The sequence below is a fragment of the Falco cherrug genome, chromosome 16 (genome assembly GCF_023634085.1).
Source record: "Falco cherrug isolate bFalChe1 chromosome 16, bFalChe1.pri, whole genome shotgun sequence".
In the NCBI taxonomy this organism is placed as follows: domain Eukaryota; kingdom Metazoa; phylum Chordata; class Aves; order Falconiformes; family Falconidae; genus Falco; species Falco cherrug.
The window spans coordinates 9,022,941-9,446,372 of NC_073712.1; the positions used below are offsets into that span (position 1 = coordinate 9,022,941).

General features: G+C 43.2%; 15 protein-coding genes and 2 long non-coding RNA genes across 64 annotated transcripts; 4 read left to right on the plus strand and 13 right to left on the minus strand.

Annotated features, from left to right (window-relative positions):
- Window positions 1-14,838: 14,838 nt before the first annotated feature.
- SYT6 (synaptotagmin 6) lies at window positions 14,839-54,333 on the minus strand. Its single transcript, XM_005447114.4, has 7 exons — window positions 53,931-54,333; window positions 32,957-33,293; window positions 30,482-31,040; window positions 24,746-24,866; window positions 23,053-23,224; window positions 22,245-22,395; window positions 14,839-16,452 (listed from the first exon to the last, which is right to left on the minus strand). The coding sequence occupies exons 1-7, from the start codon at window positions 54,082-54,084 to the stop codon at window positions 16,381-16,383; spliced, it is 1,566 nt and encodes a 521-aa protein (XP_005447171.2). The 5' UTR covers window positions 54,085-54,333; the 3' UTR covers window positions 14,839-16,380.
- Window positions 54,334-70,508: 16,175 nt separating this feature from the next.
- On the minus strand, window positions 70,509-110,775 carry TRIM33 (tripartite motif containing 33). Its single transcript, XM_055727887.1, is given in 21 exon segments — window positions 70,509-75,712; window positions 75,795-75,845; window positions 77,631-77,783; window positions 78,342-78,416; window positions 79,432-79,555; window positions 80,004-80,350; window positions 81,418-81,577; window positions 81,890-81,953; window positions 82,883-83,015; window positions 84,976-85,176; window positions 86,003-86,131; window positions 86,133-86,168; window positions 86,415-86,659; window positions 88,447-88,564; window positions 89,090-89,236; window positions 91,096-91,210; window positions 93,861-93,977; window positions 96,998-97,130; window positions 99,421-99,568; window positions 99,673-99,791; window positions 110,305-110,775. Coding segments are annotated over 21 exon segments (3,258 nt in total). The 5' UTR covers window positions 110,735-110,775; the 3' UTR covers window positions 70,509-75,499.
- A 3,519-nt stretch (window positions 110,776-114,294) lies between these two features.
- On the minus strand, window positions 114,295-119,132 carry BCAS2 (BCAS2 pre-mRNA processing factor). Its single transcript, XM_055727907.1, has 7 exons — window positions 119,006-119,132; window positions 118,826-118,918; window positions 118,555-118,625; window positions 118,296-118,457; window positions 117,223-117,273; window positions 116,050-116,130; window positions 114,295-114,756 (listed from the first exon to the last, which is right to left on the minus strand). The coding sequence occupies exons 1-7, from the start codon at window positions 119,096-119,098 to the stop codon at window positions 114,627-114,629; spliced, it is 681 nt and encodes a 226-aa protein (XP_055583882.1). The 5' UTR covers window positions 119,099-119,132; the 3' UTR covers window positions 114,295-114,626.
- Window positions 118,875-137,191, minus strand: DENND2C (DENN domain containing 2C). The gene is made up of 19 exons (XM_055727890.1): window positions 136,383-137,191; window positions 134,538-134,686; window positions 133,877-133,989; window positions 133,343-133,510; window positions 130,470-130,566; window positions 129,672-129,716; window positions 127,979-128,160; window positions 125,638-125,747; window positions 125,113-125,182; window positions 124,656-124,733; window positions 123,698-123,838; window positions 123,252-123,400; window positions 122,685-122,862; window positions 122,254-122,295; window positions 121,200-121,305; window positions 120,139-120,378; window positions 119,715-119,801; window positions 119,006-119,390; window positions 118,875-118,918 (listed from the first exon to the last, which is right to left on the minus strand). Exons 1-18 carry the CDS (start codon window positions 137,189-137,191, stop codon window positions 119,359-119,361), a joined length of 2,796 nt encoding a protein of 931 aa, XP_055583865.1. The 3' UTR covers window positions 118,875-118,918; window positions 119,006-119,358.
- An 8,254-nt stretch (window positions 137,192-145,445) lies between these two features.
- On the minus strand, window positions 145,446-152,313 carry AMPD1 (adenosine monophosphate deaminase 1). The gene is made up of 14 exons (XM_027816546.2): window positions 152,141-152,313; window positions 151,482-151,647; window positions 150,217-150,379; window positions 149,768-149,987; window positions 149,213-149,342; window positions 148,734-148,928; window positions 148,339-148,470; window positions 148,082-148,245; window positions 147,822-147,948; window positions 147,206-147,369; window positions 146,703-146,823; window positions 146,078-146,251; window positions 145,803-145,913; window positions 145,446-145,615 (listed from the first exon to the last, which is right to left on the minus strand). Exons 1-14 carry the CDS (start codon window positions 152,311-152,313, stop codon window positions 145,460-145,462), a joined length of 2,196 nt encoding a protein of 731 aa, XP_027672347.2. The 3' UTR covers window positions 145,446-145,459.
- A 6,617-nt stretch (window positions 152,314-158,930) lies between these two features.
- NRAS (NRAS proto-oncogene, GTPase) lies at window positions 158,931-165,416 on the minus strand. Its single transcript, XM_055727922.1, has 5 exons — window positions 165,228-165,416; window positions 164,663-164,841; window positions 164,043-164,202; window positions 163,093-163,216; window positions 158,931-162,542 (listed from the first exon to the last, which is right to left on the minus strand). The coding sequence occupies exons 1-4, from the start codon at window positions 165,336-165,338 to the stop codon at window positions 163,097-163,099; spliced, it is 570 nt and encodes a 189-aa protein (XP_055583897.1). The 5' UTR covers window positions 165,339-165,416; the 3' UTR covers window positions 158,931-162,542; window positions 163,093-163,096.
- Window positions 165,417-166,644: 1,228 nt separating this feature from the next.
- CSDE1 (cold shock domain containing E1) lies at window positions 166,645-188,638 on the minus strand. Its single transcript, XM_055727891.1, has 20 exons — window positions 188,494-188,638; window positions 184,294-184,724; window positions 179,277-179,475; window positions 178,435-178,544; window positions 177,994-178,086; window positions 177,374-177,471; window positions 177,133-177,214; window positions 176,654-176,782; window positions 176,362-176,487; window positions 175,310-175,522; window positions 173,323-173,463; window positions 173,076-173,234; window positions 172,407-172,514; window positions 171,394-171,569; window positions 170,890-171,002; window positions 170,065-170,184; window positions 169,670-169,848; window positions 168,539-168,702; window positions 167,440-167,572; window positions 166,645-166,856 (listed from the first exon to the last, which is right to left on the minus strand). Exons 3-20 carry the CDS (start codon window positions 179,473-179,475, stop codon window positions 166,809-166,811), a joined length of 2,391 nt encoding a protein of 796 aa, XP_055583866.1. The 5' UTR covers window positions 184,294-184,724; window positions 188,494-188,638; the 3' UTR covers window positions 166,645-166,808.
- A 683-nt stretch (window positions 188,639-189,321) lies between these two features.
- SIKE1 (suppressor of IKBKE 1) lies at window positions 189,322-194,123 on the minus strand. 4 transcript variants are annotated; one of them, XM_055727902.1, is made up of 5 exons: window positions 193,887-194,122; window positions 193,686-193,791; window positions 193,236-193,378; window positions 191,112-191,225; window positions 189,322-190,936 (listed from the first exon to the last, which is right to left on the minus strand). In XM_055727902.1, the coding sequence occupies exons 1-5, from the start codon at window positions 194,043-194,045 to the stop codon at window positions 190,826-190,828; spliced, it is 633 nt and encodes a 210-aa protein (XP_055583877.1). In that variant the 5' UTR covers window positions 194,046-194,122; the 3' UTR covers window positions 189,322-190,825. The 4 variants fall into 4 exon arrangements, with proteins under 4 accessions (XP_055583877.1, XP_055583879.1, XP_055583878.1 ...); XM_055727904.1 differs by having other exon boundaries at window positions 189,322-190,761; window positions 193,887-194,120; XM_055727903.1 differs by having other exon boundaries at window positions 189,322-190,741; window positions 193,887-194,119.
- A 250-nt stretch (window positions 194,124-194,373) lies between these two features.
- On the minus strand, window positions 194,374-213,776 carry LOC129737464 (uncharacterized). 3 transcript variants are annotated; one of them, XR_008735357.1, is made up of 4 exons: window positions 213,721-213,776; window positions 197,703-197,805; window positions 196,689-196,780; window positions 194,374-195,759 (listed from the first exon to the last, which is right to left on the minus strand). It is a non-coding gene; the product is annotated as an uncharacterized LOC129737464 (long non-coding RNA). The 3 variants fall into 3 exon arrangements; XR_008735358.1 differs by having other exon boundaries at window positions 194,374-195,762; XR_008735356.1 differs by lacking the exon at window positions 194,374-195,759 and having other exon boundaries at window positions 196,217-196,780.
- LOC102057434 (bile acid receptor-like) lies at window positions 202,724-213,652 on the plus strand. The gene is made up of 11 exons (XM_055727893.1): window positions 202,724-202,988; window positions 207,459-207,584; window positions 208,775-209,140; window positions 209,750-209,890; window positions 210,510-210,649; window positions 210,739-210,843; window positions 210,941-211,040; window positions 212,181-212,309; window positions 212,773-212,889; window positions 213,326-213,396; window positions 213,516-213,652. The coding sequence occupies exons 2-10, from the start codon at window positions 207,494-207,496 to the stop codon at window positions 213,340-213,342; spliced, it is 1,206 nt and encodes a 401-aa protein (XP_055583868.1). The 5' UTR covers window positions 202,724-202,988; window positions 207,459-207,493; the 3' UTR covers window positions 213,343-213,396; window positions 213,516-213,652.
- On the plus strand, window positions 213,764-238,880 carry SYCP1 (synaptonemal complex protein 1). The gene is made up of 31 exons (XM_005447118.3): window positions 213,764-214,052; window positions 215,064-215,148; window positions 215,313-215,359; window positions 216,605-216,769; window positions 217,606-217,673; window positions 217,862-217,935; window positions 219,213-219,271; window positions 220,420-220,489; window positions 221,097-221,170; window positions 222,128-222,236; window positions 223,430-223,524; window positions 223,662-223,846; window positions 224,746-224,813; window positions 225,953-226,014; window positions 227,158-227,262; window positions 228,225-228,328; window positions 228,814-228,931; window positions 229,176-229,246; window positions 229,916-229,997; window positions 230,455-230,517; window positions 230,862-230,924; window positions 231,613-231,675; window positions 232,809-232,925; window positions 233,549-233,659; window positions 234,335-234,427; window positions 235,342-235,416; window positions 236,019-236,075; window positions 236,218-236,394; window positions 237,406-237,549; window positions 237,910-237,996; window positions 238,082-238,880. Exons 1-31 carry the CDS (start codon window positions 213,945-213,947, stop codon window positions 238,223-238,225), a joined length of 2,943 nt encoding a protein of 980 aa, XP_005447175.1. The 5' UTR covers window positions 213,764-213,944; the 3' UTR covers window positions 238,226-238,880.
- A 146-nt stretch (window positions 238,881-239,026) lies between these two features.
- TSHB (thyroid stimulating hormone subunit beta) lies at window positions 239,027-247,319 on the plus strand. 2 transcript variants are annotated; one of them, XM_027816634.2, is made up of 3 exons: window positions 239,027-244,555; window positions 246,101-246,263; window positions 246,993-247,319. In XM_027816634.2, the coding sequence occupies exons 2-3, from the start codon at window positions 246,102-246,104 to the stop codon at window positions 247,233-247,235; spliced, it is 405 nt and encodes a 134-aa protein (XP_027672435.1). In that variant the 5' UTR covers window positions 239,027-244,555; window position 246,101; the 3' UTR covers window positions 247,236-247,319. The 2 variants fall into 2 exon arrangements, with proteins under 2 accessions (XP_027672435.1, XP_027672434.1); XM_027816633.2 differs by having other exon boundaries at window positions 239,027-246,263.
- A 5,929-nt stretch (window positions 247,320-253,248) lies between these two features.
- TSPAN2 (tetraspanin 2) lies at window positions 253,249-278,128 on the minus strand. 6 transcript variants are annotated; one of them, XM_055727900.1, is made up of 9 exons: window positions 277,911-277,947; window positions 275,322-275,424; window positions 265,583-265,798; window positions 262,985-263,082; window positions 262,460-262,534; window positions 261,812-261,913; window positions 260,537-260,611; window positions 259,731-259,814; window positions 257,942-259,095 (listed from the first exon to the last, which is right to left on the minus strand). In XM_055727900.1, the coding sequence occupies exons 4-9, from the start codon at window positions 263,048-263,050 to the stop codon at window positions 258,898-258,900; spliced, it is 600 nt and encodes a 199-aa protein (XP_055583875.1). In that variant the 5' UTR covers window positions 263,051-263,082; window positions 265,583-265,798; window positions 275,322-275,424; window positions 277,911-277,947; the 3' UTR covers window positions 257,942-258,897. The 6 variants fall into 6 exon arrangements, with proteins under 6 accessions (XP_055583871.1, XP_055583874.1, XP_055583872.1 ...); XM_055727896.1 differs by lacking the exons at window positions 257,942-259,095; window positions 265,583-265,798 and adding an exon at window positions 253,249-256,997 and having other exon boundaries at window positions 277,911-278,121; XM_055727899.1 differs by lacking the exons at window positions 257,942-259,095; window positions 265,583-265,798 and adding an exon at window positions 253,249-253,477 and having other exon boundaries at window positions 277,911-278,119.
- Window positions 278,129-278,237: 109 nt separating this feature from the next.
- Window positions 278,238-420,699, plus strand: LOC129737458 (uncharacterized). Of its 34 annotated transcripts, none has more exons than XR_008735350.1 (10): window positions 278,252-278,804; window positions 286,415-286,633; window positions 288,012-288,117; window positions 300,167-300,380; window positions 330,769-331,049; window positions 335,689-335,731; window positions 339,239-339,306; window positions 383,405-383,488; window positions 403,005-403,142; window positions 403,277-409,062. XR_008735350.1 is itself a non-coding variant. In XM_055727908.1 (7 exons), the coding sequence occupies exons 1-7, from the start codon at window positions 278,497-278,499 to the stop codon at window positions 388,423-388,425; spliced, it is 594 nt and encodes a 197-aa protein (XP_055583883.1). In that variant the 5' UTR covers window positions 278,246-278,496; the 3' UTR covers window positions 388,426-388,762. The 34 variants fall into 34 exon arrangements, 13 of the variants coding, with proteins under 13 accessions (XP_055583889.1, XP_055583883.1, XP_055583893.1 ...); XR_008735344.1 differs by having other exon boundaries at window positions 278,350-278,804; window positions 383,405-383,492; window positions 394,713-403,142; XR_008735343.1 differs by having other exon boundaries at window positions 278,350-278,804; window positions 394,713-403,142.
- Window positions 317,551-351,983, minus strand: NGF (nerve growth factor). 3 transcript variants are annotated; one of them, XM_055727905.1, is made up of 4 exons: window positions 350,861-351,981; window positions 345,364-345,483; window positions 321,704-321,844; window positions 317,551-318,430 (listed from the first exon to the last, which is right to left on the minus strand). In XM_055727905.1, exon 4 carries the CDS (start codon window positions 318,416-318,418, stop codon window positions 317,699-317,701), a length of 720 nt encoding a protein of 239 aa, XP_055583880.1. In that variant the 5' UTR covers window positions 318,419-318,430; window positions 321,704-321,844; window positions 345,364-345,483; window positions 350,861-351,981; the 3' UTR covers window positions 317,551-317,698. The 3 variants fall into 3 exon arrangements, with proteins under 3 accessions (XP_055583880.1, XP_027672201.2, XP_055583881.1); XM_027816400.2 differs by lacking the exon at window positions 345,364-345,483; XM_055727906.1 differs by lacking the exons at window positions 321,704-321,844; window positions 345,364-345,483 and having other exon boundaries at window positions 350,861-351,983.
- On the minus strand, window positions 400,948-409,820 carry LOC129737463 (uncharacterized). Its single transcript, XR_008735355.1, has 2 exons — window positions 409,069-409,820; window positions 400,948-403,089 (listed from the first exon to the last, which is right to left on the minus strand). It is a non-coding gene; the product is annotated as an uncharacterized LOC129737463 (long non-coding RNA).
- On the minus strand, window positions 412,565-418,572 carry LOC106631667 (uncharacterized). Of its 2 annotated transcripts, XM_027816396.2 has the most exons (7): window positions 418,061-418,572; window positions 415,923-416,000; window positions 415,492-415,788; window positions 413,736-414,035; window positions 413,297-413,398; window positions 412,796-412,890; window positions 412,565-412,765 (listed from the first exon to the last, which is right to left on the minus strand). In XM_027816396.2, the coding sequence occupies exons 1-6, from the start codon at window positions 418,089-418,091 to the stop codon at window positions 412,877-412,879; spliced, it is 822 nt and encodes a 273-aa protein (XP_027672197.1). In that variant the 5' UTR covers window positions 418,092-418,572; the 3' UTR covers window positions 412,565-412,765; window positions 412,796-412,876. The 2 variants fall into 2 exon arrangements, with proteins under 2 accessions (XP_027672197.1, XP_027672200.1); XM_027816399.2 differs by lacking the exon at window positions 415,492-415,788.
- Window positions 420,700-423,432: the final 2,733 nt, after the last annotated feature.

The window sequence follows — 423,432 nt, forward strand, 5'->3', positions numbered from 1 at the left end:
AAACTGCGAGCAAAATCCCTTAATCTGAGAGAACAACTGGAGATTTTCCTCGCATGCCAGGGAGGCATCCCAGCCAGCAGGCACCAGATGTTGCTGATTTGCCCAGTTAATTTCTAATGAAGCACAGTTCTTGTCCCCCTGCAGCCGCAGGATTGCCACAAACACTTTATGTAAGGCCCTGGGTCCCCCCAAGACTCTTCCCATCCCTGTTTCACCAGTGCTGAGTCCCTGCAGGGACCCATGGCAGCGGCGCCACAGAGGGGATGGGGCAGTGCAGGGCCAGTGCTGGGAGCCCCTCGGGATGGCACTGCCAAGGCTCAAGACCCCCGTCCCCGAGGCAGAGGCTGGTACTGTGACAGGCACCTGCTGGGCACAGACACAGCCCCACCTGGCCACCACACCATGTCCTTCCTGTCCCTGCCATGTGACCCAGCAGCAACTGTTCCACATGCTGCCACTTGCACCACAGCCCTGGGAGGTGCAGGATGTGGCCCATTGCTGGGCAGAGATGCAGTGGGCCCCCTGAGAAACCTGGATTTGCTGTGATTTGTCCCTGTCACAGTGACCTGAGAGCGCAGAGGATGATTTATGAGGTGTTTATGTGTGGTTAAACATCCCTTTTTCCTATCAGAGACTAATTCTGGGGACAAACGTTGAAGACATGAGGCTGTGAGGGGTTCTGGCCAGGCAAGGATTGCACCCTGCCGGTGCCAGCTCAGGGCCCCCATCCCAGGCGAGAGGCCACAGAGCTACTCAGACACCCAGGGGAGGCGCTGGCCCTGGGGGTGCACTGCTGCCAAGCACCTGGGGGGCTCCCGGGGTCACCAGCCCTCCCAGAGCCACAGCATGGCCGTGCCACCCTGGTGTTGCCCTAAAGCCAGGCACTCGGCATCCCCCTGTGCCCATCTCGAGGGAAGCTGTCCTGCGATGTGGAGGTATCTTAGTATTTGCTTCAAGTTCTCCTGTATTACAATTAAAATATCTTTTGGTTGCATAAGAAAAACGTTTAAATATGGACTTTGACTGTAATTGGATGGTGCTGAAAGTTCAACACAGTGCAAGTCAAGCAGAGACTCCCTTCAAGTGGGAAGGACTATGTGAACTGTCAAGTTAATTTATAGCTCTTTTCAAGATCAATAACTGCAGTAACAGAAATATAATTTTCAGAAATTGCACAGTTGTAAATAATTACGCCAATGATTTCTCTAGCTTGAATTAAAATTGATGGGGCAGTAATGATTCGGCACCATAAACCATCTCCTAACCTGAAACAAGTCCTGCAAAGTCTGACACTCGCTCCCTGGGACAGCGGTGCTCACCCTGGCAGGACAGGCGGGGGACAGGGTCCAGCTGCTGGCAGCAGTTGCCAGAGTCCTGCTTGTGCTGATCATCGCGTGCTCATCAAGTATTTTAGTCTCTTTAGAAAATTTGCCTCCTGAGGCTTCGTCTTGGCACGGCAGGAGGGGCAGGCGGGCGGCGTGGCAGGGCGGGTGGCCAGGGCCGCGGCTGAGGGGACAGCCAGGAGCGGCCGCGCAGGTCACCCTGTCCGAGCGGCACCCGCGCCCCTGCGGGGGGCCGAGACGCCGCTGCCACCCGCTGCCAGGGATCTGCTCGTGGAGCAGAAGGAAAACGGATCTCCCTGCACGGGCTGCCCGAGCGGTGCGGTCCCCCGCTCGCACCCCCGTGAGGGTCCCTCGCTGGACCCCCGAACGGTGCCGCCTGTGCCGGCGGGGATGTCCCGTGGGGGCGCGTGGCCGCGGCCGGCCGGCCCCTCTCCTCCGGGACGCGGTCAGGAGCACGGGAAGGCGCAGCCCTGCGGGGGGCAGAGCCCCGACGTGACCAGCGCCTGCAGTGACCACATGCTGGTGGGATTTGTTTTGTACAAACGCTTTGGGAATGAGAAGCAAAACGGAAAACGAACTGCACTGCCTGATGGGGCTGTGAGGCGCAGCACTTACCGCGCACTCCGCATCTTCAAAGCGCTTCGAGAAACATCAACTAATTAATGCCTGGAATAGCCCCCGTAAAGCAGAACGGCATTATCCTCGTTTGCCGACAAACACTTTGACAAAAATCACGAGTTTGATCATTAGAAGTGGTTCAGCCGAGATGGCTGGCGGCAGCGGGGGCCAAGAGCGGCGGCTGCCCCGCCGTGGCCCCGCAGGGCCACGCGAACCGCGGCGAGCCCCCGGCCCCCCGGCCGCTGCCCTCCCCGGGAGGGTGACTGCAGCCCGGGTGCGGGCGGCGGGACCGGCCCTGCGCTGCCCCCAGGATGAGGTCGGCCCCGCCCGGCACCCCCTCGTCCCGCTGGCGACGACCCCCCGCCACCACCCGGCTGGGCAGACGGCACGGGCTGCCTGAGCCGCTCTCAGCCCACGGAAGAGAAGGTTGTTCACCAGAGAGAACAGCAGCAGAGATTCAGGTTTTATTTACAGTTTTTCAGTTTAGGTTTAGGGTTTTATTTACCATTTGTATTTACTGTGGAGTGGAAACACTCCCCCACCTGCTGGGGGCTCCTGCCCCGATCCCCTGCGGCCACCTCACCATGCACCGCGCGGGTGTTGCTGCTGGCAAAGGTGGGAGTTCGTCTCCTGCTAGGGCTTATTGATTCCTTTTTTTCTTGTTTAAGTATTTATCAACCCCATTAGGAGAAAGCAAAGGTTGTGCCACAGCTGGTAGGATTGTCGGGATCCCAAGTGCCCTAATTAGTGCTAATTGCTCCCACCAGCCCCACCTGCTGTGCTGCCCAGCCAGCCCCTCCGCCGTGGGAGCGGCGGGATGCAGGGACCCCTGGCGGGGCTGCCCCAAGCCCCTCTGCCCCTGTGGAAATGTGGTTTTTTGTCAGTTTTGATGCTGTTCCCGGTTGCTCTGCGCAGCTCCGGCGCCGGAGCTGCCCCGGTCTCTGCCCTCCCAGCCGCTCCCGCTGAGCTGTCAGATTTTCAGGACAGTTCAGCCTTGACTTCAAGGTGGCTGAGACCCCCACCGCGTCCCCAGCTCAGCCCTGGGCAGGTTCCCTGCAGCCGCTGCGGACCCCCAGGCCCTCTCCCCACAGCAGGCTGATAAAAATCCTCATTGCCAAGCCCTTGGCTCTGTTCAGCCAGGTGACAGAGGTGGCTCTGGGACAAGGGCTGGCCCTTCCCCATGTCCCCCCGCTGCCTGTGGGCTCGTGGCCCTGTGCCCTGACCCGCGCTGGGCAGCGGGCGGGGGAGTCCCGCAGCAGCAGCAGCAGCGCTTTGCAGCAGCATTATCGCTTTCCGTAGCAAGGGGTTAGTGGAAAATATGCTAATATGACTGCTCCAGCGGAGTGGCTGCTTTCCTTGTGAGTCCACGGCTTCTTGTGCTTTAATTGCCAAATATTTTATCTCCTTAAAGAAGAGTCTCTGTAAGTAATAACCCCTTTCATCTCCGCTCCTCTTGAAAAATACTTCTCTTTAGAAGGCAATCTGGTAAAGTAAATTGAGAAGTTATGTTAGCAGCAAGAAAAAGAAAGCAAGATCTTCTGGCTAATATCCCCCCCTTTGTCTAATTCTCAAGGATATTGGTTTTTTTTCCCTCCCTGACTCTTTTCCAGCTCACAGGAGCTATTGATAAAGTGAAATGTACTATTAGGAGCAAGGGAGCTAAAAAGCAGACAACTTAAGTGTATTATAAAGATGCTATTGTATTAAAACAAGGGATGGAGGGATAATTTCTCCATTTAACACCTTCCTAATGGCTGGTTGGCAAGAATAATCACAGGCTTTTAACTTCAAATAGGTATTCCTGCCCACGTAACATCTGCTTGAGGTCTAACTCATCACACATGAATTGGGAGGCAACAAAGCGCTCTACCCAGGACTTGGCAGCAGAAGTGGGAGGACACTGGAGCCTGGGATGGTCTCGGATGTGCTCAGAGGGACGCAGAATGGCAGCAGCTTGCTTGTGGTCCTTTGCACAATGAAAATGTAGAAGCAGCAAAACCAAATTCACCAGAAATATTCGCTTGGAGCTTTGTTGCAGAGAGGGAGAGCTCAGGCCTGTGGCTTGGTGTTGGTGTGGGCTGGAGCTAAATCCAGCTCTGCCGAGCATGGCCAGCAGCTGGCCAGATGTGCTGACAGCGAGGACAACCGGCTGTTGCTTTCTGAAATCGATAGTCTCCTTCCACTGAAAGTGGGATCTTCTGATTAATACCAGGGATTTAGAAGTGTGTGCTTAATCAGAGCTCTGTGCTACTTCTGATTTTCACATCGTCAGTGATCTCAGGGACCTACAAGGCAGTTTTGTGGCATCAGGGACAGGCGAGCCCCAGGAGTGGGGGTGCAGTGGGGGGTCTGCAGAGGGTGCTGGGCGAGGCTTTCCTGGGATGCTTGTCCAGCCGGAGGGATGTCCCTCGCCTGCAGTGTGGCTGAGCCCTGGATGGTCCAACCAGGGGTGCTCAGCCTGGCTGGGGAGTGTCCCTGGGGGTCCCCTCACCCACAGCTGTTTCTGCCTGGGGGAGATGCTGATGCTGAGATTTGAGGATGAGTACATCAGGCCATAGCTGCGTTTGGCTGCGTTCAGTCTGCCCCCACTTCCCCCAGTGCTGCTTCTCCTCCTCAAACACCAAACGTGGCTCCTGCTGTACCCTCGGCAGCATGGAGCTGCACCTTGTCCCTTGTGCTGCCCACTGCCAGCCCCCCAGAACCACCACAGCACTCGCACCTCCTCTGCTCTCTCACTGCTGCATGTGCTGTGCTGGAGGAGGCGTGCTGCAGCTCTAAGGGACAGAAACAAAAATTTCTTTTAGAAAGGTGGATGTTGCAGAATGGTAGGGTCCCTGCAGAGCTGGTTACCCACCTGGCCCAGCCCACCTGAATGCTGGAGGTGCTGGGGTGCCCGCTCCTTCCTTTCCTCTTGACAGGAAGATTAAAAATACAGCGTCTGAATTTGGAGCTCATGACCCTCTCAGAGGAGCTGTTGTTTGTGACACACACAGAGTGTCGTCATTTTCTGGACAGTTTCATTTGTGATCAGAATTTGCAGTTATTTCAGTACTTTGGTCAAGATGGGTTCCTCCGTGGGCACCGCTCCCTTTTGTGATAACGTATCCGTCTCCAGCCACAAGGACAGCACTGACATGAGGAAGACCCATGCAGGCAGCTCACACCATCCCAGGGATTTCACGCATCCTGTAGTCTACATGATTTCACTCAGATTTTCTTTGGGGTGTTATTACTACTAATGCTATTATCATGAAAGTTGTTTCCTGAGGACCGAAAAAAATACTAGCTCAGCTATTCAGCTAAGCAGTTCTTTAATTTCTTTCCTCTCTGAAAAATCAGCTCCCCAGAGCCTTTCTGGAACAGATCCGAGTTTTCTACTTAATACATCCTCCTGAGGCAAAAATGCTGAAGGATGCAGCGATTCCATCTGTGCAAAGGAGGGCTTGGGTTTCCCTCCCCAGTGCTTTGCCCCAGCACTGGCTGCAGGTTGGGGATTGTGGGCCAGCTCCAAGAAACATGAGATAAAGTTGTGTTTGTCTTTGCCTCCAGCTCCCTCACCCCTAGCTGAGGCTCAGTGAATCAGAGAACCATTTAGGCTGGAAAAGACCTTTAAGATCCGACTGTTAACCCAGCGCTGCCAGCTCCACCATCAATGGCAAAAAAAATTTCTTATCAATGATAAGAAAACAATAACAAGTAAAGAATAACCGATGTTTTTATACCTGCCTGTGGAGAGGTTGTAAATCTGTCCAGTTCTTCCACAAAGCAGAACATCTTTAAACTGATTTCTGACATTACGGTTAAAAGGCTGGCAGTAAACACCACCAAACCCCCAGGTTTTTTCTTGGTCCAAATATCTTATACACCAAATCCTCCATAGCAGGAGAGTCTTTATAAGCCAAACTACTCTAAGAAACTGAAAATATGTACACCAAGAGGGATAAAGGTCTGGAGAAATACAGAGTGGTTCTGACTACAAGCAGCAACTCACACTTGTGAAGAGATGAGCTGACGTATCCCATGAAACCCAAACACCAGATTGTCAGGAGAGCTTCCAAATCATACAGAACTGTGAAAGCAACTTCAACTAGGAAAAATTCATCATATTAACTCTTGAAATTTTCTCCTTTGTAGTAGTTACTAGCAGCAGCACTCACACCTACAGCCACCATGTTTAGTATGGACATCTGGAAACCAATGACCTGACCATTCGCCACAGACATGCAGGAGCTGTGCCCTGAGAGTTAGTCACATCAACAGGCACAAGCTGCCAACCTCCAGCAGCACCTTCCTGAAACACCTGGCTGGTGGCAGTTGAAGCAGCACTGCTCCGGGACCCCCACCGTTTGGGGTGTCCAGCCCCCCCTCTTCCCATCAGCCGTCTGGGGCAGGATGCACGGTGCTGGCAGAGGCACGTGCCTTGTTCTGCCCAAGGTCTCTGGCAGAGCCAGCACCCACAGCTGCACCCGCGACATGAGGATGTGGGACCCCGTGGGGGGCTGGAGCAGCTGCCCTCACAGCGCAGCACCCCTGGCAGTGCTCATGCAGAGACAGTGTCCTGCTGTGGCAGGTGGTTGACAACCTGGAGGGAGATATAACCATGGTAACTGTGATTATTATGGAAAATTGCTGCCATTACTACAGAGGTAGGGTCAAAACAAACAGAAATTACCAATTTTTTTGTTTCTAATAAAATAGAGAAGTGTATTATTGACTCAGTAATTGCTCAGTTAAATGGATTTCTTCAAAATTACCTACTAACCCTTGTAAATTAAACCCATGCAAAGATTAGCATTCCATGGAATTGCTCAGGCAAAGAAAAATGAAAGCACTGATTAAATCCACCAGGCAAAGCCACTGGAGGAGCGTCTGTCCGAGGAGACCAGATGTCTGGCACAGAGGTGCAGCGTGCAGAGGGGCAGTCAGCCCGTCGTGCTACAGGGACTGGTGTGCTGAGGGACTGACTGCACTAGAGCATCTGCAGCAGTGCAGGTGGGTGCTTGGTGCAGCCATTCCCAGTGGTGCCCGTAGTGCCGGTGCTGCTGCGGGGTCCTTCTCCAGACCCGCCTGTGAGAGGCCACAGACATGCATGTCCCTGGTGTGTCCCCATTTCTGATCCCAGAGGGCACTTGGTGGTCCCCCAAAGCAACATGCCTCACTCTTCGTCCCTTGCCAAGAAGCAAGCTTAATAGCTCTTAATTCAAGCTATAAACGTTCTGTGGCTGTAGAGACATTTTAGTGTTGATTTAGAGCAACGGTGTTTTTCAGATTACCCAGCCCCGGGATGGCAGAGGATGACCAGGGCTCTGAGTGAACAGAGATGAAGTGCTGCGGCAGGGAGGGCAAGGTGGCAGCAGGACAGAGCCCCCCACCAGGCAGCGGTGGTGGCCACGGGCAGCAGGAGCCCACCAGCCAGTCATGCACTGGGCAGGGGTCCCGCAGGAATGGGGTAGTAGCAGCAGCGATGACAGGCAAACTCTGAATGGGAAAGCAAGGTTTTTAACACATGCCACTAAGGGGATAATGAGAACAAAGGAATAAATGTTAATCCATCGACTAATTTGCAATGGAAATCCAGTCCCTGACCTCCAGGTAACTGCTCCTCGCCAAATGTTGGAGTCCAGTCCATGACTTTTACGGTCCTTCCCGTCTTTTAGTTTTCATTCCCTTTTAACCCAAAATCCGCTTCAAGCCTTGCAGCCTGGAGGACACCTAAGAGCCAAACACGAAGGCCACAGACCAGTGCTGTGCTTTGTAACTGGCTCCTGCGGAAGATTACTCCTCACGGCTTTGCTCTAAATTGTCAGTTTTTCCTTGACTGCAGTTTTTCAGGAAAGCAGGGGTTTAAATGGAAACCAGTTTTCCCCGACTGCGCCACCTCTGATGTCAGCATCATCTGCCATCTCCTGCTTCCTTCCATTCCCAATCCTCAGAAACTGAAACTGTTCAGCTTGTTACAGAAAAAAATGAAGAAAGAGATATAATTTAATCAAGAGACATCAGTACCAATAAACCCCATGAAATGTTGCGCAGCTGGGGCGCAGTGTCGCCGCCCCATGTATTGACTGTGCGGTACCCCTCGTGCTGTGCAGCTGTAAGGAGGCAAGCCAGGCAACTACATGCCACTGATTTGCATTGCTGGCTCTTCCATTTTCCCCGTCATTGCAACAGCCCCTTTCATAGGTTTAGAGGAACATGAAATTTTAGAAAAGAATTGTTTTCATGGCATCATCAACTCTGTTCCTGCTGCTGTGAGCTCTCACTTTGGGAATGACGTTAGGTGCTCTTAGCGCTGCAGCAGCGTCCCCAGGAACCCCAGGGGCAGCACAGCCCTCGCCAGCGGCATTGCCTTGGGGGGATGAGCTTGGGGGGACCCTCTCCCACACCAGCACGAGCCCATTTATCTGGAAAACAAACACAACATCAGTTCCTGTTTGCACGGTGCTGTGCGGGGCCTTCGCGATACTCTTCCTGTTGAGACTGCAGGCGGGAGCAGCGCCGCCGTCCCACCGGGTGAGCCGGGCCCCGCGCGGCCCCGCACGCCCGTCGCAGACGCGGGTTGCAGCGGGGCTCGCACCCAGGCGCGGGGCGGGCGGGCGCCGTGCGGGGAAGCGGCGGCGCGTGCGCACGGTGTCGTACGCAGCCGGGTCCGCGCGCAGGGCCGGTCCCCGCCGCCGCGCGTGCTCCCGGCCGGCGGCCCCGCACCGAGCAGCCGGGTCCCCGCATCCACGCCGGCCCGGGGACACACGCTGCCTCCGCGCTGCGGGCGCCGGGGCTGCCGCGTCGGAGGGAGGGGGCAGGGGGCTCCGCAGCCCTGCAGAACTCTCGCAGCACGCAGCGATTAGAGGCTCATTAGACAAAGCTGAGGTCCTGCAGCAGGCGGAGAGCCCCTGCTGGTCTCTTTAACTGTTCTGCCCTGGAAAAACGGCATCGATGCGCGTCCGGTGGGTGGGGGCCGCAGACCTGCTCGAGGGGGTTTGCGCTGTGGCTACCGGGGGGGTGGGGGGGTCCTGCGGCGCCGGAGCAGCCCTGTGGGGTCAAAGCCCCCGGCGGGCTGAGGCAGAGAGCGGGGCTGCCGGAGCAGGGAGGGGGAGACTTGGTGGAGCATCCACGGCTGGGGACTGAGGGGCTGGAGGGGTCGGTAGGGTGGTCTTGGGTGTCAGGAGGAAATCAGTGGAGCAATGAGCAAAATCCTCCTTCGTTTATGTAAGCTATCCAAGAGTAACGCCAGAAAATGGACTTCATTTTTAAATTAATTACTGCTCATCCACTCTGCCCCTCATGGCAGCAAACAAGCCTTCATCTCCTAAAGCAATCTGGGGTGGAGAGGAGTGTGCAGTTGTAATGGGAGATTAGAAGAAAGTCTTCTACTTTGGAAGCAACTAACAATGCAGAAAGTATTTACAGCTGTGAATTTGATGACTGGGTCGCATTTCCCAGTCACAGCTCTGCTATGGGATGTCTCTCTGCCTGCCAGGGGCCCAGCAGTGCCTCTGACACTGCTGCCCCTGCGACAGCCGATGTCCCACAACCCCCAGGCTGCTACACTCCCCACCACCACAGGACCCCTCCTTGGGGGTGCAGCACTGTGCCCCGCACCCGGCCCAAGCCCACGGTGGGGCCGTGGGGCCGGCAGGTCCCGACGGTTCCACCAGTGCCGGGAAGGACTGTGAGGATCTCAGCAGGCTGGCACCACGGACAGGAAAATGCTGCTCTGGGGTTGGGGCAGCTTTCGCTCCTAATCATATTTTTGCCGGTTATTTCTGATGCTGCAGGTTACCGTGTCTGCACTTGGCTTTGGGCCCGGCTGTTGCCATGGCAACAGAAAGTGCGCTGGATTTGCCTTGACCCATTCTAAGGTACTTTATTAGTTTTAATGAACTGCATTTTTAATAGAAGCCTACACTGGATTTTTGAAATATGTGCTTTAAATTCCATGTTTTTAATTACAAATGACATGGGAACATAAGATACATAATTATATTTGCGTGACTAATGCACTGTCTTAAAAAAACCCATATATATATACAAAGCTGTAAAATATAATTACAAATTATCTTCGAGAAAAATCCAGGGAAAAAACCCCCAACATTTCTTGAACATTCAAGTAACTTTGCTGCTGAAGGCTGACTGCAGAGGCTTGTGCAGGTAAGCCTCTGGCATTTGGACAAAAAGATTCAAATTTTCTAAGCCTGGCCATCTGCAAAGAGGAGCAAAACTGCACTTCTCCCAGGCTCATCTGAGCACTGGCCTCTTGGCAGCCTTGATTTTGGGGTGATGCTCACCCCGCCAAAAAAGCAGGCTATGTTACCTTTTATTGCAAAATGAAGACTAGTTTTTTTTGGTGTTTTGTTGTTGTTTTTTTTTTTTCTGTGGGGGCATTAAAAAAAACAAACAACAAACCATCAGCGCAAAATTAAAAAAACCCAACACCTCTTCCCTGTCTGTTTGGAGTGACCAAGCGCTGAGTGTATTCGCATGCACCATGAGATCTTTGGTCCAAGACAAGTATCTCGGGACTGCGTCCTCCCTGAGGGCATGAGCAGCTCCACTGTGACTGGTGCCGCTCCTCAGACATCGGCCAAAAGCCTGCCCTGTGTGGGATGCCCACCATGCTGAAGCAGGCATGACCCAGGTTTCCTGGACCACTGGGACCGGTGGCAGCTGGAGCTGGTGCAGGACGACCACCGCTCGGGGCTGGGGGTATGCCCTGGCAGCAGCTGTGTAAGCAGAGATCAAAGACAGTAAAGCAATTGGGTTTATGCATCTAGGAGCTGTGACTCCGTATAAATGACAGAGCTTCCAGTCCCAGGGAGTTCATCCTTGCATGATGCATTATAACCAGTAATTAGATTCCTGACCCAGCATTTAAATAAGTGCACAACTATACCGACATATATAATCTTACTGGCAGGAAGAATGGTCAGGGCCCTGGGGGGAGAAAACCTCCAGCAAAATGAGATGGAGAAGTCTGGCATTGCTAGATTAGAGACACAATTAAGAGGGCAAATACTGAAAGTAGAAAAAATAAAGAACAAACAGAGAACTGAGATAAGGATCTCAAGGAATGGGGCTGCACTTTTCTCAAATGAACTATAATTTTCTTTTTAATTTATTACTGCATAAATGAAGACAAAAGTATCCAGACTGAAGATACTTGGACTAAAGACTAAAGCAGGATTGGTACATGTATGGGACTGAGTATATGTTATTACATACTCTTCATAGGCTACTCAAGAATTACGTGTAAATAAAAGGTTTTGAAAGAAATACAATAGAATTTAAAACAAAACACACAAAGCTGCTCCTGCTAGAGAGTTTCTGCTGAGCCCCTGGCAGGCACAGGTCAGCTCGAGCTGCCCACTTGCCCAGGAGCCCACGTCTGCTGCTGCCGAGTCACCCTTGGAGTGGCCAGTGCTGTCACCGTGGGAGGCAACCACTGGGTGAGCAGGAACAGTGAGTATCCCAAGTACCCCCCGTGCCTGTCCTGTGTGCCTGTCCTGTTCACCACTGCCAGCGTCCCAGTGGCTCCAGTGAGGCTGCACGGTGGTAAGGGATTTGTGATCCAGAGTCCAAACACCCCAGGCTGTCAGTCCTTCCCTCTGGCTCCTGGCATCCATGGGGAGTCTGTGAGTCTTGCCCAAATTTGTACAAAAACTTCCTATATAATAAGCGATCCCCAGCTGTAAAAGGTGGGGACACAGGGCCATCCTTAATATGGCAGTTGTGACACACGCATTCAGCATCAGTACTGAGTTTAAATTTATTTGTGAGGGTTTTTTTTTCCTAAGATAATTACAGAGCATTTATTTATTTATTTCTTAAAACCCTATGAATCCCCGGTTGTTTTCTTCATCACTGTTTATTTTATTTGCCTACCTGTGAGTAGCATTCCATAGTTGGAAATTAAAGGTTGCTTTTGGAGAATAACTCTAGATTGTTATCACAGATTCTTCTCTTTGCCAAACCATGCATCACTGATGTATGAAAAAAAAATAATCACACAACAATGTAATCAGCCTGGAAACCCATATCAGAGAAGAGCCTGTGTATGCTCCTCAACTGAAAAGGCAAATATATTTAAAGGTTCCCCTCCTGCAGCGACACAGGGCTCCCAGCTGGCGGGGAGGGTGGGGGGGACACGGCTGGTGCGAGCTGCAGGCAGTGCTTCCCTGGTGCCAGCAGCGATGCCAAGTAAGCCGTCTGAGGCACGCCAGGGAAGGCTTGGGGTGCAGCTTCGGACTGAACCCTGCTCAGGGCAGTGCAGCTGTCCTGCCGCCTCTCAGCACCTGCTGACCTGGGCCGTTTGCTTGGCAGAGCAGAACAGCCCATTCCATCCTGGCAACACCTCTGCCAGGGACAGTGCTTGGGATTTGCTTGAAAAGGCAGCTCTGTGCCAGGAGCAGGAGAGGTGAAGGCTTTTCGGAGATGCCGGAGGAGATGAAGGCTTTTTGGAGACGCCGGAGGAGGTGAAGGCTTTTCGGAGACGCCGGTAGCTGCTGCTGATGTCCCCAGCGGCACAGCTTAGGGGCAGTTTGCTGAGCACCTGCCTGATACAGTGGATGTTCGGAGGCTGTGGGACTGTTCAAGGGGGGATGCTGGAGAGATGATTCATTCCAGCCTTTGCTGCTGGTGAGCACCAGTCCCAGCACTGGGATGCGGTGCTCAGTGCTTGGGTTCAACAGCAGAAGCCCTGCAACCCTCGGGGCGCCGCAGGGCAGCCGCGGGCACTGTGCGCTGCTGTGTGGGCTTCTCGGGCGCACAGGGCAACAGCTGCCTCCCCAAGCAAGGGGTCTGTTCAGAGCCCCCCGCTGGTGCTGGGACTAGGGGATTCCTGCTGCTGTGGGAGCTGTGACATGGCCATGGCCACCACCCGGGGGGGAACAATCCCTCCTTTCCCATCCCAGCTTCCTTCACAGCATGAAGAACAAAGTTTCACCATGGCTGAAGTCACTTTCCTTAGGCATTTTTAACTTCTTAGTTAAAACTCACTTAGGCATTTTTTTCCTCATCTACCAAGTTATTTTGTTCTCCAGTCGGTGGGAGAGCACTTGGCTGGGACAGTTGCTACAAGTTGACCCCTTGTAACGAGCAGTGCAGTGGACCCCTGCAACGCCCCTCCTCCCTGTGTCCCCATCATTAAACCAGCAGTCGCTGTGGCAGCCCTGACCTCAGTGTCTCTTTTCCTGCAGTCAGCCATTGTTCTACAAAATTGGAAACTGAGACGAAAACTAAAAAGGGGTGGGGAAAAAAACCCAAGGTCTGGGAATGCTCATGTGTTTTTATTTTGCTTGCAGTACTCAAAATAAAATAGACTACTCATTTGTGGCTGCTTGCAGGCTTTGCAAAGTGCCCAGCAGGCACTAAGGGGTCTGCGAGCGTCTCCTTCCCTGGCTGGCCACGTGGCCAGCAGCCGTGCACCAGGAGGTGCCTCCGGCCACCCAGCATGGCTCCCACGCACGCTGCCACCGGCTTGGCACGGCACAGCGGGCCCTGCACAGCTGCCTGGTTCCACGCCAGAGGGAGGGCAGCAGGCAGCCTCCCCGGCCAGGGAAATTCACCTCTGCAGAAGTTCCAAAGGGGTGCGAGTCCCACGATGGCATCTCCCATGGGATGTGGGCCTCTGGTGGTCTGCCTTATTTTGCTTGGTAATAATTTAAACCTCTCTGGGGGTTACGATTATTACAGTTAAGAGCAGCATGGAAAGTGAGGAGCAAGAAAGCAATTTAGCTAATCCTGGGATGGCACTTGTGCTAAACTCGGCTCCTTTTCAGAGTTATAATCCCTCTCTAGATGAAAGGGAAATATTTGCACTTGTATGGCATATCTTGTTTCCATTAGTGTGACCAATCTTCTCGAGTGGCTGTGCCGAGGCAACGATCAACACACAATGGTTTGATCATCCTGTCACCGAGGGATGTGGCAAAATCTCAGCATTTAAAATATAAGTGTAGGGGGTTTGAGCCATCGAGGCATGGGTGTTAGTCACTAGCGTGAGATCCAGTTTTCAAGCAATGCGAGTGACAGCCAGTATTGAGTGGAAATTGATTATCTGTGTGAAGCAAGGATTAAAAATAGAAGCTTTGTGTCAAATCCCACGTATGTTTTGACTAAATCCAACATAACGAGAAGAATGGATAAAAGACAGAGATTATACAGAGAACACCAAAAACCAAGAAGCCAAGATTAAAGAAGAAAAGGATTTGAGTGGGTTAGTGCAATCTATGATTGTCAAGTGCCATCCTTGCATCCAGCTGGGTCTGCGGCAGCTTCTCCTGGGTAAGCCTTGCCTTACGGGTACTCTGATTTGCAGACCTGCAAGGGGCCCTTCCAGCTTCTGGCATTGAAGACCTGCGGCTCAGTGCAGCCCAGGTCAAGGTTCAGGGGGCTTGCAGTCAGTTTTTGAACCATCCACCCCTGTAAGTCAATGATTTTGAACAGTTAGAACTCTTTCCTATAGTAAGACCTGGAACATTCCCAGAAAGGATGGGTGTCCCAAAAAGGGGTGCCCTCAACCATGTCCCTTAGTAAAAGTCTACAGTGCTCTTTATCATGCAAAGCTAATGCAGTTTTACTACCTTTTTATTTCAGTGAAGTGTACGTGCTTGATATATATATTTTTCTGCTGTGACTAGTGCTCAGCAGTTCCCGGGGGTGGGTGGGATGGGGTGTGTGCGTTGCTGTCCCAGGGCAACCAAGACCTGCAGAGTCTATGGCTGAAGGAGCCTCTGCTCCGTGTCTTGCAGCCGGCCCCTGCAGTGCCTCACACCACGTGGGGGGCTGGTGTGGCCACGTTTTATAGCATCTGCTGTGGTTACTGTAACTGTCCAAAATCACATAACTACAAGAGGAAATATTTCACCACGCGAGGCAAGTCTTACAAATAAAATAATTTTATTGAGTTTCTGCTTCTACAGCATGTGGCACATAAAGAGAATTAAGACATAAGGTGTGATGAGAAAACATGTATTTATCCTTCACTGAACAAAGGATTCGTCTTACCCAGAAAAACAACGCAAACAAATACCCTTCTCTGCTAGTCATGATGTTCAGTGAAGGCTGATGCTGTGACATTTAGGAACGTGGAAACTGAAGTTGACCTGAAGATCATGGCCTATGCGTGCAGTTCCACTAACCTGATGTGAGGAGAAATGGCTGCCTTGCTAGCAAGTCTCGTTTTAACTCAAAACCAAAATATTTGCATTTACTTAATTTAATTACAGTGGAACAAACAACACTAATGTACTTATTAACTCAGAGAAAAATCCACAATGAGAAAGTGTCCAAAATCTGCAGCTGTCTGATAAAGATCAGCTGATTTAGCTGCATTTGCAAAGCTAGTACTTGGGATGTTATAACTTCATTTTTGGCCTCTGCAGCCAAGAGACCAGCAAAGTTTCTTTTTTTTTTTTTTTTTTTTTTTTTTCCAAAACTTGATCCTCCTCCAGGGTTTGGGCCTTAGAAACTTTTTTCAGTAAGGATGTGCTGATAGTTCAAGGAAAAACTTTTGAAGTTTTTTTTAGTATTGGTTGTGTTTCTATATTCCCCTTTACCCTTTTGTTCCATCTTTATTACTAAGGTGATATAAGAAATAAAGATCTAGTGTTCATGCAAGGAGGTCACCTGTTTCTGTAACGTCTTTCCCTCTGTACATCTGGGCCCCATTCGTGGCAGCGCAGTTCTCTCCACTGCACTCCAGGCGACGTGGTGATGTACAGGGGGGTAAGCAGCAGGTACAAAGGGGTCTTCAAGAAACTGTTCATGCAAGTAGCTCTAGGGAGACTTCAAATACAGGGAAAAAAACCCAGTTCCCCCCCCCTGAGGAATCAACGGCATTTTTTATATATGACAAAAGGAATTTGGGATACACACTGCACAAACTGCTAACAGCTCATGAACACCTCTACAAGAACAGGAATCCCGTGAACACGCTGCTGGGTTTGGGCTGACCACAAGAGTAAAGAGCTGCTGGCAGATCAGAAGTCTCTCATGCCTGTTGCTGCTGCTTTTCCAAGCAGGCACAGCCCGGGCAGCAGGGCCGGTCCGCATGTCCCCTCTCCTGGCCACCTAGGCTGTCTGTAGACATTCAGAGCATCTTTGCACTTTTCCAGCCTCTGTACACACTAAAAACTATTTTACATGTTAGTTTACAGACCTAACTTCCAGCTCATGTCTCAGGCCACCTTCTTCCTCTGGAAACAGATCCATACGGTAAAAGCCACAAAAAAAATCACCTTGGGAGACGTATTAGACAAAGACATATTTGACCACAAAACGGGTTTCTGCCTTTACTTACGCGGGAACAACTAGACTGGAAAGTCTCTCTGCTGCCACTGCCACTCAGCAACAAATTACTGAGACTGTAGGCCAAGTGCAAAAATAACTTGGTTTAGTCCCACCTCGCTGGCCGCGCTTGGGATCACGGTGTGGGTGGTGGTTTAGGTGAGGGACAGGAGCCCTGGCTGTCAAAGCTCGCTGCCCGGCCTTGCCACTGGTGGGAGAAAAAAGAAAGAACGTCTCAGCAAATGGGAGAGATTATTTGAAATTCATGTCCCCTTACGGCATTGCCTGTCTCCTGTTCCACAGTTTTCTCATCTGCCTTACAGCTTGTTTCAACTTATTGAACGCCTGCGTTTAACCACTCAGGAAGAATTACTGAACAATTTACTTTATTGCTTTGTAAATCAATTCACAATCATGAAGAGTGCTCACAAAAAAGGAAAAATAATCGGTGTCTGGGTGTGCTATGAAGACAAAGTTTGCTCTCAGTTCAGCTTTCTGCTGTTTCCTGGTTTCATGCTGTTGCCTTTTTGTTTTAGAAATACTGCCTAATTGCAAATTACTCAAGTCTTTCCAGTCTGGTAATTTTACTCCACAGAAACTATGTCCACAGTGCCAGAGATATTTCTCAAAGTGAAAACCAGATCAGAGAGTCAGTGGATGTAGCAAACATTTTTTTTGCTATACTTATGGGATCATAAATTACTAGCCATCTGCCTTGGGGTCTGTTATTATAATTCAAACCCATTATTCCTTAAGCTTTTGAACCCTTGCCCATCTCACTATGTTATTTTATTAAATTCAAATGACAAATGATATACATCTCCTAGAGACAACAGGAGGCAGAGTATTTCCACTGCTCCATCCTCCCTCGGGAACAATTCCTTCCTCTCCTACGTAAGCTGAAACTCTTTGCTGGCTAATATTAATGCTCTAGCGTGCATGAATTTCACTTCTGTGGGTGAAAACTCATTCAGCAAATTGAACTTCACCCTTGCTCGGCAAAGGCATTCCAGATGAAATGCAACTGAAGATGACAGAACAGGCAGGCAGCATGGTGCTTGCGGGAAGGCTGAGCAAGCCAAGTAGCCGTCTGCAGATGTTCTCGGTGTCAGCAATAACAAAGGGCCTGGGGCTGGGGTGGCCATGCCCCCTCCCTGCTCCAGGGGTGCATCCTCCTGCATCCCAGGGCCCCCTCCGTGCTCCAGGGATGCATCCCACTGCATCCAAGGGCCCTCTTCTTGCTTTGGGGGTGCACCCCACTGCATCCCAGTGCTTCCCTGGCTGCTGTGTGCCACAGGCTGCAACCCTGCAGGCAGCCCTTGATGATGGTGGGTGACGTGCTATGGAGTCTGCTGTCCACGGCATGGCTGCTCATGGGCGCCAGCCCTTTCTGGGTCTGCCCTGCCTGTGCAGTGCACAAAGCACCTTCATGTTCGTTCAAGGCCAGCTACAAAGCAGGGGCAGAGATAGGGTCAAGAATTCGGCCAATTTCCCAAAAAGACCAGTCTGTAAAGTACTGCACAGGTTTGCATTATATGGGCCATACTTCATCAGAGCTGAGCAGAAATTAATGAATGAAGAAGCTGGAAAATTTGTCCATCCAAACAAGCTACCTTAAGGTAAGAAAACAGTTTATTCTGTTTCTCATGTCAAACATATTTGCTGAAATCCCTGAGGAACTGATAATATGGATACAGCCTTCCCATGCGAACTACCAATAAATGAGCAGATAAGCAGCAGTTGCAATAGATACGGGATTTTGGCAGAGTCCGCCGCATGCTCCTCGCATTGATCTGCCTGCAGTTACAGTGACAATGTTTGCTACTCCAAAAATAATGATGAAAACTCTTCTGAGAGTAGGTTCAAGACACCAGTGTGCCATGAGGATGATATTTTCCCTTATTTAATTAGAAAAGGTAAACCAACTAGTAACTAGTAATTAGAAGTCAGAAGCTACAAACAGTTCAATGAAAGTCAAACATGCCCACAAATCTGGAAGAGGCTGGTTTTGCATGTCTTTAAAGATAAATGATTGCTCTTCATTATGGGCATGACTTAGCTCTCAGCCAAGTTACCAGTTTTTATCTGGAGAAACGTTTAAAACAAATAAATGCTCCTATGCTGAATATCAGACATACTCGGCAACATCAAAGACCCATTCTGCACTGCACTGACGATGCTACTCTGTGATATCAGACAAGAGTTTGTCTTTCATAGATAACAGAGAAATTTCCAGTTTCCAGAAGTCCCCTTCAAAGTCTTTCCAGAAAGAAATTTTGTATTTCTTTTTAGAGACACATCACTTAACCTGGCTGATGGGTGTTCTGAGCAATGTAGAAGAATGGGCGATGGGGGGTGGCCAAGGCACACCTGGGCGGCCGAGGCCACAGCAGCGGGTGCAAGCGGAACCTCGGGGCTGAAAAACGGGGACAGCTTTGTGCTGAGGACAAGAGTTCATTGCCAGAGTAACTTCAAAATGCAACACTAAGTGAGATTCTTGTCTTTGCTTACAAGCTCTTCTTCTAAACAACTGTGTGAGGAGGATAGTACTTAGAAGTCTGTAATTAATGATTCATTTGCACGTGCTCTCTTTCTAATGGCGATGGTCATTAAAGAAGTGCAGTCATTACTGTTTGCTACTCACTGTTGATAAAAGTGGAGCAACCAAAGACATCAAATGTAACAGAAGCAAGTTCCCCTCAAGGCTCTGGCAATGGAAGAGACAAAAGCGCAACAGGGGTGCAGGCTGGCAGGACACGGGTCAAGCTGCCCCCCCAGGGACGAGGGTCTGGGGGCGCATCAGCGCACTGTGGCCAGGGGAACCGGCTCGGCTCGGCCCAGGCCCCCGCATGGGACAGCTCGGGAGCTGTGCTGCGGTGGTCCAGCACCCATCTGCCTGTCCTGGCGCCAGGGCCGCGGCTGGTCCTCCTGGTGCAACACATGATGGTTTTCCTGGGGACTCCACCAGAACCTGCAACTCTGAGCTTCCCTCAGCCACAATGTGGTGGAAGCCCCCTTTTTTGGCCAGGGTTTTTCCAAGGCATAGCAGGCAGGGCAGTAGGCGTATAGGCTAGCACAGAAATTCCAGGTTGCCTCTTTTCTTCACCCTCCTGTGGCCCTGAGCTGCATGGCCAGCCAGGAGCAGCGTGGGCAGGCGGCAGCAGGCACAGAGCAGCTCCTAGGTTAACAGCTCCAGTCATCCACTGCTCAATTTATACGTTCAGAAAGACAATTCAATCCCAGTTCTCTTGCTTTCAGCTTAAGATCAAGCCCTCCATCAGGAAAGACACTGATGTACAGCAGAGGCCATCACTAACCACTGGAGCAAATGGAGGACAATCACAAGGATCAGCCAGAAAGCAAACACTCCATTTGCTGGCACCCAGCAGCAAATGCTTTTGAAGGTGAAGATGAAGATGACCGCTCAGGTTGCCAGCACAACCTGAGCTCACCTCCAAGAATACTCGAGGGTGAAAAAGGGATGGAGGGTGAGCAGCTTAACCCCAGCACTTGCAGTCAAGGGCAGATGGAGCAGGGGGCTGGCAGCCCCGGGGCTGGACCGCGGAGCTGGCAGGCAACTCCGCCACAGCCATCGGCCCCTGCTGCCCGGCCTCCGTCTGTGCGGGGACCTGGAGCTGATGACACAGGATACAAAGCCCAGATTGCTTTTAAAAAATGCACAAACACATATGGAAAAGATGATGCAATTGCTTGTAACCAACAAACACCATTTCCCATGGATTTCTCTCCAGGAGCCTGTGCCTTTTCTGTTTGTTCTTTTTTTTTAAGCTTCACTAGGGATTTGCAGACAGCAGTGCTAAAACTTAAAAGGGCAAATAAATACAGGGACCATTTGCTCGCTGGCTCTGTGCACCAGCTTGTGGCAGAAATACCAGAACAGATGATCAGAGGCGCTTTTTTTTGCCTTTTTTTTTTTCTTCTTTTCTTTTAAGCAGAGCTCCTGACCTGTACACTGGGGGGTGAAATGATTCATTCAGTTTTTTTTCCAAAGTCTTGCGTGCTCAGCAGTAGTTTTCAAAGTATATTTTAGAAGGTGAGTCATCTTACATGCCTTCCTTTGTTTCTCTGAGTTTCACCACAATAATTATGGCTTTTTTTTTTCCTATTGATTATCAAAAACTTTACAGGAGTCTTTCTTTCAAACTCCTACCTGCATCTGAAAAATAGTGTAATGAAGTCATAAATTACAGACTGGAGAAGGAACTCCTGCCCCTGGGTCAGGTGTGGCAGCTGGTATCATGCTGTGAGGTGCTTCGGATGATACAGACACTGAGCTAACCCATGAAATGGTAGATCACTAAGCATTTATGCTGAAGCTCAGCGGCCGCTGATCCCCAGCTCTCAGTGGTGGTGTGAGATGGCATGTGTTGCCTGCCCAAACAGCTACGGCTCATGTGTACGATGCCAGTGTTTTAGCATGCAAAGGCTAATGAAAACCTGGTACTGCTCACCACCCAAAGGCAGTATTTACCATTTTATATATATATAAATATACACACATACACAATTTGCACGTCGGTTTAATTCTGTTTTGATCTATACCTGTTCTGCATAGCTGACCTAGGTGGTTACTCCCAATTTACATTGGTGCAATATGAGATCATGATATGTAACATACATGCCTCATACAACACAAGCCTCATACAAGTAACTGTGAATTTTCAGATTTCCATTGTCTGATCTATGCACCTCTGTTGTGTCTTAAACTAAAATATTAATTGCCAGGTTTTCCCACTGAGTGTAATCGGCCTGGGTCTGGGAAGTGAGTATATCTCTCTGATAAACCCTGGCTCTGCACAGGGCCCCACAGCCGCGCTTCATCTGCGATAGAGAAATGCCCACCGAGGGATGCAGCAGTAATGAAAACTGCTGCAGAGCTGTGCCCGGGTGGCTGGTATCACCTCACACAGCTGCTGCTTACAAATGCTTGGAGAAAGAAAGAAACCCACAGAAGCAGCAGACCTGCCTCTGGGATGGGCACGTCTGAATTTCAGAAACCAGCCTGATGAATATGAGATGGGACAGAGCACGCTGAGCACAAACTGCATTCTTGTTAAAGAGCAGATTTCAAAGAAACATAGGGCTTGATGCATACTAATTCAGAGTGCTGTGGAAGATCACCAAGCTCTGTATCTGCCTTCCAGTAGAGCTTAGTATCTGAGCTTGAAGGGGAAAATAAGATGCGTTTTCTGCACTTAGTCTGCGGCTTTGAGGGAAAATGCTTCCTTAGCCCCAGATAGAGTGGAAGGTTTTATTGCCTTTATGATGCTATCACTGGCTGCAAATGCTGGCTTTCCTTTCATACCTGAAGTGTCAACAGCATGCATTCCATTTCCCACATCTCTCTCCTGCAGAATTTACGACCTAAATCAGCAAAAACCAAAGAGTTCTACAGAAGGGTGACAAAATGGAGTGCCAAGACAAAGAAAATGCTAGAGACGGTCAAAATGGTACCCAGGCATTCAAGCCCCATTTTATCATCTGGGGCTGCATCAAGTGAATCTCTTTCTCTGGAGATGCTTAGAGCAATTACATTTGTTCTATTTATTCTTCCATCAAAAGCTTGAAGATGAGTCAACAGAAAAATCTTTTAGGAAGAAAAAATTTAAACTTGAAATAGGTGATATCCCTGGACAATTTGTTCTGCCATCAGAACAGCATTCTCTTTCCTTACTGCTCTTGGTCTCTAATTTAAAAAGCAAAAGCAAAAGCAAAAACAAAAGAAAAAAAGAAAAAGAGAAAAACCAATACGGTAGCAGTCACATCTGTAAATACAGTCCCTTTCATTCTTGCTTGCAAGCTCAAGGAGCTATTTCAAGACAATACAGAGATGCTTGTTTTCTGGAGTTTATTTCTAGTGAGAAAATTCCTTCAGCTCTTGTCAGAAAATCCCAAGTTGAAGTAGAAGCTCTCTGAAAGCCTTGAACCAGCTCACTCATACTCAACACATGCATTAAAAGGAAAAATAACTCCACGCACCTCTTTGAAAGACTTCTTTACTTCCACTAACGGATGCCAGTGTGCGATGGGCTTGCGTGGGTACGCCAGCATCTCATTCCAGTGGTCTCTGCCCAGTCCTTCAGCACTGACTCCCACGCGGCAAACCCCAATAATCTCATTGTGACCCACCCTGAAGAACAACAGGAAAGAAACATGATTATCCCTCGCTCAGACTGTCCGTGTGCTGGCTAACCGAGGCTTCTGACCCCATGTTGTCGGAGTGCCCCAAGGCATGGTGCTGGTGAACACGGGCTGTCGCAGCTGCGCGACGACACCCAGATCTTGTCTGCCACTGCCAGTGCATGCAGCCTTCAGCGCCGTGAGGGGCTGCTATTGCCAGAGATAATTATAACAGCCTTAAAATTATTTGAACTGCAGATCAGTCCAGATATAGAATCTGGAGGTTGTGTGGTGTAGTGGTGTACAGCAAGAATAAGTACAAGTTCAGTAATGGATAATTCCTACACCAATTGCTGCTTAGCATGAGACTATTTGCTTTCTAAAATAGGACGATGGTTTGCAGGACAAGCAAATAGCAAAGGGGAACACAGTACTCATTCAAGAAAATGTCATAAAGCAAAGGATCAGCTTTACCATACTATTCCAGCAGGTAACTTTCCATAACCATAAATACCAATGACACTTCAACAATAAATCGCTAGAGACAGATTGATGCCACAGAGTTGTGCAATCGAGTCCCTGATACTAAGGAAAACGGCTGTTGAGCTGGAAAACCTGCAACCAGTGGGATGTTTTCCCCTCCTGCTCTCCAGAGCCTCCCACCTACCGATCGTAATCCATGACGGAGATAAGCAGACTGACTTGATCCATGTTCTCTGGGGGAATGTCAAAGATTATTGCTTCATTGTAAGTAGGATTAAGTGTGTTTTTCTTTATGGTGGTTTTCTTCTTTTTCAGTCTTCGCCCATCACAGAGCAATGACACTTTGACATATGGATCTGGAGAGGAAGAGATAGGAAAAGGCCTTCTGCTTATGGAAGGTTATTTTGGTACCATCACAATACAGAAACAGCACTATCGAAATAGTAGCTCACAGACTGTGAGCTACCATGAGCCAAAGGCACTCCTCAAATGTACTTTTAGAAAAAAGTACATGTCTGTGTACCAGTTGAATCCACCATTTCTTGAACTGGTGTGAGTGCTACATGAGGTTCCAGCACTGAGGAACCAGTACTGCAGACTTCTTGCAAGGAAAAATCAGCCGCTTCCATCAGTTTTGCTGTGGTAAGGGTTTTGCAAGTGTAAGAAGAACCAACATCGAACCATAAGCCAATATTCCTCCAAAGATGGTAATGGGGACTCAGGCACCCTAGCTTGTGCTAATTGCATGGCCACAGGCAGCAACTTGTGCTCGCAGAGCGAGCAACTGCAACTTTTTCAAAATGTGCCTAAGAGAGCAAAATGCAATGCTGCATTTTGGCAGTCCAAACAGGCAGAGGTGGTTATTTTACAGGGATCCTTTCCTGCACTGCTACCAAAACTATCCAGTTGCTAACAGGACATAGCAGAGTGACAGCAAGCAGAGGAATTTTAAACCCCATTTCCCCAATGTCAGAGAGCAGCAGAAAGAAAAGGTATTAGGGCAGCTCTGCTTCACATGCTTTCCACTGGCTGGTCATGGCAGAATGCCCTGAAGTTACAAACGGCTGCCCAGGCAAGTTCAATGCATTTTCAAGTAACAGTAAACGTGCAATGTATTATTACAGAAACACTGAGCTGGCTTAATCTGAAGTCTCAGTTCTGAGACATTCCATATGGCATCAAGCTCCAGCTGAGCAGAAATTTTTTCTGCAAAGATCTTTTACTGTATTGCTACTGCCTTTTACACAAGTCGCTGATGAAATTCAAATACTACGATGTTGATTTCTGGAAAAGAAACTGCTTTTTATGTTGAAATCCAGAATTTGTGCATGCTGAATTTGCAAGCCAACCCTCTGAGACTGTGAATGCATACAGTCTTCAGGTGACTTTGATTCTAAAGTTTTAAGTACTGGCCACTGTACATTCACATGGGATTTGCCCAGGTGGACCATGATCCTTTCCTAATCTTGGGGTGAAATGATGGATTCTGGCTATAGGGGGTTATCTGATGGAAAACTCCCTACTAACGTAAAACTACTGGGGTCAGAACCTGCAACAGGTCTGAAGCTTCCAAACCAAGAGATGGAGCAGAGCTTTGGCCCTGCAAACCCTTCAATAGGGATGGGAAGCCACTGGCCATCTCCTTGAATAGCGTATTCATGTATAATCCCCTTCCCTGGATTCATGCCCTTGGGAATGGTTTTAAAATATAATTTTACTTTTAACACTTTTTTCATACTTGACAAAAGCTTGTCAGGTGTTTCCATGATGATACATCCTTGGCATCAAGAGTCATATGCCTGCTGTTCATTGAGACTACCTTGAGGGAGGAGGAAGAAGTGTGGATGCAGTGGGGTCCTCAGCCATCCAGCACCTACCTGAGTAACCAGTGATATCCATAGCTTTGAGATTCCTGCATTTAATGACTGTTAAGGTAAGGCGACCTGCAGTTGGCAAATAACAAAGGGAAAACATGATCTCTCCCAGGTCCACGCTTTCCTTCAATAAAACAGAGAACACATTATATTGGAAAGATGCAAGAACCAGCAAGGCTGCCTCCACGCTCCACCATGATATTTCAGGCAGGATTCAGGCAGCACTCACACTATTTCTCCTTCCTGACATTTTCAAGCGAATGACACGTTGCTATATGGCAGCGCTTCTAGTGTATCCCAGCCATTGTTTGGCTAAAAATGAATACAGAGAACAGGAAAAAAAAACATGTGTCCACATGTTACAGCTTCAAATCATAGTGAAGGACCACCTTGCACTGCCACAGCACAGTCCTACTGCAACATCACAGCTAATGCATGCCTCTTTTTCAGCTCCATTTCTTACGCAGAAGTGAAGTGATATCTAACATCAAATGAAGGCCATTAAGGAAATTATATTAGTATCAAGTTTTGCTTGAATGTACAATACGTATGTGCCAAGGGTGTGACACAAACATCTATCTCCTCAAATGAAGGAATGTAGTACGAACCCAGCACAAGACCACGGCAGAACGCAGCCATGCCGTGTTCTCTGCCCGGACACGGCGACAAGCCCACTCATGGCTTTCTAGTGCGCTCGGCGCCACTGGTTCAGTAATAGAGGTTCAGGGACTTTGTCGGTGCCTAGCATTTTGCAGAGAGTGCAGATGGCTCAGAGTAACATGGTGATTTTCTTTGAAGCTGAGCACGAATTACAAGATAAGTTACAGACCCGGGGGTCATAGCTTTAAAACAGAAGAGAACCATGAAGGGACCCATTTAGTGGCAACTGAGTGACAGGCTTGCTGTTGTTTTGACAACCGACCCCTCCGAGATGCCTTCAGAGAGCTAACACAGCGTGAGGCACATATATGTATGTATATAAATAGTGAATTAACCAGCAGATGGCACTCAGCAACATTTGGTAGTTTCTGGATTACACAGAGGCCAATACAGTTTACTCTCCTAGTGTCCCATGAAACAACTTCCACACGTCACTCAGCCCTCTTGTACATGCAGCCTTATCTCCTGATAAGCATCATTGCCTTGCTCACGGGAATTCATGAAAAAAAAATTAAAGAATCCAAAAGTACTATTTAAACTAGAAAACATTATCATCTGAAGTCAGCAGAAATTTTCCAAGCAACTTCCAAAAGTGGAATAAAAAGAAATAAAATTTATTTTGTACATACAGATCCCACATCTGTAGAGCAAACAACCCATTCATTTTTGGAAACATAGTGTTTGCTTCATTTCAGTATGATACACTGATCTGCTGAAAAGAAATTGTAGCTGCTAGTAGTAGAGCGATGGAACTATAAAGACAAGTAAATGCACTTAAAGCTTTGCTAAGTGTTAGAAGAATAGATCTTGTTGATAGATGAGATTTTTGCCAAATTATTTCCTTCTTGTTCTCTGGTAAGGCAAAGGATAGATATTCCACCTAGACATGCCGAATACTAATGAACGTTATATGAAAGTCTTGATTCTTGACAAGAGTTCACTTGCCTAGCAAATAAATTGAAAATCTCAAGCACAGAGTGTATGAAAGAAACAGTGGCAGCCAAATGTTTCCTGGACACAGCAATGTATGACTGGACTTGTAAGTACCTAAATAAACGTTGCCTCAGAAGCTGCTATTTGCTGGTAGATAACAGTTTCATACCCTCACCCACTCAGAGCTCCTGCTCCGATCTCTGGCTCACCTTAATAAGCCAACAGCATCCCAAACAGCTTCCTTTCCAGTGTGACAAAATGATGTCGAGTCACAGCCTCATCATCACTAAGCAATAATGGAAGATGTGGAAACATTTACTGAGTTGTTATTCCGCTACCTTTAGTGCCTCTCGATGTCTCTACTGGGAGCTAAATCTCTTGCCTCACAAAATATTGTACTAAAGGTACCATATTAAGGTACCAGGATCAGTTTCATCACACATGAAAGCGCCTTTAGAGCCCCCGTCAGCTTCCAACCCTTGACTGCGTTTCAGCTGTGGCACCTTGAACATCACGTGTGCCCCCGTGCCGGGCTGCTGTTCCAGGGGCACAGCAGCGATGAGCAAGACCTCTGAGCGCTCCAAAACGTTTGGCACTTTTACCGCTGGTGTTACCAGCACCCTGAGAACTGAGCTGACTTGGGCCTGCCCCAGCACAGCCAGTTTTCGGAGGCCAGGGGGCTCAGCCTTTTATGGAGCCTCATTCATTTACAGTGTCTTTAAATGACTGCTCAAAACCCATGTACCTGAAATTATAATTTCCTTTTTAAAACATGGCACTTGTTACCTCTAGACTTATTCTTCCTCTTTTAAGATGAATTGTTTTACATAACGAAGAGCCTGAATAAAGAACTCTGCACTGAGGAGGCAGTGCTTTGTAAGGAGAGTCTGGAACCTGCCACAAACACTGCCCTGCATTAGAGCTAAGCCTGAGGACTGCGAGTGTAACTTTCACTTTGGTGCCTCCAGCTCCAATCAGACACTGCATCTACCAGTGTCACCTATAGACCTTACTGACAATAGAAAATAATTTTAAATAAATATTCTGAAATTATGATTAGAAATGGTTGTTCTATTCCCAAAGAAATGAGCACCCAAATCTGACCGGCTATACTGGAGGCTGTGTCCGCTGCATGGTGCAAGGGTGCCTGGCATCCAGACAGCACACTGGGCTGGGTCTGTCCTCCCAGGGGCTTTGGTTCATGTTGGTTTGGGAGGGACGAGAGCAAGAAACCTTGGACACAAGTGTCAGAAGAGAGCAGCCCTATATGAGATCGTGGGGCCACCCTCTGGGCATCATCTCATCTTCTATTCCTCTCCTTGCACTGACAGGATCTGTTCAGGGTATAAAACTAACACAAATTGTTCTTTGACCTCATTGTATTGGGTCAAGAGATTTTTCTTTGCAACCATAAATACAAGAGAGTAAAACGTGTCCTGTGGGTACATTATTTTCTTGCAGATTATAGACGTTGGGACATTTCCAAAATTCCTATCAGTACCTCTTAGGAAATAATGGAAGCTCTGAATCCATAACCTTTGCAGAGTTGAAACCAAAAATGTTTCACTGATTCACAAGCTGTACAATCATTAATTGAATAATTGAGTGCTAGCTATTTTAATAGCTTATATCATTGCTTAAGTGTGTTCCGATCTTCTTATCCACACGATTGATCTAATGTATTATTAGTCACCAGGAGCTTTCTGGGGGTATTATGAAAACTGTATTTACCCTTCTCATTTTTGATTAAACAGAAATGTCCTTGGGTGTGTTACAACCAGCTGAGATGTACCACTATTGGCCCATTCCCAAAGAATGGCACAGAGAGAAGGAGGGGATGGAGCCAAATGCAGCACTCAATGTTTCTGCAGGAGCTCTACGGGACTGCTACACAAAGTGTCTTGGGGATGATGTTGGCTCTGCTCCTCTCACACCTTCTTTGTAGGCTTTTCCCTCAACAACCCTTCTGTTGGTGTCTCTTCACCTGTTTTGGGTTTGGGGTATTTTTTTGGGGGGGGGGGGGGAAGTCCCATTAAATTAGTTTACTTAGCTAGGAAAACATTCACTGTTTCTTGCAGAACCATCCCAGCAAAACACAGAACGTACACAGATTAAAAACTCCACAACGTTCTCCTACAGCTTCATGTTTTATGTGCTTTTCCTCTAGTGAGACCAAGTGCTACCCTTCCCGGGTCCACTTCCACCCACAGGTCTTTTCCCTCTGAACTCTTGAGGTTCACCACACTGTGTGCTGACATTATAGCAAGGAAAATGGTAACTCCCTGCCACCGCACAAGTGGCTCCACAGCAGGATTCAGCACCACGGCACATCACAGCCCACCTGGCAGAGCTGACAGCAAGCTGAGTCTCAGAGCCAGAGCAGATACAAACAGGTAGATGCCTCCAAGAGGCATCTGCATGTGTGATGCACCTTGTTTTTCTCCTAGTAAAACCTTTGCCAGGCAAATGGATGTGCCTGATGCCTGCTTGCCTCTTCGCCAGCATTTTTCCTTTCATTACTATCCATTAATCATAACAGATGTGGCTATTTGTGGACGGAAAGCCAAGAGCTGTAAACACCCTGCTAACTAATACCATTGACTTTCCTTGTGATTGATCCTGTGCCTCCCTCCCACCTCACTTGCAGGCAAGATGCTCAAAAGGCAACACAGGTGCAGCTCGCAGCGTGCTCCCAGCAGTGCCCTGGGGCACTTGGCAGGCACCACACACACCTCGGTGTCCTTAGACCAGCACAGTAAAACCTGCACAGCCGCAGAAGCATGACGGCCACTCTCTGCACCCTGCCAGGGCAGCTGCTAGACTGAGAGCTGCCTACCAGGGCCAAACGCTGCGCGCGCACCATGTTCCCCACCGTGCCCAGGCGCTGAGCTCCCGCACCCAGTCCCAGCTGTGGCACGTGTATCAGACCTCACAGTTCTTTTAGACTGTTACAAACACGCTACAATGAAAGAACAAGCACTAATAGTAATGACCAAAGTATATAACTGCTAAGGAACGTGGTACTGAGAAGAAAGCTGCGGAGAGTTACAAAGCGAATGTCTTCTGATACTGCTGACCACAATGCAATAAATATTTATGTTTGACAGTTCATTCCCCCATACAGAAAGCAGGAGAGCAAAAGGATGAGATGAGCTACACTGCAGAACAGATTTTTGCAAGTCATGGGCTTATGCCAATCACTAGGAAGGATTTGACAGGGCCTGTGCTTTCAGCCACAGAGGTGAAGGACACTTCACATCCCAGTTTCAGAAATAACAATATGAAATGACAAAGAAAACAACTAAGTTTGGGTTCAACTGCAAAGCAGTTCAATCATTTATTTGCCCTTAGAACCAGCCAGGCCCTCCTGGGAGGACAGTGGAAGAGCGGAGAGCTATTATGTACAGGTTAATGTCATTGCTTCTCAGCGATCAATGTGAGGAGGTGGCTTCTCCTGCCAACTCCCTGCCACTCTGAAGGTGGCTGGGACTTTTCCTTCTCTGACACTTGGCTTCGCTTTCAGAGGGATTTCAACAGAACTACTAAAAGACCCACATCAAGCTCTGGAAGAGTTGCCAGCCACGAACCGGACAACACTCTCAAGTACATCAAAGCCCAGTACCACCGAGGGGTTGGTAGTGGCCCCCTGAGCTATTTCTTACTGTTATCATGTGCACGTGGCAGGGAGCCAGAACCTGAGACCCTTCATGTGCCAGTGGGAGGCCAGCCAGGGAACATACTGGACCCCTCAGTTGTTTTTTAGCAAACCTGTTACCAGTGAGACTCGCTGTGGGTGAGATAACAGCAAGGGGATGAAATTCCCTCACTGAGTAAGGAGAAGAAATTCCAGTAAATGGGGATTCAGGTGAAGCTGACAGGCTTCTGAGTACAGCAGCCTTCACGATGGCCATAGGTCCCCAGGGCTAATGGTACCATCTGCCCAGAGGCAATAAACCTGTCGGATGCCTGTTGTGCGGGACTTACCCCTTTAGGCAGTCCAGCCAAAAAAAGAATACCAACCTGTCCTGGCACCGCTCACCACACTCTCAGTACCCGTCCTCTGCACGCACGGTACTATGGCCACGCCACGGCACCACGCTGCCGGCACTCCCAGGGCAGGGATGGCCCTCCGAAGCAGATACTCACCGTCGTTGCATACTGAATGTCCTTCCAGATGGAAGTCTCCCGGGAAAGGTCTGAGGCCTCAAACAGGTTCTCCAAGATAACTTCTCCTATCATGTCGTGTCTGGAGAACCTGTCAAAGTCAAAGACGCTCAGGTGGAGCTTCCTGCTTGCCAGCTCCTCATGGGGCACAGGGAAGTGGAAGGACTCATCGAAGGTGGGATTCAGAGTCTTCCTGTGGACTCGTGTCTGGAACTTGCGCTTTCTGTCAGGCAGGAGGTAGATCTTCACATAGGGATCTGAGCTGCCGCAGAAGTCTTTGGCTGGCAAGTCAAAAGCCCTGAGAATTCGGACAGTCAGCGTCTCGTTCTCATAGTCATACTTGAGAGTGAAGTTAATTTTCCCACAAGTTTTTGCTACTTCTTTTTTGGGGTCCTCAGAGTCAAAAGATTTTTGCTTATAGAGTTCGGGCTTAATGCGACCGATGCTGGTCGGCTGCTCAGCCACAGCCGGCGGGTCCATGCCGTAGTCCATGCTGGATACGTGCATTTGCCGAGGAAGGTGCCTTTTGAAGGAGATGTGCCTGCAGGAGGAAAAACAGCAGCTGTATGGTTTTCCAAGGACATTTCTATCCTTTTTCTCCCCTGGACTACTAATGCTAGGAAAGCAGGGAGAGCACAAGAATGAGTGCAATAGGCGCTCCTGATCTCTGTATAGAAACTGGGTATGTGATGGAAATGAACACTCAAGGGAACACCTCCAGTGGTCAAAAGGAACCGATCCAGCAAATTTCCTAACTTCTGGAGTGTTTGCAGCAAGCTGCATTTTTTCACCTGTTGCACAAGTAACAGTCCACACCTAAATATACAAGACCAAACAACTCCTTAGCCAAGCCACAGACAACCCAGTGCGGAGACTCTTCTCCACCCTCAGTCCTTACACTTCCAAGATACTGGGACTAAGTTTCCCTCAAAAAAAAAAAAAAAAAAAGGGGGGGGGGGGAAACCCTTTTAAAGTGAGAGAACCACAACCAGATCACAGAGTTAGGTTTTATTCTGGGTATTGCTGCCTCCAAATGTCTCCAGCAGACTCTCTTCAGAAACTGATAAATAATTCTTGGCAGGGGGACCACACAGCCTCATCAGGAAGCCGCCTCCTGCCTTGGGCTCCCCTTTGGCACAAGGGAAACTGTAAGCAAAGCTTTACCTCAGCAAAGCATAAAACCCTTCTGCAGGCTCGGGGCATTATTTCAGATTATCTGGCGTTTCCAAGAGCAGTATATGGAGTTATTTAACCGTACTATGAACTTGTACAGCCAGAGCATTAGCTTTAGGTGACGTGTGGTGCTCAGAGACCTCACTCCTCAAAGGCATTTTGGCCTGGGCTATGAGTCAGAGGTCCCAAACCGCTGAGGCTGTTCCCTCGTGTCCCTGGACCTGGCTGCCTGAACGTGGTTCATGCTGGGCTCTTTTGCTTGAGAAAGTGAGTTTGAAACTTTCCCACATGCAACCAAATCCCCCTTTATTTCTCCTAATTCAGACAGGCTGAGCTTTTGTTCTCTCCTCCATCAGAAAGGTGTAATAAAAGCAGAATGAGCTTGTGCGTGGCCAAGAGGCAATCAGCTCTCCACAAAGCACTGCAGTTAAATCAGAGTATATGGCACAATTGTGGGTGGCACCATGCTGCTTTTAACTCTGGCTTCTTCCAACAGAAGGCTGTGATCGGTGCCTTATTAATTCTGGAATGCTGCAGCCAGTTTTCCTACCAATGTCTGTTTTCACAGTTGCACTCTCGTGCACATCATGGGCAGGGCCAGCAAAGCAAGCAGAAGTGCTGGGGTGCAGCCAGGCCCCTGCCATCACCCTTTCCCGTCCCAGTTTCACGGCATTCTGTGTCAAGGAAGAGGTACCATATTTCTCAGTATTCTTGCAGAGAAGGTGTCCCGGGGTTCGTACAGCCTTTCCCCAATTTACTGAGTATGATGTTGACATCTCTGTCCCTGGCTGAGACAGAGACACGCACGAAGCACCAGTGCGGAGCGCAGCTGGTTCTAAGCTTGTGCAGTGAGCGAGACGTCAATTCTGCTTATCTAATTGTTTCTGCTAGGAGCCACAACAACAAGAGAGGGCAGAAAGGTCTAATTCTGGCTGACAGCATACCATCATTGATACTTCAGCCTGCCTTTCATGTTGGTACAAAAATAAAGTGGCCAAAGCATACTGATGCCTTGACACAATGAGGTCAAGTCACAGTAATAGGCCTTGAATCCTTAATTTTTTTAAAAGCGCCCACAGTAAGCCAGTCTTAACACATTAATTGGTTAATGACCAGTCTCTGGAAAGTAACCCAGCACGGAGGTGGGAGTGCTTTCTTTAGCAAAGACACCGAATACAGACAGCAAGGGTATCTGAACCTGAGGCTGCGTTAAGCGCTGCTCCCACCCTGCCAGCCGGTGCAGGGCACAGCATCCTGGCGGAGCATGGCCTCGCTCCTGCTCACCTGGTAGAAGATGCAGGCTCCGTTGTCTGCCTCTGGATCCGCGTGCGGCGCATGATGTGATCTTTCATGGACATCTGGACCTCCGCCGGGATGTCTGGTGATGTGTGGCTGATCTTCACTGCTGCCTCCAGGAAACTTAGGGCACCCGTGTCCTTGAGCTTGTCTGCCATGTTCTCCTTATTGCAGCCTGCCTCGCTCTGCAAGACGGCCAGGTTAGAAGGAATGGCCTTGTTCCTCCAGGGAACCCAGCACAGCTTCCAAAAGAGAAACAGAAAAAGTGCCACCAGGGCCAGTCCACACACAATAACTATCACTGCAAGGAGGCTGACGGAGAGCTCTACAGGGGCAGAGAAGGTGACAGCGATAGGGAGGGGGTGGGAACAGAAAAGGAGAAAAGAAAAGAAAGATAGAGAAAACCATAAGTAAAGGGAAGAAATGGTCCAAACTGACTTAAATCATGACTAAAGGAGAACTCCTAGCAAGTTCTGCAAGCAAGACTCAAACTTGAGTGAGCATCCCCTGACAGATTCAGGACCACTTCCTGCCCCAGACACATCTGGGTAGAAATGCATGTCTCCAGACGGCCAGAGCTATGAAGTTTTACACTGTGATGCTTAGACTGGCTATAAAATATCATCCTTGATTTGTTTTGTGGCATTGGCAAGCTGCTGAGTCTGAAATTGAGAAGAATTGCAGAACTGTATGATAGAAACAAGCTCCAGTACTGACAGAAACTACTTTTTTGCTTCATACCACAGGTGTTCAGACACTGCATATTAAAAAATAAATAATCTATCTACCATGATCCTGGAAGCAGATTGTTGTTGTGCTACCCAAGCTCACATCTTGTCCAGATGTGCCCATAGGGAACAAAAAGTAAACACCAATACAAAAAAAAAAAAAATATCACAAGCTGATGATGCAGTGAAACTAAATATAGAAAAAGGCTGTACAGAAAGTACTACACATTATTCGTTATTCTGAATAGCACAGAAGCTGTGTATGTTCTCTGATTCTCTGAGTCACTTTTGCCTCATAAGCTATGTTTTTCAGCATATTTCAATCTTTTTCTGGAGAGGAAAGAGCTCCCATACCTACGGCTGAAGGATCAGGAAAAAAGGAAGAGAGATATATATAGATATAGAGACATATATATAGATGCGTGTATATTTATATATATACACACACACGATCTAGACTGTGAAATGATTCACAGCACTTCAAAAAGAAAAAACATTAGCTCTTTTTAGTTCCTTTCTTACAGTGTATTAATTCCCAGATTCCCACCCAAACTAAAATACCAAGAGTTCAGAATCACAAAGAAATCCTGTCCCAGAAGATGAAGGCAGGTTTTGCTCTGGAGTTAAGCCTGCCATCACAGATTGCTAAGTTCACAGGCAATTCTTTGATTGCCTGCTGTTTTCCTTGCAGTGCCCTGTAAAGCCATACTCCTTAAATTACCTAAGTGCAAGCCAGGACAGAATGACAGGCAAAAAACTATCCAACACTCCAAAAGTTTATGCAGGATAACCATCGCCGCTCACTTGCCTGCGTTTACGTGTATGCTTGGACCATAAACATGTTGTGTTGTCACATGAAACAGGCAGCAGCTCCTTAATCCCCTACCCGAGAGCAGAGGATCAGGGCTCGTGCCTTGCGTATTTCAGACTTGTGTAAGGAGTCACAGCTAAAGTGACTCCCAGTGAGTAAGCCTCTTGTAAAATTAACCAAAGGGAGGCAGGACCAGGTGTAGCTGCTGGAAAGCAAGTGCTTCATGTGTGGCTGGGGACTCGCAGGACACCTGCAGCACAGGGCTGGCTCCTAAACGGGGCTGAGCCCCGCTCCTCAGCACGCAGCCCATGCCGGCTGGGAGGCGTGGGATAGCATCCCCGCAGCCAGGTCTGCTCCTGCTCCTGGGGCCTGCACGGCCTCCCTCCGCACGGCCACGCCAGCCCGCCCTTTGGCAAAGCTGCTTCAAAGTGAAGTTCATGGCTGCGGGTATGGATTTTGTCCACATGAGCTGACAGCACCTCTCTAGATTGTGTGTAAATGTACTTACAGAAAACACCTCCTCGCCTCCATGAGTGCTAAGAAATGCTAGACTCACTCAAAAACTGCATTTAAAACAACCATCTCCCACAAAATCCACCTTTACCAGGAAGTTTAGCTCTTAGGAGATAAACTGGGAAACTCGCACCTGTGCGTCCTCATAGCTGCTGTCAGTGTGATCCCCCACATATGCTTTACCTTAAACAGAAGCCAGAATACCTTCTGTTTCCTTTGGTTGATATAGTTTACTTTCGTACAGCTGTAATAAGACATTTAATATTTGAGGCTGAGAAAAATCTGTGTGAGGAAATGTGAGAGGAAAGATTAAATTTTTACCTTGACAAAACAGCTGAATTAAAAAATTCTTGAGAAACTTAACAAAACCCCAACCACCATTGATGAATCGTAACAGCAAAGTATTCAGGAACCCATTTATACCGTCAAACTTTGCTAACATGCTAGCTGGGAATACAACAGTAACTATATATTTAGGATTTTCACATCAGTTCTTATAAGTGAAATCTCAAGGAAGCACCAGATGCAAATTGCCACATCTACACCAGAACAGTTCTGCTGAACACCTGGGAAACCATATGTTGTTTTGGATATCCCAGAGGAAAAGCAGTGTTTTTCCACAAAATTACCTAGCTTAGCAAATTCACTAAGAGCTTGAGGTAAAAGCTTCCTGACTGCCCTCAGTTTCTCCAACTCGAAAGGAAGGGCTGGAGGCTGCCCACAGGTACAGAAGGGAAGAAGAGAAGCCATCCACAGGTTTTTGCAGCTTTTCCTCTCCCTCTCCAGCCCCCTGTACAGGTCAGACTGCACCATTTATTTTCTGCTGCAGCTCCAAGGTGGAACTACAAATCACTACTGGGGTGAATAAATAGGCCCCATCTTACTCAATAATAAATGGGATTGCTTTGTACAAGTCAGTGGTGGAGCTTCCTCAGAGATTTGGCTAAATGTATCCTCACTGCAGTGGAGCGCACAGAGGTACCACTTTCCCATACCTTCAGTTAAGTGTTGGAATTGTGCCCAGGAAACTCCGTCAAACGGTTTCACAAGGAAACAAGAACCCGGACTTTTGGCAAATATGTCTGTGTTGTTGCAAAGGAAACAGTGGCAATGCAGAACCCATCGCTGCTGGGAGCTGTTCTGTGGCAGAAGTTTCTGTTAAGCTACTTCTGCCTGTTCTGAGAAGTGATGTAGCATGCATGACTGCCAGCACACCAGACTCATTAACAGAAAAGATCAGAAATAATCGGTTATCCCCCCGAAAACCTATTGCCAGGTTGAGAAAGATCTTAGTTCATGTCACTTCTTGCTGAGCTGGCATTCGTAATGTATTTGACAGGATTCACAGATACTTTTATGCATGACCTCCTACTCTTTCCTCTGACAGCTCACATAAAGTACAAGTAGAAAGGATCAGGATTTTACAGACATTTTTTAAGCATCTGCCTGAGAAGGATATTGGTTTCTCTGAAGATGACATTGAATTCCCCAAGAATTTTCGTGACTTATTAAATTTAAATATCAGTTGGACAGAGCTGACCTTAATTGATTTAATGAGTTTTCTCTTATGAATTTGAAAATACCAGTTACTTTTTAAAAACATTCCTAGCATTCGAAATGTTACGCTTTAAATGTCCTTCAACTTAAAAGAAACTGTAAAACCAAGGTAACTCCTCGTCTAACAGAAGATACCCCAGGGCCAAGGTTGCTTGGATATTGCTGGCACGGACGGAGGTAAGGCCCCGTCCCCAAAGGCTTCGCCAGAGGCAGAACAAACCCAAAGGGCACCTCAACTTGTGGGTTTATATTGTCCCACCACACGCAACGCCTGGAGCCGAGGCTGCCCGGGTGGAGAGTGAGGAGGGCAGCGCAGGCGGCAGTACCGCAGGGCCGCAGCTGACTCTGGCTTCACCAGCACTCGTGCCCAGCCAGCCCGCCGGCCGCCCCCCCTGCGCACGGTGCCACCGGCCCCGGCAGGCTGGGAAACAGCCCGTCTGAGGAAAAGTACAAGGACTCTCTTTCTGTTCCGTTCTCTAAGAAAATAACAGCGAGTTGTTTGTTGCCCTGTCACCAGGGGAGCGAGGCCATAGGAGTGCAGAGCAGCTTCAGCCATTCCCCACCCTGCTCCTCTCTGACTCGGTGCTGGGACCTCATCCTAGCCCAGGTCCCACGAGAGACTCGGGAGAAACTGCCATGCTGGAAAACGGATTTTATTGCAACTTGTAATTTGGAAGGATAAAGCTTAAAAGGAGGAGGTGGAATACAAATTAATATGGCTATTTTCCAGTCTTGCACCCCCCTGGGAGCACTGAGCTGTTTCCCGAAGGAACCCTCAGCTGGAAACTGCTACAGAGCAGCAATGACAAAGCTCTCGCATGACTAACAAGGAGGGAGGGGAGAACAAGCAACAGCAAAGACATGGACCGGACATCAACATTTACCTGCACAAGCTGATACACTTAGCATAAGTCATTTACCGAGTGGAATGCAGACAGCTCCTTCAGGGATGGTCTGCCTCACTTCAGAAGGTCTTTCTGAGGAAGAGGTTTAGCACGGTATGTAAAACAAAAGAGAAATTGTGAATTTGTGACCTCCTATGTTTCCATCTGCACCTGAACTGAGGCAGACACAGAGCACCATCACATCCCCCAGCAGCGCCCCAACAATGACCACTGACAGCCACCACTAGCAGCCCTGGCCCTTCGCTGCAAAGCAGAGACCTTCACCAAAAGCTTTTCCCTGCCAGGAGAACCAGCAATAGGCTCCTCTCAGCCAGGAATGAACTTTTGATGAGTTGTGCCACAGATTCCCCATCACAGCAGCCGATGGAGAGAGAAACAGAGCTTTCTAAACCAGAAAGCCACTTGCCACCAGGAGAGACACAAACATACGCACAGGAAGGCCCACAGACCATGGTTTTTGCTGTGCTTTCCTTTGGCAAACAGGAGAAAGCAAGCCATACCTGAAATGCTCATGATAAATGATCATTTATCATCACTTATGCAATAGGAGGTACCATTAAATGTCAAAACTGAGTCAACGGAGACACTGATCTCCCACACCTGCAGTCTGGCATAAGGGAAAAAAATGAATCGGAGACTTCAGAGACTGCATCAACAGCTTTGGCCGAGTTGTTACAAAACCAACACGGTGCTTTGGTTTTCTTGCAGCAGGAGCAGTTAGGTATGGACGAAGGAATTGGGGCTGAGGGCGGCGAGAAGCTGGCTGGGTGATGCTTAGGAGCTGTGGGGCCCAGGGTTGCCCCTTTGCCATGGCAAAGGGCAGCACCGGTCTCCCGGAGCCATCAGGAGCAGTGGCAAGCCCAGCAAGACAACGTGGACATGCAGGGACACCCCAAGTCAGTGGCAATCTGAGACACCAGATCATATTCAAGAATTTAAACAGAAACACATTTCAGGACTGTGAATGTTTGGTGGAGGACCCAAGGAGCAAAATGCTCTTTGACAGAACAATCTCACTGCAGAAAAGACCTGAAGTCGACAGCAAGCAATGGTGACGCCAAGAGCACAAAGGAGATGATCTGAAACCCATCAACTTTACCAGCAAATTATCTTGTTTCTCTTTTGATTTGACTTCTTGGTTTGTGTTTTTAGTGTTTTTGTAACTTCTAGAAACCTTGCTATTGAGTCTTACAAAAAACTCACAGAATGGCTCAAAGCAATACAAATTCTGAGAAGGTCACTACTTTCTACTGCCTTTCAAATAAAAGATGAGATGGCCCAGGGCAGGACAAGGGGACAGTGGAGTGATTTAAAACTGCAAAGCTGAAAGCAAATTTGGGAAAGGGGGGTCATTTCTTGGTTTATCCAGCCCCTCCCCTGCTCTGGTGCCCAGCCCTCAGAAAGCAGCTCATCAGCACAACTACCCATTTTGTTTCATCTTGGATGGGAAGTAATTAAGAGAATACGGTGGAACTACCTTTCAGCTTTATGTCCCTGATGACTTCATAATACCCAAACTGAGTTACCAAAGGGGATAATTAGCAAAGTCCAAACAGAAAAGGATTAATGATATGACAAAGCCATGATTACAACAGTCTGTTAACTGCAAGACAATACTGGTCTAATTATGGCAACATTGACTTTTATTACTGTTAAGTAGCTCACACTATCATTAAAAAGATTCATGGATAACTCTGAGTTTAATGTGAAGAGTTATATTTAATATCTTGAAGACATAATTTAGCTTTCCTTCCACCCACTGCCCATAGAGAAAACAAAATATGTTTCATTGCTCTCTCAGTGCTTCCAGCACCTATTAGTCATTCCTGCTACCTGTTGGATTTAAACCTTGAATACCAGAAGTGGAAGTTCAAGGGGGTTGAAAAAATTAAATACTATAGGCTGCGGCCCAGTGTGGGCCAGGCTTATGCTGGGGGGCCTGGGCTGCAGTGGACACCAGCCACCAGGACCACCTGGTGGTCCCCTTCCTAAGCCCCTCGGCTCCTGCAAGAGGGCAGATGCGTTTCTGCAGACCCTAGAGCACCCGAAGCACCAAAGCAGTGCGGGCACCTTGCCCTGACTTGGTGCTGAGGTGGGGTGCTGGCAGCACCACCACCACGGCACGTTGGGTCCCACAGCTCCGCCATCACACGCAGAGCCGGACAAAGCCTTGAACCTGATCCTGCCAAGAGCAGATGGACATCTTCCCTGCGAGGGGCTTTTACTGGGAAGCTTCCCGGTGGTCACTGGAAAAACTTAGCTCCAGGGAGAGCTCTGGCTGGTTTGTTCCCCACTAGGCTTCCTTCAGCCCCCAGCTATTCTGAGCCATGACTCAGAGCATGTAACGTCTTGCCAGAGCTAATGTTCCTGGAAGAGCAGTTAGAGGAGATGGCAGAGCCCAGAGGCACGGGGTGATGGTGACATACCTTAACCTTGCTGATACTGGCTGCGGGACTGGTTTTCCAGTGTAATGTATCAACCATTGCTCATACCACGCCAGGAGATATTTCCAGGCTTCTCTGTCCATTTTTGCTATGTTTTTCTGTTGCAACAGTGCCTGTGAGAATATATTGTTCTGTTTCTGTAGGGCTTTGTAGAGATCACACATTCAAATGATGGATTACTACGAGAGTTATTGCTGGAGGAGAAGACAGGCAGCTCTGGGGCTACAAAGAGCCACATGAGGCACCCACCAACTACTGATTTAATTTTCTGTCAGTTAAGAAGCATCAGCAACATAAGTCTGATTAGCTGAGAGCTGGAAATTGGGCATGAGAAACTGGTGAATCTCAGATGCCCAAGGTGGGGGCAGGGGAGAGCACAGGACAACATCAGGGGAAGAGGAAGAGGTTTCCATTAAATCCTAGCTGTAGTCACCTTTATTTAGCCGTGCTATTCAGCTCTGAAGCTTCACAGAGGAAGGAGCAGGGACTGGATGGAACAGAAACCGAATGCTAAACCAACACAGCAGCACAGCATCCAGCAGCACCACAACCCAAACCCAAACCTGGCAGATCGCGGGAACTGCCCCTATGGGAATATAGCTCCGAGCAAACTCTGCGAGATGCCAGGGCTGCAGCAGCAGGCAGAGCACTTTGCAACAGGAATTTTGAAAAGGAAACTGGATGTCTTCTAAATTGTGAAATGCTGTGTTGGATGAGAGGTGAGCTGCAGTGCAGCAGCGTGTGGTTCTCAGCCAGCTCCTCATCCCCTCCTCACACATGCCACAGCTGGGAATGGGAACAGAGCAAATGATAAAGATCAGATTGTCCGTGTCACCCAGTGCAGCTTCAGCAAGCAGCAATATCTCACCAAGCCTGCAGCTAAGGGCTGCAGAGAACATGGCTGCAAGAGGGAAGCATTGCAAGCCTGCTTACTAATTGCCTCTGTTTGCTGGGATTATGCCCAGCGTGCCAGTCCTCTGCTGGTGTCTCCAGTGTCACACCTCCAGGCCAACTCGCTGCCATTTGGTTGTCATTTGAAACTTCAGCAACACCTCTCTTCTTGATTTGCTGGTGGTGCTCTCTGTGCAGCTAGGAGGAGTATATCGTGAAATATTCTTGAGCTAGACAAGTCATTAGCAGCTGTCACTTCGAAGTCTAACTGCAGTCAAATTGCTTTTCACAAGCAGCAGCACAGGAGCTGGATGCGTTGTGAAGCACTGCAGCAGGGACTGCTGCTCAAACAAGATCAGGGAGGTGTGGGTCGTTAGTGAGGTGGAAGTATTTCATCAAGTTCTCAGCAGATGTTAAAGGACCAGGTCAGAAAACAATTACGGATTGAGCAGAGCTTCCATTGTCCCTCAGACGTTATTTCATGCTGCAGGTGGCGATATGGATTGCAGAGCAGCCCTCGCACAGCAGCGAGTCAGGCAGCAAGACCAGGGAGCACCAGGGTATCTGTCACCCGCAGGTCCACGGGTTAGAAGCCCATGTTCTTAGAGCCTCCAAATCGCTCCTATCCAGGGAGTGACCCAAGCAACAGAAGCAAGTCTTAGCTGTCACTTCTGGCTCTGCCTGCTCCTACTGACTCCCTGCCCAGACCCTGGCTGCTTGTCAGGTTTCCTTGCAGGGGGACAGCAGTGTTTCCCAGTCAAGGAGAGTGCCACATCCTTAGAGGATGGGAGAGGAAAACGAAGTCACAGAAATATTTGATACCACGACCTATCCAGAAAGAAAGATAGCGGGGTGGTTTTGCCTCTTCGTAATGTAAGTAAAAATTCACTGATGATTCCTCTCAACTGCCCAGTGCACCACAATGGTACAAAACATCTGCAGAGACCATGAGAGATCCCTGCACTGTGCACACTCCCTTGACCCTGGCATGCTTTACAGTTTCTCTAGGTGAAGGCAAGCACTGGCTCCAGCTGGTTTTTGCTGTGAAGCATGCCCGTATCTTGTTTTGTTACGCTATGTCAGCCACAAGCAATCCCACAGAAGACAGTGCAATGAAAGCAAACTGAAAACGCTGTGAAAGCAGGAAGAGTTTTCATAGACGAACAGCGCTTTCACACACTGTTCGTCATACGTAGCTCAATGGCAAACTCCTCTCACAACTCAGCAGAGGGGTGGAAATCCTCATGAGACGAACGCTGCAGATGTTCTGAGACAGTCACAGAGTCTCTGAACTGCCCTCTTGGAAGCTCTGCAAACTCAGCCTTCCTCCCGCATGAAGCTCAAAGGAGGTTTACCCTGCTCACATGCTTCCTCAGCCCTTGGACACTGCATCTTGTGCTGTCAGCTCCCACCAGCCTCCTGCAAGCACGGGCTCCACAGGAACCCAGACAGAGGCTCCTCGTCTGCTGTGCGCACCCAGCTATGTAGCGGATTACAAGAAGACAGAGACATGAATGCCCAAAGTGGCATTTCTATCAGCTAGATAGAAAGAAAACTTCTTAAAAATTAATTTGCCACTACCACAGGGTTCCTGCCATGGAAGAGCTTATTGGAATGCAAACTATAAGCTTCAAAGGGAAGGATGAATCAGAAGCTATTTTGAGAGTAATTATATAAGAGTATAAAATTCAAACCATCTCATTATTGCATGTTAAGTATGAAGAAACTTGCTTCATAAGGAGACCTTGCAGGGATCCAGTGTTTAAAGCAACTATGATCTATGGTCCAAGTGCCAACAGCAACCTCATAACTCCTGTCCAGACAAAACTTCCTCGGTTAAGCAAAGCCAGGGATTTTTCACCGTTTACTGTAATTTTTCAGGGGACGCGGCTCTGTAGCTGGGAGGATAACTAGAACATGAGACACGGACAACTTCAGGCAAAGTTTTGTTCCTTTAACAGTTGAGTAATTTGTTGTCCTGGAAACCAGCTATCAGCTTGTTAGTGACAGTACCTGCAAATTCACAAATTTTATAAACTCCGGTTCAAATTATAATTAAGGAGAAAACATTTAAACAATAAATTTGCACATGGAATAAAGAACTATTCCAGCAACTCCAGCCACAGGAGCAAGGAGCAGCCCGGCCGTGGGTGCAGCAGGCAAACGTGACCCACCCTTCCCATGCCGTGATGGAGACTGTGGCAGCCCATCGCTGCAAGAAGACAGGGTCCTGAGACACCCCCTGAGCAGTTAACTGCCTTGTGCACTGCCTGCAAGAAGAAAAGAGAGTTGTTCTTATTTTTGCTTACATATCCAGGCTTCAGCTGAAGCTCCAGCGATGGCTTGGAGGAAGGTGGTGCGCCGGTGGGAGGGCTGCGAGCTGCTCGCTCCCTCAGGGAGGGCAATGCTTGCTGTCCTTATCTTTGCTGCACCTGGGCACCCCATCCCTTGCCAGGGTCCTTCACACTTGATGGTCTGGGAGAGCTGATCACACAAGTGCATTAAACAGGGGAAAGGTGGGGGAAATAGAGGCTATCATACCCTTTACTACCTGGCATTTTTCAGTTTATGGGTTGGAACATTTATCAGCAAGGGAGCAGGCGGTAAATGCACTCAGATGCAGGAGAGGGAGGTGCACCAGTCCCCCAGGCAGAGCTTAAAAGAGCAGAAGAAAATCTGAACAGTAATTCAGAGGGAAACACCCAAAGGTGATTTTCAAGTGCAGAGTCAACAATGAGGTACTTTACACACATGTATGTATATATTAAAAAAAAGAAAAAACCCATATACATATGAAAATATGTAATACACCAGGCAAAAGAATGCTACGTAGGAGAAGACCTTGGTAGCCTGGAGCTTCTGCTTTGCTCACTGAAACAGAACGAAGAAAGATTTAATTGCCCCCCAAAAAAGGCGAAAGATCATGAACAGCTGACAAGCAAAAGATGTCTGCATGCCTGCTACATACAGGAGAAGGCTCCACCGTATCAGGCTCTGGACAGCCAAAACACAGCTATGAAACACCGTGCCCCCACAACAAGAGCTCAGCGAAATCTCTGCTGAGCAGCAATGCCAACTATGGGTGAGAGGGATTGCCACGGGAATTGCTGAATTGCCGTGGCACGATATACCTGGTTCTTTGTTCATTTAGACTGTGGCAACCACAATACCAAGCAGGTTGAAGGAGTCTCAGGTGCCTGCAATCCGGTGTTCATCGCCAGGAACAGCTGGGCGTGCCGGGAACACCAGGAATGCCACACCACTGTGGCCAGGGGCTTTGCCTACTACCCACCACAGGTCAGGCACTCCTCCTGCCTACAGCCTTTTCCTGGCTTACATATTCGAGGCAACAGGCCAAAACAAAAAGTTATTTCCAGCCACAGGACTTGTGGATCCAGTGCCACCTTCTACAGGGGAAAGAAAATCAGAGTTTCGAGCTTAGAAAAAGCCCATTCCTTTCCCTTACTCACCATCCTTCAGATCGAAGGTGACGGGTCGCTCAGTGAAAGCCCACATAAGCTGAACGTCTTTAAAACCCCAGATCAGATCGTGGAAATGGATTAGAAACGGGAAAATCTCAAATCCATGTGGGAAGATCCAGCCAAAACGTATTAAACCACCAAGGTCAGTATTGGAGCCAGGACTAACGTGCTGCCTATCACCTTGGCTGCAGGGCTTTTAGAAAAGTGACAGGCAGAGCAGTGACACTGCCCATGTGGCACAAGCCCCTGCAACATCTGGAGCAGCTCTTTGCGAAAGGGTCCCGGCACAGCTGGGGAGCCCCCCTCCCTCCTCTTTATGCTCCCCCATGTGGGAAGGGAGCCAAGCCCGGGGCAGCTGCAGAGGATGCCCAGGGACAGACAGCTTTGGCAGAGGAGGTCTCTGATGGCGGGTGGTCCCCAGGGCCGGGAGCTGCTGCAGCTCTCTCCTCCCTGGCCAGCCATGCAGAGGCAGGCGCAGCTCCGGCACGCTGCAGGGGACACCGTGCAGAAGCAATCAGGGGCCCTGAGCAAGGGTCGGTCACACTGCAGAGCCGACGTGGCAGCAGAGCTCATGCTGGGCAGAGCGGAGCAGGTGGCCAGATCAGCACAGGGACATCCCCGGCAGTGTCGCCCCCCTCGGAATTAGCTCTGCCAACGACAATCCCTAACCTGTCCTCAGCCTGGGCTCCCAGCTGGGACCTGGCCATGAAAGTCCCTCCTTCCACCATTGCCTGGCCCATTAGTGACAACGGGCTTCATACACAGTGCAGAGAAGCCCATACCAATACCCAGAGAATATAACTAATGCACATTAAAATGGCCATGCCCCAGCAGAACAGCTGGACCGGAGAAGACTGATCAAAGGCTTCAAGACCAGGTATGTTGGTGTCCAATGGTTACTGACCCGCCTGCCAATTTGCACTTTCCCTCCAGGCTGCATCAGAGGCACATTTGGTACTCAAATTTTTGCTGGCGTGTGCAACCAGAAGGGGAACGCAGCATTTCTGTTCTCAAAAGTGATAAAAAATAACAAAAAACCCCAATTGTTCCAAACTGAAGGAAACATTCCCCAGTGATTTAGGTTGCTTTGCATCTTAAACAGCTGTTCTCTAGAGTATTATAAATGAGACAGCAAGAGTTGTCATTGCTCTATGCCTAACTGATGACAATCTAACGAACTGTTGTAAGCCATACTGCATATAATTATAGTGCATAGCTGTGTGCTAATCCCACGATACTTTACCACAATATGCTGTAGCAACATCTGTAAACAACTCGGCAGCGCTGAACACACGCGGTGTCCCTGGGCTGAGGTTAGATAACTGACACTGAGCATCACCTTCCTCCCATGATGTGACCCCGTACACGCAGGTCCTGGGCCAAGCCCTGAAGACGCACCAGGGCTTGGCCTTTCTGAGGCTGTTCCACACAGGACGGGAGGTCTTCATCCAGACCTGCTGAAGCTGAGCAGAGCTGGGTGGAGTGCAAAACCCTATAATATGGACACTTCTGGGACGGACGCAGAAATACAATTGTGTTTCAAGATGCAATGCAAATGAAACAAGCAAAAGCTTTTCACTGTCACGCTATCTCCCTTAGGTGACCAAAGACCTGGATCTTAAAATTTTGCTGCAAAAATGTGGTTAAAGCCGCAACTGTTGTGAGACATCAGAGGCCAGGGTCAGCAGCACGTCGGTGTCCAGGCTTGCCACACTGCTGCCATCCCCCTGCCCTTCACTTTCGAAAGTGAGATTCAGTTTTGGGGAAATGCTTCCCTGTGGCTCGCTCTGACTCCATTTTTGTTGAAAAAGACCTAGATTCAGGCCACCTTGAAAAGACCTGAAGCTAAAGCATGGCTAGAAGCAGAAGCAGGGTCTCTCCCCATCCCAGCACGCACCCCTGCAGGGATGGGCGCTGCCGCCAGTGCTGGTCCTCACCCCCACATGGGTGCAGGCAGCCTCCAGCTCACCATCCAGGGGCATGCGGGGGGACAGCCTGTGAGCCCGAAAAAGCAGAGCTCAGCCAAGACAGGGCAGAAGGCCCCATGTGGGGGACAAAGGCTTCCCTTTGGCAGAGTGCCCTCCGTCCCAGGGGCAGAAGGCCCCCCAGTGCAAGGGACCCCCTTGATTACATGAAAGCATGCTGGGAGAGCCTTATTGCCCGGACCTGCCCCACAGGAAAGGCAACACAAGAGATGCGGGATTCATCCAGAGCTCCCCCAGCTCCAGCTGCTGCAAAGACTGGGTGGTGTACAGGTCCATGTCCTCGGGAGGTCAGGTCACCCATTAAAGACATCTAGACCCAGTATGACCATATAAACCCATGACATGCCCTCTTTCTCTCTCTCTCTCAACTTGTCACGCTGATAACCCCTGGCACACAAAAACCAGTCTGACCTGCCTGGCAAAACGGCAGTGGTTGTTTGAAGCGGGCTCTGTGCGGGATGCAGAGCAGCTAGGGGGGATCCACCAGCCGCCCACCTGCATGGGACCGGCTGCTCAGTACGGTGGAGACCCTGCACTAAAATGCAGTGGTTATGAAAAGAGCATTTCTTTGTTCAAGCTTTGCTGAATGATCAGGAAATTTCCTCCCTGAATGGCTCTCTGCTCTTGTCATTAGCTGCTGCTGCTGTTTCCATTAGCTTGTAACAGACAGAGATCTTTAACCCCTAAAATGTACTGCACAGCACCCCCCTGGGTAGGCTGGAATGCCTGATCCTACAGATTTATTAAATGGATTCTGGGATTCCTTTTCCCCCGTGTCAATGACTTGTATCACTCCAAACCATGCAGCTCAGAACCCTTTTAGCATGAACATTTTGACCAGAGACCGGATTTGGAACTGAGCAAATAACTCTGAGCCAATGCTCGCAGCTATCCGAATGATGAAGTATTGCGTATGGAAAGCATGCATTTACGGGGGTGCTCACCCTACTCATCTCACACTGTGCTGTTACATGAGCACATGTGTTTCTGTGCAGCAGTTACAAACGTGCATAGAAAATCAGAGTAATGCATTAACAGAAACACTGGTGTGCTAGAATTTCTGGGCAATTATTATTCCATGGAACCAAATACTCTGGGACTGTATGTCTTAATGATGGTTTTGAAAGGGCTTGTGAGCTTCTGGCATCCTGCCTTTAGCCTTCGCTGCACAGTTTCTGTGATGTTGTCAAACACTAACCTGCTACAGCATAACAAACTGAACTAAATATAAAGGCAGCCTCAATTAGCATCTGCAGTTTCACTATATACATGACACCCTGCAGGATAACTTTCTTTTTTCCACAGACATGGAAAATATACAGTTAACATACAGTCACACCTAATATCCCTTCTCTGTCCCTCTAGGATGCCATTTTGCAATGTACAAGTATAATTAAAGACAATACATAGCAGAGAGACAAATCACATCTCCCAAACAACTGTCAGCCTAAGTGACTGTTACATTAGTGAGCCCACTGGATTGAAACAATAAGGGCTGTTACAGACAAGCTTCCTGATTTTACAATATAAGGATAAGAAGAAAAAAAACACATTTTCATCTCTGAAAAAGAAATAACAAATCTTAAAGCTAGAAAAAGCTGCCTGACCAACGTGGCATGGAAACCTGGGGTCCTAAGGAAGAATATGCAATTGTATCTGGGAAATGAACAGTAAGAAGAAGAAACCGTTAAGAAAAACAAGGGTAGTTGAAACGATAATGAAATGGAAAATTGTATCAGACGTGAGATCCAGTTATGGTTCTGTTTTCCTCTCTGAACAATGGATGCACACATGGGAGCTATATGACTATCAGTGAATTCATGGTATGTGCAGCAGTCTGTGCACATCACACTAGTATGACTTCAGCAAAGCAAAGATGTCAAGCAACAAACACCTGCAAACACAAATCCACCAGCTTCTCTGAGGGATCCCACAAAACAATGGAGAAGATAAGAGTCAGGCTATGCCCTGATTTGAACCAGCTAAAAGCACATGCTTGGTTTCAGTGAAAGGTAGGGACAATCCTGAAAGCAGAAGAAAATGTTTCAACAGCAAACAACAAACGGCTGAAGCAAAACGTTAGTTAAGGAAAAGAGGCTTCGTATTACAAAAAAAAAAGGCAAAAACCCGAACAAAGTAACTTCAGAAATGTGGACTTACCCAAGAGGTGACTGCTCGTCAGCTCAGCCCCTGGTCACTGTCCTCAGCCTGCTCACACACTCAATTAACACCAGCAGCAATCTGGCTGCCTGTTTCTATGGAGTTTCAGATGCTGATCCCTGACTATGCATGAGGCTACTGCAGCTGCAATGGAATAGGCTCCGAGGTCCACAAAAAAACCTAAAACATGATCAGCCTCCCTGTACTGCTTCAGGAATGAATCAACCAACAGCAATTAGGCAGATGCAAACCTGCATCTATGCAGAGAGGTACTTGCAAAGCTCCTGAACACACCCCACACACACAGCTCCATAGGTGCATTTTATTTACTGGGACCATCACAGGGCATAGCCAGAGACAGCTGTAGAGTCATAGATCCACGCGCAATACATGAGCAGAGACACATATCCCTAGACATGGCTATATAATCCATTTTTCCTGGATGTACATTGCTGGTTTTAACCTTATTTTAATTCAGTTTTGCAAACCTTCCTCTGGTAGCAAGGTTTGAACCCGACACCTACAGCATCAGAGCACAAACCTGTTTTACTTGAGCTAAAGAGCAGATCTGCTGCATGCAGCTCTAGCTGGCTCTTTTCCTGCTGGTGGACCAGAGACTCACAGAGGAAGGCAAGATCCATTTTGCAAGTGCATTACTCCGTGATAAGAAAGATCTTTGCCCCAAGGCGCTGCTCCTCACATGCCTGGCCTCAGGAAGCATAAGCTTCAGTGATTAATATTAGCTTTGCCTGGGTGGTTTTAAACATATTTACTGTTGTATTGACTTAAAATGCACTTGACCAGTGATTCAGAAAAGTGTCTTATTACAGCTGGTAAGTAAATTCAAGACTTGCCCATATTTCATAGGCAGTGGCTGTAGGCATGCCATATCAGTGAATGGGCATGTCACTAATTTTCCCATTAGTCAAATGATCCTATCGAGGAATAATTGTTTTCCAAGAAAAATACTCCAGGTGCAATTTCTCCATATAAAAGTGATCTTTCCGCATCAACATTCCTGCAATGAAAAGAACTTCTATTGCACAAAAATTCACTCCTTTTTCTGCCTGCAGCAAGAACACTTGGGGGTTTAACATTTTAACAGTATTTGCGAAGTGCCAGGAGAGTGTTCAGTGCTGTACAGGATGTACTGCCTGTATCATGAAGTTTAAAAAGAACAGTTCATACAAAGGGCAAAACTCTACATGTGCTCTGAATTATTGTGGGATTAGAGCACAGAAGGACAGCTGACAGTGTGCTAGGGAACAGAAAATACCGTGAAGTCTCTCCTGGTTTTGCATCTTCCCCAGCTATCCTTTCTCTGTCTCTTACTTCAGCTTTCACACCCTGCACTAGGAAAGCACTAGAGCATTTTCCTGGGATGAATCAGTGCATAAGGAAGGGTTTGAGGAGGGGACACAAACTGTGCCGGGACCAACAGGGACTGCTGTGCATGCAATCCTATAGCAACTCTCTGGGTAAAGCCTGCAACACCTCTGCACATCATCCATTCTATCCTGTACATACTCTGCAGGGCAGTGAAGCTTTTTACAAAAAATACACTGAGGCAAACCCCTCCCCCCCACTTATGTTATCTAAAGAAAGTTCCGACAGAGTAGTGCTGGAGCTAGGAATCAAACCTGGGGGTTTGCTCCTGGATGTGCTCTGATCCTAGTGAAAATTTCTCCTGTATCCATGTACTGTCCTTTAAGGTCAGCAAGCATCACAAGCCACAGGTTCCAGTCACACCCCAGCAGTTCTGCACACTCATTTCAGAATGATCATTTTGTTTTTAAATCTCTCTGTGGAGTCAGGCTCCCACCATCTGTACCATCCCCTGCTTGGCACAACCTCCCAGGATGGGCTGGCAGCCTCTGTCCAGGGCCAGACCTGGCACCGCAGCCCCATGGGATGGGACCTCGTTCAGGCAAATGCTGGGAGTGAGTCAGTAACACAATTCAGCCCAAACTGAGCAACAACCTGCCCATGCAGACAAGCGTGCAGCACACTTCATGGTGGCAAGAGCTGCCCAGGGCATGGCACAATGCCTGGTACCCAGGGATGCTGGCAGGCTGGAGCTGAGCTGCCTGCAGCAAGGACCACAGGCTTCATGCCCCTGGGAGCACCCTGGGCAGGAGCAGTCAGGCAAGAGCTCACTGCACCGCAGTAGCTTGTAGCGAGCCCTGGGGAGCAGGATTTGGCACCCTGTTTCCCAAAGACCCTGACGCCTGTTACTTTCCAGCAAGCGGCTCTGCTCCCAGGGGCAGAGGGACCGGGTGACGTGGGGTGGCTTGCAGCCATCCTGTGGGGTCTGGCACCCCCTGCATCGCCAGCCGAGTACTTAGCACTTCAGTAAGGCTTGTCCACAAATTCTCTCAGCTATATCCTAGAGCACTCACTGCACCTCCAGAGCAGAGGAAAGATTTATCCATTTATTTAAGGCACATCACCGCAGTGGTAAATGTCCCTGTATCACAGGCATTTCCACTGTCTAGAGCTTATGCCCACATACACAGTCACACTCACAGCATTGCTGCACAATGGCTGAGGACTGGCAGGGAAGAGAGCTATCAGATGGAGGGAGCTACGGGGGAGGATTTTAGAGAGGCACAACAAAAAGATGCTGCATCTTGCTCGATCTCAGGGCCCACAGCCAAGAGATCAGTTCTGTTCCTGGCACCACCACAGGCCAAACTGCAGGCAAAGCTCATGCTCGCATATCCACTGACGCATCGATACCAAAACCTTCTTCATCCAAATACCTTATTTTTCTGACATACTTAGCTGCTGGATTACTAGCCAGCAGCCATCCAGCAGCAGCAGCCTGCGACGCTCCTTTGTTGGATGTACAGTAATGTACAGCATCCTGGGGAAATGCTGCAGCTCCATTTCTCTCACTGCTTTAAGCAGGAGAATCAGCTGTTACATAACCCGGGCTACAGAGAGTAGGGGAGCATCCGCTTCACACATAGTAGCACCTTCCACATTCAGTCCAAAATGTTAAAACTCCATCATCACTGCATAAAATCATACTCTGGCATGTTCTTACATAAACTATCCATTAATATTTCCATAGTCACAGTTTTTTTCCACTGTCAGATGCAGGTCAAGAGGGCTACTAATACCTGGCTAATTCCTTTGCAACCCCACAGCTCCTCAGAAGATACTGCTCTCCATTAATATATGGAACATCAGTAAAAAACAAACCACCCCTGAGGGTTTAACGGCAAGCAGAGCTGTGCAGAAGCAGGCCTGGGAGTGCTTTCATCTGCCTGCTCATGGACGACACAGACTTCATCGCGATACTTGACAAACCAAGCTGATCCAGCCATTTGCTAATGGGTTTACCCAGGAGGTGACAAACCAGCAGAGAAGCCATTGCTTTCACATGATGGTGCCAAATAGACCCCATCTTAGTCCAGCAAACTTGGTAGCCCAGTGGCCAGGGCTGTGCTGCCCAGCACAGGTCCACCTCAGCAGGACCCAGTCCTGGTGCTGCATGGCTCCGCTGACCCTCCTGCCCGCACTGGCACAGCAGCCTGTCTCGAGGCTGTATCACTGCTCCTCTGTGCACAGCCTCACATTTTATTTGTGTATCCTTATGAGGAAGGACTTGCCAGCTCATAGGACCCCAGGTAGCCGACAGCAAATATGCTTAACGTAAGTCTTCAGTGTGAAACAGACAAAGCACAAGTGCAGATAACTAAATAAACATCCAGACACTAACAGGAAAGGTATCTCACCACTGTAGCTGTTAGATTCGTTAACACTTAATGCAAATAGATTTCTCTCCTTTGCTGGAGCAATTTTACAGCCAGGCATTTGAGAAATACTACTATCCATTGGGCTCAGCCGTGTCGTCTGTGCTGTCTAGACATAAAAATGGGCCCAGCCGTGCAGAGCAGAGACAGCGGCGATAGCTGCTAACGCAGCCGGTGCAGCCAGCCAGCCCAGCGTGACTTGCTCGGGGCACTGGGGTAGAGGCTGACACTTAGAGCAGCGATCAGAGCAGACAAACACTTGAGATGCTAAAGGCATATGGTGACCTGAAAATGAGGTCCTGAACAGGCTGCACAAGCAAATGGGAATCAGTCATATCAGGGTGGAGAGAACAAGGCCAGTACAGATACTTCTGCTGCACAGTCAGGAAAACATTGATTTTGGTACCAAGGTAAAAAATTACGAAGCAATGCAGCAAGTTATTTGCTATAGAGGAAAGAGCTGCACTGGATGCACCACATAGGGACAGTACCAGCAGCGGTGGTAAGAGGCCTTCAGAACAAGCAGGTATAAGGATAAGTCATTTTAAGATGACAACTAAGTTACAAGTAGAGTGGGATGTGAAAGGAAGGTGTCAGGCTGGACGTACTGGCAAAACAGTGGTGGAAGCAGACAGATGGCAGAAGACCAGCGAAACCAGAGAGCTGCCAGCATGCCCCGGGTGCCAGTCGCATCCCGGTGCAAGATGCTAGCAGAGAGAGGCAGAAGAAACTGAAGGATGATGGCACAGAAAGACTTGGACAGGGATTGACAGGCTACTGCCTCTACCTGGGCTATGCACAGGCGTCCTTGGAAGAAGAGGAGGAAAGTTTCTGAAAATGTATGCTGCAAAATCAGGCTGGGCTGGTAGATCATTATCTACAGAAACCTTAAAAGAAGCACTCTGTGCAAATGTTCTAATATGCAAACAACTTACAGCACGTTATCAATAATGCTAAAAAGCTCAGGATTTTGGTTTTTGCTCCTTGGTGTATGAGCCCGGGATGTAAGCTCCCCCTGCCAATGTCTTCTGAAGTTACAGCAGAAGAGAACCTCTCTGGAACATGAAGCCGTGAGCAGAAGTGCACAGAAAACCAACCTCTTTGCAACAAAGAAATGCTCCTTCGCTCCAAGAGCAGTATGCTCGCTCTTGATTCATCACTGCCATGCCAGCGTGTCTCCCTAGCTCTGTAAGCTGGCAAGGAACAGCTTCAGGCAGGTCTTAGGGAAAGTAAAACCAATACATGAAAGTACATTTAGATCCCTGACTGATGGACAAAAATCCATGCGAGTCCCTCCTTTTCTCAAACTGGGATAATGGTGATCAGTTCCTGTCATCTCAGTTACTTAAACAGGCATTTTACTGCTTTTTTTCTACAGGACAAAGGGTCCATTTTTTTTTTTTAAATAAGGAACTTTCACAGAGACTTTATCTCATTAACCACGTCCTCACCATCACGTAACAGTCTCCCTGTCCCCTCCGTGCAGCGACCCCCATCAGGCTACACCGTTTCGCCTCAACAGGTGAGGCAGTACTTGCACCCAAAACTTGACAGTGGAACGTGTAATGGAAAACAGCCACGCAGCGATGCGTGCTGAGACCAGTCTCCCCAAGTCTAGCACGGGGGTTGCAAACATCGCCCTCCCCTTGTGAGAGTCCTCCTGCCTTCCTCTGGCTGCTGGCACTCACAAGCACCACTCGAGCAGGCAGGACCAGAGTACTGTACCTGGCTCGGAGATAATCAGGCTCTGGTCGGAAGGCAGCAGGAGGAATTCCCTGCAAGTGTCCAGGTCCAAGCTAGGCAGGCTTTTCTTCTGGCACAGCTCGGTGACAATGCGGACTGCCTTCTGACAACGGCTGTCATCCTTGGTACCACTCATCTCCCACACTGCATTCTCCGCTATCCCCCTCTGCTGTCTAAGAAAGTCAAACTAGGAAAAGAGGGTTTGGGTTTTTTCAGTCACACTAACAGATCCACACCGGTTCCACCCTCTGGCATGGCAGCACCCTAAGGGACACCCTGTGCCAGGCAGTGGTCCAGCTCTACAAACCCTCCTCGGCATCCAGAGCAGGGAGTCTCCGGTCAGCCTCCAGAAACCAGCCTCCTGCAGTCCTGCCAGTGCTCCTGATGCCTTATTGCCTCTGAGATCAGAGAGCTGTTTACTGCCAAGGCGGGTTCCAGGCGAAGAACCTCCTACCCAATTCAGTTTCGTGCTGCAGCCTAGATAATTTTTTAACCATTTCATTGCTGCCCCTTCACCATTCTCCAGGTGCAGAGTTTCAAATCCCAGCCCCAGCACAATTTTGCAAATAAAGTGAATGCTGAAATCTTCTGGCTGAGGACGGCACATCATCAGACAGGAGAAACAGGACTGCTGCCATGAACACTGCACAAACTACTTACAATGGCTAAAGGCAACGTAAGAAAAGCAGCAGGTTCTGTTGATTTGTTTGCACTGGTCCTAACACAACAGGCTGCAAATAGCAATAGAGATTGAGAATACCACTGTATTTTATAATAAGATATTTTTTATTATTATTTTCTGCAGTGTTTTTTTATTCTTATTTTAATTCAGCAGACAGGTCGTGCCTCATGGTAGCGCTACACTTTTGAACAGAGTATATAGTTGACAGTCATGGGAAAAGAAGCAATTGTGTAACAGGCAATTAAAATTACATACAGCAGAATGGTTTCTTGCAGCTTCTGGAGCAGAGAAGTACAGATATAATGAGCATACCAGAGAGCCAGGGCTGAAGCTACACAGGTCCCTCAGCCCCACATTGCCATAGAGGATGCTTAGATTCATGCCACTGTATTTATTTTCTTTGTTAATTAGTTGCTGAAGCACTTTGAGCCATCACGCCACGTGAGTCCCAGGAGTTACCCAAGCACCCGACGCAGCACCAGGCTCCCCTGGAACGTGGGTCCTCTAGCACGCCCCGCCGCCCAGCCCCCTGGCTGTGTAGGGCAGCGACCCTCCCCAAAGCTCTGTGTCTGAGACCTGGGAGCTGCAGCGCCTACCCGGGTGCCCGTCGCGCTGCCTGCTCCTGCCTGCTCCTGCCTGCTCCTGCTGCCTGGGAGCAGCCTGAGCGCCACCAGGACGGGGCACGCAGCGCTGCCCACACCTCTCCCGGTGCTCCGCGGGACCGAGCTGCCCTTCCACCACGCCACAGCCCCCTGGGCACTGGCCGCTCCCTCGCTGCCCGCAGCAAACGTGCTGCGTCTCCTCCAGCTGCTGGGTCAGCGACTCGCTGCTAGCGCGGCGGGGCGGCCGGCAGCGGCGGCGTGTGGCCGCCACACAACGGCACCGCTCCAGCACCGGGCCGCGCCCGGCGCCCTCTGGGTCACGCCGCTCCTTGCTGCCTCCTTGCCCCGCGCCAGGCGCTTGGGACGCCTCACCGTGGCTTGCTGGGCTTCTGCCACCGTGCTTTAGCCAGCATGGCAACCCCCCTCTGGGCAGGAGCAACTTCCTACTAAGCACTTCTCCTCCCAAAAACTTCTGTTGCCAGGACAACATGAGCGAAATCTTTATTAACACAGCAATATCCTACAGCTGGTCGCAAAGAGACACTTTTAAATAGATACTACCACCTTCCGGTCAGTGCCACACAACCTTCTGCTGCAAACAGTCTGAGGCACACCTGCAGATGAGGAAGTATTACTGGAAGTGTTTACCACATGCAAGCAAACATCAACACCACCAGCTGCCTGCTGGCAGCACCATGGCTTGCAAAGCTCTGTGTTTACTGAGCAGAGATTCCAGACTGTGCAAGGCTGGAAGCCAAACCAGTAATTTGCCAGGAGCTCAAGCTCAGGTATGGTTTGCATCACATTTCTACAGCAAACTCATGAAAACTACCCACCTATTTATCTTTTTAAGAAAACTGAAACTGAAATTATGCCCAAATTGTTCTCATCACTGACACACACGCCCAGCCTTCATCTTTCCTTATTAATTTCACGGTATTTTTCCGGAGGTTGTAGAGCCCTTCCTTGCCTGATTTGGGTCCATGTAACACCTGCCAGGGGCTGTGCCTTCCCCTGCTGCAGCCTTTTAGCTGCACTGCAGTATAAAGGAGTTAACAATGGTTTTGCTTCAACAGGCATTCAGCCTTTTCCAAAGCTGAACATTTGGTTTATTTCTGCCTCCTGCTCCAGAGCAAAAACTTGTACATGCACAATTCAGGTATGCAAAGAACCTTAGGGCCACTGCAGAAGGTCCTGCAGAATATTTTTTCCACCTGTGACTGAGAAGATGCACGAGAAAGAGAACACGGGCTGAGCTGAGTCCACCCTGCAGATACAGTTTTGCTGAGCATGGGGGTTTGCAGTCCCCAGAGCATGCTGCCAGAGCCCACGCAGGGCAAAGCCGTAGCTGGGGCCCCAAGACCTCTGTGGTGAGGCTGGAAGGATCAGAGATGATGTTACTCGGCAACTGTGACAAAACTTAACTGGTTTACTGCAATGAGTGTGCTGCTCACCTGAGCAAATTAATAACACATCAGTCAGCATACAAAGGAAAAAAACCAAACAAGACACTACATAGGTTAGGTTACATCACCTTGTGCCAGTGCTGCTGCTTCCCTGTTAGTCTTCCCCTGGGTGACTGGACCCACAGAGCTGCTCTGCCTCTGTCAGTGGCCTGCTGCCCACTGCCTGAAAGCTCTGCTGATGGCAGCAGGCCCGGAACCCCATTGGGGTATGCAGAAGTCATTAGAGACAGGTTAGCAAAACAACCCCCACCTTTCAGGATGATGTTACCCTCCTCGGGGAAACTCAGGTGCATGCAGTGTCCGGGAGGCCACGGCAGGGCAGGGAACAAACACCAGCACCTGATTCCCCAGTGCTGGGGAAGGCTGTTCTGTGGGTCAGGATGGAAGCCATGCTAAATTTGAGAGCACTGCAAATCCAGCCTTCTTATAGCTTCTGTGGCCTCATGAAACACCATATATCCTAGAAGCCATTGGTACTCTAATAAACAGGGGTGGGAAATGCATACAGAGCATCATACCATCCCGAACCAGGCTCACATAGCTTCTAGTAGGGGACTGAAGTAGGCTCAAGTTTACATTTGTCACTGTGATACACACACCACCACCCCCCCAAAAAAAAAGAGATTTCACCCAATTTACTTTGACAAAACAGTGGAACAAGTAGCTATGGTTTGCGCAATCCATGTCCTGGTAATCAGTGGAAGTCATGTACATGGGGATTTAGAGACGAACTCCTGTGCCGAGTGACCACCTACAGCTCACAAGCAACGAAGAGTGCCAGGCTTGTGAGCCAGCTTCAGAATACAAGATAATACCAGCAAGAAGCAAGGAGTAAGTACACCAACGCTCATCTCAGCCTCCTAAGGTTTTTCTAAATGGAGCAGTTTCTCCCCCTGCACCACTGAAATCCATGTGTTAGACACATGGCTGGCCTTGCCGCCTGCACCGGCATCTCAGATGATGCTTCGCAAGAGCTGCTGGCAATCAGCTCGTGCCTGCCAGCAGTGCTGCAGCGGTGGGTGCTCATGCTCACAGCCAGGCAAGAGAGGAGCTGACCAGGACCTGGTGAGGGCACAGCACCGCTGCTCTGCTCCTCCCTTCATCACCTTCTCCAGGCACCTGTGGCCCAGAGTCCCCAACCCAAAGGGGATGCAAGTGTGCCCCTGGCTAATGGTCCCATCACCATGTCTCCCCAGCACAGCAACAGTTCTTGCCTGAGCCACCAAAACTGGCACCAAGAGAAGAATTCCTTGGTCCTGGTTTGGCTGGGATGGTTCGTGTTCTTCCTGGTAGCTGGTGCAGTGCTAAGGTTAGGCTTGAGGCTGAGAGGAATGTTGGTGACGCACCGGCATTTCAGTTGCTGCCAAGCCGAGCTTACACTAAGTCAAGGACTTTGCAGGTTCTCATACCACCCTAGGCAGCAAGCAGGCAGGGGGCACAAGGAGCTGGGAGGGGGCACGGCCAGGACAGCTGACCCCAACCTGCCAAAGCGATGTTCCGTGCCATATGATGTCATGCTCGGTATACAAACTGGGAGGGGGGCTGGCCAGGGGCCGCTGCTTGGGACCCGGCTGGGCATGCGTCAGCAGGTGCTGAGCAACTGCATTGTGCGCTACTTGTTTTGTATAGTAGTAGCGTTGTTGTTATTATTATTATTTCCCTTCCTCTTCTGCCCTATTAAACTGCCTTTATCACAACCCACAAATTTTACTTTTTTCCCCCAATTCTCTCCCCCATGTCACTGGCAGGGGTGAGTGAGTGAGAGGCTGTGTGGTGTTTAACTGCCTGCCAGGTTAAACCACAACATTCTGGAACACATCAGTCAAGTATTGCATTTGAAACTGTAATTTACCTTAAAGAGATTTCAACAGACAAAAACTCCATGAACCAAACCCTTAGAAAAAGGTTAATGTCCAATTGAGAGCTTATAACACAGAAATCAATAATAAAATTCAATTATTTGGAAAAAAGGCTAATTTTATTTCAAATGTAATACCAAGAACTTTTTACTTTTAAACCTAAAGTCACCTTGGGTCAATTATTCACCTTCATTTCCATATCAGAGGACTCCAGGCTTGCTGGGTAACACTAACAGGAGACCCTGGTATTAGTGTCCATACTCCCAACAAATATTTCTTTGGAATGGAAAGCCAGATTTTTTTTTGCACCTTGTAACTTTGAATTTATGTCATATGCACCGTCTGCTGTCCTACATTTCCTAGCTGGAAAACAGCCAGGTAGCAGCTGCCACACCTGATGATCCCACCGCTGCTTTTCCCAGGCAAGGACTCTCGCACCTCCTTCTCTCCTCCCGTACCCCTACACACGGCCACCCAGATGGGAGATGATGCCACCCGCATCCTACTGGGAAGCTCCAGTTTTGTCCCTGGAGCTGCCCAGAGAAAGCCCCAGAGGGGCCGGACCCCTGTCCCCAGGCACTGCCATGTCCGGGCTGCTGGTGCCCCCGGCCCCACTGCAGCTGCGCTGCACACAGGGTGGGCACCAGTGCCAGACGCAGCTCCTGCGCTGCTGCAGCGCGTCCTGCACAGCCTGCCTCGGCACTGACCTGTACTCGGAGGGCACATCACTCCCTCAGTCCTGTTTCCACCTTCCAGCACGAACAGCAGAGGCAAGCCCACCCCCACCCCCCGGGCAGAGCTGATGGTCTCTGAGGGGTTCAGCGGCTTTGTCTCACCCACACCCACGCTGGCATTTCAGACTCCCGTGCCTGGCAAGCTTTTCCCTGCAGCTGCGTTCACATGGCATTTAGGCAAGCACGGCATGCCTTCCTCTCCCATGGCAGCATTTATCTTCTTCCTGTCCAGTGGCCTGATGTCACATCGAGAGGCAGAACAAACTGTTAGGCAGAAAAGGCTGCATCTGTAGATAGCCCAGAAGGACCGAGAGTTGAATAAATGTTAGGGGGAAATGGCTCAATGGACTTGGATCACACACAGAAATGCATTACATGCAACACCCCAGCCCTGGCGTTACCTTTGAAATCATCACTTCAACCAAGACCACAAAGCGAGTGGAAGCGCTGCGGTCACTTGCATCAGTTAGGGGCTGCCTACTGCCTGGTGACCGGGACCGAAAGCAGTAAAACACGCCATAATCCGAGAATGAGCAGCTTGAGAAAGGATGGCAATTTTCCCTTCGCTAAAGCAGAAGACAATCACCAAAGACAATTCACCATAAACATTTGAGGAACTGGGCATACTGCAATTGGATTAACGAGAGTGTGTTCAATACGTATCTAATTGTAGGCTGTTCACGTCTGGAGTCCTAACATGGCTAACTATATGTACAATTTTTTTTCTATGCAATGTATCTGATCACACCTATGGGAATGTGTGCCACTAAGGTAGAATCACAAACACACTTGTCCAGCTGAGACAGAATATGCTATTCATTTAATTTGGATTAGGATGTGTTTGAAGGTGATTTTTATTTTTTTAATAATAATCAAGTCTATAGACAGAGCAGCAGCATTTATTTGTGTCAGTCCTAACTATTAGTGTGACTAACAGTGTTATATTATTTACTCTTCCAGTTAATATAATTGGAAATAACTCAAAAATTGTTCAGAGCTGCTTGCCAGGAAAAAAGACGCTGATCTGGGTCCTTTGGCAACGGCAATGTGCCATCTGTGTATAAATGTAATATGTGTTGCTGTGCACCTTCACGCACGGCTTTGATCTGCAGATCTTCTGTGGTGGCTGATGGGGTGCAAGCGGCAAATGAAACCAGCATCCTGTTCCCACCGGCACGTGCAGAGGGAGGAGGTGACCCTGCCTGTCCTAACGGAGACAGAGCTTTAAGAATGAGCTTAAATCCAACGCTAGTCGCAAGAATTGAGCTCAAACTAACTTCAGGAAAAAATATTTAAACAAGCTCTGTGCCACCTATTAGATCTGTACTGGTGCCTGTGTGCAGGGCAGAGCTGCCAGGCAGCAGCAGCCTCCTGCCCCTGCCCTGGGGAGCAGCCAGGGCTCTGCATCGCTGCTGGCAGCTGCTGCAAAAAAAGCGCCTCCCATGGTGGAGAGGGCAGGCAGGCAGGGCCGTGTTTTCCCCAAAGATTTACACTTTTTTCACACAAACGGCACCTCTGTTTGCTCCTCTCTTCACCTCCAGCAGAAACATTCACTGACACCAAGGTCTCCAGGACCCTGGTCCCTCATACTGCTTAGCAACAGAACTTGTCCAGGCTCCATTTATTGCACAAAGTAAGACTAGAAACGTGAAGGAAATGCTGGGTCCCCACTTGTGTGCACCGAGGCTCTCCCAGCTGCACGGTGGCTGCTCATTCCCCAGCTGAGCTTTCCTGAGAGCTGTTAGTCTTAGACACACCTCTCCTTGAATATCCTGGTGACACAAGGAAGAGGGAAAGAAAATTAACCCTGAATTTGTAGCCTAGAGTGACAGCCCCTGGACTGCACTGCAAGCAAACTCTGAGATGGAAGTTTAAGGATGAACTCGCTCACTCCACAGCACATGATGCCCCTGCGCAGCAAAAGGGCGGCAAGGGGCGAGCAGTCCCTGCCGCAGGCTCCTGCCCTCAAGTGTCAGCGGGGTGTTGCTGGGTAGCACTGGCTTTGTCAGTTTCATGGCAAGAAAAGGTGCCTTGGTGTCCTGAAAATCCTGATTCCAAGACGCATTGCAGCTTATTGCACAACAAAATGGACACTGAAGACAGACCTCCTTGAAGCCAAGTGCATCCAGACAAGAAGCTTTCTAGGGGGGCAGGACTGTCATCAAAAATTGTTTTCTGGTGATGGGACTTCTGAAATATATTTTCTTGATCTGGAATCTTTGTATGTCCTCAAGGTGAACAGTCACAGAGTGATTTCGCAGGGCTGGAAGCTCTAAAAAGCCATTCCTGCTCCAATAGCATCACGTGGCTGAGAGACATCAGATGAGATTGTATCAGAGAGATGTGGTTGCGAGTGAGTACTGCAGCCATCAGCCACGCTCAAAAGCCATTAGCTAAATAGCTGGGGGACCTCCGACCTTCCATGCACCAAACATCTGCATTTAACACAAGGCACAATCTCAATAAACTTACTGAAGTGAGAGCCTGGGCCCCACACGGGGGTCCCTGCCGGTGGGCTTGGCACCCTGGCTGTGCCCAGCCTTGTGTGCAGGGTCCCGCTGACACACGGTGCCACAACGACCCGTCAGCCCCCCCAGCCGTTTGACAGGCAAGAGTTACTTAGGACCTAAATTTCAGGAAGATTATGGCAGCAAATCCTGTTACCCGAACATGGTATGGCCTCACAGGAGTGAGGTTAGGCTGGGATTAGACCCATTTCAGTTCCTCAACCTGATTTATGAAGTTAGTTACTGTGTCCCCCCAGGCCACAAGCGTGTTTCTGCAATGCTGCGGGAACCTCAGGTGTGGCTGTTGTCTGATACATAGCTACTGGAAGGATTGAGCTAGCATAAATGTTAACAACAGATGTTAACACACTCTTTTTCTAAGAGATACAAACTTGCTTTTAGGGTCTCATTTCAGCCCTCTGTGCTGTGGACACTATTACCGGTATCACTGCATCATTTCCTTTAAAAAGACTGCACTTTCCTTGAAGGCCAATGAAATGCTGGTGTCAGAACTCAGAAGGCAGATTAAAATTTGTCTTTAGTAATAAAGCGCTAAAGATTCCTGAAAAGCCTTTGCTCTCGCACAGTCCTAAGCCACCGCAAGTCCAGGAAGCAGGTGGAGCCCCTTTGCAGCGTAACTACGATAGCATCCAGGACTTCCCTGATGGCATGAAGTGTTTCCAGAGCAGAACAAGGGCTTGGTTGGTGATTTCCACTGACAGTTCACCTGGCACTTTGAAGCCCACCTAGGCACACCGCTCTAGCAGCCATCAGGTGGGTAGTGTTTAGATTTGAAACAGCCCCAGACTGCACCACATGTGGCTTCTTCTCAGGAAAGAAGAGTTAGACACTGAGAGAGCTGGATAAAAAAATCTGGAAAAAATCCCACATCTGTACAGCACAGTAAGAGATGGAACACATCCATCTGCAGTCACCTTTCTGCTGCGCTTTAGGCCGTAACACCTGGCAGAGTGCAGGTTGCCAGCCCAGCTCTCCACGGAACTAACACAGGCTTTAACAACCATTTTTTTCATGGAAATAGAAAAGCAAAGTAGAATATATTTAACCTCAACCTTCTGGAAGAAACAAACTAAGTTGATATCTGTAATGGAAAATAAGGAGGTATAAGCTGGTTTTTTACCCCTCAGTGTGCTTACAAAGTATTTGCCATATTCTAGTTATTTTTATCCCTCTCGGTGGAAATACAAGTAATAAAAATAGCAGTATTTCTAAAACAGAGAAAACAAAAACAATGGTGCACAATTGTGCCTCTGAGAGAAAATGCTGTAGTGATTTTATTTCAGGAGAAAATTAACATGTGAAAAGAAACCTGAGAGCTCTTTGATTAACCTGCTCTATCAGCCTCCAGCAGCACCACAGATCTGCAGGATCTGCTCCCCCACCCCGATGCTTTCCATCCAACACTCCGAAGGATGTGAGTGTTCTCCTCTCAAACGGTGCTTTCCAGACAGGCGCAGCCCCCGCTCCCGAGTGCTGCTGCCCTGCATCACCCCGTACCACCCCACATCACCCCAATCATCCTGCATCACCCTGCATCTCCCCGCACCACCCTCATTACTTGCATCACCCCGCATTGCCCCGCATCACCCCCATCGCCCCCATTGCCCTGCATGGCCCCACACCACATGGCATCACCCCCGTCACTCTGCACCACTCAGCCCCGCAGGGACTGACGGCTCTTCGCCTGCTGAGCTCTGCAGTACCCAGCCCATCTGAACTGAGCCTGGCACCGCATCTTTGGCCACTGAGTCTGTGCCTCTCTCCTACTCCCCCAGGCACTTCCCTGCCCTCATGGACACCAGGCGGGGGGGAGGTCCTGCTGCCAGGCCTGCCTGCTGCTGCCTGGACAGTCCCAGCGCATCCTGGATGATGGTGGCAAACCTCTTTCACAAGATCCAGAGCCAGCAACCCAAGCGATTTTATGGCTAGAAACACACAACTCTGCATGGAAGATCTGTGTTACATGCACAGCTTACCCTCAGAGCATCCTCTGCAAGGATCTCTCCTGGGAGCCCAAAGCAGCATTTGCAATACTCCTATCAGTAATAACAGAACAAAGAAAACCCTTGCTGATCACTTCACAACTTAATAAACTCCTTCCACAGGTGACAATGGACAGAAGAGTTAATCCTAAATGACACATGTGTTGGCAATCATCTCCGTTCCCAAGGATCCTCATACAGAAACGTAACCAGCTTCCTCTATTAGCTGTGCTCCTCTTTCTGGGGGATATGAAGCTGTGGGAAAGGAGGCGCATCAGGTCCTGCAGTTTGGAATAAGGCCTGTCCTTGCCAGCTGCTCATGGAAAGAGCAGGAGAGCAGTGCAGCAGAAGGAAAGCAACAGGCTGTTCTCATCAGGCAGGAGGGTTCAGAGCGCACCACTGGCACCCGAGGGCTTGCCTGGGGGCAGCGGGGATAAGAGGATCACGTCTGCCTCATCGCAGGGTGTTTGCTGCTCCTGCCAGCACCAAATATCAGGGCCAAGAGATTTCACTGGGTTGTGGGGGGTTTTTTGGGGGTTTTTTTGTTTTGTTTTTTTTTTTTTTAAATCTGTTTACTTACTGATAACATTATTTCCCAAAGCTCTAAATGACAAGAGGCAAGGACACAGAGCCATTAGCGCTGTCAAAAAGTTGTTTACTTAGTTGGTCTGCTTTGATAATAGTCAAACATCCTCCCCACCACTTCTCTCAGCCGGTGAAGCGCCCTCCATCACTGTAGCAGAGTGCTGCCAAAGGCAATAACCCCAGTCACGGGCAGCCCAGAAGTGCAGAGGGGGTGACGGACCCACCGCCTGCAGCACCCTGTCCCTGGGAGGTATGGGCCCCCAGGCTGCCCCCAGTCCCAGCCCCAGACATTGTCCAGTCCCTCACGACTGCTTGGCCAGAGCCCTGGCGAGGGTCATGCTGCAAAAATCATCTCTACACATGAGCACTAGAGCTCTGAAACAAACAGGAAAGAACATTGTTTAGTTTAACCCACCATGTGAACAAGGGTATAGGTTTTCTGCTGACTTTGATGAAGCTCTGTCAACTTATATCACCTACAACTGTGGCCCCATATATCATGCCTCAGACACACATGTCCAGAAAGCCTTCTCTGTGAAGCCAGTCACCACGCTCATCATACAGTAAAGGTAAGAAAGAGAGAGGGCTCCTTGCTTGTACAGAGCAGGAAAGAGTCTCCAGGCCCAACAACAGCATTATTGAATCACTTTCTACAGAATTTAGTTTTCAACAGCGAGCAGCAAATAAGATGGCCTGACACATTTATGTTCTGCTCAGACACTAAAAGGGTACTGCGTCTGTGTCTATCTGGAGGAGAATTAGATTGATTATAATTGGGCAGCAGATTAAATTTCTTTGACATGTCAGCAGTCACCCCATGAGCCAGCAGCAAGCTGCCAGATCACTTGCTGCGAAAGGCAACTGAGAAACTGTAGAGTTAAAAAAGATCATGCTGTAGTGCTGGACACCAAACTAGGGAAAGAAAACTTCCAAATAATCAAGCGGAGCACTGAATGCTGACAACACATTATAATTAATCATGTTTTCCACAGGGAAGGAGGGCATTGCACAAGGGTGGTAAAACCCAAGAACATACTGCAGCTTCAGCAGGAGACAGACCACACACAGTTTTTCCACAGCCCCACTCAGCTCTCCCGGTTGCCTACCAAATGCCTTGGTATTACCCACTTCAGCACTGCCCGTCTTTCCAGCAGTAAATACTGTTCCTTAACTCATTCTGGGCAGTTATAACCCTTCCTTTTCATTTGATGCAGGGCAGCAGGAGAAGAGATGACAACGGTGAAAATCCAGCCCACGTCATGGACATTATTAACACTTGGCATTCCCATACAGCTGTGCCCAAGCCCCAGGCAGGCTGAACATACCCAGCACGTGCTACAGGGCCTGATTTGGCACAAAAATCCAGGGCTAGGATCAGTGGCAGGCTCGGATCTCACCTAGTCTCAACTCTTTGCTCGGCGTCAAGGGATGGCATCAGATGTAGGACCAGAGCACAGGGCTCCTGTCTACAGGTGATGCTCAGCCCTCGCTCCTCTCAGTACCTCCCAGGAAGCTGTGGCTGCAGCTGTGGTTACCAGCTTGGTTACTTGCTCTGCTCATGAAAAGCACCCTGAGGCACAACTTCTAGCAACAAAAATGACTGAGGAGCACCTCCTTCCTAGATAGGTTTCAGCAGGGCAGAGCCTATGCTACACACCTGGTTAAACACCAAGCCCCACTGCTCTTTGTGGTTGGCACCAACAGTGCTCGAAGCAATGACCAGAGACAGGGGAACAAACCTGATCACCATCGTAGTAGCTCCTAATTGCTGAAAGCTTCCCTGACCCCTGCGTGCCTTGCAGTCACAGAGACGAAGAGGGGGCAGATGAGGCAGGTCACCAGCTGAGGCTGCTCCTACATGCCCCCTTCCCAGCAGGCAGGTTCACAGTGTCCCCCCAGCAGGAGCGGTGCCCAGTGCAGTCATTTCCAGCTTTCCCTGCGCGACGTGACCGCGTCACCTTCAGCTCTCTGCGCGCACGTCCAGGCAGTAAGCACAGCGCTCTGTTAAGGCTAAGGTGGAGAGAGAAATGAATGAGACTGAAGTCCACAGGTGACCACATTAAACGCCAGCGCTGACCCTAGGGTACAAGGCTCGGCACCCTGCCCGTGCCTCGCCCACAGCAGCTGGGTACCTCGGCCTGCAGGAGCCGAAGCCCCTTGCCCGAGGATCGCTACCCGAGGCAAAACTACTTGCTGAGACCAGCACGTAGACTGGCCGTGTTGAGAGCACCACCTGGTGACATGTTCTGTACTAGAAATTTTAAAGAATGAACAGTTAATTCACAAATTCGTAGCAGAATGATGCAAGAACGTACAGGCCGTGACCTCTGCCTTGACGCAGGGTGCGTGTCCGGCGACCGACGGCCGATTATTCCCAGCCCGCCCCGTGCTTCCAAACACAGTTGCTGCAGTTCTCTGAGTTACATGCAACTTCCCTGATGTGTTGAGCTGATTAAACCTCAGATCAGCAGATAATCTGCCTTCATTTAGAAAGCAGGATTCACCTTTGAGCATGGTCCCTATCATGTGCTGTCAGAAGGACTTGTCGCTGCAACATCTCCTTCCTTTGAAAACAGGCTAGGGCCAATAGAGCAGATAAACTACTTACATTTGGGATTGCCTGGAGACACAGATGACTTCCAAGAGGAAAACAGACCTCAGTTTGGCATTTTGCATCTTGTCCGCAGTCAGCTGCAAAACCACCGTTCAGATCCATGGCACAGACCCCGTAGCTGCGCCTGGTTGCAGTCGCAGGACGGCACCGAGCATGTCTCCAAACACAATTTCAAAGGAATGGTGTTTTCGGCCACTTTCACAGCCAACTCTTTCCTCATAGGAAAGTGGTCTGAAACAGATACACACTGCCACGTGGATCTCAGCACCAAATTCACAGCTTCAGCAGCCTGCATGCTGTATTCCAGCACCACACTCCCTGCAGTGGTGGAAAGCTTCAAAAGATGTGATTTCCAAACACTTCCAGCTGCCAGAGTTATGACACACCAGATCACTTGTGACCCACCAGCTACATAACATTTGCTGAGGAACTCCACTACCATGAAAGGCTTTTATGTTTCTCTCCGACATGACGTACAAAATGAAAAAACAAAGATACTCCAAACAAGCCAGTTGCCCCACAGGTCTAGCTAAGGAAGTAAGTGCACCCAAACAAGCCTCCATGCGCTCTGTAGCTGGCCGGCCTCTGACCCTGCAGAGACCCGCTTCCCCCCAGGGAGGGCAGGCGCCGAGCTGCTTCTGACAGCAGCAAGCTCATCCTGTGAGCCATGCTGTGGGTCTTGTTGAAGCCACACGCCATGCAAAAAGGGCTGTCAGCAGGTGAAGAACATCACTCTCAGGGTGAAGCAATAGATACACCACGGACCACCAGGTACACCGCTACACACCATAAAACACCTTGCTTGTTTCCTGGGGGGGAGCCTTCACCACCAGCCTCAGCGGATGGGACCCAGCACCATGTTTTGTGAGTCCTGTGTCATCTGTTAAGTAAAGTTATGTGCCTAGCACGCGTTAATGAAAGTAGCAGGAATTTATATCCCCAGTTTTAATCCCCACTAATTTAGCAAACATTATCCTAGTTCCTAAGTGCTAAATCACATGAAGATCACCAAGCACTTGGCTGCAATGGCTGCCCCTGGAACGCAGTGGAAGGTAATTTCACAAAGAGCAGTTCTGCTCTGCGTGAAGCACTCTGTTCGGCATGCCTTGCCCCGCTAACACAGAGCAAAGGACACAGAATGGTGCAAAATATCATATGAAATGCCGTTCGGCCCTGGTATGCATGTTCAGGTGAAGTGATCCAAATTGCTCACACAGTGGATTAACAAAAAGGGGAAAGGCTAGTGCTCTGCAGATACAGGCTTATAATCTCAAGAGGAAGGTGGCAAAAATGTCAAAATCACATACTCGTCTATAGATATAGGTGCAAATTCTACAATGGCAGCAAATGGCGAAATACTAGCAGCACAGTTTCTGACTCTTGCTGGAGTTTCAGGACGGAGAGAGGAGATTCAGATATGCCCCTGGGGTGGGGAATAAAAAATTGGCAACTGAACTGTGGCACTTTGTGATGTGGTGAATATCCTGGTGTCACTGGAGCAAGCCAGAAGTTTAGCTAGGAAACAAAGGGAGAGAAACCAAGCATGCCTAGTGAGGAAACCCAGGGGATCGAGCAAATTTAAATAGAGGTGCTGAAAATGACAGATGGCAGTCCAGCCACTCCAGTAGCCAGCACCAGTGTCTCAGAAAGGGATAGAGCAGATGGGCTGTCAGAAGCTGGAGCAGATGGACAAGGCAGGACTGGGATTGCTCTGGACACAGTACGGCTGTGTTACAGTGCCTGGCAAAGAGAGATGAAACCTCCACCCAGAGAACTCCTCATCGTTCCTCTGCCAGCAATGCACCGAACTCCAGCTCTAGAGGAATCAGAAGGGTCAGCAGGGCACCTAGCCAGCCGTTTGTGCTAAGCATACGCAGAGCAAGCATCGCCTCAGACCGGCAGTAAAATCCATCTGAAGTGCAATGGTTTAGGTTCAAACCATCTATTCCTTTGCTGCAGATTGCAAAAGACAAGCAAGTGCGTTCAAGTGCTCGTAAATACAAGTGCTCTCAATTTAGCAAGAACAAACGTGTACTTTGGTGAAGTTAACTAAACCTTTTCATAGAAGACAGCTCTCTTACCAGGAAGCTTCTGTGATACTAAGCCAAGGCAAGCACTTAAAGAATAAGCGAACGAGAAAAATCCAGTTTACAAACTACAGCCTGAAGTTAGTTCTCTCATCACAACAGACACGCTTGCATCAGAGCCTTCACCAGCTGCAAGGGTTACATCTTCGAGATGGTTGGCATTCAAGGTTACTAGACCTGTCTCCCATTGCTTGCAGAAGAATTACTCAGAGGTGATTCTAGTTTATGTGCATGCTCACTTTACTTTCTTCTTGCAGGTCTACAAGGTCAGCTGGAGTACAATTGATACTGGGGCCTGGAAGGACCCACAAGCACTTAATCTGACTCCTGTTAAAACAAACCAGACTAGTTAGTTCCTGCTGCAAATCTGTAGTTGAACTGGGCCATATCCCAAGACATTTAAACTCGGTTCTGCCTTTACTTCTGATATGGCAAGTCATGAGACCGCTCCAATAGCAACATCAGCACAAAGAATGGATTTATTGGTCGGAGGGAGCAGCTCAAAGCATATACACTAACCTGCAGCTGAAAGGTGAGTGAACACAACAGCACTACATGTGCACAGCTTTTTCACTGCAAGCAGAAAATGCTGATGATGCGGGAGCCTCCTCCTCCTCCTCTCCCCTCACAGATGAGCAACCTCACTTCCCGCACCGCAGCATCACGTCCACTGCCGTCGCTCCCCGGGGCTTCAAACCATGCCTGGCACCCGAGCACAGGGCCACACACCACGTTCCTATGTGGATCTGGTTGCCGATACAGTGAAATACACACCGAGCAAAGGCATACGCCGGTGGGAGCTCTGCATTCACTACAGACTCACTTCCAACAGGCAGAACGCAGGGACCACCGTGCAGAGCAGAGCGTGACAGACAGACGGCAGATGAGGAGCATCATACAGCTGTGGCTGGAGCGGTAACGAGTTACAGAGCAACAGAGTTCAGCTTCCTTTTCATTTTTCCAGCGCTTGCTGGGGCAGGGCCCACCGGGCACCGCGCCTCAGAGCCATCCCCATCCTGCCTGCACCGGGGCACCCTGGCCCCACCACAGCCCGTGCCCCCGCTCACACCTCCCACTGCCGAGCTTCGGCCGACAGTGGCACAAAGGGCCCCAGAGCAAACCTCAGCACAGCTGTGGTTCACCTACCGGGTGTGGGTAAGCATGTAAGGTCATCCCGTGGGGAAGCGCAGGGTGCTGCCACCCCAGCACCTCCCTCCCAGCCTGAGTCGGGTTCAGGCTTTGGCACGTGCTGCCCTGAGCGTGGCGGCTGCAGGTGCTGCAGCCTCGGGTGGTCACGCTCTGGCTGCTGCAGTAACCTGTCACCGCGGGACTTCCACACTACCAGAAAAATCTTTTGCCAGATGTGAACCAGCATCTTATGCCCTAATGCAGATGTGCAAAGAAGAAACTCGAATTGAGTAATTTTTCTAATTTAATAGAAATAACCAAAACAAAATGGCTTTCAAACAATTATTTAAACCGATCCAATACAACTTCTACAGCACATTCCAGAGCACTTAACAAGAAATATTTACAGGCAGCTAATGTATTAAATAACCATGTAAAGAAAAACTTTTTTTTTTTTTATTACACACCAGCAAAAAACACAGGAACAGAACAATCAGAAATTGTGACCTTGTTTAAAAAAAGTTAAATATGATTATTCAGATAATACAATACCACAGAAACAGCACTTTTTTGAAGAATCATATTAAAAGATGAGCAAAGTTCACTATGTGCAAAAAAGAACCAATTCCATTACTGGAAGCAAGAAATAATCGAAGAATCAAAGAATGCCATGAACTGAACCCTTCCATGAGTACGTTTACATGTAAAACAGGCTTTCAACCACACAAATCTTTATAGGCTTATATACATGTTTCATGGTGTTCTGAACCTAAGAAATACCTCCATTTGCAGGGCATTAGCAGACACGCACTTTTTTTTTTTAAATGTAGCTCACTCTAGAGCGAATACTGCAACAAGTCAAACTTATAAAATATTTTAGTACCTCTCCTTGTAGAAATTCAATGAATTCTAAAGAAAGCAGCCTTGAGCTGTAAGATCACTCAATAGAAAAGGCCAAAACTGCATTTCATACATTTAATAGTTCACTTATAATAAAGATACCCAATGAACTGCGATTTGGAAAATTAATTCAATTCAGTTACATTAGAAAGCATATAAAGTAGGGATCCCCATAAGCAACACAGGAACTAGATGGAAGAGTTACTGTACACGCACTTTGAGAAAATAAAAGGAATTGCCATATCCGAAGATACAATGCATATGTTCTATCTGAAATATGTCTATGTAAACTGTGGCATATAAATTTTTTTTTAAAAAAGTACCTTCATTATTTACTCAAACACCTACTTTTTAAAAAAATATGTAACTTTCCCCAATTTTTAAAATAAAATGCCACACTATATTGTCAATAACTCCTGCACACTTTGTTTTTAAAAGCTAGACTTGGTGATATGCATACAAACTTTCCTATAAAATCACTATCCAAAGGAAAGGATTCCTGTCATGCTGATAGGCAACAGACAAAGCAGTTTTATTGCTTTTTCCAAGGAAGAGAATAAGAAAAACAAGAAAAAGCCAACTTCCAGTACATCATACACATAGCTTTAAAATACTGTTGCCATTGCCTAACCTTTTAGAGGTCAGCCAATAAACTAGGTTATACAACAGTGATAAATTTGGGCAAATTTCAAGGACTTCTGTTCCAGTGGCTTGCAGAAATGTTTATAAAACATTTCAACGATCCAGTGTTCAGCATGCCAACACAGCCAAATGTCACAAGTAATAGCAATGGTGACATTCCACATTAAAAAAAAAAAAAACCAAAACAAAAAACCAACCACAAACAACCCACCAACCAACCAACCTCTCTACACTTTGACAGAGTATTTTATCTTTTCAAAAGTTTGGGGAACATCCTTTTTGGATAGTAACTCTGCCTTATTATGCTATAGGCCACTTAATTCCAGGGCACAGTTAAATAAAAGACCTGAACCTATTCAGCTGACTAAATTATCACTAATCACTAGTAATTACATGGCAGGATACCTGCTGAGGTAATTGAGAAGTCCACAAGTAGCATACTGTACACTTTTCACTCATTTCAAAAGCAAGTTGCCTTTTACTTCTTTGGATTAACTTAAACTTCAGGGTCATTTAGAACAAAAATCAGGACATGAATGGTCTTTTTAACAAGAGTCTTAAATGAGAGCACAGCTACATCAAGCACCAGACTGTCTTCTCACTATCACATTGGAACGCTGCAATCACACAGCCAGAGGAGCTGGCGGACTGAGCACACCCATCACATTTTACCTGCTGCAGGTTTTACTGATATAAGCTACGCATTAATTGCCAGGGTAAAACACACCACCACTTGCACATAGCGCACACACATCGTCTGGCACAGAGCAGATGCTCGGAGTAACACAAAGGCCTCTTAATACAAACCCCATGAATTTGCTCTTGAACAAGTTACATAGTGTGGCACCAAAAAATTGCCTTGAGTGAGCAAACCTTTACCTGCCCTATGCCAACCAAATACAGACTACAGGATCAGGAAACGTATTAGCAGAGCTTATCTAATCCCTTCAAATAGTTTTGAATAGAACTTCGCTGATTTCCAATCATTGAACTGTACCGGTAGTTCCAAAATGAAGGGGCGGGGGTGGGGAGGATAATGTTGTTTTGTTTCTTTTATATAAAAACCACTTAATATTTCTTGCACGCAAGTCAAAACTCCACATAATACTACTGAGCACTGATGAGCTGAACAGAAGGACCAGTTCCAGAAGTTCAGTGGGTTGTGTGCAAGAGTAAAGCTTGAGCTCTTATGAGGGTCAAAGCTTAGCATCGTTTGTAGTTTGCAGGTGAAACGGTGAATACAGGCCAAGTCACTAGCCTACAACATCTGACAATTCTTCTACCTTGCCACAGAAGCAAACTCACCAGAAAGACTCTTCTAAAGCGCGCAGAGACCCGCTCTGGGGCTGGGTGCAAACAGCCGGTACAGCCCTTGCAGCAGTGCCCCGAACCGCAGCTCTGCAGCAGGGTGCAGCAGGGTCCTTCCCCATGCTGGGACCCAGTCTAGGGTGCCGTCATGCTCGTCCTGTGCTCCAGTTGGGGCAGGGGGTATCTGCAGTACTCGAATCCATGACTGGTGCCTTACAAAGCAAACGGTTACAAAGCTGCAGCCCGAAGGGACAGAACCTGGAGTGCTTAAGCGCCATAAAAAGAGTAACCCCAATTGAAGAGAATTCACAAAAATCTTATTTTCATGATAATTTTAATAATGTTCCTTTGCAAAATGAAGCTGAGAAACTAGAAATGCATAAATAGGCAATACACAGAGCCATTAAACGATCCTTTGTTACTATGAGTGTCCTATTCACACACATCATCCTTTCTAGGGGCAAAGTTTTGCTATTTGTCAATTTAATGTTTAAGTATAATTACTTTTCCTTTCACATACAACCTGGTAAAAAATAAATTTAAACTGGCACTATGTTAATATCTGAGAAATGGGGTAAAAAACCAGCTTGAGTTTTAAGTGTAATGTTTGCATAATCTAAAGAAGTGAGCTTGAAGTTACTAATACCTTCAGTCCCCTCATTTATTGTGAGAGGTATAGTCACAATGTACATATACTTTGTTCTTATAAAAAGAAATCAAATCTTAAGTGATTTGCATAAAAATTGTTAAGAGCATATCTCAATTTGATACATTGTGCTAAAATATTTATCTTTACCATTATGGTAAAGTGTATACAATGTCACAGGAATTGCTCATGCCGAGTATACCAAAAATCCAGTGATCTACCACAGAATTGCTGTATTCACACAAGGTCTTATGGCAAATTTCTAGTCTATCAACTTGACCACATCCAATTGAGTGATTTCTTCATCTTGTTAAAATAAGATCTACATGAAGGCCAGAAATTAAATTTATCATTTCTAGTACTGATTTCTGTCAATAAAGGAAAAGTATAACTACTTTGTGATGACCTTATTTCTAGCCAGAAATGCTGGAACGAAGGCAGCATGCAACAGGAAAGCACTGCAGAGATGCCTGCCAGAGGGTTTAGGGGAACAGGGAAATTGTTCTGTTTTCAGTATTTGACCAGAAACCACTCAAAGCCAAATCCTGGTCTGTGCAAGTGCTTTGTTCAATGGATGGACAAGTAATCCAATATCAACAGATTTATTCCAATCTTTCTAGACATTTCGCTCATAAGCTGCTTCTGAAGGAAGTTCTGAGTAGTACTCAAAAATAAGACAGAACCTCAAAATGAATGCAATGTTAGAAATAGCATATATTACAAATCTTTTCTTGATACGAACAATCAATAAGAATACATATTAGCTTAAAAACAGTTCAGCAAATATTGCTGATCTGCAAGAAATCTCAATTCAGTATTTACAAATAAGACAAAGTGAATACAGGAAATTTTACACATTTGGTAGTTACTAGGTTATTGTTTGCCAAGTGGTCTATTAGAAACTGATATTTAGGAAGACTGGAAAAACACCTCAACCAGTTATTACCTCTTCAGTCTATGTATTGAGTACAGAAAATTAGACAATGAATACTAGAGATTAACATTCTACCTCATTAGGGGGATCAGGGACAGATGACACAATGCTGACTTCTGCCATGAATGCCATTAAAATGTTCTGTGTACAGGATTCATGATAGAAATACACCTAGCTCTACCGAAGAGAGATCGTTGCCACCAGTTTACTCTTTTCATCTGCCAAGAACTCACACTCCTGCACTTGCCAATTCAGAACAGTTTAATGATTTTTGTTTTTCCTTTTGCTATACATAAAATGTAGTAAAGAAAGTCAAATTTTGATAATTCAATCAACACTGAAAATCAGTTATTCACGATACCGCTTAAATGAGATGATAAAAGCAATGACAAACACGCACTGAAGTTCACACAAAGAGGGGATTTCAGGAACATTGCTTACAGTTTGCACTGCAGTCCAGCATGAATGCGAGATACAGTAACTGTACTGGTCCAGTCCTGCAGAACTTTTTACTAAGCAGTCTCATCTGTACATGGAACATCTCTTACCAAAGCTGCTGCTCTCCAACATTCATCCACCTCTATCTGTGAGACCAGGATGAGTGTGTCCCCTCCATCAGGAAAAGAAAGAATATAGCAAAGAATCAAGGAAAAAACCCAAACAAACACTAAAAATTTACAATACAGTTTTTTTCCCCTTTTGATGAGAATGCTTTTCTGTACAAGTGTTTTTTGTAATCTAATACTGTTTAAAAAGCTATCAGCTTCTTCAAGATGGCCACTGTAGGCATGATAATATTCCAGGAACACTTAAATAACAGTTTTTACAATAAATTTTAGGTCCATATCGTTAGATTACTTTATATGCACTGGTCTCTCATCTGATTTTAGGCGTTTTCTACGTGGTTGTATAAAATCTTCATCGGAGTCCTCAGTTATTTCACCATCATCCTCTTCCTGCTCAAATTCAGGCAAAGGCTGGAAGGTCCTGTCTGGGTAGATCTCTGTAAGTTTATCTTCAAAGTATAATGCAACTGCCTTCCCTGCCTGCGCTACTTCTGAATCAGCCTGTAAATAAAAGAAGACAGGAATATTCACCTGTTGGAAATGCACATCCCTTCACCAAGTGTGCATGGTCTGAAACGCTTACCTTCAAATTAATCTCTTGTGTTTCTGCATAAACTTGAACAACTTTCATCATCTAAAAAGGATACCAGAGTCAAAAAAAATGAAATTATAATCCTTTCTAAAGTTATGAGATTGCACAGGATTGGATGACTAAAGTCAGCCATAACAACAAAACAGTTTGTTATGGACTACACCTCTTTAGTTCTCAAACTTAGTGGAAGCAAATTTAAAACAGTCTTAGGAGGGTGACATGAGGTAAATAAACCTTCAACAAAGCACACAACTTTTGTACAAATAAGCGTGTCTCAGTCATTTTCAAAACTGTACTCTACTCATGACTGCTTTCTTCATAAATTTTAGTTGCCCTGACATTATTGTGGAAAAGTCTCACTTTAGAAACAAGCACTCCATGAGACTACAGTCTTGGGGGTCTTACTCCACTTTGATGTCTATTTTTTAAAAGCATGTGGCTTAGAGGCTAAAGGCATGATGCTATTACGAGAGGTCAGGGTGACTCATCTTTTGTCATGAGCCAGCATTTCAAACAGTGAGGCAAGTCTGAAACACCTTTTTAAAAAAAAGACCAAAACCCAGCAAAAAGCCGCCACATCCATCAGTCCTTGCTCCCTTGTTTTACTCGTCCCTAAGAGCTGCAGCATGTTTTCCTCTATAGTAGATGCTTCATTAATTCCCTTGATTGAGAAGTTCACATAATTGCACCTTCTTCCACAGTGCTCATTAACCTCCACCTAATACAGAGACATAAGGGAGTCGGGGGTGTCAAAGTCCCAAATGCTTGTAGGCATTTACAGCATTACATCATTAACCTTGATTTTTACTAGTGTACTTGTGAAACAGTTGAGATTTTAATTGTAGGTTTGTGTACTTCCTTCAATTTACCTCTTCACAGAGCCAGAAATGCAGCCCAAACACTGCAAAACTCAGATTACATTTTACAGAAAAATACCGGCTGTTTTATGCATTTCTAAGGTCAGAAGAAAGCCACTCCCTGCAATGCCTTCTCCCCAGGGCTTTCCGCCATCCTTGCTTTAAAAGGCATCTCAGAAATGACGATACCCTCGTATCTCAGCTCCTACTCTGTTTCAGCACAATACCACACTGGGGTTTTTTTTTACATTCAGAATATTTTTTTCATGGCTCCACCTAGTAATAACACTTAAGTAATTTATCTCCCCAAGTCACATTTCACATGTAAGCTTGCAAATATTTCATTATCAGATGGGTTCATTGCTAAACAAGTCAACTTTCCACATTCATCAAAAGTATGACTCGATAAAAAATTACCTACTGAAAACTGATTTTTGAGAGCGCCCAACTACCTAGGAGCTAAAGCACTAAGCTTAGTTTTAGCCACAATGAACACAGTGCTTTTCTGGATTCAGCCTGCATGAGGTACTAAACCAGCATTCTTCAGAAAGGCACTTTTCCTCAGTAGAAGATTCCTCAAATAGAGGTCTACCACGTTTCGTGAGTGTAAGAACCTGTATAGCTTGAGACAGTTTTGAGGACTGCTTGATTGTCTTTATTACCACGCTTCCTGAGCACTTCCACAATCTATGCAATGTACAGTAACAAGGTCACCCTGTTCCTCAGTCATATATCCATACCAGTGGATGCACTTTAAGTTCCCTCTGTCAAAGGCCAGCCTCCTCCCCTTTCACTAAAACAGAGGTAGTTCTGTAATTGCATTCATTTTGGTTTCAAGTGTCTGATTCAGCATCTGCTCCATAAGCAGAAGTTACAACTGGAAGCAGAGCCTTTAATTGCAGAAGCTGCACAAACATGTTGAAATAAATCTTCATCTAAAAAAATGTATACAGATTGGAAGTTAACATACTTCATTAAATCTTTCACAGTTCTTGAAGATCAACCGGACATCCGCCACAAAATCCTCAGGAGTCTGGTAGTGTTGGGAATGCTTCTTTTGCAGTTTCTTTTTCACTGTAGATAAATCCATTGGTTTTTTTATAATTTTATAGTAGTTTGGTATCTGTAAAAACAAGCAGTGATCGATCACTACAATGACTACATAGTTCACAGAAGCAGTTTAATTTCCTCACTTATCGAAACACCAATCAGCTAATCTCATCAAGCAGTGTATGCATGTTCATCAAGTGAGAACAACTTCCTCTCCTCAAACTATTTTAGAAATTTTTTCTAACCTTCAGTGGCCATCAAGCACCACAGTGCTTTTCATTATAGTTATGTCTTTTACAGCGGGGGGAAAAAGCCAAAACAGTTTCTCTCATTTAAGAAGTTGTCCAAAGGAAAAATAAAAGCTCTCCTAAAGCACTTGGAACGTCACAGGTATCCTGAGACATCCTCTTCCAATTCAACAACTGTTAATTGAAATTATTTTTTAAAATCTGGGTTTGAGACTGGGAGCAGACCCTCTGCAGGGAGAAGCTACAGAATCAGCTTCTGTCTCTCTCTGACCGAGGGGAACATGCTTCAAGTAAAAGCAGTCAGTTCCTTCCCAAATTCAACTCTAGACTTTCAGAGATGTTATACAAAAAATAAATCACAAACTATTTTTCAGGAGACTCACCGAGGCTGGGACTGGCTCTTGAAATTCAATGCTCAGCTCATGACAATACAGGTAAAGCAGGAGACGTTCACATTTCTTACAAAGAAATAAACAGCTGCATGTCAATATCCTTAATTTATACTCAGCCCAAAAGTTCATATCTCCCTATTTTAAACAGGTTTGTACTTTAGCAGCTTAGTACTAAAAAATTTAAATGTAATCCCCACAAGATTAATTATAAAATCGAAAATTCTTAGGAGGACATTGTTGAGAGGGTAGACCACCACCTTACTATTCACTTAGCAGAAATATACTCCCTTTTTGCTTTCTTCTTTCTAAACAAAAGTCTGGGGCTACAGTCACACATGAAGAAGGAACCCAATATACAGTCACATCACAAAAAAAACCCAAAAACAAAACCACAAGCTACAACCACTTTTGTCCAACCGTAACTACATGTAACAGGAAAGGACCAAGTTGCAGACTTTTATTCTCTTCCCCACAAGACAAAACTAAACAATCTGAAACCGAAACCAGTGTTTCTATGAATTCCCTGTAGAAATATTTTTCTTTCCTTTCCTTGTAATTCCTTTGGAGGAATTTGATTTGATAGTGCTCTAACACTTTATGCACAGGCTGATCGATAAAGCTAAAAAATAATTCTGACTGTCAAGGTCATTACACCTTCCACAAGAGTGCACCTAAATACTTCTAGCACCTCTCACAGCATGAACTTAACACACCAAACTTACATAACTATTTTATGAAGGTTATATCAATGTTAAATGCAAAGAACTTTTAATTAAGAACACTGAAGTGATTAATGCATGATAAAGGATGCATTTAAATATAGAATATGTGTTTACATGAAGTTTTAGCTACTAGGTGACACAGTCCCAATGTAATGAAGTACTCACTCCCACAGAGTCACCAACACCTGGATATGTGGTCACAGCAAGAAAAGTCTCATTTCTGATTTTTTTGCAAAAGCCACAGCTATATTTAATTTGCTACAGCCACAGCAAAGCCATCTTCAATAAACAGTGGGGGCCAGCTAATGTCAGAAAGCAGTTTTTTCTAGGAAACTGATTCCTACAGATCTGACACGTACCCTTTGGTCCACAGGACTCAAGCCTTGTGCTGTTTTCCCTTTCTTGCTGTGTTGTGAATTGTCGCAATCATATTCTACTTCTGGTTTGCTCAGATCTCTGCAGAACGTACATATCCACTCTCCACTAAACAGAAATAAACAGAATTATTCAGATATCCAGGGACAAAGTCTCATCAGTGATGACTATAAAGATTTTTCTATTTGCTCTTACAGACTTACACTGTACCACAGTAAAGACCTGGATATCCAAAAATAACGAATAACCCTTAATGCTCAAGGTAATTCTGCCGATCACAACCGTTTTTCCCGCTCTCATATTCTTCTTCCAACTATGTTTTAATATTTTACAACAGCTTTATCACCATGACTTTTGAAAGACCACGTTTATCAGATAAACATTGACCAATTACATCAGGCAGGCCTTTGAAATGTCAGATTTTTTTACTGACAGGAAATCATCCAGAACTAGCTGATGTTAAGGACGAAACACCAGTTTCGGTACTGTGTTGAAATCTGCCATATGAATGAGGCCACAGAGCTGTTCTCAGGAACCATTACACTGTTTCAGGTACCTTGGAAAGCTGAGGAGTGTTGGTACATGACAAGTCAGGTGAAACACCTTTGGGCACTTTTCACAACATAGCAGATCCCCTCCATTTTGGCATACGGCACACCAGTCTTCATTCGGATCATCATCTTTGTTATTGCCTTCTCCTCCAATTCTAGCCGATCGGTGCATCAGACTCCGCACTGGGGATTTGCCATTGACAAGGCTATGTCCAGACTGTTTGCAACTTTCACTTAAATCTGCTGGTTCTGTTTTTACGTGATTTTCAAGGCTTCCTAATGCTTCTAATTCACTTTCCAGATGCAAGTTAGTGGACAGTGGTGGTGTCAGGCTGCTCTCAGGACTGCTAAGCTGAAATGAAAGTAGAACATGAAAATCAGAGTCAGTTTTACACTGGCAACTTTCTTCATATGTTGGAAGTCAAAAGCCATCTACCATTTAAAGGTACTCTACTCATTTCCCAAAATATGTGGCAAATCATTACAATTACCTGAGTTGCAAACAGTACTGAAAACTACTTTTTCACAAGACCATCCTTTCAAGAACAGTCTCACTTCTACTGACGTACAATACAATAAACAAACTTTCAAGCCAAACACACTGATAGACTGTTACAAATATACCTTCACTGTCATTAGGAAAAATCCTCAAATTCATCACCCTGCTCCCAGTACACAATCCTATTAAATCAAGCATAACTGGGAAACACTGAAAAATATTTACTTGCATAAATATTTTATTTATGCTCTGGCATAAGGATTTTTGACTGATTGGAAGATTTCTCAACATACGTATGAATGTTCAGGAGCTACTAATGGGTGACTTTACAGCTTTTGTTAGGGATTAAAAGCAGCAAACACTACACTGCTGGAGATTATTTCATTTAAATAGCTAAAGATCAAATCTACATGACAGACTCTCCTGTCTGAGCACAGTATTAAAGGATATATATAAGTCCTCAACATGGACCAAACGGATTAAGTTCTGTTTTCGATCCGACTACTTTCAGTGTGCAACTACGTGTAATAACATAAAACTGACAAGGACTGTCTGTGCTTTGCATCCACATCAGTAGGTCAACTCCTGTCCAAACCAGGAAGGGAAGCATCTGCCACCATTTAATGTTTAATTGTTCAACATAAGCCAGTGAGCTAATGTCTAAGTCACACTGCCAGCTTATTAGTACCTATGTCACAACTCCCAGTAATTAGCAATCTTAGCAGTACTACAGACAGCTCAACACTCGAGCTGGCCCACACTTAAAAGTTCGGATGTACTGCAAGGGAGCGAAATACTTCTCAATCTTCAGGGCTGTTAACAGAATATAAGGCTTAAGAGTAAAATTGTTTTATTATTTCCAAATTCTTAAACATGCTGCTAGGAAAACCATAACATACTGTTGCACAAACTAACTTTACCATGCAAGCACTCCTTCTGCCATCCTCTGTTTTTTCCTGTTTTACTGTTCCTGAGAAACTGCATATCTCTTCCTCTGTCCCTGGCTCTTGCTTGACTTTCACTTGGTCAGACTTGAAGTTAATGCCAGTTTTCTCAGCAGTTCTGCCCGAGGAGCCACAGCTAGAAAAACACCAGCATATAAATAAGAGGACAACTCATCAGAGCAAAGAAATTTAAGTGACCGTTTCATGAACGATTTCAAAGGCAAAGCATGTCAGAATGTTTACAAGAAGCTCAAGTTTACAAGAGAGCAGAGAATCATAGTGAAGGGAGGGGGGCAGGAATCTTCTTCATGTAAGCATTCTTCCACTATTGGGTCACAGTTTTATCAAAGCCCTATTGACCCACTGCAAATTTTTATTTTTTTTTTTTTTTTTTTTAGTTTTTCATGTCTGACTTTTCAGCCTGGCAGTGTTAACGTAACGTACTCACCTTCCTCTGCTACCTGTGCTGGAGGTACTAGGTGGCCTCACAGGAGTGTGGGAGTTGGATAAACCTGTGAAGAAGTGTAGAAGTTGACTTGGTACAAATTTACATTCTGTAGTAAAATATATGACTAGTGTTGAGTAACACCAGAAGTGCTGCTAGAATATCCTAATTTGATAATTCACATAAGTCAGCTGCCCTCTCAGTCATTTGATCAGAACAAAGGTCAAGCACACCACATTAAAAAAACATGGACAACACACTGTTAGTGACCCAATAATTATTTCATCTAACCCAAACAGTGCTATAATCCTCAGCCTATTAAATCCTCAAAAATCTATCCACTGACATCCACCAATACAGAAAAGCAGACCCTGTATGTTTCACATGCAGGTGTTGAGAAACATAGTCAGTTCCACTGCTGCAACAATTCGTTCACAGAATCCTACAATAATCTTAGAGAGAAGAGAAAGAGAAACACTATTAAATGACTGAAATCAGCTTCTTACTAACTGAAATGGGACATTTTCAGTGTTTAAATAACTTAACATTAGGGTTTAGGAACTCTAGTTGTTCATATGCGTATAAAAAGCTTTATCATCAACTGGCTATACTTAGTGTGGCTTTGCTCAAATGACTGTTGGGTATAACTTTTTCTGTAACTAAGCTAGTCTATAAACCTATTTCCCAAACCTCAGGATGGTCTAGCCAGTCATCATTTGTGGGCAATAACTGAACTACCTCCGCTGATGCACAAAAACCAGAAAAAACGACTGTGGTAACGCAGGACAAAAATATAGTCTATACACGTACCTGGAGTACTGCATTCATGTGCCAGCCATTTGTTACTATAAAGGTATTTCTGAAGGAGGGTAAAATTTAAATTTCCAGAAGAATTTATTTCTGAGCAAAATAAGTTTTAAACTAATAAAATATCACTTCCCTTTTGGCAGGAAATGGTAGGTAATTATTTTCAACTTAAATACCCATCACATTTACCTGATGAGCCTGGAGACAGAGCTGAAGGTCCCGGGGAGGGATTCATGGTGCTTGTAGGTTGTGGGGGTAGGTGGCTGCCTGTAATGTATCTACTCAGAAGGTTATCTAAATTACTTGAACCAGCATCTTCAAGCTAAGAAGCAAAAAAAAAGTCTGAATCAGAGAGGTCTAATTAAAGTTTCTTAATAGTTCCACATCTTTAAACTGCGATCAGTATGTTTACTGGATTTGTTCACTACCCCTTGAAGGATTCAGGGCATGAGCAAACATTTTTATCAGTTTCATACAGAGATCAGTCTTTCAAAACAGAAACCCACAGTCAGAAACTTAAAGTAAGATTTTTCAAGAGTTCCTAAATAGTATGGTCATAGGCTGCACTTACTCTAGGTCATTCCAAACTTTCTGGTTCCCGCATGTTCAGTGTGTAAGTCACACAAACTGTGTTAGTCACATTATTCCACAATTAAGATATTAAGGGAAACCATGAACTTGTTTTTGCTTAGCACATGAAATCTCCCTCCCTCCTATTCACTTTTTAAACAGATTTTAGTACCTACTAAAAATAAGGAAACAGGTACCCTATTACTTTAATTGCTTAAAGCTATTAACTGCAAGACACTCTAACTGCAAATAACATGTTTGAAATGCACTGTATTCAAAGCGCGGTTTTATGGCTGTGCAAGCAATTTGAAAGACTGATAGCTTCCCATCTAACTTTCATCAGCTAAAACCCCTAACAGCTGTTGGATGAACAGGTATAAAAAAGAGCATCTTAACAGAATTCTGCATTTTCAGTGCACCTAGAAGTTGCATGTTTACGTTTCAGGCTGTACCACTAACAACTATTATCAACCCAGTCTATCATGAACCTCAGACATGTACAGCTGAATCAGTCATAACTAATTATACTTGTGTTTTAACGACTCAAAAAGCTTCAGCACTGCAGGTTGATCACATTCAGAGATGTGGTCCTTCACCCCCCCCCCCCCCCATTCTTATGTTAGCAAATTACCTGCAGCCTCATGAAAAAACAACCCTTGAACATGACTCTATAGATGAGTTTAAAAGGTGCTGCTGGTCTTACAGCAGACCATCTGCTTGGATGAAATTTAGGTTTTGTTTTTAAAGGCAATTGTTTCCTGCATCATGACCAAATCTCCCATGCTTTATACAGGCATTTCAATGTACACATCCTCCCGTCCCTGGCCTCCCAGGCACTCCTGCAGAAAACATCCTGCTTTTACTTTCTTTGCCTCGACTCATACATTAAATTATGCTTCCGACCTCTCCAAATGAGCTTGACTTCACCAAAATCTACCTCCGCCTGTGTGCAGTACTATCCACTGCAAAGAATACAAGGCACACCGCACACCAAGCTGGTGAGTACCAGCAGTGTGCAGATGAAGTGAAAAAAATGGAAGCAGCAACAGTCACACTCACGCAAGCAAGAATCTCCAGGCAGACACCACCACAGCTCAAGATTAATCACAGAGGTCAGCTGAGGTGTTCTGCAGCACCTTACAGGCTCCGGCTCTGATGTATGCGACAGGAGCTTGCAATTACATGGGAATGATGACAGCCACACTGCTGGGGCGCAGGGGAAACGTGAGGACAGAGAGAAGTAGGGCAGTGGGACACCTTTTCCTGTACTCCCTGCATCTGACTGTTAACATTTAGGAACATCACAGAGAAGTCCCAGGCAACCTTAACTCTGAATGGATCACCATTCAGGGCATTCTACATACACAACTATTAAACTATTCTAGTGATATCTTCCCATATGATAGTCTTATGGAAGAAAGGAAGTGAACACAGTACTTGCAATTAACTGATCTAAGTGTCAGGTTTATTATAGGATAGCTATTAAATACTGATTAATGTGAAGGTTAACACAGGTTGAGCAGGTCAGCCCTACACAATAAAAATAGTTGCACGTCCAAGTCAAGGGCTGAAGATTATAATTCTTCAGCTTTAAACAATAACTAACTATACCATTCCAGAGACAAGTACTGGCATCTTAAGTAAAAAGATACAGAAAGGAAAGCAGGTCATTACTTCACCCACAGCCTAAGTACCTGATCTTCTCCACTGACCTGGATGGGTGGGATATCCGGCAGGGAAGGCAAATTCTCTGGATTTGTTACAGAAGGAATGAGTTCGATCGCTGTAACGGATGGACTCGTTGGACCACGGTTTGCACTCGCCATCGTCGCTGTAGTAGGACTAGTTGGATTAATAGTGGTGTTGTGCACAGAAACAACTGGAAAAGGCCCCGCGTGCCCTGGGTTAGAATGCTGTAAGCAAAAGAGAAGAGACCATGACTGCATTACAGACAAATCAGACTGCAGGTAAGATTGCAATGTGTGCCTTATGTGACAGTCCTCAACAAAAAATTGGGGGGGCAAAGAACATACAAACTCACATTTCTATCAACATAACCTGATAGCACTGAATGCAAAGCAACTGCTATTTTTATTTACTTGAAAGGAAAAAACACTTTATGTGGCTAGATATTTAAATATGCAGCACATCTTCCACCAAATTATTTTCATACATAGTTATATTTTCTTAAAGCAATTACTTCCGCCAAAGACAGCTTTAGAGTCCACATGTCTGTCTACAATCTTTTTTTTTTGTCTTAAAGAGTAACTGTTTCAAGTATTACAAAGTCATTTTTGGTTTTCCAGTCACATTAACAATCATTGTCAAGAATTTTTATTCTTAATACTATGCAGGGCTCTGCATCACGCTTCAGGTTTGAAATCAAAAACACTTTAGAATTTGGTTTCATTAAAAACCCTCACAACTTCACTCTGAACTTGACTATTCCTGACTATTCTCTAAGAAACCCAAAAGCTGAATGTCAGTGAAAAGGGAAATGTTTTGTTTCCCAGTACTAAAATGCAATACAAACATCAGAATTAATTTTCATTGTTAAGGTTTGAGTTCTCTTATGTTCAGCAAAAATGTCACAGTACAGTACGCAACATGAAAAAGCATATAAATGTGTGTAGCTGCTGTTACAAGTGTTACAGAATAACACATTTACAGCTGGAGGTATATCTATTGTAATGAAAGTTTGGCACAATGGCACAAATGAAGCGTGTACACAGGATATACTTGTCTTTGAAGGTGAGGTTGCATCATGGAGTACTGTGGTCCATTGTGGCGTGGTATTCCTGGTATACGAGCAGCATTCTGAGCCATTCTCATCTGATGTGCTTGGAAAGCCCCACAGTTCATGTTACCCCCTCTGCATGGTCTGCATGCTGATCAACCTGGGAGGCTGCAAGGGTTTTTGTTTTTTAAAATTTTTGCTTTTAACATGGAAAAAAGAAGCCAATCTGTTTCCACAGTAGTAGGTTTACTAGTTACATAACATCAAGAAAAGCCAATACCTGTCACATATAAAGTATGTCAAATTTCAAAAGATTTTCGCATTTAACTGCTTCGTAAGTTCATTATTTGATAGGGCAATTTTAAGTCTTGGTCTTATGGTAAAAGGTGAAATCATCACATACGAGAGACTTACCTGCTGCTGTAAGACTTGTGGACTTGTCTGCCTGGGAACTGACCCAGCTGGCTGTCCCATCCTCATCTGCTGCAGCTGCTGATGCTTTTGGGCATACACTTGCTGCTGCATGTGCTGAAGTCGAAGCTGCGCTAGATTAATTTGTCCTGGAGCTTTGTTGATGTGGTTTGTTCCTGGAGGAGCTTGTCCAACCACTACGTTAGGAGTGTAACTAGGAGTTGGTTTATTTTCAATGACGAGGTTACCTAAACAAGACAAAAAAACCCCCTAGTGAACAGTTAAGTCTCCATCATCATCCAAAGGTTGATAAATACAGTATACTCAGATGTTTCTAATTCAGTTTCCTCAGGGGTAGTAACAGAGCAATTTAAGTTTGAAATTTTCTTTTGTAAGTCTCCATAACCACACATGAGAGAAGCAAAAAGAATACTCAGACTACAAGAAGAAGAAATTGCAAAACTAAAAACATGACCTGTGAGGAAAGACTGAAAGAACTGGAACAGCACAGCATAAAAGACAAGACAGACACAGGTGACTTCTCTGTGTTCACAACAAATTGACAACAGCAAAAAGACACACTGAGCAGAAAGTTTCTATTCCTGGGCTTTGCTTCCTTAGGTAAAGACAGAAAGTACTTTGCACATGTACTCATTTGAATCTGCATCTCACTTTCTGTTGAGGTTGACCTCTGTTTCTGTTCTGTTTCCTATATATGCCTCCCCCAGCTGCCCTGGGTTCCTAGCCAAACAACATTTGAAGCTCCGTTCTGGAAAGCCTCGCTTTTTTCCTTCTTGAATAATCTCCAAAAGTAACAGTACTCAAAAATTGCTTGAAGAACTGCTGATGAAGGAATAGCGTCAATTTTAAACCATTATTTGAAACCAACATGGAAAGTTTATTTACTGTGCACATAAACCACCTTGACTAAAGACAAGAACACCAAAACCTGGCTAGTGGACTTAACAGCAAGAAGTGACTACACACAATAGCATCAGGAAAAGCTAGTACTTTTATGAGATTTTCTATTAGGCTTTTATCCAATAGAAAAAGTTCACAAGCAGGTGCTAACAGACATTCTGTGTGTACAGTCCCACTGTGCTCTCCCCACTCTAGCTCACCTCCTCTTCTCTCATTCAAAACCTGTTCTTTGGAAAGTGTGATTAGGGGATTAATATGGAAGAAAAACTGTCACACTACACTGCTGTAGGATAAGACAAGAGTAAAGAGGCAAAGAAATTAAATACCTCATGTCCTTAAAAGAGCACATTATTACCACATCTGATAACAGCCAACAACATGTAGTATTTGTAAATTAAAAGAGGAATAAAGAGCTGCACTGAAAAAACTACTTCAGATATAAAAGGTTACAGCTACAGTGCCATAACCCACCCTGTGGCAGTTGCTAGCATCGCACACAGAGGAAGGGCAGTGTATCTCCCATTATGAGGCTTTGGTTTTCTTCACCTTTATAAACACATCAGACATACTCAGAATACAAAACTAGTTAAACATTGCTTCTTAATTCACTTAACTTCCCAGCAATCACATGGACTAGCTTGGTACTTAGTCATGAACTTAGCTCGTATCAACCGTCCTAATTGTGCTTATTCATGCAACTTCCAACACATTAAGACATCTAGTATTAACTCATATACAGCTAAATAAGCTCAGATAGACAAAACTGATTCTATTTACTTGCCCAAAAAGCTTGTTCCAGAAACTGATGCTCCCATTTAGCACTAGCGTGTTATACTATAACCATCAGAACCACATTAAGAGGAAGGGAAAAAAAAAAAAAAAAGGGCCATTGCTAGAACCATTCCCATTGGAAACCAAAACCTGTAGAGAAAGCTTCACTAATAGAAAAGACAGAGCAGATAAGGAAGGTAATCGGGACTACATGGTTTAAGTCAAGAGAGTTTTGATCTTCTGCATTAACAGATTTATTGTGCTGCAACTCACTCATGTTGGATGAGCACACTTAATTCAATGCAGTTTTTCAAGTGAACACACACACACACAATTGTCTCACCTAAATTAACGACGTTCTTTGCCCAGAACGTAGGGTCACAATGGAAGCGTATTGCTCCATTGGCAGCTGGGACAGGATCACAACGTGCCTTTAAAATATGACGTAACTGGAATGTTATCTAACGGAAAGCAAAAACAAGACTGTTGATGACAATGAAATAAAAAATAAGAACATCAAGTAGTGTGCATTTGCCCAGCAAGTTTAGACTGCTGGGTCACCAACAAGGACTGTCAATAGCAAGTTTGGTTAGTAGCCTGGAAAGTACTCAAATCACCAGGAAAATCATCCATTGTACAACTAATATTTTACTCAACAAAAAGGACTACAGAGTAGTACTGTAACACAATAATACTACTTCTGCAATAACTCAAGTAAGACACTGAGGTGCCTGTACAGAGCTTGACCCCATTCCTTCTACAATAATGCTGTTAAGTCCTTAATTTAGGAATGAAAAATGGTGTACAGTTGGGAAATTTATCCCATTATTACAGAAAGTGTATTTTGGTTTGTTTTTTAAACGGAGCATGAAAAACTCATTGTCTCTTCCTTGGATATAATCTAGTGAAGCCACACAAAACTTAGAGAATTATTTTGACTAAACATTCTCTGCACTGTACAGACAAGTTAGAGGATGCTTCCTTACCAGCCGTTTACTGTACAGCAAAGCAGTACTGCTGCCACTTGCAATAGCCCAATTAGTAAAGTTCATCACATGCTTCACTTGTCGCGAAAGACCAGTGATGTCATTTTGTTGTTGTATTAACTTCATCTGTCTCTCCTTTGTTACGTTCTACAAAAAACCAAAAACTTTATTACAAAGGGGGCTTCAGATTTATGGGAAAATGTAAACAGCTAATCACAGTTCTTAGAGCAAAAGAAAAACGTCATAGGCAAAGCAGCTTATCCTAATGCTCACATTCAATGTGGCTAGAACCATCAAGGAGTAATTCTCTATTATTCCACTCTACCATTCTCCCCAAATGTATCAAAGTGCAGGGAAAATAGCGAGCTCAGCAAAGAGCCTCTGCTTTATCCCAGGAAAATATTAACTATTAAAACAAGACCAATTCTCCTTCTCACACTGCCAAAGGCCTAGCAGCATGACAACTGGGGAGCAACCCAGACTGGGGCGCAATGGAACTGCCAGGTCCATCCTTGTGCTCTGGCATTCCCGCAACTGCCACCACCGGAGCTGCAGAGCAGCAACAGCAGTGGCCTAGGTACTCAGAATACCGTGTCAACCAGAAACTGCCTCAAAACACCTCCCAGGTACGGCAGGTAAACTCAGCAGCCCAATCTCTGAGAAGTCTTCAGCCCCTGACACCCTGCCAGCTGCAAACCTTGTGCTAAAAATCTGGGTTGTGGTACTGAATCTTCAGGATTCAAATTTAACAATACATGACTGGGCAACTGTTACAACCTCACAAAAAAGGGAAGTTTGCAATGGAATACTTCTAGCTTGTAAGAAATGCTAGGTGAACAAAAAAAGCCAGAGTTCAGTTACTCATGTAATTTTAAATTTAAAAACTTATTTCACTCCTGATCAAATACTCTTTTCTTCCAGGGATACTCCATTTCATTGCCAAATAACTGTTCCTTAACCAGAAGAAATCTAATGTAATTAACTTGATCTTAAATTTTTCAGTTACATTATGGCAGACTGACAATATGCTATGAACTTCATATGATGGAATTCCTTTCTTCAGATTAGAAAAGTAAATGTAAATTAAATTTTCACACATCTGATAAAGGTCAGAATATAATTACTATTCAGAATGCACTAGCTGGAAAGTATGTTTAAAGTCATTGCCTCCTTTAGGATGCCAATCCATACAACTTAAAATACCAGCTTTACACCTTCATGTTCAAATATGTAAGACAACCATGTCTTTGAAAACCTAGGTGTACTTAAAGGGTCAGGATTTATTAGACAGCAACACCAGCTGTGAAAATTACCAAGGAAATAAATACAAACAACTGCCATTAGGACCACCGCTGTCTTAGAGGCAAAGCAGTCAGCATTACACTGGAGGTGAAAATTAATACCAGCCTGTCTGCTTCCCTGCTGCCACCACCTTACACAAGCAAAATAAGGGAAACCGATTTGAATGACCTGGCACAACCAAGAGAGCAAAGCATAACAAAGTTGCATCAAACACATTGCATCATTTCGTTATGGGCTCAAGACAAAGTGCAGACCTGGCTCTAGGAGTTTACACTCTGAAGAAAAAACTTCTAGATGAGTTATCAGGAGAAGACAAAAAGAAGCAACTCAATTCTAACAGTGCTAACACAGTTACATGAGCCTTAAAAAGCTATTTGAGGAAAAGACTAGATTATACACACCTTTGAATTATGTCATAATAAAGAAATATGGCAAACAGAACACAGAAATTAGATTTTCAGACACTCCTTTATGATAAGCCTGATTCTGAATGAATCCGAGGCATACACATAAAACCAAAGGAGCCACAGGCTCTAGTTACTGAAAGGAGAAACGAGATTTAACTCCAACACACTATTCATAGGCAAGAGCAGTATTGCAACACCTGTAGTCACACCAAACAAATCGTCTTCAGACATGGAACGTGAGCTCTCAATAGGAGACCAGAAACAGCGAACAACACTACTGTATCTCTATAACTGTACCTCAAGGTGCTGTAAGAGAGATTTTCCCTTTTTATTGATTTCATTGATGAGGGTGAATATAGCCACTTTGATTTCCTGTTCTACTCGTTTGTTAGTTTCATTTACTTCTTTTATCCTAAAAAACAAACAAAAGACATGTATTGTCAGGCAATCACTTTATACTATGCTGCCAAACACCAAACACCACAGGCATCTGCCCAGCCTTGAACAGCAAAGGAGCAATTTCTGTACTGAAGAAGTTCCGAGACAAGCAAAATTTATAGCTTGTTTCATTTCTAACAAAGAAATCTTCATTAATTAACTTTTTTGAAAAAGTAATCTAAAATTTCATTTTGGAAATTAAAATCTTACAGTCTCATATCAAGATGGTATCTCATTTAACAACTTGTGTTTTATTTAAAATAGTATGAAACAGTCCTTGTGGTTTATACACTTTAAATAGATGTTTACACACACAGAGACATACCCAGCCAAGACCACAGGTGTGTGTATGTACACATATACATTTATCTCCATATCACGTCTCTTTCGCTATGAAGAATTTATATACAATGCCTTAAATTTTTATGCTACTGTATATTAACCAGAAAGGAAGTCAATCCTGAATTTCAGATGGACCCCTCCAACTCCTCCCCGCAATCCTGTAACAAAAGGGTTATTACATACCTGTAATCAATACACAATAAGGATATAAAAGTTTCACTTATGTTTTGCCAGACATTAGTTTCCTTTATTCTCTTGTGCTTCACTACTACTGCCATTTGGTTGGGCTTTTTAATACCTCACACTTTGTCTCCATCACTGTCATCCTTCCTCAGTTTTACTGTCTTCACCATTCTTACCTTCTTCAGACTCAAGCAAATCATCCTGAGCTTTGTCCACAGAATGTGAAATACAGCGTTTCTTAAACTCTGTTACAAATTCTGGATGTATTTGATCCTGTGCTGCCTTAATCTAATGGCAACATCGCATTGCAGCAGGATTCTTTCCTTCGCTCATAGGAGCCAGAGCACAATACCTTGCCATGGGCTAGTCAGTGTAAAGACTTAAACTGTCCTTTTCTAAAGGGCTTCTTCACTACTAGATCAGGCATCTGAACTCGTGATGTCCTCCATCCTGACATGATCACAAGACCAATACTCATTTGTCTGACTGCCTTCAGTGTTGGTGTCAAATGCCCTTTAAGGCACCTTGGACACATGTGGGACACGTGCTTTTTTTGTGACAGCACAACCTGGCCTTCTACTCCAACACACATTCAACCAACCCTTCATTAAGTCAGCAGGCATCCATCCTTGGCTTTGGCACCTGACAATTATTCCAGTAGGCAGCTACTCCTTCAATGCTGTTTTACGCTTCACGATCACATACGATAGCAATTTCATACCATCTGCTAACACTGACAACATTATTGTAATACACTTTTTTCATTTCCTGAAGTTTTTATGATAATGAATTTTGCACCTTACACTTCAACAAAGGAACTGAATGGCATGTCAAAGTAAACTATCGTCTCACTTGCACTACCCATTTGGCTCAGCAAATAATCACGATCTCCACACTACCCAGAAACATGCTGCAGAAATTCCTTAGATTTTCAGTGAAGCCAGACAGTCTTAGGCAAAAAAAAACATTACAATGTGTTACTTCTGTATGCACCACCCATTATTGGTCATGAACTCTTATCAGAGAATGCTTTGTGACAATTCTTGAGCTTTCCATTTAATTATTTCCCATGTAACTGGGCTTCTGTCTCTTCTTCAAACATCTAACATCTAACATCTACAGCTTGTCCTGCTCCACGATGGTATTGTCTTTTGGGTCCCTTCAAAGAATTCCATGCCAAATCAGCACACAAAAATTTCCATTGCTTCCATCTTTGCACATCTGCCTCTGTCACATCACATGTTCTCCCTCCCCTACAATTTTTTTTTTAATGTACATGGTACCACTAGGAGTTAAAAATTTGCATCAGAACTTCTTCTTTTATCTTTAGTACACTTCCTTGTACCCTTGTAGTTCTCATCTCCAGATGATCTGTCATTTTGCAAGTGACTTGAAGTTGCAGAAGGCTCACAAAACCACCAAGAATCATAGTAGATTTCCCTGACCTCCAGCACACCACACCACCACAAGTGGGTGAAAAGCCAGCAGCAGTCAGGTCCTCTCTCTGCATCTACGTTCGATATTCTACATGATGTTGAATTTAAGCTAACCCTGGAATTCTTAAACTATCTAAGGAGAAGCTTCCTTTCAGGTAATTACACTAAGTTTTGCTTGCCTAATTAAAAACAAAACAAAACCAAAGAAAAAAACAATATCCTATTCAATTTCAAAACAAGCTTTTGTTATACAATTATCAAAGCAGCGTTCATATGAAACAAAAACATTTCAGGAAAAAAATTGTTCCTGTACAGCCAATACTTCTGTCATCTAGAGCTGAACTTATCAGAAACCGTAAGATGGGTTTGCCTTGCTTTTTTTTTTTTTTTTACTCTCCCCTCCCTCAAATGTAATAGAAGTGTCACATCTTTGGTTCTACTCAAAGTTGCCATAAAAAAACATCATCTTTGGCATTTCTCTTCCAGAAAAGGCACAATATCGTAGGGAAGAAAACATTTCAAAAAATAGAGTCCAATACAACTAAAGTTACAAAATCAACTAGAACTTAAGTATTATTCTAGTCCCATCCCATCATTCATCTTATTGTCATTCATTAAAAAGGCAATGTAATAGTAACAGTTAATCATTTGGGGGTAACTTACCTATTCTGAACTTGGGTAGCTGCAAAATTTACATAGTTCTTCTTCTCAAGAAGTTTGGCCAATAGGTTCTCAATTGCACCCTTCTGGTTCTGAAAAGCTTCTTCCAGAAACTGATACCTTTTCAACATGCAAAATAGATACCAATTACCAAGGGGCAATGGGCCAAAACTAAGGGTTCCCAATTTAGATGTAAAGTTATAAAAAAAAAAATATGACAAAGCACACAGAAAATTTGAACTATACATATGCCAATCAGTGTGCAAAATGTTTCATTACTGATAAAATTTTTGTAAGCGTCCAGAAGACTGAACCTCTATGGGTCACTTATGAATTCTAACTACACAGGGAGACAATGCAGTGCATCATTTCACAAAGCAGCAAGCTACAGAACACCAGCTAAAGGAGATACCAGAAACTTCAGTTTGACAAATCATTTTGTTAACGTTAGATGAGGGAAATGCACTAATAGCTTAAACACACATTAAATGACACAAAAAAGAAACTATTCCAGAAAAAGTTTTTTCAGCTGAGAATATACAGCTCATATTTGACTGAATTATTTCAATTCAAAAGAAAATACTGCTGTTAAAAAAGCTCCCCCCCAGTACTTCCAAGTGAAGAGCGTATAATTCCCTTCCAAGTCCTTTGACCAAACAGCTACCTGCCATTATTTCATCTGTAAAGAGTGCAAGTAGCTACAACTGAAGGAAAATAATGAAATCAGTTGCATTTTCCTAACATACTATGCATCACAAGAGGAATTAACAATCAACTGAAGCAAAATGCCTAAGTTGAAAATGGCAAGAGGAATTAAGCAGCTCCAAGAGTTTTCATCTTTTCTGATCAACTATCAAAATATTACCCGAAATCCCAAGATTCCTGTCAGTCACTTGCCACCCCTTGGCTCTGCAGTAAGTAAACTCCATGCTTCTGAAACACGATTTGTTAACAACAGACAAAACGTCAGTTCCCAGAATGCCTTCCCTTCTTCACTACACTAAATCTCAACATTCAAATTGGCAGAAAACTCCTACAATTAAAGTGAAGCATCTTATAAGCTGCATTAGAAGTAACCTATACTACCTCCCAACCACAACTGAAAAATAAAGTAGCATCATCTTTTGTAAAACCTAAGAGAACATTACAATCTAACAGGAGAAGATTGTTTGGATACATGATGAAATTTACAGTAACACTGTTTATTGATTCAAAGTACTTTCAGTTACAGCAACAGAGACTTCGGCAAGGAGGACACCACTCTCAACAGAAACTGCTCTGCTCCTGTTCATTCTGTTTGTATGAGCAATAGACAAGTTTCAACTACAAGAGTTTAGACTCCTCAGTCTCAATGTTAAAAGTTGCTTTTTCAAGAACAGTCTAAAGTTCTTGGAGACAGCCAACATCACAAGGTTTTAAGTACTATAACTCAAAGCTTAGCATTACTAAAGCCCGAAGGCCACAAAACGTGAAATGTTTAGAGATCTGCAGATCTTCTAAAACTATTTTAAGTTAAAAATCAGATTTCCACTTTAAGGAGGAAAAGAAAAAAAATCTACACTTACCTAAATACTGCTAAAATTTTGCTGTAGCTCCTGCTACAGCCAATTATTTTTTTTTTTTAATATTGTATTGTACCTCTGGTTTCCAAAGTGCATGGACTGAAAACTTAGAGGGATTGCACAATGCTAGGCTGCTAAAAGAATGTCAGCTTTCTACAGAATCTCCTGCAATTCTTTCCCTTGGAATTCTAAACTGAAGACTGGACCCTGTTGCTACTGAAATGGTGATTCATCCTCCTTTGATGCAAACTATTAGGACTTCAGGTAGAAGTAAAGAGGAGATTAAACTCAATTGTTGTTTCCACTTGGCATGATCTCCCTTCAATGACTTAGTGACCTTCATAAAACTCTCAGTTGTACTTCATGGCAGATGAAGCAGTTGCCCTACTGCTTTTCTGTACTACTGTAATTCACATCTGCACACAGAACAATTTTAAAACAATACTCTGCAATAAAGCATGTTAATAGCAAAGTCTTCTCTTACTGGAAGAGAACAGGTAAGTAGAACAAGATATATCTGTTAATCAGTTCACATCATGCACAAAACAGATGCAAAGAAACCAACTAGAAAAAATTAGTTAACATATCCTAGGAGACCACGCTTTCTGGACAAGTGTGTCTTTCAGGATACTTATGATCAAGCCTATGAAAGAACAGAGCAGGAATATTCAAGGCTGTTAATATTTTAATAGCACTAATTTCAAAAGTAAATGTTCTCCATTAGGCTGCCGTAGCAGTCAATGAAAGTAATCACTACTCTGGGGAAAAAATAAAACCAAAACCCACTAAAATCAATATTGCAATGTACTGTCAAGCACCTTTACAAGGCAAGTGCTACTTGTAGACTGACTAGGAAAAGCAGTGCTGCAGTGGCCGATTAATACATATTTATTCCCAGATTTTCTATTATAACACTGCAAAATACTTTGTCAAACAATGGTCTGACAGAGCTGCTAAAGCAGGAAGTTTTAATGTATCTTAACAGGTTCCAATTTTTTCCCAGCAGCTAAAAGAAAAGCAAGCTCCAGAGACAAAACCCATCATCTCTTTTTACTTGGCATGAGGCAACTTTCAATCAACTAAACCCAAACAACTTTTCCCTCTGTGCTAGGAAAATATACTAATCTACAAGGCAAAATTTATACCTTCCTTTACAAAATCACCCTCATTTAAGAGACTGTTGCATAATAAAATATGTCCTTTCAAAAAATTACCTCATCCATGACTCACTATCACTTTTGCTTCTTTACAGTACCAGGTGTTCAGGGCTGTAGCAATTTCTATTCAAGTCCTGAACAGAGTGACAGCACTGGTAAATGCTAGGCAAGTTAGCACCTTAATCACACCAAATCGCCTCAGACCACGTTGTTTTGAATCTGCTCTTAAGATACTCGACAAGGCTCAACTAACTGATCCCTTAAAGTTTTCAGCACTCCACACAGGTTCTCCTTTGCAAAGGATCATTTCAGTCCAACAGAGTAAATGCAACAGTATTGGTGACATAACTGTTTTAAATCAATGTCATTTCATTCTCTAAGAAAGTGCACCACAGGAATTAAGACATGGTAATATTTGTACCTGTGTTCTTTGTGTTCCAGTAACTGACAGTCTCTGCATGTCAGCCTGTCACATGTTTCACAGAAAAGTTTTAACTGCTCTTGTTTGTGGACAGGACAGAAAACAGGACGTTGACCAGATGCTCCCACGGCCTCTGTTTTTAAAAATAAACCATTTTTGCATTTTAAAATAAAATTTAGACAATCTGAAGAGCAAAACGACTAACTTCCAAGCTAAGTAATAACCAAGAATTTGGACAAACTACAGGCCTGTTCTCACCCTAAAGTTACCACGAATATGGTCTCATTGCAATATTTACAGTGCCAGTGGTTTATAGCTGTTTCCACTTTACTGTATTCAAGGAGGAGGAGGAACTCCTCTCCTGTCACAAACCCTCAAAAGGCACTGGCACCTGTCGAAACATTGAAACTGTTCACGAACATCAGGACAGTGTGCACAAGTTTAAAAACTGAATGATATGCAATTTCATCTCTGACACACTGAAGGATAGATCAAACCTTGCAAACCTTTATACTGTCAGACACCCAGAGGTTTTCTAAATTATCACTTCAAGGTCTTTATAAACCTCATTAAGTCATATGCAACTGAAGTGGTAAACGCAAAGCAAACATTGCCTGCATTAAGAGTTCCTTAAACCCCAGCTAAAGTGCTTAACTTTTCCACTTAAGCAAATAACAGACAATGTCAAAAAATAGTTCCAAGTTTACTAAGAAGTGCTGCACAGTCTTCTAAAGATATTTCGAGCTTAGCACAGAGGAAAGCAGCCTTTGGAAGATACAGCAGGTAAGGTTTAAAACATGAATGTCTTCCTCAGTCTCCAACGTTTCTGAAGTTTGTTATACCATGCAAGTTATTGTAAAGAAAGAGAGCTCATGAATCTACAGCTGATCTACACTCCTTAATAGAACTTTAAAGTCTCCAGGACATATCTTAAAGTCTAACAAGAAAGAAGGGCACAAGCTCCTCTAAGAAAATAATTAATAGCCATTCCCCACAGTCAAGAGAGTTACTAAGGATCACTGTACAGCAGGTCGAAGGCAGGTGACATTCTCACCATACGCTAGCATACTGACTACACATGGGCTTCCATCTTCATGAACACCATCCTAAACCTGACAGAAAGCTTACTTTATTGGAAGAGCCATTTTTCAGCACCTCCCCACTCAGGTTATTGAGGAGGAAGCGGAGCTATAGTGTCACCTTGACAAACACAATACAGCACTCCTAAGGCAGATATTAGTAACTCTTTGTAGCGCCCTGTAATTTGATTTCACCTTAAGGGTTTCTCATCTACTGGGATTAATACATTTTAACTTACATTGGTAATATTTCTTATTAAAAAACACCCATTAAGACATACAGAGAAACCTCTCCAAAAACAAAGTTAATTTCATAGAGCAAGTGAATTAAGGTTGTTGTCTAAACGAACTAAACTCAATAGCAAACTTTTCAACTATTAATACGATTCTGACAACAGCTGGCAGAAAGCAAAGCATTACTCCTTTGAAACAGCATGATGACACAATCACGAAGATCTTAATTTATTTAAAATGTAAAGAGAGCAACACGTCAAAATCTTCCCTCCTCGATATGATCAGTCTTCATATACATCCAGACTGTCTAGAACCTATGGGACTTTAAATCAGAACTTTTACCCCATTTACAAATAAAACCTCCTAAGCTAAAATCCAGTTACTTTCTACCTGTTTTGTTTTCCACATTACCTCAGTAGGTTACAAACAATATATAGTCAAATGATAGTTTAAGAATTAAGTTCTAATAAAGCTAAACAAACTGTACGCACACTTCACACATTAAATTTTGCTAACTGACAGATGTTAAACCTAAAATAAATAAATTCAAATTCCACATTTAATCAGCAATGTCAATGCAACAGCAGCATCATACTGAGTATGACTATAAGCGTATCTGTACGTACTTCTCTCCTGGGAGAACTTAATTGCTCCTTATAATCAAGTACTGCAAAATGCACTATTTAATTTCCGTGGCCAGTAGAGATGATTACCAATATGTCAGTGCTTTCCAGATTTGAACCCCTCCATTTAATTAGTTACTCTACTAAATAAAAGGATTACCAAGAATGGATCTAAATCCTTCCCAAAGACTGCAGCCTCATTCTCTTTCTTCTGTACTTAAGGGTTTTGTTTGTTTGTTTGTTTTACACTGGACATCAAACTGTACAAAATATTAGCAAATAACCCATTTTAGTTTTAAAATTATTTTTGTCTCTATTTTTAGAGCTACTGATTTTGCACTGGTAACTTTTTACTAAACTTTCCCCACATCTTTGGGGAAAGCCATACAGCTAGTTGTTACCTAAATAATCCTCCCTCTCTTCTTACATGTCTCAAAGAGAAAATATTTTTACTACAGGTAGGAATAAGTGATATCCAAACACTCACCTGAAGATACATCCTCTTTTTTTCTGATCATATGATCTTTAGTAAATTTTACTCGCTGATGAGCTTCTATGCAAGTCTTGCACAACCATTCCCCACACTCTACACAAAATCCAACAGCACTAGCATTATCTTCACAGCTTGTACACACCTTGCAAAGGGAAACAGTCAGTTACCATTATTTTCCTGGAAAGCACTAACATGTACAAAACCAAAAACAGCACATGAATCCCAGCAAGCAGGAAAGCGCCATACTTGTTCTGACTTCTCATCGGAGCTGCTTGGTGTTTCTGATGTGTCTTTTACAAAGTAGTTATCCACCAGATCTATCTGTCTGCATTCTTGGCGGCATATTGGACATCTGATTACACCAACTGCAAAACAGAAAAAGTTTCCCAGTTTTAAGAAAAAGAGGGTGAAAATCAACATACCCAGAATCAAAAGATGACAAGAATGAACACAAAATCCTCAGCCTGCTCATTTCACTTGGGTAAACGAACAGATTCCACAGCTGACATCACCCTTAAAAACCAGCCATTACCCATGTAAAACAGGTTTCCCAAAAAACCCACCCCAGCAATACCACCACAAACAAAAACACCCCAAAACCACACACACACCTCTTCAGGAAAAGATCCTTTGCCTAGAACGAAGTCATGGTAATTTCTACATCATACTCAGTTTTTCCTACTGATTTCTTCCCAAAATAACATATGTTTTTAGCCAAGCCATTTTCTCTCCCCAAGCAAATATAGTAATTTTTTTCTTCTAATTTTAGTTTGTTAAACTCAAGGAGTCTGCTAATTACTTCTTATAACCACCTGTTATCCAGTCTGTCTCAAGACAAGCATTAAGAGAGGTGCGCGAGAACCAGGTGTGACTTTAGTGATGTTCCTTAGAATACCAAAGCAGTAGTGTGTCACAATATTCTCCCAGATACAACAGAGGATATTTTCTAACATAACCTTCTTCCAGGAGGTCAGGGAGGCAGATGCAGTAATGTGAATGATCTGAAGGTTTCAGGGTTTTTTTAAATAGTGTTCTGCAGGGAAGGCTAATACCAAAAACCCAAGAGTCAGTAGCAGAAAATGGTCTTGTGCCAACTACAACTGCTTTTCCTGCAGCACACACAGCACTTGGCATATGTAGATGTAAATGTACACGCATAGCTTTAACACTGGATATCAATTAGACTTCCCTTCCAGTATCCTGCTTTGTTACTCTCTGTAATTGCTAAACTAGAGTTTCACATCCTCAGTGGAGCTGCAAAGTTGCTGCTACATGAACCAAACTGACATTCAAAGATGTTCCATGAACAACCTACATTAAAGGTTTGAAAAGGTATTCACCACTAAGGCAGTGGTTAACACTTTTTTTCCCCCGAAGTGTCATCTAGTCCTAAAGCAAGTTCCTATACAGTTTTATTGTGAATGTCATTTTCAAGAAGCTTTCAAAGAAATTGAGGGGTTTTTATACACTGGGACACCTGAAACTACTTTGAAAAGTAAGTATAATTAAATGATGCTCAACTCCTTTGTGGATATTCAGTTAGAACAGTAGGACTTGTATCAGGGAGATTAATTACATTAGTAGTAAATTAGCATTAATTTTTTCAAGTGCTAAAATTAACAGTGGCTTCAGAACACAGAAGACTCACTGCAGAGCAGCAATAATCCAACTAAAAGTTTCCTGTCTCAACAAAGCAGACACACTTCAAAGGCAGGATGTGAAAAAATACCAATATTTCAGTACCTACACGTACAACAGCTTTCATACAAAGAATGAAGCCTCCCCCATAGGCTGAACCTCGAGATTTTCTTCCTACTGACACAAAATTATTTAGGGGATACTATACAAAAGCCACCTAGCAGCTGACATCTATATTCTCACAGAACAAAAATTTCAAATGTTTACCATTAAAACTATTGCATTTAAACCAGCCACAGCCAAGCCCAAATTTTAGGGCTCTCTTGGGTTAATCACACAAAATAACATGCACCAAAAAAAAGAAAACAAGCAGCCCAAGATCTATAATCTTTACACAGCACAAAGTCAAATTCCACAGATGCAAACTGCTTCCTGTAAGGCAGGTTTTGTTCTGGTTTTAAATTAGACAAATCACCGAAGGCTTGAATAAAATTAAGCCTTTTGATGTCAAAAGAGCAATACAACTGGCAGCCCATGGGCTGGATTCTGACCGCAGGTAATTCCATCTTGTCTGCTGCTTCTGTCTGACAGGACACAGGGAATGAGGAGTCCACAAACGCTGCTCTGACAGTCAAACATCCACTTCTGCCACCTCCATATTCAAATACATTTTGCACACAAGGAACCACCAGTGTTCTGCACACATCTCAACAGATCACAATCCCAAGTCTTGCAATTCTCATTCAGCACGTTACACTTGGCTGTGTGTATATCCACTATTTCCAACAGTAGCTTTTCAATATTAGATGGCGTATATATACGATACATATCATACTCACTCGTGTCCCAGTCTTTCAATCTAATATAAAACAACTTAATGCAGCATCACTTGTACTAGAAACCTGACTGCATTACTGAAAAGATACGGATGTGGCTGATTTTGTGAAGAGAGAGGGAAAAGTAAAGTCACACTGAAATAGCATTTACTCAGAAGAAAACCAAGGATATCCTTATTTGTCAAAACTTGAGATAATTTGCAAGCTAATGAAGTTTATGGTAAAAGTTTAATGAAATATATTTTAGGACAAACTAAGGCTCAGGTGTTTATATAATTTACTAGAACAAGGTTGCACTGCCAGTTTCAGTCCAAAAAAATTATTTTAAAAAATTAAAAGTAAAAATATCATCCTACTTATACTCCAGCAGAACTTACCTACATTGTTTTCCTGCAATTAAAATTAGAAGCTTAATACTGTTTAAAAAAAAAAAAAGCAACCCCTCCTCCAAAAAAAAAACCTCCAACAAAACAAACATGTTAGCCCTAGTACACAGAGTACACACATTGCCACTGTAACTGCTTTTAGAAAAGGCACATAACTACTTCCAAGGAACAGCACACAGCAAAAAATATCGTTAAAAGATCAAATTATTTTCTAAACCACAGCTGAATTAGAATTAGATACATTTATAGAAATGATGAATGTCAGACTAGTTTATGATCTCCCCCCAGTCCTAATTATTACCATAAAGACTTCCTACATTCTCAAAGATGGCTTCAGTTTATTTTGAAGCCACAACTCAGTACTCCAGAAGTTAACAGCAGCACCGAAGCAAAGAGTTGAGAATCAAGAAGCTTCTTTCAGACTTCACATTTCAAATCCCATATAGCTTGGTTTCACCTAACCATAAAACGCAAATGCCTCTTTCCTGGCAAAAATATTAGAAGAAATAGTAATACTGACTGCGTCACAACAGACTCTGCACTGAGGGTCTAAAACGTTTTGAATGGCCATTCCTTTCTGACTTACAGTACAGTATCATCAAAACACTGCCAACAGCACTGACTGCAGGAACACAGGCATACCTTAGGTGCCAAGAAAAAAAAAAACAACCAACCACACGCCCCCCCAAACTTCACTAGCCATCCACAGATGCTCCTGCAAATACTTCCATAAAGAAATCCAAGAACAATTAGCCCGTGGACCTAAAAGGCCATGGAAAACAATGAACTGTTTTACAAGAGCACCAGATAACAGGAGCAAGCTTGCAAGCTTCTCACGTTGCGTTTAGGAGCACCGACATCACCAGTTTTGATACTTGCATCACAAACCCCACAGTGTATAAGACCTGTAACAACCACGAGCACAAATACTTACTACCTCTCTTCTACTCGATATACACAGCTATATGTATGTGCCTAATTTTCCCTTCCCTGTCGTTTCCATCAGCACTGTGCCAAAATAAATTACAATCCATTTCCAATTTATTGTGCAGTTCAGATCAGATTCTACTTTTTGACACACACTTCTCCCCATGTTATCCAGAGCAGCAAAAACATTTTCACTCATCCATGTTTACTGTCCCCCATCCACCACTACACACAGCACATAGCCTAAACTGAGGTTTCTCTCTCTCCTTCTACCCTACCTAAGGCTGATTTAAGTGAGAAGCAGGAATAATTTCTTACCTGGAAATTTGGTTTGAGAGTCACCAATCCAGCAGGTAGGAAAAGCCTGCCTTGCATTGCCAACCCCACTCAAAGGGAGGTAGGTTTCACTTGCCATCTTCTCACACCATGAGCCATTCCTCCCTACCAGAGTTTCCACAGCCTGCAACAGAGGGAGAAAAGAGACTCCCAGATTCCTTGTGACAGACTCCTAAGGAGTCTCGTGACACAGCCAAAAGAGCCATTTGCCCGAGACACTGCTCTGAGCTGAGGACCATAAGGGAGAGCCGCATCCCCGCAAGGGACCGAGCCCGGGACACGGGGCTCCAGGCACGGCCCACGGTGTGCGCACGGGACGGGAGCCCCGGCCACAGCCCGAGGGCGGTCGCTGCTCCTGCCCCGAACATCGCACCGCAAAGCCACGGATGTGCCGTGCGGCTCCAGCTCCCCCGGCAGCTCCTGCGGGGGCTGTCCCCGCTCTCCTAAGGGCACACGCGACTCCTCAGGTGAGGAGTTTTGTCAGAGGCACGCAGCACAAGTTTAACTAGGCAACACATGTTGAACCATTAGTTATACAACTGCTAGGAGTCACACCTTCCTTAGTTGCACGCTCGATGTTCTTATTTGTCAGACAAAGCCTTTATTAGGAACACTAATGAGAGTGGCATCTATGTAATCCTTTTAACTCCTTATGATTTGGATAAAGCGCACTAAACTAGACCACAGATACATCACAGAATGTCGAAAAACACAACACTGAGGTAAACTGAGGAGAAAAAGTAATTTAGTTTTCATAAGAACAGAACGGCTGCTAAAAAACCTGCAATATAATACAGCAGCAAACCACAATGCAACATTTTGAAGTTAAGATTTCAAATAGAAGGTGATTTTAATCTAGCGTTGCCAGCTAACATCTAAAGCTGCAACACTACCACTCTTCTTCATTGTAACTCTGAACTATGAGAATACTTTGTATATATTTATGTTTAGAGTTTCCCAAGGGTAACATTTCTCTGACTGCTATTTTGCATGCATCTCAAAACAGGCAATTTTTTCAACAGGTTAATATAACTATGAAAACCTTCATCTTGAACTAGTTTCAACAGCAAATTTATTCAAAAATCTGCTCAGAATTCACTTCCCCAGTCTGACATCTTAATCCTGACAACACTAAAATACTATTCCAAACTTTAAAAATGCTTGAGAGCTACAGAGATTGAGGCGCAAAGGCTTGATTCTCTCTACTTCCAGTCCTGTGGGATCAAACCAGAAAAATCGCCTCCAGGGAAAGTTTATGTCAAGCCTACATCATCCCCACTCCAGCTTGATATTAAGGAATTCAGACTCTTGGCACTTTTAACACAAGATGAAGTAGACTTATCTGCCTCTGGTACATCTTTGCTAGGCAAGACACAAGGGCACGTGTTCAACTCATACCTACTTTTGCAAAAGAAGAAAAAAAACTGGAATTTTCTGAATCTTTTTCTCTGCTCCCTACCCCACACTTCTAGAAATTCCCTTCTGGAATTTCATCAGATGTTTCAGAGGCCACCCCTGTAAGAGCAAGGCTTCCTGAGCCAGTGAGAATTAGCCTACTTCCTGGCCAAACGCACACACTACCATCCTCTCAATCTGGTTTTTTTTTGTTTACCGACACTGGAGGAGCTGGCTGGGAGCCGCCAGCACCGTGGCCGTGGCCCTGGCCTTAGAGAGGGGCAAGTGGGGAGGGAGGGAAGGGGAGCAGAGTCACAGCCAGCCAGGCAAAATGGCTACGCAAAACCTAGTACAGGGTGAGGGGTAATCGATCTGAATGGGGGAGGGCATGGCACGCACACAATTTACGTGATCAAGGGACAAGATGCTACACATTCACTTCAGCAGCATTCAACATTCAACACTGGTGCCCCTCCAGCACTGCACTGGCACAGGGGGTCCTGCCTGCAGTTCAAAATTAGAAATTCAAAGTATCTCTCAAAGTCTATTCAAATACTGAACCAAAACACTTGCACTTCTAATTATCCCTACTTACATCCTAAAATTCATATTTCCATAAGATTCAACTCCTTTAACATAAGCTCTGGTCTGTAATATGAAAATCTTTATCAATTCTTTAGTTGCTTCATGACATTCAAGAGTAATAAAACCCTAAGAACACACAAAAAAAGTAACTTTGACCTCACTTGAAACATTGATTTTAGGGTATTAAAGTACCTTACAGACAAGAAGTTGAACAGAAGCCAAGAGTAGCCCCTCCAGCAAACAGCAGCTGTGCCAGCAGGCACAACCAGCAGGTCCCGGGCAGGATCCTCACCCTGTCCAGCGCTGCAGAATACTGGGCCCGGACCGGGCCTCCCCAGGACAGGACAAAGCCTGGGGTGGTGACCCAGGTGTCCAGGGCCAGACACTCAGCGCAAGGAGAGGCTGCAGCCCCTGCCAGGGCACAGGGCCGAGCAGACTCCTCCCGGAGACGCACAGTAAGAGGACAGGAATCACCACACCCAAGCAGGAACAAGGCAAAACTTGCTGCGAGGCTGCATGTATTTCATGTCTATGGCCAGGATGGTCCAACGCTGCAACGGAGGCTCTGAGAAGCTGTGAAGTTGCTATCCCAGCATACAGTCACTGGGCAAAACCAAGAAGCTCCTCTGAGAGCGAGAGAGTAAGCCAGACACCTGCCAGTCCCCGCCAACCTGTGTCACGCACGCTGCTTCCAGAATGTCAGTTTTAAAGAAGCGGCTTAGATTTTCTGTTGATACTTATGTGGCATCAATTAGCACCAGCCTAAAACTCTGCATCATCCACTGACAATCAAGTCATCAACCCTGTACAATCGTAATTACTGTTGCGCGAACAGCATACTTTTAGACATCTGGTTTTAAACACGTATGTTCGATTTGGGTTAAAATGCGCCAGGATGATTCCCAACACAAAAGTACTAAGTGAATATAAGAAAATTCAAAATCGTCTCAGATGTTTACATTGTTATAATAATGATAAAGCTGCACAGTCCAGGAAATATTTGCAAGTACTCATGCAATCTTGTAATTCAAACTTCCGTTTTAAGCTCAAACTTGGCATGTGTGCAGCCCTCTAAGGAATGAATCTCTGCCAGGTTTCATTTATCAGTTGAGAATACCAATAGTAGTTACTGCATGTGCATAATATTTACTTCTCTCGGAAGTGTAAAGGTCCAAGTATATTTCAGCATGGCCATACCATCAAACCCCCTGTTCCTGTTTCAGTGATTAGACCGCAAAATAAACCCTCACAGATCAAGTGAGTGACACAATCAGACTGAAATTTGTAAGAATATAAATAGGTTGGGTTTTTTTAATTAACTGCTTTCAAGGTCCATTCCTAACTCAGTTGTTTGCTTTTGTTTGTGGGAGGTTTTTTTTGACAAACCATCCTTGCTTATATCACAACTGTCATGCACTGAATGGACAACAGATCATATTTAACAAGGAAAACCCATTTCTAACAGTCACAAACATAAATTTCACATCATTTGATGTGAGACAACAATTCTTATAAAAATAACACACGCCTAGAACGTTCTCAGACTTTAAAAACATTATTTTAAAATACTCTACTAATTTAGACTGAAGTTTCAGACCAAGATTTTCAGTGATACGAGTATGAACTGAACACCTTCCAGAACCCAGCCTCTGCTGGGCTCCAGCATATATTATTCATGACCCTCATTCATCAACACAGGAGAAAGCTAAAGAATCAAGAGAATTCAGATGACATGTACTAACATTCACTGAAATTCACACCGCCTGCATTTACATAGCTTAAGCAACCTAGTTGATGCAAGAATTTTCAGCTTTCTAGATTGAAAATACAGTAACTACTACTGAACTCAATGTAAGTGATATGTCACATTCTCCCAGGCATCCTACCATTTTTATGTCCCCCTTCCAAAGTAAATTAAAAATAGTTACTGCACAATTTAAGGTATGATTAATACACGGTTTCTAAATACACAAACACTGGGTACGGGAGTTGAATTCAGTGTATCAATATAATTTATGGTACTATATAGTATAGCACTCACTAGTAAACTTATTGCCTCTCAAGTTATACATACATGCACATTAACCAATTGTATGTGTTTCCCTTGAGCTCTCTGAAAGTATCTTGCAGCTTTTTTTTTTTTTTTTTTTTTTTAGTTTTTCAGCCTAATGAAGACTGAGACATTCACAAGGAGCTGGGAAAGCCACACATTCTCTCCATTGAGATAATCTTCTTAAGAGGGATTGTAAGTATCTCTGTGAGGCAGTGAAACCTCAAAACAACCTACCTTCCCAGGAGCAGAAGCTGCAGTTGGCACATAAAAAGTATCTGTAACCATCTGAAATGTCTAACTCTGAAATAAACAGTTTCCAGAATACTGTCATACAAATACAAGAAGGTGTTTTCTCACAACCTGTTCAAATCTGCAAGGAAGGGTCCAGTTGGACAGCTGGAACACCAGGTCTTAAGAAGTCATCTATCCACCAAATAAAACGCACATTCCAATGACCTAATAAGTCATTAAACTGAACGATGCTATTAAACTGATACTATTTCTTTACATTAAATCAATGACATAAAAATATGTATGTTTTAAATACATATAACAAAAACCTTCTCCAACAGAAATGCAAACAACAAAAAAATCTTTCACCAGTGCTACTTCACAATACAGCAAACCAAAACTTTAGATAATTGTTTTAAACTTTATGAATTGAGACCATTCTGCTGTCTTCATTAGCTGTGTTTCTCTAGGGAGTGGCAACAGGGCAGAAGAGATGCTGACACACACCCCAAGCATCCTTGCTATTTTCCCCACCAGAGCAGCAGCGTGCTTTCATCAGGAAAGGAAGGGTACTGTCACTCAGAGAACTGCCCTGTAGGTACCAACCTCGCACTCAACTCCTGGTAAGTAGCTTCCACAGGTATTACCCAATAAATACACATATTTACTATTTTAAATACAAACAACACTTAGAGAGCAAAATCTGAAACTTATTAAGAAAGCAACCAGGAAAATATCAAAAGAAAAACTCAGCTCTTTTCCACAGCACTTGTAATTATCTTCTCTAGGCGCAGAGACACTGAAAAATAGCAGGCAAATTTAAATGCTTATAAAATAGTAGAGCATATAATCCAACAGTGAGAGCCTGCAGTTAAGTGCAACCTGTTTCCAGGCAAAGCTATGGGTACCACTTCCCATTAATTCTTCCTTCACGAAAAAACACCTGCTCATTGTTAAAGAGACTAGAGAAGCAGCAGAAGTGGAAGTAACACTTCACAACTATCAAAACCCATGCCAACGGGGAAGGAACCTGCATGACTAAGCAACGTGGTACTTCTCCGTGCGTTGAGAATGTCCATTTTGTACCCGATTTACTGGTATTTCATATGCCATTCAACCTATCCCATTTACAACATGCAGAGCACGCCATCCACAGAACTGCACCTTCTGGTTGGTCAGGGTCTCATTCTTAACTGACCTGATGGGTAACGCCTTTGGTCAGGCAGAATTACCTGCCACTACAGATAGATCACACACACCTTTACCAGTTTACTCCCCTGGACCCCACATGCACACCTTGCTCACATCACCCAGAAGTTTTTGATGCAGCAATCCAAAGACTAATTCTTATTTCACCAAAGCACACCATCAAGCACTCTTCAAAACACGCAGAACAAGAATTGATATTCCGGTTTTCATATGCTTCAGAAGCTACACTCCATGTTGTTGCCATACTTGTATCTTAACAGACATAGCAAGATTCAAGATAATCCTGCTAATTGCTAGTAGAAGAAACCCGGCTTTCCAAGTTCTGTATACATAATGCAAAGTGTAGAATCTGAAATTTAACAAAAAGGATTACAAGACCAACTGAGTGCTTCAGTTAGGGCGTTTATGGACTATACTTAACGCATCATCTTTTTAAAACTGATGGGCTTTCTAAGATCACATCCTAGATGAACCGCTCCTGAACAGTCTGGATGAAAGGACCACTGCTGAGCTAGGTTAATTCCTTCGCTATGCAACACAGGAAAGGCTCTGGTCCTTGCTAAAACCAGAAAGGTGCCACCAAACAAGGTCTCTGACCACAAGGCCTGATTAAGACCTGCAAAACCACTTGCCAGGGCTCTGGTTTGGTCCACGGACCACAACGTGTGAGACACCCCATTAAAAGCTCCAGAAGCTTTTCAATTCCACCCCGGACACTGAACATGAAAAAATGAAACCCAAGCTGTGATCTCAATAAAAACACCGGGAAGGAGCCGCCTGCGCCCACCTCGTGCCACGAAAGCGAAGTGCGGGCGCGGCAAGCCGAGGACCGGCAGCACGGCGATGCCCAGCCCGGCCCGCGGAAACCGGCCGCGGGGACAGGCGGGAGGCGCGCACCGGCCCCGGGCGGACGCCGCGGCCCTGCACTCCGCGCTGCAGCCGTGCCTGCGAGCGCGGCAGAAGGAGCACCGCTCCGCGGGCACGTCTCTGCCGCAGCACCCCCGAAGGCCGAGGCGAAACACCAAGCGCAGGGCGCTGCGGCTCCACTCCGCGTCCAACACCTCCCGAGCCTCGGCCGTCGCTTGAAAATACGACGCGAGCTGGGGCCGGGCCCAGGCAGCACCGGCGGCCCGCGGGCGCGCTCAGCCCGGTGCCGCGCTCAGGCGAGGCCGAGGAGGGGCCGGGTCCAAACGCGGGCAGCGGGGCCGCTACTCGCTGCGGGGGTTTGGCCCGCGGGGAGGCGGCAGGGGCAGCACCAGGCAGCCGCGGCCTCCGCGCTCACCTTGCTGGATGTCGCCGTTGGCGCCGCCGGGCACGGGCACGCTGAGCTGCCGCTCAGGCTCGGGCAGGCAGCGCCGGCAGAAGGAGTGCAGGCAAGGCAGCAGCTTGGGCTCGGCCTCCCGCCGGCTCTGCAGGCTCTGCGCACACACGGCGCAGGTGTCCAGGAGCGAGAAGGGCCCCGGCGCCGCCGGTGTCAGCGGGGGCACCGGGCTGGGGCCGGGCCCCAGAACGACACCGGGCCCCGCCGCCGCCGCCTCGGCCTCGGCCTCCCCGAGGCCGCGCTCCGCCGCCACCGGCCCTGGACTCTCCCGCTCCTCGGGCGGCGCGGCGGCGGAGGGGGACGCGGCCGCGGGCTCCAGGCCGCCGCCGCCGCCCGGTCCAGCCTCGGCAGCCCCCTCCCCGCCACCACCGCCTCCTTTGTTTTCCGCCATGTTTCCTCCTTTGAACCCAGCTCCCCGCTCCGCGCACGCAGCGCGTCACCACGCGCCGTGCGCGCGCCCGGCAGAGAGGCAGGCCCAAGGCCGGCGCAGGCGCGCTCCCGCCAGCCCACGCGGCCTGGCGCAGAGGCGCGTGCTCCCCCCTGACGGGGCGGCCGGAGAGGCGAGTCGTGACGTCACGCAGCGGCGGCCGGGGCGGGGCGTGGCGCAACACCGTCACGGCCCCCCGCGGTGACTGTCCATTGGCCGGCATCGGCGCCTTCTCAACCAATCGCCGCAGGGCGGAGCGAGCGATGGGGCGGGCCACGCCCCCGGGGCAGCGCAGCGGCCACGACCCGGCTCTGGCAGCAGCACCGCACCGGGCCCCGGCCCCGCCGGGGCGGAGAACCCTGCCCGTGCCCGCGAACGTCCCACCCCGCCCCGCCAGCGCCGCGCCGACGCGGGAGACCGCTGATGGCCACGGAGCCGGCTCCGCGGCGCTGTCCACCGTGGAGACACCACGAGCGAGGGGAGCCGCCAGCTCCCTCACGACCCAGGGCCCGTCCCCCGCTCCTCCCGCAGAACAAGCCACCGGCCGTGGCAAGAAGCCCCGAAATCCCGGGAGGACTGCGGGAGCCTCGGCCGGGCACTGCACCAGGCCCGCAGCAGAAGCTGGCGACAGGGATGGCAGGGTCAGCAGGGGCACTGCGAGGGTACTGGGGTCTTACCGGGCTGCACAGCCCAAGTCACCGCGCTGACAGCCCGTCATTTGCAATACGCCACAGAAGGTGATCAGACAGCTCGTGTCACCGCCACACAAAGTGCCCCTGGCACGGTGGGAGGCTCAGGCTGTTTGGAGAAAACAGAGTGCTGGAGGAGGGAAACTGCTGTTGAAGCCATAAGAGAGGAGCAGGACCGGGCGTAGCCCGGGTAGTTCCTCCTTTCTGAGGCTCTCATCCCTACCATGCATATACGATAACACTGCCTCGCTCACACCCGCCACCTCAAAGGGAACAAAGCCCAAAAGATAAAAACTCTGCCTGCTCAGGGGGAGCACATATCCAGTGCTGTCACACCTCATGTTGTGTCAAAACTGATAGAAAAGGCTTGCTTATCAAAATGATCCATACAAAAAGCCTATGCAAGGGTATAAAATATAAACTCAAGAGTGCTCGATGGAGCTCCCTCTCAGCCAGCCTGAGATTCCCGACCATCATCACGCCATGCTTTCCCCCCCAGCAGGTCCTATGTCTGTTTACTTTCTTTCCCTGGTAGCTTACTACACTGTTTTAATCAACTCTGTGGTCTATTTTTCCTACCTTTCTGCGTGTTGCTTATTATAACGCTATTGAGGGTGATCAACATATGATCACGGCTTCCATCACATTAATAGGAAAAGCGGTTTACTTGTGGGCATTGATTTATGGCGCTTATTAAAGCGATCATTGTTTGCACTGCTCGGGCCTATAACCAGTGAGGAGGATTCCCCGCTCGGTGCAGCAGGTGGGAAGTCTGTCAGGTCACGACACCCATAAGCAAGTATTTCCCTTTGCAAGGCTGCACACTGTGCCCTAGCCTCCCTCCTGGGCTGGCACGGGCGTGTTACAAACCCCATGACGCTGAGGCAGCCTCTTCCTCAGACACAGCCTCCCACACTGGATTCAAGCTTACACACAACAACCATACAGCACACTTAGGTGGGCTCCCACAGCAAAGCCTCCCTCCCTGACAGCACACCGGCCGGTTTCTGAATGTGAAGATGAAGCCATACAGGTAGCAAAACAATATTTATTAAAGGCATAGGGGAAAACACAAAAGCATGAAACTTTTTTTTTTTTTAGGAGCTCCTACCTTAGGTATATAAAAAGTGAAACAATTAACAGTACATTTAACCACACCCATTAATACATTCAAATTGGACATTTTGAGTCCACCCTACCTACTCCTAGAATTTAAAACAAGGAAAAGGAACAATGAAAACACCCTTTTATGGCCTTACTCAACTGCAACTAGAGGTCTCCACAAACACAGAGCATCTCCAGATTTTTACTTTTGATTTTTTAACATATGCTGTGGTAAGACAGTAAAGATTAAGTCACTGGAAGTCTTGCTGGATATTCTCCTTGTTTGCTTCCCCATGCTGCTGTTTGATTTGTGAAATTTCATTTTCTAGCTGCACAATAGTTCGTTCAATCTCATAGTTTTTACTGACAAGAGAAACCCATCTGGAAGGGAAAAGAAAAATAAAGCTTTCAAGTGTTATTTAACAGTCTCTGTTTTAAAATCAGAGATGGTTATTGCTACCAATAAAGCTTGAAGACACTAAATAAAGCACTATTTTTCTAAGTACGTGATAAACCTCAGTTGATATCAATGGTAATTTGAACAACCAAAGTGACAAAGAGTAGTTTTTAACCCTGTTAAACCTTAACATACGAAACTTAATTTACTAGACTGAAACCCACTTACTGCCAGCATTTAGATAAAGAGTTTAAGAAACAATTTAGGCAATTTTAAGCCGATAATATGCCCTCCTTTTCACATCCTTCCACAAAGTTTGCTCATTGATTCCCTCAACCATAGTAACTGTTATGTAGACCTGAATTACAAATCCTTTAAAACAATTTGCGCAAAGTGTGAGGTTCAGGCAGTTTGGGAAAAACAAAGAAGTGCTGTGCTGAAGAAGGGAAACTGCCGTTGAAGCCATAAGAGAGGAGCAGGACCGGGCGTAGCCCGGGTAGTTCCTCCTTTCTGAGGCTCTCATCCCTACCATGCATATACGATAACACTGCCTCGCTCACACCCGCCACCTCAAAGGGAACAAAGCCCAAAAGATAAAAACTCTGCCTGCTCAGGGGGAGCACATATCCAGTGCTGTCACACCTCATGTTGTGTCAAAACTGATAGAAAAGGCTTGCTTATCAAAATGATCCATACAAAAAGCCTATGCAAGGGTATAAAATATAAACTCAAGAGTGCTCGATGGAGCTCCCTCTCAGCCAGCCTGAGATTCCCGACCATCATCACGCCATGCTTTCCCCCCCAGCAGGTCCTATGTCTGTTTACTTTCTTTCCCTGGTAGCTTACTACACTGTTTTAATCAACTCTGTGGTCTATTTTTCCTACCTTTCTGCGTGTTGCTTATTATAACGCTATTGAGGGTGATCAACATATGATCACGGCTTCCATCACATTAATAGGAAAAGCGGTTTACTTGTGGGCATTGATTTATGGCGCTTATTAAAGCGATCATTGTTTGCACTGCTCGGGCCTATAACCAGTGAGGAGGATTCCCCGCTCGGTGCAGCAGGTGGGAAGTCTGTCAGGTCACGACACCCATAAGCAAGTATTTCCCTTTGCAAGGCTGCACACTGTGCCCTAGCCTCCCTCCTGGGCTGGCACGGGCGTGTTACAAACCCCATGACGCTGAGGCAGCCTCTTCCTCAGACACAGCCTCCCACACTGGATTCAAGCTTACACACAACAACCATACAGCACACTTAGGTGGGCTCCCACAGCAAAGCCTCCCTCCCTGACAGCACACCGGCCGGTTTCTGAATGTGAAGATGAAGCCATACAGGTAGCAAAACAATATTTATTAAAGGCATAGGGGAAAACACAAAAGCATGAAACTTTTTTTTTTTTTTTTTTAGGAGCTCCTACCTTAGGTGTATAAAAAGTGAAACAATTAACAGTACATTTAACCACACCCATTAATACATTCAAATTGGACATTTTGAGTCCACCCTACCTACTCCTAGAATTTAAAACAAGGAAAAGGAACAATGAAAACACCCTTTTATGGCCTTACTCAACTGCAACTAGAGGTCTCCACAAACACAGAGCATCTCCAGATTTTTACTTTTGATTTTTTAACATATGCTGTGGTAAGACAGTAAAGATTAAGTCACTGGAAGTCTTGCTGGATATTCTCCTTGTTTGCTTCCCCATGCTGCTGTTTGATTTGTGAAATTTCATTTTCTAGCTGCACAATAGTTCGTTCAATCTCATAGTTTTTACTGACAAGAGAAACCCATCTGGAAGGGAAAAGAAAAATAAAGCTTTCAAGTGTTATTTAACAGTCTCTGTTTTAAAATCAGAGATGGTTATTGCTACCAATAAAGCTTGAAGACACTAAATAAAGCACTATTTTTCTAAGTACGTGATAAACCTCAGTTGATATCAATGGTAATTTGAACAACCAAAGTGACAAAGAGTAGTTTTTAACCCTGTTAAACCTTAACATACGAAACTTAATTTACTAGACTGAAACCCACTTACTGCCAGCATTTAGATAAAGAGTTTAAGAAACAATTTAGGCAATTTTAAGCCGATAATATGCCCTCCTTTTCACATCCTTCCACAAAGTTTGCTCATTGATTCCCTCAACCATAGTAACTGTTATGTAGACCTGAATTACAAATCCTTTAAAACAATTTGCGCAAAGTGTGAGGTTCAGGCAGTTTGGGAAAAACAAAGAAGTGCTGTGCTGAAGAAGGGAAACTGCCCTTGGAGCCATAAGAGAGGAGCAGGACCGGGCGTAGCCCGGGTAGTTCCTCCTTTCTGAGGCTCTCATCCCTACCATGCATATACGATAACACTGCCTCGCTCACACCCGCCACCTCAAAGGGAACAAAGCCCAAAAGATAAAAACTCTGCCTGCTCAGGGGGAGCACATATCCAGTGCTGTCACACCTCATGTTGTGTCAAAACTGATAGAAAAGGCTTGCTTATCAAAATGATCCATACAAAAAGCCTATGCAAGGGTATAAAATATAAACTCAAGAGTGCTCGATGGAGCTCCCTCTCAGCCAGCCTGAGATTCCCGACCATCATCACGCCATGCTTTCCCCCCCAGCAGGTCCTATGTCTGTTTACTTTCTTTCCCTGGTAGCTTACTACACTGTTGTAATCAACTCTGTGGTCTATTTTTCCTACCTTTCTGCGTGTTGCTTATTATAACGCTATTGAGGGTGATCAACATATGATCACGGCTTCCATCACATTAATAGGAAAAGTGGTTTACTTGTGGGCATTGATTTATGGCGCTTATTAAAGCCATCATATTAATCACACTGTGAGTCCCAGTGTTTGTACGTACTGGCCTGGGCCCATAACCAGTGAAGCAGATTCCCTGCTCTGCGCAGCAGGCGTGAAGTCTGCTGGGTCATGACAGGAGTGAGAAGGCTGTTGGCTCATGACACAAAGCAACAGTATTCAGGCAATAGCATTTTACAACAGTACTGAAAGATCACTTGTGCTTTGCATGGAAGAATTTCAAGCAAAAGATATACTTGGGAAGATTTAGCAGAGGAATTCTAGATACTCACGTAGATTCCATTTCTCGTAGTTTAGCCCCAGCTGTGAGTTGCATGTTCTTTCGTTGCCAGTTCAGATCTTGAATGTTTTTTCTAGGAAGAAAAAAGATCTATGTAATTTTGTCTCCTTTCTTTAAAATTTTAGTATCTGCTGATAATTTCGAAATACACCTAATCCCTAGAAGTACTACCAGAAAACACTTATGTAGCCAGGACTGTTATCTATGACATACAGATGGACAAATCCCAGTACAGGGCTGCAAACAGAACTCTGAGATAAATAAAATAAAAAAAAAAAATATTAAAACCAGCACCAACAAAAAAACCCCCCACTCTACTACAAGCAAAATTTCAAACATTCAAGCCTACTGCTCCTGGATGAGTGCAGCACATAGGAAGTGTTTTGTTCTCTCTGCAAAAATAAACTACTGATCTTTCACAAAATTCAGTAATTCCATGAAGCACCCAAGAAATGCAGAATATTTAAAATACTTTGGTCTCTTAAGTAGTTCTTGTTTCACACTGCTAATGCCTGCATGCCATACGTCATAGTGCTCCTTCAGCCTTCCGGACTTCAGTTCTGCAATTCCAGCTAATCTAAACATGCAACTTGCCTTCTACCCAAATCCCAGTACACAGTCCCATCTGCAGGCTGAAAATGACAGTAGTTCACCTAAATCTGAAAGCTGAAAAGCTTTACTTGCTAAGTCCACAGCATGCCATCTAAATGGAGTGAATTAAGAAGGCACTTCACTTCAATATACTTTAACCTCCATCCCTGAGTTATCCACCCATGATTAAAGCATCCACCTTAAAATGACAGGCCAAACCTAACATCAGGGAACACGTCTCTGTGGAGACAACTGCACATCAAATAGAAGCCTATGGTCAGTGAAAGAAAATATGACTGCATTTCAGAGCGGATTCCACAACAATCCACTCTGTTCAAAGCAGAGGTTCAGACAAAACCAAACCAAACATAGAATTTGAGTGGAATAGGCATTATGAATGTAACTGCCGGGGGGAGGGGGGGGGCAGGGCAGGGTCAGCTTTCTTCATTATTATTACTGAGTCTTTTCTCCTATGACCATGGCAGCAACATATATGCAAGCCTTTATATAGCAGGGTGGAGGTGTTCACTTTCCTTCTAATTTCAGTACGAAAATATCAAAAAGAACGACTCACCTCAATTTCTGAAGCTCTTTCTGGGCTTGTTCTATCATATGAACCAGATGTCTAATAGCAGAACAGAAGCAAAACATTAGGAAAACATTGAATTGCTTGTTCAGACGCGTTTAATCTGATGTTTAACTCTTCAGAGTTAGAAACACAACAAGCCACTTCAATGCAAACACCAGACAGCTTGTTCTCAGTGCAGTCTGTGCCCTTCACTCCAAAACACTCCAATTGTAACATATACTGTTTTAAGACACAATGATCAGCCATCCGACAGTATCATAAAAACACATCCATTAGCTGATGTTCTATCTTCAAGTTTGTTACTGTACGCTTGTGCTTTTCTGACTAGAATGCCACTGTAACATCACCCTACCTTATCACCCATCTTCTAGTTTTAACTCTAAAATTACCTGTAACGTATTTTTATTGTTTCCATGATATAACCTTGTCAGAGCACAGTTCTCTTTGATTCCTGACATATGTGCGAGCTAAAAGTTCCTCTATATGCTTCCCTTCTTGTAAGCTAAGCAACCCTTCACCTTTGCTCAAAAATAAGTATCACATTCCCTTTGCCTACACTTTTACCTAAGGCTAAACTAACCCTTCTCGAAAGTAATTAATATTCTCCGACTGAAATAGCCCTGGTGCTTCCTGCAACCATACTGTCTGCAAATTTTTTTGGCTTTTGCAACAACTTTATTAATAATGGCTCCAGGTTGAGCAAGATTAGTAGTAAGTCATCTTTATTTCCACTACTGAATTATCATTTTGCAGGCTGTCGATAGCCCCTTTATTATTCTCAATTAAAGCACCTTATCACCAACTGCTACCCAAAAAATAACACAAAATTCATGGCTGAGACGTATTGAAACATAGGCTATTTCTTGGCCACTGAGACAAGTCCTTATTGTTCAGATCGGTTTCCTTTTCTTCCACATATAACTCTCTCAAAGGGGCTCAGTTATTTCTCAGTAAGTTCTAAAGATCCCCATCGGACTCACACAGGAAAACACGAGAAATACGCAGAAACTTAAGTCAGAACTTCAACCAGGTTGAGCAAAGCAGACGAAGGGCCTTACTCGTTGTACACCTTCCAAGCGTTACAACCGTGCTGCGACATTAACTCCAGGTTCTCGATGCGGACGGCCTGGTGCTCCAGCTGCGCCATGGAGTTGTTCACGCACTCCTGCCACGCCGTGATATCGTTCTTCTGGCCAGAGGAGGGGGCCGGCAGCTCGTACCTGCAACAGGCCGCTCGCCCAGCTCAGAAGGTGCGGCGGGCACCGGTCCCCGAAGCCCAGCCACGGGGGCGGGCAGCTCTCGGCCGCCGCGCCTCACCTCTTCATGCTAAGCAGCTCCAAGGGCTGCCGGGCCGCCAGGCGTTCGAACTCGTTGCGCATGATCTCGGTCTGCGGGGAAGGCAGCGGTGAGGCGGCGCGGGAAGCCGGGCCTGGAGCCGGCCGGAGTGGGGGCAGGGGCCGGGCCTAGAGCCGGCTGGGGTGGGGGCAAGGGCCGGGCCTGGAGCCGGCTGGGGTGGGGGCCGGGCCGGGCCTGGAGCCGACTGGGGTGGGGGCCGGGCCGGGAGCCAGGCCGGGCCGGGCCGCCTCACCTCGAAGGCGCTGTAGTCGTGCGCCGGCAGGTAGCTGAGGTAGTTCTTCGTCGGCCGGTACCGCCGCGTCTCCTCCTCCACCAGCGCCGCGGCCTAGCGCACACGGGGCGTCAGGCGGGAACGCCGCCCTGGCCCGGCCTCACCACCCGGCCCGCCCTCACCGCCCGGCCGCGCCCTCACCGCCTCACGGACGCCCGGCGCCTCGTAGCCCTGGTCGAAGTAGGGCAGCGCGTCCACCACCACGTCCCCGGCCACCAGCCCCGGGCCCGCCATGGTGCGCTCGCCCCGCCCTCCTGCACAGCGCCTGCGCGCCCCGCCCGCCGGCGGGACCCCACAGGCCACGCGGTGACGTGCGCCCGCCCCGCCCCCCCCCCCGACGCCCTCAGGAACGCAGACACGGGAGCGGGCTGAGCCGAGCGGTCGGTATTGGCGGCGGCGGCAGCGACAGCGGCGGGGCCCCGCGGCCACAGCCTGGCCCCTGGCAGAGCGCAGCCCGGCTCCGGGGAGGCGGAGCCTGCGCCCGCCGCGCTCCTTCATCTCTTCTGAAGAAATTTCATTTTGCTTCCTGCGGAGAAAAAAACCTCATCAGGGGCTGCGGTGCGGCGGGATTCACTGTGGCCACCGCTGCCCCTCAGCCCGGCCAAAGCCAGGAAACCAGCTCAGACAGCCCTCCGAGGGGCAGCTCCCTCTATCTAAACATGCAAAAGCTTAAAAAACAGAAAAATCGTACAAAGCGTTCAGCGTCCCTTGAAGGGACAGATGTTAAGCAAAAGGAACGCAAGTGCACAAGGCATGAACGGGCCCTGCTCTCCTTTTGCATGCAATTAGCTGTTCAACAGCCAAACTTGTTAAAAAAAATAATCAACTGAAAGGAACAGTGTCATTTTACCAAGGTTGCGAAGGATTTTGTTCATTCCAGTTGGTTCTGTCTCTGAAATACTCTCCAAATACTCCAAGGCACGGACCTCAAAGAGGCCTAAAAAGAAAAATAAAAATTAAAAAATCCCCTCACCTAGATGAGCTATTCCATCTTTTAGCAGGCGGCATCTTACATCATTAACAAGGACATTACGAAAAGGAAATCAGGCATGTAATGGAAGCTGCAGGATCAAGCCCACAAAGGAGAGATACAGAAATTCTCTGCTTCGTAACATGAATTCTGTTGAGTAATTAGAAAGGCATGGAACTATGACATATGCCAAAATGCCAACAGGATAACTCATCAGGACAAAAGGCTTCTTAAGAGTCAAAGTCACACGACAGTTACTTTGAAAAGTGACTTTGTAAAACAAGACAATAATATCAGACCTCACCTTTGACCACATTCTTACTCAGCTCTCGATCCTGTATAAATCCTGCAAACATCTGTGTTTCCATGAAGAAGTGCAAGAAGTGACGCACATTGCGTGACACATGGGATTTACGGAATCGCTCCCGCTGAAACACCCGCTCTCCTTTTTCTGTGACATTCATGTGCAGGGAGTAGTGTCCAACAATCTCCACAAAGAACTGCACAAAAGCTTCAGAAACCAGGGAGTTAAGAGGTATGTCACCTGTGAAGAGGACGACAGAGGAGAAGTTTCCACCTACATTCATCACTTTGGTCACTCTTCTTCTAAAAAAGGAGCAGCAGTTACTTTTTCAGCTGGGTGTCTCAGACTAGGATGACATTTCAGAGGAGTGTTTGATATCAAAGAAGCCATAGCCCAACTATTAAGATTTCTCTCCCATGTCAACTTCCTGCTGCAGCTGAGACAAGTTCCATTCTAAAGCTCTTCCAGTAGTTAAAAGCATTCATAATTTCTTTTCACTGTCAAAACATCCAATGTCTAATAAGCTGTAAGCTCATAGCACTCTTAAGTTTAATTCTCTTAAAGAATTAGGCAAACTACAGAACAGAAACGCACTGGAAAACTAACTGTTGCTTCTGATGTGTGTGGAATTATGTAATTTGCCAACACCATTCTCTCAAGCTGCTCAATGCTTTTTAAAATTCTCACATTTATCTGATGGATTATGCATAAATCAGCTCAATTGAAAATGATCTGTCAGACTACTCTCTAAAGCACAGAAACGTGCTGCATTCTCTGTTTAAGAAAAAATATTCTCTCTGCCACTTGAAAAAACTCAAAGCATGGGAACTGACGCACTTGGTCAAGGAAAACTAGAGTTCTCCATGTACTGCTTGTGAAAAAAGGAACAATTGTTGGGACACCAAAGTTCTTTCTTAACACATTCACAAGAAAGATGATCACAGGAAAATAGCTTTCTAAAATGTCACTTCCTAGTGTTTATTTCCATTTGCTCATTTTCATACCAACTAATGGAAGCTGTAGAAACTTGCTAATGTGAAAACACTTTTCCATAGAAGTACCTTGTGTATCACTCTGCACATGTGACAGGATTTCACTTCGTTCTTCCAAGATTTGCACAAGTGCAGCCTGGAGTTTATCAGGCAGGATTGCATCTTCATCTGATGCCTAAAGAGAAAAATGGCCATGAAAGCATTTCTGTGTTATTTCTATCATCAGTTGAACCTTCTCATTGTGAACACATGAGAAATACTCATAACATGCCTAAACAGGGAAGTTACTCCGTGATATGGCATATCTTGGTGGAGACAATACATATGCCTTGTAGACACAGAAAACACATGCACAGCACCCTCTGACTACGTACTATTAAGAGTCACACATGCAACTGGCCAACACAGAACAACGTACACTATATCCATGACACAAACTCAGGCTTATTACACCAGTGACGAAACACACAAGAACAAATGCCTGTTGAGAAAATATGAGAAGCCTCAACATTATGGTTAAAAACCCCCATCCTTTAATACCTTTCTCCAATTGCAGACTGCAATGCAAAATAGAACAGTAAGGCAAGGAAAAAGAGATGCAAATATCCTCCTGAGCTAGTAATACTACAGTATGTTTACAGCTACTTCTCTGGTGATGTAGAAGCACATTAGGTGAAGTTCAGCAGCAAACCACAAGTAAACCATGATAATTTGTCTGCTAGAATATCACTCCTGGAAAAAAACCAGCCAAACTAAAACCAACACCCCAGCTAGACAAGAGAGGAGAACACCCTGCAGAGAACAAGTACACAGAAAGCAGCAAAGAATCTTGGTGGTCCACTTCACGTAATGAACCAACTAAGCACCTGGTTTAAAATTCAGCTCAGATGAGCAGCATCTTTGGTTTTGCAGAGCTCTGTACCTCATGCAACCTCAGTCTTGCAACAAGGATTTGTAAGGCTGTTCCCTTTTCCACTGGTCAAAAAGGAATCAAAACACTTCTTCAGCCACTGGAGTCTACATACAAACACTAGCTTTTGCCAATTTCTTATGTTCATTTTCTTTCATTGATGTCTTTTCTGGGCATATAACTATGAGTGACTGGTACTGTTATTTCACTCACCTCTTGCAAGAACTTGTCAGCGCAAAGATCAACAATCAGAACCTGGGGAAAGATGTACAAAACACACTCACTTATAACCAGGTATGCTGCTGTACAGAAAAAAAAACCAACTTCCCCCCCCCACACACACACAGACACAGACACCCCCCCACCCCACCCCCTGCCCAAATATCCTCAGTGGCAGGGGATGTCACACACAAAACATAAGTTTTGCATAGCTGCAGCCCGTCTATAAGAACAGTGAATATTATTTATCTTTGATTACAATGGAACACCCATGACATATATCTGGCAAGTTTACCAACTGTCCCAGAATAGTTTAAGAGTCTGTATTAAGACAGAATGAAGGCAGAATCCACAGAGATTATTCCAGAGAGGTCAGCCTCATACCACTGACATTGTCCCTCCACTAAGCTTCACCCAGTTCTCACCTCTTCTATGGGCAGGTCCTGGAGCTGTGGTAACGAGCAGGAGAGAATGCCAATTAAGAATGGGGTCGGAGAGCACACAATATCAATCATAGAAGCTGGCAGGACTGGTATGTAGGTGTGTTGCCAAGTGAAGGGATAAAGCATTGCAACTGCAGCGTGGCCACATTTAGATAGAGTGCTAGAAAGGTAAGAAGCACAGAGTGGATTGTCAATGTCTCGTTCAGTGTTCGGCTACAGAGACAGGTTAGAAATGCTCAGGGAAAATGTAATTCATGTATGTTGTTTGTGCATCACCAGAAGCCCCATGTGTCCACTTTTAAAGTCAGTTATGGGGAGCTAGGAGCAGCATCAACCCAGGCTAAAGAGGTAAAGGAAGCATTCCTTTATGTCCTCCTGGGAAAAGAGCATACTCAAAATTCTAAGCATGCACATGTGTGGAATGTCTGCAGAAAGCTTTCAAATGTAACTATTTACAAGTTAGAGAAGCTTGCACATGAAACAAGCCCAAATGCAGAAGAAAAAACAGGATCCCTCACAAAGGACTAGTCACTCAGACTCATTTTTTACCTTAAGTTGTCAGCAACAAAGATCACCCTCCTTTCCAGCAGGAGAGAGGCAAAGACCCGAATCGTGTGAGAGACACTCAGACACTTAAACAGGCATTCAAAGTCAACATGTTCAAGTCGAGAATCCAGCGGACGGCAGAGTTCCATCACCTGAGAGGCAAGCAGAGACGCAGGGTGCTGCAGGAGAACGCCACAGCATGGGACCGGGCCGAGGAGAGCAGTGCTGGCGGCTCCTCACAAGCGGAGCCCTGTGGCCTGGGCAGCTGGTGCAGGGCATCGCAGAGGACCCCCAAGCAGCGTTTCCTTAAAAAGTAGGGAATCACTTCCACAGTGGGCGATTCAACAGGAAGCCAGTTTCTGCAACAGCCTTCCTTCAGACATTATCTTCAGACTAATTATTTACAGGCGGCATCACTCCACCGCGCAGCCATTCCCAGTTCCCATTACCTCATTTCCCGCTCCTGGCAGGAAACTCCGCACAGCGATGGTGCGCCCAGGAGCCGGGAAGGGTGCCTCCATCACACTGCGCATGAATGGGTGCACTAGGGCTGGGGACATTTCTCTCCTCTTCTCCACTTCATCCAAGATCTGCAAGAAAATACACAGGGCATCGGTTCAATGCCTGCTGGCGAACGAGAGGAGGTACGAGCCTCAGAGTATCCTGTGCCATAGCTACATCTGAAGGCTCTAGCACACTTACAGCCCACTTCCCCCTCACTTGGAACCCCTGAAGCTCCTCTCAAATGTCTGAACAATCAAATGGGAACAGATACATGAGAGTACAACCCTCCATTCTCAAATCCAGTCTCCTGCTACTGCAAAGAAATTTCTTGTATAGTGTAATCAAATTCTCACAACTAGTTAAGAGAAGAAAAGTAACATCCCATCTTCTTCCCCAGGAAATCTGAAACACTGTTCTAGAACCTCTGTGCTCAATGATTAGGAATCAGCTTTCATCATAAGCTTGTCCCTGTATTCTTCTGCAATAGCTGCCCTTTACCTGCAGTAGTTTTTCCTAGTCTTTACCTCTTTATCTACTTTCCTCATGGTGCTAAGAGAAACACGCCGAGATCTGCCCCCCAGCTCCAAACTAATTTTCGATTTCCAAGTCACGGAAGAAGAGGGTGAAGGGGCACCATCAGTAATACCAGGTTATTAGAAGCCACTTCCCAACAATAATTTCCTGAAAGAATAGTTGTCTATGTATCGGCTGAGAAGTCTCAGCAATAGTATCATTTTATTTGCCCTGTCAAAGCAAAGGCAGCAAGGAAGCACCACTCTCCTGGGATGAGTTACAAATGCTAAGCAATTCTAGACTGGACAGAAGCATCCAGTTACTTTCTGGAGCTGGCAGGTTGTCAGAGACTCAAGTCTGGTAAGAAGTAACAGGCTTTCCCCACTTCACCTTGGAGAAGAGGTTGAAGCAGCCCAGGCGGCTAACGATGCAGTATACCTCAGGAAGGCGCTTCCCTTTCCCCTCTGGCTGAAAGGCAACAGGAACAGTTATGCTGAGAGCAGGGATGCAACAAACAACCTTGCACCTATGCTATAGCTAATACACAGAATTCCTCCTGCTGTAGCTCCCTCTACTCTTCTGACTTAGAAGACTCCTGAGGAATGGCCAGTTCCAGCAGCTGTCTTTCATGCCCAGAGCCCATTTCAATGTCTCTCTGGTCATCACCGTGCTCCCTCCCTTATGCATACAAAGGGCTGGTAACCTTGGCAGCAGCACAGGCACTACGTAACCCACATGGGAAATTGCTGCTGATTCACATCCTGCACTTGACTGTGCATTTATCAATACATACTTTACACTCCACCCAATACACACTTTACACTCCATCCAATACACAGATGCTTACCAGGAGCTTCTTGCAGTACCCAAACCAGCGGCTGCCATCCTCACCCGTCAACACAAAAGAAAACGTTTCACTGGGGAGCCAAAGAACAGTCAGGGTTAAATTAACCACACAGTTCAGAGAAGAGACTGACAAACAAAGCTACAGACTACAAGCCATTCTCTTTCTGGTCATGCTGAAGACCCCCTGCTGTGATTAGCAAGCTACTTTAGGCTCTACCCAGTGTAAAAACCTGCAGCCCGTTGAGCTACTGCAGCTCTTCCTTCCCAGTTGCTTCTCCACTCTGCCAAGGAGCAACAGAAGCACTTGCAGCCCTGCGATCTGGCCTTGAACAGATGTTACAAACTTCCTTCTTATAGGAAAGACGGTGCTCGAGCAGAAGCAACACTTCTGAGTCCACCTCCATGTCTCATCTTTCTGTATCACAGGGTTTAAGGATTCAGCCTTTCCCATTTTCCCTTGCTCTGGCTGCAGTTCCCCTGGTCCAGGAAACAGGCACATACCTAAGCTTTCAGCACAAGTCTTTACCTTTTAAGGTCTGATGTAGGAAACCAGTCTTTGGGATCTGGAAAGCAGAATTTGGGAATGACCTTTAGCCTCTCTTCAGTATCCTTGGACTGTCTGAAGGGATGTTCAGGCTGGAGGGGTAACACAATTTGCATCTGAAGTCACTGAAGTGTGGTGCACAGCTGCCAGCTGCAGCATTTAAAACAATGGGAGACAGTATCTTCCCGCTGAACCATCAGATAGCTAATGCACAAGTATAGAATAACATAGATTCTGACTGTAACAGATTGCCAGTTCCCTCTTGTACCCTTCTGGCTGATTTGACCTTTGTAAAATTACCCAGCTCATCTTGGTAAGAACTGAGTAAGAATTTACAAGCATGGCCAAGTTTATTGGGGAATGAAGCTAGAATTGACCCCCCAAACAATGGTTGCATCAGCTCACCTCAGTTCTATTCCTAGGAAATTTGAAGGCCCTAAGAGAAATGGGAATTGGGAACACAAGAGTGTTCAGCTTGTGATGTGCAGATCACTCATAATTCAATTGCGAAAACAGTGTATCTGAATCACATGTCCCAGTTCCCATGTGTGGGCTCAAGTCAAATCCCTCAAAGGCTACAGGACAATGTCCCATGCTCAGAACTGCCCAGAAGGGGCAAAAGGAAGGTTTTCAAATAAGAGAGTTCATATTTAAGTAGGATATGCCTCTGAGAAGAGGAGAGTTTATTGCATAAAGCTGATTTTAGACACTGTACTCTCAATCAGCACATCTAGGCTAGTCCAGTGTCCCAAGCTGCAAAAGCATGGAAGGAGCGGTTAGGAAAACAGTACAGCATTTTCACAGAGTAACAGTTGCACAAAAGCTTTGATGTCCTTGGGCATGCAGCCCAAAAAAGAGGATGACAAGCAGATTACTTGGAAACAAGGCTATCTTTAGAAGGGAGACAAATCTGTAATCAGAACACCTCCATAATTACTGGGCAATGTTTCTTGCAAAATCCCAACATGATAGACGTTCCCATATAAAGTCACTCACCAAAACACTTTGATTTGAGCAGAGGATAAATAAACACTAAGAAAACAATTTGTTTTCTTAATGCATTTATAAAAGCCAGTAAAGAGACACATGGTACAGTTGGGTCTGATTGCCTGCTAGGGCAGCAGGAAAAGAACAATGTGCTGCCCTTCCCAAAGGCAATGAGCAGACTGAGAGGGTGCACCAGGGAAAAACTAAATCTGGTTACATTCTTTTCTTCCTCCTAACACCATGAAGTTTGCGCTTTTAGTAGATATTATGTACATATGTTCAGCTTTACCCGCTAAATTAAGACTCTGCACTCTTTCCGGCTGTAGTCCCTTATTCATTTTGTGAATCTCAAACATTTACATATTTAAGACATTAGTTATTTGCACACAAAAGCCTTATGCAGCTGGACACTATGGGTCCTGCTGGAGTCCCACGTAACCTCCCTTTATTGAGTCTGACAACTCCTTCTCCATTTGGATGACATGCATATTCCTCAATCATCTCTGGCTTACTCCTGATTGCACGGCTAGAATTACTAGGTTTGTTCTGTTTTTTTAGAAGAAGGCAACAGGTACAAGCCTCGATGGTGACAACTGAATATTCATTTCAATCTGGAACCACAGAAGCAAGCATTAAGGCTCCATCCTCTCAGCTTCACAGTAACTACTGTGACTGAATTATGACATGGTGTACACTTATGTGAGGCCAAGAAACCTCAGGCTGGGACATCTCATCATCCATTTGGGCTGAACAGACAGAAAGAAATCTTATCCCAAATGGTTTGTTCTACAAGTAAAATTAAACAGTACTTTAATTTCCACAGTTCTCAGCTTTTTGGGGGCTAGTACACATGGCACTGCCATTTTAGGGTGGTTTTTTTCCCAGGACAGCATAGATAAGCATAAAAGCCCTGGGATTTGCGTTCCTGTGCACCATCATTTACACTGCTTCACCCCTTGTTTATAAATCACAGACTACCAGGATGAGGTCATGACAGCTTTGGGAACAGAGCACTGCACTCCCTTTCCCCTCCTGCAGGCTGTCTCAGCAGTGGTGCTCAGTACAGTATGGCTTTATGATATATCCAGGCAATTAGAGTAGAAGCCTTCCTAGTTCCAGAAAAAAGACGCTAAGCTCATTATCAGGAAAGATATTCCACAACTGCCCAACACTATACATTAGGTCTGTACAAAGCAAGGTGCTTTATATTCCAAGCCTGTACCCTAACCAGCGGGGCAGCTTTACCAGAACAGAGTTTAGGAAGGATACACACTGCGAGGGGAAATAAAACAGCTGCTGAGTGTGTTTTGTGGGCAGGTTTCCATGCAGCTCCTACCTTGCTGGGAAACTGCTGTATGATCTGCGGTGTGTAGGTCATCTCAGGTGACTTCTTGTGCAGGGACACCACCACAAACAGCTCAAATAGCCGCTGCTCCTGAAGCTCTATCAAATCCCTCTCCAAAGTCTGGTAGCGTGGGTTCCTCTTGGAGGCCGACTGCAGCAGGCACCTGTGTTGACCTGAGGAAAGGAAAAAACCCCAAACCAGCCTGTGGCTATACTGTCACACACCTACAGGTCACAAAATAGGACTCGTCACCAACTTCAGAAGGAGGAAAAGAGATGGGTGCATGTGCCTAACATCAGTGCTGCACTCCACAGGACTTGGGACTCCTGCATCAGCCCCTCAAGCACAGGGCTGTTCCAGATAGGTGAGCGATGGCCTTGCAGCAGCTCTGCAAATCCCTCTTAACCAAGAGCTAGCGTTTTCCTGCTGTCCTGACATTCTTTCCACACATCTCAGAGCAACACGCCGCGGTAACAATGAGGGAAGCTCGGCTGTGAGAAGAAGCCCAGCTCCAGCAGTTCAGCAATTGCCTGGCCTCAGGCAGCTACCCAGTAAAGCAGCATGGGCATTCACGAGAGGCAGAGCCAGTCTCCTGGCCAAGAAACCTCAGGCTGGGACATCTTGACAGGCAGCATAGACTCACAAGGACAAGCACAGCACTCTGATGTAAGAAATTCCTGTGGCCCAGTCACCATGACACAGTCTGGACACTTTGGAAAAAACCCTTAAATCAGGCAGTGACTCTATCACTGTATTTCTGCAAAGACTCTTCACTCTCTATTACTCTCCTTAACATCAAAAGGTGGCACTTGACTATTTGCTCCAGGCTAAGGCCTTCTGTATGCTTCCCTCCAACCTCCAAGGTCTAAAACAATTCCATTGGTCCTTTTCACTAAATGCTGGCTTAGAGACATGACAGTCATCAGGGCTGCTGGCCAACCATTACCATTCCACATTCAAACCTTATCAGCACAGAAACTAAGACCCCTTTGGTCCCTCCCACACCAGCTAAAACCAAGTATTTCAAGTCTGTAGTCTGGGCCTATGATCAAACTCGGGACTGTGGAACCAGACAAATAGCCAAGTGATTTCTCCCCAGAGGAAAGGGCATTTCACAGCATCATACATGTAAAACAGAAGGAAAGGAAGTGGGGGAAAATAACCTCAAGTGTTAGAAGCAAAGGTGATCCAGGGACAATCTCCTGCAAGACATATTTAAGTGTGAATCTACCAACCCAAAAATGAATCTACTTCTTACAACTGGCAGATTAACAGCGTTAAACCTCAATGGCTCAGGAGAAGCGGCAGAAGTACAGGTTGATTTGTCACAGCAACAGCTCCCAGCCTTGGCCATGCTGCCTCTTAGATGTTCCCTTTCTCTGTCTCAGCAGAAGCTGCAGCTAGTCGGTATGCTTATCCCATTAGAGCCTTAGTCATATGTGTAGTCCAGGGGTCCTCAAACTTTTTAAACAGGGGGCCGGCGTGCGGATGAAGTGGCAGGCAGCCATCTGCGGCTGCTTGGTTTCCCCCCCACAACCCCTGGCGGGGGTGGGGGCGGGGGGGTCTGTAAATACCAGGGGCCGGATTGAGGACCCTGGGGGGCCGTATCCAGCCCACGGGCCGTAGTTTGAGGACCCCTGGTGTAGTGCTATGAGGACAGTACCAGCCCCTGTGATTCACTCACTTTTTGGCTGACCTTCTGTATCACTTTCATTCCCACTGGTTTCACCTGAAACACACATAGTTTTCACTTATTAGCCATGCAGAAGGAAGATGGGCAACGCCCAAAGTTGGGCGAGAGAGAGAGAAGGTTAGACTCATCAGACCAGCATCACTCAGGGCTGCCCACCTATCCTGCTCAAAGAATCAGCAAAGAACAGCTGGTACTGGCAAATGTGCTACAACAGTAAATTTCAAAAAGTAGAGTTGATATCAAGTCACTGTTTCCAGTAAACCACCTGAAGGTTAGCTAACACAGGCAAAGAACAGAAACCCGGTGGCTACTTGATACTGCTGTAAAAATTAACAAAGTTGCTGAACAGAATATACTATAAATAAAAGCCATACCATGGCTACAAAAATCAGAAGAACACAAGAACATCATGCCCTTCAGAGGCACAAAAGCAATGAGTGGAGTAGTCAGAGGAAGTTTGCATGCCAAGTGGTTTTGCGGGAAATTTTTGGGTTTGTTCTGCTTTTTTGGAAAAGCACTTTTAATGAGTAGCCCAGCTCTTCAGGCTCAGATCGCAGCAGCATCTTCCATTTGTGACAGTGTTAAACTTGGCAAGTGTTCCCAGTCCTAGCAGTGCTGAAAGCTCAACAGTTCCAGCTGCAAGACACAGGGTTTAGAACTGTCAAGTCAGCACAGCACAAGCTGCAGGGGCCGATGGTGCAGGACTCAATAACAGTGCCTAAGGACATATGGGAACTGTGCGGCTCAAGAGGTTTATAGCGAAGCAAACAGTACTGGAGAGCTCTGTACCTTTCACTGGAGGCGCTTCTCTCCCCGCAGGACTGAGCAACTTCAGCCTCTTCTTCCCACGCTTAGAATCAAAGATCTTCTGTATTTTTAGTACCAGCTGAAATCCAAAGCAGAAGCTGAGGTTAATGTAGGAGTCCAGAAAAGGATCCAGGTGCCAGGAGGGCTGCAGCCCAACAGCTATCTTCTAGCACCACAAGACTTGTGAAAGGCTGCTCGAGTCCTGCCAGGGGCACTGGCACAGACACTGCTTGCTAGAGTACTTCCAGCACAGCTCACTGGATCATGAATAAGCACAGAATTCCAACTACAAGAGAGACACTACTGTTAGCGCAGTTCAGAGCTGACACCAAGCTGTACAAGCATGTTAGGAGTTACCATACTTTGCTTAACAGAGAGCAGAAGTGGCAAACTCTCTGGTATCAGATCTCCATTTTCTGTTAGAGAGGCTAACTGCAAAGGCACTTGCAAGAATATCTTACAAACCCTCCATCACAAAGGACTCTGAACTCCACATGCTCTCAAGCATCCCAATTCTTTCCAAGCCCAGATTAAGCAGAGCTCTCTCAGTGTAGCTTGGGGTTTGGTTTTTGTTTGTTTTTGAAGTTTGCTGCTGTAGTTGGATGTCAGACAGCTACAGTAAGTTCTCCAAAGCACCAAGTCAGGCACAGAACAAGGCTGCTCTAAGCACAGTCCTTGTCCCAGGGTAGTTCACTAAAAAGAAAGGATTATGTATTTCATTTTGCATAGGTGCAGAAAGACAGCAGGACAGAATAATGGGTCTGTGCTGCAGGGACACCACAGACTGGTCCACTGGAAGAAAAAAATTGGAAAAAAAAACATAGTGCGATGCAGACTAAGCTACAGACATGAAAGAAGGGTCACCATTTAGACATTCAGTGCTGTTAACCTTCCTTCCACTGGTCACAACGGCCTTAAAACCGAAGTCCTACTGCCTTCTGCTACTCCTGCCACAGGTGTCTCTGGACTGCTTCCCCCCACCCAGCTGCCAGGTACAGGATGCTGCCCATGGCTCCTTGATTCTGCACATCAAAGACGGCTATCACTTCATTGTGAAGAAGGATTTACGCCAAGTGCAGCGAGCAGGTCAAGTTCATTCTTGTCTCAAGAATTCATTAAATGCTCCTACTGGATATAGGAGGGTGGGGCCCAGCCATTTCTCACCACAAATACTGCATAAAAAGAAAGATATTCAGCAAGAGAACCTGTTTTTCAGCTCAAGGCTTTATCCCCAGCTCAGCAAACTAGGCTTACACTCTTCTCCTTTTCGGATCTATTTTTCCCCATTTCCTACATTAGCCAGCCCTCCCAGTACACAAGGTGACGCGAGGTAGAAAACAGCCCACAGCAGAAAGTAGTGCTTCTCTTGCAAAACCTGCCTTCATTCCCCTCTACCATCCAGCTTTACCTAGAGGATTTCCATTTCTGTTCTGATTTTTGTGCGGTTTAGTCACCAAAGAGTGAGAGATACTGGCTGTGTTTAAGGCAGCTATGTGTTTCTTAAGCAATGAGTTAAGTTCCTTCTTTCTAGACTCCGATCCTTTTCTCAGTCTCTCAAGCAATCTTGGCTCAATTCCTTGTGAGCAAAAAAGAATAGTGTGCTTCCTGCACATAAATTGTTACCAGATTTTTTGAATAGGTTTGCTTTTGCAGAATGTTTTATTTTCCCCTTCCAAATGAAAGATACTCTCCATCACAGCATTTTTATAAACTTGCCACCTCCCTCCTGCTTTTTGAGGCCTACAGTTTGTTTAAAAACACACACAGAAGTTGCTTGCTATCCTAACATACTTAACATTCCTAGAAGTGTTCTGCAGCTGTCCAACTCTACCTCACAGTCTCGTGCAGCTTGAGCAAATACACCCAATTTTCACCATAAATAAAAAAGTTAAATGATTTTACCAAAGCAAAAGTAAGTTGTTGCCGCTACCATAACTGGAATTTGAGTCCTACACACAAAGGACCACTATAGCGGTAGCTGCTGCTGTCCTTCCAGAGCACGTGCTGCATTTTATTAGAGGGACATGAGCTGGTAACCAATACTAGTATCTAGAAAGATTCCCCAACATACCAAATAAGAATTACAACAGAGTCCTCTACCATGACGGTGGATTAAAAGCCTTTCTTGCTACTCTGGCCTCAGACATATATCTGCCTTTGCACACAGGCAGGACGGGGCAGCCAGAGGCAGCAGAGGGAACTGTATGAAGGCTTTGTGAAACGTGCTTATCACTGCAAGCTGCACTTCGCCTTTACACTACGGAACAGCTGCAAGGGTATGTTCCTGGTGGCATCAAGAACTCCAAGCCAACATGTCAAGTAACCACAGGCCCAGCCAGCTCCCCACAGCAGCCCCACACTGTTGGTTGTCTAACAACACAGCGTCTGCAGCAAGAATATTGGGGTCAGTCTAAGAAGTCATCAGGAGCAAGGGACACGTACACACAATTGTAGAGAGCTGGCCCTTTAGCTCACAGAGAGCTTCCTTGCATTCCTGCACAAACCCAGCATCATCATACTTCATGGAAGCATTGGGAACAAGGCTTAAACGACAAAGCACGAGTATTCACACACAGGACTGGTACCCACGTCAACACCTAATAATCCATTTGCGGATTCTTGGCCAACAAAACCACTGCCGCCCCAGCTAGAACTAGCACTCTGGTTTTTGATCCCTGAATACCTGCCCTGCTACTTGGAGGGGAAACGGGTCAAGCACATACAGCAGTGCTAACCAGCATTCACCTGCCAGGCACACAGCTCCATGACCACTTACAAAGCACTTAGAAGGTGCTAGACAAAGCAGCAAGAGTTTGAAACACCATGCAAGAAGTAGTTTTATGCTTAAATCTCACCCAGGGCAAGTTCTTTCTCTTGCTAGCAGCCTCTACTGCTCGGAACAGATTCCACTCAGTCGGTGTGACAGGCAGGGTTATGTCCTTCACCATTTTCCCTTGGAAACTTGTCTGGGAGGTCTTCAGCTCAAGAGCCTTGCCACTGAGGAAGGGAGGTTTTGGGAGAGGCTAGAAAACAGAATCAAAAGAGATGGTTAAGCCTGGGATTCAGCTTTGGTCCAGGCTCAGAGTCAAAGGAGTCAGGTTATAAAAGATAAACTTGCTGCAGCCTCCTGCTCTGCCAAGCTCTCCATCCCACCCCCACCCCACATGCTCAAACATCTCATCAACACTCTCTTGTTCCTATTCTTTTGCTCCTTAGCTGCTTAATCAACTGCCACTGCTGTGGCTGTTCATTATCATTTACATTAATAAAAAACAATAAAAATTAAGGAAAGCCAATGATGTAGCAGTGGAGAATATGGGGAGCACAAGTAGGGCCCTTGTGAGGATGACTCCGTGTAAACACAAGATAATTTAATCCCCTCACCCTACCTTGGGAGCCTTACTGGTGCTCCAGGGGGGTGGTAGCTTCCAGACAGATGGGACCTTCCACAGGGGTAAGGGCAGTGCTCTGATACCTTCATATGGGTTCTCTTTTGCAGGACCTGGAAAAAGCATTGAACGGGGCATTTATGAAAGGAGAGAAAGTCCTGCATTCTTGCAAGTGATGTAAGCAGGGAGAGCATGCAGTTGTCTGTCAAGCCTTAATGGGGTCTGAGAGAGAACTGTTTTAAGATGGATTAGGTTCCCACCACCCAAAGATCCTTCTAACCCACTACCATCCACTTGGCAAACTGTAATGGACTCATCAAAACAAAACACTTCTACCACTGCAGAGGAAAGTAGCTCTCCTGCAAAGCAGTGGATTTTGTCAGTGTTCACGCTGATCTCTGTGCAGCACTTGAGCAAAGCACTTGAAAAGCTAGTAAAGAAATCAGCTTAGTGCACACCAGTTCTAGCAACCTTCCATGACATCTGAAAGCAGGCTGTTCACATGCAGATAGTTACTGACATCAAAGAACCCCAGATGGCAAAGACCTTAAAAGTCAGAGCTGGAAAGAGCCTCAATGCATTCTCATCTTCATTCCTCCCTCCCCAGAAAACCTGCTACCCTTAAATGGAGTGCACCCCCCCCAGAAGCACAGGCACATACAGATAATGTCCTCGTAGATGTTGTCTTCTGACTGTGTGTAGACAAGCCTGGATCTTGTAGTGCCATTTGTCTCTTCTCGAAGCTTGTGGGAGTTGGTGGTTGCTCTCTGGTTGCAGAAGCCCTGGATGTCCTCAAACTCAAAAGATTTCCTAGAGGAAAACCAGTGTAACTTCTTCTAAAGGCACCTGCATGTACCAGTGAGTTGCTGTCTCCAGTCCACAGAGAGTATGGTCCTCCTTGGGGCCATCAAGCATGTGGATGCTCCACTCTGGACTCTCTGATTTCCAAGTGTTGGGGTTTAACCCCAGCTGGCAGTGCAGCCCCATGCAGCCACTCGCTTGCTCCCACCCAGTGGGATGGGGACAGAATCAGAAAGGTAAAAGTGAGAAAATGTGTGCATCAAGATAAAGACAGTTTAATAGGTAAAGCAAAAGCTGCACATGCAAGCAAGGCAAAATAAAGGATTGATTCACTACTTCCCATGGGCAGGCAGGTGGTCAGCCATCTCCAGGACAGCAGGGCTCCATCACACGTAATGGTGACATGGCAAGACAAATGCCATCACACCAAATGTCCCCCACCTTCCTCCTTCTTCCCCCAATTTTTACTGCTGAGCACATTGTATGGTCTGGGACATCCCTTTGGTCAGTTGGAGTCAGCTGTGCTGGCCGTATCCTCCCCAGCTCCTTGCCCACCCCAGCCGGCTCACTGGTGGGGTGGGGTGAGGAGCAGAAAAGCCCTTGCCTCTGTGTAAGCGCTGCTCAGCAATAACTAAAACACTGGTGTGTTATCAATACTGTTTTCATCACAAATCCAAAACATAGCACCACACAAGTTACCATCAAGAAAATTAACTCTATCCCAGCCAAAACCAGCACACCAAGTGAGTCCTACTCACTCTTGGAGATTTTTAAATTAAAAATCAAGTTGGAGGCTCCACAGCCAAGCACACTTCAAGCAGGTATGGCAAGTCCCATCCTGTCACTGAGGCAGAACCCAAAACACGTTTTGCAGACTAAGCACTGGCAGCAGTACTCAGAATTCGAGCACTGCTTTCTATCGCACCTTTCCCACTGCTCACATTAAGGGTGTTACCACATTTGCAAGTTTGCATTTTCATACACTTGGCCTCATTTCAAAATTATGGCACAGAGGCCACAAAGGAGCTGGAAGGGATTTAGCCTGTCACGATAAAATTTGGTTTGTTGCTGCACATTTTGCCACAGTGAAAGGTTTCAGGAGTCCTAGCCACATCACCTATGACATACACAGCACTCTGGCATGGCTGCCCTAGGCAGCTCATCTGTAAGCAGAACTAGCAGCAAGCTAGCTCAGAGGTTTTTTACTCTGTAACAGGGACCTACGTACAGGAAAGAGGTAATAACAGCCAAACCCAAACCTACTGCAACAGTGGTAGCCACAGACAACTTTAAGCAACAAGAGAATCTTTCACTCACAGGAAAGCTGGAACATTTAGCAGTCATACTGCCCCAAGAGAAAGCTGTTCTGTAATCCACCCATTGCAGCTGAGGACAAGCTCAGGGCAAGAAGCAGGCAGCACTCTCCCTGGGGCCAGCATATTGTCACTCAACTCTGTTTTATGGTATGGGACTGACACCTGTTCGGAGCTTTTAACCTTCTTCGTGAGATTATCAGCAGCAAAAGCAGTGCATATGCAATGCTGGAAAGAGGATACTTTCATCCAGAAATATCCTCTCCACATCAGCAGAGGCATCATCAGTACTAGCACCTCCACAAGGGTATCATGGCAAGCAAGCTGTTCAAACTCATCTAGAAACTGATTTAAGGAAACGTGTTTCAGACACAAGAGACGAAGCAATGTACCTCTGCGTTCTCCCTCTGATCCTCCTGCTGGCTGTTTTCTTCTCAGGACTGCTGGAGGATGACACCAAGTCTCCTCCACGCTGCTTTTGCAGGAAAACTTCCCTGGTAGCATTGGCATCACTACAGCTACTAGCACCCTTTTCTGCAAAATAGCGGAAAGTCCTACGGGGCTTGGGTGGTGGGACAGCAGCTAGCTCCTTCTCTTGCTCCTCTGCCTCAGAGTAAATGTTTTTTAAGCTCCTCTCTGCCCTGCAGAGAGAGTCCATTCCCTTGATTTCAAGTTCTCTTTCTGTGGAGCCACAGATCCCTTGCCTCCTCTGAAAGTCTAAGGGAAATGATGGGGCTTTGCTAGGCAGAAGGGGATCTACTCTCCTCCACAGAGCTTGTGAGGTATAGAAGTTCCCTGGGGGCAGTGTTGCCCCTCGGTCCAGGAAGCCTCCTTGCCATTCTCCTTTCTGGTTGGCTTGGGAAGCTAGGCTGCACGCACAGGGCTTGAGGTCACCAGAGACCCCAGTCTGCAAGCAGCCCTGTGCATATTCCCTGAAGTCCAAACCCAGGCTCTTTGGATCTTTGGACCCAGTCTTCCTGCCCTTCTCTGCGTGTTCTGGCTTCACTTTGGGTAGAGCATTGTAGCTGGGATCATACTTTACTCCAAAGTCCTTCAGCTGCTGTTTCTCCTTGTTGGAGCACCCTCGTGTCCTCCCCTCCCACTGGGAGATCTTCTGTTTGATGTTGCGGCAGTGGCTTCGGGAGAGGGTCTGCACAGCAGAGCGGGAGAAGCTACTGTCCACTGACCCTGTTGGGTGCATGGTACGTGCCAATGTGCTTACAAACACCCCATCTCCACCCTTGTCCAGGTCCACGCGTGTCCTGCACGCATCAAGCTAGCATGAGGCTCCAAAGCAGCCAGTGGTGTCCAAGAGCCCCTGGGCGTCAGTTCTGCAAGGACTGCCTGCTAGCACAACCTGCGGACGAAAACAAGAAAAGAATCATCAGCTGCACTCCAGTCATACACACCACCAGGAACTGCCAGCTGCTCTCTGGCAACTGCTGAAGAACATTCCTCCCCAAATCACATGTTCAAGACTGGCTTCCAGAGCACGCTCTCCACAAAGCCTGTTTCTATAGCACACATCTGGGAGGGCTAACAAAAGGAAGTAAAGTTCACACTGGCCTCAAAACCAAACAAAACACTACAACAGGAACAAAACACAGCCAGGGATCCCAAGGGTCCAGACTCAAGGAAACTGTTTAATGGCACAGGAACACAGCAGCATGGCCTGTCTGCCAGCAGCGCTCTCAGCCAGCCCCTCTGCTGCTTGCCTGTACCAGTGTGGGCCAGGCAGGGGTAACGACTTCCTCCTGATGCTCTATGCACTGCTCAGAGCACCTCAGGCAGCACACAGCCAAACCACCGCAGCACCATACCTCTACCAGAGCTCTCAGCAAAGCAGAGACACAGCAAGATACAAGATACTGCACCAGGTATAGAAAGGGAATCACATCTAATTCTCCCAGCAGTCAGCAACAGCAGGACAGCTGCTGCTTCACACAGGAGGACTAGGACAGTTGTGATGACTAGAGAAGAGCCCAGCTGCACTCCTCCTCCCAGAAGTGGTCTCCTGCTGCACAATACAAGTAAAAACCTCTCTGATGTTCTGCTTGTCAATACCTGACTTAAATTTGTCATCAGAGAAACTGGAGGGCAGTGGTGCCCAGCCTGTGGCTTGCAGCCCAGAAAAGTTTTAAAAGGCATACAACAGAGGCCAAAAGGCAGAGGAAACTGGTGAGCTCTCATTCTCAAGAAGAAAATAGCCCAGTGTTTAGACCAGCGGAGGAGAAATAATGCTAAAGAAACACTATGACTTCTACCCTAGCAGAGCCTGCACAAACAGGAGCCATGCTAGCTGAGACTACTCCCAACACATAATCCTGAGGATACAGCAAACAATCCTCCAGACAGTGCTGCAGCAAGACAGGCAGGTGAAGCTGCCAGGGAGAACATGGGTGGCTGTAAGACCCAGCACCTACAGGTCTGGTGTGACCTCAGTACAGACATTTTGTATGTGCAGTCTCCGAGCCCTTCGGCTTTACCTGTAGCTCACAAGGCATACCCAATATTCTCAGATATGCCAGCGTGGTTGAAAACTCATTTTGGACAGAAGACAACAGCCCATAAGCTCTAACATGCACTGCTCCTCCCTTTCTCCAGGCAGTTACCCCCTTTCAGAAGTTCCAGCCCTCTGAGTCTGCTTAATGTTCTTCATTTGCATTAGAAGACAATCACTCAGGATAGCTTGGACTCTGGCCTGGTTGCCAAGAAGCAAGCCACACTGGCTTCAGTAACATCCCCCCGGCACTAAGAAGTCTCCCTGCAAAAGGCAGAACAAGAGCAGCAAGCAGTCCCCATCCCACACATGTGACAAAATCAGAGGACCCTGCAGAAAGCAAGCCAGACTTGCTTCAGGTGGGAACACAGGCCATAGTCAAACAAAGCCCGTACTCAGGCTCCACCCGACCGATCCAGCCTGCTCTCACGGCAAAAATGTGGGTACATACCCTCCAAAGCTGCTATGGCAAAGCCCAGGCTTCATTGACTCGCCAGCAATTTGCAGAACCAAGGAGAGGAAGCAAACCACATTGGAAGACAGAGGAGCTTAAGCCTGCCCGGCACAGGTTCATGCCCCGCACACCAGGCTGGGCATGCAGAGCCCCCACCGCAGCAGAGCCTCTCATCCTTCCCACCTGGCACTGCAAATGCCAGGGCTGCAGCGCTACTGGCTCTATTCTTGGCATTGCTGATCTGCTCAGCAGAGACATTTGCGGTGCAATTAAAAAAAAAGCAGCAGCCTTGGCAGACCTCCCTGATACGTTAGTGACAAAGTGCATTGTCGTTGGACAGCCCAGGGATCCCCAAGCAATTTGGTGATGGCTTGGGCACACGTGGCACCAAGCCTTGGTTCTCTGCTGCACTTTCACACTCTACCAAAGCAGCACTGCTCGCTGTGGCAAGAAGCTCACTGCTGCCTGTCTCCAGGGGGAGCAGCGTCGGTTCTTGCAGTCTGGCATTGCTCAGTGCATTGCCCCAGACAGCTGCCAGCAACTCTCCCACTCCGCAGTAAATGGGCTAAACTTGGATTATCTGAGTTAGCAACTGAACTGGGGATATATGCTCCATCATCAGCATTCCACCCTGTCCTCAGCGCTTTCATAGCCCCACCTGACCACCACCCAGCACAGTCTCCAAAGTTGTGAGGTGAAGCTACTACCATGCAGGTGGCACTACAGCTCCAGCACCAGCTCCAGCACAGCACAGCACCCCCTCCCCACTCCTGCCAGTGGCAAGGTGCAGGCAGGGGACAAGCAAACAGAAGAGGGTGCTGACCCCCTCACAGAGGGGCAGAGAGAGAGCAGAACAAGCCTGAGAGTGACAGAGCACACACACAAACGGGCAACCCCACTCTGCTGGACTCCCTTGACCAGGGCACTGCAGTGCCACCACACCCCACCGCAAGACCTTCTTCCCACCATGAGGCCCTCTTCCCGCATGGCCAGCCTGCTCCAGGCAGCAAGGGGCCCTACCCTCTCCTATAAATAGGCATTGTTTCCAAAACATCCTGAGCCAGAGCAGAGCCATCCTTCCTCAATCCTTGTCTGCACAGCCCTGATTAGCAAACAGGAAAGCAATTTTCCTCTTTTCTATGCCACTGCAACTACTCTACAGCAACAGCACCCAGGGATGCTCCTGAGGACCTGAAGGACAAGCTAGCAAAGCAGCAAAGGCTCTTATGGGGAAAGCCAAGCCAGGCCAGGAGAGGGGTGAAAGAACCTCCTCTCAGCCAGTACAGCCGGCACCTTTACTCCCTGCCAGGTCTTCAAGTGTGGGACCACTGGATGTAGAACTCGTACAGGGACGGGCCCCCAGAGGACCCTGTGGTGCAGCACTGTGGGCTTATTCACAGGACTAAGCACTTCAAGGCCAGCAGCATATGCATTCACAGAGCACATGCAGCTCCACGCTGACAGCAAGCCCACGCGTGACGCTAAAGGCTCCCTTGCTTCCCAACAGCACTGGCAGCTTCCTTCCCTGAATACACCAGCTGCCAGCGGCCCCTAGGCTCAGACCAGCAGTCTGGCAAAACATCTGCATGCAGCATCCGTGAGGGCAAATTACTGCATGCAGCAGACTGAGGAGCCCTGCTCAGCTTTCTAGTTGGGTTCATCCTCAAAGCGTGCAGAGCTGCCTGCGCTCAAGGTCAGGTCTGCTGGCTGCCAGCCTGCCCCATATCCTTCCTCCTATGACTCACGCTGGTAAGGGTGCAACAAAGAGTGCTTTGCTGGATCTTCCCCAGCCAGCCTGCCATACTTCTGCTTCCTGATATACAGCCATGGCCCAAGTCAGCCCCATGCCCCTGACCTCTCCTACTGTCCACAGTTGTGCTTCCATGATGAAGCACAACCAGCAACTGAGAAACATGGTGGACAAGCACAGTCCCAGCCAGCATACAGATACTGGTGATACGGTCTCTGCAGTGCTGCCTCTGGTCCCGCTCACCAATGAATGCCCAGATTCAAGCAGTTCACTCAGCGCTCAAGCAACTACCTGACTCTGGCATCCAGAGCTACACAGACCCATATGCAGAAACTGGATCCACACCGAGTCTTATTTCCTTTCCTTCAGCATAAACCTAACAAATAGTATTACTTCTCCAGCCAGTGAAGCTCCATGCACTGGCTGAGAAGCAGTATTACTTTGAAGGTTAAGCAATAAGCTTCACTCACCTAAGAAGTCATACAGGTTTGAGTGCAATAGCAATGGTCTTCCCAAGGCATGTCACTGATCTTTGAACTATCAGATACAACTAGAAACACATGGCTCCTGGCTCACCTTAAACATAGATAGCAGAGAAAGCACCCAACAATCTCTCCTGCTCAGTGCTGCTCTGCCAGCCACAGCCCTGAACTGTGTCTTCCAAAATAATCATCTGAGGAGGAGAAGAATGCAGCTCTTCACCTGTCCAGGCTTGCAAGGCAGGTGGCTGCTACCAAGAACCAGGTATTTAATCCAAGCTCATCATGTGAGCCAGGGCGAGAGTAGAGACTGATCTTCGATGAAGAAAGAGCAGACTGGGGTGGCCTGATCCAAGCTAAGTAACCGTCAGACAAGTCTGAGATAGGCCAAAGCACAGCTTAGAGACACAGAACTGCTAGAGACCACCTGAGCCAGGCAGCCAGCACTGCCGTCTCAGGGACCACATGCACCATACCTTTCACAAACTAACCAGACTTAACATGACTGTTTCTCTCTTGACCCCTCCTTCCAAACTCCCCCAGCGACTCTGATATGCTTCCCAGTATTTCCACAGAAGCCAAAGTTGTCATCCCTACCGCATTAGTAGTGTAGTGTGCTCAAGTTTGGTGTAGTCAAGAATACTGAATTAGTTCATTGAAAGCAGTAGTTTTGGGAGAAGAGAAATTAAATAATTTCTAGACAAAGTATCACATATTTCTCCCAAAAGAGACAGCCTCTCCAACCCACACTGTTGGAAGACAGCTTCCGTATCTTTATCCCAAACACAAGAATTAGGCACATTCACCACACATGACAGGTAGCCCTGACTCTTTTTCCAATTCTGAAAGCCAGAGAGCATGCTAAGCATTTTCTATGCAAAGTCTCAAGAAAATTCCGCTTTCCAAACGGCTCAAGGAGAGAATGCTGCCAGTGCTGTTCAAGAATAAGATACTCTTCAATGCTGAGGTCAAGCCCACCCACTGCAGGCATGGCTGGTACCCCACAACCCCCATACCACACCCATGCCAACAGGTGCTAAAGAAAGGCACTAACACACGACCTTACCTTATTCTGCTGCACAACAGGCATGACAACACACATATCACAGACTTGGCAAGCCCTTGCAGTTCTGAAGCAATCTTTCACTCCTTTTATGAGAGTTGTGCAGTTCTAAACCACCCAAGAGACCTCCTTGTCACCCATTCTCCTGTGTTGGTAGCCAAGTGAAAGACAGTTACTGGTCTTCTGAAGTCTAGGGATGCTGGCAGCTCAGTCCTGGGGGGATGAGGAGACAGCACAGCAGCAAGCACCCCTTCCAGAGTTCTCAGCTATTGCCATTCTGTTTGGCTCTAGAGCAAACCTGCAGCTTTTCTAAGCAAAACTCTGCCATGTGACGCCTGAAAGACATGGGCAGTACCACACAAGCAGATTTTATAGCAAAATAAGTAACACTTCAGGAATGCGGTATGCTTACTCATTTCCATCTCGATACAAAGCAATGGTAGTCATTAACTCATTCGAAGCTTCTGCATATCACGCTGAGGAATGGAGTTCCACCTCATCAGATACATGGCCATGTAGTGTGCAGCCCCTGGATACAGTAAATGTGATGCTAATCTTAATTACATGGCAAAAGGAAGTTAAGTCTGACCACTGCCACGGTTGCTAAGACTTTTATACTGATGAGAAAGATGAATCTGGGTCTTTCAACTTTCAGTCAGAAGTGATGGAATTCAACTTCTTAAAAGTAAGTTTTTCCTCGTGCTAAACCCCCCCACCACTTTAAACACATAAGCCCTGAAGGCTTTTATAGCAGAGGACACAGACAGAACCCACAATATACTGTTTTTAAAGTTGTGGGGTTTTAACCTGACTCACAGTATGTGATGTTCAGGTTACCAATACTGAAAGCAGCAGCTGAAACAGGCGCTACACCAAAGGCTGGCTGCATGCCCCAGGAATGCTGCAGGCTTCGCACAAGAAATCAAACCCAAGGTGGAGATGGAAAAAAAAGTTAAACTCAAACAGCCGTTATCTTGGAGCCAATTCCTGGTGCAACTGTCTGAGATGAGATTCCAGGCTTCCCCCAGGGCTGACATCACCATAAAGCTAGGACCACCTTTATGTGACGGTGGCCACCGCAGGCAGGTTGTGTAGGCCACAACCACCAGCCACACTTTCCTTTGGAAGTCTCAGCAGCATGGAGGCAGCTGCCCCAAGAGGTTCAGAGGGCGCAGACCAAGGTAGCACCAGAAAACAACATACATCCAGATCAAAAGTTCCAAGAGCCACAGGGAATGAGCCATATCCGTCCTGGAAGACTGATGTAAGAATTCTGCCAAGCAGCAATGCACAGTACTAGGACTTGGCACTCCAGGACAGATACTTCCAGCCAGCTGTTTCAAGCGGGAATGTTTCACAAGACCACCACCAACATTTTTTCCCCCCATACCTGACACCCTCAGACATTCTCTGCACATACCTTCCTGTCAAGGGCAAACTGGAGCACACTGCCCAAGAGACATGCTTTTTGGGACAGGGTGCCCAAAGTCTTTCAGGGTCCATTTTGTCACTCACCTATCTCTGCAGCAGTTTAACTTCTGAATGCTCAGATAGTAAGCAGTTCACCCAGTCCTGCCTGCAAGCCCCTGAAGGGACAACCCAGTCTGAGGAGGGACTGAGACACATCACCCCCCCGGGGAGCCACCCGGCTCCTGACCCTGCTCTGGACACTAGCAAACACCTGCTTAGGGCCCTGCCTGCCTGCGACGGAGCGGGTCGCTGGACCAAACGCTCACACATCCCCTCCAGCCAACAGAGCCCCGGCAGGGCAGCACACAGGCTCCTTCAGCAGCTTCGCTGCTCCCAGCTCCGCTCTCCTTCTCATGCAGCAAGGTCACCACGCACTCATCCCCCCCTTCCATGACCCCAGCAGCCAGGGACAGAAGAGACCACATCCCCCACTGCACAAACACATTTCCAGGGGCTGTTTTTCCTGTGACTCCTACTCTTCTTCTGTCATTAGGGTCGATGCACATCGCAGCTGTCAAACAGAGCTCCCAAAACTACTAGGGCTCTATGAGGGTCGTGGTAGCCAGGTGCCCAGTCGGACAGGCTGCGTTTGGCCACGGTCACTGGAACGGAGGGGTCCGCGCCACGAACCAGAAAAGGCAAGGGGTGAGTGGCGCAGCGTAATGCTGGCTTGCAGCTCATGCCCTCTGACAGCATCGCCATCGCAGACCTCTGTAACTCCTCAGTGCAAGTCAACACAAGTAACTAGCGCTACCGAAAACATCGCAGCCTGCCAGGAGACAAGCTGTTCCATAGAAAGCCTGTACGAACTCCTGAGGGGCTGAGGTGGGAAGGGAGCTGCCCAGGACCGCGGGCGGCTGCCGGGTGTCTCGGCACCCCCGGGACTGCCCGAGCTGGTGCTCGGGCGCCCTCAGGGTGGAAAAGAGTCTCCTGATGTTCGGGGGACTCTCCCGTGCGCCCGCCTAGACCGTCTCCGGGCGCCCCGGGGAGCGGCGCGGCAGGGCCCGCCCCGCAGCCCCCCTTCAGGCGTGCGTACGCGTTAAGGTGCGTCCCCCCGCCCGCTCCCCGCGGCTGCGCGGGGCGAGGAACCGCGACGAAACACGGGGCTGGTGACCCGCGGGGCTGCCGCCGGGCTCGGGCAGCCGCCTACTCCCCGCGTGGGGCCCGCGCCCGGCCCTGCCCGCCCGGGGCGGCTCACCAGGACCCCCGGGGCAGAACGCAGCCGGCCCGGTCACCGGCTCTCCCCGGAGGCTGGCGGGTACCGGCGACCCCGCAGGCACCGGCAGGGTCGCCGCCCGGCTGCAGCACCTCCCGCCTCCCCGCTGCGCCGGGCTCCCGCCGGGGCCGGCAGCGATGGACCGCGCCGCCACCAGCACCGCTGGCGGCCCCAAGCTCGGCCGCCGCTCCGCGTGCAGCCCCCGCCCTCCCCGGGCCGAGCTGCCCCTCCGGAGCCGCTGGTGACGGGGCGCGGGTGAGGAGCCCCGCCGCGCCGCGCGGCCCCGCCCCCCGGTCCCGCTCTGCCCCCGCGGCGGGAACCGACCCCGCACCCTCTCACCCGCTGAGCCCCGGCTCGGTCCCGGCCCCGCGCTCGCCGGACGCTCCCGCCGCGCCCCGCCCTGCCGCCCACTGGCTCGCGCGGCCGTCACTCAGGCGGCAGCCCCGCCCCCGGCGCAGGGTGCAACGCAGCTGCTGACAGAGCGGCCTTTACTGCGCGGCCCCGCCGCCCGCCCCAGCCCCGCAGCGCCGCCCGCTCCTAGTCGGCCTTCACGCCCTCGGCGATGAGGTTGAGCTCGTAGCACCAGGTCTCATAGCGGTAGGCCACACGGATCTGGGCCACGTTTGTCTTCCGGATATCGTTGCCCTGGAGTCCTTCTTCCTGGTAGTTTTCACCCAGGAACTTGGCCTTCTCCTGCCGGAGACAAGGGCGGCGGTGCCGGCCTCAGAAGCCCCGGCTGGCGGCACCCGGGGGAGGCGCTGGCTTCGGCCGAGCTCCCTCAGGCCCTGGGAGGCAGCCCCGAGTGCGGGGAGGGGGCTGCTGGCCTGGCCTGGCCCCTTTCAGGCGCAGGCCAGCTCCGCCTGCCCAGAGGGGCACCTACCTCATGGGACAGGCCGCACTGCAAAACGCTGTTCCTGGCAATTTCACACATGTCACAGGTGTTGAGCTTGAAAACCTGGGCAGCAATGGCATACTCCTCCATCAGGGGCTCCTGCAGCCACAGGCTGTGTTAGAGGCCACTGGCTTCTGCCAGCACAGCCCATGATGGCCCAGCATGCTGGATCGGCTGCAAATGCTGCTGGCTTCCCTGAGCAATGAGGCCCACACCATCCCAGCCCCATGTTCAGAGCGGGAGGTGATCAGCTTCCACTGTACCTTGGTGAAATGGAACTGCATGGGGTCATCTGTAGAAAGGGACACCATGAGGCCCTTCTGGTGGAAGTCAGGCAATGGATTCTTTGCATACTCCAGGAAGAGGCTGTTGTTGCTGAGTGGGGACATAGCAATGGGAATTTGGGCAAGGAAGTACAGATACTGCAGCACCGGGCTCTGCAAAGGTGAGCAGAGTTGCCAGGTTAGGGAAAAAGTTGCTGCACCCTCTACCTCTCCAGGGTCACTCCTCAGAGATCTCAGTGCCTCAGAGCACGTGTGTGCAAGAAAAAGAGACAGCCAAGGCAGCAATCCTCCAGGGCCCACTGGAGAGTGAGAGGCCAAGTGAGTTCAGACCTGTCTGATTTCAGAACTTAGCTGGCTCGTGATAACAGACTTATCCAATGATAGGCCTGTGAGGCTGAACCCCTGAAGTCTGAATAGGTTTCTCAGCTACATTCCCAAACATGCCTGGAGAAACTCAAGAGAGTTTGTAACATCTGCTTGAAGCCAGGCTGTGTCAGCCTGCAGCAGAGGCACAATTAACTGTCAGCTCAGTGAAGGCCAGCTGTGAACACGCTTTTTTCCTCTTCCATGCCTGGGCTGCTCTGTGGCAGACTACTCCACTTACCTTCTTGAGGTTGAGACCATGGGAGATATTATCTGCTGTCATGAAGGCTGTGAGCAGATGTGTGATGGCCCCAGCTTCCCCACAGTGTGGGCGGAAGAGGAATGTGTTCATACCACGCTGCCTAGGCACATGGAAGAAGGACTCAGAGCAGGCAAGCAGCAGGGTTATGTGGCATATGATGCAAGATTCCCTGACTTCAGTTCCAGCTCTGCCCCTGCCAGTGGGTCCCCAAGAATCCAGCTTGACCTAGGAACGCGTTACTTGTTCTCTTTTCTCCTCTGTGCACACAATAGATGCATCTCTGCAGTTTTCACCCCAGTCCATCACACTTCCTACCAAGGAGCGTTTGGATTGCTGTGGGACATGAAGCTCCAAACTATGCTGGTGGCAGAGCAAGGAGGGCCCCATTTCTGCCACTAACAATCAAACTGCTGAGACAACTCACGAGTCAGCCCCGCTTCTGCCAGCCCATTGCAGGTCCCTTAGCAGATCCTGGGCCTTACCTGCGTAGGTTGTTAAGCACCAAGATGTTGGCATACATATAGTATATATAGTAGGTGTAGGATGGGTTCTTCTCAGAAGTCCACTGCTCTGGCTTTGGGCTTTTAGTGCAGAACATGTGTCCACTATGCTTGGATTCATCATCCACACTGTCAAAGCCAGTGATCTGCTTGGCAAGGTAAAAAAAAGCTGCATCTCAAAGCTCCCCAACCTTGTCATGCCCAGGTAGGCTGGCTCACCCTGCCCCACTGCAGCTTGCCACAGTCCAGCTGTAGCCTGTACCCCTGACCCACCCCAGAGCAGAGACAGGGGCAAGGCTGCAGATCTTGCTCCTCACAACCCCCCAAGCTTTATCAAGGGCTAGAAATAAAGCTCACCCCAAACCACTTCTCCAGGAGGTGAGTGGGCAGCATTTCTCACAGCCCCACAGCAGCCAGCTCAGGGAGTCTGACCCCTCCCAGCAGTTCTGGACACATACCCCCTCTCCCAGAATGCGGCAGTAGGGCCACAAGCCCACTGATGACATTTTCCATATCAGGGCAAATATGCCATTTCTTGTGCACAAACAGGGATGTCAGTGCTCACCACATCCTGACAACATCATCAGGTGACACTCACATGGCGTAGAAAGACACTCAGCTCTTTGTGGGCTCGAGGATTGATGGTTGCCTCAAACACAGGAACAAAGATATTTTCCAGCATCTTCCCAAAGTGTGGGAGGAAATTCTTAGACCTGAAGACATCACTGTGGACAGAGACAAGGATTAGCTGCTAGCAGAGGAACAACATGACCCACTGTCCCCACAATCCCTTCAGGATAAAAGATGAGGTATAGTGCACTGTAAGGCACAGTGCCTTCTCAGACCCACAGCACGTACTAAATCCTGGGTACTTGGATCATCCACTTCATGTTGGGGGAATAGACCCGATGTTTGTTGAACCAGCTGGCTAGCTTGTGCCACTCCTCAGCTGATCGCCCATAGATTGAGAGGCGAGGCTCTGCGTGCTGGTACTTGGCATCCTCCAGATCAGAGCCAACCTCCTGCAAACCAGAACAGATGGTGGCATGGGGACCCTGCAGCCACTGGGCACAGCAGCACCACAGCTTAACAGCTCTCCTCCCCTATATTCTCACCTTGATGATGGTAGCAAAGTACTCGCCATTGATAGGGTTCTCCGTCTTCAGATAGAGGTCACGTAGCTCACTGGCACCCACAGGATTGTACTTGTCATTGAACTTGTCAAAGCGCTGAAATGTCTGCCGCCCCTGGAGAAGGGAGGATCAGAGAGGGTCAGGGGCAAATACTACACACACACACAGACAGACACACACACAGACACTGGGCCCAAGCGTACCAGCTGAGCAGGGACTGATCCAGACAACCCACAATGGGAAAGCTAGGAGCTGCTGCACCCTGCCAGAAACACTAACATGCACATCAGGGGTACACAGGGAGGAGAAAAGCCATGCCTACAGGGGTGGGTGAGAGTACCCAAGGGTGGTCTTACCCTAAATTCCCTACCACTTACAGCATGGACATCCAGGGAATCCACTGTCAGGTCATAGGGGTGCAGATTGAGCTGCTGGAAAAGCTGTTTCAGGGTGAGCTGTTTGCCCTTGGCATCATAAACTACACGGTCAGCATCCACACAGTACGATTTCTTGATGAAACGCAGAAGATGCTTCTGGTTCATGCAGGCTGCAGCATGGATGTGTGTGTCCACCTGAGAAACCAGAGGGACAGCTATCTAGCTTCAAGTTGGGGTGCTCAGGTACCTTCACAGGGAGGCTAACTAACACCTTAGGCAAGCCCAAGTTGTGTGGGGAGCATGGCTCAGCCCAGCAGATGAGCACAACAGGCCTGGGCCAAGAGCAGCCCAGTCAGCACCACCCCATTAGCAGGAACAATGGAGGAGCCACAGACCTTGACTGTAATATCTAGTTCTTTGGGAAGGGAAGGCATCAAGATGTCCTCAGAGTCACAGTGGCTGTAAGCCTTGCCATTTACCTTGCGGCAGTTGTAGAAGTCCCGGTGGGGGTTGTTCTTCAGCTCTTTCATCTCCTCCATCTCATTTAGCATTTGGTGTACTTGGAACTTTGATGAGAGGAACTTCAGGCGCCGATGAGCGTAGGTCTTACTAGTGAAAGCAAAGGACAGAACAGTGACTGGGCTCCTTATCCTTCAACACAGGGGCATGGCCCTTCAAACAGGGATGCAGCTTTCACCTGAGGTGGAGGAGCTCATGCTGGCCTGGGCTGCTTCCCTAAGGTGCTTCTCCTGGCTCTATTACAGAGCTTCAAAGGAAGGCCTGGCCAGGTGTGAGCATACCTTCAGGGTTTGTCTCCAATCCCTGAATGGTTACTTCACTTAAGACCCCAATCAAGGTGGCTGACAAGGGCTAAGGACATTTTGGTAGCCAGCAGGCTGCAGGTATGTCATCAGTAGGTTCCTCCCTCTTCCCAGGAAAAGGAGGGGGCAACTCTGGCTCTGCTCTGACCTCCCTCTGCCTGCTGCGGCAGAATCTGTTCAGCTGCACCCAGCAGTGCTGGGTTGTGCACTTACACAGGCCCCTGTGCAATCAGGGCCAAGAGGAAGTTCATGTCATCAACAAAGTCCTCAAGGCTGGGGTAGGGCAGGTCCTTTGGCTCATTTCTGCCAGCCGCTGCCTTGTCTCCATAGATGTAGGCTACCCCATCCTTCATCTGGACATGGTATCCCAGGTCCTCGGCAAGATTCCCAGTTTCAAAGGGATCCTCTCCATCCTTCACTGGTGGGGTGAACACTGGACCAAAATGAGAACACCATGAGGCACAGGCTGCCAACCAAAACTCCGCAAGCCTGCCATGCTCCTCCACCCCAGGCAGAGGGCAGGGACAGCACTGCCACTGTGACACTAGAGAGGAGGCCTGAGCAAGCGACTCCCCTGTGGGGCACTTCCACAACCCTTTTCTCACCCCTGCTCACCCCATGCTGAAGCCAGAGAGGAAAACCCTCCAGGTGCCTCAGTGTACCTGGGCCAGTGCTGCTCGCCCTCCAGACCTCGCCTTCGATAGCACGCAGGTACTGAGATGGGGTCCTGGGGAACCTCTGTAGAGACTGCTGCATGTATTTCTCCCGGATGCACAGGGCACGGTACAGGCCTTTGCAGACAATTTCAAAATCTTCAACTGTCACCTGCAAGAGGGCTGTTGCTGAACACAGCCACACAACTGGAACCTAGCTGCCCGAGAGACACCCCCGTGCACGAAGATGTAAAAAGGACAATTTTGTTCATGGCAAGGTATGTATCTTGTCGTTCCCTCCCTCCTGCTGCTCTGCCTGAGCAGGGCAAATAAGGGATGATAGGCAAAGTCCTAGACATGGCAAAGGGAAGTTCCTCACACCAGAACCAATGAATTCCAGCTGTCATCCCCTCTTACATTCCTCACTGTAGACTGTAGTTGCCACTGAAATGGAAGCCAGGTTTGCGCAAAACACTAAAAGCTATTTTTGGAGCCCAGACTGAAACTGAAGCAGGATCAACAACATACAGTGACCCAATGTGTCAAGAATTTTTGATTTACTGCACAGACAAGTGTTTTGGGCAGTGAAGAGAGGTCACATTGGAGCAGCATGGGAGAATACCATGAAGTACTTGCAGCTCATTACAGTCATGGCAGAAGGAATGTGCCTGTGCATGGAGGGATTTTCAGCTTCCCCTAACTGCTCCTCCGCTATGCAACTCCAAGCTGAGCAACCGCCTCCAGCCCAGGAGGGTGCAACCTGCCAACAGTATCTCAGAAGCAGCACAGATGTAAAAGGAGGAATTAGCACAGGATGTGATAGCAGTCCTGGTCAACTGGCTTTAGGTGACCCTGCCCGAGCAGGGGGGGCTGGACCAGATGACCTCTGCAGGTCTCTGCCAACCTCAACTATTCTGGGATTCTGTGACTTGCACAAACCTCAGACAGATATAGCTGTGCGCAAGCAGGAGCAGGCTGTGACAGAATAAGCATAGGCTACCCCACCCTGCCCTCCCTTCTGCCCTGTCCGGAGAATCCCATGGGAAGCATGCAGCACCACACAGACTCTTCTAAGGCATTCAGCTCTGGATCCTCCAGGGATGCAGCAGGGCACCATCAGATGCTCATGAGACATGGACTGAGCTGGAAGACACCGTCTATCCCCACTGCAGCTGGTACAGGCTCCTGTGACACTGGTCACTACTGAGGGACAGGCAGGGACTAGATGAAGTGGTATTCAGCAAGGGGAAGGGTACAGCCATGCAAGTACGTACACCGGAGGCATAATCCCCTGTGATCTGTACCCGCTGGAAGTCAGGCACAGTCTGGTACACAGGGGAGGTAGAGATGACTTCATCAAGAGCAGACAGGCTGGTTATAGACTTCTGAGCCACCGGGACTGCCAATGCAATTGTCTTCAGGCGGAGTAGGCGCTTCCTCCTGCCAGGAAGGAAAGCCTCAGGCAAACAGCCCCAACTCCATGGCCACATGTAGGTGCACGGTCAGGGGCACTTACCACAGCTGTGTTCCAACTGTGCACAACATGAGTCATCTCACTGGTGCTTTCTGATACTACCAAGAGTAGCGGCCACAGCACACAAAGTACATGGACTTTCAAGTACAGTCTTTGCCAGTCGCACCTTTCTAGAGAAAGGTCTCCAGGCCTCCATCTCCAACAGCTCTGTGGCCATTGCCATGCTGACACCCAGGGAACAGGCCATGGGTGCCTTTCTGTCCAACAGTGGGAACCGTTGGAGAGGAAACCCTGAAGTACCTGGCAGATGCCCTGGGATTACCAAGGGTCTATCCCGTGGGTGTGGTAAACTGTTTTCACAGGCCTTAACTTATGTTCCCCCTGCTTTCCTCCAGCTCTGGCTGGGGCTGTGCAGGCAATGCTCCTCTCCTTTCCCCAACTGCTCTGGTTGTTGCTCACCGCTTTTCTGTTGTGGCAGAGCTCTCCTGAAGCATCATGTGCACTCTCATTTCCTCGCGTGAGATGGGGCATACCTCTTCCACATCAAAAGGAGAGATCTCTTGCCTGATCTCCTCATCTTTCACCTCAGAGGCAAACACCTTCTCTGCAAAGGAGCGCATTGCCTCATTCATCTCTGCAAGGAGAAGAAGCAGAATGCAGGGTCACACAGGCATCTGGTTCCCAGCCACCCTAACAGGCAGGTGCCCCTTGTGGTCAGCTTCACGCTCAGCTGTCATTTCCTTATGACACCTCCACCTCCATACTGCCTGGAAGTTTTTAAGCAAACTCTGAAATCTGCAACGAGTTCACAGAGCCTGGGCCACACATAGTGGGTGGAGACATACCTAAACACCCCCAGTACACCAGAAAAGGTAACTGAAACCCACAGTCCAAGACAAAAAGGCCCAGAAAGAAGCAAGTCTTTGGGAAGGGCACTTATGAGAACATGCAGTGGGGGGAAGAGGGGAAGATGACCAGCTCTAGGAAGTCTAAGACACCCTTACTCCACAAAGCATCCAGTCAGGATGAACACAGAGGCATAGATGGAGGTGAACAGAGCTAGCAGCCCAAGCACTTAGTTCCTGCCACCACAGTGCAGCTGAGGAGCTCCTAGCTAGGCATCCATTGTGTGCAGCATGCTGCAGATGTGCCAGCTAATATGGCCCTGTGGAAGTCACCATTGACACAAGTTGGCTGGAGCTTTATGAACTAGGAGAAAGAATGTTAAAAGCTCTTCCACTGCCAACAAAATACCGCAGAACAAGAACTCAAGGGCTTTTCTGGTGACATCTCCCAGAAGCACACATTTGCACAGCAGTATATGGACACTAATCGAGCAGGTTTCACCAGCAGTTGGCAGCTCAGCATGAAGCATAGTGAGGATCAGTGCTGAAAGTTGGACCACACCACTGACATGTCAGACAGGAGGAGGATGCAGTCAGCAGATGAGGGGCAAAGTGGAAAGGACTGACATGCATGGCAGAAGTGTGCCAGACCTAAAAGAGATTTTCAGTAATGACCCTAGCCATTTTTTTCCCCACACAGTGTTGGTGGGGTCAAACCAGTTTATCCCTGTAGCCCTGAATTTGCAGTTCCAAGGTCCTAGCTGTGGGTTAGTGGGAGTGCGTAACATGGGCTTCCTTTCCCTGCTGTTACGTGGTAATGCAAAAGGGCTTGTGCTGAGTTACAAATATATGGGAAAATTCTGGCCCTAGGTCTATTTCTTAGCAGTGCAATGTCACAACAAGAGGATTTCAGTAACAAAAGTTGTTTGCTGTTGTAAAGCTGCTGTATCATCAACAGGCCCCAACCTGCTTCTTAGAACACAAAATGCAGGTTTTTTTGCACTATCCCATTATTTCCCAGTGTTAGGGACTCTGGGATGACAGGTGTCTCAGCAAGAAAAGTTTTCTGCTGACATGTAAGGCCTCAGCAAACATGAAGTAGGAAGACGAGGGCAGGGGGCACCGTTACTGTGGACTTCAACATGAATAAAGGAGATGAAGTATTGGATCTGTCCCCTCATGGATCAAATCCATTGGGAGCAGGATGCATTCAAAAGCCGTTACTTTAGGCTGGATCTCTGGTTAAAAAAAAAAAAAAAAAAAAAAAAAAAAGGGAAAAAATCTAAACCCTAAAAACCAATAAAGGTGTGAATAAGTGCAAGGGAAACTGCGAAATGTTTCATTTCCTGCCACAGAGAAAAGAACGCCACTAAGAAAAGTTTATCCGCTAAGCAGGAGCTTAGGGGTGCTAGGACAAGAGTTTACAAATGGCAGGTTCACGTATCAAAGGACCAAAAAGCTGGAACCATTCCATGAAACAGCGAGGGGCACAGCTAGCACCGCTGAGAAATAGCATCTTCTCAAACTGCTGAAAGATCGCTGTGACCATGTAACTGCTGTTTGTTTCCAGTGATCATGTCTGGCCAGTATCACAGCATACAAAAAGCCTACCAATATTCCCCTTTGTCTTCTGCTGTTTGAAATAAAACAGAAACAAAATAAACCCAACAGATCAGCCCTTCAAAATCTAAGCCTTTTTGCCTAATCATCACACCAGTGATTAAAAAGGGATTAGTAAGGTACAAGTTTAGCCAAAGCCTTCTACTTACCAAAGAACAGTACTTATCACAGTGTACAATACAAAGATATAAGTTCAGTGTTGATTGTGCACGAGTGGCCTGCACATAAATGAGCCACACTGCAGATACCATTCACCCTGAGGCCCTTTGGCAGAGCTCCTGCTTTACAACAGTCTCTGGGTTTCTCTGCAGCTGCCCAAAGGGAACAGCATTTTCTAGCCTAGATGACCTCAGCCAACACTGGATTGCTTTGCTATTTTTTATCTGTGACTCGCCACCCTTTGTGAAGATCAGGATGGGTTGTTGTTTCAAAGATTCTAAGTTTCATCCTCCCGCTGCCTTTGGTCACATCTCCACTTATTCACCAACAGGATCAGACAGCTGAGACGCTGCAGTTCCACAGACTTTCACTCCTGGTCATACGATGTGGCATCAGCATTTCGGGGGTGCAACTCATGCCCTTTCCATCTGACCCAGAAAATTCAGACTGGAGCTCTGGCATCACAAGTCACCAGCTGCTGACTTCCCAAAATCCGGCCGCAATACTCTCCTGGCATTTGAACTCCACATATTCATTTGCAAACTAAGCATCCCAGAAATGCCTAGTTTGACCTTTCATCTCTTTAGTGGATGAAAATTACACTCATGAAGGTCAACAGACTCCCACTGATGTTGCAGGGCTGGGCTTTAATACTAGCCTCATGTACTAGGACAGTGTCTATCACACCACACAGCACTGCAATTGTGAACACGCTCTTTCCAGAACTGTTTGGTGCCGATATTCTTCAGGGCTCTGTAATGGCCGTCATAAGCCCCTCTGTACTGTTCTGCAAGGCCTGGCTGGCCCTACTCCTGCTGCCTAGCTTGTGTTCCCCATCCCCTCAGACCTGCAGCACCCACATCTTCTGAGCTTAGCCAGGTCGACCAGAAACTCCTGAAATCTCTCTGACCCCTTTCACAGTGATTTCATGGTATCACTACAGGATACATTTACAGGACACATTACACTGCCCGAGGTACAATATTTTTCTTCAGTACAAGTAGAACAAGATTTAAATAACAATGCTATTTCTTTGCTGCACTACCCAAAAATGTCTCCAAGCAGGAATAAAAATACTCAAAGCCCCCAGTGAGGTCCCCTGGACTGCAAAGGTACCACACTATCAAAATCTCAGAGGCTACAGGCTAACGAGCCTTGTCTTTCAGACCTACCTGGAATTTTCACCCGTGACATCTTTGCAGCAAGTTTGGAGACCCTCAAGTAACACCCTACTGTAACAGAGCACAAGTAGCTGACTGACTGCACAACAGCCTAACACTACTTTTGCTGCTTTCCCTTCCCTGTAATTAGACTCTCCTACTCTAAAAGGAGAATAGAGGTCATCTGTAAGACTATTTAAAGTGCAACCACAAGCACTTGCACTGAAACCAATGAAAGCAGGGCTCAAATTTAACTTTCTTCTTTTTTTTTTTTTTTTTTTTTTTTCCCTTTTCAGTTAGGCTTTCATTTTACATTTAGTAGAGTTTCATTTGTTGTCTGGTCAGATTGCTACTTCCCAGGACAGTTGCACCTTTCTAAAGTGGACTGTGGAAATCAGTCTTTTAAGAGAGACTAAAACTGATGTCTTCTGTGTTGAACCAGTGGTATAAAGGAAATCCCTAAGGCACAAGGCTGATGTTTTCGTCAGAACAGGAGCTGTGGATAGGTAACAATTACGTGCTCTCACCAATCGGTGTGCTATTCAGAGAAGATTTTTCCTGAGAGAGGGGTCTGCTTAACAGACTGGATTTTAGCAACAGGAGTTGCACAGATGTCCTCACATCTTCCCAGCTGAATCAAACAAACAAACAGAAGGAAAATGCAAGGAGCTATATTTAATTCCTGAGCTTTTCAGGAACTGCCTTTATAAAACTTAGTATCATAATGTAAAGTGATGTTCAGTTCTGCGTGTGGTGAGCCATAACCAAAGCACATACTACAGAGACCAGCCCTTAGTCCAATCCCAGGTGTGGCAAGAAACTCCTCCCTTAAGCTCCACACCCTGGCCTGGATCTGGTAGAGCAGGGTATCAGTTTGGGAAGTACCTTTTAAGTAGATTCTTTCTAGCATACAGGCATTGAGGGCTGTACCCAGTCCTTTAGGGTTTCCTCAAACCTACTTCAGATCTCTCACATGAAGCTAGAAAAGAGCTCCTGCCTGAAGAAAATGCCCAGAACCTGTAGGCCCTTTGTGTTGCCAGGGTAACCCTGAGCTTCTGACTCAGCTTCCTGGTGGGAAGTGGGAAGCCTAAATGGGTCAGCAGGATACAATAGTTTTGATTTGAAGCAGAGTCTTTTCCTGTTTATTTATATTTCACTTATTGATGGAGATGAAAAATTGCACTGCCATCAGCACAAGTCAAGCTAAGCATTCAGGCTATCGTCAGCAGCCTTGCTGCTAGTTTAAAAGGTGACTTTGGTGAGAAGATTGAAGGGAACAGAAAAACTAGCACCCCAGGAAAGACAACATTGTTTGGCACGACATGTGCACCTAAGGGCTTCCTGTGCTATCTTTTGTAGGAACAGTTATGAAAAGGCCTTGTCCCAAAAGAAGGCTAGAGTAAGTGAAAGAGTTGCTTGGACAAGATAGAGAGTTAGAAATAACAAGTCATAGAATTTGTCCATAGGTACATGGGAGGCTTGTGGCACTACCAGTCAGAGAAGTCAGGTGAGCTGAGACCTGGTGCAGCATGTCCAGCTCAGATAACTTCCAGAGCATCCAGAAACTCTCTCTGAAACATCACTGCTTGATGTGCACAACTTCAAAACACATTGGGTAACAGTTAAGAAATTTTCCAGAACTCAGGGAGTTTTAGCCCCACTTCCCAGATATTCCCCAAGAATATAAATTGGTCCACCCCCCCCACCCCTGCAAATTGCAAAGGTGCGGACAACAGGGCAAAGCTGGGATGCCGTTACAGTCTTGATCTCTAAAACCTGGTCCCCTCTCTCATGTTGATAGCAGTCTTCAGTTTCTGAATTGTTCTTACTCATTCCCCAGTTTGTGAGTCCCCAACACCATGTTACTGTTACTGTTTAATTTAAGGTCAATGAAACCGGGCTCCTGCTTGTTTGCACTCCCACAAGGACTATATCTGCCCCTAACCTTTCTGGATATATCAATATCTTAGGATTCACATCTGAAACCAAAATTAACCTTTAGGGTGCAGAGGTCATCTTCCTCTAGAGGTCTCTTGATCCCCTAGCTTTTTAAATCACAGGATCAATTCATGTGGGTTCACGATAGAAATATGAGTAAAGCTTGGGTATGCTGTGCTAAAGTTAGATCTACAGCCTCTACAAACTGAAGTGCCGACTACAAACAAGTCATCTTCCCACACTTTTTCAGCCAGAAAGTGAGTGATTCACACCCAGAGGCTTCAAAGTGGCTCTAAAACCCCACCACACTTTTATCTCTAGGCTGCCTTCATTCCACCTGGGTCTAGTCAAAGCAAAATACCCAAACATGCCAGAAAGTTGACAGTTTCAGGTATTTAGCAGGATCTTCCTCTCAGTCACCTAGCAGAGCAGTCATGCCACAGGGGTAGCTGTCCAAATATAAGCCTAGGGGCAAGTTTTGCTAGAAAATGGTTTCAATTCCTGAAGAAGAAAAGTATTAATAGAGAGAAGGTAATGGGTAAGCTCAGAAGGGCACTCCTTGTGTTGTGCCTTTTGAACAAAAGCACCTTGCATTAAGAGCCTCGGCAAGCTCTTCTCTCCCACATTGCTCTTAGTAATTCCCTACACAGATTCCTCTGGGGCTGTTTAGATCAGTCTCTGTTCCAGTATGCAACAAAAGCCAGTAAGTCCCTCAGGTGTGAAGTAGTTTCTAGGAACAGATGGTTACAGGTAACAATCAGGCTGGTGGAAAGCTTTCCTAATAAGCCAAGAAAACACTTGCTTTTAAGCACCCATCTGTACTCACATTCTGGATCTCTCCTTTTGGAACAGGCAGCAACTGCTGCAGCTGCACAGTGCAAGGAGCTTCAGAGCCCTGTTGCTAGGTGTCTGTCCTTAAAGTTACTTGCACAGTTAACAGGTTGGACTCTGGGTTCCACAGGCCTGACACAATGTCTTAGGAGAAAGGCACTTAGAGCACACTTACTGCACTGCTCAACACAGTGCCTTATTGCAACAGAGAAGTATTTTAGAAGACCAAATTAAGCAACTTAAAAGTCTAACAGAGAGCATGATTTGGACGCAGTAATAACTTCATAGCTGATTCCACTCTTGGAATATCAAGTAAAGAAATTTCCTCTCCCCCTTTTTTTTTGACTTAGCAAGCATCCTTTCCAAGGGCAAAGTCAGCACAAATATGATGAGGGACCCCACTGCAAATACAGGGACTGAACACAAAGGCAAGATGCACGACATGGCACAGATTGGTGGAGTATTAAAAATGGACTCTGGAACAAACCTGTAGTATGTCTCAAAGCCACTCTCACTGCTTATTCATGCTATAGTGGACACATATGATACAGCTGTTCATGCCATGTTACATGTGACAATCTGAGTGAACCTAGATCCCACAGAGAAAGCACGTAGCATTGACAAGCTTTCTGTAAGCCAGTTGTGGATCCCCTGCCCAGATCACTACCACAAAAGGAATGACCAAAGAATTCAGAGTTTATTCCTTAAAAAAATTTATTAAGAAGCAAAATAATTTACTTCAAATGAAAAGAGATGCATTATTGAAAGCAAATAATTATACAAAGTAACAACAAAAATTAGCCCTTGGATAAAAAGTCCAGATCCCAACAGTTCCCTACCATCCTGGAAGTTACACAAAAAGGCCTGGGGAGTAAAGGACCACATACAGGATCAGTGTGCAGTTCAAACTCCCACTACTTTCCTTCCCCCCATAGGCCTGAAGTTGCTTGAAATGCAGTTCTAAGTCATTGAACTGTACTAAAAATTACCATGGTTACTATCCAAAGTCCTACTGATGACAATAAGAACAAAATTTGAGCATTGCTGTTTGAACAAGACCATGGAGGAGGGACATCAACAGTAACAAGCCATAGAGTTACACTATCTCGTTACACAGCTGTTCGCAGTCTGCGACAACATAAATATTTCAGTTATTGGCACTGGTAATTTTTGAACAAGAGCTTTACTCTTTTTTTTATATTTTACATCTAAGTTGTTTATGCCTGTTCTTCGCAGTCACGATAGTAAAGTTAGCTTGGCACTAACATGGTGTTGTGCTGTTAGTTCTAAATAACATTTGGAGTAAATCTACAAAACCACCCTTCCTAGGGATCTGTCTTGTGCAAAAACTTATGTGCTTATCTTCTAGGTAATTCTGCCAAACGTTCTTGGGGTTTTGTCCTTCCACAGTTCTCTCTCAGTTGCCACCAAGATCAGGGTTCTCTTACATAGACAGCTGGAAACAAAGTATGACCCTTTACTTCATACTCATGATCGGCACAATACCGATTCTGTATCACTTGCTAGATGTGAAACTATAATAATGCAGATGGGAGTGCCACCTGTGCAGGTCAGCTCTGAGCACCCTGAAAGCCGATGCAGTCCCCTCTAAGGTTCCAAAGGTGAGATACATACTCACCTACCCTTACCAGGTCTTCTTCCCTTTTGAGATTTTTATATAGCCCACGAGAAAGGGAATGCCAAAGACAAAGTAGATGCATTTGCCAGTTCCCATACAATTCTGAGAATTCACAACTTTTGAGGTTACAGCTTGTACATTTTTAATGACAACTGGAACATGCTATGCAATGTAGAGAACTGATATGATGAACCTCTATCCAAAAGAAATAATTTTCCATACTTGACCACACAACCCCCAAACATCAAATGCCAGCTGCAAAAGGTGTCCGATGGCCACAGGCAGCAGGCAGTCACGCTCTGCGATACAGCTTGCCAGGAAAGAAATTCCTAAGTTTCCCAAATAATTAAAAAACATACATGCACCCAGATGACAAGATCTCACCATTCCAACACACTGCAAATTCCACGTTGCTGTCTTTCCAAAATGCTGAGCCTATGTGACCAGATGCATATCCCAAAAGCTATCATTTTCCACTTCTATTTTTATCAAGTGAACAATAATGTGTCACACATCTAGAAGCAGACAGTCATCTCCCGCCATAGTGCTCAAAGAGTACTTTCACAAATAATTTCTCTTTTGCACCAAAGAAAAGCACTGCTTGCTCATGACATGTCAGCTTGCAGTGGCAGTAATTCTGCCACGTTTAATCTGCAGGCATCAGATCATCTTCAAACAAACCTGACTCGAGTCACGGCCAATGCTATCCATAATGCTGCCCACCATTGTGTATGTTGCTAGAAAATGTTGTTTTATGTAAAAATATTATGGTTTTAATTCTTATCAGTGTTTCATCAGTCAAGGGTAAAATAAATTGCAGAAAGTTATTAGTAGGATTATCACAGATAAAATGTGATGCAGATCAATCCTCTTCATTCCAAGAAGAGAATTAAGAATGTAAGTAGTGAAGGAAGCATTATTAACAGAAACAATTTCTTCTCTCAGTATTTACTGACTTTTAATTTCCATTTGAAATTGAGAACTCCAAATTAAGACCTATGACTGACATGAACAAACTGAAATCAAGCCTCTTGCAATTCCTCTGCTCACGCTGGTTTGGCAGACTGACGGAACGCTCCCTCTGTTGGCCGAAGGCCCGTTACTCCTATCAGAGAGCAACTGGGAATTCAGCTTTGCTGTGGGATACACTGTCTGACCACACAGAGCAGAACCCAGCATCAGCAGCACAGGAACTAGGGAAGGACACAGTATTACAAGGAACACCAGTAGGCTTTGCAACAGTGACCACACTTGTACGTCCCAATTAAACGGGGTGACAATGTTGTTCTAGGAAGTATTCGCACAGCTTATGTAGTAGCAATTCTCTCATACTTTGAGGCCTGTAGAACAAGCCCAGAATTCCCATCAGTACATCATATGCCTTCTGTGTGGTCAGCACTGAACTCTCTCCCTCATTTTGCAAGGATGCTGCAATCAGAAGGTAGCTCAGGTTTCTGTTAGAGCTCATCACCTTCTCCCCTCTGTCTGGACAGACTAAGCCATGACAACCACTGCACCAAACACAGTCAACTCGAAATCCCACACTCCTCCCCTGACAAGGAGACTCTCCACCTACACTTTATAGAGAAATTTTGAAGAGACTGTGTATACAATCTGGTAGTAAGAAAAATATTTCAGAATAAAATAATTTGCAAGTCACAGAGCTGAATAACAGCTGACCAAACTAACTAACCTCCAGTTACTAGATTAACTATCGAGAAGCTGCCCATAAATGTCGGCAGTTAATGTTAAAAATGAACAGCTGACTAATTTGGTCCGACTTGGAAGAGATCTGAATGCTGCAGAAAACCAATATAGAATAGGAACAGTTCCACCTATTTTTCTAGAAACAAAGAAAGTAAAAAACAGATGCAGTACGTCCCCCTCCCTAGTTCAAGAGTCTTACAAGTGCCTGCTGGATCTTCCAGCTAATTAATTCCTGTTTTAGTATCCTGCCAGGCAAAGAGATCACCCACACAAGACTTGCCTGCTTAAGAGAATTAGCTCCCAAGAAATTCCAGTCATCGGGGTTTTCCTCAACCCAAGGGAACAAGAGACAACTTCAAATCTTCTTAGCAAACAGGCACTTAAGTGAGGAAAGATACCTCCTTTTTATTACAGAAAACGAATGATCAGTTAAGTGGTACTCCTAGCACAAAGGAGATGTTCAAAATATGCTGCAGAGGTGCACAGAGAGCGGATACCAGTATGATACGTGACAGGAGCATTCACGGTGCAAAACCATTTCTGACATTACCTGTCAAGCAATTAGTGCCACTCCTCTGACAACACTGCAAATCAGAATCCAATAGAGAGGGGACAAACATCACTTCTAGCTTTTACTCTAGAGGTAAAGTGTCATCTTTTTCACAGCATTTAGTCTCTGTAGTTCACTTGTGACTGGTTTTCTTCTTGAACAAACCCAGATAACACAGTGAGAAAAAAATCCCAGTACATCAAGAGATGCAACTGCTCTGTTAGCTGAGCAAGGAGGTAGATGCCACAGATGTCCTCTTCAGATGGCGCACAGAAAAAGACCTTGTGCTAATTAACTGGTACGAAGATTCTGGTCACTGGCACCAACATACTGCAGGGCATCAGCATGAGATGCAATACAGTAGCATTGAGACTCGTCCAGCAGCTACATCTGAACCGCATATTCTTGGCATCTGGAACAGAAAGGCATCTCTAATTAGCTGCTGTCCAACTCTGTGATGGACGGGCAGTGCAACAGGGTAGTACAAGTCCTGAACTGGTCTACCTGTTTTTACAGTGATGAGCAATCTCTTTTAAGTAACTGTTGAAAAGAATTTCACTCGGGGAACTCATACATTTTGTTAAATTATTTTATTTGGTTAATCTTCAAACAGTGCGTATTCCAACGGAACACAGCACAAGAGAAGCTGCGCAGAAGTCAAATCATCAGCAAACGGCAACTGTAGAACTATGCGCACTCCTCATTCTAGTTCGGGTGGCCACAGTCAAAACACTGCTGTGAATATAATTTCCTTTCTTAAGCCTTGCTAACTACTTAGAGAGGAAAAACCCCCTTTTTTTGAAAAAAACCCAACAATTGTAGATTCTAAACTTCTGGGTGTCAATGGGTTGTATAATAGAGAAGAAAACCACCTAGAGCAGCTAGTATTTCTAAGCCATGCTTATCAACAACTGAGAGATGTACGGAGGAGTTGTCAGTGAAAAACTTACATTACAGCTTACCTTGTCACATCACAACGCAAGACAATCCCATACAGCCTTGATTGCCATCTTCGTTGCTGTTGAGTTTTTTCATCCGATACTGCCGGATCTCTCTCACCAGCGTGTAAAAAGCATCTTCCACACCCTGAATGCAAATGATCCAGGTAAATTATTTTCTTTCCTGAAGCTTTTGAGATCACTAGCCTTAGAATCCCTTAACATGATTTGAAAGACATGCATCTACAGGAAGGAGAGCAGCCAGCTTATCCCATAGCTCCTAAGAGGAAGAAACTAGCACTTATGTCCAAAACTTTCCACTTACACTCCTCTTTCTCTGAGACAAACAGCCAGGGCAAGAGCTATTAAAAGAAACAAGGCAAAATGTAACTGTGGAGAGGCCCCATGCAGGAAACAAGCTACTTCTTTACTAATCACCTCTGCTTTAGAATTCTTAGAATTTTCTGGCTACTGCTTAGTAATTGCACCTTTTCTGCTTCACTCCACACTGACGTAGGCAGAACACACGCTGACCAGACAGAGTCGCATATTCAATGCAGCTCTATTAGTCCATTAGTCTATTAGTCCAGTCTGGGGAATTCTTTCTGTAAACATAATCTTATAATTAGCCTTCATTAAGAAGCCAAGAAAACGGAATAGATCTGGGATGACTAACCACACAGTCTGACCACTTCTCAGCAAAAGCAGATAAAGTTCTCTTCTTCTTACAAACATGACTCACTTGAAAGAAAGTCAGTAAAAGTTTGGAATGATCTGTGGGCTGGCCTAGCCCAGCGATAAACCCAGAACTCTTTCAAGCTAAGAGTGAGTGGGGAAATCAAAAGCTAAACATTTCAAATAGATTTAAAAAATGCTTACTCCTGTAGGTAAGAGAGAAAGTACATGGGAAAATGTTAGACCATTCTGCATTCAGCATACAGGAAGATGTCAGAGCATGAGGGGAAGCATCTTACCTGTCTTGTTTTAGCAGATGTCTCTATGAAAGGGATTCCATAGCTTTTTGCTAATTCTTGAGCCTGTTTTGTGTCTACTGTTCTTGTGGGCAAATCACACTTATTCCCAACTAGCACCATTGGCACATCATCTGAATCTTTCACTCTCTTGATCTGTTCTCTTTAAAAAGAAAAATAATAATTAAAAAATTAAGAACTATTTGCTAAATATAAAAACTGTTTTAGTTCAGTATCCAAACAACCGTGTCCTACAAAAATACATATTAAAGCCAGACAGGACCTCAGGGGTTCTAACCTACAGCAGTATGCCTAATAACGTCATAAACTCCATCTTCTAGTCCGTGTATAACTCTGCCCTATTTGCCTTCTTACCCACTTTCTTAAGCGATTACATTCTGTATGCTCAAAATATCATCCGATTAACACAACAACCCAGGTAACTGTCCCACTCAGTTGACTAACAATGCATTGACACAGAGCATAGATAAGCGAGAAAAACTTTCTGCAAGAAATGGAAGATTTAGTATTTGCCTATTATTTAGTCTTCACTGGGTCTAACAGCAAATGGGTCTGATGCCTCTTCCCACCTTCCCTCCGTGCGGTAAAGACCCTGATAGTACCTGTAGAGGTTAATATCAGCAAACGATTTACTGTTGTTAATGGCAAAAACGCAGAGGAATCCTTCCCCGGTTCTCATGTACTGATCACGCATGGCACTGTACTCCTCCTGCCCTGCCGTGTCCAGGATGTCCAACAAGCAGGTCTCCCCATCGATGACAACCTGCTTTCTGTACGAGTCCTGCAGAACGCACCAGCGAGTCTCAGATGAGGAAAACATTGCGCTACTTCTTTCCACCTCAAGCATTATTAAGGAAAAACAAGACCAAGAGCACGATTCGCAGATTCGCAGGAGCTTTGCGAGCCCCCCCGGGAAGAACGCTGCTGTCTGCAGCCGCTGCCAGGCCCCTCGCTCAGGAAAGGCCGCGACCCGGCTCCTCGGCACAACCCCCGGCCGGCGGGCAGAGCAGAACGGCCGCGGCACCGTCGCCCCGGCATGACCGGGAGCTGCAGCCCGCGGGGGCGGCGGCGGCGCCTCTCGCGGCCGCTGCCCGAGGGCGGCGGGGCCCCGGCGCGGCCCCCCGGGACTCCCCTGACCCCGCGCCCGGCGCCGCGGGCCCCGCTCACCTCGATGGTGGGGTCGTACTCGTCCACGAAGTGGTTCTGGATGAGCTGGATGGTCAACGCGCTCTTGCCGACACCGCCGGCTCCCACCACCACCAGCTTGTACTCGGTCATCGCCCTCCCGCCGCCGCCAGCCCCCGCCCCGCCGCTCCCGCGAACGCGGCACGCCCGGCCCGGCCGCTTCCGGCTTCCGGTCCCGGCACCGTGTCATCACCCGCCGCCGGAAACCCGCGACGCCGCGACTTCCGGGCCCGTGCGCGCGGCGCCCCGGAAGGACGACTCGGCCAGGAGGGAAGCTTTTTTCAAAATCAGTAAAACTTTATTCTATTTCCATTCTTTGCCATTAACAGAAAAAATTGGAGAAAGCAATGTTTCTTTTACAAAGATAATGCATCTCCCAGAGAAGAAAACCCTAAATTGAGAATAGAGGTAACATGAGAAAAAAAAAAAACCAACAAAAAAAAAAAAAAAAACCCAAACACAGTACTGCCCTCTATTCAAAGAAAGTAACTCCTGATCTTTTTGGTTAAAGTAATACTTAGACCAATCATTCCGTTTTCTTGCTTGATAAAGTGTGACTGGGGAAATGGGGGGAGGGGGGAGGGGGCAAGGGGAGGGGGGAGGGGGCAAAAAAAAAAAGCACACAGACATCAACTATTTCACCTTGATGAAAGTCTCAATACAGCTATGGAAAGCCTAAGTATTTATTCTTTTACAGTACACTGGGTGCTGGCTGCAAAAAAGAAAAGAGAAAAAAAAAGTAGTACTCACTTCAGGCACAACTTCTTTCTTTTTAAATTTAAATCAGTAAAAGAAACTGGGTTTAGAAGCTGCAGTGTTCTAAGCAGCAGCAGATTTGTGCATTGTTTTAAATATATTTAAATTACCACACTGATGGCACACCTCAGCCTTATGAAATTCTGCACTGCATGTTTCAGAACACTACAAAAATAACTCTACCCTGGAAAGAGACTTTCACCGAGCTCTAACAACTTTGCTGGCTAGGACTTGAATTAAATGAAATAGGAAAACACCATAACGTTTGGCCGTCAGCTGAAGTGATCTGAATGTTCGCAAAGATTTTACATAAAGTTGAACTTACTCCACTCTCAAATGGTCCTCAGAATTCGAGCAGAGCGAGCTGAAGTAAGCCTTCCGCCTCCACTTGGAAGGAAAGACACAACGCAACGGAGCACTAAGGCATAGTAATACCTTGGCCAAAATAACACAGATAAAGCAGAAAGAACTGTAGTGCAGAATTCCGTAAGGTCTACCAGCACAGAGCTGTCTATAATGTTTACTCACATAGGCAATGTAGATTTGCAGTTACCAGTTGCGTTAAATGCACCATTCAAAACAAGCTTCTAAAATGTGATACTATAAGGCGCCACCTTTAAGTTCTCCAGAATGCAACTGTGCATAACTTTAAAATGGTTTCATAAATTTATTTTAAACATAACATGAGAAGGTGTTAAAACCGGTGTAATAGCTTCTTAGAATTTGGAGGAAGGGATGAATAGGGAGATATTCAGTACCCTTCACCAGCCCCCACCGCTGTTGTACATCAAGTATGGGTTTTGCAGATCAGTCTATAACACCAGCTTGACGGATCTTTCTCTCTGCACCAAATCCCTGCAAGGAAAACAAAACAAACCTTTAGCTCCAGCATCACACTTCAAAGGGAACCCGTCCGTCCTCTTCCCACCAACATGGAGTTAACATTCCTAATGAACACCCCCCCCCCCCGTCTGTCCTCCAAGTCAGTAACAAAACAGGTTCTGTGGATTGCTCTTTGTAGTCCTAGCTACATCACATATTCCAGATGCTTTACTCCTGCTTATCAAGCAGTGGAAGAACATTATGCAAAAGCCAAGTTTAGGTAAAGTGATTTCATTTGCTGCCTCTGACAGTAAGGAGGTTTGTAAAAGAAAAAACAAACCCAGGTAGGCATTACAGGCTAGAACACAAGCAGCAATTGGTTGCTTCTGTACCACGTGCTCCTCTGAAACCACAGCACACAATACTGACCCAGAGTGCAGCACCCCGACTTTGCACAAAAATCATCTCATCTCACACAGTCACTATGGAACGAGGGTGGACACCATGTTTCAAACTGTTCAGGCTCCCAACAGAGAAAGCAGGAAGCAATATTATGTTATCCAAGTTAAAACACAAGCTGCAGTTACTCTGCAAGCTCGCCTCGTATTTTACATACCTTTGAGTTATCCGGTCCCCTAGGCTGACGAAGAACTGTTAGACGAGGAGCACTGGCATCATCCAGATTAATGCTCTTCAAACGATTAACAAGTCTATCAGGACGCGGAGCAGCAACAGCCTTAGCACCTTCACTGTAACAGCCAACCAAAGAGCACTAATGACTTCCCAGAGATGGTGTGAGCTACCTCATTTACAGTCACTTTCCCCATTAATCCATTAACATAATCTGTCTCGTGTGATAGTGGGCCTTCTGGATGATACCACTTACATCTGCCTCAAACCCAGGACTTTAAACGCAGGACTCTGAAACGGCAGTAGCTGAAAACAGAGCTCTCAGAAGGGTATTCTGTAGCAAGCAGAGGTGTTGCATTTGCTTTCATGCACACCTAAGTAGTATTTCCCACATTTCTGTTCCCTTTAACTGCAACAATAAAAGACTTAAAGCTGGCAGTACACAGTATAGCATTAACATCTCTGAAGATGATGAGAATAGAGAATTTTGAGAAAAAAGAATTAAATTTTAGCTTCTGGTTGAAGTGCTATCTCAAGCTTAAGCAAAATCCAAATTGTGCCGTCTTCTTCAAAACATCTAAGTAGTTCAAAAGCAAACCCCCCCCCCCCCATCCCCGCCACCTGTAAGAAATGGTGTGCCAAAAAGAATAAAGGTGCTTTAACAACATTGGTTTTGTATTTAAAAACTAAAGTTGCTCTTCAGGAACAGCTGGAAGTACTACAGACTACACCCAGAGAGGCCAGCAACTACATAGGAATACCATCAGTTTTCTTATCGTTCATTAATTTCTACTTAGAAGGCTGTATCCAATTCCTGCTACAGGGGTGGGGGGGGAGCTTCTTCAGAACAAATTAATAAAAGAACAAGCTACCTGTAATTAAGAAAAACTAAGAGTGCTGCTGCTGCACTGTACAGGACGCTACAAGTGCTGGCAGCTCACAGGTGAGAGGCTCTCACTGAAGCCAGCTGTAATTCAGAGCTGCCATTCTAGGAAAAGCCAGCTCCATTTAGAAGCAGCGCGCACTCTGCTGCTGTGATGCAGACAGCGTGCCAGATCAAATCACTTGAAATTCTGAATCCTCACCAGACACGCCACACATTACAGGCACTGCATTTTCCTGTGCGCTGGTTCAGGATTACGGAGAACTCCACTTCATCCCCAGCCTGTAGTTCCACACCATCCTGAACTTCTTTGACATGGAAGAATAGCTTTTTGCTGTCACCCACTTCATAGTTAATGAAACCAAACTGAAAACCAACACATCACAAGGTTATTTCTTTCTTCTTGATCCAAACAATGCAATGACTTACTCATTACTGCAGTTTAACTACTTCTAGGAAAAAACTCTGAAGTGCCTAACAGAAGTCGAAATACAATTTCTACACTGAACAGAACATTCTGTCTGGGAGCAATGCTTCTGGGTGCCTAGGCACTCCTCCTGGGCCCAGCGTCTATAGAAAAGTTCTGAAAGCTGCCAAAGCCCTTGCAGTTGCATTACACTGAGAAGAGCGCTGTCGCATGTTCTTAAGACCCCACCTTAAAAAGTTACACAGCAGAAACCACTCAATTTTTTCGGTCTGTCGCCAGTGTAAGAAGTTGGTTATTTCCATTACCCTTTACTCATGTATAAGCTGGCAAACCTCATCTAAACCTCTCCCTAAATTATTACAGTGTAGTGCTGCAGAGTAAATATAAAATCAGAAAGCATTCACAACACTTAATTTTCTAATCATTCTGAGAGCAACTAACTAGGGCAATGACCTGCCTTCACATTTCAGGAGGACTACAATTATTGACTGCTTAACGCTGTGAAGAAGCTTCTTTTAGAAGCGAAGTATGCACAGTTTTGTTTCTTTTTTTAAACACTTAAACGTCCTGTTCAGCAGAAACCAGTCAGATCTGTTTCTAGGACATCTCAGAAAAATATCTTCAGAATCAACCACAGCAGGAACTGCTGCCCAGCACTACCAATGTTTCAGCACCAAACCAAGTACCGAGTTCACGTTTAGTAAAGTCATGTTACACAGGCTTTCATAAACCAGTATTTGGGTCACACAAAGCTACTTCCCTAGAACCAGAGTACAAAGCGAACCATTTGTGCCCAGCAACCTTCCTGGATTCAAGTGCCGAGGCAGATTCTCATCTGCTCTACGCCAAGACAAGCAGTGATTTTCTATTAATATGCATCTCATCTTCACAGCAGCAGCCGCTCACCTGATCTTTCACGCATTCCACTGTGGCTCTGCGGAACGGTGTGATGTTAACAGCCATTGTCTGCCCATTTTGACCAAGAACACAGAGCTGAAACTTTACTGTCTCTCCCTTTTGCAGACAGTCGCCTTTGTTTGCCATTCCAACAATTCCAAACGGATAGACCTCTCCTTTCATCTCACCTAGTGGAGGAAAAAGTGCAAGACAGAACTGAGAGGATTCCTTTCCTACCTGAGGGCGTTCAAAATCTATTTGCAGCATTACTGTCAGCTGAGTAGTACAAATATAGTCTGTAGTGTGACTATAATACTCAATACCTACTTACAGATTACTGAACTTTTACGCTTCTCATGCACTTGTGAAAGGAATACCTATAATTTAAAAGAAACAAATCTTACCATCCTCCATGACTTCAATCATGCCCTGGTATTCCGTTTGTGTGGGATCTACGCTCCTCAAAGGACGAATTACTTTACCAGAGTAAACAGCTGGATCAGCTTCTTCAGTGATACCATTCACTGAAAAAAAACCAGGATGTTCTAGTCATACTTTATTTTAAATAGAGTTAGTGATGCAGATTGACCAGGAGTCAACAGTTTGCACTGCAAGACACCTAAGGCAGCGCACTCTATCACTCAGTAGAACTGCAACAGCTTTAACACAGTAAGTCATGACAGTTTTTCTAACCAAGGCCAAACTAACATTTCAAACACAGAAGTAAAAGAATACTACTTTCTCTTGCAACTAGAGTCCATGGAACTTGAAAAGCAAATCAAAGTATTTCATGTCTCTTCCACTGCATTCCCATTCCCTGCTCACTTGAACCATTCAATAACCTTTAAGTATGCATTTTTTTTTGCCCCCCCAAGTCCTTAATAGCCCCTGCATCTATCTGCATTCCTCCTGCAATTTTCCTTCTGTGAGGTACAGCACAACATGCACTTGTGTGGCTACTTCTGCCACTAGGCCTCTCCTTAAAACACTACACCTGAAGAGGACAGAGTACAGTAAAGGTCCAAGAGTTGCTACTGTCTACAGGACTGTTGGTCTGCAGTTGTCTGTTCTCTGGAAACACAGACAACAGCTTTTAGGAAACCAATGATCACCAGATTAAGCACCGTCTTCTTGGTCTGAGCTCCAACTGTAAACACATTATTAACAACCTTTATCCGCCAGCATGTGCTAAGAGCACCGTAAGCAGAAAGTACCAGGTACAGTCTTACCTGCATGTGTTTTGTTCACCTTTTCTGCACTAACTTTGTTTCCTTTGCCTTTTGACAAGCTGTATTCAACAGTGTCTCCAAGTTCCAGGCTATCAATATCACCACAGTATTCACTACAGGAATAGAATTATGTAAAATTTGCCTTCAGTTACGTAACAGTGATGGTCATCCAACATTCATGTAAGTAGATCAGAAACTATTTAACCCGCTCAGCCCTTCACATTTTCAATAAATCCTTATTCAAGGAAGCAAAGTGTTTCAAATATACAGCTGTAGTTCTTGGCCTGGGGTTCAGAGGCATAGAACACCAAGACTTCTGACTAACAGAAAAGCTTGAATCAGTCCAACAGAGATAAATATAACTCGAGACACCCAAGCATGTATATACGTGTGCACATGAAGTCCACATGGGTTTAACAGTCAATGGCAAGAAATCCTCTCCTTGAACAGAACACTTGCCACCCCACCTCCCACCAACACACAAATAATAAAACTGTCATGCACCTGTAGTGGAAAAATATCTCCTTATCATGATTGGCTGTTTCAATAAATCCAAAGTTATCTTTCAGGGCTGCCACGTATCCCAAAAGCCTCTTAGAGCTGTAATTGCGTCCTAGCATTCTGACAGAAACAGCTGTTTGCAGACCAGTTCTCTTCACTTCACAAACACAGAACTCAACCTGTTGAAGAAGTGTGTATCAATACTAGGTAGAAAAAACCAAAACCACATCCACCAAAACCACGACCACCAACAAAACCACCTCAAAACAACTGATTTCAAACCTGTGTCACTGTAATCAACATCTAAGCTCACCATGGAAGTAATTTTCTAGCCACTACTTCCCTAAAAACATCTGTTATGACATTTAGTACATTCCAAAGAGTAGCAGTCACACCAGTGGTATCTGCAAGGCAAGACAGCCCCTAGCACTTAGCTGCTTTTATCCATTAAGATGAGAAACTTTATGTGATTCCCCTCCTTTCACTACACTTAATCACCAGTGGCCCACAGTGAACTCATTTGTTTCAGATATTTAATAAACATTAATCAGTGCCGTCCTAGCATGGCTCCTGAACACAGACAGGTTTTAGGCTGCTCCCCCAGATCTCCAAATTCTTTCTCTTTTCCCACTGTCTCTCGGGCTAATCTGCTTGTACGGTTATGTTATCCCGATTCAACATCCATCTCAAAGTCTCTGTGCTGATTTCCTCTTGATTATTCACAAGTGGAGACCACTGTTTTAATGATAAAAATTCCTTGTTTAAAAAGCATCATTTAGACAGTATGACACTATTTTCCTTTACGTATCGCTAGGTTTTAGGATATTTCTCTTTGTTATACAGAAGATTAAGCCGCTCAAACCTAGGACAGAAGAAAAGAAGTGGGTAACATTACACAGATGCCTTGTCCTTCACTTGTTCGACAGGGAGAACAAATCCAGTAACAAGGCAAAAAGAAGCTCACATCTCACAACACACAGAGAAATATTTCCTAAAGGTACACTAAGGTATATTGCCTTATCTCCTATCTGGGGATTAGCAGATCCTTCCACATCCTTGGCCTGGTAAGGAATGGTCAGTTTTACTCCACAGTCATCATAAACAATTATTCCATCCTCAGCTTCCTAAAGAACAAGACATCAGAATACAGCAATCAGTGTAAGCAAGTGAGTTTACTGCGTATAATTCAAGCACTGCTCATTTAAGCCACAGTGGTCTCACAGTAACTGCTCACTATCTGGTGAAACACACAACAAAGCAATCACCTCTTGAGTAAGAAGCTTTGAATGACACTAAAATACTTTCTTTTAAAGGAAAGAAAGTATTACCACCATTTCCTACTGGTATTTATTGGAAGTTTAAGTATTCTGGCATTGATTTGTCATGCCATTTTAAACAACAGAGGTTCTCCTATAGCCCTAGAAACTTAATTTTAACCAATGCTATCTACACCTTAAGCAGTAGTAGGCATTATCCTCAACATGATCACAAACAATGCTTGTATTATCCTGTTTCACACAAGTTAGTTTTTGCTGACTGCTGCCATTAGCTATTCAATGTAGTACACATTTATACAGGATGAACAGTGCTTCAAAAAGTTGAATTACTGATTTTAAGGAAGCAGCCTCAGTCTCCAAAGCCAGGAACACAGAACAGGAACTTCACAAGTAGAAGAGCAGCGTTACCTTCTCTTTCCCTTTATTTGGGCTAGTGGCTTTGGCTGGAGTGGCTTCTTTGTCTATAGTGCCCACAAAACGGTGATCTGATTGGGTATGGAAAGAAACTGTGCCCTTTGGAAGCTTTTTAATCCTTATAGCATGATTTCTTTGGGCAGATAACATATCCTGAAAAATAAGATCAATCAGATTTTAGACAGTCTGCACGTAATTTCTTTTAAAACAAAGATTTTGTAAAAATGTTAATCTCACTTACAGGAACGACAGTAAACTCTACTTCATCAGAAATGTGGAGTTGATTTCCATCCATAATTTCACTGAAGTGAAAGAACATGCGGGCATCCCGGTCTACACATTTAATGAAGCCAAAGCCATCTCTCATTGCTGCAATCACACCCTGAGAAGAGTTAAATGGACAAGTACAGTTTTACTACTAGTATGCAACATCTGTCTGTGGGGTATGTAATAATCTGAACACAAGGCCTGAATGCTACGAAAACACTTCCTGATTAATGCAATATGCTTCCTTGCAAACTGTAGTGCTAACGGCTACGGTCAACATGACATGCAAACAAGTTGTACTTACCTAGTTTCTCAATATAAATTAATCTTTCCCACTTTACTCTTCATAAGAACTTAAGCCATTAACAAGGAGGACTACAGTTCAAGAACCTGACATTACTACTACACCCATTCTTGAAGGGGGTAACTCTACAGATACATGCATCATCTATATAAGTACGTAACATGTACATAAACACACATAAACATACAAGAACCTATATAAACAGGAAATAAAAGCAGTGGTTGGAGGGAATTTTGAGAGAAAAACCGTAAGATTTCCAGACACAAATGAGGGAATTAAAAAGCTTTCTTACAAACAAGTTTGTTAAAACAAGACTATCATACCCATGGGTGTATACTATGGTATTAAGCATAGTAACATTAAGCATGTTACATGGTATTTTAGTGGCCTTCCTGGTAACCACTAGAAACGGAATACTGAATGATGAACAGAATACACTGTGCCCTATCAAGTGTAAAATTAAATAAAGGGGGAAAAAAATAAATCCATTTCTCACCCTGACTTCTGTTAAGAAAAATGGAGGGGGCAGGGGGAAAGAGGCTCCATAAAGTTGCTGAAAGAGTTCATCACAATTTAGGAAGAACTAGTACTAGATCATGCCAGAGGCATTGAGGAAGATAGAATTCATTAACATACTCATTTCAGCCCAGTTACTACAGAGCCTTTGGCAAGTCTCAGGGAAGGTTTATAGGATTTGAATGACAATGCAAAGATACTTTCCACCTTTACGACCATTCCTCTCTAATATAGCTTTCACAAGCTCAGGAAAATCAGCTAACCTTTCTAGAAGCAGCCAGCACTTGTCACGTCAATGACAGCTCAGTTCAGGCAGGCAAATATATTTAGCCAGAGTAGAAATACAAGAAGTCTATAGGATAGAATGCCAAAAATTGAGAGGCTAAAGTCAAATTTCTGTGGTTTTCTCAAAGCACAGGGTCCCTAGTAATTCACAGCATACTGAGATGTGATAGCACTGTAACTGGATTCCAATTGAAAAATAAGGCACTTACAGTCTAGCTGGAACAGAACCAATATTCCAAATTACAGGAGTGAAAGATACTCTGTAATACTGATTAGCACGTCCATCTTAAAGTCCCTGTAATCCACAAAGAGTTTTCTGTATGTGATAGAATGCAGCTCTTTACCATCTTTCTGCTGGACCCTCAGAGACAGGCCAGAAAGCATGAGACCCAAAAGCTGCACACAGCACCTCCTCTGATTCTTAAGACTTTTCATTACCTGACCCAGAGTAGCCCCAGGCTCTTCCAGTTTTCCCAAGAAACATGAGTAGTTACCCGTTTAGACTCAAATGTGAATTTTTAAACCAATAGTTCGAGGCTGCATTACTTCTCTGCCTGCTGTAAGCAGCTAGCAATCCCCTCCAAGAGGGCCAGCTAAGGTCTAGTTTTCTAATATGATTTAATTTACTCAGTAATTCAGTTCTTAATTCTTTTAAAGGAAAGATGCACAGCATTAACTCTGATTTTTATATCATTTAAGCACTTTGTTAAAAGTGTACAGCTGAGGACTGGATTTTGGAAGAGGCAATGGAAGACACTAGGGACTTTCACATTAAGTTATTGTTTAAGACAAACCCCCCATGTTTTACTTTCAATTTCCCCTAAGGAATTAAAAACTTCAGAAGATTGATACTTGCCATTTCCCTAGTTTCATTAGTAAACTGGAAAGTATTGGGCAGAACCTCAATATTGGTGGCTCGTTCCAGTTTGTCACGTCTGTCTGTTGAAATATTGAATCGAACGTGGTCACTTTCCAGCAAGGTCACCTTGGATTTTGTATCTTTGTCTCCAAATGGAAGTTCTTTCGGAATCACAAAGTCAACTTTGATGCGGCCAGGTAATGGATCACTCTAGTAGACAGAAACCCCAACAGAAAAATGTTAGTTCACCTACAAGACTCCGCGTAACCAGACAGAATAGTTGGCAGAACTACTACTGCTAACAGAAGTGTGGATGACACCAGATGCCTGCTGGACTCAGACCACTATGCTTCACTTCTACCACTCCTAATCTGCAATTTATTGCCCAAATAATATTACAGCCAAATCCAAGGTGGTTTTTGTTGTTGTTGGTTGGTTGAAGGGTTTTTTTTAAGCACTAAGAACTAAGTTTATAACCATATTTACAGCACCACATCTGAAAGTCAGCATCTTCCCTATTAAGTGTCCAAAACACACAGAAACACCACCCCCCCCCCAAATCTTCCTGAAACAACACAGGTTCACCTAAAACCTTAAGGGAAGTGCTCATGTACACTCTTTCCTCAAAGCCAAACACTGAATGTCAAGTTACCTCTCTGTCAGCCTCATTAACTGTCAATGCTCAGAGCAATCCGTAATCAGGCCTATTCCAGCAAATACCTTCTCCCCTTTTCCCTATGCTTTTGCTTTAAAGATAAATCCTAAACCCACAAAATTCAATAGGAAGTATTTGAAACACTAAAGAAAACACATACTCCCCAACGTACCAGTACCCTAATTCTTGCTCTTTACAACCTTTAGAAAAATTGCATACTGTGACTGCTATCAATGGTTGTTACAGGTTAAGTCCAAGCTTATTCCTTTTACTCTGACAGGATGCTTATGTGGCGGACTGTAATAGGGAAAGGGCAACCTTCGTACTGCTTGACTGGAATTCAATACAATCAATACAACATTTCACATAAACTTCAGTAAATACTGAAATTTACCTGGTTTTTGCTGGGTACTTTTGGAATTACTTTGGTTACGGTTCCTTCAAAATGTTCAATGCTGATATCTTCAAAAATGACAGTTCCTTGAGGCAGCAGTCTAACATCTGTTGCAACTTCTTTACCCTAAAGGTACAACATTAGTCAAACACCCATAGAGAAGAGGTGAAGTAACAGACATTTTCCAATGAACCTCCTCCCCCCTTCTTTTTACAAGTTATCTGAGAAAACAGACAGCTGTCCAGTTATGCCCTAGGATCTTGTCTTCAGTTTTTAATGAATTTCGTCTTACGTTTCTGTCTTTGATTGTAAACTCCACATCATCACCAGGCTGTAAGGCTTCTAGGTCACCTTTAAATTCACTATAGTGAAAGAATATTTCCTTCACGACATCACCCCTCTCAATAAATCCAAAGGCTTCCTAAGAACAGAATAAAGTGTTTAATAAATTGCCCATTCTCTTAACATACCAAGACAAAATTTTACAGGTTCTATCAAACACAACAAAAGACACTGACATACCAGTATAGCAGACTTATGAGTGCACAGTTTAACAGACTACCAGAAGAAACATACAAACAGAAAAAAATGGGATTTCCTTTGTTAAGGAAAGAAGTAGTATCAAAGATCAGCTGTTTAAACAGTTTCACCCTGTTTACACCCACAGCTACAAACTATTAATACCTCTTAAAGACCTAAATATATTATTTATAACTTCTCAGAACAGCATTTCATTTTCAAATGAAACTTTAAAACTAAATTATCACTTACTTTCATGGCACAGACTACTCCTTGACAGCGGGCTTGTTTCTTTTTTAATAGCATAATGTTACGAGCACTTACAGCACCAGTACTAGAGGGGAAAAAAGAAAACAGCAAACTTGAAACAACTCAAAACTGCAGCAAAACTTAAGATTGATTTTCACAGCATCATCTCAGTTCTTGGAACAGGCATGAATTCTGCCTGACTACAAAAACAAAGTATGAAGTCAGAAAAGCAACACCAACTTACTGTTTATTTGTATCAATTACAAAGTTTATTTTATCTCCTGTTTCCAGCTGTACATTTCCTTCAACATCCTCTGGGGTGTAAGTCAGGTAAAATACTTCCTGTAAATTAACATTGACTAATATTACTCTATTTGCAGAATAGTTGCTTCAAAGAAACATTAACACCATTTTGTTTAAGAACAGTTATCTTCTACCAAAAAAATTTAGTGTGAAAACTGAGAATGGTCAAACATGACATGCATTCTTTTTTCCACTGTGCTGTTTTGATGAGTCTGTAACAAGCAACTTAAGTTGAAAGGTTTTATATGTGGCCATCTTTAAATGTCAATTTCTAAACATTAAAAGTTCAAGTCAAGGATACATGAACATTACAAAACCCAGCTCCATTAAGTTTTAGAAAAGAACAACTATTTCCCTCTATATAAAGTTCTCCATGCATATAAGCAAGCAAGCTGTCAAATTAATATTTCTGTTTGTAGTAATTACCAAAGCATGCTTTTTTTGTGCCATGAACTTGGTAGTGTCAACTGTTTACATTAAGTTGCATCAATTTTTTTGTTTTTGCTCATGGACCACAATGATGGATTAGTGAAGAGTTCAAGTAAAACACATAAGCTTTACCCCATTACGTTCGTAGCATACGCTCCCTGTAGGACTCTGACCCGGGGCAGCTGGAGATTTACTCTCTAAATTGTGAGGAACAGCGCACACAACCTACCAGTCAAAAAAAAAAAAAAAATTCCATTGCTAGTAATTTCAGGAGCAGCATTGTTCAATACAAAATGAATTTCAGTATCCTCTACCACACACTCATCTAGTGTAACTCAACCCGGAATGTCATGCTGCAAAATTTCAGTCTTACAGAATACCTGTTGACTCTTTAAGAACTGCCTAGAGCCAAGCTAGAGCTCAAACTGAACCTTTGAATTTTTACCAGAACAACAGAAATACATTTCAGTGTAACTGTATATTGTATGTAGTTAATATGCATGCTAAATCAATCTAGGCTTCTGTACTGCAGTAAAGAATGGAAACTATGCCTTATGGAAAATGGGCACTAACTTGTCCATTTATTCGTTCTTCAGGTAGTATTTCTGGTTTTATCTTCACCAATTTAATAGCAATGGGTTTTCCAGTTCGGCGATCAGAAGACACTTCAAACTCCACATCGTCTATAAGACAATCAAACATGATAATGGCATCACAGAGTTTTGTCTGGGTTTTTATGTTTTGTTTTGGTTTTTTACAATCACTACATGGTTACATTTGATAATTCACGGCTTGTCACCAAACACAACGAAGTAAAACTCAGGTGCTTTTGTTACCAAGGAAGGACACTCTACTTGAAAGTATTTCTCTGGTTATTCTACTTACTCACTCCCGTTGCTAATGAACTATTCTATTGTAATGGTTTGTCCCTCAATAGTTCCCTCCACCTGCCCCTCTCACTATACAGCGAACTTCACACTGAAATTCAGACAACACAACACATGCCATTAAAACAGTTTAGAAACTTCACTGCCATATTAATTAGCAGCGTGAAGTAGCTGCCTCCCCATTCTTAAAAAAAGCCCTGGCCATCTTCAAACTAATTCTAAAAAAAGAAATACTAGGCATGTGAGGTAAATTCTTCCACAGTTTAAGCACTTGCTTCCACCTCAGTTATATAAGTTTGACCTAACACCAGACCTATTCCAGAATGGCCACAACTGTATTGATAAAGCTGCACAAAGTTTAAGTGCTGTAAAAGTCTCTCATTAGGAGTGGCAGATTATTCAGGTGTCTCTTGTAGCCCACCAGAACACCATGCATCTGTTCATGCCATATGATAAAAGCATGTTCTATGGCAAGTGAAAGAAACTGGTCTTCACTCACCCTAGAAGCTCTGAAAGTTGCCTAATTACCTCCTACTTTAAGCTCCTGTAAGTTGCCATTATACTGTGAACAGTGGAAGAACAGTCTAGCTTGCCGTTCTGAACACTGAATGAATCCGTAAGAGGTCAGCAGTTTTTCTATAACCCCAGTCTCACGCAGCGCTGCCGAAGTACCATTGGGGTACCCGTTGTGTCCATTGTTGTGGAGCAGGTTTGGATCAAAGCTCATCTGTTTAAAAGAAGTGGGGGAAAGACAAAAACACTAATTAAAGTAAGTTCTGTTTTTCCATACCCACGTAACAGCATAACAGAAAGGAGAGCTTGTGGAAGGTATTGTGACAAGCAAATTTAACCATTTTTAAAATAGAGAAGGAACGTCAAAATATACAAAGCTTTTGTAAACCAATAATGCTTAAAATTTAGACAGGCAACACACTTATAACACAGGCCAGAAATAAAGCTTGCACAGACCAAAACTAACTTCTGACTTTCTTATGTATTATACCTCAAAGTACTCTCACATTCACTATTTCACACCAGGGCCTGAAAGTACCTGCTCTTCCAAATTAAACAGGTAATTCAGAAAACACAACTATTATGAACCAACAGAAGCAGGTTCACATCCCTGCAAAGTTTGCCCCCAGTTTGTCTGTTCAGATTTTCATACTAAAAAAAACCCAGTTTAAAGTATTTAAACATTTTTACGGTTATGGAATTTATACCCAGAATTATAACTTAAACTAACGCTTCTGTGGCATAGGAGCCCAAGTGCTACAGACTGAAAAAATTTGAAAACAGCATTAAACTAAAAAAGTTAAAGCTGTAATGAACTGTTAACTTATAGCCATGAATATCTGGGGGGGGGGGGGGAGCAGCAGTCTTTCTCTTTCCAGGGCACAGACTCAACCTTGAAATACTCAAGTCTCTTCCATTTACAGGTTAGCAATTAAATCAGTTGAAACTGATTTAAACCTCACTAAACACTGTAATTCAAGAAAGGTTACTGAAGCAACCCTTCCCCCTCCCCAAACAGTCAACATGCATCTTAAAACACAGTATTAGGAGGGTTTTATTTGCTGTAGTTTCCAGAGTATTTATTTTTGAAACACAATGAGACTATCTGTTCTCTGCTTTCTTCTTGCATCAAGCAGAAGGAATTCAAAATTAGTCAGCAATATGTTTAGTGGAGATAAAAGACAGCCGAGCAACCTGTAAAACGTTCATGCTTCTTACTCTAGTACAGAGATTGAGTTACTGAACGTATTAAAAAGGTATAGTTACAACGCGTCTTACTATGCTGTCTGGAAATCAGTTTAAAAGTGATCAGAGGGCACTGAAAATCACCTGCCATGAAGTTTCTGGGCAGAAATCTTTATTTCAAGTGAGACCAACATTAAAAAAATAAATTGGTAAGAACTGCAAGAAGTAAGGACTGACAAAGAGTTCTGACCTCCAAGAGAAAAAGGAAAACATCAGTCCTCACATCATTGTACTCTGCAACTTCTCAATGCTAGTTAGCCTTCAACCATTAATCCCAAATGGTTCCAAAAAAAGATACTGGTACTGGTTAATGGTGAAACTTATAAGCATAACCCATGCTGGTGTATTTTTCCTGGAACATTTCCACCTTCATGTTATGGCTTACATATTTAGACTTTAATGCAAAAAGGATGTTGTACCAGAACCTAAGGGGTATTTTCACTGGTTTCATTTTGCAGGAAGAAGCAATGTTTTGATGTAAGAATTTCTAAAAGTTTCAAGAAAAAAACCCCAAAACTGATACTTCATAATTGCTTGGGAAAAGACCAAATGCTTCATATTTGCAAAAAACTGTTGATACTAAGAAGGTTAAGTAGTGAAGAGGACATTCACTAGGTAACCAAACCTATGGCATCCTGTGCTACTGAAACATGTTGACATTGCTGCCCTGACCTAAGGATCTCTGGCACAGGGGAGTACCCTTTTGTTTAAGACCCGCATGTGATATGATTGATACAATTAAAAAAAGGAATGACACAGTTTCTCTAATATGCACTGCTTATTTTCTTGGTTTACACCTCTTCATTTTCCATTTTTAAAATGAGTAACTGTAGTATGGCCAACTATTGCACAAAATCTCCAAGCCTCAATGGGAAAACGCACCAGAGGCAAAGGTGTGCACATATACACCCCTGATGCAGAAACAGCTACAAAAGCTCGATGTTCTGTTACGCTATATTAAGAGAACTACTAAAAGCCTAATTTAGAGTCTCTTTCAGTGCTGTGCTTCTTCCCACACACTAAAAACTCTTGCAAGGAAGGGACTACCTTACTACCCAGCTTCCCCTCTCATACTTTAAAGGGAGGGCTAAAGAAGTTGAACCAAGGAGTTAGTTTTTTAAGTTTGTTAGATTATGTTATTAGTAAATTCACATAACTTGACAGAGGTCTCAGTATAATTATCAGAGTACAAATATTTAATTAGGATATTGATTTGGATTTAATCTTAGCTCCATCAAATTAGCATTTGTCCAAACCTGTGAGTCCCAAGTCTGGTTATGTACGATGCTATACAGCAGTTCTTGTGTGTGAGCAGATTAAGCTGAAGAGAATGGGAAAACCTAACTCTCTAGGAACATCTGAGCTGCCTCACTCATTGTATTCACTAGTAATTCTCCACAACTTACGAGTTTTCCTTTGTCAAGAGCAAACTAAAGGTGAGAGCAAACTCACCTGAAGATCCCCATTTACAATAAATAGAAGTTACAGATGACAACTATCTCCCTGCACTGCACCCTGCAGGCAACTTTCAGAGGACCTGCAACCTACAACCAACTTAATCTGTAATTGTTTTAAACCTTTATTCCTTTTCTAGTTTACCTAATGCAATATACAACAATTTTGCTACAGCTTAAGAAATGTGTCTGTTCAGGCATGTCTGATGCTGTCAAAAACTTGGGGAGAATAAAAATATTCTATTTTCACAGAAAACCATAATACCAGTGCAAGAAAACATTACAATGTGGCAGTTTACAAATATCAAGTAACTACTACGTGAATAGCTGTTCACAGCCAAGTTAGGTAAGAATTTTATTGCTGCCATATTCAGATTGATAGCCTCCCTACTGTCCCAGAATTAAGTAATAAACTTCATTGTATAAGGTCTTATAGAACAAGAGAAATAAACAGAAAAATGCAGTACTGTCTGTACTGTGGCATGATAACCCACAGTATAACAGACAAGCAGTTACTCAATCCCTTGATTTCAATCAATACTGCCCTCTTATTCCACATTACAAACCCTCAAGTTATCAGGATATCACAGGTTTGTAGAGTAGCTGGCATAAATCAATACTCTTACATGTTCAAGCAAGTCATAAAATACTAACATAGTAGAAAACACTGATTCAGAGAGCATGACCCCTGCCAGAAATCCCTAGAAAACCCTAGTCCATCCTCCTCCTCCTGAAAGGCTTGCCAAGGACAGACAAAGGCAGCCATGTCTTTGTCTAGGTGAGTCTTGAAAACCTCCAATGGCAGAAGTTCCACCACCTTCCTGGGTTAACTGCTGCAGTGCTGTGCTACTCTCCTAGGAAAGATGTCTTCCCCTCATGCCCAGCCTAAACTGCTCAAGGGACAAAAGCCACAGCAGTTGCATCTTTTTTATGCAGTGGATTATCTCTAAAGGGCACATTTTTTCAGAGCATCTGACAAAAAAGCGCCATACAAAGCTGTTAAGAGTTACAGACTAGTTCCTGCCAGCATCGCTCCAATATATGAACCGTCATCTTTTGAGGAAGGCAACCCCTGGGGCATTCCATACACAAGAAGATACTCTTGTGGGATGGCAACACTGAAGTGTTTGATTTTAAGCCATCCTAGAGCTGGAAATAGTTTTCAGAAACAAATTGGTCCTGCAAGTAGACAGGCTGGGGGAAGGGAAAATGATACATTATTATACCTTTTCCCAGGAGAATAATAGGCAAGACTATTAACCCACTGTGAAAGCTCAAGTGAGTGTGACAAATGCTTTCTGTGAGTCATTTACAAAATGGCCACTTCACATCTCTGATACAAGTACACAAACACACATACGCACCCCTGCCACAGATGTTAAGTAATAGACTAAAGGTGTATCAGATACAGAAAATGACAAAAGTCTACCTAAAAATCAAGTTCGGAATAGCCTATCTCAGGGTTAGAAAACAATACAACTGTCACCCCTTGCTCAGAGACTACCATTGCATAACTTTTGGACAGTTTGATTTTAAAAGGAGTATTACTAGTACAGCACAAAGGACTCATCATCAATCGTCTAAAGCCTGACTTCAGTTCACAGATAAGACTCCTCAGGGTGGCACTAAAATTTGCTGTAGGGAGAAAGATACATTATAGTATATGCAGTCTTTCCAGATATTTGCCATACTCCTACACCTGTTCAAACATAATGTTGTAACAGAGCGTAACAAAAATCAAACATAATGCCCGTTTATACATATCACCCGGAGTACTATCATGAAACTGTTCTTTAAGAATCTTCTACTAATAGGCTATAACCTATTAATGCACAAACAAGACTTGCTCATACTTGCAATATAGCAGTTATATACTGGCCCATGATGACTACCTGGCAGTAGTGTCCACTACCAATGGTTCACTCTCAACAGCTGAATTAACACAGCTAACCTGTCAGTTTACAAGAATAAGAACTATAAGCCCCACCAATACATGTACTCAGAGGAAGCAAAAAAACCCCCAAACTGTGCAGTCAGATTTAAAGAAGACTAAAGAGGTTATTTTAAAATTAAAAAAGGCTGAAACCACAACATTACTGTTAGTAGAAGAGTGAAACATTAACAATCAGCTCCCTAGGGTTATTAAGTATTGTTAAACAGAACATCTTGCATGTACTGTTAATTCATCATACTGCTACTAAACCAACATAACAGAAAAAACTGCAAAAAAAATTCCAACAACTTAACAAAACCCACACACTTCTGTTGGCAATTTGTCTCCTATTAAGTTTAGAAATACATATATAACTTTTTATATAAACACATACACCAACCTCGCAGTGATATTCAAATATTGCACTTTCAGTAGTATTAGCCGATTCTTCTGTTTCAGCACAAGTTACTAAGAATGAAGACTGCTATTATTAAAAAAAAAAAAAAAGAGAGAGAGAAAAAAAGAGAGAAAAAGAAAAAAGACAGCACGAAAATGTGATCTATCAAGCTAATAGAGAATACAAGTGCTGCTGCCCTGGGCAGTTTCAATACAGCACTGGAGAAAACAAAGACTACTAGCAGCGTTGGGACGTGCTCTTTTGAAGCTGTTGAGTAGGCACAAACTTCTTGTTTCAGATCAAGCCTTGTATCTTCAGTGTACGTTTCCTCTTCTTTGGTCTTGAGTTGTTGTTACGATGTGATATATTCTTTTCCTGATCTGAACTTGAAGCAGCAGTTTCAGGTGGTAAATTCTGTTCTGTTCCACTTCATACTGGAGAAAGGAAAAAATAGCACACTAAATATCACTGGAAAAGAAATTATACATCAGTCTTAGGTATTCCTACCAACAGGTGAATTTCCTCTACCTTAATACTGTAGGTTTGATCCATGCTAGGAAAGACTTTACCGATTATTTGGCATGCCCATTTTCAGTTTTGTTTTCCAAGAAACATTACCTCCAGTCAGTGATACAGTGCTCCCAATTTTAAACTCTTCAGACAGTAAAGGCATTTCAGGAAACATCCCAGTCTGTACGATTAAAACAGCAACTTTGTTTTGATGAATAGCAGCATCATTTAACCAAGTCTTAGTCCTCCTATCACTAACTTTATATGGCTGTCATCTCATAATTTAATTACCAAGTGCTTGCACAGGCCTTCACAGTGGCAATAGGGTGTATGTGTGTAGCGAAATTAGAATTTCCTGATGATTTTTGTTTCAAAAGTCAGTACTTGAAGCAGCTTTAACTTTGTATTAAAATAAACTTATTAATTATATGTACAGATGCTGTATGCCTGTTCTACACAGACCATATGCACTCTGGCATTGCATGTAAACAACTGCAGAGCCATTCTCCAGACTTAAAACAGTGTTTGCAAAATGCTGCTTACATATAGGTAATATTTGTGTAGATAACATAACAGAGAAGTCTCTCTGCAACAGTAACTAGATAGTAATCCCCTCCTAAAGTTTAACAGTACCACTTGGCACTTTCCTGAGAAAGTGGTTTAGACAAACTGCCACCAACTACATAAAACTAAAACCTTACAGAAACAAGAGCTTTTTTCAAAAATAAATAAAATTAAGTTTTGAATTGAGTTTGTTGCTTACTCAGTAGATATAGAGAAGAAGGGGGGGGGACAACAGTGGACAGAAGCTGCTAAGTAGTAACACAGCTATGAATCTACAGATAAACTAGCACATTATGCAGTAATCTAAAGCTATAATGCATCAGAGCACAACTCTTCCCCAAGTTGTTCCACAAGTCCCACACCAGATGAGAAAAAATATGGACCAAGCCTGTTTCTACACTGTAGCAGGAAAATTAATTTCTCAATTTACATTGAGCTTTGAATTCCCTTTAGCGAACTTGAAAGAGTCAACCTAAGTGACTGAAACAAAAGTGCAAAGACATTTAACTCTCATCATAGTGAAAATGTTGACTGCAGTCAGCTATTACAAGTAAGAATTCTAAACTCCAAGAGCACACAATGGCTGTATGCAAACTCATCACCCAGTTTTCACAGAAGTTTGTACTGCAATGACCTCTCGTCCAGATGAAGCATCTTACTTTAGTCACCACTTTGAAAAAAACTTTCAGCTGAAATAAATTTTCTTGTGAGACCCTTACACACACATGAATGAGACTAAAGATGAAACTGGATGAGGGACAGTACAAACCAGTAATCTGCTATGAAAGGTTTGCAGTGAAAGATTCAATTACAAAAAATAAAATTAAAAAAATTTCAGAAGACACAAAGCTACTGCAAAAATAACAGGATCACTAGACTTTTCAGATAACCTCCATATTAGATTCAGGGCATCATTACCACAGTCTCTTTCACGGTAGTGTTATTTTTTGGATGGCATTTCAGATCTCAAATGAGCATTCCCCAAACCAAGTGCAGGAGAAATGAAGCAAACATATACTGTATCACAGGAACTGCACAGAGACACTCAATATCTTCTTATTTGTGTACTTCTCATCTAATTAGACCAGTATTATTAGAGCACTACCGCAGCTGTAACTTCTATCGTATCACATTTCATGTTTTTCTGGGCACGCAATATATTAAATTTTCATAAAATAATCAAAACACCTCTTCTACCCAACCGTGACTAAAGCTAATTTTGTCAGCTAAAGAAATAAGGCATTAGCTTTTCCCTTAAAAATTAGCTCCATTTGATAAGAAGATTGGCTTACTACACTTATTAAAACAATGGGGTTGTCAAATAAGCAGAAGTCAAGTTAAAAAGAAAATCTCACACTGTGTGTCTGCCTCAAATTCTTTACTTTTAATTCAGCTACTATAAATACTCCTCCAAACAGTAAACACCCTAAGCAGCTGCCCAGCCCCCAAGTCACACTGGGTTCTGCATTTGTGTGTTTACAGCTGAAAGGATTAATGCAAAGACAGGGGAGAGCTGTGCAAGTCCTGCTCTTGAAGTCCCTCAGGTGCAGGTTTTGCCCAATGACAGCAAGCTGTCCACAGCTAGGAACCACCCGTACAGCCCAGCAGCAGAACCTGCCAGGTTACAAATGCTGTTTTGATTCCCATTTTCTCCACAAAAAGAGCCAAGTGCAAGAACACGCATTTCACTTGATCAGAAAATGTGCTTCTAGGAATAGCCATTTCTCACATGGCTAAGACTAAATTTAATAAAGATACAACTTGTTATTTTCAGTACGCATGCACAACACGGTTTTAAATACTCGAGGTAAAGCTACTCTGGGCCTTTTCAGACTCATCGGGAAGGCAGCACCGAACATCAGCGCTCACGCACCCTGACCTGACCGATCCGCCACAGCTACAACATCAGCTGCCAACGTTCCCTGGGGCACTTGTAAGTTAAAAAATATGTATCTGGGGGCAAAAAAAAGTTAAAGAACTCCCAAGGACATCTGTAAAGGCATGTACAGACACAGAATCAATCAAAAAAATAACCGTAAGCAGAGAAATCTGTTTTCTTTCAAGGGGCCTGGCGCTGGGGGGCCGCCCTGCGCCCGTCACTAACGCGAGCAGCGGAAAAAGCGGCTCCCGACGGGCAGGGACCCACCGCAGGCCAGCGGGAGGCTCCTGCAGCACGGCCGGCCCCGAGCGCGGCACTGCCGCGGCCCTGTTCACTGCGCTGCTGCAAGATGGAGGCCGCGGAAACCAGTCGCGAGCCCCGCCGAGGGGCGGTGCCAGGAGCCCCAGCCCGCAGCGCGCCGAGCGGGGGCTGCCGCGCGCGGGAGGCGGCCAGCACGCTGGGCCGCGGCCTACGCTATGACAGCGCAAAGGCCGGAAAGGGGGCGCGCCAGGCGCCGCTGCCGCCCGTCCCAAGCGAAAGGCAGGCCCGGCGGAGGGAGTGGCCGCCGCGCCGCCCTCCCCGCACACAAAGGGGGGCGATGGCGGCCGCTCCCCCACACACAAAGGGCTGGGGGCCCAGGCCCTGCGTCGGGCGGGGCTGCGCGCGCGGCATGCCGGGAGCCGCGGTCCGCCACCGCTCTTTCCCGGCGGCCGTGCAGGCCCGGCCCCAGCGGCCCCAGCGGCCCGGCCCCGCCCGGGGCCTGCCGGGGCCCGTAGTCCCCCCCCCGGCACCGCCCCTGTCTGCTCTGCGCCTCTCGGCATGCAGGCCCCGACAGGCCCCGCAGCCGGCTGCGCCGCGCGGCACGTCGGGAGAGCGAGTCCCGGCGCCGCGATAGCCCCGCCCCCGCGGCCGGGCGGCACTGCGGCCCCCAAGAGCCCCGGCGGCAGGGCGGCTGCCCGCGGCACGCCGGGAGGCGTAGTGCGCCCGCCGCTGCGGCCCAGCAGCCCGCGCCCGCCGCAACTCCATCCCCGGGCGCCGCGGCCCACCAGGCGGGCGGCCGCCCCCCACGCGGCCGCGGGGAGGTCCCGGGCGCCTCCGCGCCGCTAAGATAGGCGATAAACGGTTTACGGACACAGAGGTGCCCTCGGCCTCCCCCGCCACCTCTGGGCGGCCCCGGTATCCCTTCGCTTGCGCGGGCGCCGCCTGGGCAGCGGCGGGAGTCGCCAGCGCCCGCCGCGAGTCGTACTTACCCCAACAGCTCAGCGCCCCCGCTCCAGCGCCGCCATGAGCAGCACGGCACAGCACGTAGGAATAAATCCCGGCCTCTCGCGAGAGCGCCGGGCGGAGCCGCGCCTGCGCTGGGCGGAGCCAGCGCCTGTTCACTGCGCGTGCGCGGCGGCGCGCCCCGCTCCTCCGCCGCCCTGCAGTCGGGGCGAGAGCGCGGGCAGCCCCGTCCCTCGGCCGCCCCGGGGAGCGCGGGCAGACCCGCTCTTTAGCCACCCCAGGCGGGGGGAGCGGCGGGCAGCGCCCCGCTGCCGCCCCGGGGACTCAGTTTGTCACCGAGGGAGACGCTTTGTGTCTAGATTCAGATACAAGCGGAGGAAATCACCAGTCCTGAGGCCCGAATCGATTTTTCAGCGTGAGCAGACCAAGTTCTGCGAATGCCCCGGATCGGATACAATCATACGTTTAGTCACAGATTCCATACTTACAGATCCAGAATAGGACAGCAGCAAATAGCACATGTTTAAACTTCCCCTGCTAATTAGGGCCCACCACTAATTAATAATGAACTCAGTCAAAGCAACAGCTATTTGGTTTCCCATTTTTTCCAGGCTGCACAGCAATGAGCCAATTAGGGGACGTTAACCCTCACTACAATAATGATGGAAAAAAATGCGTCATCACAGGCCTTTCAGATGATGTTAAAAGAGATAAAATGCAAGATTTATGGTCATTGTATTGTTTCATTCAGGTAGGGTAAAAACTAAATGGGGTGCAAAAGGCTCAGGTACATGTAGAACCAATGGAATTACCCCCAGGATGCACAAAACAGAACACACTTGAGAAAGTAACTGTTCATTGGGTGTTTTTATTCTCTCAAACAATTTCTAATAGAAAAGGATTGCATACAAGAATACTCCTGTACAGAAATCACTTATATGTACTGAACAATCTTGCTGGATATTCCAAATGGCTGCAAGAAGATGTCTCTTAATAAGCACCGGAACATAAATCACCTTTTAAATCTATCAAAATTTTCACTTGGGGAAATAGTAGCATAAAAATTCAAAATAACATTGGAAGTGAGATGTTTACCGTTCTCTGAGGATTATTCTTTGATCACAGGTAAACCAGAAATCTTTTCTATAAAACTGTCATTAAAAATATCCCAATATTGATAAATTCCTCTACACTGCAACTCTTAATTTCACTTAATATAGGACTCTGCTGTAACTACATAACATCTGTCACCAGACTTACCTCTGATGCAACATTAAAAACCTGTCTTACATGGTTGCTTTTGGTTTAGGTTTGAGGCAGACCTCCACTCACTCTTCCTGAAGTCCATAGTGCTGGGAGGCCAAAGAGCTTTGATCTGAAAGTGCTGCGTTCCAGGCAGGGTTTGAGTGCACCGCCTTCAGACCAGAGCTAGCCAGCATCCACATACCTTGGAGCACTGATAAATCCTGAACAGGTCTACCTGTAAAAAAACCCTCAATGTCCTTCAAAAACACATAGGTGTCAGAAAGGGTCACCTGCTCTGATTTTCACCCCTAAAACAAGGTAAACTGTGCTCCTTATAGGAGTTACTACTTATAAGTGCTCTGCTGGCTATCTGCTGTTCTCTTGACCTGCTTCTAAGCAGCTGTCCCTGTAACAAAGGTAACCCAGCCAAGTACCCAGTGTTAGCTCCTCAAAGCGAAACAAAAGGTCTGCAGTGCCTGCTTTGTGCAGGCAGAGCGCAATGGTTACCTGCCATTTACAGTGTAGTTTTGCAATAATCTCCTATTCCTTCTTTCAAATAAAATAATCCCAACCTGTATTATCTTCTCTAGCTACTGACAAGGTGGATTTAGATGCCATCTGCACAGCTGGAATTATTAACTAAAGCTCATAAAAAATAACACACAAGAGAGAAAATAAGCTATCACAAGGGAGTACACATCAAACATACTTCATTGTTAAGCATTTCTATGCTGCAATTACTAAGACAGCGCAGCAACACAGGCCTTTGCCATCAACAACACGTAATTTCAGAAAAATGCAGTGGTAACAGCTCACATTTTGAAAGATAAAACAAACATACAAGGAAACACCTGAAAGAACAAATCAAAACCCATCCCTGTAGGGTAGTTTCATAATAGTCTCTGAAGTCAAGATTTGGAGATAAGGTTATTTTGTGACCTAAGCTTCACAGTCAGGCAGATCTTCTCTCCCCACCTCAAAAGATTCTTTGCTGATTGACAATAGTTCACGCAGCTCTTTGTTTTCAAGCTGCAAAATCAATATTTTTGCTGAAATAGAAATGAGCTAATTCACAATTAAAGGACAATAATCTTTAGCCCCACTCCTTCACAGCTAAATAAAACACCGATTTTGTAACATAAGCATTAATACAGTGCTAGCAAGAGGGGAACCACATCCTTTAAAGATTATCTTTTGCTTCTGGCTTCGTGTATACATATATATCTATAAAAATACATAAAATACAAACATTAAGAACTTGAAAATAACAGATCATGTTCTTCATTTCCTGGCCCCCTTCAAACTTTTGATCATTATAAATCGTTGACATATACAGAGAAAGTCCAGTCTCGAGACTCCCAAAGCTTGCTCTATCCTCAGCAATTTTATCTGTTCTTACCTCCAACTGAGCTAGTTTCTCCTGAACTTTAAAGAACTGATCATCATCGACTTGAATAGCTTTTCTCATCACCTCTCCCATCTCACGTATTCTGTCTATTTGGCTTTCAATTTCCTGAAAGATATAAAAGCAATAATTTCAATACATTCAGGCAAAAGCAGTAGTAATTTATCCCTTCTAAATAAATTGCTTTAATTTTCTTGATTTCAGATTATTTTCCTGTTTTGAATTTTAATCCTTTTCTCCCAAGCACTTGCAATCCTTTCTGCCTTGTATATGTAAAGATGAAAACATGTGCCTTACTGTCCATTATCATGAGTCATCAAATAAAACAGTGTGTAGAATTACATCGATCATCAAGATAAGGCACCCTTACTTACCAAGACAGAAGTAATTTCCAGTGTGATGAGGACTGAGACAACAGAGTTCATGTGAGTATGATTAGTGTGCAGCAAATTTTATATTGCTTTATTAGAAAGGCCTGACTGAATTTCTAAGAATGACAAACATAAAAGCAAATGAGATTTCAAGAGTAAGTAACAGTGCAAAGTGAACAGCCTCACCTCAGAAGGACGCCAAGCAAGAAAACTAAAATAAGTAAAACCAGAACCCTGTGAAGCAGTTATTACAGAGTCTGTCTGGATACCGCTCTAATCCTTTGGAAGATGCATTTTGCTGAAGCTCACAAATGCACATATAATCAATGCTGAAAAATTCCAACATGTAATGTAGCAACACTTCCTGTTTGAAGAGCATTCCGTTTCAAGATACAGTATTTGGAGAGGAACTCAAACGTGCAAACACAGAAATGTCACTAACTGGCAAGTAGTGGAAAGATAAGAATTTGGAAGCTTTTGAAGTCTTTTAACATAACATAAAACCACAAGGTTATCACAAAGCACTTTGAGGAATATCAGATAACATTATAGGGTGAAGTTTCTTTTCTCTTAAGTATCACTAGTTATTTCACTGCCTCTGGAAGATAAATGTGTCACCTGAGCAGGGAATTCAGCTTTGAATTCCATTATTCAGAAAATATGGGCAAAAATCAGAGCATCTAGAAGAGAGCTAGACCATGTAAGACTTAGATAACTTCAACTGCAAATAAATATTTTTTTTTCTAAACAGAAAGATGCTTATAGTAAGAATATAGCTTTTTAAAAGATATTATCAGGTTGTTACTATTCTCCAGGTAGTTCGTAGGAAAAAACTCATAGACTTAATCTGGAGTACAGAAGATTTTGCCTAGATACTGAGATAGGCTGGTTACATTCCACCAAAGGTTCCCCCAGAGGCTTTTCAGCTTTGTGTTTCCATGCCATCAAAGCAGAGCAAAAGCACTGCCAGAGAATAATATTAAGTGCATTAATTGCTCTGTTTATCAAGACTTAAGCAAGCACTGGAAGCAAGACATTGCTACACTACTTAACTTCAGAGGACCTAAGCAACCCAAAACAAACGAGTTGCCACATAACAGTGCAAAGATATATATGCAAAGAGCTAGGCTGGCTCCAATCCCATAAAAACACATTTTAACAAATGCTTAACTTAATTCACAAGCCTTAAATAGAGATTTAATATTATTGTATTATAATCAGTAGCCATAACTTAAGTGTTCTGAAGTCACTGCGCGCAACATGGACAAAGGGACACACTTCAGCCACTGCACAGAGTATCCAAATTTAAAAACCTCTGGGAGTGATGATCTCTTAAGGATTAGACAATACTGCAGCACACAGATTTAGGAGGTTCTTCTCCCTTTCTTACAATTACCACACAGGAGCAACAACAACAACAACCGTGATGCCTTTGATTTTACTGCAGAGAATCATGCACATTAAGCTTAACCCAGGGAATTCACCACCACTATGCACTAGCATAAAGAACAAGCCTTCACCTGGGCCATCAAAGGGCTATGCTTTGCAGCGTCCTCAGTGATAGCTATTACAACCTGTGTGCTGTGAAAGGAATAGAGAGAAAAATACCAGCAAAGGGAGACAAGGGTTTCAGGAAATCCATTTTGAAGCAGAGACGTTCCATGAATGGAAACAAAGGCTGTACGAAAGCAAGCAAAAGACAGGGAACAAGGGTTTCGAGCCCTCCTGCATCCCCATCCCACCTTACCAGAGAATTTGACCGATGAACTTTCAAGACTGGTTCTGCACCTTCGCCCTTTCTCCCTTGCAAAAGCTGCAACATCTGTTTTCTGTATTTGCTCATGATAAGCTCTAACGCATCCTGATGCTCCTCCAGCGAGACCCACAGCTCTGCAAGACACGGCGCGGCATTGCCACAACCTCCGGTCCGCAGCGGCTGCCCAGAGGCGCTCGGTGCCGGCGGCTGCCCCGCTTCGCACCGGGGCAGCTCAGCCTGGGGCCGGCAGGGGGCGGGGTGGCGAAGGTCCCCTCCCCTGGCCCGGGCCGCCGTCCGGGCGCCGGCTGCCACTTCCAGCGGCCCTGCCAGAGGCCGGGCGGGCGCGCCCCCCGCCCGCCTGGGCCCCTCCCGGCGGCGCGCCCCCCCCGCCCGGCCCCGCGCCCCCCCGGCTGCCCACAGCAACCCCGGGCGGCGGCTCACCCCGGTTCTCCTGCTGCAGGTCGCGGATCTGCGTGTTCTCCTGGGACAGCAGCACGTGAGGCCGCAGCCGGGCCGGGTCGGGCCGCTCCGCCGCGCCGCCGGGGACCTGCCGAGACACGGCTGTGGGTCCCGCCGCGCCGCCCCCGCCCGCGCCCTGCCGAGACACGGCTGTGGGTCCCGCTGCCCCCCGCCCGCTCCCACCTTCTCGGCCCACGCCGCGCCCGCCTCCCTCATGGCGGCCACACGCTGGTGCAGCACGGCGGACTGGTCGATGAGCGAGTCGGCCGCGGTGTCGTGCTCCTTCAGCCGCTCCAGCAGCGTCTTCGCGTCCGTCAGGATCTTCTCGATGGTGCAGCTCATGGCGGGCGCCGAGCCGGACGGCGTACCGCCTCACCCGCACATCGCCTCACCCCCGCAGCGGCGCCATGCTCGCCGGCCCCTCCCCGCGCGCCCCCGCCGCTTCCGGCCGCGCAGGCGCGGTCCGTGGCTCAAGCGCCGCGTCGTGGGCTGGGCCCCCCTGGCGGCGCGGGAGCGCCACCGCCACCGCCCCCGGCCCCCGCCGCCCCCAGCCGCGGGCCCGCGCTCCCGCCCGCAGTGCCCGGGGGGCCCGGCCCGGCCCGGCGCGGCTGTGTGCGGCGGGCGCGTCCCTGACCCGGGGGCCGGTTATCGTTTCAGACCCTCCCTCACACGGTGTGCGATAACGCGGGGCTGCGACCCGTGGAGCTGCCGCCTTATCTGGTGCTCCCGCGTGGCCCCTGGGCAGCAAACATCCCCTGCTGGCGCTCCGCAGCGCGCACTCGCTGCCTTGAAACTTTTATCTGCTCACTGAAGCTACTGTCAGTGTTCTGTCACGTCCTTGATGCTTTGCTTAACATTGTGCCCCGGAGCTTCCTCAGTTCATACTACCAACAATAATGTTTTAACAGGACTCCCTTTGACTTAACTCATCTTTCCAGTTTAACTCCCTGTTCAGAGAGGACACATAGGAAAACCCGAGGATGCTTATCAGATAAAGTTTACGATCCCAGAGATAATCAATCACAGTGCATAAGTGCCGATATGATGATTTTATACAAGCAACAATTTCAAAACATTCACACGATCCAGAAGAGAATAGGGTAAGCAGCTGCATCTAGACTATTTAATCAGAATCACATCAATTAGTAGAGTAAGATACATTTTGCACATTTGGGAAATGTAATGCTGGTTTATAGTAACTTGTGTGGCACTAAACATCTAGCTCATGCTCTATAGCACATTTTACCTTCCGGTCCTTCCTTGTTTTTCTTATTAGAGCACACCAAAAAGTTAAGACAACTCGTTATGACAATTCCTTTTTTATAACGGGTGAATGATGTCCAAATGAACATCTGGAAAACTGACAAAGTTTACTATTCTGGTTATGGAACCAGTTGGCAAAAGGTTGCCCTGTAATAAGATAGACATGCCATCCTGAAGTGGCAGCCTGTGCTTGTTTCCCCTGCCACACTCTGTCCCCACTATTATATCCTCAAATGACCCCACCTGTGGCATTCTGCACCCACTGTCGCCTCTCTCTGCTCATGCTCCCAATTCCGTAGCTGCCCTTAATGCTTCTGCCAGCACCTTCCCACAGAGCCTTTGAGCAGCCCCGCAGGAGCAGGCCTGCTGCAGCTACAGAGAATGATACAGGTATCTTCCCCTTTTTCACCTTATTCAACATAAGCAAGTTCTGTGAGGTGAAACATGCAATCTCTAAGGCTCCACTCGATTCAGCTTTACAGCGGGGAGGCACTCGATGAGCCATGTAGAAACGAAGCGCTGGAAGCTCCCAGTTCACCTCTACCAGGAAGCTGGCTGAAGGAGCAACCCGTCTGTGCGGCGTGAAGGACCACTACACTTCATCAGAAGCTGCACCTGGATTGTTGTCTGAACCTCTGGCCTGTTCTGTTCCGTGCATTTATATTCACTTTTCCCTGGCTTCAGAGGTGACATCCTGGCCTTTCATGCCAAGTACAGACAAGCAAGAGAGATGAGGGCCAACACTGCTCTATCAGACTTTCAGGATCGGTGCAGTCCCTCTGTGGGATGCTGGCTGCTTGAAATAAAATTGCAGAATGAGAAGATGACGGGAGTCTATGATACCACCACCACACTGCGCTCAGCCTTGTGTTCTCACTCAAGGATGTGGGTCCCCCCTCTCCAGCAGATCTTTTGACACAGAATCATTTGTTCAGCTTCCAAAGGACAGTAGAATAAGCTAGTGTGGCACCAGAACACAGATCGGATCTCAGTAGGACAAAGCTCCTCCATTTAAATGCCGGGAATGCTTGTCACCAAAACTTCTAGTGTGTAGCAAGAGAGCTTAAACAAATCAACGGATGAGCATTTTCTGAGTAGTGGTGTCTTATAATTCCTTTGGCTTATCACATCAATTCTGTATAAACTAAAGAGAATGTATAAATTCGGCCTCTCAAACTTTTTAGTGTTTAACTTCAATTCAATTAAACACTTATGTATGTGTACAAAGTGAAAAATGAGGTTACAAGAGGTTAATGCTTTAATGCTTTTAATAACTCTTAACCACATGGCTGTATTTTGTCAAACAGAACACAGATTTGTTGTAGCAGGAAAAGTATACGATAGAAGCATACTGAGGCTCTCCAAAACAGCAGAGCTGCTATGAAACCAAAACCTTTTCTTGGCCATCTTTGAAAAATCATAAATAGTATTTCTGTGATGGAATAAATACATAAATAATGGAATTTATATATAATACATATATGATGGAATAAATAAATAAACAGCATTTCTAGTATAGCTGAGGAGGTTCTTGCTCATAGTAGGAAAATCAAAAAGAAAAGAAACTTAGACCAAAAGCACAGAAAAAGTAATTGCAGAGACTGGTAACAGACACAGCACAGAATCCTGACCACAACACAGTACTTGTAAACCTGGGGTGACTTCAGGTATCAGTACTGAGCATGTTGAAACAATGTGCACCAGGCAGTGCCCGTAACTTACCCAGAAACTGGCAGTGAACAGGTAATAATGCACAGAGGAATTGACCGGTGGAAAAAGGCAACATCTGTGACAGGCTGAGTGGCATCTAAATGCTGGAAGTAGATGAAAGAATAAAGGGTAAGTTTCTAGGGTAGTTCTTGGGTTGCAAGTAAAATAATGTTAATCCTAAGTGTGGTCAGCACAGTTTGAAAAATTTTGGCCCAGTCTCATCTCTGAAAGCACAAGCCCCACATAGTAATGCAGCAGACACCAGCTTTTCAAAAGCTGAATGTGACCATTTCTCTTTTCCACTACAGTTCTTCACTGAAAAACCTGGTGTCTAACAGCCAAATATTTCAGCAGCTACAGCTTGCTTAAAAAACAAACCAGACCTCTCTCACACCCCCCAACTGACACTTTTTGACTGCTTGCTTTTAGAGTTAAGTAATGGTGTTAACACAATCATCAGCTACTGTCACAGTTTTACTGGTATTGCCCTCAACAAAATCTGTAGCACAGAGACTCACAGACCAGGAGGCCAAGGGAATCCTCTTACTGCGTTTCCTAGCCTATACTTCAAGGTGGATTACTATTGCATAAAACAGAGTTGTTCTGTGACAAAAGTTATTACTAAGGTACTCAGTCTTATTGTTCACCTTAATTACCCTGCTTTGATAAATCTTGAAGAGTCACCCGCTGCACCACAGCACTCACATTTATGACTCTAATATTCTTTTTACTATTAAAACAAATGTCCTTAAGATGGAATCCAGGCTGGAAAAAAGGGAAAACATCATCACTGATAAATGGATAAATCCAGATTTCAGTCTCTCAGCAGCAAGACTTCACTGTCGATAAAATGCTGACCAAGGGATTCCACAATAATTAATTTGTAACACTTAATTCAGAGTGTCCAGATATTCTGCTTTATGGAAATCAGACCCAGGACTTGGCTTCTCTTTGCTGTACCTACCAAGAAGTCATTTGAGAATCTCAATGCTTGAAGTTACATTTGCAAGTATCTCTATGAATTACCAATTCTGAGATCGTTGCAGGAGATTTTTGTTGGCGTCTTTACTTTCTTCCACGTTGTGCCTTCCGATGCACTGGAGCATTTTATCGACAAATCTTGGTCGTCCTGCCAAGGAGAAACACATACATTTGGCACAGGTTATTGAAGGATGGATATGTAAGGATACCATATATTTTGTCAAGGTTGAATGGATGGGCTTATTCATACCTATTCTGCCTTAAGGTAGTGGGATTGCTCTGCATACCAACCTCAAGAGAATGCATGGAAGAAATGGGAACATTTTGTAGGCTGTCTTGAGATTTTCAAGTAAGCTTAAAGCAGTTTGGCTCTTGCATTAAAATTGAACATAAGTGTTTAGCTCTTCAAGATTTGTGAAAAGCCTGTAAGAAAATGCATAGTGAAACTAACCAACAACTTCATGATTAAGAAAAAAAGTAAGTCTTTAAAAGACCAAAATTGGGTTTCCCTCTCTGGTCTGATACGATCTCCCATTATTTCACCCCATGAAAGCATTTAAGAACTTAAATGAGAACTGTCATCTTCTCCTGAGTTACTACTCTTCTAATTTGACTATGATGATGTCTGATAGATCTGATGCAAAACAGGAGAGTATTCATTAGCTCTAACACTAAACCAGCTGAATGAACAGATGCTCTGCAATGCTAAATGGGGGCTGTTCCCTGTATAGATCCCCTGTCACCCCTTTTGGGGGAAGAGTTGAATAATTTCATATTTGAACACTCCATAAATTCAGGTTGAAAAGTGCTGCCCAATGAAATTTCGCTGACTCATCTCACTCTCATTCCTCTGCTGAAACGTACAGTTTTGCTCTGTAAAGACTATTTCTCTTTAATTTCTGCAAATAACTGTACTGCTCTAAAAAGCTACATGTAGGGAAGATAAAAGTTTTGCAAACCAGTGCTCAAAGAAAATGACACACAAACCTTGTGGCCTGAAGCTACAAAACTGAGTAACATGCTTAAAACCTACAGAAGGGGGGAAGTACTGCATGAACTTGTAGTACAAAATAGCATCTTTTTAATGTTTTGTTTTATTGGTGGTAGTATTACATCGGATTTTAAGTACCTCAGTCTGGCAGGGGCCCTATTCAGCAGAGGCCATATATGTACACAGAAGAAGACAGTCTCTGACCTACTACACTCACATTCTTAAGTTTCAAGTGAACCAGCCAAGTTTCTCTCTCTGCTGCAGGCAAAATAGGCAAACAATGACATCAAAACAAGCACATTTCTCAAAATTCTAGATTAATTACCTTTTAGGTGAACATAAAGTAAGCCAAGTTACCTTTGACAGGCAATCCCATGCCACTTCTGTTCATTGCAACCCTCCTCTAACTGATGCCTACAGACAGTTTGGTACCATTCCCACACAAGCTTCCTTTGCCTGTCCTCAAGTTTTACATCCAAATTATTGGTGAATGTGCTGAATAAAACAAGAGACAACTCCCTATACTGCTGTAGCTTCTGGACCCCATGCTGTCTTGGAACCTGTGATCCAACAATGGAAACCACCCTGTGCAACAGATTTGCATTCTATTCAAATTAAATCTTTCTCTGTTGACAGCCACGAGTGCAAGATAACACCAACATACAAAAATATTAGTCACGAGGCTTTGTGCCATTTCTCACCTGGGGCTTAGATTCACCCACGCCATGCAGAAAATCCAAACAGTGCCAGAACCACTGCACTTTTTGAAGATTAATAAATCCAGAGAGGGTGAACAGAAAGATTGCCTTTTTTTCATTAGTGCCTTAACAAATGGTAAATTTTTGGGATGTATTTGTCTGCCCGTGCATTTTATGCCTATAAAACATTTTATTTCTTTAAACCAAAAACACGTAAAGAGTAAGTTAATTAATTTTAATACATAAACTGTATTGTTAATACTCAACTTTAATGTTGTTCAGAACAGTTTACTAACAGGAGAGACTTAATACAACAATGAAATAATCTGTATTTCAGTATAACCTTTAACTTACATATAACACTGATTACTGTAATTAGCAACTAGTTTTCCAAAGGTTCCCAGTTGTTTAGTATTTGACTCTTGCTTTCATCATTTAGTGATTTACAGTAATGAGCTGGAACATCAGTATTTTGTACTGAAATGGCTGAAATAGTTGTCCAGGCATCATTGCCCTCATGTGACAGATCTCAGATGTTGTTGTGAAAAGTTAGCCAAAAGCAATAGACAATGCCATCACTTCTGCTTCGTTTTTACTGAAAAACAACAACAAATGACTTGTAGTCAGAGTCTCAGTAGCTTTTGAAGGACTGTTACTTCACTGAGATTCTGCCCTTTGTTTAAGTTTTGTTTGACAAATGCTTTATAAATGAGCAGAAGAGGTGGTTTATGTTTCATTAATGAGGCTGATAGTGGTTAATTACCAAAGTTACGTAAACAATCCAATACCAGATCAAGCCAAAGGGTCAGTTATGTAGAGAAGATCCAGCTGGAGTATATAGGATTTCCTTTAACTATTCAGACACCAAGCAAGTTACAGAGATCTAGAATTTCTAGTTCAGATGAATAAAGAATTCTACTAGCTCGAAAATGAATTCTCTTAACCAGTATCGACCTAGGAAAGCTTTCTTTATCTGCAGTTTCATCACTCATCAGATTCTTAGACCTAACTGCGTAAAGGCAGACATTCTGTGTAGCTCAAATTGCAGGGAAGCTCACAGTTTACACGAATGATTAAAATGAGGCTGCAAAACCTCTGCAACACAAGGTGTTCAGGTCAGACGGACATCATCAGATCTGATCATTTTCTATAGAGAACATGCATGCCCCTCATTGTCCACTTCAGTGGCACTTCTAGATTTTGGCTCACGACATGAGCTTGTTCAGCTAATATTTTCAGGCTGTGTCTATGAGTAATGCTGTGTTTACTAACCTCTAGTAAACCATGCTTGAAGTATATGATTATTTCTTTTGCCCATTAAAATGGCACTAGGCATGTTACTGATCAGACACTAACAGTGTTCTACAAAATTGACATATGTAAGGAAAAATAACAGAAAACAGAGCTGGAAGAGATCTCAAAATTCCTTTCTCCTCCTTCATACCATGAAAATAACTCAGAGAGAACAATTTGTAAGTTCTATAGGTTGCCCAACTGATCTTCAAAACATCCAGTGATGAAGATTGTATGGGCAACTTATTCCAGTGCTATTTTTACCACTGTAATTGCTTTCTTTAGTACCTAATTTAAATCTTCCTTACTCCTAAATAAGCTCTTTATTTCTGAGTTCTTTACAAGCACGGTTTATTTTCCTCTTCTTTGCAGCACTTGTGATTTAGTGGGCTCTCAGGTCTCCCATTTTTATTGTCACCTTAAGCTTTGAATAGAAGTGATCTGTTAAAATAATGTAAATACATATATTTAACATGGACTAGACACTTGGTCTGAATCACTGGATGACTATGTAAAACAGTTTTATTACCACAGCTATGAAAGTAGCATGTAGGTTGAAGTTAATGACCATGGGCTAATAATACTTAACGTGGCACTGCAGTTAATTTCTACAACTAAGTTTTAGGTTCTTCTACACTTACTTTAGAAATTGAATTTGCTCTGAAACCAGTAAGTTTTATAACACTTAACAGAATGGGGATTAGATATCTTCTAAAAACCTGGGCCTCAGACTTAAGTTTCCCGAAAATAGGCTTTAAATACCCACATCCCATAGGTATGTCTGAACAGCTTACCAGTACAGTATCTTCTATCAGAAAGAGTACTAAAAAAAGTCAGTACTATGTAAAAGCTAAAGACAGTATTTCACAAACCTCTGCTGTTTTTTCCATCTTTCATGAGAAAGGCTGCAAAGCTGGATGAAAAAGCCAAAGGTATGTGAGAAAGAGATACTGCTATGAAAACAAATCTTAGTTCCAAGAACTGTAAATTCTTCATTTTTACCACTCAAGTTTTTTTGACATCTTAGTAAGTTGCTGTATAAGGCTGCTTTACCAGAAAAACAAATGCTGAACATAATTAAATTTACAAGATCATTACCTTTGTCTCTACTGCATAATCTATGTATTTCAGCCCTCTGTCACCACACATTATCAATGCAGAACATTTGAAAGCTCAAAAGGTCCCATAAGATGCTCAAAAAACATCTGAGTTAATCTTTTTTGTTCTTGAAAGCCAGACTCAACCATTCCACCTCCAAAGACTAACAGATTCCTAAATGGTGCCAGATTACATGGAAATAAGTAGCATGCTCTTGTCTGGAGTCTATGGAACACAAATATGACTCTCCTTTGAAGGGTCATGTCAGTTTGCTGCGTATTGTGCCACAGATCCCTGAAAACCTATTGTCCCTAAAGACTATTTTAAGTGACTTTGCAGTAAGATAAGCAACAGGAAATTGTTTTTTCCTTTTGCAATCTAATTCCGCGAAGTACACAACAGAACCAGTTTTTTCCTGAAGTAAATTGCTCTTACACAGAAGAAAAGTGATCTCCTCCTGGAGTTAGTGTGTTTGCAACCTGCTGCGCATCATGTTAGGAAGCAAGTGTAATGACACGATAGCTAGCAAGAAAATGCCCTGTCCAAACCATTGCATCTTTTATCTAGGAAATTATTTAAACTTCAATTTTTAATGACATTATTAATAATGAAAATACTTGGCGTTTTAACAATGAAATGTTGCAAAATTAGCAGCAACAAAAGTGGCTAACAATAATTGTCTGTTTTGGGGGCACACATGGCCCTACATACGCTGCATCAGCACAGGTAAGTCAGAATGGGGAGAACAAGGTAAGTGTTTTGTGTTTGGAGACAGTGGCCTAATGAAGTGCTTCCAAATTCAATTCTTGTGTCCAAATAATACTACTGCAATATTTTCTCCACCCAGGAAATGAACATTATCCATTAACACTCAGACATGTCAATGTAAAGCAACCAAAATAGGAGAATTTTAAATTCTACCAAGAAAGCAGAATATTTAGTAATCGGACAGGGAGAACTCTGGGAAACAGTGACGTGAGGGTCCCCATGGCCTCTGTCCCTGATGACCCAGTTATTATTTGATTTATGTGGACTTGCAGCTGCCCTTGCTTCGACCCCAGAAAAGGCTGTGTGGGAAGTTTGTGTCTCAGAGCTGTAGCATTGCTCTGCTGAGTGTCTGGAGCCTAGTGTATGCACAGAAACTGATAAATAGGGAAAAGGCCCAGTTTGCTCCAGCTGGACTGAGAGCTAGGATCAGCGCTACAGCCCAGCAGACTCAACTCTGGAAGCAAGAAACTCTCTGGAACTACCGTAAGTATTTTACTTCTCTTAATGCTCTGGAATTATAAATTGTTGCTCTAGCCATAAATCAATTTGCCATGTGAAAATATTTTAGGCATTGGGCTTTTTTCTTCTTTTTCCTTTTTTTTTTTCTTTCTCTTTAAATGGCTGTCTAAATGAAAATAGAAAACATGCACTTTTAAATTTGCTATCCTACTGCCAAGAATTTGTTCCAACAGTACTTCATTTGACATACAGAGTGAAGTAAAATGATTTTAAAATTCAATTATTTGTTTCCCTTCCCCGAAGTACCTGGAAACCTGTACGTTTTGAGCAATCTCTAACCCCTTATTTTACAATGTATAAAAATTATACCTTTGAATTAATAATTTATGGGGTAACAATTCAAGATAATTGCAACACAGTCCATTCGTGAAATAAGCCAATTCTTTTTATGGTTATTATATGACAAGGAAGGAATGCACGTAATGAGAACAAAAGTGGTATTTCTTCAAACAGCAGCTTTGGTGGAGCTTCTTGGCACATTAAAACTGAGAAACAGGTAAAACCTTAACAATGTGCATAGGATCAATCAAGCAATCCTACAACTCCCCCTGCAAAATCATTCTTTAATTACAGTATCAGTGGTTACTGAATTGCTTGAGTGAAACTCAATGTATCACCTAGCATTGCACATAGTTGCCACCAACTGTGTTCTGTTACATTTTTTTTTTCAGTTTTTGGTTTAAATGCCACAAATTAAAAAATTAAGCTATGTTTCCCAGAAGCAAAAGAAGTACAGCAATTAATGCTGAGATTGAAATGTGCCATCTCGTTCCACTGCGTGATCATTAATATGCCACAAGGTGAAAAAAACTTGAAGACCTTCAGATTGAGTTCCTAAAATTCCCTGTAAACAAGAAATTTCCCTATGACTCAACTGTCAAAATATTTACGATAGCAGTTAAAGTACTGCCAATACATACCTCTTAAAGAGCTCCCTGAAGCCTCTTCTACAAGAAGTATGTTTTGCATCTTAATAAATTTGATAAGTTGATGATATGTTACTTTATATTTTTATAGCAATAAAAATGATAAAACCAACATATTTCACCATAAATAACAATAAATAGATGTACAGTGCTCTAGTCTGAATACATATATTCTCTTAAGTGACTGGTTTGTGACTGTACTTTACTTTTATCAGTTAATGGCACTTTTTTTCCCCGTTAATAGCTTACATCTTTGATAAACTGGGAAGTGTTTCAGTTAGGACTAATAACTTAAGATTGATGAATTTCTGTATTAGATGGATAACCAACCCCTTGAATCAACATACATTTCAGTTTATATTGAACGTTATTAGTTCAAAAGACTGATTACTGTAAAACCAAGCCTGTAAAAGTGCAACATTTTCCAACGCGCTTAAGCAGCCTCCAGTCTAGGTCACATCTTCTTCTGGGGGGAAAAAAAAATAAAATCAAAACCTCCTGCTTGTAGGGGCTTTTAAAATTAAAAACCAACAAACACTCCCCTCCCCTGCAATGATTAGGATTTCACACGTGAAAACAGCCAGCAGAATTAGCACCTCTGAAGTAACCAAGAAGGAGAAGCAGGGAACAGCATGTGCCTTTGCGCAGATGACATCTTCTTTCAGGTCAGTTTGTCTGTCTAAGGACTGAAGACTTTCATCCTAACTGTGTTACAGTTTGTGATTCTATGAAACAAGTTACTAAAAAATGATTTTCCTTTTCAGTTATTTCGACTTTTTAGGCTAAAGACCTTTATCCATCATCTCTGGGACTGTATTTCTTTCTTTTGCTTCCATTTTAAAGCACACATACACAAAATGTAAGGGTATATTTTTAGTACACAGAGAAGAGAAAAACACAGGCACAGAGTATTTTGGTTTGGAAATGGCATGACTACAACTATCCCAAACACCCAAAGCTCTTACTCCAATCTTATTTCAACTTTGTCCAAGTTATAATGTTTTGAAAATTATGATTGGGCGTGAATGCTACATTCTGTAAGGATTCCACAGCTTTACAGTGTGTAGCTAAACTTTGTGTGCATGCAGAATGCACTTGCCTGCACGGCAAAGGGTTAATGGATGTAGGTATGGGCTGAAGAAATGTCATGGTTCACTCTCATGAGGTGTGAGAGATCAGGCATGGCTACTGAACTTTTGAGAGACCAGCATGAAATTTCAATGACTCCTAAAGTCTGGAGTAGGCTTCCCTGCTGCTGACTGACCCATATCTAAAGGGTGAGGCAGTCAATCTTATCAATAACCAAAACCTTCCTGTCCTAGAAAAATTAAGTTCCTTACATATTTTATTCTGTTCTTTGTAATTTTTTTTTAAAAGCCCAGTTCTATTTTATATCAGAACAAGCTTGTTAATGCTAAATTCTCAATTGTTAGAAAATGAAACTGTTAACATTCATGCACAGGTATGACCGTTAAGTCTCATTTCAAGACACTACAGCATTTCTCAAATAAACACTGGATTTACTATTCATACTGTTAGAACATTCTCTTAACTTAAGAGTTTCAATTTGCAAAGTCTCATTCTAAACTGGGAATTCTGTGGTTGCAACTGATAACTTTTATTTGCCGTAGAAATCAGTAAGAAGGGCTAAATCCTCAAATCTATTCTCATACAATACCGAAGTTGAGGAAACTTTGCCAAATGAAAGTCTGCTTCCAAGATGTAGAATGTTTAATCAACCGACCACCTTGCATTTGGTAATACGTGCTTCATACTCCCAATATAATATTTTTATCAGACTGGATCAGTGCAATTTTATTTTAGCTACTATTCTTTTATTATTTTTATTTGAAGAAACTGCTGGAATCCAGAAACACATTTCTTCAGCAAAACCACATTTTTAAGGAAAAATGTAGACTTTGCCCAGGCCAAATTGATCTAGCTGATAAGGACCTCATGAGTCATTTCTCTCTCAAACAAATATTTACTAGCAGAGATAACAAAAAAACCCGAGCATTCCAGCCTCACTGCATCTTTTCACCTTCTGCTGACAACATGAAGAGAAAGTGTTTGGTTTCAAAGACACGTCCAGTTAGCGAGGAAAGGATGTATGTCTTTCAAGACATTACTTTAGTTCAGATTCCCTGAAATTATATATTCATTTTCTCAGCTGTAGCTAGGTATAGGTATTGCACAAAACCCAACATGAGGGTCTTTCAAGGAAGATCTGTAAATCTAATTTGCTGTGATTTCTGCAAGAGGCACATACAGAGAATCCTGTTACACACATTGCTGATTTGCTATACTTTCCAAATACTTACTTGCCTTTTTCATCTTTTCTGTCCTTCCCTTCTGCTCAGGAAAGCCTATGAATAGTTGTTCACTGGCGAATTGTCTTGTAAAGACCTTACTCAATGGGCATCAGATACAACATACTTTTAACCAGTGGCATTCCACGCATGCAGAGGGACAAAGGGGCAAGGAAAGTATTTCCTACTTACTTCTCTAATGGCTGCTCCATTACCTCTCAATTGCTAAGCCACACCAACGATTGTCTATACACATACCTAAACTCAAACCCGGCTCATGCTAGTGTCCATATAGACATGCTTTTTTTTTTTTTATAAAACTCTTTTAGGAATTTTTAGAACACACTTTTCCAGAACCTCTCCATAAAGTCAAATTACTGAAAAATAAGGCAAGTTTTGAACTCAAAGCACAATAGCTACTCTGCACCTACTCTGCCACTGTGAGCTCTCAGTACACTTTATTACGGTGAACATCAAAGCATCCAGCCAGAAGCCCAGGTTCCTTCAATAATCAAGGACAGGGTAACTCTCCAGAGGGTAATACATCCTATATGAGATTGATTTTTTTGGTCTTCACAGGATGCTTTGTACTCTTAAAGGAATGCAAGCTCTTAAATGTAAATTGGGCTATACTTAAGAGAGGCAAAGCTGACTATTACTGCATAAAAGAGTACATGGAGAAGAAGAAATATTCTATACTGGCCTTTCCAGGTTATTTTCCTATATTTACTTGATTCAAAATTGCATAAAAAGTGAATGAAGCAAATTCACTAAAAGACCATCTTTGTGCTGAAACAGAACATCTGCCACATCTAGCTTAGTGCAAATGCCCTAACTCATTCTGAAAGCAAGTTTTTTTTCTATCCAGTGAAGCTCCATTTAATTGCTTCCTGAATTACAGAATTTACCAACAATTAGTTTCATTCCCCCACATGGTTTTGTGTAAAATCCAGAGCAAAACAGTTTTAAATATAAGCTGAAAATTTAGGAATGAACTCTATCCTGAATCTGTACTACTAGGACAATCAAATGTTTTGCAACCTCACTGAGAGTACTATGTGACTTTGCACATACCTCTGATTTTATTCAGATCTGCAGACTGTTCCGTATTCTGAAGTCTTCTGGTTTTAGCTCTGTAGCTAAATCTAGCCAGCAATTCTTTCTCATATGATGCTTTTCATACTGCTCCATTTCTCTAGGTTGCCTTCTTGAAAGTCTATCACAGAGCAACTGCATGAAACGGTGCAATTGGGAGCAGAACATGGCAAATACATTTGTCACTGTACCTGATGGGTATTGTCTTCCTGACCCCATACAGTATTACGGTGAGTAAAGTGAATTTTTCATATTATGAAAAAGCAGTATAGTAAAATGAACACCTGTGGGAATTCCCATTATTTTCTTCATTTTAGCTTATCTTCACAAGCTTTTAGAAGCTACACATTTGACTATCAAGCCAATATGGAAAGTGTATTGAAATATATTAGAATGTGCTCATGCAGATTTTGTAAACGATGTGATTACACTGACTGATCGTTTCATACAAACATTAATGGTGCTGTCTCCCTTTGACTTGCATGAAGAAGACACAGGTTTTATTACAGTATTCCAGATATGTTATAAATAGATAATGGTTATTCTGTATCTTATGTACCTGTAATTGCAATAACTAATCTGATTCTGGAAGAGTAAAAGCAGGACCCAAATTCCATTAAAGAGCAAAAGACCTCCAAACTGCTTAAAAACCCAAAATTTGTTTTTACAGAGATTTGAACAATCCCAAAGGAAGAATGAAACACGATGCATGTTGCACAAGCTTTCTTCAGTACAGCTGTGTGTACATATAAGGGGGGCTGGATAAAATTAAAACTCTACAGACAGAAAGGCATGAACAAGCTCTCTTCATTAATTCTGTACCTACATTTTGCTAAAATAAAATTTCATAAAGGATCAATGTGGAAAAATACTAAATAAAGCAAGCCTCTGCTTTTTGTTCTACTGAATAACTGTCACAGTAATTTTACCACTCCATATATAATTTCTGCACCATCTTTTTCAGACTTTTGCTGTGCAGTATTTTCAAAACTATGCCTGAAATATGTACCAATAACAAAAACCTCACTCATCAACAAATTCACTTACAGGAAAATAGTCTTCTGTTATGTGGACAACTAATAAAAATTACCTTTGAGTGCAAAATCTAAAGGTGTCATCATCAGTTGGCAAGTGACAGACAATTACATGCAAACAAGAATCAAGTGGCACCCACATGACATTGCCCAAACTGTCACAAGACATTTTTTTTTACACCTAAGATTTTACTTAAAAACATTACAGGTTTTTAACCTGAAAACATTACATTACATGTAAGAAGAATGTGTCAGGCTGCCCTTCTGAAAATGCATTCCTCTAATATTTGTGATTAAATATTTAATCTCTAAAACATGTTAAAACTTTCAAGTACCCGATGTCGAGATATTCTTCAGGTTGTTATTTCAATTTCTTCTGTACCTAGATGTTTTACCGGAGCACATCAACTATCAGCTGCAAGACACCGATTACCAGACTGCGCCTTACTGCCAGTACTCAGCTGTTCAGATCCCTCCTCCAGTGTTACAGCCACAGCCCTCCCAGCCCCAGTACAGCACGTACGGCCTGGACTCTCCCTACAGCGACGGGCAGTGCACCACCAGCAGCTGTGAATTAAGCAAACCCTCCTTTGTGGCTCCCCACAATGATGATGGTGGATACCAAGGGTTAAAGCGGCCCAGATTAAACCACTCTTCTCTGAGACTGAAGGGACAGGAGGAGCTGTGTGTTGTGTGTGGTGACAAGGCGTCAGGCTATCACTACAACGCGCTTACCTGTGAAGGCTGTAAAGGTAAGAGAACAGGCTGATCTGGGTCTTACCCACAGTGCCCCACAGTGCTCAACAAAATGTTCCATGTCAGCGGTTTAAGCAGATGTCATGATTTTTTAAGCTGACATTGCTACAGAGGATTTTGGAACCCTTTATCTAACATGCTTACTCCAGATTCACATTTTTATAACATTTTTTGAAGAAATACTTTCACATTGTGTATTTAATATGAGCATTTCATGCGTCTCATTTCTGCGTTGATTATCCACTAGGATAGTGTCTGTTTAAGCAGGTGCTGATTTTCTCATGCACATTTATTATAGATGTACTTCAGTGTTTTTAATTATACTTATTAAAATTAAATAAACACAAGTAATAATTTCTATTCACATTTTGACTTGCTATATGGCAGCTGTCTTGGTCAGGTAAGGAAAACAGTGATTAATATTAGTCAGAAAGGACAAGCCGTAACTATGCTGTTAATAATCAAATTTAAAATCAAGGTAGTATTTCCATTGTAAAAAAAACCCCAGTCTAACAAAAAAACCCAAAAGACACTCTGATTCTTCAAATTGTTATGAGATACAGTGCCTTAGATTTCTTCAGTCATAACCTGATCCTTGTCTACAGGCTTCTTCCGACGTAGCATAACCAAAAATGCAGTGTATCGATGCAAGAATGGTGGTCACTGTGAAATGGACATGTACATGCGGAGGAAGTGTCAGGAATGTCGCCTGAAGAAGTGTAAAGCTGTGGGAATGCTAGCAGAATGTAAGTGCTCCTTCCATGCTGGCTACTTTGCTGATCAACTTGGATAAAACCTCTTCCAAAGTCAATCCCTTCTCCTCATTAGAGCTAAATGGTATTGGTCTAAACTTCATTTAGCTGTAGGAAAATTTAGCTTTGGAGTCCATAGCACCTGTAGCGTCTTCATCTGCAGAAATGACCAATGCTTGGGAAGTATTTCCTGAAGTTAAGAGGACTGCTGTTCAAAGACTTCACAAGAAAAAAAAGGAAGTACTATCATGAGACTGCTAAACATCTTGAACCTTGACAGGACAGCAGCAAGCATATCACACGCTTTTTTGTTGGGCAGGTGGGGGGTGGATTTTGCACAATAGTCTTTCATGAAAAATTCTCGTGCTTGTATGTCACAGAGCCACAAGCAAGAGATAACGTAAGAGAACCGCAAACACTCAGGTCTTTGGCAGATACTGAACCTAACTCGCTAATGAATAACACATTGCCATATCCTCAAGGAAGCATAGTTCCTTACAGGTGACAGCTCCTGTGGTGCAAGACTCGTGTTATCAATAACAGTAAAAATTATGGTTTTAAATTGTAATTATTTGAAAATGTACATATTGATACACACTTCCATGCCTCACAGGTTTGCTGACTGAAGTACAGTGCAAGTCAAAGCGACTCAGGAAGAATTTCAAACAGAAGAGCAGTTTTCTTTGTGACATAAAACTGGAAGATGAGGGACTGAATAGTAAGCATGTATCATCTACAACAAGATCTGGAAAAGTGGGATATTTTTCTATTTAATATATCTCTTTTTATAATTTCATTTTGCCCCAAGTCATTGTCACTTGATTGGTTTATCTTTTTAATAGATCCCAGAGAAGATGGAACTTACTCCAGGGGAACATCAGCTTCTTGACCACATTGTAGCAGCACACCAAAAATACACCATTCCCCTTGAGGAAGCAAAGAAGTTTGTACGTATACAGAACAACCAGCCTGCATTGCTAAGTTATTATTGTCCTAAGTACAGTATCTTGGTTATATCAGATGTCTAAACGCTCTTTCATGCAGCTACAAGAAACTGTAAGTCCTGAGGAAAGTTTTCTCCGTCTCTCTGAGACAGCAGTTGTCCATGTACAAGTGTTAGTGGATTTCACAAAAAGACTGCCAGGTAAGTTTCTTCCTTTGGGAAGTATTACAGAATAGTGTGACCTCCCCTCCGTCCAAGGCAGAAACCATACTGATGGCATGAGTCCGAGAAAAATACAGGCTTTAAGAAAACTCCCATTCAACTATTTTTTCTCCCAATTCTAACAATCAGGGTTACCATTTACTTGCCATGAGGACAAGTTAGAAGCATTCACTTCAAAAGCTTGCTATGATTACATTTCTTTTCCATTTCTGACATGGAGTGGAGACTTTTTCTGAAAGTACATGGACTTCAAAATACCATCTTGAGTGGATTACTATTTCAACACATTCTCTGAAAACCAGTTCAGTTTGCGATTTATTGTCATCGTCAGAGAAAAAAACCCAGATGTTCCTTCAAAGGAAAAGGCAGCACAGAAGGGACTAACCAGGTGCTCCTATTCATATTTTCCTTTAATAAAAAACAAAGGAACATGCAATTAAATTCACTGCATTTCAATGTAAAGCTGATAAAATAACATTTGACAGAGAGGGTGATATTTTTTTCATTAAATTGTAAAATGTATTGACAAAAGTCAATCAACATGTCTAAAGCTGATATGGGATGTAATTGAGCACTACTGTGGAACAGATCTGAAAGAATGGATGAACTGTTTGTTCCCATTATGTTACATATCCTGCTTTGATCAGGATTAAGAAAATAATTAATGAAGTTCTTTTGCTCTTGAATTATAAGTGTAGATAATGAGTTTGTCAAAAGATGAACACAATTTTTAAAAAGATCAGGTATCGATTAATAAGGAATATGCTCACAGTCACTAAGCAATGTAGCAAATTTATAAGGTATTAGGCTATGTGATATAATTCAAGTATTAGGAAGTATTTTTCAATAAAGTCTTGCTTAGTCCCAAAATTTTTACTTGTATCTTCCTGTGAATCTTCTAACACTGGACACTGACAACTGTTGTGTCTGTCCCGTGTCCCCTACAACCTGCAAACTAGCAAGAAAGATCCCAATAGCCTTTGGTACATACAGCCATTAACTATGGCTTCTCCTTTCCAGTAAAGGCATTTCTTAAAAAACTCATTTTATCAACACATGTTAGGGGCTTAAATGTAGCTACAGCCTTCCTTGATTCTTAACATGTATCTTTCTCTGCAGGATTTGAAAGTTTAGCTAGCGAAGATCAGATCGCGCTGCTAAAAGGATCAACAGTTGAGGCAATGTTTTTGCATTCAGCCCAAATATATAACCAAAGAATTAGTGAATGCCAACCATCAACAAGTGAAAGTAAGTTTGACTAACAAGCTTTCTATCAACACCAGTCTCAGGTTCTGACATTTTGAAATGACCTCCATTTATTTTAATTCACTTAATCTCAAATAATTTCCTATCCAACCACAGTGGTACTTAGAATAGTAAAGACCAAAATTAGAAAGAATTGGATCTCTCTTTTCCTCCCATTATTTCCAAAAAAAGAGCAACCTTTTTAAGTGTTTCTACAAATTGTGGGGTGGATGGATAGTATCAGCTATATTAATGACATATTAAATACTGTGTCAAGTTTAACACAAGAGACTTTGACCAACAATCATGCAACCAGTCAACTTGGTGCTGGATATCAAAAAGAACAATTTTTTCTACCTACATAGAAAATTCACAGATTTTCAGGTATGTATCTGCAAACCAGATGCAGACAAATATTTTAAGTCACATTAAGCTTGGCTGAGAACTGTCATCTGTATTGTTCCAGGTCATGTAAGACTTTCTGATCATAGGACATGCTGTCATGTTCAAAACCTTGATAAAAACATTTATTCCATGGAAATGTCTCACAATGAAGAGAGTCCAACTTCCACTACCACCACAGGTAACGGAGGTCTCAGAACCAAAACTGTTGGGAATCTTTTGCTTTGCTGGCCCTGTTCTTGATCACACTGAGCAAGACTGCCGGCGTGGCTGCTGCTCATTCTCTCCCCCTCCCGCTTTGTTAGGCGCCGTGACAGCCCCAGGGAAGCAAGGGGTGCTGTTCGTTTGCCGACACCCCAGCACAAAGCCTTGAGTTTATGTACCAAAAGCTCCACGGTACAACTGCAATAAAACAGTTGTTACTACTTTAGAAATTAGATTACACAAGTTTGCTAACTATTTCACGGACTGGAATGGCCTGAAGCCTTAAAAGATTAGTACAAAGATTATTTCTAACCGCGGTACCCGTTTCTGCAGCGAAGTAACATTCTGCTTATTTTATTTCATTTTTAAGGTATAACCGAGGAGTTTATTACCGCACTGTTTTACTTCTACAGAAGCATGGGGGAACTGAAAGTGACAGAGACCGAATACGCCCTGCTTGTAGCAACAACCGTGTTTTTTTCAGGTAACCTGGGCGGCGACCCGCCGTGGGGCGCGTCAGCCAGCCCCGCGCCCGCGCCACCGAGCCGTCCGCTGCGGCCGCGCCCGCCGCACCCCCGCCCCGCTAACCGCGCTCTCCCGCAGACCGCCCGCTCCTGAGGAACAAGCGGCACGTCGAGGAGCTGCAGGAGCCGCTCCTGGGCATCCTCTACAAGTACTCGAAGATCCATCACCCTGAGGACCCCCAGCACTTCGCCCGCCTTATCGGGCGCCTCACGGAGCTGCGCACCCTCAACCACACGCACGCGGAGGTGCTGGTGACATGGCGGACGAAAGACCCCCGGCTCACCTCGCTGCTCTGCGAGATGTGGGACCTGCACTAGGCGCCGCCGCCGCCGCGCTCCCCTCTACACCGCCGGGCCCCGCCCCGCCCCGGCTCCGCCGCCCCTCCCGCTCGGATCGCGCGCTTTCTCTTCCCGCCTTTTTGTCCTCCCTCAGCAGCTGCCCGGCTCGGGGCGTTAGCGTGCCCGTCGTGAGGTGCTGGGTCGGAGGCTTGCCGTTTGCTCCGAGGCCATGGAAAAAGAAAAACCGTTTAAATTGTTCGTGCCGCCGCGCCCGAGCGGTGGTCAGGTGTCTGCAGTCAAACCCCAGACTAGTACTCGGGCGACGGGGCTCTGTCAGGTAAAGCGGTGCTGCTGCCCGCCTTGCGCAGTGTTACCACGGCTGGCGAGGGCGCTGGAAGAGCGCAAGGGCCCGTCCGGGGGTTCCGGTGGGGAGCGACCCCGGGGGTTCCCCGGGCAAAGTCCCCAGCCTCTGTCCGGGAAAGCACCTGCGTGCCAGTGCACCGAGCTCCTGGCTGCGGCAAACTGTTCAGATTGGTGCTGGGTTGTGGGGGGGACAACACACATACGCCTTTAATTGCAAAGACTTTTACTTGTTTTTCTGTCAAAACCGAAGAGAATCATCTTTTTGAGCATTTGCTATATATTTTAACTGTACGCCACCGATGATGAATACATGTTGGGTATGGGTAACTCAGAACTGTCTGTGGGAAACATGCCACTCGGACACCTCATTGGCATTGATTTGTTGGTCCCACCAGATGAAGTGTGCAGTGAAAATACTGTGTCGCTATGCGCTGAGTTATGTGAATTCAACAAGATATTTTTCATGTTGAGGCTCCTTACAAAATATGTTTGGATTCAGATGTGATATTCTGATAGGAGAGGAAGTACACTTGTACAAGACAAATCCCTGTGAATTCTAAAACACCTTGTAAAATGAAATTTTCACACTGAAACATAATCAGATATGTTTTAGAAGTACTCTTGGGAGTAAAGCAAAAAATAAATATCAAGTACTGGACTTGAAAGAAATCATTTTGCTTAATGAATCTTTAACTATGCAGCTGTGTACAGGCATGCAATAGCTAGTAAGTTCTTGTCATCAAAAGCTTCCACTTTGGCCACAGTGTAGTCTATAAATCAAAATACAGAAGACCAGCAGTTTGCAAAGCCACTGTGAAGTAAGAAGCAAGGAAATTCCAAAGCCATTACCAATACCCTGGGCTTTGAAAATTGTAGGTAGTTGATTTATTAATGGAAAAATTTATTTTCACATTAGATGTACATTTTTTTCTGGGTTTTCTATTCCTTACTTACAAATAGGAAACTAATTTTTAAATTTGTGCAGGGTTTTAACAAATGCCCAGATGATGATTTTAATTTGCCATTTGTAACAACGAGCATACCAAACCGGGGTGAGATCACTAATTCAGGTAAGACTGAAATAAGCATTTACCTTGCATATTCTTTACATTTTTTTTAGTGTTGTTGACATTTTTCATGAGTAGCTTAACAGTTTTGTAGTTGTAACACTGTTAAATACAGTTCCACTGTTATTTTTTAGAAAGGCATTGATCAAAATCTCTTCATATTTCAGATGCGATTTCACAGCAAGTCAAACTTTGCTCTGAGGCAGATGAAGAGGTCAGCTAAGTATAAACTCTGCATATCTTAATTTTTTTAGGGCCTCTTAATTTGTTCCCAAAACAGTGCCTAAAGCAGTACTCAGTAGATACTTCAGGGCCAAAGGTAGTCAAAGGGGAATGATAATTTTCTGTCCTGTTTTAAAGCTGAATCATTTAGAAGAGGTATTTGTTACTCAGTGAACATGCCTTTCAATATTAAGGCGATTTCCAAGCTGTTGTTTTGTTGTGTTGTTTTTTGTTTATTTTTTTAAAGTACCTGGGAAGTCTGGGAGTTTTGATCAGAATAAGATTTAGGAACTTAAAATATCTTTGTGGGATTGGTTCTGAATAGTCTGTTGCAAGGCAGAAGGATTGAAGTCAGAGCATTCTTTGCCTTGTCTGGCTTTATTGTATCTATAAAACAATGAATTTGGTACAGTGATTTCCTCAAGCATTTGATTCTTCTCATGGTGTTTTTACCAACATTTTTCTGCTTTAGTAGAACTCGGTAAAGCTAATTTTTTTTTTTTTGTGGTAGCTTCCTGTGCTTCCCAGATGTGAAATGCTGTTTGCTGCAACAAATGGAACATATTTCTTGATTTTCGTATCCCTGAGGGTTAAACTTCTTTTAGGCCTGGCAGATACTAAAGTACAGGCAGGATTGTAATAATATGATGCAGCCAAAACAAGGATAGCATTAGGTGACATCATACCTAAAACAAACTGCAGAACTGCCCTGTGGCCTACTGTCCTACTCTTACTTGCCTAAACCACTGATCAAGCGCTGCTTGTACAGTGCTTTAAAGGTCTTCTAGGAGCACAAGGTTAGTTGGTTTTTCTTCCTCCTTTGTGTAAGACAACTGCAAGAACTATCGCAGGTAGTCTTGGACAAGATCTCTGAAGCTGGTTTTACTTAACTCAGCAGTATCTGTCAGAGTAAGGAGGGCAGTGGTGTGAAGAACCTTGTATTGACTTCTGGTGGAGTGCAGTTAGCCATATCTTTAAGATTATCTGTTTAGTGATGTCCCTATATCTGAAGGTAGTGGGGTATTTTTCACTCATGTTTGTGTCTCTTACTTGTTCTGTAATACATACACAGCGAATGCATGAAGATTTAAACTTTGATTCCTGATTGTATATAAGCTTGTGTCACCATCTGTGGAAAAAAAATTACTCTTGTGATACGTCTAAGAGATAAATATGTATCTACAACATTACTAATTAAATAGCATTTGAGATTAAATTGTGGAACCTGTTTTAATAGAATATAGCAACAATGAATGAATTGTATTCAAAACTCTACAAAGAGGCTGAGAAGATCAAGCAGTGGAAACAAACTGTAGAATCAGAACTGAAGCAGAAAGAAAGAAAACTGCAAGAAAACAGAAAGATTATTGAAGCACAGCGTAAAGCCATTCAGGAGTTGCAGGCCAGTATTGTACAATATACAATGAATATGTAAAGAGGAAGTTCTTCCTGATTTAGTATGAGAATATTATTCATACAACTAAATATTAAAGAATGTTGCAGAGGTTAAAGAAATTTTGAGCTATTAATGTGATGACTTCAAAGAAGCCATTTGGCTAGATACCAATGACCTATGGCTCTACTGCTTTTAAAGGAAAAAGTAACATTTTGTTTTCTAAGAATGGTTTTCCTCTTTTTAACAATGCACTTCTATCTTTGCATTATTTACGTGACATCATACTGTGGGTTTGCAGAAACCTGTTTAAGACTGAGTAAGTTTTCATCCTCCTGGTATGTGTAAAGTATGCTCATGCATATTTCTGTATTCAACACATAGTGGAAGTAGTGCACTCTGTTTTCCCAGTTTCTTATCTCGCTGATAGTGATGGACAGCTTTGTGGCTGAAACACATATTTTTAAAAATGTATCGGTCTTTTTTTGGTGCTGTTTGTTGTTTGTGTTGGCTTTTGTAACCTGAGTCATCTTTGAATGTTTTGACTTTTGCCTTGAGAAGATGGTTATTCTGAGAAGGGGTGCACACCTGTAGTATGCGATTGTGTGTACAACACTGTGTGTACAACAAATGCTGTAAGCATTTTGGTTGCTGATAATTATTGTTTATTATTATGTCTTTCGTGCAAACTGTAACAAAAGATGGCATATAATAGCAGGTAAAATGGATTTCTGTCTTCTGATACAGAAAATTACTTTCTCAAGTGAGATTTGAGAAGTGAAACCGTATTTCTAGTGTGTTTTTCAATAACAATGTGTTTTCGTATTTGTTCCCTATTAAACTAGTTTGAAAATGAAAAACTAAGTTTAAAACTGGAAGATGAGATAAATGAAAATAAAGATCTCTTAAAAGAGTAAGTAATACAGTCAAATATTTTGTGAAAATAATTACGTTTTGTGCTGAGAACTGTATTAGTATGGGAAGTTAGATACAGCTGTTAAATTGTAAAGGTCATCAGGCCATTTACATTGTTACTACTTAGGTATGCAAAGTACCATGCATTCCTGTGACCACCTATTACGGTATTGTTTCCTCTTTTAGAAACAACGCTTCAAGGCATCTGTGTAATCTGCTCAAGGAAACCTGTACTCACTTCACAGAGAAGTCCACCAAATGTAAACGCTATTTAAATTGATTTATGAGAGTAAATGTACTTCTAGATTTCTCTAAATTCACGAAGGAAAAGCTATCATTGTGTTCCAAGTATGTTCTCTGGTTGAGATAAACTGTATGTCTCTGCATCAGAGTGAAATTAGATGTGAAGCCATAAGTCTAATAGCTGTCTGTTTTGAAAAGCTAAATCTAGAGGGTTTCTGAAGTCAGTGGATAGTTTGATGGAAAATTACAAACCTTGGGAGCTATTTAGATGTCTAAACACTGATTGAAGTTTAAGGTAGTGTAAGCAACCCCGATTAGCCACTAGCAGCCACTCCAGAGCGAGTGTAGGTCTCAGGAAGTCTTGTCAGTCCAGTGATGTTTTTCAGTCCCATCCAGATACCTTGAGTATATTATGACATAGAAGGTGGCAGTTCATGTCTGTGTTTAGGCAGTAGCATCTACTCTAGTGACCTTTCCTAGCACTATAACAAATTTCCAGAGTTGTTGTTATCCTATTTAGAGCAGTTATGGATTCATGGAGGAAAAAGGTCCAAATCCCAAGACACCATGAGTAACTAGCATTCTTCTCACTAAATTGACCAAGCCAAGATAGCTGCATAACTTAACAAAGTTTAAATTCTTGAGATTTTAAAATACGTTTTTGCCTTTGGATTTTATTGTATGAAATTCAGAGTTGTTATTACAATCTTTAAAATTTTGCAGAATTGATCCCAGATACTTAAGAATGTCTGTTTCTTTTTAGCCTTGCTTCTACAAACACCTGTGTATAGATGTACTGTACTTATTTGATAGCTGTGTTTCTTACTGTTTTCTTAGGGGAAAATAATATCAATTAAAAAAAAAAAGAAAAAGAATGAGATAAGAGTATTGTTACAATTCTGTAATGACAGCTCTGTGGTCTTGGGTATCTCTGATTATGGGAAGAAATTCGGTGCTAAACCTGTTACAGTTTTTGAAGCACTATAGTATTCAACAATATTAATAATGTCAAAATTAATATAGGTACATAAGTTGATGTAGAATCGTACTATTCACAGAAAAAGTAAGGTTTGGGAGAAAATTTGAAAAGCTGAGCTTGCTTGATGTTCCAATGGAATATACATTTTCTTCAGATGATGTAACTTTTGGCATCCTGCTTCATAATGATTTTTTTTAAATAAGAAAAGGCCTATAATTCCTTTTTCAGTTCATTATGCTGTTTAAGCATAATGGCTTGGACAACTGACATTCTTTTTCAAAAGGAAAACTTTATGATACATTCTTACTTTGATAGATGAACATGAAAGAGAAGAAACAAGACAAGTATATGTGGAACTTAATAACAACATTGAAGTAAGTGCTGTAGCTTGTGAAAGGCTCAGATGTGATCCCAGTTACATGGATATGTTGAGCTATCTGAGTTATGTGTATATGTTGAGATACTGGTTGTATGAAGAACATTCTCTGATAAAACAATTAGAACCGTCATGTGTGACGCATGAAGTCAGGTTTTCAGTCCCTTTATTTTTGTATTGTATAGAGCATTAATTAGATAAAATGCAACAGTGTTTGGGATGTAGATCCATGGGATCTGTGTGATATGTATGACCTGCTTAGTGTCAGGTGGCAGCCATAACTTCTGTCTTCTTTTTGTACTCTGTTTCACCAATCTGGTGATTTCACAGAACGGCTGATGTTGGAAGCATCCTCTGGAGAACATCTGGTGAACTTCCCCTGCTAAAAGCAGGACCAACTATAGCAGGTTGCATAGGGCTGTGTTCAGTCAGGTTTTGGGGTCAGGTATATTAGGGTTATTCTATTAGATAGCTTTATTTAATGTAAAGTGCAATATAAAATAAAGATGAACAAACAAAATTAATTTCAGTTTTGAGTGTGACACAGAACAAGAAAGCTCAGTACTGAAACTGGTGATTTTGTGTGGAATAGAAAGCATAAGGTGTGAATATGCCTTAACTTAAAGAGGGGGTTTGCATTTTTTTTTGTTAAAGAAGTGCAGTCTTGCCAAATAAATTAGTTCATCATATTTTTGTTACTAATTATTCCAGTGTGGAAGATAAGAGTTTGGTATATTTATAACAGAGAAATGTAAGGCATTGTTGTTAGGAAGTGATAAAACAGATAAGCAGAGTCAGAGAGTACAAGGTGTAATGGTTAAATATTAACTATAGGTTGTTGTAGCAACTAAGAAAGGCACAACAACTCCCCCATTGTGTTAGGGATGTAGAAACATGGACCAGTAAAAGTATTTCATCCTTGAAATTGTTTAGATCTTGAGTACAGAAATTCTTAAACTACCAGCTCTGTATAATTATAACATTAACTCAAAATATGTTTGTGCTCTGAATTTTGTTTTTAACAACATTTCTTCTACAAATATAAATGAGCTTGTAATACTGTTTGTTTGCAAATCATAAACATAATTGTTCATTACTGAAAGTACTTAGTTTTGTATGAACATATGTATTGAATTTTATTTTTAGAGAATGATAATGGCATTTGAAGAGCTTCGTGTACAAGCAGAGAACACTAGATTGGAAATGTGTTTCAAATGTGAGAATTCTGTTGCGTTCATGCTGCAGGCTTAATCATAGATTTATTGCATGCAGTTTCAGGCCAGAAAGATACAAATTGCTAGAGTGGTGAACGCTGTGACGGTTGTTAGACCCCCTTTTATTCATGCTGCCAGCTATTAAATGCCTGAGCCCTTTGGTTTTTCCACTGGATCAGATTTGGAACTTTATTTTTCAAAGTCACTCAAATAAGTTTTGACTGTGAAGTACAGTCTAGAGATCACTACTTATGTAGTTTGTTTGTTTAAATGGTAATGCACTAGTGTATAGCTACAGAAATTTTAATTATCAGCTTTATTTACACTACTACGTGCCTGTTTAATTTTTACATGTGCATTTCTGTTAGTTTCTTATAACAAACTATTAAGTGATACATGGAATAGCGGACTAATTCTGTGGAAAGCTGATGTAAAAAATTTTATTTTGTCTGATTAGAAAATAGTTTCTAACGTGACCTCATAAATTACTCTTTAGGAAACAAATTGTTCAGCTGTATAATTATAAGCAATCTTGAACTGGACATTGTATTTAACCTGAAGTATGTTTTAGCTAGTATATTAACTTCGGATATTATTGTATCTCCAAAGTGAAAGAAGAAGCAGAAAAAGTGGATAAGTTTGAAAAAGAATGCAAACTGGAAGTCAGTATGAAGGAAAAGCAGGTTTGCTCAGTTTTACAATCTACTATGTACACCTTTATTTTTGAAACAAATCTTTTAGTTTCTTTAATGTTTGAACTTTGCTGTCATGGCTCACTGATGAATGAAAATAATTAGTTTAAAAACACTTGGTTGTTTGTGAAATATTTGTATTTTGGAAGGATGGAAATTGATATTGCAAATGACCTTTTGATGGGGTGTTCCTTCCGTGTTACTACTTTGGAGTAAAATGTGAATTAGGCTAGTGTATTGTGACAAAGGGAGATCTTGGGGATAAGATTTAAAAGGACCATGTAAACAATGAGTACTCTTTCTGTTTTCTGTGCGTATGCCTTTATAAAGTGGCTTGTGCAGATGCATAGAATTAGGAAAGCAGTCATCACTCGTCATAGGTAAGAAAGGTATAGTTCATATCTGGTAATAAGGAAGGTGGGAAAAAGGATTGTAATGCGTATTGGACCACAGGCTGGTAAAAGAGTTTAAGAATCTGAGATGAGAGTAGTTTTTTTGTAGTGGTGATGAGGTAGCTGTGATGGAAGACTGATTAAGTTGAAGAAATTAGTTGTCATAATAGTTTTTAGTTTGTAAGCAGGACTCTGAGAAGCTGAGCATCCATCTGTATCTGGGAAGGTCAAAAGTTTGTTTTTCTGAGGATAGATGTGACATTGCAATAGGGGAAGGAGTGTTCCTGGGCATCATCAGGAGCTACATTTAAGTCAGATTCTGCTATCTTGGCGATGTTCCAGTATCTTTAGTCTACTGGAATTCATATTTTGGTTTTGAACTGAAGAGCTTTTTCATCCAGAGTAATATGACATGATCAATATTTGGCTAAGACTGACTATCTTATGTAACATGGATGACAGCAGTATATATGCTAATCATACAGGGTGCACAAATGAAAATGAGAATCTGTCCTTTTTTCTAGACTTCATTATGGTATTATTTTAATTTTGCTAGATTTCAGCTCTTACCATACAGAGTGATGAAAAAGATGATATAATAAGAGACATCAAGACTCAGCTGCAGGAAGCAAAAAATAAGATTGCTGACTTTGTAGAAGCAAAAAGTAAGAGTTCTCTCTGCTATGTTAAAATGTAATTGGTTATAGATGTGTAGGAAACCGGATCATGGTAATTTTACCCTGTTACTAGTCAGCAGCAGAACTTTAGGGCCTTGCAGGCCATGTTTTCATTTAGAACAGAAGCTGCTGATTTGGGATCAGGACGGGTAGTGTAATCCATGTAAGTATAAAATCTATGCCTGTATTTCATAACCAAGGTTTTCCCTTTAGGCTTAGACTACACCCTGGTTTTTTATTGACATGACAGCTTCATTGTGAGGGATTTTTCTCTTGGTCTTCAATAAACTCTAGCGTGAACATGCTGTACTACTTACAAAGGTGCCATGTACCCTGTCATTCCTTTTCTGTAACAGAAGTTTTACCAGGACACTATAACCCTGCCCGTATTATAGAGGTTTTTCCATTCCTGTTGGACTTGTACAGAAGACATGGCACAATAATATTAAAGTGTTTTTCCTGGTTACTGGGTTGATCTGTTTCAAACCAAGTTAGTGAAGGGTCTTCAAAGTATAATATTTGTTCAGAAGTCCATAAATAGTAGCCTTGTTCTGTGTTCAACAACACATATTTTGACATCTTTGCTAAATAGCACCCCAAAATATTACACCTTTTAAACAGAATCTTATTTGCGAATAGGGAAATGATTGACTGGCATTTGAAGTTTTAACTGTTTTTGAAGGGTTCTTTTTTAAGGGTGAGTCAAGCAGTGACAGTGTTTGAAGATTGCAAGGGGAAAAAACATTGCTTGAGTTTGAAAACTTATACTCAGGTCCCACTGAGGAAACTTACTTTTCAGAACTTGATTTTCAGTATTTTTAAGCCATTTATATTACAAAATATTTACAGTATAGGGTGCAAGTACTTTAGAAGTGAGGCAATTTTCAGTCTCCCCTTCCCTGGGGAGTGTGGGGGGAAGGTTTTAGCATAGTTTTTATGCCAGATACATGTAAGTGGCTGCATTTTGTTAAATTCTATAAATACATGTCATTTTCTTTTTGGATACTGTTACTTAGTAGGTTGAATAATCGTCTTGGAGGCTTCTTCCTTAACAATGACATGAATATATTATGTAACTTGGTTAAGTTCTAGGAATGTATTTATCTGTAAAATAGAAATGCAAGTATTTTTTAGTAAATACCCTATTTTTCTTAAATGTAAGCATGTATTGTTTTCCTTAGGACATGAAGGAGAACTGTTAAGGGAAACCCAGATGAATCAAGAACATTTGAGGGCAGAACTGGAAGAGGCCAAAGTTTCATTGCAAAAAACAGAGGTACAGCTTGCTTATAATTTTCCAGTATAAATAGATTAGATGAGCCATTGCATAAATAATTACTGATACTTTAGATATGAAACAATTGTAGTTCTTTGTTGCAAAAAATGTTTAGAAACTATACAATTTTTTTGAAGGTTACTCAAAAGAGCTTAGAAATCGAATTGCAGACTGCAGTGAATGCGTTAATTCAGGTCACTGGAGAAAAAGAAGCACAGGTGGAAGAATGTAAAAAAGCTAAGGCTTTGCATGCATCCCTGATAGAGGAATATGAGACTTCTATTTCCAATATGAAAAGCTTGCTGCAAAAAGAGCAAAATAGGTAAATTAAACAGTTTAAATTCAAAGAATTTTATAGGTAAAATACTAGACTACCAAGATGCTTGGAATAAAACCTAAATGTAACTGCATTTTTTTTGTAATCACTAATAACTATTTTTAAAGTCCTTCACCTATTTCGTTATTTGAAATTATTAGCACTTGAAGACAGTTACACTGTTTGGTTTTGTGTAGATGCAGCTGTTAACTAAGGAAGTAGTAATCTCATTTAGTACTTGACAGTTCCTTATTAATGGAACCTTTAGTGAGGAAGATGCTCTTCCGTATGTGATAATAGTAATGCTTAATACCAGTGCCTATTATTAATGTATTTCAGGGTTTTTTTAGTTTTAAAAACTGTATTCGTCAAAAAACCTCATAGCAACTAAAGCCAACCTTTCTAGAAGCGAGAACAGAGCAGTAAAGATGTATTTTAAAATATCACAGATGAGTTTTAAAAAAGCAGTGATTTTGGGTTTGTGGCATTAAGGTGTCTCCTAAGTAGTTGCAGTTTATGACAAATCCAGGAAGAAAGAAGGGATATGAAATTAGTTTTTCTGACACAGTGGTCTAAATGCAGATAATTTAATGCATTTTTTTTCAGTTTTGCTGGTTGATACTGGTCTATAAAAAAGTAAATTTTTGCTTCCCTCTCCCCCTGACTGTCATAGTGATATTTTTAAGAAATACAGATCTATGTATGTGTATATTTGTTTACTTTTATGTCTGCTGTTCTGAAGTTGTAAAAGTGAAATTCAATACATGTTGCAGGCAGATATATCATCTGCCTGTTGAAAGGCAAATGTTCTTAAAATGCTTGTGATAGACCTCTTCTTATTGTCCCTTGAGTTTCAAATGCAGTGCTTTGTACTATACTTTTTTTTTTAATTACCATTTTATTAGATTGGAGAAATATGAAGATGAGTCAAAGCTACTTACCTTGGAGCTCAGAAATAAGTCTGCTGAACTGGGTGAGGTTTGTAGAAAGAAAATGAGCTAAGTAGTAATAAAAATGCTTTATGCTGTTTTCTGAAAATGGATTGTCCCTGTTGCTAGGAAAAATAGTTTTACAGTACCCTGTACCTGTCAGGAATGCTTAAATTTCTTTTTACTCATCTGACTCCCTTTGGCAACAGTCAGTCAGCAGTGCTGTGCAGACCTCCAATAGTAAGACCATACATGCATAGATTCTTCTGGAAGTCATTTTGGTTTCTCTACACTCTTCCAGTTAAGACTGATTGCACTGAAGACCTCTTTGAGAGGTAGCATTAGACTGCTGAACAGTAGATTCCAGGAATTATTTCTGTAGCTTGTAGCAGAGACAAAACACTTGCATTAAGCCTTCCTGCAGACCACTCTCCCCATGTCTGATGCAGAGTCACACTGACAGTGGTTAGCTTTAAATATTGCTTTGATATCCTGTGATTTCTATATACATGCTTCTTAGCCCCCAGAGTAAGAGGTCTATCTTTAGCACTGATTTCCCAGTGTGCAGCATATGCCTCCAGTCCTGATATGATAGATGAGAAATACAGTGTGATGTCCTTGTATGTATTGAAGGCATCTAAAGATTAAGTGTTGAAAAGTTAACTTCTAATGCTTGTCTAGAACAAGGTGAGATGTGACCTGTGAGGATTCCAGAGCAAAAATGAGTTTGGTGTCCAGTACTTGCAAAAAATATCAGTAATGTGAATGTGCACATAGGAAACATTGTGAAGTTACTAACAAGTGGTTTCCTTTTTTAGCATATCCATGTGAATATCTTCAGCAGTTCAGGGTTTTTTTCTGAAAAGATGCATATGCATCAATATTTGAACATTACTCCATTTTTACAGTCCATGGTTTCTTTGAAGCCATGATTGTGGAAAACATAATAGACTGAATTTTATTTAAGATTAATTACTAGCTTCTGTCCAGATATGTATTTCCTAATGTCTTTCTGAATAATTTTTTCAACTACATTTAGATTAAGTCGTAATTTAGTTTTAAAAACTTCTGAATTTAATCCCACAAATTTTGAAAATTAGGCACTGCAAAGGGATAAATGTTTTATACTGCCTGCTAAATATATAAAATTATTTCTGTTCAATTAATTTTACATGTGCTGTAGAAGAGATGACTAAACTAAAATGTGACAAAGAAATGAAACTTGAAGAGCTGTCAGAAACACTGGTAAATGTTCATTTTATTAGTCTCCCAGCATTTACTTTTCATATGAAGTCTCTCTTCCTTCGTATCTTAAATGCCATATATAAACACTGTCTGATCTGCCTTAATGTTGCTACTAAACTTTCTTACCTGTCTTTTAGACAATTTCAGTGCTTTCTTTGAAGGAATTGATACTCTCCACTGATTTTTGTTGGTTTGTTCTGCTTTGCTTTGGTTTTCCTTGGTAAGATTTCTGGTCATTTTCTTCTTCATTCACACCTATTTAAATGCCACTTCCTCTGGACATAAAGATTTTGCATTTTTAGTTATGCCTAGTACTCACTCTTTCCTTGTTCTGAACCTTTCTGAAAAATACTTTTTTTTTTAATTTTTTGGTGATGAACATCAGCTCAAGCCTTGTAAGTACCACACATCTGAAATTTAAGGCTGAAGGATCAACCAGTTTTTGAAAGTAAAGATAATTCCTTGAGTGACTAGCTTTCTTCATAATAATCTTCTAAAAATTAAGCCTTAAGAAGGCTGACCTAATTTTGGTGTTTAAAGGATAACCAAGCTTCTGACACCACTCAGAAAAGGCAGTGAAATTTGTGAAAAGGTTATTATGACAAAATAAGGACACAAATAAGCCATTTCATAGGTTTCTTACTTCACAAATCTGTTGATTATTTTGCTGTTTGTGGTGTGTTAGTTATGGTGAGGTGTCCTCCCTACTGTAGTATCCAGAAAGCATTGTATATTGTGTTGATTCATGTCCCTATTCAGAGAAAACACTTAAGAGCCTGAAGAAAGGTCTTTTGGGTTATAACACCCCGTTCCATGCACTCCCATTATTATACTGGCTGTTCTTTTCTTGCCTATAGAGATGCTTCCTGAGGGAATTAGCTATGGTCTCTGTGAACCCTATGGAACTGTGACACAGGCCCATTTTCTGTTACAGAAGTCTAAGCTATATGAAGTACACTTTTAATACAGGATTATTTTAGTTATGATCTTGTATTTACAAGTCTAGCAAGAAACTGCATCAGCTAAAATAAGATAGTGTGAAACCAAGTTTGCATTTTACCATGTACCATATAAGGAACATTTGTTCCTTATATACTGTGCACTGAATTTTCTGAACTGAGTTTCACCAATGTTCTTAAACAGGGAAAAGTTGAAGGACTTCTAGTGAAGAAGAAGGATCTTGAGGCTACTGTAGAAAATTTGCAGGAAAGGGAAAAAGAAATGGAAAATACTCTCCAGATCAGAGAGGTCTGAATAAAGGGTGATAGTAACATGCTTTTATAAATAATTGTTACACGTTATAACTTGTATATAAGAACATAAGAAATGTCATAGTCATACCAGTGCTCTACCCAATGCACTGCTCTGCTCCTGACAATGACAGCAGAAGATACTATGTAATAGAGGAACCTGGCTGTTTGCTATGGTCCATTTTCCTCATGATGCTGCAGTAGCTGCATTAAGGATGTTAGAGGACACGTACATGCCTGTCAGCTGCCTTTGCTATCATTTATGGACTTGTTCATGTTCACTTGTCTCATCTGGGTTTGAACCCCCTCGTGCTGTTTGGCTCCATAGCTGCCTGTGGTAAGAAATTCCAGAAGTTCATTATATGCTGTGCTTAAAAAAGAATCACACTCTCTCTTCCTCCGTGTCGCCCTCGACTCCCCACCTGCCTGCAAGTGCCTGTGCCTGTGGTATCAGTGTATCACCAGTTACTTGGAGAAAACAGTATTCAAAGCATTTGTGCATTATAAGGCTTGCTTATCTTGTAATGGCAGGAAATTCCTGAGAGAAGAGTTTTGCTTTGTGGCTTGGAATGCATCCAAAATATGTGCCTATCCTATCACATAGTACTGGAATTCTGTGGTTGGGGTTTTTTTGAAGTATTTTAATTTTTTTTAATTAGGTGAATACGAAAGCTTGTGATACCTGAAGCAAATGTCTTCATTTAAAATAATGTTCAAGGGAATCCAATGTTGTCAGTAATTTTGCAGACTAGTTAGTTACAGTATGGGACACATTTAGCACTCATATCAGAGTTCAATATCTCACACTACTTCCACATCACACCAGAGAGATGTAAAGATACAGTCTGGTTAATTTATGGCATGCATGCTGTTTTGTTTAATCTTAAAGCTTTGTGTTGTCAGTTCATTTCTGATAGATTTCATGACTTTTACTCAAAACACTTCCTTTTTATTCTGCAGAAAGAAATCCACGATTTGAAAGTACAACTGACCAGTACAGCTGAAAAGGAACAAAATTATTTAAAACAACTTATGACACTGAATACAGATCTTGAACAAGAGGCGTATGATAATTTTTGAAAATACAATATTATTTTTTTGTGTTATGAAAATTACTTTAATATACAATGATTTATGATTTTCTAATGAAAAATTTGAACCTATGCACACAGTATGACATCTGTTATATACTTACATTTATAAATTACATTTTCTGTATTTGTATGTATGCAATTGTTCCATATCTCTGTGATTTAGTTGGGTTAACATGAAGAGAAAGTTTCTGAATTCATTGTTAACCCTGCTTTAAGCTGGATATTGAACTACATCATCTTCAACAACCATTATATTTATATAAAAGTTTACTCTCATTTTCTTCCTTCCACTGCCTTTTTGCATCACTATAACTTTGCTGCAAAGCTTAAATTCATAGCTACAGGCCTGGACTTTTTTCCGTGTGAAGTAACAATTCTGTAACAGATAAATTTAACTTGAAAGGAAAATTTGAAATACATGTTCTTATTTCTCTTGACCATTTGTTTTAAACTAGGCAAAAGAATGATCAACTAACAGTGTATATCAATAAGCTTTTATTAGAAAAAGAACAACTAGCACAAGAGAAAAGTGGTATGGCTACAGAAATCAAGAAACTGGGAGAAAATAATGAGGCAAGTTGTAAACATCCAGCTGTTTTTAAAGGATGATGTACAATTCAAAATACAGATAATGTGGTAAACTGCAACTTGACATGGCTCTGTAGAATATCTGAACCATTTTTTATGTTTAAAATGCAAAGGAAGTGCAGTTACCCTTGTGGATAGAGCAGATCAAGATACTGCTTAAGATGTCACTGAATTTTTTAAAATGTCACTTTGAATTTTATTCATTTTACTTATGTGGGTCTTTATTTAGGATAGTAGAAAAAAAGAAGAAAATACAAAGCAATTACTTGAAAACCTGGAAGAAGCAAATGGCCAGCTAAGGCAAGTAAAAAACAAATATTAATGTACAATAGTATTGAAGGAAGGAGACTTGATTCCTTCACAGTTAGTCTAAATGTTGTTTTCATGTACTGCTTTCTGTGATTTTTAGATTAATACTTTTTTTTGGGTTATATAGCTAAATAGAAACTTTAGTATTGATGTAGGCCATGTAGAAGTTTCTACAAACTAATAATAACTGCTGCTACAGGAAGAATTTTTTTGCCATAACTTTGTATTGCATATAGAGAGCTATCCTATTCTGCATTAACATCTTAGGTGTGAAGGAAATGAAAATAGAAGTTAAAGGTTATGGACTAAATGTGAAAAGGTGAAACTGGTTAAATGTTATTCTCTGAAGCAGTATTTGTACCACTAACCCAATAGACAGGCAGCCTTCCATGCTTCATAGACACATTATGATATTACAGATTAGAATGTATTTACTTAGGTAAGGGGAACATCCTTCCATATTTAAAAAAATTATGTACAGGTCAGACATAAACTTGCAGTCACTTTGCATAATTTTAAGAACATTTTGATTGAACAGCTTATGAAGTTCTCATCAATATTAGCAGTTCTTTTTAGAAAATAAAGTATGGGTTTATTTAGCAGTAGTGAAAACAATTTATTAAGTAAATATTTACTAATGCATGTTAATTTGGCATTTAGAAATGAACTGGAGGCTTTGAAGAAGCAGATGGCAAAGAAAGGTGAAGAGTTTAAAAGTAAACTGGATGAAAGAGAAGAAAATGTATGCCATATCATGTGCTTTATCATGAAAATGTATAACATAACCTGTAGGACAAAATCTAAATGTAACACCTTTTTTTCCTGCAAAGCTCTGCCTAGGGATATAATGTCTTAAAAAGGCTTTCTTCTTTCAGTGCTGCTACCATGCTGAGCCCTTTTATTTTAAAAGGCAAGGACCTTCACTGGGATGTTTAGTCTTACATGGAGGTGTAAAAGTCCAGATTTGTTAGTTTTCAGGCAAACAGAGAACCCCCTTTTTTTTCATTTCTGCATACCCACTTAGTGATGGATGAGGTATGGATTACCTTTCAAAACGTAACAAGAGTTTTAGTTTAAATATGGTCAGTTATTTTTATTTTCTTACTGTAGTTTCAAAGCATACCTCTTTTTTTTTTTTAACATCATAATGGATTCAAAATTGTATTGTATAAGTCAATGATTTACAATTATATTTCCAGGCTAAGAGTATTGAAAATGATATTTCAAGAAAGGAAAAGCAGTTGAAGATTCTAGAAAATAAGGTATGCATTTTTTTTTTCAAGGACTGTGGAGAACTTCATACAAGATTACTTTTTAAATTGTGAAGTAACTTTTTGAAATTTTCTTCTTTCTGAACTCTACAACCACTGAGGAACTGGTTCATTGCTATTAATGTTGATGATACTGGGCTAGCAAAATTCTTGTAGTACTTTATGGTTAAAACTCCAATCGTTGTAACACGTTAGCATGTTTCAGTCCCATTGGAAGTAATCAGACTTGTGCAAATGCATGTTTAAGTATGTTGACAGTAATCTCTAACACAATGAGTAATTTTTTAGGAGTTGATTTTATGTTTGATAATTAATAATTGGAATATTTCTTATAGTTGAATAATTTGAAGAAACAGGTGGAAAATAAAACCAAATGCATCGAAGAGTTGCAACAGGAGGTATGTACAGTTTTTAAAAGTCACTAATACCTAAACCAAGGTATTTTGTGGTACCTTACTTTTCAACAGTGTTTGTCTGGTGTGGTATCTTAGATATACCTATGTAATTTATAACATTTCCTTTCTTATCCTAACTCTGAGCAATTAAGGAGTCACCTTTGGAATTACTTGATTTGTAAATTTATTCTTACTTTTGAAAAGTACAATTACAGAAATAATAACTTTAATAAACTTTTACTGTTTTCATTTAGTACATGGTATCATTGATATACTTGAAATAATGACCTCTCCCAGTTACCAATAGTATAAAAAAGTTGTGATTAGGAAAAATAGTTAATAACTGTACTGTAAAAATATATAACATGTATTTTTGATCATGATATCTGCACATTTTCTGTCAGCAGCATCTTAGTTTTTCTTCCCATTCTGCACCCTCATTTGCTTTTCTCTGATGTTGCCCATGAGGAGTCTGTTATAAGGTCATGAAGTAACAGTATTATTAAAGTAAGTAGCTGAGCACTCTTGTTTCGAGAATTGATCTGGAACCTGAACTGCACAACAAAAAGAGAGTTATTCACTTGCTGAAAGCTGAAATTTTGACGATTCCAACCTGCTTGATGCAGTTAAATCATTACATAATTCTATTAACTTCTTAAAATACAGCGTTTGTTTTTCTTTATTTTAACAGAACAAGGTGCTGAAAAAGAAAATTACTGCAGAAAGCAAGAAAACAAGTATTTATGAAGGGAAGGTAGGTTTAAATAACTTCACGTACAACATGAGGATAAAGCACAAAGACTAAACATTGTTAAGTCCCAGTGTAAGATAATACATGTTAAGCACATTCTGAACTGTTTCATGGATCTGGGATACAGATTTTGCAGGGATGAGCTCATACATTTTGGAAGATCCTTCCATTTTTTTAATCATTGGGCACTGACTGGGCAATCAGACATTTGTAAGAGATGGGCATCACATCTCAAGGAATTATGTTCTTGATCAGTCCCTTTCTTTTTTGCTTAATAGGGTGCTGGTCATCACTCAGATATGCCAACCAATTGAAACAGAGAAGCAATTAAAGGAAATGCATATATTAATATTATTCCCCTTAAGCAGTTCTTTTCATGTGTTCTGCAATGATAAGTCCCTGATTAGAATATTGTGTCCAGTTTTTGGGTACTGCACTTTAAGAAAAGTGTGGACTGTTTTGAGGGTATTCTTAGGAGAAACTTAAAAGGCAAAAATACAATCAAAATGCACACTTGGGAGGAAAACATAGCAAAAAACAGTTAAAATCTTAAACAGATTTATAAGGGAGGGAATAAAATCTCCATCTGTATCTTTTTTTAGAAGAATTCACAGCATTTAGGGTGATTGCTTAGGAATAGACTCTTCCTATTTGTTTCATACCAAATTCTCATTAATATTAGCAGCTAAAAGGAATTAATCTTTTTCAGAACTAAATGTAATTATGAAAATAAACTGTTTCTAGAGAAACTGTTTCTTCTTAATTGATAAAAAAGATTTGACTGTAAACATAATACAGTCATAGAGTCGTATTCCTAAGTCTTAGGAGACTATCAGTTATGCTTAATTTTCCTACTTTGCATTCCATAGCTGCAGTACTGAAGAGTCTTTTGTACAAAAGGCAGAATAGTGTGAGATTGCTAATGGATGTTTCCCATACATTGGAATGATTCTTTATGACTGACTAGCCTCTAGCTTTAGGACTGGTTTATTGACGGGGGTGCACAAAACTGGTATGGGCTGCCTTTCCCATTGTGGTGTTGCCATTGTTTCTACCAGTTTTTTCTAACTCACTTCAGGACAAAGTTCAAAGGTGTTGTTTTATTTATTTTTTTTTTACTTCTGCATTCTCAAAAGGTGAATAAATTACAGTTAGAAGTGGAAAATATGAACAAGCAACATAAGGAAGCAGTTGACATCTATCAAAAAGACATTGAAACAAAAAAAGTAAATGAAAATAAACTTCTTGAAGAGGTGAGAGTTGTTAATTTTTACTGTAACTTTTAATTATTTTTTGATGCATGATTTTTTTCTGAAGCTGTATCAGCCAGAGTCCTTGCTCTTATGTAGCAGTCTCATCAACATAAATAGAATGTGTATGCATGTGACCAATGCTTTAGTGCATTAGATCCTGAAGCTGAAGTATTTGTATATGCCTTTAAAAATAAGAACCCAGTTAAAATTTCTTGTTTCAAGATACTGTTCACAGAAATTCTATTCTTGGTATAAATACAGGGTAAGCAAATTAGATTACAACTTTTCCCATGTTAGTATTTTCCTGCCCACAGTTTTTTTGATGGTAATATAAAAAAATGTTAGGGTAGAGTGCTTAAAGTGGCTTGTGGTTTGAAATGACGCTTATCTGCCACGGAAGAATGGGTGTACTTTTAATCTAGGTTTATTCATCCATTTTACCAATATGTATAAAAGATACAGGATTTGAAAAGCATCCTGAAAGGAAGTGAAGACTACACCAAATGAAACTATATATACATTGTACCCACAGGGGTAAGAAGAAATGAAATTAAGATTATTTTTTTTAAATATGTCAGTTGTTCATGAATTAAATTAAGCTTAAGTTTTTCTACTAAACTTAGGTAGAAAAGATGAGGTTGCTTGCTGATGAAGCAACGATAACACAGAGAGAAACTGATATAAAATGTCAACACAAGATAACTGAAATGATGGCACTTATGGAAAAACACAAGGTAAGAGATATTACTGATTTCAGTAATTGTAATGTGTTGATACTATGTTAAGTAAACACCTTTCAAAACTAGAATAATAGAAATTAGACTCAGGTCTTTATTATGAAGATTCACTTTCTAGGAAAATGAAGTTGAACACATACTTTAATTTTTATCACCTAAAAATAAATCCATCTTCAGATTTTGAAAACAGGTCTACTGGCAGATGAATTACATTTATCTAAATTTTTAGGAATTTTTTTGTTCTCAGGTTTCCTTTGATACCATTTTAATGCAGTGTTCTGAGTGTCAGTTTGAGCCTTCGTTTATGAGGAGATTACTTAGTGACCTTCAGCAGTTTAACTTAACATATTTTAAACATTCCATATTACTCTGGTTTGCAGTATATTTAGCAGGTACTGTTAATAAAAATAACATGGCTAGTTTTCATGTGCTGGAACCCGTACCACTGCCTAGAGATAAAGCATTCTCTGTCAGCCCACAAAATAATGCTGCTTGTGCATTTTCTGTTTTGCAGTTTCTGCTGAAGCATCAATATTTGTTCATAGTACCTTCTGAATCTTCAGAAGTGTCTTATTTGAAAAAATTAGTAATGTTTTAAGACTGGGTAGATATGTACTTGTAACATTTAGTCAAATATTTTGAGTCTGTTTTTTTGGTGTTTTTTTAATACAGCATGAATACGATAAAATGGTTGAAGAAAAAGATACAGAGTTAAAACTTTATAAAATAAAAGAACAAGAGCAGTTATCATCAAAAAGATCATTGGTAAGGCATACTCTTCAGCATTAAATAACTAAATGGAAGGGGTGCTGTCCTTAAAGTGTAATATGATTATAAGTATCACACTTGGCAGGGGGTGGGTGTGTGTAAGTGGCTGCTTTAGTAGGACTGAACCCTGATGGGATCAATGCATTCATTTCTGTTTACAGTTATTTTCTTACAGGTTTTATTATGTGCATTAAAAAAATCCAGATGTTTCTAAAAATAAATTAGCATAGCTGTGTTTTTCTGTCTACTTTTCCTGATAGTGTGTCATGTTCTAACCTCTGACCTTTGTATTAAATAGTTGGTTTCTGCCCCCCAGCCCTCTGTTCTTGCAAGTGTTTGAAGTTCTTACCTTGAACAATTTTGGTCAAATACCTGTTTCTTAGTAGTACTTCAGCTCTTTCTAAAATGAACTAAAACAAAACTTCAAGTCTAGAGTTAGGCTGCCTCCCTGTCGCCTTCTCCCCCACCCCCCTTTCTGGGAAGGTTAGTTTTGAGAAGTATTCTGAGAGACAACATCCCCTCAAGATTTTCACAGAAATGTACTTCTACAGCATATACTTAAAATGCAGTATTTTTCTGACATTTCCCTTCACAGAATATTTCTTTGCAGAGCTTTTAAAAGAGTTAGATTTTTTTAATAGAAGGTGTGACTTCAGTCTACATGTTGGTTTTTTTTAATTTGGTAACCGCTTCTTTGATCATCTGTTATTCTAGTGATTGAATAATTCTGAAAATGAACTGTAGATACCTCTCAGCATGCTCACTTTATGGATAAGTTAGCTGTATTGGAACAAACATATTTTTCTTTTGTTTATAATGAATACCCATATTAATTACAGTCTCATTTTGGACTGTTTTTGTTTTTCCAGGTTAAGCATAGTTAACCCTATCCTTTATCTAATTGTTTTTAGGAAAGTGAGCTGTCATGTTTGAGAAATGAACTGTCATCCCTTAAGGAACAACTTAAAGCAGCAATTGAAGAGAAGGTTGTTTTTCTGGTTTGTTTTAAATTTTACTTTATTAAATGTAGCAGTATGGGTGACATGCTTGGCCTGGTCTTATGCACTGTATTAATACACAGTCATGATGAACCTACTCTAGTTCACTCTGCTGTGAACAGAGGTGTTAAGAGTAGATGATCACCAGACGTCCATTGCAGCCTTAACAATTCTGTGATTTTGTGATTGCAACATAGTATTCTTCAGTTGGCAAAAGAAATGCAAGATAGAATTAAAAAGACAGCAAAGGGACATTTGCTTGAACAAACAAGAATGCTTCCAGTTCATTGCATGAGGCAATAACTAGAAAATAGAGCTCTTTCTTTTTTTAAATACAGCTGTGATAAAGATTGTATTAAAAGAGATGTTATGTAGGTTCCTTAGCAGAGATGGGAGAAGTTGTATACGAAATGAAACTGAATAGAAAAGTAATATCTTTTGAATGCTGCAGTTCGACTAAATCTGGGTAATATATTTGTGTGAATTTTGTAACAGAGTATGATTGAGGACTGTGTTCTGTAATTATACCAAGATTTTCAACAACTGAATTCAAACAAAATATTTACTTCCTATCACATAACTCTTTTTAGGAGAATCTTGCAAAAGAACATCCCCAAAATATGGTTCCTGAAAATGAAAAGTACAAGGTAGCTTTAACCTTATCATTAATTAATTTTAGAATTTGGTAATATTTATATGTATGCATTTGAATTGAAGTTCCATGACAAAGTACGTACACTTAACAAAAGACATTGGAATGCATTTAACTTAAACCTTCTTTAATTTTAGAAAGTACAAACTCATTTTTCTGAGACTCCTAAACCTCACTTTGATCTGGACTATGAATCTATTAATTTAAAAAATAAAAAGTCTCCAAATGATATTCCTGTAAAAGTCAACGTGATGGAAAAGAAAAAACTGCCTTCAGTATCTGCTAAAAGTCCCTTGGATAGTCCATCATTAAAGGTTTGTAACCCATGGGAGTGAATTTTTCTTGTTTTATTTTTCTGACTGTATTTCTTACTTCTCTGTAGGTGCATGTTTATTTTTTGTTGTGATAAGCAGGGATTTAAAAGGTGATAGCCACACACACACACAAAAGTATTCCACAGTGATAACAGAAAGCAGTTTGTGTAAGGGCTCCCACTGGGTATAATTTTCTTGCTCAGTTATTTAATTTGTCTGTTATCATTGATCAGTAATAATTCCTGTCCTAGAGGGACTGTGAATTTAATAAAGACTCTAGAATTCTTTTATGTAGTCTTAAAAGAAAAGTGATGTCTGTTTGTAAAGGCACATTCTTCTCTATGGAACAGAAAATAGCTTGTGTAGCTGTAAAAATTATCAAAGTATTCCTGACTGCTTCATCATAACTGTAAAACGTTACACTTCTACCCTGTCAGAAGCTTACATGGGATGTATATCTTAACAACAGAAACAACTACCATTTTTATGTTATCCTTGCTAAAAAAGGACTGCATTGTTTGTTCCATTGCAATGCTTCTGAGAAGTTTAACTTCTAGTGAAATAACTAGTTAAGTAAAAACAGTCATGTTCTTGATACCACTGTGTCTTGCTGAAAGCTTTTTCCTGCAGTTTTGTTTGTTTGCAATTTCTTAAATGCTGATTATAGTCTGCATGTAGTGACTACAGTGCAGAATAACCTGAATTTCTGCAGATAAGCCTGAAGAAGTTAGATATAGTGTGCCATAAAACTCAGTTTTTCCACAGCTTCCTGTACATTCCTCTTGTTTGGCAACAAAAAAAGGATTTGTTTTTTTGGGTTTTTCCCCTTTCTACCCCCTCCCCTTTGTTTGGGTCTTTGCTTCACATTTTGGATGGAAAGATAATTGTTCCACAGCATCTCTCTAGTGTCCTCCTGGATACTCAATCTGTAAACTGGGTTATGAGTTTGGGTTTAGATTCTGTAATTGCTACTGAAAATACAGTTTGAAATGTCATCTTTTTCTTTCCCAGACATATATGATAAAGACTCCTCCAATACATAAACCGCAAAGTGAAAGGACAAATCTGCCTTCAGAACAGTGCATGAGGAAAAAGCAAAAAGTGCTTCTACAGCTGGATGTTCAGTCAGATAGCTCTGAACACAGTGACCTCCTGGTAAAAATCAGAGAACAAACAGTGTACTTAACCGATTTTTATGCACACTGCTATATCCAAGAATGTATATAAAGCATGTGGGGTTCTGTATCCAAGACAATATTAATGGGTTTATTTTTATTTCTATGGTTCTTTCTGGAATTGTACATAATTAGTAACTATATGACAAACAGAGTACCACTATAAAAATATATGTATGTATATTAACTTTTACATTGATTTTTTATGTTGTTTTTATTGAACTGTTGAGGCTTCATAGTAACATACTAACTTTTTTTTTTTCATACTTCAGTATTCCTAGGGGGAAAGAAAATACATCTTTTAATATAGTGTGATTAACTTGTTTATTTTTAATTTAAGAGCATAGTCTCGGAGGAAGAAATGTTTAAAAAATTGTACAAAGATTATCCTCAAGCTTCACAATTATATGCCATGACACCAAAAAAGGTACTGTAGCTTTTCTTCAGATCAAAACAAACAGTTAATCAAATCGATTATAGAAATTAATGGATGGCTTTATTTTCCTTCTTAGAAACCAGCTACATCAAATGGGAAAACTCCAGGCTCCGTACTGAAACTTACAACCATGAGAAAAATGCGTGAGGCTGGTTGGACTGCAGTTTCTAAAATGGACAGGAAAAGAAAAATTAAAGATGCTGAAAGGCTTTTCACTTAAAATGAAAAAATGACTAGTGCCCTAACATTATCTGATTAGTATAACCACAGTATTATTCTTTCAGGGTTAGTACATTGTTGCATTTTTTTTCATACTAGATACGTTTAATACTACATTAATTTCCTTTGTACACATAAACTTTATAGATACATAACTACGTCCACCTGCAGAACATTTTCTACATTTCATCCCCTATGCTATAAAAAGTTGGGAGACAAATGATCCCAATTTAGAATTTTGAAATAAGTATAACTACTCAGAAAGCTGTTTGAAAACAAAAAAAGGCTGTCATTAGAAATACTGGTTTTAAAGAAATTCAGTTTTGTTCTTATAAATGTACTCTCTTAATACATAATTCACGGAAGGGTATTATTTAGTGAAAGAAATACTGAAGCTGTTAAAATGCATGCACTTTTATCTCAAGTCATCTTGTTTTTTCAAATGTTAAATGTTTTAAATGTTGTTAGAACTTTCTTTTTAGACTGTTTTCAGTTGATGCTATTTCAGTATGTTAAAAGTTTTGAAAATTTAAAATTGAATTTTTAATAGAATTACTTCAGTTTAAAAATATTTCAGCTTCACAGGGAATAAAATATGCACACATTTTGAGACTGTAAAAACAATGTTAAGATGTCATTAAATTGTTTGTCTGACACATGAATTGTGGCTTTATGTATTAGAACATAGATATAAATCAGCAGGTAGGCCTTCCTAAGGACTTACAGTTTCTGCTGCATAAGCATAAGAATAGTTTAGAATAACATATATTTCTGCATTAATTCTTGATTATTCTTAATTTCACAACAAGAACAACCTGCTTCAGAGCCTAGTGATAACAAGAAAACTACAGGTACATCTTAAAATATGAAAAATCAAAATCCTGGATTCATCTGAAGTGGGTGGCAAAACATATGTATTTCATTCTTTTTGTGTATCAATTTTAGGTATAGGCTAGTCGTGTAGGTTCCTTATGCCTGATCTGTTGAGCAGTGATATTAATAAAGATTTTTTATTGCAGGTAACTGACAAATAATATTCTCCAAAGATATGAAAGGATATACTAGGTTTTTTTCACCATATTTGGAAGTGGAATCTGTTACACCAGCAAATTTTCTGAAAAGTTAGAATCATTTTTCTTGCTGGAAAGATATTTCATGTTTGCAGAATACTGAATTCAGGTAGCCACTGCCTGAATTTAAACTACAGTGCAGGCTGGGCATATGCAGGCACTTACAGGTGCACTGTAACTGTCACTCGACAGTGCTGACAGTTATTTCCAAATGGTACTTAAAAATTTATTTTGTGTAAAAGCTGCAAGAGCAGAGAGAGCAAAACAGAATGCAGGAACCAAGAACAAATCTTAAGAAAATCACACTTTTAGGACTCACCCAAGCTAACAAATGCAGGAGTATATGGACTTGCAGGTTATACCGAGTAAGTGATCTGGTGTCTCAGCATGTGCCGGTTGGTTGGGACGCCAGTGCCCTCCCTGAGGGGCTGGGTGGAACATCTCTCTGGAAACCAGGGAAACTGCGCTGGGGTTAGGGATTAGCCAGTGCTGACATCACCTCATCCAAACTGACTGGGTAATGTGAGAGGAAGGGGAATGCTATGTGTTGGCAGTTGCTGATCTTACTTCACAGTGTCTTTCAAAAGTGGCTTTTTCCATACTGGAAGAATTGCTTTAAACAGTTTTCCCCAAGCATGTGTAAGGAAGATACTAAAATTGCAATTAAAAAGATACATTAAAAAAATCCTCAAGTATTCCTGATAGTTATTATGAAGGACAAGTATTTCTGAACCAGTAAAAATAATATTCCTTTAAATTTCTACACTAAAAGGATTCTTTAAAAAATTGCCACAGGAGTTAGATGTCTCTAAAAAGAAAAGAAAAACAAAGAAGCAAACACAAAACCCACCACCCCAAACAGTACAAGTAACAGTGTTATTGGTACAACCTGTTCTGCCCCGAGATACCCGTGTATTTAATTCAGTTTCCCTTGCTTCTACCAGAAGTATCTTGGTGGGGAGGCTTCATGAGGAAGAGCGGTCTTCCCTTTTCCTTCCATACAGCCATTTTGCTTTTTGCTTGGAATCTGAGAATGGCTTCCTCACTGCGAGGCATTTGCTTTGGCAGGCTTCGCAGCTGCCACGGCTCTGGTGGCCGCTTCTTTTTCAGGTGGGGATGTGAGATTGCCTGAGAGAGGCAGGCATGCTGGGCGAGAGAAACGTACCCCCGAGTATGTACTGAGCATATATAATTAGTTTAAAATCTGATCTAAAAAAGTCAATTGTACATGCATAGTGTCGAGTCTCCGTACCAGATCTTCATCAGTCAAGGTCTTGTCTGATTGCTTCTGACTGCCTATCAGACTGCCAGCCAGATCAAAACACTACAACCCTCCGAAACTGGGGAGTGCCTGTGACTTTACCCCTTAGCACTGCTGTGATACTGGGTCGGTGTAGTCAGTGATTCACCCTCAGGAGTATTGCAGGAGGCTTCTGCCTTGTCTTTGTTTTTATTGTTTCAGTTTCATCCTCAATGTAGTGATTGTGTGTCTCAGAATAACAGAAATATCTAGCACAAAGTGGTCTATCATATGAGCCAAACAGCAAACACATTATGAAGTATTTTCAGATCATAAATGGAGATCGTTGGCATATGATACGCAGCAAAGAGAATTGCTGCTTTCATCGATGGTTGATAGGAAATGCTGCAGCTAATCCTAGGAAAGGAGAACAGCGGTCATCTGTGAATCTATAAATTTTAAGAGATAAGAGCAATGTTTCAGGCTGTTACAGAGGCTTGCAGTATACACATTAGCCTTGAAAATTCAGCAGCCACTGTGTGTTTAAATGCAAAACCTGGCAAAAACACTTGTTTCTATGGCAGCATATTAGGATTTTATTTCCTTTTATCAGTGGAGGTCTGCAACAGGATAGGGTTGGAAATAATTCCTCTGCCAGAATACTAATCTTTCAGAAACCTGATTGGCTTTGTCTGTTTTTCATCAGCATAGCTGCTAATTCTCTGTTGCTTGCAAGCAGGGACATGTTTTTATTTTAACATTCACAGTACTATATGCAGTGGAAACAAGAGTTACTCTGCTCTATAATTTAACCTGCTTGTAAGATCACGAAGTTTTCATTGTGTTGTACTACTAATAGGGGAAGAGTAGGAACAATGTGTGCTAACTTCTCCTCGTTGTTACTACTTTTACCTTAGGTGCTGGTCAGTGACAATCCTATTAAATTACTTTTACATATAAAGGGCTGGTATGCACTAAGTTTCTCTAGCTCATTACAGAGATTCCTGGGTCATGAACCCAAGAATTTTATGTTTACTAAATTCCGTTTACAGACATCACTTAAAACACTTCTTGTAGAACATGAGCATACTGCCTTTCACTTAATGAAAGTGTAAAATAACTGATGTCAGGCAATGGATTGATTTAGTTATCAGAAAGGTTAAAGATAAATAATTAACAGTGTAACTGGCTGTTCCAGAACAGGGCTACAAAGTTAATGGCTATACCAGCACATTAAAAATTTCTATTGCTGAATATTCTGCAGGTCAGCAGGGGGGCAACCAAAGAAATGGATCGGTAAGCGTCAGACTTTTAACCATGGATTTTAGGAAACTCTATGAAAGAAGCCTTGGGTGCTCAGATTGCCACAACGGGCTTTATTGTCCTGCCACAACCTTTTGTCTTGCTGCTCCCAGTAGGTAGCGGGACCTCACTCCCATCAAGTGTCCAGAGAAGTCAGTAGTGAATGAACTCTGTGGTCATACCCAGAAGGACAATTGAAGGAAAAGTATTTCTACCAGCTTAAGAGTCTTAATAGTTTGTGTAAATTACAGAAGAGATGTGAATGGGTGTGTATCACTCTGGTGATGCTCAGTGCATCTCTGACAGATGGGCAGGCTAATGTGGTGCCAGCAAAGAGGAGGTAGTAGCCAAGAGGTTCTGTGTCTGTACCACTGTGGAGCTCACCTGACTATGAGGAGCAGGAGTCACATTGGCCTCAAGGTCCACTCAGACTAATTTATTGTGCTTCCAGATAAAAGAATTTTCATTATTAATACTTGGGCAAGTATTTCTGTAATGCACTGCAGTGCATTCAGAGACTGAGTAAAAAAGTTGCAGTGATTAAATGCACTGATGAAATTATACTACCTGCTCATGTGATTAATAATTCTGGACATTCAGTGTATACCAGACTGGATTCTACCTAATAGCTCTAAATCTTGGTGACAGTAGGGCTCTGGACAGATGGAACTAAGGACATTGCATCTGTCTAGTTGCCTTAACAACCAAATTGGTATTGCCTCAAAGAATGAAATCAGGTGGCATGACCTACTTTATGTAACACCATCTTGACAAGCATTAATTATGTTCTCATCCGTTAATTCTTTATTGCTCAAATCCTGTATCAACTTTCTGTTATTTTACCTGGCTTATCAGGGATAGATGTCAGGCTAGCTGGCTGAGAGTTAGCTGGCTCAACATTCTCTCTTTAAATGTTGGCATAATATTAGCACTTTTCTTAATGTTTTGAAAATTCATCAGTATTCCAAGACTGTTGAAATTAGCATTAGGTAGCTAATGATGTGATTTTAAAACATTTATTCCTTACACAATTTATTTAATAATTTTTGTTGCAAATGTGTATGTTGGTTGTTCAGCCACTGCATTTTCAAATGCGTGTGTACTTACTGAAGACTTTGCACTTAACTGCATCAACAGCTTGTCTTCATCTAGTAATGTCCCTTGACATTACTGTTGGCCTCTGTCCTGACAGAAGTTTATTTCCTAGTCTCCAGCTCCCCATGCAACTTTTCTACCTTTTCTCACTTCCAACAGTGATTGTTGTTTTCCTTTTTTCCGTTGCTATTGTTTTTATTGTTGCATTCTTTTTAATTTTTATTATGATAGCATTTCAAGCATTGTTATAATTTTTTTCTTCACAGTTGATGTTTGCAGACATTTCCCTAAATCTTGTTAAAGCAAATTCTTAAGCCTTTTTTATCCTAATCTGAATCCCCTCCCCTCTTTTTTTTTTCTTCTCAAATCAGTGAAATTAGCACTTTGAAGCAGCAGAGGATATATGTCTTCATACCCTGATCTGTCCTCTGCCTATATTCTTGTAGGATATGTTGAGGACACCTCAAACCTGGATGTGGGGGTCTTCCTGTCCAGACCAGTGTATACAAATATGGCTCCAATTGCCTACAGCTATGCTTTTAATTCACTATGAAATCTTTAGAGAAAAGAATCAGCTGTACATGCAAGGGTTGCATGTGATATTCTTGCTTTAGGAATGCTGTTTTTTACTTTTATTTTGGGCACTTTTGTCCTCTCCATGATTTGGTTGTATGAATTGCTTCCTTTTCCTTTCAGGATCAGTGTCTCCTTTAAAAAACTCCTAAGATTTTCCAAGAACAACATTATTTTCTGTGATTAAAGTTTTAAACAACCAAACACGTGTATATATCATGTGTGTGTATATATATATATATATATATACACATTATCTACATATGGGTCTATGTATATGTATACTCTTATAGCCTGTGTGTTCAACTGCATTTAAAATACGTCAGAAAAAGAGTTAAATAATGTATTGCAGTAGTAGCAAAATAGCAGTGTTATACTTCTGTTGCTAAGTGTAGATGGACAGATGTTACTGAGAGTACAATTAATACTCTGCTCATGTTTGTAAGCCAGAAAGAGTTATATATAATTCCTGAGAAGTTATATGGTGGAAATTAACCCAGAATTAAAAGACTCCATGAAAACAGAAGGCATTTGGCTAGTCTTAACAGAACAAGAACTCTGTCATGATATCAAAAAAAACCCTTGGAGAATTAGTCCAGGACACAAAGCTGTGTGCAGCAGCTTGCCACCACAGGAAAAGAAGACAATATTATTCAGGAATTAGCTAAACATCAGTCTGGAATGACTGGAACACTCCTCCAACAGCACAAAGTGACCATGTTTACCAGCTCAAACTCAACTTTATCATATTTCTTATGGCTACTAAAACCAAGAATGTGGTTGACCTGCAAAAGACATAGATCAAAGTCCAAAAGGCAGTTCCGTGATTAAGCGAAAGGGTAGGTGTTAACAGAGCTTCAGTGAATCAGCATAGTGAGGATGCTGATGAAGCAGTGAAGGACAGCAGCTTTATTGACCCTTTCTTGCTTTTGCTCCTTGCAGGTGTTCCACAAAGCCTTAAATGTGAGTGGTTTTCCCTCATCTGTGGGCATCTGTTTCACTGGTGTTGGTGCAGTATTTTGCTTCTCATTGTGCTACAAGGAGTGGTTTCGTAAGTTTTTCAAGTTTTCCCCCTATCACAGTATTTCAGAGTGAATTTGCTTGTTACTTCAATATTTGCTGAGTAGGTTCAAGGCGAGATAATTTCTCCGTGTGTTTTGTTTGAGCAGGTAAGTCAGGCTGTACCTATCCACACTGCAGAGCAACTGCTTTGATCTGAGATCTCTCACTTCATGTGTGCAGCACTGCATCTCCTGGCTGTGCCTGCCTAGTAACGAGCAAATGGAGTGAACCAGAATTCATTAAACTTTCACAAAACATATGTGTAGAATTAGTCATATGTGATTTCTATGCTAGCCTTCCTGTCGTGATGTTGCTGTCCTATGTAACGATTAAATTAATCAATGATAACTTTTTTAAAGCTGTGGTTAGTTTAAAATCCTGAGGGGAGGATGACTGTTAAAATAATTAGATTTCCAGCTCCAGTTTCCAGTTTAGGATATTATGGACACGTTTGTTCCTATCACATTTGCTTTGTGGTTCAGTATGAATTTTCAATAGATGACTTTGTGATAAGAAAGCAGCAATTCAGATGCAATTATATAAACAGTAAGATCAGCCTGGAATTAGCCTGGAGAGTATAAAGCACACACAGAGCTTGTGCTGGGTCACTGCCTCTCCCAGCTCAAGGCAGAATCAGGTTCCTGTGATAGGGAAGAATTCAGCTGACAAGAGGTTGGTCTTTCCAGACTTGCATTGTTGCAGCTACAGGGTAAACCAGACTGTAATGAATGGCTTTTGCTGGGGGAAACTGGCAGCTGGAAGGAGAGTATAGGGTGATGTCCATGTGTTTGTAGACACTGTCATTTAAAGTTTGTACTTTAGAGGCTATAGAGTAGACCCTGGAATTGTCTTGGAGCTAATCAGAGCTTTGTTCTTGGGATCCCCCGGCAGGTCTGAGAAATGAGGTCAGCACAACAGGCAGCTAAAGTGGGGATTCATTTATTTGAACTCTTTGCTGATGTTCTTTATTGTAATTTGCTTGAATCTATTATTTAATTCTTGGCAGTGTTCCCATTTCATCATGCTTCTAAGCCAACTGCAAAGTAAAAAGTACAGTGGTATGCCTGATATGCATTCTTTTTCTCGAACGTTTTATAAGATGTTTTCTTGAGAAGATTATTTTTAAACCGGTGAGATTTTTCTTTTCCTCACCATCTCTGTTAATTCTGGAGCTCATGTTCCTTTACATATGTCACATTTTCAAGTCCTTTAGCTCCTGTTATTTTTCTGTGTCAGCATTTTATCACTCAGTAGTGAAAAGTTCCATGTAATATATTTTAGTGGGGAAAAAGTGAATTTGTAACATGTTGTTAATGGCCTGTTTACCCTTCTTTTCTGTTTAGTGGTTAGTATTATTTCAATTAAAGGTCTGAAATGGGAAAGAACTTGTCAGGCTGGAGCTGAAAAAGTTAAGATTACTTCTAGTCTGTGTCTATCATAACTGTTATTGTCAAATTCTGAGAAAAGGAGTGCAAGGTAAATCTAATTTTACTTAGGGTTTGCTTTATTTGTTTCCTCCCCCGCCCCCATCTAGCATGAGTCCCTTCTTTGTGATGTCTCTCCTCTTTGGCCTGACTGTCGGTCAAACAGCGTCACTCTGTGCTCCTTCTGAGTATATAATCCATGTGGAGAAAAGGGAATGTGCTTACTGCCTGGCCATCAACACCACCATCTGCGCTGGATTTTGCATGACTCGGGTACAAGGCATTACTCTGTTTTAGGCAGTTGTTTCTATAATGGACATCACTGCAAGTGCCTAATCTCACTGGAAAGTTGTTTGTGAATGATCCAGTTCTAACAGTGTTTGTCACAGACAGAAAAATCACACTATCATCATGTTTTCAAGTTAGCTTTTTGCAAAGGTATGGATGAGAAATGCCAAGCCTCTGGAACTGTGAAGTTTATAACGTCAGTGGCATAGCATAGGACCGACTGCGGCTGCCAGTGCAGGGCCTCTGTAGTCGGTTTGTGGGGTCTGGATGGAACAGGTGAGAAGCAGATTGTACTTAGCCACTCTTATTTAATGTAAATGACTTGGGTAACTTCTACTATTGTTATGGCAGCTATCTGTGAAGAATATCTCGCCAGTAGACACGCCAAACACTAGGCTTGAGCTTCACTGTTCAATGTAGCATTTTAAGTTCAACCTTGGTCAGCAGGTTGCCAATACAGGTTACAAAGCTCTGTTCGCACTCTGAGCCAAGCGGAGTAGTTAAAAACATATAAGCGAGGGGAACATATCCACAGGGGTAGAGTGCCCCAACCACATGCAAAATTACAGATCTGAAGAGAAGTACACTGAAAATATCAGAGCTAGTCTAAGCATAAAGAGGTTTGCTTTCCACGCGTATGAGAAAACATCAGAGGAAGTCTTCTGGCACTCAGGTATGCTTCAGTGAAACAATGCATTTCTGTTTTCTTTGTAGGACAGCAATGGCAAGAAGCTGCTACTCAAAAGTGCTCTGTCCCAGAACGTGTGCACATATAAAGAGATGCTGTATCAAACAGCACTGATTCCTGGCTGTCCTCATCACACCATCCCTTATTATTCCTACCCTGTGGCTGTGAGCTGCAAGTGTGGTAAATGTAACACTGATTATAGTGACTGTGTTCATGAGAAGGTTAGGACAAACTATTGCACTAAACCACAGAAGCTTCGTAACATGTAAGCTTCCAACAGAATGTGGTTGAAATGTACCTCTTTGCTCACAGCTGATCATAAATAAAAGTGTATTTCATAACAGGTTTGCAAACTGGTGTGCACAAAGTTTTTTTCTAAAGTTTTATCACTAGTTACTTCAATTAACTGGATGTTCTGTGACATGCACAAACACAGAATCACAGGACTGAAGGTTTGTGTTTAGAATTGACCTGTGATTTACTTTGGGGAAGAAGGAGAGATGACTATGTGTTTGTATAAGCCTTTGCTTGTAAATCCCAGGTGTTTTGTGAACAGATGCCGGGAGACAAAACATTTTGTATACTTCAGAGTTAAAATAAGGCAACGCATACTTCTAGTATTGAACATTTTAATTAGATTTCGATTTTGACATATGCTTACAGCCTTCATATTAGCAACGGTATTTTTCCATATACATAATATTAGGGTTGTTGAGGACCCTTCAGTGTAGCCAACTGGGACTAAGCACATACAGTTTGCTTATCTACACTACAGATCTATGTCATCACCGGTGTGCCCAGACCCGTGTGCATTAGGCATACTTTTCAGGTCTCTGCAGTGGTGGAGTAAACCTCTCTGATGATGCAGGAGTAATGTAGACAGCACAGCAAGGCTACAGTGAAGGCTACAGTACAGGGCTGACAAAAAGTTAAATTCTCCATGCTTCTGTGACTAAGGAACAGCACTACCATTCTGCACGTCTTTGCAAATGTAGGTAGAAAAAAAATTAAGTGCATAAATACCTTAAATGATAGTAAAAGGATTTTTAACAAGATGTAACTATAAAAAAACCCCCTATTTCAGAGCTAAGAATTTGCAGCTCTGTGCAGATGCACTGAAGGTTCAAAACCGCATTAAGTGCAATTTTCAGGTAATAGATGCCACTAACATGTCAATTCACCACCAAACGCTTAGGCTTTTTCACCCCTTCCCAGCCATGTGTTTTGCCTTGTAGAGTGGGTTACTTCACAGTGGTGGCTCTCTTGGTTGTTCAGTGATTGCAAATGTGTCCTTATGAAAAACAATTTTCACTGTTAAAGTGGAGTATTAAATGGAACAGATTTATCCCAAGGTTCACACCATGAAAACAGCATTCATGCTTTTTGAATTATCCAGACAGAGGATTTGGGTTTTTTTGGCAAGTAACAGACCCAACCAAACCCCAGAGCCAGGAAGATGAACACCGGCTTGTTATGCCCAGCTTGAACTGGCAGCTGTGCTCAGACTGCCATGGCCCCACGGAGAATTAACCTTCTGATAGCCCTCAGAGCCACTGTACATCCATCTGTTAGCATAGTTCTCTTATTCGTCTGTCTTTCTGTTTATTTTTGCTTCTGGCAAAACCAAAAGGTGGCAAAAACCAATGACTCGCCTACTAACATACTCCTGCTTTGTTGGGATTAACGTAAAGCTTCAGTTTTGTTTGTGTGGGAGGGAAGTTGCATACATCTGCTATGCATTCTTTGACTTTTTAAAATTCTCTTGTGTGTTACTGTAAACATTGGTATTTCTTCTTGGGAAAAGCCTCATGGTGCTGATAAGCACCAGTTAGACCTTCAAACTGTTAATCGACCTTCCTAAGAGTTTCACTTGATTGCTTTTCATGGAGCAGCACAAGGTGCTGTTCCATATAGCTAAGCCCAGAGTCAAGCAGGGAACTACTGAAGAGCTCATTTGAGGGGCTGACTGTTAACAGCATCCATAGACAAGTACATAACAGGTTAGGGAAAATCAACAGGGCAGGCCGTGGGGGTTTTTGGATGTGGTTTTTTTTTTTTCTTCCTTCCTCCAAAATTTTAGTCTCCTATACTACTCAGTGTGTAAACAAGGGAAAGTACATGACAGAAAAAGGAACAGTCCTAAGAGAAGCATATGCTAAGTTTACACTGCATTCCATACTTAGTAGATGAGGAGTATCAAAAAGAAAATAAGAAATGTCCTATCTTTCCAAGATGGATCTAAGACTCTTGTAAAGTACTTTAACGGCCTCAATGTGCACAAACCCAGTTGCTGAGTGCACCACTCTTCTGAGCACAGCAGGTTTGACATTACACACTTTAGCCAGCAGTGGGTTAGTATCTACAAACTTTCAACCAAATACTACACAGCAGATCTTACTCACAAGGCATTATGATGCTGAAACAAAGCGGAAAGTAACTTATTTCCTTACATTTTCTTCTGAAAATCCAGTTCTTGCTCTTCCTCATCCCTTATTAAGGATGAAACTGAAATATTTTAAGTTTCTGCCACCAGCCATAGCAGTATCTCCATTCACTTATGCAATCTCTTATGAAAAGTAGCAGTTACTAACCTATACCTCACAGAGATGGGGTACTAGCACTGAAGACATCAATGACCAGCTCTCTGCCCCCTTCTCATCTCAAGAATTCTCTCCCTTTCTCCCTCTCTCTTCATTGGCTGCCCAACCTCTTAACAGAACCAGCCACATCTACACCTTGTCTACATCAGCCAACCTGCCCCCCGCCCAAGCCAGCCCACAGTTGTATATTATCAGTGCTAATTAACCCAGCTTCATTCCTCTACACAGAAACACCAAATAATTCATATTTAGAACTAGATACCTGAACCAAACAGCACTCTGTGAAGATGATTCAATTGTCCACTCTTCTAGCATCCTGTAACTGAATTTTCAGCATCTCCATGGGAAAGGTGATAACGACCTGGCACGTTTCAGCACCGATGTCCTACCACCATCTCTTTACATATGATATGCCTTTTCTAGCACAGAGGGAGAAAAGATTACGAAATAGTAATATTATTCTTCTTTGCAGCAGGAATCATAAAGACAAAATATTTTAGTTTGCCGTGCTTGTCACATGTAACCTTATTCCCAGGTACAGGAGCCAAGCCTAAACAGTAATTTCAGCCTACTGACATATTCACTACCCAGCTCTTATCCTACACTGTATTGCATCAGTTACAACCTTCGCAGCACCTGTTTGTGCCACTATCATCTATTAAACAGGTTAATTAATCCAAACTGTATTCAAAGCATGAGAGAGAAACAAATCAGTCTGGAAACATATTTTCTGACCAACAAGATGAGTTTTTAACCTGATTACCAAAGTTTACTCCAATTGAAATGCAAAGCATATACTGACAGACAAAGAAATGGTCAGTATGTGGCAAACTATCAGATTCCTAATTAATACTACATACTCTGCTGTAAACTCATTGCTGCTCATGTTTATAAAATTCTACTAACTTCCATTTTAAAATTAAATGTTACATTCAGAAAGGCCATTAAGGTGAATCTAAAGTACTTAAAACAATTTAAAGAGCTGAAAAATCAAACCTCTGACATATACAAAATATTAATTACCTAGAATATTAGAAATGTTCCCATCCTTGACAAAGCTGGGTCTGAAATAGTAATCTCCTGTCTGCCTGACTGCATTCTCATGAGTTACCAGGGTTAAATTAACAGCAATACCTAAAAATACCGCAGAGATGCAAGGTAGATTTTTTCTGTTTATGCAAATTTATTTTTTAGAAATATAATTGTGGCTCCCAAGAAATGACGTAGTCCCTTCACACTTTGCTTGAAATAGTAAATAAAGGAACCGGCCAGAATTCACAGGATACAAATATGAAATGTAATGTTAGAAAAATCTTGCTTTCAATTTTGCAGTTTTCATGAATGTTCCTGGAATCTGATACTTCATTTTATGGCAGCTGCAGTAGAGCCTCCGTGAAAAGACTAAGGGAATCTGCTAGATGGTCCAACTTGAGTGGGGGGGGTTGGACCAGGTGAGGTTCCTTCCAACCTCAACCAGTCCATGATAATAGCAAAAGCTTTGGCCAGGGCAACTGCAATAATAAGCTGACAGCATTTGTATGCTTCTCATGGATTCTACACAAGGCATGAACTGTATTTGTCATATGTGTAATTTGGTGATAAAGAAATGCCTTTGCAGGCAAGGTTTGAAAACTGAAGTTCTCCCAAAGCACCATTTAAAATTAACTGAAAATCCAGAGCATTTTGCAGCAACAGTAGGATCCCTGCTGCTGTAAGATGTGTCCCCCACACCTATGGTTTAAACAATCCAGTCACGGCTAGATATATACAAGACTACTACAAGCCTAACAGAGATTAGTTTCAATTAAGTTACAAAAAGGCTTTCTGGTGGTGAGAAAGTCTGGTATTCCCCAGCCCCTGACACAACTGTAAAAACTCCATCGTGACAGCATGCAAAACTGCTGTGGGCTCCCAGGTTCTCAGCCAATAGCTGCAACATGAATTGCTGGTCTCTTGTTTATGAAGAGTATAGAGAATGACAGGGAAAAATTGGGAAGTGGCTATTTACCCAACAAAGCAGCAATTTATTACCTAGTAAATGGCAAAGAAACAAAATCTTCAGCTTTAAGACCAGACAGAGCATTCTCAAGCTGCTTGAGCCTTTAAAAAGGGTATTTAGCACTGCAGAACTTAAGTCAGCGTACTATTAAACAGCATTTGCACTTAGCAAAACAAAAAAAAGGGAACTAGGCCTACTTACAGTAATAAGCAATGCTGCAAAATTATCACAATCCTCCCTTACATCTGGGACTGACTGACCTGCCTTCCCTATGAACATATGTACGCAAAACCCAACAGCCTATTTTTGTGGTTAGCACCTGCGAAACATCACCGAGAAGAAAAAAACTAGCAAGACTTCTTCTACACTTAAGAAAAAAACAATTTAACATGTATCGGGTGTGTGAACACATCTATTTTAATATGCATTTACAGGCCGTTGGAGCAGTTTGTCCCGCTGGCCTTACAGCAGTGCCTGTGTTCAACTTTTAAAACCCTCAGGTCTAGTGGCAACAACCTCTTGAGGTGGCAGTTCCTTACGGTCAGGTGTTTGCTTCGTTTGATTTCTCTTAAGATGCCTTTTCACAGAACTAAGCCATGTTTGCAGACAACCCTTACATATCCTCCACCCCTAGCACCCTGCGCCCAGCGTGAAGGTCACAGAAAGGCATCGGGCACACGATGCCCAGGGTGCTCGTGGTGGCTCAGATGGCCTGATTCACGCTGAGGCAAATTCCTCCTTTGAACATCCTCGCCCTCCTCTTCGGTGCTGCTATCACAAGCGTTAGGCCTCTCCCGCCCAGGAGAGGCTGCAAAGCCAGGCCACGCGGCACCTCCACTGCTGTCCAGCTCGGAGCCAAGCGCCCGGGCCTGGCGCGGCCGCCCCGGGCGGGGAGCTGGGCACAGGGCACAGCCGCGCCGGGGCTGCCTTTGGGAAGTGCGATCCCAGACGGACTAATATGGCTGAAACCGGGGGATGCGAATGCTGCCCCCGGCCACCTCGTGCCGCCCCGCCGCCAGGGGGCGCCGCCGCCCGCCGGGCCTCGCCCGCTGTGTGGCGGGGCGCGGAGCCGCCTCCCGCCTGGTCGGCGCCGGGCACCGTTAACGGCGCCGGGCCCAACAGCTGGCCGCTCGCTCCCAGCGGCTCCCGCGGACGGGGGCCCGGCAGGGCGGGGGGAGCACCCGCACCGGGCAGCCAATGCGGAGCCAGTTCCGCCCGCGGCCCCGCCCCTGTGGGCGGTCCCGCTCGGCCGCGCGGGCTCCTGAGGCGGGCCCTGGCGGTGCGGCGGCTGCTCCGCTGGGTCGGGGTTGGTCTCGCTCGCTGGCGCGGTGCAGCGCGGCTCCCCGCCGGCCCGGGCCCGCTCCGTTGCTTGCAACGCGGCGCCGAGGTAATCGCGCCGCCGAGGGGGGCGGGCGAGCTGCGGCCTGGCTCGCGGCCCCGCCTGGGGAATTCTTCGCCCGGCGACCCGCGGCTCCGCGCTGCTGCCGCCAAGTGACCGCCCGGCGTGGCGCGCCGGCTGCCCCCAGCGCCGGGATGCGAAGGTGAGGCGGGGGCTGCGGCGGGGGGTGGCGGAGCGCCGAGCCGAGCCGGCTCTGCGCCGGGACCTCCCTGCGCGACCGCGGGGCTCCGCGGGGACCGACCGTGGCAGCGCGCGGAGGGCACAGAGGCGAACTCTCTCTGGTAGCCGTTTATCTCAGGTTATTTTTATTGGAAAGTTGTTTCAAATTCAAGACAGAACAGCGGATAAAACGCCACTTCAGAACGCGTGAGACGCTACAGGAAGCGGAAGCCGATTTCCGCGAGTCAGGTGTGTGTGTGGGTTCCCTCAAAGAAAGCTGCCGTCGAGGTAATTCTGCTACAGACTTTGCAGCGTCAGCTGATGCGCCAGTTCTGTCCAGTATTAGAATTTGTGCTATGGAAACATATATGTTACATTGGAAGGGGCTTGTGTTTTGGAGAACCCAGCGGCTGGAGCACCAATAGAGAGGAAAAAATAAGATTGAAAAGCTTTATTTATGTACACTTTCTGTGAACAGTATCTGATACTGTTAATCAGTAGCCTCCAAAGGCTGTAAAATATAGCATTTGAAGGTTTAAGATAAATCAATCTATTTTTCAATACATACGAAATATATTTTGCTATAAAATCTGTCACTTTCAGTATGAACAGAAGTGAAGTATGAACGTTCAGCATAGGGATTGTACAGGGCTGTGCTTTGTCAGCTTCTGTGCAATCTCTGCAGGGTATCAAAACTGGCTGAGGTTTTCCTGTAACAAGTGAAGCTCCCACTGAAGTCAGTTAGAAAAATTAGACAAGGGAAACGTGAATAATGATGTTTAGAGAGGCAATCACCAATAATGGCATCGACAATTTACATCTTTATGCTTTAGAACAAACTGTTTGGCAGAAGAAGACAGAAACATGTGTGATGTGTTTTCAGAGTTATCACCTGGAGGGATTTGATCTTTTGTCACTTTCCTCCAAAAGGGTGCAAGGGACAGGACCCGACAGGTACTCCTGCTGATTTTTATGGCAGTTACTATGGGTCTGGCGCATACCAGCACTGGGAGTCTGTTAATGAAATCCTGGCACGCAACTCTGGACCGTGAACTGTGTTGAGGAAGTTTAGGTACTGGTTTGGATTTAGTTACTTTTGAAAAGGTTTCTTATTGAAGACATTCGGTGTAGCTGCTTGGAAATTATTTTGTACTGCCAATGATCAACGATTTTGCACTTCCAAAAGCTGAAATGAAAGAGCAGCAGCACAATAAACTGTGGGCACTATGTATCCAGTTTTGATAGCCATAACCCGGCCTGTGACATCTGAGCATTTAAGAAGGGCTGCTCAAGCTAGTTAATGGAAATTGGAGTTGTTAACTATGATCTAAAAGCGACAGGAAAGGATTCTTACAGCTTTGACAGGGAAAGAACAGTTGTATTTTCTGTCCCTGAATGAGTTAAAAAAAAAAAGTTTGTTACTAAAATGCAGAGAAAACTGCAAATACATTATGCACCTCACAACAGCAGGAAACAAGAGGGGCTGTATCTCTGGATTCTGTTAAAGCCACTAGTAGATAGATAATATGTTGATTTCCAGCTTAAATTATACCAATAACTTACAGAATTAAACCAGTAATTGGTATTACTCTGTTCTTGATATGCAGTGCAAGTATCCCATATACCTAAATAGCAACAAACCCTACAGTATAAGCAGTAATTATGCTCAGAAAAACAAATGCACTGTTCAGAGCAAGGAAAAAAAACCCCACAACCAGCCCACAAACCCAAAACACTTCAGCAGAAAGTTAGGCTGTTCAAGTCTGAATTTGTAGAAGGTTTCTTTGTACCACTCTTGCCTGTTTTCATAAGGCACTTGGATGTTTTTGTATTTCTGGGGAAGTGGGGGAGCTGGGGAAGCAACAGAGGCTTCTGCAAGCTGCCTTTTTATTCAGTGCATCTCTAAAGCAGGAGTGGGCATCTTCCGACTTACTCAAGAAACAGTAAACAAAGAAGTATACTCTAGAAGTAAACTGGTTCTAAAATTACATTCTGGTGCTACAAATCAGAGAAACTAAATCCAATTATATGTAGATGTGTTTAAAATAAATAAGATACTGTCTTTACAAGGGGGAGTGTAACAGAAGGAAATAGCTTTATTTGCAATTAATTTCTATCCCTGTAGGGCAATCCCTTGGAACCTGAACCAGTGGCTTCCTTGTGCTGTTTTTCCTGGAAAACTTGCTCTGAATGGCAAAAATGACACTATACACAGGTTTCTTCTTTCTGTCAGTATTACCTTGGGAGAAAATAGCTGTATACTATTCCGTTAGCTATTTGGAGCAGAACCAGTCGTAGGGACACTTTCAAGTGTACCTGGGATCCAGGAAGTTGCTTTGGCTATGTCAGTTGCCTGCTGTGAGAAACTTAGCGTTCGTAGTTTCAGCTTGAGACCCTCATGCATTTACTGCCAGTGTCATTCTCCCAACTGAGCCTTTCTTAGGAGCAGACAGCAGTTTGGGGGCCCTGTTTCCTGGTCTGATGCTTGTAGAATGAGGTCCCAGGCTCTACTCTTGCATGGCATCCATAGCTAGTCAGCTGTGAACAGAGGGATACAAGCCTAACTCTTCTGTGGTGTACAGTATGTATCCCTGTCAGCTGGGTACCTGAAGCTGGGCACAGACTGCTCCGTTGGCAGGGCCTGCTGCATTACCGAGCATTTTGTGCGCAGCTGTCTTGGTGGCAGTTTGTGGTTTAACAATTTGAAAAGAGAGATCTGTGTAACACAGCAAGATGCGTCAATTAAATCAGATACATAGAACAGCCATACTGTTTCCAATCGTGAAGTAACAGAAAAGTGATGGTTGGTTGAGTTTCTTAGGAAAATGAGAGAAATATCACCAGGGAGATATATTCCACACAAACATGCTCAGTAGAATGGACACATTTTCTGTAATCTCATTCCTTTCCATTGTGTTTCAGTGGAATAAAGACCCCACAATTTGTAAATGCCAAGTCCTGTTAGACATCATGGACCATTTCAATGAGATACATAGTTTATCTGAACTTTTCCCCATCACGTATGGAACAACTGCATCAGAAATCTGAACTAGTTGTCATCAGAGAGACAGAGCTGCTACATGGATATTGTTAGCAAAAAGCTGTTCTCTGCAATGATGAATTATCTCCAGTAAGCCAAAAATTAATAGATTCTGAGCCTCTGATGTAATTTATTTTCCCCTACTGGGGAGAACCTTTCTCCCTTCTAGGCTCTTTTAAAAGGAACATTCTCTTATGAATAAATATTGCAAATAGAAAAATAAAAATATAGAAACAAACTTATGTAAACTCAAGCCCTGAGGTATTTCAAGCACACAGTGTAACTTTTATACCTGACATGCAATCTAAAGGTACCAGTATTTATGGCTCTGTTAAAAGGTCCCATCTTTCTTTCCTGCCTTACACCCGCAAGAAATGGTGAGAGGTTGAGGTAAGAGCCCCATGGAAGCTGTGATAGTCACAGAAGCAGAAACAGAGGATATTAAAGTGCTGTGAGTCTTTCCCCGTCCATTTGCACACTTCAGTTGGCTTCCACAGGCCGGTCAGATTCTACAGAGTATGACAAAACTGCTGCTTTTCTGGATATAGGCTCCACTCCTGCACCAGCATATATACCATATAGAGTCTTGCAGGATAAAGGGACTTCTGAATAAAGATTTTAGTGGCCCCTTTAACTCAAAGATGTGTAGAGCGGTGTGTGTGCGTGTCTCAGGCTAGCTTGGGAAGCTTAAGCACACTTTGCACTGCAATTGCTCCCAAATGACTGCATTATCTTGCCAGCTTCCCACCTCTTTCCCTCTCTTCCTTTAGCCTGGATCTCGTTGGACATGTTTCCTCCCCCAGAGCTTTCTGTATTTGCATGAAGGGTCCAGTCCTAAAAAAAATAAATAAATCCAGTCTCTGCATGACAGTGAAGTTGGTGGGTCTACTCACATGATTTAGTTTGTGGGAACAGGCCCTTAGCCATTATTTTTTTTTTAATAAAGTCCAGTTTTATTAATTCTACTCTGTTTAGGCTTTGGAAAGAACAGTTACAAAATGGATCATAGGTCTTACTTTTTAAAATGGCGTTTGTTCCTCTGCTGATACTTGGCAACCAGGGGCTTAGTGTGAAAAGGTTTCAAGCACTGTATACCTACGGGTGTGTGCACACTCTTACACAGTGAGACTCTGGAAGAATATGCATGCAAACGTGCACACACAACATATTCCATTTGCACATACTTACCTAAACAAGGTACTGCATATACAGGTACCTACTCATGTGCATATATATTTGTAAGAAGAAATATGCATGTGCTTACACAATGTCTATAAATGTGTAAACTCTTAATTGCACATATACAAACATTAAAAATCGTATTAGTCTTAGATGCACCTTTGCTTTTTTTCCATTAAAAAGGACATTTTAAATTTTTTGTTCACTTCAGTTTTACTGTAACTAATACAATTCACCTGCTCACCTACTGGGATATTTTCCTCTCAGTATGTTAAAACACTAATTAAAATGCATTACAATTATTAAATGGGGTAGAAGAGCACTTCTTGTAAAGCTTAGTCTGGAACTCCTGGGACATAGTTGTGCAGTGAAAGTTTTAGATCATGTCTCTTGTGTTACGGATCACACAGCACAGAACCATGCTGAATATCATGCCAAAGATCTAGAAGAGAAGGGATGCGATTTAGGGATCCACTTACAAAACAGTTATAAAATTGTCTGCATATCAGAACAATCTGAAGGTTCTTATGGCAGAGTAGCAAGTGGCTGCTTCCATCTACAAACCCCAAGACATCAGACAATTAACATAGAAATTTCACTGTTATTTAAAGCCAAGATTTTATCTGCTCAGAGTAGTTTAGCTATTCTTTGTTCTAAATGTCAAGGCCAGCATAACAGCCCCAAACATTAGTAGTATTAACATTAATTTCACTGACATTGATAACTGTGAGTGTTGGTATTATGCTTAGTATTGCACCAAAAGGTTCTGAGTTTCAGAATGCTTCTACATGGAATATTGTACACATGTTCGAGTAAGACAGAGGACGATTCCAGAGGACCCAGGTCTCTGGAACTGGTGCTGAGGATTGTGATTTTACAGAGAAAGCCAAGCTCTTAACAGTTACTACTCAAGACCAGGACTATATGTTAAATATAAAACTCTGTTTGTGTTAGGGAACTAATTAACTAGAGGGAATGTTAAATCAAAAACAGTGGGTGTTGCCAGAGCCTCCAGAAATTTCTTTTTTTGCCACAGGCTGACTCTCCAAAGCAGGTAGCAGCTACCTCCTGAGGCTTCATTGCTAATGATGGGAGATGAGCGGTACTATCAGGCAGTTAAACCACTGAGTTAACTATTAGTTAAAACCACTAAATCCCTTCCCTACACACCTCCCTAAGGAAGGAGGAGACAGCTGACCAGTCACACTCCATGAAGTGTCAGAAATAAGCACAGAAAAATGTACAGACATGTTTCTGCTGCTGAAGAGGTTATCATTTCATAACGTCTGCCATAGGTGAGGTGGGAAGCCATAGAAGAGATGTTCCTATTTCTAGTGTACCCTTGTAGAGCAATGAGGTTATTGGAACTCTTTACCACCGATGTTGCTTTGCTGTATTTTTGAGTACACCTTCACGTTTTATACTAATCACAGGATTGTTTAATCCCCTTTACCCATTCCACGGTTCCTATTACACCCATAAAACCTTCATCTGCTTTAAAGTGTCCACATAAACCTCCTGCTCTTCGGGGCAGCTTTAATAATATTCTAGCTCCTCATGCTGCTTCAGACTGCTGTTGGTTTCTGAGTCTGAAGGAAGTCGTGGTGGACGCCTGCTGGGAAATGCTTCCTGCACTGGACACAGACTGCCCGTTCCTGCACATCCTGGCAGCAGGGTGACATCTATTGGTCACAGCTCTGTCGTGAAGGAGCAGACCACGGGAATACCATACACACTTGAGGGAGAAGGTGGGCTGTAAGGAAAGGTGTCAGTGCTTTGATGACACAAATCGATGAAACGGCTACCTGTAACTAGGTCCTGCGCCTTTAGGAAGGAAATGCTGTTTGGAAAACTCGGCAGTTTAAATTCTGTTCCTTTAACAAAAGATCTGTGGCCTAGAAAGTCTGTTTCTAAACTATCCTTCATATCGAACCAATGCTACAGCCAGCATTTTCCTGGAAAGCTATTTCTATACAAACGGTAGGTACTCTCTATTCCTTTTGCAATCTAAGGAATCGATCCTCAAAGGGCCTAAAGCATCAGTCTGCAGTTGTTTTGGAATAGATGAAATGCTGCTATGGCCTTTTGCTTTTCAGTTTGGTTCATGTGCATTCTGCTTTCCTGCTATTAAAACAAAATAAGGTTACCATTAGGTACTTCAGATCCTGTCTAAAGACACAAAAGAAACTGATAAAATGAAGTCACACAAGTCTGCTTGCGCCCATGTGGGCAGTTTCCAGAGAGAGGACACACTGAAAGTGACAAGAACAGCTACACCTCGGAGGAATCTCATCAGCTGCTGCAAAACACCTTCTGTAAAGCTTTGAGTAAGGGACAGGGTACTGAGCTCAAATATAGATTTGAGAGTGAGAACGTGGATTTACTCACTGTGATGCCAGCAATTGCAATTCCAACAATTCCAATTAAATGCAGATTAGCATCAATTACATTCTGGATTTCAATCAGGCAGTTCTATTAAAAACAAAATGGAAAGAGTTTTACTCCTACAAAAATATATTCCAACCAACTCCATCAGCTGTTCTCACTAGACAACAGATGAACGTGAAGAATATTATTGCAATCACTGTCCTATTTCTTGCATCTATGCCTTGTGTTTTGTTGGATGATTTTCACAGCATATTCCCTTTTCTAGTGAGACTTCTGTACCACTTGCCTGTACAGGCTGACACATACAAATAGTTTTCTTACTATCATTCTTCCCTAGATTTAAAACCCTTTATAAGATAGGCTGTGCTAAATCAAGAAGTTTGGCCCTTCAGATTGACATTGTACTCACAAGCAGATTCCACAGAAGACAGAAACAACAGTGTCCTCCTTAACACCAACAGAGTTTCTAGTCAGGAGTCTCCATGAGTGATTAAGGCAGACACTTGCCAAAATTCAGCATTCATAGGGCTTTTAATTTAGAACCCCTGTTCTGCTATGTCCTTCCCACTTTTCAGATGATGTAATATTTTCTCAGCTACCATGGGATGCTACAAGCAGGCTTCAGAAATTGAGGGGTGGGCATGTTCCATATGATGTCCAACTTATTTCTGCTTCCACTCTGTTCCATTTCATGTGGAATTTCAGAGGTAAAAAGGAAGTTCTTCCTTTCTTACAGATTCTTTCCAATTTTACGAAACAATTGACATGAAAAGGTGATTAGAACAACCAGAACAGAGCACACTTGCCTTTGGCATCTGGATATTCTCTGGACAGGGTAATCCCATTTGTTGTTCCATATTATCTTTACCACAGCATTGGAGCTAAATGAGAGAGAGAGAGGGAGTGGGAGAGAGATGAAGGATCAAAGAAGGGCAAACTGTAGGCTTGTTTCATACTGAAAGTGAGACAACAAATAACTAAAAAAAGGAAACAATATAGATCAAGTAATAAATTTATGCCCTACGTTAACTGCTACCTCTCGTGGAGTTCCAGCTGTGTGGGTCAGATTTCTCAAAAATCAGTTTGTCTGAAGCCATAGCAAACAGACAAATTTGTATTAACAACAACTTCCAGAAAGGATTTTTATCACAGTATCTCATAACAAAGCCAACAATTGGGTTTTGGAAAAGCAGATCCCTGGCATACAAGGAAATGGGAGTTAAAGGGAGAAAGTAGAAAGGTCAAATAGTGCGTACAGAATTAAGGGCAATGCACAAAAGCTACAACAGAGAATGCTAGCATCTTTATTTCTGACAAAATGTAGTTCTGGGTTTGGAGACAGTAATAAATCAGAGTGTTTCAGAGGGTTTGTTTTTCCTGTTTGCCTGTCTCCCACAGAATGCTTGGAATTCCTCTTTGGGTCAGAAATAACAGCTATGGGAGCAGGACAAAAGGGTCTGAGGTTGTGAAATGTTTGTTCTAAAGAATGTGGGAATGCTGTAAGGAGCAACAAAGCTTGGGCTTGATCTCTGTGGGAGGCAGTGTACATACAGGATGGACACAAATAGGATTCAGGAAGTCACAGGTTCTAATTCTGATTCAGATGCTTTTTGGGTGGCCTGAACTGAGTCACATGTGCTTTTGGTTCTTTACCTACTTAGTTCAGTGGCAGGATTTGCCACATTGTATGTCCTGGGACACAGGTCACAGTTTTTTCTCTGACAAATGCAGACAGATTCAGACCTTTCTACCTCTCTGCATTTGTGAGTATTTATATTTGGATTTTAATATTCAAAAAGGCCATAATAGTTGTATCTTCTGCACAACAAAGACAAGAAGCATCAGCCTGAAATTTAATTAAAGCCTGACCATTTTCACTTTCAAAGGTAGGGTTCACTTGTGATCTGAAACCAGAATTTTGACAGAGCCATTGGGAAACTGGGATGTGAGCCTCTGGCTCCATTTTAAGTAATACTCAGTTCTATACTTTCATACCTCAGTGGGAGACATTTTGAATTTTAAAAGGTAATGTGACAGCAGAGTACTAGTGCAAGGTACTAAAGTTCAGGAGGACTACTCACAGCCAAGTGGTAGCGAAAGATAGTCCTGTTGACCTCCCCCCCTGGATTTTTCATATAGTCATCATAAATGTCTTCATAGATTTTCTGGGCTTCCTGTATTGCCTGTAGAAATCAGACCTTCCAAGTGAGTGGCAAGTAAGTCTTACTCCCAATCCAGTGCAGACTTCCAGCTTGTGTCATCAACCTCCAGAGCAGAAAATGACACCTGGTAAACTGCAGTACCATGACTGGAAATATACAAGGTTTTGTGGCGTAATGGCGTTCAGAGGAACTCTGCATGGGTCAGAATGTGCATATGCTGTATTCTGTGTTTGGTTAAACACTGTTAGTTGGAGAAGTTCCGTGCCTGAATTTGTTTGCCCTTCTCCCAAGCAATACCCTCTTATCATACTGTTCCACTTGATGTTCCTTATGGATGTAAGGTTGAACCACACCTACAGATTTTCTTTACTACAGGGGGGCAAAAACTGCACCCCATTCTGGACTGGTGATAACACAAGCTCTCATTGACTCCAGATAAGCATGTCAGAGAGTATTCCTGGGAAAACTCTCCCGGAAAGTTTTCCTATGCAAGAGCCAGACTGTAGGTCAGTTGGCTTTGGAATCCGTAACTGCCCTGTTACTACATTAGAAGTTCATGCTACTTACCACTTTCTTGCCTATAAAGGCAAATACTCCAGCAGTGACCTCAGCTGCAAATATCACCAACAAGCAAGCAAAGAACTGCAGAGGAAGAAGAGAATCTTATATTAATATACCTTGCGCAATTCTGCTTCATATGGACTGCCAGTCAGTCCCCTCATTCTTGCCCAGGCCTCAACAGCCCACACAGTAACTGAAAGGAAGCTGCTAAGCAGGGTCCTTAACAAGGGTGTCAAGTCAGACTGCTTGTAATACGGAAAGAAAGGTGGAAACAGCAAAGATGTGGCTCAGATGGTAGCTTCAGAAAAGACAGAAGGTCATTCCAGGAAATACATCACATGAGACAAGCAATGGAACTTCATGTATGGAAGTTCTGCAGTATCACAGTGGCTAGAGCTGTTAGATTAGCCAGTAAAAGGACATAAGACATTTCAGGTCTTGGACAATAAAGATCTTTCTGTTAGTGACATAATGCATATGCTTTTGAATGATTTTCCTGTGCATCCCAGGCCCTTGAAACCTTTTACTTACTGCTCCAAGTAAGCACTGAGACTCCCGCGCTGCTCCACAGCACCCAAAAAATCCAACTGTGGTCATGAGAGCCCCTGCTCCCACCAATACATAGAGTCCTGTGAAAAATCAGAATCAGACAAGAATTTAAGGTTTCTCTTCCCAAAGTCTGCTACCTATTTTGTCAAAACCACACATTTATAAGTAACAATGGTCTCTGGGTCTCACAAAGAACACCTACTACACAGCAAAGTTTCTCTTGCCACAAAAGGAGACCAATGATTTCTTCAGAGTTCTTGGAGGATCTCAGGAAGACGAATAAGAAAACTTCCACCTCCCAAGTTTTTGTCTCAAGGGCAGCTCAGTCCTTGAAGAACATGTATCACACCATCCAGAACTGCCTTACAACTCTTCAGCGAGGAACAAAAGGCAAAAAAAATCCAGTGTTGCTAGAGGGCTTATTCTGTGACATTCGGGGCTGGAAATGAGCTGCAGACTGTACGCTAGAGGGCACAGTGAGCCTTGCTCCCAGCTTTGACTACACAAATTTTTAATGGGAATGTTTAGTATTCTTAATTACCAATTTAAACATTATTTTAAAATCTGACCCAAATCTTTAGGGTTATCAGGGCTACTGGCATTTACTGTTAGCAGGCCTTGTATAACCTAGACTAGAAAGCCCTACAAATAACAGTTTGCAATGCTTCCTAGGAAAATGAAAAAACAATGAATCAATCTATTAGTGCAGAGCATCTAGCTACTCTGCCACACAGACGCAGCCTGCTTGGAGGAAGCGAACTCTTGCCTGCTGTCCATTCATTGGCACATTCCTGTCCACCACTATATATCAGCCCAATATCTATCCCAGCTATTGTGATCCTTCTCCTCCCCTCCATCCTTCTTGCCCTGGTACCTTTCTTGTGCCAGGGACTACTGCTGAGGAATACATTCTGCTAAACAGAAATAAAACAATTATAATTAATACAGCTTTGTCAGGTCTGTGAAGCCAGATACGTGGGATTTGCTGCTTGCTGACTGTGCTGGTTGTTCATACTCTGTATTTGCTAGATTTTTAGGTTTTGGCATCTTGTGACCTACTAGGACTGAGCATTCTTCAGGCTAATACTTGTACACATATTCACAACACAGTGTTTTTTACTGAGGGAGGGATTTAAAAGACATATGTGACTCAGAAGAGAAAGGTCAGCCCCTTGTGGAAGACGAATCGGAAAATACAAACAAATTCTTGCAGGTGCAGAACCTGCTGTTCAACTGCAAAACAGCAAACCTGCCATTTCCTGAGATCTCCGTGGTAACAGTGTAATTACTAAGATGTTTTCTGGACCCTTTTCTGCATGTCATTCCCTACTCCAGTCTCTGTTATTACTTATTAGGGAACTTAACAGAGACACTTTTTGATTAAGAAGACTGGAAAGAAGTCTTCCCATTTCTTCTTGTTGTTTCCAGCTAGCAAAGACAAAGCTCTCTGAGGCTCAGGGGTGAGACCACTTTCAGGAATTTGGAGTTGCTTTTGTCTGAGAAACAGACTTAACATTTCACTTCCATGACTCACAGCTGAACCGCTACCTCAGTCAGAGCTTCCCTTTTAAGGCAAGTTACAGGAAGAACTCATGCCACTCGCTGCAGAGCTGGGCTTGCTGTGCATCTGGCCCCACAGCCGGGCGGTTAAATCCACCTTCTTCCATCTTTGCTCAGGAGAGTTCAGTCCAGACTTTGTCCTTTCTCAGCCTGGGACTAGCAGTTGCTGATACTCAGAAAGCTATTTCTGGACAGAAAATAATGACACTTAAAAATACTCCACAAAACCAGAAGCATTTTAGCTAGTATTTCTTTTCTTAGTGGGCCATATGCAGCAGTGTAGGCGTGATCACTTCAAATCGTTAATAGGAATAGACCTAAACTGAAAAGCAAGACACTCTAAAGAAAAAGAAAAGGGTGACAATGTATGTCACCCCTTAGAATCACAGTCTTACCTAGAAATATCATGCACGGATAGCCATCAAAATTAGCCCAGTTAGGGTCAGCAAAGCAGACAAATCCAGCAGTTTGGTGGTGGTAATGTCATACATCACTATGCATTAGTATCATGTGTCAGAAGTAATTAAGTGTCCTGGTTTCAGCTGGGATAGAGTTAATTTTCTTCTCCGTAGCTGGTATGATGCTGTGTTTTGGATTTATTATGAGAACAATGGTGATACACACTGGTGGTTTTAGTGCTAAGTTATGTTTACACTAAATCAAGGACTTTTCAGTTTCTCAGGCCCTGCCAGTGAGAAGGCTGAAGGAGCACCAGAACTTGGGAGGGAACACAGCCAGGACAGCTGCCCTGAACTAGCCAAAGGGATAGTCCATACCATAGAATGTCACACTGAGTGTATAAACTGGGGGGGTTTGCTGGGGGCTGCTGATTGCTGCTGGGGGACTGGCCGGGCATCGGTTAGCAGGGTTGGGCCAACTGTATTGTGCATCACTCGGGTTTTTTTTCCCTTTGGGTTTTATCCCTCTCTCCTTCTCTCTCCTTTTAATTGCAATTGTTGTTTTTGTTATTTATTTTATTTCAATTATTAAATTTTTCTTATCTTAACTCATGAGCTTTACCTTTTTCCCAATTCTCCTCCCCATCACGCTGTGGGGTGTGTGGTGAGTGGCTGTGTGGTACTCAGTTGCCAGCTGGGGTTAAACCACAACACTAAGCTTCACTAAAGCCTGTTCCTTTCAAAAAAGCAGGATGGAAAGCACAGCCTTGATCAGCTTCTATTCATAAGCACTTCCATTGTAAAATACAAAGCCTTGGCATGGCCTCCAATTTGGCATCTACAGCACAGCAGAGAAACAAAAAAGACACTTAGTTTATAGTCACAAAATGGAATACATTTGATACCTAGAAACTGACACAAAAAAGTTCACCACAAAGCTCAGCATGGCAAAAAGATGTCTGCAAGTCAGGTCAAGGCAGAGAGCTTGTTTCGGTGAATGGAAAATTTTGAGAAGACTAGCTGCAGCTTTTTGTGAAGCAGAAGTAAAAAAGTACAAGGTAGAAAGGAAACAAGTGTTTGTAGTCTGTGTGAAATGTTTCCTTTTACCTCTTTTTGCCTCTGTGCATTTGCTGATTCCTAGTTTTGTTACTTTGATCTATGTCTACTAATGAAGAGGAGAGAGGGGCTGACAACTAACTAGTCTCCGAGTTCACTGGCAGCACACAGCCTATACAAGAGCAGACAACAGAAGAGACTACTAAGAAGAGGCACACTGCTGTGGCATTAAGGACAGATACTGGACCTAACGGCAGAAACCTGCCATCTATGTGACTGCCCACAACTTGGGAATATTAATTGCACCTGCATGCAGGGTCCACAAACCAAGTCACTCTTAGCCCCTGAATGCAAAGGGATGAAGAGGCACGTTCCACAGAATTAAAAGCCACGTGCAAAATGCAACAGAAAACTGGCTGATCTGAGCAGATGCAGCCAGGACACCGATCACTGAGGTGTGCTGAAGTAAATACAGGTTTCTTTGTAAACCCAAGAGGATGAATAATGAAGTGTCATCGGAGTGGGTTTTTTTTGGAGAAAGCCTGTTCTTTTGACCTTTTTTGAAGGAAATAGGGTTTGGGGTGGTGGTTTTTTTGGGTTTTTTTTTTCCTTGTTTTGTTTTAGCTGTGCTAAAACATCCTCTCCCCATACAAATACGCAGATTTTTATAAGCTGTGAAAAGAAACTTAACACTTCTGCTTTTTGCAGTAAGTCAGGTGAGAGAACACCTAATAACAAATTGATTTCCCTTCTGACTAAAAAATAGAGAGTGTAAGAGTGGGGGAAGCCCATACTTCAGCCATTGTTTCATTTTGAACAAACAAATTTGGAAAGCAGTAAAGCAGCAGCTTTTCTATGTACTTGATTTTTGATTCATCCCGTGAGGAAAATCATTATTTCCTGAAAGGAAAATATCAAAGGGGTGTATTCCCTGAGAAAATGCAAAGAGGAGGGATCCTATTTTCTAGCAGACTCTTGCTTTGCAATTACAAGGGGAATGAAAAAGTTACCTGGCAATCTCAGAGCTGCCTGTGGCTCCCAGTAGTGAAGAATGGCAAATCCACAACTCAGTCGAGAGCTCTAGACTGGCACCTATGTTCACGGCACAGAGGTATTCCCTAAGATGCTGTTTCCTCTGGGTATGAGCACATACACCGTATTGGGGCTGCACTTGGATTTGCAAGTGTGAAGGCGACCCTCAGGAAGGATAAAGGGAATTCTGTGTCATTTCTGGATGAACAAAACCTTTGTGATTTGCAGCGAATACAGAATTTCATCATTTTAGACTAGGTAGAAGAGAAGGATGGAATTTTATAGCTGCTAACTGCAAAATGTTTTTATGTGGATCAGGGATCAGCCCCATTTTTAGAAAAATCACGAGTGAAATCTGCAAGACATCTGTTCTTTGTTCCTTAGAGCAATTAAAAACTGCTGTCAAGGTAAATGCAAATTATGCGTTACGAAGCTGAAAGGAAATGTCACCAGTTCTTTAGTCTGTCATATGGCACTTGGACAAAGTAACAACTGTCCTTAGAACGGGAGTCCTTCTGTGCTCCCATTGCCAAGAATCATGTGACAGGCAGAAGCGTGTACTAATGTTTATGAACAGAAAGGAGACATTACAACATAAACCAGACAGGTAGCAACCCACTAATGTGAAGGTTAAAGCCTTTCTAATTTCAGACAATGCATGAACCATCACCACCGCCACTGGATACACTCTGCTGGCCACCTAGGCTGGTAGAGATCTGATTTCACAGTCTGGAATAGAACTCACTCCCAGAGTTGTTTTTTGATATTTTTTGTTGTTGTTGTTGGTTTTTTTTTTTCCAAAATCTTACTGATAGTTTTCAGATACAAATCCCCATCTAGAGCCTACTGCAAAGAGCAGGAACAGACACTGGCCCTCTGTCTGGCTTTATTTCACATGGGTTTCTTGTTTACCTGGCTGCTATGATCACTTTCCATTTGAAATAATTCTACTTTTTCTTTTTTGGGCTGGGCAACTACCACTGAACAAACCACGAACTGTTCATATTCCACTGAGAAAACAAGCAGCTCACTCAGTTCTTGGTATAAGGGATAGAGAGGCAGTGATGAGAGCAGTCCTAGAACACAGACTTGAAGAGATTTTCCTGAGGCTGTATGTGCATTACTGTCTGGGAGGCAGATGTGCTGTGAGGCTCTCAAGCCCTCACTATAGCACCAAGGAACCTGCAGTCTAAATGCACTATTGGAAAAAATGAGAAACGCATGTAGGAGTTGGAAATAACAGGCCAGACAGGGACGCGTGTATGCTGCACATAGTAGCAAAGTCAGTTTCTGAAACAGGCTTATTACTAGAGATTACCATGTTCGTGTCAATAGATTTTTAGTATATTTATCTATAAAATATATTTACAGCACTGGAGAGGAGAGGCAGAGTACTGTGAAGGAAGATGAATTTCTGGAGGATTGGAACACACCCTTAATTTGAGCATAATGCATAGACATAATCACATCTTGTGTGAATTCAACAGGTATTTTGTGGTTAATCATGCAGGAACCACAAAAGCATTACAGATACCAGCCAGTTTCTAGGCTTCTGATAATGCACAAATTTGAATTTAAAAGCAGTCTCACCATAATGTAGCCCTCCCCATTTTCCGCAGAATACCAGCACTTGTTACGTATCTTGTTCCCATGCATCTCACAACCCTAAATAATTAATGTCCCATATTCACGTAAGCCAAAGTACGTCAGCTATTACCTTCTCTGTAGTCTCCAGTGGCTCTGTCAATATCTACTTCACCCTATACCAAACTTCACCAAAATCAGATGTAATCAACATACCTGTATTAGGTGGGTCTGTGCTATGGCAGCTGCACTTCACAGAATCCTGTGGCAATGGATTCTACAATTTAATGAATAGTGTGAAAAACTTCCCAACAGGGAAGTTGTTCATAGTGCATAGTATAATAATCTTGTCAAACTTCTTCATACTTTTTCTAGTTTTATTGCATTCTTTTTGACCAGAACCACATACAGCATTCAAGACACTGAGAGCACTGGAAATTTACACAACATTGAAATTTTTCAGTCGGATTCTCTTTTCCTAACAATTCCTGACATTTATATGCCTTTTTGACTGCAGGTGAGCAAGGCACTTTTGTCAAGAACAACTGACACTCTTAAGATCACGTTCCTGTGTGGTTACAGCTAATTTGAAGTGTGCCAGTGTTTACGCTGTTTAGATTATCTGTTACCATTTGTGTCACTTTGCATTATTGATACTCTATTTCAATCTGCCTTTCTAATACTCAAGTATTTCGATATTCTGAAATCCTCTCACAATTCTCTGCAATCCTCTTTAGATTAAGACACCCTGGATAATCCTGTGTGTATGCATACATTTCCATGCAGGTATCAACAACAATTATACGCTTCTAATGCTTAAACACAGAGGCTCCAAGCCACCCAAAAGGGCAGAGTCTGGCTGTAATGCATTCACAGAGATCTGCAGCTCCCACAGCAGCAGCAGTCAGGACCCTGCAGATAACTGTCTTTACCCATCCAAGTGCAGATGAAGTCAGTGCTGGAACAAAACAAGCCAACTCAGTCAAAACCCTCTCTGTAGATGCTTTTCAACTGACGCACCCCAAAAAGGAGCTAAGGGCTTTTTTGTTGTTTTATCTTTTTCCAGCAGACAAAATGCTTTCCTCTTAATGGCTTCATAGTGGACAGCCCCACTGTATTTCCAGCTCTGTCAGAATGAAACCACAACACGGGACGTTTCACTTCAGATAGAACTGGTTATATTGATTCTTTTTCTTGAGGCTACGTTAGAGAGTGGCATCTAGAGCAGTTAGTCCTTTTAAAGAGAGTATGCATGAAGGACAAAGCATGTAACCAAAAAAGCCTGAGTGTTCCTGGAGTTTAGTGTGCTGCTACAGCAAGAAACATCTTGATGTCTTTTTACTTCATGCAAGACCAGTGACAGGTTTATCCCCGTCACCTAGCTCCCTTGCTGCAGGTGGCTGTTTCTGGAAAAGCAGAAGTGTTGAGGCTGTGGTGCTGGGCTCTGGCCTGAGCATGGGCGGGCTGAGCAGAACCAGATACAACTGCTTGGTTGCTCACTGAAGCAGGCTGAGGGAGCCCCCACATATGCAGTGAGCAGTATTCGCAAGAGTTCAGTGTTCGCAGCAATGTGACCAGTGTGCAGGCACCAGCGTGACTTGCAGCTGCCTAGAGGAAGAAGAGGGTGCGTCAAAGAAGGAAATGGCGTAACTGTCAGTTCAACTGTTGTTTCTATGTGGAAATGGCTAGCTTTTAAATAGCTACACATAGAGTAGGGTGGGAGAAAGCTTTACTCAGGAGGACAGTTTAACAGGCAAAAAGCATAAAGTGCATTATTATGCTTAAATGATTAATAAAAAAAAAAAGAAGAAAAAAAGCCTCCTGGATCTCAGCCTTTTGCAAATATAAAACAATCAGCCTGAGGCAGGTGGATACATTATTCCATTAGGCTTAATTAACTTGTTCTGTCAGAATTCTAACTGTGGTCGCTTTACTCTGCTAGGTGGGATACTGACTCTTAGGAACTAATTGCTAGGTTTTATGATCCACCACAGAGACTGAGGACTTTCGAACAACTCTCTCATTTTGAGTAAGCTTTCTTTTTGGGGATAGTAGTGGTGGTGGCCTATTTTTTAAGCTGATTTCCAGTGCAGCAACTTTCATTTTCCACTCAGGGCTACTATCAGCCTTTTCTAAACCACTTTTCCTCAGCTGCAGAAGAGAAGACCTAGAGACAAGATGATAGGAAGAAAGAAAAGCTCATTTCTTAAGTACAACTAAAAGCCTCTCCAATACACTTGATGGTATGACCATCTGATGCTTCTCTTGTGGTATTGCATCTCCACACAGACACTACTTTGCCAACAGCTCTCATTTGAAAGGCTGATAGTTTGAGAGGCTATGGAATTTGGAGAGAAAATACTGTTGACTAAGGGTATAGTGCTTGACTCCAAAATACATGAATAGAACTACAACAAAATGAGGCACAGCAGCAGAGAATTTCAGTTTACATGGATTTAACTGCTGGCCAACCCCTGTTTGTATGGGCACCCACTACTATGGAGAAAACCTACTAATATCCTTCAACTCCAGACATGACTTCATACCTAAGGCATGTGCCATCTAACTGTACCTTTCAAAGCCAGCATCATCACTCATGGTCTCACAGACCCCAAGAAAAAACCAGAGCCACCCTGAAACTTCTGTCCACAACTGTTTGGCCCTGATGAATGCCTGGACCATGGATTGGCTCACGGAACTGGAACAAAGAGAATGTAACATAGCAGAAAGTTTGTGAGCTCTGGCGGTGCAGGAGAAGCAGTGGTTCAGTGCTACCAGTTATGAGAAAGTCATCCAAATTGATGCATTCACATTCATCAGTTTTTGTTACCATTCCTGATGAGGCTTGTTGGGTATGTACACTTCATTTTTATTGCTACTGGCAGTGGTATGACCCTCTGCACTTCTCTTATTAGGCATACAGAGAGTTTTTCCTCTGTGTTGCCCAAGGAACCGGAACAGACTTTCCTCTTCATCCACCAAAAGCAGAGGGGGGAGAACAGATGTCTTGAACTGACCCTTTAGAAGTTCCTGTGTTAGTTTTTACTTCACAAATGCTCAATTTGCGCTCAGCAGGCACTTTGTCTGCACTTCTGTGCTTTAGGTATTTTTAAATTTAAGAACAGTACTATTACAAAGAATCAAATAAGGACCAATTAACTGTGAGACAGCAATACTGACATCTTGGGTTCACACATCTCTCTTTTCCTTCCGATTGTTGCAGACTTTCCTGTCCAGTAAAAAACTCTCCAGAGTCTTGGTACAGGAGTCTCAAGAAGGATGAGCAATCTGAGGGTATTCCCTTTATTCAACAGATCTTTTCTCCATTTGGTCAGTACAGTGTAATAGACAACTTTGATAAAAAAGGTAAGAGCCCAGCTATTGACCTTTGCTGAAATTATGGGGTTTTTTCTTTCTTCTTTTTTTTTTTTCCTCTGAAGTACAGCTAAGAGAGGAATACATGCAATCTACCAGAGCTGAACTGCAATAGAGCAGGAAAGCTACAGTTTTGCCTCACCACTTGAAGCACAGGCATAAGAAATGTACTATGAGATGGAGTAACATAAAAATATTGTCATGCCTGCCACTACACTGGGAACTCCAAAAGTTGGGGAGCTGTACGGAGATGGTGTCCAATTTTAGGAGGCCACTCCAGTGTATGATACATCTGGTAAAGTAGATGAAAACTGCATGGGTCAAAGAGTTCCAGTCTTTTCTGTTGTAGGCTAAAAAACTGCAAGCTGCAGTGGGGAATATGGATCACTGAATACAAAACCAGAAGCAACAGAAAACAAAGAACACATATGTGCTTGACCTCAGCACTGCTGCCTGTAAGTTCTCAAACCAACAAAAACATTTCAGTGGCTGGAAAAGATGAACAGGCCTGGTTGCCAAGTCATGGCCTAAACTATTCCAGGGGGCAGAAAAGACAGCTGGACTGCTGGTAAAGAACAAGGCTATTTAAGGAGACTCATCCTGGCCTAATGGAAAATGTAAGGATATAATTATCAATTATTTTAAACTAAAACAACATTTCAGATCCAGGAAAAAAAACATCATAGGGAAGCACAAGGGAGAAGCTGGTTAGATTCAGCTGGCAGTTCAATCCAGGTACAAAAACAGCAGAATGTGCTGCTCTTTAGAAGCAAGAAAATTAGCTGGTTTCCACAAGATGGTGATTCTGGACAGTACTTCCATATGCAAAACAAACTCTGAATGCAGCTGCAGTGTTGTTCCAAGCACTGACACAAAGCTGATCTGATCACAGGGGCTTGGGTTATCACAAGGCAGCCACAAAAGTGGTCAGTGGAACAGAGCTGAAGAAATTATTTTTAGATATATGGCCATATGTTTATATCTCCAAGTCATACTGATGATCTGCTTTCTCTTTCAGCCCTCTGGGCAGCTGCTCCTTGTGGGTTGAACAGTGCTCCATATTAAGAATTCCTATGCAAAATTCTGGCTGTCGCCCAGAATGCATGTTACAGAGCAAACACACAAAGGCAAGTAAACATCACTCCTAGACTCTCCAGGAGAAGGGCCCAATACACAGCTGTCAAGGGGGACTCAGAAATGAAATCTCCTAGTGAGGTAAAAGCTCTAGAGTGTGACTGTCAAGGGCAGCCTTGTCTGCTGTAAAAAACAAACCTTGCTAAACTTATCACCATTCTTTTACCACCGCCTGAGTCACAGATTGTTAACGGCCTCAGACTTCTGAATGGCTGCGCAAGTCACAACAACATTTAACATGATTTGTAATGAGGGATAGCCACAGAAATTTTTTTTTCTTCTTTAACAGGAATGCTTCGTACAGAGCACAGTGCTTAGTACAAAAAAGGGCCAAAACTTTGCTTTTGAATTCAATCAAAAGTGCAAGTTTAAAAGAATTCCTGACATATTTATGTCCTATTCCTTAGCACTTCCTCTGCTAGCAGTTACATATTACAGCATACAGCTCTATAAATACATGTCACAGCTCAATAATTAAATGTCATGGTATATGACAAAACTTACAAGAACATTCCTCAGGACTTCCCAAAATTAACAATTCCACAGCTTTTGTAGTTCCTGTTCAGGACTGAGGCAGATTAAATCTTTTTGAGACTTAAATACCCAGGCACCAAAGAATATCTTGTTTACACAGTGTTACAGTGTGTACCGCAAAGCTGTGAAATTACTGTGGTGCCTATTCACATCACAGGATGTATTACTTTCTAGTTTCTAACACACCAACAGTACTTGATTTTGAAGGCCAGAACATCCTTCTGTCTTGCTTAATCTCCTCGGTCAAATATAAGCGGATAAGGCAGGGAAGAGTCCCAAGAAACAGCACAGGAAATTCGGCAGGTATAAACTGGATCTGGAAATGAAGCTGGTGGTCTAATATGCTGCTGACATAGCAGCTCAGATGTAAGAGGAAAAGTAAATCCTACTTCCTGTGTCACTGGAGGTCCTACAGGGTATTTTACAGTAACCCTCAGGTCCCAATCAAATTTTCATCTGAATGGTTTTATTCAGCCTCATAAACTCCCACAGAAACTTTGCTGGACATAAGATTCTGCCTATCTATTCCCACAATACAATATAGTCAACTCTGTGTCTCTAGTCTGGTTGCATATATTAAACAAGCTTGGGGTCAGGACTTTGGTGTATCAGAGCCAAGGTCTTCACTAAGCGATTTGGGGTATTAAGAGTAACTGCACAGCCCAGGCAATATTCCTATTCCTGTAATGGATAACTGACTGCTACAGGACATACTGAGTCAACCTCCATTCCTGGCCACCCTGTCAGAGTGGCTTGATGGACAAGGCAGGACTGGGTACTCATTCACACTTGGCATTTGTAGATGGCAAAAATCTTTGCACCAGCTGGATTTATTGAGTGAGTCGATCTCCAGAGGTGAAATATTGAAACAGAAAAAACCCTGCCTTTTCTGGTGTAAAGACATGTTACAGTTGCCAATGGATAAAGAAATGCAATTGCTGGCAGTCCTAGACAGCAGCTATTTAAGGATGACTATAGGTATGTAACACAGGTGGTGTTTCCAGAAAACCCAACTGGAAGTCCTAGGGAGAAAAAAAAAAATTGTTACATGCCTAAAATTAGATATAACCAATACCAGTTCTGTGGGCTTGGGGAACTGGTTGGTTCTTGCCTAGGCTGGACAAACAGTTCTTGAGATAACTGAACATGGTGTACTTTTACTTTTCAGTCCTGGAAGGATTTGCTCTGATGTTACTCAGAAGTCACACTGAGGGTCTCTGTGTGGAGACACAGAGAGAACTGGTGAGCAAAAGTGTTACTGCTGCACTGGTGTTAGAAACATTCAGAAATGACACTGTTATTTTGTTGGCTAGCAGCTGCACAGAAAACTCTGGGAGGATGTACTGCTGAGCCCCATGTTCCCATCGCGGCTTCTGTTCTGACAGTATTAGCACAATTCACTGAGGATATGTGAGGACTGGATCAAATCAGAGAGCAGAGTTCAGTTAGGCCTAAGGAAGTTGATGCCAAGCAGAGAAAGGACAAAAGCCATCATGCACATGACGCACTGCACCAGAACATCCAGTTTTGTGTAGTTTGCCCCAGGAGTTGTTGGCCTTCAGGTAATTCAATGCATAACATATGTCACATGCCCCAGGATGAAACCAAGGCAAAAGGCTACTGTTATCACAGGCACTTTAACTTACCCATGAAGAAATACTCTGGAGACTTTTTCTCTGAAGCAAAGTCTGCCATAACCCCACCAAACCGCAGCCATAGACCAAAGGCAATGACAGCCAATCCTGCCAGCTGGAAGATAAGCAAGACCAGTCAATACTTTGGTAACAACTGGCTGGAGAGCATCAAAGAGGTGTCATTGGCACCTTATGCTTTCTTGAAATCCCACAGCTCAGGATTGCACTGTCAGAAAATTCAGGATGCACTTGCCAGTGTTTGGTAACAATGAAGTGCAATGTCCTTCTGTCTGTCTTTTAGCCCTTCAGCATAGCGGTGCTTCTGAACATACTAGTGACTTTCAAACCTTGTAAATAAGCTCATTTAGTTATCAAAACTTGGCCTGAATTGCTATGGGGAATGGGAGCGGGGCGGGGGGGGTGTTGTGGGGGAAAAGCGAGTGCCAATGAGGACAGGCTGCAAAACCCATGAGGAACACTCTGCCCTCCTTCCTTAACCCTCAGGACTGTGTGTGGTAATGCAGGAGGCCACTCAGAGCCTGGGTCTGGGTGCTGTTACTGTAGGAAAAGCATCTTATGAAGAAGTGCTGTGTGATCCAGAATTAAGCCCCGTTAGCTTGATACACACCAAACTTTTAGGACAGGAGGAACTTAATTGACTTTTTTTCCAACCCTCCTAGCTGTTTTAGGGCTTTTTGGGCTGAGAGGTGTCCCCTTCCCCGGTATGTATTACAGGTCCAGCTGCAGTGTCACAGGATATATGATGCTGTAGAGAGACCAGCTGGACCCCTGAATCATCACACCAAACTGCAGGAGACCATTTGCCATTTCGGAATTGCTCCTGGTGCTGCTTGGTCGTAAGAAGCGTTCCGTTTGGAGGCCTGCCAGAATGAGAGGTTTGTATTGTTCTTGGGGATGTGCTGAAGTTTTGCTTGGGTCAGCTATGACAGGGCATTTTTCTGTAAATCATCATGGCATCCCCTATCAGAACTAGGAGGTAAAAGTATTATTACAGTGTACAGTATCTTGGACTAGAGAAATGACTAACAAGCAAGTGTTGGGTTCTGTCAAATGCAAGGAAAAAATCTCTTTAATGCAAACAAGACTAGGAGTGTTATGGCATGTTGTTTGAGGGGAAAGATCTATAGACAGTGGTCTCAGACCCACCGCATGCCTAACATATTTATAAGCCTACCAGACAATGGTGTGTGTCCTGGCAGAGAGCTTCAGCATCCTACAGGACCAGGCACAATGCTCTGCTACTGTTCTGATGGCAGCCCAGAGCCTAGGCCTGTAGCAACTGCGCAACCTGAACGAGATTCACAAAACACCTGCGGCTTAACATATCCTTGGCAGCCTGGTGTGGTGCTTTTTTAGCTGGCCTCCATTGCCTGGCAGTTGATTCATCTGGCATAGCTACAGCAAGCAAAGCAAGCAGGCAAGCACATGGCAGAAGAGCTTGGGATCGCGGCTTTCCTCACAGAAGGGTCACAGCACAGAGGGTCCCCTGCCACTCTGGCCATAATATTTGAACCTCCCTGCTTGCAGGCATGAGCTCAGCCTTTGGACCACCAGAGCACGAGGAGACCCCACCATCAGCCCAGCCTCCTGAGCACCTCGAGTAGTTGGGATGTGTTTGAAATGAATGCCCCCCAGTCCAGCTGGGGAGATGGTTTCTTCCATCTCAGCGAAAAGGCAGAACACAGTAACTGTCACTTTTGTGAAACAACATAACACAAAGCTTTGTCCTTCTGCAGCCTTGCAGCTGCAGCTGGGCATCATCACTCTGCTCTTGGGGCTCGAGCACAGCGGCACTGTGTACCCGGAGATTGCAGTGCTGTCACCAAGAGGGAAAAGCATTTGGTTTAACTGTGTTTTCAGGCATGCTTGCTCCAGAGAGGCTGAACAGGATTATTTTGTGACTTCTTTTCAAAAAAAAACACTAGTAGATGAGAAAGAAAGAAAAAGACATTTAAGGAGATGACGTTGCTAATTGTTTTCTGGTGTGAAAAGCTGGGAAGCTACTGGAAGGGAGAACACAGCATGAGGGAAAGTGAAAGAAAAAAGGAAAGCTTGAATTAATTTGTGCTACGGAACTGTAAGACTATTAGAAAGGTGCAACAAGGGGAGAATGGACACAGCATTCTTCACATCTCCTGAGGGTTCTGCACGAGACACTGGTCATTAGGGCAGCTTCAGCAAAGTGCAGTATGATGCGAGGACTTTCTCTTAGGATGAATTTGCAAAAGCAGCACCTGTTGGCTCCCGGTTTGAGAAGGCTCTGTCAGAGGACACCGCCGGGGGAACCCCTCCCCGCCCGGCTGCGATGCCAGGCGCGGTGGCGAGGTGGGCGCTGCTTCAGCCCGGCGCTTGCGGCAGTTGCCTTTCGCCAGCAGTGGCCTGCCGCAGCAGGCACGGCGTCTCCCAGGGAGAGCCGCGTCTTTACAGAAGCGAGAAGCGCCGAGAGCACTCGCCACCGGGGCTGAGGCAGCGGGCTGCGGGGCCGCTGATCGCCCGGCCGCCCGCCCTCGTCCCCGGGGCCCCCGCAGGTGGCCCGGCCCCCCGGCCCCGCCCGGTTCCCCCCCCCGGCCCGGCGCTCACCCAGAAGGTCAGGTTGAAGATGCATAGCAGGATCTTGATGCAGCGCATCCCCCCGCGCCCCGTGCCCATGGCGGCCGCCGGCTCCGGCAGCAGCTCCCCACCCTCGGCCCGACGCGCCGGCGGCTCGGCGGGGCGAGCAGCGGGGCGGCGCCGGGGGGCAGGTGCGGGGCTGGGCGCGGCGAGGGGCGGGCCGGGGCAGCCCCGACGACCTGGGCCCGCCCCGGCGGGCGGCGGGTATGGGGCAGCTCCGCGGCGGGGAGGGCGCCCGCGGGGGGCCGGGCCCGCTGCCCGCAGGCGGCCGCCCTCCGGCGGGGCCTGGCCGTCCCACCCGGGCGGGGCTCGGGCGACAGCGGGAGCAGGGTGGGCGCGGCCTGGGCTCCGCCGTGTGAGCAGCAGCAGCAGCGGCAGCTCGGCTCGGCTCGGCTCGGCCGGTGCCGTCGGCGCCGCAGCAGCGGCCGTCGGGGGCACGTGGCAGCCCCTGTCACCCTTTTTTCCGCGTGGACGCAGTCAACCCCCCCGGCGGCCCTGGGCGTGGCTGAGCCTCGGGCCAGGGCTTTAAACAAGACACAGATTTGCAGAGGCTAGGATGTGCACCCGTGGAATCGTGAGCAAGTTCGAGGACTGGATGTGGGAAGTTCGAGGGTAGCAGGAAAAGGGCCGTTTTCCTTACAGCGGCTTTTGCTAACACTCATAAACTAAGAGCCCCTAAAATTCATTTTCCAACCAGTAATATTTCCACTTTTGTTCTCAAGATTTTACCAAAAATGCTGACTCTGTTGCCAAAGTCTCAGATCTTTCTTCTCTTACAACTTTTTTCAGCTGCTGTTTTGTTTCTCAGTCTTCAGAAAGTCTGAGCCTGAAGCTGCCTGTGGGGCTTTGACAAGGGAGCACAAGGTAAGGTAGAGTCTCTTGAGAAATGGGGTTTCTATGTTAAGACACTTCCTCTCAGTGTTTAACGAATAAAAGTTATTTCCTGTTCTGTGCTGCATTAAAGTAACTGTACGGTTTTACCTCTCTGGATTGTTTTCATGTTTAGAATCAATTTTTCCCAAGGTGTATGTGGAAACCATGCAAAAAGACATAAGAAAAGATGCTTGAGTCTTATTTCAAATGCAGTTACACTCACCTAATGATCTGGCCGTACCGAAGGATGTTGGAGGTGGTTTCTCTTTTCAGTCACTCAGTGGTTTGTTTTCAGCCTGGCAGCATTTCAGGAAAATCATCCCAAATAGTTTATTTGACTTGCAATAGCAGAGTTTTATTAAGAATCTCTTGTTCCATTTGCAATGAAATACACTTTATTAGTTTTTTTTTTTTTAAAAAGAAACATTCAACCTACCTATGACTTAAAGCAAACCCCTGCATTTCCCCTTTTTTGCTTCCGAGCGACGCTGTGCTAAGCAGTATCACTCTACCAGTCAATGTATTCCTTCTAAAATAGCAAAAACATAAATCCATTTGAACAGACAAAATAACTTTATGCCAGTGAGATGTACCAAACAATAGGAAAATACTTTGTTATCTCCTAATACATATGAAGCAATAAAACATCTAAAAGAGGGAGTAGTTTTGCATTGGCTTATGATGACAAGTTTTTCAAAAAGTCTTTTATCATGCTTCTCCACTTCTCTAGGCGTTTTCATGCTAATTTTCCCTAAAAGTTTAGGAATGGAGCATTTTGCCTTGAGAAATAGTAGGTCTCCTTGCTACATAAATTTAGCAGCAGTTCAGGGGGATTTCACTCACTGCAAGAATTATCAGGAAGGTTTTGCTCTTTCCAGCTAGCAGTTTCAACTGATGTCCTGAATCTGTTTGCTGTTCTGCTCTGTGTGGCTGGGCTTTTCTGGTTGGTTGTTGTTGCAGATACGTTTGTGTTAATACTCCATTGCTTCTGGAAGAAAATAATTTACAGTGACAAAAGCATGTTTTCTTCTCTGGCTCTTTGACTGTACTCAGGAAGTGTGAATCACTCAATGTGGACTTGATTCAATCTTTTTGTGATTGTTTTTTCTCAAAAGCATTTCAGAAATGGTAATTTAGCTGCTTCTGCATTGTTCTTTCTCTAAACTGTGTTCCCAGGGTTATGGCAAGGGGACCAGCAAAAAATCCATGCACAAAATGTTAGCTGGCGAACTTCACTATGGGTCCCACCCCTGTCACTAAGCCTCTTGAGCACAAGTTCTTGTAGAGCTTCTGTAGCACAGAATGTCTCTTCTTCCTCAAAGCAAATCAAAAGACCATCTTTCAAAACCTGTCCTTTAGAGTTCCATAATTTCTCACAGAGCTCTGGGCAGAATTTTTAGACTCCTTCATATCTGGATCTACCAAACTCTGTTCCTAGATGTTACAGACAGTTTTCAATAATGGGGAGCTATGAAGAAAATCCCCCCTCCCCCCCCCCCTTTTTTTTTTTTCCAATTTAAAACCAAAAAAATGGATATGAATAAGCAGTGTTTGCAAATTTCTGTGATTACAAATTGCAAGCCAGGTTCCAAATGAAATTTACATTTGGGTTTTAATTTAGCTGTCAATAAAACCCAATAAAAACCAAATGTTTAATCTAGGAGACAAGAGAAGTAAGCAACAGACAGGAGGCATCTATGCCTAAATTAGTATCCTCAGCTTTCCTGGGTGGATAATGAACTAGGTTGTGGGAGGGTCACACTATCTGTGCTGAGCTCTGCCGTGTATCTCCCTGCATGATCCAGGGCAGCTGGCTTAAGCAGGGAGCTCTGATTTGTTTCATCTTACTCAGAGTGTATGTTCTTCATGGCAGGAGTAGTTAATGTATGTGCAGCCAAGAGGAGGAAGGTCTTGGTTCTTATTGGTGGTAATTGGGTAGAGCTAACCAGGATTAGAATTAAATACGTTCTTTCAGAAAAGTACTTTTATTTATTTATTTATTTTTTTAACTGGAGCTCATTGTTGGCTGATGATAGATAGTAAAACAGATCCGGGAGGGCCAAGGGAGAACCTGAGTGAATATATGGGGAGGAGCTGCGTGACAGGACCCCTTTACTTTGGAGGGGAGAGCTGTTTCCTGACTAGAGTCTATCGGTGCTGCCTTAATCACCACAGAAAACCGATTTAGGCAGGAGAGCAGATATAATAAGTGATTGCACAGTTACTCTACAGAAGGTACAAATGAAGACAAGACAAATTATTTAGAGTTAGTGACAGGGAATGTGTGGGGTCCATATCTTGCACTTTTCCCCAGCCTTCCGTGTTGACCCTTCTGCCTTCAGGAAGGTCACTGCCTACCTGCTGCTCCACAGCTTCCTCCTGCTGTGCCCCCATGAATGACCCCATGACCCACTGAGGTCAAGCAGTGCTGACAGCCAGCAGTATCACAGGACCTCAGGAGATCTCTGCGAAAGTCCAAGTTACAGGACTAGCTTTCCCCCGCCCTTTATTGCTGCCAGCTCAGCCTCAGACCCCCTCTGTCCTCCCAGGGTCTGAGCCTCGGATGTGGCACAGTGACTGGTCCCCAGTCCCCAGACGGCTGGGAACCTGTGACCCCTCATCAGCGTCCTTGCTGGAGCTGATGCTGATGACAAAGCAGGAGTCAATGCCCTGGCTTGGCGGGAGCACCCCACACTCCAGCCCTGCTCCCTGGCTCGCTGGCTTCCCGGATCAGTGGCTCGGTGAGCTCCTGCAGTGTTGCCAGCCTGTCCTGGCCATGGCTTCGTGGCTTGCTGGCTCAGTGAGCTCCTGTGGCATTGCTGGCCTGGCCTGTTTGTGGCTCATTGGGTTGGTGGCTTGGTGAGCTCCCTTGCTTAGTGGCCCAGTGGCTCGGTGACTCCCTGGCTTGCTAGCTCTCCGGCCCGACGGCTGGCCGAGCCCCGCGGCGCTGCCGCCAGTCCCGTCCCCGCGCTACGCGTGCGGCAGCGCCCTCTGCTGGCCGCGGCCGGCGCCGCTCTGCTCGCGGGGCCGGGCCGGGCACGGGGAGGGGAGGGGAAGCCCCGCAGTGTGAAGCGCTTGTGCCTCTCCGTGCCTCTGGTGGGAGTGGGCTCGGTGACAGTGGGCTTGGACAGCTGCGTCGCCTCAGATACATAATTTCTGCCTCAAATCCAGTGGATTTACGGTGCTCAAAGTACCAACCGTTCTTCCACACCCTGTATGCCATCTGTAGCTGGTGGCTGCGCAGCCATGGCGTGTTACCATGATGTTTGTGATTTCCAGGTTTTCTGTCCGTTAAGGTCTATAAGCTATTTGGAGCAAATCAATGTAATTAAAGAAAGAAGGGACACATAGTAATTTTGTCAATAGGGTTATCAGATTGAAGTAAGCAGTTGGTAGGCAGTGTTACTGCCTGAGCCACGCTAGCTCAGTCCGATTTGCTCTGAAGACTGACATTTCCATCTTGAACACATCTAGCTTCCAATTTCATGGACCGTATGGCTTTATGTTTTAAAAAGCCTCCTATTGTCAAAGTGTCCCTCACAGGCCCTTGCATAGCCTATCTTGCATGAAACAAGCATGTAGATGTTTGTAACAGCTTTCTAATCTGGATGTTTCTTTGTGGTTAGATTTACAGTTATGCAGATCCTGGCACAAAGACCATTTGGTTTTGGTTACTTTCTCATTGCAGAGCATGCTGGCAAACTTTTGAAAGAAGTGTTATCCAATGGTAGCATGAGATGTTTAGATACTGGTGAACATGTGGTGTTACTTTTATTTGTAATGACAGATGGATGAGAAACCATCCTTGCCTGGGCAAGTGCTGTTTAACTTAAATTATTACAAGAAAGCCTGAGGTTTCAATCCTATAAAGATCACCCCTAAGCTGACTTCAGAATTAAAACATTTAAAATGTATCCCTACAGGCCTGAATTATACTATTCTCCTTCCAGGTCTGACCTACTCTTTGTCTGTTCTTCCAAATTGTTCTCTTGCTAAATGATTGAGCTTTGAGAGATTAGGAGGGCATGATATTGTTATTTCTCTCTGGTGTTCAGCTGTTTCCTAAATGTTTTACAAGCATGGACCTACAGTTATTGCAGTTTTATGCTTTATGAACAGCAAAACTTTCATATGCATTCTTCTTAGCTCTGCAGAGTATTGTTCTGGTTTCCTAGAATCATAGAATAGAATCACAGAGTGGTTTGGGTTGGAAGGGACCTTAAAGACCATCTAGCTCCAACCCCTCTGCCATGGGCAGGGACACCTTCCACTAGATCAGGTTACTCTCAGCCCCATCCGGCCTGGTCCTGAACCCTTCCAGGGATGGGGCACCCACAGCTGCTCTGGGCACCCTGTGCCAGTGCCTCGCCGCCCTCACAGTGAAGAATTTCTTCCCTATATCTAATCTAAATCTCCCCTCTTTCAGTTTAAAGCCATTCCCCCCTTGTGCTATCTGTTTCCTATTTCTCAGATCTTTCTATGCATGCTGAGCTCAAATTCCCTGTTTAAGGTCCAAAATAGCCTTTCAGAGAAGCACAGACTAGGGAATGAGGAGGAGCTCCCTTACAAAAATAATGTGATTTCCTGGCTTTAAATGTGTTATTTACACGGAACTACAACTGACCTTGAATTCCAAGCAAACAGCCCAGAAACCATAATGGACTCCTGTTCTGAGAGGGACAATGAAACTTGCATCATACTGTTGGCATTTGTATTGCTGTTTCCATTTCCACTGAGTAACTGTTGGCATGCTAGGCCTGACAACACTGCCTCTGTCTCAGAATGCAGCTCAGGAATTGCTCCCTGGACTACAAAATAGGTCAGAAGGGACTGTGCTTCTCCAACTGTCTGAGCAAATAGTCTGCTCCTTTGTTTCCTTCCACACTTTTTAAATTTTTTAAAATATAATTACTTGTTTTGCATCAGGAGCTTGCGTTACAGGTCAGTCTGCAAAGCTTATATGAAGCTGTTGAGAACTATGATTGGATCCCCTGACAATTGCACTGGCCTGATTTTCTCTTTTAAAGAGTGTCCAGAATTTGCTGTGCTTCAAATCCTGGCCTATCTCTGAAAGCTGCTTTTCAGAAAAGGCATTGCAAGTCTGTAAAATCACAGAAGCCTCTAAACTACTTAATTTCCACAACAAGCAAAGCATGACCCAGATGTTATTTCAACTATCTCCCCTTAATGGCCAAAATAGAAAAGAGGATAGAAGAATATCTCATTTTCTTTTCTGTTCTCTCCCAGTAAGCAGCTCACAGTCCCAGTTTGTCTTTCTGAGTCCTCTTCCAGCTCTCTGCTAAACAAATGACAGGCATTCATCCAATTACCAGTTAATTTTTCTCTTTGTGGATTCCTTCTGCTCTTTGGGCCTAATTTCCCTCTACTCAGGTAGATTTCCAGTTACATGAGTTACTTCCACTTTGATTCAGCAGCTCTTCTTACTAAGGTGAGTACCTCCACAAGGTGCAGATGAGCGGTTCTAAATACTTAGGCAAATGTCCGTCCTGTGAGTGAGTTTAGTGAACAGGACATATCTGCAGAAAGACTGATGGTGACTTAGTTTGCAGGCTTATGTAAACAGTCACACCATGCACAGCCTCTTAGATGTGATTGCATGTGTTAGGAAGAAACATTTCCACTAAATTTTGCCTGGCCAAAGGAAGAAATAAGGTTCTGTATCAGAGCTCAACAATCTGCTGTCATCTCTAACTTAGAAGAACGTGTTCCCCTCAAGAAAAACAAAGGAGACAAACATGTAATAGAAGCTGGAGTTGAAGAGCCCCTTTCGCTCACTTTTGCCATAGCGACATCCAGTTTTTAGAGGTGGAGTGTTTCCTTGATTTGGGATGAAACTGCCCAGAAAGGAAGCTTTGTCCCTTTGTCCCTGGTTAATGTTGCCCCTGGACAAGAAGTGATTGTTACAAAAAGCAAGTTTAGTTGTTTCTGCTACTACTGCAGTTTCTAACTGCCCGTTCTGGTCAGTTGACGTTGATAGGTCCATGAACTATCTATGATAAAATGTAACAAATGCCCATGAAATGTTGTAATTTGGCTTCATTTCCCTGGAAGGATTAGAAGAGTAAAGAGATGCTTTGTTTCCCAGGAAACCTGGGCTAGAGGGTGATAACATGATCTGTCACACTGAAAAATACTAAGGAAAAACAGGTTATCAAAACTGTTGCTCAAGATTTAATTAGAAGGAATTCTTCTGCTATGTATGATGGCTAAGATAATTTTGAGCTAATCTAGCTTGTTGGGTCAGCATGGAAAATGAGGTACGGAACTGCTTCTGTGATGAGTCATAGTGGGTCCAGAACAGCTGTACAGGGATAAACTTAACTTGGCCTAGGCCTAAGAGTCTCCGCTGTCGGTTGCAGTGTGACCAACTACTGAATACGAGTGCTTAGACGACAGAAGTGAATGGCATTTGCCTATACACAGCCTGATTTCATGTTATTGAATATACATATCTTTCCTACCATGCTTTAAAACACCCCCCCCTTATATAGCTTAAAAAACATGCCTGCAATAATGGAGTGTGAGATACTGTTTCTTCACGTGGCCTTTCTGCCTTATAAACTAACAATTTCTAGGACATATGCCATATTGCAACACAAGCTTTAAACACAAAATAAAAAATGTTTTGAAAAGGACATCAGTAGAATGAGTCTTTAATGGGCCTCAATTTAAAGAGATGAGATGCTCTCCATGAAGTAGAACACATCCTGGCACTGCCTACCTGTTCTTTTACTTCCTCTTTGATATGCGATCCTTAGACTCCCTCTCTCTGATTTCTTTTGAGACTGTGTGCTCTTTCACATCATAACTGAAACTGTTCTGGAGCTGAGGCAGATTTCTTCATGGTAATTATTCCAAGAGGAGGCATCTTCATCTTCACCATACTGCTTGCAACAGAGAACGTGCTTGTTTGAAGTAGTAAACACTTTTCCATGACCTAGAAGGAGAGGGCCCAACTACATGTTTTGTTTGATTTTGTGGTATGTTCACCTATACGTGAATTGTGCCTTAGCATTCCTGCCACCACTAATAAGAGTGTCCTGTTCAACCTGAACCCCGTCCCTCCAAAATCAGTGTGCTGCTTTTCACTTTGAAACTAAAACCACCACAGCATAGAAACCTTGCTGTATGCACTGCTGGAAAAAGCATAAAGGTCCTTACCTGTACATCTCATTTATAGAGTAAGATCTTAATGCTCGAAAACTATAACATCCTAAAATACATTCTTGTAATGTCAAAGTCAGATAATATTCAGGCAATGCAAAGAATATGGCCCAAGCATCAAGCCTTAAAAATTCATTTTTTACTTCAAATATGGTGTCCTGGCCATGGTGGAGAACATGACATAAGTGAAAATAAAAGAGTGTAGTAGGGAAGAACAGCACAGGATTCAACAGTGTCTTTTACAGACTTCGCAAATTCTTCTTGGACTGCATATATCAACAGTGTCTTTTACAGACTTTGCAAATTCTTCTTGGACTGCGTATATCAAGAAGTGGATGCATACCTGCACATGTACTTTTCTGCTATATTTACAGACTTATCAGTATGAAGGACTGACATAATCTTCATTCTTACAGCTTGAATGCCTTGAGGTACTGCCGGTGATCCCTGGTTGTAATGCCCAGTGACACATGAAAAGGTGGATTTTCCAGAGCTTGTGCCTTTTGTATATTCATTTATTCTGGCTTCAGGATGCTTTCACCAGTCTACAAGGCATGTATCACAACCGTCATGAGGCCCAGCATGAAAGTGGAGATTTTCTGCAGAGACCAGGCTACTGGAGTGATCCCAGAACTGTAAGTTCTTGAGAGCTTGTCCTACTCAGCCTTGTGGTTTAGTCCCATGTAAATCTGTTCTTCTCTTTAGGGAATTAAAACCTAATACATAAAAAAGGATCTGAGCAATTTATTTCATAGTGGTCTGGGACTGTTTATTAAAGAAAGCCTATCAAAAGCTCTGCTAATCTCTGTGCTGTATGACGTGACATACAGGGGAGTGTGTGCAGTTCTGCTCTTTGCCTGGGAAGTAACAGAGGTCATGTACTGTGTCTCAACAGCAGAAATTCAGGGTACTGTACGGTACTGCAAGCGTTGCCAGCCATTCCAGGAATACCCCTGGGGCAATTGCCCAGGGGTACATGTAATGTCATCCAGTCAGCATGGAGTTCCCAAAGGCCCTGACTCACAATCTGCATCACAGGATGGAATGTGCTGTTGCTGCTGTCTTGATTTGAAAATTGTTTTGAGCCAAGTAAGAAAAGGAAACTGTTCCAAAGGGCAATGGAAAAAAGAAAGTTACTTAAATTCAAAGCGTATGCCTCAGGATCAAGGAAGTTTACTAGACGGGTTTTAAACTACACATTTCTGTGGTCCTTAAAAAATGCATCAAGGCTGGAATGTGAAATAAGAGAACCTCGTGGTGAAAACTGCCACATATTTTCTGCATTTCACTTTATTGACATGAAGGACAGTAGTGATTTGTAACATGATGAGAAATAACAGTTTCACCAGTGAGTGCTCTAAGCTGGGTCAGATGGCGAATGAATGAGCAATGTATTGTCTGGCATGCTCCCACCAACAGATTCTGGCATCAGCTCAGATCTACCTCTAGCTGGCATAATCATTCCAGCAGTGTAAGACGAAGACCATAAGTAGCAGGGATTGAGTAGCACTTGCAGGGTTTGCATGTCATTATGATGGTGGATAGGGCAGCCCAGCAGACATTAAAAGTCCTTAAACAGAAGTGTCTGCTTCCACAGAACTACTTTAAGCTAGGAATTGATGGAGGTTTAGGCATTTTTCAGAGTTCACTATATAATGACAGCAGCAGCAGACAATGTATGAACTGCAGGTGCTCAGCATCACAGAAATACTCACTAAAACATGTTGATAAACGTGTATTGTTTATTGTCTTAAAGAATGTAAATACGTTCTTTTTGTTGGTTACATAGAAGAAAATAAGGGAAACTCTAGTAACTCCTTTCTTTTTCTCCTGTTTCACTGAGTGCTTGATGACTTTCAATCAAGAAAGCTAGCTTTTAGAGCAAACAGACAAGCAATATTTTGGTGTTCAAAAGCTACACCGCTAGTAGCATTTGGTTAGTGTTTTATCTGGGAGACCACCATGGTGCCTGCTATACCCTTACTACAAAATGTGATTTTTCTCTTGGCACAGGAAAACTGCCTGTGTTTTAGCAGAAGAATATTTGGACAGAGAATTCAGCTATCTAAGAGAAGTTTTTGTTTCTGTTGCAAGGAATCCTCAATCCAGCAAGTTTACGGTAAATTATTTTATTAATTTTTCGGAAGATTTCTCTGCTATTTAATCTGTTCTACAGGCTACCCAATGGTAATGGCTCCATTTCCCATAGTGTGACTCAAGTCATGTGAAAGGCTGATAACAGGAGTGCACCAGAGATAAGATGCCGATTCTCTGACTTAGCAGCTTCTTTACATGCACTATGAATGTTGGTGGAACTTTGTAGTCCAGGGTTTAAGCACCAATGAAATTTAATTATTCCTGCAGGATGAGCTGTTGCTGAGGAACAGTCTCAGCCACTGACCAAGGAGTCTAAATAGGTTATCTGAATTTTACCCTGAGTTACTCCTTTCCAAGGACAAAATTGAAGGGAAAGGTCCAATATGAGCTTCATTCTGTCATGTGAATGCTTGCTTCTCAAATAAAATTAAATGGTGCTGAGTTTTGCATGCAACTTTCATGGAAATTTGCTGGGAAGCAGATGCATTAAGAAGAGAAGGGACTCTTAAAAATGATGTCTCCAAAGCTATTTTTATTCTGTTTGTACAAAGTTGTTGCATGTGTTACAACTGCTAGCACATTAGAGATGTACTAAGTGTCCTTCCACAGCAAATACTCATACAAATTCATACATACTCATACAAATTCAGAAATACCTGACAACTCATAAAGGTGTTCAACTGTATCTGGGTAGAGAAGTCAAATACTTTCGATTTTAAGACTGAAATCAGGTGCTAATAGTGACTGATGTTTTTCTTAAGAACACGCCACTAAGACCAAAATTTCCTTTTTCAGGCTAAGTCAAATTTGCCCATGTCTATAAAAGCTATTTATTGTACACTTAAGTATACAAAACTTCACTGAGTTTTATAACCCTCCTCCACTTTCCCAATTCCTACTAACCCCTGTGAGAAGCACTCATTGGGACTGTTAAAATATTTGCAGTGTGGAAAAGGAAAATCACAGAAGTACTATGACATACTTTTACTAGGTTGGTTCTATTTCATATGGATCCTTATTCCAATCATGATAGAATCCAATTTGCTCTTCCATTCACATGGCTCCCTGAGCACTGCTTTTCTGCTTCTGGCTTGAAAATTTCACAATTCACACCAATTTCAGGCATGTCAGAAGAGTGAAGAGAAAGCCATTATGTGTAACAGTCATATAATCAAACGGATGCAAGGGCTTACCACTGAACACAGGAAAAAAATAGAGTTGAATAGTTACAAAAATGACAAGAACAAGGCATGTCATGGGAACTCCTGCTCGCAGGCATAAAGCTAGAAAACCAAAGGGTAACTTTAGTCTTATACCTGACTTACTCAGAATTCTTAAAAAAGGGAATTTTGATGAAGTAAATGCTTTAAGAAAACCCAAACAGGCAAGGGAAAAAATCCATCCTGTTATATTGAAAGTACTAAATTATTTATCAGTAATATTGGCATCTCACCAACAGCTGTAGGGTAGCTGGGCTGTTCCTCAGAAGACTCCTGGTTTTCTTCAGAACTAGTTACTAGCTGACTTTTGAAGATGGCTAAAATTCCCATGGTGTGGGAATTCACCTATTTCTGAGCTCAAAGATGCTACAGCATGGGTAAAACTGTGTGCATAAAGAGAGAGATACACCATGATGTGAGGGGAAAATACTACTGTAAGGGCCATACAGACACATATGCAGGAGTTCAGGGGAAAGAAGGTACATAAGGCTAAGGATCAAAAGACATGAAACAGAATTTGAAGGAAATAGATTGATGCAATCATATTGTGATACTGTATGTGTGCAACAAGAGAAAGTTTTTGTCAGGGGCCACAGCTGCTGCTGCTAATGGAAAGTTGCCAGTGTTTTAAATAGACTTCTACATTTTCCCAGGTCTTAGAAATAATAGAAAAGGCCATTAGGAATAGAATAGGATGAAGTGGTTAGGGAAAATGGGGAAAAAGGTATTGGAGTTTCATTACTGTCTGTGAACTGTAGAGGAGAATTTGAGAGATCCATTTCTAGTGTTTAAATATGTTTGTGTAAAAAGATGAGCCAAATGACAGGACCCTTCCTTTGAAAGCATTCCACAGCTGGATAGTTTGGGCTGCCCTTTATTTCCATTATTCTCACTCTAAATTTTCTTTTCCTGTTCTTCTTTTTTAAACAAACATTACTGGATTCCAGAAAGCTAATATTGGGAAGGTATTTCCCCTATTCTTACACTTACATTCTCAAGCTGTTTCCTTTAGCATTTACTGGCAGCTACTGACAAAAGTAGATGGACCGTTGGTATGACCAGAACATATATTTCTATATCTGGCATTTCTTTCAAGTCAGTTCTGAGAATTGCACTACTCTGCAAGATGTCTGAAACAACTATATTAGTCCACAACCTGTACTCTTCCCATTTCTACCTTCAGTTTGGAAAAAACAAGCCCGTTTGGTGCCTGTGTCTATTAGCTTTCATGGTGTGCACACTACTGAAGCTAAGTAAGTGTATTTATTAGCTTAAACAGGAAGCTTCTTTCAAAGACTGTGCACCACAGCCAGGAAAGCTTCCAGAAACATATGCTCTGAGATGATCTAAACATGTTCATTATTCAGACTGTGAATAGCTTTAAAGGGGCCAAATTTCTTGGGTTTGCTTCAGCTGGGAAAGTAATTCAAATAGAAAAGTAAGAATCACTTGATCATTTAAGAAAACTTATGTTTTGGCCAAAAAGCTGCTCAAAGTAGGAGAAAGAAAAATAAAATTTACTTTGATAAATATATATTAGAAGATTGGAAATACAAGAAACTGGAAAAGTAAGTAGAAGGACCATACATTTTTTTCCAGAATGTTGATGCTCTAAACCCACTTATATGAAGAAAAAGAACCCAACAACAGCATCACTTCATAAGCAGATATAATGGTCGTGAAAAATTCAGACACATTTAATGAATTTTACATTTTGGGGATACAACAGGTAATATGCCTGTGAAGCTAGCTATAACTATTATTCAGCAATTTTACCAAAAAACCAACCCTGCAGTCACCATCAAATTTTCGGTCAATGTATTTTTCACAGTGGTTTATGTTGTAAAATTCTATGCCTCTATAACAGTGTTTCAAACCAAATGAAACCCATCTCATTTAGTCCCACGAGAGTGGGAGAAGCTTGGACTAGATATTCTGAAACTACACTAGAGGGCAGTTGAGCTGTTTCTTCCAGAGTAGGTAAAGGTCAGAATAGTAGAATGTTTACTCAAGAGCAGCAGTGGACAGAATTGAACATGGGAATTAGTAGGATTTATTGGTATCAGTTTGGTAGAATAATTGATGATTTTCCCCAACAGCCTACTGTGGGGGAGTAGGTACAAATTCCCAGGTGTAAATTTCACTTAAGGGTAATGTGAGTAATTAGGAGGAAACAATCTAAAGATTGCTGATTGATTGCAGTAGTGTTTTGTCTTTCTGCATGGATCAACCACAGACTTGTGGGATCTTTTGGGAGTTTAAAAGAAAATCTAGTCTCAAATAGAGCTAATGTCCAAAGAGTTGAGCTGCAATTTGGAATCAGCTCCCACTGGATTGCTCTCACTCCAGTTCTGTCCCCTCCCCAAGTATAGTGTGATGGCCTAAAAAGATTGCTTATGTGGAAATGGAACAAACAGCATTTGACAGCCTTTCTATAAAGTATCCGTAATAAAACCTGAAGACTAGAAAGGTAGTACAGGCCTGCCAGTAGACCCCAATACTTAGTAACACACTTCAGAATTTCAGAGGTTTGGTTAAAAAAATTTAAAAATAATGATCTGTTCCCATTGTGGAAAACACTCCTGGAAGTTTGACTAAGGTTTTGAGCTTTTGATTGATCAAAATAGTCGTTGTTCTTTGGAAACATGCAACAAAGACAAGGTATTTGAGCTTAGAAACTCTCCGTCTAATTGAGAGACAACCCCTGGCCGAAGTGTTCTGAACTAATGAATCAGATCATGATTTATACATGTGGCCCTGTTAAAAATACCTTTTGAATATTTAGTGTTTATGCTGATCAAATTTTCTAGTTTTTTTCTGTAACCCGAAGTTTGCCTTGTTCACCAAAACAAAAAAAATGTTATAATAAAATTCCATGAATTGGGCTTTAATAAAAAGGAGTTTTATTTACCTAGGAGGTATAGAAAGAAAATTTACGTCTCTCTGAGATTAAGGCCTCCCTAGCATTTGCATCTGCACCCCACCATTTTGAGGCTGTAGTTCTGGAGCTTGGCCCCAGGGCAGGGCATTTATTTTCTCTCAGCTTGTTTGTAGGACCCATTGTTAGCGGGCGGCTGACTCCAGATGTTGCTGCACAGTACAACTGAAAATTCATTTCCAGCAGATGATTGTAATCTATGTGTAAAACAAACTTTGCTTGAGAATTGGCAGCTGTCTCCAAAGCAGGCTGTATTTGACTGGCTAAGTTTCAAACAATTCTCCCTATGCCCTGACAGCAGACACAACGGAACTCCAGTTCACTGCACCTTCACTCACAGTTGTTGGTGAAATGAAGCGACAAGCTACAATTGAGTTTCTGGGCAATTTACAGGCCTCCTAGTGAGTCAGATTTCCTATGAAGGACATGGACTCCTTTGTGGAACATCTACTTTTTGCTAATTGCGCTCACCCAGATGTAGAGGAAATACTGGCCAATCTAGTGATCCTTCTTCCATCTCTGTCTGCTGTCTCTTAAGCAACCTCTTGTCCTCATCCTTCCCTGCTGCAATATCCTGTCCTCTTTCACATCTTAATACCTGGATTGTTCTGCTTCTGCCGCCACCATTTTGGCATCCTCTGGAGCAGTCTTTTGTGACTCTTCAAGTCCTGTACCCCCTTTTTTTCCCTTACACTTCTCCCTAGGTAATTTCATTTGTTCTTCAGAGCTGGAACTACTTCATCCTCCTCCTCCACCAGGTGACAGTCCCCTGCTGTCACAAGCACCACACACTGCTCAGCTCCTTTCAGGTTTTGCAGGGGCCCTCACTGGAAGCTCTGCACCCCACCAGTATGGTGGAGCCCCAGAACAGAAGTGCTGCAGCAGCTCTACACCACCCTCACAAGTCGAGCCCAGCTCTTGGGCAGTCCGAAGGGTTTGTTGCTTTAGGTGATGGTTCTGTTCAGCTCCTGTGTGTGTGATGCTGAAGGCAGCTGCAGCCGTTGGCTGCTTTCAGACAGGCAGCTGCCAGCAGCAGGTGGGCCCCTGTCACGGTCCACTCAGTGGACTTATGATCATTCGTTAACTATGATCTCGAAGCACAAAAATCAAGGCGACCACGCCAAGGGGTTATGCTTCAATCAAACAGCACAATATTATTGTTTGCCCATAAAGCAGCTTGCGATAGGTAGAAAGACAGAAAGTGAAGAGAAGATAAAGTAAAAAGAAAAGGAAAGAGGATTATAGCTACCACCATGGGTCCAAGGCGTCCTGCCGGTCCTTCTGATCGTCGTGATCCTTGATGAGGAAGATCTCCAAAGTTCAGTTGCTAAGAAGGCATCTTTTATGCCAAGCAACACACCTTGCTCCTCCTCTGGTCCATGGACTGCGCCAGTCTCCGCCTTCTCGAGCCAGTTTATCACACATGTCCAAAGAGGAGTGCCCAAGGCGTGGTTTGCCTTAGAGGCAGGTAGCTTCAGACCAGGAGGTGTGTTTTTGTATTATAATGATATTATAATGAAGAAAGTTCACCTAAAGTTTATGTTTTCTGGTTTGTTGTTATGACCACGGTTGTGATCCATCTTCTGGACAGCTGTTACATGGCCTTATTGTAGTTGTTCCTTTCAATCCCAGGTGGCAGGGAACGGCATAGTACTCCTCGTACCGTGCAGTTCTCCTTCCCAGGGTCTTTGTGTCTTGGTGCCCACGAGGACCACATTCCATCTCCAGGTCTCTGTTGGCAATGTTGAGACAATACTGTTCTCTTTAGACCGACTCTTACAGCCCCCACGGGCAGGCAGGCCCCCACGGGCGGGCAGGCCCCCACGGGCGGGCAGGCCCCCACGCTGTGAAACTCCCTGTGCACTGGCAGCCCCTGCGCCAGGTCAGACTTGGCCTGTAGGAGCGGGTGGGCCACGTGTTCCTGGCCTGGCCTGGTCCCCCTTGTCCCCTCGTGGCAGCAGGTGAGCAGTGGTGGGTGGCCCGTGGGCTAGTGGCCGTGGTGGGGGTAGCAAGGGCTGCTAGTGTGTGCCAGGCTCATGCTGCTGGCCAGTCCTGGAAGGTTCTGGGCTCGCCACCAGCTCGGTGCGACTGTGCAGCTGCTGCCTCCTGCTGCAGCCCACTGTCCCTCCTGCGGGGCTGGCTCCTGCTTCGGCCACTCCTCAGTCCTTCTGACCTGCTCCCTCCCATTGTGCCTCTACAAATCTTTCTTGTGTGGAGTATTTTAATTCCCGATTCTCCCTGCCCTTAGTTATTCCATTTTTCCTCTCATTTAGACATCTGCTTCTGGTCCCAATTCCTGTCTCCAGCTGCATTTGCCCTGGTTGCTTTCTTGCACCCAGTTCCTTAAATGTTTCCACATCCACTGATGCATGCTCAGCTTGACTCCTCTGGCTGAAGGATGTGCTCCTTAGGGAGAGGAACTCAGAGCCAAGCAAACTGCAGTTTCATTTTTTCAGTTCCCAGCTGCATGGGCTTCCAGATAAGCTGAGCATCATACAAATGTACAAAAATGCAGCTTTCTGATCAGAGAGGGGTGCAAGAGCCATACTGGGAGCCAGATGAATTGTATGGCAGCTTTTAATTAGTTGGCTGCTGTTTTACCTTAATTAAGTTAGATAATTTGAAGTTGGGAAAAGCTACTTTAAAAAACAACAGTTGTATTGCTGACCTATCACTTTTTGTACTTGTTTCGTTATGCATATCAAGTCATAGTGGGATTTTATCCTGTTCACAGTGGCTTGAGGTAGGACGTGTCTGACAATGCATGCATGACATTTCTTATAGGAAGGAAAAACTGTGCGCAGAGGACAAAGCTTTGATAATAGCTGGCTGAAGGCTGTTGGACAAGCCCTCACAAGATTTGTGAACCAGCTCAGATCTTTTTGCATTCCATTCAAATGCAAGGTGTGCTCTTTTGATCTGACTCCAGTAGCAAGCTAGGCACAGAGTGAAATGAGAATACCTCCATCATTTTCCCATGGACAAGGAAAGAGGAAGAATGTCTTGTGGCAGGTGCTGTTGGGTTATGCCTGGAAATTGTTAATAAGGTTAGTGCAAAAACCTGAGTGGAATAGTGTGGACAGGGACACACACCTCCTTTTTACTACAGGCATGTTGCTTTCCATGTATATCCTGTATACCCATGTCATAAGAGCACACCAGTAGAAACCCTGAGCACCTGAATCCTCCATTTTTTATTAGTTTTTATAAAGCTCCTCTTTGAAGCACCTTGCAGGGTTGGTTTCTGGTTGTAATCACAATTTCAAGCCTATAGGTAATAAAAAGTGTCAAATTGTAGTAACTTCATGAAGGGTTATGGTGCCATGTACAGGAGAACCTGGCTGTCTACTTCCTTAACTTTTTGGATGCTAGGAGTTACCGTAAGGCCAGGGTAGACCCACACTGCTGTAGTTTGGTTGGTCTGTGGCATAAGAATCCCTGCACTTTATTAAAAGCAGTGCTTAAAAAAAAATGTTAATGTGAATGGGAATTGTAAATAGGTATGGTCCTAAGGCTTAATAAACCTTCAGACAGAGAATTGGGTAAGCAAAGAGGAAAGTTTTGTCTCTTTTTAAAACCAACAACTTATTTTTACCATGAGACATTTAATGTAACCACCAGAGCCATCAGACAGAAAAATAATTATTGTAACTTCACAAGACACTTCACTATATATTTTTCCTTAACTATTTTGCTCTGTAATTGTGTAAAATTTAAGCTATAAGATTTCTTATTCCAGAAGTCTGTGACAAACATACTTGTATCACACTTGAACTGATTAATTTCTAAACTGTAGAGCTGAATATGATTATGACAGTCAGCTAGGAACCAGCCATCAGAGATATGTAGGCTGTATCTTTGGCAAACTTGATTACAGAATATGCAGCCACAGGTGTCAGGAATCATAGAATATGGAATTATAGAGTAGTTTGGGTTGGAAGGGACCTTAAAGGTCAAGTTCCACCCCCCCTGCCATGGGCAAAGATAAAAGTATGTTCCCTAACTCATCCCAATGTGTAAGGTACTGGTTAATGCTCACTATGTTCTTGCATTATTGTATTGTTTTCTTGCATTATTATATTACTGCACAGCTCATTCCATCTCTGTAGAAAAGGGAGCTTATCTTTTAAGACCGAATAGTGCTTACCTCTCTAGGGGGAGCTTTCTATGTCTGGAATAAGAAGAAATTCCCTTCCTTCTGCTGAATGGAGGTTTTGCAAATATATATATATTAATTTTTTTTAAAAAAGCAAATAACATGACTTGGAGTTTGTGGTGAATTTCCGCCTTCCTTAGTGTTTCTGGGTGGAATAGAGAATACAAATTAAAGTTTAGTGGAATTCTAGGGCACTGAATTGGGCTAATGATTTTGTCCTTTAGCTTAAATTAGATTGTTTCCAAGACAATCCTTTAGTTTAGTACTTAAGCTGCTGTCCTGGTTTCAGCTGGGATGGAGTTAATTATCTTCTTAGCAGCTAGTATGGTTCTGTGTTTTGGCTTTGATGTGAGACTTTTCAGTTCCTCAGGCCTTACTAGCAAAAAGGCTGGAGAGACACAAGGAATTGGGAGAGGACACAACCAGGCCAGCTGACCCGAACCAGCCAAGGAGATTCCATACTATGGGATGTCATGCCTGGCATATATACCTGGGGGGTTGGCCGAGGCAGGCAGTTTGTTGCTGAGGGAGTGGCTGGGCATGGGTCAGTGGGTGGGGAGCAGCTGCATTGTGCATCATGTGTTCCTTTCTTTCTTTCCCTCTGGATGTTATTCTTTCCCTTGCCCTTTTCATTGTAACTGTTATTGTTATTATTGTTCTTTCATTTCTACTCTACTTCAACTATTAAATTGTTCTTATCTCAACCCTTGAGTTTTATGCTCCTTTCCAACTCTCCTCTCCATCCTTCTGGGTGAAGGGGGAGTGAGCGAGCAGCTGCTTCATGGTACTTAATTACCAGCTGGGGTTAAACTACAACAGCTGCTTAATGCCACAGTTTCTTTTGGGCTTTCTGTGGTGGTGTGTGTGTGGCCTGCTGCTGTCAGCAACATGAGCTTTCTTAGAAAAACAGCTGAAATTGGCATCAGAGAAGGCATAGAATATGGAAAGAAAAAGAAGTGAGGAAGAGTAACAGAACAGTGGATGATAAGTATTAGACTGAACAAAATGGCTGGGTTGCATGTGCATCTAGGAGGTGATATTGACAGAACGAAGGAACTAGAGCAAAAACTTCTGTAGAAGGTAAGAGACATAAACAGTACTTTCCTGAGCTCCTCATAAAAATATGAGTCCCTCCAGTTGCTGAGGTCAAACATGGAGGAGATTGACTGTGTAGAGTAGGAGCCTTAGGATGTCTGGAACTGTCAGCTTTCCAATTCAGTCGCAGAATAGTGCTCAGTTGTTTGAACGTGGAAAAACATGCAGAAAGAAAGCCTACTGACAACATAATGTGACAACATATGACTTGATTTGGACAAGAGGTAATTAAAAAAAATTGTGCATGGGCAAATCTGGTCTTAAAATTTTAACCTGTTATTGAAAAAATAACATTTCAGATCTTATGTATGGCATTGTTTCTCTAAGCTGCTGAAGAAAATAAGACAAATATGAGGAAAGATCTGTGAGGAGTTACTGGAAAGCAGTCTTCTTCCTTGAATGTTTTCAGTAAAAAAACCTGCATCAGTTACTTGTGCATTTTAGTGCACGCAAGGATGTTTCAAGTGAATTTATTGGGGTAAATGGCAATGAAACTTGTGTTGGCCAGGTTATTTAACGTAACCTGGATAATGTAATGGAAACCCTGTAAGCAGTTTATGAATGACAACAAGCTGCAAAATGCTGCCAGAATGGAGGAGGACAGAACTGGAATTATAAATGACTGACAGATTAGAGATCTCTAAAGCAGTTGCTATAACTTAATAATAACAAAAAAGAACATGCATTTATGTAGGAATAAGCATCATCACACATGCAGCGTTGGAAGTAAATGGCCAGGTAAGGTCTATAATGAGGAATTTGAGAGATGCTGCAAACTGAAAATGCTATAGGGAAGGAGGCAAACCTACTGCTCGTTATGGACAGATTGCAGTTTGTGAGATGAACAATGAGTGACAATCAGCACTCACACAGTATGTTATCGGTTCTTTTCCCCAAGAAAGGTGGGGACTGTTAGGGGAAAATCCAGAGCAACTTTCAGCTCTCTAATCCCTCTTTGGATTGTAAATATGAGATAATTCCAGGTTATCTCCTGCATATGTCTTACATGTGTCTCAGATCTTTACACTGTGAACTCTGCAAGCAAGTTGTGCAAAGAATAATATTAAAGCACAGTCCAGATGAAGTACTATCAGGCTCAGAATGTAGACAAAAAAATATACAAGTGACAAGGGCAATATGAATACGGAAGCTTGCATCTTCATAGCATTGTGATCAGAATACCGCTTTCTGTCTTTATTTAGCTGTCTTGTTTCAAATGCTCAGAAATGTAGGAAGTCAGTTTCCTTGATTCTTATGGTTAGTAGTTGAATGCCTTTTTTTACAGGTTTCTTCTGCATTTCTAGGCTAGGTAGGTAACTTTTCATGAATGTTTGTGGAAGGTGGTGATTCAGAATGCCTTTGAAAATTATTGTTGGTGGTGCTGTTCAGAAGATGTTTGAAATCACAAGATTTCTTGTGCTTCTAATGTTGGTTTGTATCTCCTTTTCTTTCATGACTTTTACAGGTCCTTGGGAGTTAAGCAGTACTGGGTGTTCTGCTGGAATTGAAATGTTAAGGGAGAGTCTCTGTTTCCAAATCACTGACTTGTCTTTACACCCACATTTATGTTGTGTGTCTGTTGTATACTTAACAGGCATGCCCTGATGCAAACAGCTGAGCAGATATAAATCAGTCTTTGTTCTGACTTAGCATGCTGTTTTAATGCCTTTAAGGTAAAGGTTTTTCTTAGTGGTGAAAATGAGACCATCTACCACCCTTTCCTGACCTGACTACACAACTGATGACTGTAACCTTTGCTTGATCCTGCACAGGGAAGGACATGGGTATCCCATCAAAACAGTGCTTATTACTGAGTGTTTTAAATTCTTTTTTTTCTGAGCAGTAACTTGGGCATCGGTTTTTGGTGACTCTGTAGTGAATTCTGGACTGAGTCCAGATATCTGACGTACTCGTGGTCCTATATTACTGGTGAAACTGTTGACTAACATTTAAGCATGTATTGTATCCTGTCTGATAAACCTATTCAGAGCTTCCCTATAATGACACTTTGTATGGCAATGTTTCTAAAGCAGTATCATCTGTTCGGTATGCTTTGTTTCTTTCAGGATAACAAAACCTCCTATGTTTGCAGAGGTTAGGGCTTTTTGCTCTTTGCAGGAGTTGCAAACTATTTACGAAGGATGTAGCCTCCATTGTGGGCAGAGATACGGTGAAAGAAACCATACGACTGAATTAAAATTCTCCAAGGAGGAAAAATGGCTGGAAGCAGCTCAGGTCTCTGCACTGAGCTGTTGAATTTGCAAGTTTCTAATCAAAAGCTGAAACCAGATGGAAGTAAAATGTGAGGAGTAATATGAAAAATATGTTGCAGAGAAGATCAAATGGAAGAAAGAAAATGAAAATGTTCTCAATTGATTGCAGAGTTCCTTCAGAAGTAGCTTTATAGGAGAGTAACTCTATTCACACCACCTTTATTTTGTCTCTAGGTGTGCATAGGTGAGATGAAGTAGGGCCTTGTGGCAACATTGCTCATGCCAGCCTTGAATAGCTCAGGTTGTCTGTTACTAAATTAGATTTAGGAAACTAGCAGGCTTTGTGATCTCTGAAGGCTCTCTTTGCAGTATCCAGCTGAAAAGACAAAAATTGAAAGCGTCTCCTTTGCTGGTAAAACTTTGTTCTCATTTCTCTTACTTTGAGGCAGCAGGATGACTTCTGTGACCTCATGTGGAAGAGCAAGAGTTAGAAGGATTTGAAGCTTCAAGATTCAAAGATCCAACAATTCAAGAAGGAGAAGGGAAAATAAATAATGAAATCACTCTAACAAGCAAGATATGTCCTTTTTCAGAGAACAGGAATACCATTCTTTCCTTCTTTGGGGAATACATGAGCAGAAAAATGAACCGGGAGACAATAACGTAAGAGTGTTGTCAAAGTATTCAAAAAAATAACTGAGACTTGTGCAGATGCCAAGTCTAACTTTGGCTGATTCTCTTTTAGGGATTTTGTAGAGCAACTTTCTGAATTCTATTAATATATGAAGGAAATATACTTTACTCTCGGTCTACATTGTGGGAAGTAAAGGTGATTTCTTGATGATTTTTCAGAAGCCAAGATCATGTATGCTTTTGAAATAAAGACTTCAATGTTGCATATAAATTAAAAGATGGTGAAATCTTAAGAGAAAGAGGAATGAAAAGACTAGACAGCAAAACTGGAACCAAATTTCAAATGTAACGGTAATATAATGATAATATTCAGGGTTTTTTTTGGACTACAGGCCACAGCAGTGGCCAGTAGCAAGCTTCTCTGCTGCCTCCGTACCCAGCATTCTGAGTTTGTATAAGCTAATGTTCTGCCACTGTTTGTATTGTAACAGCACACAGCAACATGGTCAGTGCTGCCAGCAATGTGAACAGTGCTCACTGATGTTTAAAATAGGAAAAGGTTGCCCTGCATTTTGAACAAACACCATAATTTGTTGATAATAGGTTAACAGTGCTAACATATCAAGTGATACAGCTCAAGGTGGTCTATAGCAGAAGTATCAGACATATGACAGAATGTAAGCCTATACATGCTGATAATGGTATAGGGTATATGCAGTCCACTATAATGGGTGATTATAATGATGCATTCTACATATGCCGGCAAGAAAGATGGTGAGGGGTGGTATGTATTTGTCTTTTAGTTGATTACTTTCTGTAGCATTTTACTTCCTGCTGCAGTAGGTTGGTGTCGTGCAACTGAATGTACATTGCCGTGTCCTGTACAATTCAGAAGGGACTGAACTCTTTCCGCTGTTGAAGTGCATTTGTCTTTCCCAGATCTGCGTGTCCCGGACTCCTGATGGCATTAGTGTATCCTTAAGCCTCAGTTCAATTACAAAACCATACCATTTTTGGTCATAGTGCAATGAATAATACTGTGTATAGATTACTTTTGCGCTAGGACTATTTAAGAAGAGAGAGATTTGCCTCAACACCCATGATCTGTGAGTTCAGGAGGCTGATAAAATCTATTACTCTGGGATTTAGCCTATAACTTCATGAACGCAAATTTGCAGTTGTCTCCTGGTGAAGCTGTCTTAATGAGGATAATTTAATAATGCAACTGGTAGCTAGAGTCTTTTTCTCCTGCTGCATTCCTTCTCTTTTTCATAGATTCTGGGGTTTGATAATATTTTTTTCTGCTATTATTCCTCTTCCTGTAAAACTGTAAGAAGTATTTCTTTATCGAGTGGCAAGATACATGCTATTGATTAGGGTCTTCAGACTTCATAGTTCTCAGAATCTTAGGGGTTTTAGTATGCTCTTTTGTTTGGGGCTTAAATTGTATCCAGATCTTTACTAGCTATTAAGCAAGTATGTATACTGGCCTTTCTTCTGTAAGCATCCAGTTTTGGCCGTTGTTCTGGAACAGGGTGCTGTAATAGCAAACCTTGGGTCTGACTTGAATATATCAGTTGGTTTTTTTTTAAGGGTTTAAACGTATTTTTACAACAGGCATTGGAGCTAAAGGCAGCATGGAATTTTCAGGGAGGACTCGTTTCTTTCAGTTAAATCAGCTTTTCTTCTATTTGTTTTCTTTCTGCTATGCATATTATTCAACTTAAAGCAATTTTATTTATCTCGGAAAAAGATTTGTAAATGAGTTGAAGAGGTGGTGACCAAGGCCTTAATTGTGCAGGCCTGGAATATGTTTGTGTGGCTAAGTAAGATCAGCTCTTGGTGGTATCTTGAGTAGGTGTTAGTTTCCAAAGGTGTAAGAAACAGTCTTTTAGAGTCATGAGTAGATAAAAACATACCTTTCTCTGAAGAAGGAAAAGAATTCTTTGATGTTCTGGAAATAGACTCCTATTCATGTTCCTTTCGTCTCACATAGAAGAAATGAGATGCATTGGGTGAACCATGGTGGAACCAACTGCCTCCTTACATTTTCTTAAGTAGCCATTGAGCTTTAACTGGTTTTACATGTTACTTTTTATCTAGGGATATAAAAATAGCCCATAGCAATATTGCTGAGTCATCCTAACCAGTCTCAAGGCCTCTTCGCAAGAGTTCTCTCACTTTCACTTCTTAGGTCTTTGTACGTAAGAACATTGTCCGCTTCATAGAGACACAGTCTGTGTTTTCAGAGCTGGCATGGTACGCTAAGTGTTCCCCCTGGCTCTGTGTATAGCTCATTGCAAGGCCGGCAGTTTGAATGGTGTGGTCTAATGCAGGAGGCTGAAATGTTTATTTGATTCTGAGTTCATTCCCAGCTCCCTCAGTGTCTTAAATTTATGCAACAGGGAGAGGCTAAATAGAGGCTTAGATACTTTTACAGTAATACCAAAATCCTGTTTAGGTCATAAAAGCTATAGAAACTGTTTTTGACAAGTTTACGAAGGTGTTTGGTTTTGCTGCTGTGGCTCAGAGGTCCTCTATTTATTGTCGCTGTGTTTTTCTATTTTTTTTCCCCACCCTGATAAAATGAACCATTCTGTCCATGCACTGTCCACAAAGACACCACAACTATCAGCTTCCCAGGCTGAGAAAAGTGGTCTCAGCTTTATGCTGTTACTGCTTCAAAACACACCTGCCATAAAGTCTTAAGCCATTGTTTGTATGGTCAGTTAAACATGATTTGTCATAAAGTAACTCCATGACTTTCTGCTTATTCAATCACACTGAGAAAATAAATACAAGAAATTTCACTTTGACTTCTGGCTTAGAGAGGAAGTGAATTTAAACACAGAGAATAAACATAAAATGAAGTCTAAGAACTAGTAAGTCATTCTTACATATTCTGGCTGTTTATTTTTTGCTGTCAATTAGTCTCTGGTTTACAAAGGATCTTTTGTGCATTCACAGCAAAGGTGTGAGTGGAAGTAACTAGCACTACATCTAACAGTAATTTAACAATAATAGTGAATTAGTTTTTGTAATGTTACCTGTGATCAGTGGCAGACAAGAAGCAGTCTCCAGATGATTTCAATTTCTTACATCTTCTGGGTTCTAAACAGCTTTAGATAACATTCCAGCAAACAAACAGTATAAGAAAAGCTGAATAATAATGTCACCTGAGTCAGAAAATAGATTTATAAGCATACTATCACAAGATGACTGTAAGAATGTAGTTTTAATGAACTTCTGACAACATGTGTGTCAAACTTTCAGACATAATTCATTATTTCTGTGTTGTGTGAATGTGCACATATAGTAACTGCTATTCAGCGCAATCTGCTGTAGCAATAATAACAATAAGAATAATTGGTAAAACTCACTTGAAGGGACTAAAAATGCAAGGCTATGCATCTTGCATAGTAGTCATCAGGCAGACTGAAGGCAAAGGCAAAAATGCCTTTGAGAGTAGAAATGTTTTGAGTAAGGAGTTATAGAAGTAACTTTGTTGCCTTGAGTGGAATCTGCACAAGTGGAATGAGTCCAGACAACTCTAATACATGAAGAAAGGGAAAATTAATAGGAAGGAGAAAAAAACTGCAAGCAGCTGTTTGGAAATGTTGTTCCATACTAGCTGGTGGGAAGAAATTAGTAGCTAGGTTTAATTGTTGGGAACTGAGAAGGCAAAGGCTGTTGCAGTTAAGGAAGCAGATATTTTGGTAGAAGTGTCTTATGATCTTGCTTTCTGTCTCTTGATGGTGGAACAACTTGTGGCCTAAGCTAGTATTGCAGCTAAGTCTCTAGAATACTTGATATGCTGAAGGAGCCATTAGTATTACTGCAGAATGAAAAGTTGCAATGGACATAAGCTCTCTGCCCACACTGTGTCGCTCCTGACTGCGCAAAAGGAGCTATGGTTGAACTTCAGCTGTTCCAGCATAACTCTGCGGTGAATAGGAATCAAATACTTACATATTTTGCAACATAAAATGTGAAGACAGGAAGAAATGTTTGAGGAGGTGAAACTGGTCAAGTGGCAGACTGGCTATACCTGGCATCCAAAGCCAGCCACTCACTGAGTTTGTTTTTACCTAGTAGTAGTGACTGTGTTCTCTTGGTACTTCCCTGTGGTGGTTTTGATCGCAATGGTCTCGCTCTTCATCTTTTTTTCTTTGCCGTGGAAGCTATTGTATATAGGGGCATAGTTGCTTCTCTCAAGTGCTAGTTATGCTCTGGCTAGTGCAGCCCAGTAGAGGTGCTAAGGCCATTTTCCTGCTTCCAATTTCATGCTGCATTTGCACTTTCCAACTCCCATACTTACCTCTCATGTTTGATCATTGAATGAGGATACTCTTTTTAGCTAAATATTTCCTAAGGACTCTTGGAACCTAAAATCTTGTGGGTCAGGAGGGAGAGTGTTTGGAGGAGGGGGTTAACGGGTAGCTACCTTTTCTGGTCTCAACATGTACCTCCTTACTTTTTCTTGTTTGCATTTTTGGACTGTCATGATGTCTGAGTTACACAGAGCTGAACAAAATGGTTGGTGTTACAGATCATATTTGCTGGATGCTCAGTTTTTTTGGCCTGAAATCTCTTTGGAGTATTACCCCCTTGTGAATAGGTCATTTGCTCTGAAACATACAATAATAGCATGATATTTAAAAATGCCTTTCTGTAACCTTACTTTCTGCTATAGGCAAACCGCAGCCACATCTCTCAGGAGTGTTGTTTGGAGCAGTACTTTGTCTAAACATTTTCCCACTGGATCTAATCCAGTCTGGGATTGCAACTGTCGTGAGAATGCAAGAAATCGTTCTGGGAAGTATCTAAATTTGCCCCTATTGGTCAAAGCAATATTTATGCACAGCCAGAACCACATGACAGAGGAGAGGGTACTCTTGAACCCTGTTAGTAATATGTGCTAAAAAAATACCAGAGCTCCCAGCTTCTTGTATGAGTAAACTACAAGACTACTGTTTGCTAGTTTGAACAATGTCCGATTTGAACATCATTGGAAAAAAGCCAGGAAAGCAACTGGAGTCAGCCTAGAAACATTTTTTGTCCTTGTAGCCACTTTATTCAAACAAACAAAATGAAAAAAACCAACAAAAACCAACAAAACCCCCACAAACCAACCCACAAAAAAGCCTTTTTCAAAAATGTACATTTTATTTGAAAGAATATTTTAGGGCTTTACAAGGATTGCTTGAGATGTGGTACCTACATGAAGACTGCCAGTAGGAAACTGTTAAACATAAAATAAATGCCTTATGTGTACACACTTTCGTTCATTTTCAGTCCTGCCTCAGGTCAGCAGAAATCATTGTTCATTTCCTATATAGTAACTTTACATCTACAAGGTGTCTGAAAATGGTCAGCCTTGCAGAGAGGTATATTTAGCAGTTTTCCAGTGAATTGCGGAGCTCTGATACAAACGGCAAATGAGCAGGAAAGCCTACCTACTCTTTCTGTGGGTTGCTCTGAACACTCTAGAGTGGTGGGCTTGTGTCCAACTGTAACTGATGCTCAAGTTGCAAAATACAGCTTTTAATACATATCTGAGGGAAAGATCTAAGGTACTTGGACGACAGAGTCTCTGTCAGGCAAAGAGTGAGGCATGTTGGCGGGAGCACTGGTGGTGTTGCAGCCTGTTCTGCATGAGCTTTGGAGGGTAAAATGTGTGTTCATTGCTCCATCTACTACTTTATATGAAGCAGCTAAAACTGTGGCCTGGTGGCTTCTGCCTCCAGCTGCCATTTTAGTTGACAGGTAGGATCTTTAGGTAAGGAATGGTATCTGTTTTGAAGGTCCAGACTGATTAACTGGGCTCCACTGTGCGTAGTCACTTGCCTGGTGATTGAGTTTTGTCATCTTGTGTGTCTTATTTATCAGGGTGACAATCTGAGGAACAAACAGGTGGCATAATAGAAAATGAAGATTTATGGGATTAGATGCAAAGTAGGTTAATATTGTGAAAAACTGTCAAAAATAGAATAAGAGCTGCTGCTGTTGAGCATTTAAAAAAAAAAAAAGCTAGATCTTGAGCGCAAAAAATTTAGTGCATGAAAATAAAAGAGAAATAAGAATGGGATGGAGACTGCTAAAACAAAATGGAAACATGCAAACTGCAAGACAGCCTGTTTGTTTTTTGTTAGCTACAGCTGGGTGCTTAGGAGTACAGCTATTTCATAAGTACGTTAACATTACTAAAAAAAGGCAGCAGTTATAAGTAAATACAGGGTGATGCTGAGAAGTGGCAATATTAAATGTTTGTTGTATCACCTTTTGTGCTCAAGTGTAAGATCCTGTTAGAACTAGTTAACTGAAAACCAGGATCTGTTGGCTTGTCTTGCAGTGTGAGATCAATGGTAAGCCTGCTGCAAATGTATACTTTATCTGAAGAATGACTGGTTATTATGAATGTAAGGAATAAACTCTTACACTAAAACACTTTTTCAGTCTAGTGCTGAAGAAGCTGGGAACAATTCCGGTTTGCAAAATCTCATTTATTAATTTGGTTACACCTGTTTGCCTTTACATAGCTTTGATGTTCAGAAGTCAGTGTTTAAGCCTTGCCACAGATGACAGCTGTATTGGAAGTTATTAATCACTGAATGAGTTCACCTGCATTAGACAATGTCTAGAGCAGTACGATAAAGTAAAGATGACCTGAGTTTAGGGAAGAAGGGATAAATATTGTTTCAATTTGTGGCAAATGCATTGTAGACAAGAGAGTCTGTATGTTAAATTCTCCAAGGAAATATCTGATTATTTTTAAACAAATCAGAAAATTGGGACCTGTAATCTCTTTAAAACGTTGGTGAAATAGAGGGCAATTCAGTATTTCAAGTGCAAATTTGAAGGAAATTTCTAGGTTGGTTATAACTTCAGTTGCTGGGGACACCATCATCTTTCAGTTTCAGAAAGATACATCTCTTGATATGACTTAATTGAATGGAAAGTGGTGCTTTTGTCAGTAGTGCTGAACTTATATAGAAGTCTGCTGCTCCTGGAATGTATGGCCTTAATTTTCATAGTGCCACTCTCCTCCTCGTGCTCTCTGTGGAAATTGTAGTCAGAGTAAATGATTCAGTACAGGACAGAGCAGAAAGCCCTTACCTTTTTTTCAGAAGCTTTATTGCCACAGTTCTCCTGGCTCTTAGTAGTGGCAAGGAGGAAGCATGAAAACTTCCAACAGAAGGTTGTCAAGTGCAAGTACACCAAACTATTTTTTCTTCTTTCATATGTCAGCAATTAGTCATTAATTGTAACAGTACCTTCAATACATAGTAAGCTACATTATGTGTAGGTCACTATACTTACACGGCAAGGAGTTGAAGCATGGAGATGATATTGTCTGTTACAGATGGCTTTTCTGCAACAGCCAAGTAGGTAGCAGTCTTGTGGCAAAAAGTAGCTTTACGTTCTCTGGGTTTCGCCTGGTTTTAAGGTTCAATGATACAGTTGTATGTAGTAATTCTAATACTGTAGTTAGCAAATAACTCTGCAAGAGATACATGTTAGATGGATGTTGAAAATGGTTAGTGCCTAACTATTCTGAATTTATCTTCTCTAATAACTTGCTTCAGTCATACATCTGAAAAATTGTTTGCTTCAGACTGACAACAGCCCTTGCAAAGCTTGTTGTGTTTAGCTTCAATGATCTGCTTTGGGAGTGCACTTTGAAAGAAAACTTTAAGAACTCTTGTTTTCCTAGAATGAGAACTGGACTTCCATTGTTAGGCAGCAAACAGTCCCAGTTTAGAACAGCACTTTCCCATTAGATACCACCTTTCCTATGTTGCTAACCACCTAAATTTATTTCTATGATACCAACATCTTCCTTTTGCTCTCCTTGTCTATTCTGATTTTATAGTCTCAGGAAACTAATGGAGGTCAAGGGACTTTTCATACACTTTTTACATTCTGGTCACCTTCAGCATTACATACAGCTGTTCTGGTTCAGAATATTTTTAACCTAAGCCTCTAATTTTACTAATTTGCTAAACAATATCCATGGCTAAAATTTCTTAGGATTGTTGTCAGTTGACATAAAAGCTATTGAAAAATTTGTACAAAATCTGTCTGCTCATTTTTTTACTACCTTAATAGGACATTATTTTTCATGACTTCCTGAAAAATATTCTTAACTGTGGGGAAAAAAGAATAAAAGCTTGGATCTTACAATTATAGATTTGACATAGTGGACATTGTCTATCAAATTGTACACACTTTCATTATTTTACCTATTTAGTGGCTCTTTCCTATCTTCAGCACACTGCACCCCACTGAAACTGTCATCCCACGATGTCTAAAGACTCACAGTGCATGTGATTTTAGAAATTTGAGATCCAGTCTGTGTGAAGAACTTAGAACCAAAGCAATCATTTGCAGCTGGTGATGTGAACACTTTTTTCCCCTTCCTTTTTTTAATTGTGCATCAAGTCAATACAAAATGAAAATGAATAGAGCTTAAATGTTGCTGCAATGTATCAAATTGAATTTTGAAACTAGTACACAGTTTAACTCCCAAATCAGACAATTTCTGTTTAATTAGAACCTGTAATATGTCTTGTTATTTATTGATTAGTAGATCTCTCACAAGGAAGTTCAGATTGTGCGTGTTTCTTCCTTCCTGCCACAGCTTAACTTGTTCTCAGAGCTGGATTCTGTGCAGCAGAATTGGAATTTAACCAAGTCACATGATTCAAGAGGAAAAAGGAAAACAGAATAAAATCCCCAGAGGATGCATATGATCTGTAGCAACAGTAGACGTGCTTTTCATAGGGATGCTGAAAGCATCTGCACAGTGTTCATCAGAGGCTAAAGGTATTACGTAGGTTGAATGTTATTGCGTAGCTTTACAACTATATGATTCATTTCCCAAATGATCATGCTTTGGATCACACACTTAAGGGCAAGATCTTGCTAAATGCCTGAAAAGGGGCCACTGTGTATGCTGGATTATGTAAACAGAAGTGATAAAAGTGAGACCATCCCTGAGTCAGTGCATTCAGTACAGGCTTGCCTTTTCCAGGCAGAAGGAGCCATCACACAGTAATTGAATTTGAGTATTCAGTGAAGCAGCAGTTTGCAGACTAAATATGGTGGATTTTGTGCTTTAATGCTGGCTGGCAATATTCTATTTAAAAGCCATGTATTCCAAAAGCAATGCTTCAAAAGAAAAAAACATAGGTATTTAAAGTAGTAATGCATTTAACTGATTTGGACATGGGCATTTTTGAGAGTTTTTTTGATTTCTTTTGGTGTAAACCAAGAAGAACTTGTCCTCCAGAAAACTTTGGTAGAAGCACAATGGAAGAACCTCCTACCCCACCCCAGTGACTTTATACTCAGATTGTAGTGTCCTCATCACTTGGATGACAGGTAGTAAAATGATGGCTTTTGTGAACAAAGATGCATAGTAAAACTTTGCAGCTTCATACTTCCTCTTAATTTCTTGGAGAGTTTAGGAAAAGCTTCCAAAAGCTATGAATTTCAGATTCCATCAGGAAGTATTTGGTGCTGTTTGAAGTCTGGAAGGATTCTAAGAAAAACTCAAAAATGTTGAGGAAGTTCCTACTAGATTGATAAAGTAAAAATAATCATTGCAGGAACAGTTATCCCTGGGAGGATAAGGAACCAAATATTTGATCTGATAACTGGAGGCTAGTGTATGGGACCTGCCATAGAATTGTGCACATAGGAAAGAGGTGATCCTCTGGTCAAAAAACTCCATCCTGGAGAAATTAAAACTTCTCAAGCAACGTGCCCTGCCTGCAAAGCCCCTTCTTGTCTGCTGTTGTCATGCTTGGGATGTTGTCTTCTGTTCAGTGCTGCATGTTAACCTTACCTTTTCTTATAATTACCAAAAGCTGTCAGCTGATTGTGCTGAGGAAGGCATGTCCCTGAATGTTAGCACTGAGGTTGTGCAGCTAATGTCATTGTTTCCTTAAACCATTATGAAGCTATTTTTGCTTTTTAACACCAACCAAACCAAGGGAACATCCATTTTTCTAACAAAATGTTGGTCCTGGCATGATTCACTTGTGCTGGATACTGTCTCCTGGCCAGATTGGAAGTTGGATAATTCTGTCTTGTATTTTTTTTGTTTTGACCCTGCCCCCTGTGCCCAGGTGTTCTGCTGGGTTGTTTTCTTTAAATATTCAACTGTTATATAGTACTTATTTCATATTCTGTTCCATTTTGGCCTGCAACATTCAGTGTTCCTTAGTTTTTTGTAGTTTTCTTTAACTTGATAAAGCAGCTTGGTTGAAGAGGGCTACTGACGTGTCAATGTGTGATCTTCAATGGTTATACAGGGTGCTGGAGTTCAAGATTGCCTATCAGGTCCAATGACTGTTATATAATGCTAGAGATAAAATATCAGAATAGCTTCTTTGTAGGCACGTAGAAGCTGACTTTTCTAGAGCAAAGAATTTCTCTAGAAGACAGATAGAGAAGAGTGATAATATAATACACAGTGATTCCAGGCTCTGACAGTGGTTGTAATTGCTCTAATGAAAGATGTTGCTTACTAAAGAAAAAGCTGGCAAGGGTTTGGCTTTGATGGCGTTTCTCTTTGATCACGTTTAAATAAAAGATTAGATAATGAAGCAGTGGTGTCATGTAAGGATTGAAAGGAAGCATATAGACAAAGCATGACTATTATGTGACCTGGCTCTTTCTCTGTCAATGTCAAAACTTCCTATCTATATTGCAGTTGAAGTGAAAATAATCAAGGCAAGGCCCAAAGTATAACTTGATTGCTGGTCTAGGCATTAGAATGGGCTTTCTGGCATTCCGAACTTTTGCACCAACTCAGCAGGAGGAATGATTGTATAACCAGCAGGATTTCAGATGTGGTGTTGTAGTTCCCAATAAAAACCACCACCAAACCAAAACTGTAATAACAGTAGTGATGAGAGGATGAGCTGCACATTAGGTGATGGAAACTGATTATGGTCCACACCTTCATCTTTCTAGAGAATTATCTGTTTTCCTCCAGGTGAAATTTAACCTGCACTCCTTAGTCAGACCAAATGGGCAGTAGTGAAATCAGTGGTGTCATGCATGTGGCCTTTGGCTAAAGGTGAAACCAATTCTGGCATGATTTGCTTTTTAAACATAAGGATCTTGTTTTTCTTTCCTCAGAATCTAAAGAGATGAGTTTCAGAGTCTTGTAATAGTGGCTATGCAATTCTTGCAATAAATCTGTCTGATTCATAGCAGTCTTTCTAATTGATCTTAATTTGTATGAAGTCACTTTCCTTTTTCTTAGCTGAAATTATTTTCAGTCCTTGTATTTATAAGTAAGGCTTTAAGAAGAAATAAAGTCCCACTATCTTTAGGGAAGCAGCAAGTTGTCAAGCTCATATAAATAATTAAATATTGGCAGACTTCTTAAGAAGTCAGAGGAGAGTCCAGCAAATGGTGTGCAGCCCTTGTTTCAAAAGAAGTGGAGAAGCTGTGGGTACCAGAAGCGCTCTTGAGAAATGAAGTGTGCTGCAAGCTAGCAGTTATGTTGAACAAACTTGATTTGTAGTGATCCTTCCTCACAGGTTTTTCAGTTATTGTCACCTTAGACAAGTAAGTGAGCAGGCTTATCAGGTGAACTGCAGTCTTGAATCAGCATATATGTTTAAACTGCAGCTATTACAAATCAAAGCAACTTATTCAAATATAGATACTCTTGTCATTCTATAGGTGCAGTGGGAACAACAACAAAATAAGCCATTTTGGGTGCCTTTAACAGTGTTTCAGTAGTGTAAGCTGAGCTATGACACCTGGCTGTTCAGTGCCTCATCCCTTCTCTTGCACTTGTGGTATAGGTTTGATCACGTGAGGTCTTCTTCAGAATCCTGAACGATCCTGTGGAGTGGTAATCCTGTAATTGTTTTCCCCTTTCCTTAAAATCACATCAGCAAACAGATTTCCACCATTGCTCTACTGTGTAACTGTAGAGGAATGAAGGCGGTGGGTTGATGAGCACTGATAACATGCAGCTGTGGCCTTGCCTCAGAGGCAGTGGGTTGATTGACTGGATGATGTGCAGGTGTAGCTGGTTCCCGCTAAGTCGTTAAATAGCCCTGCGGATTGTGGGAGAGGGGGTCAGGTGGAGGAGGAGCAGTGTGGTCTGGCCTCTGGAGGAAGGAGAAACAGCACAGACAGTAGAATCTGACTGACGGTAAAGCTTTGTTGCAGCCTGATAGCTTGCTTGTGCTGCAGCAGCGGGTGCCCCGCGTGAGGCTGCCTGAGTTGGGCTCCAGCTACAACAACTGGCACCCAGCGTAGCTGAAACAAGTGGGAGAGCCTGTGCCCCGTGACAGACACCGTGAGAAGTGAGCCGTTGCAACTAATCAGTATGGGTGTATTGTAATATTTGTTGGCCATCTTAACTCAAATTGCAACTTATAACCTCTTCGTCTGATATGCTGTAATTGCCATCAGGCTGATTTCTCCAGCAAATGAGTCTGTAATGCCATCTTGTCAATAACTAAGCCACTGAGAGATGGCACTGTTGAAAACACAGTTTCTCAGTCAGTAAATATAACACAGACACAGGAATGTGTATTAGAGAGAAATATTAATTAAATTAAAAAATTTAATTAAAAAATAGAGAAAAAAATGACATTTAAGCAGGACACTCAAGCTTCTTTGTACCTGACTTTGCGTCAATACAGAATTCTGTACGTTGATCGTCATATGAGTTGCAGAAAATAAAATGGTGGACTACCACGTACTTGATTGGAGAAAAAAAGAAAGAAAAAAGCTAACCATGATAAAGGACAGTTCCTGAAATATTTGCAAGCTGCAGACTTAACAACTGTGTAGACAGCTGATAATGGTTGTCACAGCTTCCCAAACAGCAGCACTAAATCAATTCACAGTATTTGGAAAATTACTTACTTCAACGCTGAAGCTAGATATTTCACATTAGAATACATAAATTTGCATTGCTGTTTGTATTTAATCTGCATAATCTCTAAAAGTTCTGTCACTTATATGTTGGTATGATATTCCTCATGGGTTTACTTTCCAGAAGAGCAAGCTGAAGACAGGTGTTTTGGTTCCCTTTTCAGTTCTCAGGCTAGACGGTACTGTACAGAAGTGTACAACAATGTACTGTAACCTAATGATGTCAAAGATCGAGTTGCTTCAACTGAGATGATATTTTGGGCATCTCTAGCTGGATTTTATCTCTGAGGAAAACAAAAAATTAACAGCTTGGCAGTAAGTTAGTTTTGTAATTAAATCTTGATGTAGCTCTTTGCTTTTAAGATACCAGTTGTTGCCCAAGGAAGCAGAGAGCAGCCAGGATAATCGGTAACAAATGCATGCGATTCACCTCCTGGAGCATTGCATTCTGAGACTGAGTTGCTAGTATGATGTGGGAAACGCTGGCTTTTAAAATACCCTCGCAGTGTGTTTGTGTAGAGGAATTTTCCATGACTTCTCACCTGTCTGATGCAGGATGCTAAGAGATAATTTTTATTGAGATAATCAGAAGGTCTTTATGAAAGATGTCTTGTCATTGGCTTCACTATGGTTTGGAAGGCTAAGCCTCCAGAGTACCAGCAACAGTATCAAAAATGCTCTCCTGGGTTTTATTTTGTTTCTGATTTTATTAACCCAGCCTTATGTACTGTAAACGAGTAGCATTTGTGAGTTTGTACAAAATTAATGCAATAATTGCTGTGTACTTCCTCATTCACATATTGAAATTCCAAAAATGTTGCCATGTTTAACAGTGTCCATGTACAACACTGAAAATGTTCTAAAGTTCTTTCTCAGCTTTCTGTAGATGAATGACAGCTGTGAACATGACTTAACTCCTGCCTGGAAGCATGCAGATTGTGGCAGATGTCACTGAAAGTTCTGTAGTCTCTGCATCTCACTCAAGGCAGAAGCATTTCTGGCAGATATTTGCCTCATCTGTTCTCTGGTGTGTCCAGAGATGGCAGTTTCTTATACCTCCAGGCAGTCAGTCCTGTACTTAATTTCTGGTTGTTCAGGGTATCCTTATCGTATGATACTAACCTTTTTTGATTGCATGAAACTCTGTGCTTGGGCTTTACCAAGAGTATTTCTTTGTTGCTGGAGGTAACAGGGAAGTGTGATGCCAGTTACTGCAAGAACAGGCAGGACTACTGTTGTTTTAAATCCTAGTCTTTATATGTGGTGCAAACATCTGTAAGTGGAATGAAGTTTGAGTGCAGCAGGGGCAATTTCACAGATTGGGTTTGTGTTGCTGTGGTCTGAGATGGAGCCTTATCTTACCACCTAAGTGCACAGTTAATAAAAAATCAAAATATGGCAATAATTCTTTTTCTAAGAATGCAGGTTTCCAGGTTTTTCTTATTTTATAATCATAAATCCACACATTCTCATTGATTTAATTTATTGAAATCGCTTATCAGCAGATTGTTGGTCATGTCAAGGTGTCACACAGACGTAATAACATATGTGCAAGGAGAGAAATAATGTACACACTTAAAATTTAAGTTGCAGTCTTGGGCTTGTAGCTCTAAGTCTGGTGTTCCAGATTCTGCAATTGCCAATGGGATCAAAATCAAGTGTGAATGCATTGACCTGCCCTTTTCACTCTTCCACCCTCCCATATGAGACCTTTTTTATGAACAGGCAAGAAATGTCAGTAATGCAATAGATCACTGTCATGAAGGATGAACTAGTAGTCTAGTTTTGGTCTTGGGAGCATAAAATAAAAATCAGGTGAAGGGATAAATGTGGACTAGATCACATCAATATCTGCAAGACTAAATAAACCTTCCTCCCATCATGAATAGGTGAATGTTTATTAATAGAGATTTTAATCAAGGTCCAGATTTATAACAGTAGTTCATAGACCTTTTAATGACAGCTCTTTGCCCTTCAGATTGGGTGTTACAGGTTGTAGTACCTTGTTCTTGTCAAGAATGCGCTTTGAGGTGTAGTCAGGGAACTCCTAAGTGGGCTGAATGTGGAAGGAATGTCAACTCCCAAGATTGCTTTAAGAACCATAGCATATGGTTTGGGTTGAAGGGGACCTTAAAGACCATCTAGCTCCAATCTCTCTGCCACGGGCAGGGACACCTTCCACCAGCCCAGGGTGCTCCCAGCCCCGTCCAGCCTGGCCTTGAACCCTTCCAGGGATGGGGCATCAACAGCTGCTCTGGGCACCCTGTGCCAGTGCCCCGCTGCCCTCGTAGTGAAGAATTTCTTCTTTATAACTAATCTAATTCTCCCCTCTTTCAGTTTAAAGCCATTCCCCCTTGTGCTATCATGACATGCCTTTGTAAACTGTTTCTTCCAGCTTTTCTGATGAAGCAAGTTGTCAGTTTCAAGGCTCTTTGAAGCAATGCCAAGGCTTACACATGTTTGAAATTACTAAATGCACTGATGAGACGCTTTCAGTTGCAGTTTTGTTATGTCGGTGGTAAAATAATGGCAGGCTCCATAAACCTGGAAGTCCTGGGAGAGTAGCAGCTTCATTTTTCCCTAGTTGTGTTGTGTCATATATGGTAAAGAACACTTCTAAAGCAGATTTATTACTTTGGTCCATTGCTTTATGACCACTAAAGAGCACAGGCGGGACTCTGCTCCAATTCTGTGTTTTTCTTTGCTTCAGAATACTGTGTGTCACTGATCTCTCTGTCTCTCTTGTGATGACAGGCAGGTCGCTGCTACTGCTGTTGTGTTCTACTACTGTGTCAGAGCATCTGATGCCTACATGATTGCACTCTTAAGTATTTCTTAGTCTTCCTGGCCTCCCCCTGCTCCAGAACAAGTCACTGTTATTTGGGGGACACAGGACAGTCAGGAGCCAGCCCTCTCCTTGACCTTTCAGATAACTGACTATTCATGCAAATATTGCAAATACGTTTTTCTGGAGAGAGCAAAACATTCTCACTAAAATATTGCTGTCCCACACCATAACCACCTACTAGAGAGGGCTGAGAGGTGGCATGCTAGTGATTATCAGGGATGGTTTCTGTCTCAGCGCCTTCCACTTCATGCAGACTGGCACTATCGTACCAGAAAGCATACCTTGCCTGGGATTGGTTATTTCCAGAGGTACTATTTCACCACAGTGCATTTTCTCTAGAGATCTGCTGCCCTCCTTTGCTTTTTACGTGGAGGAAGAAAATGTCAGGTTTGTTTTTTTCATTAAAGAAATAATTGTGCGTGAGGGAAGGCAAGGGTGAGAGTGTGCTCTCTATGATTTGGAAGAAACCAAGCTGAAAAAACTTAATGGTATTTGTTTTGAAACAGTTTCTGCAATGGGCAGCAGCTGCTTTTCCAAAGGAAACAATGAGAGAAACTGCAGCTTTTTTCAGTGTGCAGTGACTGAAACACCCATTGCAGGCCTCAGGCTCCGCTATGGACTTCCAGAGACCAATGTCCCCCAAAGCACAGAAATTATAAGTATAGAGTTATTTTGGGGGTCCTTGCTAAAACACAGCCTCAGTGATTTTTTTTTTTTTATTATTTTGAATTTTCTTCTGTCATGCATGGAAAGACTTGCTCCAATGTCAAGTCCCCAATTGCCAAAATGCTATATTGAGAGAATTTTCAAATTTTAATTATAAGCCACATGACCCTTTTTATTTTTATATGTGTATTGACATTTGCAACCTCATCAGTCTAATACAGCTCATAAGTAATGAGCTGTAAAATACCATTTAAATGCAAAAATACATACATCTAGATTCTACTCCTGTGCAGACAAATGTTCCAAAATAATTCAGAATGGATTATTTTTGCAGTGAAGGCAATTTGGCAATTTTAAAAAATGCACCAAAGACCTTAGAAATTTATCTGGCAATATGCAGAATAGTATTTCTAGCAGGAGTTCACTAAGATGATTGACGGAAAAAGATTAATAATTTTATGGATAATTACTAAAACTGGAAGCAAGTCTTGAAAAGTCTTTCACGGTCTCTTGGTAGCTGGAAAAAAATTCTTGATATAAAATAAACCTACAAGATTTTCACAGTAAACTGGCGGGTTTTGTGAGGAAAATTCTTTTGTTGTGGAAGAGAGGAATTATGTGTGAAAACGGTGTGCAAAATGTGTTCTTTTTGTAGAATGGCGAGCAAAGATTGTTCAGCAGCCCTGTGAACGTTTCTGAGTCCTAGGGCTGAATGGGACTAAGGTGAACATCTTCTGAAGGGTTTTGCCAGTAAATAAATTGCAAACCACAAAAGGTTTCCAAAAGAGTTTAATAAATAATGAGGTTGTTTCTGTACTGTATAAACTATAAATATACCATGCAGTCCTTTATAACTTAAAATAATTTACAGTGTGAGGTAGGGGGGTAGGAGGATGCTGTCATGGGGCTTAGATCCAGCTCAGGGTCTCCCTGACTTCCTGCTGAGCACACATACACAAGCTGTGTCGATTCGGATAAATCGCCAGGCTGCTTGCTTGCCCTCCATTGTCAGCGCTTTGACAAAGGTGTGTGTTGTGGTGCAGTAAGAGTTCCAGTGTTTTGCATCAATCCCTCGGCACCCACTGGAGACTGGCTTAGGGTCCCTGCACTTGGTCTCAAAAAAGTACTGCTTAAAAACGTTGTTGTTAATGTTGACCTCTCCCAACACTGTCACCTCTTTGCCTTTAATGTCAGTGGCTGTGGTTTTGTCCCCAACCCACATGCTGACACTGTCACACACAGAGAACTCTCCCCGGTGTAATACGGGATGTGTGGTCCTCTTGGTCCTGGCAGTCCTGTTGAGAGAACCTGCGCTGCTGAGAAATCCCAGATTCTGGCCTTGCCCTGATACTGGGGGGCGCTGTGTGCTGAACAGCACCCGAGGAGAGTGGAACCGCCTCTTCTTAAAAAGTTTTGGGTCCATGGTGATATTTATAGCTTCTTTTCTACCTATCGTCCAAGTGGAGTGGCTGTGGGACGTCTGTGGAGCTGCCTGGGGAATGTGATGTCTGTTACTCCGGTGGGTATTGAGCAGGGAGTGTTCTGCAGGATACTCCAGTGGAGCATTGCCCTCTGTCTTTGGAGCTGCCTGTGTGCCGATCAAAAAAGCTATAATCAGAGTGTAGTACAGCATGGACATTACGCTATGCACCTAGAACAAAAGAAAAATGTAACGTTACTGTAAGCCATGCTGGCACAAACAGATGCTGTTGCTGACAATAAATTTGTAAGATATTCAGGATCGTGTGGATTTCATCAGGTATTCATGTGGGTGCCAGATGTTGTTCTTCCGGAAGAGCTCATTCAGACAGCATAAACGTTCTTAATAAAGCAAGAACATTAGAAAACAATAGCTAGATTATTATTAATTCCTCTGGTATTTGTTATTAGAACGCTGTTTATGAAGCGCTTGTTTGGTGTTGTTAATGTGGAGGCCATATGGCGACAGCATGTTCCCAGGAGTGAAATCTCTAGTGATTTTTGCAGCAACCTTTTTGGCCAGGGCTGGTCTCTTGGCTGCAAATACCCGGCAGAGTGAGAGCAGAAGCAGTCCCTTGGCTAAAATAGCTGTCCATTCATTTAATTTGTCTGCAGAGGTGTCCTTGGGGCTAGGGTGGGGACTACCAAGCCGATTACTTGTGGAGGGGCAGGGAGCCCCAGGGAATTGTGCCATTATCACACACTCAACAGCCACGCTTACCTGCCATGGGGACAGGCCCCACCACTCTAGCTGGCTCAGCAGCCTCCAGCAGCCTCCATCTATCCTATCTGCCCTTTCAGGATGCACCACATTGCTGATTTGGGGCAGATAAAGCCCAGGCTCCTTTCCAGAAGAGCTCAGGCATCACATGTCACAAAGGCAGATGGGATTTCTCCATGTTCAAGCTGCCTATTAGGGCAAATATGGGTATTACATAGGAGCACCGTGGTGACAGGCTATTTCTGGACTGGCATCTTGGGTATAGCATAGGTAAAACCCAGCTGCGGACATAGTACTGGGAATTATGTACAGGGAAGCATCTTCCTTTTTTCAGAATGCCATGAGCAGGGAGCTCCATGAATGCCACGGCATAGCAGATCCAGTGCTAGCCTTCCTTCCATCTGGAGAACGTGCGTATCTGTTTGGGTGTGGAAAAGCGTTAAGACAAATGCCTAAAACTTCACTAAGAACATCATTATGCTAGAAGACCAGCGGCAGTAATAGTTTTTTAGGTAACTATCACGTATTCACTAATTCAGCCACGTTAGGTTAACAAATTAGCAGTAGGCATCCTGGGAATAAGAGATTAAAAAATTATCTGAAATTGCACTGAAGAGCAGACTTACTTCCTCTGTGAAGACTTAATAGGTATAAACAGCAAACTACTGAGTGAGGCTCCTCCCCTGTCTCTTTGCCTTGTTTTGCCTGACATGCCTCAGCTGGCCCCGAATCACACTGTGTCCGGCCAGCAGGCAGGCAGCCGCACAGAGACTGGACAAACAGGGTTTTGTAAAAGGGGAATCAGGCTCTGCAGTTCCGCTGTGATTTCCCAGCATGTCTTTATGTTTTTTCTGGGTGTGGGTCAATTACTGTTGAAGTTCCCCCTCTCATTCTGCTCGGCTTTCTCAGACTAGAATCCCAAGCAGCCCTAAAGCACTCAGCCAGGGCTTTAGCTTTGCTGGAGCACAGTCTTGTAGAAAATGCAGAACCTGAAGATGTCCCACAGGATCTTGTGTGGATAGCCTTATCTTGGACAAGAACTGAAATGAAATAAACAGCGGTGTTTGTGCAGGGCTAGGCAAGCATTTAAGAAATCAGTAGAAGGAGCCAAGTGAAGGTAGTGACTGAAGGGGGTGAAGGTGCTACAGTCCCGGCATCAAGGGGAGAAAAGAAGAGAAAGGCCAAAAGCCACATTAACAGTTGTCTGTACAACAGTTGGGCTGGAATTGTTGGGGATAAAATGATGATGAGGAAAGTAAAATCTCACAGAAAATCCTTACTGTTCCAAAGCTACTTTAATTTGCTTAAAACAAGGCTGAGGGTTGCTGCTTTCCCACATGCTGCTTGTGCTTGAACAGTCATCATCATCTGTATAAGGAAACAGAGCTGGGCGTAGCTCAATAGCTCGGCTATGCACAATTCAGAGTAACCCCTTATTCTACAACCAAATTAAAATCAGATGGCTTATTACATCTCTAAAGAGTTAGCTTTCCCAACAGAAATGTTAATGGAAAAGGTTTGCAGAACAAAATCCAGGCACAATTTAGACATGCCAATAGCAGCCTCAACCTATTGTGTTTATACATAAACCCTTTTTTTATTATTTCCTTCTATAGGAAAGAGACGTTGCAATGTCAGCAAAGAGCTGTTTCTGGTTTTGTGCTATACAAGATTCACTGCTCTAAAATGCAGCTACATTTATCTCCCCTCTCTGAGTTTCTTATGTTGCCTATGCAAAGATTACTGCTTTAAGGCCATTAACACAAAATCAGAAAGATCTCACCTGCTCGCCTTTTTTTTTTTTTAACGTGTCTTGTATTTCCTTTCTTTGTGTCAAAGCATTCTGTGGGCAGTGTGGCCCAAAGACAGACAAAATGTATTTGAGACACCTGGTAGTCTTCCTGAAGGTTCAAAATTTAATCTTTCAATGAATTATTAAATTAGTGGAGAATAGAAACTGACAGATTAAAAAAGTGGACTAGACTTGATGACAACACAAGCAAACAAAGTTAACATTTAAAGAATAGGTATGCCTTTGTCAGTGAGGATTGCAGACTTTTTTGCTGACGTGCAGCTATTTTACAGGCTATTTTGAGGGGGTTATTTCTAAACTTTGTCACATAATCAGTTACTACACCCTTTCATGGTGCTTTCTAGATGTGTTCACAGTGCATGCCAAGTGGAGCCGCCTGAACTTCCAGGGAGATGCACAGCTGCCAATTCTAGTGCTGGTAGCACGTGGCTATCTGTAACATTGGCCACAAAGGTTGTTGCAGGCATTTCAATGCCAAAAATACAAAAACTTCACTAAAACAGAGGATGTTTAATGAGAACTGTGACTTCTAAGCGAACCATCTCTCATTATAAGTAAACATTACCCACAACATCTGGAGACAGAACAAAAAAAGACAAAGTAAGTGGAAACTCCCATTTTAGCCAGACAATAGCTTGCTAGCGGGTATCAGTGAAACAGCTTGTTTAATAAGTCAAAGAACTAAGCTTTTCCAAAACGAAGAGTATTAAATGCAAACTGTCTTCAACTTCATTCTTTGATAGACAGACCAATGATTGTTTAAGTTCACGATAACAGCTCTCTTCCCCGCTTGTATGTTGGTCAAGTGTCGTTTAAACGCTTCTGGTATGGCTATTAAGGCTATTGTGTGATACTGGCAATAGATGAGTTCAGTCTGCTCTGAGAATAGAGTGTGTGTGTGTTGTGCTTACCTCTGAGTGTACTGCACAAAAAATTGCTCCCCCAGCAAGGTCTTTATTTCATCCAGACGCTGAGCTGGGGTTGGCTGCAGCATGCCATCGGGCCAGTTCGACTGCGTAGCTGAGTCTGGGAGTTGCTTATTCTGCGTTCCACTAGAAGTAGAAGTATTTGTTTTAATAAATAGCCAACAAATATGTGTTTTCAGTTCCATTCCCCGCTTGGCAGTAGGAGTGCAGGGACAAATCTACTTGCTTGGCTCTCTGAAGCGTGCCCATTCACTGTTACAGTGTAGAGGTTGTCTAAAGTGCAGTTCACGACTTTCAAGAGCAGTGCATTTCTAAGACAGAGCTACCTTTATTAGGCACCTTTACGAGACTCTGGTTAACAGTCCGCTGCTCCTGATCCCTTTCAGGCATCTTCCAGGCTCACCAAAACCAGGAGTGATGCAGCCATAGTGAAGCAATACCTGCCGATGTCACACACTGAGTTTGCACAGTAGCAACAGATAAATGAGGACCAAGACATACCCACACCCCCATCATCTTTGTCTGGGAAGAAAATCTGGTTACACAAAAGGTACCACTAGCTGTGTGCCATCAAATGCAGCTAAGGTATAACTCGGCAGCTACTCTTTGTGGTTGTCCAGATTGGTCTAAACAGCAGTTTCACCAGCTTTTTCTGTGTCCTTTTTCTGTTACAGTACTTGAAATTGGTGCACTCCTGTTGTCAATACTCAAGCACACAAAACCAGAGGCATTTATAGTACCTACAAGACATGAACCTGTCTATTCCCTCTCCACAAACCTGCTATGCACACACCTTAGTTACATGGCTCGTGCCCTGCGCGTTGTCTTCTCATGATGCCCAAATGCTGGAAGTCCCTGAAAGGGGTTGCAGATGTGCATACTGCCCTACATTATGAATAGCTAGTGGAAAGTAGCTTTAGTTTCTCCTTTGAGTTTTCATCAATGCATACAGTAATATTGGCAGTGATGATAATATTCCACATGAAATACCAGCTGCCCACAGGATAGTTCTAGCCTCCCCATCATTGTCTAAGCTAAGTGTGAAGAAATGCAGTTGCAAAGTTGGCTAGACTCTTTTGTAGTAGTGTCACATTCAGTGGAGGTGAGTGGAGAAAAAAAATAAATCATACAGCTCATTAGACTGGAGTGACAACATCTCATATGTTGTCCAGTGACAGTAGTCTGCTGACTGTTTGGAATGCAAGTTCCACTTGGGCAATTTCAAAAGAGGCAGCTTGAGGGTCTGTTTCAGTGAAGAGATGATAACTGAGATCTTTCATTCACACATGGAAAAAGAAGAAAAAAAAAAAAGTTATAAGGGTCTTATACTGCCAGGGCAAAAAGACACTGGTGCTAAAAGCCAGCAAACTGGTCAGCCTCAGTGCTGGATGTCTGCAGTTTTAGGTAAACACCAGAAAATCAGTATGCTGTACGAAATGAAACTTGGAGACAAGCTTGGGATGACATTTTAGGTGGTGAACCAAGTGTGTCCTTATCTGATGGAATCTCTTAATCGAGACCTTTGGCAAACTAGCACTGGTGAGGTGAAAAGACAATGAGTCACCCTCTTTCTCTTCTAGGCAGGCTTCCTTTTTTCACTAGTATTCAGGCAGGAATCAGGTGAGGGCCAGAGACATACTCAAATCTTCGTGGCTTGGGAGAGAATCTGAAGACCTTTCACAGGACAAAGGCCTTAAACTTGGTGTGTGATTCAGAGTGGGTCCAAATGAGGTATTTGGCTGGGATACTCTTTTCATTGAGGCAACATAAACTGTGGACCTGCTCCTGGACTTAGGAGGAATTGGCCAGAAGATAAGGGTAGCTGCTGAAGTCTTGGGAAGAAGAGGAAAGCAATGGGCTGAAAGCAACAACTACAACAGCAGGGAAATCTCTTGATCAGTTCAGTAGATAATCAGGAGAGTAAGAGATTGCCATTTGTTGGCAGAGAATTATCTGTTTGTGGCTGATACTTGAGAATTACTGAAAATACAAAGCTTGCAGACGCATGAAAGCACATATTAAATGCTTGTCCTTTTGTTACTGTAAAGGCAGAAATAACTCGTCTTACTACACTGTGAATAGTCATATAGACCCCAAATCAAAGCAAAATCATTGTCTTCACCACTTAAATCCAGCATGCTGACATCTGCTCAGCAGAGTACATTTCTGACTAATTTCATGACTGCCATTGAAAGTGATAGGAATGGTGTTTCATTAATCTTAAATATTTGGATAGCTTATCTGTTCCATGTAATAAGGTAACTAAGAGTAGTATAAAGTAGTCCTGTACTGCAGAAGATCCTGCTGGATTCAGTGTGGAGATTCAGGTGCATTTGTTAAGGAGAACATGCTGCTAACACAAAAGCATGAACTGGATTCGTTTTACACCTGCACAATTTCTGTCCATGGGAGAGCTGGCTGCCAGTAACTGTAGCCATTGGGTTTGGCTCTTACCAAGATCCAAATACAAGCTACTTACTTTTTAAAAATCTAACTGAAATCTTCCAAGTCAATCATTTTTGTGCCTGTTGTATCACATTTTGCAACACTTCTGCAATGATTTGGCCACTCCTTGGATCTACTCTGTCTGTAGATCATAGCTTATGTTCTACTGTACCTGTGTTAAAGTATTTAGGAGTTAAGCTAGTTACAGTGGTATGACTGTGGCAGAAAGGTCAAACAAAGTTCTAAAATCCAAAGCTTCATGCTAGCAGATTGAGTATCCTATATTTTTGCAAGAATGCACTAGTAAAGTAATAACCCTTTCAGTGGACTTTTGACAGTTTAGTAACAGTAATGATAGAGCTATAATGTGCCGGCCACTGCCAAAAGTAATCCAACAACTTTTCCAACTGTTCTGCCACCCTAAGAAAACAGTGTTTCACTTCCAACTGGCTGGTTTTATAACCACAAGAGTTTATTTTCAGCTGGTTTTTTTTTTAAAGTTCTTTTACTGTCTTATTCCCGGATTCCCGCTTGTGGCAGAATCCAGTAAATGATGCAGTGTTATTGAAATGGTGCTGAAGACAGCATCTATATACTATTCCTCTCTACCTACCGTTCCTAGAGATACCCTACTGAAGTATTTCTTCAGCATTTACATGCATTCAGGATTGCAGACCTGGGGGGTAATAAACCCCACTTCATTTTAATCTCTTAGTCTCAGCACATATAGTAGGAGTTCTGGCGCATTCTAAATATGTAAAATGCTATTTGCACATGAGTGCTTCATGGGGGTTTACAGTAGAACAAATACAATATTTACCAACTGATCTAAGGGCTGTCTGAAAAAGGTAATAAAAATGAAATATAGATGAACAGTCTCCCTATTTATCTGCTTATTTGGCAATCATGCAATGAAGATGCCATTAGTAAAAGCTGAACAATCTAAAAGCAATGTTACGAGGGGCTTAATGTAAGAGTGGAGAAATGGATCACATAAAAAAACCAAGTGGTTCTGTGTCTTCAAAAACTCTTTGCTTGCACACACCTGTAAGTGAGACAAGTGCCAAACAAGACAAGTATATGTAGGGAATTCCTAGTTTTTTAAACAGTTATCCCACAGAATCTGAGGAAGAATGGAGGAAAAGTGTGTGTTGCCTGGAAACATATTTAGACTGAAAATTTAGTGAATGTACTAAATTAATTGCTTCCAATAGGAATATCAGTGCTTGAAAGTGTTGCCAGATCTCTGTATAGATCTCTGTTCCATGTAAAACCCCTCACCTGTGGCTCTTGATTCCAGATCAATTGCAATTCAGATTGCAGTACTTCAACACTTAGCAACTGGGATATAAAGCATGTAAAGATACATGTGAGAGTTTTGGAATTCCAAGAGCAGTTTATAGATTTGACACTTCTCTGTGAAAACTGCTGCTGAATTTTGGCAGCTCTGTTTTTGCTGGAATACAGAATTCTATCTAGCTCTTTCAAACCTGGAAGCATTGATAAAATATCATTACAGTGGGGAGAAAAACTAGTGTACTGTGTTGAAGTAGTTCCATTTCATGACTACCACTTGTATATGTATATACCACTGGAAATCTAGCGTGCAAGACTGGACTCCAGGACATCACCCACTCTTCTTCCCCGGGACACTGAACAATGCCACTTCTCACTTCAAGAATGTTAATGTTTTATTTTAAGCTTTCTGAAGGAGGGGAAAATGGAAGCTTGATTTAACACAACTCCAGCAGACTAGCAGTGGTGATGTTTAACCCACATAAAGTCCTCCCCCAGGTATTCAGCTCTGTCAGAACAAATCAGAAATACTTCTTTTGCACATTTGTCACAATCCTAATGTTTTGAATAGCTTTTCTGGGGGCTATATTTTAAGCAGAAGTGACTGGACTTAACCAAACCAGGAGGGTTCCTTCCAGTTATGTGTTCTTCCAAAATCAGCTGTTTAGACAGAATAACATCATATATACTTGATGGTAACTGTCAGAACATCAACACCATGTTTTACTACGTTTCAGGGGTATTTTTACATTTGTGTGCAAAGTGGATTGATTTTGCTCTTTCATTGACTCAGCAGGAAAGGCTGGGGGAGTCAGATGAAAGGCTGCTACTTGAAATTCACTTGAAAAACATACAGTTACATTTCAGAAAGTTTGTGGTCTTCTGATGTTTCTTATTTCTGGTTATGTTTGACCATGATATCATGAACAATGGATAGCTTTCCAGTGGGGAAGTCTGCACTGGGGCTTTTAAGAACTTCCCAGTACCCATCAGTCCCAGGGCATTCAGATCACTGAGAATCATCCTTGAGATTAGGAACAATTTTCTTTTTTTCATACTATAGAATGAAGAGAAACACCTGCATTCTTCTTTGCTGCCAATGTAATACAGTTAAGATACATTTAAGTCTTAAAGGAACATGAATTCTGGTAATTCAGTTTCCAGCACATACTGTGGTCTCGCTGTACTGCCTTGTATCAATTAGAACCAGCACTCAGAGACCGGTCATCCAGGTTTTTTTTTCAGGATCAACAATAACGCAGCTTTTTAAAATGAGCGTGATACTTCTAGAACAATCATTGTGAGGTGAAGCAAAATGTGTTTTGTCATGACCAAGAACAATAGAAGTTTTAGCCACAAGTGTATACAAAGCTTCCCTGCTAGGCCAGCTGACAGCCAGCCAGTGCTGCTATAGTGAGAACCTCTAAGGTTTAGTTTACAAACACAGCACTAGTACAATGAAGGCTCCGACTATCAAATCACAGCCATCTCCTCTGGGGCAAATCCCTGCCTTACAGTGTCTCATACAGCTCTACAAAGATGATTCCTAATGTTTCTATATTGGCTGAGTCCCCCAAATGCTGTAAGTTAGAAAACAGGATTCAGCCATTAATAGTCAGGCTGCACTACTGCTGAATTTGATACTCGTTCTTTTGAGACAAATGAGAGTGATCATTTTTGATTAAGCGATTACTTCACTTAAACAGGTAAAACATTTACATTTATTTTTAAATTGCACATGATTTAGCTCCAGCCACCAAACTTTATAGGTTTAAAAAAATGTGATTTTTTGCAAAATAATGACTTACTTTCCATTCAGAAACACAGAATAGTTTTCTATAGTGAGCTGTAAGGGCTGAGGATGTGCATTCAGCACTGAAAACTTTTCATTTTTCAGCCCAATTAATTTTCCAATTAGCTTTTGCTGACAGTGTGATCTGAGTGTTTATTGCCATGTGCTTTTCCTAAATTTGAGTGGAGATGGGGTGAGCAGGAAAAAGTTCCTCATTATTAGTTTGGTGGAGATTAATATACACTCTATTAAAAAGTGTGCAATTCCATCATGTCTGGTTGGAATGTATTCTTGCTTTCCTTGAAGAATGCCATATTTTTTTTCCTTTTAGGTTTTTATCTTAGCATTATACTAGCCTGTAAATATGCTGATTGTATTGCTTTGTGAAATCTCATGATGTAAGGCTTGAAAGACCAGGAAAACAAATAAAAACCTGCTGGAGCAATCAGTAATTAAAGCTGTGTTGCAGTTCTACCAGCATGAAGTGGAAACTTAAGACCAAGCCTTGATTTTATACCAGGACACCTGTGATGCTTCATGTATCTACTGTCATAGTATTAAACAGGTGGGAGCATCCTCAGCTTGCATGAAGTGTGCTGTGGCTTGAATTGAAGGAACAAAATTTTCCAAAACGCTTTGACCAGCCTTTTTGTTGCTTGTTGTTCATAATGCACCAGTAAGGCTTTAATTTTGTCTCAGTTTTTATCCTAGATACTTTCTGTTTGCTGCACACAGAGTACTGATTAGGCTGTTAGAACACAGAAACCAATGATAATATTTAAGAACCTGTCTGTCTTGTAGGCCTTGAGGTTGTTGGGTATCCTGCTGATTCCAGTGATACCTGACTAGGTAAAGTGAAGCACTAGAATTGAATTGGGCTGCCAATGTGGTATTACTGCTATTAATGTCAGTAAAAACGAGGTATGTTTGTCTGTAATACAGAATATTTTTAGTGTCTAATTTTAATAGAGAAGACAGTACAGCCTTCTGATTTCACATTCACCAGATTCCATTGAAGTAGCTTCTACGCTAGTGAGAGGAAAGATAAATTAATGCTCAGTTTGGTTCAGTCAAATACAGCAAGTAAATTATTTTCTAAATGAAAATAAACATTGGCATAGAATGTTGTAATCTAAAGCATGATAGAATTTGGAATGTTGCTTTCTGTCATTCTTGGAGTTGTTGGCCTACTTAGGGACGTGCGAAAAATACACAAAAAGGATATTTAAATCTTTCTGACTTTGTGATTACAGAAACCCTGATACATCTCAATTTAATGAAATGACGCATGCTTCAGAAGTGAGCTCCCTAGTGCAGATAACCTAGTTACTCTGTATTCTCATGCAGTTCATGCAGAAGGAGTGGAAGAACAAGGGATTAGGCTTGTGAGAACACACATCTGATTTACCAATTTTCTAATTCAGATTACAGGAAATAGAAGAAAACCAGCATTGTAAGAACAGGAAATGATAGTTTTCAGAGTATTGAATGAGCCAATAGAGCCCCCAAAAGTATTTGATGAGACTTCTCCATTTCAGAGATGAGAAATGATTACTTTATTAAATAATGACAAAAGAAGTAGTTCATACTATATAGGGTTTGACCCAGCAGTGAAATTTGTGCAATTATTCCCAATGATACAACATGGAGCATGTGTGCTGTGCTAGGGCTACTGATAGTAGATGGTTTGCAGCGAGTCACTGTCACTTGTTTTCTGGTATTATTTGCAATGATGGATGGTATGCTTAACTGTCTACGCAGCAAATGGGATCATGAGGGTCACCAAAATAAGCAACAGGTAGTGTGTGTGTTTTATCTTGCTGCTTCTGGTAGTAAGAGAGAAATGAGGGAAGCAGTTGCTGTTAAAGAGAAAGTGTCTATTGGCACATCTTCCTCACTGAAACATTTGAACAGGTATATGAATTAAAATACAGCAGTAGCGATTCAGGGAAGAAGTTTCTGAGACCTGAGAAGCTTTGAAGGGAATCCTTCAAATTCCATTATGACTAAGAGCCATGTCAGAAGCACTGCATTTCATCTTTCCCTTGATCTTGGCTGATGAGCAAGAAAATGGGAATTTCTAATGGACTTGAGATTTCACTCCTGTATTATATCTACAGTTACTCATCCTGTAAATAAGAGCTTTATGTACACTAAAGAGCCAGTTGGAAGCTACCTGTGTCTCATACACTTCCTTTTGTTCCAAATGCCTCCAGTACTGAAACGTTCCTTTGAGTATTTCTAGGGAGAGCAATAGACTGAGAAAAATGCTGCCCCGCAGCAGTGAGCATGCATCATGTCACCATGATCATCGTCATCACAGGATGAGCAATAAACATCTACCTCTAGGTTTCTGACTCAGGTTTAGTCTAGGCAAGAGTAATAACAAGAATGCTTGACAGCCCATGATGTGTCTGTCCCTTTTGGGTACTTAAGGGGAAACAGCACTATGAGTCTTGACCTGCACAGTGGAGATTCACCAAATCAAACCAGTAAGGCTGTGGAAAACACTTCTTCTTAGGTTTTATTTTATGCTTATTGGGGCATAAGCAATGGGAATGGCTGATTTGCAGGAGACTAGTTTTATCACTTTTATCCTCCTGAACCAGTACATAAATATTTAAATTGCTAGTGCCTCTGTAGAGAAGCCCAAAAAGAGGAAAAAAAAAAATCTATTGCCCATCACCTTCATTGACACTCCATTCCGTCAGAGCACAGGGTGCTGAGTGAAGCTACCTGATGGGAGACATCCAGCCTCCAGCCACAGGCAGTGCTTTCTTGCAGCAGTGGAGAGACTTGCGACATGGGACAGACAGAGCTCAACTTTAAAAGGCTCACTTTGTAACTGCTGAGTTGTCAAACATAAGACTTGTGTTTCTAAGAATGTACTGTTTGGCATCATGATACTCTGACTTGTAGAATATGCTCATGGGAATTTAGAGTCACCAACAGTCATCTAAAATGTGGCTTCTCTTGGAAAACAATACATGATCTTCAGGTCATGGTGGCCATACCAGTGAAACCTTGCGAAGGGATGCAGCTCTTCTTGTGACAGACTGGCTTTTAGTAGAGTGTGAGACATGCACAGAGCCACCCTGACAGGAGAGAAAATTTTATCCTGTTTAAGATAACAAAGACAGACTGACAGTCATTAAATAAAAGGTACAGAAGTTATCTCTGTCAGGATAAAAATCTCCTTAAATACAGTGTAGGAAAAATGAATTGTCACTTACCAAAACTAGTGAAAAGTTTTTCTGAAAATAAATGCCAGAAAACAGCCTTTGAAAGGAGCATGTGGATCTGATTCTTCTGAAGTTGGTGGCCTCAATGGGATAAAGCTGGTAAAATTAGGTGAGCTAGAAATAAAAATGCTGGCTAGAAGTTATCTGAGCATACTACAGTTGTATATCATCCCTATATTATAATCTATAAAGCAAATCCTGAAATTAATGATTGACATGTGATGATAACTTTGGAACTTTGAATACAGACTTCAAACTGTATATATATTTTATAGGACTCCAGGGTTACATAAATCCTAATTCATTGGCACAAAGGAATGACTAAAGATCTCAGGCACTAACTGACAGGAAAACTACTGCAGCATAAATGGGATAAATCATCCCACCCGTATAAAGTTGGATGCCTTTGACGTCTATGGAAACAGATGCCTTCATCCTACCCAGCTGCCAGCCAGCATGAAAGATTGCTGCTCACCTGAAGGTCCTGCCAAACACAAGAAGAGGAGTCATTCCCCAGCTGCTGCTTAAAACAGCGAGTCCAAAGAGCCGCATGAGGGTGGGTGCACGGCCTGTCCTCTCTCTCCCCCCACCTTTCCCAAATGGATCTTCAGCTGGTTCTGTGAAGTGTCTAGCTTGCTATATTTGGTCCTGAGGTTTCCAATACAAAATGACCAGAAGTGAAAGAGCTGGAATTTCAAACTATGAAACTACCAAAATCAAACTGGAATTCATCTGGGAAAAGAAAGTATGAGGGTTATCAGACTGCAATGTTACTATCCCATCTTACATCCATAAGTAGTTAAGCAGAAACATACAATATATTTAAGGGCCAGTAAACTTTTCCAACTAGTGATCTTATTCCAGTTATTCAAAAGGGAATATAAATCCTGATTCTTGTCCAAACCCTGATTAATAAGAACCAGCTGAATCCTAATAGCAATGCTAGCTTTAGTTCTTATTCAAACTAATAATTCTCACTTTAAAAATAATTTTTCACTTTTCTACCACTGTACAAAAAAAGTTCAAACAAGTGAGATTTTTAGCGACTGAACATGCATTCTAGTGTAATGCATAAAATGTGGTGACTCCAAAAATGAGGTAGAAAATAAAAATGAGGTGGTATGTCATGATCAGATTCCCAAAGGTAGATTCCATAATCTGTAATGTTTCTCTAGATTCTGAATTTGGAAAAGAACATTATGTAAGTACATAGAGCATCCAGAAGTTATGGCCAAGATCCTCCTGACTTTTAATACTTGATGCCTGAAAGCGCTTCAGGCTTTCTTGTTCTATTCAGTCTTTACATTAAAAAGGACTTTTGTCTTCTACAAATCTTCCAGTGCTTTTATAATTATTTTAAAAGCCTCAATGATATTTTAATGGGGCAGGAATTCTGAAAATACAAAAGGGAAGTTAAGTCTGTCTGTACTTGTATGTCAAATACAGGAAGGATGCAGCAGTGAAGGCTAGGGTTGAGAGAACTTTAAAATGTATGTTCTGCTGAAGCTGAGGATCTGGCTCCACTTGATAAAAAGTCTTGTAGCCAGAGCAGTTCAAAATGATGTGCTGGATTTTTTTCTGTAAAAAGCCCTTAAGGATATAGACAAAGGGTTGCAAAATAAAACTTCCACCTTACAAAATGGAAATGCTCTTGTGTTCATTCAGAGATTGCTGAGATTAGTGGAGAAATAGTCAATATTGAAACAGGATATTACATTGCATATATAGGATCTTCCATCCAACAATGTCAAATCATTTTACAAGCACTGAATCAAATGGGCCTCACCACCAGCTTATCAAATCCATCAGTAGAAGTTATTCCTGTAGCAAGTGAAGAACCTGAAGAATAACACAGGATTCTTGCCAAGCAGTAGCTATGCTATGCTCCTTTTCCCACTTGCTCCCCCTGACCCCCCCCTTTTTTTTTTTCCTTTTGCAGTTCTAGGATATTCTTTCCTATTTTTAAATCTATTTTACCTTTGTGAGACCTACAGAATTCGATTACCTTACTAGTGATTGAATTCACTTTCTAATTATTTACTTTACACGGCAACATGGAAATTGTGACAAGAAAACTCAGACAAGAGCTTTAGAAATTGACTTCCTTAATTTCATTGCAGCTGAAAATGTGTATTGACCCCACAGCAGTCACGTTCATTCTGGGCCCACCTTATTCTAACTGCATTTAACCCACCTTGTTAAAAGTCCACATGAGGTATGGGAATAATACTTCTGATTGAATCAAAATGGTAATATTTTTCTTTAAATTAACACGCCCCAAGTTGAATTGAATGTATAAAAGCCTAAGTAATTGGGCTGTTGTTCATTGGCAGTTTGACTATGTATTCTTTGTTGTATCCTGTAAATTTGAGAAGTACATAATTTCTGGATGACTACTGGACATAGGCACTGGAGAGCAGTGACTTGTGTCCTTCTACACACAAGGTGACGTGCAAAGGTTTTGAAGATATTTGTATATCTTCTCATTGCAAAGCCTGACCTTGTTCTGAAGATTGTAAAATGCAGTGATGCTCAAATTCTTGTACTCCACCTGCCTTTTCTATTTAATTTGCATTCAAAACAATTTCCCTAGAACTCCTAAGTAGTCCAGTACAGAAGTGTGAAATAATTGTGCTTTTTGCTATCTAAACTAAGGAAATAGTTTAGCTGGGTGCAAGAAAACCTTTTGACTTTGAAAGCTTTTTAGTAGTTTCTGGTGACTTAAAACCTGGAAGTTACTAACAGTGTGGAAAAAACAGTTTTATTTCTCTGCACAGCAAGACCCTTTTAAATCTGGTGCAATGTTGAAATGAGCGGGTAAAATCTCCTAAGAACAGGGTCTGTAGCAGAGCTGTCCACAAAAATATCTGGAAACGCTGCCAAATAAAGTAAAACACAGAAATGCTGAAGGACTTATCAGATTGCAGTATCATCTGTGTAACTGGTGTAATGTTCTCTGGAAGCACAAGTAGTTCTTACAGAAGTGAGTCTCCTGACATCTAGGGTGGTTTACCAAGAAAAACACAAGGTTCTTGCTATTGCTTAGACCTTTAAGCCGTTTGTTCTAATTTTTTGGCTGATCTGGACATGATGAGAAAAGGGAAACAAGCAAATAGGATTTCATCTTTGAGTTCTAGCACTTCAGAAGCAATGATGCTACATCATTTTCCATGAAGAAACAGAGCTGTTTTGTGAACTGCGGTACCTGTATGCTCTCATACTTTCTATGTTTGTACTCAGAAACTACTTAAGGTTTCTGTGTAAATGCATTGACATTATGCAAAATGCTCCATACCTACATGTTTTTCCCTGTATCTGTTTTTTTTTCTGTTCTGAGCTGTGTTCAGCCTAGGATATTGTCTTGATTAATTGACAGCAGAGTAACCCATTGCAAAGTTGATCTGCAGAAGTGTTCAGTAAGTTTGGGAAACAGATCCTATTTCTTTGCACTTCTTTGTCCTTCTTTGTTCATTGTATTTTTGTGTGTGCATGTGAGCCTCAAGTGGTAGAAACACAGGTGTGGTTTTGCCAGTGTTTGTACTCCATACATTCTCTCTTTACCATAATCCTTTTTTGCACTTTTCTTTATGGAATGAATGGATTAAAAAGCAATAGGAGAATGGGTTTACCAATATCAAGTCCAGCCTGTGACTGCTACCAAGATTAAGTGGTACAGCAGCACACACACGTGACAGGCACTTGCACTAAACCGTTCCATCAGGGCCTGACAGACCTGTGCATTCCCTGGCTAAACAGAGCAGCTGTTCTGTGTGACAGTTGTGCTAATCTGATGATGATTTGCTGCCAGCACGCTCAAGGACCAAGCAATATGTTCCTGCTGGTAAAGTCTTGTATTCTCTGGAACTCAGTCCTGCCCCTGGTCAGGCCTATGTCTTGACTACTCCCTTTTGTTTTCTCTCCAGTTCCCAGTGCTGTCTGCTCCACATGCTTTCTGCCTGTGTCCTCTCCTTTATTTGTGATTCTCCTTGCCTTCTGCTTTCACACATTGAGACCAGCTGCCTTGGAGTTGCTGCCCTACCCAGTCTTCATTGCAGTGCACATTAGACCTCTTCTTGTCCTAAGCATCTTGACTTTCATTGTCTGTGGAAGGTACTTACCCATTACTGCATTGACGCATTGCACAGTGGCTCACACAGTTGCAGTGCCAGACAGCCACTGGCAACTGTAAAGAGAGGTAGTAACAAACCATGGTGGATTCTGTACATTAGCAACAACGTACAGATTCAGAAAAATGAAATCAAACTGCATTTCCTTGTACTGAATTTCCTTGAATCCTTGAATGAAGGAGGTTACTTCATTCCTATGCTCTGAGGATCTCAGCTCTGCTTTACTTGAGACCCTGACACTAAACCTGTGAGGCCAAAAAATACAGTCCAAACTTCTACACTGTGCAAAACTCCCAAAATCCTGAGTGTGTCAGGCAGCTGTTGCACAAAATATCTGACTAATGCTCCCAGAGAGCAAAGATAGTTTGAACTGGGTCCATATTTTAGCTGTATGGTGTGGGCTTCTGGCCACAGACCCAGTGAGCAGTGGGCGAGTAGGAGTTTGCTGTCTTTGTATTATGTCAGAGTTTGAGGGGAGGCAGCTGTTGTGAATGTTTTAAGATAGGAGGTTTTTCTTCCCCACCCAGACATTTAAGGTTCAATGATATTTAAGGTGAAATTTAAGTCTGCGAAGGGATTTGTTTGGCTCTTGGACCAGCAGCCTCTGGAGCCTGACCACTCTGCAACATCCATACCTCACACAAAGCCTTGACAGCGATCAGTAATACGCAGAGCAAGTGAAGGATGACACAGAGTGCGAGATGTCCTCCCTTGCTGGGAGTCTGCAGCTGTCTCTGAAATAAATGCTTGTGTTCTTTGTACAGTTCTCCTGGTCATACAGCCATTTTGTGCAAAAGGACAGTTCATCAGAAAACTGTAAAGAAAAGATCCCATCCTTTCTTGTACTATTCACTCCCTAGTTCATGGGAATCCTTTAAGCAAAGAACAAAGTGCAAAGAAGTTTAAATGAAGTTCAGCCTTCAGCAACCTCTGATTCCGAACAGGAAACAGGGAGTTGGACAAACCTGTCATCCTCAACAATTCCTATAAATCTGTATTTGGCAACACACTTGTGTTAGGAACATTTGGAGGGTTCTTAAATGTTTGTTTTTTTTTTCTGTTTTCTAGTGTCATCTGGTTGCTGAATGCATGCTTTATCTACAACCAAAAGGTATAAAGGGGAAGATGCATCTCTTTCTTTTTCGTTGTGCACTTGCATGTTTCTACCACTTTTTCTAGAACTCTTTTTGGCCTTGTTCTAAGTCTGAGTAAATCTGAATGCCTAAATTGCAGAGCAATGCTAATCGCTGATGTCGTTGCACATCTTTATGCTGTTTGCGCTTCAAATTACTGTGGGGTTCACTGACTTTCCTGGTATGCAGAGTCTGAAATCGGGGAATGCTAATAAAGTAAGCCAGAATTAGAAGACTACTGTTACTGTGTTTACCAGCATATGATTTTCCTTGCTGTCTTTATTATATTAGGTATAAACCTTTTTTTCCATTTCCATAGTGAGAAGAATCAATAGATTGAATGTGTGAACTCTTAGAAACTGGAAGAGTAAACTGCTGTAAAGGTTTTCTCACCCTACAGTCATCAAAACAATTTTGCAGAAGCTGATTAAACAAAAACTTATTTTAGTACTGCATCACATATCTTATAGAAGATATGGGGGAAGGAGTCAGAGTGCGAGGAGGTACTTCTGAAAGTTGTGGAATGGTAACTTGCTATAGGAATAAGAAGCTACAGAAATAATGACTTGTAAATAATATTTGAAGGCTACAGCTGGTAAGAGCAATACAGCTTGAAGTTCAGATCATGCTTCTTCCAGTTTAATAAGGAAAAAATGCTGTAGACAAATGCACATATCTTCCTAGCATGACAAGATGTGAAGAGCCTTTGGTTGCTTAAACTACTGAGAAGGATGGCAATTGCAAAACCTGTAAACTGCTCAGCCTGAGACAGCACTGCAGCAAATACTGTTGATACCACTGCTACAAAATGGAGCCATGTTATTCAAACCAGTGTGGATAAAGAGTTATGGCCTGCATGGAAGAATGCTATCTTTGTGCAGACTTTGGTGTTAAAAAATGGTAACTTGAACTCACAGATCTACTGATTACCCTGCTAAAAGAAGACTTGGAATCTCTTCCCAGAATTACAATGTTTTAATTACAAGAATGTGAGCAACGTCTTAATCTTATTAGTAGAGATAGACATGGATAAGGCAGAAACAAAATCCACAGCAACATAGCCTAAACATAAAACTCAATGGCTTGGAGGCTAGTAACAGCAATGGTAGATACAGCAACAAAACTGCTCCCTGTCCCTGCTTTTTGTACAAGACTAAGCTTGACAGTGAATAAGTTGGAGGAAATACCTCTTCTGCCTCATAACATTGAGCTACATCACACACAGCTATTTGAAAATGTATAGCTGAAATGTAGGAAGAGGTATTTCACGTTTATAAACCAAATCCAGAGACAGGTGATTATTTTCCTTAAATTCCCTTTTAGTCCTTCTAAATTTACGTAACATTCAAAGATCAGTAAGAATCTTATCTGTAGCTGATTCCGACAGATGTTAATCTTTCCCTTGGCTTTGCAGTCTGCTTGAAATACTACTTGTTTCTTCATGTCAGGCCTCTGGCAATGCTTACTGGAGTTAGCATTAGCCTCCAGTGAATCCCATTTTTGCTGTCATTAACTTTCTAAACTGTTCCCCATAGCTGGCAACCTTTCCATGCTTGGAGACCTACCTAGTGGGAAGCTGGGAGAATGATGTGTTTTGTCTGTCTAGAATCACTGTGCCTTTAATTGAGATTTGTTTAACTGTCATTAAGTCCATTGACACTGTAGGCATTTCATGACAGTGATCACATACATTGCTTGTACACTGGCTGTGTTTCTGTTGTGATTTACCTATTAATGAAAGAAAAGAAAAAAGCTCCATGTTTACTTAAGATTTTTACAAGTAGCCTTTTTTTTCTTCTGTTAACTTGGCTAATAAATTCAGCAAATTTTTGGAATGGAAATTAGAGATATGGCCCATCTACAGATTCTGTGCTATGTTCTTTATTTATTCTCTGTATTTATTTATTCTCTGTATTTATCTAGCAAAATACAGGTGCTCCAGTTTCAGTAGCTACTTGTCTAGATAGCAATTCAGACTGCTGTCAGAACCCATAAACCCTGGGTTTATGGTTGATTCCAAATTTGGGCTGAATCTTGATCAGAAAGTAACAGGAACAGAAACATTTCTCCCCACAAATGCCAAGGACTTCACAGTGAACAGAAAACACCGGGTGCGGTGCTGCTATGTACATTCATCGGTCATACAGCTGGGTAACAGAGCATAGGTTACAGGTTATCTCCTTCTCTTGGAACATGAATCAGGGGTGACCAAGGCTATGTAAGTTATAACATGAGCTTGACAATGATCTCTTTAGCGTTTGGGGAAGGCAAATCCTTGCTTCTCAATAAGAAAAAAGAAAGCCAATTAATCAGCTGAGTCATCGTGCTCTTCTTCAGTGTTGGTATGAATGGCATTCCCTATGGATCGCCCTACACAGAGGGAAATCCCAAATCAAGACTGAGTGAGTTCAATTAAATGTTTCAAGATATCACCCATGAGCTTTAGATAAAATAAAAAGTAGGGATATTCTCAGTCAAGCAGTTAATTGCTTCCTGAAAACTTGCATTGTTCTTCACAATAATTTGAAGATTTTCATTAGGGCTTCCTCTAAGTAAAAGAACTTTATTCCCATGTTATGGGTTAACATTAGGTTACACTGTAATGTAGGAAGTAACAAACAGGAACATGGCACCTGCATCTCTCACATCCCTCTTTCTGAACAATGCTGCCTTGTTTCTGGGACAGATAATTTGCAGAGCCTCTAGGAATTAAAACAAGTTTTTAGAAGCTTTAGGAAAGATAAATAATACCAACCTACCCAACCTGTTGCAGATATTACTATTAGCAGCAAAAGTCACACCTGGAAGGGAGATGCGGTATTTTAGAGTTAAGTCAGTAAGTTTTTCAGTTATTATTTTTAGAGAATTAATCCCAAAAGAATATTTTTATGGATTTTATTTATTACATCTAGGAAAATTTATTTCAAATAGGAGCTGAAGACAGGTTATGTCAAATTTTTTGCAAGAGTTTGTGTAGTTGAAAGTAACGCTGGTTGTTTTAAGTACTTGTCTGGTTCCTGAATGTGCCCCAGGTTGTGTGCAGTGATGAAAAATTTATCATCAGCACATCTGTAAATGAATCATCTTTCTTCCCGCACCCACATGGTTGCACAATTTTACTGACTGATTGCTTTGATGAATATTTGATATTTGTCATGTGAAGCTATTCCATCATATTTGTAATATCGGAAATTCCGTGCACACTTAACACCTTAATACGATGTCACAATTAATGTATTCATAATAATTTTGTGACCCAATATAATATGACACAGTAGTCTTATTTAATTACCAATCATATAAAGATAAAAGTTACAACACAGACATCTGGCTGCAAACCATGCACCTGGGTTAAACATTTCTCATCTGGCTTTAGTATAATGTGTAGCACTGACTGTGCAAAGCAGGCAGTAGAACCTTAGATAAGATACATTATTACAAAGTAAGCAATTACTTTTATTTCTCTCTGGTTTTTTTTTTCCTAGTGGATCAAGATGATAAATGTTGCCTGTGCCAAGAAGTCTTCACTCAACACAAATGCTGGAATTGAAAGGTTCTTCCTTTTTATTATATGAGATTTATTTTACGAATTTATTTGTTGAATGATGACATTGTGGGGAGAAAAGTGAAATAAAGCCAAAGGAAACAGGAGAAGGAGGTCAAAGTTTTTTTTTCAGAGCCCTTCTTCAGAGTTCAGTTCTATTCCCTCTGCTTTGTGCCTTACCCTGAATCCATGCCGCACTGCTTCTAGAACAGGTAATTTGGAGCTCCCTCACATGATTGGGAAGGTGGAAAGGGATATAAATTCTCATTCTAAATGTACACTTGAGTTTTTGCTAACAAGTAAAACTTGTTAATAACTCAGAGTTTATAATGCTAATTTTCAATTCCGTTTTCTGTGCTGGGTAACATAAACCAAAAATTATTTCTTTTTCTACCTTTATGCCCACCCTGTGAACACCAGTATTTGATTTCATAAAGAAACTAGGCACATTTACTCCAAAGCTTATATACCATACCTATAACTTACGATCAGCTGGGAACCTGCTGGTGATGCACATGAACTATCTGATACAGCTTTGGTCTTTGTTGTCTAGTCATTAGTCACAGTAGAGGAAGCATAATAAAATGCGTAATACTTTCCCCACACAATTATGACTCTAGTTTGTATTTCAGTTTAGTGCACATCAGCAGTGTGCAGGACAGGATGAGAACAGCTGCCTGAGCAGAGTACCTAAAAATATTTTCCTATAGTGAAAACCAGAAATTGCATCCTTTATGAAATATGTGTATTTGTGCAGTAGGCGAAGTGCTAAGTGAACACATTCACAAAGCCTCTGGCACTCTTCTGCAGGCAGGACAGCACACCATGTCTGCACTCTACACACTCTCTAGCTCCATATAAATAAGCGTTAAGAAAAGTCTGATTTCAAATCTGTATTTTCATGTTTTGTGTGCCAATATTAATTAGCTCAAATAACCTGACATATTTGAAATTCACTGTCATTATATCACTTAACAGTGTATGTAACCACATATTTCCTTTGTCTGGATATTTGATGTGCACCTCATTGTATTTATTGCAGTATTATTTGTTAAAGCATTTGTCTGTTTTAATCAGTTGTCAGAAACAATAATAATAGTTACAAGAAAGCAATTTTATTCTGAATTGGAAGGAAGGTAGTATGCATGAGCATATGGTGGAAAGAGAGGACAAAAGATGACATTTGTAGCCAGATGTGATCTATGGTATGAAAATCCTAAATGCTGTTGAAGAGTAGGACTCCACAGACTGTTGTTATAATTATGGCATTAGGAATAGATTTTTCTTTGGTATTTGCTTATTTTTACTACAATTCTCATCAGATGATGAGTACATGGCAATTTTAGATTGTCTATCACAAAAGAAATAAGCTTTATTATTTATTTTAATAACCTAAGCCTAGCAGGTTTCTGACTTAAAAGTCTTTTTAAAGAAGCCTATTGTGTTTGCATTTAGCATATTTTCCACTTTCTGTAGGGTTTTTTTTATGAACATCGGGTTCAAAGCAGATAATCAAGTTGTACACCTTGTAAGATGATTTTCTGTCTGCTTAAAATCAAAACCAGAGGGAAGTCTCAGTGATTAGGCATGTTTCTGTGCACAGAGTTTAAATATAAGGAAACCAGTATATTGGAAACTAGCTTTTGCAGATTTGTTTTATTCCAAAGCTAGAGAGATGAACTTTAAATCTGGCCAACAATATTATGTCAGTTTGTCTGTGGCATTGGAAATTATTTTTTTAGAAAGTATTTCCTTTCACTTTCAAGTGATGGCACAATTGTGGGTCAAGTGCTGAAGATTTGAATTCAAATAATTTGAATTCATCTAAAAATTTGAAATATTAAACAAACGTAAGAAATCTACAGTTCATTAAACAGTTTTCAAATGTCTTTGCTTTCAAATAGAAAGAGTGGGAGAAATGAGAAAAGCTACATGATTTTCTCTCTCAAAACACACAGAGGAGAAAAAGTGGTCTTTAGTACAGTCCTTCACAACATGAGCCTGTTCCACAAGTCAGTTTATGGTGCAGGAATGTGCACCTAGGGAGAGCTCATGGATCAAAATCCTTCTGATGCATGTGATTCTGCATGCTTTGGCAAAGCCAGAAACTCACACTTTTGGCGTATATAAAGTGTCCTGGTGTATATAAAGTGAGGCTGAGCAGTGAAAGTTTGCATTCTTCTGTTTACAGCACGTGCCCAAGAAAATGATGAGAGGAAGGTTTGGCAAGAATGGATGGGGCAGGGAGGATTTGGATCTAGGCAGAACAAAACCATAGATGTTGAATATTTATAGCATTGTTAAGAAACGCCAATAACAAGGAGAGGAATGGAAAGGTTTCTTCACATGGAAAATAAGAGCATGCCTAGTTTCTGTGGCTTGACATTTCTGTAAATAAAACATGAGCTACTACACAAGTGCAGTGCATAACTGAGTACACAGTTCTTGGTTGCTGAACAGACTTCAAACAGGGTTCAACAAAGAACATCACCTGTTTCTAGCTTGTTCTAATACAGAAATGACACTGGTGAAATGACACTGTCTGGTGAACCCTTAACCCAATGACCCTTGAAATTGTTGACTGTTGATCACATCTAACAGAATGGTTGAGGTTTTAAGGCCAATAGATTTCTACATAAAGATGCTATGTTGAAGGTAGTAGGTTTCTACAAGTTTGATGAAAATGTGGGATAGGTAGAGGTCCTGACCAAAACAAAAGCTATGGTGTTAGAGGGCCATTCGATTAGAGAATGTATATTAAGGCAGACGTGTGCCTGCATGTCCTAAAAGTCACTGAGACTTCACAGATTCTTGATTGTCAATTCTTGCCAGTTTAGTTGACACCAGAAGCTCTGATCACCATAGAGAACAAGGTTTCATTATTTCTGCTTGTTGTACTGCTTGTTTTAATACAGTGAAGGGACTGATGTAAAAATACAAACAGAGAAGGGCAGATCCTGAGCTATTTAACATATGTGCCTATGACCTGCAGCAACAAATAAAATTTGCCATTAATGTAAATATGAAAAGTATGATAAACAAGGAAGAGGAAAAAACTTTTCATAGAGCATTATGGATTGCCTGGTAAACTGAGCGTAAGCAAACAGCACGTGATGAAACAGCCAGTATGTGGTAGGAATATGGAGGAATGTCATCCATAGGTGAACAAAGTATACTAGCCTTATTTACAGGACTGGAGTTTTTATTATGGGAAGAAGTGAGTATAAAACAACCTTGGATGAATGTTAAAAAATTGATTGGAAAATAACTGGCTCCATATATGCAGAACAAATTAAGCAAGTCAGTTATACAGGGTTCCCTGAGAGGGAACAGAAATGTATTTATGTTTGTCACCTTGGAAGTATTTTCCATGTTGAAAGTCTAACACAAAGCTTAGTCCTTTTCTAGATGTGTGAAGATAGTAGCAATAATTAAAAATAAAAAGGAAGATGTAACTGCATTTATTTTTCTTGCTACTTAAGAATTCTTAGGAGACTAGAAACAAACAGAAAAGTGTACAAATGGGACATTTTCTGGTGATCAGCAATCAGAACAGACTTGTCAAGCATGATGCTGTAGGAGGTGTCCATAATTCTACTTGTGTTCATAGAGTGCTAGGACACACAGAAAAGACAGAAAGCCATGGAAAACTTAAAATACCCTCTACATTATTAATTTTGGATGTGGAATTTCCTGTTCTCTTACCAGTACATAAGGAGCATGCATCCACTGACCACAAAAGACTTCAGAGATTTTCTTAATTCAGACAGAAAGCTGTGAGTTCTGCAATGCAACTCTCAGTGAGCAAGGTAGACAGAAGGGAGTTCTCCCTTTATCCAGGGGGGGCATGTGCACCAAATCATTCTCCAGCAAGGTGTCTGGTAGCAAGTGGAAGTGAAATAAGCCTGTACTTGGGTTACTGATGTTATAAGCAAGCAAACTTATGGAAGCTTGATATATTAGTGAAAATAGAATAAAGTCAGTGGTTACTTGGGAATCTATGGCCTTTCTAGAGAATCTGAAAATCACTCAAATTTAATGAATAGTAGCTATACATAGAAAAAAAAAAATCTATATCCATGTGCATATTTTGTTCAAAAGAATCAATGTGTTAATCTAATTCAGAACATTTAAATCCTCCTAAGATTACATGCATGCATATCTGTCTCAAAGGTTTTGAGCACCTTACACTCATAGTGTACTTGATTACTTGAGATCTGTAGAGATAAACAGCAGTAAAATTTGAATGGAGTATGAAACTCTACTACATGTGAATTATTAGAAAGCATTTCTTTTGTTTATTTCTAAGTTATAAAACCTTAGGAACAAATTTAAACACAAAAGCATCATGTAAAGTTGGTTTCCTAGGGACTTCTAGAAATGCAAGCAGAAGCTGATACAGATATGCAGTGTAAGTTAGCATACTTCTCTTAGCAGGTGCCCTATAGAGCACGTTATTTGTGGGTATCTCAGTTTTTAAATGCCCAATTTTCAGTTCCTGGGGTTGAATTTCCAAAGTTCCCAAACTCCACGTTGATTTTCATATGCTTCAGAACCTGCTAAGTGGGTTCTAAATGTGACACACAACATATACAGTGCAACTGGAAATTAGTAGCTGCTTTTGAAAAAGAAAAAAGTCCTTTGTTTTGTAGATCATCCTGCCCTGAAGCAAATTGTCCTATGAAGTCACTAATCTGAGCTGCAGCTGCCTGCAGACTGTGCAATGTAGCAGTCCATCAATTGCAGTTAGAAAGTTTGCTTCATATATCTAAATAAGATGAAATATTTGTACATTTTCAGTGATGGCTATTCTATGCCCCCTTGACCATTATTAATGAGGGAAAATCCCATTGTTGAAAGGCTACAGTCCGAAATATAAAAGCACCAGAAAATGAAGGATATGGACAACTGCAGTGACAAAAGACATCCATGCTTGCCCAGATTGACAGTTAATTCTTGCCTGCTGACCCACTGCAGCTGACGTGCTCTGCTGACCCTCCCGAAAGGCCACCGTGTCATCATTTCCATGATTAGTGAAAGTACAGATCCCTAAGTAGGGCTGAATTTATAGTTCTGCTCGTGAGAACTGTGAGTTGTTCTTGGAATGTGTTAAGTGATGAATAGCTCAAATGAGCGATTGCTGTGGCTGTGGTTGTGCATGGGCCTTAAACACCTTGCTGGTCTGGGGCTGGTACGTGCAGTGTCTCAAAGGGATCGTGAAATAATGGGCAGGAAATGATGCATTTTGGAAAATGCAGGCTGTGTCATTCACCACAGGGCAACTCTGTGAACAGATCTTTTTTCATACCTGAGTCATCCAGCACATAAAGGCTTCAAAAAAAAAAAAAAAAGATATGTTTCAAAATAGAAAAACACATTCTATGAGCCAGAGTTGTTACATGTATCATAATCAAAGCAATATATCACAGTGAGGTGCTTGGCAAAATTTTTTTTCGCAAAAATTTCTGAAGAATTCTTTATTTGTTGGTTTGGTTTTTTTTGGAGCCTGGATCTCATGTGCTTGTGTAAAGAACAAAATAAAGACAATCAAAGTAAATCAGTGAACCAGAGCACAAAAAAATCTTCTCACCTTTATACCTATACAATACAGGGGGAAAAATATGAAACAACTAAGAATAGGAAAAAATCAAAATAGACATTTTTAGATTAGCAAAGCCATACTTAGCAAATAGAAAGCTGTCAAAGAAATAATCTGCTCCCTAGCAGATTTATACTGGGATAATTATATTTATACTGGGCTGATTTATTTGTTATAGGCCAGAACTGTCAAAAGCAGTCTAATCTTTCATTAGTTCTGTGAGCAGTTAATAACTAACTGAGCTAAATCAGGTTTTGTTGTATACTCTTTAATGCAGCAACATTTCTCACAAATATGGCAGTTCAAAATAAATGACCAACCCTGAGTGTAGGAAACAGATTAATTTTATCAATTATTCATTCATTTCATTCTGGAAGGAGCTTCATATTTTCATAACATAAATGGTCATTATGATTTTGTCAATATGTAAACCAAGGCCCAAAACAAAGTCAAAGAAATTGTCTCACCTTCTGATTTTTTCTGTCTTTGTGCTTGAATCTTTTTCTGCTGAAATCAATGGGAGTCTTGATACATAACAAGTCAATGGGAGCAGAATCTGTTCTTTTATTAGCACATTGTTACAGACCCTATGGGAACAGGAAATTTGATTTTGGAGCCAGGAACATAAATTAGGGAAGGATTTTTTTTTAATCAGTTTAATGGTCTGTGTTTAATGTTCAGTTTTAGAAAATCCTTGAACAAAAGAAGTCTTGAACTACATCAAGTGGTGTGGTTATTGCAGGGATGATTTCTGACAGTGATCAGAGCTGTGTTCAGAAAATATTTCTAGGGACTGCCAGACTGAGGGGAGACCGTGTTAGGGTTTGGATTATGAAGTCCAGGCTGGGCAGTTCCTCAGGATTTTTGCGATGCATTGTCACCATCTCACAGTTTCTTCAAGGGAATACCACTATGAAGTGTGGAAGCCATGTTCATGTGATAAACTGATCCCAGCAACAGAGAGTGTGAGTCTGATAGATCTTGATTTGGGTCATCTGATAGTGTCAACTACTATGCCATAAAACCTCATAGCATTGTTGTAAATGCAAGAGCCTAGGAAAAAAGAAGGCTCTTTACTGGGAAATAAACATTGCTTCCACAGTAAGGAAAAGTCAAAGTTGTTTCAGTCATTGAACAATGTCACGGGAAATTCAAATGATGCTACAGCAGCCTGGCAGTAAAGCTACCCAGCATGTTATTTCAAACTGCCTCATGCAGTCATTTTAATTTTGGATTTAGATAATATGCCAGAGCAGTCTTGTTCGTGTGTATGTGTATGTAGGGCTGGAATTCTACATGCATACAGCAATTTTCATCTTGATAGCTGTATGCAGGCTCAAAATGTTGAGCAGCACTTTGCATATTTTCTCCTGCTGTACCATAATGGTGTAATCTAAATGTCTTTCCCTTGAATATACACATCACACAGACACGATGCCTGAAGGTGGTCAAGTACTGTATCTTTCTGTGTTTCGTTTTTCTAAACACGTGAAAGCAGCTGTGCAGTGTGGTGTACTTGGGTGTGCTTCATTTGGAGCTAATGCATTCAGAGATGTGCTGACTAGTGAATTGCTGTAGCCACCTCTGTATATCCTTGGTGACTTCCCAACTCCCTGTCAGTGCAGTCAGCATCTTACGTCTTCATTTGTGTATCCACTGAATTTGATTTCATCCCTTCTCCTGTGTCCTCATAGCGTTAACAAGTGCCACGTGTTAATGTTCCAGTACCTCACAACTTATTTGCAAGTACTTAATAATCTCAGAGGAGCAAAATTTGTGGGCACAAAATCCCACTTTTACACACAGGAAGTTCTGTATAATTTTAGTGTTATTTTATGCATGCTACAGGCTGAAAAGCCCATTTAATGCATCAGTAACAAGTCAGCTACACTTGGGGATAGGTTAGCAAAGTCAGGTTGGTATCTTACATCTCTGCTTTTCAGCCCAGACATATGCCAGTGCTCTTGGCGTTCAGGTTTCACTGTTTCCATTGCCTTTCTCTGGACTGTTGCATTTTTAAGGGTGAAGCAGTTCTCAAAGTAAAAGTTATATTGTCAATGTAGTTAATAATGTAATATTTCCATGCTACTTTTTACTTAGATGTATGTATAATATTTTTAGTAAAAGCAATTAGAAAGATTTGAGTTCAATAACCAGTTTCAAATGAGGTGTTAGCTCCACAAATAAACAGGTCACAAAGATATGAGATACAATTGAATTTTCTTATTAGCAGTATATTTCAGTGAATTTTACAAGATCAACCAGTTATGTACTTTCACAGGCCTTTTTCCAGTAGCTAACTCATAATATATTTAGACTTTGATTTGCCTGAATAGCTGTGAATCTGGGCATTAATGTCTTTCTGTAGTGGAAGTATATGTACACATGCCTACACCTGATTCTTGAACAAAAACAGACATGAAGAATTCTATCTTTACCTTTTTGTTTTCCCAGCACCACCATTCTTTCATCAGTGAACCAGCAACCCATAGTAAAATACTACATAGCCACTTTTCTTCTTACTAGGATAGGTCAAGTATTTGACAGGCTAAAACATAGAGGAGAAATTGGGGTGTCTGTACTAGAACAGAAGTTTATCCAGGTCAGTATTCTATTCCCTGCAGTAGTTAATAATGTCTAGGGAGTGGTGTACAAATAGGGCAACCATGTGGTGATCATCTCTTTGGTGTACTCTCCCACTCAGCAGTCATTTTTGAATCACAGATGTCCTGAACCACAGGCACACTAAAAAGTATGTCTGATTACTTGCTGAACCCCTGCAAACTACAATATCCTGTGGAAAGGAATTCCATAGCTCAATCATGCAAGGAAGAGGAACTACCTTATTTTGTTTGCCTTGAACTTGCCACCTGCTAGTTTTATTTCCCACTACTCAATTTTTGAACTAGGAGACAGGACAACAGCCATTTCCTTTTAAATGTCTTAAGGACAATTATGACTGTAAATATCTTCACTATATCCCTCCTCAGACATCTCTTTTCCACACTAAGAAATCATAATCTATGTAGTTTCTCTAAATATGGAAAATGTTCCAGGCCTTTCATCCTCCTCCAGCTTTTCTTGTTTTATTTTATTCTTTTTCTTGGGATGTAAATAATGACCAGAACCACAAACAATATTCAGGATGTGGAGACAAGTATGGGCTTATAGCGAGGGTCTGGAATTTTCTTTCCAGTAAGTTCCATAGCTTTATTATTAGTGGGACTGGGCAGCTAAGAGTGCACATAAATCACATTAATAGATACTGCAATCTCTTGGCAACAGCAGAAATGATACTGCTTTGGTTGGCCACATAATTTTTGGTATAAATACACACACAGGCAAATATTTAATGAATTCAGCAGAGCTGCACAAAGGGCATTTTGGCAGGAGAACAAATCACACGCAGCCCATAGGACATTATCTCAGAGTGGGAGACGCTTCTGTTGTAGAAATACTCTTAAATACATTGGCCTCTGTGACCGTGCTCAAGTCAAGTTCAGCGTTGGGAGAATCTCCTTCTTGCTGTGAGAGAAACGCAGCTGCAGTAGCCTTGTCACATGTGCCTTTTACTTTCCTTACCATGAGGCAAGTTTTGTGGGAAGAGGTGTTATCTTACATTTCTCTAAGCATATCAGCTGATCTAATAAACGTTTTAGTTCACTGTCACTTTCTGAATAAGCCTTTAAAAGCCCTTTCCATGAGGGGGTGGCTGCCGGCAGAGGTCACCGTTCTGTAGCTGGTTTGAAAGCAGTTGGGTCTGACCGGCTCCTGTTGGACTGAGATTTGAAGGACAGACAAATATTTCTAAACCCACCAGCCCAGCATTGACTTTGGCTGTTATAATATTGAATCGTCTGGAATGAAAGCATTTTAATTTTATTAACGCTTTATTTTTTTATTAGCGGAGTTTGTTCTTAAAATATAGACTAAAAAAAAGGCAGAATTATGTTAACTTCCTAAAATTACGGATTTCTTCCCACATGACTTTAAATTAAATGAATGCTAATTAATATATATTTAATATTCTGTTAGTCCCAAAAGCATTTAATAAAGAAACAGAAAACCAATGAATAGAATTTTGTTTTTAAAGGAACATTTTTATATGGCCAAAGCCAAGGAGCAATAGGGGGAATTATGGGAGTTATTCTATCGATTGAAATAATCTATTTTTTAAATGTGTTCTATCTGTTCTAGGTACCTTGTCCTAGGTATCCCATTAAAGAAAGACATTTTACACTTGAAAATGCTAATCTGAATACATATTTTAAGTATTTTTCTAACCTGATTTTTTAAATTAACATCTTATGGTGATTACATAGACTGCCTAGTTATTCTATGTAACAATTGCTTACTTAGCATATGGGCTAGAATGATCCTTTGTGCTCATTGTAATTCTCCATTGAAGTTAAATGAAGACATCTGAAAAGGTAATTTAAGCTTTTGATTGAGCAAATGGACACTACATAGCTAAAAGGATGAGAAAAAGAAAGCCCCGGTCACTTTCTTTACTACCTTGTGAGACTGACAGATTCTTTTAGGGTGAGTGGCTGGGACTGACCAAGATGTGAAATCACTGTTCTATTGCACAGATTCGTCAGGAGGGCTCCTATCCAGGCCTTGCCAAGATATGTTAGAAAATTATTCATATATATAATTGTTAATATATTTAAAGGCCAAATCTTTCTCATCACACTCATGCGAATACTCCAGTTTACTTGGTTCTTCATTCCGTCACTGTAACCTCTTTGTGAAAATGCTGAGAATATTGTAACCTTCTTAGTTTCAGACAAATTATAGTTGTCAGGGTTCTTTTAAAAACATGTTTTCTGTAATATGTGAAACAGCTCAGAAGTGCAAAGAATATGAATATACAGGCAAGTTAGCTCCTCTCTGTCTTTTTGCAGATAATGGTAACTTTTTTTTTTTTTTGGCTTAGCAAAAGAGTGCCCAAAAGACTTTATTGTGATACTCTAATGCATGAAAACACCCATAAATTATCTGTCTAACAGTTACAATGCAACTTCAAAGTTGTGACAACTTGGAAAAACCAGCCTGACAAGCACGCTCACTTTCACTGGTTTTCTAAAACTTCTTGAGCATATAAGGAGAATTTAAAGTCAAGAAAGCAACTGAAGCACGAACGCTTTTTGTTCTCAGCACACAAATTCCTTCTGTCTCCCTGACTGGGGTCCCCATTTTTGTCTCTGACTAGTGCATCAGATAAAACAGTGTTATCACCCAGTATAAATCAATAAACATTGTCGGTTTCATCTTGTCACTAACAGGCAGGCAGCAGGGAGTTTGTAAGCTTTTCCAAGGGGACATCCTAGAGGATACAGTCTCTAGTGAATTACTGCTCTGCCTGTAGCTAAACGGTTTCTGCCTTGGGCCAGCCATGCTTTGATTTAGCAGAATTCCCATTTGTTTACATTAGTAAAGAAGGAAAGGAGTTCTTACCTAGAGTAGAATTATCATAGAAAAAAAAAAGAAAAAAGGAAAGTGTTAAGTAAGCCTTAATATTCAGAACAAAGACAGTAAAGAATTTCCATGTAGGTGTAACTGCTGTACAGTGCAAATAAAACTTAAGCTACCTGGATAAAAAGAATGAGAAGAATACTTATGTTTCTCTAAGATTAAGCTCCTCTTACTAAAGATGTTTTTCAAGCTTTAAACTTCAACACAAATGCTTTATGAACACCTTCCAGATGTGCGTGCAGTTTAACCTGCATTAGTAGATGCAATTTTCAGTTTCACTAGACCACACTTTTCTTGCAAATGCTATTTTAGAGCAACGAGCACTCCATATATTTCAAAGACATCTGATCTGTTCCTCCTCAAGAGAGTGAAAATCACTGTACAGCAAAAACACATTGGCTAATTTTGAAGATACCAAACTTCCACAACTGGTGCAACAGCCGTGTTACTTGCTTTGTGAAAGCTGACTGTTGTGGGGTCACTCACCTCAGAGCAGTATCACTGGACGTCAGGGGTACAGGGATTCTGGAGGGTTGTCCAAGCTGTTTTGTAGTCTGTAGCACCCCGGTCCGTGGACACTTTTCCAAGCCAGAAGAGCCATTCACATTCCCTCTGCTTTTCCAGCCTCATTCACTGCTCTCGGGGCTCAGCTAGCTGCACTGACTCACAGAAATTAAGCTCCCTCTGGGTCCTAGTGCTGTAAACGTGTGGGAGCTGCATGGACTCGCAGGAATTCAGCCTTTGGCATGGTGCCTAGTCCACGCAGTGATGCACAGATGTGCAGTGAAAGTTTCAAAGCGTGCACTGGTTGTATGACTACGCATACATAATACCGAGAAAAACCTCCAACTTCCTGGTTCCACTGTCAAGAACTGAAACCCTCTTTAAGGAATGTTTTGTCTACAGCCTTTCTACTTTGCATCTTAATCCTTGCACTCAATTTAAAGATGAGTGCTCGCAGAAAGAAACTCGAGCTCCCTGACAAATGGGTCCTTTTGAAAATCATCTCTAGAGCCCTTTACTCGTGTCATGAGTCTATAAACAAACCTATAGGAACACTAATAGTTAACTGGTAAAGCAGTGGACTGTGTTCCCTGCAAAAATTGTGCGCTCTCTGCTATCAGCTGTCTTTAATAGGGGTCATCCAAACACTTATCTAGAGTAGCAAAGAAATATTTGACCCTGACTTGGGACAGAGGAAGAGATTATATAAGAACCCTTCCAACTGTAATATTTTATGTTTAACATGCTTACCTTAAGCAACAAAGAGATATGGAAATGTTTGCCATTATTTTTGTGAAGCAGGATTAAGTACTTTGCAAGGAAATAACAGTGTGGTTTAAGCACTGATAAATATAGGAAAGAAATGGGGCAGGATGGGAGCAAGTTGGCTAAAAACTCTCTACTTTAAAAAAACTTGGCTAACTATGTAGAGAATTATGAAGCCGTCCCTTAGAATTTCATACTCTCATTCCACTGTAGTGTAACTTTTGTGATTACACAGACACAAGGAAAAAATTTAAGTCGTCTTCCATTGAAAAGCAGACCACCGCATTTTATCTATGTGGAAATAATCAAACACTTTTTGATTCCATCCAGAAGAGGGCAGCCATCTGGAGAGACTTGTCCTTAAAATCCTTTGGGGAAGGGAGAGATGTGTGGAAGATACTACGTAAAGGCACAGAGCACGAAGTCAAAGTAGCTTTGAGGTAATAATGTTTGTTATTTGCCCCACGGATATGCTGCTTCCTGAACCTAAAGCAAGCATATCTTCATACTTTATTAAAACTAGCAGACAAACCTTAAATTTCTTTCCCGCAGTGCCAAAGATAATAGTGGCTTCAGTGCTAGGCTGTTTCTTGGAGGTATTGTGCATTTAAAATTGCTTGATATATCCTTAAGGAAACTGCAGCACAAAATGCTTGATGCAAGTGCTAAAATTACCTTTCCAGTATGCCAGGATTATGCAGATTGCTTTGTTTTTCTAAAAGAAAAATGCTTTCCACACGATAGCCATCACAGGCCAAAGCGTGATGTCTTCATTTACACAGCCAGCCATCAGAGTTTCTGAAAGTTTCGCCTGTAAAACTTGACCTCGAGATTTGGCCTTAGCTTCATATTTCATTGCAGAAATGCCAAGCTATTCTTGTGTTCAGCATTTGTGTCACTTCATTAGAATATCCTCAGATTAGGACTTTGTGTTGGAAAATTTGAAAGAGCATTATAGCCCATTGTGACTGTAGCAAACAGCATCAAAACAGAGATATAAAAAGATATGATTTTTTCCCCCCCTTTGCTTAAGTTAGTGCACACTTGGGTTTAGCATCTCTACAGTTGATTTCTTGGCCAGAGCTGCCTGTTTTTCTTAAAACTGTGGCCACAAAAGCTCATTTGGTCACAGTAATCAATAATAATCTGTGTTTGTACTTAATCTGTATGACAAACACTTATTTTTGTCTTGAAGAAGTCCTTCTCTTGTACCTTATTCTTGTACCTCTCAAGTTTACACCAGTAGACTGATACAAGCAAGCAAGCAAGACTGCTGTGACAATCCCTGGGAAAAAGCACTAGCTTTTTTTTTTTCTGATGTTCCCATGTAACCTAAACAAGCATCGTTTCTAGCTGTCCGAGTTGGTGTGGCCCTACAGGCATGCTAGCAATGCACAGAAGAATGCCTGATGCTGGTTGAACTACTATACTCTGAGCAGAGTGGCTGAAAGCATCGCACAGAGGTCATTCATCTTCCTCTTTTGGCAGTGGTCTGAACCACAGATTCAAGGAGAAAGGTCTTACTATGTGCGTGGTTGCTTAACTTTTATCTTCCATGAGCTGAGGATTTTCTTGCTTTGGCAGGTCAGTGCATACAAGGTGAAGGACCAGTAATGTTAGGCTGAGCAAGGAAAAGATGTTCTGTGGAATCAGAGAAGCAGCTGCATAAAGAGCATTTCTGTAAGCACAGAACTAATGAATCCTGGTTCTCTACAGATTTGCATCCAGTTATTTCTCTGCCTCTACTACAGTAATTTCAAGTCTCACATGATCTCGTGTATGGAGTTCCTTAAACAGTATCTCCAGTTCCCCCAGGAGTAAATCAATCCAGTGTGTGCCTGAGTACTGCCATGTAGTGCACTAAGACATTTCATTTCAGGAAAAAAAAAGTGCTTAGACCAAAATGAAGAGCAGCACTGCTGAGTGGTGACTAAGGTAAAATGTTTTGTGCTCTCCTGACAGTAGGGCTGTCCGTTCAGACTGTAGGCTGAGTTTGACATCGCCCTAAGTTCCACAAAAGCAACTGTGGATCATCACAGCCTCTTCCTTCCACATCAGCACTTCTGTCCAAGAAAGCTGGAGGGTGGAGGAGGCACTATATATGAAGAAAGTGCCTTATGCTTATGTGGCATGTTTAGGATTGTAAAAGGGCTTGAGGACTGTATGTGATGTGTCCTGGAGTCAGTGTCTTTTGTGTTGATGAAATTCTTGGGGAAGGCATTTGAGAGGATGTGGCTGGGCTTTTCTGTTTAGAAGCAGCACTCTTTGAGGAAAAAAAGCTGCCCAAAATTATGAAAATCCTCATTTATTTCTGAAATATTTGTGGTTTTGGAAGTAACACAGGTGAGTTACAGCTGCTGTTCTTAAAATCTGGGCACTTAAAAAGAAGTGTTGAGTTACTGAGAAAAGGTCTCACAGGGCATCAAACAGTTTACAGAGATCCCATAAAGGTCTAGGGGCATGGGATAAGGTTAAGTTTTATTTTCTTGAGAGACACCTACTTACATGTGTGTGTGTGCAAACAGTTACATTCAATACTTCTTGTAATACTAAGTCTCTACATGAATAAAGATGTATCAAAAATAAGCCCCTTCCCTTAGCTGTCCTGGAGGTGGTTTGATGTGAATGCAGGAAAAGTTTTAAGTATCACAAATGAGGCATTCAAAGTGTAGGACAGTGTCTGGTTTACCTAAAAAAATACTTATCATTCCCAGTTTTCAAAATTTCCAGAAAATAGAACATAGGTATCTTGAGCAAACTTGTCTGAGAGCTGTCTTCCTAAGGCTAAATTGAATGTAAAGAGATATTAAACTTTTCCCTTAATACTCAGCTGGAGGAAGCTTACCCATATTTGGCTAAATAGAAGTTAATCAAAATGTTGGAAGGAATGATCACAATGCATATTTTATTCTTGTGTTAGTTAGAAAAAAATGAAAAAGTTGATACAGGAATTAAGTGATCTATTTTATCCTTGTTAGTTTGTGCAGCATTACTTTATAGTATTATGCGTATGGTAGAAGTTACTAGAAAAAAGCAGAAGCTCACCCATGGGTCATGAATAAATAGGTCAGACAAACAAGTTCATTACTGATTCACTGTAGGACTCAGTCTCCTATAAATATTTTCTTAACTGTTTCTGCCACATGGCTTCACAGTTGAGTCAATAACACATACAGAATGTAGCTTGGGTGGGTTGGAAAATTGATCTATACATGATGCATTTCCAATACACAGCAATTCAAACCATGCAGAGACTAGAAACATTCATTTATGGTGAATTACAGAAGTGATTTGAACTAATCTTTTCTTTCACTTTTGGTGAGTTATGTAGTGCACAGTAGAAAAACAACATTTTACTATAAATGAAAACATCTCAAAAGCCCGAGCTTACTAAATGCAAAATGTCAGTTGATTGTTCAAGCACTGTTGCAGACAGAGAATATAAATCTAATGGCAGTGACATATAGACAGGGCAGAGCTATGAGAAAAACTTTACATTACTCTTCAGGCTCAGCAGAGATTTTGCCTGGTAGTTGTTTGGAAAGATATAGTAACAACAAATATTTCTGGAATACACAAGGCCTGCACTTCTGTGGAATACCTTTTTAATTAACGCTCAGCTCTTGATTGGAAGTGAGGGTCAAACAAGAGCTTATATGCTATTTAAATTATTAAAGAACCTATGTTTTTGGAAAATCAACACTCAGATTTTTATTTCTTGCACTTCTGTGAGAGGTTAAAAAGTTTTAAGATACTCTGCTTACTAGCTGCAAAGCTTTTTCCCAGGATGTAGCTTTTTGCACTGGGCTGAACCAGACCTGTGTTGAACTCTGAATTGTCTTTGGGAACCATAAAGAGTCTGTCAGTCAGAGTTCGCTGGTTGTGGACTTTTGTACGAGGTCTCTCTCTGTGGACAAAAGCTCCTTTGATGGAGTTTTATAAGGCAAACACATCGTCTGGTGTACCTTTCATATGAATCTCTGTTCCATTTCAAGAGCTAGTAAAATGCGTGCTTCCCCTGTTTTGGGGTTGAGGGGTTTTTGACTGGTTATATGTTACTAACAGTGTGCTAGCATTAATCTTTCTAAGATCCACAGCATCTGACAGCATTATCCTTTTTTGGGGGGGTATTAGCACTGTCAGTGATGCTCATCGCTGTTTAAGGACTCACTCACCCAATGTCAGCATGAAATGAGACCATTCTTTGGGAGGTCTGGCCATGCCACCTGCTGCTGGATAGTGGGACTATCATTTGCATGGCCCCTGAGAAACCATGGCTTCCAGCATTGCTCCTCTGCTTGCTGCAAAGGGTTTGGGACCAGAGAGAAGAGCTGTGGCAAAAGGTTACTCCTCTCTGCTCTGCTCTGTGAAACGGGCCTCATAGTTTCTATTAGAGCATGGTAGAAGAGTGGTGGAGAGCAAGAAGAGAAAACATGTCTCCTTGTCAAAGTCGGGCTTCATCACATGTGCATAATGCGTGCTGGGATAACGGGAATAATTTGCCGGTACGGCCATACTTTGCTCATGACCTTTGGGAGTTGGCAGCTGCTTAAGAGATTTTATATCCACCGGGGATGAGTATTATAACCTGATCCTTTTTGCCTTGTTAGTGGGCAAATGACATATGATCATATCACAATTTTTTTTTCTTTCACTTGCAGTACTGAATCTTCATATACAGCAGCAGGTCTTGCTAGAGGCACAGGTGCATGGAATATGATGTGTATCTGACTGACCTACAGGCAATCCCCACAAGGCAGCATGTTGTTCTTCAGGAAGGCTTCAGTGGCACTGAATAGCAAGCAGCATTGGGACATCACAGGAACTATAAGCACCGTGCCACAGATTCTTCAACAGAAGTACCTTCTTTCTCCAGTGAGCCCCAAAACATTTCAGGGCACCCCCTTGACTTTCTGTCATCAAGTAGACCACAGGAGGAGAACTTTGTGCTATCAGGAAAGGTTGCCTCGTTGCTTAAATCTTCTTGAGGAGGTGGGACAAACTGTTTGGCATTGTAAGTTACTGGTATATAATTTTTTTTAAAGTGTAAAATTAGGCTTGTCATTAAATCTTTTCCTTCTTTTTGGTCTGAACATGGTCATAAGAGGTCCAGCTGGCTTGGCCCACCTCTTTTTCTATAAACATGCTGCCTAAAACTTATTTCTCAGGGGCCCCAGTTTTGCTGAAAGTCTTTAAGAGAATATTTGTGCTGCAACAAAGGAGACCAAAGTACCAACTAGCAAAACTTTGCCAAGCTATGAAGTTTAGCTAAAAAAAATAATTTGATAAAGTTAGCAAATTACTTTGTGGTAACAGGTATTACATGGCTGCTTTGAAATTCATCTAAGATTTGTCCAAGCTCTGGTACCAGGACAGGCTTTACAATATCAGTGAATTTCTTCAAACACTTATGCCCTGTAGAAGTTTTCAAGCTACCTATGCTTTACCATAAATCAGTTACCATGCTAGAGGCCATACTTTGGGGATGACCACAGATTGCCTCCCAGTCATTCAAGATTTAATTTCCTTAAGTTTAATTCAGTCTTTGAAAAAGAATCCCATCTGCAGGATTCTCCCTGGCCAGTGCTTCTTGGTGTTCCTAAGGAGGAGCACACTTAGGAGTTGCTGTAAAACATGGTTCTCTGTTCCTAGCATTGTTGCATGGCAGTAATTAAAATCAGTACTGTTAGTCACTCTTTATACATCAGTGCCTGAAGGCATTGACTTTGTTAGTCTGTATTCTGTGGTAAATCTACTGGGTTTGAGGTCATTGTTTTTTTTGTTTTGTTTTGTTTTCATCGAAGTTTTAGGAACAGAAAAGTGTTTAATGACTACAGCAGAATTAGATTAATAAAAAACAGACTTTGTCCTGAGAAGTGGCAGCAGGAGATAAGATATACTCATAGTCATTGAAGTAGGGACATTGAAAGCACACCCCTACCCTAATTCCATTTACATCTTGGTGAACCTGCAGTCTGTAAACTTGTTGGGTTGTTTTTTCAGTCTACAGGCACTATTGCTTCCACAACCCTCTGTGGCAACAATATTCAGAAGTTCTCTTCTTGGAAGTACTTTCTTGTACGTGTTCTGAACTGATCTAATGTAAGTTTCAGTGAGCGTACACAAGTTTCAGTAACGTCGGGTTCCTTGAACACCAGTTCTATAATCACCTTATCCACCACCTTGATCATTTTGTAAACCTTCATCATGACCTGCTCCACCTTCTTCCTCTTCAGTCCAAGGAGCCACAGTCTTTCTAGTCTCTCCTCACCAGGCAGCTGTTTCATCATCTTAATCTCTTTACATGCCCTTCTGTGAACGTCTTCTAACCCCACTATGCCCTTCCTGAGACTAGAACTGCACAGAGACTCAGCACGCGGATGCAGAGAGGTGCCCCAGGGTTTGTGTAGGTGATTTCTGAGGCACACATGTTTTCTGAGATGTCTGACGTTTGCAAGCAGTAGTGGCATCTAATAAAACCATATTATTGTCCACAGTCGTCAAGCCATCTATTGCACTAAATGTTCATGAAAAAAACAAGGAGCCCCTTCACCCATGTGAAGAAATCATTTTGATATTCTGCAAGAGTATATTGCAGTTCATTAGTGTTGCATTATGCAGGTCCTTACGAGCTAATCACTACAGCTGCTGTTCTGTCATTTATTCTCCTCACAGGGCAATTGTTATTTTAATTAAAAAGGAAAATGTGCTTGAAGAGACTGCCACTTTCTAGGGACACATAGGTTTGCATTACTTGGTCAAGAGAAACTGTCCAAACCTAGAGACCAGATTCACAATGAAGTGTAAAATGTCTTTTTCTGCAGTGGCTTTTATTCACTGAAAGGAGCGGGGCTATCACTTTGCCATGCCGATTCCTAGGTTTTCTGTTGTTCACATTCTGCAGATACTGACAAGGCCTTTCTACTTCCACAGCAGTAAGATCAGACCCGGACTGCAGTTTACCTTCAGGCATGTGAACTATATCTCAGACTGGACACCAGTCCATCCTACTGAACAACTCTCCATGTTGCGAAGAGAAGCTAGTTCTGTCTCTTTTGGAGGGAGCCCATTTTTTTAAGGCACTTGTCACTAATAATTTTTTAAACTGCCTTTCTCTTACTAGATATCAGAATATGAATATTACCTTAAAGCATGAAGGCTATCCCCTGCATTTATAAGTATTCTCTCAATACACACACAAAGGAAAAAATTCAGTGTCTAGCTATGACTGACCCTAGCTTGTGCACTCAGCTGTAGTCCCTTCAGTTCTATCTGGGGGAGGTACGAAGGATGTAGTAAGAAGTCCTGCTATGAAATTAGGAACATAACATAGACTTAACATCAAACTTGGAGTGAGATACATTTAGCTATTGAGGGTGGGACTTATTTTAAAGTAGCTTAAAGAATGTGCTTATTTGGAGAGAACCTGCCCTGACACTAGAAGACTCAAAGGATGGACTTGCTTGTCACCATCTCTGTGTCCAGTATGTTCTTGTCTTTAGTGATAAATCTTAAAGAGGCTTTGGGGGAAGTCTGAAAAGAAGTGCAAATGATTGCATATCATACTTGTCTTCCAGGACCTGGACTCTGTATTGTGTAACAACAATAGAGCTGAGGAAAGTGTTAAAAGCTGGGACTCCCTGCCAATGTTAGAACTTGTCTTTACTACTAAAAAAGGCAGTAAACAGGGAGGGTATATCAAATAGTGAATTGCTCTGTGCTTACCCTGTTTCTTGCGCTTGTTTTCTACGCGTCTTCTGGATGCTTTTGGAGACTGAACTCCAGGACAGAACTACCTTTGGACTGAGCCAGGCTGGGACTGCTTATGTGTGTTAAGTTGTGTTGCAGTAAAAGGCATGGTTCTGTGTGTGAGAAGTATTGCAAGTTGAAAACTGAATGAAGGCACAGCTCTTCAGTTTTGCTATGAGGAAAAGTAGGCATGGAGTCAACCCCTGGTAGGACTGTAACACTCATACACTGGGTTTTTCTTTCAGTAATACAGACATTGTCTTGTTTTCACCATGACTTTCACCTCTGTATGGCTTCTCAGAGTCTGCAAAATTAAAATCCCTCAGCCTTTATCGGCAATGAAGCGAAGCTCTCAATTGACTCACTTTTATGTGTCCTGGACTTTCTCGCCTTGTGTGCTAATGTGGGACCACAGGTATTAACGAGGAGATGGGCAGACTAGGGAATACAAAGCTTTAAGGAGAACTAGTGAAACAGCTCTAGTAGAGATATGGGACGCTGCAGAGGACGAGGTGAACTAGTGGCAAGAGGTGGGGAGAGAGGCACTCAGGAGAACCAGAGGGCCACTAGTAATCACAAGTCTGTGTTGGCACAGGGAGAAATTAAAAATTTGCATGTGCTGAATTATATTTTTGTATGATGTACAGATCTACAGAAATAATAGTATTTTCAGTGGCTAGCAGGAAGAGGGAGAATCTCTGGGGGAAACCCCCCCACCCCCCCTTTTATTTTTTTTTCCAAATCAGGGTAGTGGATCAAGCCTTGAAAACAGGAACAGCTATGCTTTTCAGGGACACTTGCACACACCCTCCTCCACTCCCAGTGGTACCAGGAAGAGGCTCTGTGGCATTGTCAGTAGATTTGCAATATTGTAAAGTGAAAGTACATCTGTGAAAGGCAAGTATACAAATGAAAATCAGGTTTAAGACACACAGCTGTAGCATTAGTTTTAAATGCTGTCTGTATGCACAGGAGGAATCCAAACCAATTTGGGTTTGAAAAAGCAGGGTTTACTCCAGGACACAATGTGCAGCATTTGCAGATCATTGGACAGCTCAGTCTAGTACAGATCATGGCTTTTTATGGGGACATTCCAGCTCCAAAGAAAGCAAATTCTTTTGAAACACATTGTCTTAGTTAAACTTTTAATATGTTTTGATATTGCTAGCAGCAGCTTTATATAATGTGGTCATGTAGTGCTCAGCAAACAAAAACTTACTCTACATGCTATTGAAGAACTAGAGACTATGGATGAAGTGGATGTAATTGCCACTACAAGATCTGCACAGTATTTTATGCTGGGAATCAATGGTTTAATTACCTTGCTGCCTCAGCTTTGGTGAAGTACAGAGTGTTTCAATAAGACTGTTGTTCTGGAAGGCACATGTTTTGGGTAGCTCATCTTGAGCCCGGGTTATGAAACTCATGTGGGCCCTCTTTGGATGGCCGGAAGAACCCCACTTAGACGAGGTGATCCCCAAAGAAGAGGGAGTTACTGGTTCTAACTTGGATATCAATCTTATTCCTCCTTTCCATAATGCAATGCACATGTCATATTGTCTTTCCAAACATGAAGAAGGTAAGACTAGAGCAGTCATTGCTATAAAAAGGAGTTTCGATTGTCCATCCTATGATTGCTAATTAGAAAACTGTGCGGATAATCAGTATTGCTGAAGGCTCCTGCCTCATTTTGTCTTCGTTTTTGTAATCTGAAAGACCACACAGTGTAGCTGGTGACTGGGCATGTAGCTGCTTTGAGGGTAGCATCATGCCTGGCTTCTGCATGAATATCCAACATTTGCAGTGCTGGCACTGCTTGAGTTCCTGCCATTCTGCTCTGTGTCTTGGCACCATTCTCCTTACTCTGCTGTGATTCTTTTGAAATGCTGAAGCGCATTATGTCTTAAAGCTATTCTTGATTATCCAAGAAAGGAGACTTGGTATTTTGAGTTTTCCTCTTTTTACTATTTCTCCTCAGGACATGCAAATACAATTTTATGTTGCATTTGTCATTCCATAAGCCTTTCCAAAATTTGTATCATTCCAAATGCAAGCTGTCAGACGGATAAAGTCATTCTGCTTGGAAATTAACCTAGGAATTGTCAGTGTTACTATATTAAGAGCAGAACTCAAACTTACAGATCTCACGCGATACATATGCTTAATGTTTTCCTATGAAGAACAGCGACTAAAGAGTTCTGGAGGTCCAGAGTGGCTTACAGGATATTCAAAGAGTGTCTCCCTTATTCTTCAGCTGTAATCTGGATTTTATATATGCAGCTCTTGAGTGAGCCCTAAGTCATTGTACAACCTTGTGGTCAGTGTGAAAAGTTGTGTGTGTGCTTTTTTTTTTTTTCTCCCAACATGTATTTTCTGTTTACATATGGTCTATCAGTTCCTTAGCCACTTGAACTTTTGATAAGTACACAGGGCTGTTCACACACTGTACCTTTGGAATGAAGCCATGATTTTGTGACACCTCTGTGAAAAAGGAAAGGGCATTAGTTACCTGCAGTTTGCATGGGACGCTGGAGAATAGGGAGAGATTGAGAGGTTGAATTGGAGTTTATCATCCATAGTCTTGGTTGTTAGTAAATTGTCAGACAACTCATGATCCATATTTGTAAGTCTTAACTTCTAGATTCTTAAAGGCATTGTCCAGGTAAAACAGAAAGAAAGAGTGATGCTGGACCATGTTCTCAAGGTGGTGAAAAACACCATTACTTTTCTGAAGCTTAACTTAGGCATGGGGAAGGCAGGGCATGCAAAGACTCTACCCGATGGTGGAGTGGAAGTGAACTGTTCATCTCTATTTTTACATGTCTCGCTTTCTTTTAGAATAACATATATTTAACATTGTAATGCCTTTAGATGTCCAGAATTTAAATTATTAGCATTTACATAGTGCACTGATAAGAAACTGCAAACCAAGTTGTAGCATGACCAGCAAGTATGTAAGAGGTGACTGACAGTAACTTTTCACACTCTATGAAGTTTCTTCCGTGACTTCTGTGTCAAAAGTGAGTTCTTCAAAACCTCCAGTGCCCTTAATTTTTTAACCTGTTTGCTGGGAACAAGAAAATGTCTCTTTCCCAGCATTCTCCTTTTCACATTGCCCTTATTGCAAGGAAGAGCTGAGTGAAAAGGAGAGAAACCCAAACCAGAACAACCCCCCCCCACCCTACACAACCTTCATTCCAGAGTCAAATTTGCAATGAGAATCTTTGGGTCTATTTTTGTCCAATTCCATTTGGACAAAATTCAAGAATTTGATTTTTCCCATTGCTTTACTTTGGACTCTAGTTGACTTGGAAAGCACAGACTGAAACCAATGCTGAACCACAAAATTCAATTAAAACACAGGGAGTAAGCAGGGAGAAGAAATCAATGGGTGGATTATTCTATCAGCTGCTGTTCCCATGATCTTCTTATCTTACCCTGTGCTACTGGAAGAGCTGTTGGGAAGTGGAGTCATTGTAAAATCAGATCAAACTGCTTCATCCTCTCAGCACATAGCAGAAAATTGGATCAATACCATGAGACTATTCTTCTTTGCTTTCCTGCTAAGCAGCTGGACTGCCAAATCCATCCATTGTATGGAGGCTAATCTGTTTTTTAACCCTCTACCGTCCCACTATGAAGTTAAACAGCAGTGCCTGAAACAAGCATAAATCAGTACAGATGCCAGGCTTCTTAGGTATATAGTTTACTGCTGTTATGTGCATCTGGCAACTAAGTCAGACATTTGGGACATAAATGTTTATCAGTCATGAAATTACCCGTGTGTCTATCAAAACAGAAAATCAAGGCAGGAGGGGAACGTCCTAAAATGACAATATTTAAGTTTTAATTTGTTCCTACTTCTATCATATAGAGTCATTTTTCCAGGTAAAGTATAATAGCAGCACTTCTGAAGTTTCACATTGAGGCTCCTAGAGACCAGTGGAAGTTAACAGGAAGAAGAGAACATGTTATTATGCTAGTAAGAGCTGTTTGTAAAACTGTATATTGGTAGAGGGACTTTTGTTTAAATAAACCGACAGTCTTAATTTTGAAAAGGCAATGGGCCAAATGTGATTTTTTTTTTCTTTCTCTTGTATTCACTAGTTATATTAAATTGGTTTACTGATGGACAGCAAATGCTATGAGCCCATATGGCTAGTCCTAAATCATGGAATGGTCAGAACACTGGAGGAAAAAGGGGTTGCTGGTGACTCCCTTCAGAAAACTTGCACTGCAGAGCAACAGACTTAAGGTGCCTTTGGTGATAAACAAACAAAAATATTTCACTCTAGTAAATACGATTCAGCAAATTCATGTACCTGGAATAATTGTTACATTGTAATACCTGTTTTGTAGTTATACAGTACTAGTTCTGATCCTTCATTCCCTACTTGAAACTCGGTCTCTTTTAAAGTTTGGCACTTTTAACTGGGTTCACGTGGTAGATACCAATCTTTTGCTCTTGAAGTGTGAGCTGTAAGGTACTTGGGGTGTGAGATGGCCTGCAGCATTGTGTAGTGATGGACTCCATTCAGGTGTGCGCAGAAAGTATGCCAATGAGAGTAATTTCAGTATCTGCTTAGAGAAATAGATGGATAGACATAATTGAGGTTGCTCTAGGTAGTTTGAACAGCTTCCTGACTATTGATCATAATAGTGCGTTGTCTCTCTTAAGCACCTACAAGCAACATTTTCCTTTTTGCACTTCTTGCAATATGTTTATTTCTGTAGCAGGGAGGGGGAGGTGGAAAACCCTCTGTGCAGTAGCCACAGAAGCTGATCTACCACTGAGCAGGCACATGGCCAACTGGATGCATGGGCATATATGCAGACAGCCGAAAGGACAGATGTATCAAATCAGATTTATGAGGTCAGTTTTCCCAGCCAATAAAGACCAGATTGCTGTCTGCCCTGTTATAACCTTCCTGTGTTTAAATGGATGTGAAACAGATAATCTAGCCTTTGGTGGGAAGAACACTGATAAAACACAAACATTATTTCTGTAGCCACATAAGATTATTTTTCCAATTCAGCAGAAAATATTGGCTTGAAGATTGTTAAAGAGGTCACAGTATTTTTATACTTGTTGTGTGTGAATAAAAATTTTCTCAGTCCAGGGGAAGGGACAGAGCATGCTTATTTAGAGCATGCTTAGAAAGGACAGTTGCATCCTACTGTGATGCAGCAGTGGCAGACATGTCCTGAACAAACATATGTAAATGATATCTATTCTTCAAACACTGTAAATCAGCCCATGCTATTGTGAGCTTTGTGAGCAATATGGACTAAATGCTGATTACGGTTTTGTGAGCAAAGTATATTTGAAGTGTAAATGAAAGAACCATAGTCTCTGCTGCTGTACTCTCAGGTGGATTTGATTCCATCTTGCTAGGTGTTTTGAATTTTGTACATATGAAAATCCAGAAAGGATTGTGAGAACATTGAACTCAAATGCCTGTGGCACAAAGAACGGTCCTGAGCCTTAGACCGGGCTGGTGTTTCCCCCTGAGGGGAGCCTGAAGGTTCCACTGCATCAGCCTGCAACTGATGGCAGAGCCCAGAGCTATGTGAGGTGTGATTCCTTGCAAGCACACTGCTGAATTATTAAGGGAAAATTGGATGACATGGGTTTAGCCACAGCACATGATGCTAGGCCAGGAAATGCCAGTTTCACGGCAAAATGGCATGCACACACAGATCCACACAGACTGCCTCCTGAAGGGCCAGTTGTAGCTGTTTAAGAGATTGTTCTATAGAATGGAACAATATTTTGAGAACTTTTCATCCTACCATCTATAATGATCACTGAGTGTGTTATTTTCCCATACCTATAAAATTAAATGCAAATGTCTCATTATGATGGTGCTGTATCAAACTCCAGTATAGCAATCTGAAACATAAAGTTGCATTTTTTCCTGTTTTTTTGCTAAAACAAAGCAGTTTTCCATTCTATAAAATTCTTTCTCTCAGCAAACAAGCCTAAATTCTTTAAATATTGTTGTTTGAATCTTTATTTACTTATCCTATGGGAAAAAATGCAAATTAAAATATGAACATTATATGCAAGACACTTCACGAAGATAGTGAATTGTATAGTAAAAATAGCTTTCTGATGGGAATACATTGAATAACATTGAACATAAAGGCTCATTGGCAGTGTCAATTGCCAGCTGCAAAAACATACAGTATTAGGATGGGAAACATACTAGGAAGAAGCAAGCACTTGGGAAGAGTACATTAGTAAAAATGCTATTTTTATTTAAAATTCTATAAAGTCAAAGTTCATCTTTCAGTGTTTTCTAATGGTGAAGATTTCAGTGACATTGAAACTTTTGGACCAGACATGTTCCTGGAATCATATTGTCCTCACTAGAGCTGAATGAGAAGAAACTAATGAATTATATTAAAGCTTATTCTTGTTGTGGACTTCATAAACTACTTACTCTGGACAGATTTTTGTTTTGCATTGTAAAACTGCAGAAGGAGGTGATGATCAGTGTCTCTGATGATGATGAAAGTGGCAGGTTATGTTGGTTGTTAAAGCCTGTAGGCCACACTGGAAACTATTATAGAAAAGAAACAGCAAAGACAAATTATTCAGATTTTAAGTTTTACAAAGCTGACGCTGAAGTGAAATGTTCGCTAGGACATCATCACAGTCAAAATGCATTGCTTTGCAAAACTGGACCTTGCCCATTTCTGTTGTAGCTCATGCAATGTGTGGAATGGATGTGGCTGACATGACTTTTTCATAGACAACTTGTCTCATGCCACCTGCTGTCTTGCTGGACCTTGTGTCAGATCTATGACGGATTCCTTACTAAAACTAGCGTTTTCCTTCACCTGCTGCAAAGAGGGCTTCCAACACTTTTCATTGGGAGAGTTGTCAGGTGTGACTTTCTCCAGGTTCTCTGAGAGGAGAGGCACCTGTAGTACCTTCCTGAGAGCTCTCAAGCATTCAGAGTTCTTTTGTACTGAGATAGAGATGTGCTAAATTGAAGCATTTGTCTAACTTTCAAACAACTTCAGTTTAAAATTGTTTATATTAGAAATCAGAGCTCTGCATGTATTCCGGAGGCTGCACTCTACAGCAGGCACTTTCAGAAGACCATATTCTTTCAAGCTGCCACCTCTGAGTAAATTAGTAGAATAGGAAGCTTTTTAAAGTGAGATGTAGTTCTCCATCATTTTCCCTCACAATAGGTGACACCTTTTAAGTGGTTGCATCTCGGTACCTAACTGTCATCGTTTCAGAAAAGCTTCTGTGAACCTACATATCAAAAGGGAGGCACTATTTACTCCTGCACATTTCCTCACTCCCGAGGTTTTTGAGGATACCTCTCAATCTAGCATTGAGTGTATTTCAGCAAGGACGTTTGCAAACCAAATTAGTACCTTCACATTAGCTCCCAGCTAACAAAAAAGTTAGCAAGCTGTCGCTTCTTACTTAAAGTTTATCTTGACCCTGGGGCATAAGCCTCAACTTCTGTTGCTTTGGTCTGAGTGTGCCTGTCCTAGGCAAATGTAGGTGTTCACTTAAAGATGCTACATGAATAAGATTGCATTTAGTACTGTTTTGTGTGTTTGATGTCTTTTTCTTGGCCGCTACTGACTGCTCCAATTTAGGGGTCTTGTCAGTCTTTATGACCTATGTTGAGAGCACTGGATCTTGTCACTACTTTGATGGAGGATCTCCATGAAGCAGCATTGCTTATTCATTGGAGTTTAACTTCATTTATAGGTCTGCCCTTTTTTACTTTTCTTTTCAGTCATTTCATACAGTACGATGACTATGTTTTCAGATGTAAGTGATCGTGTACCAGATTTTCAGGCTGTCCTTTAGAATTATTTCACAACATGCTGACATAAATTGATACATATAAAAAGCCCATATTAAATCGCTGTAATTAAGATAGCCACAAGTTATCCTCATTCTACTATGTTAAAGACATACAATGCTGTGCTGCAGTTTTGGGTTTGTGGATGCAAGTAACAAAGCAAAAGTATCCAGATGTTTTATTTGCTCACATTAAAATCTCACAGTTACAAAATGGTAAGAAGGCTCTGAATGTAGCATGGATTGGTGACACATCCAGAACTGAGTGCCTGTTCAAAGGCCTCCTGTCGCAAAGTGGGTTTTGGAAGATGAAGATACTTGATATGTAGTCAGAAACACACAAAATACTGTGGTTTTCAGACTTCAGGGTTTTACTTCAGTGAAATAGATAGTGTGACTGTCTTGGGACATGGCAGGCAGGTGAGCTTCCAGTTTGCTAGAAGGCAAACTTTATTAAGCCACAATAATACTTATAATTGTTTCATATGCCCAGTGACAACAGTGGTTTGAACTGGCATAATGAGAAAGGAAATATTGGTAACAGTCCTTCTATTTGCACCCAGTGGTTTTAAGAAGATTTTGTTCTCTGAATACCTCCAAGTTAGAATAGCTTTGCATTTAATTATATGTGGACTAATACTGTGTCCCAGTAAAGGCTGGATGAAAATTTGGCAATATTTTGCTTCCTAGTGATTTAGCAGGTGTGATACTGTACACATCTCCAGCACCCCTAATCTACTCCAGCACAATCATGTTTCTCCACCTGAACATTTATCACAGGGGAAATAGCAAGTGTTTAGAATGTGATGCATCAGTTTCTTCAAGAGAAGTCAAAAATAGTTGTCTTGGCAAACTTTAGCTATAGGCTGGGTTGCTGGCATCTTGGAAGAGAATGGGGAATAAATGTCATGCGGTTGGGAAAAGAATCAGCGACAGATTCTGTGTGAGAAGGTGCTTGCACCACAACGGAAAAATAGCATCTGTCCTTCATCTTGTATGCCTATGGTTATACCGTTATTCCATTAATTCTTATGATGTAAATGTTAATTGCATGGTGAAGATTACTTCAGAAGCCTGACCTTCTCCATTTTCTTATTTCCCTTCCTTTAATTGAATGGGGGAGGTAGTTACGGCATTGCCAACAAACCCTGTGAGGACCAGATAATGATAAAGTGATAATGCACAAATATCAGACTTCACGAAATTAATCCCAGGACAGTCACCCAGATGCTTTCATAGCAGATAATCTAAACACAAACATAACGTTCTAATCTCTGTCATGGTGACTCAGTAACAGATGCTGAATGCATCCAATTTAACCTTAAGGCAAAGCATCAGCATCTGTTACATAGATGTTTAAGACAATGTTTTGAAGGTATTGCTTTTATTTTTGTTAAAATTACAGTCAGATTTCAGGCTAGTCAACTGTCCCTAGAAATTCTTAAAAGTAAGAACAGTAAGCAGTGTAAAACATGGGGTGATTTCAGATGCAGTCAGAGCAATTAAGGAAACCTGATGTACAGCATTCTCTGGTTTTCTTTGGATGCAGTTTCTGGTAAAGGAGAAGTCTGTTTTCTAGAGTACACCTGTGGGTCCTCAAAAATTATCAGACTGAAATGTAAATATCTGGTTATGTATCATGGGTTCCTAGAGTCTATTTCTTTTTCATCTTTTTATTGTGGGTGAAGCGGTTCTGTGGTCTGCAGCCCTCCAGGCACAGCAACTGTGGGTTTTTATTCCTTTTTCTGGATACTCTGAAGTTATGCTTCTTATTTGCATATTCTGCAGTGTCTTCTGCTTAGAAAAACAAAGGATGATTGCCTCTGTTTAAAGTCTGCACTCGTCCTTACAGGCAAGAAAAAACAAAGGACAGAGTTGCATTTCTGATGAGTTTATAGCCTGAGAAACAGTGACTTTCCTTGTTCAAAATTAAACTGCAGTGTAGCAGATCACCAGGTTCAACTTTTGATAGACTGGTATAATTTAGCCATCTAGCATTAACAAATAATTCCCTATAGTCATTCCCTTGAAAAGAAAAATAAGATTCACTGCCACTTGGAGATGAGAACAATTTTGTGTAGCTCCTGAAATGTTGCCAGCTGATCTGTCAGTGTAGCATTTATCCTGATAGTGTTGTGTTTCACCTTTTTTGCTCATTTGATTGTTTTCAAATTTTAGGCTTTAAATATGCCAGGATGGTTAATCTGTAGGCTCAGGGAATTAATGTCAGGTAAGTTCTCCAAAGAGGGGTAAAGAAACCCAAACTTCAGTCTTGGGGAGGGGGCATGACTTCCTGACCCAAAAAAGAAACTGAATGTTAATTCAAATACTGAACAAAACCATGGCAGAAAGTTCTCAAGACCAAGAGTCCCAGAGGACATGGACACATAACTAAACAACAAATGCTAAGGAATCTTGAACATAAAGAAGGTCTATAAAAAATTAATGTTGCCAAAAATATCACCTCCCATCCAGCCCAGATAACAGGTGACATCTTTATGTGGTCTTTCATATTCAGAAGACTTTACATAAAGAGCCAGATTCAAAGTTCAGAAAAATCAGAGGGCCAAGTTTGGTCACCTAATTTTAAAACAGTGATGTGGAAAAACTTCAGTATATCTACTGCACTGCCATGAGCTGTCACCTTAGTCTTTTATTTTAAATTTAATTAAGTCCCTAGAGATGCAGCAGTCTTGGAAAGGGTTAGCTGTTTAGTACATAGAGCCATGAGGCTCTGAAATGAAGTGGTTGCCTTCCCTGAGCTTCTCAGTAGGTAGGTCAGACTCTAGAAATGTGGCAGTCACCTCTCACAATCCCAAAGGGCTTGCATCCAACAGATGTTCTCAGAATGTGGTTAAGGCTGGCCTGTGGTTTAGAGGACCTTGGAAGCACAGGGGTGGGCTTGGCTTTGCTCTGCTCTGTGCCAGTGCCCACTCCTAACGTAACAGGTTGGCAGAACACTCTCAGAAGATGGGAGATGTGGGTTATTATTTTTTTACAGAATGAAGAAATTCACCTTGTGCCTCCTGCTTCCTGGATAGGTGCGATAAAAACGGAGGCAGGGAATGAGTGCGGTGTGCTGCAGTGGAAGCAGTTGCATTCACTGCCACATTTCCAGTGAATGGGGGCTATAGAGATTTTTGAAAATGAAGTTGCGGGTGCCTACTACTGAGAGAGTGGTTCCAGGATATGAATTACATACTTGGGTAAAATAGCCAATTCCCAGTGAGCTGTAAGATTTTAGATATGCTGTAGCCTTATTGTCACTTTTTTTGGTAGTCTTTACTGGTTAGACTGAGCCAGTTAAACTTCCCTTGATGTGGCATGACCATTGCTCGGGAGTGCTTTGTTCCCCGCGTGTTGTGGTACATTTACTCTTGGCATGTGGTTCTGAATTCCACAGTTGAGATCAACTGCGCAAAACCTAGGTGTTTCAGTCATTGATTTAAAATTGATTGGAAAGAGTTAATGTGAAGACACATAAAATTCAGTGGAACTATGATTATTTACATTAGCTGAGAGGGGAACTTCCCTGGAAATTATTTACAGCACTGGTAAATTTTGATATCACTATTTTTTATGAATTTAGTTTATGATTTAACTTCTTCACAAAAATCTGTGTAAAACTATCTCATAGAATTGAAGTTTATAATCTTTATATGTTTTCCCCTCACAATTTATAAGAGCAGAGAAAGCAGTGGAGCTCCATAATGCCTCTTCATTTTCCTCTCCTGTTGTTCTCCTCTCTTGCCCTTGCCCTTGCCCTTGCCCTTGCCCTTTCTTTCTGCCACAGTCTATGAACTACAGCTGTAGGCTGTGGAGGAATACAAGTGTCTTTCTCTGAGGAGACACCATTAGTTTCCACTTACTGACAAAGCATAATTCAGAGACTTTGTGCAATCTGCAGATTCATGAATCAGCTGTAAACCTAGTTATCTTCAGTAAAAATTATTCTTCATTCTCTCTGACTATAAGCAGGAAATATACTATTTGTTCTAGTTAGTGACAAAAGCAATCTACTGCTAACACATGTTTTGTCTTCCTGTTTTAACGGACTACCAAGTAAAATTTCATTTGTCTTAGTATGATGTTGAACTGAACTTATTCTGGTGACAGGTAAACTGTAACTGCATAGATATAGATATTTGAAATTGCTGTATAAACTATAACTACATACAGTTATATGACTCTCTTCCTAAAGAGTTTAATTATACAAGTTCTGTAAGTAATGCAACTATGTAAATTAAAACCACAACAGATTTTGTTTGAGTGAACACTCTAGTTATACTTCTCTTCAGTGTAGTTGAATGCCACATTTGCAGTATGCTGGGGCTGGCCATGAGGAGAAACCTTTAGCATTGATGACAGAGCTGCAGAGCAGGGAATGAGCTACCTTAGGGGTTACCTTGCTTGTTTGGAGTAAAAGTTATATAGTTACTGCTGAACAGTTGGTGTGGAAAATCCTGTTTATGCTAAAGCCTGGTACTGGGAAATGCACTTAAATAGAACCAAATGAAAATATTATATAATCTTCTAGTCCAAAATTATATCAAAATACATGAATGATACATGAAAATGCTGACATGTATTTCAGCAACCACATTTCAGTATTGAAACCGCTAGGCTGTCATGGTCTGTAAGAGTAGCCTGCTTATACATTGAAATGAATGTCTAGTAGGCAGGCCAGAAGAAGTGGTTAAGTACTCATTTTCCAGGAAGGCCTGCAGGGGTCTTCAACCCAGGCTCATCAGCATTCATAGGGGATTGGGAATGGGAAGATAATAAGGAGACTCCGTTTTCAATCTTGCCTTCAGTCTCTCTGAGGAATTATAGGTGGATATTGTTACATTATGTGTCAAATGAAATCAAAGGAAACGGTCAGTGCAGGTAATGTGAAGTGATGCACCAGGATAAAAAAAACAAAACAAAAAAAACCCTCACATGCCTAATTTTACATTTATAGTCATTTGCTCTGAGCTGACTTTTAAAGATCAGGAAAAGTACTTCTCATAGTCTGGGACTTTTATAGATCAGGAAAAATACTTACAATAGTCATCGGTGGGTTTTGCTTTTTAATTAGTGTGTAACAGTGAAAAAAAAGCAATGTGACTTGCAGAATAAACTCTGTCACTGCTAAAAATTCTCTGTGTACACATGTGCAGTTCTCATTCCACTTGTTCAGAAGGAAGATAGCAGAAATGGAAAAGGTTTAAAGAAGGGTGAGAAGGACAATGAAGAGTATGCAATTTTTTTTTCATGCAGAAGCACCCTAATAAATTGAACACTTCAGTCTGGAAAGGAGTAAAATAATGGGGGAGAAGGAAGAGATCTGATAGAATTCTGTTAAGTCATGAGAGACATTGCAAAGGTAATGCTAGTGTACTTTCTACAACATGCAAAGTAGGGGCCAACAAAAGCCACTCAGAGTAAAAAAGATGACTGTTCTTCCCATTGACGTAGAATGTGAAAATGGGGAATTTGTATGGGTTCAAAGGAAAATGAGCACATTCCTGGAAAGGAAATCCCAGGAGGACCAATGCTGTCTTCTGATTTAAGAAACCCCTAAAACGCAAGTTTCTGGAGGATGAGAGAATATTCTGGAGCCCTGTAATACATGTATGTCCTAATCTTACACACTTCCGTGGTTACCCTTTCGACATTACTGCAGGAAGCAAGATATTTAATTGAACAGATGTTTGATCTGGTTCACTACTTATGGCACTTTGTGTTGGAGGGAAGTTAAATATTTGCTACATTTACTTGCTACAGTGTGGAACAGAATTTATTGAAAAAGGAAGTCCAGTTATGAATTTTGCAGCTTTTACATTGAACAAGATAGTTGACAGTGGACATTTTCTTTCAAGGTTTTTGCCTTTCACCTCCACAGAGGTTTGAGTGGAAGGGGGAAACCCTGCTTTTGTGTTGCTTATTTTACATGCAGTTTTTATACTGTTCAGTACCGGAGAAACAGTGCACTGGTACTTAAAGCTGTGAGCGGAGAGTAGTTGGCTGCCTGAGATACCTATGACTGTCAGTATAAGCACAAAAGAGAGTAAAAGGGTACAGAAAAATAGGGGATACTTACTGTAGTACAAGGATTTCTAAGAGATAGAGTAATTTTTACATGCTGTTACATTTCTGGTGATTACATACATTATCTCTGGGTGATGCTGTTAGTCATATGATTTAGTTTTAGACAGTCCTGCACAGAGCACGGAGTTGGACTCGATGATCCTTATGGGTCCCTTCCAATTTGAGATATACTGTGATTATTTAAGGAAAAAATACTGACTTGTATGCAGTCCCAGCCCAGAGCAGGCTTGTGTTACGGCCAGTGCTGTACTCCCACCAGACTCCTGGGATGAGAGCCTAGCGAGCGGAGCACGCAGGCTGTGGCTTTCATCGTGTTTTCATACATGGATGCAGTAAAGACTATTATAACTTCAGACCTCCATGTAGAGAATGTAGCTGCCTCCAGGAGCCAGTGGGGTAGTGACTTGTTAAGGCCTCTTCCAACACAAGCACTAGGAGGGTCTAGCAGCACTAGCAGGGAGCAGTTTTAAAGCAAAGGCAGGAGATGCTCACAGTGAAGAGGCTAGAACTATGCTGCCGAAAGAACATCAGCACACCTGTGTCTCTGGGACAGCGGTTTCCAAACCTTCTGTGAATTTTGTGCTGGGGCACTCCCAGCATTTTATCCATTCAATACACACGTGGAGCTCAGTACTAGCAGCCGATTCCCCTCTTGCTGATGCAGGCATCAGTGGCTCACTAGGTGGTGCAAAATCTCTCTAAAGCTCACATCCTGGGCAGAACCTGCCACGGGAATTAGAAGTGGTTGCAAAAATTGGATAGACAAACTGTTTTATATGTTTCACTTAAAAGCTAATCATAACCTGACAACTAGTAAATTGAACTAAAAAAAAAAATAGTGTACTGAAGTTGGTTATTTTTAGTATCAGATTTTTAGTTTATTGGAAAATTCTCCACAGTTGTCAATTTCACCTTCATCTGTGGTGACTTACAATAAAAATGAGTCTATACTAACAAGTTTTTTTCAAAAAATTGGTACTTCAAAAAGCCTCACATGACAGTTATAAGTCCAAAATTTTTTCAAGAAAAAACGCCCTTAATGAAATGCCATGTGCATTCCTATTAACAGTGAGGATGACGGGATCTGGACACTTATTAAGTGCTGATGTTAACTCAGTTTAAGCATGTTTACACATATATGCTTCATAGATGTGTGAATCACCAGGAAAGCGCTTGGCGCAGGTTCCTCACCATCACAGCTCTCTCCAAACACCAAAGGCCTGAACGCACAGGCTGGAGCTCTGCTGCTGGGCAGCGTCAGGCTCTGGGCAGGTCTGGGCTTTTTCACTCTGCTGTGGGAAACCTTTATTGAGTGACATACATTTTTGTAACTCACTTTTTTCTTTCTGGTTTCCATGCCTCATTGGACTGATGAGTGGCTTGGTGGAAGAAAGAGAGAGTGTCCCTGGAGAAGATTTCTAATTTTGCTCTCTGGGTGAGCAGAAAATTTTTCAGAGCAGGCTGCAGGCTGATACTGGTGGAGGAGGGCTGGGAAAGGTCAGGGACCCCTGAATCTTGGCTCTTTTTTCAGCAGCTTTGCTGGTAAAGTCCCGTAGACATCCTCCTAGGCTCTCCGCTTAAGACAAGAGACAGATCATTTCCCCCACTAGATTTATAAGACTGTTTAAGGTTATGGAATCCTTAGGGCCCATCAGGCAGCCAGGATCTATGGAAATAGCTGGGAAAACTGCAATCAGTATGCGAATGAATGGTGGTGGTTTTGTAAAAGTAATGTCCGCTTCAACTTCTCTCACAAAGCTTCTTAGAAGACACGTACGCTTGCACAATCTGTGCTTGGAAGGCAAAATCCTGGAAATCTTGTTTCTTTAACTCAAAACCATTAAATTTTTACTATTTGGTTTTTAAGAATAATATGATCCTTTTTGAGGCACACACAAATACAGTGATGCTCCTTCTGTATCTCATGTATAATGCCAGGAAACTATCTGTCAGATTGCTTAAATGAATGTTATATGTAGCAGTAAATTTATTAAACTTTTCCATCTTGTTTTAAAATAAATTTAAAAATGTGGTTTGGGAAAATCAAAGCTTTCACAGCTGTGGTGTTTTTTTTTTTCTTAAATTGGTGAGATGAAGCATTTAATTTGAAAATTTACCTCTTCTGCCAATTGTAGGAGAGTTCACACAAATAGAGCATTTCATTTTAAAGTAGAAAAATGTAAATTGTGTAAGTAATGACGTCGATTTTCATAGTTCTTTAGACAGTCTTGCAGGCTACCAAAGTACCATTTCTGGAATGCTGAACTTGGTCAGTTTTCTTTTATACCAGAAACAGATGAGAGGAAATATCAGATATCTGCTAAGAAATCTTTTTGTGTTTTTGCACCCCTCTCTGCCAACCCACACTCAGGCAGGGTCCCTGTGGTAGTGGAGGATCCAGGAGCCCCAGGAAGGCCTTATTTGCAAGGCAAGGTTAAACCACACCGAGTTTAACTTAGTATTTCAGTGTTTTTTACGGAAAGTAGAAACGGAATAGACAAAGAGATAGTAATCGTGTCTAATGCTAATCGGAGGAGGGGAAAAAAAAAGCAGCTATTCCCACATTGGTGTTTGCCTTTTCTTCTCAAAGATGTCCACGCAGTTCAATATTTGTTTTTAAAATGGTAATGAGCACATTCATATCTCTTGGCTGCTGGCCTGACAATGAATTACAAATGGGTGTCCTTGCAGAAGGGTGATTCTCTTGCATGGTATTGGTAATGGCACTAAAAGATGCTTTCTTAGTCTGAAGCTGAATCTTAGCTTAAAGCAGGAAAAGGAAAAACAACTGACTATGGTGTGAGTGAGCAGAAGTCTGGCTAATCAGGAAATAATATTTTTGTCTAAGACTTTTTCATATTAGAGAGGAAATTCGGTAGTGCCTTTCTTTGTAATTACAAGGAAAAGATGACAGGAAGCACTATTCCATGCAAGTCTCTACTGAACTGAAATATGTTTAAAAAGTTCACATAGATGTCAAGTACAGTAATACCAAAAAAATGCCTGTAATTGAGAATCAGTGAATGAATTACAGTAAGACAAATAGTGTATCTGAATGACAAAAAATCCTAATTTTTCTTATTGAAGGAAATATTTTTGGCACATGCAAGGTATGTAACATAGATAAATATTTTTGAAAAAAATCATATATAACTGCTGTATTGTACTAAATTATTTTTCTTAACCCATCGTGTTGAATTGCATTAATCTTGGGTCTCTTAATATCTGAGCTCAGGTTTTGTTGCAGGGGATTTCTTTTTCTTTCACTGCCTGCTTATACAGTTCATCCTTGTGAGTAAGGCTTTTTCCACATCTAGAGTATTTCCTGTGAATAGTTTACTTCCTTTGTAGCATGTGAGTTGTGGCACACCAATCAGACAGCTGGATTTTATCTGTTCTCAACTGCAAGGAAATTAGTTTTAAGAATTCTTTGTCTAAACCAGTTCAGCATGCAATGTAATTCTTTGATATTGGTATTGATTCTTTAATTACTAAGATCAAACTTATAAATTAACCAAAGCCAAGATTTCCTTCCCTCTTTTGCTATTTTCATTTTTTTTCTTGACTGTGTCATATGATACATCCTATTGCTGCTCAGCATTTATATGTATTTGGACTTCATCTGACCAGAAGTTGTTTGATTTGACAGATTCTGTATTTGCAACATCAAAATATGTTGCTATGGAAAAAGTTATGAGTTCTAATTAAAAATGCAGAGGTCACAAGTTTCCCAGAAGTAGCAGAGCATAGATCCTAGGAGAAAAGAATCACAACATAAAAAATCCAGAGATATGTCAATCTGCAACTTTCCAGATCTGAAAAGAGAATGGCAAGCATTCAGAAAAAAACACGAGGCTGAAATTTTGATCAAGCTCCCTTGCATTCATTCAGATGCTGTATGTCTCCTTTCCCACTGGCACAAGTTGCTTCTGGAAGTCATGCAGACCACTGATATTTGAAATGTCATCCTAAATACAGCTTAAAAAGAGGAGAGAGAGAAATTAAATGGAAATTAGTAGAGAGAGAAATTAGACCTGCCTGGTCATCCTTTCAAATCAAATACCAATATCGAAATAATCTCCACATAATGCTGTTGAGTGTTTTGTCAGCTACATGCATCCCTCACTTCCTTTGAAAGTTCATCCATGTTCAGTTGTCTCACTGATTTCTCTTCAGTACCTCTTTAGTTGTTCAACTCTTTAACAGTTTCCCCTTTTACAAGTCCTTATTTGTAAACAGCTATCGTGTCATTCCACTCCTTTTGCTACAGTTTAGCCAAACTACAAGAATCGTTGGTATAAGCACAGGCTTGAGTTCCAGGTGCCTGAGCTGTCCACACCTTTGACAAGACATGCCCACAGAATAACTTAATCAGAGCACAGGATTTAAGTGCAGCTCATCTGTAACAAGCTCCTGCTCAATACTGCACTGATAGGAACACATCTGTTCTGTGCTATATTGGAGATGTCTGCAGTAGCGTGTTATGTGACATAGTCAAGACATAACCATTTTTGCTCAAAATGTGTTTAGCTTCTAATCTTATTACAGTGTTGGAGCTCTCAGTGCTTCCACTGCAGTCCTCCTTTTTTTTTCTTTCTGTTTTTTTTTTGTTTTTGTTTTCTTTTTTAAATGACAAATACTGTGTAATTGTTTTCTAAGTTTGTGCTCTCTGCCCTCCAGTAGTAGGGCAAAGCAGTTTATTTCTTTGAACTCAGTTCTGCAATTCAAAAGCAGCAATGTGTTGCTACTACAGCACAGTGCCAAGCAATCTCCAGTTTGCTCTCAGCATAGCTGCTAAGTATATTTCTGTCTTGTGGAGATGGGAAGCTTGCTGTCTGATGGGTCCTGCTCACCCAATTACTCTTCTAGATTAAAAAACAATAATAAATGCCATTTCACTGATGACTGAACTTGCCAAAGTACAAACTCAGCACTTTTTTCTCCAGTGGGAAGCTGCTGTTTAATAGCAGGTCTCACTGTGCACATGTGCAGCTTCTTGCAATCAGCCAAGACTCAGCCTGCGATTCACATGGCCCATAGAGAATCATTCCCATGACTGACAATCAAAAATGTTTCTTGTAGGTAAGCAGACAATTGTTTTTATGTATGTTTTGATAAACCATATATGAACGTTTACTTAAGGTTTCAGTTATCTGCTAAAGATCTTAAAAAAGGTACAGCGTGAGACTCATGAGGTAGACTTACCATTCCAATTTAATGCATGTATGCATATGATTTTTTTTCTTTTTTTTTTTTTTTTAGTTTCTATGAGAATTCTATAATTGTTTTATTGCCAGTGTTATATATAGCTCTCTATCATGACTGTGGCCTCAGGCCACATCCCTTGAACTGAGGAGATAGTCAAGTGGAATACCAGAACATGAAACTGACTTTGTTCTTAGCACAGCCCTTTTTTCTCAACTACAGAAACTGGCATTTGGATTATGTGTTTCAAATCCTATGTGCATCACTTTGGTCTGATAGGAAATGCCTGAATTGATAAATCAACAATAGATAGCGCACCACCCCCCCACCCCTTTTCTTAGGTTTTAAACTACCATATCTAATTAGGAGGAGGACTAGATGCCTTCATGAGGGCTTACAAATGCTGATCTATAGTTTTATGAATGTAGAAAATGCCATTCTTCTGTATTTATTAAGTCCTGTTTATATTTTTGAAGTCTATGAACAGAGCTAATTACCATGAAAAATTCTAGGCAGCTGCCTTGAAACTGTTTTACCAGCTATTTCCTTTTAACATTCTTTGGTTTTTAATTAGGCAAAAAGTTTTCACATAGTTACGGAATATATTCAGGATCAGGATCCACAATTAATGTCTTTCTGTTGAACTGAAACAATGTCAGATCTTAACTTCCTTGCTTTAATTTTATGCCAGACTAGATGAGAGACATTGAATTCAGATGGCAGTTTAGAGGGCAGCCACGCTTCTGAGAAGGTACAATCTTTACCCATTTCTACATTAATCATTTGCTTTATGGTTTTTTAATAAATACGAATGAAGATGATAATTTAAAAATCCTTCCTGTATAATATAATATTAGAGACTAAAAAGAATAATTTTCTAATTTTTGTGTGCGGGTAGTACAGATCTGTTTTCTATCATAAAGCAAAAAACCCCAGCATACTACAGTCATTTTATCTAAGCGTGGTACTTCCATTTTCCCATGGTAATTGTGGAGGTATTTTTATTGCTATATGTCCTTCTGAATTTGTTTTTTAAAAAAACCAAGCAAGATACTCTGAAGGAGCAGTGTCCCGAAGGGAAGCTGTGGAGATCTTTCCTTGAGTGGAGTTTGCTGAAAAAATTTTCAGCCCTGAAGATTTTGAAAAGGCAAGAAGCTGGAGTAGAGCTTGGAGTAATAGCTTGGAGTATCCGTAAACTGATTTTGTACTACAAAATCTGATTCAGAGTGTTGCTAAGTGCAAACAGAAATGTTTTTCTGCTAGTTGCCAAACAAGCAGAAGAGTTTCTGAGTTTCTTTTCATGGTTTGGAACTCTAAAAAGGATGGAGGGTGGGGGGGTAACTCTGTCTAGCCTATCAGGGTCTGGTTCCCTTACCAGGCTTGTTTTAACCCCGTTTGTGTTTCTCCAGAAAGAGCGTAAACCCAGCACCAAACAAGCAGTCTTGTCATTGGAACCCATTTTATTCAAGTACAAGGCACTAGAATAGTGCGAGGTGCTAAGCAAGGTATTCTGTCCTCTAAAACAGACTAGGATATATTCTGGAAATTAAAATAAAATGTAGAGTCACTTAGTAATAATGCCATATGAAGGTTTTCACAGCAAAGTTGGGCCCAAGATATTTCTCATGAGCACTGATGATTTTGGTTAATGAAGACAATTATGTGAAAATGTTTTTATGTGATTATAGGATGAAAAAATCTGTGAAGTCATTAAAAGAACCATCCATTTCAGAACAAGCCATATAAGGCACACAGAATTCTGTCACACTGACAGAGACTGGGCAGTAGACCAATACATAAAGAAAAAAGGCCCCTTGGAGCAGAGGAGCTGCTGTCCTTCCCTCTGTGTTTCCCTGGCCAGGCTTTTGGCAGTGATCCCATCACTGTTTCTTTCATCAGTATTTTCACACCTCTGTTCTGTGTCTCTGTGTTTTAAGGTCTCTTATGTCTATTAGCAGGTTTTTGAAGGCCCTAAGGCTGAGAAATACCATGCTGGTATTTCACTTAGCCTCTATGACTGAGAGAATATTTAAGCCGTGTGCTCCAAAACCCTTGCCAATCCGTACTAGATGACTCCAGTTGCCTGTTATGGCCATACCTGGAAGGAACAGGCATACCTGGAGATGACTGTCTCTGTTCTTGAAAAGGCAGTGGGAAAACTTGTTTAAGGCATATTCAGGGCTGAAGGTAGCTGTGGGTGGCAGATTTGCATCTAGACTGCCCTCAGAGGCAGGAGTTCCAGGTAGGAGCCTTGAAAGGGTGTTCGTGGCAAGGGGGAGCTTTTTAGTATCAAAGCTTCTTGGATTTTATTTTTGACCTTACTAACAACTGGAATACTTGGATATAAACTGCGACCAGTAGATCTCATGCTCCCTTGGAGGGGAAGGACTCTGGAATTTGGTTTAGTTGAAGTGCATTCTTAAAGCTGCTCCTTTTATCTCAGAGTCATGCTGATTTTGGCCTGGAAAACTAGCTTTGTGGGGGACAGTTGGCCTTCCTGCTGGAAAGTACATCTGGAAGGTTAAATTGCAGAAACCAGCTGTAAGAGCTCTGTCAATACTTAGAGGAGGTGGTGGGTGAATTATGACAAAGATGTGGTAAGAAGACTTCAGGGCTTGGGAGAAACTGGTTGAGCACCAGCTCTAAGTCTAGGCAACATGGAGCATGGCAAGGGTAGGCTTTTGTGGCACTGTGGTCAAACAAGAGGACATCTATTTAATGGAAGAGGACTTATCTGCAATATACATGAGGTCTGTCTGGATTACAGGGGTTTACAACAGGTGTGTATCAGCAGGCAGGTTGCTGCTCTTGCTCTGCAAATTTCTCACCAGCTGCACACCTCTGGCAGTAGTCCTGCAGAGACTCTCAAGTGCATTTCCATTACCTTGCCCCATGATGGTCAATGCTGGCAGTAACAGCATGGACCATCAAATCAAACAGGAGCATGAGTTTGTATTGATTTCTCTGGGGTGACAGATTGTGCCACAGGCTAGTTTCAGTGTAAGGGCTAGAAATAAAATCTGGTAACTTCCCTTAATCATGATGCAAGTATGGATCCTAAGAAGAATTTGGCCAGTGTCTTTGTTAAACATGTTAAGTAAGTCTTTGCCAACCTTTAAAAATCAAAGCATGCTTATGCAGAACTGTAACTAAACCCCATTTTTTGGTTATAAGGTATGAATCAATTCACTACTGTCAGACTATAGATTAGATGCAACTTGCCAAAAATAACTGTCAAAGCAGGTCACCATTGTGCATGCGAGACAAGTTTTTCCAGAGGCTGTGCTAATACTATCACAATAGTCAGTTGTGTGAGTTAATAGACTGTAAGCTCATGGCAATTTAGGACAAATTAGGTGTCTTTTTACTATGCTTTTAAATGCTATCCTACCTGAAGTGACTGGTTGCTTGTAGCTGTTAGTTTAAAACCACACACTTTTTAGCAAATGTGCACTTGCTAGATTGGTGGCCTATGTTCAGATCACTTGACTGGAAAAAGCAATGTAACCTTGTATTTGCTGTCTGCCAAAGCTGATCTGGTATGCCGCAGTCAAGCTGACCTCCTGAAAAACCTCTCAGATTGTTTAAATTTAATCAATAATTTGGGATTAACCAGCATGCTGATCTTTGTATTCAGAGCTATGTAAAAGTTAAATGTGTATCTTCGATTGCCTTTCAACAAAGCTTGCAATGAAAAGAGCAGCGTTTTCATTATGGTGCTCAAGCTTTATTCTGCCAGTGACAGTGCTCCTTTGTCATCATCCTCTGTAAGAAATTCTGAATAATTAGATGCTTATAGGTGTAGTTAACAAAGGACATAGAACAGTTTACCAGTACACACTCCCAGTAGCACACACCAAACTCTTGAAGTCCCATTACTTTCTGTAACCCTAACACACACTGGACTAAAACCTACATGATTCAGTCCTTAATTGCAGTGCTTCATTAAAAAAAGATCAGAGTCTACTGTCATGCCCCAAACGTACTGAGTACCTGTGCTCCTGTTTAGCACATTGTCATAATCTACAGCAAGAGGCAAATTGGTTTGTTTTCTTGGTTTTGTTTGGTTCATTTTTATGCAACAGCTGGAAAAATTGTGTGGAGTTACTACCCAGAAAATGATGGGGGAATTTAAATAGCTCCTATAAACATACTGGATTTGAAAGTTGAAACTGAAGGGAAGTTTACTTATTTTACTTTGTAAGGGAAGTTTCTTCATATATCTCATAAAATTTAGCAAAGGTTTAGCAATGAGGTTACATCTACTCATTACGTGTGTGCATGCATGTATTTGAAAATAGGTTGGGAATAAGTATTGAAGTTTCTTGCACCGTGACCCCGTAGGTTATTGGACAGGTTAGTTCCTGCTCTTGCAAGCTTTAGGAGCACTTTAATTTACATATAGCACAGTGCAGGGTTCTCAGTGAATTAAGATCTGGTCACTGTCTGGTTGGTTATCGTAACAAAAAGGCATAGTGAATTCCCAGGTGACAAGTGCATTTTCACATCCCAAAAAAATTTTTGGATACATCTCTCCTGAATGTTCATCCCAGTTAGCAATGCAAGAAGAATATTATCTAATTGTCTTTGTGTCTGACACTCAGGAGAAGAAACAAAAAGTCATTCCCTTTCCGTTACTTTCACAAGAAGAGTTTTGAAAATAATGCTCCATACATAAAGATCTTTGAAATAAAACGAGTAAACTCATTGCTCTTGTAAGTGGATTTACTGTGACAGCTAGTAGGAGACACCAGCTCACTGAGGCAAATCGTATTGATGTGTGTTTTGAAGTATATTTGTCACAAATTAAACAAAGCAGTGAAATATTTTCATCCTCTGCGAGCTTGTCTACTTGCAATGTTTGTTATTTTCAGGGGAAGGAAGTACACAAAGAAGTGCCTTTCTCCCAGAAAGAGGCCAGTACCCCCGAGCAACAAAGGAGTTTCCTGGGGCTGATTGTATGTAAGTTCTTCTTTACTGCTATTTGCAAAAGCAGCATCTAAGGGAAGGAATGCACAGCTCAGTCTGCTTGGTTAAGGTCACTTTAATGTATCTGCGTGGATGCTGAACTTCTTTTTGAAAGAATAAATGCGTTATTTAAACACATAGTGCCACTCATTCCTATAGAGCAAAATAATGATGAAAATACCCTTTGCACTCTTTCAAGTTAACCTAAATTGATGCTTTAATGTGTGTGAGTGCCTTGGGCAGAAGGGTGTTACACAGTGTTCTCGAGACTCTCGTACAAGGCTGCCTTTTGTTTCTGCTTTGAGTCATCCATTGATTTCAGCAGGAAATTGGCCTGCTGAAAACATACAATAGAGTGACTTTAGTATTGTAGAATATACAGCTCAACCTGTGCAGATGGAAAGCAAATAACTTAGATTAAGCCATAGAACTAATATGTGGCAAGGCAGTATTTATGTTCTTCAGAAATGGATATAATACATAAATAGGCATTTAGCATCAGTCTCTGTACCCTTATAAGAAGATTCTTTGTTTTCCTACTTCTTAGGCTTATGGCCCTATTTTATTTTGATTAAGAAAATTGACATTTTTCTAGCTATATGTTTAAACAGACTAATCCAAATTCTAAACCTTGAGGGGATGAGGACAAGGAATGCTTTCAAATTAGAACTGGAGGTAGTACAAGATGTTAGTTAGAACCTTCCTGTTTGATTTCAGAGGTTTTATTTGTTTGCTTGCTTGCTTGTTTTGTTTGTCAGAGGAATGATAATACTGCATAAGGACTTATTTCTTAGAGCTCTGATACTTCAGAAAGTTATTGTGAAAATTTTTCTTTCGGGTGGATATTCTGATGTCTCTTTTTTTAGAATCAAGCTAGCATTAAATAATAAACTGATAGCTCATCTCTCACTTCCATATCAAGGGACTAGTTTACTAGGCATGGATAGGTAAAGAGAAAGGGTTCTTTGAGCTCCGTCGTTAGAACTGATGTTGTCTGTGATCAAATCAATATAACAAGATGTAACATTTTCCCCACCCAGAAGAATTTATGTTGCAACTTTTGAAAACACATCTGACAGGTTCTCTTAAAAAAAAAAAGATTAAAATAAATTATACAATATGTAGTAAACTTTTTTTCTTTCCTAGCTTTATTGTCAAAATTCAATGGGTATAAGGCGTTAGTGCCAACCCTCAGGGGCAGCATTAAAAAATTCTCATGGCAACTAAAAAATATCTTTGCTAACAGGACTTTTTGCTACTGTAATAAACATTCATTAAAACAAAATGATCTTTCAGCATTCCATTTGGCTTAAGATGTATAGACTGTCACTGGAGCCCGTTCCTGTTGCCTATTGGGAGTCTGTGGCTTTTTCGGCATAGAATCATCTGGGATTCATAGGTAGCACTGTTAAAATGATATAAAAATATAACAAATGGAACTGTTCCCCCCACCCCCACCCCACCCCACCCCCCATCAGAATGGGAGCAAGGAAATGAGACATTGAAAAAGCATGTGGTGTTCACAAGGATACACTGACATGGATGCTTATGCAACCCTACAGTGTTGGAGGGGGGCAAAGTGCAGGAGCTAATGCTTCATCTGCTACTAATTGCAAAAGCCATGCAGCTATACTTTTACTCCTGATGCAGGCCAGCTAAATAAAAAATGGGTTGTTGCAGGACTGGGCCGTGCTAGTGGAAAGCACTCTCAGGTTGCCCATTACAAATGAGATATGGAGCTAGTTATGGGAGGGAGACTAGTGAAGGACCACTGAGATGATTAAGGGACTGGAGCATCTCTCCTGTGAGGAAAGGCTGAGACAACTGGGACCGAGTAGAGAAGAGAAGGGATGGCTCAAGGGGCATCTCATCAATGTGTACAAATATGGGGAGGGAGGCAGTAAAGAAGACAGAGCCAGGGCTCTTCAGTGGTGCCCTGTGTCAGGACAGGAGGCAGTGGGCACAGACTGAAACACAGGAGGCTCTGTTTGAACATCAGGAAACAGTTTTTCAATGTGAGGGCAACCGAGCACTGGCACAGATTCCCCAGGGAGGTTGCAGAGTCTGCATCCTTGGAGATATTCAAAAACTTTCTAGGCATGATCCTAGGCAACCTGCTGGTGTCCCTCTTGAGCTGGGGGATTGGACAAGGTGACCGCCAGAGTTCCCTTCTCTGATTCTGTGAGAGGACTCATTGTGTACTCAAGCCTGGGTTCCCCCAGGAAGCCAAGATACAGAGTGACATTGGTCTTTTTCTAAACTTTATTGTTTAGATATTCATAGTTTCTCATATGTCCCTTGAACATTGTGTGCAATAATAATGGGTGGCCCATCTTAGAAATCATATGTCAGAACTAAGAAACCTGTCCACGATTGATGACAAGGATGATCACAGCTCTAAGACAGAGAGGGTTAAGTCATTGAACACAGAGAAGGTAAAAGTGGGGAGTGATTAGCTGTGTAATTCTTGCAGTGCAAGAATACAAGCTCCCATCTAAATTTACTCACTAGTAGGTGAGTGAAACAAGCAAATGCAAGTATAATAGGTATTCCATTGCCAGAGGGTGCTGCGAAAGGTAGAAGTATAAATTGGTACAAAGAAGAGTTGGCCCATGGAAGAGTAGTACAGTGAATGTTCTTGAGCACAATCAACTCAGCTTACAACAGAGAAAAAGCTCAAATGTTTTGTAATTGCATTATTCTCTATAAAAGTATTCCCATTCATGCCAGAGGTGGATTCAGTCCAATGTTTTTTTCCAAATAACTTGGATCAGTATGAGATAGGCAAGCTCTTCCTGTTCATTGTCCACCACCCAAGAGTTACCCATTTAACTGCCAAATTTTAAATAGTTGGCCAAATACCTACTGACTATTGGGAGCCCCCAAACTCTTTACCACATGCTTTAACAATTGCCCTCCCTCATTCTACTCTGATAACAACTCATGGAAGAGATGCAGCATGACTACTTAATATTTTTAAAATGAGGAAGGTCCATCATTTCCAGTTTGGCCATATAATGTGCTGTTTCACCAGACTTCATTTGTTTTGACTGGTTTGAAGTGAATTTGAAGACCCAGATAATTCCAGAGCCAGAGTCCGAAATTAAGCAACTTGTCCCAATTCCGTTTCTATAATTTCCTGTTAGTGCCTTAAGCTACAAGAGCATCAAGAAAGGAACAGTCCTACAAACAGGGAACTATGCAGAGCAGAAAGCAGTCGTGCCCTGTACAAATAGATTTTATTCCAAACAAAACCTCTTAGCACTGATTGTATGTACTGAAACAGCGAAGCTGCGTGCAGAAAATTAGATGAGAAGGGCAAACTCCTGCTTCCACATACTAAGGAGGCAAGAGAGACTCTGTCCCTCATGCTTCAGTCTTTGTCATTCATGCTCTGAAGCTGAAGTCTTTGGGATGCTTGTCAAAAGGGACTTAGTACAAAGTAGGTAGGTTCCCATGCTGCTTATTGTTTCCAAAACACGCTACTGCAGGACATCAGTTTGAAACAGCAGAATGCAGATTATTTCTTCAAAGGGCTGTACTTTAAAGCAACAGTTGTCATGGATATAAATCTTTAATTTCCTACTGTACTTTTGTGCTGCTCTCTAAAGCATTTAGTAAATGGGGAAAAAAAAAGTATTAAGGAGTACTTTGTCATCAAAACACCAAGAGACAAAAGATCACTTTTCAAATTTGTCAGCAATAGATTAATGATTGCGATGAATAACAGCAAACTGGCTTCCCCCCCCCCAACATTGACTCTGTTCTCCTATTAAGACATGTGACTTCCTTTACAAGGGATTTTACATAATTTGAACCAAATAGATTAACACAGGTGACAAATGACTGCTGGAAATGTACTTTTAAGGTTAGTTCTCTACAGTCTTTGAAGTAGTGGCTGGGGTGGAATCAAGAGGGAAAGGATATTTTGCCTCTTGCTTTTCATTTAGAGGTTGCTTTCTTGGATTCTGCCATCTGAGGGCCATGTCACAGCTGGTTTTGAGCAGGCAGAGGTTGTTGATTTAAAACTCGTACTTCTACAGCCGGGAGAGCTGCTCTCAGATGACACTAGAGCTTTGCACAGAAAAAATCCTTAGTGTGGAACAGTGAAATGAAGCTGTTATTACTGACCTTTAAGAACGAAAATATTTCTGTGCCTGAGCGTGCCTTGCTGAACTCAGGAGTGTTTTTGTATAGTAGACACTTGAATGCAGTCAGAGATATCTGGATGTGTCACTAGTGTGTATTTACTCTTAAACTACTGAGAGAATAGCTACTTTAGATTGGCAGAGCAAAGACATCTGTGAATAGATGTGTGCAGGCAATTTACTACAGTTAATATTTCAGAAAAGTGCTCTGGCGCTGCTATTGAGTGAGATTTACATGCCTGTGAAATGTCGTATTATCTTCCTGATTCCTTTTCTCCTTCTGTCAGGAACGAAGCACTCTCCGTATTTGCCTCAATGAAGGCTTTGTTTTTGTCTTCAGCATTCAGCAGAAACTTTCTGGAGATGAGAATGAAAAACACTGTCATAACAGAGATTTTTCTTCTCAGGCTGCCAGTTTAGGAATATTGCTCACTGGTGGATGCAGCCGAGCATTTACTGAAAGCGTTTGGATAAAACCACTGACTTTTTCCTCTATAGAGCCTGATGTGTGTCCCCTATCAATAATGCTTTTAGAAAGGTTATTCTGACATTATGTATAAGACTTGAGGACTTTCACTTTTCTTTCAGATGCCTGGGTCTGTCATATGGCTTACTTTTTTCTTCGCCCCACACAGGACAGATGGGGAGGTTTGTCCAGGGCCACAAAGCATGAGTGGCAGTGCTCAGTGGAATTGTCACACAGTCAATTTTTTTATATTTTACTGACAGTCCAAAAAGGAGGGAGGAGGACCAGCTTAACACTGCAACATGTGGTATAATCTGTCACACTGATATCCAATTTGGGATTACACATCCAGAGATCAAGAGGACCAAATAGGGAAGTATATCTAACTGCTAAATTCTCTGTGCTTTGTAATTCAGAGAAATTTGGTGGAGAAACACTCAGTTACTCGAGGGATTTATCATATGGGGACTTGCCATAAATGTGTCTTAAAAGCATTTTCTAATAATAAGACAAATAACATGGATGACTGTTTCCAGAGTCTATACTAATGTGCTGAGATATTTAATTTTCTGTGAATATTGGTTGCATAAATAATGAAGACAGACAATAATAAGAGGCTTTCTTTTATTAACTCTCAGCTGCACTACAGATTCAGTCTTGGGGGGGGGTGGGTCGGGGGGAGCCTTTTGACGGTAAATAATTGAAATGGAAATACTGCCTGAAATTCATTTATAAAGTTACTAAAGCACAGTCACTATAGGAAAAAAGAAGGAATATCTAAGAAAGAGTTGTATGTCTGTCTAATGCATTTTTTACAAAACAGAGCAACTATTTTTAGCAGCCTACAAAGATCTGTTTTCCCTGCGCATGCAAAAGAGGAAGGAGAATCAGCGTGGCTAAAAACACTGAGGGCAGCAGATACATCTTTAGCAAAGTGAGCGGGTGTCAGGGACAGTAAACAATGAGAATATGGGAACAGATGGAAAGTCAGTGTTCCCAGCAGTCTTAGAAGCAGTTGACTAGCAGGGCGTATTCAATTCAGTTGACTGGATGGCTGAACTATGAGAAAAACATCTCAAAAAAGGACAGGGCAGAACAGGAGCTTTTGACCTGTGGAAATTTCTCCTATTTCTGTATTCTCTCTAGCCTGAATGCAGAATGAATAATTTCTTCCAAGCCCTACCACTGTACAGATGTTACTGCAGATGGCACCATCTCTGCCAGTAAAAGCTTGTAAATATGCACAAGGAACGTAACCAGTTAGGTTTAACTTCCAATGACAGTTATTCAAAACAAATAAAAGAATGCTGCATGTTTCTATTATCTTCCCATACCTTCCCCCCTCAGCTGGAATTCAGGGTTCTTCAAAATAAAGTTGTGCTTCCACCCATCATCCCAGGCACTCAGGGATAATTTAATAGGGAAGGCTAGGCATTCACTCTACCAGAGGTCCAGGAAATATTTTTCTCTGTTCTCTAATGAAAACTATTGTGTGACTGCTACAGCCATAGTTTTGTAATTGTTGGAAGTAATTTGTGCAGATTAATGCTCTCTGTTCAATTCATTTAATGTGACTTAATTTTATAACACTACGGGCTTTATCAGTAGTCAAAATAACCCCTGGAAAACCCCAGCAGGCAAAAATGCTTGTCGCGTTTAGCTGTTGAGGCTGGCTGATGTTACTTTGTGAAAAATGAAGTAATTGTTTTGAGGGAAAGAACCATCAGAAAATTACTGGGTCTCTCAGAATTCTTTATCTTTCATCAGACGTGTTATTCGGTCATAACTTGGCTTTTATTTTTATGTTTATCACAATGCCTTTTTTTGTGCCTGGTAATGCAGGAGTACTGTGAGACTTCCCTAAGCCTACACTACAAAGTATCATGCAGTTAAGTTACCCATACAGAAAACTCACCTATTTTTTTTTATTGGCTTGAATTTGAGGTATTACCTATTGCAAAGATGCACATAAAGGCATGGATATTTTCTAATTCAAATTCATGTTGAAAGTGTCATCTTACATAAGATCATAAAAGCTGTTGTGGTATTTTGCTTTTTTTTTTCTCCCCTGAAGAGATTTGCTTTCTAGTATTTACAAGTATCCTTGTGTTCTCCTCTGCATAGTCAGTATGGTTGTTCTCATTACCTTTCTCTACATAGCATGTATAGTTCTTTGCAATAGCTATAGCTAAGGAATTGCATATAGTTACGAATGTTGTCTGTAATATCTTTTCTCCCTTACATGTGGTAACATATAATCCCATTTCTGCCCTAGAACCAGTTTACAACAGCAATAGCTATCATTCAGTCAACTGTCTTGCCTTTGACTAATCAGTCCACTGATTCTGAATGCTAAAGTTAACCTTTGATTTGAGCTAGTATTATCTCCCGTGTAATTCAGCATTGTTTTGACACATTTTTTCCTGAGGTTGGTCATACAAAGCACCATTCAGTGCCTTCAGTCAGGATAGAAAAAGGTCTTTGGAATTGTAGATATGTTAAACATGTCAATAGCATGTGAGATTTCTCAGAAATACTGTTTTGCAGCCAGAAGCTCCTATTCTGCATGCCCCGCACAAAAAAAAATACAAAAAATTAAAGTTTTCACCTGGCTGTAGTGGTTATTGCTTAGGGTTGATGGTTTAGCCTTCAGTGTCTGCAATATATTGCCAGTTTGTAACTTACAGGATATCACTATGATTGAGAGCTTATGGCTATCGATTACTGTACTCTCAGGCCTCATGCTTTATCATTTAGGATTCACACTCTATGTGTAGTGTTTTGTGGTTTTGCTAAAGTAAATTATAAACTCCTGAAAGATACAACTCTTGAATTCTAACCCTTAAGTAAGATTTGTAACCTTCTTCCCTCACTATCCAGGGTTCATCTCTCTGCGGTCTGATTCAAGATCTGATTTTGGTAGCTTCGTTACATGCACTCACCCTTCTCAGGAAATTGTTAAGTTGTTGGAGAGAGCTGTGAGGAAGTATGGATTGTATAGCCATGCAAGATAGTGGAAGCACAGACACATGAGCCTGAAATGGGACTGGGTTTGAGAAAGAGGGTTTGTGGTGGTTACCCACCCACAGGGACCACAGAAAGCATTGAAATAGTAAAAATTTCAATAATTTTGAAGAAAACTTGAGGAATCAGCAGCTAGCATCTCAGAAATGCCAGGAGCAGAAGCCAATCCTTCTCTGGCAAATAGCTGCCTGGGCAGTTGTACTTCCTTGGATTTCATCAGCATGGGCATGGGGAGAATAGGCAGTGAGCATCATAATGGTTATCCTGCTAGCCCATTAAATCCTAGTTCCTGTTTGTATGTGATAATGATTCTGCTTTATACTCTTGTGTAGATGCTCCTTGTGTGCTGCTTGCACACAGCAGAAGTTGTCCTGGACAAGTTGTCCCACAGACAAGGTTATGCAGCATCTCTGAGGTCACCAAGTATCATAGGAGGGAGTGCTCCCAGGATCTGCTGGATTCCTGTCCGGTTCCTGGGGATCCTTTGGTAGCTTTGGCTCGGGGCAGTGGGGTGGGTGGAATCAAGGTAACACAAAGATCAACACCCTCACTTCAACCAGTGTTTCCTCGTGCTGTGTCAGGGCCTGTGTGTCAACTGATACTGGGACTCCTCTTAATTTAGCTAATGAAGCTACAGAATAGACCAGACACTGGAGTGAGGGAAGGTGTGGGTGGCAGGCAAGGCATCAGATGGGACATCCTGTGCAAGCCCAGCCTAGTTATTTCTCTTTTAAGAGGTGCTCCTGGGGAGAAAAGTAGAGCAAGAGACTCTCCTGTCTCTTGAGATTCCCCTTTCTCCTTCAGTAGTCATATTCAAATCAATACATACTATAATTTGTTTGATCACCTTTATGCCAGGGAGCACAAAGCTCTCAAAAATGAACCATGCACGGGGCGAGTTTTTCCTTGCCTTTGGCGGAAGAGGGCTGGGACAAGCACATTCCTCTTTGTCACCAGGATTTCTCTTGTCCACCCACTGAGGATGACCCTGCCAGAAGGTGCTAGGCAAAGGGGAGGATGAAACCACCTAGCAATGGCTGCAGGCAGCTTGGGGTTAGACTGGATGGCCCATTTGATACTCCCCAGATTTTCTTCTCCCCTTTTGGTTCCTTCCCAGTATGGGCTGCTGCACGTGCCCTTGGTCCTGCAGATGCAGCCACCTCGGGGCTGTGAGGGGGCAGCTGGGCCCACAAGCATGCTTTTGGCACACCAGTGAGGGGAGAGCCCTGTCTGCCTGGGTAGGTGAAGGGTGAGGGGAGTTGGAGCGTGACATGGACTGGGCTGAGCTGTCTGCTCAGGGACAAGCATGGAGCAGGGGAAAGAAAGAACATCTGATGGAACAGGAGGTGGATTTCTGCACAGCAGCAGCTTTTTTTGGAGAGGCTCTGGAGGCAGTGGTTTTGAGCTTATTCAACCCAACTCGCCGGTGATGATTTCCTTATGCTCATTCTTTCTTGAGGAGAAGAAAAAAAATATATTGCATGAAGATAATTTTTTATTATAAATTTCCTAAGCACCAAAGATGGTGCAAGCAAAAAAACATTAAAAAAACAGCAATCTCAAAGTCAAACACAAAGGAGGAGATTCTAAGCAGAGCCTTGTCAACAACTGATAGTAAATTCAAACTGCATACAGCATTGTCTGATAAAGCCCTGGGATGTCTACCAGACCACTCACTGCTATTAAAAAACCAAATATATTTTCTGTTTAGTCTGGGTCTTACTTTATAAATTACTTAATATATTTCTTCTCTGCACTAACTAGAGATTTTTATTGCACAAGTTTTTCACAAAATCTAGGTATAACTGCCATCACAGTAACTCTGTGAGACAGGCAGTGTGACAGAAGAAACTATATATAGAGTGTGAGTGGATGACTCAAAAGTTAGTGTAGCATGACACACACCTTCTAAGGTCTTAATTTCTTCCTCCACAAACTTGGTGTGAGCAGCAGGACTGCAAAACAACTGGCCAATCTGTGGTGAGAAACAACAAGAATCTCCTAACACTGAAAAGGATATTAGGACTTATTGTCTCTTCAGGATAAAGGCTGAAGTAACTTTTGATGTTTGGCTTCCACTTGGCATAAATTTTTCAGTTTATACTTTTATTAGCAGAGAAGTCCATCTAACACTTGTCCTGCACAGCGCTAGTGCTGATAGCCGTTAAAAAAAGAAAGAAAATAAACTGTCTGCATAGGAGATGCCACGTTAGACAACAGTACAGAGATCTAATTTCAGATCCCTGTTTTAGAATTGAGTTACGGTCACAGCAACGCTGGTGTTTTTAGAGTGCCACTTAGGAAATTAGCGTCTAGCCTGCAGCGCAGCAAAGCAGAAAAGAAACAACTTTTGAAGTAGGAGATGGGTAAAACCTTTCACCCTTGTACCTCAAAGCACCAGAAGACCAGCCTGGAAGTAAAGTCCCTTCCTGCCTTCAGAGCTCTCGCATCCCTCAGCCACAGCTCCACTGCGGCTCTTGCAGACTTCAGATCAGCGATTTATATTTATTCGCTTCCTTACCCTTCCTAGCACCTCCCACCAAGTTCCAGACTGAGAGCCATCTATGCTTCTTCAGGCATGCAGCGAGCGTTTGCTTACGACATCCCATCCTGATTTCTCAAAGATATTCTCAAACGACATTATCATCTTCGAGCTTCGAACAAATCTTCCCTTAAAATGGTTCAAAGACCACCCCAGCCCCTCCCCTCCCCTCCAAAATTCTCACAGGGGTTGTTCTTTTCTTCTGTAGCGATGCACAACCGCGAGCAGCCAGGCGGCGGGGGGGGTGGGGCGCAGCCTGGCAGACCGCGCCAGGACCTCTATAGCAAGGCAAAGGGCAGCTCCTTCCGCCGGCAGCCCCCCCGGGCCCCCGGCCGCCCCATGCAGGCACAGGCTGGGGGTGCGCGGGCGGGACCCACCCCGGACAGGCCGCCCCCGCTGCTGGCAGTGCCTCAGCTCTGCGCAGCACCGCCGTGCTCCTGCGCATCCCCCGGTGTTGTGGAGTGTGGGGGGCAGCCACAGCCGTGCCCTGCCCTCGGTCCCACAGGTTTCTCCTGGTAGCTCATTTCCCCGCGCTCTCCCTGCCTCCTCTTCCCACTCTTCACTTCCCACCTGCTGTTGTGCCCTCTTCCCTTCCTCTCCCCAACTTTCCCCACTCGATTTCTTACTTCCGACCTTGCTTCCCTCCCGTCTCATCCTCATCTTTTCTGCAATCCTTTGATCTCTCTCCTTCTCCCTTCTTCACACTTGCCCTCCACCATTTCTCTCTCTCCCCCCTTCTTCCCCATCTTACAAGTTCAACTTCCCTTGTCCCTACCATTCCTTTTTCTTACCTGTTTTCTTTCTTCCTCCTCTTTCCCACTTCCTGCTACCCCTCCCTTCAGATCTCCAGGCCTGCAGGCATGGACAGCCAGGGATCACCCCCATACCCATGTACAGATGCAGGCACAAACTAAAGTGAGCACCAGCCAAATCCTGCCCTAAAGCACCTAGTATGTCCTCAAACCCTGCCTTGGTTCTCCCAAACTGACTCTGAAACAGTGAGCCCAGTCTGGGTGGATTTCTTTCTTTTGCAGGGTAATCCTCTGAGGACCAAAAAACTGGAAGTGAAGCAATGTAGCTGGATTTTTGCATTTCAGTGACGTTTTTCTAATTAAGTACGTAAGTACAGAATGGGCTTAGAAGGGGTAGCAAACAGGAAAGGAAAGAACAAGGAGCGTTTGAGAGAGGAAAAGCTATCAGCACTTACGTCATTAACAGCTGAAGAAGTGGTGGTTAGGCATTGCTTATAGGAAGGTCTGAGAGTGCATAACGCACAAGGAATGGGAAAATACCATGGCTGAACCCAAGGTTCTGCCTCAGGCCTGCAAGTGGGCATTTGGCATGAAGTCCTTGTGTTCAGCCCAGGCATGTCAGTGTGGGGAGCACCCTGTGTGCTGGGCGAGTGAGGAGTGAGCAGGGGTAGATCTTGGTGAGAACTGTTTTGTGACAGATGCATGGAGTGGAATGGGAGATGGGTCTGAAGGAATAAGGGGTGTGAGCTTTTAATCTCCAATGAGGTCCCTGTTGTGTCCACTGGGGTCCCCTGCAATGTCCTTGAAGACAATGCTTCTGGGGTCCCCCAGGACTACAGCCACAGGTAGTACTGTCACCTGCAAGCACTTAGAACCCCTCCTTAAATAGCCCCTACCCTCACCTGCTGCTTGCAAACTCAGTCTGCTCTGCAGGTGCCACAGAAACCAGCCCTCAAAGCCCCCTGTCACTAAAACCTGCCCCAAGACCCCCCCCCCCCCCCCCCCCCTCGGGAGTCTCTGGACCTCAAAACCACCACGAAACCTGCCCCAACCCCCTCTTGCAATCTCAAAACTCCCCCTAAGGCCTAACCAAGACCACCAACGCTTCTGACAGCACCCCTGGAGCCCACTCTAACCTCCCCATCCCTAATCGTGCCTTCATCGCCCTTATGTCCACCCGTAAACAATGCTGCAGTACTTGGAGCAACTGCAGCCTCCCTACTGTCCTGCCCCCAAAAGCCCACAACTCCAAGTGTCTTTTTTTCTCCCTTCACTGGTTGGAGTCAGCCTCTTGGTACCCATGTGGTCCTGTGCGCCCTTGGTCCCATGCTGCAAGATAACAGGATGGATTGCCGGACACATTTGGGACTGAGGCACAGACCATCCAGAGACCCAGCAGTCTCGGGTCACTCCTCAGGTTTCACTGGCATTTCCTTTTCCCATTGCAGTAAGACAAGCACAAGCTTGTCTTTGACTTCACTTTTTTTGTCTGTTAATGCTGATGTTAGATTACATCAGGAGGAAGAGTGAGGCTCGGCCAGGTGGCTCCCAGGCTGTTTGACTCCCTTAAGCTCTGCTGGAGGCTGATGTACTTCCCACTATGCTCAAACCGTCTGGGGGTCCTCCTTGCCTGCAACATGACTGCATCAGCTCTGCAGTGCCCTAGCACTGATGCGCTGGTATGTGTTGTTGGGTGTGAAGGTGTCAGAGGGAGAGGGGACAGAGTGTAATGTCTTGCTTCCCTGTAAGGTGTGATTTCTCTCAACCTAGTGCGCTCTCTACAATGTTTCTCTGGCTGCCTGTGGTCAGAGTCTCTCTCCTGTCAGCACTTCCACTTGCCCTGGCCTGGGAAGGAAAGAAGAAGAAAGTGCATTGAAACCAACAGCAGCTTCTGGATTCATTAGCTGACTCTCTCGAAGAATCATACCTGCTCTAGTGGGACATCATCAGGCCTTCAGGTGTGGAATGTGCAGGCAGGCTGTGAGGAAGGATGGAGGCTGCAAGTGGAAGCTCCAAGGGGTGACTGGAGTTAACTGAGCAGGTGGTTCAGTGGATGAGATGTGGGCTGGGCTGAGCTGCTTGAGTCTGTAGTGGGGTCTTGGGCGCAGGTTTGCATTTACTTGTACATGTGGTGAGAGGTTCCTGGGGAATGCAGCAAGGTATGGAGGAGATAGGATGCTCTGTGTGTGTGTCTGGACTGCTGGGTGCATCGTGGTGGTGAGCGGGGAGTGTCTGCACATTTGTGCAGGACTACTGGCCAGCGCCTTTTTCCATGCTGGTCTGTGTTGTCAGCTGTATCAGTGTTCATGGATGAGTGTGCATGCACCAATGTCTGCATGTGAGGGAGGAGGCTGTTATGCCTGCAGTACCCTACTCATCCCTCTTCCCTTGATCATGGGCGTCCATCTGCCAGACAGGCGGAGAAGTTAACTGTCTGTGGGTGGGTGTATTTGCCTGTCTTTGTGCTGGCTGCGAGGCAGAGCTGCTCCCTCACTGGGGCTATGCCAGGGCTTGCAGGACGTGTCTGTGTGTGCACATGCATGCGCTCACATGCTTTATGGTGCAGGGGGCTCTTCCCCGACTCTGTGTGCCTGTGGAGGTGTTTTGGGGTCTGCAGAGCAGGTTTTTCCAGGTCTTCTTTGGCTCTTTTTGCTGCCAAGGAGTCTGGGATTCCTGAAGTGCTCATCATCTCTGTTGGGCTGTTCCAGGGACCTCTGGGGGGACACCTGTGGATCTGCAGGTACTGTGATCTCTCTCTGGGAATTTGTCAGGGTCTCTGGGATGTTTGTAGGGGCCCCTGGGGCTTTTACTCACCTTTGAGCTCTGTTCTTAGTGTGTGGGAGCTCATCTGGGGGTCTGCAGGGCAATTCCTACTGCAGTTCTCTGCCACATTTGGGCTGGTGCAGGGGTCATCTTGTGTGTCTGAAGCTTTTGTTTGTTTCCCTAGGGCCATGGCAGGGTGCCTTGAGGTCTTTGCCATGTTTTTCAGACAGCTTGGCAATGCCCAGAGCTGGTCTGTCTTGGGAGAGTTGTTCAGAATCTTTAAGTTCCTTCCCACAGGTGTGTTGAGTAAACAAATGTTAACTACGGAAGGCTTTCTGCTAAAGCTTTGCTCAGTGAGCTTCACTGCCAATCTGGGAATGGTGACTGAAGCAAAGTGGGGAAATTACAGAAAAACTGAATGTCATAACCAGTGTTTCAAAGAGCACAAGGTTTGCCCAGCATTACGCAGCAGGTGAGCTGTTTTTGAGAGCCGGTGGTCAGTGAAACCTTCATCTTATCCTAACTGGCATCCACAGCAGAGCAGCAGTGATTTGAGGAGAGTTAAGGCCAGACTGTTTCTCCTCATCTGTTGTTCTCACTGCCTTCTCTCACTGTCTTTCAAATGGAGAGGCATCCAGTATCTTGGCTAAGCATGCTAAGGGCAAATGCAAGGACCGAGGGGTGGAGGGTTTTTTATGACTGGCTGGCTGGCCGGCCGGCCTTCTGCCAGCAGCCTGAGCCCAGGTAGACCGACAGCCTCCAGCGCCTGCTTTGCACATGCAGGCCGGAGAAACAGGCTGACAGGAACCTCATGAAGTTCAGCAAGGGGAATTGCAAAGTCCTGTACCTGGTGAGGAACAACCCCATGCACCAGTACATGTTGATGGCCCCCCAGCTGGAAAGCAGCATGTGCCAACAATGTGCCCTTGCATGTGAGGGCACCCTCAGCTGCATTAGGCAAAGCAGTGTCAGCAGAACGAGGGAGGTGTTCCTTACCCTCTGCTCAACACTACTGAGGTCACTCCTGGAGTACTGTGTCCACTTCTGGGCTCCCCAGTGCAAGAGAGACAGGGACATACTGGACAAAGTCCAACAAAGGGCTGCAGGGATGATTAAGGGACTGGAGCATCCCTCCTGTGAGGAGAGGCTGATTGAGCTGGGACTGCTTAGCCTAGAGAAGGTTTGGAGGGTACCTCATCGATGTACATAAATGTCAGCGGACAGAGGTGCAGAGAGGAGCCAGCCAGGCTCTTTTCAGTTGTGCCCAGTGGCAGGATCAGAGGCAGAGGAAACTGAAACACAGGAGGCCCGGAACTGTCTGAACATCAGGAAACATTTTTTCACTGTGAGGGTACCTGAGCACTGGCACTGGTTGCCCAGGGAGGCTGTGGACCCACCCTCCTTGGAAATAATGCAAATACCAGCCCAATGTGGTCCTGAGCAGTGTAGCACACCAAGTGCCATTAAGTGTACCTGCTTGAGCAGGGGGCTGGACAAGACGACCTCCAGAGATCCCTTCCTGCCTCACCCACTGTGTGAGCCTGTGATAGGAGCACCCTGCGGCCACAGCGAGGGCTTCCCGTGTGCAGGGCATGGGGCTCCCGGCAGGGCATTGGAGCAGCACACTCTGCTGCACTTTGCATGTGGCGGGTGCAACCTCGGCCTTGCCACTGCCCCCCGGCACTGGCCCAGCCCCATGCAGGCATACCCTGCTGCCATGTGCGCTGCAGCCATTGCCTTCAAAAAGTGTGGCACTGAGGGATGGCAGCTCCTGCCTGCACACTACAGCCCCAGCAGTGGTGGCTGCCCACATCTGGTCCCCACAGGCCAGAGGCACGCAGGCTGCCTTGGGCTGTTGTCTCCTTCCACTGCCTGCCAGATGGCCTATGTGGCCTCACTGCGCTTGGATCTCTCTGTCAGCCCCTGACCCTGTGCAGAACAGCAGGTGCAGGGGCTGAGGCGTTGTGCTCTTCAGCGCAGTCATGTTACCGCGCTGGGGGGGGTGGCTGCCGGCCCCGCATGGTGCTCCGGGGACTGCAGCGGCCCTAGCGCTGGGCCGCGCTGCGGACCGTCGGGCGAGGGCCGCGTGCGTGCCCCGTTAGTGCGCGCCTCCTGCGAGGTGATTGGCTCCCTCCGCCCGACACGTGATGAGGCGGTGGCGGCGGTGGGGCGGGGCTGACGGACGCAGTGCGCGCTCCTCACGCTGCAGCCCGCCCCGTGACGCGCGCTGCTGTTCTGGCGCGATGGTGGCGGCGCTGGGCCCCGCAGGACGCGTGCGCGTTTCGGCCGGCAGGTCCGGGACTGCTGCCGGCGGTTACCGCGTACGCAGCGCAGCGTCCGGACTCCGACGGGCTTGGTGGGGGTCTTTGCCGTTTCGGTAGTAGAAAAGGTAACGCTCTTACTCGCCGCCCCGCCGCGGTGCTGGGTGAGCCGCCGGCAGAACCCATTGGTGTTTGTCGCCGTGGCGCCGCGCCCCGCCGCTGCTCGACTCGGGGGTGCGTGCCCGTGAGGTGGCACGCGGTCTCTGCTGCCCCCTGCTGTCGCGGCGCGGTCACTGCGGTGGGAGCGGGGGTTTGGTTTTCCCTCACCAGCGCTGCCACACGCCTGGGCTCAGGGACCCGGGAACCACCTGTCAGCGCTTCTTGTGCCGGTCCCAGCAGCTGGGCACCTGCGGCTGCCGGGGTCCCGCGGCACCAGGAATGCTGCATTTAACTGGACACAGGGAGGGCGTGGCTCTGCCCGCGCTGGCTGGGAGAGACAGAGGGGAGATGGGGGGGCTGGAGGTGGGTGCGGAGCCCATGAGCTGCTGTATGTGTCCCTGCAGCAGCTGCAAAGCCACCGGATGACAGCGGTGGTGGTGACGGCAGCCACTCAAACACGTCTGTCCACATGGTGGAGCTGGTATTTTCATCCACTAATGGTTTCTGGGAGAGGCTCACGGTTGTTCTTTGGGCAGGGAGAGAAGAATATCTTCCCTTTCTGCCATTTGAGTAAGGAAATATTTTTAAAATTGTGTCAAAGAAAAGAAAGAAAGAAAAAAAAAATCAAGCATGCTGTCAGAAGATGACAGATTCAAGTACAGTTGAAATGATGTTACACTAACAAACTTTGACTGTGAACCTATTATTAACATCTGCTTTACTTTTTGAGCCCTTACTGCTTCGAGAAGATAGTACAATCTTTCTCAGCCCCACCCTGCAGAACAGGATGGCAAACCCTGGAGACTGAGCTCCCCAAAGGAGGTTTTATCTTCCAGAACAGGGTTAGCAGGATGTCTTTTTCACAGTTTCAAACAGGAACATCCTTGAATCAGACTGAGCTTTTCCATGGCTGTTGGTCACTGTCTTGGTTTCAGCTGGGATGGAGTTAATTTTCTTCTTAGTAGCTAGTGCAGTGCTTTGTTTTGGCTTTGATGTGAGATCAATGTTGATAGCACACTGATGTTTTTAGTTGTCGCTGGGTGATGTTTATACTAAGTCAAGGACTTCTCAGTTCCTTGGGCCCTGCCAGTGAGAGGGCTGGGGGGGCATGGGAATAGGGAGGGGACACAGCCAGGACAGGTGACCCAAGCTAGCCAAAGAGGTATTCCATACCATATGATGTCGTACTGAGTATATAAACTGGGGGAAGAAGAAGGAAGGGGGGGACATCTGGCCTTATGGCATTTGTCTTCTCGAGTAACCGTTATGCATGATGGAGCCCTGCTGCCCTGGGGATGGCTGGACACCTGCCTGCCCATGCTTTTGCTTTACCCTTTTTCCCCCACCTTTCTGTTTTGTTATTATTATTGTTATCATTGTTCTTACCTATTTATTCTGTTTAAATTATTAAATTGTTCTTATCTCAACCCTTGAGTTTTACATTCCTTTCAGATTCTCCTCCCCATCCCTGTGAGTGAGGGGGAGTGAGCGGCTGGCTGTGTAGTGCATGGTTGCCAGCTGGGGTTAAACCACAGCAGTCACTTTGCCTTTCAGTCTATTAAAGTCACCAGATCTCTCCTACTCGTAAGCTCCCATTTTACAGCAGAAGCCTGTGTTACTTAACTATTAGCACCATTGATTTTTCTACCTCTCCAGGTAGAATCTCCATTTCTCTGTGTCTTCTGTTTCTCTTCTCCATTGTATCCAGTTTCCCACACTCAGTACCAGTCTTGCACTGACCTGCCCCTTCACTTTCCCTCTTATTTTCTCTAGATGCTGAGCAGTGCTCTGTGCAACACTCCTCAATGCTTTTCTGAGATTTAGAAGTAATTGGCTTTCTTACCATAGACAAGTGATTAGCTGGTAATTGTTCAAGTACAGGTTAAACTCTTGCTGCATTATTTCCATTTATCTTCCCCTTCCTGATTATTCTTTCAAATTTAGTTACAAAGCTGTGTGCTCTGCGGGGTGGCTGAAGCTGTTCATGTTGCTTTTTGTTCCTTATGTAACATATAGATACTATATCACTTTCCTCACATTGTAATGGTACTGTATGATCCTGACCTGATGGATTTATTAAGTATCCTTGTTTCAAATGTTTGGGTTTTTTTACAAACCCATTTTTTTCAGTATTCTAGCTTGGAGATTAATCAGACTTCTTACAGACACTTCAAACTGCTGCTCTTCTCAGTTGAAAAAAACACAGGTTTTTATATTCCCTGGTTTGTAATCAAGTTCAAAATAGCTTTCTCTCTGCATCTGATCCTGTGCTTGTCACGCTCACTGTGCAGTGTTGGACCAACTGCTTGGACCAGGTTTAGAGTCAATACCACAACAAATCCAGAGCTGAGATTTAAGAGTGATGAGTTTTGCCTCAATATTGCCTCCACAATATTTTATTTTTCCTCAGTATTTTCAAATGACTCCTAATATAGTTTCACATACCAAGCACTTTACTCACTAGTGTAGATCATTAAAAAGAAAAAAACCAAACCCACCATGATTATTGTATCTACGTATTTTGCCACAATGCAGGTATGTTTTTAAATTATAATTTCCAATTCTGCAGTACCAGGGTTAGTTTAAATAATTTAATTCTTCTTCTAAATGCTTTACCAAAACACACAGTGGATGGAGTTTGTTTCAAAATACAAACAGAGGGTAAGTGAAAAACACAATCCAATTTAAAAATCAATTAAAACTCCAAACATTTTTTTTGCTGAAACATCAACTTGCATTTTTCACAAGAGCAGCAATCTGGAGCAACTGCAACGTTCCATGGTACAAGTAAGCACATCGCAAGTGCTAGGTCTCACCACATTGCCCAGAACAGATGGAGGGAAGGTGTGTGAGATTCAGCACATTTTCACAGGTCTGGCATACAGCATCACCACATTCAGAGACATCTTTAGGAAAATTTAAAAAAGCTAGATGGTCTTGCTAGGAAACATGTTTGATGGCAAATTCAATTCATTCCAGGTCTCATGACAATACAGTACATTATTCCTGGAGGCAAACAGAATGCAGTATCTCCAGCATCATTTTTGGGGGGCGGGGGCAGGGGGCAGAACTGGATGAACATGGATAGTGCAATAGGGTTTTTACAGTAGGGTCTACAAAGCCAGACAAGACAGCTGATCTTTACAGCAGCAAGGTTCAGGCAGTTCCATTCTCAAATTAACACCAAGCAAAGAATGATGGAACGGTAACATAAGAGCGGTCAGGGCCATCTATTAATTCCAAATGTCTTATCTTGTGTACTCAGAACATCACTTGTGTTTCAAAAAACCTGTTTAGGACTGGGAACTTAATTTCTGTCCTATTCTAACACTTATGAATACAGACACCTAAAAAGAGATTTCTCTCAGCTGGCTTTTACCTTGGTGTGCAGTGACATCTGTCCCATCCAGAGGATTCACAATGCCTGGACAATCCCTTCTAAATGAGAGATGTTTGATGTAGTGCGTCATATTGATCTGAAATGGAAACAGTAATAACTCAAACAACTGCACAGCATCTGAGGGACAAGGTCAGGAGCTTAAAGTTAATTATTTGTATATTTTTCTGAGTGTGGCTCTGGAACAGGGACAGGTCCTCTCTTACTCTGCATGTCCTAACAGTAAACTCTGAAGCATTTGCTCTTCTTTTTTTTATTCATGGGAGATTCCAGGATGTGGACTTTCTCCTTTTCCTGTTGGAAACTACCCAGATGCTGGTGCCCTCCCTGCCACCTACAGCGCAGGCTGTTGCACCCACTCCTCTCCCTGCCATAGGAGCACCATGCTGTCAGCTGCCTCGGTGGCGCTGGTATGGGCATCATCTGCTTTCCTCCCACATCCAGAAGCAGCTGTGAAAATATCAGCCTTTGGAAACTGGGGAGCACAGCTAATGAGCAAGGCAGTCTCGCGAAGAGGGGAACAGGCTTGCCAAGCAACATGTAGATGTCCCAGAACATCCTTCACAGCCCCGTGTGAAAGCAGGTGCTAGGTTCTGTTCAGACTCATAAAGCCAAATCCATCTGGGATTAGTACATTAGGATCTCAGTGTGGCAAAGAGAGGGAAATCCAGAAGGAAAACAGACCAAGGGAACACTTACATTATCAAGTTTGAAGCTCTGTAGATTGTGAACTGTAATAGAAGAACAGTTTAACAATATAGTTCACACTGTGATAACAAGCATATATGTTTACCTTATTCTAGCTTATAAGGGAGCTCCTCTCATTTCCATTGAGATGTAAAATGGCAAGAAAATCACCAGGGTTTCTCTCTTGCTTGCAGTAGGGCATGTGATAGATAAAACTGCTGCAGTTCCCCTCCTGACATAGACTAGCCACTGCCAGAGTGAATGAAAGTATCTTTAATTTGATGTTAGGTATTTTGGTCTTCATCTGAATGTGTTCTTAATCTACAGCAAAAACCCCCAGGGGCAAAGACCCCAGGGGCAAGGAAGGAAAAAATCACTGTTATCTCTGTCACCACCTGATACACATAACTCCTCTAACTACTGTAAAACACAGAGGCACAACAGATCTAAACTAACAATTGAGCAAAGTGCAAGACTTAATATCACATGCAAGTGCCCTAAAGAAATTATCATCATCTTAGCAACTCTCAGTGGCTCTGCCTATCAATCAGCCTTGTTACAGCTGCCCAGGGAAAGAAAAAGTCTTTGCGGGTAGAGTCTGAGCAGGATATTTGCAAACAACTGGTAGTACCAAGGTGACTATCACCAGTGCCAGGGTTTGGGGTGTTTGGCCTGTCCTCCCTCTACCCTTCCTGCTTACAGCAATGTGACAATACCGGCAGCCCCACACCCCCCCAAAGGGAGCTGGAAATCAGGGGCAATGGGAGGCAGCTGATATCTTTTGGTTGGCTACTGAAATTACTTTATGTAATGCCAGAAGCATCAGTCTCAGGATGAAAATATAACTTACAACTTGATTTCAGTATTGCTTTTACCAGGTTCGTCCAAAGTCACACAATTGTCTTAAAGCAGCCAGAGGCCATGGTGCATTTTGCCACTGGTCAAGAAGCCAGACCTCAACTTTTGTCTTTGCAAAAAAAACCACCCTTCAAAAACTGTGGGCTGTTATTTAGGAGCTGGTGGAGTCAGATCACCAAATGCTGCTCCATTATTAACAAAGATCAGGAATGCTGCTCCCTTGAAGGGTTTCTGATACACAGCCTAGCACAAGACCGGCCACAACACTAAAGAACTGGCCAGAGCTAGCCTTTCCTTTAAAACATTTATTCAACATGAGTGTGCTGTGAATTCAGGTTTTTTTTCCATTAACATCTTTCAATAAAACACCAGAAGCTTTACCTGCACTTATATGAAACCCTTACTAAACCCAAAGAGATATGCATGCAGAACAGAGAACATACAGTTAGAAAAAGGAAATGCTAAGCCTAAAATATGCTCCTCCTGATGCTCTGATCTAGGGTGAGGCCCTTCCATTTCACAGTTAAAATGTTCAATGCTTAGAAACAAAGGCTGCAGTCACTGGAATTAAGGCAATGGCTCTGCATTACAAAGAGCTCAGAGCTGCACAGGTTTCAGATATTCTTGTTGCTGTCTCTGACAAGTGTGCAGACCTGTCACTGCCACTAGCACAGTGGTTTGCGTGCCTGTGCTGGCAAATGCATCAAGGAACTCCATTGGCTTTAAAAAAAGAATTCCTTCTAAAAATTTAGAAATACATGTGAAATGGTGGCCAGGGAAAGGAAAGAAGGGAGAAGGGGCCTTGGGATTATGCTATGCCATTTTTCTTAACGGTTACCAGCAACACCCTGTCTCATGTTGCAGTATTATCTGCACTTAAGCCGTGTCTTAGCTGTCGGTGAAGTATCAAGCCCTGCTGCCTTTTGCACAGACACCAGCAGGGTAACCTTCAGCAAATAACAAAGTTCTACAGAGCACTTGGTTCTGGTGGATCTGCATTTAAACTGGACTTACTGTCAAAGGAATAAAACAGTCTGTCCCCCCATCTTTATGTTGATGGCCCATTCCTGTCCCACCCTACCTTTGGACATGAGCCATATCAGAGAATGCACGCAGCAGGCTGAAATGTTAAGTACTGCTTTATGTGAGGCTGTTCTTCCAGTCAGAGCAGCTCCAAAGTAAGGTTAATCACACAGCTGCAGGAATGCTTGTGCTGGCACCGTGCAAGCAATGCACAGGGAAGGACAGGGATGCTCCTCCCGGTAGCTGCTCTCCTACAACCCTGCACAGGATGATGGCGGTTATCAGCTTTAACGCTTGGGTGGTCACATTCCTCAGCACCTGAAGTGTGACCTGAGTACTAGCAAGGCTAACAAATCTTACAGAGCAGCACCAGAGAAATTCAAGGGCACCCCTTGAGAAAGACCAGTCATTAACTAACCTGTTACACTAGTTACATTGTGCATGACCCATTTTAACATAATTGGAGTTATGGCTTTCCAAAACATTTTCCCCCAGTGGTCAGCTTGAGAAGTGGGCCCATGAGACCTCATGAGGGGTCAAGGCCAAGGGCAAGGTCCTGCATCTGGTTCGGGGCAACCTCCCTGTGTCAATACAGGCTGGGGGATGAAGGGGTTGAGAGAAGTCCTGCAGAGAAGGACTTGGGGGTACTGGTGGATGAAAAAATGGACACGAGCCAGCAACGTGTGCTCACAGGTCAGAAAGCTAACCATGTCCTGGGCTGCCTCAAACAAAGCATGTCAAGGGAAGCGATTCTGCCCCTCTGCTCTCATGAGACCCCACCTGGAGTACTGCATCCTGCTCTGGAGTCCTTGGCAAGGGTAAGACATGGACCTGTTGGAGCAGGTCCAGAGGAGAGCCACAAAAATGATCAGAGGGCTGGAGCACCTCTCCTAAGAGAGGCTGAGAAAGCTGGGGTTGTTCAGCCCAGAGAAGAGGCTCTGGGAAGACTTTAGTGGCTTTTCAGTACTCAAAGGGGGCTTATAAGAAAGATGGGTACAAACATTTTAGTGGGGCCTATAGCAACAAGACGAGGCTTAGTGGTTTTAAACTAAAAGAGGGTAGATTCAGACTAGATACAGAGAAGAAATTTTTTATGATGAGGGTGGTGAAACACTGGTAGAGGTTGCCCAGAGAGGTGGCAGATGCCCCATGCCTGGAAACATTCAAGGTCAGGTTGTACAGGGCTGTAAGCAGCCTGATCTATTTGAAGATGCCCCTGCTTCCTGCAGGGGGGCTGGACTAGGGGGACTTTAAAGGTCCCTTCCAACACAAACCATTCTATGATTCTGTAAACTACCACTGTCATTCTGGCCACTGAGTATTTATAGATACTTGAGGAAGTCCTTCACAACTTAAATTTTACTCTGAAAGTTCTGAATTGCTTTAAAATTCTCAAGAGCTTTTCTCCAAAACATCGCTTCCAGAGATACTGATATTCGGGTCCTGGACTGAACACTGTGCTTGAGGTTGTTTTACAGCAGGGCAGCAAAGTTTTGTAGAACAAGTGATGCTAAGAGACTGCCCAGACACATTCTCCTCCATGTTCTCGCACACCCATGTGGCAGCACCTTCAGAGAACACTTTTCTATTCGTTCATGATGGTTCTAAACCCCTCTAACAAAATTTCATCAATTTCCTCCCCCCTGAAGGAGTGCTGTTGTCATTACAGATAGCAATGCAAAGATGTTCAAAGGAAATGGTCAGAAACACTTGGAAGCTAAGGGTCGCAATAAGCAGGAAAAGAAAATACTTTACCATGTACATGAGACTGTTGGAAACTTTTTCCCAGTGCAAAGTGGAAATTTCCAGCTACCTGCAGGAGACAGTAATCTTTCATTAAAAGGCCTGAATCTATATAAATAAAGCAGTCATACCAGCAGTTGGATTTTCAAATTTTTGTTTAAATAAGATAGACAATAAGCAACTCATTTTCATAGGTAAAAATACCAGCAGATATTGTCCTAAAAGAAATATGAATTTCCCCTCATCCTCACAGGCAGTCATGTGGAAAGCCATAATCACATACCGATGTTGACAATAACTGTTTTATGCAGAGTATTTTAGTGGACATAAAAATGGGAAGAAGGATTTAAGTCTACTGGGAGGGAACTAACTGCTGCTGTAGTAAATACAAAATGTATCACAGAAAAGGAGTGGAGAAAGTAACTGAGAGGGTGAGCCAGCAGGGTAAGAAAACCCTTAATGCAATAAAAAACAGTGGTCCTATATATACATCCATGAAAACAAGCTGCGTTCAAAAATAAAGCACTAAGCCTACCACAATGCCCCCTCCCTCCAAAAAAACAACAAAAAAACAACAAAAAAAATCCCCCGAAAGACAAAGGTTGTTAAGATTTTAGCCTGGAATATGAAAAGGATATGGATATTAGATGCCAGTCCTCCCTGACACTTATTAGCAGTCATGCACACCCTCCCCTGGAAGATTTCAATGCATCAAGCTCATGTGCTACATTACACCTTTGATGTCTGTGCAAACCTATTGCTAATGTTAACTGCAGACCTAATGAGACTGGAGATGTACAAAAGTCCAAGTGCTTAACATTGGCCCACAGAAATTTCCCGATTGACACCCACCCTTGGACCCTTGCTACCCACAGCACTCCCCTTTGAATCTTTCCTGCTCATCACACTTTGTGACAAAGGGTCCTGTAATGGTTCAGCACCCATGATGATGCTCAAATCATGATGCCTGGCTTCATGAGTGAAAGGGTGTTTTTGGTTTGGTTTTGGGTTTGTTTGTTTGTTTTCCCAGAAATAAAGAATGTGGTCTCCAAGAATAGTACACAAAGATGTAAAAAACCCTCCAGATTTTGAATTAAAAAAAAATTAGCCTGGGCTTGATTGCTAGAATGTACTTGGGTATGTAACCTGCATGTCCAAGTGTTTTGAGCTCGGTAACCTGCCAAATGACAGGGTAGTTACATAGTCATCTGGTGTGTCTTGTACTACATTTTCATACACCATTTGCAAAACTCACTTCTTCGAGCATCTTCAGCCTTGACAACTCAAATAGTCTTGCTTCCACTGGTTTTCTAAGGAAGGGAACATTTCACTCCCTCCAGCACCTCTGCTGACAAGTTGTTGGTTACTGTTATCTCCAACACCCACTGGTGGTCTCTGTTTTGAGACTAGAAGGGCAGCTGGGACAATCTAACCTCAAAGAAGCTGCTTCTCCTCCTCCAGAAACCTCAGTAAAAAGACTCGCTAGATAGATGGTAGAAAAAGCTAAGCTTCTCCAGTCAGCACGCTTCCTACCAGCCCACACCATGACACAGAGCATTAGCCTGTTCCTACCGCTTTTCCTGACTCTCCTACAGACCCCTCTACAGGCACAAGTACCTTGCTGACCACAGGTGTTATTATAGTCCTGAGAACACCTAAAGCTGGAAGAGGAGTGGAATGCCCCAACTGTGCCTTCTCACACTTGTCACCACCATGCAACAGGCTCTTGGCACAACCTGTCTCTCACCTTGCTGCCTTCTAAGAAACGGTGCACTTGGCAGCCCTCATTCTTCTGCTCTTGCATTTTATGGCTAAATCCTTCCCTCTTGCACTGCTTTATGCTATCCAGGTTCTTGAAGGCCCAGCCTCATCACCTGTATGCTTCTCTGACATAGTCACAAGTATTACAGCACCTGCAAAATCACAAGCATCGTCTTCCCATCTTTACAGCGATAGACACTCCAGCTCAAGACTCAAATCCCTAGTGGATCTTATTTCAACAAATCAACAAAGCAAACATCAGAGACTGGACGCTGAAAGGTGGTCTGATGCTCCTGAAGGAGCCTGAGCTTCCTGATGTACTTTTTGAGATTTTGGCACAAGGATGCAAGCTGTTTTAATGCAGCGTTTAAGTCTGAAGAGGGCTTTAGCTGTCCATTCAGACAGCCAAGTCAATCCTCGGCAAAGAAATTTGCTACAGAAACGACATCAGTGTCCCACAGTTCTGAGCAGCTTGGAACTTACCCATATGAACAAAGCATCTGCCTGTTTCTGTTCCTCCCTTCCACTGTTTTTTGGGCAAGACTGCAAACATTTGAGGGATTGTTAATGGCAAACTTTCTTCATTGTTCTTCTACCTCTGGACAACATCTCGGTCACCAGAAAAAAACAATTGTCTTTCTTGGTTCCGTGTTATGCTGGACAAAACAAAAACTTGAAGGCTGGAATCACGAATCCCTCAAGATGGAAACATCTCTGGGGAAGGATGCAACTTGACAGGTGGGACTAAGTTACTACAGAGACAATAATAGCAAAGGATTGTCCAGAACCTGTGGACCATCACAAATCCATTCTTATACAAATTTGCAGGTAGAAAGAATAAGAAACACTGAATGACACCCGTTGTTTGTGTGAGTGATAGGTGTCTGGTCTTTGCTCCCATAAGGATGCAAAGCCTGCAGCAGAAGCAAGAAGGCAAAGCCATGACCAAGTTTTATTCCAAGACAGCTCACATAATCCTGAAAAAATTTACACAGCTCCCCTCTGGACACTAAATAATCCCAGAAAAGGTTCTGTTTGCTGAGATACAATCTTTGCTACTGCCCTTAAACAGGCATGCAGACAAAACAGACAACCTAATTCTGCAAGCTCTTAACAATCATGAGTGCAGCATAAGCATACTAAAACACAACAGTTCTCACCATTCTCTGAACAGGTGCCCAGGAGGATTTCCCTGCACAGACCTTCACAGACATTTTGGGGAAAAACCCAAACCACATATGTCACATTAACTGTACTGATTCAAGCACTAAGCAGATGTAAAGGTTACCAAATGTCCTCTAACTCTGCCCCGTAACAGCTTTCAAAGTGATTGGCATCCAAAGCGTTTAGATCAAACACCTTTTCTTCTTCTTTCTTCAGTTCTAAGACAAAAAGAGGATTCAACATGACGAGGCATGTCTAGAAACACTATCTGGTACTTCTGTTCTACACACAGTAACTGTTCTACACATGAATGCAATGATTTCATGTCAGAAGCTGCGCATCCTGCACCCAAAGCCCACCTGAAAGTATGCATAGAGCCTGTTGAGCTATAAAGTAAAATCAAGAAGCAGAGTAGCATTTGTCATATCAAGAACACCCTCCGTAGAAAGAGTCAGCCACCTGTAAGCCTTGCTGTAGCACAGATCAGATGTTACTTGCACAAAGGCTTTGTTAAAACTTTTGTGGTGTCCTTCACATGGCTACAAGGGCAGACTGAGAACCACCTCTTCTTCCCTTCCCTTCCCTTCCCTTCCCTTCCCTTCCCTTCCCTTCCCTTCCCTTCCCTTCCCTTCCCTTCCCTTCCCTTCCCTTCCCTTCCCTTCCCTTCCCTTCCCTTCCCTTCCCTTCCCTTCCCTTCCCTTCCCTTCCCTTCCCTTCCCTTCCCTTCCCTTCCCTTCCCTTCCCTTCCCTTCCCTTCCCTTCCCTTCCCTTCCCTTCCCTTCCCTTCCCTTCCCTTCCCTTCCCTTCCCTTCCCTTCCCTTCCCTTCCCTTCCCTTCCCTTCCCTTCCCTTCCCTTCCCTTCCCTTCCCTTCCCTTCCCTTCCCTTCCCTTTTCCCTTCCCTTTTCCCTTCCCTTCCCCTGCCTTTTGCAGATGCTTCTGATCTCTCAGTAGCTGACAGGGCAGGATCAGGCCCCTGGCTTGTGCGTGTGGCTGTGATGTCATATTTCTCTATTTATCTGATTGGTCAAGATCAAGCCCTTCACTTCTGCAACTGCTAGTGATGTCATGTGTCTCTGAGTAGCTGACAGGGCAGAAGCGGGTATCTGATATATGGATTAATAGGTGGGTGGATGTTCTGGTGGATGGACGGATGAATTGGAAGGTTGGTGAGTGGGCAAAACTTGAAGCTCTTGTCACTCCAGGTCCAGCCACTCCTGAATGTCAAACTCCGGGAAAATGGTAAAGAGAGTGTCTTTATGCCTTTTTGTCTCCTAGGCACACCAGGTGTGCCCTATTGTGTCCCTCCATGGGGCATGATGAAAGAGAGGACACAGCAAAATGTTCCCACACTCTGAACAGCTTCATTGTTAAAGGAGAATTTTCTTTTAACCCAAGGTGTTCTGCCAGCACTTGTTACTTAGTGAAAAGAGCAAATGGGGAGAGTGGTGGAAAAGGCAAAGGCTGAAGGGCTTTATCTATCACTGGTGCTTCTCTGCAATGGTCATTGGGAAAACACAGAGTCTGGACTCTACCTGCATCCTGTCCCAGCTTCTAATCCTAGAAAAACATCTTGCCACACAGCAGGTTGTGTCTCCTTGTAAAAAGGAATTCAGAACCATTGGGCAGGCCTCATTTACACCATGTCGATCCAGGGAGGAGGTGGTGTGTGCCTGAAGCTTCCTACAATTCTGAGCATCTGAACTGACGTCCACTGTATGGTGTAAGCCAGCATTGAGAGGGGAATCCTTGTGCAAGCAGGCTGCAGAGCTCTCACCCAATTTCCACCCTCTCACTCAGGAGCATGATGGTTTTGGCCTCTGGTATGCCCCTGTGCTGGGTCAGGCTGTATATTTTCTTTGGGAGTAGATGCTGGATGAAGTGGCCTGACCTCCAGCGTGATTTACCATGTAGAGGTGACCCCTCATCTTACCCCTCCTGCCCATGTTTCTCTCCCCAAGACATCAGCCTTCTACAGATGCAAACCATAAGGTATCAACTGTACAGATATTAGATATTAGATGGGACCTGGACAGCAAACACAGGCAAGCCAGAGGGGTAAGGAGCTGCTCTGGGCTTGTGTTCTTCTCTCTGACCCCTTATCCTTCTACCAGATTGCACAGTCCAGAGATTAAAGGCTGAGCTGCAGTGTTTCACCAAAGGAGGCTGAATTTCAGATGGAAGTAAGGACGGAGTGTGATGGAAATGTGGTGGGATTGGGAGTGAGTTGGAGCAGAGGACACACACTCACATACAAACACAAGCATACATTTTGGGAAGAACCATGGAAATGTGCATCTCTCAATGAAACCCACAAGACTCAGACACAACATCCAGCTTTATTTGAATAGACCCAAGGTGGGTTGGAAGGTGAGGAATGGGTAAGTCAAAACAATTGCCAGCTGAACATGCACCACTTCTGCCTCTTGGGGACTCTGAGGCAGACAATGAGGAATCAGGTGGGGCCCGAGGGAGTAGATTGCCTTAGCTAATAGAGCAGAACCTTTAGGGAATTCTCCTTCTTCTCCTTCTCCTTCTCCTTCTCCTTCTCCTTCTCCTTCTCCTTCTCCTTCAGAATCCCTCTTCCAGATCCACAAATGAGGGAAGCAGCAGCATCAGAAATGGCTTCTCTTCAGTGTTGGACCCCTAAAGGAGATAGATTTGGGCATCAGAGGAGGAAGCAGGGTGAGAATCACAGTATCATAGAATCTTTTAGGTTGGAGAAGGCTTTTAAAATCATTGAGTCCAACCGTAAACCTAACACTACTAAATCTATCACTAAGATCTATCACTAAACAATGTCCCTAAGTGTCACTTCTGCACCCTTTTTAAGTACTTCCAAGGATGGTAACTCAACCAATATTGAGAAGCAATCATTTTTCAAATTCTTTCTCCATAATAATCTACCAAAACAGCTTTGAATAAAATGTTTGCTTCCTTTTCTTTGGAAAACAAGATGGAATAACAGTCAAACCGGGTCATTTTCTGTAAAATAAAAGGAAGTCCCAGGATTTAAAAATTCTAAATGTCCTAATGAAACGGAAATATTTACCTGTTCTCTTCATCAGGCAGTGGGAGAAGAAAAAGATGAGGCCATTGATGGTAAAGAATGAACCCCCAACAATGATCTCTCGAATCCAGCCGATTTTATAGCCTGGATAGGAATCAACAGTGACTTTAGGCTTAGCACAACACAACCTTTCACTGCCCAAAAAAAAGCCAGACAAAGTGATGTGACAGTTTTTTCACTGAGATCTATTTCTCCATTACCCCTCCTTATTTTGGTGCTTAAAAACTCAGGCAGGCATGGCAGTGAGCTCATTTAGTGATGAATAGAGAGACTGAGGCAGACAGATGGATGATCCTAGGACAGGAAGGGATGGAGGTGAGACTCATGGATGACTTCATAGGCAAGCACACAGGGAGTGAATTAACTCATGATGAGTCACTAGTTACTTGACGCTGTAGTGAGGAAGGGTTTGAAAACTCACTTTTCACATTAACATTGATCCAGCGGCTCCTTTCGGATCGAACAGGACGCATAGACTTCATTACAAAGTAGGCACAACTGTAAGACCCAGAGACATCCTCTCCTGTGATTTTGAGATCGTAGCTGTAGTTTTTCACATTTGATACTGGGATGGAGACTGCAAATCCAAAGTCTGCATAGTACTGGACTTCCCTAACGTTATCTGGAGATGAGGGGATGGAGCAGAGGAGCTTGACACTGTTCCCGGATATATAGACTTGCTGCTGAGGATCCAGGGATAAAGTTGGGGCCACGGGAGCAGCTGGGGGTGGGGGGTGGGGGGGTGGGGGAAAAGAAACAAAAACCTTATCAAAACATAACCCAAGCAATTGGCTGTCTATTGGCATCAGGACCTGTGCGCAAGCCCCACGATTTTTCCCAGTGTTATAAGCTAGTCTTACCTAAGAATTTACAAAAGATGTGTTATTCTTCTGGTTATTTTCCATTCAAATACAGAGCCCTGGACGATCAAAAAGCTTCTGGGGGGTCACTTGTGGCTCTCTTTTCTATGCCCTTCTTGAACCATGGGCAGAGGAGAAAAGACCCACGCAACACAGTGTTAAGAGCTCAGAGCAGCTTATGCAGTTTCTTTCTCTTCACTGAAGTGTAGAAAAGAAGTATTTTTACATGCCCACAGTAGGAAGGTGTGTAATACACCCCAAACCCAGATGAAAGGCTTGGGGAGGCTCACTGCTGGAAGACCTCTTAGAGGTGACACAGCTGTTCGGCCGACTAATTCCTGCTTTCTCAGAGAAATGCAGGAGCAGAAAAGGAGCTTGTGAGGAAGGCTCTGCTGAGGGATCTAGACAGGCTGGATTGATGGGCCGAAGACAGGTGTATGAGGTTCAACAAGGAGAAGAGCTGGGTCCTGCACTTGGGTCACAATAACCCTACACAACGCTACAGGCTTGGGGAGGAGCGGCTAGAAAGCTGCCTGATGGAAAAGGACCTGGTGGTGCTGGTTGATGGCCAGCTGAAGATGAGCCAGCAGTATGCCCAGGTGGCCATGAAGGTCAAAAGCATCCTGGTTTGTATTCGAAAGTGTGGCCAGCAGGACAAGGGCAGTGATTGTCCTCCTGTAATTGGCACTGATGAGGCCACACCTTGAACCCTGTGTTCAGTTTTGGGCCCCTCACTTCAAGAGGGATGTTGAGATGTTGGAGCGTGTCCAGAGAAGGCCAATGAAGCTGGTGAAGGGTCTAGAGAACAAGTCTTACAAGGAGCGGCTGAGGGAACTAGGGTTGTTTAGTCTGGAGAAGAGACTCAGGGGATATCTTAGTCCTCTACAACTACTTGAAAGGAGGTAGTAGGCAGGTGGGGGTTGGTCTCCCTAATAACTAGCAACTGGACAAGAGGATACAGCCTCAAGTTACACCTGGGGAGGTTTAGATTGCATGCTACGAATTTTTTTTTCACTGAAAGGGTGATGAAGCACTTGAACAAGCTGCCTGAGGTGGTGGTGGATTCATCATCCCTGGAAGTAATAAAAAAATTTAGCAATATGGTTTACTGTTGGACTTGGTAGTCCTGGGTTAACAGTTGGACTTTATGATATCAAAGGTCTTTTTCAACCCAAATAATTCTGTGATTTTATGACAGTAAGCTGGAGCTACTTCATCTGTACATTGGCAACCAAGTGATAGGGCCATGGGAGAAGATGATGCTTTAAAGGGAGCCGTGCAGCCCCTGGGCAAGCCATAGAGACAAAACCAACCTACTCTGGACCTTAATTGAGAGAGGAAGGCTCCTGTTGGAAGGAATTTCTTGCCCAGAGTCCTCCACAAAGTACATGCACGTGTATGTCCCAGCTGATGCTGTTGAAGCCTTGAGCTGGAGCCAGGCAAACGGGAGGGGGTATGGTGCTCTTAGGTCGATTTGCTCCCCGCTTTGATTGAAGAACCGAAATCCGCCTATTTTCCTTTGTGTTGCAGCTGAGCATATGATAGCAAGATGTTCCCCTTCATAATAGAAATGATAACTGGGGTCTGTGGAGAGGGTAGGGACCGGCAGCAGGTCTGGGGAAGAAAGAAAGGATTTGGAGGATGGTAGGGAACTTTCCTTTTCCCTCCTTTTTAAAAAAACACAACTCAACCTCGCCTTGTCTGAGTCCAGCTGGAGAGAATCTTGTGAGAGGTCAAGCTGCACTTACCTGCAGAGGACATAGCCAATGGCAGCAAGTGGAGGAGAGCTGTGAGAGAGGGCCATTGAAATGACAAGAGAGGGGAGGCTGCAAAAAAAGAGAGAAAAGATATCACTTACACAGACACTACCCTATGAAGACCTAGCCCTTCTGGCCATCAGGCAAGATCATGGCCCCTCCACAATACCATGGATTCTGTACAGATCATCATTCCTTTTTGTGCCAAGATGACATGGAATGCCTAGACTGATCACTGAGAAAACCTGAGAAAACAATTTCACAAGCCAATGAGGCTATGCATGGAAAAAAAAATTACAAAACTCATCATGCCCCTGAACTTATCTTTTAGCTACATACAGCACATGTTGTAAGAGATTATTTCTTCTGTTAGAAGAGATCTGGTGATTGCAAAGAATTGATTGATATCAGCACTAGCAAATGACATCTTGAAACTTAAAGAAATGGAACTGCTGGAGTTCTTATTGGGTTAGGAAGGACAGGAGATGTCATGGGTCCTAGCAGGGAAGAAGGTACGTATGGAGATGAGGTGAAGAACAGGATGAGCTCAAGGTCTAATGGCATCAAAAATGAGGCTACAGGCAAGGAATCTTGTTATGACTAGCAATGAGGTGGGGGTTGTTGCTTGCATTAGAGGTGAGGAGGGCCCAGGGAGCTGTGGTGGGCTCGTTCTGGCTGGCAGATCAGCCCCACACAACCACACACTCCCCCTGCCCCCAGCACAATGGGAATAAAGGATCAGAAGAGCAGCAGTAAGAGAACTTGTGGGTTTGGATTCAAAGAAGTTAAAGAAGTAATGGAAAGAGGAAGATATCAAGTGATGCAAAGGCAATCACTCATCACCCCCCACAACTGCAGGGACACCCAGCCAGAGCCCGAACGATGGCTGCCTGTCCCAAGCCTCTTTTCCCTCTGGTTTTATTGATGAGCATGACTTTATAGGGCATGGAATATCTCTTTGGTCAGTTGGGGTCAGCCATTCTGGTTCTGTTCCCTCCCAGCTTCTTCCCACCCCTAAGCTTCTCAAGAACCCATTCAAGAAGACCTTGACACCATGCAAATGTTGTTAGCCATAGCCAAAGCTCTGGTGTGTTACCAACACTCTTTTAGTCACAAATCCAAACGGGCACCGTTGCAGGCTGCTATGAGGCAAACTAACTGCAACCAGCCAGACCCAGGACAAGAGCTAGGTGAAGTATGAAGGAAGATGTAGGATGCCATTGGGTGACATGGGTTTTGCTGCTGCGGGTGTGAGGCAACAGATCTAATTGGCTGTCTTCTGCTGAAAAGCGTCTCCCCCACCCAGAGCACTTGAATGTAGTGTCCTTTGTAACACGGTGAGATGCATGCAGGAAGAGGTTGCGTGCAGGTGCGTGCCCCTTCTTTTTAGCCCCCACTGGTGATGATGAAAAATTAGTGCTGAACAGAGATGGGACGGAAGCAGGCCTAAGCATTAAAAGCCCTGGAGCACAGTTTTGACCTGAAACAGATCTTAGAACAGAACTTTGTTTCACCCCAGGCCAGGGACAAACAAGTCCCAGTCTGATTCTCATGCCAGAAAACAGAGAAAAATAAGGAAGCAGAACAGCTGATCAGACCTGATTTCGAAATAATCTACACCAGAGAAAATGAAAGAAAGTAGCGGTACTGATATTTAACAGCTAGAATCACTTGCTGAAAAGACCACATATTGGGATCCTGTCCAGCATCACCACAACAATGAGTTTTCAACAAACTGTTCTTCATATTCAGAGAATAGTGTTATCCAGCTGAGAGGAGAGGAGAGGAGAGGAGAGGAGAGGAGAGGAGAGGAGAGGAGAGGAGAGGAGAGGAGAGGAGAGGAGAGGAGAGGACAGGAGAGAGGAGGCAGAGGAACAGGTTTTTATAGAGGACCATAAAAGACAGGAGGGAAGACTGAATTGAAAGCCAGAAAGGAGAGAGGGAGAAAGCAGAGACAACAGCAGCAAAAGAAAGGACTTGAGAGGGATGTAAGGCAGCAGAAGGGCTAGAGGTGAAAGAAAGGACAAGAATGGAGAACAGAGAGGGTAAGAGCTGAGAGAAAAGGAAAAAGGAGAAGTAAACATATCCATGGGGGAGTGAGAAGGCAGAGTGGAGGCAGAGAGACTCACTGAGGAGTATCACAAGGAGGTAGACGGTCATGGCAGCACAATCCACGGTGTGCTCAGGGCTCTGTGCCAGGCTGTCCAGGAGAGGAGCGTGCTGCCTGGTGGCTCTGTCCTGCCTTCTCCATCTGTCTAACCCAAGCTGGGTGGTCAGAGGGGTAGGGAGAGGAAGTGCTGCATAATGAAGCAGAAGCCACTACCCACAGATCTGGGAGCTCAGGGAAGCTACACCCTGTATGTTGCATGTCTTTGTATTGTCATTATCTTTTCAGAGATACGTTCCACCCCAAATGCTCTAGGTCACCTTTGGACTGTCTTTTTGCCCCATGAACCATAGTCCACTTCATCCCTCCCTTGAACTGGGGGACTGATGGTGGCCATTTTCTACTCTCTCTTGCCTTAGGGGTCTTCTTTATAGCAAGTGACAAAAAGGGTCAGCAGCAGCAAGGTTTTTATTATTCTCCCCATTTCCCAGACCACAGGATCCAGCCTTCCCTTTCTGTTTTTCCCTAGTTACCATCATGCCTGTGATCAAGCCAAATGTGCCAAGACTAGAAATGTCTATGTTCTAGTGACTGGCAGCAAAGTGGCTGGGAAGTGACATCTGCTGAGAAGTAGCACGAAGATGGTTTCCACAACTTCCCCTTGCATTGCATCAGTAGTGGAGTGGCACCAGCAGCTGTATAGGGGCCGTTTTTGGATGATTCGGAAGCTGCAGAGGACTGGAGGCCCCATCTTAATATACATCAACATCCAGATAAAACGCTGGTTTGGATTTTCAAAGCAAAGGATAAGAGAAACAAGCCTTTTCTTCTTCCTTGTTTCCTCCTCCACTGAGACAGAGAGGAGGCCACCAGTGAGGCACCTTTGGAGCAAAGATGTGATCCAGGTAATCCTGAGATCAAACACCACTTTAACTAACCAGGGCTGAAGCGTAACCACTTGTGCCACCTTTATGGTGGAGTTTTTGGTAACCCACCTGGCTTGCAGCAAGTGTACTGTCAGTATCTGAAAAGCCTTGTAGGAGGCCCTCCTTGTGTCCTAGACCTTGGCAGTGTGGTGTTAGCTCCCATCTTGCACATTCAGAGGCTCAGGGTAGGAATGAGGAGGTATCACCAATCTGAGCTGCCACCATCCTATGTGCATGGCACGGTTTCAGAGGATGATGCTGAGCATCGCTCAGTATTTTGGGGGCTCAGGTGTGGTGCAGGCATTGAAGGAATTCCCAGTGGAAGAGCATCCTAGGACCAGAAGCGCTCCTCCCTAAAGTGGGTGCCTCGTGCTCACTAGCCTCACATCACCTTTCCCCTGCCTCACTTTGTGTCCTCTGATGTGATCCTCCTTTGCCCTTGCTGCTTACTTCTCCTCCTCTGACAGATACAGGTCGCCAGCAGCAGCAACGGGTAGGTGCAGCAGCAGCTGCACATGCAGGCGGCAATGGGATGGATGGAGACCAGGGCTGTCAGTTAGATATGCAAGGGAAGATTCACCACTGCAAACTGTCAGCCCTGCCACCTTCTCCATCGGCACTAGTTGTGGCTCTTTCAGCAACGAATAACCATGCTCAAGGGATGCTGAGCCCCACAGACATCAAAGGGCAGGCACCTTGCAAATTCCAGCAAATACAACCACTGCTGGCACAGGGGGAGACCTCTGAGAAAACTGCAGCAGGGAAAAGCGCTCAGAAATTCTTGGCTGAACTTGTCCTGGTCTTCAGCAGCTTTTGTGAGAGTGACTGGTCGTCTGACCAAATTGAGCACAGTTTATGTTAGGGGTTTGGTTTTTTTTAGTTTGGTTTTTTTTTTTTTTTTTTTTTCCAGAGGTGAACATAGCAATGTGGCTGGCAGAACAACCACAATACATAACTAACAGTCCTATTCTTTAGTCAGTTCTTCCTCAGCCCCTGATGGGTCAGCAGCAGGCTCATGGCCTGGAGGGACATTGCCAGATCTTTTCTCTCCACTGTGGGCCATGCTCTTTCTCATCCTCCTGCCACATCCCAGGACAAAGAAGGTCCTGGTGGTCTGCTTTGATCCCCAGAGCCTTCTCCTGCCTCTCCCCAGGTGGTGGATGCTCCTGCACCTTCCCCACAGAGCCGTGGCCGCTGAGCTAGCTCCAGCTGCTCAATGTCTTTCCTATATCTCTGTGTCTGTGTGGGTGGGAGTGCATGGTGTGTGAAGCAGGGAGCTTTGCCTGGGCAAAAATATTTCAGAAGGGGCAGAAAATGCCAAGAAGAGTGAGCAATGAGAGAGGGGACAAGAAGGTCAGAGTAAGAGGCTGTAGAAGTGCTCCATGGAGGATCAGGGACCCCCTGCAGCCCATGGAGGACCCACAGTGGAACAGATGGATATCCTGCCCACAGAGAGCCACAGCAGAGCAGAGGAAAAGTGTGAGAAGAAGGAGTGTCAGAGAGAAATCGCTACATACTGACCCTAACCCCTCAGCCCCATTTCCCTGTACCACTTTGGGATGAGTAGAAGAGTCTGGAGTCAAGTTAAGCATGGGGAACCGGGAGGAAAGGTTTTGTTTTAATGTTACTTTGCCCCAACCAATAATTATGCATGTATTTTAACTGGCAATAAAGTCAGTCAATTTTCCCCAAGCAGAGTCTGTTTTTCCCATGACAGGAATTGCTAAGTAATCACATCCCCGCCCCCCCCCCCCCCCCCCCCCCCCCCATATTTATCTCAACTCATGAGCTTCTTCATTTGTGTTCTTTTATTTTTCTCCCCCATCCCACTGAGGGGGAGTGAGTGAGCAGCTGGGTGAGAGTTTGGCTCCTAGCCAAGACTAACCCACCACTAGAGTAAGGTGATGAAAATGTTCAAAAAGCAAAACATTTTTAAATGATCCAAAGTAAAATGAGTGAAATAAGAGCATAATGTTCTTATTTATAGTAGTCATATTTGATGGAAGAACACTCTGATTTTTCCCATATAGACCAACACCGACCACACAATAAGACATAAAACATGGACAATCACTTTTCAGACCCTGCCTAGATGGCCACAAGATGAGTCATACTTGCCCCAACTTGAAATGCCTCATGGGACAGAGCTGCCTCTAGGGCGGAAGAATGGATTAGTGACCCTCATGGGGCCATTTCCATCTAGGGGCTTCTCAGACCCATGGAATCTCATGATCAGTAGAGACAAGTCTGGTCTCACTTCTTTATGATTGACCCACTCTTTTGCAAGGGTGCTAATATTTTCCCTCCTTCCTCCAGTTCAATAGGAGGGCTCTGAATCACATCAGGGGTGATTGTGCTGCTCTCCACCTCCCCTGGTGAGAGAGTTCCCTCTGTCCCACCTCCTTCCTCTTGCTCTAGATCCACCACATGCTCCTGCACTTCTCCCATCAGAACTCTAAAGGGCTTACCTGCTGTGCTGTGAAGGGCATCAAGTTTTTTAACAACGACTGTAAACAGAGCTTTATACTAATGTCCAGCATTGCTGGCAGAGGAGAGTGGCCATGCCCAGCTCAGATGGGATCTACAATGTCATACTGAACAGAAAGTGACTGAGAGTTCACATCTAGCACAGAAACCTTATCTTTGTCCCTGTGACAATTACATTGCTGTTTCTTTTTCCTGTTGAATGGGTAGAACCACTGGTAAAGATAGAAGAGTGGATGATTTCAGATGGTTTGGGGTTTTCCTTTGTAGTTTTTTTTTTTTTTTTTTAAGGTTAATCTTTGCTTTCACTGGCTTCTTGGTAATGCTATTAAAATAAGAATGAGCCATATGGCCAGATCCCTAATAAACCCCTGCCTACTGTTTCTGCTGGCTAATAACATACCTACCTCTCCTTGTCAAACTCCTGCAAACTCAGCAGCTCCTGAAATGATGAGAGTCCTGGAGCGGTGGATACACTTCATTAAAATCACTGATTCCTTTTCTCACCTTTCCGTTTTCACCTTTCCAAACCCACTGGAACAATCAAGCATCTCTTGTGCCAGCCCATAGTATCTTCCCAAAGGATAAAATACGCAGCTGACTTGCTCGTTTAGGGATGGGTGTTGGGTAATGCAGAGTCACAGAGTAGCTGATGTTGGCAGGAGCCTCTGGAGGTCACCAAGTCCAGTCTCCCCAGCCAGAGCTGGTTGCCCAGGACCACATCCAACTGGGTTTTGAACATCTTGAAGGACAGAGACTCCACAACCTCTCTGGGTGACCTGTTTCTGTGTCTGATCACCCTGGCAGTAAAAAAAGTGTTGTTTTGCATTCAGATGGAATTTCATGTGTTTCATTTTGTGTCTCCTGTCCTGTCACTGGACACCACCATGTATATTCATCACATACTTATACATATTGGTAAGCTCCCTCCTGAGCTGTCTACTGTCCAGGTTAGGAGTCCCAGTGATCTCAGCCTTTCCTTGGATGAAAGATGCACCAGTCCCTCAATCATCTGCATGGGCCTTTTCAGGATTCCAGTAACCCCCTATCTTTCTTGTACTGGGGAGCCCAGAACTGGACACAGCACTCCAGTGTGGCTTCACCACACTCAGGTAGTGAGTAGAGGAGAAGGATCACCTCTTTCAGCCTGCTGGCAATGTGCTTCCTGATGCAGCTCAGGACACTGCTGGTTTGCTTTGCCACAAGAGGGCACGGTCAGTTTGTTCAGACAGAAAATGTGGCCCAGTCACCAGCTGAGATGGGGAATCTTTGCTTGTCACCAACTGGTAGGAGAAGCTGAAGGAGAGAAACAGATAGGACATCACCTGGCAGCTGAAGAGGGGATTCATTTGCCTAAATGTGGGCAGCTGGTACCAGTTTCAAGGTATTAAGGAGTGTGAGACTAGTAGCTATAGGACAGAACCACCCACAAGCTCATAAAAGCTGAAGGTCATCTCAAAGTTACCAGACACTTTGAGTAACTGAATCAAAACTTTCATTTCCTGCACCCATTTCACAGTCTTTTCCAAACTTCATCTCTGCTAGTATCGTTTCTTTGTCCTGGTTTTGGCTGGGTTAGAGTTAATTTTCTTCCTTGTAGCTGTGCTTCCTATTTAGTATGAAAAAAAAATTATAATAATGCACTGCTGTTTTACTTGTTGCCAAGTAGTGCTGCATCTAAATCAAGGACATTTCAAGTTTCCCGTGCTTTCCCTGTGAGCAGGTACACAAGTAGGGCCAGGCCAGCTGATCCAAACTAGCCACAGGGATATTCCATACCATGGGGCGTCATGCTCAGTATATAAACTGGGGGAAGTTGGCTGCGGCCTGCTGACTGCTGCTCCAGGACCGGCTGGGCATCGGTTACTGGGTGGTGAGCAGCTGTATTGTGCATCACATGTCTTTCTTAGGGTGTATTTCTCTCTCTCTCTTTTCACTTTTCATTAGAGATGTTATTTATTATTACTATTATTACTGCTATTGT

Excerpts from the sequence above, each read along its gene's own strand:
- DENND2C (XM_055727890.1), bottom strand. The coding sequence starts at position 137,191 with ATGCACCCAACAGGGTCAGTGGACAGTAGCTTCTCCCGCTCTGCTGTG. Across the intron at positions 128,161-129,671 it reads TACAGAAGGTCAGCCAAAAA|GTCAACACAGGTGCCTGCTG; the intron begins GTGAGTGAATCA and ends TCCTTTCCTCAG. Across the intron at positions 120,379-121,199 it reads TGTGCAGAGTGATACACAAG|GTGACATACCTCTTAACTCC; the intron begins GTACTTCTATGG and ends TCCTCTTCACAG.
- BCAS2 (XM_055727907.1), bottom strand. The coding sequence starts at position 119,098 with ATGGCGGGCCCGGGGCTGGTGGCCGGGGACGTGGTGGTGGACGCGCTG. Across the intron at positions 118,919-119,005 it reads CGCCGGGCGTCCGTGAGGCG|GCCGCGGCGCTGGTGGAGGA; the intron begins GTGAGGGCGCGG and ends CGTGTGCGCTAG. Across the intron at positions 118,458-118,554 it reads GAGCTGCTTAGCATGAAGAG|GTACGAGCTGCCGGCCCCCT; the intron begins GTGAGGCGCGGC and ends GGCCTGTTGCAG.
- LOC102057434 (XM_055727893.1), top strand. The coding sequence starts at position 207,494 with ATGAAACGGTGCAATTGGGAGCAGAACATGGCAAATACATTTGTCACT. Across the intron at positions 210,650-210,738 it reads CTACAACAAGATCTGGAAAA|ATCCCAGAGAAGATGGAACT; the intron begins GTGGGATATTTT and ends TCTTTTTAATAG. Across the intron at positions 210,844-210,940 it reads TTGAGGAAGCAAAGAAGTTT|CTACAAGAAACTGTAAGTCC; the intron begins GTACGTATACAG and ends TCTTTCATGCAG.
- SYCP1 (XM_005447118.3), top strand. The coding sequence starts at position 213,945 with ATGGAAAAAGAAAAACCGTTTAAATTGTTCGTGCCGCCGCGCCCGAGC. Across the intron at positions 219,272-220,419 it reads AACTTAATAACAACATTGAA|AGAATGATAATGGCATTTGA; the intron begins GTAAGTGCTGTA and ends TTTTATTTTTAG. Across the intron at positions 236,395-237,405 it reads TGGATAGTCCATCATTAAAG|ACATATATGATAAAGACTCC; the intron begins GTTTGTAACCCA and ends TTTCTTTCCCAG.
- TSPAN2 (XM_055727895.1), bottom strand. The coding sequence starts at position 277,979 with ATGGGCACGGGGCGCGGGGGGATGCGCTGCATCAAGATCCTGCTATGC. Across the intron at positions 262,535-262,984 it reads CTCAGTGCTTACTTGGAGCA|TTCTTTGCTTGCTTGTTGGT; the intron begins GTAAGTAAAAGG and ends CTTCCTCTGCAG. Across the intron at positions 259,815-260,536 it reads AGAATATCCAGATGCCAAAG|AACTGCCTGATTGAAATCCA; the intron begins GCAAGTGTGCTC and ends TGTTTTTAATAG.
- TSHB (XM_027816633.2), top strand. The coding sequence starts at position 246,102 with ATGAGTCCCTTCTTTGTGATGTCTCTCCTCTTTGGCCTGACTGTCGGT. Across the intron at positions 246,264-246,992 it reads CTGGATTTTGCATGACTCGG|GACAGCAATGGCAAGAAGCT; the intron begins GTACAAGGCATT and ends TTTTCTTTGTAG.
- SYT6 (XM_005447114.4), bottom strand. The coding sequence starts at position 54,084 with ATGAGTGGTACCAAGGATGACAGCCGTTGTCAGAAGGCAGTCCGCATT. Across the intron at positions 33,294-53,930 it reads CCTGATTATCTCCGAGCCAG|AGCTCTCCGTCAGCCTCCTT; the intron begins GTACAGTACTCT and ends CTGCCCCTGTAG. Across the intron at positions 16,453-22,244 it reads TAAAGAAGTCTTTCAAAGAG|TGGCAAGGCCGGGCAGCGAG; the intron begins GTGCGTGGAGTT and ends TTCTCCCACCAG.
- NRAS (XM_055727922.1), bottom strand. The coding sequence starts at position 165,338 with ATGACCGAGTACAAGCTGGTGGTGGTGGGAGCCGGCGGTGTCGGCAAG. Across the intron at positions 164,842-165,227 it reads AGTACGACCCCACCATCGAG|GACTCGTACAGAAAGCAGGT; the intron begins GTGAGCGGGGCC and ends TGCGTTCTGCAG. Across the intron at positions 164,203-164,662 it reads GCTGATATTAACCTCTACAG|AGAACAGATCAAGAGAGTGA; the intron begins GTACTATCAGGG and ends TTCTTTTTAAAG.
- CSDE1 (XM_055727891.1), bottom strand. The coding sequence starts at position 179,475 with ATGAGCTTTGATCCAAACCTGCTCCACAACAATGGACACAACGGGTAC. Across the intron at positions 169,849-170,064 it reads GATTGAAGTCATGGAGGATG|GTGAGATGAAAGGAGAGGTC; the intron begins GTAAGATTTGTT and ends TTCCTCCACTAG. Across the intron at positions 168,703-169,669 it reads TGGAATGCGTGAAAGATCAG|TTTGGTTTCATTAACTATGA; the intron begins GTGAGCGGCTGC and ends GTTGGTTTTCAG.
- LOC106631667 (XM_027816396.2), bottom strand. The coding sequence starts at position 418,091 with ATGACCGTCTACCTCCTTGTGATACTCCTCA. Across the intron at positions 416,001-418,060 it reads CCTCCTTGTGATACTCCTCA|CCTCCCCTCTCTTGTCATTT; the intron begins GTGAGTCTCTCT and ends CTTTTTTTGCAG. Across the intron at positions 413,399-413,735 it reads GATCAATGTTAATGTGAAAA|GCTATAAAATCGGCTGGATT; the intron begins GTGAGTTTTCAA and ends ATTCCTATCCAG.
- SIKE1 (XM_055727901.1), bottom strand. The coding sequence starts at position 194,045 with ATGAGCTGCACCATCGAGAAGATCCTGACGGACGCGAAGACGCTGCTG. Across the intron at positions 193,792-193,886 it reads GCGCGGCGTGGGCCGAGAAG|GTCCCCGGCGGCGCGGCGGA; the intron begins GTGGGAGCGGGC and ends GTGTCTCGGCAG. Across the intron at positions 191,226-193,235 it reads TTCATCGGTCAAATTCTCTG|GAAATTGAAAGCCAAATAGA; the intron begins GTAAGGTGGGAT and ends TATATCTTTCAG.
- LOC129737458 (XM_055727908.1), top strand. Across the intron at positions 288,118-383,404 it reads CTCAATCCAGCAAGTTTACG|GGGAAGGAAGTACACAAAGA; the intron begins GTAAATTATTTT and ends TGTTATTTTCAG. Across the intron at positions 383,489-388,234 it reads GGAGTTTCCTGGGGCTGATT|ATGCCTGGGTCTGTCATATG; the intron begins GTATGTAAGTTC and ends CTTTTCTTTCAG.
- NGF (XM_055727906.1), bottom strand. The coding sequence starts at position 318,418 with ATGTCCATGCTGTACTACACTCTGATTATAGCTTTTTTGATCGGCACA.
- AMPD1 (XM_027816546.2), bottom strand. The coding sequence starts at position 152,313 with ATGAATGAGGCAATGCGCTCCTTTGCAGAGAAGGTGTTTGCCTCTGAG. Across the intron at positions 148,471-148,733 it reads ATTCCCTGGATGTCCATGCT|GGGCGGCAGACATTTCAGCG; the intron begins GTAAGTGGTAGG and ends TCCCTTCTCCAG. Across the intron at positions 146,824-147,205 it reads GTGCTTAACAACCTACGCAG|GCAGCGTGGTATGAACACAT; the intron begins GTAAGGCCCAGG and ends CCATGTGCCTAG.